At 43.9% G+C, this 576,716-nt stretch overlaps 1 protein-coding gene across 7 annotated transcripts; it reads left to right on the forward strand.

Annotated features, from left to right (window-relative positions):
* Positions 1 to 46,816: 46,816 nt before the first annotated feature.
* Positions 46,817 to 377,126, forward strand: STK31 (serine/threonine kinase 31). Of its 7 annotated transcripts, none has more exons than XM_030201926.1 (24): positions 46,817 to 46,879; positions 77,444 to 77,482; positions 87,545 to 87,597; positions 99,829 to 99,927; positions 101,125 to 101,199; positions 133,379 to 133,537; positions 158,602 to 158,978; positions 183,268 to 183,424; positions 186,828 to 186,943; positions 211,028 to 211,193; positions 234,160 to 234,282; positions 236,872 to 237,051; positions 243,131 to 243,247; positions 259,643 to 259,762; positions 273,827 to 273,958; positions 280,529 to 280,630; positions 298,595 to 298,675; positions 310,989 to 311,114; positions 331,195 to 331,320; positions 332,647 to 332,733; positions 338,834 to 338,983; positions 364,887 to 365,006; positions 367,860 to 367,928; positions 376,580 to 377,126. In XM_030201926.1, the coding sequence occupies exons 1-24, from the start codon at positions 46,822 to 46,824 to the stop codon at positions 376,808 to 376,810; spliced, it is 3,063 nt and encodes a 1,020-aa protein (XP_030057786.1). In that variant the 5' UTR covers positions 46,817 to 46,821; the 3' UTR covers positions 376,811 to 377,126. The 7 variants fall into 7 exon arrangements, with proteins under 7 accessions (XP_030057786.1, XP_030057796.1, XP_030057766.1 ...); XM_030201936.1 differs by having other exon boundaries at positions 87,548 to 87,597; XM_030201906.1 differs by lacking the exon at positions 46,817 to 46,879 and adding an exon at positions 46,915 to 47,132.
* Positions 377,127 to 576,716: the final 199,590 nt, after the last annotated feature.

Below are 576,716 nucleotides of genomic sequence, written 5' to 3' on the forward strand. Positions count from 1 at the left end.
CAAGAAGGGACACAAGAACTGTCTCTTTCTGTACCCAGGTCTGAAGCCAGATTGACATGGGACTAGCCAATTACTTTCATTTAGTCAGTTGTTGAGTTTATTGCAGACTATCTGTTCTATAAGTTTTGTCAGGAAAGGAATGAGAGACTGGGTGGTAGTTTTCAAGCTTGACCTGGTCAAGGGAGCTCTTTTTCAGTAGGGGGCACACCATAGCTCTTTTTAGTGTTGTAGGCAGCTGCTCTTCCACAAGAGAAAAGTTAATTGTAGTGGCCCCTTCAATGAGGCCTATGCTTACTCATTGTACTATCTTTGCTGGGCAGGGATCAAGAGGGCAGGTTGTAGGCCATAGGCCTTTCAGGATTTTTTCAAGAGCTTCCTGTACATGGTGGGGGAGAGGGAGTGTTCTCCTCATAAGGTGGTGGGAACTTTGATGGGACTGTCTGTAGGTCCTGATAGAAAACTTTAATTTTGTTGGCAAAGTATGTGGCAAAATCATCGTGGTTAGTTGTGACTGGGAAGGCTGATTCTGTTGTGGGGTTTGCAGTAAGCTGTTTACTATTTTAAATAGTTGCTTGGTTGAATTTGCAGTTTGTTCAATTTGTTGAGAGAAATATTGTTTTTTGGCTGTTGTTAAAGGCCTGGCGGTACATTCCATGTGTTCCTTACAGTTGAGCCTGTCTTTATTTAGGTGAGATTTTCACCATTTTGTTTCAAGTTGACAGGCTTGATGCTTAAGGACCTGTAGTTCTGAGGAGAAACACAGAACTCCTGTGCATACAGCATAGGATCTTCTCTAGAGGGTATGTTTTTTCCAATGCCATTGTTAAGCGTGCATTCCAGATATCAACTTGTTCTGACACTGTCATCATCTTTTCATTCACATGGGGGTAGGACACCGCCTCTAGGAAGTTATCAATAGTCAGATTTCTCATGTCTTGAATTTCCTTCCAAACTTTAGTTGGGCCCATCTGTTTTATGTAGTCCTGAATAGAAAATTTGATTAGGGCAACAAACTTCTGAAAACCTACAAACTGTGAGTAAATTAGCTACATTTATTCAATAAAGTAAATTTCAGAAAAAGAACAGAGACTTCTTTTGTGTGGTGATGTTATACTATCTGTGTATTAGAGCATGTGTATGTACGTTCTAAGAGGGCCAGAAACAGGTAGCATCAGGCTGCTAGCACCTAGCCTGATGCTCCTTGGTGCCATCTTAAAAGGGTAGAGCTCTTCAGAATGAACAGTGCTTCCTCTCCCTTTCCCCCTGAAGGCTTGTTCCCCAGGCCTACCTCTATCAATCCCTTGTGGTCTAGGGGACCATCTCTAGTAACTCCTGCCCTTGTCTGTACCAGGTTCAAAATGGTAGTCTCACAGTGTTAACACTAGGCGTCAAGCTGCCAGAAGGGTCTTTTGACTGGGGCTTCTTCTCGCCCTGGACCCCCCAGGACTTCCTGGGATTGATTTGATAGAGGTTGGCCTTGGGGACTTATGGGTGGGTAGAGATATTCGGGGGTGGGGGAGAGAACACTGTTCACTTTGTAAAGCTCCAGCCCCTTAAAAAGAAAGGCTCCTCAGAAGCATTGAATTGCATGTTAACAGTCCCTTGCTCCTAGGGAGCTGAATAATGCAGCTCATGAGGTTGATCACAGGTTGTGTTGTTCATTTACTGCAGGAGTCATTAACTTGCAGTACTGAGTTATAGTAGCTTAGTGGCTTACAGTCAATTAAGCTTTGATAAAATGCCAATGGTAAAGACAAAATCATTAGCATTAAAAAAAAAATACATGAGATTACAAAAAGGAAGGCAATCAACCTGGTGGGAAAAGCTAAGAGAAAGTGTAAGTGGGAAAGAAAATAGCTAATACAGTAAATTAGGGGAATACAATTTCATGAGGTATGTTACTGACAGAAGGAAGTTCAAAAGCAGAATTGTAAGAACTGTGGATTGAAATGATTGTATAATAGTGGAAAAGGAGAAAGCATAATTCTAAACAAATATTTATTTTCAGTGTTCACTGTGAAAAGAACCTGGGTAGGACCACTAAAACCATTATTAGAATAGAGGAGCTAGCAAACTGAAAATAGATAAGACAATGGAACCTGATGGGATACAATATAAAGTACTGAAGAAACTTTGGAACATTCTGGCCATGGGACATCAGACATTTTCAACACTTTATTAGAGTCAGGAGTGGTTTCAACAGCCTGAAGATCGGCAGATGTTTTCTCTCTTCATAAAAAGGGAAGTAGAGATTAAACTGGTCAGTCAGTCATATCTTGGTAACTTAATAGAGTCACTGTTGAACAGAAGCTAACCCAGTGTTTGGAATTAGGTAGATTACAGAGTCCAAGGCAAAAAGGCTCTACATATAATGCAACACAGAGAAATGTAATTTAATTTAAACATTTATAAACTGCGCTTTTGGGAATTTTCACCAGAGAGAGAAAAGTGTTTCCTGTTAATTATTATAAATACAAAGATATAAGAAATGCACATTCCCAAAGCTGATATATTTAGGCCAGTCCAAGGGTGTCTGACTTACTAGGCTTTTGGGAATTTTCACCAGAGAGAAAAGTGTTTCCTGTTAAATTATTATAAATACAAAGATATAAGAAACGCACATTCCCAAAGCTGATATATTTAGACCAGTCCAAGGGTGTCTGACATACTAGGCTAATCTTCATTCATGCCCCCCCTCCAAAGAGGTGACTAACGGGGGAATTCTATAACTGGTCATGTGATGTGGCGCCTTAATTGGCATTTATGCTTGCAAGTGCACTACAAGCTATTCTATAAGGGAGCGTGTAAGTGTCAAAGTGCTTAACTACAAGGGGGGCAAAAATGTAGGTGGAGCATGGACAGGAAAGGGGTGTGCCATCTACTTGCATGCTCACTTTACATTTTAAACAATTTTTATTGATGATTCAACATTATTAACAAATCCAATAACATAACCTTGGAAAAATACAACACATTTGGGTATACGCATCCATATCATTTATCATCAATGATTTTATCATTCCCCCCCCCCCCCCCCCTTACAACCAGATCCCCATAGCCAGCACTGTTTTGCCACATGAATATCCACTATAACATTGATATCTCCCGAATACGCTGCTCATACATTTTGTGCTTGCCTTATCATAATCCCCGCTCTCCCCCCCCCTCCCCCAATAACTACTGCGAATGCAAAGAAACTTTCATGAACTCTACACCTCATTAAGCATAAGCAATACATGCCACTAGACAGAAATAAACCAGTGTTCTGAGACCTATACATTTGAGGAGACTTTCCCCCTCTCCTTTCTGTAGATCATTGTCATCAAAACCTGGACTTTGGCCACCTCCGAGAAGTAGACAATACCCTATTGCATGAATTGCTGTGAACTGCACAGAATTAGTATCTTTATAATGCGAACATTCCACTTAACTGTCCCATCAAAACATGCCCGCCCCACACAAAAATTAAACAGCCCCTACTACCCTCTACCACACCCTACCCGAACATACCAGACTTCTCTCCCTGCCCCCTACTCCCTTACCGATCCCACCTTCCGCCCCCCCCCCCAAGAAAAAAAAAAAACACTACCTGCTCTTCTCCTTCTTTCCTTCCTTACATACCATTTAATACTAAACTTCGTGCCCTAGCCGACAATGATTGTATATACCCCCGCCAGATTCTCATAAATCTCTCTCTTGCCTTTGGGGAGGGTCCCATCGCCCGACGCTCATGCAGCAAAAGATCATGGAGTTGATTTCTCCAATACCAAAAATCTGGAGGATCAACGCTAAGCCACCTATTCAAGATCAACTTTTTACCTAGGATACAGGCTTTACGTATAAAAAGCCGGGCACCCCTTTGTTGATAGCCAAATAATTCAAATTTGTCTAATAATATCCCTGAAGGGGACATGGGAATCCTAGCTTGCAATAGTCCCTCCAGATACTTAAAGATCTGCCTCCAATAGTTCTGCACTAGGGGACAGCCCCAGAGGTAATGAAAAAATGTCCCCTCTGTCTGTTGGCACTTAGAGCATAGGGGGTCTGGCACCCCCCCCATCTTGAATACTTGGGCCTTGGACATATATGCTCTATACAAAATTCTATAATGGCATTCTCTGAGAGCTGCATTGATCGATATGGCCGGGACACGAGCCACCAGCTTTTTATAGTCCAGGCGGAATTGGGGTCTCTGCAAATCGTGTGCCCAGCGTGCCTCAATTGCACTCACGTCCTTTACTAATCCTTTCTCCCACAAAATCCGGTATATTCCCGAAATTGAAAGCCTGTCCCCTGGGACTGCGTTGAAGAACTTTCTGAGCTTTCTCCCATGCCCACTATTCAGCTGTTCGATGTTGAGGGTCCGCACATAATGCTTCAATTGCTGATACGCAAATTCATGTCTGATATCGATCCCTACCCCCAATGCACCCAAACTCAGTAACCCTCCTCTTGTACCCAGAACATGTTCCAATCGTGTAATGCCCAATGAGGCCCAACTACGAAATACTGGGTTTTCTGAGCCGGGAGAAAATAATGGGTTACCCTGCAGTGGCATGAGGTCCGTATTCACCGCTGATAATCCCCAAGTTCTAGTTAGATCCTTCCAGGCCCCCCTCAGGGGTCCCAACAACAGACTATTCTTAAATGTCCCTGGTAACGCTTGCCTCGGACCCTGTAATAAAAAATATAAATGATATGGATGAAAAAATTCCCTTTCTAACTGCCTGGGCGTATAGTCTTGCCTGTCCAACAACCAGTCCCCTAAGTGCCGCATAATACATGCTTGGTTATAGCGCTTAATATCCGGTACCCCTATACCCCCCTCCCTTCAAGATCCTAACATTAAGTCCATGGGGAGCTTAGGCTTCCTCCCCCCCCCAGAGGAAAACTCGCAGGTGTTTATAGAATCGCCTCACGTCCCCCCCCTGGAGTCGCAGTGGCAACACCTGAAACGTGTAAAGCCATCTGGGGAATTCCACCATACGGAACAGTTGTATCCGCCCATGGAGCGTGAGCGGCAGCTCCGCCCATTTTCGCAACCTAACTCTCATGTTATCCAGCAAGCGAGTGAGATTTAGATGATAAAAATCTGAAGTCTGCATAGCTATCTGTACCCCCAAATACGTGATATGTTTTTGAGCCCATCTCAGCGGAAAACACTCCCCCCATTCACGTCTTACTTCATCTGAAGCCGTTAGAGCTAGGGATTTAGTTACATTGATTTTATAGCCCGCGTAATCCCCGTACTCATGAAATAATTCTAACAGCGCCACCAGGGACTTCTTAGGATGCGTTAGATGAACTAGAATATCGTCTGCAAATGCAGAAACCTTGAACGTAGACTTGCCCCAGCTCACTCCCATCACCTCAGGGTGGGACTCTATTGCTCGTATCAAGGGATCCAATGTAAGAATGAACAGTAGCGGGGATAAAGGGCACCCCTGTCTTGTGCCCCGCCTTATCGAGAATACCTCAGATCTCTCTCCATTAACCCAGATGTAAGCCTGCGGGTTCAGATAAAGGGCTTCCACTGCATCCCTGAAAAATCCCTCAATTCCCACCTTCTGTAAGACCGCAAACATGAAGCGCCATGCAACTCTGTCAAATGCCTTCTCTGCGTCAAAACTGATCAGCAGAGAAGGCACTTTCCGCTCCCCCACTTTCTCCAAGGAGGCTATAATCGCCCTCAAATTACTGACCACTGCCCGTCCTCTCACAAAACCTACTTGCGGTGATGCTATCAAGTCTGGAAGCACCCTCGCCAGCCTATTAGCCAAAATTTTTGCATATAATTTAATGTCACTATTTAGCAAGGAGATTGGCCGATAGGCCCCCATCTCCTCTGGGTTTTTCCCTGGTTTCAGTAACACTATCACTTTAGCTATATTGAAGGTGTCCAATGCGGGGAGTTAAACAACTTCAAAAGGGGGGGAGTCACCAGCTCCTGTAACATTTTATAAAAAGCCACACCATATCCATCTGGGCCCGGTGCTTTGTGTATATCACTCTGCTGTAACGCCAGCATCAACTCACCCTCCACTATAGGTGCGTTGAGGAGTTTTGCCTGGGCCGAGGAAATCAACGGGGTCTCTACATTCTCTAAAAACATCATGCTATCCGTTATCAGGTCCCTCTGTTCCCCATACAACTCCTTGTAATACCTCTGAAACCCTGCCACTATATCCTGTGGAGATTTAAACATGTTACCTGCCTGGTCCTTTACCTGTAAAATTCTGCTTGGCCCTTTCTTCCCTCTTGCTAAGCGCCCTAGCAAGCTCCCTGCCTTGTTTCCGTACATGTACAACTGATGCTTATAATATTGTTGCGATTTTTGAACTCGTTCATGCAGCAGTTCATTTAATTCTCTCTGAGATGCCAAGTACGCTAACTTCTGCTCTTCCGTCGGATTTACCCCGAACTTTATACGCTGATTCCTCACCTCTCGTTCCAATCTTAAAATCTCTTGATCTCGTCTTTTCTTAATCCACGCCCTATAAGCAATGATCTCACCTCTGAGGACAGCCTTTGCTGTCTCCCAGTACAAACTGGCCTGTTCCACATGCATCCTGTTGTGGACCTCAAATTCTCTCCATTTCTCTCTCAGAAATGCCTGAAACTTCGTATCCCTGTAAAGCTCCAGCGGAAATTTCCATCCTCCTCCCTTACTTTCTCCCCCTGTTTGTTCCAAGATCACCCAAAGTAGAGAATGATCTGAAATCTCACATGGGCCTATCTCCGCCTCAACCACCTTTGAAAATAAAGTATCTGAGAGAAAAATATAATCAATACGGGACATGGTTGAGTGCGCTCTTGATAGATGAGTATAATCTCTGCATGTTGGGTGTAAAATTCTCCACACATCTACCAAGTTTAGTGTAGAGCACAAGAAAGGCAGGCCTCTTTCATAATAAGCTTGACTTTGTCCTCTCCCGCTACTTTTGTCTACCAATGGGTTGTAAACTATGTTAAAATCCCCACCTAAAATTATATTACCCCCTTGGTATGGAGCCAACAATGCCAAAATCTCCCTATAAAATTTTTTGTCAAAAGTATTCGGTGCATAGACATTGCAGAGTACATATGTAAAACCCCCCAATTCCACCTCCACTAATACATATCTGCCTTCTGCACTCCTCTTTACCCCTTTGATGGAAAGATGCAGCCCCTTACGGAAAAGTATTAATACCCCTGCCTTTTTATTGCAAGCCGGGGAGCCTATCGCTCCTCCCACCCATCCTTGTTGGAATTTGGCATGCTCTGCGGCTGACAGATGCGTCTCCTGCAAAAATACTATATCTGCTGCATGGCGGTTCAAAGCTTGTAAAAGTTTTTTCCGCTTTATGGGCGACGAAACTCCCCCCACATTCCAGGAAACAAACTTAAAATGACCTAGTCCCCTCTCTTATCTTATTGTATAGCCAGCCTCTACTTTTACAGCCTTGGGAACACACCCCCCAGCCCATGGGTGCCCTCCCCCATCTCCACCACTGCTGCTGGACAACGATCCCCAAGGAAAGAGAGAAGAGCAGAAACCAATAAAAACCACAACAACAAACAAAACCCCTCTTCCTCCCCCCCCTTGTCATCTCCCTCCCCTTTCCTCCCCTTGCCCAAACCCTCCCCTCTTACCCCCAAGAAACAGATCTGCGTCCTGTCTAGAGAACTTGTCACGTTTCCGCCCCGCCCCGCCCCCTCCTTTACAGCACAACTATAATCTTGAAACATTAGCAAACCCCATCCCCCAAGTACCACAGTTAACCATGCTTTTAAAACGACCGTTCCTATACTTCTATCATTTTATCTTCACACGTTTGCACTTATATTCCTAACATTCTCCGAGGACAAGCAGGCTGCTTGTTCTCACTGATGGGGTGACGTCCACGGCAGCCCCTCCAATCGGAATCTTCACTAGCAAAGTCCTTTGCTAGTCCTCGTGCGCCCGCGCGCACCGCGCATGCGCGGCCGTCTTCCCGCCCGAAACCGGCTCGAGCCGGCCAGTCTTCTTTTGTCCGCACTCGGTACGGCTGTGTTTTTGCCGTGTCGAGCCCCGGAGAGTCGACCTCGCGCGTCCGTTGTTCAAATCGACGTGTTTTTTCTTCGGAAAAGTTTAAATTCGTTCGGAAAGTGCTCCGCAAACCCCCTTGGGTTTCGTTTGCCCCTTCCCGTACTTCCAGTCTTTGCCCCGGTAAGTTTTCTTTCGTCGTCGGGGTAGGCCTCTTTTCGGCCTCGGTCGAGATTTTTTCTCCCTCAAAGTTTTGGTGCTCAAATTCGTCATTTCGGATTTTGATTTCGCCGGCGTGATTTTTCCGCCCATGACATCGAAGCCTTCCAGCGGCTTCAAGAAGTGCACCCAGTGCACCCAGGTAATCTCGCTCACTGCTAGACACTCTTCGTGTCTTCAGTGTCTGGGGGCCGAGCACCGTCCTCAGAATTGTAGCCTGTGTTCCCTGTTACAAAGGCGGACTCAGGTAGCGAGATTGGCCCAGTGGAACGTTTTGTTCTCGGGCTCTTCGTCGGCATCGGCACCGGGGTCATCGAGTGCATCGACGTCGTCAGCGTCCAGACCTTCATCCTCGGCCGCCAGTGCATCGAGTGCATCGAGGCATCGGCCCTCTGCATCGGCGCCGAGACATCGGATAGCTGCATCGGCGTCGGTGGTACCGGGACCTCGTCTGCTGATGTCGTCGGACGGTGGTGCATCGTCAGGAGTGCAGGTGAGGGCTGTCCTTTCCCCTGCTGGTGGCGGTGAGCCTTCGGGTGGGTCTCCCCCTACCCTGAGGGCTCCTGCGGTACAGCCCCCCCGGGATCGACCTGCTTCGACCTCGGCCCCGAGGAAGCGACGGATGGATTCTACGTCCTCCTCGTCGGTGCCGGGGAGCTCCGGTGACATGCTTCGGAAGAAGTCGAAGAAGCATCGACACCGGTCTCCTCCCCGCGTCGGCACCGAGAGCTCTGGGTCGCCGAGGGAGTCGGCACCCAGCAGGCATCGGCACCGAGAGGACCGCTCACCCTCTGTTCAGGAGGTGTCGATGCGCTCCACTCTGGACAGCCCGGAACAGCCTCCACGCCCGGAACAGGTTCTGACGTCGACGCCTGCATCGGCCTCCATGCCTTTCTCTGCAGCCGCTCTGAACGAGAGCCTCCAGGCCGTTCTCCCAGAGATTCTGGGAGAGCTGTTGCGCCCTACCCCTCCGGTACCGGTGGTGCTTGCGCCTCCGGTACCGTCGAGCGTGGCGCCGGCTGGCCCATCGCCCGGGGTGAGGTCCCCGACGTCGGTACCGCATGCGGTGCCGACTGCGGCCACCTCCCAGGAGGGCTCCCCGACTACGTCGGCGGAGGGAGCTTCGCCGATGCGGGCGAGGGAGTCTACCTCTCGACGCCCCCATCGTGGACGTGGCTCCACGGAGTCAAGCCGGGTGAGGTTGCAGACACAGGTCCGTGAACTTGTGTCTGACACCGAGGGTGAGGCCTCGTGGGAAGAGGAAGAAGACCCCAGATATTTCTCTGACGAGGAGTCTGAGGGTCTTCCTTCCGATCCCACTCCCTCTCCTGAGAGACAGCTTTCTCCTCCCGAGAGTCTGTCTTTTGCTTCCTTTGTCCGGGAGATGTCTACGGCCATCCCCTTCCCGGTGGTTGTGGAGGACGAGCCCAGGGCTGAAATGTTTGAGCTCCTGGACTATCCTTCTCCACCTAAGGAAGCGTCCACTGTTCCCTTGCACCATGTCCTGAAAAAGACATTGCTTGCGAACTGGACCAAGCCACTAAGTAATCCCCACATCCCCAAGAAGATCGAGTCCCAGTACCGGATCCATGGGGACCCAGAGCTGATGCGCACTCAGTTGCCTCACGACTCTGGAGTTGTGGATCTGGCCCTAAAGAAGGCTAAGAGTTCTAGGGAGCATGCTTCGGCGCCCCCGGGCAAAGACTCTAGAACCTTGGACTCCTTTGGGAGGAAGGCCTACCATTCCTCTATGCTCGTGGCCAAAATCCAGTCTTACCAGCTCTACACGAGCATACACATGCGGAATAATGTGCGGCAGTTGGCGGGCTTGGTTGATGCTCTCCCCCCTGAGCAAGCCAAGCCTTTTCAGGAGGTGGTCAGGCAGCTGAAGGCGTGCAGAAAATTCCTGGTCAGAGGGGTGTATGACACCTTTGATGTTGCGTCTAGGGCCGCTGCTCAAGGTGTGGTGATGCGCAGGCTCTCATGGCTGCGTGCCTCCGACCTGGAGAATAGACTCCAGCAGCGGATTGCGGACTCGCCTTGCCGTGCGGACAATATTTTTGGAGAGAAGGTCGAGCAGGTGGTAGAGCATCTCCACCAGCGGGATACCGCATTCGACAAGTTCTCCCGCCGGCAGCCTTCAGCATCTACCTCTACAGGTAGAAGATTTTTTGGGGAAGGAGGACTGTTCCCTACTCTTCTGGCAAGCGTAGGTACAATCCTCCTTCTCGACAGCCTGCGGCCCAGGCTAAGCCCCAGCGCGCTCGCTCTCGTCAGCAGCGTGCGCCTCAGCAAGGCCCCGCGGCTCCCCAGCAAAAGCAAGGGGCGAGCTTTTGACTGGCTCCAGCAGAGCATAGCCGACATCCAAGTGTCAGTGCCGGGCGACCTACCAGTCGGAGGGAGGTTGAAAGCTTTTCACCAAAGGTGGCCTCTCATAACCTCCGATCAGTGGGTTCTCCAAATAGTCCGGCAAGGATACACCCTCAATTTGGCCTCAAAACCTCCAAATTGTCCACCGGGAGCTCAGTCTTACAGCTTCCAGCACAAGCAGGTACTTGCAGAGGAACTCTCCGCCCTTCTCAGCGCCAATGCGGTCGAGCCCGTGCCATCCGGGCAAGAAGGGCTGGGATTCTATTCCAGGTACTTCCTTGTGGAAAAGAAAACAGGGGGGATGCGTCCCATCCTAGACCTAAGGGCCCTGAACAAATATCTGGTCAAAGAAAAGTTCAGGATGCTTTCCCTGGGCACCCTACTTCCCATGATTCAGGAAAACGATTGGCTATGCTCTCTGGACTTGAAGGATGCCTACACACACATCCCGATACTGCCAGCTCACAGACAGTATCTGCGATTTCAGCTGGGCACACGTCACTTCCAGTACTGTGTGCTACCCTTTGGGCTCGCCTCTGCGCCCAGGGTGTTCACAAAGTGCCTGGCTGTAGTAGCAGCGGCACTTCGCAGGCTGGGGGTGCACGTGTTCCCATATCTCGACGATTGGCTGGTGAAGAGCACGTCCGAGGCAGGAGCCCTGCAGTCCATGCAGATGACTATTCGCCTCCTGGAGCTACTGGGGTTTGTGATAAATTACCCAAAGTCCCATCTTCTCCCAGCACAGAGACTCTAATTCATAGGAGCTCTGCTGGATTCTCGGACGGCTCGCGCCTATCTCCCAGAGACGAGAGCCAACAACTTGTTGTCCCTCGTCTCGCGGGTGCGAACGTCCCAGCAGATCACAGCTCGGCAGATGTTGAGATTGCTGGGCCACATGGCCTCCACAGTTCATGTGACTCCCATGGCACGCCTTCACATGAGATCTGCTCAATGGACCCTAGCTTCTCAGTGGTTTCAGGCTGCTGGGGATCTAGAAGACGTGATCCACCTGTCCACGAGTTTTCTCGAATCCCTGTATTGGTGGACGATTTGGTCCAATTTGACTCTGGGACGTCCTTTCCAAATTCCTCAGCCACAAAAAGTGCTGACCACGGATGCGTCTCTCCTGGGATGGGGAGCTCATGTCGATGGGCTTCACACCCAAGGAAGCTGGTCCCTCCAGGAACGCGGTCTACAGATCAATCTCCTGGAGTTGCGAGCGATCTGGAACGCGCTGAAGGCTTTCAGAGATCGGCTGTCCCACCAAATTATCCAAATTCAGACAGACAACCAGGTTGCCATGTACTATGTCAACAAGCAGGGGGGCACCGGATCTCGCCCCCTGTGTCAGGAAGCCGTCAGCATGTGGCTCTGGGCTCGCCGTCACGGCATGGGGCTCCAAGCCACATATCTGGCAGGCGTAAACAACAGTCTGGCCGACAGACTGAGCAGGATTATGCAACCTCACGAGTGGTCGCTAAACTCCCGAGTGGTGCGCCAGATCTTCCAAGCGTGGGGCACCCCCTTGGTGGATCTCTTCGCATCTACCGCATCCAACTTTTCAGCAATCTTTTGCAGTTTTAAGTCCACAGAGGTCTCCAGCAGCTGCGAGACCTCAGCTGCAATTTCAGCCGCCCAAACGGAGCTTACAGTTTCTCCCGAGGGGCCAGGGTCCACCATCTTACTGTCCCCAGCTCGCCCTCGTGCTCCGTCTTTTCTCTGTGTTTTGGAGGTCATCACAGGTGCACCAAATTAGATCCTTTAGGACTTTTCAACGTGCCCAACTTATTTGTTCTGTTCGTGGGTTTCCAAATCGCCTCTCGTGCTGTCCAAGGGTAGATTTTATCTTAGGGGCCTCGGAGCTCTGCCCTGCGGCGTCCTACCCTCTGCCTAGCATCACGTGACCATCTTGCATGCTCACTTTATAAAACACTATAAACTGCATGCACTGCATGGTACACTTAGACATGCCGTATTATAACAGCTATAGACCTGGCATAAGTGGGCGTGCTTAAATCATGTTATTCTAGAATTGACACTCAGTGTGCAGCATCGAGACACTACCATGAGGTGCCAAGTTACAGAATTTTCCCCTAAAGACTCCTTCATAGTCCAACATCACCCCTTCCCTTCCCTGCCCCTCCCCTCCTGTATTCAGAATCTCCTCTTCCCTTCCTCCTAAGGTGTCCAGCATCTTATCTTCCTTACACCCTCCTCAGATGTCTAGCATTCCTCCCCCCTCCTCTTCCCTTTCTGCTGCCACTCTGCTTATATACTCCAAAGCCACAGCCAGATGCATTTGTCACACAGGGTAAAGTGCTGCTTTTCACTGCATCAGATTTCAGACAATTTATTTAATAGCCTAATCCTTTTCAGTGAGCTTTCAGAGGCCAAAACCTCCTGCCTCAGGTCAGTTACGGTATCCTCTCCTGACCTAAGGAAGGAAGTATTGGTCTCTGAAACTTTATTAACACCATATTACTTTATCCTAAATTAAAAATAAAATTATTTTCTTTACCTTTGTTGTATGGCCATTTACTTTTTCTCATTGTGTTGCTCCCAGTCTCTAGATTCTGCTTTCCTTCGTTTTCGCTTAACTCTTCTGCCAGGGTTTCCTGGCCATTTGTCATTTTTCTCTCCTTTTTCTTTGCTTTCTTCAATATTTTTCTGCCTCTCTCTGTGTCCAGATTTAATTCATTCTTACTATCCATTCTTTAATTTCCTTCATCTACTTATGGCTTTTCATCTTTTTTTCACCCTTGTTCTCCCCATGCCCCTTCCTCTTATTCTCCAATCTTTCACTACTCCCCCTTTCCATGCAGCAGCTCTCCTCTTTCTCTCCCCATCCTTCCAGTGTCTCCCCTCTCTCTCCCATCCTTCCAATAGTCTCCCCTCTTTCTTTCTGCATCCTTCCATCCAGTGTCACCTCTTTCTCCCTACCCTTCCATCCAGCGTCTTCCCTCTTTCTCTCCCCATCCTTCCACCCATCTACCCTCTCTCCTGATCCTTCCATCTAATGTCTCTCTCCCTCCTTCTAACCAGTGTCTATCTCTCTACCCTTTTCTGTTTAGTGTCCCTTCTCTCTCCACATCCTTCCAGTCTCTCCCCTTTTCTCTGCATCCTTTCATCCATCTCCCCTCTTTCTCTGCCATCCTCCCATCTGTTTTCCCTCTTTCTCTCCCCATCCTCCGTTTTCCCTCTTTCTCTGCCATCCTCCATCTGTTTTCCCTCTTTCTCTCCCCATCCTTCCATTTTCCCTCTTTCTCCCCATCCTGCCATCTGTTTTCCCTCTTTCTCTCCCCATCCTTCCGTTTTCCCTCTTTCTCCCCATCCTGCCATCTGTTTTCCCTCTTTCCTCCCCATCCTTCCGTTTTCCCTCTTTCTCTGCCATCCTCCCATCTGTATTCCCTCTTTCTCTCCCCATCCTTCTGTTTTCCCTCTTTCTCTGCCATCCTCCCATCTGTTTTCCCTCTTTCTCTCCCCATCCCTCCGTCTGTTTTCCCTCTTTCTCTGCCATCCTTCCGTCTGTTTTCCCTCTTTCTCTCCCCATCCTTCCGTTTTCCCTCTTTCTCTGCCATCCTCCCATCTGTTTTCCCTCTTTCTCTCCCATCCTCCCATCTGTTTTCCCTCTTTCTCTCCCCATCCTTCCATTTTCCCTCTTTCTCCCCATCCTGCCATCTGTTTTCCCTCTTTCTCTCCCCATCCTTCCGTTTTCCCTCTTTCTCTGCCATCCTCCCATCTGTTTTCCCTCTTTCTCTCCCCATCCTTCCATTTTCCCTCTTTCTCCCCATCCTGCCATCCATTTTCCCTCTCCCACATTCAGGCCCACCAGCCCCAGCTCCCATTGCCGGCCACTGCTGCTTTTCCTGATGAGCAGCAGGGCCGGCGCTACAAAAAGAAGAAGCGCTCAGCTGACTGAGCTGAGCGCCAACGCGTCGCTAACCCGACGAGAAAAAATGTTTAAAAAAAAAACGCGGCACTGCAGGCAGCCTCGAAGCATTGGCTGCTGGCTCTGCAGGCTCATTCCGTCTCTTATGTCACTGCCCCTGCTTCGCTACAGGGGCAGTGATGTAAGAGACGGGAGGAGCCTGCAGAGCCAGCAGCCAATGCTTCGAGGCTGCCTGCGGTGCCGCATTTTTTTTTAAACATTTTTTCTCGTCCTTAGTGATGCGTTGGCGCTCAGCTCAGTCAGCTGAGCGCTTCTTCTTTTTGTAGCGCCGGCCCTGCTGCTCATCAGGAAAAGCAGCAGTGGCCGGCAATGGGAGCTGGCACTGGGCGGGCCTGGACTGAAATTGGGTGGGCCTGGGCCCACCCAGGCCCACCCGTAGCTACGCCCCTGGTCTGCATGATCCCAGCTTATTCCAGTCCGCCCGATCCCAGCTTGCTCCAGTCCGCCGATCCAGCTTCCCCTGCTTGCTCCAGTGTTCCAGTCTGCCTGTTACAGCTTCTCCCTGCTTGTTCCAGTCCGCCGATCTAGCTTCCCCTGCTTACTCCAGTGTTCCAGTCCGCCTGTTCCAGCTTCTCCCTGCTTGTTCCAGTCCATCTGTTCCAGCCTGCTTGCTCCAGTACACCTGCTCCAGCCTGCTTGCTCCAGTACATCTGCTCCAGCGTGTTCCAGTCCGCCTGAACCAGCTTCTCCCTGCTTGTTCCAGTCCATCTGCTCCAGCCTGCTTGCTCCAGCTTCTCCCTACTCGTTCCTGTCCATCTGCACCAGCTTGTTCCAGCCCACCTGCTAGCTTGTCAGCCACTGACTTACCTGCCTGCCTGCTAACTTGTCACCCATCGACTTACCTGCTGCCCATCTGCACCAGTATGCTCCAGCCCGCCTGCTAGCTGTCAGCCATTGACTTACTTGCCTGCCTGCTAACTTGTCAGCCCTTGACTTACCTGCTCTCCAGCTTCTCCCTGCTTGTTCCTGTCCATCTGCACCAGTATGCTCCAGCCCGCCTGCTAGCTTGTCAGCCATTGATTTACTTGCCTGCCTGCCAACTTGTCAGCCATTGACTTACCTGCCATTACATTGACTTACCTGCTCCCCAGCTTCTCACTGCCTCTCCCTGCTCGTTCCTGTCTATCTGCACCAGCTTGTTCCAGTATGCTAGCTTGGCAGCCACTGCCTCACTTGCCTGCTTGCTAACTTGTCAGCCATTGACTTACCTGCACTCCAGTCCATCAATCCCTCCAATTCCAAGCCTCCAATTCAGCTTTTCTGCTCTATCTATCTGCTTCTCACCTCAGTCACTACACATACACCTGTTACACCGCAATCACTACTTATGGCCCCTATCCACATTCTCTTCCTTGCCCTGTCCCTTCCTAATCTTTTCCCCTCCCCCACTGCTGTCTACCACTGGAACTCATTGCCCACCCATGTCCCCTCCCGTCCTGCTCGCTACAGCAATACCCTATTCACCCCCGTCCCTCACCACTTCACCATCTCTCTTGTCCCCCTCCTCCTTCCTAGCTCTTAACCTTCAACACTTCCTTCCTGCCATTAACCCATCACCATTCCTCCTAAGTGCACCCCGTCTTCATCGCCTTCGTCGCCCGACCTCCCCCACCCTCCTCAGCACTATCTTGCTCCTCCTCCTGCTATCCGCAGGAGACATTAATCCTAATCCAGGCCCCCCTCACCTGTCCTTCTATCCATGCAAATGATTCCGTGATGTCTCCAATCTCATTTCTATTCCCCTCCTCCCTCCCCTTCTCATGTGCCTTGTGGAATGCCCACTCGGTCTGCAACAAACTGCCTTTCACCCACGATCTCTTCATCTCTCGTTCCCTTCAACTGCTCACCCTAACTGAAACCTGGCTCTCCCCTGACGACTCTGCCTCAGTCGCAGCCCTTTGTCATGGAGGTTATCTCTTCTCCCACACTCCCCGTCCAGCTGGCCGTGGTGGAGGCGTCGGGCTACTACTCTCGCCCTCCTGTAGTTTCCAACTCCTCCTCCTACCGCAGTCTCACTGCTTCTCATTCTTTGAAGCACACTCCATCCGACTATTCTACCCATTGCCACTCAGAGTGGCAGTCATTTACCGCCCCCCTAATAAATCCCTCTCTTCCTTCCTCACCGACTTCGATGCCTGGCTTTCCGTTTTTCTAGAACCCTCATCTCCGTCCCTCATTCTCAGAGACTTTAACATACACGTTGATGACCAATCCGACCCTCACGCTTCTCAGTTCCTCACTCTAACATCCTCCTTCAACCTCCAGCAATGCTCCACCTCCCCTACTCACCGAGACGGCCATTGTCTCGACCTCGTCCTCTCCTCCTCTGGCTCTCCCTCCAATTTCCACGCTTCAGCTCTTCCTCTCTCCGATCATCACCTAATCACCTTCACACTTCTTCACCCCCCCCCCCCCCCAGCCCTGTCCAACTTTAACCACTACCTCCAGGAATCTCCAGGCTATTGACTCTCCCAGCCTATCCTCTAGTATTTCTAATCTCCTCCCCTCCATCATGTCCTCCGAGTCTGTCGACAAGGCTGTCTCCGCTTACAATGCCACTCTCTCCTCTGCTCTGGACACTCGCACCTTCTACCTCCCGTCCCACAAAGCGTACTAATCCCCAGCCGTGGCTGACCCCTTGCATCCGCTGCCTTCGCTCCTGCGCCCGATCTGCTGAACGCCTCTGGAGGAAATCTCGCACCCATTCAGACTTCCTTCACTACAAATTCATGCTATCCTCCTTCCACTCCTCCCTATTCCTTGCCAAACAGGACTATTACACCCAATTGACCAATTCTCTCAGCTCCAACCCCCGTCGTCTCTTCGCCACCCTTAACTCCCTCCTCAAAGTGCCCTCCGCTCCCACCCCCCCTCGCTCTCTCCTCAATCACTGGCTGATTACTTCCGCGACAAGGTACAAAAGATCAACCTTGAGTTCACTACCAAGTCATCTCCTCCTCTTCACCCTTCAACCCTCGCCCTCAACCAACCAACCCAGGCCTCTTTCTCCTCCTTTCCTGTCATCACTGAGGAGGAAACCGCTCGCCTTCTTTCCTCCTCGAAATGCACCACCTGCTCTTCTGATCCCATCCCCACCAACTTACTTAACATCATCTCTCATACTGTCACCCCCTCCATCTGTCATATCCTCAACCTCTCTCTCTCTCCACTGCAACTGTCCCTGACACCTTCAAGCACGCCGTAGTCATACCTCTCCTCAAAAAACCATCACTTGACCCTACCTGTCCCTCCAACTAACGCCCCATCTCCCTCCTACCCTTCCTCTCCAAAATACTTGATTGTGCCATTCACAGCCGCTGCCTTGATTTTCTCTCCTCTCATGCCATCCTCGATCCACTTCAATCCGGTTTTCGCCCTCTACACTCGACAGAAACAGCACTCTCTAAAGTCTGTAATGACCTGTTCCTTGCCAAATCCAGAGGCCACTACTCCATCCTCATCCTCCTTGATCTATCCGCCGCTTTTGACACTGTCAATCATGACTTACTTCTGGCCACACTGTCCTCATTTGGGTTCCAGGGCTCTGTCCTCTCCTGGTTCTCCTCCTATCTCTCCCACCGCACCTTCAGAGTTCAGTCTCATGGATCTTCCTCTACCCCCATCCCCCTATCTGTTGGTGTTCCCCAGGGATCTGTCCTTGGACCCCTTCTCTTCTCAATCTACACCTCCTCCCTGGGCTCCCTGATCTCATCTCATGGTTTCCAGTATCATCTCTATGCTGATGACACCCAGCTGTATCTCTCCACACAAGACATCACCGCGGAGACCCAGGCAAAGGTATCAGCCTGCTTATCCGACATTGCTGCCTGGATGTCCAACTGCCACCTGAAACTGAACATGTCCAAGACCGAGCTCATCGTCTTTCCACCAAAACCCACTTCTCCTCTTCCTCCACTTTCTATCTCAGTTGATAACACCCTCATCCTCCCCGTCTCATCTGCCCGCAACCTCGGAGTCATCTTTGACTCCTCCCTCTCCTTCTCTGCGCATATCCAGCAGATAGCCAAGACCTGTCGCTTCTTCCTCTTTAACATCAGCAAAATTCGCCCTTTCGTCTCTGAACACACCACCCGAACTCTCGTCCACGCTGTCATTACCTCTCGCCTTGACTATTGCAACTTACTCCTCACCGGCCTCCCACTTAGTCATCTATCCCCCCTTCAATCTGTTCAGAACTCTGCCGCACGTCTTATATTCCGCCAGAACCGATATACTCATATCACCCCTCTCCTCAGGTCACTTCACTGGCTTCCAATCAGATACCGCATTCAATTCAAGCTTCTCCTTCTTACCTACAAATGCACTCAGTCTGCCGCCCCTCACTACCTTTCTACCCTCATTTCCCCTTACGTTCCTTCCCCAAACCTCCGTTCACAGGACAAATCCCTCCTCTCTGTACCCTTCTCCACCACCGCCAACTCCAGGCTCCGCTCATTCTGCCTCGCCTCACCCTATGCTTGGAACAACCTTCCTGAGCCCATATGCCAAGCCCCCTCCCTGCCCATCTTCAAGTCTCTGCTTAAAACCCACCTCTTCATTGCTGCGTTTGGCACCTAACTCTTACCGTTCAGGAACTCCAAACTGCCCCAATTTGACCGTTCACTTGTCTACTAGATTGTAAGCTCTTTTGAGCAGGGACTGTCCCTCTATGTAAATTGTACAGCGCTGCGTAACCCTAGTAGCGCTTTAGAAATGTTAAGTAGTAGTAGTAGTAGTATGTTCGCCACTTCTCTCCTACCTCTGTTACTTGGGACCACTTCCTTCATGTTTCAATGGAGCTGGCCAGCTGCACATCACTGAATAATTTCAAGTTTGTAAATTCTCTTCAAGTCCTATTGCTATCATATGATTTTCCATATAGTACATTTAGTTAGGTTTTTGATTGTTTAAGTTTCTTTTCTTTTTTTTTTTTTTTGCATTAGGCTTGACATGGACTTTGTCCAGGCCTTGGGTTCTCAGTTGGGATATTTCTCATAGTCATTTAATTTTGCAATAGCTATTTTTCTAGATGTCCCAAAAGAAAGCCTCCAACAGCTTTAAGAAGTGCTTCAGGACCATAATCATAACAAATATTAATAACAGGTGCCTGCAAAGCCTGAGGCCCGACCATGATCCCTTTCATTGTAAACTGTACTCACAGACATCCAAGAGAGGGATTCTTGGCTGTGAGAAGCAGTCAAAATGATTTTGATGCAGATAAGTCTGGCCCATTGACTTCAGCATCAGAAATAGAGAATGACATGGTGTAATGGAAGTGAATTTTAAAGATTGTTTTTCATCTCTTTCTTGACCGACCAGTGCACTTGGGGTCTGTATTGTTGATTAGAAGTAATTCTGTTTAAAAATGATTGTTTAACTTTGAAAATAAGTTGGAATGCAGAAGATAAGACACAGCTCTAATTAATTTGGTATGTGAAGGGGAGGATGGCACTTGTTTTCAGAAGTTCAGCTTGGCCACCTGGACTTGGGAAGGAATGTGACCACGCTCCCACAGTATGGCTTGTTTACCTAAACAGAGAAGCATTCTGTAATTTTCCCTAGCTCTGAACATGAGTTCTGAGCCTAATAAAAAAGGGGGCTTGTTACAGCAGAGTGGGGGCTCATCTGTGAATGGACGCACTTTGCAGAGGATCTGTTCCTGGTCTAAAAAGCTCCTGTCTTTCGCTGTAACGGGCCCCCCCAGCTGATGTTACGAGACTGGATGATGTAAGAACCAGTGATGTTGTATGTATGTATTATTGCTTCTTTTCCTGGTCTAAGAACTTTGAGCATTGCTTAGATGTAGAGTGATGTAATGATTGTTTATAGCTAATCATTGTGTTTATATAGCTAATCATTGTATATACAGTACCTTAATCTTTGTAGAATTTAGCATCTCTAATAAAGGTTTCATTTATCTAATACGAATCCAAAAGAATCCACGGTAATTATTGAGTAGTCTGTGTCAGCGAGACAGGCTGTAAATTCATAGCGGTACACATGGGGACAAAGTTTGTCCCCGCCCTGTCCCTGTGGGTTCTGTCTCCATCCCTACCACATCCCACCTAGAGTATTGTGTTCAGTTTTGGAGGCCGTATCTTGCTAAAAATGTGAAAAGAATTGAAGCAGTGCAAGGAAAAGCTATGAGAATGGTATGGGATTTGCGTTACAAGACATATGAGGAGAGACTTGCTGACCTGAACATATGTATACTCTGGAGGAAAGAAGAAACAGGGGTGATATGATACAGACGTTCAAATATTTGAAAGGTATTAATCCGCAAACGAACCTTTTCCGGAGATGCGAAGGAGGTACAATGAGAGGATATGAAATGAGATTGAAGGGGGGCAGACTCAATAAAAATGTCAGGAAGTATTTTTTCACAGAGCGAGTAGTGGATGCTTGGAATGCCCTCCCGCGGGAGGTGGTGGAAATGAAAACGGTAACGGAATTCAAACATGCGTGGAATAAACATAAAGGAATCCTGTTCAGAAGGAATGGATCCTAAGGAGCTTAGCCGAGATTGGGTGGCAGAGCCGGTGGCGGGAAGCGGGGATGGTGCTGGGCAGACTTATACGGTCTGTGCCAGAACCGGTGGTGGGAGGCGGGGCTGGTGGTTGGGAGGCGGGGATAGTGCTGGGCAGACTTATACGGTCTGTGCCCTGAAAAGGACATGTACAAATCAAGGTAAGGTATACACAAAAAGTAGCACATATGAGTTTATCTTGTTGGGCAGACTGGATGGACCGTGCAGGTCTTTTTCGGCCGTCATCTACTATGTTATTATGTTACTATGTCCCTGTCCCCATGGGCTCTGTCCTCATCTGCAGAAGCCTCAAACAAAGTATAAAAAGGAAGAATATGCTGTGCAACTATTGTGTATAAATTACAAATAGAAAACAATAATAGCAGCAGGCAGCTATAATAACCCTCCTCACCACCACCCTCTACTCTTCCAACCCCAACAATAGCTGATTTCTACTACCCCAAGGAATCCTAATTCACCCTGTTAAAATGTCCAGGGGTACAAAATACAACCCGTTCTGTATGCCCTAGAGGGGAAAAATATGCCCTATGAAGCACTGTTATGATTTTTTAATCTGTGGATGAATAAGAATTTATCCACAATCTCAGAATTCAATGCAAATTTTGTTAAGTTGTGGCAAGCATGTTTGCTTGTTTTTCCAAAAAATCAAAATATCATTGACCGCATCACTCAAACATAATGGTCCAGTTCATTAACAGGCTTCAAAGTAGAAAATGATACAGGGACAAAGTTTGTCCCCATCCCCACCCTGTCCCCGTGGGCTCTATCCCCGTCCTTGTGTCATTCTCTAATCAGAAACCTTGGTCTCCATGGGACCTAGAGCTGCAATGGACACTGGGAATGATGTGGTATCAAGAGTGTGCATCGATAGAGGTCATTGGGACTCATCATCATCTGAGTCCCGCCTAAATAAGAGGAAGTATTTCTTTCATCTTCATCAATGCTGAGGGACCACAATTTCAAATGCCAGACGGAAGCTGGTGTGCATTGGCATTGCTTCTCATCAGAACACAGGCACTAAGGTCACCAGTGTCCTCAAAATCACCCCCAAAGTGAGGACCTTTTATCTTCTTTGGCATCAAAAGGGATTCAACAGCTTCCAAGTCCCCAAGACCCCATTTTCAATACTTTTCAGGTGACTCAGAAGGATGTGACTGTCCTTATTGCACTTTCCACACTTTTGTTAGTGGCAGCATTCAAGGTGCAGATCATGAAGAAGTTTGAGGAAAAAATAAAAAGCTTCTTTGCATGATGAATTTTGTGGCTTCAACATCATTGATGTTGAGACAGAGAGACTGCAGGGCATAACCTGCACCACATTTTATGTGCATCATAGAACCAGACTAATGTGGATGCTGCACTATGGACCTAATAAAGCAGTTTCCTATTTTGTCTCTTTGTGTGTGAGACATCATGGACAATGAGTTTATTTCTGTACTATGTACTAGTTCAAACTGACCTGTGACTTCTCACCTGGAAGATATACAAAAAATGTTATGTGGAAGGCAAAATATTACATTCCAGAACTAGACCTTAGATTTGGCCCTGCTAGCATCAAGAAGCTGTGATGCAACCAGTTGCAAAAATTGTTTACAGAGTATGGACAAACAGTACTGATTACCAAATCTTACTAATTGTTTTGCAGAGACAAAGATTGGTCACTTCTGTCATTCTTTAAGCATTTCTGCTTTGCCTGTTTTGCACTGCTGCATTGGCACCTTTCCATTCACCCAGGACACAAGAATAGCCATACTGAGTCAGACCAATGATCTATCTAGCTCAGTATCCTGCTTCCAACAGTGGACAACCCGGGTCACAAATACTTGCCAGATACTCAGTTAGTAGCAACATTAAAGGACATATTATTTCTGAAGTACTATCTCCAGTAGCACCACCTGTGATTCTCAGACGTCAATGAACAGTCTTTATTCCAGATTACTCTTTGTTCCTATTTCAGGGTACACATATGTAGCTCATCTTAGAGGCCGGTGTTAGTGTGGGAAGATAAACATTGCCTCACCACTTGAAGAAGAAAAGGATCTCAGGGGTTGAGATCTGTCACACCAGTGTTGATCTTAGGTCCACCAGGGGAGGAAGCTTCCCCAGCACATTAGAGATCTCTGGTGTCTGGATGCCCAAGGCCAAGGCCTCACGCCAGTATCCGATCAAAACAGGCAGAGAACCATACTTCTTTTCTGGAGTATTTTTTGGGGTCAGATACTGATCACTGCTAATCACTGCTCTTCTCTGTCTTCTAACCTAGACCAAAAACTCAATCCAAAATAATTTATTTTTATCAACGTTTGGCTTAGAACAGTGGACAACCTTTGCAAGGTTTATTTTTTCCCTTCTAGTCCTAGGTAAGAAAGTAGCTTTAGTGTTACAGCTGGTTTAATGTGAATTTTCTGCCACAGCATTAACAGATAGTCTCTAGAGGCACAGAAGGGCCCAGTTCAATCTTCATTCCCACCTATCCTCCTCAACTCCCACCCACCTCTAGCTCAACTCTATATTTATAGTCAATTATTCTAATTAGGACAGCAAGAGGAGAGTTTTCATTAGAGCTTTAATTAAATTTAATTAGTTTCTAAGAAGCAAACCCTAAATAAATTACAAATTACACCAATCTTATGGCTCTTTATATTCATCTGATATCCCCTACTACCTTAAGAAGTTTTAATTAAACAAATCTATAATACTAAGATGCAGACAGTAGTCCAGCAGCGAGAGGGGTGCTATCCAGTCTTTCGCATTGAGTGTCATATGTATGATCATCTTTCAGTTGGTGAGATGTCATATGTTTGTGCTCGATGCAAGGAGCTCCTAGCTCTCAGAGAACGAGTCCGTTCTCTTGAGACTAGAGTAGCAGACTTGGAGGAGCTGAGGGAGACAGAGAGGTACATAGGGGAGGCCTACAGGGATGTTGTAGAGAAGTCCCACCTCCAATCTGGCAGCCCCTGTGCTGCCTTGAAGGAGGGAGGCCTTCTAAAAGGAGAGCATCACCCTGGTGCAGCTGGAGGACCAGCACAACAGGGGATGCAATATCCTCTCACACAGAGGATGTGTCTCCAGGAGCTACTGCCCAGGTAGGAAGGGTTAGGACGGCTGTTGCAGTTGGTGATTCAATTATTAGGCATATAGATGTTATGATCGTAGTCAGAACCCCGCTCAAACTTACCTTTTTCCTGGGGGTCAGCTTCTTAGCTGGCTTCTGTTTCTTTTGTCTGCCCTTTCTGAGCTAGCTCTCCCTCTCTATGCTGACAGCTTCCAGCAGCATGACTCTTAATTGTTTCACTTTACTACAGCTCTGTGTGTGTGGACTGAGTTAGCTCTACCTGTCTTTGGGTGTACTGGCTTCAAGTGCTTCACGGTGCTGCATTGGTGTGGGTTCGGCCTCTCAGGGTTTCAGTGTGCTGTAGGCCTGGGTCTAGGGAGTGTGACATCATCTGGGAGGGCCTTGATAAGGAAGTGGTGGGCTTTCCTTCAGGACCTTTGCAACGTTTGCTTTTGCTACAATTGCTATAGGGCCAGGTCAGTGTTAGTGCAGTGTGCACTTGTGACTTGTATGTGTTTAGCTCCCCTGCTTTTTCCCTTGTGGCTCCCCTGCTTTTTCCCTTGTGGCTCCCCTGCTTCCCCTTCTGTGGCTTTAGAAGCTCTTCTGTGCTTGGGGGTTAGTAGCCTTCTGTGTTTGGGGCTTTAGAAGCCCTTCGGTGTTCGGTGCTTTGGAAGCACTTCTGGTTCTGCTGTGTTTAAAGCACTTCTGCTTTGCTTGTGTTAGTTTCCCTGCTTTTCCCTTTTGGCTCCCCTGCTTTCCCTCTTGTTGCTGATAGAAGTACTTCAGGTTTTGGTGCTGTTAGGAGCACTTTTGGTAGTTTAGTGCTGTAGGAGCTCTGTGATAGCTTGGTGCTTAGGAGCACCTGTGGTAGCTTTGTATTGTACCTTCCTTGCTTTTCCCTTGTGGCTTCCCTGCACTTCTGTTAGTGTAGGGTGTAGGGGCACCCGTTAGTTTACTGTGAGGAACACTTCTGATGGTTTAGGGCGTGGGAGCACTTAGGTCAGTTTAGGATTTAGGAGTACTTCTATTTCCAGTCCTGGTCCCTGTGTCATCCGGTGTCATCCAGTAAGTCCTGCCGGCCACTCAAACCCAGGGGCTCAACCCTTGGGGGGCAGTGGCTAAGTGCAGGTGAAGCTGTACGAACCAGTCCAGGGTGCTCCAGTCCAGTGTTCCAGTCCTGTGTCCTCCAGTCCTGTGTCCTCCAGTCTGTGTGTTCCGGCTCGCTGGGCGGTGCCTGCAGTCCCTGCCGGTGCCAGTGTGCTTGCCCAGCATTGGTTGGTGGGTTTTGCCTGCTGCTGTCGCTCCTCGTCAGCAGCCCAAGGGCTCACGCTTGCTCCAGAGCCCGGCCCCGCGGGCTCTGAACCTGAGAACCTGACAATAGGTAGCTGGGTTGCTGGTGAACGTGAGGATCACCTGGCTACTTGCCTGCATGGTGCGAAGGTGGTGGACCTCACATGACACCTAGATAGGATTTTAGATAGTGCTGGGGAGGAGCCGGCTGTCTTGGTACATGTGGGTACCAACGAATTAGTGCTCACAATCTTGGCAAGCCTTTACATTTGTGACTTGTATAATCAATGACAAAAACCCCCACCTCCTATGTTTTAGTTTCAGAAGTGCATCAATTCAACTTAATGTGCATAACACGTTTGAGGTATTTTTGATTTTTTTCCTTTTATTGGCAATGTTGAATCACCATCAAAATTATATACTAATTGTGGCCTTCATAGAGGCTCATCGAAGGACAATCACTTACCTGCACAATTTGGACATTATCCAGACCCTGACAGGTTTCCGTTTTGCCAGAGCTTTATCAAGGGATCTGGATTGTTAAAGATCTGTTGAGATGAAAAACTAGTCAGCCTTCATGGAAAAGCGAAAGAACTCCCAAACAAAAATACAAAATAACCAATGAAACCACTTCATGTTCTCCTGGTGCTTACTTGCGTCCTTACTACCCCCTCCTCATTCGGGTCACCATCAGTAACAATGGTGTATGTTGGTAAAACGAGCAGAACATTGCACACCCACATGAGAGAGCACCGCTCACGGATCACTACAAGATCCCCAGGGATGTCTTTGGTACAGCATTGTATAATGAATTCTCATGAATTTAAAGATCTGAGATGTTTGGCCCTTGAACAAGTTAGGCTGGGGAACCGGGGCAGTGATAATAGGAAGTTATTACAGAGGAAAGTATTTTGGACATATTTCCTCAGTTCATTGGAACCGGTGGGTCTTAATACTTACCTGCATTGGGGATGCTACATGTGAGATGAGAATATCTTTGCCCATTTCTGGAACTGGACAATGTTGGCACATTTAGACTGACTCTGGACAGTTCTGCACGAAGGAAACTCTTCCCTCATTATTCAATACCTTCTCTGTGAAATAGTAGTAATAAAAAAAAGGCAAGTGCATTTTTATAATATACCACTGCATTCCACAAAGCAAAAGGAGCAAGTTCCCACATGCCATCTTTTCCTTTTGATGTAGGCACAGGATGTTAAATGCTTTCAGGTCTCAACCTAATTAATGATTTTTCTAAACTGTACTTATAAATGGTAAGTCTGATTGTTAAGCACCTGATACTCATAATGTCTGTTTTGGTGGCCCTTTACTAAGTGAAAACATCAGAATAGAATAAGTCCCTATAAACTAGACCCTCCAAATTACACAATGATTACGATTTAGAACTAATTAGATGAAACCAATACTTTCTCTGTGTATATCTGTACGCTACACAAGCTTGCATCTTTGAAAATATAAGTGAGGTCCAATATAAATGCTACCAACAGTAAAGAACCGACAACGTGGATAGAGCAGCTCATAGATTTGCTTGTTTTGTTTGGGAAGGGGATGAGGGGTGCGCAGAGGAGATGGAAAGGGAGACCAACTTTGTGGGCTTCAGCGGCCATCTCAAGTCAATCTAACTGCCTTCAGCTCTCTCCTACCCACTCCTTTAGTTCTATCCCGCAGCACCGCTGCCTTCTTCAATTTTCTGGGCCACCGGCAGCGTCAGTGAGGTAAGCACACTGCCTTTGGTGGCCCCGGAAGATCTCCCTCTGTTGCAGCATCCTGCCTATGCGGGACAGGCAACTGAAGCAGAGAGAAAGCTTCCGGGCTGTTGAAAGCAGTGTGTTTACCTCACTGATGCTGCTGGCGGGCTGGATTGAAGAAGGCAACGCTGCAGGGTGCTGAAAGGGAGTAGGAGAGCTGACAAAGGCAGTTAGATTGAGAAAAGGAGACAGCAATGATGGCTGAAGCAAGGAGCCAGAGGGAGATGTTAAGGCTGTTGGACAAGGCCGTGTGCAACCACCCCTTTCACCCCTGCCTAAGACCGGCCCTGAAAATGGGTGATTTCAATTACCAATAATCTCACAATCCTACCTACTGTGCAACGTGTTTGAGGGACACACTGGTAAATAATACAAGAAAAAGTGGAGAAAAAAAGACCTCAGGTTATTCGGCTACTCCTCGTTCTTAAAGGACAAGCCTTTTGTATAATGGGGAGGCCTTATCAATCACAGGTCTTAAAAAAACCTCCACACTACTAAATTACTCATTAACATTACCATGAATCCCAACAAGCAGTTGCAAAGGAGACACAATTTCCATAAACATCAAAGCTTGGCAAGGGTACTTATGTCTGTTAATGAATTTTTCTAAAGTCCAGCCTTGTATCTAATATGCTCTTGGCGTTCAAAACGTCCCGACAGGGAAACCCTGTTTCGCTAAACAATATAGCTGCTTCAGGGGAATCTTTCAAAATAACAGCAAATCCAAACCTTTAAACATTTATCTGTCTCCAAATCTCACTGGAACAGAAAATGGCGGACGGCTTCTATTTACCTGCTACATGTTTATATACTCGGCGTCTGATGTCATTCCCTATTCGTCCAATCAAATGGGTCAGTGGTCAAAGAAACGCTTTCCACTCTATTGCCAAGTTTAAACCATTGGGTATGACAGTATGTAAATCAAATATCCAGCGCTGCTCTCTTTGTCTTAAAATCCGTCTGATATCTCCCTTTCTTTCCGTTATTCTTACTTGCTCTAATGCAATACATCTCAGATCTGCAAATTGATGTTGATAGTTTATACAATGCGATACCATGGGTTCATAAATGTTACCCGTCTGAATACAATGTCTGTGTTCTATTAGCCGTGTTTTTAAACTTTGGGATGTTTGTCCCACATAGCACAAAGTACATGGACACATTATGATATATATCACATGCGCTGAAACACAATTCATTTTAGAATGTAACCTATACACTTTCTTTGAACCTGGATCTATAAATGTATTGGACTCAATCATGATATTGCACACAGAACAATGGCCACAAGCGCTGTGACCACCCTCTTCTCGTCTCTGCAGTGTCCCGATTCCAAACATCCGCCGGACATAAAACATCATTGAGATTATTGTTCCGTTGGAAGGCAAAAATCACTCTCAAATCCCGGAAGCAAGGGTGGATTTGTAACAGAGGTAAATGACGTTTAACAATTTTGATCATCTTGTCCAAATGAGCATTAAAACGTGTGACAAATGTCAATATTTCTTCTGAACTCTGAGTTCTCTGTGGAGGATGTAATAACCAATCTCTATGGTTATTTCTAGCTCTTTTCTTAGCTTTAGCCACCAGTTTCTTAGGATAACCTCTATCTATTAGTTTGGCTTCCAACTGAGTAGCCTGTTGTAAATAGCCATCGGTGGAGGAACAAATCCTTCTATATCTAAGGAATTGCGCAAAAAGGAATGTTAGCCCTGCAATGATGCGGATGCATACTGCTGTACTGTAAAGTCGTATTTCTATCCGTAGGTTTGATATTATGACACGTGTTTAATTCCTCTACAAATTGATTCAGCTGATCCAATGTCCCTCTCCAAGCCATAAAAATATCGATATATCGAAACCAGCATATGGCATGGGCAAACAGACCAGACGTATATATCCATCGGTTCTCAAAATATTCCATAAAGAGGTTGGCGATGGTGGGAGAGCAAGCAGCTCCCATAGAAACCCCTACCTTCTGGAAATAAAACTTCTGATTCCATGTGAAATAATTTCGGGATAAAGTGATGTAAATTATTTATTTATTTATAATTTTTCATTTTACAAGGGTCACTTGCAAACAGTAATACAGAGATGACTGTACATTAATACAATATTAGAGGAAAACAATCTCAACTAGATAAATGGATTATATACAATCTTTCTCTTTCTTAGACCACAAAATAAATAGGGAGAGTGAAACAAGACAAGGAGATCAATTAAACAAAAGTAAACAAAGAAAATGTGGTATTAACCTGATTATCCCCAGTTATTATTTATCTGAATCATTATTCCACATTGATTGTCTGGTTGGCTTCTTCAAACCCAAGACGGTGTATAGTGAATTCATTTTGTTGGAAACATACTTATTGTCCAATATTAGTGGAAATAATACACCTGATTTCATTTTTTTCTCTTTTAAAACCAGAAATTATTTAACAATACTAACACTTGAATCTCTAATCCAGTTCCCACTGATTAAGGTAATCCCAGTTTCACAGGCTTCACTCCTTTTGAATTAATATACTAAGAGGAATAATTTCAGAGAAAAAAAACTTTAGGAGTCATACCCAGAACTCTGGGAAAACAACAATCTCAATATTAATCATCTGTAATAATATTCATTTTGTTCAAATTTTTCTGGTCTATTATCATTTTCAAAATCTTAACCGTTTCCTACTCCTGTAGAACTTCATTTGCTATATCAATTTTTCATTCTCAAAGGATTCGATTCAATTATCCATGTGGCTCACTAATAAGATTATATCTGAAGCAAAATTATTTACTACCACCGTTAGGTCCTGGAGCGCCTTCCAGATGATATTCAATTTAACCTCCACGGGAGCCAAAAACTCCAAGCTGATAGCTCTTACGGGTTTAGGAGTGGCACCGCCGACATGGGTTCAGCTGTCAACGACTTCCGTTTCAGCATAGTAACATAGTAGATGACGGCAGAAAAAGACCTGCATGGTCCATCCAGTCTGCCCAACAAGATAAACTCATATGTGTATACCTTACCTTGATTTGTACCTGCCTTTTTCAGGGCACAGACCATACAAGTCTGCCCAGCAGTATTTCCCGCCTCCCAACCACCAGTCCCGCCTCCCATCACCGGCTCTGGCACAGACGGTATAAGTCTGCCCTCCACTATCCTCGCCTCCCAACCACCAACCTCTCTTCCCCCACCTGCTCCGCAACCCAATTTCGGCTAAGCTTCTGAGGATCCATTCCTACTGCACAGGATTCCTTTATGCACAGGATTCCTTCTGAGGATCGATTCCTACTGCACAGGATTCCTTTATGCATATCCCACGCATGTTTGAATTCCGTTACCGTTTTCATCTCCACCACCTCCCGCGGGAGGGCATTCCAAGCATCCACCACCCTCTCCGTGAAAAATTACTTCCTGACATCTTTTTTGAGTCTGCCCCCCTTCAATCTCTTTTCATGTCCTCTCGTTCTACCGCCTTCCCATCTCCGGAAAAGATTTTTTTGCGGATTAATACCTTTCAAGTATTTGAACGTCTGTATCATATCACCCCTGTTCCTCCTTTCCTCCAGGGTATACATGTTCAGGTCAGCAAGTCTCTGCTCATACGTCTTGGAACGCAAATCCCATACCATTCTCGTAGCTTTTCTTTGCACCGCTTCCATTTTTTTAACATCCTTCGCACACACTCCTAACTCACTCCTCCACTCCTTTGGACATGGTGGTTAAATGACTCGGGAGCGATTAAGTTGTTTACAGGTCCAAGAGCATCGACGCTGCTTCACCGGCGCTAATCAAAGGACTCATCAACCCAGTCATCTGTGGGCAGCTCGTCGCGCAGCAGTCCCACACTTGCTGCACAGCGGACAAAACGCTGGTCATCGGCAGCTGACCCCCATTGTCCCCTTCCTCTCAGTTAAGGTAACTGCAAATGCAGAGAGGAAATTTCAAGTAAACAAAGACAGAACTTCAGAGGACAGCTGGGCCGTTGAGAGTACAAGCGTCAGGTCACCATCTTTCCACTCTCCCTATTTTGGGACACTCTTTGTCTGGTTTCTCCTCAGAGGCCTGTCTGATATGGGTAACCCTTCAGCATAGCCCTCTGAGTCATTGAAACACAGAAGCCCCTCCACCACTACAAGGTGGTGTCCCTTTGGAGGGGACTCAGTGAAGGTTTTTAAAATGTCTAGATATTTTAACCATTCTTATGGCTTCTTGACACATTGCAAACATCTGTACACTACTGACAAGAGCCAGATAGTTAACTAAAAAGAATGTAGAGGATCAGTAGGTGAGGAACCCACCCAGGGGACCCACCGGAGCCTTAGTTCCCTGACCTAGGCATAGAAATAAAGCATAGGGGCATGACAACCTGTTAATCAGAAGGACCTTACGAGACTGGGAGACTGGGCAGCTAAATGGCAGATGACGTTTAATGTGAACAAGTGCAAGGAAAAAAAAGAACCTGAATTATAGCTACGTCATGCAAAGTTCCACGTTAGGAGTTACGGACCAAGAAAGGGATCTGGGTGTCGTCGTTGATAATACACTGAAACCTTCTGCTCAGTGTGCTGCACCGGCTTGGAAAGCAAATAGAATGTTGGGTATAATTAGGAAAGGTATGGAGAACAGATGTGAGGATGTTATAATGCCATTGTATCGCTCCATGGTGTGACCGCACCTTGAGTATTGTGTTCAATTCTGGTCGCCGCATCTCAAGAAGGTGGGACTATGAGCCAGGCTATCCAATAATTGGACCTGAAGTTAAGTTTAAAATAAACAAAATTTAATAATATTCAAACAAATAATAATAACAACATTCCACATTAAAAATTACTTTTTAATGTGGAATTTTGTTATTATTATTTGTTTGAATATTATTAAATTTTGTTTATTTTAAACTTAACTTCAGGTCCAATTATTGGATAGCCTGGCTCATAGTCCCACCTTTTTGTTTCTACTTTACGTGCCGTGGGATCTATTGAGTTCTCCACGTACGTGGATTCTCTTTAGACGCCGCATCTCAAGAAACATATAGTAGAACTGGAAAAGGTGCAGCAAAGGGCGACGAAAATGATAGCGGGGATGGGACAACTTCCCTATGAAGAAAGACTAAGGAGACTGGGGCTTTTCAGCTTGGCTGAGGGGAGACATGATAGAGGTATATAAAATGAGTGGAGTGGAACAGGTGGATGTGAAGCGTCTGTTCACACTTTTCAAAAATACTAGGACTAGGGGGCATGCGATGAAACTACAGTGTAGTAAATTTAAAACAAATCGGAGAAACTTTTTCTTCACCCAACGCATAATTAAACTCTGGAATTCGTTGCCGGAGAATGTAGTGAAGGCGGTTGGCTTGGCAGAGTTTAAAAAGGGGTTGGACGGTTTCCTAAAGGACAAGTCCATAGACCGCTACTAAATGGACTTGGGAAAAATCCACAATTTCGGGAATAACATGTATAAAATGTTTGTATGTTTGGGTAGCTTGCCAGGTGCCCTTGACCTGGATTGGCCGCTGTCGGGGACAGGATGCTGGGCTCGATGAACCTTTGGTCTTTTCTCAGTATGGCATTACTTATGTACTTATGTCCCTTGAAGCCATAAGAAGTAGAGACAAGTGTTTCTCACTTCCATGGAACTGTTCAGAGCAGTCAGTCTGATCCACAACTGTCTCTCTGAGGCACACAGTGCTCCAAGGCAAAAGGTCTGGTCACAGGGAGACTATCCTAAACCTTAGTCAGAAAGAGAAAGATTTGAAGCTGTTGATAACTGTAAGTCTCAATCGGGGAAGTGATTGAGAGCTAAGGCAGTGGAACTGGTTAGTGTCAGGATAATTCATTCACCAAGAGCTTATCGTTAACAGTAATAAGGCAAATCTCCAGCATTTAGATAACACTAAGTAACATTAAAACACCATTGGGATAAAAGTATGGAAACCTATGAGAGAGAGAGACAGAGACTTTGATACACATCATACATACACCATTTTATGAGTTACTGGGCAGAGATGGTGTCCATCTATCAAAGAGGAGACAAAGTGTCTTACGCACAGATTGGCTAACCCAGTAGTGTAATGGGGGGGGGGGGGGGGGGGTGACCGTCTTGGTAGGGGCACGGTGGGCACCCTAGACCCCATAAATTGAGGCATTTGGTTGGCGGGGGTCCTCAAGCACTACCAGTGGAAGCCCTCCTGCCTGCGTGCTGTGTCGTCCACTCCCCCACCTCCCAATGCAAATATGGGCTTTTGTACAACTGAGCTGCATAAGGGAGGCCCACCCCCATGCATGCACAGTTTTCACGCATGTGTGGAGGGTGGACTTCCTTCACGCATGCTTGGTTGTACAAAAAGGGGGAAAAGTGGACAGAAGGTACATAGGCAAGAGGGCTTCTGCTGGTAGGGCTTGGTGACTCCGTCAGTTTTATTTTATTTTTGTTACATTTGTACCCCGCACTTTCCCACTCATGGCAGGCTCAATGCGGTAGGCAAGGTAAAATTATGTATAATCATACCTGATAATTTTCTTTCCATTAATCATAGCTGATCAATCCATAGACTGGTGGGTTGTGTCCATCTACCAGCAGGTGGAGATAGAGAGCAAACTTTTGCCTCCCTATATGTGGTCATGTGCTGCCGGAAACTCCTCAGTATGTCGATATCAAAGCTCCATCCGCAGGACTCAGCACTTAGAGAATTACACCCACGAAGGGACACTCTGCCCAGCTCACCACCGCCAAAACGGGGGAGGGGAATTAACCCAGCTCATCCCCACACAAGTGGGGGAGGGGAATCCGTCCAGCTCATCCCCGCGGAGCGGGGGAGGGACACCACACCCGCCGATGCGGGGGGATCTGGCTTATCCTGCAACCGCAACCGCGGGAGGAGCTGACTGACCCTAACACCGCCGAAGCGGGAGGGGTACAAAGCTGCCCTACAGCCGCACGAAGCGGGAGGGAGTGCCGGCAGAATTTATGTCTCAATCCAGCCCCGTAAAACGGAGGGGAGAGGAATGCAGCAGCTCACTGTAACACAAAGTCGTCTCAACTCTTGAAGAATCCAAGTGAAAGAAGAACTTGAACACGAAGTCCTCCTGAAGTAACTGAAGGCTAAACTTGAACCTAAAATTCAACCAGAATATAAACAGTACAGATATCTGGGAGGGGCTATGGATTGATCAGCTATGATTAATGGAAAGAAAATTATCAGGTATGATTATACATAATTTTACCTTCCATATCATCAAGCTGATCAATCCATAGACTGGTGGGATGTACCGAAGCAGTACTCACCCAGGGCGGGACATAGAAATCCCTGACCTCAACACTGAAGCTCCAAACCGGGCCTCCGCCCGTGCAGCCACAGTCAAACGGTAATGCTTGGAGAATGTATGAGCCGAAGCCCACGTTGCCGCCTTGCATATCTCTTCCAAGGAGACGGATCCGGCCTCTGCCATCGAGGCCGCCTGAGCTCTCGTGGAGTGAGCCTTCAGCTGGATAGGCGGCACCTTCCCCGCGGCCACATAAGCCGCTGCAATGGCTTCCTGGACCCATCTTGCCACTGTAGGCTTAGCAGCCTGCAGACCCTTACGAGGACCTGCAAACAGGACAAACAGATGATCCGATTTCCGGAAATCATTGGTCACTTCCAAGTATCTGATGATGACTCGTCTCACATCCAGATATTCAAGAGCGGAGTACTCCTCTGGGTAGTCCTCCCTACGAAAGGAAGGGAGACAGAGCTGCTGATTCACATGGAAGCGAGAACCAATCTTGGGCAGGAAGGAAGGCACTGTGCGAATAGTCACTCCTGCCTCAGTGCACTGCAGAAAAGGCTCTCGACATGAGAGCGCCTGGAGCTCGGAAACTCTTCTGTCTGAAGTGATAGCCACCAAAAAGACTGCTTTCAACGTCAGGTCTTTCAGAGATGCCCTCGACAAGGGTTCCAAAGGCGGCTTCTGCAATGCTCTTAGCACCAGGTTGAGATTCCACGCAGGCACCACTGAGTGCAGAGGAGGGCGCAGGTGATTAACTCCCTTGAGAAAGCGCACCACATCTGGCTGCGAAGCCAGGGAAGCACCCTTCAGGCGGCCCCTGAAGCAAGCCAGAGCCGCTACCTGGACTTTAAGGGAACTGAGCGACAGGCCTTTCTCCAGACCTTCTTGCAGGAACGCCAACACTGAAGAAATTGGAGCAGTGAAGGGAGAAAGTGAGCCTGCTTCACACCATGCTGCAAAGATACGCCAAACCCTGGCGTAAGCAGTAGAAGTAGAGCGCTTCCTCGCTCTCAGCATAGTGGCGATGACCTTGTCTGAGAAGCCCTTCTTCCTCAGACGCTGCCGCTCAATAGCCAGGCCGTAAGACCAAAGGGAGAGGGATCCTCCATCACCACGGGACCCTGATGTAACAGGCCCTGCTCCACTGACAGCCGCAGAGGATCGTCGACTGAGAGCCTGAACAAGTCCGCATACCAGGGACGTCTGGGCCAATCCGGACCCACCAGGATTACCCTGCCGGGATGCTTTGCCACCCGGTCTAGCACCCTGCCCAACATGGGCCAGGGCGGGAACACATAGAGGAGCTCTTGTGTCGGCCACTGTTGGAGAAGAGCATCTACTCCCAGGGATCGAGGGTCCCGTCCTCTGCTGAAAAAGCGCGGCACTTGGCCATTGGCCGATGACGCCATCAGATCTAGGCTCGGCTGGCCCCAGCGCTTCGTGATGTCCAAGAACGCCTGAGCAGATAGTTGCCACTCTCCGGGCTCCAAGGTATGGCGACTGAGAAAGTCCGCCTTGACATTCATGACTCCGGCAATGTGGGCCGCTGAAAGCTGCTCCAGGTTCGCTTCCGCCCACTGGCAAAGACTCATAGCCTCCTTGGCTAGAGGGGCGCTCTGGTACCTCCCTGGCGGTTGATATAGGCCACAGCCGTGGCATTGTCCGACAGGACCCGTACAGGCTTCAACACGAGTACCGGGATGAACTCCAATAACACCAAGCGAATGGCTCTGAGTTCCAGGAGGTTGATAGACCACTTGCCTCTGCAGGAGACTAGAGCCCCTGCGCTGTCCTTCCCAAGCAGTGGGCTCCCCAGCCCATCAAAGAGGCGTCTGTCGTGACGACAATCCACTCCGGGGTCACCAGAGGCAATCCTGCAGACAACTTGTCTGTCTGCGTCCACCAGCTCAGCGCCTTGCGCACTGCTGGGTCCACGGGAAGGCGCACAGCATAATCCTCCAACATCGGAGTCCAGCGCAGCAGCAGAGATAGCTGTAGTGGTCTCATATGAGCCCTGGCCCAGGGCACTACTTCCATCATGGCCGTCATAGAGCCCAACAGCTGCACGTAGTCCCAAGCCCGAATAGGAGAGGCTACTAGGAACTAGTCCACCTGAGCCTGAAGCTTGACAATCCGATTGTCTGGCAGGAACACTCTGCCCACTTGGGTGTCGAATCGAACTCCCAGATACCCCAGGGACTGAGTCGGGCGCAGCTGGCTCTTCTTCCAGTTGATGATCCATCCCAGGGAGCTCAAAAGAGCAACTACCCGGTCCATAGCTTTGCCGCACTCTGCATAAGAGGGGGCTCGGATCAACCAGTCGTCCAGATAAGGATGGACTTGTACTCCTTCCTTTAGCAGGAAGGCCGCTATGACCCCCATTACTTTGGAAAAGGTCCGCGGAGCAGTAGCCAACCCGAAAGGGAGGGCTCTGAACTGGAAGTGTCGTCTCAGGACTGTAAAACGCAGAAAGCGTTGGAGAGGAGGCCAGATGGGAATATGCAGGTACGCTTCCTTGATGTCCAAGGAAGCCAAGAACTCTCCTGCCTTCACTGCCGCTATAACAGAGCGGAGAGTCTCCATGCGAAAGTGCCTCACTTTCCAGGCCCGATTGACCCCTTTGAGGTCGAGGATAGGCCGGACAGAACCTCCTTTCTTTGGAACCACAAAGTAAATGGAGTAACGTCCCTTGCCAATCTGATTTTTTGGCACCGGAACGACCGCACCCAGGCGGATCAGGTTGTCCAAGGTCTGCTGCACTACCACAGCTTGACCGGAGACTTGCAGGGAGAGAGTACAAACCCGTCTCTTAAGGGTTGGCAGAACTCTAGCTTGTAGCCGTCTCTGATGACTTCCAGCACCCACGCGTCTGAAGTTATAGTGGTCCACTCGCCCAGAAACGAGGACAGCCGTCCTCCAATCTGCACTGGGGCGTGGACCAAGGCCCCGTCATTGGGTACGAGACCCTGGGGGAGGACCGGAGGGAGCACCTCCGGGACGGCGGTCTCTGCGAAAGGAATGCTGCTTGGGGGAGAAATTCCTCTTGAAGGAAGAGGGGGCAGAGGAACCCGACTTGCCCGGGCGGTATGGAGGTATCGGGACGAGTACTAACCCGAGCCCTGACCTCTGGTAATTTCTTGCCCTTAGACGTGCCGAGATCGGTCACGATTTTGTCCAGCTCGACCCCAAAGAGCAGCTTGCCTTTAAAAGGCAATCTAGCCAGGCGGGATTTAGAGGCGTGGTCAGCAGACCAATGTTTCAGCCAAAGCCACCGCCGCGCAGAGACTGTCTGAGCCATGCCTTTAGCTGAGGCTCTCCAGACATCATACAGCAAGTCTGCCAAATAGGCTAAGCCCGATTCCAGGGCCGGCCAATCAGCCCTCAAGGAATGATCCGAGGGGGAAGCCCGCTGCACCATAGTCCGGCACGCCCTGGCCACATAGGAGCCGCAAACTGAGGCCTGCAAACTTAAAGCAGCTGCCTCCAAGGACGACCTTAAGGCCGCCTCCAATCTTCTGTCTTGGGCGTCCTTTAGGGCCGTGCCACCTTCCACCGGCAACGCCGTTTTCTTAGTCACCGCAGTGATTAAAGAATCCACGGTAGGCCACAGATAGGCCTCACGTTCACTCACAGCCAAAGGATAGAGGCGGGACATAGCCCTAGCCACTTTAAGGCTCGTTTCCGGGACATCCCATTGAGCCGCAATTAAGGTGTGCATGGCATCATGCACGTGGAAGGTTCTAGGCGGGCGCTTCGTCCCCAGCATAATGGCAGAGCCAACAGGGGCTGAGGGAGAGACGTCCTCCGGAGAGGAAATCTTCAAAGTGTCCATGGCCTGTAACAACAGGTTGGGCAAATCCTCTGGGCTAAAAAGCCGCGCTGCAGAGGGGTCATCCGCTCCATCCGAGCGGGGATCTATCTCCTCCAAGGAATCCGCAAAGGATCGTTGGGAGACCTCAGACACGCTGCCCTCATCTACATCGGAGGAGACAAAAGTCCTCCAAGGCCTGGAAATCAACCCGAGGGCGTTTACCTCTGGGAACCTCAACCTCTTTATCAGAAGAGGGAGCAGGGGCAGCGTTTTGCATGAGGAAAGCCTGATGCAGCAGCAAAACAAACTCGGGGGAGAAACCCCCCAGACTGTGCACTTCCGCAGCCTGGGCAACAGCCCTAGACGCACTCTCAACCGGCGCTCGCAATAGCGGGGGAGAGACATGCTGCGCATCCAAATGGCGTCCGGCGCGAAACTCCGAGAAGGAGCCGCGCGGGAAGAACGGCGCTTAACTTTAGCCGCTTTTGTGCCGTCGCCCAAATTAAGGGCGTTCATGGCATTAATGTCTCCAACCTCAAGGGCGGCCCCGAAGAAGCCGTCCGAGCCGCGTGGCCGGCCAAGATGGCGGAGGCGAGGAGCGGGGGATAGGCGTTTATGGCGGGAAAAAACCGCCACGCCGGAGGAACGACCGGGACATTCATCGGTCACTAAACTATCACCCATCAAGGGCGAATCAGGTTGTAAAACCCCCGCATCCCCTCTAGAAGCGCTCCAGCGATCCGGGGAGCGACCCTTTGCGCCCTCGCCCTCCGACGCCATTGCCACGAGGAGAAGAATCGGGGAACCCCCTGCCCGCTATAAAAAGGTAAAATTACCTGCTTGCCGCTCCGAGCTGTAACGAACTGGTGTCCCAGTGAGTAGCTGCAATGAACGTTTAAAGAAACGTCGAATTAAACGCCTTTAAAGACGTTTAAAAATATTTTTTTTTTTTTTTTTTTAAACGGAGCCAGCGGGAGGGGGGAGAAAAGGAGGGACCTGGCACCACCAGGTTTGCACTTGCTCAAAAGAGCCCTCAACCCCAGGCCTCAACAAAACCTAAGGATTAGGCTTGGAGGCCTAGCCAGAGCTGCTGCTGTGTGTGACCACCACCTGCTGAGATAGAGAACATACTGGGGAGTTTCCGGCAGCACATGACCACATATAGGGAGGCAAAAGTTTGCTCTCTATCTCCACCTGCTGGTAGATGGACACAACCCACCAGTCTATGGATTGATCAGCTTGATGATATGGAATAGAGGGTTAAGTGACTTGCCCAGAGTCACAAGGAGCTGCCTGTGCCGGGAATCGAACTCAGTTTCTCAGTTCCCCAGGACCAAAGTCCACCACCCTAACCACTAGGCCACTCCTCCACTCAGGTATGTGGTGTGCGTTAGGGGGGAGAACGGAGGTGAGCAGTGGGATAGTAAGGGGCAGTGGCACCGTCCTCCCCCTCTGCCTTGGGTGCCGTCCTGCCGTCCTTTCTTACTACACCACTGGGCTAACTTACTAAAGAGGGCTTTAAGCTAAATTCACTGGGGAAGGGTGAACAAATCTCCCAGGTAATTAAAATCTTTTAGGCAAGTAAAACACTTCATACCTTTACAGAAATGGTAAAAAAGGGTAACATCTGGAGAGCTTTATATACCAATGCCTGTAGTATAGGGATCAATGTTCTGGACCTAGAGGCTGTAATGGAAGGGCTGACTTTGATTTAGGCTTTTTTTTTAAATTACTTATTAATTTCTCAAATACAGTCAAGACAACTCTTGCTTACAGAGATGAGGGTCAATGAGAACCATGACTGGGATATTGTTATAATACTACTACTACCTATCATTTCTATAGTGCTACAAGGCATACGCAGCGCTGTACACCATACACAAAAGACAGACCCTGCTCAAAGAGCTTACAATCTAGATAAGACAGGCAGACAGACAGAACAATTAAGGGTAAGGGATAGAGGTGAAGATAAAAGGACAGGGCAAGTGAGCAGTGGTTAGGAGTCGAAAGCAGTGGTAAAGAGGTGGGCTTTAAGTTTGCACTTGAAAACAGTCAAAGAGGGGGCTAGATGTACAGGCTCGGGAAGTTTATTCCAGGCGTGAGGTGCAGCAAGATAAAAGGAACGGAGTCTGGAATTAGCAATAGAGGAGAAGGGGACAGATAAGAGAGATTTATCAACAGAACAGAGTACCCGGGGGGGGGGGGCCTTGGGAGAGACAAGAGTGGAGAGGTACTGGGGAGCGGCAGAGTGAATGCACTTATAGGTCAATAAGAGAAGTTTGAATTGAAAGCGGAAACGGATAGACATCCTGTGACAATCTTCTTGCAGCATCTATACCAGATTTCATGTTTTTCTACTTTATGTGAGTTTCGGAGGAACATCTATATACGTCAATTTGAAGACCCCTGAAGAAGGCCTTTTGGCCGAAACACGGACTGTGTAGGGTCCAAATAAAAACTTCTTTGGTGCTCTTACCATCTGTTGTTTCAGGCTGGTCTTTTTGGTCTTCTTCCGCTTTTGTTTGTTGGTTTGTGCGTTTGGCATTTTTTGCGGGAGACTTTGGACTCTCTTTTTGTTGCTCTAATACCAAGCTATACTCTTTTCAGGAAAGACAAGGTAGGGGAAAAGGTGGAGAAATGGCGTTATATGTTAAAGATAATATTAAAGTGACAGAATTGCTGGACTTAAAGGGTAAGGAAGAGGCAATGTGGGTTAATCTAGGAAGAGCAAATGGACAGTATATTTACATTGGTGTGATATACTGGCCTTTTTCACAGACAGAAGAAGTGGATCGAGATGTACTTGAAAACGTTCACAAGATTGCAATGAAAGAAGAAATTATATTAATAGGTGATTTCAACATGCTGGATGTAGATTGAGGCGTCCCTGTTGTGAGCTGGTCCCTGTTGTGAGCATGTAAAGAGATCTTGGATTCTCTAAAGGGAGAGCTGTTCCAGCAGCTGGTAATGGAACCCACATGAGATGAGGCCATACTAGACCTGATGTTAACAAATGGGGAGAGTGTTTCTGGTCTTACTCTGAGTGATCATTTGGCGTTTAGTGATTACTGGATGTTGTGGTTCACAACTAAACGTGTTGAAATGGTTTATTCAAAATTGAAGGTTTTAGACTTTAACTAAAAACTAATTTTGTCAAGATGGGAGAATACCTAAAGGAGCTGCTACCTGGATAGAAACAACTTGGGGAAGTAGAAAAGCAGTGGGCAAAACTGAAAGGAGCTATTTTAAGAACATAAGAATAGCCATACTGGGTCAGACCAACTCTGTCCAGCCCAGTGTCCTGTTTCCAACAGTGGCCAATCCAGGTCACAAGTACCTGGCAGAAACCCAAATAGTAGTGTACCCCCCCCCCCCGTTGTATAGGGTTGCTGAGAGGATGGACCCTGGTAGAAGGTCACTGGGGGGAGGGTCCTGGAGGTCCCTCAAACCCGCCACCATGTTGATACCCAATATAAGAATTGGGCAATTGGGCGGTGCATTTTGTGCAAAGATTGTGGATTCACAGCATCGACTCCAGTTTTATATTGTGACCAAAATGTTATACCCAGAGGTATTTTGTTACAAAAACCCAATCCAAAAATGTATGGTTGAGTCAATGTTGAATATGCAGAACTGAGTTGAAATTTCTGAACTGAGATTGCATTATGAAGAAAGGTAAATAAAGTAAATGGTTGGCCAATAGGCCTTAAAGAAAAATGTTATAGATTATGTTGTGGAAAGTTTATGGGAACTGTTGGGGGCTTGACAAGAAAATAATGACGTGTTAAGGTAAAGGTTGTTAATGTTGAATAAAGTTCTCTGCAGAGAGATACTAAGAAGAAGATGGCTGAGCAAGGAGCCTCCCCTGGAAGGTCCAGAGGAGCCTGGCTCAAGCTAGTTAGAGAAGTAAACAGAATCCAGTTTAAACAGGTTGCCAGTTCTGGGATTTCTGGAGAGGCACTGTTTAAAGGAAAAAGGTTGGGTCTACTGACCACAGTAAGAGTAATCTCCCTGTATGAGAGGATTGTGGAAGGAAAGAAAAATGGAGTTTTCCCTTAAGGTGGAGACTGTATGTGTGTGTGTGAAAACAAATTGCAACCTCTTCATTGATAACTTGTCCAACTCAGAAATTGGGATGCAGGAGTAGAACTCCTGAGGCAGCTTCTGGCGAAACGGGGACTCCCTCTCGGGTGAATTGGACTTAACTCGGTGGTGAATTGGGCAGCACAGCACTGGAGACATTGACAAGGATGAGTGGAGTGTCAGATAAGTGCTGATGGGCTGCGACACCTGAGCTGTATGATTGAATTTTGGCATTCTGTGTCCGCTTTATATGCGCAGTTTGTCACTGGGACTCTTTAATATACACTCAAATACCTCTAATGTGTGGAGTTTTTTTAGGCAAAATGATGGTACACCTAACCCATGCCTTATAGCTGTGTATGCAGGCTGGCTGGAAGGTATTACTGAAGCCTTTTTTCTCCACCTTGAGGTGTGGGTGGGAGCGTTTGTGGGTCTAAGTGGCATCGGGTGCATTGGCAAAATAGTAGTATAATTGCAGCCACGGAGGCTGCGTGTTTGGATATTCATATTTAAGTTGGAAACTTGGGTGGACTTGGGTCATTAAAAAAATAAAATGCCAAGATAAAGGTAGAAAAGAAAAAAAAAATCTAAATTTTTTGGAACTGCAATGCATCAACTTTGGGCAAAAATTGCATCTTTCTATTTTGATATTTTGTAGCTTACAGAAGGAAATGGGTTTCTGATCTCATGTACTGGTACTGCACTGCTTATAGAGCTTGGCTTCCTTAGATGTGGATAGTGGTTCACTATGAGCTCCTTTTATTACCGACCACATAGAAGAAATAGAAACATAGAAATATGACAGCAGATAAAGGACAAATGGCCCATTCAGTCTACCCATCCTCTGTAACTACTAACTCTTCCTTTTCCTAAGGGATCCCATATATTTGTCCCATGCTCTTAAATTATGACACAGTCCTCGTCTCCACGACCTCCACCAGGAGGCCATTCCACGCTTCCACCACCCTTTCAGTGAATGAATGCGTTCTTAGATTCCTCTTAAGCCTGTTTTCTCTTAACTTCATCGTATGCCCTCTCATTCCAGAATTGTCCTTCATTTGAAAAAGGCTCACTTCCTGTACATTAATGCCCCTGAGATATTTAAACGTATCTATCATATCTCCTCTCTCCCTCCTCTCTTCCAGAGTATACAGAGTATCTGTTTTATGTCCAAGACTGCTTACCAATTTTGTAGCCGCCTTCTGGACTGACTCCATCCTGTTCATATTCTTCTGTAGGTGTGGTCTCCAGAACTGCACACAGTATTCTAAATGGGGCCTCACCAGAGACCTATATAAGGGCACTATCACCTCTTTGTGTCTGATGTCCAAAGAGGTCCAAAGAGGTGGAAAAAGCGACAGTCATAGCCAGAAGGATGCTTGGGTGCATAAGGAGAGAGATAACCAGAAGGAACAACATAAGGAGAGGGATGACCTGAAGGAACAATCACCCCCAAGTCCCGCTCTTGCTTTGTACACAGAAGCATTTCACTCCTATATTGTACTGTTTCCTTGGATTCTTGTGGCTCAAGTGCATGATCCTGCATTTTTTAGCATTAAATATCAGTTCCCAAATATTGGACCATTCCTCAAGTTTCGCTAGATCCTTCCTCATGTCATCTACACCTTCTGGGCTGTCCACCCTATTGCAGAGTTTGGTATCATCCACAAAGAGACAAACCTTACCAGATAACCCTTCCGCAATATCACTCATAAAGATGTTAAAAAGAGCTGGCTCTACGACCGATCCCTGTGGCACTCCACTGATAACATCCCTATCTTCACAGCAAGTTCCATTTACCACCACTCTTTGTCTCCTTCTGTTCAACCATTTTTAACCCAGTCAGCTACTCTAGATCCCATACAAAGGGTACTCAGTTTATTTATGTCACCTGCGTGGAACCATATCAAAGGTGTTAATATGTCCATAAGACCATATCACAGGCTGAACAATAGTCTGTCAGATTGTGTGCTGAACTAGGCCTCAAAAGGTTAAAAAGGACAAACTGAAAAATGCTTGCAATGATATATTTACTGACATTTACTGGAAAAGGCCCTGTAGCAGCTGTTCTTGTAAAGACTTTGCAATACGGCCTAACCAGGAAGTAAAAATGGTTTGCAAACAGTTTTTGCTAAGGAACTGAAATATGATTACATTAGAAAATAATTTATAGACCCAGCTGATTTTGAGGAATTTTTGATGGTCAAACAGGTGGTGGGCAGTAAACAGAAACTTGTGGTAAGAGAAAGCAGAACCTGTGGTTACAGACAATTATGTTGCAAATATGAATGACCCTGATAACCTGCTGATAGGTGAAATTACTGAAAAATATTAGATTAGGTAATTTCCAGTAAGTAAGTGCTGATTCTATGAAAATTTAGAAATGCTGATCTAGAGTTAATTTGATACGAAGCGAATTAATGAATTTTAATTACACATGGAGAATGAAAAATGACGTAAGTGCATGTGATTTTTAGGGTATATAATTGCCAGCTGTAATCTATAAAATTTAGAGAAGTAATACTGAGAATTCGCGCTTGGCGGCCAGTTTATCACTATGAGAAAAAGCTTATGGACTATGCTGATTGAATTATTCTGATTTGCTGTACTGACTAGAGACTGAAAGAATTGTATACCAAGTGTACCCCTGATTGGTAAGTCTAAATAAATTGTTTATTCTCATATTCTTTACAGCCTTCTGTGTCTCTCTTCTTCTTTTAGTACTTTATAAGACAGCTTAATTATAACACTTCACCACTCTTCTATTATTCTGAAAGTCTTCCTTCTATACTGTTTGCCTAGCTCTTTCTTATCATCCTCTTTGTAACACTAATTGTATCTTTACCCTGGAATGGCGATGCCATAACAGACCTTTGTAAGCCACATTGAGCCTGCAAATAGGTGGGAAAATGTGGGATACAAGTGCAATAAATAAATACATATATGCTGCAGTGGTGGACACTGTTAACTACTGTATAGACTTGTGTTTAGTTACCTAGGAGGGCAGACAGGTTGGAGTAAATACAAAGGCTTTGCTGAAATCTAAGTACACCACATCTAGCACCCCTCCCACGTCCAACTGTTTGATCACCTAGTCAAAGAAATCAATCAGATTCGTCTGACACAACCTGCCTCTAGTGAAGCCATGCTACCTCGGGTCCTGTGTTCCATTCAGTTCTAGAAACCTCACGATCCTCTTCTTTAGAAGCGTTCCCATTAATTTACCATCAAGGTCAGACTGACAGGTGTGTAATTCCCAACCTCCTCTTTACTTCCACTCTTGTGCAAAGGGACCACATCCGCCCTTCTCCAGGACCACTCCGAACTTGAAACATTGAAGAGGTCCGTCAGCGGAGCTGGCAGAACTTCTGAGTTCCATGAGCACCCTTGGATGTATCCCATCAGACCCCATCGCTTTGTCCACTTTTAGTTCAGCTAGCAAATCATGAACACAGTCTTCTGAGAATGGGTCTTGGTCTACCACACATCCATCTCCATTTGCATTTGTTTTTCTGCGGTCCCATCCTTGGCCTTTCATCCATGAACAAGAACGGAAACAGTTGTTAAGCAGTTCAGCTTTATCCTTATCAGCTTCCACATATTCCTCCCCCTCAGCTTTGAGCCTCAAAATGCTATTTTGGTACTTACTCCTGTCGCTTACATATCTGAAAAAGTCTTATCCCCCAATTTTACCGTATTAGCTGTCTTTTCTTCCATTTGCCTCTTCGCTTTCCTGACAGCTTTTCCAGGTATTCTCGCCTGTCTTCTTCTTTCTGAGTCGTCTTATAACGTATGAAGGCTAACCTTCTTTCCCTTACCTTTCGGCTACTATGTTTGAGAACCAGAGTGGCCTTCTTTTCCTCTTTTCTTTATGCAATTTATTAACATACAGGTCAGTTGCCTTTAAAATAGCTCCTTTCAGTCTTGTCCACTGCACAAGAACAAAATATAAGAAAACCAATGGACCACATTAGGGACTTATAGCCCATTTAGTTATGTTTAAACAAATGAGAGATAATGTAAATAAGGTTCTGGAATGGCTATAAGACTGAGGTATGCCAGGGCCCAGGGGGTGGACCCAGGGAAAGTGGAATGTGGCTGGGGGCATGTACCAAAATTTCCCTCTCAAAAATTGAGTTAACTTGGCAGCTCTGGTACTCTGGAAAAGCAATATTGAAAAATGATGATTTATACACAATCACTTTTCAGATTGGAACCTTTTACTGTACCTTGTTTAGAATATTCCAAACACTGGAAACGTGTTTGGGGCAATTGTGGACCAAATTAGCACTATAAATACAATAAATTAATAGACAACAAAAGAAACTGTATAAGAAACCAACAGTCTAAACATAACTTATATATCTGATAGTATTAGTAACACATGTATAACTTAAGCTCAAAAGTAGAAAAGCTTCGGAACACGTGGTATGGTATGGCTCTCCGAAGGGGCGGGTTTAGTGATGTGGACTTCCGGTATACATACAGAAGAAGAGGGCGGTTGTTGCCGGGTGGAGACAGGTAGGAAAAGTTTGAAAAATAAGTGGTTGATTGTGGCTTATATTTCCATTTTCTCCGTGGGTTCTGCCTGCACCTTTCCCCCTTCCCCACCATCCGCTTGCGATTAGAGGAGCGGTGGGCATGCTTTGCGCGGAGCTCCTGGCGCTCTGTGGTCGCGGGGAGCTGCAGGTTTGCAGCACGTGCACCAAAAAGGAGGAAGAGCGGAGGAGGACGCCGCGGTGGCTTGTGTGTACATGTGGTGCTGGGAGGCGCGGTGAGTTGCCCTTTCGGTAGCTCATTTATTCTGTACTTAATAAAATATTTTGGCATTATGTATTTTAAGGGGAGGGTTGTAGGTAGAAGAATATACTATTTATTAGTCTGTTTTAATAACAAATTGGCTTATGCATTTTAAAGGGTTTAAACTACTTCGAAAGCTAAACTTTATATGCCGTTATGTTTAAGGTGCAGCAGATTTGCCCAACTGCATTATGCAGTGGTAGTGGTGCCAAGGCTTAAGAGTGAGTGGGTGGGTCTCCACCCTCAACGCTAGTTGCAACTCCCTTGACTCCCTCCCCCCATGTTTTCTACTATTACCGGTAGGTTTTCTTTAATCGTTTTTGTTTTCTAGACAGCGCTTGGTGAGGGGAACGGGAAAACGCTGAGCTCCAGATCTTGTTCTGTTTTGCGCGTTCCACCTTAAAACAGATTTGCCCAACTGCATTATGCAGTGGTAGTGGTGCCAAGGCTTAAGAGTGAGTGGGTGGGTCTCCACCCTCAACGCTAGTTGCAACTCCCTTGACTCCCTCCCCCCATGTTTTCTACTATTACCGGTAGGTTTTCTTTAATCGTTTTTGTTTTCTAGACAGCGCTTGGTGAGGGGAACGGGAAAACGCTGAGCTCCAGATCTTGTTCTGTTTTGCGCGTTCCACCTTAAAACAGATTTGCCCAACTGCATTATGCAGTGGTAGTGGTGCCAAGGCTTAAGAGTGAGTGGGTGGGTCCCCACCCTCAACGCTAGTTGCAACTCCCTTGACTCCCTCCCCCCATGTTTTCTACTATTACCGGTAGGTTTTCTTTAATCGTTTTTGTTTTCTAGACAGCGCTTGGTGAGGGGAACGGGAAAACGCTGAGCTCCAGATCTTGTTCTGTTTTGCGCGTTCCACCTTAAATCTGGTCTGTGCATCGGCGGATCTGGAGAATGCGGCTTTGTTGTCCTTCCATGTTAAATTGTACAGCGCTGCGTAACCCTAGTAGCGCTTTATAAATGTTTAGTAGTCTCCGGTTGGAAGTAGAAATGTTTTGCAAGATCAAAAATTGGATCTTGTGGTCTAGAATTTGCTGCTATTGACTCTTGTCAAATATTTTATTTCTTCAACGGGGAATCTCTATATTTTCTAGGAGCAAACAATTTCACATATATACACAAACTACTGCTCCTAATACAGATATTCAAAAATATCTTTATTTTCATAATTTTCCCCTACATTACAGACCACAGAACTCAATCTCTCAAACCTTTCGCTGCACCAATCAGTCCACACACCATATCCTTATTAATTAAGCTTGATGTACCCTCACTTATTTAGTCACACAATACAGACCATACTATAATTCATATGGCTTCAAACCAGCCTAAAACTATGTACATCCAAGAGCTATGCTCTCCAATACATTGTCCGCATGTTACCCCAAATACTCAAAGTCCTTATTGCCAAAGCAGTGTATACGTGTCCTTTAGATTGTAAGCTCTTTGAGCAGGGATTGTCCTTCTATGTTAAATTGTACAGCGCTGCGTAACCCTAGTAGCGCTTTAGAAATGTTAAGTAGTAGTAGTACTTTGCAACTAATAATCCTTTGACCAGGTGAACCTTTCAGGTTACAATCATTGACATCTCAATGGGTCAGCGTGGCTTAAAGACAGCTTCTGTCGGGCTGCACCAAACTTGTATTAAAGTTCCTCTTCAACCATATGCTTGAGAGAGTGAGTTCTGTGGTCTGTAAGGTAGGGAAAAATTATGAAAATATATTTTTTTGAATATCTGTATTAGGAGCAGTAGTTTGTGTATATAAATAAATATTTTACCCAAGCATCCTCAACACTGGCTCCTCTGGGATCTGGCTGCTTTTCTTTTGTGTTTCAGCAGACCACCTTCATAGCACCTTTAGTCCATGCCTGCCCTACCTGCATATAAAATAGTTTGATGTTTTAACAAGTGTGAACATTTTCTTTGTTGTTGGACTATAATATTTAAAATAATTTCACTTAGCTTTGTGCTATTCACAGTAAGGTAGTCTGCTGCTTCTAGTCTCTAATCCGTGTTGTGCAACGCTTTTTAATATTAACTCCCTTATTCCATAGTGATTTCTCTTCTTTGATATTAAGCTTATTATTCTTAGAGAGTTGTGTAACACTTTCTAATATTAGAGACTGGAAGCAGCAGACCACCTCATTGTGAACAGCACAAAGTTAAGTGAAATTATTTTAAATATTATAGTCCAACAACAAAAAAAATGTTCACACTTGTTAAAACATCAAACTATTTTATATGCAGGTATGGCAGGCATGGACTGAAGGTGCTATGATGGTGGTATGGTGACATTATGAGAATATGACTCTGGTCTCTGTAATGCACCAAAAAAGCTGAGCACCCATCACTATTATTATAATATTATAGAGTACACTGCAGGGAAAAGTAGGGATAAATGTAAGATTAATGGAGACATAAAAGGGGGTTTCTGTATATACTTATTGAAATTAGGAAGGAACCGAATAAACCCACTAATATCATTTAGAATGCTTTTCTTCTCTGACAGCAGTTTACTCAAGTGTCCTCTATATCCTTTGAACTAAAGTAGTAAGCATAGGATCTAGAGGATCTGGTGGACCCAGCTTCCTTTTCTTTGTGCTCCTGATTCAGTGGCGTAGCCAGACCTGACATTTTGCGTGGGCATTACGGGCCCTTTCGTATCCTCCCCAATCCATTCTTGTAGCCCAAAATCAGCCTTAGCCTTCGCTGCACCCCCATCCCTCCCTATAGCCTGACATTAGCACAACTGTTCCTTTTTCTATTCCCCCATCCATGTAGCGCAGCATCAGCCCTCCCCTTTCCTACTCTCTACCCCTCCCTATAGCTAATGTCACCCCTGCCCCTATCCCATAGTGTGGCATCAGCCCTGCCCTTCCCTACCCCTCTCCCCATAGCCTCCCCCCCCTAAAAAAGCACACCAGCATTAAATATGAAACTTTGTTGTTGGTTTTTTTTTTGTACATTCTGGGTTACGCAGCTCCCAGCCTTCACCCCCATGGAGCTTCTCCCTCTCTGTTTAAAAAAAAAAAAAATAAAATAAAATTCCATTCCAGGCAGAAAGCCCTACGCTCTGAAAGCCCAAGATGAAAGTGTCAGCAATGATATACCTGAGAATATCTCTGCTCCAGTCACAAACAAAAGTCCAGTTAAAGTCAAGAGACAGCTTTGAAGTTACTCATGGCTTCACTTCAACAATGCTTGAGAAAAAAAAAATAGCGAACCATTTGGAAATAGTGTCCCAAGTTCTCTTCCCTGCTACAATGCTTGGGCAGTCCAGCTTGGATGTAACTTCTGCCTCTTTTCTTTTCTTTGGCAAGTGTCCAGCTGTCTGTCTTTTTGTTTGGGGAGGGGAGTTTGGGGCTGCACTCACTCCTCGCCATCTCTTAGTGTTGTGAGAAAGCGGTTCACAGAAGCAAAAGCAAAACCTCTGGCTGCTAGTTGCCTCATCCCCTTCACTCACTTCCTTGTACCCCAACTCACAGTCATCCCCTAAAGTAGGGTTGGCGAGATCTTGAACGTCAGAATTCTCAGTGAAGCATATACTGCTGTTTCTCCCCACTGGAGGGTGCACACTGGTGGCTGCTGTTCTCTTTATTGCTGAGGTACGCCGTGTGACCTCGTAATGCGCCAAAGCAGGTCCCCACCCCGATGTCTGACTCCCAACGGACTCACAGTAAAGGAGGCGAGAGAGCTGCCATGTGGCTTGTTTTCTAAACTGTCCTGGAAGCTACCCTGCACAACTGCACGTGACTGAATGCAGCTGTGCAGACAGGCATTGATTGGCGGTCACAGAGACTGCCCCTGGCCTGATCACTTTAAAAGCCACAGGGAGATCCGGAGCAAGCATAGGTAAACTGCAGTTAGGTGAAAAGGAAGCCAGATCCCACTTGGAGGATCTGGTGTAGTTCTAGTGGCTTGATTGAGATCCAGAGGATCCTTGAGTAAACTGCTTGCAGACAAGAAGGAACCGGATCCTAGGCTTTCCACTTTTTGAATCTGGCGCAGCTCCTGCAGCTTGATCGGAATCTGGAGGACGCTTGGGTAAACTCACATATAAGGTACCAGATCCTATGCTTTCCACTGGGAACATCCGAGGCAGCTCTGGCCGCTTTTTGGGTGGAAAGCAAGGGATCTAGAGGATGCAGCTTTTCCCTTTTTCCCTTGGTGAACATTCTCGGTGCAGGTTTAAGGCATAGGTGAACTAGGCACATGCCTAGGGCTCTGTCAGATGGCCTTGGGATCTATTGAATTAGTGTATCTCTCTTCTTCCTTCCCCACCCCTTGCTGTCTAGTATTTCTCTTTCCCACTCCCTTCCCTGTGGTGTGTGTAGCATTTCTCTCCTTTCCTACCACATCTGATGTGGCATTGCTGCGGCAAGCATAGTTTGTATAGAAGACCTATCATGGCTGGTGTAGGGCCATGAGCATAAGCATGTGCTTAGACTGCCTCGTCCTGCTCGCCTCAGAAATTGCTGTTTCTGGAGGGAGTGGGACCTGACAGGCTTTGAACGTACACATATGCTCAAGGTCCCGCACTGGCCATACTAAATTTTCTGTAGAACTGTGAATGCTTTGTTGCCACCCTAAACAGACACTTAGTTTGTCATAGTGGATGGGCTGGCTCTGTGCTTTAGAGCTATATGCTAAAATTCAGCGCATGGTTTCTTAATGCAAACATAATACAAATTTTGCTTCTGGATGCTGTAAGCAAATAGTGCGCAAATTATTGTTGTGTTAGCGAGTACCTTTTTTTCCCCTCCCAGATAGCACACTGCTGTGGTAAGATGCAGCCATGGAGCACTGTACCATATAAACTATTGTGTAAGATCATAATTTCATTACTTGCAATTGCAGTACAAAAAAAATACAAAGAATAGTTCCCCCTCCCCTGACTAACTTAGAATCTCTGATGATGTAGTCACGGCAGCCATTTTGAGAGTGGAAATTGAATGGGCAGGAGTACTTGGGAATTGCTACTGTCCCAAGTATGTTCCTAGACCACCAGGGATTGTAAGATAGACTTTGGGGGGGGGGGGGGGGGGTCCGCTGCCAGATCGCGTTTCCGGTGCGATCTGCGGGGGTTTCTGGGCCGCTGCTAGAGGGAAAGCAGGGCATTACCGACAGGAAACGTCCGAGGCTGCAGGAGCTGGGGAAGTACTCCATAGGCAGAGACGACGTCGGAAGGCGCACTGACGTTATTAGTGACATCAGATGCACATGCTCAGTGCTAGGAATGTGCCCGATGGCTGAAGAGTTGTGCCGGAGCATCGAGGATCACTGTGTCACCAATGATTGTTTAAAATATGAAAAGGGGAGCTGGGTGTGACCCGGGAAAGGACAAATTATAAAAATATGAATGCGGCCGAAATTGGGGCCATGAGTGCGATTGCGCATGCGCGAAGCACTCGTGTCCATTTTTAATAAATTTCAGCCCAGTGATTGCTGGGAAATGGCGAGGGGGCTATTGGAGGCGTCCTGGTTGTCAGGGTAACTTGAAAACGGCGCAAATATGGGTGCAGGCACAGTAAAGTATAGGGAGACCTGCATTGACACCTGCAAACTTAAAGTATAAAAAATAATTTTAAAAGTGTTTTCAAAACTTTTTATTGATAGAATTTAGGTGCAGGAAACCTGTAGATGTTTGCCATGGGTTCATTTTAGTTCCAATTGTATACAAATTGGTCCAATTTTATAAGGTTCTAATTTGACTATTTGAGGGTCAATTTAAAGGAAATGTTTTACATAATGGTCAGGGCAGTGCTCTAACCTGAGTCATGTAATTAAAATTCAAAAATGAAGGTTTTAAGTAATATTTTTAACTTAAAATGCATAATGGAATGTTAATACGGAGCTGTGTGTTTGAATGGAGCTTCCTGATGACTGCACTACTCTAGAAGGGAACCTAACCAGAAACAGTTGGGGAGAGCAATGGAAGACTTCAAGGAGAGAGGAGGTGTATCCTCACCTGTCTGTCTGAGAGGAATAAATGAGAAAGTTTTGATTGAAATAATAAAAAAGTGGGTATACAATGAGTGAGTATTTAAAAACTATAAGGAAGTTTGTTAAAGTTTGAGAGGTTTTAGTTCTTCTCTAGGGGGAGAAAGCTTAAAGTTACTACTACGTGACGTTTCTAAAGCGCTACTAGGGTTACGCAGCGCTATACAATTTAACATAGAAGGACAGTCCCTGCTCAAAGGAGCTTACAATCTAAAGGACAAATGTACAGTCAGTCAAATAGGGGCAGTCTAGATTTCCTGAAAGGTATAAAGGTTAGGTGCCGAAAGTTGCTAGACTAAATACTTAAAAATTAATAGCATTTAGTTTGAGAAACATTTGGAATATAATTCTGAATATAAAAATATATTTTCCTCGTAACAGTGTTGTGCAGGTACTGAAACTTAGAAAGACTTCAGTGAGTCTGAAGAAATTATTACAGGAATTGATATAATATTGTTTCTGAATGAGGAAAACAGTCTTTGGGGGTTAAACAATATTAAGCCTTTATAAAAATTCTTGAAGCCAAATAAGTTTATCGTTTATCACTTATTTATTTACTATACTGTTTCAAATTGCATTCACAAAACAGAACGGTTTACATCATAATATAAAATCTCATATTAAAAAAAAACACATATAAGAAATCCATCAGTTAATAAAAAAGCACAGCAAAACTAAAAGAACATTCTAAAAATATCATCATTGAGCAAGGACAACCATTCATAACAGACTACAATAGTCAGAACCTGACAGACATTCAATTTATATGAACTCATAGAAGTAAAGATATTTTTTAAATTTAATTCAGACCTAGTTCTGTGTGTGGATTGTATGAGAGTTGTGTGTTGTGTGAATGTTTGAAGATCTTCAAGGACACAGCTGCTTCAATGAAGAGGACCTGCTCTCAGAAGCTAGACTAAAGAATTAAAAGTTTATTAGAGTCTGTCAGGAAACCAGACCAGAAAAAAATGTTTATTTTATGTTTTTTATTTAGATTAGAATTCTCAGTTTAAGGTTCCTGTGACAGGCAGGCATACTCACAGCTATACATACACTGAAGGGAGATAGTTTCTTTCCATTTATTTTTAATTTTAAGTAGAGGTTAATGGGAGAAGACAAAGACATCCAAGACAGATGAAAAATTGAAGAACCAAGAAAGCTGGAAAATAGAGATAAGTAGAGAAGAAGAAAAATTAATTCTACAGGACTTTAGACCTGAGAGAAAAACTGTGCACTTGCACTAATACTTATACTTTACTCATACTTACCTTGGGAAAACCTGGAATCTAGAAAAAAAAGAGAAGTGTTAAAATAGTTTAATTTATCATGAAAGTACAGTTTATCTCTTAAATTTACACTTATATACATACCTTGAAAGTGCAGCCTGTAAAGAAAAGGAAAATTGAATTGTTAAGTGAAGTTCTATTAGCTTTATTAATTTAAAGGTTGAGTAATATAGTTCATGTGCAATACTTACCTAAAGAAGTTTTGTCAGAACACAAAATTCTGTGAAAGAGAGACAAACCTTAGTATTGTAAATCTGGATCCAGAAGGGAATTTTAATTATATTTATTGTATACTTTAAAATTATATACATGGTTGTAATGGTTTTAAATAGTTATAACAAATTTTAGTGCAATAAATTTCACTAGTTGCTCTTTAACGAATAGTTCATTCATTCTTACCTGTCTGTGTCATCTGAGAATATGTAACATCTATTGATTCTCTTCACAGTTTTACACATTCACACCACTCTTTATAAAAAAATTTAATCTGGTGGTTTGTATTTATTTATTTATTTGTAGCATTTGTATCCCACATTTTCCCACCTATTTGCAGGCTCAGTGTGGCTTACATTTTCCATAATGGTGATCATCAATTCTGGAAGAGAAATACATATTTAAGGTGAAAGAGACAGAGAGGATTAGGTATACAGTTATAGAAAGTGCATTTTCATAATCAGAAAATAAAAGGTGTTGGATTAACTTCAATTGTGATAGATTAATTTGGACAATCAGGTGGGGTGAGGTATTTTCTTATGTCTAGCTTGTCTCCTGTGAGCTAAATACAGTTTAAAGTATCTCATCTGAATTCACGACTACAAATAAAAGGTTAAATAAGAAAAACTGTGTGACGCTCATAGCAGCGGGTGACAGTTGGAAGAAGAAATATTGGGTGGAGACAGCTAAAGTGTATGGGAGAGAGGTATAGAGAATGTATGACAATCTTGCAGACTGTTAACCCCAACATAGTACAACTGTTCATACCTATTTCAACCAATCAGGATGACTTTTATTCTCTAATAATTGTGTGGTGCTTTAGTTTCAAGGCCAATCATCTGGAGACTTAAGGCTTGTCCTATCTGTCTTCAGCTTGCTTGTTTAAAACAGGAGCTCAGTAAAGTAAAGCAGGAATTGGATGCACTTAAAGCAGCTTCTAAGACTGCACAGAATCATACCAACCTCTCACCACTGCCTCAGAGGATAAAACAACCGAAGAATAGATGGTTCACGGTAGGCTCAGGCAGACTACGTTATGTGGCATAGAAGCATCTGCCCTCACAAGTGTTGCCCCTACAGAATTCTTTTGCTCCATTATAGCACTGTGATGTCCCTGAAAATAGAACGGAGGCGGAAGAAAAAGCAATGAAGGTGGAACAAAAAGATATGAAGGTGCCCAAAGAGAAAAGACACCCCCAAAGCACTAATGTTGAAACTCATACTAGGAAACTGTTGCTACTAGGGGATTCCATTATCAGAGGCATTAATTTGAAACACAGTTCAAGGGGCCATGCACAGTGAAATGCCTTCCAGGCGCCTCAGTTACCAGGAGTACCAAGCAAATAATCTGTATAATCAGAGAAGAAACTAAGGAGTCAAACACTGATGTTGTTATCCACCTGGGAACAAATGACTTGTCCAGTAAAATCCTGCTTGCCATGCAGAGAGCTTTTTAGGAGCTGGGAGAGGGGTTAAAACCTTTGATACAAACAATAGCTTTCTCTGAAGTACTACCTACCTTTTGGAAAGGGAGAGAAAAGATTGCAAAGTACTTAAAATTTCAATAGCTGGTTCAGAGATTGGTGTCACCAAGAAGGATTTAGGTACATAGGAGGATGGGGCAATACATGGAAAAACAAAAGACTATATTGTAACAATGGGCTGCATCTCAATGTGGCAGGAAAAAAAATCATTGGGGAGAAATTCAGATAATATATTTCTATGCATTTAAACTAGAAGGCGGGGGTGGCATAAGGAGGCAGTTCACTTCAAGTGGTCACCCCCAGCTAAAGACAAGATGCGACAGTAGAAAAGAAAGCAATGAAAACAACAATCTTAGCAAATCACTTCTTACCAACACAGCAGGAAGTGAGACTAAACAAAAAAGCTAAACAGAAGATAAAAATTCCACTGAAAAGTAGATGGAAAGCGATGACCACAAATGCTTGCAGTCTAAGCAATAAAGTTCATGCAAGCCCTGATGTTAGAGGCAGACTTAGACATTGTCGCAGTCACAGAGACATGGCTCAATGGTTCCCATGAATGGGATGCGAACGTACCAGGCTATAATCTATTTAGGAAGGATAGAGATGGTCGTAAAGGTGGAGGGGTAGCTCTGTATGTGAGAAATGATATCGCAGTGATTGAAACGACAGGGGCCTGGGGAAAGGAAGAAGCGATATGGATCACCTTAAAAAGAGATGATAGAACCTCTGTCCACGTGGGTGTTGTCTACAGATCTCCGACACAGTCGGAGGAACTAAGTACATAAGTAGTGCCATACGGAGAAAGACCAAAGGTCCATCAAGCCCAGCATCCTGTTTCCAACAGTGGCCAATCCAGGTCATAAATACCTGGCAAGATCCCAAAAATGTACAAAACATTTTATACTGCTTATCTCAGAAATAGTGTATTTTCCCCAAGTTCATTTAATAACGGTCTATAGACTTTTCCTTTAGGAAGCCGTCCAAACTTTTTAAAAACTCCGCTAAGCTAACTGCCTTTACCAGATTCTCTGGCAACGAATTCCAGAGTTTAATTACACGTTGAGTGAAGAAACGTTTTCTCCGATTCGTTTTAAATTTACTACATTGTAGCTTCATCACAAGCCCCCTAGTCCTAGTATTTTTGGAAAGGGTAAACAGACGCTTCACATCTACCCGTTCAACTGCACTCATTATTTTATAGACCTCTATCATATCTCCCCTCAGCCACCTTTTTTCCAAGCTGATGAGCCCTAGCTGCTTTAGCCTTTCCTCCTAGGGAAGTCGTCCCATCCCCTTTATCAGATAAAGATCTGATCACAGACATTCAAAAGCTGAGAAAGAAGAGAGAGGTGCTGTTGCTGGGAGATTTCAATCTGCCAGATGTAGATTGGAAGGTTCCATCTGCAAAATCGGAAAGAAGTAGAGAGAACGTGGATGCTTTTCAAAGTGCTCTGCTCAGACAAATGGTGACGGAACCCATGAGGGAGGGAGCAACGCTGGATCTGGTGCTCACATATGGGGATAGTATGTCAAATGTTCGAGTGGGTGCCCACCTGGGCAGCAATGACCATCAAACAGTTTGGTTTGATATATCGGCTGAAGTGGAGGGCGGCCACTTAAAACAAAGTCCTGGATTTCAAGCATGCTGACTTTAGTAAAATGGGGGAATACCTGAGGAAGGAGCTTATGGGCTGGGAGGACATACAAGAAATGGAAGGGCAGTGGTCCAGGCTGAAAGAAGCTATAAATATGGCCACAAACCTTTATGTAAGAGTAAATAAAAGCAAGAGAAAAAGGAAACCGATATGGTTCTCCAAGCAAGTGGCTGAGAAAATATAGGCTAAAGAGTTGGCGTTTATGAAATACAAAAAAACTCAAGAGGAACACGGAGAGGAATACTGGATGAAACTGAAAGAAGCCAAGAGAGAGAGACATCTGTCAAAAGCGGAAGAACAAATGGCTAGAAATGTAAGGAGGGGCGACAGAAATATTTTCAGGTAAATTAGTGAAAGAAGGAAGACTAAAAAGGGAATTGTGAGACTGAAAGATGCTGCAAACCGTTATGTAGATAATGATGAAGAAAAAGCAAATTTGCTAAATAGATACTTTTGTTCTGTTTTCACAGAAGAAAATCCTGGCGAAGAACCACGATTGACTGGCAAAAGTACATATGAGAATGGAGTGGATATAGCACCGTTTACAGAAGATAGTGTGTATGAACAACTTGAAAATCTAAAGGTGGACAAAACCATGGGTCCGGAAGGGATCCACCCCAGGATATTGAGGGAGCTCAGAGAGGTTCTGGCGGGTCCTCTTAGATTTGTTTGATAAATCCTTGGAGACGGGAGAGGTTCCGTAGTATTGGAGAAGAGTGGATGTGGTCCCTCTTCACAAAAGTGGTGATAGGGAAGAAGTTGGAAACTACATGCCGGTAAGCCTCACTTCGGTTATTGGAAAAGTAATGGAAGCGATGCTGAAGGAAAGGATAGTGAATTTTCCTGGAAGCCAAAGAGTTGCAAGATCCGAGACAACGTGGTTTTACCAAAGGGAACGGAGCATGTTGTGGTGAACAGGCAGCAGCTGTGTCTCCACTTTTGGTGGGCTCTTGCACTTTGTGTGCTGGTGGACAGACAGGGAAGTGCCTGTCCTTGCAGCATTGGCTTGTGTGAACCGCAGTCTCTCTCTTGTTGCTCTGGGTGAGTGCACCTCTTTCTTTTCTTTATGACAGGTGAGCTGGTTAAGTGCTGCTTCCCGTTGTAGGAAGCAGAGAACAGCTTTGAACCTTTGCCCTGGGAGGTGTGCGGGCCTGGAGGCACTGGACAGTAGCAGCGGTAAGGCGGAGGCAGGACTCCCGCACTTCACAGCCTGATGGTGTGGTGGCCATTTTATCTGATCCTGCAGGGATTCCCGTAGTGTCTGTGGCATAGCTTTTAGTAGCGCCGACATCTCTTCCTGCTCCTGCGGTTGGTGCGGGTTGCAGTGGGGACACTCAGGTCCCGGGGGGGGGGGGGGGATGACTCCTCCCTGGAATGTATTTTATTACTTCACTGGGCCTTTTTATTGATGAGATGTTGGGGGTCATTTTTGTTTTCTTAGAGGCCTCTCTTTTGGACCATGTGGCACTGAATTTCCTCTCTTTTGGACCATGTGGCGCTGAATTTAAAGAGGAGACGCTGGAGTTCCGGCTTGGGGGACGATTTGGAGGCTCCTGTTTCTCCTGGCTCTTCTGATGTGGGCCAGGCTTCTTTGCTGACTGTAATTGGGCTGGCTGATTTGGAGGAAGCTGAGCTGCAGCCTGAGTTGGATGACCCCATGGCGCTGAGGGTTTTTCATCGGGAAGAATTGCCTTCTTCTATTACCAAGGTGCTCTGGGCCCTAAATATTGAGTCGCTGAAAGTGCAGTCAGTGGCTGCGGTGAATCTCAAGATGGCTGGTACCAAGAGGCCGTCTATGGCTTTTCCTGTTCATGAGGTCATTCAGAAGCTCATATTCCGAGTGGCCAAAGCGATGTCTCACATTTATCCTCTTGCTCAGGAGGAGCTGGATCATTTACAATAGCCTAAAGTGGATGTCTTAGTGGCTGCGGTGGCAAGAAGACTACTTTGCTGGTTGAGGGTGGCATGGCCCTCAAGGATGTGCAGGACCGCAAGCTGGAGTCTGCTCTGAAAATGTCTTGAGGTTTCGGCTTTGGCATTGCAGGCTGTTGTCTGCGCTTCTGTCTTGGGTACAGCAGGCTGCTAATTATTTGTTGCTGGTGCTTACCACCTCCCGAGTTTCCTGATGTGGAATCTCGTCTGGTTTATTTGGCAGATGCTTGTATGATTTAGTCTGGGTGACCGCCAAGCAGATCTCCTTAGTCATGACCGGCCATAGTCTGTTCTGGTTGTGGCACTGGGCTGCGGACGTAATTTATAAGCAGCGTTTGGTTAAACTGCCCTTTAAGGGCAAGCTCTTATTCAGGGAAGATTTGGAGAAGCTGGTTAAGGTTTTGGAGGACTCCAAGATGCAGCGTTTACCAGCTAAAGCAGGTCAGCTGAGGGCTTGATTGCGGGACAGTAAGAGGTATCACATGTGTCGCCCCTCCTTTTCGGCCAAGTCTCTGTATTGACAGCAGCAGTATTTTCGAATGGGTAAGCTTCTCTCTGGGAACTCTGGCAGACTTGCTTCCACTCTGCAAATGTCACAGTGATGGGGCGCCAGTCCACATCTCCATCTCTATAGTGGGGCAGTTGTCCCATTGTTATGAGGTGTGGGCACACTGACTTAAGACCAGTGGGTCCTAGATCTTATTTGCAACAGTTACAGGTTAGAATTCTCTTCTCCCATTAGAGAATTTTTCTTGGCCATCCCTGTGTTCCACCCCTTGGAAGGTAGAGACCGTTTGTTCTACTCTGGTGCAGCTGGCCCACTTAGGGGCTGTAGTTCCTGCGCAGCCTTCCGAACAAGGATAGGGTCGTAGCTCCATTTATTTTGTGGTTTCCAGGAAGGGAGGATCCTTTCACCCCATCTTGGACCTCAGGCGGGTCAACCAGGATCTCCGAGTACCGCACTTTCGCATGGAAACCATCTGCTCGATCATTGCAGCGGTTCAATCCGGGGAATTTCTCACGGTGCTGGATCTCGAGGAGGCCTATTTACACACTCCCATCTGGAAACCTCACCAGCGATTTCTACGCTTTGCAATTTTAGGTCAGCACTTTCAGTTCTAAATGCTGCCCTTCGGTCTGGCCATAGCTCTTGTGCACCTTTTCAAAGGTGATGATGGTGGTGACTCAAATTCATCCATATTTGGACGATTGGTTGATCCAGGCATCCTCAGCCCAGGACAACTTACGGGCTATGGCTTGCGTGGTGGTTCTCAGTCCTTGGTCTAGGTGATCGAAGTGGACTGGTCAGCTGATTCCCACCCAGACGTTGAAATATTTGGGGGTATTCTTCAAGGCCGTGTTTCTGCTGTAGCAGAGATGGCTCAAACTATAGGAGCAGATTAATTGTTGCTAGATCACTCTCCCCGGGTTTTGGCTTATGTCCGGATTTTGGGTTGGATGGTGGCGACCCTGGAGGTGGTTCTGTGGGCCTGGGCTCACATGAGACCTCTGTAGCAGTCCCCGTTGAACCATTGTTCTCAGAGGACTACGAGAGATGACTGCTGTGGCAGCCACTAGCAACGTCGCAGTCCAGTTATTTGCTTTGGGGCGTCCCTCTGGCGACTTCCGAGTGGATGGTATTGATTACTGATGCCAGTCTCTCGGGATGGGAGGGGGGGGGCACACTGTGCTTTCCATTACAGGCAGGACCTCTGGTCAGAGACGGAAGTGCAATGGCCCATCAACCAGTTGGAGCTTTGGGCTGTATACAAGGTACTACTGGTGTTTCAGTTCCTTCTGGAGGGAAAACCGGTACGGGTTCTCTCTGGCAACATGACGGCGGTTACTTACATCAGTTGATGGGGGTACTCACAGTCCTTTGTTGGAAATGGAGGTGTTGCTTCGGTGGGCGGAGGTTCTCCTTCCGCTACTTTCTGCGACTCACATTGCTGGCGTAGACAACGTGCAGGCCAACTTTCTCGGTCATAGAACTCTGGATCCGGGCAAATGGGCGCTTTTTGTGTTTTACCTGATTGGTACTGAGGGGCTTCCAGGCTGGATTTGATGGCCACCAGCGGCAATTCCAAAGCACTTTGCTTTTTTAGCAGAAGCGAGCAAGGCTCCAAGGGCTTGGATGCTCTTCTTCAGTTGTGGCCGGACGATGCCCTTTACGTTTTTCCATCTTGGGTGCTCCACCAGATTCAGTCTCGCCGGGGATGCGTGATCTTGGTGTCTCTTGACTGGCCTAGACCGCTGTGGTATAAGAATCTGGTTCGGCTGTTGGTTGCAGAGCCCTTCTGTCTTCCTTAGGTTCCCATTCTTCTGTCGGGCCAATTCGGATGGAGGTTCCCTCCCGCTTTGGTTTTATGGCCTGGCTTTTGAGTGGGCGAAGTTGAGAAAGAGAGGATATTTGGGTGATTCGGTCATCGCTACCTTGCTTCCACTGCTTATGCTCAGGTTTGATGTGTCTTAGTCATGATGCTCTGAGAGGGTGTTTTCTCCTTTTCATGCCTCCTTACCTCATATGTTAGCCTTCTTGCAGCACGGGTTGCAGAAGGAGCTAGCGGCCAGTTCTCTGCGTGTGCAGGTGGCGGCCTTGGCTTGTTATTGTGGCCGTGTTGCTCAAGCTCCTCTGGCATCTCATACGGATGTAGCAAGTTTCCTCAAAGGAGTGACATGGCTTTGGCCTCCAGTGTTGCTCCCTTGTCCGAGTTGGCCTTAATTTGGTCTTGCAAGGCCACGGTTCGAGATCTCACTCTCAAATCGGTGTTTCTGGTGGCCATTTCTTCAGCTTGCTGGGTTTCAGAGCTACAGGCTCTCTTGTCAGGATCCCCTTCTTTGCTTCTCAAAGTCAGGGATGACGGTCCATACGGTCCCTTCTTTCTTTCCAAATATGGTCTCGGCCATTGTTCCTTCATCTTTTCGGGTGGAGGACTATCCTAAGTTTTGGCACCTGTGCTTTCTTGATGTTTGGTGAGCTCTCAGTATTTGATGGTTACCAATGATTCAGATTGGACTACCTTTTTGTGCCCTTTTCAGGGTCTAGGAAGGGTGATGCAGCTTCCAAAGCTACCATTGCCAAATGACTTTGAGAGGCTATTTCCTCTGCCTATATTCTGAATGGTTGATCCCCTCCTGATCATTTGCGGGTGCATTCTACGTGGGCTTTAGCTACTTCCTGGATGAAAGCTCATGTGGTGAATCGGGAGATTTGTAAGGTGCTGATTTGGTTGTCCACCCACACCTTTCTCAGGCACCATCATGTAGACGTCTCTTCCTGGGCAGACTCTTCTTTTGGGGCTGTGGTTCTTTCACCTGGGCTGACTTCTACCCCCCCCCCCCCCCCCCCCAATTTAGATACTACTTTGCTACATCTCACAGGTTTCTGGCTTCATCTGATGCTGATGCTAAGGACCAAAAAATTCTTACTTGATGATTTTCTTTCCTTTAGTCACAGCAGATGAATCCAGAATCCCACCCTTATTTGTTTCCTGACTTCAACTGTAAGAGACCTTTTTTTCTGTGAAGAGTTTTGCTGCATAGTTTTGTGGAGGTCGGGATTGTTTTCTTTGTTCTCTTATTCCTTTTAAGTATTCAATTTTGGCTGTTCTGTGTGTGATGCAGCTCTCTGAGGAAGGGGCGTTGTTTCTTCTGTCTTTTCCTTCTGCTTTGTTAGAAGAAATACTGACTAGTCAGGGAGCATTACATCCTATTAGGCACTGTTCAAGTCTCTATTAACTCCACCTGCTGGTAGACTATCACAACCCCACAGGTTTCTGGATTCATCTGCCGTGACTAAAGGAAAGAAAATTATCAGGTAAGACACAATTTTTTGTTACATTCCTTTGGGGAGCAAGTGTGGATGTTGAAACTTGGTTCAGTCAGTAAAGACACTGCATAGCAGCCTGATTGTTTCAGCAGTTGCACAGCTCCAGTCATGATTCTCAGGAGAACATTTGAATTTCATACAGTACCAGGGTTCACTCCTTTTCTGCAAGATCTTTCTTCTTGATGGGATGTGAGAGTCAGTTAATTGGATCATTCAGCTGTTTTTTTACAGCTAGAAGGCTTCAAGTCCTTTTAATTGAGTGGTTCATTGTATTCCCGTACTAGAATAAACCGTATCTTTATGAATCAACAGATCAACTCTCTTCTGTCCCCTTGCAATTCACGTGTCTGATCATTCTGCAGGAATCTGTTTAGTAGTCCTCGGTGAGCCTTTCTCTAGCTGCACTAGAGGACTCTCCTCTGAAAACTTCTGCAAGTTTCTGCCTTATTGGTTATACCAGTTGGTTGGTTACCGGACTGATATTCTTGATTATCTTATAGTACTGACAGCTTATTCAAGTAGCCAGCCTTGGATGGCTCTTCTAGTTCTCAATGGTGATCGAGTGACAGCCTCTCAGAGACCAGATTTCTTGTATTCCTGTTGCTTGCAACCCTAGTTAGTCTGGCCGTCAGTGTTTTTCACCAGTTTAGGTTATATCCCTGGCACAGAGGCTTGGTTGTATTTCCAGCCTGTTCTGGTCAGAGGTTTATCCCATATGGTAGTCATCTACTTCCCCAGACTACCAGGATCAGTTTTCTAGATACTGTTGATTTTGTTATCTACTTTCTACGGAAGTGTACCTTTTACCTTGCTTCATCTGTCAGTTGTTTCTCTATAGTGGGGTTCAGTGATACTTCTAGATCTCCGCATTCAGCAGTTGTATTCAGGCTCTTTAGCAGGTGTATCCTTGGGCTGTCCAGTTGCCTGTATTCTCTAGTTGTATATGTCGTTCAAAATACCAACTGAGTACACCACTGTATTTCCAGCGATCATGATAGTTGGTTTTCATGCTGGATACCTTAGCTAATTTCTCAAGCTGAAGGGCTCAACACTTTTCTCAGGCTAGATACCTTAGCGTTAGTTTCAGGTTAAGTACCTCACCTCTTAGGTCAGAGCAATTAGGTCAGCTATCTTCTTAGGTGGAAGGACTCAGCTTGCTTAGGCTGTCCGTTTTGGTTCTCTTGTTGACTGGACTAATTCTACTCTCTTCCCAAGCAGAAAACTTTCATTTATGATCTTTGCAGACTAAATACCCCAACTTTATTTCAGGCTGCATAGCGCAGCCATCCTTTCTGCCTCCATAGCTCATTCTTCTTCTTTGGTGGCATAGCTTGCCTCTCATGATAGCTTGCTGCTTAGACTGCATGGTGTGGCTCGTTGCTTTTTTTTTTTTTCTTAACTGAATTGTAAACCTCTGTGGTGGTGGTTTCAATCAGCGGTTTATTAAATAGAATAAATCTTTTCAAGTCTGAGTTGACCACCTCTCTTCTCGAGCTGGGTGGTTCAGCTCTCTGTTCAGGGGGAATAGTGCACCTTTTCCACCTTGATAGCTAAGCTATATTCTCAACTTAGTTTGTGAAGAGACCAGAGTAATCCGATTTGACTCCACTCCCTTTTCAAACCTTCATAGCTCTGGTTTCCTTTGCAAAATGTCATTGTTTTGCGACAAAATCATGCCGCGCCCTTTTTTTTAAGCTGAGGGCTGAGACTCTAGCTCAAGCTGGAAAATCTTGGCTCCTTTTCTGAAATTCGCTCAACTTCCCCTTTCATGCTGTCTAGTTTAGCTTCCTAAAACTCAGCTATGTTATTTCTCTTGAGTCTGCTTTTTGCTGCCTTCATTTCATCCCACCCTGTTTTGGGGAAATGCTTTGCTACATCCTGTTGGTCTGGACTGGTCTGATAGGATTCTAAGGAAGGAAAAGCTATTTCTTACCTGATAACTTTTTTTTCCTTTAGTCCTATCAGACCAATCCAGAATCCCTCTGTTCGTTTGTTTGCATCAAGCAAGCTATCCTTGCACCTCCTTTCTTTTGCAAGCTTTATTGGAAATGTTTTTCCTTTCAACGTTTCCTATATGCTCCTTGGTTTACAACTCCTGACATAGTCAATAGGAAGCACGTCAGTAGAGTTACATGCACATGGCATTGGCTGAAGTATGACTTGCAACTCCTGATGCAGTCCAAATAGACTACATATCAGTAAAATATGCATCTGTTTCCCTACACATGGCATTAGCTGAGTATAGCATGTTGGATGTCAAAACTATTGGTTTTCTGACACTGTGATCATGAGCACTACCACTTGGCTATTCAAAATACTGAACTTGCTATAGCTGCACAGTACGTTAAGGGGTTACTCACAAAGAACTACTTTTTAATCTCACAAAGAATTACTTTTTATTCTGTCTCCATCTGCTGGTTGACAGACATAAACCATTAGTCTGGACTGGTCTGATAAAACTAAAGGAAAGAAAGTTACCAGGTAAGACATAACTTTTGCATTACAGAAACATAGGATTTTTTTTAATCTACAAAATTAGGACTAATAAACCACAAAATATACACTGTCTGGGGGAAAAAAACGAGCCCCTAATCATTTTGCAATAACTGCAAACCTGCACAAAGTTGACATCTATTTCAAACACTGCTGTGTGGTTTTCTAGAAATCCATTTTAATGTTACAGAGATGTCAAATTTTAAATAACAGTAACCAAAAGTTAGTTTTCACAGAAGCAAGAGACCATTTTTTTCTCAGAAATTCAGCCATTGGGTGGGTCATGTGATGCAGTGAGCGGCAGTGGATGTGTTTCCCACTAGCTGCTCAGGAACCCGTCTCCAACCTTGAATTTTCATCAACTTCCTTGATCATAAACAACCTCTCCTCCATAAAAGTTCCTATACCCTATGGACAAATTTCTTACACAGTCGGGGATGGCTGCAGCAGCAAAAACCTCAAAACGCAAGGATGAGCGGTTCAGAACGGCGGAAAACAAAATGGCACCTACGTCCCCAGCAGCTTCCCCGCCTCCCATCTCAGCCGATTCCATGATTGTGGAGCTTACAGACTTAGTAGTAAGAGCTTTGGACCCCCGATTCATGCAGCTTTCAGATCAATTAGCAGGATTAACATCATTAACCTAGGAACTTACCCGCCGCACGGGTGAACTGGAGGCTAGAGTGTCTGAAGTGGAAGACACCCAGCAGGAGCAGACAGGCTATATTGAAAGACTGGAACTACTGATTACGGAATACCAACAAAAATTGGATGATCTAGAAAATTGTTCCCGCAGTGAGAATTTGTGCTTCGTGGGATTTCCAGAGTCTATTGAAGAGGGACAGATTAAGCAAACGGTGGAGACTTGGCTTTGGTGAGATTCCTGGAAGCAAGCGAAGGAGGACTGATCCGCTTGGATAGAGCACACCGGGTGGACCAAAAACAACCGCGCAAGACAAGGCCAAGGGTGATTATTGCAAAGTTTCATAACTATTCTCAAAAGGCGGCAGTGCTACGTTTGTACAAAGGCAGTAAGGAAGATATAAAATTTGAGGGAGGCCTGATCAAAATATTTCAAGACTACTCAGCAGTATTAACTGCCCGTCGCTGGGCTTTCACCGCGGTGTGCGCCTGACTAGTGGAGAAGAAACAACAGATTCATCCTGCAGTACCCGGCTATCCTGAGAATACTCACAATGGCTGGAAATCATTCTCGACCCCAGAAGCAGCCACGAATGGACAAACCAACCCCAGGAGCATGGATGAAGATGAGGGAACCTCAACCACCAAATAACTATCCATTTGGACATAACGCTTCTGGGTGAAGCATAGGACAGACTGGACAGAGAGGTCTATCAGAGGCCTGTATACTTTAAACCAGACACTGTAACTCTATAAGGAAGGTAACGATTTGTTAAGTAGTGTTGGAGAGGGGGCTCCTTTTCCATTATAGAGCCCTACTTTGTCAGCTGGGTTTGCCTGGCAGATAAAGTATGCTTGTTAGGGACAGAGATTTGGGGGAAGTTGGGGGAGCAGAGAGTAGGAGGGGGGAGTGGGCAGGGGTGGAATGGGAGAGAAGAGGGGGGAAAGGGGCTTGGGGGGAGAGTCTTGCTGAGCCTAGCAAACCGCCATTGAGAGCTTATATGGAAGTGACTAGTGGAGTTTGTAGAAACACTGGAATCTGTTTGAAGGGGGTGGGAAATCCACAATTATTAAATTTGCTCATGGTCCCTGTTGGTATGCATATGTTAAACTTAGCCCCAGGGGTTGTGGCTGGAAGACCCTGGGCAATTGATATTTCAGGTCTATCAATCTCTCAGGCTCAGCCAGAGTAAATGACTAATCACTCAGCACTCAGTACCCTGGAGCGTATCGGGAATCACTTCCCCTGTTAAGCAAACTAAAATTCTTACTACACTTAAACATCATAAAGCATCAATTGCTTGTTTACAAGAGACAAAACTATCAGACGTAGAACACCCAAAATTAAAACAGTGGGTGGGAGAATGTTACTTTTCGTCCTCGGCAGGGTGCAGAGGGGGCGTGGCCATTCTTCTTAAGCATGGCCTCCCATGCATGTCACGTCTAGTAGAGAGGGACTCGGAGGGTAGATATGTCCTAATTCATTTGAATTACATGTGTCAGGAATGTTACATTTGTGCATTCTATGGCCCCAATAACTACGATACAAATTTCTTTCATTCCCTAGTTCAGCTGGGCCTGAAATATTATTCAGTGCCATGGATTCTGTTAGGAGACTTCAATCAGGTCTTAAACCCCACACTGGATAGGTCAACGCCTACGGCCTGCGGAGCACTAGGAAGGGGGAAGGGCCCCCCTTATCTGTTGTAATAACTGTAATCCCGGTACCAACCTTCAGGGGGTGGTAGGCTCCCTTCAGCAGTCTACAAACAAAGTCCTTCCAGACAACACAGCTTTTAGTTCCAAACAGTTTATTTCCCCTCCTCCACAAATCTCAGTTCAAGGGGGTTAAAGTCCCATTCAGTTTCCAAAAACAAAGCAACAAGAAAAAAACTTCCCTTTAAATCCAAGTTCTCCCCAGTTCAACAGCCTGGGTTTCAGTTTTAAAAGTCTTTCCGTTTGGGTGGTTGCAGAATGGCAGTACACCGCTCACAACACAGCTAATTGACTCCTGTGACCACCCACCGCCTTAGAGTCCCTGCAACTCTGCCCCAAAGTACAATTACAGTCCATGTCAACCGGCTCCTCCAAACCTGGTGTGCTGGTCCCTCCAGACTCTCTTTCCTCCAAGCACTCCATTAACTCTACCTCTCTGCTAGGCTGTTGGTTGGAGACCTCCTCCCCCTCCCAGGTGGAAGGAATCTTGTACTGATTTCTAACCCAAGGGAATTGAGCTTTGTCATCCCTGCTCCCCCTTCTGGCCCTCGTCTGCCATAGCAGCTGCTCTTTCCAGTCCTTTTCCCCCTCCCTTCCACGTGGGGGCCATACCGGGTTTTGGGACCTACTCCCCGATCCCTTCTCTCCGGGCCTTGTGTGGAATGTAGTCTGGCCCCATACCTCCTCCTGACCTGCTTAGACCCTCCAACCTCCTTACACTGTGTAAAGTGCTAGATTTAGTAGACCCCTGCCATCTCTTGCACCCTACACAACAAGACTACACCCACCTTTCAAGAATGCACCAGACATGGTCCCGCGTAGATTATATCCTTATCACCACCTCCCTGTTCTCACAAGTAAGTTCAGCACAGATGGGTCCTATGGCGATCTCAGACCACAGCCCAATCTGGGTGGATTTGACGCTGGGGGTTAGCGCTTGAGATCTCGGTCATTGGAGATTTCCTGCTTATATGACTGACAATTCAGATTTTAAAAGCTTTGTAGCTCAGAAGTGGGCAAATTATTTAGAAACAAATCAAGGTCACCAAGATACTCTGTCCATGTTCTGGGAAACGTCTAAAGCGGTGATGCATGGCGAAATAATTAGTTACATGAGTGGCCGAGCAAAAAGATTAGCCCAAGGCATTATCTTACTAGAACGCCATTTTAAACAAGCCAAACAAGCATATCAAAACCACCCACCTAGGGTCACCTATGATCAAATGATAGCAATGCTGGCTGCTCTGAATTCATTAATTCATGAGCGTACAAAAAAATATCTCTCTTACTGACGCTTCCAATAGTTTAAGTTTGGCAATCGTGCAGTAGAGAGGTGTGGTAGCCGTGTTAGTCCACTCTTAAAGGTTATCAATAGAAATCAAACAAAATAAAACATGGAAAAGAAAATAAGATGATATCTTTTTTTTTATTGGACATAACTTAATACATTTCTTGATTAGCTTTCGAAGGTTGCCCTTCTTCGTCAGATCGGAAATAAGCAAATGTGGTAGCAGGTAGTATAAATAAGAGAAACATCAAAGCATTACTTTGACAGTCTGTCAGAGTGGGAGGGTGGGGGTATGCATGGGGACATCAAAGCATTTCATTGATATTCTAACAGAATGGGTGTTGGTAGGTGAGAGGAGGGTAATAAACAGAGAAGTACAGCTTATGGTTTATGATGGGCTAGAAAACCCAGATCCTTAAGTCCTGCAATCGTGCAGGGAAGCTCCTGACTAGGGTGGCTAGAACGTGGTCGCCACGAACGTTTATCCCAACTTTAAAAGGCTCAGATGGAAAGAGGAGAACTAATCCAACTGACATTTTGCAAAACTTCTATGATCATTTCTCCCAAATGTTCAGGGCAGGCCACTCACAGATGGGACCAGCGGTGATAGATTATTTGGAAGATTCTGGGATCCCTCAGATTCCGTTAGAAGCATGCGCCAAACTCGGTGCCCCCCTACTTGCCTAGGAAGTCCAACAAATAATTCTATCCCTCCCAATGGGCACTAGTCCAGACGCTGATGGATTCTCTTCTGAATACTGTAAGATACTGAATCAGCAGGTGTGTGTCCCACTAACCGTGTTCTATGACGAGGTAGTAGGGAGACCTTTCCATCCCGGGCAAATGAGGCTCTCATCATCCTGGTACCTAAACCGGGTAAAGCTCATGACTCTGCAAAGGCTTTTTGACCAATCTCGCTACTTATTGTAGATGTAAAAATATTAGCGAAAATCTTAGCAGATAGACTGGCCAAACACCTACCAAACATTGTGGGGGATCATCAGGTGGGCTTTGTCAAAGGTAGACACCCGGGACTGAACGTACGTAGAGCCCTCCTCGCGATGGCACATAGCCAGGCACTCTGCACACCCCTGCTGTTAGCCTGGACACGGAACAAGCCTTCGATCAGGTACAGTGGGACTATCTTTTTGAGGTGTTGAGGTATGTTGGCTTCGGGGGATGGTTTCTCCAGGCAATTGCCGCCTCATATGCAAAACCGAAAGCCCATATAACAACGAATGGGCTGCATTCGCAGGCTTTCCCAATTGGTAGAGGCACTAGACAGGGCTGTCCCTATCCCCATTATTGTTCCTGCTGTACCTTGAGCCATTTTTGCGCACTTTAATGAAGGGCCCCGGGATCTCGGGTGTGGCCATGCCGGGGCTCTCGGTCAAAGCACTGGCCTACGCGGATGATATCCTCCTCACACTCACAAATCCGCAACATTTGCTACCTGGTCTGCTTGAGATGGTGACGGAATTTGTCTACTACTCGGGCTTTAGGCCTAACCTGCACAAGTCAGTGACACTGCCCACTCAGCCCTCTATCCGCGACCAGTGGGAGGGAGAGTTTCCTATTATTTTATTATTTTTGTTACATTTGTACCCCGCGCTTTCCCACTCATGGCAGGCTCAAAGCGGCTTACATGGGGCAATGGAGGGTTAAGTGACTTGCCCAGAGTCACAAGGAGCTGCCTGTGCCTGAAGTGGGAATCAAACTCAGTTCCTCAGTTCCCCAGGACCAAAGTCCACCACCCTAACCACTAGGCCACTCCTCCTATCTCTATTAAGTGGGAGACCGACCACATTAAATATCTAGGGGTCTGCATTCCAGTTAAGCTAAATCAGATATATAGAATCCATATTAAGCCACTGTGGACTTCCACAAAGACATCACTATCAATGTGGCAGCACATCCCTCTATCTCTTTGGGGTAGAGTCGCATTATACAATATGATAATAGTGCCTAAATGGATATACGTAGTTCAGGTATTGTCACTCTTCCTTACACATAAAGACGATTTGGGCCTATATTGCCTGCTACGACAGTTCCTTTGGAATGCCCGCCGGGTGCGGGTATCAATGGCACATGCATATCTTTTCAGAAACGGGCGGTTTGGGGGCTCTTAGTATTAAATTAATCTCTGTGGCTGGTTGTATGAGGCATCTATCAGACTGGTTCAGAGGCACATCACACTTCTCTTTCCCTGATGCGGAATGTTTGATGCTGGGAGCCACACACTTCATTTATTGGCTACATGCGAGACCGGGCAAGCACAAACACCAGCACACCTGACGTTCCTCTTCTTCTCTTTGAGGAGGACATGGAGGTGGGTCTGCAAATATTATAAGGTCAATCAGCACTCCTCCCCACTTCTGCCACTTTCTGGAAATGCGGATTTTCCGACGGGGAGCTCCTCTGCTGCTTTCGAATGACTGAGGAGCAAAGGGGCTATCTTTCTATTTCAAGTATTAACCGAGGAGGGCACTCTGAAGTCCTCTGCAGATCTACAGGTCAGCAAGGGCTTCCCCGCACAGGATCTCCTAACTTATTTTCAGTTGAGACACTACATAGTTTCTCTGCCAAGGAATTCTCTCACATCAGGTGTATGGGAAAAGCTTGTAGAGATTTATGATCTGGAGGCCCAGTTGACAAGTGCCCCTCAAATATTACCACACTAAACTGAGAGAAGATGCACTGGCAGTGGCATATGTGTCTCTGGCGCAGAGATGGTCCTTAGAATTGGGGTGCCACGTCAGAGATTCACATTTGCAACCATGTCTACTGCGAAGCTATACAATTTTCGGGAGTGCAGATGTTTGGGAATTGCAATACAAATTTGTTATGCGCCTTTATATATCCCCACACAGAGCATTTAGAGCTACCATTTGGCCCAGTGACGATTGTCCGAAGTGCTTTGGGGTGGGAGCCCATTTGGGGCCTATGTTTGGCACTGCCCCTCGGTGTTAACCTTTTGGTCCCTGGTATGTTCCCATGTCTCTCGGATGTGGAATGTCCCTTGGAGGAGTGCCCCCGCATTGTTGTTTGATGTATTTAACATGCCGGGGCCACCCAGAGCAGGCCTGAAAGACTTCCTAAGGCGTGCAGTGATGGTGGGAGGGGGTGGGGGGGGGGGGGGGAAACGATACTCAAGACATGGTTGCAATCAGACAGCCCTTCTGTCAAACTTTGGAGGTCATATATGATTACACTATATGACTCTGCCTCAGTCGCAGCCCTTTGTCATGGAGGTTATCTCTTCTCCCACACTCCCCGCCCAGCTGGCCGTGGTGGAGGCGTCGGGCTACTACTCTCGCCCTCCTGTAGTTTCCAACCCCTCCTCCTACTGCAGTCTCACTGCTTCTCATTCTTTGAAGCACACTCCATCCGACTATTCTACCCATTGCCACTCAGAGTGGCAGTCATTTACCGCCCCCCTAATAAATCCCTCTCTTCCTTCCTCACCGACTTCGATGCCTGGCTTTCCGTTTTTCTAGAACCCTCATCTCCGTCCCTCATTCTCAGAGACTTTAACATACACGTTGATGACCAATCCGACCCTCACGCTTCTCAGTTCCTCACTCTAACATCCTCCTTCAACCTCCAGCAATGCTCCACCTCCCCTACTCACCGACACGGCCATTGTCTCGACCTCGTCCTCTCCTCCTCCGGCTCTCCCTCCAGTTTCCACGCTTCAGCTCTTCCTCTCTTTGATCATCACCTAATCACCTTCACACTTCTTCACCCCCCCCCCCCCCCAGCCCCGTCCAACTTTAACCACTACCTCCAGGAATCTCCAGGCTATTGACTCTCCCACCCTATCCTCTAGTATTTCTAATCTCCTTCCCTCCATCATGTCCTCCGAGTCTGTCGACAAGGCTGTCTCCGCTTACAATGCCACTCTCTCCTCTGCTCTGGACACTCTCGCACCTTCCACCTCCCGTCCCACAAAGCGTACTAATCCCCAGCCCTGGCTGACCCCTTGCATCCGCTACCTTCGCTCCTGCGCCCGATCTGCTGAACGCCTCTGGAGGAAATCTCGCACCCATTCAGACTTCCTTCACTACAAATTCATGCTATCCTCCTTCCACTCCTCCCTATTCCTTGCCAAACAGGACTATTACACCCAATTGACCAATTCTCTCAGCTCCAACCCCCGTCGTCTCTTTGCCACCCTTAACTCCCTCCTCAAAGTGCCCTCCGCTCCCACCCCCCCTCGCTCTCTCCTCAATCACTGGCTGATTACTTCCGCGACAAGGTACAAAAGATCAACCTTGAGTTCACTACCAAGTCATCTCCTCCTCTTCACCCTTCAACCCTCGCCCTCAACCAACCAACCCAGGCCTCTTTCTCCTCCTTTCCTGTCATCACCGAGGAGGAAACCGCTCGCCTTCTTTCCTCCTCGAAATGCACCACCTGCTCTTCTGATCCCATCCCCACCAACTTACTTAACATCATCTCTCATACTGTCACCCCCTCCATCTGTCACATCCTCAACCTCTCTCTCTCTCCACTGCAACTGTCCCTGACACCTTCAAGCACGCCGTAGTCGCACCTCTCCTCAAAAAACCATCACTTGACCCTACCTGTCCCTCCAACTACCGCCCCATCTCCCTCCTACCCTTCCTCTCCAAAATACATGAGCGTGCCGTTCACAGCCGCTGCCTTGATTTTCTCTCCTCTCACGCCATCCTCGATCCGCTTCAATCCGGTTTTCGCTCTCTACACTCGACAGAAACAGCACTCGTAATGACCTGTTCCTTGCCAAATCCAGAGGCCACTACTCCATCCTCATCCTCCTCGATCTATCTGCCGCTTTTGACACTGTCAATCATGACTTACTTCTTGCCACACTGTCCTCATTTGGGTTCCAGGGCTCTGTCCTCTCCTGGTTCTCCTCCTATCTCTCCCAACGCACCTTCAGAGTTCATTCTCATGGATCTTCCTCCACCCCCATCCCCCTGTCTGTTGGTGTTCCCCAGGGATCTGTCCTTGGACCCCTTCTCTTCTCAATCTACACCTCCTCCCTGGGCTCCCTGATCTCATCTCATGGTTTCCAGTATCATCTCTATGCTGATGACACCCAGCTGTATCTCTCCACACAAGACATCACCGCGGAGACCCAGGCAAAGGTATCAGCCTGCTTATCCGACATTGCTGCCTGGATGTCCAACCGCCACCTGAAACTGAACATGTCCAAGACCGAGCTCATCGTCTTTCCACAAAAACCCACTTCTCCTCTTCCTCCACTTTCTATCTCAGTTGATAACACCCTCATCCTCCCCGTCTCATCTGCCCGCAACCTCGGAGTCATCTTTGACTCCTCCCTTTCCTTCTCTGCGCATATCCAGCAGATAGCCAAGACCTGTCGCTTCTTCCTCTTTAACATCAGCAAAATTCACCCTTTCCTCTCTGAACACACCACCCGAACTCTCGTCCACGCTCTCATTACCTCTCGCCTTGACTACTGCAACTTACTCCTCACCGGCCTCCCACTTAGCCATCTATCCCCCCTTCAATCTGTTCAGAACTCTGCCGCACGTCTTATATTCCGCCAGAACTGATATACTCATATCACCCCTCTCCTCAGGTCACTTCACTGGCTTCCTATCAGATACCGCATTCAATTCAAGCTTCTCCTTCTTACCTACAAATGCACTCAGTGTGCTGCCCCTCACTACCTTTCTACCCTCATCTCCCCTTAAGTTCCCGCCCGAAATCTCCGTTCACAGGACAAATCCCTCCTCTCAGTACCCTTCTCCTCCACTGCCAACTCCAGGCTCCGCTTATTCTGCCTCGCCTCACCCTATGCTTGGAACAACCTTCCTGAGCCCTTACGCCAAGCCCCCTCCCTGCCCATCTTCAAGTCTCTGCTTAAAACCCACCTCTTCATTGCCGTGTTCGGCACCTAACTCTTACCGTTCAGTAAATCCAGACTGCCCCAATTTGACTGCCCCTATCGGACTGACCATTCACTTGTCTTCTAGATTGTAAGCTCTTTGAGCAGGGACTGTCCCTCTATGTAAATTGTACTGCGCTGTGTAACCCTAGTAGCGCTTTAGAAATGTTACGTAGTAGTAGTAGACTATGGAGCGCAGGATGGTCCCAGACCTTGCCTCATGTAAGGGAGAGATATTTCTGCAGTGTTGGTCCCCTTTTTGTGACACCTTGACTCCAATTGCTTGCAGCAGGGTACTCGATGGTTGACTAGGCACTAGAGATGTTCTCATTAATTGAATGGGGGGGGGGGAGGAGGAGGGAAGGGGGAAAGCTGGGGAAAAAGTAAGATGGAAAACGGCATCTTTGCAGCTTTGATACTCTGTTAATGATATAAGTTTATGGTAGATATTGAATTGTTGTATTAGTACCATTGTCTATTGTACAATTTGTCTTCAATAAAACATATTAAAAAAAAAAATCAGCCATTAATCTTTTAGCTCTGCATCCTTTTTCAAGTCTGAGTATTTTAATTAAAATCCAGTCTTCTTTTGACATTTTGTTAATTAACACACAAAGACATCACAAATGACATCAGTGAATAAGAAGTAATTAAGTCATGTTGGAAACTATTTGTGATAGCAGTTTGTAAAAATTAAAAATCTCTTAAATTAGACGAGGGATTCCTATGTACATAAGTATTGCCATACTGTTACAGATCAAAGGTCCGTCAAGCCCGGCATCCTGTTTCCAACAGTGGCCAATCCAGGTCACAAACACAAGGCAAGATCCCAAAGCCGCGCAGCAATGCTGACACAGACCATTCACTTTGAGTGGGCTGTCTCTGCATTAGTGCGCCGGAAGCCATTGGTATGGCTTTGTAGAAGGAGGGAGGGGGTGGGTTAATATGGCCATTCCTTTAGTCCTATTGGACCAATCCAGAATCCTTCTGTTCATTTGTTTGCATCAAGCAAGTTAGGTTGCATCTCCTTTCTTTTGCAAGATTAATTGGAAATGCTTTTCCTTTTAACTTTTCCTATATGCTCCTTGATTTACACTTTATACTTACCTAAAGTGTGTTTCTATCAAATTTGTTGTGTGTGTATATATATATATATATATATATATATATATATAGATATATAAAAGGGGAATCAATTTTAGATACAAAATTTAAATGTTTAGTTCTATTAATTTTCTGGAATATATATTGTATAATGCAGCCATTAGTTTGAAGGGTTTTGTGGCAGTGAATTGTTAACAAGGAAAACAAGAGTGGAGACAGCCAATAGTGGAGAAATTATCGCAGGATCCATATATTGTTGAGAACCTTTATTAAATAGACCCAACATGGCCATATTTTGGATCTATGCCTGCGTTGGGGTCGTACCCCTAAGCCAAAATAGCAAGAGTAATGCCCAAAATTGGAACCACTGTTCCAACTTCAACCGCCACATTAGACAAATAAAACCCTAGCCAAAAGCTCATGACAAATAAATCCGATGTGGTGGTTGAAGTTGGAACAGCAGTTCCAGTTTGGGTATTACGTTTGCCATTTGGCTTTTGGCTGTGACTTCTGACTCATGCATTCAGCCAAAACACAACCATGTCGGTTCTAATTTCAATAAATACACGGCTCCTGTGGTAATTACTCCACCATTGCTCTCTTGATTTCCTTGGTGTGTTCTGTGGAGCTTTTGGTTCTTCTGGTTTAGTTTGAGTGAATTGTTAACTTCATCACATAATATATTTGTAAAGTCAGCATGTAATCTGTCTTTTTATTGATTTAATTTTTTTAGGCACTGTCAAAATGGATGAAGAAATGGCCTTTAACCAAGGTATTGTGACTTGTAATATATGGCAGAGCTTGAAGTCATTGCATACCAGTTCATCTGAAAGGTACCAAAGGCCTAGGCTATGTCATGATCTGCGTGGACAAACTGTAATAATAAAGAGATTAAAGATTCAGGCCATGTGAGGATCTCAAACAATTTAAAAATAACTATTTAACCAAACAAAATGTTGTATATGGTATATGATTTATTTGGAGACTGTCACTATTTTCTTTGGTATGGAGCCATTAAGGAGAGGTGGTAACCCCTGCATTTTGTAGACTCCTCACAATTTGTCTAAATTTCTGTTGCTGCAAACCCTGTTTTATATTCCAGAGCATAAGTGAAGCCAGATGGAACTTAGAGGTTAATAGTGACATTGAACCCTTTCCTCAACTTTCTGCTAAACCAGTCCACACTAGAGGGTTGTGCTGCTCGACCAGCAGGCACTTGTCTTAGTGACATCATCACTATGAGGATTGGGTGCAGTCCTGGAAATCTCCAGTTTCCTTTATTATTTTATTTGTCACATTTGTATCCCATATTTTCCCACCTTTTTGCAGGCTCAATATGGCTTACATAGTACTGTTAATGGTGTTAGCCGATTCCGGTCTGAACAAATACAAGGTATGAACGAATACAGGTGAGATTGTAGTAGAATGAGGTACATGTATGTTAGGTACATTTGGGGGGGGAAATAGAGAGGGAGAGGAAGAGTTAGAATGTGTCATTACAATCTTTGGTTATGTTGTGTTGCAAGTATCCAGGTATTTTTTATGTTGGGTCGGTGGGGTATGCTTTTCGGAACAGGTCTTGTTCGGAAAAGCATACCCCACCGATCCAACGTAAAAAATACCTGGAGACCTGCAACACAACATAACCAAAGATCGTAATGACACATTCTAACTCTTCCTCTCCCTCTCTATTTCCCCTCAAATGTACCTAACATACATGTACCTCATTCTACTACAATCTCACCTGTATTCGTTCATACCTTGTATTTGTTCAGACCGGAATTGGCTAACGCCGTTAACGGTACTGTGTAAGCCACATTATTATGCTTCGACCGATCCAGACATAAGTTACAATGATGTGAAATAGTTTTTGCCCACCTCCTAATTTCTCCTATTATTGTCACATTGTATGGCTTCTTATCTTCAAATGAAAAGTAATATTAGGCAAATGGAACCTGAGTAAACGCTTATCACAGTTTATAAATTATTACTTCATTTAAGAGCAGTGTTATCCAACACCTATATCACCCGTGTGAAAAACTAACTGCCCCCTTTGGCACCACCTTTGCACCACCTTTGGCAGCAAAAATTACAGCCAAATGCTTCCTATAATTTGATATCAGTTTTTCATATCACTGTTGAGGAATGTTAGCCCACTCTTCTTTCTTGAACTGCTTTAATTCAGATACATTCATAGGTTTTCACACATGAACTCCTTTCAGGTCCTGCCATAGTATCTTTATTGGGTTCAAGTCAGGACTTTGGCAAGGCCAGTCCAAAACTTTAATTTTGTTTCACCTCAGCCATTCGGATGCACACTTACTTTGTGTTTTGGATCATTGTCTTGCTGCTTCAGCTCATGGACCGATGATGGGAGGTTCTCTGTGAGAATTTTCTGGAACAGTACAGAATTCATGGTTCCTTCAATAATGGGCATGTTTTCCAGTTCCTAATGCAGTAAAGCATCACCACACAATCACATTACTACCACCATGTTTGACTATTGGTATGATATTACTGTGGAATGCTGTATTTTCCTTTACACCAGACGTAATGGGAAAAATACCTAATTTTCACTTCTACTTCAGATATGTTTATAAAGTATGTCCAGAAAGCTCTCAAAACTAGGTTGGTGGCGGCTATCCATGTGGTGTCTGGAACTTAGCTTCTTCCCTATAAGAAAACAGGGGGAGGTGAACTTCTCATTCATATGAATCTTCTGATCAACTTAACAGGGATTCTGGAGAGCTCTGGATAGTTCAGCTATTGCAGCAGTTAGTCCATGTCCAAGACCAAACTTAATCTCATTTTTGTTTTCTTTTGTTTCATCATAAAAATGTGTATTTTTTTTATAATATGAAAGTGAGGATGCTTGATTAGCTTCAGTCTTATCCAAAAAGAGAATAGTAACATTTTAAATTATATCAGACCAGGGATTCTACAACTGGGAACTTTGGTTGTGGTTAAATATCTGTGTTTAAATAAAGGATTGAAAAATATATTTTCTGTGCACCTGCTTATTTTATTAAGGGGGGTCATTTATTAACAGCACATACTAACATAACGTACATCTACCACAGGACCTATTGCATAGAACCGGGCCCTGTGCTAAATGCATGTTGAGGGCATTAGAGCATGCTGTTGATAAATAACCCCCTCTGTTTCTTTCAGATAAAGTGAATCAATAGAAATCAAACAAAATAAAACATGGAAAAGAAAATAAGATACCTTTTTTTATTGGACATAACTTAATACATTTCTTGATTAGCTTTCGAAGGTCGCCCTTCTTCGTCAGATCGGAAATAAGCAAATGTGGTAGATGACAGTATATATAAGTAAAACATCCAAGCATTTCATTGACAGTCTAACAGGGTGGGGATGGGTAGGAGGTATGCATGGGAACATCAAAGCACTTCAGAGATAGTGTAACAGGATGGGGGTGGATAGGTGAGAGGAGGGTGATAAACAGAGCAATACAACTTTATGGTTTATAATGGACTAGAAAACCCAGATCTTTGTTAAGGCCTGTCTGTTGGGTGTCAAAATATTCAATCATTCTGACTTCAAAGGTCTTACGTTCCTGTATTGTTTTAAAGTTACCTTTTAGGATTCTTACTATGAAGTCACTGGTACAGTGATCTGGTTTTGTAAAGTGCTGATCCACAGGGGTGGGAACCTGGCTGGCACCAGTATTCATGTGATGTCTATGTAAATTAAATCTTGTCTTTAGCATCTGGCCTGTTTCTCCAATATAGCATCCTTCGTTAACATTTTTTACACTGAATGATATATACCACATTGGAAGATGAGCATGTGAAATATTCCTTTATGTTGAATATTTTTCCTTTGTGAATGACTGTGGGGTCCTGTGAAATGTTTTGGCATAGCTAAGAATCCCAATGAGCAAATAGTTATAAGAAATCAACACCACAGCATGTTGGCAGAATTTACCTCTGTGCCTTTAGCCAGACTCGGCTGCTAGTGCAGTGATTCTGGACCCGCCCACACCCAATCCTAGCAGTGGTGTCAGGCATTTTCTACTTAACTGTATCACTATGTGCAGCGATAGCCCTAGCCCTTCCGCCATCTTGGACCGTCGGCATTGCCTGGCTCCAGCTCTATGATTGTACAGCCTTGCCTGGCTCCATTTCCCGCTGTGGAGCCTTGTCTGGCCTTGGGGGCTTCTCTGGCTCTGGCCCCATCTGTAAAGCCTTGCCAGATCCGGCTTCGGTCTTGCAGCCTCGCTCAGTAGTGGCTTCGACTGTGCGGCCTCGCCCAGTCCTGGCTACGGTCTCAGGGCCTCGCCCAGCTCCGGCCTAGTCAGTAGAGCCCTGCCTAGCTCCAACTTTGGCCGTTGAGGCTTGCCTAACCACGGCTCTGGCTGTTCCGTCTTGTCTGCAGCTGACCTCGGTCCTGACAGCTGAGCCAGGCTTAGTTCTGGCTCCAGCCATCGTGCACGGCCTAGTTCTATCATCGGCTATCAGGTCTGGCCTTGTTCCGCTGCCTCCAGCTCTAACTGAAGTTTCCTTCCTTGGTTCCGGCCATATCTCTGGCTGTGCACCTGGCTGCTTGGGCTTTCTTACCTGATTCTGGATCATTCTGAGGGCGAGGGGGTGCCCTTTGGGGGGGTTGGCTCTGTTTTTGTTGCCCTCCGGGCCTTACCTCAATTCTGTCCTTTGCCCTGGCATGATTGGCTGCGTTTCCCTCCGGCGCAGGCTAGCATGCTTCACAGCAGCTTGATGGGCCTGGATATGGCTCTGTTTGAGGATGTATCTGTCCTAACGGCTTCTGTCCCTGCGGGTTTCCTAGGTGGTGTGGACAGCAGGAGTCTCATCGATCACGAGATTCTTTCTCCTTTCACAGGGTTTTTCCTGTTCTCCTGGCTCCTGGTTGCATCTCAGTTCATTGATCAGGATCCCAGTTACCATGGGGAGCTCTACTCCATCTGTGATGGCTCTTCTGAGTGCTCCCCAGTGGACCAGGCAGGAGCTTACCATATCCACCTGCCATCTTGAAACTTCTATCTCTCTTGTTCCTGGATTCCTTTGCAGGCCGTGTTCTTGTACTCTGCGTCTGAGGCTGGGCACATTCCCTTGCCTTGCACCTTGGCCATTGTATGATTCTGGCCCTGCATGCCTCTCTGGCAGGGGCCCAGGTGCTGTGTGTGTGTGTGGTGTTTCCACACTGGTGGTGGATTCTCCTAATTTATTCCCTGTTTGGGATGTGGTGGTGCTTGCCTGGCTGGAGATGGTTTCTCCCGGGTTGGTCCGGTCGAGCTCTGCTTGTCTGTTGTCTTCTGTCATCGGGCTATATTCTAGGTGGGATTGGGCGTACTTTCTCTGTTGCCAGGTTTTCTTCATGATTCTCCTGACCTTCTCCTTGGCTTGTCAAGAGGTTGGTTGCTCTTCTCTCTTTCCGTCAAGCAGTGTTTGCACTACTAGACCACTCGGTGTTCGCAGCAGTGTCTCTGCTTGTGTGCTGTTGGCCAGCTGACTGAAGCATATCTGTCTTCAGGGATAGTGGTGTCACACCCTAGTTGTGGACTGCTTTGGTACATCCGACTCGTCTCTGGATTGATCTGTGGGACGCTATAGAAGGTAAAATTAGTCCTTACCTAATAATTTCCTTTCCATTAGTCCCAACAGATCAATCCAGAGGCTTGCCCTTTGTTGGTATTGGTTGCATATTTCTTCCAGTCATTTCTTTTTGATGCAAACCCCCCCCCCCCCCCCCCCAATAAACAAACCCTAAAACCACATCATATGCTACATGTTTCTACTTCGGATGTTTCCCTCCCGCAGGAGCGGTTGAGGAGCAGCCTACATGGGCTTTATCGAGGCAGGAGAGGGCTTACATGTTGGATTTACTCTTTCTAGTTCCACTGCTTTGGTATCGACAATATTGAAGTTAAGGTGGCTGTATAGTAAACTTCTCTCTATCTCCACCTGCTTGTAGAGGGACATAATCCACTTGTCTCTGGATTGATCTGTTGGGACTAATGGAAAGAAAATGATCAGGTAAGGACTAATTTTACCTTCTTCCTTATCTTCATGCAACTAACATATATGACCCTATACCAGTGACAAGATGAGCTCACCGAATGTAACTACTCTGATACGTTTGTAAGCCACATTGCAACAATGTTAATTGGAAAATGTGGGATATAAATATTAAACATTCCTATTGTACCTAGTATTCATGAGCCCTTCACATTATTACTTCTGCAATTTCGGAGAGACATTTAGAAATTGAGTTTGACATTTTCTACACTACCACTGGAAGAGAGAGGCACCATTTGGAACTCTTCCACCTTTTCCACTCTAAATAATATTGCCTCTATCAAGATACATTTACACTAAAAGAAGGAACTATTGTATAATCATCATGATCTTAAACACCCAAAGATGCAATTGCATCAAAAGGAGCAAAAATGGCGAAAAAACATCTTAGAGAGGATATTTATAAGCAATTAGCATTTAGGTATAGGCAAAAACTGTAGGTTCAAATTTCCAAATAGATACAGCCCCAAACTCTACAATTTTTCGAACAATCACACCTACTTCACAAAGAAATACTAACACTACTACACCAAATGGTACAGATCTGGCAGTATATTTTGAGCAAAAGATTTCTTATTTCAATGATCTCCTCATCTGTAATTTCTTCACCATCCACTATCACCGTAATCAGATATGAGATTCTATTTAGATAAATGTCTTGACATTAGCTATTAGCTTACCGTGTAATTTTCTCTCCAGGTTTAATTTGCCCTCCCTTACTAACATTCAAAAGGCTCTCAAAACACCACTTAAGTCCCACATGATCCGATCCCTTCCACTTTAATCAAGAAATATGAATTTATTTTTCTTCTATATCTACACGATATCAACATGTCTTTAGGACGGAGGTAAGCTGTCTTTCATGTAGTTGGGATTTCACCCTGCTGTAAAGTAAAGGAAACACAAAAGTACAAAAAAAGTACTATGCCTTTTCTATGAAAGTTGACTGAAAAAATTGACCCAAGTCATAAAAATTTTAGACACCCCTATCAAACAGGATTTTGCAAAAGCCTTTCACTGAATCTACATTACTTTATGTCACAACTTCCATGAAAACTCATCTAGACCAAAATAAAACAGCAAAAAATTATTTTGCTGGATTTGCCCAGTGTATTTAATTTAGTTGATACACTTTGCCCAGTGTATTTGATTCTAATACACTTTGGAACACTGGCATTATAGCAATAGCAGTTATTGGAGTTTCATTCTTATTTATCTAACAGACAAAATATAATATGTAAAAATGCTTCACCACCAGTAAACTGTTTTAATTGTGGTATTCTGTAGGGCTCTATTTTAGCACCATCATTGTTCTATGTTGTAACCAGGCGCCACTCTTGTGCAGCCAAGGATAGAATAATCTCCTCCAGCCACAGGCTCCCGGTACAGTGAAGAAACAGATGTCCACCAGTAACTTCAATCTTAAGAACTTTTATTCCATGCAGGTTTCTAGTACACAGTTCCAATAGCAGCATAGCACATACCAGGATGCAATACAGGCTTACAGGCTCCAGTCTTCTCTTTATCCAGTGCACAATAAACAGTAATTCAATTCCCAAGACAAACAGTTCTTTCAGTACATCATCACAGTTCAGTCACCAAGCAGCATTTTCTACCTTCTATCCTCTTTACCTTCAGGAGAGTTCAATATTTTAGGGACTCCTTCTACCCAAGGGTTTTCCCCTGCTTCAGCTTCACAGTGAATTCAATACTTTTGGGACTTCCTCTCACTCAAGGAATCTCAGCCTGCTTCAGTACTTTAGGGTCCACCCTGCCCAAGGATTTTCAGCCTGTAACTACCAGTACTTTAGGGACCTCCTTGCCCAAGGGTTTTCAGCCTGCAACCCCTTCTCTCCTGCTTTTCTCTCCTGAACTGAACTGAACTCCACTCCTCTCCTGGGACTAATGCTTAACTCAGCTGGTTTGGGGTGTGAGGAAGCTAATGGAAGGAGAATGATTGGTGGTGGTAGCTGAAGCCAGGGATGGATTAGGCAGGTGGGAAGGAGTCCCAGGAGAGGAGTGGAGTTCAGTTCAGGAGAGAAATGAGACCAATGATGAGCTCCTGCACACAGGGTTTCCTAACTCTCTTTCTGCCTAGTGGCAGCCACTCTACACAACCTGCCAACTTACACTCATGTCTTCCCTGATTGCAGCTAGGAGTCCAGTCTGGGTTCTTCATCTCACCCTCTGGCTCCTTGCCTGCAATGCCTTCTGGGACTTGTATTTCAGACTGAAACTGCCTTAATCCAACTATCCTGGAGGTGACTTTATCACAATGTATTCATGGCATTAGCTGCTTATGACAATCAAGTCTTAGGAATAATTGATCCTGCACATCCATCTACTGTTCTTGAATTAAATGATAACTATGCTACAATTCTGTCAAGCTTAACATTACACAAGTTAAATGTTTAAATGGAGCTAAAACAAAAGCCCTTGTTTCCACCCAACCTTCGGTTACACCATGTCTCTTATGGATAGTGTAAAAATTGGTGTGATGTACAGTAGGTTGGAGTGTACCTCTGCTTCCCTGGAGTAGTGTGTGGTGGTGGTAGCTCATTTGCATATGGTTACAAACCCATCCATCCATTCATCCAGGGACGCAGATTGACAAATTATTATATAAGATGTTCAGCCTCTTGTTTCACTTCTTTCTCGCTGACATTGTGTGCTGGATGGTTGCCCATCTAATTTATTTTTTACCTTACCGCACCTTTAATTACTTGGTTAGTTTTATCAATTCACTGTTGGTACTGGGTTTACTGCAAAATATGGGTCGGATTGTGTTGACACCAGTCCCTATGTCCGAGGGTCTTAATTTATCGTCGTCTCCTAATTATAGGCCAATTGCTGGAATTAATTTTTCTTACCAAACTTAACACTTGTAAGTAAACAGTTTGCTAGTTATTTAGGTAGTACAGTATAAACATGGACGTCTGTTTGGATTCTGATCTCAGCACAGTACTGGAACATTACTGTTAGCACTTGTTACTAAGATTAAAAATGCCTTTGGTTTTGGTAACCAAACTATATTACTGCAGTCTGACATTTCTGTAGCCTTGCTATTGAACAGATTAAGTGAGGTTGGGCTAACTGGTTCTGTACTGAATTGTTTTAAAGAATTTTTGTCTAACGTAATTATATTGCATTCGGAAGAATGGGATGATTTCTGAGAGCTGGCTGTTGAAATGTGGAGTTCTCAGGGTTTTCCTTTTCCCCCCAGAGTTGTTTAATGATTTTATGAGCTCACTTGGTTCCATTAAATTACTTCAGGATGAATATCTGTTTTCTTACGCTGATGATATTTTTCTAGCTGTCAGTTTGTGCTACCATCAGTCATACATTTGATTAGATTTCTTGCATGAATAAGCTTCATAGATTGAAACATAGACACATGAAGGCAGATAAGAGCCAAGTGGCCCGTCCAGTCTGCTCTTCCTCAGTAGCCACTAACGCCCCTTTTCCTAAGGGATTCCACTTGCCAGTCTCATGCTTTCTTAAATTCTGACACAGTCCTTGTCTCCACAACCTCCACCGGGAGGCCATTCCACGCATCCACCACCCTTTCCGTTGGGCTATTAATTTACTTAGTCAATGCTTCCAAGACCAAAATAGAGTAATTACTGAATAATTGGACCACTACACCATATCAGGAATTTTTTTACTTATGAAGGTTAGTTCTAAAATCTTGGGTGGTATTCTTGATTCTTCCCTTTCATTTGACCTTCAAGCTGCTCATGTACGGAATAAACCTTTTTCCGAATGAGGCAATGTTGGCTGATTTGGTCATATTTTCATGAATCTAATTTTTTGTATTTGGTCCAGATGCTGATATTACAGCACTTGGACTACTGTAATTCTCTCTATTTGGTTTAAATGCTGTTTTGATGAGAAAATTACAGCTTATTCAGAATGCTGCAGTTTGCTTTATTTTTTTTTCGATGACTAAGTTGGAGAGTGTTTCTAAGCATTTATAGGGTTTACGTAGGCTTCCTTTTAAAGTGCATATCTCTCTTTTGAAGTGACCTGTATTGTATTTCATATTTTACAAAGTAATGCTCTTATTCCAAAATCAGTGGGTCGTCATAACATTTGTTTCGCCAAAATCTGTAGGCAAAAAGTGATGATAATTTTTCACACATTTACAAAGACGGGTTTTTTTTGTCTTGTTTTTAACAGTCATGTAAAATACAGGTGAAATTTTGTAGAGACAGAATTGTGTAGTATATCTTATTGCTAACCTCTGCTTAAGTTATGTAACAAATAGCTCAGATGGATTTGCAGCCCTACAAAAGTGCAGTTTGACATACTGGCCCTTGATGATTTTTTCTCTCTGTACATTATTTAACTAATATGTGAAATAAAATGTGCTGAGTTCTGCACAAACACATCTTATATGCAGTTTTTGAAAATCAACTACCCTTACCTGTAGCTAAAACTACATGCGTTCCTTATGGACAAGAATTGCACTTAATGCATACTTGTATTTCCCAAAATAAAGTGTGTAAATTTACCTGGATGAAGTACCAGTACAAATAGAAGGTGTAAATTGTGTGCTTGCTTTTTTCTTAGTCAAAGGAAACATTTTCCATTTTGAAAATAGTAAATTCTGTGGGTTAAAATTAACCACAGACTTCAAGTGCACAGTTGGCATTGTTGCTCCCTATGTTTTTATTATTTGAGTTCGTGTTTACAATGGTGGTGAATGGTGGTTGTTGATGAAATCCTGTACATGGAGTTGTGGTAATGCCAAACCTCTTATTTTCCCTGTTTAGCAGAAGATGTCTTTGTTAGCCATATTGAAGATGGTGTGACGTTTTGGGCACAGGTAATGGAACATCTTTTAGACTAAAACTAATGGTTTATTCAGGTATTTATAACCTTTTAAAATAATTTACTACTGTACTACTATAAATCATTTCTGTAGCGCTACCAGTCGTACGCAGCACTTCAATTTAGCAAGAAACCCTGATCAAGACAGCTTACAGTTCAATATTCACAGTAAAACAATAGATGAACAACAGCAACACTGAAGAACTGTAACCAACCATGTTTGGTGTTACACAAATTGTTTCTTACAATTAGAAATATGTAATTAAATTTTAATGTATTATACTAAGTTGGCTGACTTGTAAACATAGTGTTATATGACTTGAATGATCCTGAGTCTTGTTCACAGGAGTTTTTGTTATGGAGAAGGACTGAGATGATCTGTTCATGATTTTTTGATATACTATCAGAGCACCAATGGGAGCTTATTCTGTGAATTAAGAATGTACCCACTCTTAAGTCTTTAATGAATGTACTACTACTACTATAAATCATTTCTATAGCGCTACCAGTCATACGCAGTGCTTCACAATTAAACATGAAGAAAAGACAGTCCCTACTCAAAAGAGCTTACAATCTAAATCAGGACATATAGGATTTTGATTTAGGTACTTCTCGTCTTGAGCTTGTATTTGGAGTTACAATTGGTTATGTAGGAATTTCTCTTTCTTTAGTGAGATTTTAAAATGAAACCATTAAGCTTGCTGTTTTGGGCTGTCCATATCCCTACTTCACCACCTATCCCCACAGGATAAAGTGTGTATACTGTTTGGACTACCTCTACTGTCTCCACAGATAGCCTGAGACTTTCCAAGCAGGTAAACACGTGTTTACCCACAAAAGTCCTCTGGAAAATTGCCCCCTCTATTTTTGAGCGTAGGAACTTTGCTTCTCATGATGTTGCAGACAGGAAATTTCGGTAGTGATACCAGAAGTCATTTCCCAGTGTCACATACTACTGGAATTTATTACAATCGCTATATTAAATGTAGACAAACCAAGTTCATTTATCACAGGTATTTGGAAATAGTGTTAAGTAATCATCTATTACTGGTTAGATGACAGTGCCTGTTGTAGCTACATTATGTATCGCTTTTTGTTTTGAATTTTGAGTAACGTCGTTTTTCCATATCATCATGCTGATCAATCCATAGACTGGTGGGTTGTGTCCATCTACCAGCAGGTGGAGATAGAGAGCAATCCTTTTGCCTCCCTATATGTGGTCATGTGCTGCCGGAAACTCCTCAGTATGTCGATATCCAAGCTCCATCCGCAGGACTCAGCACTTAGAGAATTACACCCACAAAGGGACATTCTGCCCAGCTCACCACCGCCGAAACGGGGGAGGGGAATTAACCCAGCTCATCCCCACACAAGTGGAGGAGGGGAATCCGTCCAGCTCATCCCCGCGGAGCGGGGGAGGGACACCACCCCGCCGATGCAGGGGGATCTGGCTTATCCTGCAACCGCGGGAGGAGCTGACTGACCCTAACACCGCCAAAGCGGGAGGGGTACAAAGCTGCCCTACAGCCGCACGAAGCGGGAGGGAGCGCCGGCAGAATTTATGTCTCGATCCAGCCCCGTAAAACGGAGGGGAGAGGAATGCAGCAGCTCACTGTAACACAAACTCGTCTCAACTCTTGAAGAATCCAATTGAAAAAACTTGAACACGAAGTCCTCCTGAACAGGAACTGAAGACTAAACTTGAATCTGAAATGCAACCAGAATATAAACAGTACAGATATCTGGGAGGGGCTATGGATTGATCAGCTATGATTAATGGAAAGAAAATTATCAGGTATGATACATAATTTTACCTTCCATATCATCATGCTGATCAATCCATAGACTGGTGGGATGTACCGAAGCAGTACTCACCCAGGGCGGGACATTGAAATCCCTGACCGCAACACTGAAGCTCCAAACCGGGCCTCCGCCCGAGCAGCCACAGTCAAGCGGTAATGCCTGGAGAAGGTATGAGCCGATGCCCAAGTTGCCGCCTTGCAAATCTCTTCCAAGGAGACGGACCCGGCCTCTGCCATCGAGGCTGTCCTTCCCAAGCAGTGGGCTCCCCAGCCCGACAAAGAGGCGTCCGTCGTGACGACAATCCACTCCGGGGTCACCAGAGGCATTCCTGCAGACAACTTGTCTGTCTGCGTCCACCAGCTCAGCGCCTTGCGCACTGCTGGGTCCAAGGGAAGGCGCACAGCATAATCCTCCGACACCGGAGTCCAGCGCTGCAGCAGAGAGTGTTGTAGTGGTCTCATATGAGCCCTGGCCCAGGGCACTACTTCCATCGTGGCCGTCATAGAGCCCAACAGCTGCACATAGTCCCAAGCCCGAAGCGGAGAGGCTACTAGGAACTGGTCCACCTGAGCCTGAAGTTTGACAATCCGATTGTCTGGCAGGAACACTCTGCCCACTTGGGTGTCGAATCGAACTCCCAGATACTCCAGGGACTGAGTCGGGCGCAGCTGGCTTTTCTCCCAGTTGATGATCCACTCCAGGGAGCTCAAAAGAGCAATCACCCGGTCCACAGCTTTGCCGCACTCTGCATAAGAGGGGGCTCGGATCAACCAGTCGTCCAGATAAGGATGGACTTGTACTCCTTCCTTTCGCAGGAAGGCCGCGATGACCACCATTACTTTGGAGAAGGTCCGCGGAGCAGTAGCCAACCCGAACGGGAGGGCTCTGAACTGGAAGTGTCGGCCCAGGATTGCAAAACGCAGAAAGCGTTGATGAGGAGGCCAGATGGGAATATGCAAGTACGCTTCCTTGATGTCCAAGGATGCCAGGAACTCCCCTGCCTTCACTGCCGCTATAACAGAGCGGAGAGTCTCCATGCGAAAGTGCCGAACTTTCAAGGCCCGATTGACCCTTTTGAGGTCAAGGATAGGCCGTACAGAACCTCCTTTCCTTGGTACCACAAAGTAAATGGAGTAACGTCCCTTGCCAAGCTGATTTTCTGGCACCGGAACGACCGCACCCAGGCGTATCAGATTGTCCAAGGTCTGCTGCACTGCCACAGCTTTGACCGGAGACTTGCAGGGAGAGAGTACAAACCCGTCTCTTAAGGGTCGGCAGAACTCTAGCTTATAGCCGTCTCTGATGACTTCCAGCACCCAAGCGTCTGAAGTTACCCTGGTCCACTCGCCCAGAAACGAGGACAGGCGTCCTCCAATCTGCACTGGGCCATGGACCAGGACCCCGTCATTGGGTACGAGACCCTGGGGGAGGACCGGAGGGCGCACCTCCGGGACGGCGGTCTCTGCGAAAGGAATGCTGCTTGGGGGAGAAGTTCCTCTTGAAGGAAGAGGGGGCAGAGGAGCCCGACTTGCCCGGGCGGTACCGACGGGCTTCTTGAAACCGTCCTCTGGAGATACCGGGGCGAGCACTGGCCCGAGCCCTGACCTCTGGTAACCTCTTGCCCTTAGACGTGCCGAGATCGGTCACAATTTTGTCCAGCTCGACCCCAAAGAGCAGCTTGCCTTTAAAAGGCAACTTAGCCAGGCGGGACTTAGAGGCGTGGTCAGCAGACCAATGCTTCAGCCAAAGCCACTGCCGCGCAGAGACTGTCTGAGCCATACCTTTAGCCGAGGCTCTCAAGACATCATACAGTAAGTCTGCCAAATAAGCCAAGCCCGATTCCAGGGCCGGCCAATCAGCCCTCAAGGAAGGATCCGAGGGGGAAGCCCGCTGCACTATCGTCAGGCACGCCCTGGCCACGTAGGAGCCGCAAACTGAGGCCTGCAAACTTAAGGCAGCTCCTCGAAGGACGACCTTAAGGCCCTCTAAGGCTTTTCTGATAACATCCGGATATACAGGATCTTATCTCTGCGGAATGGAGTGTGTCAGATGCAGGTCTTAAGGTGGGGTGGGCCACCGGTGTGGTCCTGGAGGAAAAGGAAAAGCTTAGCATGCCTAGGGTGGACTCTCTAGTGACGGCAGTCACCAAGAAGACCACCTTGCTGGTGGAAGGTGATATTGCGCTGAAGGATCTGCAGGATCCTCTGTGTGCGTCTGGTAGCGCTATATAAATGCTGCTAGTAGTAGTAGTAAGTAGCCTCTTTTGGGCTCCAGACATCTGTGTTCAGCTCGTTTGTTGCTAGGGCCTGCCTGCAGTGGCACCAGCAGTCTTCTGCTTGAAGCAGCTCTCGGGCTTCTCGCTTGAGACGGGACTAGCCTATTTGGAGGATGCAGTATATGATGTGCTTCAGGCATCCACCCAAGAGATGTCGCTGTGAAGGGTCAGCTATGGCTGTGGGCTTGGGCTGCGGATGCTGCCACTGAGGCTCGTCTGGTTAAGCTGCCCTTTTGGGGGAAGCTGTTGTTTGCAGATGATCTCGGCAACCTGGTCAAGGAGCTCGGAGAAACTAAGCTTCAGCGAATTCCGGAGAATAGGCCCCATCCGGTGGCTCGCTTGTCCTCACTGGCCTGAGCTTGGTAATCCTTCGGTCAGAAGACATGCTTTCAGCCACGCCAGTCTTCCATATGAGGGGACAGGACGTCCGTCAGCTCATGGGGGACAGCAGTGACTGCTCCCCGACAAACTCAATGATGCCAGGCTAATCCAGCTATCTGTGCCTATTAAAGGATGCCTTCAGGCATTTGTGGACATGTGGACCACCATCACCACAGAGCAGTGGGTGCTGGACATTCTTCGCGATGGCTTCAGATTGGCGTTCTCCTTCCCGGTTGCACCTCTTCTCTTAAAGTCCCCATGTTGGGGAGCCATTCGAGCAGTGCAGATCAAGGTTGAGGCCTTGTTGTCAATTCGTGCCATTGTTCCGATGCCCCCTGCTGAGTGCGGTCAGGGGTGCTATTCCATCTACTTTGTTGTGCCCAAGAAAGAGGGAATGGCGCGCCTGATCCTGGATCTCAAAGGGGTCAACCACTGCCTGCGGGTCCCACACATGGATACCGTGCAATCTGTGATTTCATTGGTGAGAGAGGGGTAGTTTCTCACTACTCTTGATCTCGAGGAGGTGTACCTGCACCTCCCGATTTGGGGACCTCATCAGCAGTTCATGTGGTTTGTGGTTCTGGACAGGCACTTTCAGTTTTGAGCTCTGCCGTTCAGTCTCACTACGGTCCCACAGACCTTTTCCAAGGTTAGGGTTGTAGTGACTACCTTCCTGCAGAGGCAGGCGATCAGTGTTCACTTGTACCTGGACAACTGGCTTATTTGGGTTCGTGCTACCAGGACAGTGTGGAGGTGTTGGCGAAGGTGGTTCGCCTTCTCAGTCATTGGGGTGGGTGATCAATTTCGATAAAAGCAGGCTGGTCCTGTTGCAACAGCTGTAGTTCCTCAGTGTTGTTCAACACATTCCTGGCACAGATGTTCTTGATGGAGCAGCATTGGGCGAAATTGAGGCATCAGCTGCAGTCAATTCTTCTTCTTCCCAGTCCTCGGCCTTGGGACTATGTGTAGGTCCTCGACCACGGCCATGGAGGTGGTGCCTTGGCCAAGGGCACATATGAGGCCGCTTCAACGTTTGCTGCTCAGCCGCTTGTCTCTGGTTTCGGAGGACTATGATGTCCGACTTTCCTAGATGCCCGCTGCCAGACGGAACTTGTTGTGGTGGCTGCGTTATCAGTCCTTGCGATTGGAGTTACCCTCCCCCAGTTCTGGTGTGGGAAGTGGTACCGACCGATGCCAGTTTGGCGTGCTGGGGTGCCCATTACAGGGATCACCTGACTTTTGGGGATCTTGGTCTTCGGTAGAGGCACAGTGGTCCATCAACCGCTTGGAACTTTGGCTGCATTGAGCTCTGGAGGCCTTCACTCAGTTCCTCCATGGGACTCCGGTTTGGGTTTTCTTGGACAATGCTACGACGGTGGCCTATATCAACAAGAAGGGGGTACTCACAGCAGTCATTTGGTTGTGGAGTTCAGCTTGTCGATGACCTTGGTGAAGACGCATCTGCGCTGTCTCTCAGCAGCTGATATTATGGGGTCGCTCAATGTAGAGGCAGACTTCCTCAGTAGACATTGTCTGGATACCGGAGAGTGGGAACTGTCGTGCGAGGTGTTCCAGATGTTGGTGCAGCACTGGGGAATGCTATACTTGGATCTCATGGCAACAAGAGCGAATGCCAAGGTCTTGGGGCGATTTTTCATCCGGCAGAGGGAGCGGGACTCGCTGGATCTCAATGCCCTGCTGCAGCCGTGGCCAACAGAGGGGTTGCTGTATGCCTTCCCACCTTGGCTAATGATTGGTCATCTGTTGAGGAAAGTGTCAGGCCATCAGGGCTGGCTGATCATGGTGGCCCCCGCGTTGGCCGTGGTATGTGGATTTGATTTGGCTCCTGGACGGGGCGCCTCTCAGACTCCTTTTGGATCGGGCTCTTCTCTGTTAAGGACTGGTGGTTATGGAAGGTCCCTCCCACATTGGTCTTATGGCATGGCCCTTGAAAGAGAGTGCCTGAGAAAGAAGGGTTATTTGAACTCCGTCATCATTGTTTTACTTCAAGCCAGGAAGCGGTCTACTTCTTGGCCTATGCCCACGTGTGTCGTTTTGAGGACTGGTGTTCTGAGCGGGGGCTGGACCCCTTTTCTTTCTCTATTGGTCACATTCTGGCGTTTTTGCAGGCAGGGGTGCAGAAGATCCTAGCATTGGAGTCCTTGAAGGTCCAGGTGGCGGCCCTGGCGTGTTTCCGGGGTTGCTTATGCAATTGGTCCATAGCTACACACCCTGATGTGGTTCGTTTTCTGAAAGGAGTGAATCTTCGGCCGCCCTTTCAAGCATCCTTTCCTGACTGGGATCTTAACTTGGTTCTGTGGGTCTTTCAGCACCCTCCCTTTGAGCCTCTCTGTAGGGTGGCGGTGAAAAATCCTCTAAACATGTTTGTTTTCTGGTGGCCATTGTATCGGTGCCCTCCTTCTTGAAACTGCAGGGACTTTCTTGTAGGGATCCCTTTCTTTGTTTTTCGGAGGCTGGGGTTTCACTCCGCACTGTTCCTTCCTTTTTACCTAAGGTGGTTTTGGCCTTTTGTGCCAATCAGTCCATGGATCCTCCCATTCAGCGGGAGGAGGTTGGGGCACAGTATACCATCTTGAAGTTGTTGGATGTCCGGGGAGCATTCCTGTGATACTTGGAGGTCACCAGCGACTTTCATTGGTCGGCCAGGCTTTTTGTCCTGTTTGAGAAACAGAAAAACAGGGTCTTATGGCTTCTAAGGCTTCTATCGCCCATTCTTTGAAGGAGACTGTGGCCTCAGCTTATATCCTGGATGGGAAATCTCCACCGCAGGTTTTGAAGGCGCACTCTACTAGGCGCATGACTACGTCCTGAGTGGAGGCCTCATTGTCATCTCCGGAGGATATTTGCAGGGCAGCGACTTGGGTCTTGCTGCATACCTTTAGCAAGCATTATTGGGTGGATGTTGCTGCACGCTCAGAGGTGTCATTTGGGGAGTCAGTCCTGTGGTCGGTGTGTTTGGCTTCCCACCCTCATAGGGATAGCTTTTGAACATCTCACGTGTCCTGGAATAATGGGAGTGAGCGTAATGGAAGGAGAAATTAGGAGTTGCCTGATGATTTTCTTTCCATTATTTCTTCATACTATTCCAGCAGCCCTCACGTTTTCTTGATGCCCTTTTTCGCAGCGGAAGTATGCGCAGCTTTTGTGTTCTGCTTATTGGGCCCAAGCCTTCTTTGACTTTTCGTAGGGTCGTTTCCTTTTAGGCCATTGGGGGCTATATAGTTGCTGAACTTGCTCCTGTTTCTTTTTCTCTTGCTTTTGGACTGATACTGAGGAACTGGGCAGATAGCAAGGGGCTATATACAGGTGCTCAGTTCTGTATGCTGTATTGCCACCTGTTGGTCGATGGACATAACTACCCACTTGTCCTGGAATAGTGTGAAGAACTAAAGAAAAGAAAATTATCAGGTAAGTCCTAATTTCCCCTTCTGTGTCTCCTCACCAGTGCCAAGGTGGTTGTGGTTCCAAGAGGGAGTGTGTTAGTGACTATTATTGTAAATCTATTCTTAGAAGGACTATTTTTAACAACTAAAAAAAAAAAGGGACCCATAGAGCCACAGATATGACATTGAATAAATAAATGTTTCCTTGTCATTCACCAGACCAGTCCAGACTAATGGGTTATGTCCATCCACCAGCAGAAGGAAACAGAGAAAATAGTTTCAAGTAATTTGCCCTTCAAGGGTATCACGTAGCCTGGAATGCTCAGTATTTTCTCTGTCTCCTTTCAGATGGTGGACAGTCAGTGGCAGCTCCTGGCTGGTTCCTGACTTGGTTTGTCTAGGTGTCAGTTGAGCAGGGTGTTCTAGCTGAGTGTTTGGCCTTAATAGATGATACCTGATGGTGCCGGGGTCCCTCATCTCTCAGCTGGGGTGACACCCAGTGGTGCCAGCTCTTCTCCCCCCCCCCTTTGGGTATATCTCCTACTGTGCGTCAGGTCCCTTCTCACCCTGGGCTGCTGATCAGGGTGAATGCTGTCCGTTTTTGGGTGGACTTCTGTTTCACCATGTCTCTAGCACAGCTGACTGGGGAGTCGGATCCTCTTTTCCAGTGGCTGCTGTCTTAGTCCCCTCAAGGTTTCTATGTGGTCCCGGAGTGCCTTTTCCTCCCGCTTGCTCTGGCGCTGCCACTCCCCCCCCCCCCCCCCCCCAAAAAAAAAAAAAAAAAGGAAAGAGAACCTGCCGCTGAGATGCCTTTTGGAGCAGGGAGGTGTAAAGTACTGTGTGTGCGCAGCTCTTTCAGTGCTGTATTTGGTGATTAGGCACAGTACCTGATGGCGCTGCTTCCTGCACTTTTGTGTTTACTGTGTCAGTGATTCAGCTGGTGCAGGCCTCGGCTGCATCAAGGTTTTTCTCCACTGATCCCACTGGCTTGGTTCTACTCGTCTGTGCTGGGAAGAGGTTTTCACTTCCAGTGGGCAGCACGGGGTCAGCTGAGGTTCTTCCCTGCCTTTGGTGGTGGTCGGGAGAGTGCTGCTTGTAGTGGGACGGGCTTTCAGACAGGGCTCAGGCCTTCTGCGGCATGGGCCCGACGTCTCTGTCCTGTTATTTGGAGCTGGTCTTTGCAGCAGGGTCAGCAGCACTTTTGCTTGGTTCTGGTGGCGCGGTTTCCTGCCAGCCTGCCCTAATCTGGTCCTGGTTCGTTGAGCAGTTGCTTTTTAGGGTTTTACACCCTAGACTGTTCGTGGTTCAGTGCTGGTTTCTGCCGATGCCTTCAACCTCTGGTGTTCGGTGTTTTCCCATGTCTCTTTTATCCATTTATCCAATCTGGGCCTGCATTTCTGAATGTACCTTGGCTCCTGGAGGCCTCTTGATGGCAGTTGCTGAATAGTAGGCAGTATGTACATCCATAACTTGCTGTGGAACTCTGTGATCTTGCTGACTGTAGCGTGTGGAACTGTCACTGGAGGTGGAAGTCCTCTATATTGGCCTGAAGGATGTAGCCTCATTTCAGGTTGCCCGGTGTCGCTCCATCTTCAATAGTTCCTTCTATGGCTGGAGAAGTTTCTACATCTTTGGTGGGGTGCATGGCTCCATCTTTGGTAGCAACCGTGGTTCCATTGTGGCAGGTGTTGCTCCATTGTGGGCCGTCGAGTGTGGCTACATCTCTAGATGTTAAATGTAGCTCAGTCACTGGAGGGGGGGGGGGGGGGGGGGCTCTGTCTCTGAATGGCGATAGTTTGGCCATCTTTTGATGCCAGGCATTGCTCTGGCTGTGATGCATAGCTTCTTCTTGGATTTTGGATGCAGACCCATATCTGGATGGGGAGTGCTTCAGCAGGGATCCGTTGTCCAAATGTCGAGCAGGGCTCCATCTCTGGATGTTGCATATCGCTCCTCCTCCATCTTAGCTGTCAAGCCTAGCTCCAACTGCTGGGCATGGCTCTTGGTCTGGTGGTTGGGCGGGGCTCTGCCTCCTGCTGTTGAGCATTGCTACTACTACTACTTCTTATTTCTATAGCGCACCTAGACATATGCAGTGTGTCCACTTTATATGCAGGTACTTTCTCTGTCCCTAGTGGGTTCACAATGTAAGTTGTTTTTTTTTTTTTTGTACCTGAGGCAATGTGAGGGTTAAGTGACTTGCCCAGAGCCACAAGGAGCTGCAGTGGGAATAGAGCTCATTTCCAAAGAATCTCAGCCCACTGCATTAACCATTAGGCTGCTACTCCAAAGAGAGGCAAGATTTCAACTGAGACAGCTGCTATTAGAGTACAGGACCATACTCTACTGAACCACAGGCTCCATTTTGGGGTGTCTGCCATGGCCCAGCCAGTGGAAGTTGGCGATGCCTCTCTTAGTATTGGGCATGTGCCCATCTCTAGAAGGAGAGCATACTTTCATCTCGGGGAGTCGTACAGGGTCCCATGGCTGATTGACCAGAGCCCTATCTCTGACTGTTCTGCGGTTGAGCGGGCTTGTCTCAGGGTCCGGGCACAGTCCCTTCCCTACATGTGTGGCATTGCTGCTCTTCTAGGGATTGCACGGTTATTATTGGCTTAGGGAGTTCTTGGCTCCATCCCTGACAGAAGCACAGGGATCCTCATCTAGCAGCTCACCTTTCTTGCACTTTGAGGGGTGGAGTGGGCTTCCATCTCTGTTGGTGCAGCAGGCCTCTGCCTCTGTTGGGGCTTATGGTCCTTGTAGCGTATGGCACAGTCTCTTCGGTCTGCCACTGAGAGATGAACTTACAGCATATATCTGGCTGGGCATCTTTCTCCTGGTTGACCCTGTGGAATATGCCTATGGCTCTGCCTTGGAGTTCCTTTTGTGGGGTCCTTGCTTGACTTCAATTCCAGTATGTCATGCTGCTCTTTTTGTCTGAGTGGAGGCCATTTCGGTTTTCATCGGAGCATTCCCCGGTTGTTAAAGGTCCTGAGTCAGCACTTTTCTGGGTTCTTCCTAGAAAGAAAGATTCCAGATCTATCGATGTCTCTTTTGTTAGCTTGCTCCTGGTTTGAGTTCAGGAATGAGTGGTCATCACTTCCTGTAGCTGTTGCTCAGGATTGACTTCGGGGTCCTTTTAAAGCTCGGCTTTTGTTCTCCACAACTCCGTTCTCTTAGCACAGTAGCTACTCCTATCGTTTTCAGGGGAGGTCTTTCCCTTTCTTTGTACAGTGGCCTGCACCTTCCAATTGGAGTGGAAGCGTGGCTTCATCTCCTCTCCTGTGCCCTTCTCAGGTGCTGTCAGGACCATGGCATCCTCTGTTCTTTGAACACGCTGGTTTCCTGGCCTTGTTTTCTGGTTCCTGGTCTGCCTCTCTGGACTTGCCACATAGGCTCTTCTGGACTTTAGGGCACTGGCGTCCTTTGGTCCTCTTCTGCCTCTTTCCAGTCAGATACATAGTCTGTTTTTTCCGGTCTGTGGGTTCTGGCAGTTTCTTTCCCCTTCCTGGAATGATTGCCTGTGCTTTCCAGATTTCCATGATTGGTCTTTCGGGCTCTTTTGTTCTTGGGTTTCTCCTGCCCTAATAGGGACACTGCTTTGTTACATCCCATTAGTCTGGACTGGTCTGGTGGATGATGAGGAAGAAAATTGTCTTATCTGATAATTTTCTTTCCTTAAATTCAACCAGACCAGTCCAGACGCTGTCACTTTCCGGTGTCTCCCAGTTCTAGTTCCTGTGGGTCCCCAACCCCTGCACTGACACTTGGTTACCATTGTCCTCACTGCAGTGACTGGAGTTTTGTTATCTTAAGATCCATTTTCATGCCACCTTGCTATACTAACTGCTCGTTCGCCATGCCACCTTGCTATCCCAACTACATGTGGCTCCTGCTTAAATTTCGAACTTTGTCCCAGTTCCCTGATTAGAGGGTGGGTCTGCAGATCAGAGAGTGCAGGCTGAGTGACAAATCGTTTCTTCCCATTCCTCTGGGTGGGGTCTGTGGATTGACTTAGCTTACACAGGGACTGTAAGAATACTGTTCCTTGGCACAAGTGGCTTTACTGACTTGAATTTATTGGCTTTTCTTGTGGTGGTACAGAGCACCATTGCTTGGCTAGTCAAAATACTGAGCATTCCAGGCTGCACCGGTACCCTTGACAGGCAAATTACTTGGAATTATTTTCTCTGTCTCCTTCTGCTGGTGGATGGACATAACCCATAAGTCTGGACTATTCTGGTTGGAGTAAAGGAACAAAAATTATTGGGTAAGACATCATTTTTCCAGATGTTCGTTTGTAAACAGAAAGTAATTGTCATGCAAATTATTTGAATGCCGTTTGGTGCTTTTCTCTGTGTAGAATATTGAAAAAAACAGTGAGATCGCAGAGATAACAAGTGAGTTGGCAAGAATTTGCCCAACAATGAACCAAGTCTTTGGTAATCCTGATCTTTGTAAGGTAAGTTCCTCAATAGAATGATCAACAGCACAGGCTGTATTTTTGTCCATTTTCATTTTATCCTTCCTTCTGTTTTTGCTTGGGAGCAATGCTAATTTAATTTGCTTTCTCAGTTTGAAGAGAGTTAGTGGTTAAAAGCTGTAATATTACAATAGATCATCTAGGGACAAAATCCCTCAAAGGGATTGAAAATTGGAGAACTGGAAAAAAAAATTAGAATATACCAAAGTTCATAGACTAGAAACACTGGGTTAGCTTTTTTGGAGAGTGAACTTTCCCCAAAATATCCATTGCTTTTTACTGAGAAAGATAGTATAAGCAATGCTTCCCAAACTTCCTGACCACGACACTATTTTAACTGCCGAGCTTTAGGCTTATACCTCTGCTCCATGCCCATTTGCAGCTGGGAACATTGGGCCATGAACACCAGGGTTCAACCCCATCCCCACCACTAAAGAGAGCCACCACCTGATCCTACACCCCTCAGCCTGTGCCTGTACCTTAATTCCCTGGTGGCATAAGGGTTCCTTAGGCAGGAGTGATCCCAGTTGCTCCATCCCTTCTGGCGCTGTCCATCAAAATGGCGCCCTTAGCAGTAGTCCTGACATTTTGATGGACTGCTCCAGACGGGCAGGAGTGACTGTAGATTGCTTCTGCCTGGGGAACCCCCAAGGTTACCAGGGAATTAAGGTATGATAACAGGATTGGGGGGGTGGGGGGGAGTCGTTGGACCCTGGTTGTCTTGACTAGGAGCATTGGGCCATGGAGTGGCTTGCAAGCAGTGTTATTTACCATGGTAGATAGCAACCTACAGGACTGTTATACCACAGGTTGTTGATTCCTGTGGTAAGTCAAGGTGTGGTAAAAACTCGCCTTTTACTGCACCTTGCTACTCCCCCCCCCCCCCCCCCCCTTAGTGTCCTATCAGTCTGTACAGGCCAGTGATGCCACTGTGTGCATGTGTATATGCGGGAGGAGGGAGGATGGGGGGTTCAGGCTGTAGCTGCAACCCCAAGTGAGGATTTTGTTATCCCTTTTGGGGTAGTGACCCTCAGTTGGGGAACCACTGCATTAGAAGCTGTGGAATATTGGTTTGGTTATCTTTAAAAAATGTATGTATTTAATACAAAATTGAGCAGTATCTAGGTTGTGCTGGTTGCAGATGTATAACTTCGTATGTTTTTGTGTTGTGCACAGATATATGGTGGATTGTTTTCTGAAGACCGCTGTTGGTATCGCTGCAAATTGCAACAAGTGATCAGTGATGAAATGGTACTAAATATAGAGTTGTATCTAGCAGGGTGACCGTTCTACATCTATATCATTAGATGATCAACAGTCACTCTATTGAGACTTGTATGTTTAGGTCCTGGCGCTGATGTCTGTATCCCATACTGTTTGCCTGTGGCTGTGATATGTGGGGGGGGGGGGGGGGGGGGAGGGGGAGGTGGTATATTGTGAATTGCCATGCATATGCATAGCAAAGTGACAGTTGCAGAACATGCAGCTGTGCGATTAGAAGGCAGGCAGCCTTTCACATCTCAAGGTAAAAGTAGCGGCCTCTGTGATAGATGGAGGAAGGGACCCACAGTGGACAGTGAGTCATTCAGTTGATCTAGTCTGGGCCAGGAATAGGGTGGGAGGAAGTGAGAGGAAGGGAGGGGGGGCTCTTGGTGCAGCTGGGAGCAGGAAGAGCGATGGTTAAGGCTTGTTTGGGAGGAAGGGGAGGGAGTAGTTACCAAGGAATTTTCCATATGAAGCTATTAGTTTTATGATGGAATGAAACTGGAAATTAGGTTTGCATATCTTACTGGCTTTATTTTGCACTGGGCAAGTTCAGACATAGATTTGGTTTTGCCATTTTGAAAAATAATTTCTGGTTTTACGAAAGTTGCTTTAGCACAGGTTGTGAAAACAGCATTCAGCATAAGTTGCTTTAAAACAAGAGAGATACTTTTGGGCCTCATGGGCTTAGAGAGAAATGTATACCCTCCAGGCACAGCAGGTAAACAGAGCATATTATATCTTTGCCAGTCTATATCATGCAAATTACATTACCAACTGCTAGCTTTTCAGACCAAAGCTAAATGTCTTAGTTTTCCATGATACCTCCTTTTTTTAAGTAGAATTATGGCTGGTGCTGTCTTCTTCCGATGACATCTTGTTGGTATACTGATTGGTGAATAGGTCACCATTTTGTGGGTGGGCCAGTATATCCTATAGTGCAACTGAGGCCTTTTTGAAGAGCGATGCTGATGGAATGGTAAATTGGACGGAGTGCTAAGAGGCTTCTGACTGAGGCACTTCATCTGCAATTTTCCCTACCATAAATGGAGGCTACAGTCCTGAAATAATGGATGATGGTGACAAGCTGAATCATCTGCTATTTTCTTTTGAGAGGAAAAGGACTGTATTTATGAGAAGAGAGAAAGGAAGGAGAATATCTAGTGCCCAAGTGTCTTTCACAAAATATTTGATATAACCAGTGTTTTTTTTTTCAGGAGGTACTCGGCAATACTGAGTATCGGCACCTTACTTGCTAATATTGACCCTTGGTCCTCCAGTATTATGTTTCAACGTTTTTATTGAGTCTTCATCAGGTTAGACATCTAACATGTTCCAAATACTTTTCACTATAAGTCAAAAACCTGTACAACGTAGGTATTCAAGATATTTAACATCCAAATATTTTCTTTTAACATTTCCTTCCTCTCCTCTTATCTTAATACTCCCAACATCTCCTCTCTTCCCTCTCTCTGACTGTTCGCCTAAACCTGTACTCTGATAGTCCAGGCGGATCCTCCCCCTCCTCCCCTCCTTCCCCAACTAGGCATATGGGTTTGGGCTATTTGAGCGTGCAGGTGCCTACTTCCTTATCTCTAGGGCTTAACGGTACTCCTATTAAGGATCAGACTGCACCCTCTGGGGCTCAACGCTTTCAAATAGGAATCCGAAATCTGTATATAACGTGTGTGCCGTTTCGGGGAACCTCGTGCCTCCCTTGCTTCCCAAGTTGCTAATAAATGCACCTGGTTCCTCCAGTGCCAATATGCCGGTGCTTCTGGTACCATCCTGTACCGGAAGCACCGAGCGGAAGAACAAATGGCTAGAAAGGTAAGGAGAGGTGATAAAAATTTCTTCAGGTATATTAGTGAAAGGAGAACTACTAAAAATGGAATTGTGAGACTGAAAGATGCTGCAAAACCACTATGTGGATAATGATGAAGAAAAAGCAAATTTGCTAAACAGATACTTTTGTTTTTTTTTCACAGAAGAAAATCCTGGAGAAGGACCGCAGTCGGCTGCCAAGGGAATATGTGGGAATGCGCCGTTTACGGAAGAAAGTTTATAAACAGCTGGAGAATCTGAAGTTGGATAAAGCTATGGGGCCGGATGGGATACATATCAAGATACTGAGGGAGCTCAGAGAGGTCCTGATGGAACCTCTTAAAGATTTATTTAATATATATTTAGAGATGGGAGAGGTTCCGCGGTATTGGAGACGAGCGGATGTGGTCCCTCTTCACAAAAGTAGAGACAGGGAAGAAGTGGGAAACTAAAGACTGGTAAGTCTCACATCGGTGGTAGGAAAAATAATGGAGTCGCTGCTGAAAGAAAGGATAATTAACTTTCTAGAAGCTAATGGGTTACAGGACCCGAGGCAACATGGCTTTACGAAAGGAAAATCCTGCTCAATGAATCTTATTGACTTCTTTGACTCGGTGACCAAAGAACTGAGTGAAGGACGTGCAATAGATGTAATCTACTTGGATTTCAGCAAAGCCTTTGATACGGTCCCCCACAGAAGACTCATGAATAAGCTGAAAGGGCTGAATGGACGAGGGAATAATACACTATTTCTAGGAAGGGCGGGACAAATTGCTTGTTCTTTTGGCCGCTGTCGGTGACAGGGTGCTGGGCTCGATGGACCCTTGGTCTGTCCCAGCATGGCGATGCTTATGTACTTATGTAACTTAGGACCGAAAGTGGTGAACTGGATAGAAAACTGGTTGACAGACAGGTGGTGGTAAATGGAATCCGCTTTGGGGAAAGGAGCAGTGAAGTTCCTCAGGGGTCGGTGCTGGAGCTGATTCTTTTTATTATACTTGTGAGAGATATTGCTGAAGGGTTGGAAGGAAAGGTTTGCCTTTTTGCGGTTGACACGAAGATAGCCAATAGAGTGGATACCCTGGATGGAGTAGAAACAATGAGAAGGGATCTCCAAAAGTAGAAGAATGGTCAAGGGTCTGGCAGTTAAAATTTAATTGTCTATTTAGAAGAGAGAGCTATACTTATATGAACCAGAGCATTTGTTTACAAATACTCTTCTTAATGTGCTCCAGAAACAGCAACTTGTATCAAAATTCACTTTAAGTGTTTTTTTTGTATATATTTATACAACAAACACACAACACTCTATAGCTGGGCAAAAGTCACTCCTCTGCACACAATGCTTACGAAAGGAAATAGTCCAATCAGTTCGCTTGCAGCAGCTAATTCAGCAGATGATATTGCTTTTGCTCAGATTCCATCTGCATTATACTGCCTCTATATCTAGCTGCAATTCTCACAGTTTCTGTTGCAAGTCATCAACATATTCTTCATTTGTTGCACTTTCACAAATTATTGCACTAAAAAAATTTCTGAGCAAGCCACTCAATCCTTGATCGTGTAATCCTATTTTCTCCAGTCACTGCAGAGAAACTTCGCCCAAACCAGCTGAGGTTAAGCATAACAGTCGTCCCTCAGCGCCTCAATGCGATACTGCATTTTGTGGCACTTCTTCAGGAGGAACTACATCACAGATACTACAAAAACACAAACATAACATCCAATGCCATAAGAAAATCTAAACTACACAAAAACATATAAACTGCAATGATACATAATTCCTTAGCATCCCTCTGGACCGGCCCAGAATGTGACTGATGGGTTGTGTATGCCTTCCATCAGGTGGAGACTGAGAAAAAAAAACTGTGACTATAGGAGCCAATAAGAGCCCTTGGCAACCAGAGAAAGATTCAATAATCTGTCTCCAGCAGGTGGAAGGTGGTGAGCCCTTCAGTCTCAGTCTTTTCTATACTTTTCTCTCTTCCTTGATTAGTTTTTAAGTGTTGGTATAATTCTCTTCTTGCTGTTTTGGTATCGCTCCTCAGAAACCAGGGTACTGTGATTGGGCAGTCATCGGTACCGTTAGTCAGGGGTGTCCATTCTTTGGGCCAGCGATCGCGTCTCCTTCGCTCCCGTTTTTGGCGGGAAACGCCGCCATTTTGAATATATCCTCGCTGGTTGTTTCTCTTGCCCTTTGGCTTTTGAGCCTTTTTCTGTACCACAGCCATCTGTGCTGCCAGCGGGGGAAGGAAGTTTCTTCCTGAATTTGTGCTTCAGTAGTACAAGGCTTTTCTCCTTCATAAAGCTACTACTACTACTATTACTACTATTTAGCATTTCTATAGCGCTACAAGCTGAGCCTGTGGACCCTCCTGGGAAGCATTCTCTGCAGGGGGTGCCTCTGTTACAGTTTAGATTCCCTGAGGAGGTTAAACAGTTCTTGTTTCTTCTGCTCAGTAATTCCTTCATTAGCAGAGCAGTGAAGGTTAAGGTTTACTGTTTTCACAAACAGCACACAAGAGGGATAGAGAGTGTTGGAAACTAGCATTTTTTTGTTTTACTTTCGTGGGCACAAGGTTCATTGGAGCAAGTGAATTTTTATCTTTATGATTTAAAGTTAATAAGAGCATGGGTGTGCGTTTACTTGTAAGTAAGTTACCAAATGATCAAACAGAAGTTTGCTTTGGGCATGTTTAGTATGGCAGCCTCAGTTTAAAAAAAAAAAAAATGAAATGGCTTCTCTCTGTCTGACATCCATGTTTCCATCTGTATGCTCCTTTCTAGTCTGTTGCTATGTTATTTTTATTTTGCTAAGGTCTGTATGGTCTTCCAGCTCTGCAGTTGGCTGAAAATCATTCTTTTGGGGAGAGCAGTTTATAATAAGGCTACTCTAAGCTCATCTTTCCTTTCCTCCTTTTTTCCCCCCCCCCACCCACCGTTTTTTTCTTTTCCTTCTTACAATGGGGTGCAGATGTCTGGAATAGGAAGCTCTTAATGCACTTTTCAAGCTTCAGTACACATTTTTTGCTTATATGCTTTAGCCCAATCCTAGTCTTATGTCCACACAGCAGTTTTGTACATTTGCAGAGGTGTGCGCAGCTCCCTACCTAGCCTTTTCAATCCAGCCAAGGGAACAGCTTGTAGTTTTTGTTTGGCTAGCCAAACTTATCCGATCAGGGCTGCATGAGAACATAAGAGCATAAGCTTTGCCATGCTGGGACAGTCCGAGGGTCCAGCTAGCTCAGCGTCCCGCTTTCGTCAGTAGCCACAGCTGCTCCCAGTCTGCCCACTAGTTCTCGAATTTGTGGTTTAGGCGGTTAGTGTTGATCTGCAGCACCACTCTCCAGCTTAGCACTTTGTATACTGATCCCTATGGGGGGTTATTCTCAACAGTTCAATTAAGGCTTAGGTGCTAGATTGTTGAGTTTGCATGTGTTTTACCTTCTATAGAAGGTAAAAGTGCTGTCAGACACTTAACAAGTAATACTTCCCCTCTCAGCGAAGAAGGGGTGTGGGCCCAATTTCTATTCCCGGCAGCGCTTGTTTGACGTCATTTCAAGAGAGGTGGGCCCAGATTCCCGCGGATCAATGGGTGTTGCTGATTTTTGGGGAAGGTTACGCATTACAGTTAAGTCTTCCTTTGTCCGATCCTTTCCTAGAATCTCCTTGCCTTTCTTGCATCCAAACCGGAGTCATCAGAGATTATCTCCATAGACTTCTGGTCCTTTGGGCGATTGTCTCCTGTCCTTCGGGTGGACCAGTGTTAAGGTCGTCTCTCTATCCAATTTGGAATTTCAAGGCGGTTAGTCAAATCCTCTAGGTGCACAATTTTCGTATGGTGACTTTCTGGCCAATCTTGGTTGCAGTGCGGTCAGAAGAGTTTCTGTTTTTTCTCGTTCTCGTAATACCCTTTTTTCATTTTTCTGGTCGTCTGCTCCTCCTTCGTTTACCAAGGTCGTGATAGCTACGATTTTTTCCAACAGAGGGCATTTTAGTGCGTCCTTCTTTGGACTATTGGTTGATCCGCGCAAAGTCTTCCCACGGGAGATGTTCGGTGGCAGCTCGGGTGGCAGATTTTTTGCAGTCCTTTGGTTGGGTAGTCAATGTACAGAAGAGTCGTCTTCTCCTTTTTCAGTCATCAGAATATCTGGGAGTCCAGTTCGACATGTGACAGAGCGCGTTTTTCTTATGCAGACCAGGGTACTCAAGTTGTAGGCTCAGATTCGTCTCTTCTTGCGCGATTCCAGTCTGTCGGCAAGAGACTGTGTACAGATCTTAGGCTCCATAGTGGCGGCGATCGAGATGGTTCCCTGGGACAGGGCGCCTACGCGGCCTCTTTTGAGATCACTTCTCTCGAGCTGGTCGTCCCAGAAGGATTCTCGTCATCAGACATTGCCACTTTTCCTCCAAGTAAAGACCAGTCTGCGCTGGTGGCTTTGGGAGGCCAATTTCACCAAAGGTATGCCTCTGGATCAGCCCAGCTGGACTGTGGTGTCAACAGGTGCCAGTCTCAGCGGCTGGGGAGCTCACTGTCAGGGGCAGTTTGCTCCCAGTCTCTGTTCTCATCAGGAGTTTTTGTTTTCAGTCAACCAGTTAGAGACCAGAGCAGTTTGGCGCTACAGTATTTTCTTCATCTCCTGTGAGGCCGAACAGTGAGAGTCATGTCAGACATTGCCTCAGTAGTAGCATATATCATTCAGCAAGGGGAGATGAGGAGTCTGCCATTGGAGTGAGAGTCGGCGTTGCGGATTCAATGGGCAGTAGTTCTTCTGGTGACTCTTTCAGAGGCTCACGTAGCAGGAGTAAATGTTCAAGCACATTTTCTAAATCGGCACATGCTCGATCCGGGCAAGTGGTCGCTAAGCGAAGGGGTGTTTCAGTTGCTGGTCGATCATTTGGGGTCACCCAGGATGGATCTGTTTACCTCCGCACGTACTACCAATCGTCCTCTGTTATACAGTCATCAAAAGGATCCTAAGGCGCAGGGTGTGGTTGCTCTTCTTCACTCTTGGCCATTCAGTCTACTGTTTGCCTTTCCTCCTTGGCTTCTGTTAGGCCGTCTTCTTCAGAAGGTCGAGCCGCAAAACGGAGGTCTGATTTTAGTGGCTCCTGTTTGGTCTCGAAGGCCGTGTTTTTGCCGACCTTCGACGTCGTCTGGTGGATTTTCCCTTCAAGTTTCCGGTCGTGCAAGATCTTCTGTCGCGCGGTCCAGTCATTCTTCCGGATCCGCGTTGATTTGGTCTTGCACTAGAGCTCTTGAGAGGGTTAAGCTGATTAAGAAGGGTTATTCCACTCAGGTCATTGCTACTGTACTTCACTCTCGTTGTCGTTCTACCTCTTTGAATTAGGTGCGTGCTTGGAAGATATTTGAAAGCTGGTGTAAGGAGTTTAGTTTATCTCTTTTTAGTTCTTTGGTTCCTCACATTTTGGACTTTTTGCAGCGGTGCTCTGACAAAGGGCTTGCTTTGGCTTCTCTTGAAGTTCAGTTTGTGACTTTGTCTTGTTTTCGGGGTCGTCTCATAGGCAGGTCTCTGACGAGTCTTCCAGTTGTGCGTTTTTTCAGGGGAGTTAATTGTCTTCACCCTCTCTCGCAATGTTCTTTTCTTCGTTGGGACCTGAATTTGGTGCTTAAGATTCTTGCTAACACTCCCTTTGAGCCTTTTTTTCTTCCTGTTCTCTGAAGGACTTGACTCTGAAAACAGTATTTCGAGTGGCCGTTGTTTCGCCTCAATGAGTTTCGGTGTTGCAGGCGTTATCATCTAGATCACCCTTTTTGGAGTTCTGTTGTGATCGTGTAGTATTGCAGCCAGTTTCTTCTTTTCTTACCAAGGTCATAACTCGGTTTCATGTTTCTCTGCCGGTGGTTTTGCCTCTCTTAGGGTTTCTTTTCCGGTTCAGAAGAGCACCGGCGTTTGAGGGCTTTGGATATCAAGCGGGTGTTGAATCTCTGTATCAACTCTACTGGTGATGTTCTCCGCTCTGCTCGTTTGTTCTGATTGGGGGTTCCCACAGAGGGTTGATGGCTTCTAAACCTACTATTTCTTGATGGCTTAAAGAGATGATTGCTTCAGCTTATCTTCTTTCTGGGAGATCTGTACCAGAGCATGGTAAGGCCCACTCTACGAGAGGTTGGGCAGCTTCTTGGGCAGAGCATTGTCTGGTATTGTTGGGCGGCGACCTAGTCGTCATTTCCATTCGTTTTCTAACCGTTTGGTTGTCCTCAGTCGTCAGCACCTTGTTTTTACAGAACGCGTATTTCGGCCGGGCTTCTTGGGTCCCTCCCATAATTTCACTGCTTTGTTACTTCCCATCAGTCACATTCTTGGCTGGTCCAGAGGGATGCTAAGGAAGGGTAAATTAGACCTTACCTGCTAATTTGCTTTCCTTTAGTCCCTCTGGACCGGCCCAGATCCCTCCCTTCAGGTATTCTGTGTTTTGCGTTTTTCTTTGTTTGGAGCTGTGTTGCTAGTTTGAGTTTCTATTACAAAAAAACCCCACAACAAGTTAAATATATAAATTACAGAAATGTTTTTTTCTGTTTTACTGAGATGTCCCGTTTGCAGGACCATGATATGTTTAAAGGCACTCACCCTTTGTTGGCAATGTGCCGGTGGCTGCTCAGGTTTTTGGATGCACAGTTTGTTTTTTTTCTGCTCTGGCTTTACTTCTGCTTTGGTACTTTATTACTGGCTCTTTCTCTGGTTGCTAAGGGCTCTTATTGGCTCCTAGAGTCACAGTTTTTTTTTCTCAGTCTCCACCTGCTGGAAGGCGTACACAACCCATCAGTCACATTCTGGGCCGGTCCGGAGGGACTAAAGGAAAGCAAATTAGCAGGTAAGATCCAATTTACCCTTATAACACACATAATAGTATCGACTGCTTACCAGCGGAACCGCTGTCCAAACCAATTCCTGGAAGAGCCACACCTCAGGGCAGTATTGACCAGCTCACCTTTATCCACGTGTTTGTTCACCCCTTCAAAGAAATGTAATAGATTGGTGAGGCAAGATTTCCCTTCACTAAATCCATGTTGGCTTTGTCTCATTAATCCATGTTTTTGAATATGCTCTGTAATTTTGTTCTTTATAATATTCTCTATCATTTTGCTCAGCACCGACGTCAGGCTCACTTGTTTATAATTTCCCAGATCACCTCTGGAACTTTTTTTTTTAAAATCAGCGTTACATTGGCCACCCTCCAATCTTTCGGAACCAGGCTTAATTTTAAGGATAAATTACATACTACAAACAATAGTTCTGCAAGTTCATTTTTCAATTCTATCAGTACATGGGGATGAATACCATCGGGTCCAGAAGATTTGCTACTCTTTTATTTGTCAAATTGCACCATTACATCCTCTAGGTTTATAGAGATTTCATTGTTTCTCTGACTCGTCAGCTTTGAATACCTTTGCTGGCACCAGTATCTCTCCCAAATCTTCCTTGGTGAAGACCGAAGCAAAGATTTCATTTAATCTCTCCACTATGGCTATGTGTGTTTGCCTCCAATGTAATCTTTTTTTCAAAGTCTCTCTTTGCCTTCCTTATCAGCGCTTTGCATTTGACTTGCCATTCCTTATGCTGTTTCTTATTATTTTTAGTCAGTTCCTTCTTCCATTTTCTGAAAGATTTTCTTTTAGCTCTAATAGCTTCCTTAACCTCACTTTTTAACCATGCTGGCTATCGTTTGGTCTTCCGTCCTCCTTTTTTAATACACAGAATATATTTGGCCTGGGCTTCCGGAATGGTATTTTTGAACAGCTTCCAAGCCTGATGTAAATTTTTGATCTTTGTAGCTGCTTCTCCGTTTTCTTTTTCCATGGTTCTTCTCACTTCATCATAGTCTCCTTTTTGTAAGTTAAACGCTAACATATTGGATTTTCTGTGTGTACTTACTCCAAAGCCGATATCAAATCTTTGTGTTGTCTTTTTGTAGTGCTTTCCTATCACAAATGGATTTCAAAGTATGTTTATCTAATGTTTTAATGTTATTTTTAATGTTATTTTATATTGTAAATCGTTCTGATTTACCTTTGTAATAAGTGTCTGTCTAGTAAATGAATAAACGATAAATCTGATCTTATTATGATCACTTCATCAGTTCTTTTAATATTTCTGCTTAAATTCACAATTGTCATTTTATTTTCAATTTTAAGTGTTTTAAAAATATTTTTTATTAAAAAAATTGTAACTTAAGACTCGTTGCCAATTCTGCTGTGTGCTGACATGGGCCATGTTTTTCAATATACGCTGTTGCAGGGCAAAGTCCTTATCAATTTAGTTGCTATTACATCCTGTTTGTCTATAATGTTTAGCTATAATGTTCTACTTCAGGTATGCTGCACTATTTCCCATCCCCCATCTTTCTTTACTGTCAGCCACATGAAGGAATTTCTGGCTGGTTACAGACACTGATGGGGCTTCCTGTTGCTAGGGCAACTCAGCTACCTGGTATAACTTGTTATAGATTTAATTTACTGAAAAGATGTTTGGCAGGGTCACCAATTACAAGCCTCCAGCACATATGAAAGACCCAATTACAAGTCTCCAGCACATATGCAGCAACTATGATTGGTCCAGGGTAGAGGAGAAGTGAATGCTCACCACAGCCCATAAAAGTGTGCTGCAGACAAACTGAAAACTAGTTATGCTGGAGAGTTTCATACCCTCCATGGCCTATTTTTCCATGAAGGTGGGGGTACTCTTCCCCCCCCCCCCCATTCATAACAACTAATTCTCTATAGCTAAGAATCTTTCTTTCTTCCTTTTTCTCCTCTTTATATAATTAGTCTGATTACTTATAATTACCAGAGGTACTGATGTTAGATTTTGTAAGTTTGCTAGTATTTTCCCACAACTTGCAACTGATATATGCTGTGCTGGTGAGTAATAAAAGACTTTTTTCTCTAATTCTTGTCCAATTTTTCTGTAATATGTTGTAATATGTGTAGAGAATAGCAACCAAACGCAGCCTAGTACATGTTGAAGAATGCAGTAGTAACTTAACTGAGAAGGAATTTGTCCTGACACATCGTATATCGTGAAATGTTGCCCATGTCAGCACACAACAGAATTGGCAATGAGTCCTAAGATGACAATTGTGAATTTAAGTGGAAGACGTCTGGTGAGTCACAGTGGTGAGATCTCCATGTGAAAAGAGCTGAGACTCTAGTTAAAATTATGTTTTAGTGAGAATGGACAGAATGTGATGAGTTTTCATTATAAAAGGTATGAGATTTTTCTCGTCTTTAAATGAAAGCTAATATGTTCAGACACATCCAAGAAGAGACTCCTGAGGCAGGCCCTAGTGGCCGAAACACGACTCGTATCGAGTCATTGGATGTTTTAATAAACTCTGTTTCTGGATATCATCTAGCTTTCATTCTTTTTGTCATCTTCGCTGTGTTTGACACATTTATTTGAAGTAACAGCTTGGACTTCAGCATAATTGTGCATACATTCACGGCAGAACCTTGTGAGCTCTAGAAATGATTGGAGTGATTTCTGATCTGTAGGAAGTGGTAGTTTCTGTATCGGCTCTATTCTCTGAGAATCTTTGCTAGTGGTGACTCCTAGAAAGGAAGCCTGTTGAACTTTGCCAGGATTCACTTTAAGACCAGCTTCTAAGAGCTTTTAAAATCTTTTACGTGAGCCTAGTGTGCAGATTCATTCTCAGACTGATTTAAATTATCATCTACATATTGTATTACATTTTCTCTGCAAGACATATGTTCCAGGGCTTCGTGCATGTATTTGTGATAAATAGATGGAGAATCTTTGTAACTTTTGAGCAGCACACTCCATGCATACTGTTTATTCATGGGCAAACTCCAAAAACCATGAAATATGTCTAAGACAGAGAAAAATTTACAGTTGATGTTTATGTAAGAGATCATTTCATGGTATGAGGCCACCACAGATTTGGAAACTTGATTTAGGGCCCGGAAATAAAGTGAGTCTGAAGGAGCTCCCTGGTTTGAATATTGACCAGGCTTGCAAGTTGCATGTTGGAGAGAGGTCTAATCAGATCCCTCTCCAGTATCTTTACAATCTTAGTTACTGTCTGTATTGCCTGATAAGGTACTGTGTATTGTTTCTGTGGTGGCGGATCCTCTTCTTCCAATAGGATTTGTGTGTGCATTCTCCCACAATCTAGCTTGTCTTTTGCCCAGACTGGAATAACAGCAGGCTCTCAGAGAATTACACTCTGATCATACTGCTGATCTGATTTAGAACACTTTGGAATTTATGTATACTGCCACAATTTAAGATTGGCCATATCCATCACCAGATTTAACTGTTTGAGGTTATCAATTCCAATTATTTCTTTTTCTGTGGTGCAGTGGTTTCCACAATTTCATGGTCCTGTTCTCTTTGCAAAGGGATACCCCATTTTTCTGGTCAGTAGGAGAATTTCTGTAAAACTAATTCTAGCCCCTGTGTCAATCAGAGCTAATTTATTCTGCCCCACTATCTTGATGGTTACATTGGGGTGTCCATAAATGTCCAGTATTAAAGGTGACACAAACCTTAAATTGTTTTCTGAGATTGTACCCTTCCCATCATCCTGAGGCACTTGAAGCGAGTCTGCAGGTAAGTGAAAGGAGCCAGGCAGGTCTATGAAGACCTGAGGGAGGCATTTTGGTAGTTGGACACAGGTCGGGACATCCTTATTCATTAGCATTGTTTTTCCTTAGCTGCTTTGAAGTTGTTTTAATCTGTCTAATTCCACTTGCAGTATGTTTATCTGTTCCCATTTAATTTTCTCCTTTTCTAATTCATTTCTCTGTGCTTTGGATCTCATGAAAAAGAATGTAACCTGAGAAATTCTAAAAGAACATCTGCCATGCCCTCTCCAGAGTGCCTGTCCTCTGTTTCCTTTGGGTTTTTGGGTGATCCCTTAGCTTGCCACATTCTTGATTCTGACACTGTAATTATGTGTCATAGGCAAGAGGGGCTGAGGGAGAAATATTATATGCCGACCAGGCACAGTGTTAATCTGTTCCTGTGAGGCTAGTTTACTTTTTAAATGTTTCCGGGCCAGATGCACTAACCCCTGTTTGTGCATGTCCCAGTTTACTACTTGCGCGCTAAACTGGCTAGAACCAGTTTAAAAACCACGTTGCTGGCTCGTTAAGTTTAGTGCATCTTTCCCTCAGTTCTGTCTTAGCCTCCTTCAATTGTTCATTAACAGATGAAAGGAATTTTTTTTTACCTTCGGTTTGAGTACCTTGCATAGATATGCAAATTACTACTACTACTACTACTACTTAACATTTCTAGAGCGCTACTAGGGTTATGCAGCGCTGTACAATTTAACAAAGAGAGACAGTCCCTGCTCAAAGAGCTTACAATCTAATAGACAAGTGAACTTAATTTAAACTTAATTTAAATTGTGCTGCTTCTAGGTCTCTGGTCAGTTGGGTACACTGAGTAGCCAGTTCAGTATTTTCCTGTTTCATACTAATGAGCCCCCTGCACCTGCTCTGGATGAAAAGACATTTTCTTTTATTTGTTTTCCTTTTGAATTCTTTGTATTGGTTTACTATTTGTTTTTGGATGTCATACTATGAGCCCTCAGGGAACTTGCCCTCATAACCTCTATTTTCTTACAGTATGTCTGCATAATTTACTTCAGTTCTTTAAAATCAAATGCATCCATATTTGAGGCTGCAGAAAACACTGTAATTGGTGTAGGGGCCTGACTCTCATTTATTGAACTATCTGTGCAGCCTTGGATTTAGAAATGCTCCCTTTTATGAAGGAGAGACTGTCATGATAGGTAGAAAAGTGGAGGTTAAACATGTTCGGCAAGGGGTACTGGTATAAAGACCATGCCTAAGGACCTATATCTTTGAGCAAAAAGGGGTACCACCATAACAGGGTGGAAGTTTAGAATGAAAACATAGTAAGCAAGGCAGGTGTTAGAAATTAGAGGTGCTATCTGTCATTTCCAGCACAACCAGAGCTTGCTTTCACCAAGACAGATACAGGAAAGGGGAAGGAGAAGGGAATGGGGTTTGATATACTGCCTTTCTATGGTTTTTGTAACTACATTCAAAGCGGTTTACATAGTATATACAGGTACTTTTTCGTACCTGGCGCAATGGAGGATTAAGTGAGTCCCCCAGAGTCACAAGGAGCTGCGGTGGGAATCAAACCCAGTTCCCCAGGATCAGAGTCTGCTGCACTAACCACTAGGCTACTCCTCCAGAGAAATAAAAGGCAAAGTTACAAAAAGTTAAGTTATCACAGAAAGATGTGTGGTGTATTAAATGAAGGACTGTTTTACTTAGTACTAGTGATGTCTAATTCACAATTCAAGTTGGTTTAAAATAAAAAAAAAAAAAAAAATTGGATACTTTGATCCTGCTTCCCCCCCCCCCCCCCCCCCCCCCCCCCCGGCGTACCTTTTAAAGCTGCTGTTCTTCACTGGCAGCAAGCACGAGCAGTCAGTGATACTGCTCTTGACAGCCGCACAGCCATCCCAGTGATGCGACTTCCTGTTTCAGCAGAGCCGTGAATATGTCAGAGGGATGGCTGTGGGACCCGCAGGAGCAATATAACTCATTGGTTGCTCTTGTTTGCTGCCGGAGAAGATCAATAGTTTTAAAAGGTACGGAACTGGCTGCTGCACTGGATGAAGAAATTGTGAGTTTTTTTTTTTTCTGTCTCTATCTCCATCTGCGTACATGGGACATCAGCCACTTGTCTGGCATGAATGATTAGAAAAGTGCCATTCTTTAGGACATCTGACTGACACTCTAGCAACATGCTGGTGTTAGCAGCTCTCTGCCAGTTTCGTCCTTTTTAGTTACACTAAGACAATGAATATTACTTACACACCTGATCAATGTGCTTGAGGCTGTTGGGAATGCATCTGGTGTGCTGTGTTAATATTGGAAAAGCGTTCAATATTTAGACGTTTTTCATCCTTTATTTTAATCACATTTTTCTTTCAATTTAAGAAATATTTGGTAAGAATTTTAAAGTTTGAGAATCAAAGCGTCATAAGGGGATGTGGTGCTGATTTGAAGAATAAGTGTTGTAAATTTGTCATTATGTTATAGTAGTGCTACTTGCTGCAATGTAGGGGGAGAAAAGGAGAGCAGTGTGACCATAGATTGAAGGAGAAGAGAGAAGGAGGAATGAGGCTGGATGGAAAAGAGGTAGAGATGGAGGGCAGAGGACGGATGTAAGGTGGAGATGCTCACCATTGCAGGAAGATAATGGTAGGGACATAGGGGAGTTGGATGATGGACATGGACAGAGAAGAAATGCCAAATGGACCAGGAGACACAAGCAAAAGAGTTGAGAGAAGACAGAGGAAAGTGGAAACCAGAAACTGGGACCAACATGATTACAAAAATTAAAAGACCGGACAACAAAGGTAGAAAATTAAATTTATTTTCTATTTCTTGGTGGTAGCCTTAAAGAACTGAATCAAAGTGAAAAATTGATTCATATGAGTGAATTAAACTTTTTGGTCAAATCGGACAGCACTCTTTAGTACCACTTCCAAAACAAAGTTGGAATATCTATTCGTCTTTTCTGAACAGCTGAAACACTGGACAGTCTACCAGGCCTATATCAAAAGATGCAAACCACCCCATGTAATGTCACTAAGGTGCAGGTAAAAATTTAAATTGAGGATTATTACAGAGCCTTTTAACTATGAATATCTCACCTTGTCTAAACACACAATGCAAAGGTTATCGGTGAAAATGTTCACTAAATAGTGTCATCCAGCCTATAACCAAACTTTTAAGAGGTTCACAAAGTCTTTTGATTTTTCTGTTTCACTCTGTCTCTAATACACATGTACAAATCTGCACAGGGACTGTTGATTATGCAATCTCACCCTGTCTATATTGCATACAGTATACCTAGTGCACAAAACAAAAAAATTAAAGTGCTACTTACCCAGCTGGAGATCATCTGAGAAACCTGAGCTGAGGCCCCAGACGTAAGCTTTGTTTCTAATCTTGTTTCCTTTTCTTATGGTCCTGGGTCCACTTCTCAGAGGCCATTGGAGTTGTAGCACAATAAGACAACAAACGGGTATTCTTGGAAAAAGTATTTTATATAGAAATAGGCTTTTTATGAGTGTAGAACAGAAAGTTGTTACAGAGCTGCTTCTGTGTGTGTGTGTGTGTGTGTGAGGGAAACGTGTTTCCTCTGTTAGTAGATGAGAAGTTTATTAAAAATTTGCTTGGCTGCTGTAGCTGCCAAGACAGAGCATAGTGTACAATCTATACCTTATTCAGAAAAGAAGGGAACTTACTACTACTACTTATCATTTCCAAAGCGCTACTAGACGTACGCAGCGCTGTACACTTGAACATGAAGGGACAGTCCCTGCTCTACAGAGCTTACAATCTAATTAGGACAGACAAACAGGACAAACAAGAGATAAGGGAATATTAAAGTGAGGATGATAAAGTAAGGGTTCTGAACAAGTGGATAAGAGTTAGGAGTTAAAAGCAGCATCAAAAAGGTGGGCTTTTAGCTTAGATTTGAAGACAGCCAGAGATGGAGCTTGACGTACCGGCTCAGGAAGTCTATTCCAGGCATATGGTGCAGCAAGACAAAAGGAACAGAGTCTGGAGTTAGCAGTGGAGGAGAAGGGCGCAGATAAGAGAGATTTACCCAGTGAACGGAGTTCCCGGGAAGGAATGTAGGGAGAGATGAATGGAGAAGTACTGAGGAGCTGCAGAGTGAATGCACTTATAGGTCAATAAGAGGAGTTTGAATTGTATGCGGAAACGGATAGGAAGCCAGTGAAGTGACTTGAGGAGAGGGCTAATATGAGCATAACGACACTGGCGGAATATTAGTCGTGCACAGAATTTTGAACAGATTGAAGAGGAGAGAGATGGCCAAGTTGGAGACCTGTGAGAAGCAAGTTGCAATAGTCAAAGCGAGAGGTGATAAGCGTGTGGATGAGGGTTCTGGTAGTGTGCTCAGAAAGGAAAGGGCGAATTTTGGTGATATTATAGAGAAAGAAATGACAGGTTTTATCAGTCTGTTGAATATGTGCAGAGAAGGAGAGGGAGGAGTCGAAGATGACCCCAAGGTTATGAGCTGATGAGACAGGAAGGATATGAGTGTTATCCACAGAAATAGAGAATGGGGGAGGAGGAGAGGTTGGTTTAGGGGGAAAGATAAGAAGCTCAGTCTTGGACATGTTTAGTTTCAGATGGCGCTGAGACATCCAGGCAGCAATGTCAGACAGGCAGACTGATACTTTGGCCTGGATTTAGGCTGAGATTTCTGGTGTGGAGAAGTAGATCTGGGAGTCATCAGCGTAAAGATGATACTGAAAACCATGGGATGAGATCAGCGTACCAAGGGAAGAAGTATAGATGGAGAAAAGAAGAGGTCCCAGGACAGATCCCTGAGGTACACCAACTGACAGTGGGGTAGAAGTAGAGGAGGATCCACTAGAGTATACAGTAAAGGTACGCTGGGAGAGATAAGAAGAAAACTAGGAAAGAACAGAGCCCTGAAATCCAAGTGAGGACAGCGTGATCAACAGTGTCAAAGCAGCAGATAGATCGAGAAGGATGAGGATAGAATAGAGACCTTTGGATCTGGCCAGGAACAGATCATTGGAGACTTCAGCAAGCGCTGTTTCAGTTGAATGAAGGGGGCGAAAGCCAGATTGAAGTGAATCAAGAATAGCTTGAGATGAAAGAAAGTCAAGGCAACGACGGTGAACAGCACGTTCAAGTATCTTGGATAGGAAAGGGAGGAGGGAGATGGGGCGATAGTTGGAAGAACAGGTAGGGTCCAATGAAGGTTTTTTTAAGGAGTGGTGTGACTACGGCATGTTTGAAGACATCAGGAACAGTCGCAGTGGACAGTGAAAGATTGAGGATATGATAGATAAAAGGGATGACAGTAGGAGAGATAGTGTTAAGTAGATGGGTGGGAATAGGATCAGAGGAACAGGTAGTTAGTTTCGAGGAGGAAAGAAGATGTGTAGTTTCCTCTTCAGTGATTTCAGAAAAGGAAGAAAAGGAGGCAGGGGTTGGAGGGTTGAGAGAATGGACAAAGGGAAGGAGAGGTGGAGGTGACCTGGTTGAGAATTCAAGTTTAATCTTGTGAACCTTATCATGAAAGAACTCAGCCAGAGTCTGGGGGGGGGGGGGGGGGGGGGGGGGGGAGTGAAGGGGGGGTTGGATGTGAAGGCACTTTTTTTTTTCCAAATATTTTTATTGAAATGTTTTTTACCTCTAAACAATAGTTACCTCAGCCAATATTACATATTGAGTAGATAATCAACATTGAACAGTTTACAAATAAGCCCCCCCTTCCCTCCTCCCCCCTCCTCTAATGTCTAAGGCCACAGCAGTGTTGAAGGTCGATGAGGACATGCTCACATGTAGAACATTGACAGTCGTGGAACAATCAACTTAGGGGCATCCAAATCTATTCCACTTTGTGCTCTCCATGCTCTATATCGTTCCCATTGCACATTGAACTTCATTAAATGTCCAGATCTTATAGCTGTCATTTTGGACATTTGATAAAGGTAGTCCATCTTATATATCACTTTGAGTGCTGGAGGTGTGTCTAGGCTTTTCCAAGCCGACGCCAACGCGATATTTCCAGCCACCAACCAGACGGCTGTGATCCGATGATCTACAAGACGAACGCCCGGCGGGCGAACATGTAACAAGCAAGTCTCTGGTTTGGTAGGATATCGTACCCCAGTCACTTGGGCGAACAGATCTAGCAATTCTGCCCAATAGAGTTGCACCTTTGGGCAGGACCACCAAATATGAAGCATGTCCCCCACTGCTGCACAACCCCTCCAGTATTGGTCCGACCCCTGGCCATACATTTTTACCAGTCGTTTAGGTGTATAGTACCATTGATATATTATTTTATAACTATTTTCAATCATCGAGCTAGAGATAGAGACCCGTAACAGATAGTCCAAGGCTTTTTCCCATTGAGTGTAGTCTATGTTTACTTGCAATTCTCGTTCCCAACGTTGTAGGTAGTACAATATGGGCCCCATATCATTAAATAAAGCCTCGTAGAGGCGAGAAACACACCCCCTGTGACTGCCCACTCTCACCGCCTTTTCTATGGCCTTCTCCTCTAGGGGACAGTGCTCTTTTAGCTCTCTTATTTACATAATCTCTGAGGCATGTATAGTGAAACAAATGGTATGAGGGCAAACCATATTCCTCTTGTAACTCTACAAATGGTACCATCTGACCCTCCTCCCATAATTGACCTAGAGGGGCATAATGGAACAGAAACGCCTATCTCCATGGGCGTTTATCTCCGAGAACGGGTCCGTGAAGGGGCGGGGCGGATCGTATTTTTTAAAAGAAAAAGACGCCCATGTTTTATTCGTCAAGGTGTGAGCTGGGCGTTTTTGCTTTTCAGCGATAATGGAATATGAAATCGCCCAGCTCAAAAACGAATAAATCCAAGGCATTTGTTCGTGGGAGGGGCCAGGATTCATAGTGCACTGGTCCCCCTCACATGCCAGGACACCAACCGGGCACCCTAGGGGGCACTTTTACAAAAACCAAATAAAAGGTAAAAGAGCTCCCAGGTGCATAGCACCCTTCCCTTGGGTGTTGAGCCCCCCAAATCCCCCTCAAAACCCACTGCCCACAAGTCTACATCATTACTATAGCCCTAAGAGGTGAAGGGGGGCACCTACATGTGGGTACAGTGGGTTTGGGGGGGTTGGACGACTAGTAGCATTAAGCAGCACAATTGTAACAGGTAGGGGGGGGGGATGGGCCTGGGTCCACCTGCCTGACGTCCACTGCACCCCCTAACAACTGCTCCAGGGACCTGCATACTGCTGCTTGGGAGGAGGGTATGACATTTGAGGGTGAAAGTAAAAAGTTGTGAAACATCATTTGTTGTGGTGGGAGGGGGTTAGTGACCACTGGGGGAGTCAGGGGAGGTCATCCCCGACTCCCTCTGGGGGTCATCTGGTCATTTAGGGCACTTTTGGGGGCCTTATTCGTGAAAAAAACAGGGTCCAGGAAAAGTGTCCTAAATTCTAGCTCAAAACTGTTCCATTATCGGCGAAGGGCGCCCATCTCTGTTCGCCCGATAACCACGCCCCAGTTCCGCCTTCGACACGCCTTCGATACGCCCCCGTCAACTTTGTCCGCATCCGCGACGGAGTGCAGTTGAAAGCGTCCAAAGTTCGGCTTCGATTATACCGCTTTATTTGTTTTTGTGAGAAGAACGCCCATCTCCCGATTTAGGTCGGAACTTGGGCGTTATTCTCGTTCGATTATAAGCTGGCTAGTGTGCCGTCCTCTGTTTTCCCACTGGCCATATAATGGATTATCCCTCCCCAATGGACACCCCGGGGCGGTTTTTATCGCCATCTGTTGGAAATATACTTTGTTGGGAAACAATCTCTTCCTTATAGCCATCCAAGTCTGTAAGGGATGGATGTGAAGGCACTTTGAGGAGAGAGTTCATTGTGGCAAAGAGACGTTGAGGGTTTGAGCCAAGAGAATTTGTCAACTGGATGTAATAGTCTTGTTTGGCAAGTAAAAGAGCAGACTGGAAGGAGGTCAGCAAGAATTTGAAATGTATGAAGTCAGTATGGGCACGGGATTTCAGCCAAAGGCGTTCGACAGAGCGGGCACAGAAACGTAGGTAGTGGATTCTAGAGGTCAGCCAAGGCTGGGGTTTGATATGTTTTACAGAACAGGGAATGGGAGGAGTGAGAGTATCCAGAGGAGAGAATAGTATTATAGGAAGAGACAGCCTCATTGACAGACTTGGATAACATAGTGGTAGAGAAGAGATGTGAATCATTGGAGGACAGAGTACAAGGGTCAATAGCCTGAAGATTCCTAAATGTATTGGTTAAGATTGGACGGGACTGTGGAGGAGGGTGTGTGAAAGCTATCAGATGATGGTCAGAGAGGGGAAGAGTTGAGGCACAGAAACTGGAGAGTGAGCAGTTTGAGGAGAGGATAAGATCAAGATAGTGGCCATTCTGGTGAGTGGGGGCAGTGGAGCACAGTTGAAGATTGAAAGAGGATGTTAAAGCAAGAAACTGCGAAGCATAAGAGTCAGAGGGATCATTAGTACGAATGTTAAAATCCCCAAGAATGAGGGAAGTCATTCCACACGCACCTTTCTTCAATAGTGATAGAAATGTGTGTGTGGATAGAAATGTGTGTGTGGAATGGCTATCAGAGCATGAAAGTGTAGGTATGATTGAGTTTGTGTGTGTGTGACTGTCCTCCTTGTGCTCATCCCTCTTTATGTTTATATACATGAATTCTTTTTTTCTAGCATCTTCCTGTGTCATAATTTGGTTTGATCTGATACCTCCTAATTACCAAGGAGGTGTGAATTCCTTTGAAGGTCCAGTTCTTGGAGACAAGCTGCCTGGTTTCTTTTGTTGCTCTTGAGCACTGGTCCTAAAACATAAAACTAATCCCAAAAGGTAGGAGACATCCAATCTACCTACACTAACATCACCAGGGATCGGATTTGTAATATCTTCCAGAGGCCTTTGGCTAACACTCTCTGGGTAGGCCCTGAAGCCTCCATTAGGCCAACATTCAGGTTAGGCCCTGAACATCACCATGTCATTCTGACACCCTCCAGCCATGACGCGGCCCCTTCTTGGGCATCGACAGATCTTCAGGCTTTCTCTGTGCCTGCTCCCCAGTCTTTACGCATGCCTGCCCTTCATGAGGAGATCCAGGCAGGCCATGCTCAAGGAGGCACAGGTATCGAGGGCACTTGCGCCAGCCATAGCAGAGCTCTAACAGCCCGAGGAGATCCAGTCTGGAGAAAGGTCCCAGACACCACCCAGGAAAGGCATAAGTTTACTCCTGAGGGCATATCTTTCATGGGCCTTGTAAAAGAAATGGTGGCCATTCCTTTCAAATTGAAGATGAAGGTCAGCCTAGAGCTGCGTTAACTCTTTGTTCTGGATTATGAATCTCCACCTAGGTGCTTCTGTCCAAGTGGCACCTCATAAAATAGTCACTTTGTACAGAGGCAAGAAAGGTCCAGTTACCACACCACTCCTTGGTGGTTGAGTCTGCCATCAGAGTACAGGCTTACATGTCTCTCTTTTACCTCATCTTCTGGGCAAGGTGACTTGAACCCTGAACAACTTTGGGAGGCAGCTTTCAGGTCTCAGTGCTTATCAATCACATTTGGACCTATCAGCTCTACACTACTATCTACTTGAGGTGCAGACTGTGCTCTTGTTTGCATACTCTCTCTGCATGGATAAGGCTGATGAGTTCGCAAGCTGAACAAGAAGCAAGTTTGTAGATGATAGCTGTCCAGAGGCACCTTTGATGATTTGATATTATGTCCAGACTCCACTCTGGGTGTGGAAATATGGAGATTTTCCTGGCTATATATTTCGGAACTTGATGTTCTCTGCTGAGGAGACCATCTTTTGGGGGACAAGGTGGAAGAGGTCTCTGACCAAATTAAGAATTACACAGACACCATACAGTCCCTCTTTCAGCCGCCTCCACTTGTGTTGTCCTGAGATGTCTTTTGAGCAGGCCTATAAGATGTAACTACTACTCTCGTGGTGATAGATTTACCTCTTCTAATTCTCCTTAGCAGGCCTAGTTCCAATGTTCCCACCCATGCCAACAGTGTACCAGGAAGCCCAGTCTGCTCTCCAGTCATAATAGGGAACACATTTTTGACTGCCTTCCGGAGAGCATAGCTGTCATAGAAGTAGCAGTCCAGAAGATCTGCTAGTAAGGGGGGTGGGGGAGAAATCTGAATTTTTTTTTCCAGGAAATGGCGGCCTTTGTAACCTCCGACTGGTGAGTTGTTCCGATAGTCAGCTCATTTACGCTCTGAATTCACAAAAGAGACCACCAGCTTGCCTACCAAGACCTTCATACCCTCAGCTCTATACACAAAAGAAGTATTTGTAGAGCAGCTCTCCGCCCTTCTCCAGGCTAATGCAGTAGAACACATTCCACCAGGGCAAGATGGTACAACATTCTATTCCAGGTATTTCTTGTGACAAGGAACATGGGGAGATTTCCTCCCATCCTTTGTCCCAGGGCATGAACAAATATTTAGTCAAAGAACTTCAGTATTATTAACTTTGGCACACTTCTTATGGTTCAGGTGACCGAATTCACAAAAGAGACCACCAGCTTGCCTACCAAGACCTTCATACCCTCAGCTCTATACACAAAAGAAGTATTTGCAGAGCAGCTCTCCGCCCTTCTCCAGGCTAATGCAGTAGAACACATTCCACCAGGGCAAGATGGTACAACATTCTATTCCAGGTATTTCTTGTGACAAGGAACATGGAGAGATTTCCTCCCATCCTTTGTCCCAGGTCATGAACAAATATTTAGTCAAAGAACTCCAGTATTATTAACTTTGGCACACTTCTTATGGTTCAGGTGACCGATTTGCTATGCTCTCTGGATTTTACAGATGCATGCACTCACATTCAGATTCTACTGAGCCACAGGAAATATCCCGGATTTCGGATGGGACAACGTCACTACCAGTACTGTGTTTGGCTGTTTAGCGTTGTGTTGGCTTCCAGGGTGTTCATGAAGTTTGTAGCAGTAGTTGCAGCATTGTTAATTATTTGAGTGTTAGAGCTCCTGGAGTTTCTTATCAACTATCTCGAGTCCCACCTTTACATTGCAGCCCTGCTGGACCTGGTACAAGTTCGGGCCTTCCTGCCTCAAGCTAGGGTGGATGCCCTCATCGCCATTGTCATTTAAGTCTGCAGCAGCTAGCAGATCACAGTTTGACAGAGATTTAAGTTGCTAGGTCACATGACCTCTACAGTACATGTTACGTGCCTACTTTTGAGAGATGCCCAATGGACCCTAGCTTCCCAGTCATAGCAATGTGAAGACAGCCTAGTAGATGTCCAGATCTCCCCAGAGTTGACTCAGTTGTTGCTGTAGTGCACAATCTGGACTATTTTGGTCCTGGGACTTCCATTTCAAATTTCTCTGCACCTAAGATGCTGACCATGAATGCATCCACTGTGGGCCCCTGTAGGCGGGCTTCACACCCGTACTTTGTCCATCTGAGAGATTCAGCCTCCTGGAGCTCTGGGCAATTTAAACACACTGATGATTTTTAGATATCAATTATCCAATCAAATTATGCTTACTCTAACAGACAATCAGGTAGCCATGCACCTTGTGAACAAGCAGGGGAGTCCAGGAATCCTATCCCTTGTGTCAGGAAGCGGTCAGAATGTGGACCTGGGCCACCAGCTACGAAATGGTGCTCCGGGCCCTATTCCTGGCAGGGAAGGAGTCAACCTGGTGAACAAACTGAGTGATACAACCTCTCAATATGGGTGTTGCCTGTCAGCTCTTCTGAGAGTGGGACTCTTCCTTGATGGATCTTTTTGGCCACTCATCTCATGAACAAAGTACCTCACTTTTGCTTCAGGCTCAGGTCACATAACAGGCTTGCGTCAGCTGCCTTTCTCCTGCATTGAAGAATGAGAATGCTGAATGCGTTTTCTCTGGATCCTTCTCGTAGGGAAGACCTTGTGAAAACTTAGGTAAAGCTAGGGTGCTATGATACTCATTGCTCTGTTCTGGCAAGGCAGATCTGATTCACTTCTGGATTTTTCCTCTAAACTGCTGTGGACTTTGGATTGTTTTCCAACCTCATCTGTCAGAATGAGGGGTCTCTTCTGCATCCCACCTTCTACTCCTTGGCCCTTACGGCCTGAATTGTGGGAGTGTACACTTTGCCTCCATGCAGCTGCTTGAGGGCATCTCCAAGGTCTTACTGGCTTCCAGAACGAATTCCACCAGGAGGTTTTATATTTTGAGATGGAGATTTGCTGTCAAATGTGGGGCAAGGCTTTAGACCCTCATACTTGCCCTGCACAAAAACTGCTGGAATATCTCCTGTACCTCTGCGTCTTGTTTGGGGACTAACTCTATAAGGACTCACCTCAGTGTGAGCACTGCTTATCACCATCTTGGGGCTAGGCCCATGTCTGTACAGCCTTTAGTTGTTCTGTTCATGCAAGGTTTACTGTTGACAAAACCCTCTCTCAAACTTTCAGCAGTTTCACGGGACCTCAGCGTCGTCCTCATCCAGCTGAAGAAAGCTCTTTTGAGCCACTATATTCCTGTCATCTGGAGTATCTGACCTGGATGGTCTCATTTTTGGTGGTGATCGCTTCAGCTTGCGGAGTCAGTGAGCTTTTGGCTGTATTGGCAGATCCGCATCTCTAAAGATTTTTTGATGCAATTAGCAAAATTGGTGATTGAAAAAAATTACTTCTTTTTCCAACAGGAGTTTTTTGAACAGATCCAAGGTGTGGCGATGGGGGCGTCTTTAGCCCCCTCAATTGCAACTCTTTATCTAGCTAAGTTTGAGGATTCCTTTATATATACGTCAGGAGAATTTCAACAGATCTCTCTATGGAAGCGATTTCTAGACGACATATTCTTCATTTGGAATGGAACCCCTCAGTCTCTGCAAAATTTCATGGTAAAATTAAATTCCTATCAAAATAACTTGAAATTCACATCTAAGTCACATTCGACAGGTATTGAATTCTTGGACGTCTGGGTATATAAAAAACATGGACGCCTTTGTACCAATCTATATCAGAAACCCACCATGCGTAATACTTTGCTCCATTTCTCTAGTTTTCATCCATATCATCTTAAAGCTAGTCTGCCAATTAGCCAGTTCCTAAGAATTAGAAGAATCTGCTCTGAAGAGGTTATGTTTGAAGATCAAGCATGTAATATGACAACACGATTTTTGAGGAGAGGATATCCTATTACGATTATTAAAAAGGCATATCGTAGAGCAAAATATACCTGTAGGGACTGGCTCTTACAATACAATGTGCGACAGGCAGAAGATAAATTGGTTTTGGTTATCCCGTACTCTACTCTGAGTTCGAATATCAATAGAAGTATACACTGGTATTGGAAAATGTTACAGGTTCACCCCTGCTTTGAAGACCATCCGATTTGTGCGTTTAAAAGAGGGAAAACGATAGGTGAGATGCTGACCTATAAGAGATTGGATTATATTGCATCGGACCCTGAGATCTTGGGACATTTTAAATGTAATTCATGTCAATGGTGCCAGTTTACGATCGAAGGAATATCTTGGACACCTCCCGGATCTACACAACCGATAGTGGCATGGGCTCGATCTAATTGTATTTCACATAATGGTATATATATCATTGAATGCCCGTGCCAATTGATTTATATAGGCAGATCGAGCCGCCCGATTAAAATCAGATTGAACGAGCACAAGTCACGGATTAAAAATAAAGTATTGACTGCTCCTTTAGTCCAACACTGGATAGAAAAATATCATCAAATTGAAGATATTAGATGGCGAATTATAGATTATATCCAGTTAGGTTGGGAAGGTGGAAATATTGAATCTTTACTAAATTATAAAGAACAAAGGTGGATTTTTCATCTTCGTACATTACATCCTTATGGACTCAATTCTGAAATAGATTGGTGGTCTTTAATCTGATCTATACCTTTAAGACTGTATGACTTTCTCTCCCCCCTTTTTTTGATTGGTGGGTCCAGGTATGACGTGGCTGCACTATAATTGGTGGACTTCAATCAGCTGTGGTTTATTTAAATTGCTGAGGTAGATGAGACGCTGCAGCCATTTTATTTTGATGTTGAAGTAATATCTAAGACGGTAACTTCACAGTGAGTGAGTATTAGGAACTATTAATTTTTTGGGGGGACATTTTTTTGATAGACTGTGTTTCCTTCTCAGCAAACCTCTTCCCTGACGAAGAAATTCGAAACCTGGCCAAGTCGGCGGAGGTTTGAAGCTGGAGAATTAATGCTGCTTATAGCTGCTAAAAAGCTAAGTTGTTACAAATATTTACTTTAAAGTCTATTGTTTGAGAAGTTGAAGTTTATTATCTAAGAAAATATTAATAATATTGGAAAAACAAAAAAGAAAACGGGTTGATTTATGACGAGCTAAACAGCACCATCATTATATTGAAGAATGACTTGGATGGTTGCGCTGTTAAAGTTTCTGAATATCCCCGACTAGTCATATTAATGAATATATAAATGAGTACACTGTGAAAGGATCGATTACAGATAAAAATGATTTAATATTAGGTGTTTGGGATAATTTGACTATTGGACTATGTTTTAATCCCCACACAAATAAAAACGTGGTCCCTTTAAATTATCCTGGTGAAAGGGCACTTCACACCTTGGGCTATTAGTGAGCCTTGGCTTTTTATCTGGAGAGGACTAAGGCCTTTTTGCAGTCCACTCAGCTTTTTGTGTCTCTCAGGTAGAACAGATTGGGGACAGACCGTAGTAAATGCACACTATCCAATTGGCTTGAGGACTGTTTCTTTCACTCCTGCCCAGGCTAGGCTGACTCAGAGGGTCATGGTTCACATTGTCAGAGCCATGGCTGCATTGGTTACCCCTATTGAGGTCAAATAGATCACATTTATAGGGATGTGGCATGGACTTCCGTCTGCACATTCATACCTCACTTCTGTCTTGAGCAGAATTTCCGGTGTGATAGCCGATTTGGACATATAGTTTTGCTGAGTGTGGTGTCTAGAATCCAACTGTACCCTCCTAGGCCTCTTTTCTTCTGTCCGAGGCTGCACCTTTAATGCCAGTATGTGTATAGTTCGGGGTTATATGTTTTTCCAGGGACTCGTCGTGAGTTTCTCTTGATCTAATGTTGTTGCTTTCTGTGAGCCTGGTAGCTAGAGGTTCCTATATGTGAGAAACCATGTCCTCGTCCTCTGAGAAAGCGAAGCTCCTTACCTATAGCAGCTGTTCTCAGAGGACAGCAGGACATGTGCTCTCACATCCCCTCCCACCTCTCCTTGGAGTTATATTCCTTCACTTATAGTATTGTACTGCTAGTCCTGCCCTCGCGCATCAGGCGGGAGGGCACCCATGCATGCGTGGTGGGACACTGCCAAAGGCCTCTTAAAGAGAAATGCTGGATGGTGTCTTCACCGGGCTCTGTCTGATGACATCACCCATGTTTGAAAATACATGTCCTGCTGTCCTCTGAGAGCATCTGCTTACAGGTAGGTAACTTCACATTTTGGAATCTGTGAATGACTTTCCTGTGAAAGCTGCCTTAGTAGTTGTTCTGAGTGTTGAGATAGATAAGTCAGTGGTTTTGATGAACTGCTTCAAATTTAAGGATATCTTGTTTTGTGGGCTAAGGGTTTCTATTTGGCATGATGTGTCTAAGGGCACAGAGAAAGTCCTTTTAACAACTTAAGCCACTGTATTGGCCTTGGGTGCCACTTGTTTCCTCCAGTTTCTCTACGTGTCTTGGGCTGTCAAAGGAATAGATATACCTTTGTAGAACCACTATATTTAGAAACTTTTCTTGCGTCAAAACTAAAGTTTCTAAATAGAATTATTTCCTTTATGTAAACCAACTAGAGTTGATCTGTGATTGTATTTTTGATGTCTGCTGTCTGTTTTGTTTTCTTTGTTAAATAAGATTGTCTTTTAAAGTTCTTTCTGTCCCCTCCCCAATTGCGTGGACTATAGACAGTTTGAGATTGATTTCTGAGTGTAATCTTCTTGACTATTGCTATAGTCAAGGAATGGAGGATTAGCCTAGTGGTTAGTGCAGTGGACTTTGATCCTGGGGAACTGAGTTCAATTCCCACTGCAGCTCCTTGTGACTCTGGGCAAGTCACTTAACCCTCCATTGCCCCTGGTACAAAATAAGTACCTGAATATATGTAAACCACTTTGAATGTAGTTGCAAAAACCTCAGAAAGGTGGTATATCAAGTCCCATTTCCCCTTCTTTTCTTTAATGTTTCTGTAAAACATATTTGAAATTTCAATAAAAACAATGCAGAAGCAAATAGGGATGTTGCTGATGAAGTCTGCAACCTGCAAATTTGAGGTAGATATCTTAGACACAGGGATGTGACAAAAGGGAAGCCAGTATAAGCCTGGAGAGTGAAGGGCTGGTGGATTCTCCTGTATCCCATATCACAGAACCACTTCAATTGGTGATAGGTGTTGCTTTCCTTGATCAAAATATCAAGGTGTTCCCTGATATTTCTCAAAATAAAAAACAAAAACTCCTATTTTTTTAGTCCAGTTTGCTTCAGTTAAGGGGCAGATCTCTTCAAGTTTCTTAAGGGTATTGAGTTTCAAAAAATTTGTTTTTTTTTTTTTTTTTTAAAGTCATGCCCAGTTGAAGGTTGTGGAAGTGTTTTTTCAGCCCATGTAGCTAGTGGACTATCTTACAGATTTGCAATGTGTAGCAGTTTGATCCTTAGATAAAGATGACAGTCTTAATTGCTTCATATCTTGGCATTGCAATTTTTTTTTGTTAATGTTGATTAATGGGCAACTACCAACAGCATTAAAAAGGGCAGTGGTTCGCCCTTTGCTAAAGAAAAACAACCTTGACCAAGACAATCTTGAAAGTTACAGACCAGTATCCAACATCCTGTTTCTAGGGAAATTCAGAGAACAGTCTGTGTTCAACTTAATGATTGGCTAGAAGAGAAAAACTGGCTTGATCCATCTGGATTCAGACCTGGTTATGGAACAGAAACTGTTCTTTTATCCCTACTAGATGATCTTCACAGAAACAGAGACAAGGGATTTGCCTCGATGTTAGTACTGGTAGATTTCTCAGCAGCTTTTGACACTGTGGATCATGATATCATGCTAGCACGACTGACAAAACAGGTATCAATGGAACAATATTTGCCTGGTTCAGATCCTATCTATCAGACAGGCAATAGTCCACAATGTTTGGCAACAAATCATCACCACCATGGACATTGACCTGCGGGGTACCACAAGGATCGGTGCTGTCACCTATTCTGTTCAATATCTACCTCAAGCCACTAGCTTTGCTGATCCGGTCAATGGACACTCAGTTCTACATCTATGCAGGTGATGTGCAGATACTCCTGACTTACCTACAGCCTTGAATAAACTGATTAACTGTCTAACATCAGTTCAAGAGTGGGCTAAACACAACAAACTTTGCCTGTACCCAAGTAAAACTGATCTTCTCTGGGTACCTATCACAAGTGACTACATACCTGACATCAAAATCCCTTTTTGGAAGTACGAACTCCCCCTCAAATCACAAGTCAGGAACCTTGGAGTACAGTTACTCAACACTTACTGTGGCTCCCCAAATCCAAGCAACCTTCAAGAGCTGCTTCTACTATTTGTGACAGCTACGCTGCCTCTCTCCTTACATCAAGAAGGTAAATCTTATCCCAGTTGTGTATGCTATGATAACATCAAGACTGGATTACTGCAATGCATTATACAGTGGTCTGACTACAAAGGGCCTGCACCAGCTCCAGTTGATTCAGAATTCAGCAGCAAGACTCATAGAAGGTTGCAAGCACGTGACCACATCACACCATTTCTGCAAAAACTTAATTGGCTACCAATACAATACAGGGCTAAATTTGTCTGATTTTCAAGGTCATCTCAAGGACTATCACTAACCACACCCTCGCCAAAAGACATTACACGATGTGATACCCACAAGCGAGTCTTCTCTGGAGTAGCCCCTGCACTCTGGAATGTGCTGCCTGAAAGGCTCCGCTTAACAGAAGACTATCTCTATTTCAGGAAGCAGGTGAAAGCTTGGCTGTTCAATCACGCCTTTAATGGAAGAAGTAACTAACTTGGTAGTCTCACTCACACACACAAGGAGTGACGCTGCCTGCACATACTGCAGCAGGATATGTTTATCCACTCCTACCCTAGCTGAGATAATATTTAACCATCTCTCTGACTTCATGTGCAACTTTCTCTAAATCAGTCACCTACTTTTTTACTCTTCTTACCTATCTATATGTTCCATCTTTGCTTTACCTTTCACTATCAATTATAATGTTCTATTACATGTTGTGTTGACATTGTAAGTAGTATACTATGCCGTACTTTGTATTTGAATATTTTGACTGTTGTAATTGCCTATTGCTCATGTTTGATCTGTTCATACTGTACACCACCTTGAGTGAATTCCTTCAAAAAGGCGGTAAATAAATCCAAATAAAATAATGATCTACACTGAGCCATTTAGTTGCAGGTTTTGTCTTCCAGCTTTTTGTTTCTGGTATTTAATGATTAAAATCACTTTTATCTTTTTTTTTTTTTTTTTTTTGTCTTTTTCTTTAGCAAAAGTGATTGTATCATAGAAAATAACAATAAAGTAAGAATTTGCGAGAACAAACTGTATAGTACCACCAATAACTTTATAAAGGTGTAAGGGATACTTAATAAAAAAATAAACGAAGAAAAAGGCTAATCAGCCTATAGTCACTGTGAAAAGAAATCTCTCAACTACTGCATCAGTTTCTCCCCACTCGTGATTCCAAACGTGCCCCTCCAATTACTTAGGATCTAGAAATACATACCCATGTCCTGGAAATTTCACAAAACATTTTCTTGGAAATTTCAGAAAGAACTTATACCCAGAGCCTAAGCCTAAGAAAATTCTGTAGAGGGTGTGACCTTGTGGAGTTATTCTCATTCTCTGTTTTTATCTTTGTGTTTTTAGGTGCCTGACAGAACACCAAGTCCACATTTACATACCTAACTTTAGGCATGAGCACTTATGCCAGCTGAAAGGGTGGTATAAGTGCTTGCACTTAACTGTAGGCAGTTAGGCACATAACTGCATATATTCTATAACATGCACGCAAGTCCTGGGCATTCCTCTGGACCCACTCATGCCCCTCCCTAGTCCACACTTCCTTGCAGTTGTGCACTATGAATTTTGTTTGCACGTCTTCTAGAATACTGACTAAGGACAATTGTGTGCTGAACGGTGCCAATTAATGCCAATTAACATTCCTTAGTGCCAATTATTGCTAGTTAGCATCAACTATCATCTCATCATTATGTTGTTATGCACAGAACTGACCTAATTCTATAGCTCATACGTGTAGCTTTGCGCTTTTAAGCATAAAGTTTGGTCCACAAGCTTATAGAATTCCAGTGGTAGTGTTCCCATGGAAGAATTAAAACTGAGGAAAAGCAGCAACAGGAGGACTTCTGCGAGCAGGGAAGCATCATGGGAATTCTTAAAATGACTGGTGTTTTGGTTAGCTGAGCAGGAAGCTGTTGCTGTACTTTGATTTAGACTGGCAAGAGATTATCAGAGCTCTTTCTTTTTTTATTTATTTATTTTTTTTTAAAGCTTAAGTTTTTCCTGTTTTAATGTTGTAAAACATGGCATCCGTGTTTATGATGCACCGAAGTTAGATGTCCAAACTTGGTGTTCTTTTGATGATACTGCTTTTGTGTGCTTGTCTCACTTTGTGTCTTGCAGTGCATGGTCACATACATTGACTATGGGAACTCTGAGAACTTAAACAGATCAAATATAGTTGAGCTTCCAGAAAGTTTGCAGTTGCCCAGTATTGCGAAAAAGTACAGACTCTGGGGTTTGCAGCTGCCATCGAACACAGAGTTATCACAGTTTGACAAAGTAAGTGTCATTATACTTGGTCTTTGGATATATATTTTTCAGTGGCATGTAAAGAACAGTGGGAAATGCAGGGGCGTATCTGACTTTCCCTGGTAGGGGGGGCCAGAGCCCGAAGTGCGGGGGCCGTTTTTCGCCCCCCCCCCCATAGGCTTCCATTGGCGGCACGGGGAGGGTTGGCGGTGGTAGCGGGGGCCAGGGCCAAATGCAGGGGGGCCAGGCACCCGTTGGCCCCATTACAGATACGCCCCTGGGGAAATGTACAATGGATTCCAAAGGGCAAACCAGAAGAGTTTCAAGGGTGTAAAAATAGTTTATTGATGAATAAGGACTTGGCACAGTTCTGTGTTTTGGCCAACATGCCTGCGGAGTCTAAAAAAGCATACAAACAAAAACATATAACACTTAAAAAAATTATAAGCTGATATGAAAATTAATATAAGAATATTTTACTAAAAGATGGTGAATATGTCCACAGGTATAAATATATAAAAGATACATTTATATAAATATATAAAAGATACATTTATATAAATGTATAAAAAGGAAAAATGTATATATTAAGATTGACATCTTAAAAAATGATTGTATAAAATATATAACATACAAACAAAAATAGTTAACATTTAAACCTGAAAGACCCTCAAAGGTCTAAATGTATTTATTTTATTAGGATTTATTTACTGCCTTTTTGAAGGCATTCACTCAAGGCGGTGTACAGTAAGAATAGATCAGACATAAGCAAGAGACAATTACAGAGGTAAAAATATTAAAACAATACAAAATATGGCATGGTATACTATTTACAATATGAACACAATACGTAATAGAGCATTATACCGTATTTTTCGGACTGTAAGACGCACCAGACCATAAGACGCACCTAGGTTTTAGAGGAGGGAAATAGGAAAAAAAAATTTCGGACTATAAGACGCACTTTTTCCCTCCTCTAAAACCTAGGTGCTCCGGTGCGTCTTGTCCAAATCCCTCCCTCCAAGTTCGGGATCGCCCTCCCTATTGTTACCTCCCCTCCCCCTGGCTCTGTCACCACCTCTCCCCTTACGCGATCTTCCCTGGTGGTCTAGTGACGTCGAGGCAGGAAAGAGCCCCCTCTTTCCTGCCCAGCGCGCTGCTCTGCATCCTCCTGTATGCTGCCTGTGACGGTCTTTGCGAGATTCAAAATGGCCGCCGAAAATGGAACTGGCCTCGCGAGACTTCAATTCTCGGTGGCCATTTTGAATCTCGCCGAGACCGTCACAGGCAGCATACAGGAGGATGCAGAGCAGCGCACTGAGCAGGAAAGAGGGGGCTCTTTCCTGCCCCGACGTCACTAGACCACCAGGGAAGATAGCGTGAGTAAGGGGAGAGGTGGTGACAGAGCCGGGGGGGGGGGAGGGGAGGTAACCCTAGGGAGGGCGATCCCGAACTCGGAGGGAGGGAGGGCTGGTGGCCTGCTAAATCTCTACCTTCGGACTATAAGACGCACCCCCCATTTTCCTCCCAAATTTGGGGGGGGAAAAAGTGCGTCTATAGTCCAAAAAATACGGTAATTGGTAGTGAAGGGTAAAGCAACGATGTAACATATAGGTAGGTAAAAAAGTAGGAAGAGTTAGAAAGTAGGTGATTGATTTAAAGAAAGTTGAACTTGAGGTCAGAGAGATGGTTAAATGTTATTTCAGCTAGGGTAGGAATGGATAAACATGTCCTGCTGCAGTATGGGTGCAAAAACCCAAAGATTATATAAAATCAGATAGTGCATAAAATAGTTCTAGTAGTACAGTCAAGACAGACACATAGACAAAACAAACCTTGAAAAACTTTATCTCATGATTAAAACATCAGATGGTCCAAGTATGACAGTGAATGTATGAGAAAAAATGGTCTAAAGAGACACATGGAGGAGAATATAATCAGAAAATAGTCCACACAACCAAAATGAACAGTTTAAATAACTTATCTATATAGACTATTTTCTGATTAGATTGTCCTCCATATATCTTTCCCCCCCCCCCCCCATATTCTTGGCATTCATTGTCATACTTGAACTATTAGATGCTTTATTCATGAGGTAAAGATTTGCGGTTGGTTCTGTCTGTGTCTACTGCTGCCTGTAGTACTTAAATTATTTATTTTATGCACTATCCGATTTTATATAATCTTTGGGTTTTTGTACCCATATTTATTTAATCCTTTGAGGGTCTTTGAATTTCAGCTAATTTTGTTTATATGTTATACATTTATACAATCATATTTTTAAGATGTTAACATCTAAGTATATATACATGGTTGTCCTTTTTATACATTTATATAATTGTGCCTCTTTTTTAGATGATTATACCTGTGGACATATTTGCCATCTTTTAGTGTAATATTCTGATATTAATTTTTATATTAGCTTATAATTTTGTAAATGTATGCCGAAACACAGCACTGTGCTGAGTCCTTATTCATCAGTAAACTGTGTGTTTGCACCTTTGAAACTCTTCTGGTTTATCCTTTGGAATGTATTGTCCATTTCCCACTGTTCTCTACCTCTTGCATTCTTCGTGGGACCTTGGTATTCTTCCACTACAGTGGACTGTGTTGTGTTCAGTGGCATGTAAAACATATTTGGTGGCGAGTTTTACATTTTTAATGCAAATTTATGTACATCTTTATTTCTGTGAGATTTTATTCTTACTTTGTTCCTATAGGCATCCCATATTTTCATGAGCTGTTGGATGTGTGAAAAAAAATTTGGATGTAATAAGTGACTACTGTAAACAAATATTTTTGTAACCTGAAAATCAAAAATGTAAAAGACTACAGTCTAAATCCAATAGTGAGTCATAACAGGTCTTTGTTTTTGTTTAAATGATATAACATATAAACTATGTTTGTTAGGGTAGGGTATAAAACTGCCACGTTCCTGAAGACTCCCTCCCCCCATATTTTGGCTGAGGCTAAATGTATAGAAAATGTCCCCATCTCCCTTAAAAGTCAAAATCTGTCCTCTTTGTGGTCTGCTCCTGATTATCTCAAAAGTTATTCCGTTAAGGGGCAGGAGTGATCCCTATATACTCCTGCCCCCTTGTAGGGTATGCTGGGGGTAGGTAACAGTGGAGCTGGAGTTTTGCTATTAAGGGAGTGGGGCTTGGCAGAGGGAGCATATGTTTGGCATTTTGACTCTGCATGGGACTGAGAGGTTGGGTGCCGCCTCCCCCAGAAGAGCTGTTTTGCTTGTTTAAGATCTAATCACTTTGACACACATTTTTGCAAAAGTATGCTTTCGTTTGCATGACTTTGGGGCTCATTTTCGAAACACTTAGACTTACAAAGTTCTGTAGGTTACTATCCATAGGTTACTATTGAACTTTGTAAGTCTAAGTGCTTTGAAAATATTTGCATCGTAGCAGCTCATTAATGAGGCATTTACATTTTTGCAAGTAATTGACTATACTTGAAGTTTTACACCTCCAAAACTCTTTTGAAGTCACTTTGAAAAGGTGTGCCTCATGCAGAAAACAGAACAAAATGCTGATATTCCAACACTCATTTTTTGTGTCTGATATGCTTTTGTGAATTGACTTCTTGCTTTGGTCTCCAGGTTTGGTTGAATTCTTCTGTTGTCATGCACATATGCAATGATCTCTCTTCTAGCACATATTTTAGTGGAACTGGTTGGCAAATGAGGATTGCTATTCACCTGAAACTGCATAGTTGCCATCCAGATTGCTAGTAAGAGAAATCAAATCAACATTTTTCTTTTGCATAAGATCATTCTGTTCCAGTATATTTAGATTAAGAAGTTTCACTGTTCAGACCAGTGGGTTGTGCTTCCCAACCAGCAGATGGAGACAATGAACATTGAAGGTCAGTGACATCACCAGCACTATAAGGATTGGTGGGATCCTGTATATCCCCAGTATTCTCTGCTTCCAGCAGATGTTTGCAGATTGGTTTGGTAGAACGGCAGTTTTCATCTGATTCCCAGAGATTTGGTTAAGGCACTGTGGATCATGTCCAAGGCAGTGGCTCTCAAGGACCTTATCCTGAGCCTTGGAGGAATTTGTGGCCCCTGGGTCATGGCTGGAGTAGTCCTCTAGTGGACTGGTTACCTGGCAGTGAGTGGTCCTAGGATCCTGGCTGGAAGGTGGGGTAGTAAGTGTTGAGGAGGGGTTGAGTGGGTGCACTGTTTTGTCTTGTGGCTGCCTGTTTTATTTTCCTACCCCTCCCCCAGTTGGGGCAAGTATTAAAACAACAAAACAAAAGGCTGCTGGGGGAAGTTTAACAGCAGGCATCAGAAATGCTTGCAGGAGCTCTAGGGTTCCAACCAGGGACAGCTAGGGGAGTGATCTTAGATTGGGCTGGGAGTCCTGAACTTTGAGGGTTGTGCGCCAGCATCTGCATGTGGCTAGTGCTGTGGCAAGTGGCAGCTAAGTTCAGCTTGTGATGGAAGAAAGTGTTGCTAGTAGAAATCTGCAGGGTAGTCAGTGGTTATGGCAGCTGCATCAGTAGAGGATAGCTGAAGGCTCAGGGGATAAGGTGGCTCAGGCAAGCCACAGTGTCACATTTCCCGCTGCTAGTAAATTCTCCTCAATCTTATTCTACTTGTCTCCTGCAAGGCAGTTTGCAGCAGGGGGAGAAGTCTTGATGGTAGGATTGCTCTGGGTTCCTGAGGGTTGCACTCATGGTGACGTGGTCAGCTCTTTAGTCCTGAGACCACAGCGGTTGCACATCACTAACTGTGTGCAGTAGGCCTCTTTTCATAGAGCCGAGCAGCATGGGGAAGGTCTGGAAGAGATGCAGTCTGAATAGATATAGAGTGGACTCAGAGCCTCAAGGGGGGTGGCCAGAGTCATCCTCAGCTTAGGGTACAAGACCTTGTTGCTAGAGGAGCACCTCCTTGGAGTCAGATGGTTCCCCAGCAGTGTCCTGTTTAGATAAGATGGGCAGATTATCTACCTGTCTCTTTTCTCCTAGAGAGGCCGGGGGGGGGGGGGGGGGGGGGGGGGGGGACTCATAAAGGTTATAGTCGGTATATAGCAAAGGCCTTATGGAGAGAGTCACAGGTTTACCGTGATTCTTTACCAGGACTGTCTAACATCACTTAGTCACATTTCCCCTTTTTATTAGCAAAGCATTAAGTCATAGGTTAACAGGTCGGTAGTTTTACATCGTAAATCATAAAACACAAGCTATGCATAATCATTTGTTCAGGTTATTCTGCTATCACTAGCGGGTCAGTGGGGATTCCAGCAAAGTTCAACAACAGTGAGCAATTCCAGTAAAGAATCTGGCTATTTTAGAGTAAGGAACTCTCTTTGCAGCTAGTGCACATTATTTTTCAGGCACATCTGCGTGCTCAGGGGTCTGGGGATATGTAGGTTGAGGGTGTATATCATTCTTGGTTCCCTATTCTTTCACAAGACATGCTTGTCCTTAGTGACAACTTCCAGCATCTGGACAGGACATTTAGTTACAAAACAGGCTTAACCTATTTGTTCAGTGTTCCATCTTATTATCCATTCTAACTTTTAACTCCTAATACTCCCTTCTGGACTGAGAGGCACCATTCTCATAATTGTTCTCAATATCATCACCTCCCACCCCCCCCCCCCCTTTGATCACATATGTGATCATAAATTTGTGCCAAGCAGCCTAATTCAATTTGGGAAGGAGTGTGTGATCCTCTTGTCATGATCTGTTGTACTAGCATTTTAACACTAGGCTTGGACAATAGGTCTCCAGTCATCTGCTACATAGAGCAACAACAGTTAATGATCTGGGCCATAACTATTCCAAATATGGTGGTTGTCATTGTACGGAGCAGTCTGATATTTGGTAACTAGCTAGTGAGCCAGCCAGTTGTCCTCTGTATTGGAGTGTTGAATGCTCAAGGATAAATTTCGCTGGGATTTTCAATTTTGTTAAATTAAAACACAGTTATCAGTCAAGTTAAAACACATTCCCTGATATTCCTTATACCCATGGTTAGCCCTGAGAATAAACTAATCAATTACCAAGCCGTAATAAGAGAAGAGAAGGGTTAGGGGTATGAACTTCACCTAGATAGTGGAGCACAGAAGAGGAGAGAGGTTTTTGCAATCCATCAGAGCATAAAAGTTAGTTGCACCTTTGAGTGCACAGAAACAGGACGGCACACCTATAAAACAAGTGGCTAGAGTGCTACTAGCAGACAAGGGTACTTATTAGTTAGAAATCAGAAATGTTCAAGGCTGAGCTAATAGAACCCACAAATTTTCAGTAGCTTCCCTTTCTGGGAGAAGGGATACAATCAATGCAAATAAGAATTGGAGATATACTATAGTAAGTATTGTATCAACAATTATAGTAATAATGGTTATAGTTATTTTTACTAGAAAACAAATGAAACACCAATCTGCAACAGAGTATCTGACTTCACTTTCTTAGCCCAGTTGGTCAAGGGGCTGACGAAGTTCAATGTCAGTCCTACTTTGGTATATTCAAGTATGCTTTAAGGCCTCATCCTGTCACATCTAAGGGAAGAATTCAGTAAAACCTATCTCTCCAAGGAAAGACTACTGTCCACATGCTCCTCTAAAAAGGGCTTGACCAGCGCAGACTGGGTTATTTTGAACATTTTCAGGCTATACTCTCAAGTAGAGGTGTTGGGACCGGATTGACCATGCTAGAATCTTTTATGCTCACGTTCAGCATTCCACTCTCTAATCCATACATTTTCACCTCTGGATATGGAAAGTGGTTGAGTTTGTCATGAGGTAGCATCTGTTGCAGTAGCCATGGCCCCCTTCTCTTTATCAGTAGGTGAACTTCATTTTCTTCACTGCACTTGTGCCAGGTCTCACTTCAGTTGGGTAGCAAGGAGAACAGAGAGAGAGTCTCTTGAAAAGAGCACAAAAATATGGAACAGACATAAGATTCAAAACAAGATGAATATGTCCAGTTAATACACACATTTCTTTCATCTGGCCTTTCGCTGTTTCTTCAATTTTCCACAGACTTAGTAGTCATGCCAATAATACTCACAGAATGAAACTTGTGCTAAAGAAAAGAATAAAGTCCTAAAAACAAAAATAGAATTTAAGTTCTTTTCCGGCACAGGCATAAAAACAAGCTGTAAAGCTTTAAGGTTGTCTTATAAAATTTCACTTCAATTGTAGACCAGTGATTCTTGTAGTACATGAGCCTGCAGCAGTTATTCAGTTCCAGGTAGCTTGATAAGGAAAAAGTCTCGATGTTGAAAATTATATGGATCCATGGTGAGCCTTGATATCTGGCTATGAGCCTTCTTTGCAGTGTTTTAGCGAAGACTTGAGCTGTGGCACCTTTCAGGTAGCTGGTGTCCTTTGAAAAAACTGTGAATAGAAGGTTTCAACTAATGTTAAGGTTCTGCAGAAATGCAGCACTTGTTAAAAACAGTACAAACTGTTAAAACAAACACATCCACCATCCTCACCATTGTTTGCAATGTGGGCCTCATATTTAGGCCACGGGTCAGTCTTTACATAACTTCTAGCAAACTTTGTTGTTGTTATTGTCCTCATTTATATTTTTCCAGTTAGGATGCCTAGCGGTTAACAATTAAGATAACCTCCCAATATATGAAGAATGTACAATTTAAAAAATATATAAAAATCAAGAATAACTATAAATTACCAAATAAAACATTTACAAATCAGTCTAGAAATAATTGATGAGTGTTCTTATTTGCTTTAGTAGCAGGCCAGTTCACTTGAATTTCATTGAATCAGTTTATATACTGTCACGCCCCAAGGGTGTTGGCTGGAGAGTCAGGTTGGTTATGGTTAAGCTTTATTTGATATACCACAATTCGTATATCATAGTGGTTTACATTAAAATCAAATTAAGAAAACAGAAAAAGGATGTCAATAGGACAGGAGAAATTAGAGAACAGCAGCAATCATACATAGACTTTAAAAAAAAATGCTAATAACCAGTAAAAAAAAACCTCCCCCAAAACAAAAAACATTTAGTACCTAATATTACACATACAACCAGAACAGAACATGGCCTGCTGCCACTTGGAGAAAGAAGGAGTTTACAAATTGTTACCGAAAACCAATTGGAAGAGATGAGATTTAAAGGCTGCCTTAAACTTGGGGAAGGCCAACTTGAGATGGAGCACTGATGGAAGGGAATTCCATAGGGACGGGGCAACACATTAGAAAGCAGATTGGTAAACTCTCTTATCTCGTGGTGTATGGTGAAGGGATATGTAATCGCCGATTATTTAAGGACCTGAGAAGTTTAGGGTGCGCATATAGGGTTATTGCCGTTAAGAGGGAATCCCTGAGGACAGTGTTTTATGGATTAGGTTAAGAATTTTATGCTGAATGCGGAAGTTGATCGGGAGCCAGTGGTGTTGAATGAAGAGAGGAGTGATGTAGCTGAATTTCTTAGCACGGGTAAAAAGTGTAAAGCTATGTTCTGTATTTGTAGTTGATGAATGTCTGAGTCACACCAGAATAGATGGTGTTGCAGTAGAAATAGAAATGTAGCGTGAAGAAGAGTCATTTGCGAAATTTATCAAGGAAGAAACCAATAGCATGGAATTTTCCAGAGAGATGAAGCAGAATCTAGCAAGGCTTGCGACTTGTGGACCAAATGATAATTCATTATCGATGGTTATTCCCAGGTATCTAAACTGTTTAGTTCAGTGGAGTATCTTACAGAGAAGGGGAAAGTAATGGGGTGGTCCTATTACCTGTGATTCAGCAAGCGGTGGTCTTTGAAGAACTGAAAACTAGCTTGCTTGTTTTGGAGAAGCCAAAAGGAGATTTTATCTAAACTAGATTGAAGAGAGGAAATATTGGATTGAGAGCTTTGGTGAATTAATAAAATGTTGTTGGCGTAGTAATATGCTTTCAATACCAGTTTTTGAATGATAATAGTTATTAGGTTGAGGTAGATATTGAGTAAGAGAGGAGCCAAGAATGAGCCCTGGGGCACTCCATATTTGAGAGGGTGAGAGACACGATAGGTCATATGTTATTTCATTCGCTGATACCCAATCTGCGAGAGAAGATGTGAGCCCACTAATCTGCGGGTGAGCAAAATGGAATGGTCCATGAGATCAAAAGTTGTGGATAAGTCTAACTAGATCAAGAGCGCAAATGTCCCGCAATCCAGAGATTGATGAAGATCGTTTTACAGTGAGGTTAGGATAGTTTCAGTCCTGGGCAGTCCTGGGCGGAAGCCTGATTGATAAGAATGAAGAATGTTTGAATGATCTATGTGCTGAAAAAGTTGTCAGAATACTACTTTTTCCAAGATTTTAGAAACAAAACATAGATTTGAGACTGGGCAATAACTAGAGGGAACAAATGGGTCAGCCTTGGGATTTTTGAGAATTGGCTGAGCAATGGCAGACTTCTTTTAGTGAGAAAACATCTGTTTGGAGACTGCTTTGGATCATAAGAAAAAGTAAAGCAGTCAGTCTGTGGTGGGGAAGGTTAAGCTATTTAGATGGAACGTCATCAAATGCACAGGTTGTAAAGTTCATAGTTGGGAAGATTGTGTCCACAACAGTAAGTGATGGGGCATTTTTCTCTTTGTATCTAATCTTTTTCCAGTTGCTAAAGTACCTTAATCGTTTATGGCCCCTATTCACATTCTCTTCCTAGCTCTGTCCCTTCCTAATCTTTTCCCTCACCCCCTACCTCTCTCCGCTACAGGAACTCACTTCCCATCCATTGACTTCATCACCTCACCTTCTCTCCTACCCTCTTCCTCCCTCTTGGCTTTTAATCTCCGTCTCTTTCTTCCCTCCATTTTGCCTTCCCCATTCCACCTAAATACCTCTCGCCTTCGACGCCTTCGTGGCCACACCTCTCCTACTCTCCTCCGCTCTCTTTTACTCCTTCTCTTACTCTCAGCTGGTGACATCAATCCCAATCCTGGCCCTCCTCACCAACTATTATCCAAACTCTACAGATCTCACCGTGACCTCTCTAACCTCATCTCTATTCCTCTACTCCCCTCCTCTTCTCTGCCCTTCTCTTGCGCCCTATGGAATGCCCGCTCTATCTGTAACAAACTCCCCTATATCCAGGACCTCTTTATCTCGCGTCACCTCCATCTGCTCGCCATAACAGAAACCTGGCTCTGCCCTGATGACTCTGCTTCAGTCGCAGCCCTGTGCCATGGCGGTTATCTATTTTCACATACTCCTCGCCCTGCTGGCCGTGGGGGCGGTGTTGGACTACTTCTCTCTCCCTCCTCCAGATTTCAACCCCTTCTTCCACCTCAATCTCACTGTTTTTGCTCCTTTGAAGTCCACTCTATCCGCCTTTTCTCTCCTCTGCCTCTTCGAATAGCGGTCATTTATCGTCCCCCTGATAAGTCCCTTTCATCCTTTCTCAGTGACTTTGATGCCTGGCTTGCCTTCTTCCATGATCCTTCCTCCCCCTCTCTCATCCTTGGTGACTTTAATATTCCTGCTAATGATCCTTCCAACTCTTATATTTCCAAGTTACTCGCTTTAACGTCGTCCTTTAATCTCCAACTATGCTCCACCTCCCCCACTCATCAAAATGGTCACTGTCTTGATCTCATCTTCTCCTCCAACTGTTCACCCTCTAGTTTCCTTGCCTCCGATCTTCCCCTCTCTGATCACCATCTTATAACTTTCACACTTAAATCTCCTCCCTCCCAGTCCCGTCTTATCCTATCTAATTTATCTAGGAATCTTCACGACATTGACCCTTCATCTCTATCCTCCCATGTTTCAAACCTCCTCTCTACTGTGGCACCATCCACGTCTGTCAACGAGGCTGTTTCTTCTTACAACAATACTCTATCCTCTGCCTTAGACACTCTTGCACCTTTGATGACCCGCCCTGTAAGGTGTACAAAACCCCAACCTTGGCTGACTTCTAATATCCGCTACCTACGTTCCTGTACCCGCTCCGCCGAACGCCTCTGGCGGAAATCTCGGGCCCTTGCTGATTTCTTACACTTTAAGTTCATGCTGACCTCCTTCCAATCTGTTCTTTTACGTGCCAAACAGGATTATTATATCCAACTGACCAACTCTCTTGACTCTAATCCTCGACTTCTCTTCACCACATTGAACTCTCTCCTCAAGGTGCCCCCTCCCCCAACTCCCCCTTCATTATCTCCTCAGACCCTTGCTGAATTCTTTCACAACAAGGTTCAAAAGATAAACCTTGGTTTCTCTACCTCACCACCTCTCCCTCCACTAGTCTGTTCCCCTCTCTCTCCTTCCCCTCATTCCCTTTCCTCCTTTCCTGAAGTTACTATTGAGGAAACTACACTTCTCCTTTCTTCCTCAAAATGTACCACCTGTTCCTCTGATCCCATTCCCACCCACCTTCTTAATGCCATCTCTCCTGCTCTTATTCCTTTTATCTGTCACATTCTCAACCTCTCACTTTCCACTGCGACTGTCCCTGCTGCCTTTAAACATGCTGTGGTCACACCTCTCCTTAAGAAGCCTTCACTCGACCCTACTTGTCCCTCTAATTACCGACCCATCTCCCTCCTTCCTTTTCTCTCCAAATTACTTGAGTGTGCTGTTCACCGCCGCTGCCTTGATTTTTCTCTCCTCACATGCTATTCTTGACCCACTACAATCTGGTTTTCGCCCTCTCCATTCAACCGAAACTGCGCTTACTAAAGTCTCCAATGACCTATTACTGGCTAAATCCAGAGGTCAATATTCCATCCTCATTCTTCTTGATCTTTCCGCTGCTTTTGACACTGTCGATCACAGCATACTTCTCGATACCCTGTCCTCACTTGGATTCCAGGGCTCTGTCCTTTCCTGGTTCTCTTCCTACCTCTCCCTCCACACCTTTAGTGTTCACTCTGGTGGATCCTCTTCTATTTCTATCCCTCTGCCTGTCGGCGTACCTCAGGGTTCTGTTCTTGGTCCCCTCCTCTTTTCTATGTACACTTCTTCCCTTGGTACATTAATCTCATCCCTTGGCTTTTCCTACCATCTCTATGCTGATGACTCCCAAATCTACCTTTCTACCCCTGATATCTCACCTTGCATCCAAACCAAAGTTTCAGCGTGCTTGTCTGACATTGCTGTCTGGATGTCTCAACACCACCTGAAATTAAATATGACCAAAACCGAGCTTCTCATTTTCCCCCCCCAAACCCACCTCCCCACTCCCCCCGTTTTCTATTTCTGTTGATGGCTCTCTCATTCTCCCTGTCTCCTCAGCTCGAAACCTTGGGGTCATCTTTGACTCTTCTGTCTCCTTCTCTGCTCATATCCAGCAGATTGCCAAGACCTGTCGTTTCTTTCTTTACAACATCCGTAAAATCCACCCCTTTCTTTCCAAGCACTCTACCAAAACCCTCATCCACACCCTTGTCACCTCTCGTTTAGACTACTGCAATCTGCTTCTTGCTTGCCTCCCGCTTAGTCACCTCTCCCCTCTCCAGTCGGTTCAAAACTCTGCTGCCCGTCTCATCTTCCGCCAGGGTTGCTTTACTCATACTACCCCTCTCCTCAAGACCCTTCACTGGCTCCCTATCCGTTTTCGCATCCTGTTCAAACTTCTTCTACTAACCTATAAATGTACTCACTCTGCTGCTCCCCAGTATCTCTCCACACTCGTCCTTCCCTACACCCCTTCCCGTGCACTCCGCTCCATGGATAAATCCTTCTTATCTGTTCCTTTCTCCACTACTGCCAACTCCAGACTTTGCGCCTTCTGTCCCGCTGCACCCTACGCCTGGAATAAACTTCCTGAGCCCCTACGTCTTGCCCCATCCTTGGCCACCTTTAAATCTAGACTGAAAGCCCACCTCTTTAACATTGCTTTTGACTCGTAACCACTCACCTCCACCTACCCTCCTCTCTTTCTTCCCGTTCACATTAATTGATTTGATTTGCTTACTTTATTTATTTTTTGTCTATTAGATTGTAAGCTCTTTGAGCAGGGACTGTCTTTCTTCTATGTTTGTGCAGCGCTGCGTACGCCTTGTAGCGCTATAGAAATGCTAAATAGTAGTAGTAGTAGTAGTAGTAAATCTAGGCTTAAAGCCCACCTCTTTGCTATTGCTTTCGACTCCTAATCATGACTCTCTTACTCAGTACCCTCACTTATCACCCCCACCACTGCAATTTCCCCACCCATAGCTGTCTGTTTGTCTGTCCAATTTAGATTGTAAGCTCTGTTGAGCAGGGACTGTCTCTTCGTGCTCATTTGTACAGTGCTGCGTAAATCTAGTAGCGCTATAGAAATGTTTAGTAGTAGTAGTCATGGTGGTGAAATGCTAGGAACAGGTACAGAAGAGGCTTTTTTGGTGACAGGTCTCATGATTCCTGTTTAGCAGACATAGCCGCAGGGTCAGTGTGTGGAGGTCAGAGATTAAAATTCAGGTTCCCTCTTGTGGAGTTGGGGCCTCATTTTGTTCAAGTCCTGGCTGACTGTATCCAAAAGGTACTGGTGGTGGGCTTTAGGGTCAGGTTCTATGGGTCTCTGGTGAAGGCCAGAAGGGTGAACATTCAGTGAGGCGCCAGAGCTGTTGCCTGCTAAAATGGCCCAAGATTTCCAGCGGAGGCTCAGAGGAGTGATAGATACTAATTCTATTGTTCTTTTTGGATCAAGACGAGGACAGTAGAGGCCAACTGAATTTTGGCTTCGGCAGGGTTTTGCTGAAATTGAAACTCGCCACCCATTCTTTAGCCCCCCTGACAAAAAAAAAACCCTTCCACCACTCCCAGGCCCACACTGGGCCTACCTTAGGAGACCTGGTGATCTAGTTGCTTAACTGGAGCAGGAATGATTGCCAGTTGCCTTCATTACATTACGTTATTTACTTCTAGTCTGCATATACCTGTTAAGTTCTATACGGATTACATAGTAAAGACTGAATTTACAATTTAAAAAAATTAACCCCACTTAATAACAAAAGAGAATGTCTAACCCAGATGTTTAAATAGCCAAGTTTTCAAATACTTCCTGATAGGATAGATAGACATTTAAATAAAGATATCTAGGCAAGTCATTCCAAATTGCTTCAATGTAAAGAAAAGAAATTTTAAATATTTTCATGTATTTTATACCTTTAGGCGATTGAAAATGTAATAGCATTTGGTCTCTTAGCTTTATAAGGGAATGGGAAGCAGATTCAGGCTCTTCAAACAGAAACCAAGGGCCACCAAATATAAAATTCAAACTTTTAATTGATGACTTTAGATGATGACTCGACATGGTAGTTTCAGCACAAACGTGCCTGCCTTAGGAGTCTCTTAAAGGTATTGTGAAAGTGACAAACACAAATAGATATGCTTTCTGTTGCCTATATTCCATTGCTGATGAAGTTCTTGAAAAAGACCGTTCATGAAGAGAAAAGATAGTGCTCATCTTTGAGACTATCGGTGAATGCCAGTTAACAGCATCTGAAGAGTTAGCAGTAGTGTCAGAGGACTGGAGAAACGCAGATGTGGTCCCTGTCCACAAAAGCAGAAGTAAGGAGTAGGTTGGGAGCTACGGGCTGGTTAGTCTGACCTCTTTGGTGGGTATGTTAATAGAAATGTATCTAAAACAGAGGACAGTGCAGTTTCTGTAATCCAGTGGATTGTAGGACCTGAAGCAGCATGATTTTACTAGAGGTAGATCTTGTCAGATAAATCTGGTTGATTTCTTTGACTGGGTGACCAGAGAGTTGGATTGAGGGATAGGACTAGATGTGATTGTCTTAGATTTCAGCAAAATATTTAATACCATTACTGCATACTAAACTGAATGCCTTTTGATATGGGCCCTAAAATGACTGGGTTGGAAACTGGTTCAGTAGAAAGTGACAAAGGATAATGATAAATGGCGTTCACTCTGCGAAAACGGATGTTACCAGTGGTGTGCTGCAGGGATCAGTTCTTAGTCTGCTTCTTTTTAACTTAGAAACATAGAAAAATGTAGGCAGATAAATACCATATGACCTATCCAGTCTGCCCATCCATGCCATCTACGTGCCCTATGACTCCCTTACAGATCCTATGTACTTGTCTTAAGCTCTCCTGAATTCAGATACTCTTTTCGTCTCCACCACTTCCACCAGGAGGTGGTTCCACAAATTCACCATCCTTTCTATGAAGAAGTATTTCTTCAGGTTACTTCTGAGTCTGTCCCCTTTGCTTTTCATTCTATGCCTCCTCTGCTCTTCTCCAGTCCCCCAGGACCACACCTGACTCTAGAGAAGCATTGAAAAGGCCAGCCAGTGGAGCCGCTAAAACTTCCCTGTGTTCCTTCAGTACCCTCGGATGTATGCCATCCAGCCAAATCGCTTTGTCTATCTTTCATTTAGCCAGCACCTCACAAACATTTATGGAACTGATATTATGAAGGGCTATCTGGTAAAGTTTGCCTTTTTGTGGATGGTACTGAAATCTGCCATAGGGTAGGCACCTTGGATGGTGTGGATAACATGAGGGAGGGATCTAGTGAAGCTTGAAGGATGGTCTAGAATTTCACCGCTAAGATTTAATTGCAAAAAAAAATGCAGGATTAATGCCTTTTGAGCTACAAAAATCTGAGGGAGTGGTACACTATAAGGGAAAGAACTTCTGTGCACAAAAGAACAACAGGACTTGGGGGTAATTGTATCTGATCTTAAGTTGACCAAATAGGTAGAAAAAGACACCTATTGTGAGCACCACCCATAAGGGGGCTCAAGAGGCATCATGATGGCTCCAACATCATCTGTGCATCTAGCTGCAGTTCCATACAAACCTCATACTTCTGGGATCATTTTGATAAAAGGGAACACTGTAGAGGGTACATGGGTTCTTGTCCATGGTACCAACTCCAGGGTCACTGCCATGAAGCCCAGCAACTTGAAGGCATTTCCAGGCCCTCTGGACACTCCACATTTGAGATAGCAACCTCCATGACCTGACCTCAGCCTAAACACCTTGCCACCTGGTTATCAAAGTACATTCACTGACACTCCAGTGGCCAGGAGGGAACCAGACTGCTCTTGTTATAACTGATAAACCAGTCCAGTAGCACCAAAACCTAGACCACTCTGGTCAAAGCCACTCTGGCCTAGCCCTCCAACTCGGTATTAGCCAGCCATCCAGATACTTAAGTACATAAGTATTGCCATACTGGGACAGATGAAGGTCCGTCAAGGCCAGTATCCTGTTTCTAACAGTGGCCAAACCAGATCACAAGTACCTGGCCAGAAAGCTTAGGGAGAGGAATGGGCACCAGGACAAAGCAGGTGATAGTTCTCTATACAAGACTCTATAGCTGCACAGCACATGCTTGTGTTTCTTTTATTGTTGCCGCAGGCTTAATGAGATGCAGTGGCAGAAGGTAGAGAGGGGGACACTAATGGTGCCTGGAATCACAAGGATTCTCATTAACCCTGAGAAGGCTGTGTCACGTTCCCTGTCTATGCATAAGGTTACCATATGGCTCCAGAAAAAGGAGGACGGATTGAGCGAGCCGGGTTTTACTTCCATTGCTTTCCATTGAAAGCAATGGAAGTAAAACCCGGCTGGCTCAATTACTTCCATTGAAAGCGATGGAAGTAAAACCCGGCTGGCTCAATCCGCCCTCCTTTTTCTGGAGCCATATAGTAACCCTATCTATGCAGAGTATGGGCACTGGAGGATCGGACGGCCATCTTGGTTTTGGGCTTGTTCCAGGTTTAGGCGGCCATCTTAGTAGGGGGCAGCTTAAGTTATGGCAGCCATCTTGGAGTAGGGCAGCTTATTTATTTATTTTTGTTACATTTGTACCCCGCGCTTTCCCACTCATGGCAGGCTCAATGCGGCGGGCAATGGAGGGTTAAGTGACTTGCCCAGAGTCACAAGGAGCTGCCTGTGCCGGGAATCAAACTCAGTTCCTCAGTTCCCCAGGACCAGCCCATATTTGGGCATAGGGTGTCACCGATGGGGGCAGCCATCTTGATTTCAGCTGTGCTAGCTTGGGCCTAATTTCTACACTATTTAAGACTGCCCTCAGTCCTTCTGTGCTTCGGCTTCTACTCAGTTCGCTGATTAGTTGCAGTGCTTTTGGATCTGCTACTGACCGCTGCCTGTTCCTGGATCTGCTATTGACCGCTGCCTGGTACTGACCTCTGCGTGTTCCTGGATCTGCTATTGTATGCTGCCTGGTACTGACCTCTGCCTGTTCCTGGATCTGCTATTGTCTGCTGCCTGGTACTGACCACTGCCTGTCCCTGGATCTTCTGCTCTCTGCTGCCTGGTCTAACCCTGTGGACTTTGTGCTGGACTTTGTTCTCTCTGCTGTTGGCTACCCGCACTCAGGGTCTCAAACCCTGGGGAACGGTGGGAGACTAACAGCCCGGTGAGGGGTTTCCCTCATCGAGTACAAGGGCTCACCTCTCCTTGCGGAAAGCATTACAGGCTGGTAAGACTTTGACACCACATTTTTGAACTTGCCCTTTAGACAAAATAGGGAAGACCAAAGAAGCAACAAGATGTTGACATTGAAACTTCATGCCATGTCCTGTAAGTCTATTGTCTTTTTTTTTCTGTGCTACCAATATTTCAACAAGTAGAGACAAAGGAGGGAGGTATATCACAACCAAACAATACCCCCAAATAATTAAACACCGCTCTCCAAAACTCCTATTCCTCTCTACATTCCCAAAAGGAGTGCAAAAATGAATTATTGCCCTGCTTACACTTCTGGCACACAGGGGTCTCCACTGCCCCTATCTTAAATAACACTAGGAATTACTTTTTTCATAGAGATGGTGGATGCCTGGCATTCTCTTCTGCAGGAGCTGGTGTGGATAAAAACAATGATGGAATTCGAAAAGGCGTGGGATATACACAAAGAATCCCTATATAGAAAGAGGTTGAAATGAAAGTATAATCTTCACTAACTTTTAAGTCGGAGCCACTTTGGGTCTAGAAGAGCTGAAAGAGAGCTGACAGATTATCTTCTTATGTGGTACTATGACACCATCCAATGTGTACTGACATCTAACTTTGTCAGAACATCTGGCCTTGGTCACACATGCAGAGGACATACATAGCCCTTCTTTAAATACAGGATAAGTGACCACAAACTAAAAACATTAATGTAGGATGTAAACTGAAGCCCTAAGATACCAGACTCTGCGTGCGGAGCAACACCAGAGCAATAGAAAGAAATGCATTTCCTCCTGTACAGTGTAAAATATAAAGACAGCAAATGTAAATTCTCAGAACTGACATTGCAATCACTAAAATGAAAATAAAATCATTATTTCTACCATTGGTGATTTTATTTTTCTAATAGTCTTGTTCCCAGTCTCTGGATCTGCTTCCATCTGTGCTCTTTACTTAGTTTCCAGGGCTTCCTATCCATTTGCTATTTTTTTTCTCTCATCTTTTCTTCACATCCTGCTGTACATCCATATGTGGTACTGTTTTTTCACATTATTCTTTCTTTCATCTTTCTGCTTACTGAAAACCATTTAATTTCCCATCCCTGGGGGCTGCCATTGTCCCTTGGACCCTGCATTGATGAACAGTGTGTTAGAGTATTTCCAGTGAAAGTAAAACATAAATGACTCTAGCAAATCAGTCATAAAGAGCATAGCATTTCCACTGTTGCTCCATGTCATCTGGGACAAGTCACTTAATTCTCCATTGCTTTAGGTACAAATCTAGATTGTAAATCGTCTGGGAACAGGAATACCTACTGTACTTGAATATAACTGACTTTGAGCTACTACTGAAAACGTTTGAGCTATATATCCAAGATCCCAACCATCCCCTTGCTCTTCTTATAGAGATTGGTGCTTTCCCTGAATCTGAATACTCCTTAACTGGCTCTATGCATACATTACAAGTTCATATTCGGAATTCTTCAGATAAGAATGCTTTTCTTTAACCTTCAATTTGCTGCTCTAATTTTCACAAAAGGATGTGGGAATGATGAGATTGCTGGCAATACAAAGAATCTTGTTTATATTTTTGTCTGTTTTTCTTAGATGGATTTGTAAGACTGTAATTCAATTATTTTCAACTTAAAATGTTCCCTGTTTTCATTTACACACTTAAACTCCACCTGCTAATCTACCTCTCAGGCTTCAAATCCTATTCTCAGTTCTCTCCAAACACATTTGTCTATCTTGGTCAGATTGTGAGCTTCACAGAGCAAGAACTTCCTCTTGTGTCTCTGCGCAGCACTACAAATGCCTTGTAATGGTGTTCTAAAAGTGATCAGTGAAAATTTTCTTCCAAGTGAAATATACTCCTGTTCCATATCATCATGCTGATCAATCCATAGACTGGTGGGTTGTGTCCATCTACCAGCAGGTGGAGATAGAGAGCAATCCTTTTGCCTCCCTATATGTGGTCATGTGCTGCCGGAAACTCCCCAGTATGTTCTCTATCTCAGCAGGTGGTGGTCACACACAGCAGCAGCTCTGGCTAGGTCTCCAAGCCTAATTCTTAGGTTTTGTTGAGTACCTGGGGTTGAGGGCTCTTCTTGAGCAAGTGCAAACCTGGTGGTGCCAGGTCCCTCCTTTTCGCCCCCCTCCTGCTGGCTCCGTTAAAAAAAAAAAAAAAAAAAGAAAAAAAAATTGAACGTCCTTTTAGGGCGTTTATTTCAACGTTTATTTCAACGTTTATATCAGCGTTTATTGCAGCTGCTCACTGGGACACCAGTTCGTTACAGCTCGGAGCGAGAAGCAGGTAATTTTACCTTTTTATAGCGGGCAGGGGGTTCCCCGTTCGGTCTCCACGTGGCTTTTGGCGTCGGAGGGCGAGGGCGCGAAGATTCGCTCCCCGGACAGCGTGTGTGCGTCTAGCGGGGATGCGGGGGTTTTCAAAGCCTGAATCGCCTTTGTTGGGCATCAGTTTGGAGTCTGGTCAGTGTCCCGGTTCTTCCTCCAGTGCGCCGGTTTTTCCCGCCATAAGCGCCCATCCCCCGCTGCTCGCCCACTCCATGTTGGCCAGCCACTCTGCTCGGACAGCTTCTTCTTGGGCCGCCCTCGAGCTGGGAGACGTTAATGCTATGGTCTTCCTTGATTCGGGCGACGGCAAGAAAGTGGCCAAAGTTAAGCGCCGTTCTTCCCGCGCGGCTCCTCGGAGTTTCGCGCCGGACGCCATTTTGGATGCGCAGCATGTTTCTCCCCCGCTCTTGCGAGCGCCGGTTGAGGGTGCGTCTAGGGCCATGGCCCAGGCGGCAGAAGTGCACAGTCTAGGGGGTTTCTCCTCTGAGTTCATTTTGCTGCTGCATCAGGCTTTTCTTATGATAAACGCTGCCCTGGCTCCCCCCTCTGATCAAGGGGCTGAGGCCTCCGGAAGCAATCGCCCTCAGGTGGACTTCCAGGCCCTAGAGGGCTCGGTCTCCTCTGATGTAGATGAGGGCAGCGTATCTGAGTTCTCCCAACGGTCCTTTGGGGCTTCCTTGGAGGAGACGGATTCCACCTTCCACGTGCATGAATGCACACCTTGATTTCGGTTCAAGGGGATTTCCCAGAAGCGAGCCTTAAAATGGCTAGGGCTATGTCCTGCCTCTATCCTCTGCCTGAAGGTGAATGGGAGGCCTTTCTTGGGCCTACCGTGGATTCTTTAATCACTGCGGTGACTAAGAAAATGGCGTTGCCGGTGGAAGGTGGCACGGCCCTAAAGGACGCCCAAGACAGGAGTTTGGAGGCGGCTTTAAAGTCGTCCTTCGAGGCGGCTGCTTTAAGTTTACAGGCCTCAATTTGTGGCTCCTATGTGGCCAGGGCGTGCCTGACGCTTGCGCAGCGGGCTTCCCCCTCGGATCCTTCCTTGAGGGCTGATTTGGCCAGCCCTGGAATCGGGCTTGGCCTACTTGGCAGGCTGGCTGTATGATGTCTTGAGAGCCTCGGCTAAAGGTATGGCTCAGACAGTCTCTGCACGGCGGTGGCTTTGGCTGAAGCATTGGTCTGCTGACCACGCCTCTAAGTCTCGCCTGGCTAAGTTGTCTTTTAAAGGCAAGCTGCTCTTTGGGGTCGAGCTGGACAAGATTGTGACCGATCTCGGTATGTCTAGGGGAAAGAGGTTACCGGAGGTCAGGGCTCGGGCCAGTGGTGCCCGCCCCGGTTCCTCCAAAGGACGGTTTCAGGAAGCCCATCGGTATTGCCCGGGCAAGTCGAGCTCCTCTGCTCCCTCTTCCATCAAAAGGAATTTCTCCCCCAAGCAGCATTCCTTTCGCAGAGACCGCCGTCCCGGAGGTGCCTCCTCCGGTCCTCCCCCAGGGTCTCGTACCCAATGACGGGGCGCTGGTCCATGGCCCAGAGCAGATTGGAGGACGCCTATCCTCGTTTCTGGGCGAGTGGACCAGGGTAACTTCAGACGATTGAGTGCTGGAAGACATCAGAGATGGCTACAAGCTAGAGTTCTGCCGACCCTTAAGAATCGGGTTTGTGCACTCTCCCTGCAAGTCTCCGGTCAAGCTGTGGCAGTGCAGCAGACTTTGGACAATCTGATCCGCCTGGGTGCAGTCGTTCTGGTGCCAGAAGATCACCCTGGCAAGGGACGTTACTCCATTTACTTTGTGGTACCTAAGAAAGGAGGTTTTGTCCAGCCTATCCTTGACCTCAAAGGGGTCCATCGGGCCTTGGAAGTTCGGCACTTCCGGATGGAGACTCTCCGCTCTGTTATAGCGGCAGTGCAGGCAGGGGAGTTCCTGGCATCCTTGGACATCAAGGAAGCTTACTTGCATATTCCCATCTGGCCTCCTCATCAACGCTTTCCGCGTTTTGCAGTTCTGAGGACACTCCCAGTTCAGAGCCCTCCCTTTCGGGTTGGCTACTGCTCCGCGGACTTTCTCCAAATTATGGTGGTCATCGCGGCCTTCTTACGCAAGAAAGGAGTACAAGTCCATCCTTATCTGGACAACTGGTTGATCCGAGCCCCCTCTTATGCAGAGTGCGGCAGAGCTTCAGACCGAGTGATTTGCTCTTTTGAGCTCCCTGAGGTGGATCATCAACTGGGAGAAAAGCCAGCTGCGCCCGACTCAGTCCCTGGAGTATCTGGGAGTTCGATTCGATCCCCAAGTGGGCAGAATGTTCCTGCCAGACAGTCGGATTGTCAAGCTTCAGGCTCAGGTGGACAAGTTCCTAGCAGCCTCTTCTCTTCGGGCTCGGGACTATGGGCAGCTGTTGGGCTCTATGACGGCCACGATGGAAGTAGTGCCCTGGGTCAGGGCCCATATGAGACCTATACAGCTGTCTCTGCTGCAGCGATGGACTCCAGCTTCGGAGGATTACGCTGTGCGCCTTCCCTTGGATCCAGCGGTGCGCAAGGCGCTGAGCTGGTGGCTGAGGCCAGACAAGCCGTCCGCAGGAATGCCTCTTGTGACCCCGGAGTGGGTTTTCATCACGGCGGACGCCTCTTTGTGGGGCTGGGGAGCCCACTGCTTGGGAAGGACAGCGCAGGGGCTCTGGTCCCCTGCAGAGGCAGAGTGGTCTATCAACCTCCCGGAACTCGGAGCCATTCGGTTTGCGCCTTTGGAGTTTCTCCCGGGCCTGGCGCTGAAGCCAGTACGGGTCCTGTCGGACAATGCCACGGCTGTGGCCTATGTCAATCGCCGGGGAGGTACCAGGAGCGCCCCTCTAGCCAAGGAGGCCATGAAGCTATGCCTGTGGGCGGAAGCAATCCTGGAACAGCTGTCGGTGGCCCACATTGCGGGAGTCATGAATATTGCTCAGGCGTTTTTGGACATCACGAAGCGCTGGGGCCAGCCGAGCCTAGATCCGATGGCGTCTTCAGCCAATTGCCAAGTGCCGCGCTTTTTCAGCAGAGGACGGGACCCTCGATCTCTGGGAGTAGATGTTCTCCCACAGTGGCGGACACAGGAGCTCCTCTTTTTGTTCCAACCTTGGCCCATGTTAGGCAGGGTGCTAGGCCGGGTGGCAAAGCATCCGGGCCGGATAATCCTGGTGAGTCCGGATTGGCCCAGACGTCCCTGGTATGCGGAATTGATCAGGCTTACAGTGGACGGACCTCTGCAGATGCCAGCGGAACGGGGCCTGTTGCATCAGGGTCCCGTGGTGATGGAGGATCCCTCCCTTTTTGGTCTTACGGCCTGGCTATTGAGCGGCAGCGTCGGAGCAAGCAGAGCTTCTCAGACAAGGTCATCGCCACTATGCTGAGAGCGAGGAAGCGCTCTACTTCTGATTACGCCAGGGTTTGGCGTACCTTTGCATCGTGGTGTGAGGCAGGCTCACTTTCTCCCTTCACTGCTCCAATTTCATCAGTGTTGGCGTTCCTGCAAGACGGTCTGGAAAAAGGCCTGTCGCTCAGTTCCCTTAAGGTCCAGGTAGCGGCTCTTGCTTGCTTCAGGGGTCACCTGAAGGGTGGTTCCCTGGCATTGCAGCCAGATGTGGTGCGCTTTCTCAAAAGAGTTATTCACCTGCGCCCGCCGCTGCACGCAGTGGTACCTGCGTGGAATCTCAATCTGGTGCTAAGAGCCTTGCAGAAGCTGCCTTGTGAACCCTTGTCGAGGGCATCTCTGAAAGAATTGACGTTGAAAGCAGTCTTTTGGTGGCTATCGCTTCAGCCAGAAAAGTTTCCGAGCTCCAGGCGCTATCATGTCGAGAGCCCTTTCTGCAGTTCACTGAGGCAGGAGTGTCTATTCACACAGTGCCTTCCTTCCTGCCCAAGATTGGTCCTCGCTTCCATGTGAATCAGCAGCTATGTCTACCCTCCTTTCGTAGGGAGGACTACCCAGAGGAGTACTCTGCTCTCAAATATCTAGATGAGACGAGTCATCATCAGATACTTGGAAGTGACCAATGATTCCGGAAGTCGGATCATCTGTTTGTGCTGTTCGCAGGTCCTCTTAAGGGTCTGCATGCTGCTAAGCCTACAGTGGCACGATGGGTCAAGGAACCCATTGCAGCGGCTTATGTGGCCGCAGGGAAGGTGCCGCCTATCCAGCTGAAGGCTCACTCCACTCGAGCACAGGCGGCCTCGATGGCAGAGGCCGGGTCCGTTTCCTTGGAAGAGATTTGTAGGGTGGCAACTTGAGCATCAGCTCATACCTTCTCCAGACATTACCGCTTGACTGTGGCTGCTCGGGCGGAGGCCCGGTTTGGAGCTTCAGTGTTGCGGTCAGGGATTTCTGTGTCCCGCCCTGGGTGAGTACTGCTTCGGTACATTCCACCAGTCTATGGATTGATCAGCATGATGATATGGAAGGTAAAATTATGTATCATACCTGATAATTTTCTTTCCATTAATCATAGCTGATCAATCCATAGCCCCTCCCAGATATCTGTACTGTTTATATTCTGGTTGCATTTCAGGTTCAAGTTTAGTCTTCAGTTCCTGTTCAGGAGGACTTCGTGTTCAAGTTTTTTCAATTGGATTCTTCAGGAGTTGAGACGATTTTGTGTTACAGTGAGCTGCTGCATTCCTCTCCCCTCTGTTTTACGGGGCTGGATTGAGATCTAAATTCTGCCGGCGCTCCCTCCCGCTTCGTGCGGCTGTAGGGCAGCTTTGTACCCCTCCCGCTTCAGTGGTGTTAGGGTCAGTCAGCTCCTCCCGCGGTTGCAGGATAAGCCAGATCCCCCCGCATCGGCGGGTGTGGTGTTCCGCCCCCGCTCCGCGGGGATGAGCTGGACAGATTCCCCTCCCCCACTTGTGTGGGGATGAGCTGGGTTGATTCCCCTCCCCCGTTTCGGTGGTGGTGAGCTGGGCAGAGTGTCCCTTCGTGGGTGTAATTCTCTAACTGCTGAGTCCTGCGGATGGAGCTTTGATATCGACATACTGAGGAGTTTCCGGCAGCACATGACCACATATAGGGAGGCAAAAGGATTGCTCTCTATCTCCACCTGCTGGTAGATGGACACAACCCACCAGTCTATGGATTGATCAGCTATGATTAATGGAAAGAAAATTATCAGGGTATGATACATAATTTTACCTTCATTGTCATTCAGTCAATCGCTGTGGTGTCATTGGGTAGAAGGAAGATTTCACAGAGAACAGCTAGTCATTCATGTAGGTATTCTTTGTGTGTATCCACCCTTACCTACTCAGAAGAATAAGTGACATCTAACTGCTGACTCATTCTGAATGAAAAGGAATATGCAATTGTGATTTGACTTGTCACTTTTCTTTTTCTTTGCAGGCCAAACAGTTTTTAAGCAGCTTGATTTTTGAAAAACAGATAAGAGTGTGTCATAAAGTGATCTACAAGGATAACACTGTTGTAGTTCAGGCAGAGTTTGGGAACACAGATATTGGTGAGGAAGTGGCAAAGAAGGGGTTTGCTGAGAGGTGCAAATCCATTTCCAGCATGAACTACAATGGTGACAGAAAAATGGATGACACCGTGTGTCAACCCAAGAACACTAACTTACCATCCCCAGTATGGAAGAACAGATACGTGGAAAACATTCCTGTGGTAGAGCAACAGAATGTCCAGTTAATCAATAGACAGAGAGTGTGTTTCAGTAACCAAAGCTCTCCAGAGAGGAGGTGTGAAAGAAATGCACTGTTTAAAAAGTAAGTTGAACAAAAGCAAGGAAGAAGGAAGGAAGGGAAAAACTGAGAATTAGTAACAGAATCAGTCTTCCTGTTTTATTCTATGGGAGGGGGATGCAGATCAGTGTTGGTAGGCATAAACTGATCTTCACTGTGTGCATATATAAAATAATTCTCCTTTATAAGTAGTTTGTATGTAAGTTTCATCAATTTTTATGGACCTTTATAATTTGAATAATAGTGACTGCACCAATGGGTAATCATGGGTCCTTCATCTTAAATGAGTTTATATAAACTTTTTTTTCTCCAGCACATATACAAAGTATATTTCCTTGTCATCAAGTAGATGAAGCCATTACGTATGGGTTGTGTCCATCAACCAGCAGGGGGAGATAGAGATCACTCAACTTTTCACAGTGCCTCATGGCCAGCCAGCTCCACTGCCTCTTCAGTATTCTCTATCTCCCCAAGCAGGGTGGCTGCAGCTTCTTCGAGCTCCATCAAAAATCTGCCTGGGGGTGGCTCCTGGCTTGCCAGTTGTTAGCCGGGGTGTTAGAGGCTATAGCAGCTTCACTTTGAAGGCACATATGTTAGCCCTTTCTCTGCCTTACCCATGCCCCCGTGTATGTGGACATATTAGCTTGCTTTTCCCTGTCCTTTCCCACTCCAGTGGATGCAGGCACATTGGTTCGCCTTTCCCTGCCTTTCCCACTTATCTGAGCCTCCGGAGTTCTTATTACCTCTGCTTTCCTGACAGCGTTAAAAAAAAAAAAAAAAAAAAAATGGAACAGAGGTTTTCCTTTGATTCTTCTATGGGACCGGAGCTGTGATACTCAGTCCAGTGAGGTAAGAGTGTTTTCTAACTCCTCCGGGGTGGGCCCGCGATCGGGGCCGTTTTTGGCGCGAAACCGCCATTTTGAATTTTCCTGCCGTTTTTGGCGATGGCTGCAGAGAATGTAAAGCGCTATTCTCCGAGGACAAGCAGGCTGCTTGTTCTCACGACTGGGTTGACGTCCACGGCAGCCCCCACCAACCGGAACAAAACTTTGCGGGCGGTCCGCACGCAGGGCACGCCCACCGCGCATGCGCAGCCATCTTCCCGCCCGTGCGTGACCGTTCCCGCTCAGTCTTTTCTTTTCCGCGCTGGAGAGAGCCGTGTTGGTCTCTCTCTCTGTCAGCCCCAGAAACCGGATCGCGCTTTCGCCGCGAATTTTCTCTTTTTCTCGTGGTTCTCCGTTTTTTTCTATTTAGTTTATTACAAAAAAAAAAACAAAACGCTGAACTTTGTGTTTTCCCTCGTCTCTTAGCGGGGGCGTCGCGTTGCGGCCTTGTGGCCTACCGGTCGATTTATTTTCGAGGTGTGAATTTTACCGCCACCATCGACTTTGACTTTGCCGACGCAATTTTACCGTCGATGTCCTCGAAGGTCCCGAGTGGATTTAAAAAGTGTGGTCGGTGCGGCCGGCATATCTCGCAGACCGACACTCACGCTTGGTGCCTCCAGTGCCTCGGGCCAGAGCATGATACCAAGACGTGTACTTTGTGTCTCCGGAAACGGACACAGGTAGCGAGGCAAGTTCTTCGGGACCGTCTTTTTGGAACTTGCGCCGGCCCCTCGACGTCGACTTCGAAGGCATCGGTATCAACGGCCGGTTCTTCGGTACCGGTATCGATGTCCACGAAATCGGCACCGATGGCATCGACCCCAGGAGCACAGGTCCCGTCGGCCCGCCGGTCCCCCGGTGAAGGCAGGGGTGAGAGGCCGCGTGGGCAATCGGCCCCGGTCACTCCCTCTACCCAGGGCCCTTGGGACCGAATCCTGTCGGACCCGGTCCCTCGAGGCCGAGGAGGATTGACCTCCTCCTCCTCAATTCCACCAAGCGCCGATGACGGGCACCGCAAAAAGGCTAAGAAACTCAGTCATCGGTCGCCCTCGATGCATCTGGCTCCCGGCGCCGGAGATGAGTCGACGCCGAGGAAGCGGCAGCGTCGAGAGGAGAGGTCCCCCTCTGTAGTAGAGGTACCGCCACGTCAGGGTGCCAGCACTTCGGTGCAGTCTCCTGGACCCGAGCAGCTTCCGGCACCGACGCCTCTACCGGCCCCCTCGTCTTTCCCGACAGCGGGCCTGGACGAGTGCCCCCGAGCCATCTTTCCGGGGATTCTGGAAGGGCTGATGCGCCAGACTGTGCCGGCGCCGGGGTGCTTGCGCCCTCGGTGCCGTTGACTGTGGCGCCGGCGTGCTCTAGCCCGGTGCCGAGGCCTTCGACGCCGCTTGCGGCACTGGTCTCGACCGCCACGCAGGTGGAGTCCCCGTCGACGTCGATGGAGGGAGCTTCATCCCTGCCGGCGCGGGAGTCCACCGCTCGACGACACCACCGAGGCCTCGGTGCCTCGACGTCGAGCCGGGCCCGGTTGAGGACTGAGCTGCACGAGCTCATGTCCGACACCGAGGAAGAGGCCTCGTGGGGGGAGGAGGAGGACCCCAGATATTTCTCCTCAGAGGAGCCTGTGGGCCTTCCCTCCGACCCCACTCCTTCACCAGAGAGAAAGCTCTCGCCACCTGAGAGCCTCTCCTTTGCCTCCTTTGTCAGGGATATGTCTATTTGCATTCCCTTTCCCGTGGTCTCGGTGGATGGTTGAGACCACTATCTAATCCCACCATCCCCAAGAAAGCAGAGTCCCAATACAGAATCCACTCGGACCCAGAGTTAATGCGGCCTCAATTGCCTCATGACTCGGCGGTCGTGGACTCTGCTCTCAAGAGGGCACGGAGTTCGAGAGATACCGCCTCGGCGCCCCCGGGGCGGGAGTCTCGCACTCTGGACTCGTTTGGGAGGAAGGCCTACCAATCTTCCATGCTCGTGACCCGCATCCAGTCTTACCAGCTCTACACGAGCATCCACATGCGGAATAATGTGAAGCAACTGGCGGACTGGGTCGACAAGCTCCCGCCGGAGCAGTCCAGGCCGTTTCAGGAGGTGGTCAGGCAGCTGAAGGCGTGCAGAAAGTTCCTGTCCAGGGGTATATATGACACCTGTGACGTGGCATCTCGTGCTGCGGCCCAAGGTATAGTGATGCGCAGGCTCTCATGGCTGCATGCCTCTGACCTGGACAACCGCACCCAGCAGAGACTGGCCGACGTCCCTTGCCGGGGGGATAATATTTTTGGTGAGAAGGTCGAGCAGCTGGTGGACCAACTGCATCAGCGGGAAACCGCCCTCGACAAGCTCTCCCACCGGGCGCCTTCAGCATCCACCTCAGCAGGTGGACGTTTTTCCCGGGCCCGGCAGGCTGCGCCCTATGCTTTTCCCAAGCGTAGGTACACCCAGCCGGCCCGAAGGCCTCGTCAGGCACAGGGACAGTCCCAGCGCGCTTGTTCTCGTCAACAGCGTGCGCCTAAGCAGCCCCCTGCGCCTCCACAGCAAAGGCCGGGGACGGGCTTTTGACTGGATCCATGGGAACATAGCCGTCCTCAAAGTGTCCGTACCGGACGATCTGCCGGTCGGGGGGAGGTTGAAATTTTTTCACCAAAGGTGGCCTCTCATAACCTCCGACCAGTGGGTTCTCCAAATAGTGCGGTGCGGATACGCCCTGAATTTGGCCTCCCTGCCACCAAATTGTCCTCCGGGAGCTCAATCCTTCATCTCTTATCACAAGCAGGTACTTGCAGAGGAACTCTCCGCCCTTCTCAGCGCCAATGCGGTTGAGCCCGTACCACCCGGGCAGGAAGGGCAGGGATTCTATTCCAGGTACTTCCTTGTGGAAAAGAAAACGGGGGGATGCGTCCCATCCTAGACCTGAGAGGCCTGAACAAATTCCTGGTCAAAGAAAAGTTCAGGATGCTTTCCTTGGGCACCCTTCTGCCAATGATTCAGAAAAACGATTGGCTATGTTCCCTGGATTTAAAGGACGCATACACTCACATCCCGATACTGCCAGCTCACAGACAGTATCTCAGGTTCCGCCTGGGCGCACAGCACTTTCAGTATTGTGTGCTGCCCTTTGGGCTCGCCTCGGCCCCACGAGTGTTTACAAAGTGCCTCGTGGTGGTAGCGGCGTATCTACGCAAGCTGGGAGTGCACGTGTTCCATATCTCGACGATTGGCTGGTCAAGAACACCTTGGAGGCAGGAGCTCTCCGGTCCATGCAGTGCACTATTCAACTCCTGGAGCTGCTGGGGTTTGTGTTAAATTACCCAAAGTCCCATCTCCAGCCAGCCCAGTCTCTGGAATTCATAGGAGCTCTGCTGAATACTCAGACGGCTCAGGCCTTCCTTCCCGAAGCGAGGGCCAACAACCTCCTGTCCCTGGCTTCCCAGACCAGAGCGTCTCAGCAGATCACAGCTCGGCAGATGTTGAGACTTCTGGGTCATATGGCCTCCACAGTCCATGTGACTCCCATGGCTCGTCTTCACATGAGATCTGCTCAATGGACCCTAGCTTCCCAGTGGTTTCAAGCCACCGGGAATCTAGAAGATGTCATCCGCCTCTCCACCAGTTGCCGCACTTCATTGCACTGGTGGACCATTCGGACCAATTTGACCCTGGGACGTCCATTCCAAATTCCACAGCCCACGAAAGTGCTGACGACGGATGCATCTCGCCTGGGATGGGGAGCTCATGTCGATGGGCTTCACACCCAGGGTCTGTGGTCCCTCCAGGAAAAGGATCTGCAGATCAACCTCCTGGAGCTCCGAGCGATCTGGAACGCACTGAAGGCTTTCAGAGATCGGCTGTCCTATCAAATTATTCAATTTCGGACAGACAATCAGGTTGCAATGTATTACATCAACAAGCAGGGGGGCACCGGATCTCGCCCCCTGTGTCAGGAAGCCGTCGGGATGTGGCGTTGGGCTTGCCAGTTCGGCATGCTTCTCCAAGCCACATACCTGGCAGGCGTAAACAACAGTCTGGCCGATAGACTGAGCAGAGTCATGCAACCGCACGAGTGGTCGCTCCATTCCAGAGTGGTACGCAAGATCTTCCGAGAGTGGGGCACCCCCTCGGTGGACCTTTTCGCCTCTCAGACCAACCACAAGCTGCCTCTGTTCTGTTCCAGACTTCAGACACACGGCAGGCTAGCGTTGGATGCCTTTCTCCTTCATTGGGGGACCGGCCTCCTGTATGCTTATCCTCCCATACCTTTGGTGGGGAAGACCTTACTGAAGCTCAAGCAAGACCGCGGCACCATGATTCTGATAGCGCCCTTTTGGCCCCGTCAGATCTGGTTCCCTCTTCTTCTGGAGTTGTCCTCCGAAGAACCGTGGAGATTGGAGTGTTTTCCGACTCTCATTTCGCAGAACGACGGGGCGTTGCTGCACCCCAACCTTCAGTCTCTGGCTCTCACGGCCTGGATGTTGAGGGCGTAGACTTCGCTGCGTTGGGTCTGTCTGAGGGTGTCTCCCATGTCTTGCTTGCCTCTAGGAAGGATTCCACTAAAAAGAGTTACTTTTTCAAGTGGAGGAGGTTTGTCGTTTGGTGTGAGAGCAAGGCCCTAGAACCTCGTTCTTGCCCTGCACAGAACCTGCTTGAATACCTTCTGCACATCAGAGTCTGGCCTCAAGACCAACTCAGTAAGGAATCACCTTAGTGCGATTAGTGCTTACCATTATCGTGTGGAAGGTAAAGCCATCTCTGGAGAGCCTTTAGTCGTTCGATTCATGAGAGGCTTGCTTTTGTCAAAGCCCCCTATCAAGCCTCCTACAGTGTCATGGGATCTCAACGTCGTCCTCACCCAGCTGATGTAACCTCCTTTTGAGCCACTGAATACTTGCCATCTGAAGTACTTGACCTGGAAGGTCATTTTCTTGGTGGCAGTTACTTCAGCTCGTAGGGTCAGCGAGCTTCAAGCCCTGGTAGCTCATGCTCCGTATACCAAATTTCATCACAACAGAGTAGTGCTCCGCACTCACCCAAAGTTCCTGCCGAAGGTGGTGTCGGAGTTCCATCTTAACCAGTCAATTGTCTTGCCAACATTCTTTCCCAGACCGCATACCCGCCCTGCTGAACGTCAGTTGCACACATTGGACTGCAAGAGAGCATTGGCCTTCTACTTGGAGCGGACACAGTCCCACAGACAGTCCGCCCAATTGTTTGTTTCTTTTGATCCTAACAGGATAGGGGTCGCTGTCGGGAAACGCACCATCTCCAGTTGGTTAGCAGATTGCATTTCCTTCACTTATGCCCAGGCTGGGCTGGCTCTTGAGGGTCATGTCACGGCTCATAGTGTCAGAGCCATGGCAGCGTCGGTGGCTCACTTGAAGTCAGCCACTATTGAAGAGATTTGCAAGGCTGGACGTGGTTATCTGTCCACACATTCACATCACATTACTGCCTCCAGCAGGATACCCGACGCGACAGTCGGTTCGGGCAGTCGGTGCTGCAGAATCTGTTTGGGGTGTAAATCCAACTCCACCCTCCAGGACCCGAATTATTCTGGTCAGGCTGCACTCTGTTAGTTGTTCTTCGTAGGTCAATTTTTTGTTGTTTCCTCGCCGTTGCGAGGTTAAATTGACCTGGGTTCTTGTTTTGAGTGAGCCTGAGAGCTAGGGATACCCCAGTCGTGAGAACAAGCAGCCTGCTTGAACTCGGAGAAAGTGAATGATACATACCTGTAGCAGGTGTTCTCCGAGGACAGCAGGCTGATTGTTCTCACCTACCCTCCCTCCTCCCCTTTGGAGTTGCGTTTCATCATTTTTGCTTGTCATTCAACTGAGCGGGAACGGTCACGCCCGGGCGGAAAGACGGCCACGCATGCGCGGTGGGCGTGCCCTGCGTGCGGGACCGCCCGCGAAGTTTTGTTCCGGTTGGTGGGGGCTGCCGCGGACGTCACCCAGTCGTGAGAACAATCAGCCTGCTGTCCTCGGAGAACACCTGCTACAGGTATGTATCATTCACTTTCCCAGTGTGGCAAGCGCATATCAGCAGCGGGGCTCTGTAAATTGTGCTGTAGAGGTGTAAGAGCCGGGCTGAGCATGGCGAGCGATGATTCTTCCCGCTCAGAGCTGGCAGCGGACGCCATTTTGAATTCTCCGCATGGCGCGGCCTCCGTAGAGACGGCGAGCCCTGAGCCCGTGGGGGGGGGGGGGGGGCGGGGGACCTCGAATTGAGGCTATTCAGGGAGCGGCTAGCCCTGGACGGGATCTGGGTGCCCAGGGCGAGTTTTTCTCCCCTGATTTTGTGTTGTTGTTGCATAAAGCATACATGCTGAAAAGAGCTCTCCCTCAAGGGTCGCCTGAGGCCCCTTCTATTGTTCCCCCCGGTAGATTCTGGCCTGGGATTGCCCGCTGAGGCTATTTTACTTGATAATTGGCATAAAGAAAAGCATAGAAGGGCTAATTCCCCTTCAGATTGTGGTGCACCTCCTTTCCCCCCCCCCCCCCCCCCCTGTGGTCGGGCTGTGAGGATTCGGAGAGTTCTGGCAGGCCTTCGTGGTCTGAGGAGCCAGAGTCAGGTGCAGAATTACCACAGGATCTGGATGATCCCTCCGCGGTGAGGATTTTCCACCGTGATGAGCTTCCAACGCTTATTTCAGATGCCCTACAGGTCCTTTCTATTGAAGAGCCTGACAGTGGCACGGCCTCCTCTGTGAATCCTAGGATGGCTAGTACCAAAAAGCCTGCTCGAGCCTTTCCTTTGCATGACTCCATCCAAGCGCTTATTTCCGCTCAGTGGGCTGACCCCGAGGGACCTTTGAAAGTTTCCAGGGCTATGGGGAAATTATACCCTCTGCGTGAGGAGCATTTGGCTCGCTTTGCAATGCCTAAAGTAGATGCCTTAGTCACTGCGGTGACAAAGAGAACTACCCTCCCTGTGGAAGGAGGAGTTGCCCTGAAGGATATACAAGACCGTAGGCTGGAAGCAGCACTTAAACAGTCCTTTGAAATTGCAGGTCTTACTGTTCGGGCGTGTGCATGCAGTTGTTATGCTGCTAGAGCCTGCCTGGCGTGGTTGCAACAGGCAATGGAACAGCCCGGAGATGGAGCGGAGCCCTTCTCGGATGTGGCTCCGCGGCTGGAGTCAGTCTTGTCCTTTTTGGCTGATGCCTTTTATATTGTCAGAGCTTCGGCTAAACAAATGGCAGTAGCAGTGGCGGGTCACCGTCTTATTTGGCTACGACATTGGGCAGCGGACATGGCCTCTAAGTAAAGGTTGGTGAAGTTGCCCTTTCAAGGCCTTCTCCTATTTGGTGAGGAGTTGGAAAAAAAAATGGTTAAAGGCCTGGGAGATCCTAAACACCAGAGCTTGCCCGAAGATAGGCCGAGGCCTTCCTCCAAGGGACAGGTGGTCCACTCCTCTTATAGACCTGCCTTCTGTGAAGCTAGAAGGTACTGCCTGGGGCGTTCTGCTGGGTTCACTTCTCGTGCCCGTTTTTCAGCAGAGGAACTCCTTTCGCTCGGACAAGCGTTCCGCAGCCACCGGCTCAAGGCCTGGAGTTCAGGGGTGACCCTCTCAATGATGGTGCTCTGGCCCCCTCCTCACTTCCTGTCATCGGAGGACGTCTTTCCCTCTTTGTCGAGGAGTGGGCCAATATTTCCTCAGATCAATGGGTCTTGGACCTGATCAGAGATGGCTACAGAATAGAATTCAATGCCCCAGTAAGAGACGTGTTTGTGGAGTCCCGATGCGGTTCTGCCTCCAAACGGGCGGCGGTACAGGAGACTTTGCAAGGTCTGATTCAGTTAGGGGCCGTGTCCCCGGTACCTCCCGCCGAACACGGCTACGGCCGATACTCCATCTACTTTGTGGTGCTGCGAAAAGGTGGGTCTTTTCGCCCTATTCTGGACTTAAAAGAATTAAACAAGTCCCTGAGAGTGCGGCATTTCCACATGGAAACCCTGCGCTCCGTCATTGCTGCGGTACAGCCAGGAGAGTTTCTCACGTCTCTAGACCTGAAAGAAGCTTACTTGGCCCCCGCACCAGAAGTTTCTGAGGTTTGTGGTGTTGGGAAAACATTTCCAGTTCCGGGCCTTGCCTTTTGGCCTTGCCACAGCTCCCCGAACCTTTTTGAAGGTAATGTTGGTAGTACCTTCTCGCCTGAGCCAAGCAGCTATCAGGGTTCACCCGTACCTAGACGACTGGCTCATCAGAGCAGACTCTGTAACAGAGAGCTATCAAGCTACAGCCAGAGTGGTCTCAGTACTTCAATCTCTAGGCTGGGTCGTCAATATGGCCAAAAGTCACCTGACCCCCTCGCAATCTCTAGAATATTTGGGGGCCAGGTTCGACACGACTCGGGCTATTTATACCTACCCGAGCTGAGGCGGTGCAAGCTGGGATCGATGACAGCCATATTGGAAGTGGTGCCCTGGGCGAGAGCGCACCTGAGACCTCTACAGTATTCCCTACTTCAAAGATGGTCTCCAGTTTCTCAGGATTATCAATGCAGACTTTCTTGGCTCCCTGCGGCCCGACTCAGCATGGAGTGGTGGCTCTCGGACAGCATGCTGCGGCGAGGAATGATGCTGGCGCTGCCCGATTGGTGTCTAGTAGTAACAGATGCCAGCCTGAAGGGCTGGGGCGCACATTGCAAGGGGAAGCATGCCCAGGGTCTATGGACACCCGAGGAGTCGGAGTGGTCCATCAACCGCCTGGAGTTGAAAGCGGTGTTTCAGGTGCTTCTGGCCTTTCAAGTGACCCTGGAAGGATTGGCTGTCCGAGTGATGTCTGACAACACGACAGCAGTGGCCTACATAAATCGACAAGGCGACACTCAGTGCAGAGCACTGGCCGCGCAGGCCGAACAGATTTGCCACTGGGCCGAGCTGCATCTTCAGTTTCTGTCGGCAGCTCACATTGCAGGTCAGAGCAACGTGCAAGCCGATTATCTAAGCAGGCATCAGATTGTTCCAGCAGAATAGGAACTAGCAGACAAAGTATTCCTGCAGATATGTGCCAAATGGGGCAAGCCCATGATGGATCTTATGGCGACAAGTTCAAATGCCAAAGTCCCGTGCTTCAGCAGACGGAGAGATCCTTGCTCGGCAGGGTTGGCTGCCTTGACTCAGCCCTGGCCTCCGGGCCTACTATATGTGTTCCCTCCGTGGCCCTTGATAGGGCGCGTGCTCCTGCAGATTTGGCTGCACCCAGGAGAAGTGGTCCTCATCGCCCCGGATTGGCCCAGGAGGCTTTGATATGCGGACCTCCGCAGATGCTAGTAGAGGCTCCCCTGTACCGAACCTGTTGTCACAGGGCCCGGTAGCCATGGAGGACGCCTGCCGCTTTGGTCTTATGGCATGGCGATTGAGAGGGCGCAATTGAGGGACAAAAGCTATTCAAACACAGTCATTTCCACTCTCCTGCAGGCCCGCAAGCGTTCCACTTCCATGGCTTATGCCAGGATTTGGCGCCAGTTTGAGTCTTGGTGTGCTTCAAAAGCGATCACACCCATGCAGGCTCCTGTCTCGCCGATTCTGGACTTTTTGCAGGGTGGTGTACAAATAGGCTTGGCCTATAATTTCCTGCAGGTGCAAGTGGCAGCGTTGGCCTCCCTTCGTGGTAAGGTTGAAGGCGTGTCTTTAGCTGCTCATCCAGATGTGGCACGGTTTCTTAGTGGGGTGCTTCGGCTCCAGCCTTCCGTGCGAGCACCCTGTCCAGCTTGGAACCTGGGGCTAGTTTTGAAGGCCCTGCAGGCTTCTCCTTATGAGCCGCTTCGGCGAGCATCGGAGAAAGATTTGACACTAAAGGCCGTTTTTCTTGTGGCCATTACTTCGGGAGACGGGTGTCGGAGCTCCAGGCGCTGTCCTGTAGAGACCTATTTCTGCAATTCTCAGAGTCCGGGGTCACGGTTCGGACCGTGCCTTCCTTCATGCCTAAGGTGGTTTCAGCGTTTCACCTAACCCAGCCTATTTTCTTGCCCTCCTTTGATAAGGAGGAGTTTCTAGACTCTTTTGGGCAGTTGCACCTGTTGGATGTGCGCAGGACTCTGCTGCAGTATCTGCGAGTTACTATCTCTTTCAGGATCTATGATCATCTGTTTTGCTATCAGGTCCTCGCAGAGGGTCTCCAGCGTCTAAAGCCACTATTGCCCGCTGGCTCAAAGAAACTATCTTTTCAGCTTATCTGCTTGCCGGCCGGTCTCCGCCTGTAGCCTTTAAGGCGCTTTCTACCAGAGCGATTTCTTCCTCTTGGGCTGAAACTGGAGCACACTCTTGTCCAGAGATATGCAGTGCAGCAACATGGGCTTCTAAGCTCTCTTTTGCCCGACATTACAGGATGGATGTGGCTGCTAGGAGGGATGCGCGTTTTGGAGCACAAGTGCTAGCGCGTGGTGTGACTTGTTCCCACCCTATATAGGGATTGCTTTGTTACATCCCATACGTAATGGCTTCATCTGCTTGATGACAAGGAAGGGAAAATTAGGTTCTTAACTTGGTAATTTTCTTTCCTTTAGTCATAGCAGATGAAGCCATGAGCCCTCCCTGTATGATTGTCTGTATGCTGTGAATCTGTTTCTCAGGTTCTGTTCTTGTTTCCTGAAGTTCCTTCCTTGGGAGAAAGTTGGAAAACAGTCTTCAGGATTCATGTTCACTTATAGGAGGATGAGTCCATTCCCTCCAGTTTATATTTTGGGAGGATGAGTTTATTCCCTCCAGGAGGTTGCGTGTATCCCCTCCAGTTATACAATAAGGAGGACGAGTTTATTCCCTCCAGGAGGATGTGTTCATTCCCTCCTTTTGAGTTCATGCCCTTGTTAAGGGGCCATCGTTCGCTGTGAGGAAAGTTCATGTTATTCCCATTGCGGTTTGCCATACTGCTTTGGAAGCTTCAAATACTGGAGGCAGTGGAGCTGGCTGGCCATGAGGCACTGTGAAAAGTTGAGTGCTTTTTATCTCCCCCTGCTGGTTGATGGACACAACCCATACGTAATGGCTTCATCTGCTATGACTAAAGGAAAGAAAATTACCAAGGTAAGAACCTAATTTTCCCATAGTAATAAAGGGAAACAACTTCAAAATCACTTTGCATTGCTTTAAATAGTGTCCAGTAATCATCATAGAAGTCATTTGCAAATTAACTTACAGCTACATAATCCACATTATAATAGTCACAATATCCAAGTCTGAAATACTGTATCTCAAGCTTAACTCTACTTCAGGGACAGTTTTCATACACTCTGCTCCTAATCAGCCATCAACTCTTTTTGTTTAGCACTCATAACTTTCAGTTGGCATTCTGCAATCAGAACAGCATGGCATCAATATCATTTTTTTTTTTATTAGAGTATCTCATGTTAACTAAAATGCTTATCAATGACAAGTGGCAGGCACATTTGATTAAATAAATGCACCTTTTCAACCTTTGCTTTGAGGCCATGGGGGTGTACAGTCTGTAGAGTAAATATCCAAAACCGTTGTCTATAATTAAGTTGATATTCCCAGTTCCCATATTATTGTTCAGTAACATGGTGAATCTCTATTTAATTTCATAAAGTGTGCAGGTAGTATAATGCTAGAAGAATGACATTGGTCACCTTTCTGCCTGCATTAAAATGAGCTGTCAACCTTCTCCAGTGTTCATTCAATTGAATTTTAATACAACGCTTAGTTTTACCCAATATATTGAGCAAGGGCATAAGTATATAAGTATTGCCACACTGGGACAGACCAAAGGTCCATCAAGCCCAGCATTCTGTTTCCAACAGTTGCCAATCCAGGTCATATATACCTGGCAAGATCCCAAAAAAGTTCAATACATTTTATGCTGCTTATCCCAGAAATAAGCAGTGGATTTCCCCAAGTCAATTTAATAATGGTCTATGGACTTCTCCTTTAGGAAGCTGTCCAGACCCTTTTTAAACCCCGCTAATCTAACCGCCTTTACCACATTCTCTGGTAATGAATTCCAGAATTTAATTACACATTGGCAATTTGCTATCGTTTTCTGGTGAACCAGAAAATACCAGGAGTAAAATTCCTTGCTACTTGCCTGCAAGGAACAAGATTTATTACTTTGGTCTGCAAGACTTCCAGCCTAAGCATTGAGTGACATCGATCTTCTGAGATGTAATTTGGAGAGCTTCCAGTGGACATAACTTGTAGCCCTCTTGTTATTGAAGGATCCAGTGTTGGATGTTAAGAGGCCGATGGTTTGTATGAGCTATTGGCCTCTCTTGAGATGTACAGAATGAGGTTTGACATCCCAGCTATGGGCCCCTGTCTGGATTCAGTCAAAATCCATCCCTAGTTTTGACTGCATAGCATTGTGACACTTAAAAGTTTGTCTTTATATTAGTAAGGCCTAAAGCACTGATGTTGCCTAAAGTAAGCTAAGCTGTTGTGGAGGAGGGAAACATATCAGTTTATATAAAACAGAAGCCATTTGTCTGTCCCCGCTGCTTGAAAAGTACATAAGTGTTGCCATACTGGGACGGATCAAAGGTCCATCAAGCCCAGCATTCTGTTTCCAACAGTGGCCAGTCCTGGCCACAAGTACCTGGTAAGATCCCAAAACAGTACAATACATTCTATGCTGCTTATCCTTGAAATCTAAAATATACTGGTAGGAGAAAATCAATCAGAGTATTCGCAATCAGCAACCAGGTGGAGTCTCATCTCTTTTGCACGAATATTCACATCACTCCCTTGGTGACTCTTTTACCGTGCATAGGTTTTAATCATCGACTTAAACCACCTCCACCCTGATATTGTGAAATCTTAAACTTAACGTACCCACAATTACAAACTTATGTGAATATATATCAAATGTATCAAATATACTAAAGACACTTAGCTTCTGGAGCGATTAAAACTCCCTAATTCAGACTCAGTGTGTAGAGGCCCCGACAGTGCCTGTTTCGCTGTGCTTCTTCTGGGGGAACCCACACAATATTAGCTGAATCGTGTCTTGACACAGTCCTTAAGTTGAACAACTTAAGGACTGTGTCAAGACACGATTCAGCTAATATTGTGTGGGTTCCCCCAGAAGAAGCACAGCGAAACAGGCACTGTCGGGGCCTCTACACACTGAGTCTGAATTAGGGAGTTTTAATCGCTCCAGAAGCTAAGTGTCTTTAGTATATTTGATACATTTGATATATATTCACATAAGTTTGTAATTGTGGGTACGTTAAGTTTAAGATTTCACAATATCAGGGTGGAGGTGGTTTAAGTCGATGATTAAAACCTATGCACGGTAAAAGAGTCACCAAGGGAGTGATGTGAATATTCGTGCAAAAGAGATGAGACTCCACCTGGTTGCTGATTGCGAATACTCTGATTGATTTTCTCCTACCAGTATATTTTAGTAGCCTAACTTCATTAGGAGTTATCTAAGCCATTTAGGTTTTTTTGTTTTTATCCTTGAAATCAGCAGTGAATTTTCCCAAGTCCATTTTAATAATGGCTTATGGACTTTTCTTTTAGGAATTTAACTGCTTTTACCACATTCTTTGGCAACGAGTTCCAGAGTTTAATTACACATTGAGTGAAGAATTATTTTCTGTGTTGTGTTTTAAATTTACTACTTTGTAGCTTCATTGCATGCGCCCTAGTCATAATATTTTTGGAAAGGGTAAATAAGCGATTCACGTCTACCCATTCCATTTCACTCATTATTTTATAGACCTTTATCATATCTCCCCTCAGCCTTCTTTTCTCCAAGCTGAAGAGCCCTAGCTGCTTTAGGCTTTCCTCATAGGTAAGTTGTCCCATCCCCTTTATCATTTTCATCTACCTTTTCTAATTCCACTATATCTTTTTTGAGATGCAGTGACCAGAATTGCACTCGGTAATCAAGGTGAGGTCGCACCATGGAGCAGTACAAAGGCATTATAACATCCTCATTTTTATTTTCCATTCCTTTCCTAATAATAACATTCTATTTGCTTTCTTTTTTTAACGCCACAGCACACTGAGCAGAGGGTTTCAAAGTATTGTCAGCGATGACTCCTAGATCCTTTCCTAGTCGGTGACTCCTAACGCGGAACCGTGCATCACGTAGTTCAGGTTCCTCTTTCCCACATGCATCACTTTGCACTTGCTCACATTAAACATCTGCCATTTAGATGCCTAGTCTTCCAGTCTTGTAAGGTTGTCTTGCAATTTTTCACAATTCTCTTGCGATTTAACAACTTTGAATAACTTTGTGTCGTCGACAAATTTAATTACCTCACTAGTTATTCCCATATCTAAATCATTTATAAATGTTTAAAAGCTGCGGTCCCAGCACAGACCCCTGTGGAACCCCACTATGTACCCTTCTCCATTGTGAATACTAACCATTTAACCATACTCTTTTCTATCCTTTAACCAGTTTTTAATCCACACTAGAACACTACCTCCTATCCCATGACTTTCCAATTTCCTCTGTAGTCTTTCATGAGGTACTTTGTCAAACCTCTTTTGAAAATCAAGATACATAATATTGACTGGCTCACCTTTATCCACATTTGTTCACACCTTCAAAGAAATGTAGTAGATTGGTGAGGCAAAATTTCCCTTCAGTAATCCATTCTTTTGAATATGCTCAGTAATTTTGTTCTTTATAATAGTTTCTACCATTTTGCCTGACACAGATGTCGGGCTCACCGGTCTGTAATTTCCTGTATCACCTCTGGAACCCTTTTTAAATATCGCCGCTACATTGGCCACCCTCCAATTTCAGGTACCGTTCTTGATTTTAAACATAATTACATATTACTAACAATTTATTTATTTACTTGTTACATTTGTATCCCACATTTTCCCACCTATTTGCAGGCTCAATGTGGCTTACATAGTACCTTAGTGGCGATCGCCAGTTTTGGTAGAACAAATACAAGGTGATGTAGTAGTAGAGTAAAGGTTTGTGTGACAGACACATTGGGGAATCATAAGGAGGAGGTTGTTATGTCCAGTATGTTGCAGGGTTCAGGCGTTTAAGTTGGATTGTTAGGGTATGCCTTTTTGAACAGGTTAGTTTTCAGTAATTTCCGGAAGCTTAGGTGGACATATGTTGTTTTCACGGCGGTCGGTAATGCATTCCATAATTGTGTGCTTATATAGGAGAAGCTGGATGCATAGGTTGATTTGTATCTGAGACCTTTGCAGCTTGGGTAGTGGAGATTTAGATATGTTCGTGTGGATCTTGTGTTTCTGGTTGGTAGATCTATAAGGTTTGTCATGTAATTCGGGGCTTCGCCGTATATAATTTTATGGACCAGGGTGCAGATTTTAAATGCAATACGTTCTTTGATTGGAAGCCAATGCAGTTTTTCTCGAAGGGGTTTGGCGCTTTCGAATCTCGGTTTTCCAAATATAAGCCTGGCTGCTGTGTTTTGAGCAGTTTGGAGTTTCTTTATAAGTTGTTCTTTGCATCCTGCATAGATTCCATTTCAAAGCACTTAGCCTTCCAAAGTTCCATAGGTTTCTGTGGAACTTTGGAAGGCTAAGTGCTTTGAAAATTTTCCTCCATGTACCATAGATTGTACTAATTTACAAAATATTTCTCGCGGGAAGAAAGGTTTCACTCGTTGAGTTTCCACATTGAGTGGAACATTTTTGTTGTTGATTTCACTTGATTCTGTAGTGTTAGGTTTTGGTCGATTATAACTCCGAGAATTTTCAGATTATCTGAGGTAGGTAGGGTGTGGTCTGGGGTGGCTATATTGGTGGGTTTATTTGTGTTATATTGGGAAGAAAGGATGAGACAATGTGTTTTTTTTCTTTAAGTTTGAATTGAAATGCATCAGCCCATGAGTTCATGATGTTTAAGCTGAGTTTGACTTTGTTGGTGATTTCCGTTAGATCATGTTTGTAAGGGATATATAATGTGACATCGTCTGCGTAAATTAATGGATTGAGGCCTTGGTTGGATAGGGCCTTGGTTAGTGGGGTCATCATTAGATTAAAGAGGATTGGTGATAGTGGTGATCCTTGAGGTACTCTGCAGGCTGCTTTCCATGGTGAAGATATATTCGAATTTGACTTCGCTTGATATGTTCTAGTAGTTAGGAAGCCCTTGATCCAGTTGAGTACACTACCACCAATCCCAACGTAGTCTAGGATGTTTAATAGTATTTTGTGATTTACCATGTCGAATGCACTAGACATGTCGAATTGTAGGAGAAGAGCGTTCTTGCCTGTTGCAATTTCATGTTTGAATTTGGCTAATAGAGTAATTAGTACTGTTTGTGTTGTGGGAGGAACAAAATCCTGATTGTGATTCGTGTAATAATGAGAATTTGTTTATGTAGTCAGTAATTTGCTTGGTTACCAGGCTTTCCATCAGTTTGACTGCCAGTGGTATAGATGCTACTGGGCGGTAGTTGGTGGTATCAGTTGCTTTTTTCTTGGTATCTTTTGGTATAGGGGTGAGTAGGACGTTGCTGTTATCCTGTGGGAGGAGACCATGTTGGAGCATGTAGTTTAAGTGGGATGTGAGGTCTGTTATGAAGCGAAGGGGAGCGGATTTTAGTAGGTAACTGGGGCAGGTATCCAGTTTGCAGTGAGTCTTGGAGAATCTTTTTAATGCTTGGGTGACAGTTTCAACTGTGAGGGAGACGAAGCTTGTCCAGGTTCTGTCCGCTGGGTGTTCGCCGTCGATTGGATCCATATACTCGAAGTTTTCGATGTCAGTGATGTTCTGAGGTAACGTGTTGCGTAACTTTATGATTTTTTCGTTGAAGTATTTGGCAAGGTTGTCTGCAGATGGGATGTCTGTGTTGGTTGCGGTGACCAAGGAGGTGTCTAGTAGTTTGTTCACGAAGTAGTATAATTTCTTCAAGTCTTTGTAGTCTGGCCCTATTTTGGTTTTGTAGTACAGCCTTTTGGCTTGTCTTGTTGCATATTTGTAGCTTCTTTGTGTTTGTTTCCATGCGTTGAGTGTTTGTGCGTCTCTTAGTTTTTTTCCATGCTTGTTCTAGTTTCCTGGATTGTGTTTTTAGTTTTTTCAGTTCTTCGTTGTACCATGGTATCAAGTTATGTCTGCGTGAGGTTCTTGCTTATAGGGGTGCTATTTTGTCTAATATGCTTTTGCATCTTTTGTCCCAATATGAGAGATATGTGGTGTCTGTCTGTGCTGTCCAATCATTATTGTATATCTGTGGCCAGAATGTTACTGGGTCTGTTTGGCCTCTTGTACTGTATGTTGTCTGTTCTTGTTTGCTGTGTGAACCCTTTTTCCGCCATTGTAGGGATAGGTTTAGTTTGAAGTGGTCTGACCTTGGTGTGTTTGACCATTGAGTATTTGTTATTGTTATGTTTTGGTCTGTGGACAGTTTGTGCGAGATAAGGTCGAGTGTGTGCCCTTTGACATGAGTTGCTTGGTTGTGTTGCCATTTAAGATCCCATAATTGGAGGAATTCTTTGCATTCACGTGCGTTTGTTGAGTTTGGGTCTTCGAGGTGGAGGTTGATGTCTCCCAGTATTAATATATTGGAGTTGGTTACGCTGGAGTTTGATATGAAGTCCATGAAGTGTGGTTGGCATTCATTCCAATTGCCTGGTGGTCTATAAAACAGGACACAGTTTAGGTGGCTAAGCAGGGTAGTGTGCTGTATTCTAATTGAGGCGATTTCAAGCTGGGATGTTATGGACTCGGCATTGGTTATGGTGGTGAAGTGGGCTCGATGGATTAGTGCTATGCCGCCGCCTCTCTTTTCCTTTTTGGTCCAGTGATTGATTTTGTATCCCGGGGGGCATAGATTTAGGATTATTGGGTCCTTTTGGTCACGGATCCAGGTTTCTGTGATGAACAGAAGGTCAAGGTTACGCAAGTTCATTTTTCAATTCTATCAGTTCTCTGGGATGAATACCATCCAGTCCTGGCGATTTGCTACTCTTCAATTTGTCAAATTGCCACATTACATCTCCAGGTTTACAGAGATTTGATTCAGTTTTTCTGACTCGTTAGCATTGAATACCATTTCTGGCACCAGTATTTCTCCTACATCTTCCTCAGTGAAGACCGAAGCAAAGAATTAATTTAACCTCTCTGCTATGGCCTTGTCTTCCCTGACCTTTTACTTCTTGGTCATCTAGCATTCCAACTGATTCTTTTGCCGATTTTTTTTTGCTTTTAATATACATAAAAAAGTGTGGTTTTGCCTCCACACAATCTTCATTTCAAAGTCTGTCTTTGCCTTTCTTAGCAGCGCTTTGCATTTGACTTGCCATTCTTTATGCAGTTTTCTATTATTTTCAGTCAGATCCTTCTTCCATGTTCTGAAGGATTTTCTTTTAGCTTTAATAGCTTCCTTCACCTCACTTTTTATCCATGCCGGCTGTTGTTTCTTGTCTATTAGATTGTAAGCTCTTTGAGCAGGGACTGTCTTTCTTCTATGTTTGTGCAGCGCTGCGCACGCCTTGTAGCGCTATAGAAATGCTAAATAGTAGTAGTAGTAGTAGTTTGATCTTCCTTTTTCCTTTTTTAATAGATGGAATATATTTGGCTTGGGCTTCCAGGATGGTATTTTTGAACAGCATCCACGTCTAATGTAAATATTTGACCTTTGCAGCTGCTTCTCTAAGTTTTTTTTTTTTTTTTTTTTTTTCTTCACCGTTCTCATTTTATCATAGTTTCCTTTTTGAAAGTTAAATGCTACGTATTGGATTTCCTGTGTGTACTTACTGCAGAGCTTATATTATGATCACTAGTATCAAGAGGCCCCAGCACCATTACCTCCTGCACTAGATTATTTGCTCCACTAAGGACTAGGTCTAGAATTGTTCCTTTTTCTTGTTGGCTCCTGAACCAGCTGCTTCATAAAGCAGTCCTTGATTCCATCAAAGAATTTCATCTCTCTAGCATGCACTGATGTTAGATTTATCCAGTAAATATTGGGGTAATTGAAATCACCCATTATTATCGTGTTCCCCAGCTTGTTAGCCTCCTTAATGTCTCATATCAATTCTGCATGTCTTTTCATCCTGACCAGGTGGATGGTAGTACACTCGTATCACTATCCTTTTCCCCTTTACAAATGGAATTTCAATCCATAAGGATTCCAAGATGTGTTTTGGGTCCTGTAGGCCTTTAATCTATTCGATTCAAGGCCCTCCTTCACATACAATGCTGCTACTTCACCAATTCGATCAACTCTATCACTACGATATAATTTGTATCCTGGTATGACAGTGTTCCTCTGATTATTCTCCTTCCACCAGGTCTCATAAAATGCCTATTGTATCTATTTTTTCATTTAATACAATATATTCTCCCATTTTATTTCTTAGGCTTCTTGCATTCGCATATAGATATTTCAAACTATGTTGTTGCTATTTACATCATGCTCAGCAGTTGACGGTGATAATATGCAGTCTTGAAAATCTGTCTCTTTTTAATTTAAGACAGCTGGTCTACTATGCTATTGCAACCTCTATCGGGATGCCCTATCTTCCCTGCTTCGGTGATATCTTTGAAAGATACCTTATTCCTAACTATGCGCTTTTCAGTGACTCGGCCTTCCCCAAGTTTCTGGTTTAAGAGCTGCTCTATCTCCTTTTTAAATGCTGATGCCAGCAGCCTGGTCCCACCCTGGTTAAGGTGGAGCCATCCTTTCAGAATAGGCTCCCCCTTCCCTAGAATGTTAACTTGTTCCTAACTAATCTAAAACTCTCCTCCCTGCACCATCGTCAATATCCACACATTGAGACTTTGGAGCTCAGTCGTCTCCTGGGCTCTGCGCGTGGAACAAGGAGCATTTCTGAAAATGCTACCCTGGAGGAGCTGGATTTCAGCTTTCTACCAAGGAGTCTATATTTGGCTTCCAGATTCTTCCTCCCACACTTTCTTATGTCATTGGTACCTACATATAGCAAGACAGCTGGCTCCTCCCCAGCACTATCTAAAATCAGGCAAGTCACCAGACGATCCTCACATCCACCAGCCACCAAGCTATCTACATTCCTAATAATCGAATCACCCACTACAACAGCTGTCCCTAACCCTTCCCTCCTGGGTAGAAGCTCCTGGAGACACATCCTCAGTACGAGAGGATATTACATCCCCTGTTGGGGTGGTCCTGGCTAGGAGATTATATCCAACTTCACCATTTAGGAGGCCTCCCTCCTCCAATGCAGCACAGGGGCTGCCAGATTATAGGTAGGACTTCTCTACAACATCCCTGTAGGCCTTCTCTATGTACCTGTCTCCCTCAGCTCCTCCAGGTTTGCTACTCTAGCCTCAAGAGAATGGACTCGTTCTCTGAGAGCTAGGAGCTCTTTACATCGAGCACACACATATAAGCTCTCATCAACTGGAAGATAATCATACATGTGACACTCATTGCAAAAGACTGGATAGCACCCCTCTCGCTGCTGGACTGCTGTCTGAATCTTAGTATTATAGAGTTCTTTAATTAAAAGGTAGTAGGGATATTAGATGACTATAAAGAGCCTCAAGATAATACAGTATAATGTGTAATTTATTTAGTGTTTACTTCTCAGAAACTAATTAAATGTAGTTAAAACTAATGAAAGTGTAGTTAAAACTCTAATGAAAACACTCCTATTGTTATCCTAATTAAAATAATGACTATATATGAAGAGTTGTGCTAGGGTTGGTGGGAGCTGGGGAAGGAGGCGGGAATGAAGACTGAGCTAGTTCCTGCCTGTGCCTGTTAGAGGCTATCTGTTAATGCTGTGATACAAAGTTCAAGTTTTAAAACTAGGGGGAAAAGGGTTTGGAGACTAGTTGATATAGTTTGCTTTTTCTTTTTTTTTATTCTTCCTATCAGTAACCTTCAATTTCTCATTTAAACCCCAATCCAAGTTCCCAAAGCACAGAGCAAAATAATGTTCTCTTACCAGAGAAATGTCCTCTTCTCTCAGAACTTCTCAGAAAGAAAGTTATGTGGGACATTTCTTCTCTATATAGTTTTGATTCTAAGGGGACTTCAAACAAACCCATTAATGTTCCGTTTGTTTCATTCACTTTTCATTGTTACTTATTCACCATCTTTATTTATTTATTTATTTATTTATTTATTTATTTATTTATTTTAGAGTTTTGATGTCAGATCTTTACAAAGCTCCTATTGTACTGATGCATTCCTTTTTATTGTTATAAGAACCCCTGAGGAAGGCTTGTATGCTGAAACACAGCTTGTGTTGGGTCCTTCACTGATTTCAGGTGGACAGTAGTACACTCCTATCACTATCCTTTTCTTCTTTACACATGGAATGTCTATCCATAAGGATGCCATGATGATTTGTGTCTTGCAGAATTTTTAGTATATTCTATTCAAGGTCCTTCTTAATATGTAATGCTACCCCTCCACCAATTCGGTCCACCCTTTCACTGTGAAATAATTTATACCCTGGTATGACAGTGTTCCATTGATTATCTTCCTTCTACCAGGTCTCAGAGATGCCTTTTACATCCAATTTTTCATTTAATGCAACATATTCTCCCATCTTATTTCTCAGTCTTCTGGTATATGCGTATAGACATCAAAACACTCCACTCTATTCTCAACCATTCTGATCACTCCCGATGTTACAATCCCGATATCTGACAATCTAAAAATTCTAGGAGTAACGTTGGACAACCATCTGACTCTGGAATCTCACGCAAAAACAATAACGAAAAAGATGTTCAACATGATGTGGGTACTGAAAAGAGTAAAACCATTCCTCCCTCAAAAAGCTTTCTGCAACTTGGTACAATCCACAGTACTCACCCACACCGACTACTGCAATAGCATCTTCATTGGTTGCACTGCCCAAATCCTGAAAAAACTCCAAACCGCCCAAAACACGGCAGCCAGGCTAATTTTTGGTAAATCACGAATTGAAAGTGCAACACCACTCCGCAAAAAATTACACTGGCTCCCCATCAAAGAGTGAATAAACTTCAAAATACACACACTGATCCACAAGATCCTCCATGGAGAATCTCCAAGCTACATGACCAAACTAATTGACCTCCCAGACAGGAACAGGACCAAATCCTCCCGAACATATCTCAATCTTCACCTTCCTAATTGCAGTGGCCTCAAATACAAAACCTACTACGCTTCCAACTTTTCTGTGATAGGTTGGAATGCCATACCAAGACACATCAGAACAACCAACGAACTTCTACCCTTCCGAAAGCTGTTGAAAACATACCTCTTCAAACGAGCCTATTTGAATGAACCAACTTAATCTAAGTACCCAAACTACATCACTAATCCAAACCACTAACACTATCCACACCTTACCTTGCCCCCATATCCCTTCATCTTCTCATTCTCTTTACAACTTATTTCTGTAATTTGATGTATCCATACATTGTGTTATCTCTGTTAGACATTGTTCCCATTTATTGTAAGCCGCACTGAACCTGCTATTGAGCGGGAAAGAGCGGGGTATAAATGCTACAAATAAATTTCAAAGAATTTTTGTTTCTATTTTCAACTTGCTCAGCAGTTGACAATGATAATTTGCAATCTTGAACATCTGTCTGCTCTTTATTTGAAGACAGCTGGTCTAGTGTGTTCTCTACTGCAACCTTGCTATCAGGATTTCCTATCCTCCCTTTTTAGTGATATCTTTTAAAGATACCTTGTTCCGAACCATGCGCTTTTGAGCAGCTGTTGACCTTCCCTTAGTTAACAGTTGAAAAGCTGCTCTATCTCCTTTTTAAATGTTGATGCCAGCAGCCTGGTTCCACCCTGGTTAAGGTGGAGCCCTGTGTTCTGGAATAGGCTTCCTGTGGCTGTTAGCTGTGCTTTATACTGACACTATAGTAACTGTAAGAAAACCCCCTTAAATAATCGTTGTAGAAGAAAGATGGTAATAATATCTCTAGAAATTATTAGTGAGCCCACCTGTAGTGTATTGTCCAATTCTGAGTCATACCTCCAAAAGGATATATCTAGATTGCAGGCCATCACAAACCCTATGAAATAAGATCTAAAAATGTATAATCTTTAGATAAAGGATTTGAAAGGTTCTAATTCCCCTGAAGTACAATTAATGAGCCTTTCTCAGATAGATCTCTAGTAGAAGGGGGTTATAGAGTTTGAAATGAGTAGACTCTAGTATAGTTTAAGAATTTCTTCACCAAAAAGGATGATGAATATTTCAGGTGGAGGTGGTAGAGGCACAAACAAAGCATGGACTAAATAAATAGAGACATCTTGGAAAGGAAATGAATGTCAACTGTATTACAACAGGAGGGACTGTGGGCAAACTATATTTGTTTATTTTATTTAATTTATGATATTTGTATCCCACATTATCTTGAACAAGCTCAGGTTCAATGTGTTTTGCGTTCAGGAAAAACATCAAAAATAGGTGGGACTTATGGGTCTTATTTGCCATCATAGTCTGTTTGGGCTTTATTATTAAGATATTCAAGAAATGAAAACAAAACAAAACATTGATCGACTTTCTTTTTCAAATTAGAGAAAGGTTGGTAGTTCCTGAGCACATTAACATGATGAAAGCAAAGCAGGAGCAGAAACTGATGGAGGAAGAGAAACTCAAGGCAGAGAGAGATTCTGCCCTCCAGAATTGTAAAGCTTTGGAGTCTCAAGTAGAGCAGCTCAACGTAGATTTTCAGGTGTGTGAAAGCGGAGTGGGAGGAGGCAGAGAATGCTAATAGTGTATTATAATGGGATATTGTCTCCAAATTGGTTAATTTTGTGCATACCGTGACAAACAAATCTCGCTTTTATGCCAGGGCATGTTTAAGACAGGGGTTCTCAACATAGTCTTTGGGATTAGAGAATGATACGGGGACAGGTAACCGTGGGGCTGGAGACAGATCCCACGAGGATGGGGATAGGGCCTGTAGTTTGTCCCCGTGTCATTTTCTACTTTGAAGCCTGTTAATGAACTGGACTGTTATTTATGTTTGAGTGATGCAGATGACAATATTTTGATTTTTTTTTTTTAAAACAAGCAAACATGCTGGCCAACATGCTGACGACAACTAGCAAAATTTGCATGGGGGATCCTCTACATTCCTGCAACTAGCACATCTTCTATTGCAGGAAGGACTGTGGAAGACGAGAGCTGGACTGAATCCTGAGTTTGTTGATGACTTATTCATCCACAGATTAAAAAATCATAGCAGTGCTTCATAGAGCATATTTCTCCCCAGCTAGGGCATACAGAATGGGTTGTATTTTGTACCCCTGGACGTTTTAACAGGGTGAATTAGGATTCCTTGGGGTAGTAGAAGTAAGCTATTGTTGGGGTTGGAACTGAAGGTAGAGGGTTATTATAGTTGCTCGTTATTTTCCATTTGTGATTTATAAACACCAGTTGCACAGCATATTGTTCCTTTTTGTATTTTAATACAAAATCATAAGTGTTTGAGGCTTCTGCAGATGAGAACAGAGCCTACCAGGATGGAGACAGAACCCGTGGGGACAAAGTTGTATTTGGGACACAACAAGCCAGTCTGGTTTTCAAGGTATCGCCAATGAAGATGCATATGAGAAATTTGCTTACAAAAGTAGCAATGCTTACAAATTTGTCATGCATTTTCATTGTGGATATCCTGAAAACCTGACTGGATGGGTGTGTCCCAAACACTGGGATGAGAATCCCTGGTTTAAGATTGTCTGTCTCAGTCTGATTCTTTCCTGGTTGATGATTCCTAATGTGTAACCTTGCGTCATGTAGCTATAACTTGGGTTCCTTTTCCTTATGTGCATCATTTTGCATTTGGTCACATTAAATTTTAATCTGCCACGATCAAGCTCCCCCCCCCCCCCCCCCCCCCCACCGATTTTGGAAGAATAAACCAAGGGACTTTAGTGATCCTGAGAGAGGCAAAGCTTGTGAATGAATGGAACACAGAATGGAACTTAGTCACACCCATTAATCATGATTTTTCATTTGAGGTGACCGCTTCCTTTCTAAAAATATTACCAAACTCTTCTCCTTGCTGTCAAGGATTTGTATATTGTTTTCACCTTGTCCTTAGACTTTCTGCTACCTTCTTCTCTCACATCTCCTAAATGGCTATACATCCATCCTGTAATATATGCAAAATTACATTAACTCACGATCTGTTTCCACATGAAGCTTCTACTCGCTTACTGTACATGTGCCTTCTCTCTGTAGTTCCTCATTATCTCCCTCTCATCTCCCCTTACGTATCTCCAGGTTACTTGGTTACTGGGCAAAATGCTCCAGTCTGCGCTGTATACCTGGAAGAGTCTCCCAGGCTTGGTGAATCATGCCCCTCTGGCCATATATAAATTCCATCCAAAACACCATTTGATTGAGGCTGCCTTTTAGTTTTAAACTCTGGCTGCCAGTGACTGTAGGCTTGTTGATTTTAACCATGCCAACTCTAAAAAGGCATAGAGGAGTCTAGCGTCTATGGAATGTCAGTTTACTGGTTAGATAAGATGGGGCCATACTGGTCTTTGCCATTATTTACTATGGGGCTTTTTTACTAAGAGGCTGTAAGCCCAACGCGGGCTTAATGCTCACCATTCCGGAGCTACCTCCGGGCTACCACAGGAGCCCAGCAGTAGTTCTAGCCCCCAGCATGTGCCATTTCTGGAGGTACAGAAATATTTTCTATTTTTGTAGCACCGGTGCTTACCTGGCAGTAATCAGTTAGCGCGGGAGCCCTTACCTACCTAAATGGGTGGTAGTAAATGCAACCCTTTTAAATGGCTGCGGTAAGTGGTTCAATTCCACATGGCCATTTTTTTTCAATGAAAAAAATCCAGCCTTTTATCTGCTGTGGTAAAAGGGGGCCTCAGCGCGTGTCAAAAACTTGGGCTGATCCTAACGCAGGCCCCCTTTTACTGCAGCTTTGTAGAAGGACCCCTGTGTTACTCAGTTACTAATTTCTGGAGGTTTCTTATTCATGCTATCTGTGTCTTGATTAGATTAGAGGTCTCATGGAGCAGGGATTGTGTGTGTGGTTAGTGTTAGTAATAATGTAGGGATCTCAGAGCTTTTCCTTTGAAACAACTGAGAGGTGCTGAATTAGTCTGGAGAAGCAGAAATGTGCAGTTAGGAACATAGAAACATGACGTCAGATAAGCGCCATATGGCCCATCCAACCTGCCCATCCTCAGTGTCCACTAACTCCTCCTTTTCCTAAGAGATCCCACGTGTCTGTCCCTCGCCACCCTTTCCGTGAAAGAGTATTTTGTTAGATTTGTCCTAAGCCTATTTCCTCTTAACTTCATCTTATGAAGTAAATTACAAAGGGCAGGAGGGCTTGAGACATTTTATCAGGTAAATATGAACACATGTTTTAGTGCTGAAATTCTGCATATGTTCGTGGTTTAAAGGGAGGGGGGGAAGACGCGGGGTAGTGTATAAAACAAATTTATTTATTTATTTGTTACATTTGTATCCCACATTTTCCCAAAATATTTGCAGGCTCAATGTGGCTTACATAATACCGTGAAGGCATTTGCCAATTCCGGTACGGGATTAGTACAAAATGTTGTATTGGGATAGGGAAGATAAGATTCAATCAAGTTCGGTTGAGTTAAAAGGGTTTGTCAATGTCCAATACCATCTTTAATAGTGAAGTGTTGCAGGGTTGAGTCACTTAAGTTGGGTCATTTGGATATGCCTTTCCGAATAGGTGAGTCTTTAATAATTTCCTGAATTTTAGGTGTCATAAGTTGTTTTCACTACTTGTGGCAATGCGTTCCACAGGTGCGTGCCTATGTAAGAGAAGTTGGACGCATGGGTTGTCTTGTATTTTAGTCCTTTGCAATTTGGGTAGTGGAGATTCAGGTAAGACCGTGATGAACTGGTACTATTTCTGATTGGGAGATTGATTAGGTCAATCATGTAACTTGGACTTCACCATAGATAATCCTGTGTTACTTGGAGCTATATTTTGCCATTTCTGTAAGGTACACCAACATAACTTTTTCCCTCTAAACCTGTAATTGCAATTTTTGTTAGAATAAAATAAAATCGGTTACCTTTTGTGAGTAGTACTTTACAGTAAATTTTTATTGTTAATGCAGAAAAAAAGGGAAGCCTCTGAAGAAATGGTTCAAAATTTAGAAAGAAGTCTGGAGTCATCTGTAAGCAACAAACTAAGAGATTTATCTACTAAGATTGAGTTATTGAGAAAAGTCAGGTATGAAACATCAACATGGAATACCTTAGAGTTGTTGAAATCTGCGACCTGGCTTTTGTGTGAAAAATGTTTTAAATGATTTTGTCCTTAAAATAAATTATACTTAAATAAATACAAATAAAAATGAGTTATGACATTTATATCCCACATTAGCCTAAGTAGAACTCAGGTTCAATGTGACTTACATAACTAGAAAAGCATGAACATGTTCAAAATATATTAAACAGAAAGTGAAATATATCATATAATGTTAGACCAGTAAAACAAGTTAGTAACAGATGTAATTAAATACTTAGTGATTTAAGCTAGATAATTGAAATATGGAAGAAAAAGGTAAAGGCTAGTATTAACTGGGATAGACAGTAGTGGGAGGTGGGATGAAGCAAAAATTAATGCCATGAGTTTATTTGAGAAGAGTGCTTATTTCCTTAAAGGTTAGATTGAAGAAGTGAGTTTTCAATAGACTTCAGAATAACAATCATAGGTGCGTTTGATGGTTTTATGTAAGGAGTTCCAAATTTTAGTTCATTGATATGAAAAGTTAGCAGTATGAATTGTTTGCTTTCTTACAATTCGGGAAATGTAGGATAACATAAATGTAGGATAAGATATTCTCTAGATAATTTAGAGGCATTATGTGAGGGTAATTCAGTAAGGTTGTTCATGTATATTGGGGCTGAATCATACAAAATTTTGGGAATGAAGGTACATAGTTTGAATGATATTCTGTCTTTTATTGGCAGCCAATGCAAATCGTACAGAAGGGGGATTGCTTTGGAGAAGCGTGGCAGTCTGAATTTGAGACATGCGGCAGTGATATATCCAGTGCTTTTTTTTCTGCCAGTACGCGCTGGTACAGCGTACCGGCACCTTTTTTTTTTTTTAACCTAGGGCCAGCTCACTTGCCCACCCTTGGCTCCCCGACAGCCCTGCTTTCTGTTCCTGTCGTCCCGTGACGTGTTTAAATCTTTTATTTTTTTTACCTGAAGTTGCAGCGCCGGCATTACTGAAAGGACCAGGCTCGCCTCCTCCAGCCTTCCCTTTCCTCTCGGTGTCCCGCCCTCACGGAAACAGGAAACAACATCAGACAAAGGCGGGACACTGAGAGGGAAGGGAAGGCTGGAGGAGGTGAGCCTGGTGCTTTCACTAACGCCACTGCCGCCGCTGCAACTTCAGGTAAAAAAAAAATAGATTTAAACGTGTCGCGGGGCAGCAGGAACAGAAAGTAGGGCTGTTGGGGAGCTAAGGGCGGGCAGGTAGGGCTGGGGTTGATACTGGAACTCGACGGGCAGGTGAAGGCTGGGGCGAGTTACTGGACATGGAGTGGAGGATAGGGGGCAAAGGAGACTCGTTGGACATGAAGGGGAGAGAGGAGAAATCGCTGGACATAGATGGGAGGGGAGGGGAGGGCAGAGGAGAATTGCTGGACATGGTTGGGAGGGAAGGATAGGGGCAAATGAGAATCGCTGGACATAGATGGGAGGGGAGAGCAGAGTTGCTGGACGTGGATAGATGGAAGGAAGGGCAGGAGAAATGCTGGACATGGATGGAGGAGAGGGAAGACAGAAATGAGATGCACATGGATGGAGGGGAGACAGAAGAAATGCTGGACGTGGAGGGCAGGGAAGAGAGGAGGAATGTTGGAGGGAAGGAGATGCGTATGGAGGGGAAGGAAGAGGAGAAATACTGGACATGGATGGAGGGGAAGGAAGACAAAGGAAGTAGATGCACATGGATTGAGTGGAGGGGGAGAGGAGAAATGCTGGACATGGATGGAGGGGAGGGAAGACAGGAGGAGATGCACATGGATTTAGGGGAGAGGAGAAATTTCTGGACATGGAGGGGAGAGAGTTGAAATGCTGGACATGGAGGGGAGGGAAGAGAGAGGAAGTGAGATGAACATGGATGGAGGGGAGGAAAGAGGAGAAATGCTGGACATGGATGAAGGGGGAGGAAAAATGCTGGACGTCGATGGAAAGAGGAAGGAGATGCATACTGACGAGATGAAGGAAAAGAGGAGAAAAACTGCACATGGATGAATACAATAAGCAAAAGCTGGATCCACTCTATACCTCCTCCTGTCAAGTCTGCGGAGGACCCAGCTTTTACCTATGGATGTAGGGCAAGAAATGAAGAAGAAAGGAGGAAAGGAAAGAAAGAAATGGAAAGGAAGCCCTGGAAACAGAGTTAAGGGAACAGATAGAGACTGGGACCGACATGATCATAAAAACAAAGTCACCGGACAACAAAGGTGGAAAAAATCATTTTGTTTTCATTTTTAGTGTTTGGAAGCTGTCCAATTTGAGAATTTATATCTGCTGTCTTATTTTGCACTGGGTATACTAGAGCTGTAACAGCTTATAGAAATTATTTATAATGAAAAAAAAATCACAGGTTATTTTTTTTTTTCTCCTATACTGGTATAGTATTTTCAATGATACTGCTTATATGTGCCATGGCTGGTATAAGGGGTGTGGCTACCATAGGGGCGGAGCCATAGATAGTGACCCCACCCATAATGAGTACCGGTACCTTTTTTCCTACCAAAAAAGCACTGGATATATCTGTTCTATATCTCGTTTCTGGATTGGTGATGCATTGCCGTGTATTCTAAAGTCATATTTAGATTTATTTTGTTAGCTGTGTACAGAAGTTTTAGAGTAAAGTGTGTTTTCTAGATATTGTGGCTTTGGAAGGCAGCTTTCAGAGTCGAGTCTATTACCCAAGTAAAATGATGTCATAGAAAATTCCCCTCCTAAAAATATAATTACGTTTGTGGCTTCTGCAGCATGAGTACTTTTGGGAACAAGAAAACACAGTGCTGCTTACCTGTAATGAGTGGTTTCTGTAGTCTGCAGTATTGAGTCAGGCAAACAAGTGGGTGACATCTGACGGCATCTGGAGAGAGCCATTCTCCAAGAGCTCAAAACGTAGTATATATAATCCTTATTTAAAATACTTCTAACCCACTGTATCGAATGTCATGGTGGCTGACAAATAACAATTGCAGTAGCAAATAATAACAAATAAGTTATGAACCCTAATCATGGCACACAATAATATGTCTATACCATCCCAGTAGCTTATAGTAAAGACCTGACAAATCCGCAAGAATAACATTTATCAGGTATCATCTTCAACAGAATTTCACAACCACAATTAAAACACAATAAGATTCAGCATCCAGTAGAAACTACTTGCAGCCAAAGGCTTATATAAGTAGGCTTTGAGTTTCTTCTGAAAGACAATGTATGCATCAATCATGGTCAACTCTTCTGGCAATAGATTTCACCCAAGCAAAGCTGGCATTGAAAAGGCCTCAGTGTCTGGTCTCAACAAAATGTATTTAACAGATGGAACATGTTAAAGTTGATTACCCTCTGACTGCAGGGAACATTAACGATCTATACATTTTCAAAACGTTTATGTAATATTAAGGGGACTTCTCCATACAACACCCAGTGTATCAGTGTTAATACGTTTTATCCACTGTAGCATTGGCAGCCATTTTAGTGAATACAGTCATGGGATTATATGATCATAATGTAATTGCAATGAACAAATTGACAGTGGTGTTTTGCACAAGTTATAATGCCCATATTGATTTTTTGGTAACCTTCCAAAAAAAGAAATTGCTGTGCAGTGGTCTCCTCAGCTTCTCAGTAAATTCCAAAGATGAAAAGATTTCACACAACTCTCAGGGAGGTAGTAGGGATCGTGACTTATCCCACTATCAATGGAAAATACCTGTTAAGGAAGCAATATATTACTTTCTCCGAGGACAAGCAGGCCTATTTATTTTCACAAGTGGGTAATACAGGCCGCTCTGCCCGGTCCGGGTTTTATGACAAGCATAAGAAGAGCTTTGTGGAGCGCAAGACATGCTCCACCACGCTTGCGCGAGTGCCTTCCTGCCTGCCGCGCAAATGCGGTCACCTTTTTTACCATGGTGAGGAGAGTAACATAGTAAATGACGGCAGATAAAGACTTGAATGGGCCATCCAGTCTGCCCAACAAGATAAACTCATTTTACATGGTATGTGATACTTTATATGTATACCCGAGTTTGATTTGTTCCTGCCATTCTCAGAGCATAGAGAGGGTGTAGATTTTTCACCATCTCGACACTTGCTCAGTCCAAGAATTTCTTTTGTGCCTCCGGCGTATTTTTCTTCACCCTTTTGGTGGTCCTTCCATTGTGGAGCTTTGTTTTACTTTTTCCTTAATTTTCTTAGATTTTTTTTTTTTTTTGCACCAAATTTTAAGTTTCCTTAATTTTTTGTCACCACATGGCTATTTTTGGACCTTGGGTTCACTCCCTGTTTTTCTCTGGTGCCTCGTCCCTTTTTACGGCACCATCTCGTCTTTTAATATAGCCGACAAAGTTTTTCCGTCTATGTCCACTAAAGTGCCCAGTATGTTCAAGTGCTGTACCTGGTGCAATCGGATGATATCTGGAACAGATGTCCATTCTTGGTGTTTCCAGCCAGTGTTTAGGGCCTGACCATAGCCCTGCAAACTGCATCCTTTGTCTTTGCATGAAGAAAAGGACCCAACTTTCCAGAGATGCTAAATGCGAGAAACATTTTGGAGCCGGTTCCTTGACATCATCATGTAGGTCGGAGATGTCTGCATTGACGTTGAGCATCGCACCGGCATCATGAGTATCGGTAAGCATGGCTGCTGTTAGACCTGCAGACACTGGGAGCAGTAGTGGATCGAGTGGGTCTTCACCTGTCTCAAGGCCTACTGCTGTGCAGAGCCCCCCCCCCCCCCCCCCCCCCCCCCGGAACCGTCCATCATCGGACCCAACCCCGAGGCGACGTGAAGATTCAATGTCATTCTCGGCACATCGATTCCCCCCCCCCCCCCCCCCCCCACTTTGACGCATGGTGCTGGGAGTTCCGGGGCATCGAGGGATTCGGCACCTGAGAAGCATCTCTGCTGGGAGGACCAATCTCCCTCCATACAGGAGGTACCGATACAGTATTCTACCAGCAGCCAGCAGCTAGCTCCGTTATCTACCCCGACAGTCCTGCAACCTGTCTTTCAACCAGAGCCGTAGCTTTTCCTGATGTCGGCCCTCGATGAGCTCATCCAGGCCTTGCTTCCTGAACTGCTTGATGACCTTATGCAACGGTGTGCATTGGCACCGGAGGTGATTGCATCTGCTCTGCCTCCCGTTGCTTCCTTGCATGGCCATCAGTCTGCAGTGCGGACCCGGTGTCGACTGCCACCCAAACCGGGACCCACTTGACGTCGGTGGAGGAAGTTTCAACAGAGTTGAGATGGGAACTGACTCGATGCCATTCTCGAGGACATGACTCCTCTGCATCAAGGCAGGCTCGGTCTCAACCTTCCCATAGAGAGGTTTTGACTGACACCAATGAGGAGCGCTCACGGGTGTCAGAGGAAGGTCTCAGGTAATTCTCCTCAGACGAGTCCTATGGGATACTCTCTAGCCCTCCCCCCTCCCCCTGAAAGGAGAAAGTCTCCCCTGGAGAGCCTTTCATTTCCATCTTTTGTAAAGGAAATGGCTGGTGCCAGTCCATTTTCTTTAGAAGTGGAGGACGTGCCCTGGGCTAAAGATGCTCGAGGTCCTGGACTACACGTCTCCTCCTAGAGAGGCTTTGACTGGCACTCTCCACAAGGTACTCCAAGACGTCCTCGTTAGGAATTGGTAGTCCTCTCTGTCGGTCCCAGTACTGCCCAAGAAGATCGATTCCATGTACTGGATCCATAGCACACCTGGATTTGATAAGCCTCAGTTGCCTCACAATTCCATGGTGGTGGAATCTGCTCTCATAAGAGTCAGGAGTTACAGGAACTGTCTTGGCGCCCCCAGATAGAGAAGCTAGAACCCTGGATTCTTTTGGGAGAAAGAGGTTCCAGGCCTCAATGCTTATCTCCCAAATACAATCCTACCAGCTCTTCATGAGTGTCTACTTGCGAAACTCGTTGCGCAAGTTGTCGGCTGAGATGTTCCCTCTGGAGCAGGCCGAATCACTTTGCCAGTTGGTGAAGCAGCAGAAGGCGTGTCAAATGTACTTGGCTAGGGGCACATGACACTTTTAACGTGGCATCCAGGATCTCTAACCAAAGTATAGCAATGCTTAGACTCTCATGGTTGCGTGTTTCTGACTTAGAACATTCTGTTCAGCAGAGGTGGGGGATAACCTTTTTGCAGAGAAAGTTGAGGAGGTCACAGAACAAATAATTAAACAAAACAAAACCATACTGATACCATCTCTTCTCTCTTCCACTGGGCACCTTCTGCATCTACCTCCTCAGTTAGGACTTTTGGCAAGCCAAGGAGGAGTCCCTATTACTAACAGAGGCGTAGGTACAACCCCTTGGCTCGCCAGCCTGCTCAGGCTCAACACCAGGGTGCTTGTTCATATCAGCAGTGTGCATCTAAGTCCTCTGCTGCTCCCCAGGCAAAGCAAGGGAGAAGCTTTTGACTAGCCCCCAGCAAAGCATAACCGCAGTAAAAGTGTCTGTCCCGGGCGACTTGCCCGTCGGGGGGAGGCTGACTTTTTTTCAAGAAAGATGGCCCCTTATAACCTCCTACTGGTGGGTTCTTCAAATAGTACATCTCAGATACACACTCAATTGGTATCTGAAATCTCCAAATTGCCCACCAAGAACTCTCTCGTTCAACTCTTAGCACAGGCAGGTGCTTGCAGAGGAACTCTCAGCCTTTCTGAAGGCCCATGCGGTCGAACCCATTCCACCAGGGGAGGAAGGGCAGGGATTCTATTCCAGGTACTTCCTTGTGCAAAAGAAAATGGGGGCAGGATGCATACCATCCTAACGTATCGGTCCTCAACAGATTCCTAGTCTGAGAAAAGTTCAGGATGGTTTCTCCTGGGCACTCTTCTCCCAGTGATTCAGGAAAATGATTAGTTATGCTTTCTGGACTTAAAGGATGCATATACTTGCATCCCAATACTTCCAACCCACACGAAGTATCTTCGATTTCGACTGGGAACATATCACTTCATTACCATGTGTTGCCTTTTGGCCTCGTGTCAGCTCCCAGGGTCTTCACCAAATCTCTAGCAATAGTTGCTGCATCGCTACACAGACTGGGAGTCCATGTGTTACCATATTGCAACGATTGGCTGGTAAGGAGCACCTCTCCGGACGGTGCTCAGGAATCCATGTGGAGGACTATTCGGGTGCTCGAGCTATTAAGGTTTGTTTTAAACTACACCGTGTTCCATCTTCGCCCTGTCCAGCGATTGGAGTTCATGGGAGCCCTGCTTGATATATCAGGTTCAAACCTTCCTTCTGGAGATGAGATCGGACGCTTGTCACACTCGCTTCCAGGATTCGAGCCTCTGAGCGGGTCACAGCTCGGCAGATGTTGAAATTGTTGGGCCACATGGCTTCCACAGTGTACGTTACACACATGACATAGTAACATATTAACATAGTAAATGACGGCAGATAAAGACCTGTGTGGTCCATCCAGTCTGCCCAACAAGGTACATCCTCAAATAAGATCAGCTCGATGGACCCTGGCTTCTCAGTGGTGTCAGACCACAGGGAGCCTGGAAGATGTCATTCAAGTGTCCCCAGAGCTTGTACGCTCCCTTCAGTGGTGGACCATTTGATCCAGTTTGACTCTGGGACTACTGTTCCAAATTCCTCAGCCACCAAAGGTGCTGACGACTGATGCATCTCTCCTGGGCTGGGCGGGCCCATGTAGATGGACTCTACACCCAAGAAATGAATCTTCAGATCAATCTTCTGGAGCACCGGGTGATCTGAAACACTCTAAATGCTTTCAGAGATCGGTTATCTCATCAAATTGTGCTCATCAAAACAGACATTTCAGGTCATGTGTTACACCAACAAGCAGAGGTCACCAGATCATGCCCTCTGTGTCAGGAGTCCATCTGGATGTGGCATTGGGCTCGCAAGCTTGGCAAGTTGCTTAAAGCCACTTATCTGGCAGGCAAAAACAACACCCTAGCCGACAGATTGAGCAGGATAATGCAACCACACGAGTGGTCTCTTAATATGGACATAGCCCGCAAGATCTTCGAGCATAGGGCGCACCCTGTGTGGATCTCTTTGCCACTCAGATTAATCACAGGGTCCTTTAGTTCTGTTCCAGGCTTCAGGCATACGACAGACTAGCATCGGATTCCTTCTTCCTCAGCGGGGGGGGGGGGGGGGGGGGGGGGGGCAGGTCTTCTCTATGCATATCCTCCCATACCTCTAGTGGTGAAAGACTTTGTTGAAACGAGCAAGACTACAGAATAATGATTTTGATTGTACTGTACTGTCTGTGGCAGATATGGTTCCCTCTACTGGGAGTTATCTTCTGAAGAACCATGGAGATTGGAGTGTTTTCCAGCCCTCATCATGCAGAACGAGGGGTCTCTTCTCTATCCCAACCTCCAGCTCTTGGCTGTTACAGCTTGGATGTTGAGAGCTTAGAATTTGCTTCTTCTTTCGGAGGGTGTCTCCCGGGTCTTACTGGCTTCCAGGAAAGACTCCACTAAGAGGTGCCCTTCTTTCAAATGGAGGAGGTTTGCTGTCTGGTGTGAGAGCAAGGCCCTAGATCCTCTTGCTTGCCCTACACAGACTCTGCTTGAGTACTTTCTACACCTATCAGAATCTGGTTCGAGACCAACGCTGTAAGGGTTCACCTTAGTGCAATTAGTGATTATCAAAGTGTAGAGGGTAAGCCCATCTTTGGACAGCCTCTAGTTGTTCGCTTCATGAGAAGTTTGCTTTTGTCAAAGCTCCCTGTCAAACCTCCACTTGTGTCATGGGTCCTCAGTGTAGTTCTCACCCGGCTGATGAAAGCTCCTTTTGAGCCACTGAATTTCTGCCATCTGAAGTACTTGACCTGGAAAGTCATTTTCTTGGTGGCTGTTACTTCAGTTCGTAGGGTCAATGAGCTTCAGGTCTTAGTGGTGGATGCACCTTATACTAAGTTTCAGCACAACAGAGTAGTCCTCCGCACGCACCCTAAGTTCCTGCTGAAAGTGGTATCAGAGTTCATCTAAACCAGTTGATTGTCTTGCCTGACCTCATGCCCATCCTGGCAAAAGCACTTTTCATACCTTGGATTGCAAGAGAGCATTGGCCTACTACATGGAGTGGACCATGCCCCACAGACCACCTAACTTTTTATTTCTTTTGATCCCAACAGGATGGGGGTCGCCATTGGGAAATGCACTGTTTCTAATTGACTAGCAGATTGCATTTCCTTCACTTATGCCCAGACTGGGCTGGCCCTAGAGGGTCATGTCACAGTTAACAATGTCGGAGCCATGGCTGCGTCGGTAGCCCACTTGATGTCGGTCTCCATTGAATAAATTTGCAAGGCTGTGACATGGTCTTCAGTCCTCACATTCACATCACACTACTGCTTTAAGCAGGATACCCAACGTGACAGTCTGTTCTGTCAACAGGTAGGCTGAAGTCAGGCACACATGTAGATAGTCTCCAAGCTGAGGGCTGTTAGTCTTAAATTGTCATAGTCTTTTGAACAGCCTGAACAGTCAAGTGCAAAAGATGTTAGCGTTTAAGGACTGATTGACTAGATCTGATTGAGCAAAGGTACTGTGCTGTGAGTTTGCTTGGATCAAGCAATAATGTGCAATGAAAGTATGAAGAGAACCATGTAGCTGCTTTGCAAATTGTATGCAGTGGAGCAGTCTTCAGGAGGGCTAGCGTGGCTGCAGTAGGCCTAATATGAGATTTTGAGGTTGAAGCTAAGGAACATTTGCTTTTTAGCAGAATTGTATAGAAGCCAGCATGTTTGCTAGAGCTCTTCTTGCAAATGGCATACCAGCTCTATTAGGATTAGAGTTATTTTCCTAAACAATTCTGATCCCCCGTTTTGCTGCTTATAAGCCGTTACTCTGTTTGACAGCGGTTTTGCATGTGATACTCATTCTTTAGGAGATTTGCCTTCGTGACCCGTGGAGTGCTGTATAGCCATATAATTACTACTTACATGGACTCCTGAAGCAGGCCTCTGTGGACAAAATATGATTTTGTATCGAGTTCATTTTATCCTGACTAAAGCTTCTGATGTGAACTTTTTTAGTCCATTGGATGTTTTTGTTCTGCATCGTCTTTCATGTCACTCCCGCTGTGTTTGTTTTTCTGGACTTAGGCATTGGTGGCATACAAACTGTACACGAAGTCCTCTTACTGTCCAAGTGAAGTGACTACTACTGGGAAGTACTTTCCAAGTTAGGAGGGTCAGAGCTGCAGTGATCAGATTTAGCAGTCCATGGAGCTTCCATAATGGAGCTTTAGTTAGAGAAAGTACCTGTATGTAATACATAAATTGTGTTCATTGTCCCACAGAAAGGTACTATATCAGGAATCTAATAAGAAACCGTTTTTTTTTCATGAAACGGATAACCATATGCAACTGTGATGCTGGACTGTGATTCTGGAAGGTTAACCATCAAAGCAGCATAAGCCGACATCACACTGAGGTGTTTTCTAGTAGAAGAGGTCTTAAGGTGAAAACATTAGTGGTATTGACACTTTAGTATCATTATAGGAGGATCTGTGATAGAGCCATGGCCTTTAGAACAGTACCAGATTGAAAACCACCTCTCCTTGAAGGAAAATGTTTGCTGCTCAGAAACCTTTCAATAGACTAGATGGGCTGTGGAACCCTGAGAACAAAAGCTAGAGAGTGTACAATTTTGAGGCTGTAAGGACTGTAGATGACTGGCCTGCATGAAGACAGATCTCCTGTTAAATTAATGCTGGGAATTAGATCAGCTTGTGAGACGTTAGAACTGTTAGGCTCTCAGTAAGAGGGAACCAATTCTATCAAAGCCAGTAGGGTTTCTTTTGGGCAGTGGTTCCAAGTGGGTTTGTTTTACACAATACATTAATGAACCTTACTCCTAAGCCAGGGTATGTGGTGTATGATCTCATTCTCACTAATTTACTGCTAATGCTCACTGTAGTACTTCGTGCCAAATAGATCTTCCTTTTGGCTTTTCCTGTGGTAGTATTCCTCTTTCCTCAGTTTTTGGGAGACCTTTAGTATATAACTGGTTTAGAGTTTGTGGCATATAGGTTGCAGTACATTTTTTCCTTTTGTTTTCAGGAGTCTACTTAATTGTAGTTAATCCTCTGAAGTTGTTCATGAACTTCAGTGGTTTATTTCCTGTTGTGGTGGGTCCATGAACAAGTTCACCATGGCCTTTATTTGTAGCAGGGATGATATTTTCATCTGCAGTGTCTTCACTCATTATTACCATCTCTAGCCCTAATACTTAAGCTACAGGTGGGCACTTTATTATCCAGGGCAACTTTCCTGCCATAATAAACTGTAGTGTCACCTTGCTGAGATTTGGTATAGATGTTGTACAAAGGAGTGACCATGTAAAGGTAATTAGCAAGACTTGAGGAGAAACCCCCCCCGCCACCCAAACAACTGCTGCTGTTGAGTTTTATTGTGCTTCTGTTTCAACCCCCCAGTAGGTCACTAAGAACCATTGCTTCAGCTTCACTGGAACTTAAGTTCATGTTCAAGGAAATGCCAGGGCATCTGGAGCTAGATATTGGGGAAAGGAAGAATGGAACAATAGAGAAGAAGCTTTGCATTCCCTGCACTAGCAAAAAGTTAATGTGAGGCTTGACCTCTGCTGATAGAGGGAACTCAGAATAATTGTATCTGGGACTGTCCATAGTCTGCCAAGATTTTCAGGTAACTGATTCTAGTGACCTGGTATATAAGCAAAATTTATTTGGTGGCTAGAGCAAAGTCCTGTTTTTTTAGGTGCTTGAACTTTGAAGGAAGAGCAGCAGGGCATGAAAGATTTCCCTGTGTTTATTTTGAAGATTTGTATTGTATCTTGACCATATTCCCTGTGAACGTTTGTCAAGATGAACTTCCCACCCTCAGGTCAGTCTCATCTGTAATCAGTACTGACTGATGCTGCTACAGTGCAAAAAGAATGTCACCTGCTAAGTTAGGTTGGATGGTCCACCACTGTAGCATGAGGGAAAGCTGAGAATGTGGGTGGAGATGGAGGAAAGAGGTTAGCATTGATGTCATTGAAGCTTGAGATCTAAAACTTTGTTGATAAGGCAATATCTTTTCAGATTTGTTTATTGCAGGTTGTATTGTCTATGAGATGTGATATGTGAGGGTCTTTTTAAATTTCACTCTGTCAATCAGGTCTCAGATAAATCATATTTTAAAAAGTGCATTTAATCACTTGTGCTTGTTAAGAGAAACAAAATCTTATTTGAATGATGCTGATTTTCATCTGGTTGTACAGTCCGTTCTTCTGTTTTCTTGGTTACTGCAATGTGATACACCTTGGCTTATCAACAAAATATTTAGAGTTTATAATGTGCTAAATGCAGCCTTATGTTTAATTTATGGCCTTGGGAAGTTATGATTGTGGTCATAACCCCTCTCAAACTTACCTTTTTCCTGGTGGTCAGCTTAGCTGGCTTCTGTTTCTTTTGTCTGTCCTTTCTGAGCAGCTGGCTCTCTCTCTCTGTGCTGGCAGCTTCCAGCAGCATGACTCTAATTGTTTCACTTTACCACAGCTGTGTGAGTGGACTGAGTTAGCTCTACCTCTCTTTGGGTGTACTGGCTTCAAGTGCTTCACGGTGTTGCATTGGTGTGGGTTGGGCCTCTCTGGGTCAGTGTGCTTTTGCCTAGGTCTAGGGAGTGTGACATCATCAGGGAGGGCCTTGATAAGAAAGTGGTGTTGTTTCCTTCAGAGCCTTTGCAACGGTGGTGTTTGCTTCTGGCTACTTGCTTTAGGTCCAGGTTAGTTTAGTGCAGTGTGCACTTGTGACTTGTGTGTTTGACTTCCCTGTTTTTCCCTTTTGTTACGGTGAGTAGCACTGCTGTTGGTGCAGTGCTGGAGTTTGGTGCTGGAAGCACCCTTGTTAGTAAGTGCTTAGGAAGCACCTTTTGTTGTTTGGGTATTTGGCTTTCCTGCCTGTTTCCTTGTGTCTTCCCCGCTTTTCCTTGTGACCCGTGTTTAGCTGCTGTAGCTTGGTGCTTAGGAAGCACCGGGGTGAGAACCCGTGTTTAGCTGCTGCAGCTTGGTGCTTAGGAAGCACCAGTGTTAGGTCTGGCATTTGTCTTCCCTTCCTTTTCCCTTGTGGCTTCCCTGCACTTCTGTTAGTGTAGGGCATAGGGGCACCCTTGTTAGTTTCTGTTAGGAGCACTGCTGTTAGTGGAGGGCTTAGAAGCTTTTCTGTTGGTGCTGGGCTTAGGAACACTTTTGGTCACTTTAGGAGTTAGGTGCACTTCAGTTACAGCTTGTTCTAGTCCTGGTCCCTGTGTCGTCCAGTAAGTCCTGCCGGCTACTCGAACCCAGGAGCTCAACTCCTGGGGGGCTTAGTAGCTAAGTGCAGGTGAAGCTGTGTGGACCAGTCCAGTGTTCCAGTCCTGTGTCCTCCAGTCTGGGGGATTCCAGTCCAGTATTCCAGTCCAGGGGATTCCCGTCCAGTGTTCCGGTCTGGGGTTCCAGTCCTGTGTCCTCCAGTCCGGGGAATTCCAGTCCAGTGTTCCAGTCCGTGTGTTCTGGCTCGCTGGGCGGTGCCTGCAGTCCCTGCCGGTGTCGGTGTGCTTGCCCAGCGTTGGTTGGTGGGTTTTGCCTGCTGCTGTCGCTCCTCGTCAGCAGCCCAAGGGCTCACATTTGCTCCAGAGCCCGGCCCTGCGGGCTCTGAACCTGAGAACCTGACAGAAGTATGGCCATATTTCTTCCTACTCTGTGCAATGTCATTGATTAGCACTTGTTAGGTGCCTAAGTTTAAAATCCCAATCTAGATCTTTTGAGCACTCTCGTTTGCTCCTGTGTATTTTCAGGAGGCTATTAAGAGGTGTATACCAAATTGGTCTTTGATATCTGAAGGCTAAGATTTATTAGCAGTTCCTTTGTGTATATGTTATAAAGTTGAAACACATGCATTTACCTGTGCAGCTCATGTGCCTTAGGGTGCTACATGACCCACTTTCAGATCACAGATGCCCCAACATTTCTTCTAGAATTTTCTGTACAATGTGGTACATAATATTGGGGCTCATTTTCAAAGCACTTAGCCTTCCAAAGTTCCATAGAAACCTATGGAACTGTGGAAGGCTAAGTGCTTTGAAAATATGCCCCCATATGACTTTTTTTTTCCCATACTGGTTATATTTGTGGAATAATCTTCAAATTGTAGAACAGTCTGCAATTTTCCTGGTCTTAGCTGGAGACTTCTGTATTACTACTTAAGTAATCTTAGGTGTCACAGCAACCTACCTCAACAAACTGTTAATATTTTATGATAATGAACCTAAGAGTGCCCAAGAGAAGTTGAAATTCATGGGCTGTTGAGGCAGAGGCTTTTGAACCCTTCTTTCTCTTGACCTAAGCAGCTGGGAGACTCGTTGCTGACCTTTTTTTCCAAACAAGTGGAGATCTGAACAAGGAGCATCAGCAATCTTTTCACACAAATCTTAACCAGGCCATTCTCCTAACTGTTATGGCAGTAGCGGCAGGACGAGAAGCTGAGTTGTAAGCATCATATGCAGACTGTAGAAAAAATTACCACCACCACTAAGATCAGATCATTAGATAAGCCTACAAGCCTCTTTTGTAGTACTTCCGCATAGAGACAAACTGAGCCATCCAAAACTGGCGAGTAGAAACTTTCGCCCCCAACATTGCGCTCTGAAACATTGTCTTTCCAAGAGTGTCTAGCAGTTTGAAGTCGCGCTGCTCCTAGATACTCTGAATCTGTAGAGGCCAGACTCCACAACTACTGATTGATGAGGCAGATGAACCTTCTCATGTCCCCACACCGGCTCTACTTTATATTTTGCCAACAACATTTTCAGCACAGGTTTCACTTCACCCACCAATAGCTCATGAATGGGCAATCCAGTAGACTTTTGGAATTTCAAGAAACTTTAGAGCCCCTTGCAATTGCGGGACCCCCGGAGACTGAACCCCCAGCAAAACAGATTAACGTTTCTGCAAGAATGCCAGATATGAAACTTTCTCCTGAGAGACTGGAACATTAGGAAAAGGTAAAGAACAGGGAGATTGACCAAGCAACGCAAAATTCTCCTGCTCCACTGAGAAGCACTCAGAAAATGAAGAAAAAAAGACTTCCTCCTGATCCAGTACCAGAGCTGGACCTTTGCAGGCACAATATATGAAGGATTCAAAGAAGACACTTTTGCTGCTTGAACTCCTGCCACATTCACTGAAATAGTGGGTGTGGCTGCTGCACTGCGTGCTCCAATCAAGGACGTGAAATAGAAAACAGTGCCTTAGAATATACTCCCTAACCCTCATCAAAATTATGGGCGCTGGGGAAGACTGGAGGTAGAGCTCCTCGGTTCTACGCCACTTTGAAGAAGCACAAACTGTGTTGCCCTGCTTCAGCAAGGCTGACCTTTATCCCCACGTCGTGACATTCAATGCTGACTCCACCTACTCGTACATAGACTTCGATGCTGCGCTTAGCAACGGAGCCTGTTTCACCAAGGCCTCCATGGAGCGCTGTGCTGAGTGCCTGAGAACTGACTCTGCTGAGCTCCATGCCCGCTGCACACTTGTATGCTGTGGCACCACCAGTGATGAGCGGCTAGATCTTAAAGCTGGCAATGCTGAGCTTGTTGAAGGAGCCTCATCACTTAAAGCTTTTTTCGGGGATGCAGCCAACACGTTGGACACATCCTGCTTTCAAAACTTTTTTCAATTTCAATTCCTGCATGTGGCGGATCTGAGGGGACACATGGGCACACATCAAGAAATCTTGGACCTTGTGGTCAGAACTCAAACATTTGATACACCAATCATATGTGTCTAATCTTGACATCTTTCCCTTACACCAAGGACATTTCTTGAAACCAGGCTTTGATAGCGACATCACTTCACTTACTGAAAACAACAAATCAGAACTGACAGAATGCAGCTCTAGGCAGATGAAATAAGATTGGTAAGTTTACAGAAAAGGGGGTTCTAAGGAAGAGTGTGCACAGGGACACTTTGGTTGCTAGGAGAGAGTTCTGACATTCCTGGGGTGGGTGATGACATCACCATCAGTATGGCGATGGATCCTGACTGTCCATGGAGAATATGTAGTATCTGTTGTAGATGTACCTAATGGTTGAAGCTAGGATTCAAATTTCAGTGCTGTTCTGCTGCTCCTTGAAATCTTAGACAAATCATTTAACCTTCCACTAAATTGGGTAAATACCTACTGTACCTGAATATAACTTGCCTTATTATTGAGAAAGATGTGATCAAAATTCAGTACAAGGCATACTGTGAAGAATAATATAAAACATGACATGTTGCTCAGGATCTACAGAGCAATTCTACCATACCATAATAGCAGTAACTTCCACGAGTCACTCAACAAGGGCCTATCTAGGAAAGGCAGCATCATAAACATTGCAGTGAGCACTGGAATATCAATACACCTGTTGGAAAACTGAAAAAGCCAGATTGCGTGCCTTAAAATATCAGATAAAATTTGAAAAACTGACACATTCTAATTACTACAATACAAATGAAGCAAAAAATGGAAATAAGATTCCATTTTATTGAAATAAATGTATTTTCCAATTAGCTTTCAGAGGCCAAAACCCCTCAGGTCAGGACAATTTTCTGCTGTTATGGTATCCTGTCCTGATGTGAGGAAGGGATTTTGGTTTCCAAAAGTTAGTTAAAAATGTATTAAAATTAGTCCAATAAAAATCACCGTATCTCCTCTCTCTGTTCCCTGCTGCTGTTGCTGCTTCTCCAGACTAGCAACAGCAGTGGCAAAATAAGTTAAGCATTATAGGGCCTGCACTCAACATACCTGTGGCTGCTGGCTCTGTCCCAGAACCAGGAGTTGGAGGGGGTGGGACTGGGCTGGCAGCTGCATGTATGTAGAGCATGGCCCCATGATGTCTTTAACTTGTTTTGTTGCTACTAGTCTGGAAGAGAAGCTGCAGCAATGGCGGGTGTGGCAGTGGAAGGAAGACGGGGAAGGCCGGGACTGTATAGCTAAGAGGGAACAAGCAACCCTTATGAACTGCACCCAAGGCAGACAGCCCCAACCACCCCACCCTAGGTATGCCACTGATTGTTGGCAATAACTGGATATTGAAAGGGATGAGAAAAACATGGAAGTGCTAGGATTTGTGCTTTAATCTGATTCTGTGGCTTTCTTGTTGTATTTGTCTTATTCCTCTCAAGCCTAAATAATAACTGAAAATCTAAACACAGCCTCACACTGGCTGCAGTAGTATACTTAATCAAATGTACCTGTTGATTACTGTATATTGGGCAGACCACTAGAAGTTTAAAAACTAGGTTGATGGAGCATCGGTCCTGCCTGAAACTTTTAAAGCGGGAGGCTCCGTTGGTGATACATTGCGAGACTCAACATCACCAGTTTGATGATCTAGTGTGCACAATATTGTAACAGATTAAACCGTCTCAAAGACGAGGTGATCTGAGCAGAGCATTACGCCAAAGAGAACAGAAATGGATCTTCTTTTTCTTTAATTCGATTGAACCAGAAGGATTGACTGTTCGTTTAGAGTGGTCTGCGTTTTTCTAATAAATCCTTGACAGATGACTGACTGATTGTAAAGGGAATTGGATCGTAGGAGAGAATGATGACACAGCTGGCGGATATGATGGACTGGTTGAGGATAACCGGAAAGGGAGAAGTATAATCCCCTTTATAAACATGGCGTCGGTATCCCGCTGCTGGTTACCTGTTTTCTTTTGTTTTTCGGATACAGCAGAGTAAACATAGGATTAAATAGTTGGGTACAATTGGATACAACTGTAAAACCCCTGATGCAGCAGTAGCGAAACGGGGGCTCCCTGTCGGGTTGATCAGCTGGTGGTACCGATGAGAAGAGAACAGAACACTACAGCGACTAGATTAAGCGGTACGTGATATCTGGCGTGAACACCGGGGCTGAGAAGAAGGTTATTTTATATATATATATATTTTGCCGTATTTGTATCCCACATTTTCCCACCCATTTGCAGGCTCAATGTGGCTTACAATATGCCGTAATATCAATTATCATTAACAGAGTAAGAAGCTCAGTATATTGTTACAATTAAGATGCGAAGAATAATAGGTAAATTAAGGTAAGTAAATAAGTAATTCTCACAAATAAACAATCTGCAACGAGTGTGTAGTTATAACAAAGAAACTATCAAACACATCACTCCAATATAGTCGCTGGGGATTCAGATCTGAAAGATAAAATATATTAAACTAGTAAAAAAGGCCCGTTTCTGACACAAATGAAACGGGCGCTAGCAAGGTTTTCCTTGGAGTGTGTATGTTTGGGAGAGTGTATGTGAGAGTGACTGTTTGAGAGTTAGAGTGAAAGTGTGAGTGTGTGAGAGAGAGAGTGAGTCTGGGTGTGAGTGTGTTTGTGAGAGAGTGTGTGTGTGAGAATGAGAGTGTGTGCAAGTGTGTATGTGAGACACAGTGTGAGAGAGAGTGTGTGTGTGTGGGCGAGAGAGAGAGTGTGTGTGAGACACAGATTCTCTGTGAGAGTGAGTGTATGAGACCAAGCGAGTGTGTGAGTGACTGTGTGGCACATAGAGAGTGAATGTGATACAGTGTGAGACAGAGTGTGTGAGAGGGAGAGTCAGAAAGACATTGTATATGAGAGAGAGAGTGTGAGCCGTGCCCTCCCAATCCATGGCCATCTGTCCCCTGCCCCCTCCATTCATCCTTTTCCAGCAATTCCCCTATCTCCCTGAGCCCTGCCCTCCCAATCCATGGCCATCCATGTTTCTCTGTCACCTGCCCCCTCCATTCATCCCTATCCAGCATTTCCCCTCTCTGCCTGAGGCCTGCCCTGCAATCCATATCCATCCAGGCCCATCTGTCCCCTCCATTCATCCCTATCCAGCAATTCCCCTCTCCCTGAGTCCTGCCCTTCCAATCCATGCCCATCCATGCTCATCTGTCACCTGGCTCCTCCATTTTCCCTATCCAGCAATTGCCCTCTCTCCCTGAGGCCTGCCCTCCCAATCCATATCCATCCATGCCCATCTGTCCCCTCCATTCATCCCTATCCAGCATTTCCCCTCTCTGCCTGAGGCCTGTCCTGCAATCCATATCCATCCATGCCCATCTGTCCCCTCCATTTTTCCCTATCCAGCATTTCCCCTCTCTGCCTGAGGCCTGTCCTGCAATCCATATCCATCCATGCCCATCTGTCCCCTCCATTCATCCCTATCCAGCAATTCTCCTCTCCCTGAGTCCTGCCCTTCCAATCCATGTCCATCCATGCTCCTCTGTCACCTGGCCCCTCCATTTTTCCCTATCCAGCAATTTCCCTCTCTCCCTGAGCTCTGCCCTCCCAATCTATGCCCATCCATGCTCCTCTGTACCCTGCCCCCTCCATTCTTCCTTTTCATGTAATTCCCCTCTCTTCCTTCCATGACCCCTCCTCGCATCCATGCTCCTCTGTCCCATGTCCCAGCCTGGCCCGCCCTCTTCTTCCCCCCCCCCTCCTCTTTGCATCCATGCTGTCGTTTTTCCCCTGCCCTCCTGCTCCCAGTGTTCAACTTTGCTGCCCACCCACATCCCTTTTCTTTTTTTTTTATTTTTTTTATTTACCTCCGTGGTGGCGGTTCCGGCAGCGCAGCGTCAGGGAAGGAGGCGGCGCTCCCGACGTCTAGCCTTCCCTTCGCTGTGTTCCGCCTTCTTCTGACGTCATCATTGACGTCAGAAGAAGGCGGAACACAGCGAAGGGAAGGCTAGACGTCGGGAGCGCCGCCTCCTTCCCTGACGCTGCGCTGCCGGAACCGCCACCACAGAGGTAAATGTAATATAGTAAAACGCACCGTGCGTGGGTGCGATCCGTTTGTTTTTTTTTCTGCCCTCGCGATCCGTGTGTTTTCCCCGCCCTCGACGTCATGACGTTTGACGCGAGGGCGGGGCAGAGACGGCTGGGTGGCTTCACACCACGAACGCCACGAACCCCACGAACCCTTCAGGGAGTGTTTTTTAGTGACTTCAGAACGTTGTCCTCATTAGAACGTTCACGGTGCGTTTTATTATATTAGATTTTTAAAAAATAGCCTCAGTGTAACAGGGAGCCTGACTTTTATGCTCCACTGTAAATATTACCATCACAGGCTTCCACCACCTTCCGAGAAAAAAACACAGAGAAAAACTCTCAGAATATTTCAAAAATTGTAAAGAAGTGGGAGAAAAGTCTGTGTTTAAAAATCAGAAGGGAGGGTAGCACAATTTAACACAATACAGATCCTAATACCCACAACACTAAATCTCATTATGAATATAAATCACCCAAATAGACACTAATTAGCAATCCCTCACTAGACTAAAATCCTCATTCAAACAGAGAAGCCTTCCTTCAAGTAAAGAAAACTCAAAATAGAGCAAAAACTCTTATAACATTACTAGAATTGGTTAAACTTCCATCCTTACTAATTAATGGATTCTAATTCTGACAAAAAGTAAACTTTACTTAGCTCAGAACATCCAAATTGTCCTGACAGAAGTGCAGCCTCATAGGATTTTCACAGTCTGTGGGGTTTCTCCAAAATTAAAGTGTTCAATTTATATTATCCTTCTGGCAAAAATGTCCAATTTCCTTATTTCTCGACAGTAGGAAATCCTTCTGTTTCGCTATCTTCATCAGGAGAAATACATAGCAGTGCATAAAAACTGCTTTACAAACCCCACAGACTGTGAAAATCCTATGAGGCTGCACTTCTGTCAGGACAATTTGGATGTTCTGAGCTAAGTAAAGTTTACTTTTTGTCAGAATTAGAATCTATTCATTAGTAAGGATGGAAGTTTAAGCAATTCTAGTAATGTTATAAGAGTTTTTGCTCTATTTTGAGTTTTCTTTACTTATAAGTACATAAGTAATGCCATACTGGGAAAAGACCAAGGGTCCATCGAGCCCAGCATCCTGTCCACGACAGCGGCCAATCCAAGCCAAGGGCACCTGGCAAGCTTCCCAAACGTACAAACATTCTATACATGTTATTTCTGGAATTTTGGATTTTTCCAAGTCCGTTTAGTAGCGGTTTATGGACTTGTCCTTTAGGAATCCGTCCAACCCCTTTTTAAACTCTGCTAAGCTAACCGCCTTCACCACTTTCTCCGGCAACGAATTCCAGAGTTTAATTACACGTTGGGTGAAGAAAACTTTTCTCCGATTTGTTTTAAATTTACTACACTGTAGTTTCATCGCATGCCCCCTAGTCCTACTATTTTTGGAAAGCGTGAACAGACGCTTCACATCCACCTGTTCCACTCCACTCATTATTTTATATACCTCTATCATGTCTCCCCTCAGCCGTCTCTTCTCCAAGCTGTATAGCCCTAGCCTCCTTAGTCTTTCTTCATAGGGAAGTCGTCCCATCCCCGCTATCATTTTAGTCGCCCTTTTCCAGTTCTACTATATCTTTCTTGAGATGCGGCGACCAGAATTGAACACAATACCCAAGGTGCGGTCGCATCATGGAGCGATACAACGGCATTATAACATCCTCACACCTGTTTTCCATACCTTTCCTAATAATACCCAACATTCTATTCGCTTTCTTAGCCGCAGCAGCACACTGAGCAGAAGGTTTCAGTGTGTTATCGACGACGACACCCAGATCCCTTTCTTGGTCCGTAACTCCTAACGTGGAACCTTGCATGACGTAGCTATAATTCGGGTTCTTTTTTCCCACATGCATCACCTTGCACTTGCTCACATTAAACATCATCTGCCATTTAGCCGCCCAGTCTCCCAGTCTCGTAAGGTCCTCTTGTAATTTTTCACAATCCTGTCGCGATTTAACGACTTTGAATAACTTTGTGTCATCAGCAAATTTAATTACCTCGCTAGTTACTCCCATCTCTAAATCATTTATAAATATATTAAAAAGCAGCGGTACTAGCACGGACCCCTGAGGAACCCCACTAACTACCCTTCTCCATTGTGAATACTGCCCATTTAACCCCACTCTCTGTTTCCTATCCTTCAACCAGTTTTTAATCCACAATAGGACATTTCCTCCTATCCCATGACCCTCCAATTTCCTCTGTAGCCTTTCATGAGGTACCTTGTCAAACGCCTTTTGAAAATCCAGATACACAATATCAACTGACTCCCCTTTGTCCACATGTTTGTTCACTCCTTCAAAGAATTGAAGTAAATTGGTCAGGCAAGATTTCCCCACACAAAAGCCATGCTGACTTGGTCTCAGTAATCCATGTCCTCGGATGTGCTCTGTAATTTTGTTTTTAATAATAGCCTCTACCATTTTCCCCGGCACCGACGTCAGACTCACCGGTCTATAATTTCCCGGATCTCCCCTGGAGCCTTTTTTAAAAATGGGCGTTGCATTGGCCACCTTCCAATCTTCCGGTACCACGCTCGATTTTAAGGATAAGTTGCATATCACTAGCAGTAGCTCCGCAAGCTCGTTTTTCAGTTCTATCAGTACTCTAGGATGAATACCATCCGGTCCAGGAGATTTGCTACTCTTCAGTTTGCCGAACTGCCCCATTACGTCCTCCAGGTTTACCGTGAAGTCAGTAAGTTTCTCCGACTCGGCCGCTTGAAATACCATTTCCGACACCGGTATCCCACCCAAATCTTCCTTGGTGAAGACCGAAGCAAAGAATTCATTCAGTCTCTCCGCTACGTCTTTGTCTTCCTTGATCGCCCCTTTTACCCCTCGGTCATCCAGCGGCCCAACCGATTCTTTCGCCGGCTTCCTGCTTTTAATATACTGAAAAAAAGTTTTACTATGTTTTTTTGCCTCTAATGCTATCTTTTTTTCATACTCCCTCTTGGCCTTCTTAATCTGCGCCTTGCATTTGCTTTGACACTCCTTATGCTGTTTCTTGTTATTTTCAGACGGTTCCTTCTTCCATTTTCTGCAGGAAGGCTTCTCTGTTTGAATGAGGATTTTAGTCTAGTGAGGGATTGCTAATTAGTGTCTATTTGGGTGATTTATAGTCATAATGAGATTTAGTGTTGTGGGTATTTGGATCTGTATTGTGTTAAATTGTGTTACCCTCCCTTCTGTTTTTTAAACACAGACTTTTCTCCCACTTCTTTACAATTTTTGAAATATTCTGGGAGTTGTGATAGTCACCTCCAGGATGGAGGTGACTTTATCACAGAGTTTTTCTCTGTGTTTTTTTTCTCGGAAGGTGGTGGAAGCCTGTGATGGTAATATTTACAGTGGAGCATAGAAGTCAGGCTCCCTGTTACACTGAGGCTATTTTTTAAAATTTAATATATTTTTATCTTATCTTTCAGATCTGAATCCCCAGTGTGACACTCTATTGGAGTGATGTGTTTGATAGTTTCTTTGAAGTAAATAAGTAACACATAACATAAAAGTGAGATGAGGGTAAGTAAATAAATAATACATAACATATGAGTGAGATCATATGAGAATGATTGTATCAGTAAGACATTGAATTAGTAAATAATTGATTTAAAGAGTTCTAGACACACACGACTGTTATTTGAGGAGTTGTGGATAGTTAGATATTCTATATTTACTACATTGAGAAGTAACCCTAGTGGTAGCAGATGGAGTTTTTTTTTCTAAGCCAAATGATGGTGCACCGGGCCTACGCCTTATAGTCTGCAGTGTCAGGCTGGCTGGGTGGCGATACTGAGGCTTTTTATCTCCATCATTATATGTAGGATGGGGGATAGGTCGATAACAGTGTGTGTTAAATAGCATATATACATAGCCAGTGTGAGGCTGTGTTTAGATTTTCAGTATTTGTCTTATTGCCAGTTAGACCCCATGGATTTCTAGGAGTGGAGAAATTGCCTAATGGTTAGTGCAGTTGACTGAGATCCCGAGGAACAGGTTCAGTCCCACTGCAACACGATGTGTCCCTGGACAAGTCACTTAACCTCTCCATTGCCCCAGGTACTAAAAGATTGTGAGCCCACTAGGGACAGAGAAAGTACCTGCTTATAATGTGTACCGCACCGCATACTTCTAGTAGTGCTACAGAAATTATTAATAGTAGTATTGTTTGTTGTCGTATATCTGATGTGCATTTTTCTCCTTTCATTAATAGGCATGGTCAGGCAAACGTGAATATTTGTTTTGGGGACGATCTCTCAGAGGCAGTCAGAATTGTTACTTTAGAGTGCCTTGCTGTACCATCATCCTTGCATAAGCTTGATGAGAATTGGACAGAATATAACCTTGCACAAGAGATGATTCGGCTGTGCAAAGATATAGTAAGATTTTGGTGATTCTTTAAAAGTGAAAAATTAACTCTTGAAAATTTGTTTATAAAAGAATGATATAAAGAAATGTTACATGCTGGTAATTTAATACAATTGTATACAATTCAAACAAAATACAACTCTGCATAAAAACATAAGAATTGCCGTACTATTGGATCAGACCAAAGGTCCATCTAGCCCAGCGTTCATAGTGGCCAATCCAGGTTACAGGTATCTGGCAGAATCCCCAAAAGTAGCAAGATTTCATAATACTTACCAGAGGGATAAACAGTGGCTTTCCCCAGGTCTGCCTTAATGTTTTAGTGACTTTCTTACAGGAAGTTTTCCAAACCTTTTTAAAACCAAACTACATTAACTGGAACTTGTTGCCAGAGGATCTGGTAAAAGCAGAGCTTTAACTATGCATTGAATGAAAAAAATATTTGTTTTAAATGCTTATTTAAAATTTTATATACTGCCATTGCCACATACAGGTTCTTAATGGTGTCCAATTTACTAAAAATGTTTTAACATGAAAAGAACTCCATTAAAATACAGAAAAGACCTAATGAACACACACCAAAACAACCATACAATACTGATCACATAATCTTTAAAATGAAGTAGTCAATTAAAAATTAATTAGTATACCTTGTTAGAAACCTCAGATTAATTATCAAAATTCTGATTGACAATAAAGCGTTTTCAAAGATATTTTCAATTTCTTAAAATTTACCTCTGCCCTTACATACTTAGGCAGCACATTCCACAAGGAAGGGGCAAGTCAAAAGAAGACGCTCTCACGCGTAAATTGCCAATGTGCTTTAGATAAGATCCTGTAGTGATCTCAAAGCTCTACTAGGTGTATAATGAATTGTCAAAGAATTTAAATATAACTCCTGAAGTGAATAAAAAGCTCTGTTCGCCATAGTTATGATCTTAAATCCTATACCTCACTGAAAACCAATGATACGTTAACAGAAGTTATATGATCAGATTTGTTTGTTACCTAAAAGCCTCAAAACTGAATTCTGCAACGTTTGTAATCGTTTCAAGTTATAACTTGAAATTCCTGCATAAAGACTATTCCTATAGTTCAACCTAGAAACAAAAAGCGTGTAAACAACTGAATGTAAAGGTTTTTTCCTCCAAAAAGTATTTTACTACCTTAATTTGTCGTAAGGTACAAACCCCCCTCTTTATCAAAGAAGAGATTTGTTCATCAAATATAACAATATGGTCAAACCAGATAATATGAAAGTTTTCCATAGCCTGGTGAACATTGTATAGGCAATTAACATCAATAGTACATACAGCATCTGGTGATGTAAGAAAAATAAAATCTTTAGAAAAGTCCATAATATATAAACGATTAGAAATCAAGGTATTCAGAGTCACTTAAAATTTCATTAACTTGATGAATAGACACTCTTGACATCAGAGAAATGTATAGTTCAGTGTAGGTTCTAGTATTATGAAGTAGCAGTCTGTATACCGTTGGAAGGCTCACACAGGAAGGCATCATGTTGCATCCAGAAGACTTCCACTTAGAGCATCTCATGGTTTCCAACAAGTTAAATAGTCCATATAACAGTTGTCCAATTCATTAGTAACATTGTTCTCAGATTTCATTCTTTGCAAAAGTTCAAGGTGTATGTAGGATATAATAAAAATCAGTTGCCATACTGATCTGACTAAAGAAGGATGTCAGAAGTCATATGTCCCTGTACAAACATTTCTACTTAGATTCAGTTTACACATTCATATTTTCAGCTCTCACTACAAATAGACTTTCTCATTTGTTTAAATATTTCTATAACTTTTGTACATAAAATTTCCAAAATTGAATGGGAGAATGCTTATAAGTTCTGCACAATTGTAGTATTCCATAAAATTCAAGACCCAATTTTTAAATCTTTATCATTGGGCCACTACAAACAAGCTTCTTAAAACATTAGATAGGCACAGTACATTTATAGAAAATATTTGTTGCATTTGTATCCCACATTTTCCCACCTATTTGCGGGCTCAGTGTGGCTTACAATACATTGTGAATGATGGAAATACAATTTGTTGCAGTACGATTATGGGTTACATTGTGAAGAGTTATGGGAAGTCAAAGTCAAAATATCATTTGGGGAATAGAACAATGGAATGTAACAATGGGGAATTGATGGGCGATAAAACAATAACAAGAGAACATTAGGGTATAACAATTTTATCTGTGGGGTTATAAGTGTGGTGAAAATACGGGAGAAGAGAACTCAAAAGAGAGTGTATTGATGCATTTCTATTAGTGTGTATGGACTTCGTGTTTTGATCCTTGCAATAAATTTTCTCAAAGAGATGAGTCTTCAATAGTTTGCAGAAGTCAGTTAGTTCGTAGATCGTTTTCAGGTTGCATGGTAGTGTATTCCAGAATTGCGTGCTCATATAAGAGAAGGTTAGGGAAAAATAAAAATTACATCAGTATCCAATTATTAACAGTAGAAATTAGGGAAAATAAAGTTCTATATTTGTAGTAAGAAAACTAATTCATAGCTTGCATAACAAAGAAGATTAGGTCATCAAGTAATTAGGAGCACAATTTCTCCATTTATACTAAACAAAGGTCATAAAGAATACAGAAAAAAGAAAGGGGGAAAATAGGTTAACCTAACAGCTGTTTACAATTACCATAAAAAATTGTATATATGTTATTTTGAAGCATCCCTCTTGTTTCTGAAATATGGTGAAAGAGAAGGCAATTTAAACAAATTGGGGCAAACTAGGCAGTCGCCTAGAAAGGTTCTGTGGCAGTACAAAACATTTTCTTTTAAGGTACACAAAATAACTTCTTAATCTAAACATCCATCTAAATTCACTTTTCCTGTGGGGTAATTTCTCTGGAATCTCAGTTACCTGAGATAAAATGACACAGATGTTAATAAGTAAAACAGGATACAAATGTTACCTTGCATTATTTTCAGCAGGACTGTTGTAAAACCTGTGCCGATGAATCCCACCTGCAAAACACAGCCGACCAGTCAGGAATAGAATACAAACACATGGTGTGAAGAATAACTACTACTACTACTATTAAACATTTCTATAGCGCTATTAGACTTACGCAGCGCTGTACAAATTAACATGAAAAGACAGTCCCTGCTCAACAGAGCTTACAATCTAAATTGGACAGACGAACAGACAGCTAGGGGTGGGGAAATTGCAGTGGTAGGGGTGATAAGTGAGGGCGTTGAGTAAGAGAGTCATGGTTAGGAGTCGAAAGCAGTAGCAAAGAGGTGGGCTTTAAGCCTAGACTTGAAGACAGCTAGAGACTGAGCCTGATGTACTGGCTCAGGGAGTCTATTCCAGGCATAGGGAGCAGCGAGATAGAAGGAATGGAGCCAGGAGTTAGCAGTGGGGGAGAAGGGGGACGACAGGGCTGTCCTATCCTGGGTAGGCCACTAGATGGCGCTGTTCCTATAGAAATGGGGGGAAATGTCCAGGATGAGCCACTAGAGGGAGCCAGTAGGGGAATGCCCAGGTGGAGGTTGCTAGGACCAAGGAGAGTCCTGGGCTGGAAACAGGTGTAGGTGGTTATGGGTTGGGTCCTGCCTGGAATTAGGGGGAAGAGCCTAAAGGGGTGCAGGAGCTAATTAACGACCTTATTGCTGCCTGAGTGGTGAAAGAGAGGAGAGGAGCTGGAGACCTGGCAGCTGGAGGAAGAAGAGCCCTTTGAAGGTACTGGCTGAACTCTGTGGACTTTTGAAGCTCTCTGCTGAAAAGGTGACAGCTGCACTACCCTCTGAGAAAGAAAAGTAAATGCTTTTGTTTGGCTGTTTGAACTGTGAAAGTTTGAGGAACTGCTTTAAATGTTTGAACTGAAGAAATGTTTGTTAAAGAAGGAATAAGCCATGTGTCGTGTTCTCGAGGACCTTGGCATTCTGTCAGGCTTCTTCCCCGGGAACCCTGGGTACGTGAGTCCTTGGACCATGGCCGAGGAGCGGCAGTGGCAGGCAAGATCACTTTCGGAGCAGAGAAGAGACAAGGCTGGACTGGAACCCCGCACTGGAACACTCGGGACTGGAACACACCGGACCGGAACACACTGGAGTAAGCTTCACCTACGCTTAGCTGCCTTTCCCCAAGGGTTGAGCCCTCAGGTTCGAGCAGCCGGTAGGGCTTACAGGAAAACCAGAACTGGAACCAGCAACAGGAGCAAACGGAGTCAGGATCCAGCAGTGCTCCCAGGTACCAAGGCTAACGTGAGCCAGGCAGGCAGGGAATGTCCGGGTTCAGGTAATAGTCCGAGACAGGTGGCTGGCAGAGAAGATCTGAGTACAGGCAATAGGCAGAGACAGGTGGCTGGCAGAGAATATCTGAGTATAGGCAATAGGCAGAGCCAGGCGTGGTCAGGTTCAAAGCAGGAGTTTCTGGGCAGGAGTCTCTGGGCAGGCGGCTAGCAGAGCAGTAGATAGGTACAGGCAAGGGTCAGAACCAATAGCAAGACTAGGGCTGGAGCTCCAGTAACAAGGAGAACTGGCAAAGGACAAGACTAGGGCTGAAGCTCCAGAAACCAAGGAAACCCCACCGGGGAAAACCAGAGGCTAAACTCAGGAGACCTAGAAGCTGTACACAAGCTAACAAGCAGAGCAGTGCCCAAGCTAACTAGGCAAACACTAGGAACTCACACAGAGCAAACACAGAAGAACTGGTAAAGCTGTACACAGGCTACCAAGCAAGGCTGTGCCCAAGCTAACTAGTCAAACACTAGGCAATCACACAGAACTGGACAATGTAGCAGTGCACAGAGCACTCTAGCATACCAGGGACCTTATACGATGCATAGGCCAAGACTGCAGTCTCTAAGTGCTTAATAAAGCCCTTCCACACCAGAGGCACAGCTGCAGCAATCTCCAGAAACTACGGAGGCTGATTAGGCACAAGCCACAGAGCAGGCAGAAAGCACAGTAAAACACAGAGGCTTCCCACACCCAGGTGTAGTGTAGTGAAGCAGAGTCCTGCTGCTGGATGCAGCCAGCACAGAGAGAGAGAGCTAACCCAGGCAACACCCACAGGTGCAGTATAGTAAGGCAATTAGTGTCATGCTGCTGGATGCAGCCAGCACAGAGAGCCAGAGCTAGCTCAGAAAGGACAGACAGAAGAAACAGGAGCCAGCTAGGAAGCTGACCCCTCAGGAACAAGGTAAGTCTGAGGGTAGTCACGGCCACAGACGTGACACCATGAAGATTATGTTAAATGGCAACTAATAAAACCTTTAGTTATGAGAAGCCTGGTGTTGGTGAACATTTGTGAAAGGTGACGAGGAGGCAGAGAACTCCCCTGTGTTTGAGGCAGAGTCCTGGTGAATTACCGAGAAGTGCAGAGCCCAACCGTGACACTGTGTGAAGGAAGCTAAGCAGGATCAGCCCTGGCCAGGGCCTGGAAGGGTGACCAGCTCACAATGGGAACAACAAAACTGCATCACAAAGTCCAAAGTGCAAAAGCACATAGCACATAGACACAACAGGAAAACATAAGCAGGAACCTCACAGCAAATCTCAAAGCCAATGCAAAATTTATCCAAAAATGTGGATGTCAAACCCCGAATGCAATGCAAAAATCGGATCTAAAAAGGAAAAAATCCCAATGAGGCAGACAAACGCCGCATGCCTGACTGACCCCCACAAAGACCCACACAGATGAGGTAAAGATATCTTCCAAACAAAAGTTATCTTTAAGGAAAAGTTTAGTTTATTCTTAAAAAGAAACCCTAATTCTGTACACTTTAACTGTAATGAATGCATAAATGTAAGTAGTTAACAGGACTAGGTCTCCAATTTACAGTGCTACCATCCCCCCTTTTGTCTGGCATTTTCTGGGAAAGGCAAGACAGAGATGTTTGGGCTTGTAAACACTCACCGTAGAGTGTACCTTCACTCCGTTGACATTTGGAACACAGGGGATCTGGCGCCCCTCCCATCTTAAACACCTGTGGTTTAGCCATATAGGCTCTGTATAAAATTCGAAATTGACATTCCCGCAAACTTGCATTTACAGACATCCCAGGTATACGGGAGACCAGCTTTGTATAATCTAACACCAAATCAGGTTTCTGCATGTCCCGTGCCCAGCGTTTGGTAATTGCTGTTGTGTCTTTTTGCGAACCTCTAGCCCAGAGTAGCTTATGTAGACTCGATATGGAGAGTCTTTCCCCAGGTATTGCCTTAAAAAATTCTCTCATTTTCCTCCCATGCCCCTCATTCAGATGTGCCATGTCAAGCGACCGAACATAATGTGCCAATTGCTGGTAAGCAAACTCATGGCTTGTGCTAATGCCTACTCCCAATGCACCCAGGTTCAACAGGCCTCCTCTCAACCCCATAACATGTTCCAATTTTGTAATGCCTAAACATGCCCATCTTTGGAACACCCTATTTTCTGAGCCCGGCGAGAACATAGGATTACCTTGCAGCGGCATAATATCTGATATGTCTGCTGCCACGCCCCATATTCTAGTTAGATCTTTCCAGACTGCCCGCATTGGGCCTAAGAGTAAACTGCTCTTAAATTGGTTTGGCACCGAGGTCCGCGGTCCATGAAGTAGATAATGCAAGTGGAAAGGTGCAAAGAAAGCCTGTTCCAACTTTTGCGGGGTAAAGTCCTGCTTGTCTAGTAGCCAGTCTCCCAAGTGTCTTAGCAAGCACGCTTGGTTATATTTCTTTATATCAGGGAGCCCTATACCCCCCTCTTTCCATGAGCCTGCCATCAAGTCCAATGGCATTTTAGACTTTTTCCCTCCCCAGACAAAGCGTCTCAAATATTTATGAAATAGCTTAACATCTTTATTGCTCAAGTACAGCGGTAGAACTTGTAAGGTGTATAGCCACCTGGGGAACTCTGTCATTCTGAAGAGTTGCACCCTCCCATGCAACGTCAGCGGTAGTATGGCCCATTTTTGCAACCTGTGCTTCATATTGTCCAGCAATTTTGTATAATTAAGACTATAAAAGGCCGTCGTTTTCATGGCCACCTGTACCCCTAAGTAAGTGAGACTGTCTTTTGCCCATTTCAATGGAAATTCCTCCCCCCATTCCCTTCTCACTGCATCTGTGGCTGTTAATGCTAAAGATTTTGAGAAGTTAATCTGGAAGCCAGCAAAGTCCCCATACTCCCTGAATAATTCAAGTAAAGCCTCAAGCGACTTCCCAGGGTTAGTAAGATGCACCAATATATTGTCCGCAAATGCGGATATCTTAAAACCCAGTTTACCCATTTCTACTCCAGTGATTTCTGGGTGTGTCAGTATCTCTCGGACCAGGGGGTCCAATGTCAGAGCGAACAGCAACGGGGAAAGAGGGCATCCCTGTCTCACGCCTCTCCGTATTTCTAAACTCGATGACCGTGTCCCGTTGACCCATAGAAAAGCTTGGGGGCTACAATAAAGAGCCCCGACCGCCTTTTGAAAGAGGCCCTCAATACCTACTCTTTCCAATACAGCAAACATGAAGTTCCATGCCACCCGATCAAAGGCCTTCTCTGCGTCGAAACTTACTAGCAGAGAAGGTTGTCTCTGTTCTTCCACTCTCTCCAACGAGGCTATAAGGGCCCTCATATTGCTTACCACTGATCTGCCCTTTACAAACCCCACCTGTGGTGATGCCACCAAGTCCGGTAACACCCGGGCCAGCCTATTTGCCAGTATTTTTGCATATAATTTAGCATCGCAGTTTAACAATGATATTGGTCTATAGGAGCTTATATCTTCCGGGTCTTTGCCTGGTTTTAACAGCACTATCATTTTAGCCATCCTGAAAGTCTCTGGAGCTGAGCCTGAGGTCGCCATAGAGTTGTATAAGTTCAATAAGGGTGGGGTCACCTGTTCCTGCAACAATTTGTAAAAGGCCATACTATAACCGTCTGGCCCTGGAGCCTTGTGAATATCACTCTGTTGCAATGCTAGAATTAATTCCCCTTCCCCTATAGGGGTGTTAAGTTGTGTTTTCTGTGACTCCGACAACACTGGGAACTTAATGTTGTCTAAGAACAGTGCACTATCAGATATTATACCCGTGTCCTCCCTATAGAGTCTTGCGTAATAATGCCTAAAACTTTCTACTATATCCTTTTCCAGTCTGACTAGTTTCCCAGAGTGGTTTTTCACTTGTAGAATTTGAGTTATCCCTTTCTTCCCCTTAACTAAACGGCCCAGCAATGCCCCCGCCTTATTCCCATACATAAATAACTGGTGCTTATAGTATAAGATAGATTTATTTGCCCTCTCCTGTAAAAGTTCATTTAGTTCCCTCTGAGACTGCAGAAAGGCAAACTTCTGCTCTTCTGTCTGGGCAGCCCCATATTTCAACCTGTGAGTTCTAGTTTCTCTTTCCAGACGTAATATCTTGTTATCCCTCCGTTTCCTCTTCCATGCCCTATATGCGATTATTTCCCCTCTCATGACCGCTTTTGCTGTCTCCCAAAACAACCCATATTGTTCTTTATGGCCGCTATTATAGTACTCATAATCTCTCCATTTTTCCTGCAAGAGTTCCTGGAATTTTGCATCTCGGTACAACTCAAACGGAAATGTCCATCCCCCTGACCCTCTTCTGCCGCCCACCGCCTCTAGCGTCACCCAAACTGGGGAATGGTCTGAAATCTCACCAGGCCCAATCTCCGCCCCGATCGTTTTGGAAAAGAGAGGCTTTGAGATAAATATGTAATCTATCCGGGACAAAGAAGAATGGGCCCGGGAGAGATGCGTATAATCCCTACATCCCGGATGTAATACCCTCCACACATCAAGCAATTCTAAAGTATCGCACAGAAACGGTAGCCCCCTCAAATAGTGTCTGGCCCCCAGACCCCCTTGGCTAGTCTTATCTATCTGTGGGTCGTAAACCATGTTAAAATCACTCCCTAATATTACATTGCTCCTCTGATATGGAGTTAACAGTGTCACAAGTTCTTTGTGGAATTTCTTATTATATATGTTAGGTGCATATATATTGCAGAGTATGTAAGGAATCCCCCCCAACTCCACCTCTACCAATACGTATCTACCCTCTGTGCTTCTCTTAATCGATTTTACAGTCAACTGCAGCCCCTTTCTAAATAGGATCAATACCCCCGCCTTCTTTTTTTGAGCAGGGGAAACCACCACTGCCTCCACCCATCCCCCCTTGAATTTTTCATGTTCTGAAGAGGTCAAATGCGTTTCCTGGAGGAACGCTACGTCTACTGCATGGCGCTGCAAAGCTTGTAGAAGTTTTTTCCGCTTTATAGGCGATGAAACCCCCCCCACATTCCAGGACAACACCTTAACCTGCCCCAGTCTTCCAATTTATTGCATATCGCAGCTTTAACAGAGTTCTATTCTGTGGAGAGTGTACCCCCCAGCCCTTAGGTACCTCCCCTCGTACTCGCTGTATCTCCCACAGCCCCCCTCCAACGCGCACAGCCAGCAGTCCAATAGCTTCCAACATAATAATGATAACATAACTAAAACAAACCCCCAAAACCCCCCTCCCACCCCCCCTCCCTCTCCCTTCCCTACCCCGAAATCCCAAAACTTGCCCGGAACATGTCCGGCTCCCTTCCATTCTAGGCTTGAAGCCCCCTAATACCCAGTATATGTAAATAGCTTCAATCCCCCTTATTCCCCATCCCATACAGAAGTCGTCTGTAAACAACACAGATAATATACTTGTTACCCCCCCACTCATTGCCCACAAACCCACCTATATCCTATCAGATGTCTTCCTCTTATGTTGTTCCAGTCTTTGCAGGACCATAATTGGTAGCCGCCTACCCTTGCTCCAGTCCTTCTTACCAAACTTACAGTAAGTTTATCAAGATCTAGTTATTCCATTTTATTGAGAAGGAGGTAACCCTCATACTCAGCCGTAGCTGTCCACATCTTGAGGTTTTCCTTCTCTTATAGGCTGACACATCTCCTACCACCTGCATACTTCAAACTGTACGCTTCCAACAAGCCGCAGCTGCATAAACTTTCCTCCAACGAATGTCCAACCAACCAAACTCTGTGCCATATCGCCATCTTCCAAGGTTCAATATTTCTTATGGGCCGCAGCTTATGCATCTCGCTCCCTCTCAGGGTCTTGGCGTCCCCCGGGTAAATTCACCTGCCTCCAGTAGCATGCTGCAAGTATTCCAGCTTTGTTGCTTGTGGCATCTGCAGTCCATGTCTCCCACATAATCTAACATAGGAGGTCGCCATATTCCCATCGAGGCAAAGGCGCCCTCCTTTAAGGCCAGCAAAATATTCAACGATTTCAAAATGCTTTAACTAATCTTGTTTGTGCCCGAGTTACAGCTCGTAGCCTCTGTGATCATTATAGTTTTAACTGACAAGTCCATCCATTTAGTTATAACAATATTACCAGCCTTGTAGACATTCGTCCCTAAACAGCCTCGTCCACCTCAGCCGCTGCTCTCCTTTTTTGCCAGATCATCCAAGAATGCATTAGCGTCCTCCACCTGCTCGAACATGTGCGCCTTGACATTAGCTGTTATTTTTAATTTTGCTGGATACAGAAGGCTAAAACGAATCTTCTGAGCAAAAAGTTTGGAGCATACCGGTACAAACGCCCTCTGCGCTGCTGCTACCTTAGTAGAGTAGTCCTGAAAGCAGAGGATTTTGTTGTTTTGGTAGCGCAGATGCTTGCCGCCTCGGAGCGCCTGCAGGAGCTGTTGCTTGTGAACATCGTTGAGTATTTTTAAGATTGTCACCCTGGAGCGCGATTCCTCCACCCTTCGCGGCCCCATTCTGTGTGCACGCTCCACACGGAGCTCTCCCTCCAATTCTGGTAACTCTGCGGCCTCCGGCAGCCATTTTTCTAAGAAGCCCCTTAGGTCTCTCTCTCCCAGGGATTCGGGGAGGCCCACCAGCCGGATATTATTCCGCCGCGAGCGGTTCTCAATATCCTCCAACTTCTCCTCCAGTTCTGTTACTCGTTTTTGCAGCGCTGGGGCCTCTCCTGAAATTTTCTGTACCTCGTCTTCCACACTGCTGATTCTTTGCTGCACCTCTTTTAAGTCTGTCGCCATAGCCGCATACCTCTCCTCCATGTTGTCTAATTTGTCCAGGATCCGTTGAAATTTACCGTCCACCGTTTGTTCAACAGCATCCGATACTTCCCGTATAATCTCCGCCGCCCATTGCGAGCTCAGAGTCGGAGATGGCGGCTGGCTCTTGTTCGCCATCTTGGCCTCCGCTCCTCGCCCCTTCTCGCGGCTGTCTTTTTTTACCGCTTTAGACGTCATGCCTATCGATTCTTCGGTTTTTTTCGCAGCTCTGGTTCGCTACTGCACACTGCAATGGATATATTTTCCTTTCGGGGGTATTTCAGCAGGTTCTGAACAATTGGCTCTAACGGGCGCTTCGGAGCAGCGTGGCCACGCGTCCTCACTCCTCCATAGCCCAACCGGAAGCTCGCTATGTCATTTAAAAAAAAAAAAAAAAAAAAAAAAAATTTCATACTGGAATGTAGACCAATACTCCTAATATTTTGAATATCCTGAAAATAAAATTGTAGAATTCTTAGCAGGAAAACAAAATTGTTATCTAGAAATCATATACACAATAAAACATTGAAATAGAATTGTATACAAAAGAAAATATTGAAATATAATTGTATCAAATATTCGATTTAAGTCAATAGTATTACACCTGAAAAGATAAGGGCAAACCTGACTGTTTTTTCCCCTTTAATAATGCAAAAACAGTGCCTGGTCAACAGATGTGTTCAGTTAATTACTTTGGCTAAGAACAAAAGGTAATTTAATCCTTATCAGTAGTGCTGGATTTCAAAGCTCACACAAAGAGATAGCCAGACTGGGAAAACCAGTTTATCATTTAACTGAAGACAAAGCTATTTACAAAGTGCCAAGTAAACACGACAGAGACACAAACCATTCATCCCAATCAAAAGAAACAATACATCCATGCTCTCAGAAATATTCCCTCTAAGAAGGAAAAGAAAAAAAATGTGTTTAAAAGAAAGAAGCTGCCCTACACCTAAAATTAAATATATCCCTATTTATAGTGCTTTAGAGCCATGAAATCAAACATTAAAAAAAACCTAAGGTTTAGAGAAGTTTCTTGTGGCCACGAAGAATTTCCTCTAGCAATCCTGTGCTGTTTTTTTTCTTTTTTAGAAAGCACTGTAGCTTTGATAATCCAAGGAGTCAGAGCAGAAAAAGAAAGCATGGTTAGGAACAAAGAAGAAAATTCAAAGAATGAGATTTGAACAGACATAAAAATATTTTTAGCAAGAGTTACTACAGCAAATATCAAACAGTTATTCTGAGTTGGCTCTGGATAACTTTAATTCTTTTGTGTAATTTCATGGGGAAAAAAGTGGGCTTTTAATAGAGCTGATCAGATTCTTTTTTTACTTGTCTTATATTGATACGGGCATAGGAGCTAATTGTTATCTATGGCTTGTAAATGTTTAATACGAGATCTACCTTTTCTATTAGTCTCATCATATTTAATCAATTTGCGTAATAAATTTAGATCAAAGGATCCATTTAGGGGCCAACAAAAATCAGGTTTTTTTACTCAATTTCTACCATTTTTGGCATATTTGTGTCAGACCTTTCTGTTCTAATGGAAAGTACTTAAATGTAGCCATTAGTTTTCAAAGATTAAACAAAAATTTGTGACTTCGTCCTTACCAGGACTGTCTGTTGTGTCGGGAATCCTGCAGCTGAACCACGACACTCTTGTTTTTCTTAACGAATGTACCTGGAAACTCCGAACTGAACCAGGATACTATTTCTTCTCACTAATATGCCTGGAATCTCCGGACTGAACCAGGGCACTCCTTGGGCCTGGAATCTCGCGACTGAACCAGGACCCTATCCCCTCTATCGACGTTGGGGTTACCAATGTTATTAAATGCTAGTCTTTTTACCACCACTCCAAACCAATTATGTACCAGCCACTCTTAATTTGTAGTGATAAAAGACTAAGGCTACGTATGAGAAAAAGCAATTTAGTTTATTCACTTACCAAAGTACAGATATAAGGGTACAGATTCCCACTTGAGGCACAGGCAGCTCCTTGTGACTCTGGGCAAGTCACTTAACCCTCCATTGCCCCATGTAAGCCGCATTGAGCCTGCCATGATGAGTGGGAAAGCGTGGGGTACAAATGTAACAAAAAAAACCAACCCAATATTTTCTCTTGGGAGAACAGCCGCCGCTACACATAGGTGTTTTCTGCCACTGTCTCTCCAAAGTAATGTACAGCTTTAACTGTTTTTATATCCTTTATGTTCCCATAGGTTTAACAAATCATCTTCCTCAACTATCATTCTGTTTTCTTTCAACTGCCAAACCACATTCCTTTGTCCATCCATAATTACTCCCCATGCTTGTTTGCACGCAAGAATGTCTTATTAGATCATGAGTCCTCGACTCACATAGCTTAAACCTCTTTACCTTGTTTCAAAGTTCCCTTTCCTTCTGTTTCAAGATGCACACCGGTGCTCATTATTTTACAGTAATACCCAGATATTTAGAACTGTCTACTATGGAAACAGGATTTTCAAAAAGTGAAGTAAACAAAGGTCATTCTAAATGGCCTGTGATCCAGCTGGCAGTTGTTTTTTTGTTTTTTTTATTTATCAGTACCAAGCGATTTTCTAGTAACCAACTTGAAACGGCTTCTAAACATTCCTGTAGAACTGACATATCAATATTTTGTGTAGAGACTTGCTAAAATCAATATATCAGCATAACAATGCACTTCAAGGCCAAATCATTGAAATAATGTAATGAGGACTAATAAAAATATTGAAAAGCCAGAGTGAAATTGCAGAACCATGTGGAACCTCGCAAGTAACTGAAAATCTTTTAGAACTTTGTTGATTCAAACATACTGAAGCAGATCTCCCAGTCAAATGAGGATATACATACTAAATCATGATCAATTAGATCAAAGACTGATGCCAGTATCTCCTCCGTCTAGTAAACCATAAAATTCACTCAGGAGAGTCATAATAGTTTCAGTACTTTGCTCAGATCTAAAACCTGCTTGTCTATGATGAAGAAAATATGTGCAGATTCAACTAAATTATTTAATTGCTCTGATACAATCTGTTCCAATACTTTAGAGACAAATTTTAAAATTGAAATCGGTCTATAATTATGTACATCCAACAAAGCTTTTGCATTTTTTTTAATAGGACGAACAGTATATTGTTTCCAATTATCTGACATTACCTGTAATCAAACTCTGATTAACCATAGTGAGAAGTAGTGGAAACAAACCATGCTTCGAAATTTTAATCTAATCTGGTGGAATAGGATCCAAACTGCAACCTGTTATATTGGTTCTAGGCAAAACCTTGGTTAAATGAATGAATGTACAAGGCTTAAAAGCTGCAACCCATTTATTGGGACAGTGTCCCTAGATGATGATTCTACTTCTTCAGAACCACTACTAACAATTGTATCAAATACACTATGAAAGGCTTCCACTTTAGCAATAAAGAATTCCCCAAGCTGATTTAGTGAAGGCATAACCCTAGAACAAGCTTTCTGAAAATCTAGATACGCTACATCAAACGGTGCGCCATCATCCGACATGTTTGTTCATGCCTTCAAAGAATAGAAGCAAATTGGTGAGGCAAAACCTCCCTTGGCTGAATTCATGCTGGCTCTGTCCCATTACACCATGTTTGTCTATATTTTATTCTTTATAATATTTTCCACTGAAGTCAGGCTTACTGGTCTGTAACCGGATCACCCCTGGAACCCTTTTTAAAAATTGGCCTCTCAGTGGCCATCCTCCAGTCTTCACGTGCTATGGACTATTTTAATGACTGGTTACAGATCACTAGCAGCAAATCAGCAATTTTCATGTTTGAGTTCTTTCAATACCCTTTAGTGTATACTATGGTTGAGGTGAATTATCACTCTTTATTTTGTCAGTTTGGCTCAGTGCATCTTCCAAGTTCACCGAGATTTCTTTGTTCCTCTGCATTGTCACCCCTGAAAACCATTTCTGGTATAGGTAGATAGCTTATCTTCTTCTGTAAAGACCGAAACAAACAATTCATTCAATCTCTGCTATGTCTGTGTTTTCCCTGAGTGCTCCTTTTGCTCCTTCCTGATCTAAGGGTCCCAAAGATTCCCTTGCAGGCTTCCTGCTTCTGGTATACCTGAAAAGTGAGTTTTCATCTCCATGGCAAGTTTTTCTTCATATTCTTTTAGACTTCTTTGTTAATGCTTTGTATTAGGCTTGACAGTGTTTATATTGTTTCTTAAGTTCTTCATTTGGATCCTTTTTCCATTTTTTGAAGGATGTTCTTTTGGCTCTAATAGCCTCATTCACCTCACCTTTTAACCATGCTGGCTGTCGTTTGCTTTTTTTTCTGCCTTTGTTGTTCTTCCACGATGATATTTTTAAACAAAGTCCATGCCTGATTTAAAGTCCTAACCTTTGAGGCTGAACTTTTCTGCTTCTTTTTAAACCATTTTCCTCATTTCAAAAATTAAAAGCTGATACAATAGATTTCCTTAGTGACTTCACTTCAAATATCAGCTCAAATTTTATCATTTTATGATCACTTTTCCCTGTGGATCCAACACTATGAATTTAATCCAAAATAGCTCCCCTTCTCTTTGGTTCCTGGACCATTTGCTCCAAGAAGCAGTCATTTATTACATCTAGAAATTTTACCTCCGTAGCACTCCTTGATGTAACATTTATCCAGTCAATATTGGGGTAATTATCACCTGTTATTATACTATAGCCCACTTTGTCGGCTTTCCTAATTTCTATGAACATATTTTCTTCTGTCTGTTCGTTCTGTCCTAGCGAATGGTAGTACAACCCTACAAGAATACTCCTTGCCTTCACACATGGAATTTCCATCCATAAAGATTCCACGCTGCTATCTGTTTCATGTAGAATGTTTATTTTGTTTGACATATAGGTCAGCCCCCTCCCCCTCCAATTTGATCCACTCTGTCATTACGATATAATTTGTGCCCTGCTAACACACTGTCCTATCGATTGACTATCCTCTTAACACCAGGTGTCTGAAATGCCTATTATATCTACTTCATTTAGTGGCATATACTCCAATTCTCCTATCTTGTTTTTAAGGCTTGTAGCATTTGTATATAGACAGTTCAAATTCTTTTTTTCTTGCAGCTACAGGCTGTTTTGAAGTACATTGATAATTTCAGTCAAGGATTCAGACTTCAAGATAAGTTTATGTATTTCATATTTTTGATAGGGTAATTATTTTTTTGCATCCTTTACTCTGTCCTCCCATTGAACGTTCCTGACTTTCTTTCACTGTTGTTCTATTGGATTCCCTAAAGATCCTGTTTCAATAGTATCCTTTAAGGATACGCCTCACTGAACAATGTGCTGTTGGATGACTGACGACTTTTCCCTCCATTTTACTTTAAAAGCTGCTCTCTCTTATTTAAATGTTAGCACCAGCAGCCTGGTTTCATTCCAGTTAAGGTGGAGCCCATCCTTTTGGAACAGGCTTCTCCTGCTCTAGAATGTTGCCTATTTCCTACAAATCTAAAACCCTCATCCCTGCACCATTGTCTCAACCATGCATTGAGTCTTCAGGGCTCTGCCTGTCTTTTGGGTCCTGCACGTGGAACGGAGAGCATTTCTGAAAATGCTACCCTGGAGGATCTGGATTTCAGCTTTCTACCTAAGAGCCTAAATTTGGCTTCCAGAACTTCCCTCCCACATTTTCCTATGTCGTTGATACCCACATGTACAAAGACAGCTGACTCCACCCCAGCAATGTCTAGGTGACTCGTGAGGTCTGCCACCTTCGCACAAGGCAAATAAATGACCATTCAATCATCACATCCACCAGCCACCCAGCTATCTACATGCCTAATAATCAAATTGCCAAATTACAACAGCCATCCTAACCCTTCCCTCCTTTGCAGAAGCTTCTAGAGACACAGTCTTGGTGTGAGAGGGTGTTGCATCCCCTGGTGGGGGCTGTTTTTGGCTTCAGGATTACTTCCAACTTCACTAGGGTGGTGATCTCCTTTTAGGAGACCTCCCTCCTACAGGGGCTGCCAGACTGGAGTTTCTTCAACATCCCTGTAGGCCTCAATGTACCTCTCTGTCTCCTTCAGCTCCTCCAAGTCTGCTACTCTAGCCTCAAGAGAACTGATTTGTTCTCTGAGAGCTAGGAGTTCTTTGCTTCGAGCACACACATATAGCCTGTCACCAACTGGGATATAATCTTACATGTCACAGTCAGTGCAAAAGACTGGATAGCACCCCTCTCACTGCTTGACTGCTGTTTGCATCTTAATATAATAGTTGTTTAATTAAAACTTCTTAAGGTATTAGGGATATTAGATTAATGTAAAGAGCCTTAAGTTTATATGGTATAATGTGTAACTTATTTAGTGTGTGCTTCTCAGAAACTAATTAAATTTAATTAAAACTCTAATAAAGGATCCAAGATGGCCGCCTAAAGAGCTGTTGTACCAGACACGCTCAACTTGCTCTTTCAGAACGCCGCGGGAGGGCTTTGATTCCCTATCATTATGGGGAAAAGGAGAGGGAAAACTCGGGTTAATCCCTCAACTCCGAGTGGAACCCACCTTCTACAGCAGCCGACGCTGGAGCAATTGGGTGTGGTTTCTGGCCCAAGTCAAACATCTTCCCCTGCTATCGGAGCCGGAACTAATGAGCTGGCCGACGGTGTAGACAGGGTTTCTTTCAGCCCCGTCATGCGCACGGCTCCCCCGCAATCAAGAGGGTTGGAAGCTGGAGAAAGTCCTGTGTCACGGCTTCCCGCAGAGGAGCCGAGAGAGCAGGGAGGGAGCCTATCTTCAGCTGTGTTAACATCGAGGGCTGAACCGGTGGAAGAGCAGACTGTGAGTACACTGAGACAAATTGCTAATGCCCCCCCCCCCCCTCTGGTTTTTCAAGCGGAATGTGTTAAAAAAAAAACCTGCCGTGGTGACATTAGAGTCACTTTGGGATCAAACTGCTGCTTTGCAATCCTCTTTACAACAACAAACAATAAAGAATTCAGTTGTTATCTCAAGTTGCTCTCCAGCAAGCACAGACAACTAATCAGCATACTTCTAAAATAGAACAATTGGGAGAGAAAATGCAATCTTTGGAAGTTATTAGTCAAACCTCAATTAGGGATAAAAATGATATGTTACGACGTTTAGAATATCTTGAAAATAAATCAAGAAAACTTAATTTGAGATTCATGAACTTTCCAAGATCTCCCTTAATCTCCCCGATTGATATGGTGAAAAAATATCTGTCTGAGGTATTAGGAATGGCAAGTGATTCCTTATCTCCAATTGTTCGGGTACAATATCTACAAAATAAATCAAATTCAGAGACTCTCCAACCGAACAGAGGAGAAGCAATGAACTTGACATCATTTCTTGAATCATCTTTGGAAGTAATTTCTCAGAGGTTGACTGCTTTGGTTGTTTTTGCTTTAGTAATGGATCGTGACGCAGTCTTAAGACTTTCATTTAGACATTTAGAATCTACTTTTTTTGGATCTAAAATAAGAATATTTCCTGATATGGCTAGAGAGACCCAAAAAAGACGTAGTGCTTTTTTAGCACTACGTCAGAGGACTCTGGCACTTGGAGCAAATTATATGGTATATGTAGAGTATTATATCAATAACATGTTAACCTATAAGGGGATTTTTTTTTTTTACCACAGTACAATTACTCAATGTATCCAGCAAGTACTCACTGTTCCTAAATTAACCACTCAACTTTACCAATAGCTTTTATTTCTCTAATCCATAGGTATGAACAATACTACAATGTAACACAAAGTGCCCACAGTATTCCAAATGACCCCTCCTCCTCTTTATCACTCACACTCATGCACAGCCGATATTGTTGTTGTTATCATATTACCCTACATTTCCTTAGGAAACCTTAACAACAAATATAAATAATCTGAACTCAATTATAAAACCCACGGGATTCCCCCGTTTAAGTGTTCATCACAAAGTCCCGGATTTTCTTAAAAACACTTATCCCAAATCCAGGTTTGCTGGCTTCATAAGTCCATGATGAGTCTTCTTTTGTTGGTTAATCATTCAAGTTGTAAACTACTGCATGTGGTGAGCGCCATTCGGGATTAGGGCCTGGCTGGAGACACCATTAGCGCGTCCACATCCAAACAATTGCAACAGTTCTTGGTTCTCTATGCGAGACTGCATTTCATTCTAATCTTCCTCAGGAGAACCACGTTCCACAACCTGAAAACATACAAACATCACATTCCTATTTGTCCATCTCTGCCTTTCCTCCACATTTCCATATAGTCAAATCTAACAAAATATATCTATCACATAAATACTCTGGCAGCTTACCCATAGGGCTGTTTTCCAAACCTCCGCAGTCAGGAAATGACGACACCCATTCAGCAACCCCTCTCTCTTCCACCTCAAATACCCGCATAGGCTCCGCCTCCATATCGCATCATACCCTTACAGCCACTCAACCTCCAAATTTAGACCCACTGGGGCCACAGTGTTGCACTGAAATATGAACCGCTGTTCTATACTGAACAGCCGATCGCTCACGTTTCCACCCCGAGCGGGCAAAGGAACCTGCACCAAAACCAAACATTTAATATCTTCTACACTGTGCTTCTGTTCCAACCAGTGAGCGACTAAGGGGGCATCTATCCTCGAATTCCTCACATTACTGGCATGTTCAGCCAACCTGTTTTTTTTAACTTGCTCCTAGTGTGCCCGATATAATATTTATGGCTTTGGAATATGGTGTGTTGCATAATTTAGAAACCTTAGATGTGATGCTGAAAAGGCTTTGACCTTGTTTCATGGCTTTTACTTTTTTGGGCTTTAGAACACTTTGGTTTGACTGGTTATTTGCAAGCCATTTAAGTTTTGTACAATGACTTGAAAGCTGCTATATTGGCCTCTACAATTTCCATAAATAGAGGGACTCGACAGGGTTGTCCCCTTTTGCCAATATTTGTACTCTTTTTGGAGCCATTATTGCGAAGTATAAGGCAACTGACTGAGATAAGTGGGGTGAATTAAAAAAAATGGGGGGGGGGGGGGGGGGGTCCAGTTAACCCCCCCCCCCCCCCAAAAAAAAAAAAATACTAACAGTGGCCTTTGCTGGTAAGAACATAAGAATAGCCATACTGGGTCAGATGGTCCATCCAGCCTAGTATTCTGCTTTCAACGGTGGCCAATCCAGGTCACAAGTACCTGGCAGAAACCCAGTTAGTAGCAACATTCCATGCTACCAATCTCAGGGCAAGCAGTGGCTTCTCCCATGTCTATCTCAATAACAGACTATGGCCTTTTTCTCCAGGAACTTGTCCAAACCCAGATATGCTAACCGCTATTGCTACATCCTCCAGTAGTGAGTTCCAGAATTAACTATTTGAGTGAAAAAACATGTCCTCGTTTTGTTTTAAAAGTATTTCCATGTAATTTCATCAAGTGTCCCCTGATCTTTGTACTTTTTGAATGAGTGAAAAATCGATTCACTTCTACCAGTTCTACACCACTCGGGATTTTATAGACCTCAGTCATATTCCCCATCAGTTGTCTCTTTTCCAAGCTCAAGATCCGTAACTTCTTTAGCCTTTTGAGATACAGCGATCAGAATTGAATGCAGTGCTCAAGGTGAGGTCACACCATGGAGTGATACAGAGGCATTATAATATTCTTGGTCTTATTTTGCATCCCTTTCCTAATTCCTAACATTCTGTTTGCTTTTTGGGCCGCTGCCACACACCGGGCAGAAGATTTCAGCATACTGTTTACAATGACACCTAGATCTTTTTCTTGAGTGCTGACTCCTACGGTGGACACTAGCGTCAGGTAAGTGATCCAGATTATTCTTCCCAATGTGCATCACTTTGCATTTGTCTATATTAAATTTCATTTGCCATTTGGATGCACAGTCTTCCAGTTTCCTGAGGTCTTCCTGCAATTTTTCACAATCCGTATGTTTTTTGTGAACTTGAATAGTTATGCGTCATCTGCAAATTTAATCACCTTACTTGTCATTCCATTTTCCAGATCAGTTATAAATGTTAAATAGCACCGGTCCTAGTACAGATCCTTGCAGCTCTCCACTATTCACCTTCCTCCATTAAGAAAAATGGCCATTTAACCCTGCCCTCTGTTTTCTATCCAATAACCAATTCTTAATCAGCAGAAGGACATTTCCTCCTATCGCATGACTCTTTAATTTTATCAGAAGTATGTATATGTGGTTTGGATAAGCAGACTATAAATGCTGGATTGAATTAAATTATAAAGGGAAAGGGTCATGGACTTGATATACCATCTTTCTGTGGTACAACCAAAGCAGTTTATATATTTTATACAATACTAGTAAAAAAGGCCCGTTTCTGACACAAATGAAACGGGCGCTAGCAAGGTTTTCCTCGGAGTGTGTATGTTTGGGAGAGTGTATGTGAGAGTGACTGTTTGAGAGTCAGAGTGAAAGTGTGAGTGTGTGAGAGAGAGAGTGAGTCTGGGTGTGAGTGTGTTTGTGAGAGAGTGTGTGTGTGAGAATGAGAGTGTGTGCAAGTGTGTATGTGAGACACAATGTGATAGAGAGTGTGTGTGTGTGGCCATCCATGCTCCTCTGTCCCCTGCCCCCTCCATTCATCCCTTTCCAGCATTTCCCCTCTTTGCCTGAGGCCTGCCCTGCAATCCATATCCATCCATGCCCATCTGTCCCCTCCATTCATCCCTATCCAGCAATTCCCCTTTCCCTGAGCTCTGCCGTCCCAATCCATGGCCATCCATGTTACTCTGTCACCTGCCCCCTCCATTCATCCCTATCCAGCATTTCCCCTCTCTGCCTGAGGCCTGCCCTGCAATCCATGCTCCTCTGTCCCCTGCCCCTCCATTCATCCCTTTCCAGCATTTCCCCTCTCTGCCTGAGGCCTGTCCTGCAATCCATATCCATCCATGCCCATCTGTCCCCTTCATTCATCCCTATCCAGCAATTCCCCTTTCCCTGAGCCCTGCCCTCCCAATCCATGGCCATCCATGTTACTCTGTCACCTGCCCCCTCCATTCATCCCTATCCAGCATTTCCCCTCTCTGCCTGAGGCCTGCCCTGCAATCCATGCTCCTCTGTCCCCTGCCGCCTCCATTCATCCTTTTCCAGCAAGTCCCCTCTCTCCCTTCCATGACCCCCCCTCGCATCCATGCTCCTCTCTCTCCCATGTCCCAGCCTGGCCCACCCACCCTCTTCTCCTCCCCCCCTTCGCATCCATGCCCCCCCCCCCCCTTCGCATCCATGCATCGGTTTTTTTTTTTTTTCTTCTTTTAAAATTTACCTCCGTGGCGGTTCCGGCAGCGAAGCGTCAGGGAAGGAGGCGGCGCTCCCGACGTCTAGGTTTCCCTTCGCTGTGTTCCGCCTTCTTTTGACGTCATCCTTGACGTCAGAAGAAGGCGGAACACAGCGAAGGGAAGGCTAGACGTCGAGAGCGCCGCCTCCTTCCCTGACGCTTCGCTGCCGAGCGATGCGATTGGTTGAGTGTCATTGCTCCGCCCTCGATGTCATCACGTTTGACGCGTGGGCGGGGCAGACACAATGCGATCTCACCCCCTTCACTTTTGGCTAAAAGAGGCTTCATAGAACGTTGGAGGTGCGTTTTATATAGAGAGATTAGAAGTGTACCCCATAAGTATTACTGCTATAAATGTAGCACTTCCTTTGTAAAAGAATGTGACACAGTGACTTTATGAAACTATTTTGTTGACTTGCATCTTTTTAACTGATGTAAGTTGCTTCTTCAAGGGTCTATCTAGCACAGTTTTGTATCATGCATGCTCTTAAAAAAAACACAAAAAAAACCTAAAGTATAAAATATCAAAAGTCTATGTCTGAAGTGGGAGTTCAATTTCCCAGGATATAGGTTAGTTTTTTATATGGAACCTGACGTGCTGGTTTCTTTTCTGTTTAGGGAGAAGTGGACACTTCAATAGCAAAAAGGAATGTGATACAACAGAATCTTTATTCAGTGGTAGAAGAATTTATTGCCGAAGCAGAGAATTTACCATTTTTTAATCGGACAGCATCCTTACAGGTTTGAAAGGAGTTTCATATTAAACTTTGTGGTTTATAATTTTTTTTTCAAAGCACACTTGGATTAAGACATCAGGGCGATTTTAAACTGCCTGGGTAGCAAACTTACAAGTTAATGTTCAGAGGGGGCTCTCTGAGAAACTTCTTTTCAAAATTTTGGACTATTGAACACAGTGACCATAAAAGTGCCCATGGATGTTGCATGTGCTTTATCTCTGCCACAGAATGCACACAGGGGGTTCAAAACAGAATCCCTGAGCACTTGTTCCCTTTAATGCCTTAATAACTACTCCCCCCCCCCCCCCCCCCCACACACACCCACCATGGGTCTGCACTTTTTTTCTACAGCTAGAAGTTATAGTGGGTATATTTCCAGCTACTTCGAGGAAAGCAGTCTGGATAGCTTCTTACTTTTTTTGTTGTTTTGTTTTGTTACATTTGTACCCCGTGCTTTCCCACTCATGGCAGGCTCAATGCAGCTTACATATTATATACAGGTACTTATTTGTACCTGGGGCAATGGAGGGTTAAGTGACTTGCCCAGAGTCACAAGGAACTGCCTGTGCCTGAAGTGGGAATTGAACTCAGTTCCTCAGTTCCCCAGGACCAGAGTCCACCACCCTTACCTCTAGGCCACTCCTCCACCTACCTGGGCAAATCCCTTTTGAAGCATCTCACTGTAGTTAGATGCTTGAAAGATTATCTAGAGGTTTATAGAGCTGATAAACCTTCCAGTGACATTTTATGTGTTTTTGCTGTATTCTTTTCTACAATCTGAAACAGATACTCTAAACTTTCTTTCTATGGAGAAAAGTTTTGGGGGAAAAAACCCCATTGGGGTCAATATTCAGCAAGAGATAACAAGATAGGAACGGCTTCTACCCAGTTAACTCCTGGTGACTGGTTCCTGGCCAGATATTCAGCAGCCCTTAACCACATAGTGCTGCTAAATAACTGGTCAGATCACCTCAGCACTGTCTGGGTAGTGCCGGGGCGGTCCTGGGGCACAATGAAGATGAAGACAGAAGTTATCTGGGCACCATCGATATTCTGCTGTTGTGCCCGGTAGCTGTCTGGGCAAGTGAAGCCAGAGAATAGTGTGTCCTGACTTGCCCGGGTGGGTATCGAGTACTGATGCTGAATTTCGACAGTACATGGATAACTTATGGCGGCCACTGAAGAGCCAGATATTCAGCACTAGTTCCTGGGTATGGGTCAAAATGACTCCATTGTTTTTCTAGTTAGGGAAGGTTAGGTAGTTCTAGTGTTATAATCCCCTAGCAATAGTAAATGTGGGTAGTTAACATAAAGATACATGATGAAAGAGCAAATCATTTGTCCTCCACTGAATGGCGTGGTAGCCAATAATCGGCATGATTACAATCCTGCAATTCTTTTCCAGTGTTATCTGTGCACATTCAGTTTGTAGGTGTGGTAAGCTTTACAAAAGAAAGCTGGAGACTAGATATGAGAACTGCAAGTCCCCTTCATTTTTTACCCTCCCCATGTGCTGTGAACTATTTATATATCCAGGTGCACAAATAGTCTGCAGTATAGGACCACCATTACCAGCTGAAAGCGGGGGCGGGGGGGGGGGTAGGAACAAAAAGAGTCACAAATAGCAAAAAATGGAGAAGAAACCCTGCAAAGGGATGAAACTGGGAAGAAAAAAAAAAAGCAAACCAACCCCCCCCCCCCCCCCCCCCACAAAGGAGCAGGGGGAGACCAGGAATCCCCCACAATAAAGAAAACCCAGAGGGTCTTGAGATTTGGGCAAAAAAAAATCTGTTTGCTAATAATCCACATAAAAAACAATAATGAGCTAGTGTAAACATCCATCTAAAGGTGAAGAGTCACAGGAGCAAACAAATGGACTCAAGTATTCACCAAAAGGAAACAATGACAGGTACAAACAAATTTAGATGGAATCTAGTTTTAAATTCTATGCAAATAAAGGACTCATCTGTAAAAACTGCTGCATGAAGACTGAACTAGGTCCTGCTGTTCCTTCTAGAGGCTATCTGTTAATGTTGTGTGCAGAAAGTTCAAGTTTTAAAACTATGGGGAAAAGGGTATGGAGACTAGTTAATGAAGTTTGTGGGGTTTTTTTTGTCTTTATCAATAACCTACAATTCCTCTTTTAAACCCCAATCTTTAAGTTACCAAAACACAGAGCAAAATAATGTTCACTTATCTAGAGAAATGTTCTTTTCTCTCAGAACTTCTCAGAAAAAGTTGGACCATTCCTTTCTATATAGTTTTGATTTTAAGGGGACTTCTTCAAATAGACCATTTGAAGCTAACCCAGTAATCAGATTGTCCTAGTAACATTTTCAACTGTTCTACTTCCTCACACCTTAACACCTAATTCAGTAGCACTGCTACTTCTCCAGCATTCAAAGAACAGAAAATTATTTTAGGGCAAAGTTTGAGCCCTGCTACTATCCTTTTTAATGCTCTTGGCTGTTAAATTTCTACCTCTAGAGAAAGTTTGTTTAAAACTCTCTTGATAATAAAGGGTTTTTGTTGTGATTTTGTATTTGTGTTTATTATAGATTATTTAAAATATCGGTGTACATCTATTCTACAGGCTTTATCTAGGTTATTATCTACAGCTTATGGTCAAGTCATTGAAGTAGAAGATTCAGAAAACATTTTTGATGAGTTCCATGAATGGAAATGTAGAAAGATGGAAGATTTTCAGCGTGTCAGAAAAGACACGGATGATTCTCTTGCAGAACTCTTACTGTGGTTCTGTCGCATCCAGAACGTAAGTCTGCTGCTAAAATGAACATTTTGTATTTGTAAAGTATATCCTTCTCTTAAAATTTAAAATAATTTTTATGTCCAAAAGATTTAGGACCTGATATTCAGCTGGTAGAGATCAGCATTTTGCAGACTAGTGCCAGCGCTAAACCTGGAACTTAAATGCTGGTCCATGTCTGGGCACCAGCATTGAATTTCTGGGTTTGGGGAGCTGGCTAATACATAGCTGGGTTAAGTGCGATGTTTGCTACTTAACTGGCTATGGAGCACTGGATATAGATAGAACTGACTTTTATATGGTCCTATTTATGCAGTTAACCTGACTGGGTAAGTTCTGAATATCAGCATTTAACCGCCCAAGTGTTGACTCTGCCCTGGAACACCCCCAAAATAGCTGGTTTTGAGTTTGGCGCTAACTGGTTAAGAGCCACTGAACATGATTGATTAGCTCAGAACAGACGATTTAACCATCCAGGAGCCACTTATTGAATATTGGCCCTTTAATTAGTAGTGCACAACAGAATGCAGGAAAAAACCTGTTTTGTAACAGATTCATGATCCAGTGTTTCCCAAACTGTGCGCCGCAATGAACTCACAGGGGTGCCGTGGAAGGAGATGCACAGGGGGTGTGCTGGAGCTGGCTCACAAGAGCCGGAAGTACATTTTTCCTAAACTGTTGAGCCGTCCAGCGCAACTTGTGCAGCACGAAGAGGAGGAAGTGAATGCTACACAGCAGGTCACTTCCTCCTGCGCCAGCTTAGACCCAACTGTTTATGTGAACCATGTGGTTCACATAACAACAGTTGGGTCTAAGTCAGCGCAGGAGGAAGAAGAGACCTGCTGTGCAGCCGTTCACTTCCTGCTTGCCGTAGCCAGTGGGGAAGGGGAAGGAGGTATATCCCTCTCTCACACCTGTTGGCTAAGCTCCCCCTTCCGTGTTTACTTGTAAAGGCATCTTTCTCCCCTCACACACAGCTGCCGGAGCTGGTCTTGAAGCCAGAAAATATAGGACTCCATGCTGCTGGGGGGTGGGGAGAGACCCGTGTTGGAGGGGGGCCACAACCTGTGTGGCTGTAAAGTTTAAAGGCATTTGAAAAACAGGTAATTTACAGGACGGTGAAAACTTGGGTTCATTTCCCACTAAATACAGTTTCAGTAAAGCCAGTTAGTGCTCTGCTTCTTATATACATTTATTTGAGAACAATTTTGTATTTCAACATTTTTATTGATGAGTCCACAAACAATCAACAAGCTTCATTTACAATAGATTGCAAACACCTCCTGAGCATCTACCTCTAAACAAAATATTCCTCATCAACAAGGTTTCTCCCCCCCCCCCCCCCCCCTTTTTCTTCTTCCCCTTCCCCCCCTTCTTGATGTTAATATATCTACATTTTCCACATATATTATGATACATTGCCTCAGCCTCTACCAAATAGGGCCTACTGACAGATCATTTTTCTGGACATCAACAGCATACTGCCGCACTGGATCATGGCATCCTCTATGTCACACGATGTTACACTGGAGATACCAGGCCAACATTTTTAACACATGCAGCCACCACTTTCCTGACTATGCCCTATATATAAAATATTGCCGACTTTAATGTTACCATGTTTTATAAAGGTAACTTATGCTGCAATATATGTCCCCATTCATTAGAATCCTCTTCCCTTATCCCCCTCCCAACCTCCCCCCAGACCCCTAATTTCCCCCCTTCCCTACTACCATCTTCAGCCCCCAACCCCCCCCCCCCTTCCAAAAGCTGTTGAGGCCTAAGACTCCACCAAACTGATGCGCAAGGAGCATGCCCTCCATTTATCGCATGCTATTTAGAATAAGGCTACGCCCTCGGTGACTTAAAATTTGGAGGTATGGGTTCCAAATTGCCAAATATACCTTGCCCCTCTTGGGAGACCCTCTAGTATCTTTCGCTTCCCATACAGCCTGTAAATGGATCTGATTTCTTCAATGCCAGTAGGCTGGCGTCTCTGCTACTGTCCAATATTGCAATATAACCTTTTTCCCGTCTAGGGCAAATTTTCGACAAAGTAACGCACTGGGTTTATGCAAAACCGTAAAGGCTTGGGGAACATCCAAAAGCAGCTGCTCCACCGTTCCCCTTATATCTCGAGCCAACAAACCGATTCAAAATTCTTTTAATTTGTTCCCAAAAAATTTTACACGTGGGCATCCCCAAAAAGCGTGCACGAGGGTGTGAGCAGACTGCCTACACTTAACACAAGTATACGCTTCCCCAAGTCTCACATGTGCCAATTGCACCCCCGCCATGTATGCTCTAAGCACCACTCTGAACCCACATTCCCGTAATCTAGCATCATGGATAGGGCGTTGAAATCTTCCGCTCAATGTGCTGCGGCGGCCAAGAAGGCGAACAGAATGTTGAGTATTATTAGAAAAGGGATGGAAAACAAGCATGAGGATGTTATAATGCCATTATAACGCTCCATGGTGCGACCGCACCTGTAGTATTGTGTTCAGTTCTGGTCGCCTCATCTCAAAAAAGATATAAAGGAATTGGAGAAGGTTCAGAGAAGGGTGACGAAAATGATAAAAGGGATGGGACGTCTACCTTATGAGGAGAGGTTAAGAAGGCTAGGACTCTTTAGCCTGTGTATATATATGGCCGCCCTTGCTCTCAGTAAAATACAGGTCAATGGCTCAGGCTAAAGAGCTAGGCCTCTGCAAGCAAATGGCTCATAATAAGAGCTAGGCTTCTTAAAATCAGAATAATCTCTGATACAAAAGAGAGCTAGCTTGTAAAAATCAGAGGTCACCTTTGACACAGTTACATTTCACTGTGGCAAGTGCTGAACTGGCAAGGGTGGGGGCAATCTACTCTATAAACAATCCTGAGATTGGCACCTGCAAGATGTCATAAGCAAGAGTTGCTATGGTTACATAGAGATAGTGCTGGGTCAGCTGCACCCCGGGTGAGAACATCCAAAGGGGGGGGCTACAGGAAGGTTTGGGTACATGTGAAGTCATTCTGATCAACTGATAAGGACTAGGAGCCCTGTTGAGACAGCTGGGGTCCATTGAAATGAATAGGGCCAAAATTGTATATAAGCAGCAGTTTGAGGAGTATTAGTTCAGACGAGACGAGATGAGAAGAAGAAGGAGACGAGAGGAGAAGACGAACAGAGAAGGGAGACTCCAGAAGGCTAGAGAGAGAGGACGTGCCATGATATGCGGTTCCATTATGTGAATGCTTAACCTACCTGTATTACCATTGGTAAGATTGTAATAAACTATCTTATTATATCTACTACATACTGGGTTCCTTTCTAATTACAAGAGTCCATACTGCCTGACGGTGTAAGCCTGTCATGAGCAGATTCAAAGTTGGGAAAGCTAGATATTTGGAGGGCATATGTAACTTTGCCCAGAGAGAGATGAGACGGGCCACTGCTTCCGCTGCTTGATTAGCAAAGGCAGATTCAGAGAAAATAAACACCTGGAGAAAAGGCGGCTGAGGGGTGATATGATAGAGGTCTACAAAATTTTGATTAGGGTAGAGCGGACAGATGTGAAGCGTTTGTTTACGCTTTCTAACAATAATAGAACTAGGGAACACGAGATGAAATTAGGATGTGGTAGGTTTAAAACAAATCGGAGAAAGTTTTTCTTTTCTCAGCGCGTAGTTAGAATCTGGAACTCATTGCCGGAGAAGGTAGTGACGGCAGCTGGCCTTGCTGAGTTTAAAGGGGGTCTGGACAGATTCCTGAAGGAAAAGTCCATTGATATTAAATTTTGGGATTTTGCCAGGTTCTTGGGGCCTGGATTGGCCGCTGTCGGAGACGGAGTGCTGGGCTTGATGGACCTTTGGTCTTTTCCCAGCGTGGCAGTGCTTATGTACTTATGTACTTATCCATGTCAATGCAGGTTGAGAACAATTTTGTTGAAATTTCTGGTAACAAAAAGGCATATATAAAAATACAAACATCCCACAATAAATGGGAAACAGATGAAACTTCCACTTTATATATACTACACCTCCCTCCCCTACCCCCAAACCCCACGCTCCCTGTCTTATGTACACTTTTAATGCCTTTTTAGGATGTACAGTCTTAGAAATTTGTTCCCCAAAATACTATACAGTCTAAGCCTCTCCCTTTCACGTTCTGGCCAGCCTCTTAAATGTTTAATAGATTTCTAGGTCTCTCCTTTTAAGAAAATAAGAAAAGTACTACAGAAATATGGCAGTTCAAATTTCCCAAATAGATTTGCCATAATAAGACTAGATCAGGGCTATTAATTTCCAGTCATTAATATTCTCTAGATACACCTAAGCACTTTCAGAACCATACCTGCCAGCTGACCGATGCTGGTTACCTTAAAAACCAGGCTTGTTTGTGACTCTGAGAGTTTTAAATTAATCTCACTACCTTTACTAGTGGTTCTCATATTTTAATATCTATTATGTTTATGGACACTGGATACTAAAGGGCTTCCCTGTCATTGTTTGCCAGCTGTCAGTACTGTACTGTCATCTCTTCTTTCCCAAAACCTTTGGGCTCCTGTTTTGGTGGGGTGGTGGAGGCGGCAGCAGCAGCAGCAGCAGCAGCAGCAATGCAGGGTACAGGGAAGGGGGAAATGCTGGATACCTGGGAAGTTGGTAGAGAACGGGAGATGCTGACTATAGTGAGTGAGGGTGGAGTAGGGAAGGGGAGATGTTGTAGAGATGGGGGAAGGTAGTTAAAATTCTGGACTATTGGGGGGGGGGGGGGGGGGTTCACATGGCTGATGGTTCACCTAGGAGTTCAATACCCTTGGTCTGGCCCTGGCCTGAGAGGAATATGATATAACACAGGTGGATTGATTCTGATCCTCTTCTCTATTAGTTAACACAAACAATTCAGTTTCCAAAAATGCTCTCTTAAAGTGTAATTTAACGACTTTTTAAGGATGACCTTTCTTTTTGAACTGATGGCCTGGCTTCAGAATTCCTCATCCTAGCTACACAGATGTAATCTCGATTGATCTGTCAGAATATTGTCCCTCAGGGATCTAGGGTTGGCGGCTCATATAATGGATTGTTTTTATCTATCATTTTTCAAAAATATTGATTTTAGAAAACCCGTTGGATGTTTTAGAAATTTGAATATCCAGAAAAGTTGTGATGGTCTCTATTCCTGTGTTAGGCAAAGATTTTATGAGAATGTGTTCCAAATTATGGATGCTACTCCTGATGAGGCTTGCTGGTGGGTGCTGTATCGCATTTTTTTTCCTTTGGAGAGGGTATAGGTAAAGGATACACCTTGGGGAGGACTGTAGAAGGAGATCTTGTTCAGTGCTCTAGTCCATTTCCTTTAAGGGCCTTGAAGATCAGAGGTAGTTTTCAATTTAGTCTTGAACTGGTAGCCAGTGACATTTTTGTAGAAATGGTGTGATTACTTACAAATATTTCATTTAGGCTGTGGCATTCTGAATTAGCTGGAGCTATTGCGAGAACTTTGTAGATTTTATTAGCTAAGATTTTATAATCTAATAACATTCAACTAGTAAGTGGCATACCATGTTTGTTTTTAACTTTTTGCTAGTTACTTGGTCTTCTGTTAGATTTTTTGGCAAAGATTAGCTCATTATATTTGGACTTTGGTTGAATTCAATATAGTGGGTCTCTTTCAAACGTTAACAGCTTTTTCTGGCAAACATGAGTCATGCATTTTGTAAATCACAGGTTTGGAGAGAGTGTTGAACACATACGTGTTTTCAGTTAATTGAGAAATTTTGATCTGGTTAGAACTCAGGTCTTTAGATTCTGCGTTAATGTGCATCTATCCTTAGGACACCTACAACCATCTTTTTATTAGGAGCAATGTTCTAAAAATTATAGACAGTAGATTTTGTATCTGTAAAGTAAATCTCATAGTTATAAATTAAATTCCTATTAAAAAGCCAATAAATATCCATATTTAGCCATCACGGGTAACTACTTTGCACCTGTAATGTACCACCTTGATATATCTGTTCATGTGATTATCTCATTTTATAAGTGAGAATACATTTATTTGTTATCTTTAGTTTGCAGTGTTTTTTTTTTTTCTTTTTTCAAGTCTTTTGACCTGACCTCTGAGGTAGCCTTGGATTCTGATGACGTGGTTGGTGATATTGATGGTCTTCTAACAAAGGTTAAGTCCTTCCTTGACAAAGAGCTGGCCATTTCTCTCGTTGTAAGTATTTGTCTTACTAGTTGTAGGTAGATATGTTGTTGTTCTGAAACCATATGATATAATTCTGTAGATGAAAAATCAGGCTTGAATGACAATTTTGAAGGGGCTATACAGAACTGAGAATAGCCTATATTTTGTTTTTGCTTTTTTTGTTTTTTGTGTATTAGCATGTTAGTATAGGTCATTGTGTTTTATGGAGTAGAAGAACTGTAATATCTTCTTGCTCCAGTATAATGATGCTAGATGTTTATTTTTGAATTTTTTTACAACACAAAGATAGTATGACAAATATCCAGTCAGATAACTTTTCCAACACAATTGTAAATTGCTTAATTATACATCAATTATTTTAACATCCCCCTTCCCCCCGCCACCCCCCCTTGCACATAAAGAAAGTTTTAGTACCAGAATTACTGTAACATCACACAGAGGTTGGGACCGGAAGACCATTGCACATACGGGTCCCAGATACAATAATATGATACTAGGTGTCCAGTACGTAAAGCTGTTAATTTCAACATTAGATAATATAGTCCATTTTCTGCACTACCTGCCGAAGACCTGGTATAGCTGGTTGTTTCCAGGCACCACCGGCAAGCACCAGTTTGCTAGCAACAAACACCGAAGCAACCAGCTGATGCGCGATGGATTTCACTCCTTGAGGCTTAGCATGAAGAAGACAATATTCCACCCTGAAAGGATATTGAGCTCCCAATAGGCTAGACACAAATTTTAGCACTATAGTCCAAAATTCCTGGGCTCATGGACAAGACCACCAAACATGAACCATATCTCCCTCCATCCTGCACTGCCACCAGCACAAGGCTGAATTAACAGGAAACATTTTGGATAATCGTTTGGGCGTATAATACCAATGATATAAGATTTTATGCCCATTTTCCATCAAATTACTAGATATCAACACTTTGAACAAAGATTTGAACATCTCTTCCCATTTCTCATATTCAAAGGAAGTACTCAAAGCAGATTCCCACTTAGATAGATAGTATACAATTAGTTTGTGATATGTTGAAAGGGCTCTGTATATTCTAGAAATACAACTTCTATTTGACCCACTCGCCAGAGCCCACTCTAAGGGTGTCTCAACCAAGCTCAACTCTGCCTTAGCTCTTTTAACTAAAAAATCTTTCCACGGGTACAAAAGCATGGATCTTTAATCCCCAGGACAAACTGCGAAGCAAATCTAATATACATTTGCAAAAAACATTTTCTCCCCGGGAAATGTTTCTTTCTGATTGCGATCCAAGTCAACAGGGGCCAGCGAAGAAGTGGATGGGCCAAATGGGAAAGCCTTCTCAATGGCTGATCTGGCAACCAGGGGACAGCCTTTAATGGATATGGAGCAAGCTCCGACTGCTCATGCAACTGCCAGAGCTTGCCCTACCCACGGAAGCCACTCCGCCAAGATGCGAAGATGGGCAGCGTGATAGTAATCTACAAAAGAGGGAACCCCCATTCCTCCCTGTTCACGTCTCTGAAACATTACCTCTGCACACACTCTGGGTGGCTTCTTTTTCCAGATATAGGAAAAGACCTTTCGCCTCAGACTCTGAAAAAACAGTGCTGGGAAGAGCCATAAATAAATACAACAGCTTGAGAAGTATTATCATTTTAATTGCACTGATGCGGCCCATCCACGAGATCGTCAAGCTTTCCCAACGATCTAGCTCAGCAAAGAGTTCCCGCAGTTTTCCCGGGAAATTTGCATCATATAAGTTATTTAAGTTGCATGTCAAGTTAACTCCTAGGTATCGTATAGATCTTTTCGCCCAGCGAAATGAAAAGTGGATTTCAGCCTTGACACTTGGTCCTCAGGCAAGCTAATATTTAAAGCTTCCGATTTTTCCATGTTAATTCTAAATCCCAAAACCTGCTCATATTGCTGCAGTATAGAGGATAAAGCCTGAAACGAGGTATCCAGATTAGTTAGTGCCAATAGAATATCAGCAGCAAACAACAAAACTTTCGATTCCAATCCCTTTACATATAGTCCCGTGATTCCGGGTGCCCTTGGATACAGCAGGCCAAGGGCTCCACCACCAAAGCAAAAAGCAGGGGCGACAAAGGGCATCCCTGCCTCGTACCTCTCTGTAGGAGAAATGAGGGTGAGTGCCTACCGTTGACCTTCACTGAAGCACAAGGCTCCTCATATAGAAGACGGAGCCAAGAAAGGAATTGTTCTGTAATACCCATCTTTTCTAAAACTGCAAACATAAATGGCCAGTGCACTCTATCAAATGCTTTTTCCGCGTCTAAGGAAAGTAAACTCATAGGTATTTTAGCAGATCTAGCATTATATATAAGATGAAGGGCCTTTCGTATGTTATCAAAGGTTTGTCTGCCACTAATGAAATCTGCTTGATCTTCATGTACCAAAGATGGTAGATACCTTTGCAGGCGGGTGGCCAAGATCTTAGTGAATATTTTATAGTCTAGACCCAGCAGCGAGAGAGGACGATATGACAAACAATTAAGGGGTTCTTTACCTGGCTTTAATATTACTGAAATAGTCGCTAGATTCCAGGTTTTTGGAATCTGCTGGCCTGCGCTAAAAGAATTGAACAAGCGTACTAACAGCGGGCTTAAGATTTTTGCAAAAACCTTGTAAAACTTACTGGAGAACCCATCTGGTCCTGGGGCTTTACCTGAAGAGAGAGTATGGATCGATTGAAGCACCTCATCTAATTCAATAGGACGAGATAAGTGGTGCTGAGCTCCCGTGGAAAGCATTGGAAATGTACCATGCTCTGAATACTTTAAGATCTCCTCTCTTGAAGGATCAACATCAGGCATATAGAGATGTTTATAGAACTGCTGGAACAATTCTTGTATGCGCAACTGATCGGTTTTTATTATTCCTTCCTCAGTTTTGAGGCTGGAAACATGATTTTGTAAGGCCTGTTTCTTGAGTTTATGAGCTAGAAGCTTGCTCACTTTATTGCCAAATTCAAACTGGCTCTGCCAAGCTCGCTGCAATTGCTCAGCAATGTCAGCCAGCTGCAGCTCATACAGTTCATGCCGTATTTTATGCAAGTGCTGTACTAATGTCGGGGAGTGCTGTAAATCCGTCCCATGTAGCTTTCTCTCTATTTCTAGGATTTTTCCCCTCAAATCGTCTTCTACTTTTCTACGTTCTCATTGCATGTGGGTCTTTAAAGCTATAAGGTGAGCACGTAATACCACTTTCAGCCCATCCCATAATATACCTAGGAAGACCTCACCATTGTCATTAAATTGAATATACTCCTTAATGTGGGATTCCATCTGGGAGATGTTAGCCATCTCTGATAATATAGCGTCATCTAAACGCCACTCAGGTCTATTCTTTGCAACACCGGGAGATTCAGTTTCAGGACTACAGGGCTATGGTCTGACCACGTACAGCAGATAATTTGATGTTCCAGAATTTCGTGCCCAAGCGCCACATACCCTAACCAGAGGTCAATGCGTGAGTAAGACTGATGAACCTGTGAGAAATATGTATAGTCCCGGGCGCTCGGGTTAGTGTCCCTCCAAAAGTCCAACAGCTGCTATCTCTCCAGGAAGGGCCAAAATAGGTCGCGATCCCTCTTCGCATATAACACTTTTTTGGTGGAATTATCAAAATAAGAGAGTTAGGTTAAAATCCCCTCCAATCAGCAGTAGACCCACTTTGTGTTTTAAAAGTACTTGTTCCAGCTGGCGAAAGAAATCTCTATGATCAGCATTAGGACCATAAGTATATTTTTGGCTTCCCAAAGAGATGCCCACTAACAGGTACCTTCCTGCCTTATCTTTAACAACTTTATCTATACTCCAAGGGCGGGACCCATTGAGAGCAATTAGCCCCCCCCCCCCTAGTTTTAGCACCATCTGTGTTAGAAGCAAAATATTGATAGGAATATTTATGATGTTTGCAAAGTGATTCATGGGCTGGCTTTAAATGTGTTTCTTGAATTAAAGCTATATCTGCTTTCAAGCGCCCCAGTTCCCTAAATAGTAGCTGACATTTCATTGGAATATTAAGGCCTCTTACATTCAAACTGACCAAAGTTATGTTAGACATCTGTACATATATTAAAATATACTAAGCAGATTAACATGAGCCCTATATTGTTTGACCCTCCCAAATCCCTGTGCCGCCTCCTGCTCTTTCCCTTCACCAAATTATTATACTTATATGCTTTAAGATGATATATGCATTCTTTAATCTTTATTTCATCCCTCCCCCCCAATCCCACCCCTAACATCAAAATCCTCTCTATAAAAACTGCAGAGAGGTCTCAAAACAGAAGGAGGAAATGAACCATTCTCCCTGCCCCCCCTCGCCCCCCCCGATAACAAGTCCCATCTTATTAAGTAAATGTTCTTCCCAATAGTAACTCTGCTAATTGCCCCTAAAACAGGAGAACCACAAACAAATCACTAAGCTTATGTTAAATATAGAGTACACTTAATCCAATCATGTGAGTTGGCCAGCAGATTTCTGGCGCTGTAAGCGCTTATGATCCTTCTCAACTCTCTGCCATTGCGGGCGCGTTGTTGAAGTAGACTCTCTGGAGGTACTCGAGGTTGCTGAAGAGTCCTTCGCACCGCTATCAGGCAAAATCTCTCAAGCCTCCACTACGGACTTAACTTGAAACATATGGCCATCCTTGTAAAAAACCAAGGCAAACAGGTGCCGCCATCAATACGTAATGCCCATTTCCCGGAGCTGTAAAGTGACAGGCTTCAATTCAGCCCTGCGTTTCAAAGTGGCTGAAGCTAGGTCTTGATAAATTTCAATGGCATAAGAGTCCCATTTGAAGTTATGCACTTCACGAGCCGCCTGCACTACCTGCTCTTTATGTTTGAAGTCTTGGAAAACTGCCGATTCATCGCACTGATTTCATCCGCATGTTCATCTATCCGATTCTCCGCTTCTTCCATTCTCGCTCCCAACTCTCGGATATCACCTCTTAAATCCGCCCCCAGGGACGCCAGGACAGCATGGACAGCTTTAAGATCTCCCCTTATTTCTTGTAGCCACTCTTTAAATTCGGAGATAGGCAGTGCTTCCGTGCGATCCTGCGCCACATTTGACCCAATTAGGTCTTTCAGGGACGAGCTCCCGGAACACTGAGTCGGTTGCGGGGCCTCCATCATAGGGCTCACCACGCGGTCCACGGCTGCACTGGAGAACCCGAATTGAGATAAGTCAGGCTGCCGATTCATCCTCCATCTGTAGAAAAATCGGTACCTCTGATCTTCTTATCTCTTCTCAAGCTGGGACACCACTAACGATGTTATTTATTGGGACATAGGGACACTTAAATCTGAAGGGGAGCAGGAGTTTGTTGTTCAAGCGACCATTACTGTTGGTGACGTCACTTCCTCCTTCTGATGCTAGAGGTTAATTGTGAAACTTGTAGTATCAGATTACTGTCATAACTAGTATAATGCTTTCCTATATGGAAAAAGATTGGAAGCAAAACAAAACTTAGCAGTGCAAAGATGGTAACTCCAGTAATTGGGAAATAAGGCCAGTGCCAGGCAGATTTCTGCGATCTGTGCCCTGATTATGGCTAGACATATTTGGATGTGCTGGAGTGGGCTTCGATTGCATCTCCAGTATTTGAGAAGTATGTCTATTGCTGGGGAGACTTCTACGGTCTGTGTCCTGAAAATGGCAAGGACAGATCAAGAATGTGTGTTATTGCAACACACGTTTCTTATTGGGCAGACTAGATGGATCGTACAAGTCTTTATCTGCTGTCATGTACTATGTTAATTTTTAGGTTCTCCTTTTTCTTGTGCAGTACTTTAATTCTCTCTCCCTACCCCTCCACCAAACTAATGGAGGCTACTTTCAGGGATGCATTTCTGTATGTATATGAATTAAAAAAAAAATACCATTGTGCCCTGATATATCCTGAAAGTTTAATGTGGTTATGGCACCAAAGTTATGAGGAACAGACACATTACACAGCAGTTGTATAAGCCACTTTGATCTTGGTAAGTAGACTAAAAAGAGGGCTGAATTTAACTTATAAAATTGCATCATAATATACCAACATTACATGTCCTCCCACAGTTCTACTACTACTTATCATTTCTATAGCGCTGCTAGATGTACGCAGTGCTGTACACTCCATCCTGTACTCTGTTGACAGGTCCTGCCATTCACTTTATGGCCTACAGTGCTAGTGTACCACCGATCTTTTAGCTAACCTTGGTTGCAAAGGATGATACTTGTTCTGCTGTGAAGAATTTATCTTAAAATCATAGTATAGTGAGACAACATTTTGTCTCTTTTCTCTAATTTTTTTATTTTTTCAATCTAGAGTTGTGGTGATTGTTGTAACTTCCCTCCTGTTTTGGAGTTGGGAGAGGGTTTTCCAGCTTCTTTTGAGCTGAAAGTTGGTTCAAAGGTGACTAGTTTCTTCTCCTATTATAGCAGATAGTAAATTCTTTCTTGGTGACAGGTGATTTTTTGGGTTGCTCTTAAATAAGGCATTGTGAAGCCATTTTAAAACAGTGCCCACAGTTGAACTCGCAATTACCAGCTTCTTACTGACCAGTCACCAATTTTTGGTTTTTTTGGGCAAGATTGTCGTGAAAGACAAGATATTTCATCCAGGCCAGTTGGGTTCTACATGGGGTCATGTTACAGAAGCTCTGAATAGTGTCTCTGCTAGGTAATGTGAGAACAGCAACAGACAGGGGTTTGGGTACTTGAGCAGCGTTTCTGTATTTGTCAGCTGCCTTTGACACTGTTGATCATAGTTTGTTGATGAGGAGATTGAGAACTGAGGTGTACAGGGTTATTCCTGGTTATGATTCTGATCTGTTTTGGCAGATAGATCTTAGCACTGGTCCTAGAAGGGACAGCTTCCTGCTCTCAATTTGTTGGAGTGTGGATTGTCACGAGGCTTGATTCTGTACCTCTTATTCAATATATTTTTGAGCCCAGTTGTGTTACTGATTGGGTCCTTGGGCGTGGTTTGTCATGTTTATGCAGATATGTTTATTAGAAGAGAAACTTGTGAAAAATAAAAACGGGGGTGTAAGTACTCCAAGTTAGTCAAATGCCTGACATATTTTGACAGTGAATCTGTCCCTGAGGCAGGCACCCTAAGAATACTTTATCAGGACTATGATCCCACCTTTGGTGCAAACACCTAAAATTCTCAAGAGCTGCACACAATGAACTCCCAGAACTTTTTAACAGGTTTGGCTATTGTTCAAAGAATGTTGTACTCTGTAGAAGCCACTGAGACCAGACAATCATCTAATGTTGCCTGATGCAGGTAAGGATTCTGTTGCATTAGCACCAGCACTGAGGGACACCATTGTGGAGCAAAGATATTGGTTCTTGTTGGTAAACAATGCCAGGCAGATCTTGGCAATAGTCATACCTTCTCTCAAGCTTCCCCACAAAAAGGACTGCACATCTTTATAATCCTTTCCCACTTCACACACCTTTCTGTTGATTCTGTCATGCAGGAGTTCTGCAGATTCTCAAGGAAATTTTGCAAGCTAGATATTTGCCCGAACTACTTACTCCAATGTGCCCCTAACCGCTTCCTCACTGATTTGACACTACATTTTAACTTCATGCTTGGTAAAGGAAAGTTCCCTGTAAACTATGGAAACATCTTACCCCGATTCCCAAAGATGTCAAGAAAAAAAGCCACGATCTTACCAACTATCGGCCGATTGCATCTATTCCGCTTTTCGTGAAATTAATGGAGAGCATGGTAAACAAACAACGTGTATTTGGATAAGTTCAATATTTTGCATGACTCACAGTCGGGATTCCGTCCGCTCCATAGTACTGAGTCCGTGCTCGTCACACTCCTGACCAACTTTAAAAGGGAAATAGCTGTAGGAAAGAGTATTTTGCTATTACAATTCGACATGTCTAGCGCTTTTGACATGGTGAACCATCACATCCTACTGCAGCTCCTCGATTACTTTGGAGCCAGTGGAAATGTATTAGCATGGTTGAAAGGCTTTTTAACCTCATGAACCTACCAAGTGAACTCCAGCTCAAGCTTATCTCCTCTTTGGAAGGCAGACTGGTGTGTGCCACAGGGCTCCCCACTTTCACCAACTCTCTTCAACATCATGTTGATACCTCTGGCCACAGCCCTATCCAAACTAGGTCTCAACCCGTTTATTTATGCAGATGACATCACAATCTCTATTCCTTTTTAAAAAGACCTAAGCGAGATCACCAATGAAATAAGACTTGGATTGCACACCATGCTAGATTGGGCCAACTCATTTAAGTTCAAGCTCAATACTGAGAAAACTCATTGCCTAATACTCTCCTCTCCCTATAACAAATACGTGCCCCCAACATTAATCACTCCTGAGCTTGCCTTACCAATCTCTGAGACCCTAAAAATATTAAGAGTAATTGTTGATAGAAACTTAACACTGGAGCAACATACGAACTCTACCACCAGACATATGTTCTTCTCTCTTTGGAAACTAAAACGTATAAAACCTTATTTTCCTAGAGAAGTCTTCCGCAGTTTAGTTAAATCCCTGGTCATAAGCCGCCTTGATTACTGCAATGGAATATATGCAGGGTGCAAAGATATGCTTCTAAAAAAAACTACAAACTGCCCAGAATACAGCTGCTAGGCTAATTTATGGTACATTGAGCTTCGAAAGGTCAAGACCACTGCGTGAGAAACTGCACTGGCTTCCTGTCAAGGACCAAATCACTTTTAAAATTTGCACTCTGGTGCATAAAATCATCTACTGTGAATTCCCAGCATATATGGACACCCTTATTAGCTTGCCACCTAGGAACTCTCACAGATCAGCTCGTTCGTACCTAAATCTCCATTACCCAGTATATAGTGGCCTCAAGTATAAGACCACCTACGCATCCACCTTCTCCTATGTTAGTGCTCATTTATGGAATGGTCTACCTAAATTGGTGAAACTTACTCCTGATCACCCGACCTTCAAAAAACGCCTCAAGACCTTTTTATTTGGAAAAGCTTACGCTCAAATCCCGCCTAGCATCTCTTACTTCTGAACTGTCTCTGTCAAGGTGTCATATTGATCACCACTACTCTTTCTTTTTTTTTTTTCCCTTCTTTGCTTTTACCCTTTCTCTCTAACACTTTTAAGAAACTGACTGATTGTTTGCTGAATTGATGCATATATTTTTTTTACTACAGACTGTTGTAAGCCACATTGAGCCTGCCCGTGGGTGGGAAATTGTGGGATATAAATGCTATAAATAAATAAAATAATTGCAGCCGAGTTCCAGGGCCCAGATCCCAGATATTGATAAGATTTCAGGTGAGTTGGGATATCATATTTCCTTGTGCACTCAAGCAGCTTTATCATTGGCAGTGTTTGAAGTGGAACTACATAGGAAAATTAAGGATATGCTGATCTGCTATTTAACAAAGATTGGTGCATTGGCTATATCAGCATCAATCCAAATGTTAATCCATCATGGAGACATGGAATTGATGCATCAGTGTTGGTACTGGTAATTAAAATGTTGATATCTTGTGCATTATCGGAGGCATTTTTCTGGAGTTTGAGGAATCCTGGGGGTATGATAAGGATCTGTAGATGTCTGAATTGCAGGAGTCAAAAGTCTCATCTTGGATCCCTTTCCTCCAGGGTAAAGGATTTTGTTAGGGGAATGGTGGAAACCACTTCTTCATAAACTCTGGGAGGGATGCTCATACCTTTGACCATCTTGTAAGAAAGATTTTCCTAAGTACTCTTCTTCCTGAATTGTTTCATACCAGATCTTCATAAGCCAATACATATGAAACATACTGGACAAAAGTAGAAGTTCCGTCAAACATTCCTCTGGATGTGTGTGATAACTTGTCTCTCTTGTAGGAGTGCAGAAATCATATGGTCATATTGAACTATGATTAGTTTGAGATGGTATCTAGAGCTTCTGACACTTTCAGAATCTTGTAGCTGTAAATTTCAAGTGGGGATCTAAAGAGTTGAGCCAAATCACGGTCACTGAGAAGCATTCCTGTAGACAAGAGTAAGGAGGAGTGCAGAAATGATATGGTCATGTTGAACTATGATTAGTTTTGAGATGGTATTTAGAGCTTCTGACACTTTCAGAATCTTGTAGCTGTAAATTTCAAGTGGGGATCTAAAGAGTTGAGCCTAACCACAATCCACTGAGAAGCATTCTCCCCTCCCCCCAAAAAGAAAAAAAATCAATCTTCACCACATCACTACATGGTGAAACTATTCAGAATGAAAAAGATAAGTCTCCTCAAAAAAGTGGCACACATTTGCCATGCTCGGACCATGGCAGTCCCCATGGCTCAGCTTTGAACCTGTAAATAAAAACTGATCACAGTCCCCGTGGCTGAGTTTTGAACCTGTAAATAAAATCTGTAAATAATTGTGGCCCAATACCAAGTGAGATAGATGCCCAGAAATTGGTGGGTAAATGCACCGCAAAATCTAAAATCTGATTAATAGTTAATGCTGACATTTGAGGAATATTAATGTATAGTGACTCTAGTTAAGTGTACCAACAACATGGAAGAAATCTCTTAGCTGTCTTGCAATAGTCTTAAGGTAAGATTTGGCTTGCGACACCTAGGGTTGCAAAAATAAATCTTATGAACTACAAGAGTGGTTCTAAAATAGTCATTGTTAAAGACACCACAGGACATCTTGATGGTGAATATAAGATATTGAGAACCTTAGGGATCATTTAAAACAAAACAAAAACAGCCTCTTAGAATGATCAACCATTAAAAATGTACCTCTCTTCTAGTCAGGAAACCCCTTTGAAATGCTAATGTTACCAGAGAAGAAATCTTATTCTTCAGTGCACAGTCGGGTCAAGATGTAGTGGTTGGTAATATGGTTTGTTAGATAATTGATGATCTCTTTAGATCTGATATTATTCTTTGCCCTGATTCACGATAGAGCCCCCCCCCTCCAATCCACACCATCTGCAGGTTTGATCACAACAGTTCATTTACTAGCCAGTGTTCTTAAGGCTTGCTGAAAGATTCATTTAAGTTCTTCTAGAGGGTTAAGCCTTCAAACTGGACAGATCTCATAAGACCAGTGCTTTAAATGTTGCAGTAAATGCATCCAGATTACCAGGAGGAACCCAGTGAGATTTCAGGCACACTATGTATGTCTTTTGAGTGTCAGAGAAATGTAACTTAACCTTGATCATGTTATGAGACTTGAACAGTGATATTCATCAGACTGTTGATGACCTTGTCTCTTGATTCCTCGAGCTCTGGGTGTGCCCCATGGGTGTCTCTCTCATCCCCACAACGATCTTCAGGAGCATATGTAAATTTGACAGATGGTATCATACTTCACATACTCTGGCATAGAAGTGACATTCATTACTCTTATAGAGATATTGTCCCTAACAGAAACCCATCAGATCTGGTCAAAGGAATTTCCTTTCAAATTCTTCTATCTCAAATTGTCCTCAGTCTAGAAATGTTGAAACTGGGTTTGGGAACCCATATGGAGGGGCACCTTACTCAGGGCCTATGGTGTGACGAGGAATCAAATATTCTAAACTGGACTTCAGAGATCAGGTAGCTATGTTCTAAGTAAGCAATTAGAGGGGATAAAAAACAACAAAGCAGTGGAATCAAATGCATTTATTGGAACAATACCCGACGTGGCCACGTTTCGCCCTCAGGCTGCGTCGGGTACAAACTATAAAAACAAAACACAAAGTATAAAAACATGTATAACCATACATATTAACAAGGTCATAAGCATGATTCAACTAATAAAAGGCAATTATTTAAAAAAAGATTCAACATATATAAAACAATCCTTTAAAAGTTCTAAAAAAACATATATAAACATACATGATATAATCTGTAAAACAAATATAATTATCATTATCATACAACATCACGTAAAATTTTATCAGAACATCTACAATTACTCACATTTATAACTCTCAATAAAAAAAGATGTTAAGATCATACAGTTAGAATCAAAATAATTCAATGAAGAGGGGAAGAAATGTCTTTATACGTACCTATCTTCCCCTCTTCATTGAATTGTTTTGATTCTAACTGTATGATCTTAACATCTTTTTTTATTGAGAATAGCCAGGGAGCCTCCTAGGTCTCTGAAAAATCTAATTCCCAGCATAGCTCTGAGTCCAATTTTCAGTTATATAAGCAGGTTAGCTTCATTCTGTATCACATGGCTTCTGTTGAAACCTTCAGTCAAGCCACCTGTTGTCTGTGGACCTTAACATGGTGCTAACCCAACTGACGAAAGATCCATTTGCGCTACTGGTCTCCTGTGAACTGAAATACATAAAAGCTGGATCATACTGGGTCAGATCAAAGGTTCATCAAGCCTAGTATTCTGTTTCCAACATTAGCCTATCTAGGTCACAAATACTGGTAGGATCCCAAAATGTAGATGGTTTTCATACAGCTGACTCCTCAGTGATAAGCAGTGGTCTTTTCTCAGGTCAGTCTTAATGGTTTATAGGATTTCCCTTTAAGAATTTGTCTAAATCTTTTATTTAAACCCAGCTACACTTTCTGCTTTTTCCACATTATCTGTCAGTGAGTTCCAGAGTCTAACTATGCATTCAGTGAAAAAGTATATTTTTTCATATTTGTTTTAAATGTGCTACCTGGAACATCTTGTTTTTGGCAACAGTTACTGGCACCCGGAGTTGGTATGCTTCTAGGCTTTAGTGGCTTATCTGTCTTGTACAGGATTTTATCATAAGGTGATTCTGCGCATTCATCCTATGCTCTACTTAAGGTGATACTGGATTTTTACCTAAACTAGTCAAATCATCCTTCTGATATGTTTTTATAGGTTACATGTCCATAGTGGTTGAACAATCCTTACACAATCTGGATTGCAGAAAAACTTTAGCCCTCTTCTTAATCCATCCAACTTTGCTTCCTTTGACCCCCAATAAACCAGTGTTGTCATTGCTAAGTGCATATTTTCTAACTGAATAGTAGATGGCATTTTTCTTCTGAGCTGGAGTAAACCTGATTTTGGAAAGGCATGTTAAAGTTTCTAACAGTGAAAGCTATAATGACATCAATTGCCTAGTTGTACTCTGCCTCAGTAAAGATGACCTTTGTAGTTATGACATAGATTTCTGTCCACATATTCATATCACATTGTTTGGAAAGGGACTCCTGATGTGAGTTTGTTCAATCTAGTCTGAACAGACTATCTTAGATTTAGAATCCAATCCCATTCATAGGGCATATGTTTGCTTCAGTGTTTTCAGTGTTGCTTTGGTTAAAATGATTAAGTCATTGCTGCCAAAAAAGTGTGGTTTTTGCCTGTTGGAATTTTTTTCAATTTCCCCTTTTTATTTAAAGGAAACCTGTGGCTAGAGATTCTGCCTTTGAGGACTGTCATCCTGTTGGTCCTTAAAAAAAGGTGAAGTTGCTTGCTTATAACAAATATTCTCCAAGGACTGCAAGATATCAGTCCTCACAAAACCTACTTACTAAACTAAAGTTGCTCCACATGACAACACTGATGCTGGAACTCCTATTCATGCTCAGTAGAGCAACCAGGAAAGTTGTAAAGGTTTATTTACACTCTTCCAGCCCCAGGCTTCGTTAGATGTCATCATGCACTATGAGGGCTGCTATTATATTGTCTTTAGAAAACTTGATACAGTTAAGAAACATCATTATTGCTTTCTAACGTAACGTAGCTATTGCAGTAATTGTTCTAGAAAACAGAGGCCATGGCTCATCTGGGACCCAGTAAAAATATTTTTAAATCAGCCAGTAGATATTGCTATAGAGCAGTGGCACTGTTGCAATTGCCCCATCTCTTGCTAGTCTAAAACATCACATAGTGATTCTATTTGACCTCACCAAAATGAGTATTAATTGTAAGACCTTTTCCTCTTGAATGTACATATGACGAAAAAGTATAAGAACAGTCTTACAGTCTTTGTAAGGTTCATGACATTAGTTGAGTGCATATATTAAAGAACTAGAGGATTCTATTTATTTTATTTATATCTCACATCACAATAGATAAGTTCACTGTGTCTAACAACTTATTGTAATTAACAGTAGAAAAAGTGATGCAGGATAGTATACATTAAGTAGTAATAAAGTAAATGAAGATTGAGTAATTACAATATGTAATCTGGAAATGACTGCTAGATGGAAAAAGGTAACAATTTATAGTCATCCATGTATAATAACAATTAGAATGTAACTGAGAAATTGGAATAATTGTACAATTAGGGGTTTAAATTAATTATGATCATATGTGAGAAACTGCATAAACAGAGAGACTTTAAGGTATTTCCGGAATATCAAATAATTAGGTTCCCATTTGATGAATTTCAGGAGGAAATTCCACCATTTGGTACTGAGGTAAAGGACTCCTGACACGTAGATTGACTTGTAGATCACATTTTTGCAACTGGAATAGTAGAGGGTTAGATAATCTCTTGAACCAGGGAGAGCGTTGCAAAGGGAGAGATCAGTTGAAGGTTGCATGTAATCAGGGGTTAAGCCATATAGTTTTGAAAACAAATGTACATAGTTTGAATATTAGTCTTGCTTTGATTGGGTGCCAGTGTAACTTTATAAGTAAAGGGACTGCGCTTTCGAATCTTGTAGCCTTGTAGACTAATCTGGCTGCTGTATTTTGAGTTGTCTGCAGTTTTTTTCAAGGTGATTTCTTACGGCCAGCATAAATGATATTGCAATAATCGAAGTGTGTTAATACTAATGTTTGTACTAATGTTCTAATCATATCATTAAGGAAGAGATGCCTGATTCTTTTTAGTTTCCATATTGCTTTAAAGGTTTTTGTGATGACTGCTTGGATGTCGAATAACATGTAGGAATCAATTATACCAAATATCTTTAGTTGGGACTCCAATGGATAATTTACATTATCATTCGTTACGTTTTGATAGTTTGACACGGTGGGGGTTAGATAATAATGGAAATTTTGTTTGCTCTCTATTCAATTTTAGTTTAAAGGTGGAGGCCCAGTTCTCCATCAGGTCTAGACCTGATTTGATGATAGATAACACTTCTTCAATAGAATTCTGGAAGAGATGTAGATGGGTATGTTGTCCACATAAATAAAATTATTATAACCAGTGGCATCCAGCACCTTTCCTAAGGGGGACATCATAATATTGAATAAGAGATGAGTGAAAGGGGGGATCCCTTTGGCACTCCACAGTCTGGAGCCCATTGGAAGGAGATGGAATTAGGAAAGTTGACTTTATAGGATCTAGATTTTAAAAATCCTCTGAACCAATTTAGGACAGACCCTCCCATACGTAAGTTGTTAGTGCAAGTAGCAAATTATGGTCTACCACATTGAATGCACTTGACATATCAAATTGCATAAGGGTGATTTTCCTGCCTAGGCTTATTGCTTTCCTGAAGTTTACAATTAATGTGGTTAGGACTGTTTCCATGCTGAAATTGGGTCTGAAGCCAGATTGTGTATGGTGAAGAAGAGAAAAGGAGGACAGATAATCCATAAATTGGTGAGCGACTATGCTCTCAATCACCTTTACTAGTAAAGGGATAGAGGGCACTGACCTGTAATTTGTTATATTGCTTATTTTTGCCAGCAGAGTTTTAGGGATGGGGGTTAACATTGACCCTTTTTCTGCAGGGAAATGACCTAAGGGTAGCAAAAGAGAGAAATGTGATTTTAGGGATTCTATAAGCACATCAGGTGCAGCTTTTAAAAGAAAACTAAGATAGGAATGCAGTACACAGATAGAAGGTGAACGTTTCAATAGAAAAGGTTTCATCACAGATAATGAAGGGAGAGAGAATGATGACCAATTTCTATCAGTTTTGATACCAGTTATGCCAATTTGGTTGTGATTATGATAGGGTCTCCTTTGAACATTATAATGTTATCTCTAATTTTTATGATTTTCTGCTAAAAAACAAAGTAGCTAATTGGGTAGCCGATAAGAGCAGATTCATTGGAAGTAGTAATAGCCTGGGTATCTAAGAGGGTGTTAATTATATTGAAATACATTTGGTATTCAAAGGATAAGTTGATATTAGATTTCCATACTAGTGTATTGTAGCATTTTTTATTATATGTTTATAGAGTCTTAGAGTTGATTTCCAGTGTAAATTATTTTCTTCATTGTTTTTATTTTTGCCATTTTCTTTCACTCTACATTTTTGTTTGATGTATAGAATATCTTTTTTGAACCAGATGGATTGGCTTTTTTTTATTTAATTTTTACTAGTGCCATGGAGTCTAGTATTGATTTACTTAATACATCTCAATCTTATAATAAGCATGATAGTAAAACTCAGATGCTGATAGCACATTTACTGTATCTAGGAATGTTGTGATTCTTGTATTCATCAGTGTATGTTTGATTTAATGAAGGATCAAGATGACATGGATAAGAAAATAATCTTAAATGCTTACAGTAATGTCATAAAGAAGGTTCAAGAAGAAGAACAACTCATTAGAGTGGTGGAACTCAAGTATGAGGCCAGTGTTGAAGTAAGTTTTGATTTTATCTGATAAAATGTCTCAAGTGCAAAAGAAATGAACATCCTAAATTCTGGTTTAACATGCATCGTTAAACTTTTCTTAGGTTGACTTTTTTATTTATTTGTTTTTTTTTAAAGATACCATAGCTCTTGTGACTTGAATAAGATAACATAACATGAAAGTAGCCATACTGGGTCAGACCAATGGTCCATCTAGCCCAGTATCCTGTTTTCCAAACGGTGGCCAAGCCATGTCACAAGTACCTGGCAGAAATCCAAATTGTGGCAACACTCCATACTACAAATCCCAGGGCAAGCAGTTGCTTTCCATGTCTGTCTCAGTAGCAGACTATGGAATTTTCCTCCAGGAATTTGTCCAAACCTCTTTTTAAACCCAGATACGCAAACAGCTGTTACCACCTCCTCCCGCAAAGAGTTCCAGTGCGTAACTATTCGTTGAGTGAAAAAAATATTTCCTCCTATTTGTTTTAAAAGTATTTCCATGTAACTTCCTCGAGTGAAAACAACTTGTAAACTTCAGAGTGACTTATTTAAGGATTTGTTCTCATAGTCTGATCTCCTTAAGTTGCAAAGTATGTTATACTTAAAACATGTAAGCAGAAATTTCAAGGAAAATATTTATAGTATAAATAGCACATTTTTAAAGTTTGTGTATGACTGTTTATCACCCATGGAGACACATCAGTAAAGTTAAAAGAATGTCACTCACACAAGTTCCTATTACAATAAGAAAGAGGTGAAATTTTGCAATATGTATGTAATTTTTCTTTCTGAAAGGGCAGAAAACACCCTCCATGGCCCTCTGCTACAGTGTGAGGGTGACATGTTTTCCTTTAAGATTTCTTGATGAAATCAAGGACAGCTTCATGGAACAGCTAGTTCAGGAGCCGACAAGAGAAGGAAAAATACTAGACTTAGTCCTTAGTGGTGCTCATGATCTAGTGCAGGGGGTAACGATACGAGGGCCGCTTGATAACAGTGATCATAATATGATCGGTTTTGATATTGGCATTGAAGGAAGTGAAACTAGGAAATCAAGTACGCTAGCGTTTAACTATAGAAAAGGTGATTACGACAAAATGAGAAAAATGGTGAAAAAAAGACTGAAAGGAGCAGCTCGCAGAGTAAAAAAACTTGCATCAGGCGTGGATGCTGTTTAAAAACACCATCCTGGAGGTTCAGGACAAATATATTCCACGTATTAGAAAAAAGGGAAAAAAGACTAAACGTCAGCCGGCGTGGCTAAACAGTAAGATAAAGGAAATCATTAGAGCCAAAAAACAATCCTTCAGAAAGTGGAGAAGAGAACCAACTGAAAGTAACAGGATAGATCATAAGGAATGCCAAGCCAAATGCAAAGCGGAGATAAGGAGGGCAAAAAAGGACTTTGAGAAGAAATTAGCGTTGGAAGCAAAAATACATAGTAAAAATTTTTTTAGATACATTAAAAGCAGGAAACCGGCCAAAGAGTCGGTTGGGCCGCTGGACGAAAATGGTGTTAAAGGGGCGATCAAGGAGGACAAAGCCGTAGCGGAGAAATTAAATGAATTCTTTGCTTCGGTCTTCACCGAGGAGGATTTGGGGGGGACACCGGTGCCGGAAAGAATATTTGAAGCGGGGGAGTCGGAGAAACTAAACAAATTCTCTGTAACCTTGGAGGATGTAATGGGTCAGTTCAGCAAGCTGAAGAGTAGTAAATCACCGGGACCTGATGGTATTCATCCCAGAGTATTAATAGAACTAAAAAATGAACTTGCGGAGCTACTGTTAGAAATATGCAATCTGTCCCTAAAATCGAGTGTAGTACCGGAAGACTGGAGGGTAGCCAATGTTACTCCGATTTTTAAGAAGGGTTCCAGAGGAGATCCGGGAAATTATAGACCGGTGAGTCTGACGTCGGTGCCGGGCAAGATGGTGGAGGCTATTATTAAGAATAAAATTGCAGAGCATATACAAAAACATGGACTGATGAGACAAAGTCAGCACGGATTTAGTGAAGGGAAGTCTTGCCTCACCAATCTAATGCATTTTTTTGAGGGGGTAAGCAAACATGTGGACAATGGGGAGCCGGTTGATATTGTATATCTGGATTTTCAGAAGGCGTTTGACAAAGTGCCGCACGAAAGACTCCTGAAGAAATTGCAGAGTCATGGAATCGGAGATAGGATATTATTATGGATTAAGAACTGGTTGAAAGATAGGAAGCAGAGAGTAGGATTGCGTGGCCAGTATTCTCAGTGGAGGAGGGTAGTTAGTGGGGTCCCGCAGGGGTCTGTGCTGGGTCCGTTGCTTTTTAATGTATTTATAAATGACCTAGAGATGGGAATAACTAGTGAGGTAATTAAATTCGCCGATGACACAAAATTATTCAGGGTCGTCAAGTCGCAGGAGGAATGTGAACGATTACAGGAGGACCTTGCGAGACTGGGAGAATGGGCGTGCAAGTGGCAGATGAAGTTCAATGTTGACAAGTGCAAAGTGATGCATGTGGGTAAGAGGAACCCGAATTATAGCTACGTCTTGCAAGGTTCCGCGTTAGGAGTTACGGATCAAGAAAGGGATCTGGGTGTCGTCGTCGATGATACGCTGAAACCTTCTGCTCAGTGTGCTGCTGCGGCTAGGAAAGCAAATAGAATGTTGGGTGTTATTAGGAAGGGTATGGAGTCCAGGTGTGCGGATGTTATAATGCCGTTGTATCGCTCCATGGTGCGACCGCACCTGGAGTATTGTGTTCAGTACTGGTCTCCGTATCTCAAAAAAGATATAGTAGAATTGGAAAAGGTACAGCGAAGGGCGACGAAAATGATAGTGGGGATGGGACGACTTTCCTATGAAGAGAGGCTGAGAAGGCTAGGGCTTTTCAGCTTGGAGAAGAGACGGCTGAGGGGAGATATGATAGAAGTGTATAAAATAATGAGTGGAATGGATCGGGTGGATGTGAAGCGACTGTTCACGCTATCCAAAAATACTAGGACTAGAGGGCATGAGTTGAAGCTACAGTGTGGTAAATTTAAAACGAATCGGAGAAAATGTTTCTTCACCCAACGTGTAATTAGACTCTGGAATTCGTTGCCGGAGAACGTGGTACGGGCGGTTAGCTTGACGGAGTTTAAAAAGGGGTTAGATAGATTCCTAAAGGACAAGTCCATAGACCGCTATTAAATGGACTTGGAAAAATTCCGCATTTTTAGGTATAACTTGTCTGGAATGTTTTTACGTTTGGGGAGCGTGCCAGGTGCCCTTGACCTGGATTGGCCACTGTCGGTGACAGGATGCTGGGCTAGATGGACCTTTGGTCTTTCCCAGTATGGCACTACTTATATACTTATGTACTTATGTATGCATATGGTGCCTATTTATTTCAAGTCCAGATAGGACTGGGCACAAAACAATAATATGAAGAAGAAGAAATAGTGTCTCCATTGATTATTGCAGAGCAAATTGCTTTTACCTCATTCTCAACCTTTGCCACGTCCTGCCTGTGCCTGTACAAACCTAAGACCCAAATACAGATCGTGGACAACCTGTCTTCATTAATTTTCTATTATAGTGCAGCCTTGCAGTAAGGGTGTTCTTCAGTTCTCATAAGCCTCGCTTTGACAGTGTGATTCAGCTATTCAAATGGAAGATCCAGATTGCTCATTAATACTTTTGCCCGATTATAGGGATTGCCTCTAAATAGTGCTCTTCAGAGACCAGTTAACGTTACATACATGTTAGTAAAACTGTATAACATTCGTTTCAGTCTTCCATGGTTGTATAAAAATTTGCTGGGTTATGGGATTGTAAGATAATCACAGATAATAAATTACCTGCTTCCAGGTTCCCCAAGCAGAACTATCTGCAAGCAAATAATCCTGTACTAGGTCTAGGGGTGGGAACCTTGGAACCTAGCCAAATACTTCCGTTAGAAAGAACTGCAGCTGTGAACGCAGGCTGATATATATATTAGATTTATTATGGTATATCAGGTAAGAAAATATAGCTAAGGTATACAAAATAGAACTCTGCAAAGCTTTGGCTGAATACAAAATTACTGCCTGATAAAAATTACACTCGTACGTCACACTACTAAACACTAATTCTTACTGGTTACCAGATAATATTACACCACTGATAAGTCACACTATGTTACGAGGTAGTACAGTTATTAGCAGCTTCTCCTGATCATAAGTATGACGGCACCAGCCTTTTGCTCATGTAAATACCACTAACTAGCCTCCGACTAGTAGGAAATGAATCACCGTGTTTCTCACCAGGCTGACCTCAGGGTCGTCTTCTGGGAATGCACGGGACACCTCACAGACTCAAGCTGATATGGCAGCGAGTCTAAGTCAGAGCTGGAATAGAACTCTGCAGCAGACAAAGAGGGCACAGGTCACTCAGTGCAGGTACAGCTGAACCACGATACTTTCCTCCAGATACACAGTTCATCAGTTGGTGGACCTTATTAGGTCTCACTGGTCCTCTTTCCACCTCCACCTTCTTCCAAGGTTTCCGACTAACTCCCTTCTCCTTGTTCCCGCTCTCCTCAGTCCCTGATGCACAGGTGACCAGCTGGGACCAATCTGGATCTTTCTCGGCTCACTGCCTGGCAAGAACAGTCTGTTGTTCTTGACCTTCAAGTTGTTACATTTTGGTATGCATTTTCTGTTTCTCACCCGCCTTGCTGAAGTCAGCCTCTCAGGGAGATAAGGGGGCCTGGTTTGCCCACAGCATGTCCTTGGTGTTGAGCTTCTGCTGTAATTTTCCACAAGCTGCAAAGCTGTTTCTTGCTGACACAGAGATGTGCGGGTCAGAGTTTACAGTCTCCATTTTGCTGTCATAGGATTATACAGGCCAAGGCCCGCAAGGTGAGACACACAGGGAAATACTCCTACAGGATCTTGTACTACATTTTAGAAATTAAAGTTGACATTGCAATAGCTAGTGAAAGGTAAGATGCTTTGTGGTAAAATACTGTGGAAAGTGACATCTTTAGTATTCTAAGAAATTTCTTCTTGAATATCAAAATGTTCCTTCTACATAAGTGATATTTTCAGAGTTCACTAAAAACAGAAAAATATATATAAATTACATTTCAGTTTTATTTGAAAATGTTGTACTAGAATGCACATATGATCTTATTCATGACTAAAGTGTGTTTATTTTGTAGACTGATTAATAGATTCAGTAGAGTAGACTTGGATCCCTCATCACAGTGCTGCAGCTTGAGCAGTGCCTAACCTTGCAAGTGATCTTTCCTTTTCATCCACAAAGGATCAGTCCAGACTGCTGGTAGATGGGCATAACCCACGTCTGACTGATTCTTTGGGACTAAAGGAAAGAAAATTAGTAGGCAAGACCTAATTTTTCCTTTTTCCAGTTTTTTGTGCACTCTTAAAGAGCTGGGCTTGTATTTCTTTCACATTTTCCCCTAAGGCCGGTTTCTAGTAGTGTTTGGTAAGTTTACATAGTAACATAGTAGATGACGGCAGAAAAAGACCTGCACGGTCCATACAGTCTTCCCAACAAGACAAACTCATATGTGTATACCTTACCTTGATTTGTACCTGCCTTATTCAGGGCACAGACCGTACAAGTCTGCCCAGCAGTACTTCCCGCCTTCCAACCACCAGTCCAGCCTCCCATCACCGACTCTGGCACAGATCGTATAAGTCTGCCCTCCACTATCCTCGCCTCCCAACCATCAACCCCTCTTCCCCCCACCTGCTCCGCCACCCAATTTCGGCTAAGCTTCTGAGGCGACCCTCAGGGGGAGGAATGCTGGCTTCGGCCTAACCCCTGGTAAGCCTTTCCTCAGCTGAGAGGTGCCCACCTCTACCACCGGCTGCCTTTCAGGTGCTGTGGAGGACTTGCAGCTCATCTGCATATCCTTACAGCCTTCTCCGGGGTGACACCCAGGTCCACCCCGATCCACTCAGGGCTTCCGCTCTAGGTGCCGCGCGCCTAACGGCGCGCAGGGCATTTTTCTCTTTGTATCTAATCTTTTTCCAGTTGCTAAAGTACCTTAATCATTTATGGCCCCTATTCACATTCTCTTCCTAGCTCTGTCCCTTCCTAATCTTTTCCCTCACCCCCTACCTCTCTCCGCTACAGGAACTCACTTCCCATCCATTGACTTCATCACCTCACCCTCTCTCCTACCCTCTTCCACCCTCTTGGCTTTTAATCTCCGTCTCTTTCTTCCCTCCATTTTGCCTTCCCCATTCCACCTAAATACCTCTCGCCTTCAATGCCTTCGTGGCCACACCTCTCCTACTCTCCTCCGCTCTCTTTTACTCCTTCTCTTACTCTCAGCTGGTGACATCAATCCCACTCTTGGCCCTCCTCACCAACTATTATCCAAACTCTACAGATCTCACCGTGACCTCTCTAACCTCATCTCTATTCCTCTACTCCCCTCCTCTTCTCTGCCCTTCTCTTGCGCCCTATGGAATGCCCGCTCTATCTGTAACAAACTCCCCTATATCCAGGACCTCTTTATCTCGCGTCACCTCCATCTGCTCGCCATAACAGAAACCTGGCTCTGCCCTGATGACTCTGCTTCAGTCGCAGCCCTGTGCCATGGCGGTTATCTATTTTCACATACTCCTCGCCCTGCTGGCCGTGGGGGCGGTGTTGGACTACTTCTCTCTCCCTCCTCCAGATTTCAACCCCTTCTTCCACCTCAATCTCACTGTTTTTCCTCCTTTGAAGTCCACTCTATCCGCCTTTTCTCTCCTCTGCCTCTTCGAATAGCGGTCATTTATCGTCCCCCTGGTAAGTCCCTTTCATCCTTTCTCAGTGACTTTGACGCCTGGCTTGCCTTCTTCCATGATCCTTCCTCCCCCTCTCTCATCCTTGGTGACTTTAATATTCCTGCTAATGATCCTTCCAACTCTTATATTTCCAAGTTACTCACTTTAACGTCGTCCTTTAATCTCCAACTATGCTCCACCTCCCCCACTCATCAAAATGGTCACTGTCTTGATCTCTTCTCCTCCAACTGTTCACCTTCTAGTTTCCTTGCCTCTGATCATCCCTCCTCTGATCACCGTCTTATAACTTTCACACTTAAATCTCCTCCCTCCCAGTCCCGTCCTATCCTATCTAATTTATCTAGGAATCTTCACGATATTGACCCTTCATCTCTATCCTCCCATGTTTCAAACCTCCTCTCTACTGTGGCACCATCCACGTCTGTCAACGAGGCTGTTTCTTCTTACAACAATACTCTATCCTCTGCCTTAGACACTCTTGCACCTTTGATGACCCGCCCTGTAAGGCGTACAAAACCCCAACCTTGGCTGACTTCTAATATCCCGCTACCTACGTTCCTGTACCCGCTCCGCCGAACGCCTCTGGCGGAAATCTCGGGCCCTTGCTGATTTCTTACACTTTAAATTCATGCTGACCTCCTTCCAATCTGCTCTTTTACGTGCCAAACAGGATTATTATATCCAACTGACCAACTCTCTTGGCTCTAATCCTCGACTTCTCTTCACCACATTGAACTCTCTCCTCAAGGTGCCCCCTCCCCCAACTCCCCCTTCATTATCTCCTCAGACCCTTGCTGAATTCTTTCACAACAAGGTTGAAAAGATAAACCTTGCTTTCTCTACCTCACCACCTCTCCCTCCACTAGTCCGTTCCCCTCTCTCTCCTTCCCCTCATTCCCTTTCCTCCTTTCCTGAAGTTACTATTGAGGAAACTACACTTCTCCTTTCTTCCTCAAAATGTACCACCTGTTCCTCTGATCCCATTCCCACCCACCTTCTTAATGCCATCTCTCCTACTCTTATTCCTTTTATCTGTCACATTCTCAACCTCTCACTTTCCACTGCGACTGTCCCTGCTGCCTTTAAACATGCTGTGGTCACACCTCTCATTAAGAAGCCTTCACTTGACCCTACTTGTCCCTCTAATTACCGACCCATCTCCCTCCTTCCTTTTCTCTCCAAATTACTTGAGCGTGCTGTTCACCGCCGCTGCCTTGATTTTCTCTCCTCACATGCTATTCTTGACCCATTACAATCTGGTTTTCGCCCTCTCCACTCAACCGAAACTGCGCTTACTAAAGTCTCCAGTGACCTATTACTGGCTAAATCCAGAGGTCAATATTCCATCCTCATTCTTCTTGATCTTTCCGCTGCTTTTGACACTGTCGATCACAGCATACTTCTCGATACCCTGTCCTCACTTGGATTCCAGGGCTCTGTCCTTTCCTGGTTCTCTTCCTACCTCTCCCTCCGCACCTTTAGTGTTCACTCTGGTGGATCCTCTGCCTGTCGGCGTACCTCAGGGTTCTGTTCTTGGTCCCCTCCTCTTTTCTATCTACACTTCTTCCCTTGGTTCATTAATCTCATCCCATGGCTTTTCCTACCATCTCTATGCTGATGACTCCCAAATCTACCTTTCTACCCCTGATCTCACCTTGCATCCAAACCAAAGTTTCAGCGTGCTTGTCTGACATTGCTGCCTGGATGTCTCAACGCCACCTGAAATTAAATATGACCAAAACCGAGCTTCTCATTTTCCCCCCCCCCCAAACCCACCTCCCCCCATTTTCTATTTCTGTTGATGGCTCTCTTTCTCCCTGTCTCCTCAGCTCGAAACCTTGGGGTCATCTTTGACTCTTCTCTCTCCTCTGCTCATATCCAGCAGACCGCCAAGACCTGTCGTTTCTTTCTCTACAACATCCGTAAAATCCGCCCCTTTCTTTCCGAGCACTCTACCAAAACCCTCATCCACACCCTTGTCACCTCTCGTTTAGACTACTGCAATCTGCTTCTTGCTGGCCTCCCACTTAGTCACCTCTCCAGTCGGTTCAAAACTCTGCTGCCCGTCTCATCTTCCGCCAGGGTTGCTTTACTCATACTACCCCTCTCCTCAAGACCCTTCACTGGCTCCCTATCCGTTTTCGCATCCTGTTCAAACTTCTTCTACTAACCTATAAATGTATTCACTCTGCTGCTCCCCAGTATCTCTCCACACTCGTCCTTCCCTACACCCCTTCCCGTGCACTCCGCTCCATGGATAAATCCTTCTTATCTGTTCCCTTCTCCACTACTGCCAACTCCAGACTTCGGGGGGGTGTATAGCAGTACATGGGAGTCTAGCTCTTGGGTGGGTATGCTTCAGGGCTGGCAGCACTGGGTACCACTTTTCTGATCTTGTGTGGGCGGGAGCCTGGGGGTGGGCTTGGAGCGGCAGGACAGTGAGTTGGGTGAAAAGGCTGGAGGGGGCAGGGGCTGGGCTGTTCCCTTCGGCTGCCATTATATATATATATTTTTTTCGTGGAAATGATCGTATTCCTTCATTTTTGTTATAGTACGCATTATTTCATGGAACGTCGGCGGAGTAAATTCGCCGATTAAACGATCCAAGATTTTGCAGCACCTGCAGAGGCAGAGGTCTGATATTGCACTTCTTTAGGAGACTCACCTGAATCAGGTTGAGCATGCCAAACTCAGTACTTGGTGGGTTGAGAATTGTATAGCGGCACATGCACAGGGGAAAAAGGGTGGAGTGGCGGTGCTGTTCAGAAAAGGTATAGCATCATCAATTACCCCGCTCTTGGTTGATGCCGCAGGGCGTTATGTCATTCTGGAGGCGTTGGTTGGGAGGCAAAAGCTGTTAATCTGTAATGTGTACGCCCCTAACAAATACGATCGAGGGTTTTTTCATACCCTGATAACTTTTCTGCTGAAACAGCCGCACACTGCCATAGTGGTGGGGGGCGATTTCAACGCGGCTTGGGATCCCTCCTTGGACAGGTCAGCTGCGGGGGCTTCGTCCCCCTATTATAATAACAGGGGACTTTTGCAGCTGTGCCAGCTGGTGGATCTCATCGACGTTTGGCGGGTTTTACATCCGGGAGAGAGAGATTATACCCACCTTTCGCGTGCCCACTCCACCCAATCGCGAATAGATTATGTTTTGGTGTCTCGTCAGCTGTTTGGCGGGGTGAGTGGGGCAACCATTGGACCGTATGCAGTGTCGGATCATGCGTGGGTCGAGGTAGAGTGGGTTCCGGGGGGTGCGGTTCATCAAGGATCTAGATGGCAATTTCCTTTACAGTTCAGTCATGATCCAATATTACAGGGTCGTCTACAAGGTAGTTGGAAAACGTATACTGAATGTAATCAGGAGCACCGTGATGATCCGGTTTTGTTCTGGGAGGCGGCGAAAGCGGTGCTTAGAGGTGAAATTATCAGTCACGTGCATTTCGTACGGTCGGCACGAGAGAGAGAGATATTAAGATTGAGTAAGTTACTTTGTCAAGCGCGTAAACGGTTTGGGGAGACTCATGTGGAGAGCCATAAACAGCGAGTGTTAGAGCTCCAATCGGCGCTAAATGAGCTATTGCAGAGGAGGGCACATAAATCTCAGGCCTACTATCGTTATTCGCTTTATAAGTACGGGAATAAAATGGGTAAGTTGATGGCGCGTTTAATTAAGCCGCGGGGAGGGAATAGAACTATTCTGACCCTTAGGAGGGAGGGAGGAGGTCTCCATACGTCTGATAAGGCTATTTGTGATTCCTTCCGAGCTTTTTACAAGGCTTTGTATGCCCCTCCGAATGTTGAGGGACTGCCCAATCAGTTATATTTGGACAATCTTAAACTGCCGAAACTCGCAAAAAAGGAGTTGGGTGGCCTTAATCGGTTAATTACTGAAGATGAGGTTAATTTGGTCATATCTCGCAGCCCGTTGTTGAAGGCCCCGGGTCCCGATGGACTTCGAGTAGAATTCTACAAATTGTTGGGGGACGGAATTGTGCCTGCCTTGACTAGGTTTTTGAATCATATAATAGGGAATCAGGTGATGCCTTCATGTTTGAACAGAGCACAGATCATAGTGTTGCTTAAGCCTGGGAGAGACCCTTTAGAACCGACGTCGTATCGCCCTATCTCTTTACTGAACTATGATACAAAGTTATTGGCGAAAATTTTAGCAAATAGGTTGGGGTGCTTGCTGCCTCGACTGTTACATGACAGGTGGGGTTTGTAAGAGGAAGGGCTGTGAGCAAAAATTTACGAGCGATCTTGGCCTCTTTAGAATATAGCTCGCAGGGACACTTGGCGTCATTGCTGATTAGCTTTGATGCGGAGAAAGCTTTTGATAAGGTTCACTGGGAATTCCTTTTTGATACTTTAGAATGTTATGGATTCTCTGGGTGGTTTGTTGATGCGGTCCGTGTACTGTATGCCAATCCCAGTGCAACATTATTGGTGAACGGGCTTGAATCAGAGAGTTTTCCCATCCGGCGGGGCACTAGGCAGGGGTGTCCTTTATCACCACTTCTTTTTGTTTTGACATTGGATCCCCTTATAAGGGATATTATGGAGAATCCCATGGTTAAGGGTGTACATGTGGGGTCTCAAACGTTCAAGGTCGCTGCTTTTGCAGATGATCTTTTGGTACACCTCACAAACCTAAGGGAATCGTTAGAGGCATTGTTGGAGACGTTTCGAGAATATGGGGACTTTGCTGGCTTTCGGTTAAATTTGGACAAGTCTGAAGTTTTGGCCTCCCCAGAAGTACACCAGCGGGATTGGGGACCTGAGTTCCCACTGCGGTGGGCTGATGAATCTTTCAAATATTTGGGGGTTTGGCTTGCCATGGATACCTCTGTACTCTATCAAATAAATTTCAAGGTTCTGTTTGATGACACTAAGGTTAAGTTAGATGCTTGGATGCATCTCCCTTTGTCATTAATGGGGCGTATAAATTTAATAAAGATGACGTTGTTTCCCCGGTGGCTGTATGTTCTGCAAACTTTGCCAGTCCAATTGTTGCAGAAAGATCTGAAACGGATAACGCGACTTTTTAGTCGTTTTTGTTGGGCCGGGAAAAAGCCAAAATTCAGTCAGGAAATGTTAGTTGGGAGTTGGAAGCAGGGTGGCATAGGTTTCCCAGATTTGTTCTTATATAATCAGGCGTGTTTATTGCGTCATCTGGGGGACTGGATTGAATCGACTCATTTTTACACACCCACAAATTTAGAAAAGGCCTTTTTTGCTCCATATGATGTGATGGCGCTTCTTCATTTGCCTCGAAGTAAGGTACCCCCTAGATTTAAAACCAGCATTTTGTTACAGCCACTTCGTGAGGTATGGCAGTGGTGGGTGCGACAACTGGGGGGACAACCGTATATCACGGACTTATTGCCGATAGTAGGAAATATAGCGTTTCAGGCAGGGATGGACAATCCGAATTTTGGTGCCTGGGGACAGCAGGGAGTTGCGCGTTTAGAACATTTGTTGCAGAATAATGGGGAGTTGTTGCCATTTGAGGCTATACAAGACAAGGTGGGAGTAGCCTGGGGTAACAGGTTTGCTTATACGCAGGTCACGCACTATATGAAGTCCTTGCATCAGGCTTCTTTGAGGGGTCGATTGGGGGACCAGGTTCGAGGTTTTTTTGAAGGGATGAAAACTGCTAGACATTCGGTCTCTGATCTGTTTGGGGCACTGGTTAAGTGTAGGCCTCGGAGAACATATGAGGGTCTTAAGCATAAGTGGGAACAGGATCTGGGGTCCTCATTGACTTCATGGAATGTGGAGTCTACTTTAAAAGACATTCGCCTATTAGTAACGGATGAATGGTTGAGAGAATGCGGGTATAGAATAGTTCTTCGGGGTTACATGTCTAAAGCGCAGTTGGCTCATGTGTTAGAGACGGTTGATGCTGCTTGTTCTAAGTGTGGGGGGGGTCATAGTTCCTTCTATCATGCGTTGTGGCAGTGTCCAGGGGTGCGAGCATTTTGGCAGTGGGTCCGGGGGTTTTTGATTAAACTTGGGAATAAAATTGAGGGCACGGAGGGACAGTTTTTGCTAGACCATCCGCGGGCTTTTGCCTCTTTGAGTACTCCTGCAACTCTGCTATGCAGAAAGCTGAGTTTGGTAGCTCGAAAGTGTATAATGCAATATTGGACCTCTTCGGAAGCGCCCGCTTACTGGCATTGGCGTAATCATGTGCACCTTTTAGCATCTTGGGAGGCTAGAGATTCCAAGATGTCGCCTAAACATAGAAAACAATTTCTTCAGATCTGGATGCCTTATCTTCAGATTCTAAGTCCAAGGGGTCGGAGTTTACTTATTAATGCATGTTGATCTTTGTTGTGGAGTGGGTAGATGGGGAGGAGGGGTTCCACCTCCTCTCTGTTTTATAATAAGCTGTTTTCCATAGAGTACAGAGGTCACCACATAATCTGTAGCCTGCTAAACAGTTTTTGGATTATTGGTACTGTTGTACTTCCTTGAATTTATACGGAGTTTTTGGAATTTGAGTGGTACAGGGGTGGGTTGGAGGGGATGGGAAGGGGAGGGGAGTGATGGGGGGGTATGGGTAGTTTATAAGTTGTATGGTTCATGCATAGTATTTTATTGTTTGTAAGTTTGCATTATTGTATATGCTTATTTTGAGTTATCAATAAAATTTATTCAAGTGAAAAAAAAAAAAAAAGAAATGTAGGTAATCCTGACAATGGAACCTTTTACACAGTTTCCTCTGCTTTAACTCTGTTAAACCTGTTTTAAGATTACATCTTCTGGGGTGCCAGTATTATATGGCTTCCATCTAATTTCCTTCTGCCATCTTTAGCAAAAGAAGTGCTTAAAATGGAAGAATGGAGCTATTTTGACGTCCTCTCTTTAACTTTAGTAGTGGCCTTGGTCATTTGCATTATTTGAGGACACCTAATTGGTCCTGACCTTTTGAAGATGATTGAAAATTGACAGGCACCTTTCTTTAAAAAACAAACAAAACCTCTCCAAAAACAAAGTAAACATTGACACAGGTTTACTACATATGCAGCCAGGCCTATGAACTTTGAGGGGATTCCTGGCCAGCCCTTGACTAGGAAAGGAACTTAGATGGCCTGATGATAGTGAGGAAGAATAAGATGGAGGAGAAAAGGGGAGGGGGTGTTAATATGAAATTGGAGTCCCCAAGTATAAACTTACCATGGAATATAACATAAACAGAGTAGAGGACTTGGACTATTTGTATACTCTATGCTGTTATGTACAAACAATTGTAGTAACTAGAACTTTGTAACCCCTAGTTTAAGAAGCAAATTATGGAATGTCTCAATAAAAGCCCAAATATTGACCATTTACTGTCCATTAAGAAGACTATAAAATGCCTTAAAGCTCAGCTGAGGTGGAAGCTGGTTGAGAAGAGCAACATGGAAGAGGTATGTAGATGTTGAAGCAATTCTGTGTTTTTTAAATTTCAAATATACTGTATTTGGTTCTTGTACCTCTTCAAATATATTTCAGTTTACCTGAAAATGACTGCTTACATTGTTGAACCATAGCAGGACTTTTATTTGGCCTGTTAGCATGGTCAGAAGTGTCTGACCTGTACTATTGCCATCTGATTAAAGTGGGAGTATGTTGGCTGTTTACTCTGAATTGTAAAGAATATGCTGATTTTTGTATTGCAAAGTCAAAATCTATAGTGGAAGCATAGGAACAGGACCAAATGTTGACTCAAGTGGTAGTCACTTAAATGAAGTAAAAACACCATGTTTCACCTAAAGAGGACTGCATTAGGGTCTGGTGTAGACAAATCACATGAGAGTTTATGAAAGCAGTGTTGATGCACAAATCTTTCATTTTATTTTTTTCCTCTTTATTGGCATAACCATGATACAGAACAGAAGCCTGATAAAGCAAGAGGACTGGACTGTACACAAAAACATGCAGTTGTTTCTTATCTGTGGGCTATCTTAAACATTTAACTAATAGAACAAAACTAGAAGTACAGTCACGAGATCCAAACTGTGGTCATACCATCAGAAATTTTACATTTTGTTCAGTAATTAAAAATAGCTAACCTTTATCTTCCCAACAAGTATGTAAATGGAAGAACAATAATCTTCATAAGGGGAGAATTTCTGATATTTTCTTCACCCCGACCCCCTACAAAGTTATGCTGTTGTGTACATTGATCACTTCTCTTTGAGGGAATACTTTTGAATGTTATGAAGTCACCACCAGTGTATTGAGTGGGGTGGCCAGCCCTGGGACTCATCAATATTCTCTTCCTCCAGCAGATAGTTTCAACTTGGCCTGGCTCGCTAGGGCATGGGCTAAGGTCTTTAGCCGTCTTGTTGAACTTAAGTACCTTAAGATGGGCTTTTATGGATCAAGTTGTGAACCTGTATCCTAATTGAGCCTGGAGGGTTCTCTGATCTGTGTTTCCAGTCCTGCTGGGCCGCATCATTGGTGGTAGTGTATGTTCCCATGGGCCCCTGATGGGAGTGGTGAGTAAGGGCTTTTTGGGGTCTCAGTTAATTAAGCTTTCTCTCTTTCCGTGTCCCTCTCTTCCCTTATGCAGAATTAATAGTGAGTGCTAGGGGAGGCCCTTAAAGCTACTGTGAGTGTATGAAGGGCTGTTAATGACCATGTGATAAGTGCTGTAGGTGGGGAGAGGGAGGTGAGGCAGTCAGGTGCTTTGGAGTCATCATAGGTTAGCGCAATTGTCTATTATTGACTTGCTTGCTTCAGAGCTGTTGTATTGCTGTCATTGAAAGCAGAGAAGAGCCTTTTAGACTGAAGGGAAGGATAAACTGGAAGGGTCAATATTCAGACCCAGGACACTGACAGGATGGAGCTCTCACCAGACACTGAGGTTGTATTTTCCTGTGCAGCCTTCATGGAGGGGACACCAGTGTTGAAGCTGGAATTGCCTCCAGTTAGGTATCTTGGAGCAGAAGGATTCTGTGGGACTTTTTTTCCCCCTGCTTCAGCAGTTCATGAAGGAACTCATAAGCTGCTTGTATGGACTTTTGGCAAGTCGAGAAGGGGTGCCTACTACTCTGAGACATAGGTACACTGGCACCTCACACCAGCCTGCTCAGGCTCAGCCCTGGCACGCTCGTTCCCATCAACAGCGTGCACCTAAGGCCCCTGGTGCTCCCCAGTAAAAGCAGGGAAAGAGCTTTCGACTGGCTCCAGCAGAGCATAGCTACTGTGAAATTGTCCATCCCGGGTGAATTGCTGATCAGGGGGAGGATGAAGTTTTTCCACAAAAGGTGGCCCATATAACCTCCGACCGCCCTAAATTTGCATCAGAAACCTCCATATTGCCCACAGAGAGCTCATTTTCTCAGCTCTCAGCATGAGCAGGTACTTAAAGAGGAACTCTTAGCCCTTCTGAAGGCCCATGTGGTCGAGCCTGTTCCACCAGGGTAAGAAGGGTGGAAGAAGGTTGGGGAATTCTATTCCAGGTACTTCCTCATGCAGAAGGAGATTGGGGTGGGGGGGATGTGTCCCATCCTAGTCCTGAGGGCCTTGAACAAATTCCTGGTGAAAGAAAAGTTCTGGATGGTTTCCCTGGGCACCCTTCTAACTGTGATTCAGGAAAACTATTGGCTGTGCTATCTGGGCTTAAAGGATGCATAAACACATCCTATATAATAATTCTCACCTCCAGCGTTCTAAAGTAGCTGCCTGTGTCCGTGGCACCTGGAGTTGCTGAGCTAGGCTCCGTAGCCAGGCTGACGTTACTCACAGCTGATTCCCAGGCAGGGGGAGGAGTAGGGAAACACGCGAGGAGTGCAGCGACGTGAGAGGCGAGAGGAGGAGTGGCTGCAGAGCTGACAGCCAATGCCTGATGGCTATCTACGGTGCCGCGTTTCAGGTTTAAAAACATTTATTGCTTTTTTTTTTCTTTTTGTAGCGGCCGCTGCTGCTCAACAGGAGAAGCAGCAGCGGCCGGACAGCGTTACCAGTGGCAGCTGCGGGTGGCGAGGGGGGTTTGGTGCGCGGGGAGGGTTGCTAGACATGGGTGGATGGAGGGGGGCAGGAGGGGGGAAGAGGAGGAGGGGAGGGTTGCTGGACATGGGTGGCTGGAGGGGGGGCATGGGGAGGGTCGCTGGACATGGGTGGCTGTAGGGAGGGCAGGGGAGAGGGAGGTGGGGAGGGGGTGGGATGGGATGGGTCAGAGGGAAAGGCCCGGTGCAGGCCATGGGCGGCCTTTCTATACAGCTGCTGCTGGCGCTGCAGGGTGAATAGTTCTGCAAAGGTAAACCAGGTTTGGAGGGGAGTGGTGTTGGACTGACAATGCTGGTGTGTGTGTGTGTGGGGGGGGAGGGTATTGAGAGAGAGCCACGGGGGAGAGGGGGGTATTGAGAGAGATCTGTGGGAGAGGGGAATTGAGAGAGAACGTTGATGGGAACAGGCAGGCAGTGAGGGAGGGAACTGAGAGAGAACCAGGGGGCGGGAGGAGGAGAGAGGGAATTGAGGAGAGAACTGGGGATGGGGGGAATTGAGAGAGAACTTTAGATGATCGAGTGAGTGAGCAAGGGAGAGGGGAAATTGAGAGAGCACCTCAGAGCGTGGCAGGGGCCGGGAGGGGGGGGGGGCGAGAGAGAACTATGGCAGGGTCAAAAGGAGAGGGAGAGATGCTGGACTGTGCATGGGGGGGGGGGGGGGGGGGAATACGGGAAAAAGGGAGAATTGTTAATTGAGGGACAGAAGGATGGAGGAAGGGATGTAGAGGGTGAAGAGAGGGAGGGAGAGAGATAATGGACCTGGGGTGGAGAAAAGAGAGGTGTTGGACTCTGGTGGGGGGGGGGGGGTGAGGGGGTTGGGAGAGGGAAGAAATAATAGACCTGGGGGTAGAGGGGAGGAAGGGAGAGAGAGTTGAACTTGGATGCGGAAGAAAGGAGGATATTGGGCCCGTAATCCGTGGCATAACCACAGAGGAGGGGCCTTGGAGATCTTGCCCCCCCCCCCTCATTTTGGGCTGAGGCCCCTTCCAAAGCTGCAGCTTCCTTGTCATCTATACTAGACCAGTCCAGACTAGTGGGTTGTATCCATCCACCAGCGGAAGGAGACAGAGAAAGTACTTCCATGTAATTTGCCCCTTAAGGGCATTGTGCAACCTGGAATGTTCAGTATTTTCTGTCTCCCCTAGCGGATGGTGCACGGATCATGCAGCTTTTCTGGATGGCTGGCAGTTAGCTCCTGTCCCAGCTTCTTCTGGGTGACAGGAGAGCCAGGGGTGTGCTGGTAGCCGCGCTTGGCTGTTTCAGGTGATACTCAGTGGTCCTTGGTCCCTTATCTACCAGCTAGGGTGACATCCAGTGTCTCTGGTTCCCTCCCCTACCTCCCCTGGTGGTCTTTCTAGCAGGGTGACGGTTGAATGTGGCATGAAGCACCGTTATTTCCCTGTAGGGCTCTCGTCTTTAGGTTGGAGGCAAGTTTGTCTGGGTTTCATCTGCTTCTGAGGTAAGCTGTTGTTTTCTTTCTGTCCCTTGAAAGGCTGCTCGATACAGATTTTAAAAAAATGATGATGATGATAAAGGCCATTTTACTTTACTTTCTACCCTTGATTATTTGGTGGTCACAGTATGTTCGGTTCCCTTAGAGCTGTGTTAATTTTCTTCCTCTGTGGAATTTGACAGGCTCTGAGCATGCGATGAGTTGGGCACCGGTATGCCCTCAGTTTTTCATGTTTTGATTTCTCTTTTCCAGTGGCAGGACTTTGGTCTCTGGTGGGGTTAATTTCTGTGTTCGCTACTCTGGCAAGATGGGAGTCTCCTGTGGTTTGTGCCTTTTCAAATTTTTTTTCCCATTTTGGCCGCCGGGGTGGGACCCTCAAAATGATTAAGATGTTAACAGTGACTAGGCAGGAGTATTACTGGGGCATTAGGTAAGTGTTGCAGTACCATGTGATTTCTTACTCCCCCACATTTACTGCTTTCTGAACTAGAGCAGGTCCTGTTCACAAAGTGTTTTCTAGAAGCTTGCAAGACAGATTATCCCCAGTTGGCTGAGTATATTGGCCATATCCTGTAGCAAGTATTCAGGAAGGGGTGTTGATTCATCAGTTAGTGAGAAATTAGGAATTCGTGTAGGAGCATTAGAGGTCACATATAAAAGCACCATCAGCAGTTTTTCAGCTCTTAACCGCGTTTACAATGGGGCTGAAAAATCTTCATTCTGCTTTCATTAGTGTTTGGACCAAGGATTTAACTTGAAGTGTGTTGGAGAAGGATAAATACAAATTTGAGGAAATAGTGTTTTTTTTCTGTCTTCTAACATGTTGGTGTTAAGAAATCAGGTTGCTGTGAATTAATAAAACAATTTCAGTAAAAGTTATACACAGTTCATTTATTCCTGTCTTCCAGGCAATGAAAAATGCATTGTCATGGGAAATTCAAAACTCTGGTCCTCGAGGGCCAACAACCAGTCAGGTTTTCAGTATGTGCCTAATATATGACACAGAGTTTTGTATGCCCATTGTCCCCAATATATGTGGTGCTCTCTCTTTCATGTTGTAACAGAACGCCTATCACCTGCCTGGGGTTATTTCTGCGGCCCCTTAGAGGATCTGCCCCAGCACTGCTCAGGCCCGCCTGCACCTGGGCACGTGCTCTACACTAGCACCCTCCTCCCACCGCCTAGGTCCCAACTGCCTCTGGGCGAGTCTTCCGCTCACTAATTACCCCAATGATTTCTGGGTTATTGGAGCCACACTCCCAGTGGTCCCACAGTTCCTAGAAAGCATCCACAGTCCCAACACACAAACCACCAGGATTTTTTTATCAGTCTAGACAGTAGAGTCAACAAACTAAACAGGTTTGTCACAACTTGAACAGTGAACAGAAAATGTGTAATCATCAAACAATAACAGGTAACTGAAATATGGATCAATTTATAAAACAAATATGGATCAATTTATAAAACTATCTAAACAAGTACCTGGAGGGATCAGGAAATATGCTGCTCACAGATTATCAAATATAACTGATCATATGGCTTCAGCAAACAGATCTGTCTCTTTTCTCCCTGGCTAAGACTGGGGCAAATACTATTACATTCCAAATGAAATTAAGCTCCTAGACCATTCAGAGCCCAGAACAACAAGTTTCAAACGTATACTGCTGACAGTACTGTAGATCACTTCCTCATTGAGTGAAACTAAAGAGGGAGCATTCACTTTTCTATAACAGCTTTAATATAAACCATGCATCACCTGCTGGCCACTAGAAGAAATACATGCGAGGAAATATTTTGGTACAGGTTACAGGCGTAAAACACACTGGGGCCATTTTACAAAGGGGCATAAGACCCTACATGTGTCCAACGCATGCCAGATCAGAACTACCACATGCCCTGGGCAGTAATTCTGAATTTGGCATATGTTGAAAACACGCACTAGAAAATATTTTCTGTTTTCTACCACGTGGTGCTTACCCGCGGTAAATGGCAGTGGGCATGTGCTGCATAACTACTGCCGGGGTAGCATGTGAGACCTTACCGCTAAGTCCATGGGTGACAGTAAGATCTCAGGCTGAAAATGGACGCGCACTGGTTTCATTTTGCTATAACAGATTGAGGCAGGTGTCTGTAGGAGGTACTTTGCTTGCTACAACTGTTGTTTCCCCTATTAAAAGTAGAGGAAAAATCCATAAGTAGTTGCAAATGAAGGCTCAAGATGCCTCAATTCTAATACTGATTCCAGCTGAAAAAAAGAGCCAGGAGAAAAAAAAGATGAGAAATCATTATTTTCTCAGATAGTACATTTATCTCTCAGATGTCTGCTTTGTGACCTTGCTGAGACTGTAGGTGTTCAAGTAGGGCTGTTCACAGCAGTTATGAATGTTTTTAAAAACATGAATCAAACTGGACACCCATGATATCAAACAACATTGTCACTAATCTGCTGATTTTCTCCTCTTAATATGTATGATTACTGTAGAAGACAATTCTTGAAAATGAGAAAATACTTTCTGATTTTCTGCATGCAGATGGATGAATACAGCAACTCTGACATGAAGGAGATAAAAGAAGAAATTGTTGATCTTCGAAATAAGATTTTTCAGGAAATAATCCTGGAGCAAGAAGAATATGTAAGCAGTCTTAGATTGATATAACAAGTATGAAGAAAATATGTTGAGTGAAATGAACTGCTTTATGGAAAAGAGCTTCCAGTGACTAATTCCGTTGGGGCATTCTTTGTGTACATTATTTAGACAGTTTAATTCTCTTAATCAGTTTCCAATCCTACAAAATGGAAACCTGTCTTGTACCTTATGCGTTTTCCATTAGTAAGCACATGTGGGTGATATCCAGTGTTACCAGGATGAAACAACTCTTCCAGAGCTCATAGTTTAGTGTGAAGTCGTAAGCATTTACAACTTTTCCCATTCATATAATTCTCCTCAGTCCTTTCTGTTTTGTTTTTCCAGATGCAAAAACCTAGCTCCTTCTGTATTTGAAGAGGTTTCCTCATCTTAGTATATCTGTATTTGTTTTCTTCTCCGAGGACAAGCAGGCTGCTTGTTCTCACGACTGGGTTGACGTCCGCGGCAGCCCCCACCAACCGGAAAAAGCTTCGCGGGACGGTCGGCACGCAGGGCACGCCCACCGCGCATGCGCGGCCGTCTTCCCGCCCGTGCGCGACCGCTCCCGCCAGTTACTTTTTTCCCGCGACTGAGAGAGTCGTGTTTTTGCAACTCTCTCGTTTCAGCCGCCGGAATTTTCGACCGCGTTTACGCGGGTCGTCGCTCTTGGCCCTTTTGGCCTCTTCTTCTTTCAGTTTCGTTTGTTATCCAAAAAAAAAAAAAAAAAAAAGAATTTTGCGCGTGTGGAGCACGCGCTCCTCCTTTTTCCCTCGCTTTCTAGCGGGGACGCCTCGTTGCGGCCTAGTGGCCGCTCGGTCGGTTTCAATTTTCGTGGTGTGATTTTAGCCACCATTGCCGACTTTGACTTCGCCGACGCGATTTTTCCGTCGATGTCCTCGAAGGTCCCGAGTGGATTTAAAAAGTGTGGTCGCTGCGGCCGGCCGATCTCGCAGACCGACACCCACGCTTGGTGCCTCCAGTGCCTCGGGCCGGAGCACAATCTCAAGTCGTGTGCTTTGTGTCTCGGTCTCCGGAAACGGACTCAGGTTGCGAGGCAAGTTCTGCGGGACCGTCTTTTTGGAACTTGCGCCGGCCCCTCGACGTCGACCTCGACGGCATCGGTATCGAAGGCCGGTTCTTCGGTACCGGTATCGATGCCCGAGACATCGGCACCGATGGCAGCGACCCCAGGAGAACAGGTCCCGTCGGCCCGCCGGTCCGCCGGCGAGAGTGGGGTAGAGAGACCGCGTGGGCAGTCGGCCCCGGTCACTCCCTCAACTCGTGAGCCACGGGACCGAACCCTGTCGGACCCGGTACCTCGAGACCGAGGGGGATCGACCTCCTCCTCCTCCATGCCCTCCGGCACCGGTGACGTGCACCGGAAGAAGGACAAGAAGCGCCGTCACCGGGAGCCCTCGGTGCCTGAGGAGGTGTCGACGCCGAAGCGTCATCACAGAGAGGAGAGATCTCCGTCGGTGGTGGAGGTACCGACGCGTCGGGGTTCCGGCACCTCGGTGCCGTCTCCTGGCCCCCAGCAGCTTCTGGCACCGACACCCTTGCCGGCCCCACCGCCTTTCTCGGCAGCGGGCCTGGACGAGTGCCTCAGAGCCATCCTTCCGGGGCTCCTGGAAGGGCTGATGCGCCAGGCTGTGCCGGCGCCGGGGGTGCTTGCGCCCTCGGCGCCGATGACTGTGGCGCCGGCGAGCTCTAGCCCGGCGCCGGGGCAGTCGACACCGCCGCCGCTTGCGGTGCCGGTCTCGACAGCCACGCAGGTGGAGTCCCCGTCGACGTCGATGGAGGGAGCTCCGTCCCCGCCGGCGCGGGAGTCCACCGCTCGACGACACCGAGGCCTCGGTGCCTCGACGTCGAGCCGGGCCCGGTACCGGACTCAGCTACATGAGCTAATGTCCGATACCGAGGATGAGGACTCGTGGGGGGAAGAGGAGGACCCGAGATATTTCTCCTCAGAGGAGTCTACGGGCCTTCCCTCGGACCCCACGCCGTCACCGGAGAGGAAGCTCTCACCTCCTGAGAGTCTCTCCTTTGCCTCCTTTGTGCGGGATATGTCCATAAGCATTCCCTTTCCCGTGGTCTCTGTGGAAGAGCCGAGGGCCGAGATGCTCGAGGTCCTCGACTATCCATCACCACCTAGAGAGTCCTCCACGGTACCGCTGCACAATGTCCTGAAGGAGACGCTGCTCCGGAACTGGGTGCGACCATTAACTAATCCCACCATTCCCAAGAAAGCAGAGTCCCAGTACAGGATCCACTCTGACCCAGAGCTCATGCGGCCCCAGTTGCCCCATGACTCAGCGGTCGTGGATTCTGCTCTCAAGAGGGCACGGAGTTCGAGGGATACCGCCTCGGCGCCCCCGGGGCGGGAGTCTCGCACTCTGGACTCATTTGGGAGGAAGGCCTACCAGTCCTCCATGCTCGTGACCCGCATCCAATCGTACCTGCTCTATATGAGCATCCACATGCGGACCAATGTGCAACAGCTGGCGGACCTGGTCGATAAGCTCCCGCCGGAGCAGTCCAGGCCTTATCAGGAGGTGGTCAGGCAGCTGAAGGCGTGCAGAAAGTTCCTGTCCAGGGGGATTTTTGACACCTGTGACGTGGCATCTCGTGCTGCGGCCCAAGGTATAGTGATGCGCAGGCTCTCATGGCTGCGTGCCTCTGACCTGGACAACCGCACCCAGCAGAGACTGGCCGACGTCCCTTGCCGGGGGGATAACATTTTCGGTGAGAAGGTCGAGCAGATGGTGGACCAACTGCATCAGCGGGAAACCGCTCTCGACAAGCTCTCCCACCGGGCGCCTTCAGCACCCGCCCCCACGGGTGGGCGTTTTTCCCGGGCACGGCAGGCTGCACCCTATTCTTTTGCAAAGCGTAGGTACAACCAGCCGGCCCGAAGGCCTCGTCAGGCACAGGGACAGCCCCAGCGCGCTCGTTCTCGTCAACAGCGTGCGCCTAAGCAGCCCCCTGCGCCTCCACAGCAAAAGCCGGGGACGGGCTTTTGACTGGATCCACGGGAACATAGCCGCCCTACAAGTGTCCGTACCGGACGATCTGCCGGTCGGAGGGAGGTTAAAATTTTTTCACCAAAGGTGGCCTCTCATAACCTCCGACCAGTGGGTTCTCCAAATAGTGCGGTGCGGATACGCCCTGAATTTGGCCTCCCTGCCTCCAAATTGTCCTCCAGGAGCTCAGTCTTTCAGCTCCCATCACAAGCAGGTACTTGCAGAGGAACTCTCCGCCCTTCTCAGCGCCAATGCGGTCGAGCCCGTACCACCCGGGCAGGAAGGGCAGGGATTCTATTCCAGGTACTTCCTTGTGGAAAAGAAAACAGGGGGGATGCGTCCCATCCTAGACCTGAGAGGCCTGAACAAATTCCTGGTCAAAGAAAAGTTCAGGATGCTTTCCTTGGGCACCCTTCTGCCAATGATTCAGAAAAACGATTGGCTATGTTCCCTGGATTTAAAGGACGCATACACTCACATCCCGATACTGCCAGCTCACAGACAGTATCTCAGATTCCGCCTGGGCGCACGGCACTTTCAGTATTGTGTGCTGCCCTTTGGGCTCGCCTCTGCCCCACGAGTGTTTACAAAGTGCCTCGTGGTGGTAGCGGCCTACCTACGCAAGCTGGGAGTGCACGTGTTCCCATATCTCGACGATTGGCTGGTCAAGAACACCTCGGAGGCAGGAGCCCTCCGGTCCATGCAGTGCACTATTCAACTTCTGGAGCTGCTGGGGTTTGTGATAAATTACCCAAAGTCCCATCTCCAGCCAACTCAGTCTCTGGAATTCATAGGAGCGCTGCTGAATTCCCAGACGGCTCAGGCCTACCTTCCCGAAGCGAGGGCCACCAATCTCTTGGCCCTGGCTTCGCAGACCAGAGCGTCTCAGCAGATCACAGCTCGGCAGATGTTGAGACTTCTGGGTCATATGGCCTCCACAGTTCATGTGACTCCCATGGCTCGTCTTCACATGAGATCTGCTCAATGGACCCTAGCTTCCCAGTGGTTCCAAGCCACCGGGAATCTAGAAGATGTCATCCGCCTCTCCACCAGTTGTCGCACTTCACTGCTCTGGTGGACCATCCGGACCAATTTGACCCTGGGACGTCCATTCCAAGTTCCGCAGCCCACGAAAGTGCTGACGACGGATGCATCTCGCCTGGGGTGGGGAGCCCATGTCGATGGGCTCCACACTCAGGGTCTGTGGTCCCTCCAGGAAAAGGATCTGCAGATCAACCTCCTGGAGCTCCGAGCGATCTGGAACGCACTGAAGGCTTTCAGAGATCGGCTGTCCTGTCAAATTATCCAAATTCGGACAGACAATCAGGTTGCAATGTATTACGTCAACAAGCAGGGGGGCACCGGATCTCGCCCCCTGTGCCAGGAGGCCGTCGGGATGTGGCGTTGGGCGTGTCGGTTCGGCATGCTCCTCCAAGCCACATACCTGGCAGGCGTAAACAACAGTCTGGCCGACAGACTGAGCAGAGTCATGCAACCGCACGAGTGGTCGCTCCATGCCAGAGTGGTACGCAAGATCTTCCGAGCGTGGGGCACCCCCTCGGTGGACCTTTTCGCCTCTCAGACCAACCACAAGCTGCCTCTGTTCTGTTCCAGACTTCAGGCACACGGCAGGCTAGCGTCGGATGCCTTTCTCCTCCATTGGGGGACCGGCCTCCTGTATGCTTATCCTCCCATACCTTTGGTGGGGAAGACCTTACTGAAGCTCAAGCAAGACCGCGGCACCATGATTCTGATAGCGCCCTTTTGGCCCCGTCAGATCTGGTTCCCTCTTCTTCTGGAGTTGTCCTCCGAAGAACCATGGAGATTGGAGTGTTTTCCGACTCTCATTTCGCAGAACGACGGAGCGTTGCTGCACCCCAACCTTCAGTCTCTGGCTCTCACGGCCTGGATGTTGAGGGCGTAGACTTCACTGCGTTGGGTCTGTCTGAGGGTGTCTCCCGGGTCTTGCTTGCCTCTAGGAAGGATTCCACTAAAAAGAGTTACTTTTTCAAGTGGAGGAGGTTTGTCGTGTGGTGTGAGAGCATGGCCCTAGAACCTCGTTCTTGCCCTGCACAGAACCTGCTTGAATACCTTCTGCACTTATCAGAGTCTGGCCTCAAGACCAACTCAGTAAGGAATCACCTTAGTGCGATTAGTGCTTACCATTATCGTGTGGAAGGTAAAGCCATCTCTGGAGAGCCTTTAGTCGTTCGATTCATGAGAGGCTTGCTTTTGTCAAAGCCCCCTATCAAGCCTCCTACTGTGTCATGGGATCTCAACGTCGTCCTCACCCAGCTGATGAAACCTCCTTTTGAGCCACTGAATACCTGCCATCTGAAGTACTTGACCTGGAAGGTCATTTTCCTGGTGGCAGTTACTTCCGCTCGTAGGGTCAGTGAGCTTCAAGCCCTAGTAGCTCATGCTCCATATACCAAATTTCATCACAACAGAGTAGTGCTCCGCACTCACCCAAAGTTCCTGCCGAAGGTGGTGTCGGAGTTCCATCTTAACCAGTCAATTGTCTTGCCAACATTCTTCCCCAGGCCGCATACCCGCCCTGCTGAACGTCAGTTGCACACATTGGACTGCAAGAGAGCATTGGCCTTCTACTTGGAGCGGACACAGCCCCACAGACAGTCCGCCCAATTGTTTATTTCTTTCGACCCTAACAGGCTAGGGGTCGCTGTCGGGAAACGCACCATCTCTAATTGGCTAGCAGATTGCATTTCCTTCACTTACGCCCAGGCTGGGCTGACTCTTGAGGGTCATGTCACGGCTCATAGTGTCAGAGCCATGGCAGCGTCGGTGGCCCACTTGAAGTCAGCCACTATTGAAGAGATCTGCAAGGCTGCGACGTGGTCATCTGTCCACACATTCACATCTCATTACTGCCTCCAGCAGGATACCCGACGCGACAGTCGGTTCGGGCAGTCGGTGCTGCAGAATCTGTTTGGGGTGTAAATCCAACTCCACCCTCCAGGACCCGAATTTATTCTGGTCAGGCTGCACTCTCAGTTAGTTGTTCTTCGTAGGTCAATTTCTGTTGTACCCTCGCCGTTGCGAGGTTCAATTGACCTGGGTTATTGTTTTGAGTGAGCCTGAGAGCTAGGGATACCCCAGTCGTGAGAACAAGCAGCCTGCTTGTCCTCGGAGAAAGGGTATGATACATACCTGTAGCAGTTGTTCTCCGAGGACAGCAGGCTGATTGTTCTCACCTTCCCTCCCTCCTCCCCTTTGGAGTTGTGTTTCATACTTTATTGCTTGTCATTCAACTGGCGGGAGCGGTCGCGCACGGGCGGGAAGACGGCCGCGCATGCGCGGTGGGCGTGCCCTGCGTGCCGACCGTCCCGCGAAGCTTTTTCCGGTTGGTGGGGGCTGCCGCGGACGTCAACCCAGTCGTGAGAACAATCAGCCTGCTGTCCTCGGAGAACAACTGCTACAGGTATGTATCATACCCTTTCTGACAAGAAAAAGACTTCTTTGTTTTTTGTTCCTGCGATAAAGAACTTGGTCTAAGTTGAGGTTCTGGCCTTGTCTTCAGTGTGGGTAAAACAATCCAAAATTTACACCCATTTAAAATGCCTGATGTGTCACACTGAGACATAGCATTGGGGCAAGATGTCTGTAAGCCTGAAAAAAAAAAAACACCTTAATCTTTCAGCAGTCTCCCTGAGGCAGAGAAAGGGGTGCTGCACACTAAACGCTCTCTTATTGATGTACAGATATCTCCGGAGCAATGATAGCCAAGCTACTATGTAAGATGTTGCAGTTTGTTGTTGATACTGTAATTATGTACCATCTGGGCGATATCGAGTGTGGACAGTGTTCAAAAATATCATTTTGGAAATGTAGACCAGATGTATTTCATGTTTTAGAAAAAGTGGAAGAGAGGCCAAATTATAGCCAGCATAATAGCCAGAGGTGAAACAGGCTATTGTAGCAAAAAAAAAAAAACCTTTCAAAAAATAGAAAAAAGGATATGAATTCAAGAACACACGAAACAAAATAACTTGGCAATTAGATGCAAATAATTTATAAGGCAGGCAAAAAGAATTTGAAAAGAAACTTGCCATAGACAAAAATTCATAACAAAAACTTTCAGGTGTATTCTAAGCAAGAAGCTTGTGAGCATCAGTTGGACCGTAATTTTTATAAAGGGTTCCAGGGGTGATCTGGAAAACTATAAACTGGTAAGCCTGACACCAATGCTTGGCAAAATGATAAAAACTATTATAAAGAACCAAATTGCTGAACCCATAGACAAGGCTGAATGGTTTTCCAAATACGGTATATAGTTTTTTGTATCTTAGCTACTGTTGGCAGCCTGTTTTACAATTGTCACTTTCCTGGAGAATATATATGATGGAGGATTCTTGGCAGGAGCAGACTCTGAAAATTTCTGCTCAAGTGTGAAAAATGGAGGCAGATTTACAGCATGTTGTGGTTTGGACATGGCATTGAAGATGTAATTGTCTTCCTTTTTGCCAGTTTTGTTAATGTTTACAGCTTGCTGCCCTGTTTTGATACTATTTGAATGATGTTGGGTAAATTGCTGTTTAATCCGGTTTAAAATGTATACATGTATATAGGCTGAAATGTTAAGAAATTTTAAAAAAGAGGTCTCTCCTTCAAAACTTTGATATTCTCATTGGCTTCTAAACATCAACCCTTTCACATACAAATGAGATTTGTACAAGTTGCTCTGGAGCAAGGCAAAGCTTTCCTTACATAATGCAAAATACAGACTCTACACTGTCAAAAAGATTCAGTGCTTGCTATGCATCATAACCAGTTCCACCTTGTAAGCTATAAGGCCATATGGCAGCTGCAGTGTATGTTTTGCCACTTGTTCAACATGAGAAGGCTGCAGTGAGACATCAAGGTCCAGTGAAATTAGTCTTATCTAATTTCTATCTAACAAAGTTTCAAGTTTATTAAGCAGCTTGGTATACCACCCTAGGTACAAGCCATCAGAGCGGTTTACATCAAGTCTATAATGGATAATAAAAGCTGCTGCTGTATTTGTGTGGGATTGATGTATTGATTAGTAGTCTGTATTTGTTTTGTTTTTGCTATTTATGTATGTTGTTAATCGCCTTGGATAGAGGCAGGATATAAATAAATAAACATAAAAAAGAACTCCATATACATTAGGAAAGAGGTAAGTGGTAAACATATAAAGCTAATAATAGAGTAAAAAGCAGGCATCATCTGGTGATAACCACAGAATCAGTGGTCTGCAAAGTATGGCTGAGGCTAAAGGCTGAAACAGTCCTTAAGCTGAACCTTAAAAACAGGCAAACAAGTTTCTAACTGGCGTGCTAACGGAGCAGCATTCCAGAGCTGTGGGCCCATGACACTGAATATTCGCTTATACAGAGAGGAAAGACGAAGAGGGAATGAGGGAACTTGTAGTAGACTATCCTGAGAGGAGTGAAGCGCCCTAGAAGGGCAGTAGGACATGAGGTATTGCTTTAACTATGATGGTTAGTCCGAATGGCAAATTTTATGAACTAGTAGGAGCAGTTTGATCTGAAAAGAAATGGGTAGCCAGTGCTCTTAAGAAGACATATGGATGCAGGCACTGGATGTCTTTTTGTGGGAGGCCTTGTTACAGAAGTCAAACCTTGAAAGGACTAAGAATTGAAGAAGAACCCAAAGGGCTGAAGGAGTAAATAAACGATGAACTGAATAAAGAATCCTCAGCTTAAAAAAACAATGATGGACAATTTTAGAGATATAGGGATGCAAAGAGTAGCAGACTTGGAGGAGCTGAGAGAGACAGAGGTACATACAGGGATGATGTAGAGAAGTCCTACCTCCAGTCTGGCAGCCCCTGTGCTGCCTTGCAGGAGAGAGGCCTCCTAAAAGGAGAGCATCACCCTGATGAAGTTGGAAATAATCCTGTAGCCAGGACCAGCCCACTAGGGGATGCAGTATCCTCTTGTACTGAGGATATATCTCCATGAGCTTCTGCCTAGGAGGGGAGGGTTAGGACAGCTGCTTTAGTTGGTGATTCGATTATTAGGCATGTAGATAGCTGAGTGGCTGGTGGACGTGAAGATCACCTGGTGACTTGCCTGCCTGGTGCGAAGGTGGCGGATCTCAAGCGTCATCTAGATAGGATTTTAGATAGTGCTATAGAGGAGCCGGCTGTCTTGATACATGTGGGTACCAGTGACACAGGAAAATGTGAGACGGAGGTTCTGGAAGCCAAATTTAGGCTCCTAAGTAGAAAGCTGAAATCCAGATCCTCCAGGGTAGCATTTTCAGGCAGAGCTCTGGAGTCTCAATGTTTGGATGAGACTATGGTGCAGGGAGGAGGGTTTTAGAATTGTTAGGAACTGGGCAACATTCTGGGTAAGGGGGAGCCTATTCTGAAAGAATGGGCTCCATCTTACCAGGGTGGGACCAGGCTGCTGGCGTCAGCATTTAAAAAAGAGAGAGAGCAGTTTTTAAACTAGAACCTAGGGGAAGGCCGACAGTTGCTCAATAGTATATGGCTCAGAATAAGGTATCTTTCAAAGATATCACCAAAACAGGGAAGGTAGAGCATCCTGATAGCGAGGTTGCAATTGAGAGCATAGTAGGCCAGGTGTCTTTAAATAAAAAGCAGACAGATTTTCAAGATTGCACATTTATCACTGTCAGCTGCTGAGCAAGATGTAAATAGGAACAACAAACATAGTTTGTAATGTCTATATGCGAATGCCAGAAGCCTAAGAAATAAAATGGGAGAGTTAGAATATATTGTAGTAAAAATGAAAAAAAAAATAAGCATTTCTGAGACCTAGTGGAAGGAGGATAACCAGTGGGAAGCTGTCATACCAGGATACAAATTATATTGCAGTGGTATGGTTGATCAAATTGGTGGAGGAGTAGCATTGTATGTTAAGGAGGGCCTTGAATTGAATAGACTAAAAATTCTACAGGACCCCAAACACATCTTGCAATCCCTATGGATTGAAATTCCATGTGTAAAGGGGAAAAGGATAGTGATAGGAGTGTACTACTGTCCACCTGGTCAGGATGAAAAGATAGATGTAGAAATGTTATCAGAAATTAGGGAGGCTAACAAACTGGGGAACACTGTAATAATGGGCGATTTCAATTATCCCAGTATTTACTGGAGAAATCTAACATCAGTACATGCTAGGGAGGTGAAATTCCTTGATGGAATTGAGTACTACTTTTTGGTACTACTTTATGGAGCAGCTGGTTCAGGAGCCAACAAGAGGAGGAACAGTTCTAGACCTAGTCCTTAGCGGAGCGAATGATCTGGTGCAGGAGGACAGTGCATGCTAGAGAGGTGAAATTCCTTGATGGAATGGAGCAGCTGGTTCAGGAGCTAACAAGAGAATGATCTGGTGCAAGAGGTAATGGTGCTGCGGCCTCTTGATAACAGTGGCCATAACGTGATCAGATTTGTTATAAGCTTTGGAGTAAGTACATACAGGAAATCTAATATATTAGAATATAACTTTCAAAAAGGAGACTGATAAAATTAGAACGGTGAAAATTTTTTTTAGAGGAGCAGCTGCAAAGGTAGAAAAACTTACATCAGGTATGGATGTTGTTCAAAAATACCATCCTGGAAGCCCAGGCCAAATATATTCTGTGTATTAAAAAAAGGAGGAAGGAAAACCAAACGACAGATGGCATGGTTGAAACGTAAGGTGAAGGAAGCTATTAGAGCTAAAAGAAATTCCTTCAGAACATGGAAGAAGGATCAAACTGAAAATTATAGGAAACAGCATAAAGAATGGCAAGTCAAATGCAAAGTGCTGATAAGGAAGGCAAAGAGAGACTTTGAAAAAAAGATTGTGTTGGAGGCAAAAACACATAGTAAAAACGTTTTTAGGTATATTAAAAGCAAACAGCTGGCAAAAGAATCGGTTGGACTGCTAGATGACCAAAGAGTAAAAGGGGCACTCAGGTATGACAAAGCCATAGTGGAGAGATTAAATGAATTATTTGCTTTGATCTTCACCAAGGAAGATGTGGGAGAGATACTAGTGCCAGAAATGGTATTCAGTGCTGACGAGTCGGAGAAACTGAATCAAATCTCTGTAAACCTGGATGATGTAATGGAGCAATTTGAGAAATTGAAGAGTAGCAAAGTACCAGGACCGGATGGTATACATCTCAGAGTATAGAATTGAAAAAGGAGGTAGTGCTGTATTGTGGATTAAAAGCTGGTTAAATGATAGAAAACAGAGATTAGGGTTAAATTGTCAGTGTTCTCGATGAAGAAGGGTGATTGTGGGGTTTCGCAGGGGTCTGTTCTGGGACTGCTACTTTTTAACATATTTATAAATGATCTAGATATGGGAATAACATGAAGTTATTCAAAGTTGTTTAATCACAAGAGGATTATGAAAAATTGCAAGACAACTTTACGAGACTGGGCATTCAAATGGCAGATTGTTTAATGTGAGCAACTGCAAAGTGATGCATGTGGGAAAGAAGAACCCGAACTATAGCTACGTAATTCAAAGTTCCACATTGGGAGTCACTGACCAGGAAAAGGATCTTGGGGTCATAGTTGACGATACTTTGAAAACCTTTGCTCAGTGTGCTGCGGTGGCAAAGAAAGCAATTAGAATGTTAGATATTATTAGAAAAGGAATGGAAAATAAAAACAAGGATGTTACAATGCCTTTGTATCGCTGTGTCCGCACCATGAATACTGTGTGTGATTCTGGTCACCACATCTCAAAAAAGATATAGTAGAATTAGAAAAGGTACAGAGAAGGGCGAAAAAGATGGTAAAGGGAATGGGACGGCTTCCCTATGAGGAAAGGCTGAAACGGCTAGGGCTCTTCAGCTTGGAGAAAAGATGACGGGGGAGATATGATAGAGTTCTATAAAATAATGACTGGAGTGGAACAGGTAGATGTGAATCGCTTGTTTACTCTTTCCAAAAATACTAAGACTAGGGGCATGCAATAAAGCTACAAAGTAGTAAATTTAATATGAATCTGAGAAAATATTTTTTCACTCAGCATGTAATTAAACTCTAGAATTCGTTGCCAGAGAATGTTGTAAAAGCAGTTAGCTTAATGGGGTTTAAAAAAGGTTTGGATATTTCCTAAAAGAAGACTCCATAAGCCATTATTAAAATAGTCTTGGGAAAATCCACTTCTTATTTCTAGGGTAAGCAGCATAAAATGTACTGTACTGTTTTGGGATCTTGCCAGGTACTTGTGATCTGGATTGGCCACTGTTGGAAACAGGGTACTGGGCTTGATAGAACTTTGTTCTGTCCCAGTATGGCAACACTTATGTACTTATGTGAGCAATTCTTGGATGGATCCTATTGTATCAGATAATGGTGTGCTCCGTGTTTATTAAATGTGCATGGCTTGAGGCATTCAGCTAAACATAAAATTGTGTTTTATCTCTGGAAGTTATACACATCAGTTGGGTTTCATCAAGAGATACTTTTGCTTTTCCCGGATGCCACCCGATTTGCAGATTGGTGGATGGAGCATTGATTTTGTGCTTTCATTCAAGGGCAGAAAAATGGAGTGTTCATAGTACTTTCTAAAAAAAAAAAAAACTTTGATATTCAAGTTATTGAAGAGCAGTCTAATCTGGAAGGTAGGTGGGTGCTTGTGTATGCTATGCTACATAAGCAACCTGTATTGCTATTGATAATTTAGGTACCTAACAATGACTCTCCAGAATTTTCATTCACGTGACAGATCCTTGTAGAATGAGGGAACACCATATTTGCTTGGCGAAGATTTTAATTTCCCCTTAAACCCATATATGGACAGACAGTCTGTGTGCAGGTCCACAGGCTCTAAAGCTGTCATGATGCTATGTACAAGTTGATTGATACATGGAGACTTTTGCATCCAGATGTAAGAGAATATAGCTGCCCATCAAACTCAATGAAAATTATTTTCTCATAAAACTGTATTACAAATGGTATGTGTCCACCCTATCTTGTTATCCGATTATGCAACTATATCAATCAGTCTTGCCTCGAGTCAAGTAGCGCATGTTAAAAGCCTTATATGACGTCTGAATTCACAGTTGCTAACTGATGAGGTAGCTGTCAGTCGGTTAAAGGCTAGCATGCAACTTTTTTTCAAATGCAACAGAACTAGTATGTATTTTGGGATAATACCGGAAGCATTGAATGTTTTTTGTGTGTGTGTGTTTTGGGTTCTTTTTTTTTTTTTTTTGTTAAGGTGAGAGTATTACTTTGGCTGCTTATATACAGAAAGACAAACAATTGTGCCTGTGCTCTGTCGAGCATCAAAATATAACAAAATATTTAAACACACATGAATACAAGTGTATTGCTTCTTCAGCTTATTGAGAGTGGAGTAGTCTCATATATAACACACGATAAAGATTATTTGATTTTTCACCCAATGACTGGGTGTATTATCTGTGTGTATTGTCTAATCATTGACTTAACCTCCACCACCCTTTGCTAATCTTATATATGAAAATGTATTTCTGTTTATCAATATGCTATCATCTAATTTTATGCAGCACTTAGCTTGAACAAGTTGGTGCTCTTAAAACCCCGACAGGTCCCCGTTTCGTGGCTACTTTTTCAAGGGGGAGTCACCAGTTCTAAAACCAAAAACAAGATGCAGCACAAAGTTACTTACAAAATTGTTCTTACATGAGAGACTGATTGAACACCGTTCACGAATTACTGCACAAAATTTTGGAGCACCTATGGTACAACATTGGACATCGCAAAATCATACCATCGAAGATCTTAAATGTATGGTGATTGAACAAGTGATTCCCTCCACTAGAGGAGGTGATTTAAACAGAAAAATTTTACAGCGTGAAACCTTTTGGATCTTTACATTGGATACTATAGAACCAAGGGGTTTGAATACTTACACACAATGGAGTTGTTTTTTCTAACACAATATTCCCCTTTTGATATAAGAAGTGAGCAATCCAGTTCTTGCCTCTGGTTGGATGGTTCGTAATAAACACGCACACTGGTTTTTGAACATACCCATATCAGTTCTAGAGTTATCAACAGGCACTAAGTTTAACATAATTTTTTTCAATGTTTTTCAATTTTCTCTATTTCCTAATATATAGAAAAATCTTTTGATATGTTAAAACTTTTGCCACAAACAAATGGTCAACTAAGGAGTGTTTGCTTGAGACATACAAGATGAATATCAACAGTGGTAGTTTTCCACACTAGTCTCAGACAGGGCACAATGCCTTTTATTTTGTTAGAAGTCTTTGTTAAGGACTTTTATTTTGAAGTTAGCTTCATAATCAGCTGGCACGGCTGAGCATTAACAAAAAGATGCTGTGGCCATTTTGAGAGAGACAGAGTAATGCTGCAGTTGCACTTGAGACAGTTACTTGGTAAGCCACCAGCATTTTTATTTAGAATACAAGTAATTATACAACTAATATGCCTTTTAGAACAATTTTGTAAGTAACTTTGTGCTGCATCTTGTTTTTGGTTTTAGAACTGGTGACTCCCCCTTGAAAAAGTAGCCACGAAACGGGGACCTGTCGGGGTTTAAGAGCACCAACTTGTTCAAGCTAAGTGCTGCATAAAATTAGATGATAGCATATTGATAAACAGAAATACATTTTCATATATAAGATTAGCAAAGGGTGGTGGAGGTTAAGTCAATGATTAGACAATACACACAGATAATACACCCAGTCATTGGGTGAAAAATCAAATAATCTTTATCGTGTGTTATATATGAGACTACTCCACTCTCAATAAGCTGAAGAAGCAATACACTTGTATTCATGTGTGTTTAAATATTTTGTTATATACAGAAAGAACATTCTGTATTGCTGGAACAGGAAATTGCTAACTTAGAGAGGGCTTATGTTAACAGAGAGTCTGTTGGAGTTTTAGCTGTTTTACTTCTCCTATAATTATCCCTAGTTTATTTGGCTTTCCAGTGCAACCAGTGGATCAATTCAGATATCTTGGTGTTATTTTCGACTCCAAACTTGGTTTTTCTCTTCAAATTTCATCAGTGTTGAGATCTGTTTTTTGTGCACTTAGCAGAATTAGAGCTGTCCAGAGTGATTTAGATTTTCCTTCTTTGCATACGTTTTTTCATGCATTTTAGTCTCCACCTTGACTATTGACATGTGTTCTTTATAGAAATCCCCAAATCCGAACTCAAAAGACTTCAGATACTTCAAAATACTGCAGCTCGTATTCTTTGTAATGCAAAATGGAGATTCATTCCAACACCCCCTCCCCCCCCCCCCCTTTTTTTTTTAGAAGGCTCCACTGGATTCCAATAGAAGGATTAAATTTCAAATTCAGACTGACGTTCAAAACATGAACGGGCATGCATGAAGGAAATCGCATGCAAATGAGCTGCTCACTGTTAGCTCATTTGCACACGATTTCCTTCCTAAGGAGGGGAAGCCAGTGCAGAGCAGCCAAGCATTATGCATGACTGCTCTGTGCATGCCAAAGACGGCTTCATACATGCAGACAAGCTGCGTGTATAATAGCTGTCTACAACCTTAAGTCATCTATAACCTTAGAAAAATACAAGTCCAGGTGAAAACGTCCAAGTGCTTGTCAGGGACGACTTTTTTTTTTTTTTTTTTTAAGAGTATAGGTGAAGGATGTCCTTCTCTATGCCTCCGTCCCTGCAACGGCAGTCGAGGACATCCTTCGCTATGCCTCCGTCCCTGTGATGGCAGTTGAGGACATCCAAAATGTGGATGTTTCTGTGAGAAGGACGTCCATGCCTGCTTTGCCTCCGACACCCCCTTTATTTATTTGGATTTTGGATCACAAGTAGCAGCAGTGGGATTTGAACCGGCCACCTCTGGATTGCAGGACCAGTGCTGTAACCACTAGGCCACTCCTCCACTCCACTCCCTTGAAATCTGGTTGTCCCTATGGGGGGGGGGCAGTTCAGGACGTCCAAAATGTTTGAAAGAAGGATGTCAACGCCTTCGGTATGCCTCCGCTGACACACGCGTACCTTCCCTCCCAGGGACCTGCATACTGCTGCGATGGACCCGAGTATGACATTTCAGGCTGGCAAAAAAAGTTTTTAAAGTTTTTTTTTTTTTTTTTTTTTTTCCTGGGTGGGAGGAGGTTAGTCACCACTGGGGGAGTCAGGGGAGGTCATCCCCAATTCCCTCCAGTGGTCATCTGGTCAGTTTGCGCACCTTTTTGAGGCTTGGTCGTAAGAACAAATGGACCAAGTAAAGTCGGCTAAGTGCTCGTCAGGGACGCCCTTCTTTTTTCCATTATCGCTAGAGGACGCCTATCTGTTAGGCATGCCCCAGTGCTGCCTTCGCTACGCTTCCGACGTGCCCCTGGGAACTTTGGTCATCCCCACGATGGGAAGCAGTTGGGGATGCCCAAAATCGGCTTTCGATTATGCCAATTTGGGCGACCCTGAGAAAAGGACGCCCATCTCCCGATTTGTGTCAAAAGATGGGCGCCCTTCTCTTTCGAAAATAAGCCTACAAGTCTGATTTTAAAACATTTTTAACAAAAATAGCCACACCACCTCCACGTTTACTGGGGTGATTACAGAAAAATTAGAAATACATCAAATACGCTGACTATCCCTGGTCCCTCAACCAGGTCTCAATCAGCGCCAAAATATCGAGCATGTGTTTAAGAAGTAAGTCCATAAACCAACATTATCTTACTACGAAGACTCCAAACATTAATAAACCAAAACGTACCAAACATGGCCTGGCTGAAGAACTCACCAAAGTGGGTTTACAAACAGCATAACTCAGATTACTTCTTACCTGCCCCGTCCTCAGTAATAAGGCCAGATCTGGACGATGGCCTAGTTGAAATGGAGTCAATAAATAGACCATACATGGAAGTCCAAAAACCACAAAAATAAAAAAATCGATGCACAAAAGAGGCAATAGCAGCAAAGGATAAACCAAACAGACTACTGAGCAATGTGACTGCGCACTGCGGACTCCAGGGTTAATATACTAGCACTGATGACAGGTTCACATAATCCAGGGAGGAGAGTAATCCAGGAAACAACAAACGGGGTATGGCACTGATGGCAGAGTCGCATGGTTCAGGGGGTATAGCATTGATGGCAGAGTCACGTGGTCCAGGGAGGAGAGTAGTCTTAACTATGTTGACATTACTGACATTTTAGCGTTACTACCGAGTGATTTATGCACGTTAATATTTGATCTAAAACACAGTAAAATAAATGTGTCTATACATGTATTCGAAAAATATATATATACATCTACAAATTTATACCGTCTTTGGAGCTGGTTTAAATTCATTAATGGATCTGGTTCTGGTTGCCTATGTTACCTTTTAAAATAGGTGCCCTTTTATGAATTTACCTCCCACAATGCATAAGCCCCATGTATGCTATACACTAAGTACAGACTATAAGACTCAAAGAACTTCTTAAAAGTGCTAAGATGTAACCACTAGTTGATTTGGTCCAAGCACAGTAATGACTATTGCCTACAATAGAATGGAAAGTTTCTAATCATCTTCTGTAGTGCACTTTACTAGCCACCAAATGTTCCAAGTTGGGTGTCTTTTGGTAAGGTGCAAAGTGAAATCTGAAGAAAGAAAGCTCCAAGAATTAAAATCGCAAGACTTTCTAGAAAATAAACCAATTAAATCTGGATCAGTATATTGTGTTTTTACACTTGTAGTACTTTAGATAATACAATATTACAGCTGTATACTGTGTGGTATAATTTACATCTATAAATGCTTAGTAGTAGTAGTAGTACTCACATTGCTGTTCTGTTTTGTAAGCTTCATTTTTCTTGTGTGAACACAGTGAAAGTGGACTTACCACCCACCAGTTAGTGTTTCAAGACACAAGCATAAATGTGATTATTGCTCTGTTGGTTGCAAAGTAACTTGGTTGATTTCTTTCTCTATAATCTTACATTTTTGTAAGACCATATTTAATGCTTTGTTTATCCATTATAGGAAAATCTGAGCAATCTGGTGCAGAAGTGGCTTCCTGAATTGCCTCTGCTTCACCCTGAAGCAGGGATTTTAAATTACATGGTGAGGAGTGTTGTTTAATTTTATATCAAGAAGTTTAGAGTAAGATCCTAAAATGCTGGTTAATAAGCCAAGAACTCTGCATGATTTGAAATGGGATTTGGTGCTTACTGTGATTATGAAGAACCTTCAAAATAAGTTTCCTAGTTCTTTCTTTTACTGCAAGTTGAATACGATCTATGGTCTCTAAAATACCCCTGCTCATTGCTTTACTGTAACAAGGAACTTGCATCATGAAACAAAACATTGTTACTGTATAGTTTTACAAAGATGAGTAATTGAAAATGGTAAAAACTGCATTTAAGTTCCAGCAGTGGTGGTCTTTTGGAAAGGGAAAGAGGAGGAGAGAAATTACTAGGCTTGGGACCAGGTTCAAAATGACTTCCTGTGGTGGATAGCAGCAGGTTGTCCTAATTCAGAAAGATTCTAGGGCAAGGATGCAGCATGACTTGATAAAAAATCTGTGCTTAGTTTTTGCATAATTCTCTTGCTTTTTTATCCCTCTCCCCTTTAATTCAGTACCAGTATTGGTTGATGGGTTCCATTATGCACCAACAGCAAAGCAAGGGAAAAAAAAGCTTCACTTTCTCTACTGTACTCCTCTCTCTCTCTCAATCTGTATCTAGTCTGAAGTTGGTCTGTCATTGGGAAGGATCATGGCAGAGCTCCAGTAGAAAAATGTAAATGAGTCAGCAAATCTTCTTTCATGCCTCCCGCTAAGGTGCAATTCCAGCACCAACTGTTTTATTGCATTCTGCTGATGGGGGGGGGGGAGGGGGGCACGGTTTGGATAGCATTCTGAGGCAGGCCCCTTTGGTCATGATCTTCAATTTAGGAGCACAAATTGTAAGTAGAAGGATTTTTATGTACCCTAAGGATGGGAATTATTTTTCTTATATTGTCTTTGTCACATCCATCATGAGGGTCAAGTCTGTAAAGCATTAAATACCGTTACACAAATAGGAAAAAGGGGCAGTGTCTGGAAAGCAGTATATACTGATGCCCGGGGCAATGTCTGGAAAGCAATATATACTAATGCCTGAAGTACGGGAAATAAGGTTTTAGATCTTTAGGCTATGATGGAAGAGGCTGATTTGGATTTAGTGGCGTTCACAGAGAACCATGACTGGGATGCAGTTATATTGGGCTATAATCTGTTCAGAAAAGACAGGGTAAGGAGAGAGAGTAGCATTATATGTGAAAGATAATATTAAAGCCACACTTGCAGGACCTACAGGGTGAGAAAGAGGCACCGTGGGTCAGTCTGGAAAGAGAGAATGTCAAATGTATTTACATTGATATGATATACAGGCCTTCTTCACAGACAGAAGAAGTGGATATAGATTTAATTGAATACATTCAAATATAGCTGTGAAAGGGGAAGTACTACTAATAGATGACTTGAATATGTCAGATGTTGATTGGGGGGAACTATTCCAGCATTTGGTAATGGAACAGGCCATAATGGACTTAGTGCTTACTAATGGGGAGAGTGTTCCCATTTACATCATGCTCAGTACTTCACAATATTAATTTGCAATCTTTTGTCTTATTTTTATTTAAGGACACCTGATCTACTACAGTCTCTTTTGCAACCTCACTATCAGGATACCCTATCTTCCCAGTTTTGGTGATATCTTTGAAAGATACCTTATCCTGAACCATGCGCTTTTGAGTGACTGTCAGCTTTCCCAAAGATGCTCGAGGTTCTGGACTATGAGTCTCTGCCTAGAGAGGCTGTGACTGACCCTCTCTATGAGGTACTGCAGGAGGTTTTCATCTGGAATATGGAGCCCCCACTTTCTGCCCCAGTACTACCCAAGAAGATCGATTATATGTACCAAATTAACAGCACACCTGTTTTTGATAATCCAGTTGCTCCCTCATTCCATGGTGGTGGAATCTGCCCTCAAAAGAGACAGGAGTTCTAGAGACTATGCTTTTGCGCCCCCAGGCAGAGAAGCTAGGACCTTGGACTGTTTTGGGAGGAAGATGTTTCAGGCCTCTCTGTTCATGTTGCATTCAGTCATACCAGCTCTTCACGTGTGTCTACTTGCGGGACTTGGTGTGCAAGATGCAGGACTTGGCAGATTCTCTCCTACCGGAGCTGGCCGAGTCACTGCACCAGTTGGCCAAGCAGCAGAAGGTGTGTCGTAACTTCTTGGCCAGGGGTGCATACGACATTTTTGATGTGGAGTCCAGGATCTCTGCACAAAGTATATCAATGTGCAGTGTGTTTGACTTGCAGCCTGTGGTTCAGCAGAGCTTGGTAGATGTCCCATGCTGGGGGATAACCTTTTTGGAGAGAAGGTTGAGTTAGGTCACTGAGCAAATTAAATCAAAATCTATAATGATACCATCTCTCCACTCTCCTGCCGGGCACCTTCTGCATCTGCCTCCTCATCTAGGAGATCTTTTGGCAAGTTGACTAGGGGTGCCTACTACTCTGAGGCATAGGTACACCACCTCCTCTTGCCAGCCTGCTGAGGCTCGGCCCCAACACGCTCGTTCCTGTGGACGACGTGCACCTAAGGTCCCTCAGCTCCCCAATTAAAGCGGGAAATGAGCTTTTGACTGGCTCCAGCAGAGCATAGCATCTGACAGTGTTTGTTTCAGATGACTGGCTGGTCAGGGGGATGCTGAAGATTTTCAAAGAAGGGTGGCCCCTTATAACCTCTGACCGGTGGATTCTTTAAATAGTCTGTCTCAGATACGCTCTAAATTGGCATCAGAAATCTCCAAATTGCCCACTGAGAGCTCATTATTTCAGCTTTCAGCACGAGCAGGTACTTGCAGAGGAACTCTCAGCCCTTCTTGAAGGCCCATACAGTCGTGCCCATTTCACCAGGGGAAGAAGGGTGGGGATTCTATTCCTAGTACTTCCTTGCACAGAAGAAGACAGGGGGATGCATCCTATCCTAGACTTAAGGGCCCTGAACAAATTCCTGGTGAAAAAAAAAGTTCAGGATGGTTTCCCTGGGCACCCTACTACCAGTGATTCAGGAAAACAATTGGCTATGCTCTCCAGACTTGAAGGATGCATATAAATATATCCCGATACTTCCAGCCCACCGGACGTATTTATGATTTTGGCTTGGAATACATCACTTTCAGTACCGTGTGTTGCCCTTTGGCCTCGTGGCTCCCAGGGTATTTACCAAATGTCTAGTGGTAGTCACAGTATCGCTACGCAGACTGGGGAGTCCATGTGTTTCCTTATCTTGACGATTGGTCTGGTGAAAAGCACGTCAGAGGACGGTGCACGGGAGTCCATGCAGAGGACTGGTCGGGTGTTCAGGCCACTATGGTTCGTTTTAAACTACCCCGTGTCCCATCTTTACCCTGCCTAGCAACTGGAATTCATTGGAGCCCTGCTTGATATGCAGAATGTTTGAGCCTTCCTCCCGGGGCTGATAGCAGAAACTTTAGTCGCATTGGCTTCTCAGATTCGAGCCTCTCAGCAGGTCACAGTTCGGCAGATGTTGAGGTTGTTGGGCTACAATTTGTGACACCCATGACATACCTTCACATGAGAACTTGGACCCTTAGTGGTTCCAAGCAATGGGAGATCTAGAAGATGTCACCCGAGTGTCCCTGGAGCTTGCTTGCTCTCTGTTGTGGTGGACCATTCAATCCAGTTGGACTTTGGGATTTCCATTCCAAATTCCTCAGCCGCAAAAGGTGCTGATGATAGATGCATCTCTCCTGGGTTGGAGAGCTCATTTAGATGGGCTTCACACTCAAGGTGCTTGGTCCACCCAGGAAATGGATCTCCAGATCAATCTCTTAGAGCTTCGGGCAACCTGGAACAGTCTAAAGGCTTTCAGAGATCGTCTGTCTTACCAAATTGTATTCATTCAAATGGTAAGTTTAAGCCAAAAAGCTGATGCTTGCCCCTGAAGAATACTGCAAAATCATATAGGCAAGAAGGAAAATACTGAGTGTTAGTTTCTTAAGGAGGAAAGACTTCAGAAGCTCTGTATTTACTGTATATCTTTGTGAATTACAGACTGTCATTAATCTCGGCATATTTTTCTGTAGAGATCATGATACAGATTCGTCATGAGTCAAAACCTCCACCTACCTAATCAGTGCTATCTCTGTGGTATTAATTTAACATAAATGCCAATGCATAAATAATGACACCTATCTGGGCTATGTGTGGACCGGAGGGTGTGCTCGACGAAAGCCTCCGTTTCCCAAAAGCTTCATCGGGAGCCTCGCCCTCAAGCGCCAGATATTACCCTGAAAAAATAGCACAGAAAACACTACTAAATAGAAAAATCTTGGAAAGCGTACATACAGCTTCAAAAACAGCCTAGTAGACAGCAAAACAGCCCTGTGAAGGTAGGCATTCTATGGTGTTTTGCTGTCTACTACCGGTAGGCTGTTTTTGAAGCGCTATGTATGCTTTCCAAGATTTTTCTATGGTGACGGAACCCACGAGGGAGGGAGCGACTCTGGATCTGGTGCTCACAAATGGGGATAGTATGTCAAATGTCCGAGTGGGTGCCCACCTGGGCAGCAGTGACCATCAAACGGTTTGGTTTGATATGACTGCTGAAGTGGAGGACGGCCACGCAAAAATCAAAGTCCTGGATTTCAAGCATGCTGACTTTAGTAAAATGGGGGAATACCTGAGGAAGGAGCTGATGAGATGGGAGGATGAACGAGAAGTGGAACGACAGTGGTCCCAGCTGAAAGAAGCTATAAATAGGGCCACAAACCTTTATGTAAAGAGAGTAAATAAAAGCAAGAAAAAAAGGAAACCGATATGGTTCTCCAAACAAGTGGCTGAGAAAATAAAGGCTAAAGAGTTGGCGTTCCTGAAATACAGAAAGACTCAAGAAGAGGAACAAGGGGAGGAATACCGGATGAAACTGAAAGAAGCCAAGATATGTCTGGCGAAAGTGCGAGTGGAAGAACAAATAGCTAGAAATGTAAGGAGGGGTGACAAAACTTTCTTCAGGTATATTAGTGAAAGGAGGAAGACTAAAAAGGGAATTGTGAGACTGAAAGATGCTGAGAACCGATATATAGATAATGATGAAGAAAAAGCTATTTTGCTAAATAGATACTTTTGTTCTGTTTTCACAGAAGAAAATCCTGGAGCAGGACCGCGATGGACTGGCAAAAAGTACATGTGAGAATGGAATGGATATAGCACCGTTCACGGAAGAGAGTGTGTATGAGCAACTTAAAAATCTAAAGGTGGACAAAGCAGTGGGACCGGATGGGATCCACCCCAGGATATTGAGGGAGCTCAGAGAGGTTCTGGCGGGTCCTCTTAAAGATTTGTTTAATAAATCCTTGGAGACGGGACAGGTTCCGTGGGATTGGAGAACGGCGGAGGTGGTCCCTTTTCACAAAAGTGGTGATAGGGAAGAAGCTGGAAACTACAGGCTGGTAAGCTTCATTTCGATTATTGGAAAAGTAATGGAAGCTATGCTGAAGGAAAGGATAGTGAATTTCCTAGAAGCAAATAAGTTGCAAGATCCGAGACAACATGGTTTTACCAAAGGGAAATCGTGCCAAACGAATCTTATTGAATTCTTTGACTGGGTGACCGGAGAATTAAATCAAGGATGTGCTATGGACGTAATCTACTTAGATTTCAGCAAAGCTTTTGACACGGTTCCCCGCAGGAGGCTCTTGAATAAACTAGACAGGCTGAAGATAGGACCCGAAGTGGTGAACTGGATTAGGAACTGGTTGACGGGCAGACGCCAGAGGGTGGTGGTAAATGGAGTTCGCTCGGAGGAGAGAAAGGTGAGTAGTGGAGTGCCTCAGTGATCGGTGCTGGGGCCGATTCTATTCAATATATTTGTGAGTGATATTGCCGAAGGGTTAGAAGGTAAAGTTTGCCTTTTTGCGTATGACACTAAGATTTGCAACAGAGTGGACACCCCGGAGGGAGTGGAAAGCATGAAAAAAGATCTGCGGAAGCTAGAAGAATGGTCTAACATTTGGCAATTAAAATTCAATGCGAAGAAATGCAAAGTGATGCACTAAGGGAGTAGAAATCCACGAGAGACGTATGTGTTAGGCGGTGAGAGTCTGATAGGTACGGATGGGGAGAGGGATCTTGGGGTGATAGTATCTGAGGACCTGAAGGCGACGTAACAGTGTGACAAGGCGGTGGCCGTAGCTAGAAGATTGCTAGGCTGTATAGAGAGAGTTGTGACCAGAAGAAGAAAAGAGGTTTTAATACCCCTGTATAAGAAGTTGGTGAGGCCCCACCTGGAGTATTGTGTTCTTGTCCTCTACTTTCTTCTCTTGGAAGAATAGTGAAAGTTGAATTAAATAAAAACTATGGCTTATACTTTTAATCTTGAATCATGCTACTTCAAGAACCCCAGCACTTGGCATGTGTGTTGGGATTATTGCAGACAAGAGGCTATTGTCTAGCAAACATGAATCAGTAAGGTATTGAGGACATGTCTAGTCTTATGAAACTAGACTTTTCTACCTGTTTTGTGAGAAGCTCAGTTTTGAATGGAAGCATGAAGCGGCTGAAAGGGGTGGGATATGTGTCCCTGAAATATTCCATAATTTAAGCTACTACAATGTGACATTCAGTGGCCTGATGAATGGATCATAACTGAAGCTTACTTTTCACAAGGTCAGTTGGGCTCTGACAAGCGCCTTAAAAAATACTCAGGTCTCACATTTCTTCTTTAAGCCCAAATTCTAATAAGCCTAAGAATCCTCCAGGTCTGGCAGTCCCCCCCTCCCCCACCCCAAGGTTCAATGCAGAAGAGAGAGTCCATTAAGAAATGAGCCTGTCTAAGAAATCTGCTCAGGCTTCTTAAGAATATGGCTACTTTTTTTTTTTTTTAGTTTGAAGATGATGGCATTTTCTATGGACATGCCCTTTGGAATGAGATGCTTCAACATCATTTGATGGTCTTTATAGGTTGTCAGCCCTCTCAAGAGGGTTTGGTCCCAAGGGCTTCGACTGTATGAAACAGTCTTCTGGATGAGCTCTGCTCCTGACTAAAGACAGCTGCTGTAAATTCTGCCATTGCTGGATAATAAATAGGATTACCATATGAACAAGAGGGTGCAGCATCCTTAAGAATGCTGTAGGTAAGTGTATGGAGTATGCTTAAAATGGGATTACAACCTCGGTGAGGATGCAGTGAGTAGTGCACCTTACATGTATGTCCAGAGCCATTAACTAAACTCATAGATTGCAGTCAGATACTAACCAGCTAATTGCTTCGCAGATACTGCTTGTGACTCTTTTTTTCATTGTTAGTAAACGTGTGACCTGCAAAACAATGAAAATTAACCTTTGTAATTTGGATTATGTTTGGCATATGTTTGTTGTAAGGGTCACATACTCAGAATTCTCTTGAAGGAGGAAATTTGTTATACAGAATTGTGATGATCACATTAAGGGACAGAAGGGTTTCTTCAAAGACAAACAGTGATTGTTCTAGTTCACTCTGTTGGCAAAGTATTCTGAAGGTGGCAACTTTTGTTCATCCAGATGAACCCAGTCCTATTCCAACAAGCTCTTCTTGGACAAAGCCTTAGAGGCAGTAAAATCCTTGCAGACAGGCTGAGGAGAGAGGAAATTCCAACCCTCCAAAAGTGCCCTATCTGGAGGGAGCAAGACTTCTGACCTTTCATCTCAAATGTCTTTTATCTTTAATGGATCAGTTGATCCTAGGTGAAGTGAGACCAGGGAAGGTGGTATGTTACTGCATCCAGTTCATGTTAGCGCTGCACTATTAGTTTCCATGTTTACAGATAACCTATAAAAGGTAAGACTGTGTTGAACTCTTTCCAATAGCTCCTACATATAAGGTTTAAGTCTGCTTCCTCAAACTCAGAGCATCAGAGGAGTCTAACCAAGCTGTTTTCTGGGCACAAACCTGTGAGGCATATTTGAGAGACACTGTTGGATTGTCTTTGATCCTTCATTCCAACAGTATGATATAGAAACTTAGTAATCCTTTAACCTGCAGTATGCATACATGCACAAACTTCTGATGTATTTATATAATAGGTAACACAGAAACTAAAATGTGTGAGCAGATAAAGCCCACAAAATCTATTCAGTCTGCACAACTTTTCTTTTAGATGCAGTATTAGATCTTGACTGATAATGGTTCTTCCCTTCAATCCTCTACAACTTTTGAATTCTGTTGACTGTGTCTACCGCCTCTGAAAGGACATTCCATTTTTCTTTTTCTTCATGAAGAATGTTCTGTTGTTCTAACGGTTTCTTTTCACCAAAGTGTTTGCTTCTTTACATTTTGCATTTATTTTAATATCTCTTATCTTTCCTTGTGTCGTGTATGCACAAATAGGTATTTAAATCATCACAAAGGGCTTATGATACAGACCTTGCACCATTTTGCAAGATCTTCTCTGAGCCAGTTTTACATTTTATATCATAGTAACGTAGTAACATAGTAGATGACGGCAGAAAAAGACCTGCACGGTCCATCCAGTCTGCCCAACAAGACAAACCCAAATGTGCTACTTTCTGTGTATACCTTACCTTGACCTGTACCTGTCCCTTTCAGGGCACAGACCGTATAAGTCTGGCCAGCACCATCCCCGCCTCCCAACCACCATCCCCGCCTCCCGCTCTGCCACCCAATCTCGGCCAAGCTCCTCAGGATCCATTCCTTCTGAACAGGATTCCCCTATGTTTATCCCATGCATGTTTGAATTTTGTTACTGTTTTCGTTTCCACCACTTCCCGCGGGAGGGCATTCCAAGCATCCACTACTCTCTCCGTGAAAAAATACTTCCTGACATTTTCATTTGTGGGCTGCATTGGGAATTGTGATTGGGATGGGGAGCCATTGCAGTTTGTGGTCTGAGGAGTAATTACTTCCAATTCAGCCCTCATGCCCACTGCCTAGCATCAGAGAAAAATAAATGTAAACTGCCCAGTAAGTCCCTCCAGTGGCTTATTACCTGTCTTCATCCTTCTGGTTATGCAGATCTCACTGTCTCCTCTAACAGTCATCACTCTGAGCCAGCAGGTTATCTGTGTATCACTAAAAGTGCTGGTTTCGGAGGTCACGGTGGGATCTGCATCAGTGGTAGTCCATGGGTAGGTGGTGATGGGCTGCAGAAGGGGCTTTGCAGGCAGGTGTCTTTGATGAAACCTCTGCTTAGTGTGCAGCGACTGCTAAGAAAGCAAATAGAATGTTATTACTACTACTACTATTTAACATTTCTAGAGCGCTACAAAGTGTACGCAGTGCTGTACAAACACAGAAGAAAGACAGTCCCTGCTCAAAGAGCTTACAATCTAATAGACAAAAAGTAAAGCATTTAAATTTAAAATATTTAAGCAGTCAAGCACAGAGAACAGTCACAGAAGGACTGAAGATGTTGAAGGGTGGTCAGTGTGATTAGGTTGGAGTAGTGGGAGAAGGTGATAGAAGAATAGAAATGGGTGAGGTAAAAGTAATGAGTGGGTTGATAGGGAGGTTATATAAGACATGTCACTCTAGGGGTGGGTGGGTAGAGGGGTAGGGTGGGTGGGACTAAGTCTAAAGCAGGAGAAGGTATTCTCTGCAGCCTATCTGTGAGATGGAAAATGCTCTCTGAAGCTGCTGCTATAAGTTGTTAGTTTTCTCTCCCTGAAAGAGATCCAAGCCACACCCATAAAATTCAAACTGTCTGTAGGTGGGGAGGGGGAGGGGAGGAAATGGCAGTGCTTGATGAAAAAGAGAGCTCAGTTTGATAGGAGATGTACTATAGGATGTCATTCTGAGGCCAGGCTAAATCTAAAGCAGGAGAAGGTATTCTCTGCAGCCTATCTATTAGAAAAGGAATGGAGAACAAAACTGAGAATATAATGCCTTTGTATCACTCCATGATGCAACTGCATCTCAAATATTGTGTACAATTTTGGTCACCACATCTGAAAAAGTTGAATTAGAAAAGGTATAGAGAAGGGCAATCATAATGATAAAGGAGAAGGGATGACTCCTATTTGAGGAAAGGTTACAGCAGCTAGGACTGTTCAGCTTGGAGAAGAGATGGCTGAGGGGGATATATTACAAAGGTCTATAAAATTCTGAGTGGAGTGGAACAGTTAGACATGATTGCTTGTTTACTCTTTCCAAAAATACAAGGATTGAGGGCATGCAATGCAATGAGCTAAACTATGAAGTACTTATATACCGTAATGACCTTGTAGATTCTAAGCAGTTTACAGCAGGGGCGTAGCTAGGTGGGGCCACCGGGGCATGGGCTCCCGCAGATTTGGCCCTGGTCCCGCCTGCTTTCACCTCCCCCCCCCCCACTCTGCTGACTCTCCCCCACTGCTGCCATCAGGTACCGTTGCTGGTGGGGGTCCCCAACCCCTACCAGCCGAAGTCCTCTTCAGCACCAGTCTCTGGTGCGTTGCTGATTTGGATTCTGTTTTTGATGCGAGTCCTGACGTCCTGCACATAGGAACAGAATCCAGATCAGCGAACGCGTCAGACTGAGCAGCAGGGTGTCCCTTTCAAATTTCTTTGCTACATAGTCCAGGCAAACTGACACATTCTGTAGCAGGGGCGTAGCCAGACACCCAAATTTGGGTGGGCCTGGGCCCAAGATGGGTGGGCAGAAGAACTCCGCCTTGTCCCACAAGTGATTTGGTCTCTCCCTCTCTTGCCTACATGCGATATGGTCTCTCAAACATCCGCCCTTGCCTGAATACCTTTTAAATAGCAGATTTTCACCAACAGCGAGCAGCAACTAATACACATGCTGGCCCCATAGCCTTTCCTCTGATGCAACTTCCTGTTTCCGTATAGGCGGGAATACATCAGAGGGAAGGCTGCGGGACCGGTGTGAACAGTATGTATCAGTCACTGCTTGCTGCAGGCAAAGATCTGCTATTTAAAAGGTATGCAGGAGGGACAGTTGGGAGTTTTCGACTGGTGGGGGGCTTGGGAATCCCTGCCAGCCATATTATAGATGTGTTGCTACTGGGTGGGCCTGAACCCAAAGTGGATGGGCCTGGGCCCACCCGAGCCCACCCTTGGCTACGCCACTGTTCTGTAGAGTTTGCAGTTTTTTCAGGATTAACTGCGAACAGCCTTGCAAAAAAAGCACATTACAATAATCTAGTTGATTTAAGGCTAAAGCCTGAACTGAAGGGGATCAAAACAGTTCCTGATCTTTTTAAAGTAAAGAAGATCTTTAGTAAATTGACCTACATGATTTTCAAAAGAGAGATAGTATCTGAAATTCATGGGTGTCAACATTTGGGGGGGGGGGGGGGGGTGGAGATCACTTTTGGCTGCAATACCAGTACTGGCCAAAAGGTGACAATATTCTATTACAATAGTATTGAGTTTGTGGCAACTGACTACAGAAGCATTTACAAGCAGATTGTTAAAACAAGCGCCCAGGAAAGCAGTGTTGTGGTGAATAAAAGTGTATTACAGAGCTGCTCTGTAATTCTTTGTTGGCATTCATATGAAGTCATTAAATAGTAAATTTAAAACAAATTGGAGAACATATTTCTTCACTCAAGGGCCCTTTTACTAAGGCATGTAGGCGCCAACGCGCATTAAATTGGCAATACTGCCTGGCTACCGCATGCCCCGGATGGTAATTCCATTTTTGGCGCACGCCTAAAACATGCGGTAGAAAATATTTTCTATTTTCTAATGTGGGGCGCTTACCTTGCGATAATCAGAAGTTGGTGCATTTACTGCTCGGTTAGTGCGTGAGACCTTAGGTCTCAGGCCGAAAATACACACTTGCTCGTTTTGATTTTGCTGCATGTTTATAGTGTGCTTTAGACTATGTAGATAGCATAGAAACAAGAGAAACTAGAATATAGTTCCTAGAACATTCATGGGTGTCAACTTTGGGGGGAGGGGGAGAAATTACTTTTGCCTGCAATACCAGGACTGGCCAAAAGGTCACAATATTCTATTAACAATAGTACTAAGTTTGTGGCAACTGACTACAGAAACATTTAGAAGCAAATTGTTAAAACAATTTCCCAGGAAAGCAGTGTTGTGGGGAGTAAAAGTGCATTACAGAGCCGCTCTGTAATTCTTCATTTGTTGGCATTCATATCATGAGAAATCTATTATGAAAGAGCTGAAGACTGGCTATTAGGAGAATACAGCAGCATGTCCAGCATAGGGAAATATTCCTTTTTGCTCTGTTGCTGATCTTTTACTCTTTGACAAGACCCTGACTTGTTGTAGGAGCTAATAAAAAAGTGATTGACAGTGTGGAAAGTTCCTCTTCTAAGCTCTTTTAGTGCTTCAGCTCTCAGTTACTATTAAAAAAATGTCTTGGAAGTTAAGACATATTTTATATTTTTTAGGCATCTGGTGGGCTACTATCAATGAGTTTGGAGCGTGACCTGTTGGATGGAGAGCCCATGAAAGAACTCAGCAGTAAACGCCCTTTAGTGCGCTCAGAAGTCATGGGTCAGAATGTTCTGTTGAAGGTAAATATTGTGCTGTTGAAGGTAAATATTGTGTTGTGTGTTGTTTTTCAAGTGACATGGTTCAGTGTTTATCATTCTGATTGTAAGAAGACTTGAATGTATATTTCCTTATCTGCTGCAGAGCATTCCCAACGAGTGGGTATATGCCTTCCTACCAGCAGATGGAGAGACTGAGAACTGCTAGTGATAGCGCTTAAGTCCTGTGCAGTCCTGAGCCACTCAGTATTTGTCTTCTCAGCAGATGGTAGGTGAGTGCCTGTGCAGTCCTGATGCTGGTCCTTTGTTTAAAAAAAAAAATTAAAAAAAATTGACTTTGTTTCTGGGAACAACAGAGTAAAAAGAGAAAGACACAAAAGGTGCTGAGCTTCTCTTTGCCTGTCTTCTGTGTGGGCTGTAGGCTGTACCTTCGTGGTTTGTGAACCCCAGGGGTGCATGTTCCACGTGGCGGGTCTCCCCCCATGATATTCATGGTTTGCTATGTGTTTTGGCCCCTGCCCCCTCTCCCTTGCTCTAGAGAGGGGTTCCTTGAAAGCCCCCCCCCCCCCCCCGGGTGGAACAGATCAACTGACAAATATTTTAAAAAAAGTAAAGAAAAAGCAAAACACAGTTTACTTGTGGTTCTTTCCAGATTCAGGGTTCCTGCTGTGTAAGGTGGTTGAGGGGTGTTCACAGCTAGCTGAGGTTGAGGGACACAAGTTCTGGTCTCAGTGATGGGTGGCTAGCTAATGGCGACTCAGGGAAAGCACACTGCTTGTGTGAGAAGACGAATTTAGAGGGTTCAGCGGGATTTTCCACTGTTGCAGGTCCCTCCGGTTTGGAGCAGCCGTCTTTCAGAGGGGTCCTTGGGGGCGACAGAGTTGGGTCAGAGTGCGTCGGAGGCCCTTGCCTTTGTGGGAAAAGCTGACATTTTGGGCACGATTTCAGCTGTGCAGGCTCTGGTTGATAGGCCTCCAGTCCTTATCAGGCAGAATTCTGTGGTTCCATCACCCTTCTGATCAGAGGTTTTTTTTTTGCTCTTCCACTAGGACGCCTGTTTAAAGAAGGGATTTTCCAACCCCGTGGCTCCAGGAGGCTCCCAGGACCAAGAGGGATGCTCAGGAGCCAAGTGCCCATGAATTGTGAACTTGGGGCTGGAGGAACTTGACAATTTGTCTTCCCTTCTTCTGTAGGAGGAGGGGTTGGAGACTGAGAAGGATTGGCTGTCGGACACCCAAGAGGTTGGGGTTGAGCTTCCCTCTGTAGTTTGCATTTTCGCTGACAGGAGCTGCCTCTGTTGACTCTCAGGTACTGCAGCATCTCTGGCTAGAGGAGGAGCAGCCTTTTGTGTCCAGGAAAGTGGACCCTTTGTTGAAGGGTACCCATAAGCTTCCTCAGGTGTTCCCCATCAATGAGGATCTCAAGGACTTGGTGCAGGCAGAGTGGCAGTATCCTGATAGTCCCCTGCTTATTGCTAGGTCCATGGCCTTCCTTTACCAACTTTCAGTGGAGGTACTTCGTTTGCCGAAGGTGGATGTATTGGTCACGATTGTGACTAAGAAGTCGACAGTACTGGCAGAGGGCAGCACTTCCCTCAAGTATCTCCAGGATCATTAGATGAAAGCTTTTCTCAAGAGATACTTCGAAGTGTCCACCTTGGCCCTACAGGCGGCCATCTGCGATGGCTATGTGGCTCTAGTTTGTTTTCGCTGGGTGGAGTATCTGTCGGATTCTTCCTGTGAGGCTTTTGAATGTCATTAATTTAGAGATGGGGACAACTGCCTTGGTTAGGGTCTCAACTAAATTTTTGGCCTTGGCTGTGGCAGAGTGCTGTTTTCTTTTGCTTTAGCAGTGGTCAGCTGATATGGTGTCTAAGGTACATCTCAGTCAGTTGCCCTTTAGGGAAAGGCACTCTTTGGTGAGGATTTGGAGAGGCTGATGAAGGGTTTGAGAAAATCTAAGAGCTTTTAGTTGCCAGAGGGCAGGTCCCATGTGAGCCTTTTGGGGTCTCCAAGGGGTCATTCCATAGAGGCGTGTCACTCTTGCCCTTGTCAATTTTGGTCCCGGTCTCAGTCCTTCTGAGGAGGCTGATGCAGAGGTCGAGTTGGGGCTCCTGGTGCCTCAGGTTCTGCCCGCGCTTGCATTGAAAATTTGGGGACCCAGTATCTTGATCTCCCGATTGAGGAGTGGTTGCCACACTTTCATTGGAGATGGGCCCAGGTCACATCAGACTGTTGGGTGCTAGACATTCTGCAGTTCGGTTTTGTCCTGGAGATTCAGCATCTGTTACCAGACCTCTTTATGGTACATCCATGCAGGGTGGCCTAGAAGGCAGCCTGTGTTTGAAAAAACCTTTGTCAAGTTGTGAGACTTGGACATGATTATTCCAGTGCATATTTGCAAGCTGGCCACCTGGTCTTCACTTCATTCCTTCGTGAACCATTACAGGTTGGATGTCCAGGCTAGGAGAGAGGTGGACTTCAGAGATACAGTGCTGGCATGGGGTTTAACTTTTTCCCACCCTCAGTGTGTACTGCTCTGGTATTTCCCACTCATTGGGAATGGTCTGGAGCAGATGATAAGGAGGGAGAAATTGGATCTTATCTGCTAATTTTCTTTCCTTGAGTCTCTCTAGACCAAACCCTTCTCTTCTTCTGTTTTTCTTTGGCCAGGATGGAGGTGAGGATCCGGACTCTGGAGGAATCTGTATCAAAATAAAATAAAAAAACAAATATGAAGAGATGAAATGGGTTAACAAAATAACAAAGAATATGAACATTGTGCTACATTCCCAGACAGGCATTCTTGTGCAATCAGGTGTTCTTTTCCCCCCTCGGGGCATTTCATTTTAGGGAATCTGTTCCCTTACCATCATCATAGCTCTGTCAACAGAAATACTGAGTGGCGTAGGACTGCACAGGACTTAATATAGTGATGTCACTAGCACTATTCCCTCTAAGCTGAGCGGGTGTCCTCCAACTGCATTGCTACCAGTAGGGGTGGTGCTGTAATATTGTGTTTTCAATCTCTAGGGACAGGCAGGTGTTGGTAAGTGCTCATGTGGCAGCTCTTTGTAATGGCTGTGCATTAATGAAAATATGGAAACATAGAAAAGTGAAGGCACATAAAGACCATATGGCCTATCTAGTCTGCCCATGCATGCTATCTACTTCTTTTCCCTTAGAGATCATATGTACTTGTTCCAAGCTTTCTTGAATTCAGATAGTTTTCCTCTCCACTGGGAGGCCATTTCACAAGTTCACCACCCTTTCCATGAAGAAGTATTTCCTCAGGTAGCTTTTGGGTCTGTCCCCTTTCACCTTCATCCTATGCCCCCTCATTCTAGAGTTTCCTTTCAATTGAAAGAAACTCACATCTTGTGCATTTTGTGCCATGTAGATGTTGTCATTGTCACTTCGCTTGCAATAAAGAATTGTTTCTTTATAGATGTCTCCTCCGGTTTTTAGAAGAGCCTACCTTTCCTACTTTTTGCTTCTGCACACTACTGGTAACATCCCTGATATCAGTGCTGGGTAAAATAATGGAAACTATTATAAACTATTGGAACCAAGCCTGTTTCGTCAAAAATAAACGGGCCCTAGGAAGGCTCTCGTCTAAGCGATTTTTCCTTTCCCCTGCCCTCCCCTCCATGTCCAGCGATACTTCCCTTCCCTCCCCTCCCCTCCATGTCCCACGATTCTGAGCTCCTCTCCATGTGTAGCGATTCTCCTCTGCCCTGCTGTCCCCTCCGTGTCCCGTGATTCTGGCCGCCCCTCCATGTCCAGCGATTCTCCTCTGCACTGCCCTCCCCTTGGTGTCCCGCGATTCTGGCATCCCCTCCATGTCCAGCGATTCTCCTCTGCCCTGCCCTCTCCTCAGTGTCCCGTGATTCTGGCCTCCCCTCCATGTCCAGCGATTGTCCTCTACCCTGCTCTCTCCTCCCATCCCCTCCATGTCCAACGATTGTCCTCTGCCCTGGCCTCCCCTCCGTGTCCAGCGATTGTCCTCTGCCCTGGCCCTCCCCTCCGTGTCCAGCGATTGTCCTCTGCCCTGGCCCTCCCCTCCGTGTCCAGCGATTGTCCTCTGCCCTGGCCCTCCCTTCCGTGGCCCATGATTCTCCTCTGCCCTGTCTTCCCATCCGTATCCCGCAATTCTCTCTTCTCTTCCCATGTCAATTCTCCTCTGCCCTGCCCTCTCCTCCCCTCGATGTTCCTCGATTCTGTCCTCCCCTCTATGTCCTGCGTTCCTTTGCTGCCATCAATTGGGTTCATAAAATCCTGACATCAGCTCGCCTCCAGCGTTTCCTTTTCTTTCATTGTCCTGCCCTCTGAAGTCATTTCATCTTTACATGAGGACGGGACAGTGAGAGGGAAGGGAACGCTGGAGGCTTGCTGACGTCAGGATGTTACGAACCCAGCCAGCCAGAGAACATTGGAGGTACAAATTATTAGATATTAGATAATAAAATTACAGATCACTTAAACATGGTTTAATGGGACAGAGTCAACATGGTTTCAGCCAGAGGAAGTCTTCGCACATCAATTTGCTTCATTTCTTTGAAGGCATGAATAAACATGTGGATAAAGGTGAGCCGGTTGATTTAGTGTATCAAGATGATCAGAAAGCTTTTTACAGAGTTCCTCATGAGAAACTCCTGAGAAAATTAGAGTCATAGGATAGGAGGCAATGTTCTGTTGTAGATTAGGAATTGGTTATTGGGCAGAAAACAGAGGGTAGGGTTAAATGGCTATTTCTCTCAATGGAGGAAGGTGAATAGTGGAGTGCCGCAGAGATCTGTGCCGGAATCAGTGCTATTTAACATTTATAAATGATATGGAAATCAGAACTACAAGTAAGGTGATTTTCCCCTGTGTTTACTAAGCCACACTAATACCGACACAGCCCATTCGCTTGGAATGGGCTTTGTTGGCATTGCTGTGTGGCAGCCGCTAGCACAGCTTAGTAAACGGGAGGGTAAATTTGTAGGTGACAGAAAACTATTCAAAGTTGTTAAAACACACATGGACTATGAAAATTGCAGGAAGACTGGGCATCTAAATGGCAGATGAAATTTAATGTGGACAAATGCAAAGTGATACACATTGGTAAGAATAATCTAAATCATAGTAACCTGATGCTAGGGTCCACCTTAGGAGTCAGCCCCAAGAAAAAGATTTGGGTGTCGTTGTAGACAGTATGCTGAAATATTCAGCCCAGTGTGTGGCAAGCAAACAGGATGCTAAGAATTAGGAAAGGGATGGTAAATAAAGACCAAGAATACTGTAATGCGTCTGTATCACTCCATGGTGTGACCTTACCTTGAGTATTGCGTTCCGTTCTGGTCGCCGTATCTCAAAGAAGATATAGCGGAATTAGAAAATGTTCAAAGAAGAGCAACGAAAATGATAAAGGGGATGGAACTCCTTTCATATGAGGAAAGGCTAAAGAGGTTTTCAGGGCACTTCAGCTTCAAAAAGAGATGGCTGAGGTGGAGATATGATTGAGATCTAAAAAATCCTGAGTGCTGTAGAACGGATAAAAGTGTATCAATTTTTCACTCTTTCAAAACGTACAAAGACTAGGGGATACTCAAGGAAGTTACATGGAAATAATTTTAAAACAAATAGGAGGATATATTTTTTCACTCAATAATTAAGCTCTGGAATTATTTTCTGGAGGATATGGTAACAGCAGTTAACGTATCTGGGTTTAAAAAAGATTTCTGGAGGAAAGTCCATAGTCTGTTATTGAGATAGACATGGTGAAGCCACTGGTTGCCCTGGGATTGATATGGAATGTTGATACTATTGGGTTTCTGCCAGGTACTTGTGACCTGGATTGGCCACTGCTGGAAACAGGATACTAGGCTAGACATCTACCAAGTGGTCTGACCAAGTATGTCTGTTCTTATGTTCCTCAGAGTGAGCTCCATTTGCTAGTACCCTCTGTTGCCTTTCACTTAACCAGTTCCTAACCCAGTCAGTCACTTGAAGGCTCATACCGAGCTCTATTTACCACTACCCTCTGTCACCTTTACTGAATCAGTTTCTAACCCAATCAGTTATTTAGCACCCTCACTCCATTTCTTTAATAGTCGTCTATACTGAACCATGTCAAAAGCGTTGCTAAAAATCTAAATTCACCGCATCTAGTGGTCTTCCTCGATCCAACACTTTGGTCACTCAGTCAAAGAAATTAATCAGATTTGTCTGACAAGAACAGTCTTCAAATAGTTCTGTCTTGATCCCTGTCTTACTTCTTATTATAGGCCAATTTCTAATTTACCTTGTCTTTCAGAATTGACAGAGAATTGTATTAGAACAATTGAATCAACATATAGAATCTTCCCACTTCCTTCACCTTTCCCTATTGGGTTTTCTTCAGGGTCACTCTACCGAGGTCATTTTGACTGCTCTTCTCAATGATTTACATGCTTCTCTTGACTGTGGTCACTTTACACACTTGTCTCTCAGATCCTCAGGACAGCTTTTAATCTTGTAAGTCGGTAGATCACGTGATGCAGTGAGGGAAAGAGGACGTGTGTTTCTCTTCTCTGGGGGCCCCGCTCACTCTACATAAAAACTAAGCTGATTGAGACCCTGTAGGAGTCATCTTTTGAATACCAAGGCTGCACGAACCTGCATGGATAAATATATTTGAACCTTAAGTGGGGAGATGACAGGAAATAGAAAACGGTGAAAGAAAAAGCGCAAGTGGCAGAGACAAAGCTAGCGTACGGACAGCCAGAGCCCGTGGAATTTACAGAACAGCAGTTGGCGCAGATCACAAGGGCAATAGGGTAAGCACTGGAACCTAAGTTTCAACAACTCTCTGGCGAGATGACCAGTATGGAAACATTGTTGGCCAAAATGACGAGAAGAGCAGGAGAGCTGGAAAACCAAGTGTTGGCGCTGGAGGACTTGACCCCGGTAACGACAACAACCATAGAGAAACTCACCCAGCAATTGTGGGACCAAGCTCAGAAATTGGAAGATCTAGAGAATAGATCTAGGCGAAATAACCTTCGTTTAACAGGACTACCGGAGACAATTGCAGAGGGATTATTTATCAACAGAATTGGAACGCTGGTTGTCTACTTAGCTGGCACTTTTGGACAGTAAAGGCCCACTATGTCTAGAAAGAGCGCATAGAGTGGGTTGGCCCCAAGAAAACAAGCGGAAGCCACACATGGGTGTGATAAAGGTTCATAATTATATTCATAAGCTGGAAATTCTGAGAGGCTATCGACAGAAAAAAAGGATCCCTAACATATGATGGAATACAAATAAAAAAATTTTCAAGATTATTCTGCATCAGTCTAGGAAAGGAGACAGAGATTTTCACCACTGTGTTCAATCTGCTGGCGCAGGGAGTGAGATTTGTCTTACAATACCTGGCAACTCTGAAAACATCGATGGATGGAGCATGGCACACCTTTGAATCCCCGGAACAAGCAGAAGCAGCCTTGGCGGATAAAGAACATATGAAAGCAATAAGAACCTGATAAGTGGCATACACTAACATGGCAGCAGATAAGTAAATATACCGCCAAAAGTGTTGGTGGTCTTTAGGGACAGTAACAATATCATGGTCTGATCAGGTCTCATGAGTAATGGTTCGTTTGACTAATGGGGGGGGGGGGGGGGGAGATAGGGGCCCCCTTTGCACAAGATGATCTCAGGTCCTTTGCCACAACTGTGGCGCAGGACAATTAGGGGTACTATAAGAGGAGGGGGAGGCAGGGAGGGGGAGGACAGGGGAAGGATGGTGGGAAGGGGGGGAGGGAGCTGAGAGAAACAGGAAAATGAGGACCTGGGGGAGGGAGATAAAGAGCAGCATAAGGGCTGTAAAGATAGCCGGAGCTGAAGAGCAATGGTGGTATGAAAGTGACACTCGATTGGGGCGGGTGAATGTGCAGATCCCCGGGGGTGAGGGCTGGGACCCCAAGGGTTTGGAAAGTGAGAATGTTATCAAGAAAATTGGACATCAAATGGGGAACATGTGATGCCCACGCAGTATAACATGCGCCTATTAACCTGGAATGTGTGCGTGTGTTTGGGGTCACGTCTCCCATAAAGCACACTAAGATAATGCAGGCGCTGCAGCGCCACAAGGCAGATGTGATATGTATACAGGAGACTGGGCTATCGCAGCAGGAACAATTGAAAATGAAAGGTCGATGAGTGGGAGAAGTCTATAGTTCCCCAGCAGCCGGTCATAGGGGCGGAGTGGCGATCCTCATAAGGCGTTCACTACAATGCAAATCTAAACTCCTATTCCATGATAACGAGGGGAGGTATTTAGCAGTACAAATTCAGGTGAGAGGGAGGGAATTCGTAGTTCTTTCAGTATGTGACCCACAAGAGGGAGACAGGAAAGTCTTCTCCACTCTGCTTACCTCCCTCATCTCCCACTAATTGTAATGGGAGATATGAACCAGTTGCATGTTCCCCTCATGGTTTGATCTGCCTCCGTAGATAGGGGCAGGGGCTACAAGGCCAGCACCTTAAAAGATTTTTGTGACTCCTTGCGGCAGATTGATGCATGGAGAGCACTTCACCCAGTAGAAAGAGACTATACGCACACCTCAAGGGCGCACCGCATGTTGTCTAGAATAGATTATATCTGGTCCAAGAAGGATTTTTCTTGAGTAGAACAGGCTTATCAGGGAGTTGTAGAGATCTCGGACCATGCGCCAGTTTGGTTTGGAATTGATCCTGATCCTTATTTTCATGCAGAGGGGGATTGGAGGTTTCCGTCCTACCTCTTCCATGATGAAGACTTTAAAAACTTTTTTGTGTCAAAAATGGGAAGCGTTCCTGTTAAATAATCAACAGCATGCAGATACTTCTCTATTATTTTGGCCAACAGGGAAGGCGGTACTCGGAGGAGACATAATCGCATACATCAGCGCTAGGAATAAAGTACTCTCCCAGGGAATTGTGGAATTAGAAGAGAAGCTACAGGTAATCAGGCATAAATGTGCTAGAACACACCAACCAGAATTATATGAGAATATGCTGGCAACCAGGGCAGCATTAAATAGCATGATACATGAGCACACAACTAAGAGGCTCCTATACACAAAACATACCTATTTTCTGCAAGGGAATAGGTCAGGGAGGTTATTGGCAAACTTAATAAGGAATAGAGGCACCTCTAAATACATATTGAGTATAAGACGGCCAGATTGGAGGGCGACTAATAACCCCAGAGATATAGCAAACAGATTTCAGAAGCACTTTGAAGATTTCTATAAGCAAGAACCGCAGGCCTCAACCTTTGCGGTAGATATTCAAAACTATTTACACAGATCAGGTATACCCACCCTCCAGCACGAGGGAATAGCCTGGTTAAACTCGCCATTGACAGCAAAAGAACTACAAGGGGCCATATGTAAATTAAAACTGTACTCGGCTCCTTGCCCAGACGGCTACTCCGGTGAGTTTTATAAAATACTACAGACACAATTGATAGGGCCAATATTGGATTATTTTGACGCTGTGATAGATAAGGGGTCCTTTCCAGTGCACATGAACACGGCACTAATAATTTTGATTCCAAAGCCGGGATGTGACCCTACTCAGCCAGTAGCATACAGGCCCATCTCTTTGATAATTGTAGATTTGAAGCTATTATCAAAAGTGTTAGCTGCAAGGTTGGCAAAGACCCTGTCAACGGTTATAGCAGAGGACCAAGTAGGATTTGTGAAAGGACGCCACTCAGTGCTCAATGTGCGGAAATTACTATTAGCCATGTCACATAGTGTACATAAAGGAACACCTATGATTGTAACCAGCCTAGATGCAGAGAGAGCTTTTGATCAGGTGAAATGGCCCTTTGTATTTTGCACGTTGCACCATGTGGGTATTGAGGGTATTGGTATATGGACGCAGTGGAGAGCCTCTATACAGACATGAGAACATCAGTACTGGTCAATGGGGTAAGCTTGACACACTTTCCAATAGAAAAGGGGACCCGGCAGGGTTGCCCGTTGTCCCCGCTCCTCTTCATACTTACCTTAGAACCTCTGTTGTGTATGCTGCGTGGCTCAAGTGAGGTGGCTGGTGTGACTGTTGGGAGGGCAAACTTAAAAGTATTAGATTATGCAGATGACTTGTTAACCCTGACGGCACCGCAGTAATCACTGAAGTCTCTAATAAAGGTATTTCAGGCATACGGGCAGGTGTCTGGATTTACATTGAACATGAGGCAGTCACAGGTACTCCCAGTAGAGGAGGGGGGAAGAGTGCTACTGGGGCGGGAGACTTCAGGTATCTTGGACGGGGGGGACCCATTAAATACTTGGGAGTATGGATTCCTAAGGACCTAAAACAGTTGTAGCAGTAATGTGGTCCCACTCTTGCAGGACATGATTGGATTGTTGCAGCTCTGGAGAGTGTACCCCCTGTCATTGCTGGCAGAATAAATCTATTCAATATGATGCTCGCTCCAAGATGGATTTATCTTTTCAGATGCTCCCTTTGTTTTTGAGAGCTAGAGATGAAAGATCACTCACCAGAGCAATGCAGTTCTTTTGTGGAGGGGGAGGTGGCCCAGGGTGTCAGTTGCTGTCCTTCAGAAGCCGAGATCACATGGAGGCCTGGGCTTGCTGAATGCACGATATCTGTCAGTCGCTTGCTCTATGAGACATATTAATGAGCAATTTTTCTGCTACAAATATAGAACTTGCAAGTCTGGGACCCAAGCACTTCAGCTGACAGATTCACCATTTCAAAACGTAGCCCTGAGGGGCTGGGGACCTCCCAGTTCCTCAGAACAGCGAGAGCAGCTTGGAGGTGGCTTTGTAAACATCATAATTTCTCTGCAGCAAGTATGCCTTACCTGGCCTTGCACCACAACCCGGACTTCCCGCTGGGCACTGAGTAGTGTTCTTACGCTGGCGTACTAAAGGACTGAGCTGCTTGTATCATGTGCTAACGGAAGACGGACAGGTGCACAAGTTTGCAGATTTAAGAGAAAAATATGGTTTGCCACAGATGGACATCTTTGCATACATGCAACTACGTCATTATGTGCGGAGCTTAGGCTGGGAAAACCTCAGCGAGGATGTACAAGAGACTCTTCAAGAGGCACTAACTCTGGAAGCTCAAGCACATGTACCCTTGAAATTTCATCACAAATTCCTAAGAGAGACCACGGACATCTTAACTATGATCTCTTTGCATCCAGTTGGTCAGAAGATCTGGGGGTGAAAGTGTCCGGGATGCATCTAAAGGCCTGCCTATTGGATACTCAGTCATGGGCGCAAGATGTACAATTCTGGGAACTACAATTCAAATTTATATTACGTTTATATAGAATGCCTACATGGGCTTACAGGGCGGCACTCAGGATCTCAGATAGCTGTGCTAAATGTGGAAGTCCCCGGGCGACGCTGGGACATATGTTTTGGCATTGCCCCATAGTCACAGATTTTTGGCTCCAGGTGTTTGCCCAGGTGTCAACTATGTGGTCATGCAGGATCGCCCCAATACCGTTACTGTTGTTGGACAGATTCTAAATAGCAAAATCACGAGCTCCAGGCTTGACTGGGTTTTTGAAACGAACTGTTCTGATGGGGAAGAAGGCAATTCTCCTCTGCTGGTTAGACTCGACAGTGGTGCCTCCATCGCTTTGGTGAGCACAGATGATAACATTGCTGACAGTGGAACATTTAGGTATAAAAACCATAACCTCAGAAAGAGGAATTCGATTCCAGCGGGTCTGGGAGCGGTTCTGGGTCACCCTGACACTGGTGGCACGGAGCCGCATCCTGAACTGGTAAGCCCAGGTCCTCTAGGCCATGTTGATTGTAACTTGGAGGATGGGAGGATGGGAGGAGGGTAGGGGGGAAGGTAGGTAGTAAGAAAAGGATTGGTTAGGAGAAGACAGAAAAGAATGTTAGTAGAGGGACCTTGGAAAACTATTTGATGATATTTGTTAAACGTTACTTGCAATGTATATGTGAGCTTTCTGTCTTCAATAAAAATGATTTCAACATAATCTCGTGAGTCACTCTTTGCTGCTGGACAGGTTGGCCTCTTTGGGTATTTCTGGTTCTGTCTTAAAACTTGTTTTCCTCTTTTCTAAGGGATCATTCTTTCTCTTGCTTTTAGACAAGATTGCTTCCTGATTTGCCACCAATCGCTTGGTGGTGAACCCTTCAAAATCTGTTGCTCTCTGGATTACCAGTCAGTCCTTCACGCCCTCCCTCATTCCTTCTCTTCATAACATTCCTTTCAGGTGGTACAGTCTCTTAGATACCTGGGTATTGTCCTGGATTCTCAACTGTCTTTTCATTCCTAGGAGTGGCCTAGTGGTTAGGGTGGTGGACTTTGGTCCTGGGGAACTGAGGAACTGAGTTTGATTCTCACTTCAGGCACAGGCAGCTTCTTGTGACTCTGGGCAAATCACTTAACCCTCCATTGCCCCATGTAAGCCGCATTTAGCCTGCCATAAATAAATAATTCCTACATTCTGCTACCGTTAGAGTGTGCTTTCAATCACTTCATACTATCCGTTCCTTTTGTGCTTATTTAGATATTTCTTGTGGCACTTTACTTTATTCCTTCCTGTTTGGATTACTGTAATATTGTCTACTCAGGTCTCCCTAAAGCTGCTTTTAAGAGTCTTCAAGCAGTCCAAAACACAGCTATTCATTTGCTTTCTTACCCACATAAATCTGATCATTTCTCCGAGGACAAGCAGGCTGCTTGTTCTCACGACTGGGTTGACGTCCGCGGCAGCCCCCACCAACCGGAAGAAGCTTCGCGGACGGTCGGCACGCAGGGCACGCCCACCGCGCATGCGCGGCCGTCTTCCCGCCCGTGCGCGACCGCTCCCGCCAGTTACTTTTTTTCCGCGACTGGAGAGAGTTGTGCAATTGCCTCTCTCTCCGTTCAGCCGCCGGATTTTTCGACCGCGTTTACGCGGATCGTTGCTTTGACCCGTTCGGTTCCTCTTTCTTTCTTTCTTTCTTCGTATTGTAAAAAAAAAAAAAAAAAAGATTTTCTGCGCGTGTGGAGCACGCGCTCCCCTTTTCCCTCGCTTCCAGCGGGGGACGCCTCGTTGCGGCCTAGTGGCCCGCTCGGTCGGCTAGTTTTTTCGTGGTGTGATTTTAGCCACCATTGCCGACTTTGACTTCGCCGACGCGATTTTTCCGTCGATGTCCTCGAAGGTCCCGAGTGGATTTAAAAAGTGTGGTCGCTGCGGCCGGCCGATCTCGCAGACCGACACCCACGCTTGGTGCCTCCAGTGCCTCGGGCCGGAGCACAATCTCAAGTCGTGCGCGCTGTGTCTCGGTCTCCGGAAACGGACTCAGGTTGCGAGGCAAGTTCTGCGGGACCGTCTTTTTGGAACTTGCGCCGGCCCCTCGACGTCGACCTCGACGGCATCGGTATCGAAGGCCGGATCTTCGGTACCGGTTATCGATGCCCGAGACATCGGCACGATGGCAGCGACCCAGGAGAACAGGTCCAGTCCGGACCGCCGGTCCGCCGGTGATGAGAGTGGGGTTGAGAGGGCCGCGTGGGCTGTCGGCCCCGGTCACTCCCTCAGCTCGTGAGCCACGGCACCGAACCCTGTCGGACCCGGTACTCGAGACCGAGGGGGATCGACCTCCTCCTCCTCCATGCCCTCCGGCGCCTGGTGACAGTGCACCGGAAAAAAAAGACAAGAAGCGCCGTCACCGGGAGCCCTCGGTGCACCTGAAGGGGAGTCGACGCCGAAGCGTCCATCGCAGAGAGGAGAGATCTCCGTCGGTGGTGGAATGGTACCGACGCGTCGGGGTTCCGGCACCTCGGTGCCGTCTCCTGGCCCCCCAGCAGCTTCTGGCACCGGACACCCTTACCGGCCCCCACCGCCTTTCCCGGCAGCGGGCCTGGACGAGTGCCTCGAGCCATCCTTCCGGGGATCCTGGAAGGGCTGATGCGCCAGGCTGTGCCAGCGTCGGGGGTGCTTGCGCCCCCGGCGCCGATGACTGTGGCGCCGGCGAGCTCTAGCCCGGCGCCGGGGCTGTCGACACCGCCGCCGCTTGTGGTGCCGGTCCTCGACCGGCCACGCAGGTGGAGTCCCCGTCGACGTCGATGGAGGGGAGCTCCGTCCCCGCCGGCGCGGGAGTCCACCGCTCGACGACACCGAGACCTCGGTGCCTCGACGTCGAGCCGGGCCCGGTACCGGACTCAGCTACATGAGCTAATGTCCGATACCGAGGATGAGGACTCGTGGGGGGAAGAGGAAGACCCGAGATATTTCTCCTCAGAGGAGTCTACGGGCCTTCCCTCGGACCCCACGCCGTCACCGGAGAGGAAGCTCTCACCTCCTGAGAGTCTCTCCTTTGCCTCCTTTGTGCGGGATATGTCTATAAGCATTCCCCATTCCCGTGGTCTCTGGGAAGAGCCGAGGGCCGAGATGCTCGAGGTCCTCGACTATCCATCACCACCTAGAGAGTCCTCCACCGGTACCGCTGCACAATGTCCTGAAGGAGACGCTGCTTCGGAACTGGGTGCGACCACTAACTAACCCCACCATTCCCAAGAAAGCAGAGTCACAGTACAGGATCCACTCTGACCCAGAGCTCATGCGGCCCCATTGCCCCATGACTCAGCGGTCGTGGATTCTGCTCTCAAGAGGGCACGGAGTTCGAGGGATACCGCCTCGGCGCCCCCCGGGGCGGGAGTCTCGCACTCTGGACTCATTTGGGAGGAAGGCCTACCATCCTCCATGCTCGTGACCCGCATCCAATCTTACCTGCTCTATATGAGCATCCACATGCGGACCAATGTGCAACAGCTGGCGGACCTGGTCGATAAGCTCCCGCCGGAGCAGTCCAGGCCATATCAGGAGGTGGTCAGGCGCTGAAGGCGTGCAGAAAGTTCCTGTCCAGGGGGATTTTTGACACCTGTGACGTGGCATCTCGTGCTGCGGCCCAAGGTATAGTGATGCGCAGGCTCTCATGGCTGCGTGCCTCTGACCGGACAACCGCAACCCAGCAGAGACTGGCTGACGTCCCTTGCCGGGGGGATAATATTTTTGGCGAGAAGGTCGAGCAGATGGTTGACCAACTGCATCAGCGGGAAACCGCTCTCGACAAGCTCTCCCACCGGGCGCCTTCAGCACCCGCCCCCGCGGGCGGGCGTTTTTTTCCCGGGCTCGGCGGCTGCACCCTATTCTTTTGCGAAGCGTAGGTACAACCAGCCGGCCCGAAGGCCTCGTCAGGCACAGGGACAGCCCAGCGCGCTCGTTCCCGTCAACAGCGTGCGCCTAAGCAGCCCCCTGCGCCTCCACAGCAAAAGCCGGGGACGGGCTTTTGACTGGATCCACGGGAACATAGCCGCCCTACAAGTGTCCGTACCGGACGACCTGCCGGTCGGAGGGAGGTTAAAATTCTTTCACCAAAGGTGGCCTCTCATAACCTCCGACCAGTGGGTTCTCCAAATAGTGCGGTGCGGATACGCCCTGAATTTGACCTCCCTGCCTCCAAATTGTCCTCCGGGAGCTCAGTCTTTCAGCTCCCATCACAAGCAGGTACTTGCAGAGGAACTCTCCGCCCTTCTCAGCGCCAATGCGGTCGAGCCCGTACCACCCGGGCAGGAAGGGCAGGGATTCTATTCCAGGTACTTCCTTGTGGAAAAGAAAACAGGGGGGATGCGTCCCATCCTAGACCTGAGAGGCCTGAACAAATTCCTGGTCAAAGAAAAGTTCAGGATGCTTTCCTTGGGCACCCTTCTGCCAATGATTCAGAACAACCATTGGCTATGTTCCCTGGATTTAAAGGACGCATACACTCACATCCCGATACTGCCAGCTCACAGACAGTATCTCAGATTCCGCCTGGGCGCACGGCACTTTCAGTATTGTGTGCTGCCCTTGGGCTCGCCTCTGCCCCACGAGTGTTTACAAAGTGCCTCGTGGTGGTAGCGGCCTACCTACGCAAGCTGGGAGTGCACGTGTTCCCATGTCTCGACGATTGGCTGGTCAAGAACACCTCGAAGGCAGGAGCCCTCCGGTCCATGCAGTGCACTATTCAACTTCTGGAGCTGCTGGGGTTTGTGATAAATTACCCAAAGTCCCATCTCCAGCCAACTCAGTCTCTGGAATTCATAGGAGCGCTGCTGAATTCCCAGACGGTTCAGGCCTACCTTCCCGAAGCGAGGGCCACCAATCTCTTGGCCCTGGCTTCGCAGACCAGAGCGTCTCAGCAGATCACAGCTCGGCAGATGTTGAGACTTCTGGGTCATATGGCCTCCACAGTTCATGTGACTCCCATGGCTCGTCTTCACATGAGATCTGCTCAATGGACCCTAGCTTCCCAGTGGTTCCAAGCCACCGGGAATCTAGAGGATGTCATCCGCCTCTCCACCAGTTGCCGCACTTCACTGCTCTGGTGGACCATATGGACCAATTTGACCCTGGGACGTCCATTCCAAATCCCGCAGCCCACGAAAGTGCTGACGACGGATGCATCCCGCCTGGGGTGGGGAGCCCATGTCGATGGGCTTCACACCCAGGGTCTGTGGTCCCTCCAGGAAAAGGATCTGCAGATCAACCTCCTGGAGCTCCGAGCGATCTGGAACGCACTGAAGGCTTTCAGAGATCGGCTGTCCTGCCAAATTATCCAAATTCGGACAGACAATCAGGTTGCAATGTATTACGTCAACAAGCAGGGGGGCACCGGATCTCGCCCCCTGTGTCAGGAAGCCGTCGGTATGTGGCGTTGGGCGTGTCGCTTCGGCATGCTTCTCCAAGCCACGTACCTGGCAGGCGTAAACAACAGTCTGGCCGACAGACTGAGCAGAGTCATGCAACCGCACGAGTGGTCGCTCCATTCCAGAGTGGTACGCAAGATCTTCCGAGAGTGGGGCACCCCCTCGGTGGATCTTTTCGCCTCTCAGACCAACCACAAGCTGCCTCTGTTCTGTTCCAGGCTTCAGACACACGGCAGGCTAGCGTCAGATGCCTTTCTCCTTCATTGGGGGACCGGCCTCCTGTATGCTTATCCTCCCATACCTTTGGTGGGGAAGACCTTACTGAAGCTCAAGCAAGACCGCGGCACCATGATTCTGATAGCGCCCTTTTGGCCCCGTCAGATCTGGTTCCCTCTTCTTCTGGAGTTGTCCTCCGAAGAACCGTGGAGATTGGAGTGTTTTCCGACTCTCATTTCGCAGAACGACGGAGCGTTGCTGCAACCCCAACCTTCAATCCCTGGCTCTCACGGCCTGGATGTTGAGGGCGTAGACTTCGCTGCGTTGGGTCTGTCTGAGGGTGTCTCCCGGGTCTTGCTTGCCTCTAGGAAGGATTCCACTAAAAAGAGTTACTTTTTCAAGTGGAGGAGGTTTGTCGTTTGGTGTGAGAGCAAGGCCCTAGAACCTCGTTCTTGCCCTGCACAGAACCTGCTTGAATACCTTCTGCACTTATCAGAGTCTGGCCTCAAGACCAACTCAGTAAGGAATCACCTTAGTGCGATTAGTGCTTACCATTATCGTGTGGAAGGTAAAGCCATCTCTGGAGAGCCTTTAGTCGTTCGATTCATGAGAGGTTTGCTTTTGTCAAAGCCCCCTATCAAGCCTCCTACTGTGTCATGGGATCTCAACGTCGTCCTCACCCAGCTGATGAAACCTCCTTTTGAGCCACTGAATACCTGCCATCTGAAGTACTTGACCTGGAAGGTCATTTTCTTGGTGGCAGTTACTTCAGCTCGTAGGGTCAGTGAGCTTCAAGCCCTGGTAGCTCATGCTCCATATACCAAATTTCATCACAACAGAGTAGTGCTCCGCACCCACCCAAAGTTCCTGCCGAAGGTGGTGTCGGAGTTCCATCTTAACCAGTCAATTGTCTTGCCAACATTCTTCCCCAGGCCGCATACCCGCCCTGCTGAACGTCAGTTGCACACATTGGACTGCAAGAGAGCATTGGCCTTCTACTTGGAGCGGACACAGCCCAACAGACAGTCCGCCCAATTGTTTATTTCTTTCGACCCTAACAGGCTAGGGGTCGCTGTCGGGAAACGCACCATCTCCAATTGGCTAGCAGACTGCATTTCCTTCACTTACGCCCAGGCTGGGCTGACTCTTGAGGGTCATGTCACGGCTCATAGTGTCAGAGCCATGGCAGCGTCGGTGGCCCACTTGAAGTCAGCCACTATTGAAGAGATCTGCAAGGCTGCGACGTGGTCATCTGTCCACACATTCACATCTCATTACTGCCTCCAGCAGGATACCCGACGCGACAGTCGGTTCGGGCAGTCGGTGCTGCAGAATCTGTTTGGGGTGTAAATCCAACTCCACCCTCCAGGACCCGAATTTATTCTGGTCAGGCTGCACTCTCAGTTAGTTGTTCTTCGTAGGTCAATTTCTGTTGTTCCCTCGCCGTTGCGAGGTTCAATTGACCTGGGTTCTTGTTTTGAGTGAGCCTGAGAGCTAGGGATACCCCAGTCGTGAGAACACGAGCCTGCTTGTCCTCGGAGAAAGGGTATGATACATACCTGTAGCAGTTGTTCTCCGAGGACAGCAGGCTGATTGTTCTCACCTACCCTCCCTCCTCCCCTTTGGAGTTGTGTGTTTCATCTTTTGCTAGTCATTCAACTGGCGGGAGCGGTCGCGCACGGGCGGGAAGACGGCCGCGCATGCGTGGTGGGCGTGCCCTGCGTGCCGACCGTCCCGCGAAGCTTCTTCCGGTTGGTGGGGGCTGCCGCGGACGTCAACCCAGTCGTGAGAACAATCAGCCTGCTGTCCTCGGAGAACAACTGCTACAGGTATGTATCATACCCTGTCTCTCCCCTCCTGGCACATTATTATTGGCTTCCTGTTCCCTTTTGCGTACAATTTAAGATTTACACCGGTTCACAATATTTTACATACTGGGAACCCTTCTTATAGCTCTGCTGTCATGTCTTCTTATACTCCATCTAGGTCCCTTTGCTCTGCCCTCTCTCCCTCCTGTTCATTGTTCTTGTCTTGAATCCACTCGCCTTTCTTCCCTGCTGTCCCCTTCCTTTGGAATGCCCTCCTTATTGATCTTCATGGTGATAAATATTACTCCTGCTTTCTAGCTCTCTTTAAGAACCACCTTTTTTCCCCAGGCTTTTCCCTAGCCATTATGTGATGCTACCTTGATCTTTGCCCTAGAACTTGTATTTATTCTTTCTGTTCTATTCCTGTACTTTTTTATGGCTTTCCTTTCATGTATTATAATGTTTATGCTTTTATTGTGCACTGTTCTGATTTTTGTTGAAGGGCGGTATATCAAGTTCTTAATAAACTAAACTAAACTCTAGTGAAACCATGTTGCCTCAGGTCCTGTAATATATTGGATTCCAAAAGCTTTATTCTCTGTTTTAAAAGTGTTTCCATTAATTTACTTACCACAGAAGTCACTTACCAGCCTGTAGCTTCCAACCTTTTCCTTACTTTCACTTTTGTGGAGAGTGGTCACATCTGCCCTTCTGTAGTCCTCCAGGACCACTCCCGACTCTAAGGTCAGCAAGCAACATTAGTGCATTGCCATTAATAGGAAAAAGAAAATTGTCCAGTTTCTGGTTGCAGTAAAAGTGGCCTTAGTGTTCCGGAAAAAATACACTTATGGGCTTACTAATGCCATTTTTTACCGCAGCTTAGTAAAAGGACCCCTTAGTTCCTTAATAAAATTAGTTAATTTTCCAGCATGATAACTAATCAAATTGCTCTTACATAGTTTTCTATGCTGCTGTTACTTGTCATTACCTATTTCCCCCCCTTGAGACTATTAACGTGTCATGTTTTTTTCAGGATGAATAAAAGTACGGCTTTATCATGCCTATAGCAATGGAGTCTTATTGAGTAAATTGCTCATGCAGGATCTGGTGCCAAAGGCATAGAGTGAATAGACAAGGGCATTTATCTGATTAAATTTAATGCCAAGGATACCAGTTCTCTTAAAAACAGGAAAAAAATGAAACCTTCCAAAGTTATTTTTTTAAGTCACTGTATGGACACAAGAATACTGAATTATGTCCAGTGACACTGGCAATGGACTGGCATGAGGAATATTCTCAACCTAATGTGGATTTTCATGTTAATATCAGTATTTATAGGAACTGTTAAAAATGGAATTATTTTCCTTTTAGGGGTATCCTTTAGGTGTTGATACAGAAGCCACAGTGATGGTGAAAGCAGCTGAGTATCACAAGGCCTGGTCCGAGCTCAAGGAAAAATCTGGTTTATTGCCATTGATGTTCCTCTTTTTCTGCAAGGCAAGTTCAACACTGATGTGCTCGGATAATGGCGGTTGGACTTCACGTTCTCCTGTGGGTCAGAAGCTGATGATTGTATGTCTTATAGTAAATGTCAGGCTGGATGCCACAGCAGATACTAATTACTTAGCTGCATAATAGTTTGATATCCTGGTCCTGAATTCCCATCTTGCTGTCCAGAATGAGCCTGAGGATACAACTCATTTCTCTCTTCACATATGATCAGCAGTTGCTTGCTTTACTGCATCAAACCAGTTTTTAATGATAGAATGAATGTTAGACTGAAATAGGAAGGGGATAAGGTGTAGCTATGAAGATAATTGGCATTAAATTTAGTATCCAGGGATCATAATACTAATACAAGGTTAGCAGTGTGCACTTTTCATGCGCTGCCCCCTCCCCCAATAAAATAATGTGACCATTTAAGATAAACTCCTCCTTTGAGTAACTAAGGGACCTTGATGCGCCATCTTCAGTGTTCAGATGTTGGCTTCTATGTGTACCAGATGGAACAAAATACCTAATAAAATTGGTGGCACAGGGCCTGCCTTGTGATTCAGGCTGCAGCACTAGGGCATACCAGCCTGGTTCAGATATGTTTTAAAGGTGATGGAGTTTAGCTCACAGAGCCAGAGAGGCTCCCCTGACATTCTTCCTGGGTGGGGATTTAAAGAAAAGTAATGGTGCATTTTATAAGCATGCAACTTTAATCTTTGGATCTGCATAATGTATTTGCCAGCTTTTTTTTTTTTATAATTGCTGCTTGAGGGATTTATGGTGTTATGCAATAGGTATAAAACTGCAGTGTTTTGGATAGAATTGCTGAAATAGTGTGCCCTATTCTTCAGGAAAGCATACTATTAACAGAAAACAAACAGGAATACCCTGAAATTTTGGGTTAAAAATGACATGGAACAACATGGGAAATATTTGTTGGCATTTCCCATGTCATTTCAAATACATGCAGATCCTTACAGTTCAGTCCAAAGACAGTGTGTTATACAAGAAGAGCCATGGTTGAATATCAGACCTAGCTGCTCAATTGCACTAGAGCATGCTTATATTGAGATTTGAAGTGAACTATAATCTTTTTCTGATCTGAGGGATTATTGCAGTGATATGAGGTTGATTGAAAAAACAAACAAGAATTAAAGAGGGTAAAAATCATGGATACATGAAAATACTAACCATTTTCTCTTGACTTCAGATCCTAGGATTTAGAGTAGTATTAACTGACCAAAAGTAAAAAATTAATTTAACATAGAGCATTTAATTTGCAGCATAATGTCTTCTGAGTCGTCATTTTATAACAACTTTGTTTTTCAGTCTGATCCCCTGGCCTATTTGATGATCCCTTTTTATCCTGGGGAAAGTTTAGGAGCTGTGCAGACCACTGAACCTTTAGCCATAGCGGTAGGTAGCAATGTTTATTTTATTTTTAATTGCACCACCAATCACAGTATTACAGAACAAACTATATCAATAGAAAAGCCATGGTATGTATACTGAGAGCCCATTCCCACCCTCTTTCTTCAGATACTTTTCATACCTGTTTCATAATATTCTGGATCCTGTGCTTCTGAATGTTTTAAATATCCACAATCCATGGGTCAGGTCTCTAAACCCCCCCCCCCCCCCCCTCCCCAAAGCTCATTTCCTTTGCCATACTACATACTTCGACAAAGGCTGCATTCGTTCATGCCTCTCCTGTTAAATGGCTATAAGCTTTTCCAACAATATCAAGTGATAAAGTCTGCCCTTCCATTCATTGTCTGGGGAGGTTGGGGGAGGTCCACCTGATGCCAGGTATCAATTTCCATACCTGCTATGCAACCTAACCCTCTCTTATTTATAGTCCCAATGAAATTATTTTCACAGACCACATTAGTTTCCATCCTAGGATGTCATCTGTGTTCTGAGTGATGCTTTCCAAAAAAAATCTTTGATTTTGTCAGACATTTCTACCATGGGTAGAGGAATTATCCCTTCTGAGGGATAATTCCTCTACGCATCAAAGCTATTGGAGAAACATTAAATTATTGGGGAAACACGGCTTAAAGGTGGCTGAGTGTCTGGTATCATCAATATAGGACTTTATAGCAATTTTCTTTTATGTTTAAACACTTTTTATTGAACATCATTAAATAAACCAGGTATCATTTGTAAGTTGTTCAACTTTTTCAATACATATCCTCACCACCCTCCCTCTTAACCCCCACCAATGAATAACAAAAAAAAAACCATACTTGTTCCCAAGGAAAGATGTTGTAGCAATTTTCTTTTAACAAGGTCAAAACTAAGGCCTTAACCACCTTGCTCAAATATCCCCCATCTCCCTACCAATGTCGCATTCCCATTCCAGCATATACTTGTGTGTCTTAAACCCATCTTCCCTGGCAAAGGTGTAATACCGTGTTATGGCCCCATGAGACACCCACACCCTTCTTAACTGGTATATTCATCCTCCTCAAGTTGCAAGTGGATGTGTAGCCTAATGGCTAGTGCAGTGTCCTGAGAACCTGGGGAACTAGGTTTGATTCCCACTGCAGTTGCTTGTGATTGTGGGCAGGTCACTTAACCCTTCATTGCCTTGAAGGTATTTAAATGTCTCTAGCATAATAACATAGTAAATGACAGCAGATAAAGGCCTGTCCGGTCCATCCAGTCTGCCCAACAAGATAAACTCATAGAATAAGGTATGATGTGATACTTTGTATGTATACCTGATCTTGATTTGTCCTTGCCATTTTCAGGGCATAGACTGTAGAAGTCTGCCAGGCACTCTTTGTTCTAAAATTTCTGCAGTTGTCATCGAAGCCCCCCTCCAGCCCATCCAAATCTGTCCATCCACGATCAAGGCAAAGACCATAGAAGTCTGCCCAGCACTGGCCTTGGTCTCCACCTTTTGAAGCTGAATCTGTTTAGCCATGATCAGGGCACAGACCATAGAAATCCACCCAGCACTGGCTTTGCTTCCCAGTTACTGGTGTTGCCATCAAATCATCTAAGCTTCTTTGGATTCATTCCTTCTAAACACGATTCCTTAGTATTTATCCCACACATTTTTGAATTCCGTTACAGTTTTCATCTTGTATTGGTCACCTTCTCCGTGGAAAAGTACTTTCTGACATTATTTCTGAGTCGAGCCCCCCCTCTCCCCCTGCAACCTCAATTCATCTCCTCTAGTTCTGCCACCTTCCCGTTTCTGGAAAAGGTTTGTAAATTAATACCTTTCAAATATTTGAACATCTGTATCATATCACCCCTGTTTCTCCTTTCCTCCAGGGTATATATGTTCAGAGCATCAAGTCTCTCCTCATAACGTCTTACTACACAACCCCATACCATTTTTGTTGCTTTTCTCTGAACCACTTCAAGTCTTTTTACGTCTTTAGCAAGATACGGCCTCCAAAACTGAACACAATACTCCAAGCTGGGCCTCACCAATGACTTGTACAGGGGCATCAACACGTTCCTTCTTCTGCTTGTTATACCCCTCTCTGTTCAGCTTAGCATCCTTTTGGCCATGGCCACCACCTTGTCGCATTGTTTCATCACCTTGTTCTAAAATTTCTGAAGTTGTCAAAGCACTCGAAAAGCTCCACTCCAGCCTTTCCAAATCTACTCAGCCTCCATCAGGGCACAGACCGTAGAAGTCAGCCCAGCACCGGTTTCCCTACCTAATCTCCCCTAAGCTTCTTTGGATCCGATCCTTCTAAACAGGATTCCTTTGTGTTTTGTCCCACACATTTTTGAATTCCGTTACCGTTTTCATCTCCCTCCACCTCCTGCGGGAGGACATTCCAGGTATGTACCCACCCTCTCAGTGAAAAAAATACTTTCTGACATTATTCCTGAGTCTGCCCCCTTTCAGTTTCAATTCATACCCTCTAGTTCTACCACCTTCCTGTCTCTGGAAAAGGTCTGTTTGCAAATTAATACCTTTCAAATATTTGAACGTCTGTATCATATCACCCCTGTTTCTCCTTTCCTCCAGTGTATACATGTTTAGGTCAGCAAGTCTCTCTATGTACAACTTGCTGCCTAAACCCCCTACCATTTTCGTCACTTTTCTCTAAACCATTTCAAGTCTTTTTACATCCTTAGCGAGATAAGGCCTCCAAAACTGAACACAATACTCCAAGTGGGGCCTCACCAACGACTTGTACAGGGGCATCAGCACCATCCTTATGGCAACGACCACAGCGTTGTCACATTGTTTCGTCACCTTGAGAATCTTCAGACACCATCACCCCAAGGTCTTTCTCCTGAACCGAGCTTACCAATCTCTCCCCTCCTATTGGTACATCTCTTTTGTATTTCTTCACCCCAAGTGCATCAGTCTGCATTTCTTGGCATTAAATTTTAACTGGTAAATATAACAGAAACCTTCATGAAAATTGTAAAGCAAAAAAATTTTTTTATCTCATTACTCATATTGTATACATAATTATTTTTTATGCAGAATCCAATAAAGTATATAAATATTTATTTGTTGTGCTCAGTTTTTTTGGTGTATTGCTGTGGACTGAAAATCCAAGCTTTGCAGGGACACCACCTTTACATCATAGCACATCCTACCTCCATCCTAATAATAATGTTCAATAGATGGGCAAAGTCCAAGAAAGATATTAAGAACTGATGTTCAAAAAAATTAAATAACAGCTACTTAGCTTAAGTGGAGATTGTGCAAAATCAAAGATCTTCTTCCTGCAAAGTTCTTGTCCACTGCAATACTTTTTTCAAAGAATCATTCCGTGCAGAATTTAAGAACAAAGGAATCACAGTTCAGCAATTTTAGTTCCCTACATGGGCCATGTTTCGCCAAACTAATGGCGTCTTCAGGGGAACTGATCTGAAATACAGGTTATATTCTGCGCATGTGTGGGCGTTCGGGAGTAGGTTTGTGAACCGGACAGGGTGGGGCTCCTCCCTGGTTCTGCTGAACAGTGAGTTATATTTTGGATTTTCTGTTGTAAGAGGAGTATATTTTACATTTTAAGTTTTGTATGGCTATTCTACACTTATTTTTAGATGTGAAATGAAGTGCTGGTTTTATACAATCTCTAACCTGTATTTCAGGTAGGATGTGCTATGATGTAAAGGTGGTGTCCCTGCAAAGCTTGGATTTTCAGTCCACAGCAATACACCAAAAAAACTGAGCACAACAAATAAATATTTATATACTTTATTGGAATCTGCATAAAAAATAATTATGTATACAATATGAGTAATGAGATAAAAAAATTTTTTTGCTTTACAATTTTCATGAAGGTTTCTGTTATATGTACCAATTTTGTAATTTGAAACCGTTTCTTATTGAATACCCAGAATTACGTTTGGTATTATTAAATTTTAACTGCCAGACCCTCAACCATTCTTCTAACATTTGGAGATCCCTTCTCATGGTTTCTACTCTCTCCATGGTATCCACTCTGTTGGCTATCTTTGTGCCATCCGCAAAAAGGCAAACTTTTCCTTCTAACCTTTTAGCAAGGTCTCGCACAAATATATTAGAATCGGCCCCAGCACAGACCCATGAGCACTCCACTACTCACCTTCCTTTTCTCCGAGCGGATTCCATTTACCACCACCCTCTGCCACCTGTCGGTCAACCAGTTTCCAATCCAGTTCATTACTTTGGGTCAAAACGTCAGCCCTCTCAGCTTATTCATGAGTCTTCTGTGAGAGACCATATCAAAGGCTTTGCTGAAATCCAAGTAGTTTATATCTATCGTACGTCCTTCATCCAGTTCTTTGGTCACAGATTCGTTTGTTAGGATTTTCCTTTGATAAAGCTATGTTACCTGGGATCTTGTAACCCATTGGCTTTTAGAAAGTCCACTATCCTTTCCTTTAGTAGCTATTCCATTATTTTTCCTACCACCGGCCTGTAGTTTCCCTCTTCTTCCCTGACTCCACTTTTGTAAAGAGGGACCACATCCACTCATCTCCAGTCCCTCGATACCTCTCCCGTCTGTAAAGATCTATTAAACAAATCTTTGAGAGGTCCTGCCAGGACTTCTATGAGCTCCCTCAGTATCCTAGGATGTATCCCAACCGGCCCTATTGCTTTATCCACTTTCAGATTTTCAAGCTATTTATAGATGCTTTCTTCCGTGAATGACACAATATTTACTCCATACCCAGATATACTCTCTGCCACTGACCGTGGTCCTCCAGGATTTTCTTCCATGAACCCAAAGAGAAGTATTTGTTTAGCACATTTGTTTTCTCCTCATCACTCTCCACATAGCTATTCTCAGTATCTTTGTCTTGCAGTTCCATTCCTATTTTTTTCTCCTTTCCCCAATATATGTAATAAAGGGCCTTATCACCTCTCTCTACCTCTTTAGCCATTTTTTTTTCACCCGCGCTTTTGCTAGCCGTATTTCCCTCTTCACTTCTTTGAGCTTAATCTGGTAATTTTTTCCATGCAGTACGAAAAATTCATTTTGAAGAAACAAAGTGACTGGGCTGTGTCGGCATTACTGTGCGTCTGTATGTAAAAAGGAGGGGGTAATCTTGTTATGACTGGACTAAGCCATGTTGAATAGCGAGAAAAAAAGGAAGAATTGCCAGGCAGTTGCAAATGAGATAGTTTATAGTCTATTTGTACTTTCTATTCTGTGTTTACAAAATTGTAATGAAGTGGTTTACAAAATAAATTATTTTAAAAAATATTAAAATGAAAAGAACTACATTATTAGATACAACAGCAACAGTGAAAGAATAATATGACTAATGAACAGTGTATAAAACATGATGCAAGATGCACAACAACAATCTGAAATGCAAAGCTGGAATAATGCTTATCCAATTCCTCAATAGGGAAAAGCAAGGTTGAACAAATACATTGTAAGATTTTCTTGTAATAAGGATTGGCCACTGTTGGAAACAGGATACTGGGCTAGATGAATCATTGGCCTGACCCAGTATGGCTATTCTTATATTCTTGTGTAAACTTAGCTTATGATGGTTCAGCATGGAAAAACTGAGGCAGAGAGATGGCAGATTCCAGCCCTGATGCCAGTCAAACTGGAAGCCCAAAGAACAGGAGGGAACTGCTGGGTCAAGCCCCCCTCCCCTCCAAAAAAAAAAGTTATTTATTTTAGGACTAACAATTGAAGTTTCTTTATTGGCTGCTCTGACGGTGCCCATTGTAAATCATGGAGTAGTTAGATTTGCATTCCCCAGAGCATGACCCAGAATTCTAAAGATAGAGATCTATTATATTAATTTTATTTCAAGGGTTCAACACGGTTATATTATAAAGCTATATATCTGACAGCCTTTGAACACAATAGTATGCCACTACGTCAGTTTTCAAGTTAGTTGTATTGAAGTGCTGTTTTATGTGATCCAGTTGTGCTGTTTGCTTTCAGTTTGAGATGCTGTGTCGTCTCTTCCCTCCCTCCCCTTGGTTTTGTGATCTTGCTCCAGAGCGCTTATCAGAATAAGAAGCATTACCTCTTCTACTTTGCAAATATTTCTTTTGTGTTTCTTCACTCAGGAGATTATAAAAGTGATGAAAGGTGTAGCATGTGGTTTGCAGACTTTGCACAAATCTAACTTGGTTCATGGAGCAATGCATCCAAATAACACATTTGCTGTGGATCGGAAGAAAGGAATAGTTGGAGATTTTGACTTCACCAAAACAGCGGTAAATACAGTTTTAAAAAAAAATGCATTGTTTTGCTGACCTCTGAGATGGACATTAGCATGAATCTAATTTTAGTACAGGGTCAGATTCTGAATGCTTGTGTGAATATAATGCATTTTCCCCCATCAACTAGCAGGATGAAATCAGCCTTATGTGTGAGTGATGTCAGGCAGTGCTGGCATGAGACCCTTCTCTGTCAGAGCTCAGAATAAAAAAAAATGTTGGTGGTCTTGAGTATGTATTGGATTTACTTGCATGCTAGCCCCCAAAGAACACAGTCCTTTCTTTTGTCCTCATTGGTGTATAGAGCAGTCTTCTCTTTTCCCTTTCTTTTGGTTTTGTGGCCTTTACCTACCCCCATCCCCCCTCAAAGAAGCAACAGAAAACTCTAGATAGATAAGGACCTATCTCCACAGCTTTTTATTCTTCTCTGGTTCACCTTTCTGCCTCTTCCTGATGACGAATATGCTCCTGATATTCAAGAGTTGCCATTCAGAGCATAGATGTCTTTCCCATACTCACTCTGTATGCAGTCATTGCCTGTGGGTGGACCACAATGTGCTGAATTGCATCAAGATATCTGCATAGGTTTAGTATGTTTGAGGAAGGCCCTTAGGACCACATCAGTTAATTATCTCATTTGGGTCACCAGTGCCACCAAGGGGGGAGCTCCAAGTTGTTTTCCTGGTACCTGTCCAGGGAGCCAAGCCTACTAAGAAGTTAAGTCATCAGTCTACCACCTCAGCTTCAGCAATGAATGAGTTTTCTCAGTACAGAGGCACCATGCCTCTGCCAAAGTATTACAGGTGTTGGTATTCATCCATGCTGAAGTCACTGGCTGCATTGGTGTTCTCAGAGATGAAGACACAGCTGGTGCAAGCAGGACTAGTCAGACTAATATCTTTTAGCGCAAAGATTATCTGCATAGCTACTAAAATAGAGATGGTGCAATCGTAGTACATTGCTTCATCAAAGACCTTATAGGCTATTCAGTGCTAGAGAACAGTTCTGCCTCCCCTGGTCCAACACCATGGATCACCCAACCCATGGTGCAACCCACCAGCAAAAGTAATTCTTCATATTTTAAATTCCTGTGTTGTGTGTTACTTTGTTAGTAGCATAGATCAGTTTTAAATTTGCATATAAGAAGTGTTAATAAGATTTTCAGACGTGCTGACAATCAGATGGTAAGGCCTCTAGCTCAGAACAGATACCCTATTTGAGCACCCTGTTTGATCTGTGTTGAGCACCCTGTTTTGGAGCTGCTCAACACAGATCCACAGTGTTTCAGGAGCCTTGGGATTGTTTCTCCTCTAATGCACCCACAGCTTACCTGGCACATAAGTACATAATTATTGCCATACTGGGAAAGACCAAAGGTCCATCGAGCCCAGCATCCTGTTTCCAACAGTGACCAATCTAGGTCACAAATACCCGGCAAGATCCCAAAAATATACAAAACATTTTATACTGCTTATCCCAGAAATAGTAGATTTTCCCCAAGTCCATTTAATAACGGTCTATGAACGTTTCCTTTAGGAAGCCGTCCAAACCTTTTTTTTTTTTAAAACTCCGCTAAGCTAACCACCTTTACCACATTCTCTGGCAACGAATTCTAAAGATTAATTACATGTTGAGTGAAGAAAAATTTTCTCCGATTCATTTTAAATTTACTACATTGTAGCTTCATCGCATGCCCCCTAGTCCTAGTATTTTTGGAAAGCGTGAACAGACACTTCACATATACCCGTTCAACTCCATTCATTATTTTATAGACCTCTGTCATATCTCCTCTCAGCCGCCTTTTCTCCAAGCTAAAGAGCTGTAGCCACTTTAGCCTTTCCTCATAGGGAAGTCGTCCCATCCCCTTTATCATTTCCGTCGCCCTTCTCTGCACCTTTTCTAATTCCACTATATGTTTTTTGAGATACGGCGACCAGAATTGAACACAATATTCAAGTTGCGGTTGCACCATGGAGCGATACAAAGGCATTATAACATCCTCATTTTTGTTTTCCATTCCTTTCCTAATAATACCTAACATTCTACTACTACTTATCACTTCTAAAGCGCTACAAGGCATATGCAGCGCTGTACATCATACATAAAAAAGACAGTCCCTGCTCAAAGAGCTCACAATCTAAACAGGACAGGCAAACAGAACAACTAAGACGTGAGGGAATTAAAGAGGTGGGGATATAGGGTACAGGGCAAGTGAGTAGTGGTTAGGATTCAAAAGCAGCGTTAAAAAGGTGGGCTTTTAGCCTGGATTTGAAAATGGCCAAAGACGGGGCTAGACGTACAGGCTCGGGAAGTGTATTCCAGGTGTGTGAGGTGCAGCGAGATAAAAGGAGCGGAGTCTGGAATTAGCAGTAGAGGAGAAGGGGACAGATGAGAAATTTATCCACAGAACGGAGTACCCGAGGGGGGGTGTAGGGAGAGACAAGAGTGGAGAGGTACTTGGGAGCGGTAGAGTGAATGCACTTATAGGTCAGTAAGAGAAGTTTGAATTGAATGTGGAAATGGATAGGGAAGTGACTTGAGGAGAGGGCTAATGTGAGCATAGCGACTCTTGGCGGAAAATGAGTCGCACAGCAGAGTTTTGGACTGATTGAAGAGGAGAGAGATGGCTAAGTGGGAGGCCAGTGAGAAGCAGGTTACAATAATCAAGACGAGAGGTGATAAGAGTGTGGATAAGGGTTCTGATAGCGTGCTCAGAGAGGAAGGGACGGATTTTGATGATGTTATAGAGAAAGAAACAACAGGTTTTGGCAATCTGCTGAATGTGAGCAGAGAAGGAGAGAGAGGAGTCGAGGATGACCCCAAGGTTACGAGCTGATGAGACAGGGAGAATGAGAGTGCCATCCACAGAAATGGAGAAAGGGGGGAGAGGAGAGGTGGGTTTAGGGGGAAAGATGAGAAGCTCGGTTTTGGCCATGTTTCAGATGAAGTTGAGACATCCAGGCAGCGATATTAGATAGGCAAGCTGATATATTGGTCTGGATGCTGGTTGAGATTTTGGGGGTAGAGAGGTAGATCTGGGAGTCATCAGCGTAGAGATGGTATTGAAAGCCATGGGATGATATCAGAGAGCCAAGGGGAGAAGTGTAGATGGAGAACAGGAGAGGACTGAGAACAGAACCCTGGGGTACACCAATTGGTAGTGAGATAGAAGTGGAAGAGGAACCACCAGAGTGTACACTAAAGGTGCGAAGCGAGAGGTATGAGGAGAACCAGGAAAGAACAGAGCCCTGGAATCCAAGTGAAGACAACGTATCGAGGAGTAAGCTGTGATCAACAGTGTCAAAAGCGGCAGATAGATCGAGAAGGATGAGTATAGAATAGAGACCTTTGGATTTGGCCAGTAATAGGTCGTTGGAAACTTTTGTAAGTGCAGTTTCAGTTGAATGAAGAGGGCGAAAGCCAGATTGGAGTGGGTCAAGAACAGCTTGAGATGAAAGAAAGTCAAGACAGCGGCGGTGAACGGCACGTTCAAGTATCTTGGAGAGGAAGGGGATGAGGGAGATGGGTCAATAGTTGGAAGGACAGGTAGGGTGAAGTGAAGGCTTTTTAAGGAGTGGTGTGACCATGGCATGTTTGAAGGCATCAGGAACGGTCGCAGTGGAGAGTGAAAGATTGAGGATATGACAGATAAAAGGGGTGAGAGTAGGAGAGGTGGTGCAGAGAAGGTGGGTAGGAATGGGATCAGAGGAACAGGTAGTTAGTTTTGAGGAGGAGAGAAGATGTTATTTCCTCATCAATGATTACGGGAAAGGGGGAAAAGGATGGGTTGGAGAGTTAGGGGAACGGACAAGGGGAGGGAGAGGTGGGGGTGGCTTGGTTGAGAATTCGAGGTTTATCTTCTGAACCTTGTCGTGGAAGAACTCAGCTAGGGTCTGAGGGGATACTGAGGGGGGAGTTGGAGATGAAGGCACCTTAAGGAGAGAGTTCAGTGTGGCGAAGAGAAGTGGAGGGTTTGAGCCGAGAGAATTAGTCAGCTGGATGTAATAGTCCTGTTTGGCAAGCAAAAGAGCAGATTGGAAGGAGGTCAGCATGAACTTGAAGTGTATGAAGTTAGCAAGGGCACGAGATTTCAGCCAGAGGCGTTCGGCGAAGCGACCACAAGAACGTAGGTAGCGGATTTTAGAGGTCAGCCAAGGTTGGGGTTTTGTACGCCTTATAGGACGGGACATGAGAGGTGCAAGTGTGTCTGAAGCAGAGGATAGAATAGTATTGTAGGAAGAGATGGCTTCATTGATAGATTTGGATGGTGCAGTGGTAGAGAAGAGGTTCGAGATACCGGAGCATAGGGTAGTAGGGTCAATAGCCTGAAGATTCCTAGATAAACATTCTATTTGCTTTTTTAGCCGCAGCAGCACACTGAGCAGAAGGTTTCAGTGTATCATCGACGACACCTAGATCCCTTTCTTGGTCCGTGACTCCTAACGTGGAACCTTGCATGGTAGCTATAATTCAGGTTCCTCTTTCCCACATGTATCACTTTGCACTTGCTCACATTAAACGTCATCAGCCATTTAGACGCCCAGTCTCCCAGTCTTGTAAGGTCCTCTTGTAATTTTTCACAATCCTCTTGCGATTTAATGACTTTAAATTTGCTGATGACACAAAGTTATTCAATTACCTCCAGGTGCTTTTTGGCTAGGATCAGGCGACCCTCAGGGGGAGGAATGCTGGCTTCGGCCTAACTCCTGGTAAGCCTTTCCTCAGCTGAGAGGTGCCCACCTCTACCACCGGCTGCCTTTCAGGTGCTGTGGAGGACTTGCAGCTCATCTGCATATCCTTACAGCCTTCTCCGGGGTGACACCCAGGTCCACCCCGATCCACTCAGGGCCTCCGCTCTAGGTGCCGCGCGCCGGGCATTTTTCTCTTTGTATCTAATCTTTTTCCAGTTGCTAAAGTACCTTAATCATTTATGGCCCCTATTCACATTCTCTTCCTAGCTCTGTCCCTTCCTAATCTTTTCCCTCACCCCCTACCTCTCTCCGCTACAGGAACTCACTTCCCATCCATTGATTTCATCATCTCACCTTCTCTCCTACCCTCTTCCTCCCTCTTGGCTTTTAATCTCCGTCTCTTTCTTCCCTCCATTTTGCCTTCCCCATTCCACCTAAATACCTCTCGCCTTCAACGCCTTCGTGGCCACACCTCTCCTACTCTCCTCCGCTCTCTTTTACTCCTTCTCTTACTCTCAGCTGGTGACATCAATCCCAATCCTGGCCCTCCTCACCAACTATTACCCAAACTCTACAGATCTCACCGTGACCTCTCTAACCTCATCTCTATTCCTCTACTCCCCTCCTCTTCTCTGCCCTTCTCTTGCGCCCTATGGAATGCCCGCTCTATCTGTAACAAACTCCCCTATATCCAGGACCTCTTTATCTCGCGTCACCTCCATCTGCTCGCCATAACAGAAACCTGGCTCTGCCCTGATGACTCTGCTTCAGTCGCAGCCCTGTGCCATGGCGGTTATCTATTTTCACATACTCCTCGCCCTGCTGGCCGTGGGGGCGGTGTTGGACTACTTCTCTCTCCCTCCTCCAGATTTCAACCCCTTCTTCCACCTCAATCTCACTGTTTTTCCTCCTTTGAAGTCCACTCTATCCGCCTTTTCTCTCCTCTGCCTCTTCGAATAGCGGTCATTTATCGTCCCCCTGATAAGTCCCTTTCATCCTTTCTCAGTGACTTTGACGCCTGGCTTGCCTTCTTCCATGATCCTTCCTCCCCCTCTCTCATCCTTGGTGACTTTAATATTCCTGCTAATGATCCTTCCAACTCTTATATTTCCAAGTTACTCGCTTTAACGTCGTCCTTTAATCTCCAACTATGCTCCACCTCCCCCACTCATCAAAATGGTCACTGTCTTGATCTCATCTTCTCCTCCAACTGTTCACCTTCTAGTTTCCTTGCCTCTGATCATCCCTCCTCTGATCACCATCTTATAACTTTCACACTTAAATCTCCTCCCTCCCAGTCCCATCCTATCCTATCTAATTTATCTAAGAATCTTCACGATATTGACCCTTCATCGCTATCCTCCCATGTTTCTAACCTCCTCTCTACTGTGGCACCATCCACGTCTGTCAACGAGGCTGTTTCTTCTTACAACAATACTCTATCCTCTGCCTTAGACACTCTTGCACCTTTGATGACCCGCCCTGTAAGGCGTACAAAACCCCAACCTTGGCTGACTTCTAATATCCGCTACTTACGTTCCTGTACCCGCTCCGCCGAACGCCTCTGGCGGAAATCTCGGGCCCTTGCTGATTTCTTACACTTTAAGTTCATGCTGACCTCCTTCCAATCTGCTCTTTTACGTGCCAAACAGGATTATTATATCCAACTGACCAACTCTCTTGGCTCTAATCCTCGACTTCTCTTCACCACATTGAACTCTCTCCTTAAGGTGCCCCCTCCCCCAACTCCCCCTTCATTATCTCCTCAGACCCTTGCTGAATTCTTTCACAACAAGGTTCAAAAGATAAACCTTGCTTTCTCTACCTCACCAGCTCTCCCTCCACTAGTCCGTTCCCCTCTCTCTCCTTCCCCTCATTCTCTTTCCTCCTTTCCTGAAGTTACTATTGAGGAAACTACACTTCTCCTTTCTTCCTCAAAATGTACCACCTGTTCCTCTGATCCCATTCCCACCCACCTTCTTAATGCCATCTCTCCTACTCTCATTCCTTTTATCTGTCACATTCTCAACCTCTCACTTTCCACTGCGACTGTCCCTGCTGCCTTTAAACATGCTGTGGTCACACCTCTCCTTAAGAAGCCTTCACTTGACCCTACTTGTCCCTCTAATTACCGACCCATCTCCCTCCTTCCTTTTCTCTCCAAATTACTTGAGCGTGCTGTTCACCGCCGCTGCCTTGATTTTCTCTCCTCACATGCTATTCTTGACCCATTACAATCTGGTTTTCGCCCTCTCCACTCAACCGAAACTGCGCTTACTAAAGTCTCCAATGACCTATTACTGGCTAAATCCAGAGGTCAATATTCCATCCTCATTCTTCTTGATCTTTCCGCTGCTTTTGACACTGTCGATCACAGCATACTTCTCGATACCCTGTCCTCACTTGGATTCCAGGGCTCTGTCCTTTCCTGGTTCTCTTCCTACCTCTCCCTCCGCACCTTTAGTGTTCACTCTGGTGGATCCTCTTCTACTTCTATCCCTCTGCCTGTCGGCGTACCTCAGGGTTCTGTTCTTGGTCCCCTCCTCTTTTCTATCTACACTTCTTCCCTTGGTTCATTAATCTCATCCCATGGCTTTTCCTACCATCTCTATGCTGATGACTCCCAAATCTACCTTTCTACCCCTGATATCTCACCTTGCATCCAAACCAAAGTTTCAGCGTGCTTGTCTGACATTGCTGCCTGGATGTCTCAACGCCACCTGAAATTAAATATGACCAAAACCGAGCTTCTCATTTTCCCCCCCAAACCCACCTCCCCGCTCCCCCCGTTTTCTATTTCTGTTGATGGCTCTCTCATTCTCCCTGTCTCCTCAGCTCGAAACCTTGGGGTCATCTTTGACTCTTCTCTCTCCTTCCCTGCTCATATCCAGCAGATTGCCAAGACCTGTCGTTTCTTTCTTTACAACATTCGTAAAATCCGCCCCTTTCTTTCCGAGCACTCTACCAAAACCCTCATCCACACCCTTGTCACCTCTCGTTTAGACTACTGCAATCTGCTTCTTGCTGGCCTCCCACTTAGTCACCTCTCCCCTCTCCAGTCGGTTCAAAACTCTGCTGCCCGTCTCATCTTCCGCCAGGGTCGCTTTACTCATACTACCCCTCTCCTCAAGACCCTTCACTGGCTCCCTATCCGTTTTCGCATCCTGTTCAAACTTCTTCTACTAACCTATAAATGTATTCACTCTGCTGCTCCCCAGTATCTCTCCACACTCGTCCTTCCCTACACCCCTTCCCGTGCACTCCGCTCCATGGATAAATCCTTCTTATCTGTTCCCTTCTCCACTACTGCCAACTCCAGACTTCGCGCCTTCTGTCTCACTGCACCCTACGCCTGGAATAAACTTCCTAAGCCCCTACGTCTTGTCCCATCCTTGGCCACCTTTAAATCTAGACTGAAAGCCCACCTCTTTAACATTGCTTTTGACTCGTAACCACTCGCCTCCACCTACCCTCCTCTCTTCCTTCCCGTTCACATTAATTGATTTGATTTGCTTACTTTATTTATTTTTTGTCTATTAGATTGTAAGCTCTTTGAGCAGGGACTGTCTTTCTTCTATGTTTGTGCAGCGCTGCGTATGCCTTGTAGCGCTATAGAAATGCTAAATAGTAGTAGTAGTAGTAGTACCTCACTAGTTACTCCCATCTCTAGGTCATTTATAAATATGTTAAAAAGCAGCGGTCCCTGGGGAACCCCACTAACTACCCTTCTCCATTGAGGATACTGACCATTAAACCCTATTCTCTGTTTTCTATCTTTTAACCAGTTTTTAATCCAAAATAGAACACTACCTCCTATCCCATGACTGTCCAATTTCTGCTGGAGTCTTTCATGAGGTACTTTGTCAAACGCCTTCTGAAAATCCAGATACAAAATCAACCGGCTCACCTTTATCCACCTGTTTGTTCACCCCTTCAAAGAAATGTAGTAGATTGGTGAGGCAAGATTTCCCTTCACTAAATCCATGTTGACTTTGTCTCATTAATCCATGCTTTTGAATATGCTCTGTAATTTTGTTCTTAATAATAGTCTCTACCATTTTGCCCGGCACCAACGTCAGACTCATTGGTCTATAATTTCCCGGATTTCCTCTGGAACCTTTTTAAAAAATCGGCGTTACATTGGCCACCCTCCAGTCTTCTGGTACCACACTCGATTTAAAGGATAAATTACATATTTCTAACAACAGCTCTGCAAGCTCATTTTTCAGTTCTATCAGTACTCTGGGATGAATACCATCTGGTCCAGGAGATTTGCTACTCTTCAGTTTGTAGAACTGCCCCATTACATCCTCCAGGTTTACAGAGAATTCATTAAGTTTGTCCGACTCGTCAGCTTTGAATACCATTTCCAGCCCAGTTATCACTCCCAAATCTTCCTCGGTGAAGACCGAAGCAAAGAATTCATTTAATCTCTCCGCTACGGCTTTGTCTTCACTGATTGCCCCTTTTACTCCTCGATCATCTAGCGGTCCAACCGATTCTTTTGCCAGCTTCCTGCTTTTAATATACCTAAAAAGATTTTTACTATGTGTTTTTTCGAAGTCCCTCTTAGCCTTCCTTATCAGTGCTTTGCATTTGACTTGACATTCCTTATGCAGTTTCTTATTATTTTCAGTCGGTTCCTTCTTCCATTTTCTAAAGGATTTTCTTTTAGCTCTAATAGCTTCCTTCACCTCACTTTTTAACCATGCCGGCTGTCTTTTGGTCTTCGTCCTCATTTTTTAATACGCGGAATATATTTGGCCTGGGCTTCCAGGATGGTGTTTTTGAACAGCATCCACGCCTGATGTAAACTTTTGACCCTCGCAGTCGCTCCTCCAAGTTTTCTTTTCACCGTTCTTCTCATTTTATCATAGTCTCCTTTTTTAAAGTTAAACGCTAACGTATTTGATTTCCTATGTATTCTTCAAAGCTAATATCAAATCTGATCATATTATGATCACTGTTATCAAGCGGCCCCAGCACCTTTACCTCCCGCACCAGATCATGCGCTCCACTAAGGACTAGGTCTAGAATTTTTCCTTCTCTCGTCAGCTCCTGTACCAGCTGCTCCATAAAGCTGTCCTTGATTTCATCAAGGAATTTTACCTCCCTAGCGTGTCCAGATGTTACATTTACCCAGTCAATATCGGGGTAATTGAAATCACCCATTATTATTGTGTTGTCCAGTTTGTTTGCGTCCCTAATTTCCTTTAACATTTCTGCATCCGTCTGTTCATCCTGGCCAGGCAGATGGTAGTACATTCCTATCACTAACCTTTTCCCCTTTACACATGGAATTTCAATCCACAGGGATTCCAAGATGTGTTTTCCTGCAGAATTTTCAATCTATTTGATTCAAGGCTCTCGTTAATATACAATGGTACCCCTCCACCAATTCGATCCACCCTATCACTATGATATAATTTGTACCCGGGTATGGCAGTGTCCCACTGGTTATCCTCCTTCCACCAGGTCTCAGAGATGCCTATTATATCTAATTTTTCATTTAGTGCAATATATTCTAACTCTTCCATCTTATTTCTTAGGCTCCTGGCATTCGCATATAGACATTTCAAACTATGTTTGTTGTTCCTATTTACATCATGCTCAGTACTTGACAGTATTAATTTGCAATCTTTTGTCTGATTTTTTATTTAAGGACACCTGATCTACTACGGTCTATTTTGCAACCTCACTATCAAGATACCCTATCTTCCCTGTTTTGGTGATATCTTTGAACCATGCACTTTTGCACTTTGAACCATGCACTTTTGAGCGACTGTCGGCCTTCCCCTCATTTCTAGTTTAAAAGCTGCTCTATCTCCTTTTTAATTGCCGATGCCAGCAAGCCTGGTCCCACTCTGGTTAAGGTGGAGCCCATCCTTTCGGAATAGGCTACCCCTTCCCCAGAATGTTGCCCAGTTCCTAACAAATCTAAAACCCTTCTCCCTGCACCATTGTCTCATCCACGCATCGAGACTCCGAAGCTCTTCTGGTCTCTTGGGCCCTGCGCGTGGAACAGGTTGCATTCCAGAAAATGCCACCCTAGAGGATCTGGATTTGAGCTTTCTACCTAAGAGGCTAAATTTGACTTCCAGAACCTCTCTCCCACATTTTCCTATGTTATTGGTACCCACATGTACCAAGACAGCTGACTCCTCCCCAGCACTTTCTAAAATCCTATCTAGGTGACGCGTGAGGTCCGCCACCTTCGCACCAGGCAGGCAAGTCACGAGGCGATCCTCATGTCCACCATCCACCCAGCTATCTATATGCCTAATGATCGAATCTCCAACTACAACAGCTGTCCTAACCTTTCCCTCCCGGGCAGCACTTGGAGGCATAGCCTTGGTGCGAGAGGATAGTACTTCCCCTGGTGGGCAGGTCCTGGCTACAGGAGTACTTCCTACTTCACCAGGGTGATGCTCTCCTTCTAGGAGACCTCCCTCCTCCAAGGTAGCACAAAGGCTGCCAGACTGGAGGTAGGACGTCTCTACAACATCCCTGTGGGTCTCCTCTATGTACCTCTCTGTCTCCCTCAGCTCCACCAAGTCTGCTACTCTAGCCTCAAGAGAACGGACATGTTCTCTGAGAGCTAGGAGCTCTTTGCATCAGACACACACACATGACATCTCACCAATTGGGAGATAATCATACATGTGACACTCAATGCAAAAGACTGGATAGCACCCGTCTTGCTGCTGGACTGCTGATTCCATCTTAGTATTTCTGAGTTTTTCAATAATTTAGAACTTGCTACATTATTAAGGATATTAGCCTAGTATAAAAGTGTCTTTTAGATTATATAGTATATTGTATGATTTATTTAGTGTTTCCTTCTTAGATGGTAATGAAATATATTTAAAACTCTGTGAGAGCACTCCTTGCTTATTACCCTAATTACAATAACTGATTATAAATGAAGAGTTTGTCCTAGGGTTGGGCGGGTGTTGGGAAGGGTGGGTGGAAAGACTAAATTGGATCCTGCAGTGCCTGCTAGATTCCATCTGTTAATGCTGTGGGACAAAGTTTTTAAAACTAAGTGGAAAAGACTATGGCGATTAGTTGATAAAATTCGCTTTTTATATGTTTATTTTGCCTCACACTAACCTACAATTCCTCCTTTAAACACCAATCTTTAAGTTCCCAAAGCAAAATAGCATTCACTTACCAGAGAAATGTCCTCTTCTCTTGGAACTTCTCAGAAAGAAAGTTCAGTGGAACCTTTCCTCTTTATGTAGTTTTGAATCTAAGGGGCGTCTTTTAAACAGGCTCTTTGAAGCTGACTCAGCAACCTATGCAAGTATTCTACTTCCCCACACCTTACTTAACACTTAATTGAGGTCGCTGGATGAGCTCCCTCTCCAGCAGCCAAGGAACAGAAAATAACTGCCTTTTAGAACAAGAGTTTTTGGCTGTTTAGTTTCTACCTCTAGAAAAGGTTTCAGTTTAAAACTATGGGAAAAATGCCTATTTCTAGAGAAAATGTCAGTTTAAAACTATGGGAAAAGGGTTTGTACAGTAGCCAGCTTATTTTCGAAGGAGATCTTCCGACACAAATCGGGAGATGGCCGGCCATCTCCTGAAGCCGGCCAAATCGGTATAATAGCCGATTTTGGCCGGCTTCAACTTCATTCCGTTGCGGGGCCAGCAAAAGTTCAAGGGGGCGTGTCGGCACGGTAGCGAAGGCGGGGCGGGATGGGGTCATGCATTGAGATGGCCGGCTTCGCCCGATAATGGAAAAAAGAAAGCCGGCCCTGACGAGCATTTGGCCGACTTTACTTGGTCCCTTTTTTTTCAGGTCGAAGTCCCAAAAAAGTGCCCGAACTGACCAGATGACCACCTGAGGGAATCGGGGATCACCTCCCCTGACTCCCCCAGTGGTCACTAACCCCCCCCCCCCCCTCAAAAAAACAACTTAAAAAATTTTTTTTGCCAGCCTCAAATGTCATACTCAGGTCCATCGCAGCAGTATACAGGTCCCTGGAGCAGTTTTAGTGGGTGCAGTGGACTTCAGGCAGGCATACCCATGCCCATCCCTCCCTACCTGTTACACTTGTCGTGGTAAATGGGAGCCCTCCAAAACCTACTGTACTCACATGTAGGTGCCCCCCTTCACCCCTTAGGGCTATGGTAGTGGTGTATAGTTGTGGGGAGTGGGTTTTGGGGAGCTATGCACCTGGGAGCTATTTAAATTTTTTAACTTTTTAGATGTGCCCCCTAGGGTGCCCATTTGGTGTGCTGGCATGTGAGGGGGACCAGTGCACTATAAATCCTGTCCCCTCCCACGACCAAATGCCTTGGATTTGGCCGGGTTTGAGATGGCCGGCTTAGGTTTCCATTATGGGCAAAAACCGAGGCCGCCCATCTCAAACCGGCCATCTCTGACATTTGGGCGGCTCCAACCGTATTATGGAAAAAAAGATGGCAGGCCATCTTTTTCAAAAATACGGTTGGCTCTGCCCCTTCGCGGCACCGTCCTTGGTGATTTCCGGTGCCGTTTGATTATGCCCCTCCACGGCAACTAGTTAATGATGCTTGCTTTTCTCTCTCTCCCTCTCTCTCTCTCTTTTTATTCCCCCCTTAATACTAAACTAGGTCCTGCTTGCTTTTCCCCTTTTTATTCCCGCTTAATGCTAAACTGGATCCTGCAGTGCCTGGTAGATTCTATCTGTTAATGCTGTGGTACAAAGTTTTTTAAACTAAGTGGAAAAGACTATGGAGATTAGTTGATAAAATTTGCTTTTTATATTTTTATTTTGCCTAACACTAACCTACAATTCCTCCTTTAAACCCCAATCTTTAAGTTCCCAAAGCACAAAGCAAAATAGCGTTCATTTACCAGAGAAATGTCCTATTCTCTCGGAACTTCTCAGAAAGAAAGTTCAGAGAAAGTGGAGTACAGATTGGGACCAGCCCCTCTCAGCAGAGGATAAGAGGTCCAGTGTGGAAAGGTTCTTCCAGATTCAAATGAACAGAATTCCACAGTTTCTGAGCACCTCCCCGACAGAAAATCTGAATTATGTACCAGATTTTTACAAGGCATCATTGCTCCCCTTACAGATCCAGAAATATCAGGACCTGAGGGCAGATGTATACCACCTCTTGTATCACCTTATTGAACCCAGGGGAATAGCAGCTATCCTGGTCCATAGGCTTCTACAACAGTTAGTTCCCCATGTGACCCCCCCCCCCCCCCCCCCCCAATATTCCACTTACTGGCAGTAAAGAAACTGAAATCAAATATGAGGTCCATCTGTACCAGGGCATCAAAGTACAGCTGCTACAGCATGTGATTTTGGAATCTGCCTTGAAGAGATTGAGAGAGATTAAGAAACATCTCAACAGGAGTGTTTGAGAAAACTCAGGGCACAGTAGGGAAGAAAACATTCCAAGAAGCAATGGCCAATGAAAAATAGATTCCCACCAATTGTATATTGGTCCAATACCTACATAAGTGTCTAACAAAGGTGCACCACTGGTGAATATAGCTCTAGAATAGGTGATCTGGATGACAAGCTGGAGTGTGACTGATGTGCTCCAGTGGGCCTTTTATAAGTTTAACACAGGTTCCAGATCATCCACAATAGTGATAGGGGTTTAAGCAGAAATGGGCAACCATGGTCCTCAAGGGCCACTACCCATTCTGATTTTCAAAATGTCCACAATGATTATGCAAGAGAGCCATTTTCATACAATGGAAGCAGTATATGCAAATCAATCTCATGCATATTCATTGTGGAAATCTTGAAAGCTTGACTAGGTTGTGGCCTTCGAGGACCATGGTTGCCCACCCTTGGTTAGAGGTCAACCATTTAACCCAGGGTTTCTTAGCCCAGTCCTCAAGGAACCCCTAAGTCAGTTTGGTTTTCAAGGTGTCCACAGTGAATATACATGAGATATATTTGTATGCAGTGGAGGCAGTGCATGTAAATTTATTGCAAGCATATTCATTGTGGATATTTTGAAAACCAGACTGGCTTGGGATTTGCTGAAGACTGGGTTGAGAAACCCTGGGTTAGATGGTTGGCCTGGTAAAGGTTATTGGGTTTCAGGAAGGTATTCACACTTGGCTGGCAAATGTTCCCGTGCAATGGGGAAAATGAATTTAGATTGAAAGCAAAGGAGGCTGTGGACCAAATTAAGGATCACTGCACCACTTTTCAGATGTTCAGCTGTAACTCTGGACTAACCTACATAGTCAAGGAAATTGACTTTTCCTACTCAGAGACCCTTCCCCTAACCTAGAAAAGGTTACCATCCTTTTCAAAGGCAGTTAATACCAGTCACTCAATTTCAGCAAACCCATGACAGGCAACAATGGTTCTCAGTTCTCTTTGAGGCATACCTAGCCAGGCTTTTGGATTACCAAAATAAATATGCATGAGAGAGTTGCTTACAATGGATTTCTAGTATATCTAAATGCATCGCGTGCATATTCATTGTGATAGTTGTGAAAATCCAACTGGCTAGGTGTGCCTCCAGAAGAGGATTGAGAAGCACTGCTCTCTCCACAAGTAAGTGGAAGCCTGCATAAAGTTTTTGATTGAGTATGATCTCTCTTTTCCCAGATATTGGCAGTAGAGTTATTTCTTCAGAGACTCCTGAAAGAATGTCATATGGACAGCTGAATACTCAATGTCCCAGGAGTACAAACATCACTTCACTTTGTACCTATGAGACTAGCTTCTGGCTTTGCCCTCACCAGAAGAGCTCAGATCCATACTCCTACAGTCAAAGGTGATGTTATTGCTCAAGAATGTGAGTAGATCTAGTCCCCTAAGATATACTGGGGATGGGATTCAACTCAAAGGTCCAATTCAGAAGAGGTCCAGGAATCTCACTCATCCTGGATGTGAGAGCTCAGTTCCCTTCTGGCGCAGGAAAAATTCAAAGAAATCCTTTCAGCAGTCCTCTCAATGATAGAGAAGATGAGTTGATTAAACTCGTTGGACCTAAAGAATATATATGCACACATCTCACATGAATTGTCCCCCCTGACCTTACATTAGTTACGCTCCCTTCTTATCTCCCACTATCCCCTTTCTCATCCCTCTGTCTACTTTCCTCATGCCTGTCTCTACCTGATTTAGTCCAACTGTTTTTAACCACATTGAACCCTCAATGGGGATTTTAGCAGTATACAAGACCAACCTTAATTGAATTGAATGTACATTCATGTCAATCATAGGTGAGTTCTGTGCTTCATTTGTGAATGGGAGCACCTGTCAGTACAAAGTCCTTCCATTTGGATAGGTGGCATTATGCCAAGAGTGTTCACAAAATGTCTAGCTGTAGTGGCATTTGATTCTATTTACAGGGGCTTATTGTGTTTCCCTACTTAGATAACTGGCTGGTAAAAACATACTTTTCCAGAATTGACCAGTTCCCCTTCAATCAGTGATATCACCCTACTGTTACTGAATTTAATAATACATTTTGAGAAGTACAATTTGATCCTTTTTTGGCACAATTTATTGGAGCATGATAGATGCGAGGGAATGTCTGATGAAGTCTAGTCAGCTATCCACTCGGGCAATAAAAGTCCACATCAGCAAGGGATCTCCTATTGTTGCTGAGTCACATGATGGCATCAGTAAATCACCCCTTTTGCCCAACTGTGTTTATGCGAGCTTTAGTAGAGATTCATTTCAGTGGGAGTAGCTCACATAGCCGTTGTTGAAATGGATTATTACACATTATGGCATTGGACCTGTTATAATTGGAGTACCTCAAAATGCTTTGTCTCAACCACTCAAGGAGTGGAGGAGTAGCCTAGTGGTTAGTGCAGTGGACTTTGATCCTGGGGAACTGAGTTCGATTCCCACTGCAGCTCCTTGTGACTCTGGACAAGTCACTTAACCCTCCATTGCCCCTGATACAAAATAAGTACCTGAATATATGTAAACCGCTTTGAATGTAGTTGCAAAAAACCTCAGAAAGGCGTTATATCAAGTCCCATTTCCCTTCCCTTCTGTTGCAACTATTTCCCCATCAATTGGTACTCACTACAGGCACTTTGTTGTTGGGATGGAGGAGTCTATATTCTTGCCTTCAATAAGCAAAAGACTTGGCCAGGATATGAGAGCACCTTTCAGGTAATTCAGTTGGTGAAGAGAGCAACAGTTTTTAGGTAACATATTCCTGGTTCTACCAGACCCCTGCACCACCATGTTTTGCCTGAATAAGCAGGGAAATACTGGTTCTTAAGCATTGGGCAGAAAGGCTTGGGCCATCTCTCACTATATCCAGCTAGGAGCCACATACATTCCAGGTGTACAGAATGTTCTGGCAGACCTACTCATTTGGGTGCTAAAACCACACAAATGATCCTTCAACCAGGTAGTGGTGAGCAAAATATTAATTAGGGATCCCTAGAACTGGACCTTTTTGCTATGTAAATAATGCCATTTTGCTACAGGAGACCCAGTGGGAACAGCTTGGTACCTATTGTCTTCTAGTTGGACCTTCTTTTCTACACATACTGCTTATCCTACATACCGTTCTGAAACTGAGTTGAGATGAAGCCAAGGTGATTCAAGTTACCCCTAGTGGCCTTAGCAAACTTGGTTTCCACATCTCTCTAATTTAGCAGAGGAGCTACTACATTTGAAAGTATTCCTTTTTCTAATTTCCTAACGGGAAGGGAAGCATATTATATCCAGATCTTCATTCCCTGACGCTGTCATGTTTTGAATGTCATAGATTTGTGGTGTTTATTTATTTATTTGTAACATTTATACCCCGCACTTTCCCACTCATTAGCAGGTTCAATATGGCTTACATAGTAAATCATGTTAACAAAGTGGTATAAAATGGATGCAATATGCAAATGCCAGAAGCCTAAGAAATAACATGGGAGAGTTAGAGTATATCTCGGGCGCCTGTCTATTTCAAACAAAAACAAAAAATGCCTGGAAAGCTCTCTGGAGCACTTCTCCACCTTGCCTCAATCTCTTGCTGCCTCAACTCTCCCCAGTAGCTGGCTCCTCTCAGGTCCGGAATCTCAGCTCCAACGCGCATGCGAGGCTTTCTGAAGTCACCTGATGAGACGCCAACGAAGCCTGCACAGGGCTTCCCCACCACAGAAATCCTCCGCTTCTGTCCCATTCCATCCGCCATGATGCTGCCCAGCTGCTCCAGACATCACGACCACAAACGGCTCCTTTCCCTGATACCGATCCATGCCTGACTGCAAACATTACTCCAGACCCCACCAAAACCAAAATGGCCCTGCAACCAGAAGCAGCCAATCCTCCAGCTCTGCGGCACCCGCAAATGCGGCACCCACTTCAACTTTCCAGCACAGTCTGCTCCACCCCCAATATTTTAGCCCACCCAGATCCCAGGTATGTTTTATTATTATTATTAACCCTTTTGGGTTACATTTACATCCACAAACCAGTGTCTACCTATAACTTGCTCCTGAAGCTAGATATAAACCAGCTTAGAACTGTTAAATAACTGGGACCCAGTTGGACCCATACAAATGTAGGATCAAAAAATAAATTTTGGCAGCTTTCAGGTCATCTCTTGTTATGGTGTACTTACAAAAACATTCATATAGTTTTACGCATTATGATATCCTAACTTTGTTAGTATATATTAAAAGCAGATGCTGTTTCCAGCTAAGCATATTTTTGTATTCCTTTGTTAAGAATGTACCCCATTCTTATAACCTCAAAGAATACTTTGGGGGGGGGGGGGTAAACTCTATAGCATATGTGTTAAAGCCTTCTGAGTCCTATGTGATTTCAGTCCACTAAACTTAAACTGTGACCAGAAACAGTAGTTAAACTCTGGAATTCGCTGCCGGAAAAGTTGGTTAATGCGGTTAACTTAGCGGACTTCAAAAAAGGGTTGGACGGTTTCCTGGAGGAAAAAGCCATAGAATGTTATTGAATGAATGAGGGAATACAGTATTTCTAGGATGAGCGGGACAAATTGCTTGTTCTTTTGGCTGCTGTCGGTGACAGGGTGCTGGGCTCGATGGACCCTTGGTCTGTCCCAGCATGGCGATGTTTATGTACTTATGCCTTGTCATTCAAAAAGTATTTTGGTAATGCAAAGATAGCCTTGCTTTCCTAGGGGTAAGTTGCTTTAAATGTAGAGAACATTAACATAATTACTTTCTGGTGGGTCTGCTTGTTTTTAGAGACAAAGGGTTTGCTTGACCCCATCTGAAATGCTGCTCTCCTATCTGTTTGCTAAAGGAAAGAGAACCTTTTATTCCTAATGGAATTTACTCTTAGCTCTGCAACTATGCTATGTTGGTATATGCTATAAGGTTAAAAAAGAAATGAAATAAAAGTGGGAGGGCGACCAAGGATTCCAAAGACTGAAAGGATATATAATAATAAAGATGTTTATTGAGGTATAAAGACTCGACACAACGTCGTGTTTCGGCTGTTAGGCCTGCATCAAGAGTCTATAATCAAATTTTGAATACATAAATTATAAAAACAATATAAAAGTAGACAACATATATATATACGTTTAAATATTTAAAATTAATTTTAAATGTTATTATATAAAAAAGTATGTATAATAATAACAAATTAGATGCATTTAAGAATGAATATGAATTTAAACGGATGATTAAATTTTTAAGAAAATAAAACATTTTAATTCATAAAAAAAAATAAATTATGAACATGAATAAAAATGGAGGTTTTTAGCCAGTGAAGAATTGGAGTCCAGCAGGTCACAAGAAATATATCTATGGCCGCGGACATACAGAGGCTTTTTCTGCCAAAAAAGAAAATTGAGAAAGCAGAAGTCACTACAATTTGGTCACCACATTAATCCACTTAAAAACAAGAACCCGTGATCTAGAATGAGAATAAGCACTACCTGTACTAGAATCATTAGGGATGGATGAACAAAGCCCTCAGGTAAGTAAAACATTAAATACCTGTATAGAAATGGGGAAAAAGGGCAACAACTGGAAAGCTGTGTATACTAATGCCTGTAGTATGGGAAATAAGGCTCTGGATCTAGACTGAATTGGATTAAGTGGCAGTCATGGAGATCCATGACTGGGATATAGTTATACTGGGCTATAATCTATTAAGGAAGGAAAAGGTCGGAAAAAAGGAGGAGGAGCGGCATATGTTAAAGGTAAAATTAAAGTGGCAGAGTTGCAGGAGAGTAAGAAAAAGGCACAGTGGTTGTCACGAAATGCCTAGTCACCTGCCTGGGGCTACCCTAGCACAGCTCAGGTCCACCTGCACCTGCCGCGTCTGCTCTACACTAGCACCCTCTTCCCACCGACTGGGTCCCAACCGCCTCTGGACGAGTCTCCTGCTCTCAAATTATCCCCAGTGATTTCTAGGTTACTAGAGCCACACTCCCAGTTGTCCCACAGTTCCTACAAAGCACTCACAACCCAACACACAACCCACCAGGATTCTTACTCCAGACAAGCACAGGCAATAAACTAAAAATGTTTGTTGTCATGAAAAAATTAGAACAGTGAACAGAAAATATGCAATCAGCAAAATAATAGGTAACTGAAATATGGCTCAATTATAACACTATATAAACATTTGTTTACTATCTAAATAGTATCTGTAGAGATCAGGACATATAGCTACTCACAGGTTATCAAATATAACTGTTAACAGGGCCTCAGCAGAGAGATCCTTCTCCCTTTTCTCCCTGGCTAAGACTGGAGAAAAAGCCAGTACATTCCAAGATGAATTGAGCTCCTGGGCCAATCAGAGCCCAGAACAATTTAATCTGTGTTAACTCAAGAAGGAACAGTCAGTTCTCTGTAACAGCTTTAAATATAAACATACACCACCTGATGGCCAAACTAGAGAAATACACTTCCCATTGGTTGCCTCTTCCACTAGTCTCTGAGATGCCTATTATACCTACCTCTTCACTTAGTGCTATATGCTCTAACTCTCTCATTTTATATTTTTAGGCTTCTAGCATTTGTATACAGACACTTGAAATTGTGGTTTCTCCTTGCATTTACAAGCTGCTTATAAGTCAACAGGGATAATTTGCAACTTTTACTCTGCTCTCCCCTTAAAGACTCTTGGTTTTCTTTCACCTTTGTTAAAACCTTTCTATCAAGGTTCCCTACATTTCTTGTTTTGATAGTTTTTCCTCTCTTCCTTTTTCTGCAATCTTTTAGTTTATAAAGGCTTATCTCCTTTTCCTTACCTTTTCAGCTACCACTTTTGAGAACCAAAGCAGTTGTCTTTTCCTCTTACTTTTATTTCTTAACAGAAATGTTTGTTGCCTTTACAATAGCTTCTTTCAGTTTTGCCCACTGCTTTCCTACTTCTTCCAGATGTTCCCTTCCGGTTAATTCTGTCCATCTCGACTTGACTAGCACTGGCTAGTATTAACTACTCAACCAACAATAAATTAATCCTTGAGTAAGAATTGTTTGGTTTTGAAAAGAATGTGAATTCCTTGGTCTGAGGACGTAACTCTCTAGATATCTACTAACTTAGAACATCCAGCTTACCTTTTAATTTTCCACTAGCCACTTTATGTATGTTGGGGCTCACTTCAAGACCTTTAAAATGTAGGATAGCAAAGCATGAGTCTAATGTGATGATGAAAAGATTGAATAATCCTCTTGTGACACACTGGTGATCATTTGGTCACAAGCTTGAAGACATAGTGTTTTGCCATTGACCTTGAACCATCACATAGAAAGGGGAGGTGACAGAGTGAGGAGATTACAGCAGAGAGAAGCAAAGTGGATTTACCAGTTGAAATCTTTGGAGCCGTTTGGTTTAAATAATGATATAATTTGGAGTGTGTTCCTTTAAGAACAGAATGGGTGTTGGGTACTATGTATACTATATATAGATGTCTTTTGATCTGGGTCATCACATTAGGCTATTTGAGTTAGTAAGAACATCTCACGCAGGGAATAAGTGCTGTTTTGAAGTTGCAGCATGAACTTTTTCTGGAAGTAGTTTCTATAAACTATTGTTTAATTGTTCTGGAAATGGTGCGTTTTGTATCTGCAGCTTCAGCGTTTCTGTAAGCATGCTTTGTGAACAACTTGTTTTGGACATAGCTGGGTGATAAAAACTCTTGACAAGTGTAATCTGTTGTTTTTGGCAGTGACACAGAGCTGTCTATTCAAGCGTTAAAGCATTTCAAGCATTTTAACTCCTAAGGAAGTCATAAATTGGGTGAAAAGGTGGACTCGGGTTTGCTTAAGATAAGTGCTCTGCTGATAACATGTTTGGGTTGACAGTGTTTTGTGCTCTGAATTAAAATTATATAACTAAAAAATATTTAAAATTAACATGAACATACAAATATTAATATTTGGCACACAATTGAAAAATGTAAAGGTTTTTATGACCTATGAATGATATTGGCTGAGTATAGACCTTTTAATGTCTTCCTTGATGGTTTCTGAGGTCTTTTTCCTCCTTTTGTGTGGTCATTTAATTCAATTTAACTGTAGGCCACTGTCCAAAGTAAGCATTGCTTTTGTATTTCCCACTAGTTTGACCTGGTCTAGCAAAGACAATAAGGAAGGTGCAATTTTTTCATCCCTGTTTAATTTCCTTCCCTGGAATCCTGCTAGACCAGACCAAGACCTGCCTTGGAAGATGATGGTGTGGGAATATTCTTGGGATAGGTCTGTTCTGTTCGTGCAGTTTGTATATACAGTTAATGTGATTTTTGATGGACGTATGCTGTAGTGCTTAGCCAGTGAGGGAAACAAACCATCAAAAAGTCTTGGCTAGTGTTCTTTCTACATTGACATTGGAATAGTGGAGAGCTCTAGGCAGCATCAGCCCTAATACTGTTGATGTCAGTGTGAGATTTCATTATCTTTACCTCCATCTGCTCTTAGAGGGTTGCAACCCACTAATTTGGACTGGACCTACAGGACTCAAGGAAAGGAAATTAACTGGTCTGAACAAATCTCACTTTAATCCCTCTCCCTAACTGCATGTCACCATCTACCCCTTCTGAGTGCTGTTTGGAAGGCTGAAGCAAGGTGTTATTGTTGAGGCCCATGAAGAGAGATGGTTTTAGAATGCCCTTTTTTGATTAAGGGCAATAATCTTTTGCCACCATCCAGTATATAATTCACACAGTTGATATGCCCTTGAAGCAGGCTGTTGGGCTGAAACATGTTGAGTTTTTTTGCAACTGGATCTATCATGTGTTTTATGTTTGCTGGATTATTTTGATGTGGCTGATCTCTAATTAGACTTTCTGGACTATTTGTTTACTTTCATTAAAGATTTGACTATTACTAACTAGCCTGCGTTTATTTCTACTTATTTCCTTTTCTTCCTTGTGAAGTCATGTCCATTATATAGCTTCATAGACAAGTGGTTATCAGATCTATGTCCGGCCACCTCTGTAGTGGTTACTCAGATTCCTTCACCAAGTCACTCTTCTGGTGCATGTTATTTTCCAACAGGTGTAATAATTGTTTCCCTTCTTTCACCAGTCTTTGCCATTTTGCATGTGATTTTTTTTTTCATTTGATGTTGTGCTTCAGGCTTTCTGATAATCCTGCTAAATCCACTTCTCATAGTTCTTTGACCACTTTGTTGCAGTGTGCACCCACATTTTTTCCCATTCATAGTAAATTCCAGACCAAAGAAGAGTAACTATCATGCTTATTTTCAAAAGAGAAGGATGCCTATCTTTCGACACAAATCGCAAGATGAGCGTTCTTCTTACAGGGTCGCCCAAATCGGTATAATGGAAAGCTGATTTTGGGCATCCCTAGCTGCTTTCCGTCGCGGGGACAACCAAAGTTCCCAGGGGCGTGTCGGAGGCATAGCGAAGGCGGGACTTGGGCGTGCCTAACACATGGGTGTCCTCGACCCATAATGGAAAAAAAAGGGTGTCTCTGACGAACACTTGGACGACTTTACTTGGTTGTGTTTTTCTTATGACCAAGGCACAAAAAGGTGCCCGAACTGACCAGATGACCACCGGATGGAATCGGGGATGACATCCTCTTACTCCCCAGTGGCCACTAACTCCCTCCCACCCTCAAAATAAATTTTAAAAATATGTTTTGGCAGCCTCAGATATCATACCCAGCTCAATGACAGCAGTATGCAGGTCCCTGAAGCAGTTTTAGTGAGTGCAGTGCACTTCAGGCAGGTGGACCCAGGCCCATCCCCCCCTACCTGTTACACTTATGGTGGTAAATGTGAGCCCTACAAAACCCATCAGAAACCCACTGCACCTACATCTCGCAACCTGATCAATCAATGGTGCTAAGCCATGCTGACTGTTGCAATGGAATTTATGTGGGATGCAAAGAACAAATCTTAAGGACACTTCAGACCACTCAAAACACGGCGGCAAGACTCATCTTTGGAAAAACACGATTTGAAAGCGCAGCACCCCTTCGCGAAAAACTACACTGGCTCCCAATCAAAGAACGCATCACCTTCAAAATCTGCACTATGGTTCACAAGATCATCTACAATGAAGCACCGGGATCCATGACAGACTTGATTGACCTACCAACCAGGAACACATCCGCTTCGGCATGAAAATACCTAAATCTCAACTACCCAAGCTGCAAAGGACTAAAATACAAATCAACTTACACATCCAGTTTTTCCTACATCAGCACACAACAATGGAACGCACTACCAAAAGTCTTGAAAACCACATACGATCACCTCCAATTTAGGAAAAAACTAAAAACTCACCTGTTCCAAAAGGCTTACCCTCCCGACCCAACATAAATGCCTGAACTCCGCGACACCACAACATTACAGTTCGTAATGATCACCAAACAGTCTCATATGTTCTTGTCTTCCTCTATGTGGTCCCACCATATGATCCTTTATGTAGTTCCTACCACATGAACCTTTTTCCTACCACAACCTAACCTAGTATTTGTTTTACTCTGGAGTCTATCAACAACTCTCCAGTACCATGTAAGCCAGATTGAGCCTGCAAATAAGTGGGAAAATGTGGGGTACAAATGTAACAAATAATAAATCTAGGTGCCCCCCTTCACCTATAAGGGCTATTGGTAGTGGTGTGCAGTTGTGGGTAGGGGGTTTTGTGGGGGGCAGGGCTCAGCACACAAGGTAAGGGAGCTATGGACCTGGGAGCTTTTTCTGAAGTCCACTGCAGTGCCCCCTTGGGTGCCCGGTTGGTGTTCTGGCATGTCAGGGGGACCAGTGCACTACGAATGCTGGCTCCTCCCACGATCAAAGGGCTTGCATTTGGTCATTTCTGAGATGGGCGTCCTTAGTTTCCATTATCATCGAAAATCAGAAATGACCAAGTCTAAGGACAACCATCTTTAGGGACGACCTAAATTTCGTGATTTGGGCGTCCCCGACTGTATTATTGAAACGAAAGATAGACACCTTGTGAGAACGTCCTCAGGAAAACTTGGGCGCCCCTTTCGATTATGCCCCTCCATGTGTACTGGATGTGTTCCTCTCTGTTTATGAGCCACATTTCAAAATTCTCTCTTCCACCTTAGAATGATGGGTGATAAGGCCACAAATGGCTCCTGGGATTGTCCTCACTTGATCACCCCAAGTGATCTAGACATTGCTGTCATTTCTTTTAAGTGAAACTCGTGGATGCATATCACCATGTCCCTGGGTTTGTTCTCTCTTGCAGGGCCTTTCAGGTCAGTGAACCAACTTTTTAATTCTAGTAGCATTTCTTGTTGCTTCTCCTCACCCCTTATCTTTATGCGGCTTCTTAGCCACATGGCCACTTTTCAGGTTCTGCCCTCCTCCATCTGATCCCTCTGTGGCATAGTCCACGGTGAGTAGAATTCAGTCAAATTGTTTTGTGGCATTCTGCCATTACCTGCTTGCTACTTTTAACTGTCACCACCATGGATGCAAGAACCATGCTATCCACTTTTTCTCTTTGCTGCCAGTAGACCATAATTTTATTCTAGCAAAGTGGGAGCTCCTTGGCCATTCTTATGTGTGACATCACTTCCCCCTTTTGAGCAGAATATTTTCTGCATTATATTTCTGATCTTTAGTGCAAGGAATATATGATCTTAATTTTTTTTTTGTATCTGCAGCAACCTGCCTCAATAATGCAATTGGGCTTTAATTCTGCCACAAGAGGAAAGACAAAGTGCAGTTCACAATACTAGCGTACAAGGATATTTAGTGCTCATGTCCATAAAAATAATATATCAGATGTAGACTAGAAGTTGAAGTGTTTATGTATTGATTTCTTACTTGCAGGATCAGCGCAGTTCTGCAAATTCATTTGGTAGCCTGATACTGGCAGCTCCTGAATTAAAAATGGGACAGCCAGCCTCTCCATCCACAGATATGTATGCCTATGGCTGTCTACTATTGTGGGTAAGATAACTTATACAGAATTGACTTTCATTAACAATTTAAACTGTTGCAAAGAAATCTGTTTTTGTACCAAGGGGGTTAAAGAAAACAAGAGACGGAGGGGGGGGGGGGGGGGGGGGTTGTGTTCCTATCTAGTCTATTATATGAGCTGAAGCCAGTAGTCGGAGCTTGCTGGCAGTAGGCAGCGCTTTACTTCACCCAAAACAATAGCAAACGCTATTCAAAACAGTAGCAAAAGATTATTGAAAATAAATGTGTGGTTCATCTGTAAAAAGTCTAAAGCTATTCCAGTTGGATAGGCAGTGCCTTAAGAGGTGGAGGACAAAAGATTTTTTTTTAACTTGACAGCTTTTTCATGTATTTGAAAGCTTCCCATATCTAGATATAAATATCATGAAATAAAAACTGAATATCACTAAAACAGCTTAAAAATTATTATACTTGGTAGAAACAGCATTTATAACCTCTGTTTTTCGTGCACATTTTTCTACACTGCTCTACAATACAGATGGCAAGATTTCAGTGAGGATATCCTATTTCTTGATGGGTTCATCTTAACTGTTGTAGTTGGCCTTGGGAAGCCTGGTGTTATAAAGATGGAATATACTAAATTTCAATGCAAGTAAAATAAAACTCTCCTTTCATTGGGGCACATGGAATCACATCTGCATCTGCTTTGTAGAAGTTTACATTTTAGATACACAAATGGATTATTCTGTTTTTAGGCATGTTTCAGGGACAAGTGGTTTTATAAGTCAAAATAAAAATAAATATTTTTTGTTTCATGCAGATCTTTTGTTTAAACACAACTAAATGGGCTGTAAGCCCCTAATATAGTCCATTAGTTTTCTTATATTTTGTTCTTGTGATGACTTATACTATACGAAAACTGAAAACGCTTCTCTTCTGTCTGGTCAATAATACAAAGAACTCATTGTGAACACTGTCCACCCTAAAACGTTGTTTTGTGGCTGTACATGAGGAATTGTGATATTGAATAAATAAGTGTATGTTTGTGTCCCTAGTCTTGCATCCAAAGGTATGTAATCCTTTCAAGAAATCCAGTTAATCATTTAACTTATTAGTGGAACATAACCATAGAACCAATGTATGGTCGCATTTTCAACGTTGTAATACTAGGGCCCAGCTAAGGAACAGGTTATTTTGAGTTAGTCTTCACTGGACCAAACTTGCTTTCATTGTGCTATCACCATCCAGCTGGATAGGCAGTGTCTTAAAAGGTGGAAGATAAAGGGTGTATTTTTTTTTTTTTACATTTATATCCCACATTATCCCAAGCAAACTTGGGTTCAATGTGGCTTACATTTGAAAACAGAGTGAGACAGAATAATAGAATTCAGTTATATCATGGGAGCAAAGTACATGGATATGTCCGAAACATTTAACAAAGATGAGATTATCATATATACCCAACTGGGCATTTAAGTCTGTCCTTTAATGATGCTGCATGTTAAGAAGTCATAGCCATAAGAATAGACAGTTATTCAAATATTATGACATGCATACATCAGGACAGGCATCCATACACACACTGCAAAAGTAAACAACAACTTCTACAAAGTACATCCAAATTGTAATTTTTATTTTCTCATTTCCATCTTCCAAAATTCCAGATAGCAGATGTACAGATCAACGGACCCAAAGCAGTTCAAAACAAGTAAAGTAAAAAAATAAAATAATTTAAAACCCCACAAAAACAGTTTATACCTAAATGTTCAATCACCCTTAGGATTCACCTTTGGGTTTAAAAAGCAAAACTGTGTACATGTAAGGACTGGATAAACGAATTAAAACACAATTTACAGCAAATGCCCTTAATATGTAACACTTGGTATCAGTAATGAAACAGTGATAGAATATTCACATAGCAAGCAGCCTAAGCCAACAGATATATTTTCCATTGAACATAATTAGCTTTGTATGAACTTGGCGGCTAATAGTGTGCTGAACTGGACAATGTTGGCACATTTAGACTGCCTCTGGACAGAACTTCTGCATGAATTTTTATAATATACCACTGCATTCCACAAAAAAAAAGGAGCAAGTTCTCACATGCCATCTTTTTCTTTTGATGTAGGTACAGGAAAAAATGGTGTTAAATGCTCCCAGTTCCAACCTAATTAATGTTTTTTTTTTTTTTTCAATTTTACTTATAGAAGTCTGATAAGCACCTGATTTTCATAACATGTCTATTGTGGTGGCCATTTACTAGGTGAAAACATCTCTGCAAGAATACAGGGAGTCCCTATAGCCAGCCCCTCCAAATGACACAATGATTTAAAATGTAGAACAAATTAGTACTCTAACCAATGAAACCTATATTTCCTCTGTTTACATCCGTATGCTGCACAATCCAACATGTGTGAAAATATAAGTGAGATTAAATAAAAATTCCACCAACAATAAAGAACAGCTGGGACGCAGCAGCTCATAGGTTTGCTTGCTTTGTTTTGAGTGTACTAGATGGCTGCATGGGGTCATGCCCTTTTGTATGGATGTACTCAATATTTATTTATTTATTTTATTTATTTATTGAGTGGTGCTATTTGATTTTGCCATCCTGTCTGTTCCAGAGTTTATGGCATTGGAAAATTCCGTGCTGCTTCTGTCCCAAAGTAGTAAATCGCCTATTCCTCCCCATGTTCTAGTTCTGCTTCATTGAAACAAGCCAACCCATTGGATTATGGAATACTTAAAATGGCTGTTGTTCAATGCTTGTTGCTGTATTGTAGATTATGCATAAATACAAGAGAAAAGAAATTAAAAATTAGTCATGATATTCATAGCAAAATAGACTATTTAGTGCATTACTTTTTTTTTTTTATTTTACAGCTTTGCACTAGAAATGATACATTCAAAATGAGTCCAGATGGAACTCCTCATATCAATGAACTTGATATGGTAAGTGGTGTGTTGGGTGCTGGGTGTTTTGTCTGTATTGTCCCAAAACATTGCATTACAAAGTGATATTCCTGGGTTGAGCAGACATTCTTATAAATGATGTTATATGATGTACAGAAGTACCATTATGACATAATCCTCAAGTTTGAGAGTATAATTTAGGAGTGACAGAGTGTGTCCATAGTAGGGGCAAATTAGGTAGCAAGAAAGGAGATGTTTAGTCAGAGGGTATTTTGGAATTGGATTTATTCTGGAGCAATGTATTTTACTAATACAATAACATATGGATCAACTGAGGCAGCTACTAAATGGACTTGGGAAAAATCCACAATTTCGGGAATAACTTGTATAAAATGTTTGTACGTTTGGGTAGCTTGCCAGGTGCCCTTGACCTGGATTGGCTGCTGTCAGGGACAGGATGCTGGGCTCGATGGACCTTTGGTCTTTTCCCAGTATGGCATTACTTATGTACTTATGAGGTCTTATCTGTAGAGACCTTTTGCAGGTGATGAGAAACTATAAACAACTGAAGTGTCTGGATTAATTTACATAACCTTTTTATTGTTAAGTATGAATTTTTTTCCATTTAATTAGGATTGTAACAGAACTACTACTTACCATTTCTAAAGCGCTACTAGACGTACGCAGCGCTGTACACTTGAACATGAAGAGACAGTCCCTGCTCGACAGATCTTAAAATCTAATTAGGACAGACAGAACAAACAAGAGATAAGGGAATATTAAAGTGAGGATGATAAAATAAGGGTTCTGAACAAAGTGAATAGTTCGGAGTTAAAAGCAGCTTCAAAAAGGTGGGCTTTTAGCTTAGATTTGAAGATGGGCAGAGATTGAGCTTTCAGTGTAACATACCAAGCCACATAACAAACATTACACAGTAGATATTTATTAGGCTTACAAAAAGCAGTTTCTGTTGTTTGGACTCTGATTTAGATTTGCTTTCAGTCCAGCCGCTGCAGCAAAGCAATCCCCAGTGTTCAGGCATTGTATGCCCTGTGTACTGCTTCCTCCTCTTGAGCCAAAAAGAAATGAACCAATTCTAGTGCTTTTGAACAGGGAGAAATGCATATATTTGTATCAAGCATTAATGTTCACATAGTACTCCATTTTAAAGACTTAAAGCAGGGAATGTTTTTCATTGCACTACAGATGGAGAAAAGCATATGGAATATGGCTTGTGGAATTCTTCCCAGCCCCAGTGTGTGTGTGTATCTGTTGTCTCTTCTGCATGTATCTCTGATCTGGAACAGGTGGGGGGGGGGGGGGGGGGGTCAGTTTGAATAGTGCAGTACCCAGACATTCTGTTTCCGAAGAAGGATAACATGAAACCAAACATGATAATAAATCAAACAATTAGATGTCTGTCAACTGATTTCAAAGGATGGATTTTAAAGTTTAACTAAAGAGTATCACTGATCATCTTAGCTGCCTTCTGGACTGACTCAATCCTGTTTATTTCTTTCTGATGGAGCGGTATACAGAATTGTGCACAGCACTTTGAGGTCTCGCCAGAATCTTATACAGAGGCACTATCATCTCTCTTTTTCCTGCTAGCCATTACTTTCTGCATCCAGGCATCCTTCTGGCTTTTGCAGTTCAACTTTTCTACTTACTTGGACACCTTAAGGTCATCAGATTCAATCACCCCCAAATCCCTCTCTCTTTTTTTTTTTTTTTTTTAATGTGTAGAAGTACTTCACCCCTTATAATTGTACAATTTTCTTGAGTTTTGGTAGCCCAAATGCACGATTCTATAGCCCTTATGCAACATTGCTTACTTGGTATTAGTAATGAAACAGTGATAGAATATTCACATAGCAAGCAGCCTGAACCAACAGATTTATTTTCCACTGAACATAATTAACTTTGTATGAACTTGGCGGCTAATACTGTGCTGAACTGGACAATGTTGGCACATTTAGACTGCCTAAGAAAAAAATGAGAGTCAGGGACACACACAGATATAGACAGGGAGAAAAGGCTTCTGTTTTTGTGTTCCTTAAAGTTGGAGTAGTAGCACTTTGAGCTGACAGTGAGTATCGGACTGGATTGCAGAGCAGAATCTCAAGCTAGTCTATGCAAGAAAGTGGCGAGCTGGCGAAGTGCTAAGTAGTGTCCTCATTCACATTCTGTGTGTGCACAGACACAAAGTTGATTACTCCGATCTGAGGTAAACAACTACACTTATTATTTATTTATTTATTTTAGCACATTTATATCCCACCTTTTCCCACAGGTGTGCAGGCTCAAAGTGGCTTACAATGGTAATGATAGGCTGTTTCCACATCAGTTGTTAAACATTTACAATCAATGAGATAGGATAGAAGGAACAAGAGAAGTAGAAAAGAAGGAAAGAGCAAGAGGGTCTAAAATGGTCCATGAAGATGTTATTAGGAAGGACTGTTATGATGAATCCGAGGAGTAGGCTATCCGAGATAGGCTGGACTGAGGTAGATTCCTAAAGCTGAGATGATTATGAGTAGTGGAACCGTTTTCAACAAGACAGTCTACAGTGGAGACCCGTGGCAGAACTATCAAGACTAGTTGAGAGAAAGCTTGCCTTCGAGGACAGGAAGCAAGGTGAATCGTCTGGACAGACCATGCCGACCCTGCATGGTGGTGATGAAACTGTAATCCGCCCTTCCAACCGTCCACTGCAGCCCCCATGACAACCGGCACAACGGTCCGTTCAATCTTCGGCATCAAAGGTCTTGCGTTCCTGGGTAGCACCTGGAGAATTTCAGAAAATTAATTGCTCACAAGTGTTGAACAGGATCTCAGGACAGAGATGCTTCTCCTCTGTATCCTCCTCTTATCTGTGAGTTAGATCCAGGCAAGTTCCTTCTGAAGCCTGTAAAGGCAGAGAACAACATATTAAGGGCCCAGAACTGAGCTAAAGAGTTGCATTAAAGTTTGAGAATGCTATTATACGTATCTGAAACTCTTGTTGACTTGTGTTGTCTTAGTGAGATGTCATGATAGAATCCTGAAGCAAAACTGGGATTCCTACTTGGGTGAGAGATTTTGTGTTATTGACAGAAACTAATTTGTTGGTTACTTTATAGCAGTACTACTAGTTTAAAAGCTTGAGTTTAAATTGTATTTGAACTATTTTAGCATATTTGTAATCGTTTTAACATCATTGTTAATCTTTTAATCTTATCTCTAAATGGAGTAGAGGAGTGGCCTAGTGGTTAGAGCACTGGTCTTGCAATCCAGAGGTGGCCCGTTCAAATCCCACTGCTGCTTCTTATGATCTTGGGCAAGTCATTTAACCCTCCACTGCCTCAGGTACAAACTTAGATCATGAGCCCTCCTGGGACAGAGAAATATCCAGTGTACCTGAATGTAACTAACTTTGAGCTACTACTGAAAAAGGTGTGAGCAAAATCCAAAAAAAAAAATACCCGAGTGTAATAAAACAAGAAAACTTAACATCTTACACAATTTGTAATGCTTTTTCTCCAAGAACTTGAAAACAGCTGATTCGCATGTTACCCATTTCCTGTAACATGGAGGAGTGGCCTAGTGGTTAGGGTGGTGGACTTTGGTCCTGGGGAACTGAGGAACTGAGTTCGATTCCCACTTCAGGCACAGGCAGCTCTTTGTGACTCTGGGCAAGTCACTTAACCCTCCATTGCCCCATGTAAGCTGCTTTGAGCCTGCCATGAGTGGGAAAGGCGCGGGGTACAAATGTAACAAAAAAAATCCCCTTAAACATAGGGGCCCTTTTACTAAGACATGTAAGTGCCTACGCGCGTACAATTAGAACTACCACCTGGCTACTGCGTGCCCCTGGTGGTAATTCTAATTTCTACGCACGTCCAATATGCGCGGCAGAAAATAATTTCTATCTTCTACCATGTTATGCAAACTGGGTGGTAATCGGCGGTGTATGCACTAAGTCAATGGGTGGCGGTAAGGTCTTGTGCCCAAAATGGATCCACACTGATTTTTATTTTGCAGCACGTCCATTTTCAGCAAAAAAAAGGCCTTTTTTGTTTTTTGCAAGGGCGCTGAAAAATGGACCTGCGCGCATCCAATGCATGCGTCTACACCAGCGCAGGCCATTTTCAGCGCATCTTAGAAAAAGGACCCCATAATTTTTCTTAAGTGTAATACCATGCTGCGCCACTAGGGGGTTTACACATGTATGGATTCTAGCATTTATGTAGGTTTTTTTTTTTTTAATACTGCTGCTGATAGTAAAACAACTTTTCTCATATAAGCTGTCTTCTTTGTCTTTAGCCAAAACTGTGGCACCTTTTAGTAAGGTGCGCTAACAATTAGTGTGTACTAAATGCTAAGCAGCCCGTAGGTATAAAATGGGCTTCTTAGCATTTAGCACGCACTAAATCTTTTAGCTCACTATAGTAGGAACCCAGAGATCCCAGAATTCGTTTGTGGTCAGGAGCTTTCTAACTTCTGAACAATCTTTAACATGATTTCTGTAATTCTGTCTATTATAGATCTATAGCATACTCAAGCACCGACAACTGGTCAAATTATTTAAATAGTATCATCTGTATGTAGTGCTTTACAGAGAGAGGCGAGGGATAGTCCCTTCTCCCTCGGAGCTCACAGTCTAGTCAAGACAGACAAGGAATAGAGACAAAAAATAAAAATAAGAATTTTTTTTAAAAAATAGTGAAGAAAACTAAATCTGGTAGGCTAGAGGTAGGATTAATTGAGAAAGGGGCAACTTTGACTAGGAGAGTTGGGGAGGGAGGAAAAGCTGTAAGTCCTTCTCAAAATGTGTGAGTGGTACTATATGCGGGATTTATGCGGGATCCAAAGAACAAATCATAAAGAAACTTCAGACTGCTCAAAACACGGCAGCCAGGCTTATATTCGGAAAAACGTGATTTGAATGCACAAAGCCATTCCTTGAAAAACTACACTGGCTCCAAATCAAAGAACGCATTGCTTTCAAAATCTGCACCATGGTCCATAAAATCATGTACAGCGAAGTCCCAGGATACATGTCAGACTTACCAATTAGAAACATATCCAGATCCACACAAACATACCTAAATTTCCACTACCCAGGCTGCAAAGGACTCAAATACAAATCAACTTATGCATTGTAGAGATATGGTACGATCTGAGGCCTACTGCCCAAGTTTAAAAACTTAGAGCCTGGATTTGAGGCCTAAGGGTTTGCTTGCTGGATGACTTAGGTCAAGGAAAATGGCCTGTTGCTTAAAAGAAGCTTCTAATACAGGACAGTTGGCAGTGAAGAAATGAAACTGAACAACTGACAAGAGAAACGAAACTGATTAAAAATGCATGAAGCAAATAACACCTATGGTAGATGTGGAAGAACAGGAAACTCGGAGGGGGGTAGGTGTTAGAACATCACGTTTTGCGGTCAGTATGTAATTTGATAAAGTAGATTGATAACGAGATCTATAGAGATCAATGCAGTCAGGAGAGTATAAAAGCTGGCAAACTTTTAGTGCAAGAGAGAGAACTCCTGGATGTCAGACTGATAGAGTCCTGCCGCACGGACCTCTTCTTGAAAGAATATATGCGTGCATTGCAATTGAATGTTACTTGGTGAGTATTAAAAATAAACCTGTAATCTTCAGAACTAAAAACCGTTTCTCCTTCTCTTCCTTACTAACACTCAGTGATGGAATCAGATATATATGATAATAGATTTTCCCAGATTCTATCTGACATTAGACAATCAGGCTAGCAGATGAACATCACAAGTTAGTTACCCTCTCTGTATAGCAGAATATGATCAGACTCAATATAAAGAGGACCCAGAATATTATTATCGCCTAAGTTTCAGACTAACAGAAGACAGGCACATGTCTGTTGGAATGAGATGGAGTCTAGAGGTCTTAGTGAGGCAGCCTTTGGTCCCCCAGTGCTCGGTGAAATGCCTGGTCCGTTGTCACTGAGAACTGGTCAACTCCCCTAATAACATCTAGAGGGGAGGGAGACTAGAATGGGACCATAAAATTATTATACAGCATCCAGTTTCTCCTACATATGCACACAACTATGGAACGCATTACCTAAAACCGTGAAAACAACGTATGATTTATTTATTTAATACATTTGTATCCCGCGCTTTCCCACTAAAAGCAGGTTCAATGCGGCTTACATAGTATTAGGTTATACAGAATTTTGTTAGGTAGGAAAATTAAATTTAGCATAGGAATAGCTTGGATGGGTCGGTAAATATAGGCGATATGGGGTAGTGATTGGATGGAGAAGTGGAAGAATGGATGGGTTGGTAGGGATAGGTGATGTGGGGGGGGGGGTGATGTGGGAGATGTAGTCTGGGTCAATGTCGTTGACTACATCAGGGTCTTTAGGGTAGGCTTGCTTGAATAGATGGGTTTTTAATGCTTTCCTGAAAGGTAGATGGTCATAGATTGATCGGATATGTCTAGGGAGGGTGTTCAGAGTTGGCTGCCCAGGAAGGAGAAATTGGATCCATAATAAGTTTTGTACTTGAGACCTTTACAGTTGGGATATAGTGCAGGTTGAGGTAGTTTCGTGAGAATACAGACATGTTTCTTGCTGGGAGGTCAACTAGATTTGACCACATCAACCTCCGGAAATCACTAAAAACTAACCTGTTCAAAAAGGCATACCCTACCGATCCAACTTAAATGCCTGGACTCCGCAACACAACAAATCCACAGCACGTAATGGACACAACAATCTCCTCTGCTCTATTGATTCCCCAATATGTCTGTGACACACGAACCTTATCCTATCATAACATCACTTTGTATTTGTTCATACCGGAGTCGGCGAACGCCTCTCCAATACTATGTAAGCCACATTGAGCCTGCAAATAGGTGGGAAAATGTGGGATACAAATGTAACAAATAAATAAATACCCTGTACCAGTGCATTTTTTCTACCAAAAAAGGTGCCGGTACTCAAATGCCAGGCCACACTTCAGGAATGGGGTGATCACTGAGAGACCCATCCTGCAATAGCCAGGCTCCCTGCAACCAGTCACAGAATCTATGACAAGGCAGAATTGTTATGTAGAGAATAGAATCAGCAATCCTAAACACCTTGCCAAGGAAGCAAAATGGACTATTTTCTGCTGTCATGTAGTTTGTCTGTGAGCAGATGGGCTTCTGATTCCATCTCCTATAGTCTCAAGGTGGGTAATAAGGCGGGCCTAAATTGAGTACAAAGACCACTTTAAATGGGTAAATCTGCAAGAAATCAGGACTCTAACAATAAGTGAGTTAGCTTGATGAGGGGAAGTAGGATGGGACTTCAAAGGTGACTAGACTTTGCTCTGCCTATCTATTTGGATTTATTTACCACATTTTTGAGGAAATTCACTCAAGGCAGTATACAGCAAGAATAAATCAAATATATGCAATAGACAAACCTGGTTTCTAGCTAGCCTTTCAGTATTGTCCTAATAGGAGTCATTAAAAATAATTGTCAATGTGATTTCCTGGTAAGGTTTTTCTGTCCACTACGTATAGAATGCTGGTCTCATAGATGCTGCCTACCCCTCACTTTATTCCTATATTTTGCAAATTCAACATGTCACACCTTGGCATAAGTAGTCCGAGGAGATTGCAAATATTGAAAAGCTGTTGCTTTGTCTGAAAGGGGAGAGAGATTTTCAAGTCTGTGTGGGCACTTTCCAGAGTGTTCTGTGGGTTAGATGGAGGGACTGGGAACCAAGTTTCCACAGTCATATAAAAATACTGTACAGTGGTTTGCTATATATATGATATTTTTGTTGGCCATAACCAAATGCATGGATATTTCAGAAGCGTAAATCATTTAAAACTAAAATGGTATTAAAATTAGTAAGGCGGTCTCCTGCTCTCAGAGCTGCTATCTCTTATGGAGCCTGGGAACTTTTGTAAAGTTGCATTTCAAAATGCTATATAACTCAAATACAAATTGACACACTGTAAAATAAACCAAATGATGTCTACTAAATTAGATACCCAAACAACCAATTCAGCAACAAATGGATCCTCAGAATGAAAAATAGTAATAATTAAACCTGAGTAATCTGGACAAAGGATTAATGAATATTCTGCATACTGTTTTGTTTCCTCCCCCATAGGCTGCCATTGTCTATATATTTATTTATTTTTTAATTAAAGCAAAGAGCAAACTGAAAAATGAAAAGATCCTCTGCGGAATGTTCTTACAAGCTCAGCTTAGTAAATGGCGCAGAGGGTAATTGTGTGGGTTGGCCAAACTGAAACACTTAGGGCCCTGTTTACTAAGCAGCACTAAGGGTGTGTTAGCGTTTTTAGCATGTGCTAATGATTAGCACACACTAAATACCTAAGTCTATAGGAATATATGGGCGACTCTAGCATTTAGCATGCGCTAAAAACGCTAGCGTGGTTTGGTAAACAGGACCTAAATGTTTGAATTGCTTCGATGGGAAAAAAGAACACTATCTTCTAGTAGCATTATTTCCATGTGATTACAAAGATATAAACATCTGCACTTCCTTTTCCAGACAGGCCATTAATTGTCAATAAATACAGTGCTTATAGGTTATTATAGCTTGATAATAGGGAAGGCAGAAAAACTTGTGTGTCCATGGGCAGCAGTTTGAATGTGTTTTTAACTAGTCATCCTCTGTTTTTCTGTCTCTGTTCATTCAGGACATCAAAATCAAGAATCTGATCTCAAGGCTGATCCGCTCTGGTGATCGAATGACTGCGGTGCATGTGGTAGCAGATGATTGCTTTTGCCTGTCTGATGCCGTGTGTGTTCTGAGCCCAACTATAGACACTGCTGAAGACTCAAAGTGTGGCGATGGTGGTGCTGCTGAGGAAGTTGAGATAGAAGAAAGTACTAAGTGCGAAGAAGTAGAACCCTTTCAGGATTGCTGAGATCTCAGGAGCTACTTACTGCAGAGCTTTAATTTTTTTTTTTTTTTTTTTAATTATTTGCCGTTCATGTTGTTACAGAAAGTTATCCTGTTTTTGAAGGGAGAAAATTATTAATCAAAGAAGAAGCTTGACAAATAGTTATGATTGTGATTGCATTTACTACTCTTATACAGTGGTTTGTGCGATTGCAATGTTTTTTTTCCTTTATTTGTATAGTGGAAAGATGTTTTCCTAAAAACAAAATTGCTTTTTAATTTAATACACGTTTCTAATTGCCCTTAATATTTGAGAATGAAGATTCATTGACATGCCTTTACTGAATAAATGTTTTCTGTCTGACTGCAAAGTGTAATGATCTTCTGGTGTTTGTTTATTTTTGGAAAATGTTCCAGGAACATCTTTTGAAGTGATTACTATAAGGATATTGTCAAGCAAGTCTGCCATATATGCACACAGTTTTCAAACAGATTGCAAAGCAATTCAGCTTCTCCCTTTTTCTGGCAGTACAAAGTATGGTCATATTTACAGTGGGGGAAATAAGTATTTGATCCCTTGCTGATTTTGTAAGTTTGCCCACTGACAAAGACATGAGCAGCCCATAATTGAAGGGTAGGTTATTGGTAACAGTGAGAGATAGCACATCACAAATTAAATCCGGAAAATCACATTGTGGAAAGTATATGAATTTATTTGCATTCTGCAGAGGGAAATAAGTATTTAATCCCTCTGGCAAACAAGACCTAATACTTGGTGGCAAAACCCTTGTTGGCAAGCACAGCGGTCAGACGTCTTCTGTAGTTGATGATGAGGTTTGCACACATGTCAGGAGGAATTTTGGTCCACACCTCTTTGCAGATCATCTCTAAATCATTAAGAGTTCTGGGCTGTCGCTTGGCAACTCGCAGCTTCAGCTCCCTCCATAAGTTTTCAATGGGATTAAGGTCTGGTGACTGGCTAGGCCACTCCATGACCCTAATGTGCTTCTTCCTGAGCCACTCCTTTGTTGCCTTGGCTGTATGTTTTGGGTCATTGTCGTGCTGGAAGACCCAGCCACGACCCATTTTTAAGGCCCTGGCGGAGGGAAGGAGGTTCTCACTCAGAATTGTACGGTACATGGCCCCATCCATTCTCCCATTGATGCGGTGAAGTAGTCCTGTGCCCTTAGCAGAGAAACACCCCCAAAACATAACATTTCCACCTCCATGCTTGACAGTGGGGACGGTGTTCTTTGGGTCATAGGCAGCATTTCTCTTCCTCCAAACACGGCGAGTTGAGTTCATGCCAAAGAGCTCAATTTTTGTCTCATCTGACCACAGCACCTTCTCCCAATCACTCTCGGCATCATCCAGGTGTTCACTGGCAAACTTCAGACGGGCCGTCACATGTGCCTTCCGGAGCAGGGGGACCTTGCGGGCACTGCAGGATTGCAATCCGTTATGTCGTAATGTGTTACCAATGGTTTTCGTGGTGACAGTGGTCCCAGCTGCCTTGAGATCATTGACAAGTTCCCCCCTTGTAGTTGTAGGCTGATTTCTAACCTTCCTCATGATCAAGGATACCCCACGAGGTGAGATTTTGTGTGGAGCCCCAGATCTTTGTCGATTGACAGTCATTTTGTACTTCTTCCATTTTCTTACTATGGCACCAACAGTTGTCTCCTTCTCGCCCAGCGTCTTACTGATGGTTTTGTAGCCCATTCCAGCCTTGTGCAGGTGTATGATCTTGTCCCTGACATCCTTAGACAGCTCCTTGCTCTTGGCCATTTTGTAGAGGTTAGAGTCTGACTGATTCACTGAGTCTGTGGACAGGTGTCTTTCATACAGGTGACCATTGCCGACAGCTGTCTGTCATGCAGGTAACGAGTTGATTTGGAGCATCTACCTGGTCTGTAGGGGCCAGATCTCTTACTGGTTGGTGGGGGATCAAATACTTATTTCCCTCTGCAGAATGCAAATAAATTCATATACTTTCCACAATGTGATTTTCCGGATTTAATTTGTGATGTGCTATCTCTCACTGTTACCAATAACCTACCCTTCAATTATGGGCTGCTCATGTCTTTGTCAGTGGGCAAACTTACAAAATCAGCAAGGGATCAAATACTTATTTCCCCCACTGTAGAGGATGAAATGCATATGAATGCTCAGAAACCATATATTGGATGTTACTTTGCTTCTCCAAAGAATTAGTTCATACTTTGTGTGTTATGCCCATTTACTATGAGGTGGAGATAGAGTAAATTGGAACATTGCAACATAAGATTGTTGTGCACTAGGGTTCCATTCAGTATCTCTCTATCTGCAGCAGGTGGTCGAACCTCGCTGTTAAGCTCTGTCTCATGTTCCTGTGGTGGGCTCCTGTTTCCTACCTGAGGTTTCAGTTGAGCAGCTGGGGCAAAGGCTTTCTCTCTTAGCCTTTTGGGTGTAAATGTTGTGGTGCCAGGTCCCTCTCCACTTCCCCCCCCTCCCCCCGTGCTTCTCCTGCCTCTTAAAAAAAAAAACAAAAGCTGAGCCTGCAGTGTCTCTCTTTAGAAGATTTTATTTGGGGAATATTCTCTGCCAAGGAATTTTACTGCAGCAATGTGTACCTGAGAACCACAACCTGTTTCTTCACCATGATGAGTTATTCAGATTTTATTTATGGCTGCAGAATTAGATAAATACTGTTCCTGGTGGGAGCCAGCGAACAGCATCAGGGCAGTGCACCACGTGTTAGGTCCTCTGAAAGTGCATATTTAATGTTCCTATATTCTTATATACTTTTCATTTAGAGGCTCAAGTCCCCTCCATTTTTTCACAGAGGGCAGTTACTTAAAAAATAAAAAAAAGAATACATATGCCCCCTGAGGTTTCCCTCACTTTATTTGAGGAAATTCCTTTTTGTTTCCAGAACTCTGTTTATATTGGCAACACAAGTATTTCTTCTTGCAGCACTTTTAAAAAAGGAGTTTAGTATAGAATCAAGCTTACTGATACTGGCTCCATCTTTCTGTGAGACATTTTACATCTTGAGTTCTTCTGAGGCTGGTTCCACTTTTCCCATTTCTATCATGGTAACCATGGAAGAGTAGGGAACCTGTGCTGCCATGGTTTCTTGAGATTTTCTCTAGGTGCAAGGTTAGTGCTTTGAGAGGCAGAATAGCGTAGTCTGGAAGGTGGCTGGCTTCCAACCTGACGTTCAAGGTTCAAGGCTGGTTTGTGCATAATATTAGAAGCTGTGGAACTCGGCTGTATTTCAAAACGCCTTATTTTTACTTCATTCTCTCATGTTACTTGCCTTAAGCAGTTCATTGAATGGCTGAGACAGCTACAACACAGTAGCATAGTAAATGACAGCAGAAGACGACCTGTACAGTCCATCTAGTCTGCCCAACAAGATAAACTCATGATATGATACATACACTTAATCCTGATTTGTCCTTGACATTTTCAGGGCACAGACAATAGAAGTCTGCCTGCCATTGGCCTTGTTCTCCAGTTAGCAAATCTCCTGGACCGTATGGTATTCATCCTAGAGTACTGATAGAACTGAAAAATGAGCTTGCGGAGCTACTGCTAGTGATATGCAACTTATCCTTAAAATCAAGCGTGGTACCGGAAGATTGGAGGGTGGCCAATGTAACGCCCATTTTTAAAAAAGGCTCCAGGGGAGATCCGGGAAATTATAGATTGGTGAGTCTGACGTCGGTGCCGGGGAAAATGGTAGAGGCTATTATTAAAAACAAAATTACAGAGCACATCCGAGGACATGGATTACTGAGACCGAGTCAGCACGGCTTTTGTGTGGGGAAATCTTGCCTGACCAATTTACTTCAATTCTTTGAAGGAGTAAACATGTGGACAAAGGGGAGCCGGTTGATATTGTGTATCTGGATTTTCAAAAGGCGTTTGACAAGGTACCTCATGAAAGGCTACAGAGGAAATTGGAGGGTCATGGGATAGGAGGAAATGTCCTATTGTGGATTAAAAACTGGTCGAAGGATAGGAAACAGAGTGGGGTTAAATGGGCAGTATTCACAATGGAGAAGGGTAGTTAGTGGGGTTCCTCAGGGGTCTGTGCTAGGACCGCTGCTTTTTAATATATTTATAAATGATTTAGAGATGGGAGTAACTAGCGAGGTAATTAAATTTGCTGATGACACAAAGTTATTCAAAGTCGTTAATTCGAGACAGGATTGTGAAAAATTACAAGAGGACCTTACGAGACTGGGAGACTGGGCGGCTAAATGGCAGATGACGTTTAATGTGAGCAAGTGCAAGGTGATGCATGTGGGAAAAAAGAACCCGAATTATAGCTACGTCATGCAAGGTTCCACGTTAGGAGTTACGGACCAAGAAAGGGATCTGGGTGTCGTCGTCGATAACACACTGAAACCTTCTGCTCAGTGTGCTGCTGCGGCTAGGAAAGCGAATAGAATGTTGGGTATTATTAGGAAAGGTATGGAAAACAGGTGTGAGGATGTTATAATGCCGTTGTATCGCTCCATGGTGCGACCACACCTTGAGTATTGTGTTCAATTCTGGTCGCTGCATCTCAAGAAAGATATAGTAGAATTGGAAAAGGTGCAGCGAAGGGCGACTAAAATGATAGCGGGGATGGGACGACTTCCCTATGAAGAAAGACTAAGGAGGCTAGGGCTATTCAGCTTGGAGAAGAGACGGCTGAGGGGAGACATGATAGAGGTATATAAAATAATGAGTGGAGTGGAACAGGTGGATGTGAAGCGTCTGTTCACGCTTTCCAAAAATACTAGGACTAGCATGCGATGAAACTACAGTGTAGTAAATTTAAAACAAATCGGAGAAAATTTTTCTTCACCCAACGTGTAATTAAACTCTGGAATTCATTGCCGGAAAATGTGGTGAAGGCGGTTAGCTTAGCAGAGTTTAAAAAGGGGTTGGACGGTTTCCTAAAGGACAAGTCCATAAACCGCTAGTAAACGGACTTGGAAAAATCCAAAATCCCAGGAATAACATGTATAGAATGTACGTTTGGGAAGCTTGCCAGGTGCCCATGGCCTGGATTGGCCGCTGTCGTGGACAAGATGCTGGGCTCGATGGACCCTTGGTCTTTTCCCAGTGTAGCATTACTTATGTACTTATGTTACAGAAGTTGAAACTGTCCAGCCACAATCAGGGTATAGACTGTTGAAGTCTGCCCAGCACTGGCTTCGCTTCACAATTACGGGTGTTGCCACCTAATCACCACTAAGCTTGTTTGGTTCCATGCCTTCTATACAGGATTTATTTGTGTTTATCTAATGCATTTCTGAATTTACTGTATTCATCTATACCCCACAGGAAGGCATCCCAGGCACATCTACCACCACCTCCAGTAAAAAGTACTTCATGACATTCCTGAGTCGACCCCCACCCCCCAAATCTGAATTCATGTCCTCTAGTTCTACCACCTTCTCATCTCTGGAAAAGGTTTGAATGTATCGTATCAACAAGCTCGAAACAGTAGTGCAAAGGAAAGGAACCTCTCGCAGATGGTGTCCAAACAAAGTCTTTATTGAAAAGTTCTTTGCCTTCTGTTTGTGACTGTATCGTATCAACCCCATTTCACCTTTCCTCCACGATGTTCAGGTCTTCAATTCTCGCCTCATATGTTTTGCGATGCAAACCCCATACCATTTTGGTCGCTTTTCTCTGAACCGCTTCCGGTCTCTTTACATCCTTAATACAGTCTCCAAAACTGAACACAATATTCCCAAATTGGGCTTCATTAATGACTTGTGCAAGGGCATCAACACTCCTTTCTTCTGCTGGTTATACCCCTCTCTATGCAGCCTAGCATCCTTCTGGCCATGGCCACCGCCTTATATTGTTTCGTCACTTTGAGATCCCTCTCCTGAGCAGTACTTATCAATTTCTCTCCTCCTATCTAGTATATCTCCCTTGGATTTCTGCACCCCAAGTGTATCACTCTGCACGTCTTGGCATTAAATTGTAACTGACCATTCTTCTAATTTTTGGAGATCTCTTTTCATGGTTTCTACTCTCTGTGGGGTTTCTACTCTATTGGCTATCTTATCTGCAAAAAGGCAAACGTTTCCTTCTAACCCTTCACCAATGTCTCTCACAAATATATTAAACAGAATCAGCCCCCCAGTACTGACCGCTGGGGCACTCCACCACTTACCTTCCTTTCCTTCAATTTACCATCATGCTCTGTCACCTGTCGGTCAACCAGTTTCCAATCCAGTTCACCCCTTTCAGTTTATTCATGAGTCTTTTGCTGAAATCCAAATAGATTACATCTAGCGAAGGTCCTTCATCCAGTTCTTTGGTCACCCAGTCAAAGAAGTCAATCAGATTCATTTGGTAGGATTTTCCTTTGGTAAAGCCATGTTGCCAGAAACAGGGGGGCGTGTCAAGATGGTGGCCGGAGCGTTCGTGGATCGCTTACGGTAGTTTTGCTGGGAGCCTAATCTTTGTGTTTTACCTCTTAACTGAAATGCCTCACACCAAAAGGAAGGGGCTAGTTAAGGTAGTTAAGGGCCTGACGCCAGCGGCCCGAACTTCCTCCCCGTCCCAACAAACACTAGACCGATTTGCGACGCCTATCCAAGGAAATAGGGCGAGCGAAGCTGAATTGGGAGCTATTGGAGGAGCCATATCTCCCTTGGCACTGGAAATATCACTTTCGCCGCCAGATAATCGACTGCCGCCGCCAGCGATTTCGGGGCGGAGGGAGGAGGATGAAGCCACTACGGAAGGCGTATTGGACCAAACCTCGGATGGTGTTAACTCCCCCCCGAACGCTGAGGATACTTCTTTGGAGGGGAACCCTCCGGCGGAGATAAATCTGCAGATGATATGGAAGATACTACAGGGCTTGAGCCAGACGGTAATAAAATCTGCTCGAGAGACTTCTCTGTTAGTAAGTAAAATTGACTCTTTGACTAATTCCCTTGAAAAAACTAAGCAGGAATCTGTCTTACAAACTGAAGCACTTCAGCAGGAAGATAAATCTTTAAAATCTGTGACTGAATCTTTAGTAACAGATAAAATAGTAATCCACAAGAAAATAGAACAGTTTGAGAACTTTAATAGAAGATTGAATCTCAGAATATTGAATTTCCCCTGGACTAAAGAACTGAGTCCTATTGAAATGTTCAAGAAATATTTAAAAGAAATCTTGTTATATCCAGATTCAGCTATTCCTCCTTTAAATAGAATATATTATCTTCCAATTCCTCAGCAAGCTGAATCGGGAGATAAGGGCAAGACAACTGAACAGGGGAACATATCTTTGGATCCTCAAGCACAATTGGACATTTCAGTAATATTAGACTCATCTCTATCTGAAATTGAACAGCGCAGAACTCTTTTGATATCTTTTGTTTTTGAACAGGATTTGAATGCTGTACTGAAGTTATATTTCAAAAATGCCTTAAAAACTTTTTGTGGTCAAAGATTGTGGATATACCCGGATGTTTGTAATACAACTCAGGATAGGAGAAAGATATTTCTTTCATATAGGGAAGAGACCCGAGCTTTGGGGGCAATATATTTACTTGCTTACCCATGTAAATGTCTGGTTAAATATATGGGAGTAAAATATATATTTTTTGAACCGGAACATCTTAAAGCATTCTTAGCAATGAAAAAATTAGCCATTACACCTGCAGAATAATTGATGTTACCAGATTATCAATAGTAGTAAGGGTAAGGAAGGCCAGGCCATAAACGATTATTTCCTTTTTCTTCTTTGAGATCTCCTATAATCTAAATCACGCCTCCCTCGGAAGTTATAGTTGTGGTCTAATTAATTGTATAACCTGTTCTTACTTGGTGAATTTGTGTACTTGCAAACTATTAATAATATAATTGTTTAGATTATTGATCAAGGTATACAATGTATTACTATTTACATGTTTTACGTGTAATAAAATTTGAAATCTAAAAAAAAAAAAAAAAAAAGCCATGTTGCCTGGGATCCTGCAACCCGTTGGATTCTAGAAAGTTAACTATCCTTTATTTCAGCAGTGACTCCACTATTTTTCCTACCAACGTGAGGCTCAGCGGCCTATAGTTTCCCACTTCCCTGTCTCCGCTTTTGTGAAGAGGGACCACATCCACTCGTCGCCAATCCTGCAGAACCTCTCCCATCTCTAAAGATCTAGTAGGTAAATCCTTAACAGGTCCCACCAAGATTTCTCTGAGTTTCCTCAGTAACCTGGGATGTATCCCATCTGGCCCCATAGCTTTGTCCGCTTTCAGATTTTCCAATTGTTTATAAATGCTTTCTTCCATGAATGGTGCAATATCCACTCCATTCCGAGATATATCCTTGGCAGCTGACCGCAGTCCTCCAGGATTTTCTTCTGTGAGCACCGAAGAGTAATATTTGTTTAGCATGTTCATTTTATCCTCATCACTGTCCACATAGCTATTGTCAGCATATTTCAGTCTACCAGTTCTATTCCTAGCTTTTCTCCTTTCCCCAATATATCTGAAAAAGGTCTTGTCACCTCTCTTTACATCATTAACCATTTTTCTTCCTCCTGAGCTTTCACTAGCTGTATTTCTCTTTTTGCTTCTTTGAGTTTAATCTAGTAATCTTTTCCCTGCTTCTCTTGTTGTATTATTCTGTATTTCTTGAGCACAGCCTCTTTTGCCCTTATTTTTTCAGCCATTTGTTTGGAGAACCATATAGGCTTCCTGTTACTCTTGTTTTTAGTTTCCTTATATAAAGACCTGTTGCCATATTTATAGTAGCTTTCTTGACCACTGCGCTTCCACTTCTCCGATGTCTGCCCCTTCCATCGGCTCCTTCAAGTAGTCCCCTGTTTTACCAAAATCAGCATGTCTGAAATCCAGTACTTTGAGTTTTCTGTGTCTGCATTCTGCTTTCAATCTTATATCAAACCATATTGTGTGATGATCACTATTGTCTGGGTGGGCACCCACCTGGATGTTGGAGAAATTATCTCTATTTGTGAGCACTAGATCCAGCGTTGACCCTTCCCTCATGTGTTTGGTCACCATTTGAGCAAAACACTTTGAGATCCACGATCTCTACTTATTTTTGATTCTACCGACAGGATGTTCCAATCCACATCAAGCAAGTTCAAATCACCCAGCAACGGCGCTTCCCCTTTCATTCCAAGCTTACAGATATCTTCGATCAGATCTTTTTCCAGCTTCTCCATTTGTTCCGGAGGTCTGTAGAGATTACAGGTTCCATCTTCTCTTTCCAGAATAATCCATATAGCTTCTTCCTTTCCCCAGGTCACCTGAATTTCAGCTACTCTTTCACATACACCGCCACTCCTCCACCTCTTCGGCCCTTTCTAACCTTCCTAAAAAGATTATAGCCCGGCATGGTCTTATCTCATTTATGAGAATCATTGAACCATGTCTCTATAATAGCAGCAATATCCAAGTCCTCAAACATCAGGGCTTGCAAATCTTGAACCTTTTGACTTAGACTGTGAGCATTTCTGCTCATTGCTTTCCACGTGTTGAGTTTAGATGGTTTTCTATATTAACATTGCCTTCCCCACTGCTGTCATGTTTTTGCTGAGGGTGACTTTCTCAATTCCCTTGCTTCCTATTGTCACCCCCACCCTCTAGTTTAAATGTCTAGAAACATACCGTCTGAATTTATTCCCATGGATCCTTTTTCCTTTCACAGAAAATGTAGCCCATCATTACAGTGGTGCTAAAAGTTAACTGTTGGTTTTCCGTAGCAGCTCTGTTTTCTGGTATTGTCCACTAACACTGGCTATCACTATTGCATACCAGCTCCAGCCACCTCTGTATCTATGTGGCGCTACTAGCTTTTATGCCATAGTGTCTCTAAATGCTTCTGTTGCACTTTTGCACCATTTAATTGTATTGGACAGGTAATGCTATTGCAGAAGTACTTCAGCTACTGGTACTACACAGTGGTACAACCAGCCATAGTCTGCTAAACCATCTAGCTCTGGCTGTCAGCCACACCAGCGATCTCTAGTACTCAACCACACCAGTTAGCTCATACATAGTCACACTGGCCAATTCTAGTGCATAGCCACGCTGGTGAGTTCTTGACAGTCTCAGCTAAGAGATGGCTCTGGGTTAGATTTTAAGTCACGTTTAGCAAAGCAATCTTTTAGAGGTAAATTCTGTTTGGAGACGTTGGTTAAGACCTAGGTGACTATAAATCTTAGAGATTGCCAGCGGACAAGCCTGAAAATGCTTTAAAATCCTCTCAGTCTCATCTTAGGTTTTGTGAGGCCAACGCTACAGACCAACCTAATGTAACTTTCAGCATTCTTTCATGCTGACAGAAAGAACTTGGCTTCTAATCCAGGTCTAATGCTTCCCACGCTTCCCAATGATGGAGTCTTGGTTCAGTCCTCGGATTTCATCATAGCAGAACACTTTCCAGGTTCTATGAAAAGTAGACAAAAATTACTATAGGCCAATGTGTCTTGGGAAAAAAAAAGGCAGGAATACAAAGTGGAGTTTTCCAATTCCATTTGCAGAATTTTTGTTTTCTTGGAATCTCCATGCAAAGCACCAGCCAAATGGCAAGCAATTCAAGGCATCTTGCAAATGCTTCTTCAATTAGATACAGTAGAGCCTGTTCCTAGATGTGATTTGGGAATAGGAAGTTATTCCATTTACTTTGTAGTTCCAAAAGAAACTTATTCCTTCCTCCCAAGGTTGGACCTCTGAAAATGTCAGCAGTGTTAAAGGGAGGAAGAATCAGACCTCAAAATTCACAAAGTTGCTTAGAAACAAAAGGTAGTGGTGGCTGGCAATTCTCTTCTGAGAGGTTCATCTGCAGACCAGACATGATGTCCCGGGAGGTGTGCTCTCTGCCAGGTGCCAAAATTCAAGATGTTAGAGAGCTTGCTTAGACTCATGAAGCCTAATGACTATTGTCCAGTGCTGCTCATCCATGTTAGCACAAATGATACTGCTAGGTACTCCTCCAAATATATCAAAAGTGACTTCATAGATCTGGGAGAGAGAGTGAAGCAGACAGTGTGAAAGATTACAAGAGGACCTTGTGAGGCTGGGGGATTGGGCGTCCAAATGGCAGATGAAGTTAAACGTTGACAAGTGCAAAGTGATGCACATGGGAAGGAGGAACCCGAACTACGGCTATGTCATGCAAGGTTCCGCTTTAGGAGTTACGGACCGAGAAAGGGATCTGGGAGTCATCATGGATAGGATGTTGAAATCTTCCGCTCAGTGTGTTGTGGCGGCTAAGAAGGCAAACAGAATGTTGAGAATTATTAGAAAAGGGATGGAAAACAAGCATGAGGGTGTTATAATTCCGTTATATCGCTCCATGGTGCAACCGCACCTGGAGTATTGTGTTCAGTTCTGGTCGCCTGATCTCAAAAAAGATATAAAGGAATTGGAGAAGGTGCAGAAAAGGGTGACAAAATGATAAACGGGATGGGACGACTACCTTATGAGGAGAGGTTAAGAAGGCTAGGACTCTTTAGCCTGGAGAAAAGGCGGCTGAGGGGTGATATGATAGAGGTCTACAAAATAATGAGTGGGGTAAAGCGGACAGATGTGAAGCGTTTGTTTACGCTTTCTAACAATAATAGAACCAGGGGACACAAGATGAAATTAGAATGTGGTAGGTTTAAAACAAATTGGAGAAAGTTTTTCTTTACTCAGTGCTTGGTTAGACTCCGGAACTCATTGCCGGAGAAGGTAGTGACGGCAGCTGGCCTTGCTGAGTTTAAAGGGGGTCTGGACAGATTCCTGAAGGAAAAGTCCATTGGTCGCTGTCAGAGACGGAGTGCTGGGCTTGATGGACCTTTGGTCTTTTCCCAGCGTGGCAGTGCTTATGTGCTTATGTACTTATCCTCTTGTTGAGGGTAAAGGCCAAGGCAGAGAAGCTTGCATCCTTGAGATGAAGGTGTAGCTGTGCAGATGGTGTCATCAAGAGCATTTTGGCTTCCTGGACCATGGGATGCTTTTCCAAGAGCTGCTGAGTAGAGATGGTGCCCATCTATCAAAGAAGGAAAGAACTCTTTTCAACAGCATACTGGCTAACCTATTGAAGAGGGCTTTAAACTAGAATCGTTGGGGCAGGGTGATCAATGCTACTACTACTACTAATAGCATTTAAATAGCGCTACCAAATGCATGCAGCGCTGAACACTTGACATAGAGAGACAGTTCCTGCTCAAAGAGTACAAGCCCTCAGGTAAGTGAAGCATTAAAACTGCTACACAAATGGGAAAAAGGGACAACATCTGGAAAGCAGTATATACTAATGCCCAAAGTTTGAGAAATAGTTTTTTTTAGATCTAGAGGCTTTGTAGAAGAGGCTGATTTGGATTTAGTAATGGCAAAAAAGAGAGGGTTTCAAGTACAGTCATAGACTAAAACAAAACAAGAAGCACAAATGGACCTTCAGGAACAGGATAAAGGAAACTATTGGGTGGGCTTGACACGGTCCGTGTTTCGGCGGCCAAGCGCCTTCATCAGGGGTCTAGTAAAAAAACATATATATACAAATTAAATGAATAATAAAACAATTATATGGAAAAGAAACAAATATAAAAATATATGTATAAAAATATGTAAATCCAGAATTGAAGCAAAATTATATTTGGTAACTTTCCAATTAACTTAAGGTACATAAAGAATGTTTAGTAGTGCAGTTAAACACTATTGAAACTAAAAATTGACATATGGTAATGCTAACGAAATAGAGAGCACTGCTCTGCTTACCACAATACTATTGAATATTGAAGTGTATGATAACGTAGCTTCAACAAAGTAAAAACAGGTAGAATGAATATTAAAAAATATAAATAATGAATGACGTGCATCACATGATTATTACATAAAAATTGGCTGAAGTGCATCATTTCTGTGTGTGCTTGATATGGTGTGCATAAAAAATATATCAAGCATAATGTGCAAAGAGAGTGTACTTAATACCAACATCACAATTGAATTTGCTGATGATATACCACTAAAAGTGCTGTGAGATAAATGAAACTGAAACAAGCATCTGAAAACTGTTTAGTAGTATTCTCTTTGGCTTCGGTTTTCCAGGAGGTGTATTGTCTACCTGGTGCCAAGATTCTAGATGTAGCAGAAAGATTGCCTAGACTTATCAAGCCTACTGACCACTATCTTATGCTGCTAATCCATGTGGGCACAAATGATACTGCTAGATATCCCACTGAACATATCAAACATGACTTCATGGCTCTGGGTCAGAAGGTAAAGCACCTAGGTGTGCAGGCGGTGTTCTCTTCGATTCTTCCTATCAAAAGTAAAGGCCAAATGAGGGAAGCTTGCATCCTGGAGCTAAATGTGTTGCGTGGATGGTGCCAACATGACTACTTCAGTTTCCTTGATCATGGGATGATTTTCCAAGAGCTGTGTCCAATAGAATGTTAGGTATTATTAGAAAAGGAATGGAAAACAAAAATGAGGATGTTATAATGCCTTTGTATCGTTCCATGGTGCGACCGCACCTCAAATATGGTGTTTAATTCTGGTCGCCGCATCTCAAAAAAGATGTAGTGGAACTAGAAAAGGTACAGAGAAGGGCGACGAAAATGATAAAGGGGACGGGACGACTTCCCTTTGAGGAAAGGCTAAAGCGTCTAGGGATCTTCAGCTTGGAGAAAAGACGGCTGAGGGGAGATATGATAAGAGGTCTGTAAAATAATGAGTGGAGTGGAACGGGTAGAAGTGAATCATTTGTTTACTCTTTCCAAAAATACTAGGACTGGGGGGCAAGCGATGAAGCTACAAAGTAGTAAATTTTATACGAATTGGAGAAACCTTTTTCTTCACCCAACGTGTAATTAAATTCTGGAATTCATTGCCAGGGAATGTGGTAAAGGTGGTTAGCTTAGCAGGGTTTAAGAAAGGTCTGGACGGTTTCCTAAAGGAAAAAGTTTATAGACCATTATTAAATTGACTTGGGGAAAATCCACTGCTATTTCTGGGATAAGCAGCATAAAATGTATTGAACTTTTTTGTGACCTTGCTAGGTATTTGTGACCTGGAGTGGCCACTGTTGGAAACAGGATGCTGGTCTTCATAGGCGCAGACTCCGTGGGTGCTGTGGGTGCTCGAGCACCCCCAATGTTTTCACCCGCCCAGGCAGGGGCAGGGGGCACCGCTTACCCCTCCGACATCGCAGCACTGTACCACCTACGCAGCATCAGTGAAAGCGCTGCCCGCTAGTCTTCGCTTCGCTTGTTCGTTCCCTGTCAGTGTCCCGCCCTCGCGGAAATGATGTCAGAAGAAGGCGGGACACTGACAGGGAACGAACGAACCAGCGAAGGGACGGCTAGGGGGCAGCACTTTCACTGACGCGCAGGCTCAGCTGCTGCGACGGAGGTAAATTTAAAATATTTAGAGAAGAGGGGCGGGTAGGGCAGATGGACATGGGAGCGGGAGGGCAGGGGAGAGCGAAGCATTGATGGATGGATCTGGATGGGAGGAGAGGGCAGGGCCCAGGGTGAGCGGAGAAATTGCTGTACAGGGAGGGAAGGGAGGAGAATTGCTTGAGATGGATGGATGGAGGTGGGCAGGGGACAGAGGAGCACGGATGGACGTGGATTGGAGGACAGGGCCCAGGGAGAGAGTAGAAATTGCTTGATATTGCTGGATGGAGGTGGGCAGGGGACAGAGGAGCATGGATGGGAGGACAGGGCCCAGGGAGAGAGGAGAAATTGCTTGATATGGCTGTATGGAGGTGGGTATGAGACAGGGGAGCACGGATGGACATGGATGGGAGGACAGGGCCCAGGGAGAGAGGAGAAATTGCTTGATAAGGCTGGATGGAGGTGGGCAGGGGACAGAGGAGCATGGATGGGAGGACAGGGCCCAAGGAGAGAGGAGAAATTGCTTGATATGGCTGTATGGAGGTGGGCATGGGACAGAGGAGCACGGATGGACATGGATTGGAGGACAGGGCCCAGGGAGAGAGGAGAAATTGCTTGATAAGGCTGGGTGGAGGTGGGCAGGGGACAGAGGAGCATGGATGGGAGGACAGGGCCCAGGGAGAGAGGAGAAATTGCTTGATATGGCTGTATGGAGGTGGGCATGGGACAGAGGAGCATGGATGGACATGGATTGGAGGACAGGGCCCAGGGAGAGAGGAGAAATTGCTTGATATGGCTGGATGGAGGTGGGCATGGAACAAAGGAGCACGAATGGACATGGATGGGAGGACAGGGCCCAGGGAGAGAGGAGAAATTGCTTGATGTGGAGAGGAGGGCAGGGGAGAGAGGAGAATTGCTGGATATGGATGGATGGAGGAGGACAAGGGAGAGAGGAGGACCCAGCTTTTACTATGGATATAGAGCAAGAAATGAAGAAGAAAGGAGGAAAGTAAAGAAATAAATGGAAAGGAAGCCATGGAAACGGAGTTAAGAGGACAGATAGCAGCAGAATCAGATACTGGGCCAGCATAATCAGAAAAACAAAGTCACCAGACAAAGGTAGAAAAAATCATTTTATTTTCATTTTAGTGTTTATAATATGTCCACTTTGAGAATTTACATCTGCTACAGCTGCTGTCTTATTTTGCAATGTATAGCAATGTGTTTCTTTCTGTTTGTCTGGTATTGTGCTGCATGCAGGGTCTAACTTCTTAGGATTTCAGGTTAACTTTTGAAGAATTTGAAGAGGGGCTAGCTCTGTTCTGCATGTGTGACTGCAAGGCCAAGTGTCTGAATAGGGATCTGTTTGTTAGATTCTGAGATTTTGCTAACACATTGTTTTTCAGAGTTGGCAAGACTGTCTGTTCTCGTATGCTAATTTGGTTTGTGTCATTTAGAGTATAATGGAGCTGTAACGGCTTACAGAAACAATTTATAATGAAAACAAAAAAGAAACAAGTTATTTTTCTTCTTTAATGGTGTAATATTTTCAATGACGCCATGGCTGGTAAAAGGGGTGTGACTACTGTGATCCCACCCCTGGATGGGTAGGGGCACCGACTAATAGGCTGCAAGAGGGTGCCAGAAATCCTAGGACCAGCTCTGCACCCGTCGGAAGTTCCCTTCCCAGCCAGCCCACCTGCCCGGTGCCCGCCCTCTCCTTCAGTTCTCTGCCGGTCCGTCCTTGCCTTCCTGCATGCCGCCCAGAATTTTAAAACTCATCTTACCTCGGGGTCCCAGCGGCAGCAGTGAAAGGCGAGCAGGCTCGGCGCTTTAGCCTTCCCTTCTCTCTCAGCTCTGGTCCCGCTCTCATTTTCTGTTTCTGCAAGGGTGTGACCAGAGCTGAGAGAGAAGGGAAGGCTGAAGCACCGAGCCTGCTCGCCTTTCACTGCTGCCGCGGGGACCCCGAGGTAAAATGAGTTTTAAAATTCTGGGCGGCATGTAGGAAGGCGAGGATGGACCGGCGGAGGACTATTGTGGGAGAAGAGATCAGGCTGGGGTTGGGACTGGCATTCGGAGGAGGGGGGCCTGGAACTTGGGGGAGGGGGGCAGCGACGGGGAGGGAGGGGGCGGGGGAATGCACCACCTGTTAAAAAAAAAATTCAGCACCCCCAATCATTTTGAAAAGTTGGCTCCTATGCTGGTCTTGATGGACCTTTGGTCTGTCCCAGTGTGGCAATAATTATGTACTTATGACTGATTGCACTGAATGCTGAATTTGTAAGTATATTTTGCACATTCCCTCATGTTACCTTTTTATCATCTTTGGAGCAAATTATCTATCTGTAGATAATTGGTTTGTTTCAATATCTTTCCTTTTTTAAACACAGGTTTGCTTTATTATCCTTTTCTGCATGGGAAAGAGCTATTTAATGATTCCCCAACAGGTGTCTGCCCTTTTCAGTGCCTCTACACTGTATGTATGTTTAAACCACCTTTTTTTATATTTGACTGTCTAATAGATAATTATCATAACGTAGTTTCATTTAAGTTTAGTCACAGGATGTATTTAGTTCCTTTTGCACATTATATTAAGTTCACCATAAGGCAGTCACTTTTTTAGCATCACATCCAGTGGTTTCATTATATTCAGTTCAAAATAAGACACTCTTAGTATGGTCATGTGCCTTTCCCTGCCCTGTTCATCCTCTCCGGGTAAAATTTGCTTCTGCACAATACATAAGATGTATTTGTTTAACACTCCAGTGGATGTGCACTCAGATCACTCCTTTTGTCTTTTTAAATTGTTCTCATTTTTATTGTTAAGGTCTTTCCTTATTGGAATTTCTACATAGGTTTATTGCTGTGCTTTGTAACCTAAATACAATTCCGTGCATGTGTCACATGCACACTCTTCTCTCTCATATTCATATTTATTCAAGTTTTCTCAAATTTGCATTATATCTTGTGAATCGCACAACATCCCAGCTCTGTATTTTATTCCTTTTGAGATATATATTTAGAGAGAGAGAGAGATTTATAATTACATTTGTATTTTTGTATTCCAATATTGATGTTCATTACTATATGTGGGTGTCATTTTTCTATATAGGTATCATTCTTATATATTGATATTTTAATTTGTATTTTTGTTCTCATCTTGACTTATAGATTGTGGACTCCTGATGCAGGCACTCTAGGTGAAATACGTCCCATGTCGAGTCCCTGTTGTTTGCCAACCATTTTTATTAATTAAAGCTGGTTTGTTAAGAGACTCATTTGTGTCTGCTCTGGTCCTTAGTGATCTCTGCTGTGCTTTGCTTCTGTTTTTGTATAGGGCCAGATTCTATAAATAACACTAAGCTAGTCTATAAGGGGTGCTTTGAAATGAGCACTCTTTATTCGGCACTCAGCTTTGGCGTGAGGACTTAACACCAGTTGAATTCTGGTGCAAATCCTGGTGCGCAAATTGGACATGGATCCAGAGTTGCCAAATGTCTGAAAATTCCCCAGCCTGACACCCAAAACAGCTGCCTGAGGAGCGGAGCGGGGGGGGGGGGGGGGGGTGGAGGGGGTCCCTCCTTGGAACTGCATGAGGAGTAGGAGAGAGACCTACTGGCGCCGCACAAAAAAGCAACCCCTGACTGTAGAAAGTGCCCGTGGCGAGTTTAAAAGTCGCCTAATTCCACATGAAAACTGTATTCTGTAATACGTGCATCTTTTATGAACACCCCTGACCCGCCAATGCACCTCCCACAGCCACATCCCCTTTTGAGTTGTGCATGATCCATTACTAGCATAACTTGGCATCAACATACCTACATAAGTACATGAGTATTGCCTTACTGGGAAAGACCAAAGGTCCATCAAGCCCAGCATCCTGCTTCCAACAGTGGCCAATCTAGGTCACAATATACCTGGCAAGATCCCAAAAAAGTACAAAACATTTTATACTGCTTATCCCAGAAATAGTGGATTTTCCCCAAGTCCATTCAATAATGGTCTATGGACTTTTCCTTTAGGAAGCCGTCCAAACCTTTTTTAAACTCCGCTAAGCTAACTGCCTTTACCACATTCTCTGGCAACGAATTCTAGAGTTTTAATTACACGTTGAGTGAAGAAAAATTTTCTCCAATTCGTTTTAAATTTACTACATTGTAGCTTCATCGTATGCCCCCTAGTCCTAGTATTTTTGGAAAGCGTAAACAGACGCTTCACATCTACCCATTCAACTTCACTCATTATTTTATAGACCTCTATCATATCTCCCCTCAGCTGCCTTTTCTCCAAGCTGAAGAGCCCTAGCCGCTTTAGCCTTTCCTCATAGGGAAGTCGTCCCATCCCCTTTATCATTTTTGTCGCCCTTCTCTGCTCCTTTTCTAATTCCACTTTATATGTTTTTTGAGATGCAGCGACCAGAATTGAACACAATATTCGAGGTGCGGTTGCACCATGGAGCGATACAAAAGCATTATAACATCCTCATTTTTGTTTTCCATTCCTTTCCTAATATTACCTAACATTCTATTTGCTTTCTTAGCTGCAGCAGCACACTGAGCAGAAGGTTTCAACGTATCATCAATGACGTCACCTAGATCCCTTTCTTGGTCCGTGACTCCTAACGTGGAACCTTGCATGGCGTAGCTATAATTCGGGTTCCTCTTTCCCACATGCATTACTGTGCACTTGCTCACATTAAACGTCATCTGCCATTTAGACGCCCAGTCTCCCAGTCTTGTAAGGTCCTCTTGTAATTTTTCACAGTTCTCCCGCGATTTAACAACTTTGAATAACTGTGTGTCATCAGCAAATTTAATTACCTCACTAGTTACTCCCATCTCTAGGTAATTTATAAATATGTTAAAAAGTAGCAGTCCGAGCACAGACCCCTGGGGAACCCCACTAACTACCCTTCTCCATTGAGAATACTGACCATTTAACCCTACTCTCTCTGTTTTCTATCTTTTAACCAGTTTTTAATCCACAATAGAACACTACCTCCTATCCCATGACTCTCCAATTTCCTCTGGAGTCTTTCATGAGGTACTTTTTCAAACGCCTTCTGAAAATCCAGATACACAATATCAACCGGCTCACCTTTATCCACATGTTCACCCCTTCAAAGAAATGTAGTAGATGGGTGAGGCAAGATTTCCCTTTACTAAATCCATGTTGACTTTGTTTCATTAATCCATGCTTCTGAATGTGCTCTGTAATTTTGTTCTTAATAGTCTCTACCATTTTGCCCGGCACCAACGTCAGACTCACCGGTCTATAATTTCTCGGATCTCCTTTGGAACCTTTTTTAAAAATCGTCGTTACATTGGCCACCCTCCAATCTTCCGGTACAACGCTCGATTTTAAGGATAAATTACATATTTCTAACAATAGCTCTGCAAGCTCATTTTTCAGTTCTATCAGATACTCTTCAGTTTGTAGAACTGCCCCATTACATCCTCCAGGTTTACAGAGAATTCATTAAGTTTCTCAGACTCGTCAGCTTCGAATACCATTTCCGGCACGGGTATCCCACCCACATCTTCCTTGGTGAAGACCAAAGCAAAGAATTCATTTAATCTCTCCGCTACGGCTTTGTCTTCCCTGATCGGCCCTTTTACTCCTCGGTCATCCAGCGGTCCAACCGATTCTTTTGCCGGCATCCTGCTTTTAATATACCTAAAAAAAATTTACTATGTGTTTTTGCCTCCAACGCAATCTTTTTTTCGAAGTCCCTCTTAGCCTTCCTTATCAGTGCTTTGCATTTGACTTGACATTCCTTTTTTTTTTTTTTTTATTAAACTTTTTAACAAACATAATTTCACATTTATGAATGATAATACACAATTTAGAAATGAAAACTTATATAAACAAGTAAATACTATCTAAGTTTCATATAATTATCGACCACAAGAATAAGAAATCAATCCAAGATGTAAGATTAATCATATAATCTAAAGGAAATAATCATACATCGTAAATTATATTAATGAAGCGTCACGTCCCGAGTGATTTACTCCAAGGCTGTTAAACAATGTACATATGGGATTAAACCACTACATTAACCTCTTCCCTACTAAGTAGAAATTCCTCTAGCTGTTTGGGGTCAAAGAATTGAAACTGTTTAGATTGAAACATAATTCTACAAACACAAGGAAATTTCAATAGGAAGGTAGCGCCTATTGCCACAGTTCTTGTGCGTAAAGCCAAGAAGGCTTTATGCCTCTTCTGAGTCTCTCTTGATAAGTCTGGGTATATTCTTATTTTTGTCCCCCAAAAAACTGAATCCAAATGTCTTAAAGAAAGGCTTAGTACTGCATCCCGATCCATTTCTAAAGCAAATGAGACTAATAATGTTGCTCTTTTCGTTACATTCCTTATGCTGTTTCTTATTATTTTCAGTCGGTTCCTTCCATTTTCTGAAGGATTTACTTTTAGCTCTAATAGCTTCCTTCACCTCACTTTTTAACCACGCCAGCTGTTGTTTGGTCTTCTGTCCTCCTTTTTTAGTACGTGGAATGGCCTGGGCTTCCAGGATGGCGTTTTTGAACAGCATCCACGCCTGATGTATATTTTTGACCCTCGTAGTCGCTCCTCTTTTTTTCACCGTTCTTCTCATTGTATCAGTCTCCTTTTTTAAAGTTAAACGCTAACGTATTTGATTTCCTATGTATACTTACTTCAAAGCTAATATCAAATCCGATCATATTATGATCATTGTTATCAAACGACCCCAGCACCATTACCTCCCGCACCAGATGATGCGCTCCACTAAGGACTAGGTCTAGACTTTTTCCTTTTCTCGTAGGCTCCTTTACCAGCTGCTCCATAAAGCTGTCCTTGATTTCATCAAGGAATTTTACCTCCCTAGCGTGCCCCGATGTTACATTTACCCAGTCAATACTGGGGTAATTGAAATCACCCATTATTATTTGTTGCCCAGTTTGTTTGTGTCCCTAATTTCCTTTAACATTTCTGCATCCGTCTGTTCATCCTGGCCAGGCGGACGGTAGTACACTCCTATCACTATCCTTTTCCCCTTTACAAATGGAATTTCAATCCACAGTGATTCCAAGAAGTGTTTTGTTTCCTGCAGAATTTTCAATCTATTTGATTCAAGGCTCTCGTTAATATACAATGGTACCCTTCCACAAATTCGATCCAATCTTGCCTATCACTACAATATAATTTGTACCCTGGTATGACAGTGTTCCACTGGTTATCATCCTTCCACCAGATCTCAGAGATGCCTATATCTAATTTTTCATTTAGTGCAATATATTCTAACTCTCCCATCTTATTTCTTAGGCTCCTGGCATTCGCATATAGACATTTCAAACTGTTTGTTGTTCCTATTTACATCATGCTTAGTACTTGACAGTATTAATTTGCAATCTTTTGTCTGATTTTTATTTTTATTTAAGGACACCTGATCTACGGTCTCTTTTGCAACCTCACTATCAGGATACCCTATCTTCCCTGTTTTGGTGATATCTTTGAAAGATACCTTATCCCGAACCATGCACTTTTGAGGGACTGTTGGCCTTCCCCCCGTTTCTAGTTTAAAAGCTGCTCTATCTCCTTTTTAAATGCCGATGCCAGCAACCTGGTCCCACCCTGGTTAAGGTGGTCCCAGCCTACATTTAGGCTCACCCGTTTACACCTGGTTGGATGGTATAAGTGGTCACACCCAAATGTGGCATTTATGTGCATAACTTACAGTATAAGTTATATGCATAAAATATTAGATCTGCCCATGCCCCTCTCCTGTGAACACCCCTTGCATTTATATTCTAAGTGGTGTGCATGCTTACATTATAGAATAGCACTAAGTGGTCTGCTAGCACTCACGTATTTAAGTGCTAGTATTCTATAAATTTAAGCATGCAAATGGTGCTTAAATTTGTGTCCTTTATTGAGTAAAGGGGATAATACTTGAGTATATCAACTTCCATGTTAAGGCTATACTGTGCCATTCTTTAAATGGCACATAAAGTTAGGCGCTAATTCTACACCCAAATTTCAGAGAGGAAATATGTTCCAACAGATGTTGTAATGGGATATACTGCCCCTTCCTGTTTGTATGCACAAGGACGGCATTGCCAAACTGAGGTCTATGAACCAAATTCTGACCAGGCCAGGAACCATCATTTAGGACAATATCATGTCTGTTACAAGACTTCCTGCATTGGAAAAACTCTCTTTATTGATGGTAGCTTAAAGACTCGACACGGCACTGTGTTTCGGCTGAATGTGCCTGATTCATGAGTCTAATATTGAAGAGTTTGATATATAAAGACTTTATTTTGCATTAGCTTTGTTGCTTACAGCTCTCAATGCTGAGGCTTTTAGTAGGCTTTTGGAGGATTGAATTTCCAAAATCTGATTTATTTATCAAACTCTTCAATATTAGACTCCTGAAGCAGGCACGTTCAGCTGAAGCACGGTGCTGTGTCGAGTCTTTAAACTACCATCAATAAAGACAGTTTTTCCAACACCTGGCTATCCCTTGGTCTGTCTTTTGAAGAGCCATTATCCATCTCCCACTCCGTCCTTCCATTACATACTCGTGTGGTACTTTTGATCTCTTCTTCCTCTGTGGATCTTCTACAAGACTGGCAGCAGTAGACACTGACATTCCAAGGAACACCTACATTTTCTCTCTGGTATGAAGGTGCAGGAATGTGATTTACACTGACACGGGTATGTGGTAATCTTTGCCGACCATCTTGTAAGGTGCCAGACTACCAGTTCTGATAAAGAAGGGCATCATTATAATCATCTGCAGGACAGGCATTCCTACCAAGCTACCATCTGGTTAGCTGAATGATCCTAGTGGACCAAAGCTTTACCATCTACTGTTCACATGCACCCTTCATGTCAACAGTCTTTGGACAAGCTGGGCAGACAATCAGAGAATGTGTGACACAATGTGCATTATATGAGGGACACTGAGAGGCAAGTGAGCTATAAGACAGTTAGCCTGAGAGACAGAAACGCCTTTCTCTGATGTCTGTTAGTTTGCAATCCAAAGATGTAGTGCCTCTGAGTATCACCGAGAGGCTAATGCCCTCAGTGCTCCTAAAGGAAATGAACTTTAAGTATGTACCATACTGAGTATAGTGCTGGATGGCATCTTCTTAGCTTCAACTAAGATAGTTCCAAAGAAGAGCTGTATTCTCCAGCTTCACTGGTGATAGCCTCCCATGGTGAGCACAGACTGACAGTAGAGTAGAGGCAGCATATCTATGCAGCATATCTATACAGCCTTGTCCAAGAGCCGGCTGTGGAACTTCAGCTTGGAATGTGAAAAAGAAAGGAGAGACCTGCCACAAAGAAGGGAGCCAAAGGACTTTTCCAGGCAGTCTACAGGTGGAGGTCAGTTTTTATCCTTCCTATAGTCCAGGGTGAGAGCGAAAGCTTTAAGTTCCAAGTAAGTCAGGACCTTTTGGCATGTTGTTTCTTAGGTTAGCACCATTAATTATGTCTCAGAAATAGTTGTTAGTTGCACTGATATTGTTATCTCACTGCTCTAAGTACTGATAAGTTCTGCTGCTAAGCTTTGCCATACTAATATATATATATATATATATATATATATATATATATATATATATATATATATATATATATATATATATACGTGTGCGCACACACCAACAAATTGTAATATATTTCCAAAGTGTGACATTCTCTCAATGCCAGCAAAACCTTTGTGAGAAACGTTTTAGGGCAAAATCATTCTCCAAACCGAAAAGACAAGCCGCAAACTGTCATCAGAGTAATTAGATAATTAGCTAATCACCTAACCAGCAATTCAAGGCACAAAAGCAGGGTTGAAATGGCAGATCGAAGTGGAAATACATTTACGTGCCTAGTTAGAGGATGGCGCCTAAGTGTATCTGCATGGAACTGCATAGAGGGCATTCTCATGTGAGGGGCATGGGCGCTTAGGGGCATTCTGGAAAATTGTGTGCAGTATTATAGAATACTGCAGATGTACACCCAACTTATGTGCCAGGATTTACACCTGGTTTCAGTCGGTGTAAGTCCTCATGCCCAAAGCTGAGTGTGCTCATCCTGGAGCGTCCTTTATAGAATAGTGCTGGGCGCCATTTACTGAATCCGGCCTATACTGTCTTATTACCACACAGCCTGTTTCTAAAATTTTGCTGAGCTTTCAGCTCTTTTGCTTGGGACTGAATGCTGTTTCTACAAAGATGTTTGTTCTTTTCTCCATTAAATAATAAAGTATCCTGTCACCCTCCCTATTTATAACTGAAGACTTATTAAACTTTCCAGCACACTTTGATTCAAAAGCACTAATCCCATGTCCTTTCACTTTAGCACTTCTTTGAAGACTGACCAGCTTCCAGAATTGCACTTGTCTTATTTCTTACTGATACCCTTTTACGAAAAGAATTTTGTTCACTGCCTGATATATGAACCTCCTCTTCCTTTTTCTTTTCCCCCTCCCTCTAATGGGAGACTTCTTCCCTTTGTGATTTGGGCTTTTCTAGCCTGGAAAGACTGCCGTCCTCAGAGTGTACTGACCTAATTCTGCTTTAATGCTGCCCAAAGAACAGCAGGTCCCTGTTCAATCAGATTTATCTCATTATAGCTTAAAAGCATGAGATTTTTTTTCTTCTGGAAGTATCATTTTTTGATTCATTGATTAAAGGGAGACCAATGAGACTGGAAGTCACCAGTGCACCATTAACTCATGATGAAGATAATTATATAGTAAGAATATTGAAACAGATATAAATAACTAAATGAGCTGTGCTCAGTTTTAACTAATTAGAAAATGTATTGGTTTATTTAAGAAGGTTTAACTGATTTAAGAGTTTTGCAAAGCTAAAGATTTCATGTTTGCTTAGCAAAATGAAATGAGTACATAGATATTGGGGCTGAGGCTGGTGCACAAATAGATTTAGCAGTGTCTATGGACAAAGTGCACTTCAGTTCTCCCAAAACTTCCCTCTCAAGGCACCCTGACTTAAGGGACCCCTGATGGCTAACTTACAAGTTAACGAAAGATAGGCACAGGTCTTTCTTCTTTCGGTATGTACCAAGGGGCAGCTGTGGACAAGACTGCAACCTCTGTGCTTTTTTCTTCTTCTTTAGCCCTTGAGCAGAGATCTAGAATTCCTGAGGGTGCCAGGTAACCCCCCCCCCCCACCACCACCTCCTGTGGTTCTACATGTTTCTTTCCATTAGTCCCTCAGATCAATCCAGAGACTTGTATTCTCTCTATCTAACCTGCTAGTGGAGGGCCATAACCCACAAGTCTTTGGATTGATCTGGGGACACTATGGAACTCTGTTTTATCCTACTCTCCAAAAGATAAGACTTCAATTCTATTGGGATACTTTCTCAGAATGAACCACATCCTATTCAAGTTTGATTGGTACTTCTCTAGAGCAGGTGTCCAGAATGATCTTGGAATTCTATAGGAAAGTACAACTTGGCAACCTCTCAAATGTAGTATTTAGGACCTGTGATAGATTCAGATCAGCACTCCTTCTCCCTTCCTCTTCACTGTGCAGTCACTCTACACCACATACAAGTTTGCCATCCTTTCAAGGGACTCTACTCCTTACAGTCAAAATCACTCATGACCCCTCTGGCTCTAGGTTTGCAGGATGCATCCAGGACTTGGGTCCCACCAACTCTCACATTGATTCTCCACTTAGAGTGGAGTAGGGAGCTGGATAATCCATCTGTGATGTGGAACAGCTTCACTGTTCTTTATGGCTTCCTTACGTTCTTAGTCTTGGCTTTATCTGGCACTCTCTGAGCATGGGGTGTTACGCTGAGGTTTTAGCTTTCCTCTCAGAGAACAGGCCTTGCTTCTTGCTCCTCCTCCTTCCTCCTCCATGGACCCATGGGTGGGCAGCCTACTCGTGTACCTCCTTTGGACTCCATTTAGGGAAGGAAGGCACTAGCAACACCCTATAGTCTCTTTTATGTTTTCCTCCAATTTTGAAGAATACCTGATACCAGGGTCTTTCAGACTGGCCCACCCCCTCATTATTTTTGAGTGGTATCACTCTGGAGCAGGGACCCAGATTGTTCTTCCTGTTACTTCAAGGAAGGCACATTTTGGCATCTTGCCATACTAATCTGGATTTGAGAAAGAGTGTGAAGATTTATGCAGTCAAGACTTTTTGGTTCTTTACTCTTGGTTACTTTTTAGTATTACTATATTTGTTCTTTCACATTGAAATTGTAAAACATGTTGTGTACACTGGTGAAATAAACTTAATACATTTAAGAATTATATTTTGAAATAAACTAATGCATTTAGAATTATATTTTTTGAAACAGCGGAGTGTGAAAAATACGTGCGAAGGATTTTACAAGGTACTGTAGTTGGTCACTAAAATTGGAAATCAAAGGCACAATTGGAATATTTGTATAATTTTTCTGCTGAACTTTGATATTCCTGGGTAATGCATTTTTTCTTAGTTAATACATGTGTATTTTTAGCAACAAGGTGAGAAAATATAGAAATCATGGAGACAGCATATCCATTCAATGATTTTTAAAACGTTTTTATAGAGCAACTTTATAAAAATTTGTATAACCTTTCCATGACAAAAAAATGTCAATCAAGATGGTTCACAAAAACAATAAAAAATAACAATCTATGGGACTGTACTAAGCTGTGCTAAAACCTGACATTCTTTTGGTCTCTACTCAAAATCCTAATGTACCTGACTTCTCTTCTTTGCAGGCTGGGTTGGATGCTATTGACTTGTGGCTCTCTATCCATGTTTGAATCCTTCTAAATCAACAGCCATGTGGGTGACGGGTTGAGCAGTTCATCCTTCTGCCATTCTTTCAATCCAGGGTGTGGCATCCCTTTGTTTTTAGTGGACTCCTTGAAACATCTGGGGGTGCTCTTTGATGATTCACTTACTTTCATCCCTCAGGTATCTGTTGTCTGTTACTGCTTTCTCTCTTTGCGTACTATTCATTCTATTCGTCCCTATTTAGATATTGACTCCTGTGCAACATTGCTGCATGCTTTTTATATCCAGATGTAGATACTGCAATGTCTCCTTTGCTGGTCTCCCTCTTTCCCTTCTTAAAAGCTTCAACCTGTGCAAAATACTGCTGTTTATATTCTCTGATTCCCATCTCTATGATAATGCTACCCCGTTCCTTAAACAGCATCATTGTCTCCTCGTTTCCTTTTGGATTCATTATAAGATTTTGTCGCTTACTCATAAAGGAGTCTATTCTGGAACCCCTCCCACCCCTCTTGTCCCTTATAGGCCAGTGCGGGTGTTGCTCTCTGCCTCTAGTGATTTACACTCTGTTCCACCTTTATCCTATTCCCATTTGGAATCCACCTGACGTGCCTCATTTTCCTTTGTGAGACCGTCTCTTAAGATTTATTTGTTCATTGCGGCCCTTGGGGGCGGGTGATTGGGGTTCGGGGGCCAGTTGGCCAGTGCATGAGGTGCTCTATCATTCTTCCCTGTTTTATATCTTGGGTTTTGCTTTCCTATGATTTACTGCAGTTCTTTTTCTTGTTTTGTGTTGTCATCGTGTTGTAAACTGCTTTGGTTCATATTATGAAAGGCGGTATACCAAGCGTCAATAATTAACTGAACACATTGTTCCCTTCCATGTCCATCCATTGGTGGAACAACTGAATATCATCCACATAGACATAAAAGGCCACAACATCTGACCACTGCTACCAATGGTGACATACAAATATTAGTAATGGGGATAGTGGGGAGACCTGAGGGACCTCCCCCCTCCCCAAAATGAATTCCTTCAACTGTGACCCCTCTCCCTTAAACCTACCTGATATCTTCTCTCATTCAAAAATGAACAGGACCATCGTATCACCTTCCCAATTAAACCCGACTGTTCACACCACTGCACTTTTAGCTACTTCAAATGGTATTTGCCAACTATCTGCCTTGGGAATTGAAAAATACTGAGACCCATTGTATCACCACTTGTTACCATTCCCAAGTTCTTTTAATACTCCAGGTAGTTTGATTACATTTTTTTTTACTTATAAATATTTATAACCTACAAAGCTAAATCACGGATTATTCATTTACAAACAATAACAACACAGCCATTATAACCTACAAGCATGAAACTAACTAAAATTTAAAAACTTGACATAATATATCTAATTCAAAAAACAAGATTGTTTTCATAACAGAGCCATGAGTTAAGTGCTAAACATGCAAACCAGGAAAAGCTTCTTGAAATAAAACTGCTTTCAGCTGCTTTCAAAACATGGAATGTTTATATGTATTTATATATTTAGTTACATCTTTTTTTCTATATTGCAATTCCATGGAAAGATGATCAATGCAGCTTACAGTCAGTTAAAAACTAAAAACTTTTCCAAAATGGCGTTGTGAATGGACGCACCTGTGTTAGCTCCTGGAAGTTGCTCTGTTTGTAGGTCCTCTACAGCACCTCGGTCGCCTCATTGAGCATGGGGAAACGGAGGGGAAAAGTGAAGGAACATCCCTCAGCTCCTGTGACTTCTTCAGCCACGAGGCAGACAACTTTGCAATTTTTCAGACAGCAACCAGGTCCTCAGGGCTTTTTGACCCCCTCTGCAACTCTCGGCACTTCGGTGTCAATTGAGAATGGAAATGGGGCTTCCCTGAGCCCCGTGGAACGAGTTGCTCCACCCCAGCCTGGAGGGGAGTTGCTGGCAGCTCTGACAGGGAAGGAAACCGAAGGGGCTCAGCCTGACCTGTTTGAGGGAGTGTCTGCAGTAATGGAGGCTGAATCTCAACGCCAAGAACTATTGCTACAATCAGCTTCAAAGGTATTGCCTCAGGATATAGTTTCTAAACTTGCTTGTGTTGAAGATCAACCTCACCCTTCTCCAGCCATTAGTGGTGTGAATAGACCAGCAACTGTGACATTAGAGTCACTATGGGATATGGGTTACAGCATTCACACTTCTATGCAAACTACTTTAAAAATGAATACTTCTGACATAAAGACTCTTTCTGAGGCTGCCCTGCTTCAGGCGCAAAAGACTGCACAGCAAACCTTAGATTTGGAGACTGTGAATATTAAAATTCAAGAAATGGGATCTGTAGAAACGGCTTTGGTTAAGGATAATAATTTCCTACATAAAAGATTGGAGTACCTAGAAAACCAGACTAGAAGATTAAACCTCAGGTTTCTTAATTTTCCCAAATCACCTTTAATTTCCCCTTTGGACATGGTTAAAAAATATATGATTGATATTCTTGGAATGGATAAGGACTCACTGCCTCCCCTTACTCGGGCTTATTACATCAGGAGTGGTGGAAGAAAATCCCCCGATAGCAGGGGAAGGAATGGATCTTACTTCTTTCCTTGAAAGTTCATTGGAGATAATTACTCAGAGGTTGACTCTGCTTGTTACTTTTGTGCTGGAGCCTGACAGGAATGCCGTATTAAGGCTTTCCTTGAGACACTTAGAAAATCTATTTTTGGGCTCAAAAATTCATATTTTTCCTGATCTCTCAAGGCCCACACAGTTGAGACGGAGGGCCTTTTTGGAACTCCGCCCTAGGGTGGTGGCACTGGGAGCAACTTTTATATTACGTTTTCCTTGTTATTGTAATGTAATGTTTGAGGGTAAACAGTTTCAATTTGTAGACCCAAAACAGTTAAAACAATTTCTAGATGCTAGAGTGGAATTGAATGTTGTGTGCCCTCCCTAAATGCAGGCTGGGGTGTGAACCAGAGGTTGCAACCACTAGTCCTTAATTATTGCTATATGTTTTACTTTAAATTCTAAATTCTTGGATTCCAAAATTTCCTAAACTTGTGGACAGAAAGGCTGTTAATGATATTTCTCTTTATTTTTTATTTTTGCCTTTTGTATAAATGCTGATTGCATATTCACGTATTGTGATGATATATGGAAATATATGAATAAAGAAATTTAAAAAAAAACAACAAAAAACTTAAAAATAATATAAATTACACATAAGCACAAAAAACCTTGTGACTCTGGGCAAGTCACTTAACCCTCCACTGCCCCATGTAAGCCGCATTGAGCCTGCCATGAGTGGGAAAGCGCGGGGTACAAATGTAACAAACAAACAAACAAAAAAAACGAATACTAAAGTAAAATACAATAAAACAGTTAAAATAGTCCCCTTCCCCCTCCCAACCAGATCCTAGCTCACCATTTGCTGCCTTTAGGTACTTTCAGAACTTTAGCTACTCTTGTTCCAGCTGCTGCTCCACTGGGAAAAAGTTGCATAACTCAAGACCCACCACTGAGAAAATCAGTGCTCTAATCCTCACTTTGCCCACCTTCTTAAATGTTGGTATCTGGGCCAGCCCTTGTTGACTGGATCTTAAACTCTGGGCTGACACCATTCTATTTTCTCCCTCAGGTAGCTAAGTCCCATGCATCTAAAGTGAGAAAAAAACCCCATCCGATCTTAAATAAGACCCTATGTTTCAAGGAAGCCAATATAAAGCCTGTCTTGAAACAACATGGATCATCCTTGCTATGGCATTTTGAACTACCTGCAGCCTATGAATGAGTTTCTGAGGCAGGATTCACTAAGACTGTTAATAATCCAATTGGGAAACCATTAAAGATGTATCACTGTTGTTCCTTCTCAATTATTATGGTAAGGAATTCCACACATTTAAGACCGGACAACCAATAGGGCTGCAGAATGTTATTGTATCCTGTTTAAATTTGATTTTCACATATACACAGTCAAGTAAAACTTAGCAGAAAAAAGGCGACAATATAAGTAGTCCTCAATAAGGGGGTCTTTTACTAAGGTGTGCTAGCGTTTTTAGCTCACGCTAGAAATCAGCTGGCACTAAATGCTGAGATGCCCATAGGAATATAATGAGGGTCTCAGTGTTTAGCACCAGCTGATTTCCAGTGCAAGCTAAAAATGCTAGCGCACTTGGTAAAAGACACCCTAAATCAACCATACATGACATAAGATGACAAAAAGCCCTTAAGAGGACCTCCAAAAAAGCACAGAGGAAGATCAAGAAGAATATAAGGAGCAGAAAAACAAACAAAAAAGATATCAGAAAGAAGACACAGTGAAGAAAGTTCAAATAAAATAGAAGAAGCAGAACCCAAAATGAATCAAATGTTTATATGGGGAAAATTTTAACATGTAGAGCTAAAACCCTCTGGTGCAAGACTTAGCATTTTGTCCAACAGTCTTGAGTACCTTTATACAAATTGCAAGAACAGACTTTAAGATGAATGCTTCTGGAAATGTATCATCAGAATATAAACTCTGTCCTGGGAAAAACTGTCTTGTTTGTCTGTATTACTTAGATTGTAAGCTCTTTTGAGCAGGAACTGTCTCTTTGTATCAGGTGTTCAGCGCTGCATGTGTCTGGTAGCGCTATACAAATGCTAATAATAATAATAAAAACAAAGGCTACCACTCATTCTTCTGTCATCTTTGTTGTTGTTGTTGTTGTTTTTTCTACTCCTTTTATTTTTCCTTTATCTTCCTATGTGCTTTTTGGAGGTCCTCTTCTTGAGGGTGTTTAGCTTTTTCTGCTGCTGCTGCTGGGAGATTTCAACTTTACCAGATGTGGTTTGGAATTTCCCATCTGCAGGATTTGAAAGAAGTAGAGATTGGGGATGCCCTTCAAGGGGATCTACTTAGACAAATGGTTGTAGAATTCATGAGGGAAGAACAGCACTGGATCTAGTACGGTATGGTTTGATTATAAAAGCCAAATCAGAGTCCAGACATACAAAACTCAATGTCTTGGACTTTAAACATGGTAACTTTAATACAATGGGAAATACCTGAAAGGAAGAGCAGGCAGGGTGGGAGGAGACAAGGGAAGTAGATGGGCAGTGGGCAAAACTGAAAGGTGCTAGAAAAAAAAAGGCAACCAATCTTTATGCAAGGAAAGTTAAAAAAAAAAAAAAAAAAGAGGTAAAGAAATCAATATGTTTCTCCAAGTAGTTGGCTGAAAAAATAAGGGCAAATAAGGTGGAATTCACAATTCTGTTCTGGTTAACTTGCTGATATACAATGCGTTGTTGAAGTGTGAATATCAAGAAAAATAGTAAGATACTAATTCAAACGGAGCATTCAGGCTTTCACTTTCATTTAAGGGTCATAGATTTCTGATACAATCAAAGAGGTTTACATATACATTATATGCATGTATTAATTGTTATCTACTGCTGTGGGAAAGAGCAGCCCTGCTCTTAAGGGATTCATCCTGCTTGATATATCCACGTAAATCTATGTGGTTCATGATTGCCAAGTTTTTCTTCTAGGCCTTTAGAGGTGGTATAAACATAAGTAGAGCTTAAGATTATTTGGTTTGCTGTTAATGAATGTCTTTCTCTTGGGACAGATAGTATTTTAAAATCTAGCAGCCCAGGTACCTGTGCTCAATTCTAGAGCTGGTTGTTGATTAGTGACATTCCACCATGATTTATCTCTTCCCCTAACCCCTGTTCCTTTTTAACTTCTCTTGCATCGCTTTGCTTAGATCAGGGCTTCCCAAACTGGTCTTGGGGTCTCCATGGCCAGTCAGATTTTCAGAGTCTCCACAATGAACATGTTTGAGGTACATTTGCAAAGAATGGAGGCAGTGCATGCCAGGGGCGTAGCCAGACTTCGGCAGGAGGGGGGTCCAGAGCCCGAGGTGAGGGTGCACATTTTAGCCCCCCCCTGGCACCACCACCCTCCTACCATTGCTGACCCCCCCACCGCCACCACCACAACCAACTTTGACCCCCCCCTGCTGATGACCCTCTCAACCCCCCTCCCGCTGCCAACCCTCCCCCGCCGCCACCTACCTTTGTTGGCGGGGGACCCCAACCCCTGCCAGATGAGGTCCTCTTCTTCTGGCGCAAGGCTTCATTGTATGTGCAGGATGTCAGACTCACAGAAACAGAATGAAGCCTTGCACCGGAGGAAGAGGACCTCGGCTGGCGGGGGTTGGGGTCCCCCACCAGCAAAGGTAGGTGGCGTCGGGGGAGGGTTGGCGTCGGGAGGGGGGTCCAGGGCAAAATCTACGGGGGCCCAGGCTCCCGTGGCCCCACATAGTTATACCACTGGTGCATGCAGATCTATCGTATGGATATTCACTGTGGATATGGGAAGCGCAGTCTTAAGACTGTCCCTTTTCTTGTAGCTTCTCCAGCTCTCCTTCCTGTTCAGTGTCTGGGGTATAGTACACCTACTTGGGAAAGAGAGATGAGCAGCAAGTACTGGTTCCCTTTGAATGTATAAAATTTTAGTTATTTCTAGCTTTAAAACTTAATTTCATAGCAGATTATAGGTGAAAACTATATGAATAAATACTTTAGCATCCATGGGGAGATAATCAGAATACGATTATATCCTATTTATAATTTCAGTGTTCTGCCTCCCTTCTTTTTATTTTAATTCATTGTCTCAAATAATTTCTATGAAACAAATCAGTTTATTAAACAGAACTTATTCACATGATGTCTATCTTCCTAACTAGTAGTAACCAAATTTAATCACTGGGTGTCAGCAAAACCTAGGCTTGCTCTGGAATAACATACCTACTTCAGCTGGTAAAATATTAGAAGAAAACTTGCCAGCAAAAAATCATACTTGTACTTAATATAGGACCACAGACCCACAGTAATTTCTGACTTTTAGGATTTATATTCATTTTGCTAGATAAGTTGCAAAATGTTTTAAGGCATTTTTTTTTCTGTTGTAAGCTCATATAATGAAGTTGTGATCAAACTCCACAATTAGAATTACAGCTATAGTTAGATATGAAATGATTTGTGACACACAATTTCATTTCTCCAAGCATACTATTTGATAGCATGAATAAATACAAATTTGTTCCAGCTGAAAAGGACAGACAGTGGAGTTGCCAGAATTTCTCTAAGCCCTTTTAGTATTGTAACGAAACGCCTAGCCACCCGCCTGGGGTTACCCCGCAGTCACTTAGAGGGTCTATTCCCAGCACAGCTCAGGTCTTCCTGCACCAGCCACTTGTGCTCTTCACTAGCACCCTCCTCCCACCGACTGGGCCACAACCGCCTCTGGTCAAGTCGCCCGTTCTCCAATTATCTCCAGTGATTTCTAGGTTACCGGAGCCACACTCCCAGTGGTCCCACAGTTCCCAGAAAGCACGCACAGACTCAACACACAAACCACAAGGATTCTTTATCTGTCCAGATAGGCAGAACAAACAATTGTGTTTATTCTCAGAACTTGGAACAGTGGACAAAAATATACAATTGGCTAACAGTAACACGTAACTGAAAATGGATCAATTAGAAAACTAACATTTGCATACTGTCAACAGTACCTTGGAAGATCAGAACATATAATTGTTCACAGAGCCTTGGCATAAAGATCTGCCTCTTCCAAGCTAAGACTAAAGCAGCAGCCAATCAGAGCCCAGAACAGTCAAGTTTCAAACAAAAACTGGTTACATCACTATAGGCACTTCCTATTATCTGTGTGCCAAATAAAGAAAGAGATGTCAGTCCTCTGTAACAGCTTTAAGCATAAACATGCACCGTCTGCTGGCCAAACAGGAGAAATACACTTCAGAGCATAATGCAGGAAAATGTCCAATACATTTTACATGCTTAAAACACACTGTTTCTTCACAAGTACCCCCAAAAGTATCCCATCTGGAACACCACTTTGTCTACCTTTAGTTTAGCTAATGTCTTATGAACAGTCTTCTGACAATTGCTCAAGTTCCAGCTCACTTCCATTTCTATTTTTCTGCATTCCTGCTTCTGACCCTTCATCTATGAAGCCAGAACAGAAATATTTGTTAGGCAATTCCACTTTATCCTCATCAGCTTCTACATATTCTTTCCTTTCACCTTTGTGTCTCACAATGCCACTTTTGTACTTCCTGCTATCGCAAACATATCTACAAATATCTTGTTTCTTCATTTTACTGTATTAGCTATTTTTTCTTCCATTTGCCTCCATTTCCTGACTACTTTACCAGCTTCTCTTGTCTTTTCCATATATTGTCACCTGTCATCCTCTTTGTGATTTCTTGTAATTTATGATGGATAATCTCTCTTTTTTTTCTTATCTTTTTAGTGGCCTCCTTTTCCTGTTTCTTTTATTTCCTGCTTTATTAAAAGATTTGTTGCCCATAAAATACTTCCTTTCAGTTTTGCCCACTTTTCTCCTGCCCCTGTTTCCATCCAGTTAACCCCCCCCCCCCCCCCCATCTTGACACTTACACCCTTTCTCATAGTCTCGTACTGTGAATCAGAGCAGATAGAGCTAAAGTAAGGAAGTAGTTCTGCAAGCTTCAAATGTACACTGTCCCCCACTGCCACAAAAACAACAAAATAATACTCAAAACTAATATATAATTATAAGCTCCATCAACAGGAGTTGTGCACTTTGAGTATTAAACTTTGCTTTTAATCATGTGTGATTTCAAAACTCAGCTGCACTGGAGTTAATTGAAAGCAAATACCGTAAGTGGTGTCTAATTTCACCAAATGTTTCTGTATCCATGACGAGAAACGGGAATCAAAGACAGTTACTAATAAATTAATGCCACAATGTATGTAGATAGCATAACCTTGTGCCTTCCCAATATAATCCTCTTGCATTTAGATGTCAGTCGCAAGTTATAAACTAGCTTCTGAAGCATTTGGACAGCCTTATGCCATTATTTAAAGTGTACCATTGCAAGGTGGCTTATTATGTTGTTATGCATACAAGGTCAGCAATATTGTGACCTTTCTTTTTTTTTTTTTGCTGCTTGTACAAAAAAGTGAATTAATCATTTGTTCAGTCACAACATTAAAAAAAATGTGACAAAGCTTGCATACTAAGAAGCTTTTTGTGGGCTTCGTTATGGTTGACCTGGCTGTGATTTTCTGCATAATGCCAAATGTTTTTGAGGAGCACGAGAGGGTAATTTCTCAGTGAAATATGTACATTGTGTTATGTTTTAACAACTATTCTCCAAGTCTCATTTCTCAATCTTTGTCACACAATGAGTTGCTTTCATAGCCAGTCTAGTCTCAGTATCGCTTTTCCTGGAAACAGGATGCTGGGCTTGATGGACCTTCGGTCTGTCCCAGTATGGCAACGCTTATGTTCTTATGTTATGGAATGTTTTCTTTCAATCTTAAAGTATTAGTATATAGAGCAGTCATTCTAAACCCTTGGCATTTGGCTTTTTGGGGAACATTCAGGGGTTCCTGCTGCCAAGTTGCCGTTTACAAACCCAGGGCTCCTGAATCTCAGGGTGAGAGTGACTGAAATGGTTCCAGGTAATGTGTCACCTGAAGCAGCAAGTTCTTGCTAGTCAATATTGCTTCACTTAATAGAAAAGCTTATAATGATGCCCAACTGTTATGCAATAAGATAAGCCTGACATATGCTTTTTGTATTAAATAGTTCCATGGGTTTTCTTAGGAGCGTACCAAACTGGAATTGTGCCCTGTGCAACATGCTCCCTAGTGCCCCCACCCTAGCCCACTGCACTGTGGCCAAGAAGAGACAATGGACAGGGAGCAATTTTGACCATCCCACCTTTCTTGCACCCTGTGTGGCTGTACTGCTCTCACAGTCCTCAGTATGACCCCAGGCTTCCTCCTGGAAGTTCAGCATACATAATCTCTTGTACCTTATTTATTAGCTTTTTGGCTGTTTTCTGTATTTTTAAACATTGGAATATCATTTTTGAACGAGTGTCTGGAATGGAACTTTATACTTTGAATTTGGTCTAATGACACTAATGGGCCGATGATCAGAAGCAAACACGGGCACTAGAGGCCAATAACACCATACTAGCACCTGTGTTTGTGCCTGCCCAATAATCAGAGCCAGTGAGCACATGTAATAACATGCTTGCAGGCTCTGAATGCTAATTGCATGCAAATAAGGGTCTCCCGCATTCATCCCTCACGATCAGCGGGCAGTGTGCCAAACAAGGCTGCTGCTACCGCTGCAAACCTTACACCAGCTAGGAGCTGGTATTAAGGTTTGCTATCGAGGAATGGAATGAGGGAGTGCCACTGAAGAGGTTTGACAGGTCTGGGGTTTTCTCCCAGACCTGTCAAACATAAGCCCGCCCCCCCCCCCCCCCCCCCAAACACAAGATTTAGAGGTCTGCTGGACCCCCAAGCCCCCACCCCCAAAGCACAAAAAAACCCTGGAGGTCCAGTGGGACCACTAGCTTTCCCCCTCCCACTCCCCACCATTGAACAAAGACACTCTGGTGGTCCAGTGGGACTGCTAGCTTCCCCCCCCCAGCCCCCCACTCAACAAAAACATCCTGGTGGTCCAGTGGGACCGCTATTTATCCACTCCCTACCCTGGCAGCCTATCTCATGGTCATGGTAGTGGGAGGAGGGAGAGACTAGCATTCCCTCCCTCCTCTTCGGGAGCCTTCCCAAAATGACGGTGTCCCACCATGCCTGGTGCATCTTGGGATGCGCTGGGTGGGGCTTAACCCAAAGTTAAGCCCCGCCCAGCGCATCCCAGAATACATCAGGCAGGGCGGGAATGTGCCCAAAGAGGAGGGAGGGTGTGCTAGTCCCTTTCACTACCACGGCCATGAGGTAGGCTGCTGGGGGGAGAGGGGCGGATAGATAGCGGTCCCACTGGACCAAAAGGGCATTTTTGTTCAGTGGGAGAGGGAAGTGAAGCTAATGGTCCCACTGGACCACCAGTGTTTTTTGTGCTTTGGGAGTGGGGGCCTAGAAGTTGTTTTTGTTTGGTGGTGGGAGGGTGTGGTGGTGGTGGGGGGGAAGCTAGCGGTCCCACTTGGCCACTAAGGTTTTTTTGTGCTTTGGGGGTGGGGGGCCTGGAGATCCACTGGACCTCCAGATCTTGTGTTGGAGGGGGGGGCTTAGGTTTAACATGTCCGGGAGAAAATCCCAGACCTGTCAAACCACTTTTGCTGTTTGACAGATCCAGGGTTTTGACAGCCTGGACTTGTCAAATAACTTCTGCAGGAGGATTGTGCCTTGGGCGCTATTAGCTTTGATCATAGGGGCGTTATAGCCCCATGCTATTCTGGTTCTATTTTTAGAGCACTGTTTGGAACAGCGCGGGCGGGGCATCTGATCATTGGCCCTTATTTTAGAATCATGTGCACATGAAAGTAGTGGTATTTAAAGGGGCTGGTGAAGGGATCAAATCATGCTCCTCCACTGCCCTGGACTGGCTCTGACACAGGGGCAGACTGACCATTGGAGCAATAAGGCAGTGCCCAAGGACCACAGCAATAGGGAGCCCACACTCCCTTAGCCTCCATCTAATTGAATCACTTTTGATAGGTGGATAGGGGCCCATGGCCCTTATTGCTCAAGGGCCCAGAACACTGTCAGTCCACCCCTGTTCTGACATTAGCAGTACCCTTCTCACCCCAGATCCCTCTGCCAACACACACAAGACACCCCCTAGATCCCCCTTCAGCTATTAGTGGAGGAGTGATACTTGGTAACTCTTCCCCCATCAGGTGCCCAAATTCAAAATGTTGCCTCTGTTCATCTAGTGGCACTCTCATAGTACTACTGCTAGGGTTAAACTACCAAATAAGGTAAGACCAAGTGGATGTGGAGGAGTATTATGGATGTCAGGCCAGTCAGGGAAGGGAGATGCAATTGGCTTCTGTACCTGGGTTTTTTTTTTACTTAAACAATTTATTTTATTTTGTAATAATACATCAGCAGAAAGAAAAATAAAACATATATTATTTTGTTATAAACAGAAACCTTGCAGGAAAAAAAGTGAATAGAGGAAGAAGGAGAGGAAGAATATCAACACTGGGTATTTAACAGATTGCAGTAACTCAATACCTGCATTTATATTAAGCGCAGAAAAAGAATACTAGAACAAACCTTGCATTATGCATATTAAACGAATGCAAATTACAAAAAGGAGTCATTTGTTAAGATAGTCTTTCATAGGTTTCCATATGTCTATTTTTTCTTAGGTTGGTTATTTTTGTGAGCTATATTAGATTCATACAGATATTCTGCCACCAAAAGTATATATTGAGAGCTGAGGCATTCTTCCATGAACTCAGAATATACTTGATGGCTATGGCAGACATTATGCCTAATGAGGTCATATGCTCTTCTAGGGGGTATAATTAGAAGTGAGTATATTGATTATGACACCTCGGTATGATAAAGATTCTGTAATGGTTAAAATCACCTGGATTTTCTGCCACACCTCTAACCAGAATTGAGTTACCATGGGGCACCAGTATAGCATATGGTCTGGTGTGCCTATATTTGAGCTGCAATTCCAGCAAGAAGAGGCTGTAGAGCTTGAGATCCTGTGGTAGAGATTTATCTTGAATTATTTTATACCATTTAAGATGCCTCATGACCCACAGCACTAACGTGGCAGATCAAAGTTTTAATATCTTACTCTCGCACCTATCTATGGGGGTCTTTTACAAAGTGGCGGAAAGTCCAATGCAGGCTTACCGCTCGCTATTCTGGAGATATAGAGAAGGCAGGTATATGCATAGATTTAGCAATTTGCATCAATTGGAAGCACAACCTAGTATTATTAGAAGAATATTTTTTGCCATAAATCTAGATTTATCAATATGTATAAGGCTGTGTAAACAAGTATTTAATCTATTAGCAATAATTTTGGAAAATATCTTTGCATCACTATTTATGAGTGAAAGTGATCTACGGTTAGCTGCTTCTTGGGGGTAACATCCAGGTTTTGGAAGCACAATCATAAGAGCTTCAGCCACTGAACCAGAAAATGAACCATTTGAAATCATTTGTCTAAACATTTCTAGGAGATGTGGCATCAATACCTATCTAAACAAGACATAAAACTCAATATTTATACCATCCATTCCAAGAGTTGTTTTGTTTTTGCATACCATTTACATAATCTTTTTCAAGATTATCATGTTGCAATACAGACAATTTAGGAAAAGTAATGCCATTTAGAAATTTATTGCATATTGTGCCATCATTAGAGCTCACTTCTATACAGTGCTGCCTAGAAATCAGAGAATACTTGTAAGATATCTATTTGATTTGTAGTAAAACCTCCATTTTTGTTATTAATCACTATTATTTTCCTTAGTTTTTTTTCCTTAGAGATCGCCGGATTCCTGCCTGATGTTATTATTAGACTCAATCAGTGGATTGTTGAATAAAAAGTTCTTTTTTAGCTTTCTTGCTAAAAAAATCTCATTGTATTCAAATTTAGAATTAGTTAACTTTCTTTAAATAGTCCTGTGACCAGTTATTCTTAAGTTGATTTTCCAAAAAATCAATTTATTTTTCAATATCACATAATATTTGTCTGTCTTGGCTTTGAATGCATCCCATAAAACAATGTGAGAGGAGACAGTCAGTATTCAAAACAATATTCATAGATTTAAGGAATTTCTTTTTTTCAAGCAATGCATTATTAAATCTCCATGGGGGGGGGGGGGGGGGGGGGGAGGTTCCAAAAGTTCATCTAAATACAAAGATATCCTTGCATGATCACTATTGGAAATGGTACTAATTTCAGATTTATTGATGGATGATACCAAGTTTTGTTTGTTTGTTTTTTTTTACAAAAGTGCACTAGAGTTTTTAGCACATGTTATGATTAACATATGCTAAACACTAGAACACCTTTTTAAAGGACCCTCAAATCTATGCTGAAAACCCACCTTTTCACCACTGCTTTTGGCTCCTAGCCACTACTCAACTGCCCTCCCCTTGTTCCTTCTCACCCAGTGCTTCCCTCACCCTTAATTGTCTTGTCTGTATTTTTAGATTGTAAGCTCTATTGAGCAGGGACTGTCTCTCTGTGTCAGGTGTTCAGCGCTGCGTGCGTCTGGTAGTGCTATACAAATGCGAATGATAATAATAATAACTGGTTACATAAAACAACCTAAGTAGTTATACACAAAGATTAAGTATGTTATGTTCATGAAGGGTTTTTAAAGCTCTTTTCTCCAATTATTAACAAACTGTAAGATATCGGAGGTTGAAATGCACAGTTCTTTCATTTAACTTTCAGGAGACAATTTTCCAGCTGTCCACAGGTACTTTTTACTAGCAAACTTTGTATCTGTTTTCAAAGACTAAGTATAAGCTTGCAATATATGCAGATATTTAGGGCTGATATTCAGCTGGCGTTATCCAATTTGGATAAGTACCACTCACCAGGCCCATACCCAGATTTTTAGAGGCATTATTTGGATAGTGGCCCTACAAATCCAGACAGGTCACCTTGGTACTATGTAGGTAGTGCCAGGGCGGTCTGGGGGAGGCAATTTTCAGTCTGCTGACCAGGTAATTACCCACAAAAGTTAGGACAGCAAAAAGGATATTCAGCATTAGCCAATATCTCGATACTGGCATTGAATATCTGGATATAAAATAACCACAGCAACTGAATGAAACCCTGACCATTGTGACTGAATATTACCCCCTAAATATTTCTACGATCTTTGCCCCTTTCTTCTATAAAGTACATCTGAGTTCCTTAATTCTCTGTGCAGGTTTGTCTTATAGGCCCTACACTGTTTCAGTAGACTTCCTCTGAACAGTTTCTGTCCTCTGTTTTCTTAAAATGGGGCTTCCAGAACTAAACACAGGTGTGGATCTCACCATTGACCTACAAAAGGGCAATATTACCTCCTTTTTCCTACTAATTATGTTTATCCTTATGGAATCAAGAATTCTCTTAGCTTTATTGCACTGATTAGTAACGTTTAGTTCATCAGAGATGAATACTCCTTGGTGCCTAGGGTTACCATATTTGTTGAGACAAAAAAGAGGACTGAAAACATAAAAATGGTTGCTACCTTTGCTAAAGAAATATTTAACTGTAGTTAATGAACACACATTAAACAGTGACTTACATTACAGCAGTAGACAGTCAAACTCAAGTCCAGAAGTTCTTGAAAAATAGAATGAGTCTGAGCCTAAACGTACTTATCATAAGAGCGCATATCCCTTTGACTGGCTTCTGAGATACATGTGAAAGTCTTTGCATGACCTATGCTTAAAATTATGCTGCACCAACAAAATTCCTTTTACAGATTCAACCAGCAGGGGAGCAGAGAGGGGATCAGCAATGCCTTTTTCTCTCTTTAGCACCCCCATGTGTCTAGGCTGACTAATAAGCCAGCAATGGCTTCTCTCATTATGTGGGTAGGTGTTGGTCATAGGCACGTAAAAGAAAAAAAAGGACATTTCCCTAAAAATTAAAAATCCTGTAGGACATATCTGAAGATGTCCAAAAAGAGGACATGTCCTCTTAAAAGAGGACATATGGTAACCCTATTGGTGCCTCTCCTTATACTTAGTCTTAATTGTGAAAGGATTATTGAGTATCTGCTTCTCAGCTGCATGTCAGCGTTTCACTTTGAAGTACAGCTTTCAGACCTATGAGCATTGTTCTGATCTATATAAGTCCTCTTGCCTTTGCTCCACCCTTTCCTGTGTGTCTACTCTATTACACAGCTTTGTGGTTTTCTTTCATATCCTCCTATTAGTGAGCAGATGTTGTTCAGCATAGGGATGTCAAAATAAGGAAATTATGCTCTGAAGAAAAATGAGGAACTCCTCTGGAGTTGGAAGGGAGCAATGTTATTCAAAGGTCTTAGACCTGTTTTGGTGACCTGACAGCTACTCAGGTGTTCAAGATATCCATGATATGAATGTATGAGAAGCTTGCATATATTAGATCTCATGTATCCTATCTCAAGCATATGCATCATTTATATCCTGTAAACCAAACTCAGAATTGACAGCGTTACCTTCTGCTGGCTCCAAAGATTCAAACCTTATGATGATATCCACCCAATCTCATGAATATCAATTGAAACCAGCCAAATACAGTTTTTAAAAAAAAGTTTTTTTAGTGTAAGGCTGTGAACCTCAGCCATGCTGCTCTATGTATCCACTCAACTGCTGAGTCTTATGCACTCATATCGTCATTGGTTCAACCGTCTCTACCTTACTCATTCAGCAGTTGAGTGGATACGCAGAGCAGCACAGCTGAGGTTCACAGCCTTATACTAAAAAAAAAACTTTACAAAAAAAACTGTATTTGGCTGGTTTCAATTGATATTCATGAGATTGGGAGGATATCATCATAAGGTCATTTATATTCTGAACACCTGACTGACAGTGGGGTCACCAAGGGCTCCCTTTACTAAGGTGCGCCAAAAAATGGAGTGCGCTGGTGTAGATGTGCGTTTTGGCCTTGTGCAGGCCCATTTTTCAGCATGCCATTTTGGGGGTCTGAAAATGGAAGTGCGGCAAAATGAAAATTGACACATGTCCATTTTGGGCCCGAGACCTTACCGCCACCCATTGACTTAGCGGTAAGGTCTCATGTGTTAACTGGGCAGTAATCGTCAGCACGTGCGCAAGGCTGATTATCGCCCAGTTAGCGCCGCACGCTGGAAAATACATTTTTTTTTCCTGGTGTACATAGTGGATGTGTGTCAAAAATAAAATTACTGCCCGGGCCACGTGGTAGCCGGATGGTAGTTCAAACTTGATGTGCATAGGACATAGGATGAGTAGGATGTGGTTACGCAGCTTAGTAAAAGGGCCCCCAAGGCAGCTTTAGGAGCCACCGTCATCTGCTGCTATATTTAGGAGTCTTCTGGAGCTCTTTCTGTCTAGAAACCTATGTCAGCAGTACATTTCCTTCTATTATTATTATTATTAGCATTTGTATAGCGCTACCAGACGCACGCAGCACTGAACACCTGATACAAAGAGACAGTCCCTGCTCAAAAGAGCTTACAATCTAAATAATACAGGCAGACAAGACAGTTACGGGTGAGAGAAGTAATGGGTGAGAAGGAAGGAAGGAAGGAAGGAAGGGACAAGGGGAGGGCAATTGAGTAGTGGCTAGGAGCTAAAAAGCAGCAGTGAAAAGGTGGGTTTTCAGCATAGATTTGAAAACAGGTAGAGATGGAGCTAGACGTATAGGGGAAACAGTACAAAGCAGATCGTTGATAAACCAAGATATGTTTTATTAATTTAACAAAATTAAAATATGCATACAGTAACTCATATGCATATATATATAATAGCCCGACACAGGCCGTGTTTCGCCCTACTGGGCTGCTTCAGGGGCTAGAAAATAAGATAATAAATAATACATCTTAACATCTAAATAAAAACGTAAAGTAATAACATAGAAATTACATAAATTAAACATTAAAAATTTTTTTTTTTAAAAAAAGGAATAACATTAAAATCAAATATGAATTTGTAACATCAGAAACCAAATGACAATAAAATATATATATATATATGATCACATATAAATTCATACCATTAAAATCTATAACATCAAAATCCCACAGACTCATTGTTCATGATGAAAAGATATGACAGTTAAGTTATCAGAAATTGCGTATATTGGTCACAAATAATTAATATATCTACAACATACATATACAGATACATGTTACAGAAATCCAAAAGGGGTGATTATGGAGCGTCCAAAGAAACACACGAAAAATATGTACAGGAAAGTAATTATAGACATAACAGTACATTTAGACATCAGACAGCCATCTTCAATAATATGATTCAAAAGGCACCCACCTATATAGTGGTACTCCACCATCTATATAGGTGGGTGCCTTTTGAATCAAAATTTTTTAAAATGTTTAATTTATGTAATTTCTATGTTATTACTTTACGTTTTTATTTAGATGTTAAGACGTATTATTTATTATCTTATTTTCTAGCCCCTGAAGCAGCCCAGTAGGGCGAAACACGGCCTGTGTCGGGCTATTATATGTATATGCATATGAGTTACTGTATGCATATTTTAATTTTGTTAAATTAATAAAACATATCTTGGTTTATCAACGATCTGCTTTGTACTGTTTCCACTTTGGAGTTTGCAGATCGTCTGCCCCTTTGTTTTCTTTTGCTAGACATATAGGTTCAGGAAGTCTATTCCAGGCATAAGGTGCCGCGAGAGAAAAGGAGCGAAGCCTGGAGTTAGTGGAGGAGAAGGGGGACGACAAGAGAGATTTGTCCAGTGAGCGGAGTTCATGGGAGGAATGTAGGGAGAGATGAGAGTGGAGAGGTAATGGGGGGCTGCAGAGTGGATGCATTTAAAGGTCAGTACGAGAAGTTTAAACTGAATGAGGAAGCGGACAAGGGAGCCAGTAAAGTGACTTGAGGAGTGGGCTAGTGTGGGTATAACGATTCTGGCGGAAAATAAGTCGTGCTGCAGAATTTTGGACAGATTGGAGAGGAGAGAGATGGCTGAGCGGAAGACCAGTGAGAAGTAAATTGCAATAGTCCAAGCGAGAGGTGACAAGGGTGTGGATAAGGGTTCTGGTAGCGTATTCAAAAAGGAAGGGGCGAATTTTGCTAATATTATAGATAAAGAAATGACAGGTTTTGGCGATCTGTTGAATATGTGCAGAGAAGGAGAGAGATGAATCAAAGATGACTCCAAGGTTACGAGCCGAGGAGACAGGGAGGATGTGAGAGCTATTAACAGAGATAGCGCACCTACAACTGAAAAATTGAAAACGACAACACTACAGTTTGTAAAGAAAGAAAGGGTGGTATTTGGAAGTCAATTGGATTCATTCTTCAGGACATTTTTACAAGCAATCCTCAATGGTCACAAACGATCTGAGCTGAAAGCCAAAACTTGCCATATGGCGCTATGAAACTATTTGGGTCTAATGTTTTCTATTCCTGAAAATTAGCAAATGCTCCATTGAATGGATTTTTAACATTAATTTAAATGAAATTCTATTTATGTGAAGTGCTAACCAATGATCAAGAGAGAAGAAAATGGCAGGTAGCTTGACAGAGCTGTACTAGTGCTTTAACTACAGGATGGAATGATATGCTGAAAATTAGGATTACGTTTTTCATTAACCTATATTTTAAATTGGCTTTAATTACTTAATGACACTCACTAGGATGCAGCACTACTCAAAACGAACATTAACAATATCAAGCGTGTGCTGTTTCTCAGACAGATCTGAAAACTGCACTTGGCAAGGTCCATGGCTTACAAGAGCACCCAGGATGCACTTAAAGCACCTTTTTGACCTTGAACACTTTCTGATGAGAGAGATTAGGGATCACTTGTATGAAAATAAATGATGCCATTTAAATACTACAGGCACTCTGGAATTAAGAACTAGTTTGAATGAAAGGATGCTCATGGTGCTGCATCTTTATTATCAATCAGTGCTGCATTTTGTGTGTGTGTGAGATTTAAAGGCTTCCATTTGAATTTACCTTTTGCTCCTTTCCATCATTAGAAATAACTCTCTCTCTCTCTCTGTTGGCTAAGGTCTGTAATTGTATTTTATTTATTTATTTTGCTATTTATAATCCGCAATGGAAATTAACTAGCTCTTGACTTTGCTGAAATTAAGTTTGAACTCTGGCTAAGTGGAAGGGGTACTTTATTAAAAGAGCATCTGTAACCAGAATTATTGGGTTTCTGCTATAGACTCCGAGCTGAAATAGGTTTCCATCCATCTTTTGAATACCCTCAGTACTGCCTAAGTGATTGGAAAATGCATGTAAGGATTTCTCCATATGTCAAGAAAATAGGAGGCCAGTGTTTGCAGGGTGATGACGAACAGAAAAGTTATCCATATATTTTTAAAAGAATATTCAGCAGGATTTAAATGAAACTGGTTAAAACTCTTTGGATAACTACACATTTACTACTTCTGACTGAACCAGACAAGTTTAGCTGAGTGCTGCATATCCACTTTCCCAAGACTGTCTCAAGCAATCTGCTCTTTAGAAGATTTGTTGTCATTTTGCATTTTTAAAAGGCATACTTAACTCCGAATATGTTGGTAAGAGGAATAAAAATCTTATCATTAACTTTAATTTAGGAGACTATACCAAGTTGTTTTATATTTGTATTAGGTTCTTTGGTTCAGTTCATATTTCATTTCATTTAATGACATTTGTATCCCACATTATCCCAAGTTCAATGTGGCGTTCATTCAATAAATATAACAATATAATGATGAGTAGATTATATTAATCTGGGGGCGCTAGTGAGCATTGCAGGAAACAGCAGCCTAGAATTTGTGCTCTGGCAGAATCCAACAAAATCAAGTGCATGCCTTCAAAATAGTGCCTGATGTTAAAAACGGTAACTTGCATTGTATAAGATATGTCCACAGGAAAAGGCAGCAAGAGATGTAAGCCAGAGCCTGTTTCACCAGTAAAAGCAATGCCAGGAAATCTGATGACACCACTTCACAGGTCATTCTGGTAGAATTAAAATCACTGAAAGACTAACTTGTGGAAAGAAAAGAAGACACCAGTGAAATTAAGGAGGATCTGGCTACATTAAAACAAGAGGTGTCTCAATTTAAAAACCGTGTACTAACTTTAAAAAAATAAGCAATCTACTTTGGATGAACGTATTAAAGACTTAAGGTGCCAAGTTAAATGCATTTCACAACTTGAGAAAGACCTAGAAGAGTCGAATAACAGAGACAGAATAACCTGCATATCCTCAATTTAACTGAAGGCTGAGAAGGTCTGGAGCTGCTTAAATTTCTGGAATCATTTATTTCTTCTTTGCTTGAGCTGAAATTCAACAAAAATTGTAAAATTGAAATGGCACATCCTGTCTCCTTTCAGCGTGATTGGACTGATCACTTCCTGTGGCCTGTTGTGGTTAAGCTTCTTCATTACAACCAAGTAGTAGAGGTTATGTAAAAAGCCAAAGCTTGTGCTCCTATCAAATATGAAGGTAGTACTATACTTTTTGTTCCTGACTTGAACAAAACTACTGCTTGTCTGCAGAAACAACTTTTGTCCTATAGGCCTAATCTAAAAGAAATGAATGCACAATTTAGAATGTTTTATACCACTAAGATGAGGGTAACAATAAATAATAGTACGAAGAATTTTAATGATCCTGAGGCTCTTGTTTCTTTTTTGATGGGCGTACTACCAAGCAACATAGATGCTACTTGATAACTGGGTGAACTCCTATGGTTTTCTCTAATAACATTGAGTGATTGGTATTAATCACTCCTTTTATCCTTATCTATACACTGTATGTCTTTCTCCTCTTTATGTGAATGTATATCTTTTGGAGTTCCTTTTCTTTTTCTAATACAGTTTTAGCCTGTACACTGCGCTGCTCTGCCAGCTAGGGTGGTGTAATATGACACATTAAACTATAAACTATAACTATTAGTTTTGATCATTGGGTTCTTCTGCAGGAGGATTGTGCCTGGGCATGCGCTCAGGCACAATTCTCCTGCAGAAGAGGTTTGACAGGTCTGGAATTTTCTCCTGGGCCTGTCAAACCTGGTCCTAGCCCCCCCCCCCCCCCCCCCATACAACCAAAGGGCCTGGAGTTCCAGTGGACCCCCAGGCCCCTCACCCCCTCACCAAGCCCGACCTGACTCCCCCGAAGGCTAGCCCTCGTGGGCTAGTGGCGATTGGGGGGGGGGGGTCCCCCAACCCAACCCCCTCCCAAGTACCTCCAATGTTGGAGGAGGAGAGACCAGCATTCCCTCCTCCTCAAGGCACCACCTCAAAATGGCAGTACCCAGCCCTGCCTGGTGCATCCTGGGATGTGCTAGGAGGGGCTTAGCTTCCATATAAGGCCTGCTGGCCTGGCCTGGGAAGTGGGAGCCTTAACCCTAATGCCATTTCCGAGCTGGCATAGGTTTAAAGTGGTAGAAGCACCATTGGATCAGAGTGCAGTTCTCTGCAGGCCTCTAGCACCCGCATTTACCTTGGATGATCAAAGGTAAATGCGGGTGCTAGAGGCCACTAGCTCTGGACTTGCACCCGCATTTACGTGTGCCGAATGATCAACGGGCTCTGGCGAGGCAAACAACAAACAAGCCAGGGAACACCGCAGTGCTCACATAAATGATATTTAAATGAGCTTATTGGTATTCCACCTGTAGGATCAGAGAACTGCACTCTGATCCAACAGTGTTTCTACCTCCTTAACTGTACACCAGCTTAGAGTTGGTGTTAGGGTTACGACTCCCTCTTCCTCCTCTCCCCAGCCAGGCAAGTCCAGCAAGACTTATAAGGAAGCCACTCCCAGCGTATCCCAGCCTGGGCTATCACTGTCTGTCCTGGGGATTATGTGATCCCCCGGACCCCACCCTCCAATGGGTAAGGCCCTGGGACTGGGTCCCACACAAATAACAAAAACACCCTGGTTGTCCAGTGGGACCCTGGTTTTCTGGCCTCTCACGCCCCCATGCCCCCAACCACCAGGGGGGGGGGGGGTCAAGTCAGGTCAGGCCCCCCTGTCATGGAAGCCAGGCCCCACCCAGCACATCATAGGATGCCCCTGGGCTGGGCACTGCCATTTTGATGTGGTGCCCTGAGGAGAAGGGACTACTAGTCCCTCCTCAAACGTTTCAGGTACTGGGGAGGGGATGGGGTTAGGGGGACCCCCCACTTCAGAGGGGTTAGATCATGTTGGGTTTGGCTAGGGGGGGTCCACTAGACCTCCAGGTCCTTTGGCAGTATGGGGAGGCCTAGGTCCAGGTTTGACAGGCTCAGACAAACGTTTGTTTACCCTTTCCAAAAATACTAGGACTAGGGGCATACAATGAAGCTACAAAGTAGTAAATTTAAAATAAATTGGAGAAAATATTTCTTCACTTAACGTATAATTAAACTCTGGAATTTGTTGCCAGAGAATGTGGTAAATGCAGTTAGCTTAGCGGGGTTTTAAAAAGGTTTGGACAGCTTCCTAAAGGAAAAGTCCATAGACCATTATTAAAATGGACTTGGGAAAATCCACTGCTTATTTCTGGGATATAACAAAATATTTAAACACACATGAATACAAGTGTATTGCTTCTTCAGCTTATTGAGAGTGGAGTAGTCTCATATATAACACACGATAAAGATTATTTGATTTTTCACCCAATGACTGGGTGTATTATCTGTGTGTATTGTCTAATCATTGACATACACACAGATAATACACCCAGTCATTGGGTGAAAAATCAAATAATCTTTATCGTGTGTTATATATGAGACTACTCCACTCTCAATAAGCTGAAGAAGCAATACACTTGTATTCATGTGTGTTTAAATATTTTGTTATATTTTGATGCTCGACAGAGCACAGGCACAATTGTTTGTTTTGTCTATTTCTGGGATAAGCAGCATAAAATGTATTGAGCTTTTTTGGGGATCTTGCCAGGTATTTGTGACCTGGATTGGCCACTGTTGGAAACAGGATGCTGGGCTTGATGGACCTTTGGTCTGTCCCAGTGTGGCAATACTTATGTACTTATGAAACCTCTTCTGCAGGTTTGACAGGCCTGGGAGAAAAACCAGTAACGTCATAGCTAAAAACAAAACAAAAAAGCCCCCCAAAAGTATATAATTTTAATAGTCTCTAGGGGTCACAGATTGAGTGGGCTGCCTTTTTCCTTGGGACTGAGTTGTCTAACCCTTACATCACAGCACCGTGCTACTTTAGTCCAGAGCTTATCCCATGATCTTGTACAATTATACCAGACTGTACTGTTTTAAAAAAATTCTTTTTATTGCAAAATTTGTAAATGTAGACATAACAACAAATGTGAATGCAGTAGAAACCTTGATTGTACAATAACTCATCTAATGAAAAGATGTGAACTAAATCCACCCTCCCACCACCACCAAAAAAATAAGCAGGGCATCTGATTTTTTTATTATAACCAAATCTCCCCTCTAAACACCAAAAGCTGCTGAAAATATGCCTACCTCTACAAGCTCTGATGATATCATTCATCTGCTGCTTTTTTTGAGTCAAGTGCCCTAATGCTGAATGCTAATGAGATACAAATGCAGGTGCGCTCATAGTGTTGAGCATTAGGAAGTTTGGCGGGAAGATTGTGCTTGGCGCATGCGCAGAAGAGTTCCCCGTTAAGCTTGGCTCTTGTGTGCATGTGCCTGGTAAAACCCTGAACGTGAAGCACACATTAGCATCTGTTTTCTGCAGCCTAAATATAAGCATTTCAAATTTTTTTTTTAGCTTGGTCATTTATATTTAGACGCAGGAAACAGATGCCAATGTATGTTTCCACTTTGGACATTTTCAATTTTTTTTTTTAGTGTGGACACTTTAAATTTAGACGCAGGAAACAGACACCAATGTGTGCTTTCGCTTCAGTCTGTTGTTTTTCAACAACCAGCGCTTAGGGGCTTGCATGGGCTTCCTTCTGCTTCCAAAAGCAATCAAAACTAGCAGATTTTGCAGAAAGAACCATGAGAGAAGCGTGTGAATCATGCAAAATCCTCCCTTCCAACATCCTAATGTCTGCTCCGACCTGGTGTTATTTTTTTGCAGCGGTGAGGCAATTTTGTTTTGGGCACTCTTTTCTGAGTGTTGGGGAGGACTACAAAATGACCTCATTAACATGAGCTTGACTACATTAGCATGCTACTTGCGTTGTTTGTGTGCTTGTTTGTTCCCTTGCTCTGGGTCTCTGAACATTCTGCGCTGGTAAATGCAAGCACTAGTACAGTGCTAATGCTCTCTAGTGCCCACGTGCTTGGGGGGGTGGGGGTCCCCCACTAGTAGCAGTAGGAATGGATGCACTTGTCAGCATACTTTTTCCCCAGTGGCATAGCTACGTGGGGCCACAGGGGCCTGGGTCCCCATAGATTTGGCCCTGGACCCCCCCCTGCTGACAACCCTCTCGACCCCCCCTCCCGCCGCCAACCCTCCCCCGCCACCACCATTGCTATCGCCTACCTTTGCTGGTGGGGGACCGCAACCTCCGCCAGCCGAGGTCCTCTTCTTCCGGCGCAAGGCTTCGTTCTGTTTCTGTGAGTCTGACGTCCTGCACATACATGCAGGATGTCAGACTCACAGAAACAGAACGAAGCCTTGCGCTGGAAGAAGAGGACCTCGGCTGGCGGGGGTTGGGGTCCCCCACCAGCAAAGGTAGGCGACGGGGGGAGGGTGGGTCGAGAGGGTCGTTGGCAGGGGGGGCAAAGTTGTTGGTGGCGGGGGGGGGGGGGGGGGTCCGCGGCGCCAGGGGGGGCTAAAATGTGCCCCCTTACCTCGGGCTCTGGACCTCCCTCTCGCCGAAGTCTACGCCCCTGCTTTTCCCTCTCCCCATTTGCTGCTAGTATCAGTTTTCTAATTTAAAACCAACAGCTTTCTTCCCTTGCAGCCTAGGCTGGTTGGATGTTCAACACTTTAGTGCTGGGCTCCAGGTGAAGAAGCAACAAACAGATGTGACATGTCTGCTCATTTTTTAATTAGAAGACTGAAATGGTAGCTTCTGGTGAAAGGAAAGAGAGGCACCAGCTAGTAATCCAGGAGCAGCTTCTAGTGGTGTAGAGAAGAGAGCTGATGCTGTCTGGGGCCTGGTTCAGGCGGAGCCACTGAAGGCTGGGGCTCATCTGTGCCTGGAGAAGACAGGTTACATGGCACAGATGAGAAGGTGGTAGGGGGAGCTTGAGAGAAAGAGAGACTGGATAGAAGGGGAAGAGAAAGCAGAGAAGAGAGACTGAAAGTGGAAGAATGAGAGAGAAGAGAGGCTGAGAAAGGAAATGGAAGATACCTAAAATGTCATTTTGCAAAGCAGAGACACCAATGAATGCTATTCCTATCCCAAAACACCAAATTACCCAAAAAACACATTTAACACTGAAATTTATAAACATTTATAACAAGATTGGACTGACAGTGTTCTGGGCCCTTAGGCAATTAGAGTCATGGGCCCCTAACTAGCTATAAAAAGTGATTAAGCTAGATGGAGACTGTGGGAGAGTGGGTCCCTTACTGTTATGGACTGTCGAGCATTGCCCTCTTCTTCCAACGGTCAGTCCACCCATGATCCAAAATCAGAAGCTCATATAAATAAGGCATAATGGCCATTTATCTGTGTGAATACTGATTTCCCCTATCATTGCACCTCTTAGCTAATAATTTGCTATGGTATGCAATGAGCTAACAGTAAATGACAGCATATAAAGACCTTCGTGGTCCATTCAATCTGCACAACAAGTTGGTCAGAGTTGGGGAATAATATATTAAAACAATATTTGTTTTTTTCAGAGGGATCATGCGTAGTGAAAACAGAGAACTATCCTCTGCTTGTCTCTACTACAATAGAGAGATTTTAATTGACTGATCTCTGCTCTTTATGTAAACAAGGGGTGTACAACCTCTGTCCTCAAGGGCCACAACAACCCAGTCAGTTTTCAGGATTTTGACATTTAATACGCCTGAGATATGTTGGTGCACGCTGCCTTCATTGTATGAAATAGATCTTATTGCAGACATTCCGAAAACTTGACTGGGTTGCTGTATTGAGAGGTTGTGCACCCCTGATATAAAACAAAACAAAAAATCTCTCTGTGCTTCTTGTGGTCTACTCCCTGGCTGCTTATGAAAATGGAAGCATCCTGGCACGCTAAGTTGTTTGAAGTTTGTATCTTTCTTCTGGAAAACACTTTACAAAAATAGCCCTAGTTGAGTTGGTTAATAGGCAGGTAAAATTCTTATAATCTCAATATGCCAAACTGCGAAGTGCCATATGAAAATTTAATTTCTTTTCTTTAAGGACAAGAAAGTATAAATCTTTCCCTCCTAATATTTGCCTACCTAGGTTGTCAAGACTATACTCAGGCCCACAGTGAGTGACAATAACATAATTTGAAAACCTGCAAGTGTGTATTTTTCTAATCTTTCATCTATGACTCAGAGCATCCATTCTCCTCCAGGAGATAGTAAATGTTAGGGCAAAGTCTATTTGCACCTGAGATCTATAACTTTGGAACTCTCTAGCTGTCAAGAAAGACAAAGGAAAGGTGCATCCACTCTGAAAGGTGACATTTCAGCTTAACATGATGGGCAGATCTGAGGTCATGTCATTGAAGACATCCTAGCGTGGGGGAAGATTTTTCATACTCGTTGAAGAAAATTAAGAGCTAAAAGAGGATCTAACTAAATTTTATTGCTTGACTAGATGCTTATTCTGGAAAGAGGGATTTCTGACTCAAGCTTGTTTAGCACATTGACTTCAGATCTTGTTGTGCAGTGTATTTCTCATATCAGAGACAAAACATTCAGTCCAATATTCAGCTAGCTGCAAAATGTATAACTTTAAACCTCTTAGTTACGGAGGTGATTTTAGACATGTGAAAAGCTAATTTATATATGCAAATCAGCATGTTTATTGGAGACAATTTCAGAAAAGGCACTACATGAGTGGAGGAGTGGCCTAGTGGTTAGAGCACCACTCTTGCAATCTAGAGGTGGCTGGTTCAAATCCCACTGCTGCTCCTTGTGATCTTGGGCAAGTCACTTAACTCTCCATTGCCTCAGGTACAAACTTAGATTGTGAGCCCTCCTGGGACAGAGAAATACCCAGAGCACCTGAATGTAACTCACCTTGAGCTACTACTGAAAAAGATGTGAGCAAAGTCAAAATAAATAAATGTACATGGAAATTTCTGGTTTGGTTTTCTGCACTGCCACCCTTAGGAGCGATGACCAGGTCAGATTTGGGGAATTCTGACTGTTTGCTGATTGCAGTGAATCCAGATGCTCTTCATTCGCTTCGGAAGCTGTATATCTTCTTTTCATGGGAAAATTAATAACTGAACATACACACTGTCTTTTTAAAGGCTGATGATCAGATATACTGGCCAACAGTCGCTCCAACACAGGAAGCAGTGCTTAAAAGATGCTTTATTCTCTACTTGGGCAAGAGGACTCAACACGGTCCGTGTTTCGGCCCAATCAAACGCCTGCCTCAGGGGTCATATAAATATTCAAGCGAGACCTGAACTAATGAAAATGCTACAAGAACTCTGTGTTTGTATTTTCTCCCGAATGGAGTTCTTGTGGTATTTTCATTAGTTCGGGTCTCGCTTGAATATTTATATAACCCCTGATGCAGGCGTTTGATTGTGGCGAAACGTGGACCATGTTGGGTCCTCTTGGAGCGTCTGTTGGATAGCCTCTACTTTTGTTTGATTGTACTGTTTACGTGGAGGTTCTCCTGTTTGCTATGCCTGATGATCAGATATATCCCCGTCCATTACCAAGGGGCCCTTTTTACCACACAGCGGTAAAAGTGGCATTAGCGCACCCTTACAGGGTCATTCCTGCATACTAAGGCCATTTTTACCACTGCGGTAAATTGGCAGATTTTCTGAATTTCTCAATAATGTTCACATTAGCATATGGCCAAGAGCGTGTGAGCCCCTAATGTCATCTATAGGGACTTACATGCCTAACCTGTGCTAATCAATTAGTGCCTGGAAATGTAGCTAACTAGCGCAGAACACACCCACTCTCTGCCCCCCAGATATGCCCCCTGTGCCCTAATTTTGAGCATGTGGATAGTGCACGCACATGGCAACCTGTTGTGATCTTTTATAAGTGAAGCGCAGTAATACATGTTGATGATTTGTAATGACTATTATGTTAGTTTTTGTTTTATATGTAAGGGTTTTTGTTTTTGTAAACTGCCTAGGTCAGTGGTTCCCATACCTGGTCCTGGAGACAGCCCAGCCAGTCAGTGGGTATCCTGAAAACCTGACTGGCTGGGGTGCCTCCAGGACCAGGTTTTGGAACCACTGGCCTAGGTGATAGGCGGTGTATAACTTTTTAAAATAAATAAAATTACTGTGAGATGCTTTAGCTTGCTCCACAGAACACCATTTTTTGGTGTGTTAAGCACATGTTATTGCTTACTGCAGCTTTGTAAAAGGACCCCCAAATGAGGAAAGATTCTGTTTTGTGGAATGCAGTTGTGTGACTTTTTCACTGGGAATTTCTTTACCAGTGATACACACCTCCCTGCTATTTGAAGTACTTCCTTGATAGTTCAGAGGGAAATGATTAGTAGTAGTAGTAGTGCTGCTTTTTAGCTCCCATTACTTCCCTCACCCGTAACTGTCTTGTCTGTCTGTATTATTTAGATTGTAAGCTCTTTTGAGAAGAGACTGTCTCTTTGTATCAGGTGTTCAGCGCTGTGTGCGTCTGGTAGCGCTATACAAATGGCTAATAACAATAATAATAGTAGTATATTGTCAAATGCTTTCTGAAAATTTAGATACAGTACATCAACTGGTTTACCTTTATTTACATGTTTATGCACGCATTCAAAAAAAATGAAGCAAATTGTTGAGGCAAGACTTCCCTTGACAGAATCCATGTTGACTCTGCCTCATTAACATGTTTCTCTATGTGTTTAGTGAAAGAATTTCCACTATTTTTCCAGGCACTGACTTCATGCTTACTGGTTTGTATGATTCATACTTTCAAAGATAAATTTAGCAAATGGATAATGAAAGGTGAGATCTGCTTACTAATTACCTTTAAGCAAGGAAGTGGCACCAAATCTAATAGATTAGCAATTGACTAAGTTGCTTTTTAAGTATGCTCAATTTCTAAGGTTGTAACCTCAGAAAAGGAATTAAAAGCCATAGGAATTAAGTCATTTCTACTATGTATCTTTGCCTGTCAGTATAAGATGCCCGATTGTCATCTCCCCCTCCAAAGAGTAGAGTAATCTAGATGAGAAACCTTGTTGGTAGTTATCATCAGGACAGCTGAACCCAGTAACCAATATGGTGCTTGGATTCTGCGATGACTGAATCTCCAAGTACTTTGTTTTGACATCACAGTTGTGTGCACATGTTTACATTTTGTTTTCTATTGAACTGACAGCTGAAGCAAGAAGCAACTTCCTGCTAGGTTCTGTAGTCTTTGTTCTTATAGATTAAATCAGGGACGTAGCCAGACAACAGATTTTGGGGTGGGCCTAGGCAAGAAGTGGGTGGGCACCAAGTGTTCTCCCCCACCACCAAAAAAAAAATATCTCAGCTGGTGGGATAACATTTCTTTCCACCTTGGCAGTCTGTAGCAAGCATGTGCTAAAAACTGAGAATGTGCAGGTGCCATTATCATGGAGAGCAGCATTTTCGTTACCATCAGCTGGCAGAGATTGGGATCCCCACCAGATACCACTAAACATGTGCTACTGTTAGGTGGGCCTGAGCCCTAAGTGGGTGGGCCCCGGCCCACCCAGGCCCACCTGTGGCTACGCCACTGGGTTAAATGCTGCATGTTACCTATTCCCTCCAGTTTCCTTGAGACCTGCCTGGCTTCAAACCTCAAGCACAAGCTATAACCTTTGTCTCCTCTGGTTAATTCCAGAGCCTCTAGTTCTTTTGGATATTATTTTGCATCCTTCCTTCTAGTACAAAACTCTCCACTATGGATTTAGAAAGCAAGCACTTTACAGCCTTTCTCTCCATCTTCACCCTTGGAATACACATCTTCCTTTTACCAGTTAATTCAACATACATCTGTTCAGACATTCAACATTCACTCTTTCAGTCTAACTGCCTGTCAGTTAGTCAATTGGTCAACAGTCGGCCACAAAAGACTCGCCTTGTTTGTATTAAACCAGAATCAGTGCAACATTCTTCTTTCTGCTACTACAATTAAACAGTTGTAAATTAAGAAAGTGATTTTCTTCTTTGGGTGTTGAACTGGGTTAGTGTTGAGTAATGCATGGAAGTACACATTATAAGAACAGAATACCCATCTATATTGATTCTGCTGTAAGGCCAATGACACTAATATGTCAAACAAGAAAGCATTGTGTGGGGTTAACTGGAGCTCTTTAAGTGGACAACAGAGTATTATGAACCTAAATTGGGAGTTGGGGTGAGAGAATGGTACCAGAATCACTTTGCTTACAGTCTTCCTGATTTCTTCCCCAAATTAATAGGTTTCTTGATACTCAAAAAGCATATGCACCAAAGGGCAATTTAGCATTCCACAGTGCCAACATTGTTCTGTTTACGTTATGCTAGCTTTGAAGAGTTTGCTAGGCATCCATGTTGTTTTCTTCCAAAATTAATAGGTTTGCTGATGTACATAAGTATTGCCATACTGGGAAAGACCAAAGGTCCATCAAGCCCAGCATCCTGTTTCCAACAGTGGCCAATCCAGGTCACAAATATCTGGCAAGATCCCAAAAAAGTACAAAACATTTTATACTGCTTATCCCAGAAATAATGGATTTCCCCCCAAGTCCATTTAATAATGGTCTATGGACTTTTCCTTTAGGAAGCCATCCAAACCTTTTTTAAACTCTGCTAAGCTACCCGCCTTTACCAGATTCTCTGGCAACGAATTCCAGAGTTTAATTACACGTTGAGTGAAGAAAAGTTTTCTCCGATTCGTTTTAAATTTACTACATTGTAGCTTCATCACATGCCCCCTAGTCCTAGTATTTTTGGAAAGCGTGAACAGACACTTCACATATACCTGTTCAACTCCATTCATTATTTTATAGACCTCTATCATATCTCTCCTCAGCCGCCTTTCCTCCAAGCTAAAGAGCCCTAGCCGCTTTAGCCTTTCCTCATAGGAAGTCGTCCCATCCCCTTATTCATTTCCGTCGCCCTTCTCTGCACCTTTCTAATTCCACTATATCTTTTTGAGATCAGCGGGGACCAGAATTGAACACAGTATTCGAGGTGTGGTTGCACCATGGAGCGCTACAAAGGTATTATACACATCCTCATTTTTGTTTCCATTCCTTTCTATAATACCTAACATTAAGACTACAAACTGCCCAAAACACAGCAGCCAGGCTTATTTTTGGTAAATTGCGATTTGAAAGCACCAAACCCCTCCGAGAAAAACTGCACTGGCTACCAATCAAAGAACGTATTGCTTTCAAAATTTGCACCCTGGTCTATAAGATTATCTACGATGAAGCCTCGGGATATATGACCGACCTCATAGACCTATCAACAAGAAACGCAACCAGATCAACACGAACTTACCTAAATCTCCACTACCCAATCTGCAAAGGTCTCAAATACAAATCTACTTATGGATCCAATTTCTCCTACATAAGCACACAACTGTGGAACACACTACCAAAAGCCGTGAAAACAGCGTACGCCCACCTAAACTTCAGGAAATCACTAAAAACCAATCTGTTCAAAAAGGCATAGCCCACCAACCCAACTTAAGTGCCTAAACTTCACAACTCAACGAAACCAAAGCTTGTAACAGACTCTATATAACTCTTCCTCTTCTAATTCCCCAATGTGTCTATAACACATGATCCTTATCCGACCACATTAACACCTTGTATCAGTTTCTATGCCGGAGATGGCGAACGCAAATACGGTACAATGTAAGCCACATTGAGCCTGCAAAAAGGTGGGAAAATGTGGGATACAAATGTATCAAAATAAAAATAAAATAAAAATTCTATTCGTTTTCTTAGCAGCAGAACGTTTCAACGTATCATCAACGACGACACCTAGATCCCTTTCTTGGTCTGTGACTCCTAATGTGGAACCTTGCATGACGTAGCTATAATTTGGGTTCCTCTTTCCCACATGCATTACTTTGCACTTGCTCACATTAAACGTCATCTGCCACTTAGACACCCAGTATCCCAGTCTTGTAAGGTCCTCTTGTAATTTTTCACAATCCTCCCGTGATTTAATGACTTTTGAATAACTTTGTGTCATCAGAAAATTTAATTACCTCACTAGTTACTCCCATCTCTAAGTCATTTATAAATATGTTAAAAAGCAGCAGTCCTAGCACAGAGCCCTGGGGAACCCCACTAACTACCCTTCTCCATTGAGAATACTGACATTTACCCTAGTCTCTGTTTTCTATCTTTTAACCAGTTTTTAAAACCACAATAGAACACTACCTCCTATCCCATGACTCTCCAGTTTCTTCTGTAGTCTTTCATGAGGTACTTTGTCAAACACCTTCTGAAAATTCAGATACACAATATCAACCGGCTCACCTTTATCCACATGTTTGTTCACCCCTTCAAAGAAATGTAGTAGATTGTTGAGGCAAGATTTCTGTTCACTAATCCATGTTGACTTTGTCTCATTAATCCATGCTTTTGAATATGCTCTGTAATTTTGTTCTTAATAATAGACTCTACCATTTTGCCTGGCACCGATGTCAGACTCACAGGTCTATAATTTCTCGGATCTCCTTTGGAACCGTTTTAAAAAATTGGAGTTACATTGGCCACCCTCCAATCTTCGGTACCAAGCTCGATGGATAAATACATATTACTTAAAATATTTCCACAAACTCGTTTTTCAATTCTATCAGTACTCTGGGATAAATACCATCCGATCCAGGAGATTTGCTACTCTTCAGTTTGTAGAACTGCCCCATTACATCCTCCAGGTTTACAGAGAATTCATTAAGTTTCTCCGACTCATCAGCTTTGAATACCATTTCCGGCACTGGTATACCACCCAAATCTTCCTCGGTGAAGACCGAAGCAAAGAATCATTTAATCTCTCCGCTATGGCTTTGTCTTCCCTGATCATCCCTTTTATTCCTCAGGACATCTAGCGGTCCAACCGATTCTTTTGCCAGCTTCCTGCTTTTAATATACCTAAAAAAAATTTTACACACGTGTTTTTGCCTCCAACGCAATCTTTTTTTCGACGTCCCTCTAAGCCTTCCTTATCAGCGCTTTGCATTTGACTTGACATTCCTTATGCTGTTTCTTATTATTTTCAGTTGGTTCCTTCTTCCATTTTCTGAAGGATTTTCTTTTAGCTCTAATAGCTTCCTTCACCTCACTTTTAACCACGCCGGCTGTCGTTTGGTCTTCCGTCCTCCTTTTTTAATACGCGGAATATATTTGGCCTGGGCTTCCAGGATGTTGTTTTTGAATAGCATTCATGCCTGATGTAAATTTTTGACCCTCGCAGTCACTCCTCTAAGTTTTTTTTTCACCGTTCTTTTCATTTTATCATAGTATCCTTTTTGAAAGTTAAACACTAATGTATTTGATTTCCTATGTATACTTACTTCAAAGCTAATATCAAATCCGATCATATTATGATCACTGTTATCAAGTGGCCCCAGCACCATTACCTCCCACAACAGATCATGTGCTCCACTAAGGTCTAGGTCTAGAATTTTTCCTTTTTTTTTTTGTTACATTTGTACCCCGTGCTTTCCCACTCATGGCAGGCTCAATGCGGCTTACATGGGGCAATGGAGGGCTGCTCCATAAAGCTGTCCTTGATTTCATCAAGGACTTTTACCTCCCTAGTGTGCCCCGATGTTACATTTACCCAGTCAATATTGGGGTAATTGAAATCACCCATTATTATTGTGTTGCCCAGTTTGTTTGCGTCCCTAATGTCCTTTAACATTTCTGCATCCGTCTGTTCATCCTGGCCAGGCGGACGGTAGTACATTCCTATCACTATCCTTTTCCCCTTTACACATAGAATTTCAATCCCCAGTGATTCCAAGAGGTGTTTTGTTTCCTGCAGAATTTTCAATCTATTTGATTCAAAAAGCATATGCACCAAAGGGCAATGTAGCATTCCATAGTGCCAACATTGTTCAGTTTACGTTATGCTAGCTTTGAAGAGTTTGCTAGGCATCCATGTTGTTCTGCAGGCTATGAAAAGTAAAGATCGCATAAGTTTGGAAGCATGTAAATAGACCAATATGATCTTGACAGGCTTTGTCCTTAGTTGTTTTGGCTTCATCTGCTCATAGCTGTTGTATCACTAATGCAAATGCATAAGTCTGATCCCGTAGTACTTTATAACACAATAATGTTGTATATCACAAGTCTTTACTCAGGTGAGCAACTTCAATTATTTCAGGGAGAATGCACACTTCCAGTGAACTGGTGCCAAACTTCAATGCCACAGCTGAAGTCAATGACAGTACTTAGTGGCAGATAGGGCATATTCAGTTCTTAAGCTGTCAAATGGCTTAAACAGTCATTTTCACATAGCTGCTTAATAGACTTAAATGCCCCTTAGATACCAGTCTGACCAGTGAATCATTTTGCTTTCAAATTTTGTCCGAGCTTTTCTCGATGATCAGCCATAGGTTCTTAAATATTTTTTTAGTTTCTCACACTGCTTGACTAGTATTTGTCAACACATGAAGAGATTTATGTGTTTTCATTGCCCACAGCATTCCAAGCGGCATGAGTTTAGCTGCTTTCTGCTCTAATTTTATGTGTGGGTTATATTCTTGACCTGTTATTTGCACCTGATTGTAAGTAATTCTAGTCGAGTGAAGTGTGAAAATGTAATGGTCCTGCCTGACTTGTGGTTGAACCGCTATCTAATTATATTTTCGCTTTTCTTCCTGAATAATAATAGTTCTAGCAGGAAGAAAACTTTCAGGAAAATCATACAGCTGAAATTCAGTGATCAGAGATTTAATCATAGCTGAATTTGTACAGAAAGAACACTGGGTGGTTAATGGTAGGCCAAGGTATCGAAACATAGTACAACATGGGATAAGATAGCTAATGCATCGAGTTGCAGGCAGAAAGTCTGGTGGTTCCCAGATAGCCTACAGGAGTGAAAAAAACTCAGAGCTGGACAAGCTTTGAGGAAAATGCAAACAAATGATTTAAAGAAAGTCTGCGCGATTTTCAAGATTTAACTGGGCATGAGGGGTGCCTGCCTAGTTAAAACACCTGAACCTGCCTATCTGCTGAAATTCAGTGGCACTTAACCAGACAGTGCCACTGAATATCAGCTTTAATCTGTTCGATTAGTGTTGTGGCAATCCATGGGTGGAGCTTGTGTGAAGCCGGTACTTATTAATGGAGATATTCAGACCGATTAAGTAAACAGAGGCTGTTCTAACTTTATCGATGAAACTAACTGGGCACTGGTCTGAATGATGGTCGATGCGTGGCTAACTCCTGGGTAGCAGCCTAAGGGATTCCTGGTGCTCCTCCTCTACCCACTGATCCTGATGCCCTCTCCCCCCACTAGTACCATGAGGCTGGTGTTAGAGGTTGCGGTGGATTTTTTGAGAAAGGAGCCTCAATGGGAAGGAGTAAATAGGGGTGGGGGTTGGGAGGCTTGGTCTGAGGCTTAGGTCCCTGTTTACTAAGGTGTGCTAATGTTTTTAGCGAGTGATAAAAATTAGCGCATGCTAATGCTAGAGACACCCATATATTCCTATGGGTGTCTCCAGCATTAGCGTGTGCTAAAAATGCTAGTGTGCCTATAACACAGCTTAGTAAACAGGGCCCTTACTGTCTTTGGGGGTGGGGGATGGGAAGGGGAAATTAGAGGGGATGAAGGAATCTGCTTCTACTTATGCATATCCTGGGCAATATTGGGTTGGGGCCTGCATAAGCTCTGGTGGCAAGCACATGCTGAGCTAGTGCTGGATATTGAATGCTGGTGCCCAGACATGGCCCGGCGTTGAATAACAGGGGCTAAGTTTGCCCGCTCTGGTCAATGTTTAAAACAACGCTGACTGCCATGGGCTGAATATTGACCTGTGTGTATTTAATTTTATTTAATAACAATAAATCAATTTGTTATGAGACTAAGAAAATGTTTTTCTGCACTAAACCTGAGCTGGTTTTGTCTGTAAAACTCAGGTAGACAGTAGAGGATTCTCTCAGCAATAAGCAGAGGTGCGGGTCAGATTATTCTGTAAAAGAGGAGGACAATACTTTTTTATTATTTATTTTTAGCTGTGTTAGTGACAGGAGGAAGTGCTAAAGTGGCATTAAGAACATAAGCATTGCCATACTGGAACAGACCATCTCTTCTCCAAACTGAAGTTCCCTAGCCTCTTTAGCCTTTGCTCATAGGGAAATCATCCCATCCCCTTTATCATTTTCATTGCCTTCTCTATCTTTTCTAATTCTGCTATATCTTTTTTGAGATGCGGTGACTTGAATTGCATACAGTATTCGAGGTAAGGAATATGAGAGGCTGAAGAGGAAAAAGCAAAAGCTTGGAGTAGGACCACAGAATACAACCACAAATGAGAATGAAAGTGAGGTAGACTTCATACAATATTAGAAGATTGAGTTCACGAGGAGATAGCTAAATTTAAAGTAGACAAAATGATGGGGCCAGATAGGTATTGAGAGAACTGGGGTTAAATTTTGACAGCTCTTTGTTTCTTTTCAATGGGCCCAATATTCAAAAGGGTTTAACTGGGTAACAGATGCTCCTGCCCAGTTAAAACCTGTTGAGCAATATTCAATGGCACTTAAGCGGTTAGTGCTGTGGAGTACTGCCTATGACTGACCATGCACTGTCTGGTTAATGGCAGAGCAGTCTAGGGGCAGAGCCTTGGTGGAGCCAGAACTTAACTGGTTAGCAGTGATATTCAATCTGTTAACTGGCTACAGGCTCCTTTTACTAACATGCAGGAAAAAGTGGCCTTAGCGCATCCTTAGCTGGTGGTTGGGAGGTGGGGATAGAGCTGGGCAGACTTATACGGTCTGTGCCAGAGCCGGTGGTGGGAGGCGGGGCGGGTGGTTGGGGGGCATGGATAGTGCTGGGCAGACTTATACTGTCTGTGCCCTGATACAGTGTGTGCCAGAGCCGGTGGTGGGAGGCGGGGCTGGTGGTTGGGAGGCAGGGATAGTGCTGGGCAGACTTATACGGTCTGTGCCAGAGCCGGTGGTGCCCTGAAAAAGACAGGTACAAATCAAGGTAAGGTATACACAAAAAATGGCACATGTGAGTTTATCTTTTATTTATTTATTTTATTGCATTTGTATCCCACATTTTCTTGTTGGGCAGACTGGATGGACCGTGCAGGTCTTTTCCTGCCGTCATCTACTATGTTACTATGTTATTTACATGGGTCTTACCCATGCACTAAAGCCATTTTTAGCACAGCAGTAAAATGGGCTGATTTTCATATTTTTGTATTAATAGCCACTCACTAATGTTGCTGTGTGGTTGTCTTTCTCTGAGGAACAACAATGGCCTTCCATCCATGGAAGAATGTCCTCAGTTATACTGAAGATCATTTACAGTGGTTTTTGCAAAGATCACAAGACTTAGAAGAAGACACTGACTCCCCAGAGACTTTAACAGACCAGTGGTCTGAGTCCGCTTGCATATTTATGATATTCACCAATAAAATATCTTCAGCACTACTATATGTCTCTGGTGTTGGATTGGAGGGCTATTCATACATTCCTACTTTTTCCTACGCAGAGATCTACCTTTACCAGAAATGGTTTTCAAGGATGATGATGCGGAGGAACTGAAAGAAATTTTTGTAAACCTGGGCAACGTACTGAGCCAAATCAACAAATTAAAAAGTAGAAAATCACCTGGACAGGATGGTATACATCCTGGGGTACTGAAAGAACTCAAACATGAAATTGCTGATCTTTTGTTAGTGATCTGTAACCTGTTGTTAAAATCATCAGTAGTACCTGAAGATTGGAAGGTGGCGAATATAACGGTGATTTGTAAAAAGGGTTCCAGGGGTGATCCAGGAAATTATAGACCGGTAAACCTGACTTCAGGGCTGTACAAAATAGTGGAAACTATTGTACAGAACATAATTACTGAACACAGAGACATGGCTTAATGGGACAGAGTCAGCATGTATTCAGCCAAGGGCAGTCATGCCTCAACAATTTGCTATATTTCTTTGAAGGCATGAATAAACATGTGGATAAAAGTGAGCCAGTTGATGTAGTGTATCTAGATTTTCAGAAAGCTTTTGAAAGAGTCCCTCATGAGAGACTTCTGAGAAAATTAAAAAGCCATGGGATAGGAGGCAATGTTCTGTTGTGGATTAGGAACTGGTTAATACATAGAAAACAGAGGGTAGGGTTAAATGACAATTTTTTCTCAGTGGAGGAGGGTGAATAGTGGAGTGTCACAGGGATCTGTACTGGGACCGACACTATTGAACAATATTTATAAAATATCTAAAAATCAGAATGACAAGTGAAGTGATTAAATTTACAGATGAGAGAAAACTATTCAAAGTTATTAAAACACAAGTGGACTGTGAACAACTGCAGAACGACTTTAGGAAATTGGAAGACTGAGCATCCAAATGGCAGATGAAATCTAATGTGGACAAATGCACATTGGGAAGAATAATTCAAATCATAGTAACTTTATGCTAGGGGGTCCACCTTAGGCATCAGCACCCAAGAAAAAGATCTGGGTGTCATCATAGAGAATACACTGAATCCTTCTGCCCAGTGGAGGCCAAAACAGCAAACAGGATGCTAGGAATTATTTGGAAAGGGATGGAAAATATGATGAAAAATATTATAATGCCTCTGTTTTGTGCCATGATGCGACCTCACCTTGAGTATTGCGTGCAATCCTGGTCACCGTATCTCAAAAAAGATATAGTGGAATTAGAAAAGGTTCAAAGAAGGATGACCAAAATGATAAAGGGGATGGAACTCCACTCATATGAGGAAAGGGTAAAGAGGTTAGGGCTCTTCAGCTTGGAAAAGAGATGGATGAGGGGGGATATGATAGAGGTCTACAAATTCCTGAGTATTGTAGAACTGGTAAAAGTGAATCGATTTGTACTTTTCAAAAAGTACAAAAACAAGGGGATACTCAATGAAGTTATATGGTAATACTTTTAAAACGAATAGGAGGACATTTTTTTCGCTCAATGAATAGTTAAGCTGTGGGGCGCTTAGCATGTCTGGTTGTAAAAATGGTTTAGAAGATCCTGGAGGCAAAGTCTATAGTCTACTATTGAGATAGACATGAGGGAAGTCACTGCTTGTCCTGGGATCGGTAGCATGGAATGTTGTTACTAGTTGGGTTTCTGCCAGGTACTTGTGACCTGGGCTGGCCACTGTTGGAAGTCTCTAGGAGCTTAGACCAGTGGTTCCCAAACCTGGTCTAGAGGCACCCCAGCCAATCAGATTTTCAGGATATCCATAATGAATATTCATTTTTTTCAAAGTAACTACAATATAGAATATTAATTCTTCTTTATTAGTATCAAAATCATTTTTAAACCACTAAAATTTAAAACTTTTTCACAATAATACTGCAATGCATTTTACCCGGTTCTCCTACCCTAACTTTCATATCCACACGTCTAACATTCTTCCACATTCATACCATTCATTTTAGTTCCCATACACTATCCAAAGAAGTGCAGAGATATCCTATTCATATAATATTGCTTATAATACCACAATACAGTTCTTAAATAATTTTGTTGTTAACTGTTCTTCCCTTTGTGGTTCCTTGCTGTTATACATAGACAGCCTTCAGTTCAAAGTGCTCACTATAAAAGTAACCACATATTGGAGTCTAATATATCTCCTGTTGAAATGCCAGTATGTTTGCCCCAGCAAGCTATATGTTAGTTTTAGAGTCACTTTTCTTCTAATATCACTGTAGTATAGAGGCTCCCGATCAGGTTCCGCATACAGTTCAAGCTTCTCCTACTAACCTACAAATGCACTCGTTCTGCAGCCCCTCCTTACCTCTCTACCCTCATCTCCCCTTATGTTCCTACCCGTAACCTCCGCTCTCAAGACAAATCCCTCCTTTCAGTACCCTTCTCCACCACCGCCAACTCCAGGCTCCGCCCTTTCTGCCTCGCCTCATCCCATGCTTGGAATAAACTCCCTGAGCCCATATGCCAGGCCCCCTCCCTGCCCATCTTCAAATCCTTGCTCAAAGCCCACCTCTTCAATGATGCCTTCGGCACCTAACCACTATACCTCTACGCAGGAAATCTAGACTGCCCCAACTTGACATTTTGTCCTTTAGATTGTAAGCTCTTTTGAGCAGGGTCTGTCCTTCTTTGTTAAACTGTATAGCGCTGCGTAACCCTAGTAGCGCTCTAGAAATGTTAAGTAGTAGTAGTAGTAGATATATGCTTTTCCGTTGCCGTTCTCTCTTTTCTGCAACTCTCTGTGCTCTTCAATACTATTTTAACACATGGATGACTCCTTTTTCAAACCTGTGGTTATTTTCTTCCTCTCCACTGCTTGTGAGCATTCTGTCGTGCTCCCTTAATTTAAACGAGTCAAACCCCAATAAATATTCATGAGATAGATTTGCATGCAGTGGAAGCAATGCATGCAGATCTCTCTCATGAATATTCATTGTGGGTATCCTGAAAGTGACTGGCTGGGATGCCTCCAGAATCACTGGCTAGACTATTAGGGTCCCACAGGGCACCTACACCTAATAGTAGTGAGTCTCCAAGACAGGACGAATAGGTAAAGCACAGGTAGCAATCAAGTTTTCTCAACACAAGAAACGTGTCTTCTGCTTCCCTCAGCATATGCCTCTAATATGGACTGTGTAAACAGCAGAGAAGCTTAATGCAGGTAGGCCAAGTTTTAGCTTGGAACTTTGTGAAATCCTGATCCTGGAGGCAGTGGTGTAGCCAAGGGTGGGCTTGGGTGGGCCCAGGCCCACTCAGCAGCAGCATACCTATGATGTGGCTGGCAGGGATCCCCAAGCCCCACCAGCCGAAAACTCCCAACAAGTGTCCCTCCTGCATACCTTGTAAGTAGCAGATCTTTGCCTGCAGTGAGCAGTGACATACATACTGCTTGCACCGGCCCCACAGCCTTCCCTCTGATGTATTTCTGCCTAGGTGGAAACAGGAAGTTGCATCAGAGGGAAGGCTGTGGGGCCAACATGATCAGTGTGTATTAGTTGCTGCTCGCTGCTGGTGAAAATCTGCTGTTTAAAAGGTATACAGTAGAGGGGGATGTTTGAGAGACCATATGGCATGCAGGCGAGAGGAGAGACCAAATCACCTGTGGGACGGGGCGAGGTTCTTCTTCCCACCCATCTTGGGCCCAGGCCCACCCAAAATTGGGTGTCTGGCTACGCCCCTGCCTGGAGGTCAGGTCAGAGCCAGATTTGAAGACAGACTAGTGCACACTGAATTTGTGGGACCTTGTCAGCGACAGGACTACAGGAAGATTATTACTGAATTCCATGAGACTTTTATTCTTAAGTTTATCAAACCTGTGAAATGAACAGGATTTAACATTCTTTTGAATACAAAATAAATATTTGTTTGCTTTTACCTCTCTGAGTGGCTGTGTCTATTAAGGCTCCGCACCCACACCTTCCCTCATGCTCCTACATGCATCTTTGAAAACTGCCTTCACAATGTATGTTAGGATATGAATCTGTGTGAAAAGTTTTACAAAATAGAAATTGCATTACACTGAATTTCGTTTACAAGTACAATAGTTTGTTATATGAATTTAGTTTTGTTCAGCCTCAAAGAACAAATGGTAGCTATATTTTCAGTAGTTACTACTACTACTACTACTACTATTTAGCATTTCTATAGCACTACAAAGCGTACGCAGTGCTGCACAAACATAGAAGAAAGACAGTCCCTGCTCAAAGAGCTTACAATCTAGTAGACAAAAAATAAAGCAAACAAATCAATTAATGTGTAGAGGAAAGAGGAGAGGAGGGTAGGTGGAGGCGAGTGGATACAAGTGGTTACGAGTCAAAAGCAATGTTAAAGAGGTGGGCTTTCAATCTAGATTTAAAGATGGTCAAGGATGCGGCAAGACGTAGGGGCTCAGGAAGTCTATTCCAGGCATAGGGCGCAGCAAGACAGAAGGAGCGAAGTCTGGAGTTGGCAGTAGCGGAGAAGGGAACAGATAAGAAGGATTTATCCAGGGAACGGAGTGCACGGGAAGGGGTGTAGGGAAGGACGATTGTGGAGAGATACTGGGGAGCAGCAGAGTGAGTACATTTATAGGTTAGTAGAGAAGTTGAACAGGATGCGAAAACGGATAGGGAGCCAGTGAAGCGACTTGAGGGGAGGGGTAGTTAATATTTAACAAGGTGATGTGAGGGGCACTGAGGGAGGACAAGCCCTTAGCGGAGAGATTGAATGATTTCTTTGTTTTGGTCTTTACGAAAATGGTTTTTAAGGGTGACGATATGGAAGAACTGAAAGAAATCTTGATGAACTTGGAAGACGTGCTGAGCCAAACTGACAAGTTAAAGAGTGATAAATCACCTGGACTGGATGGAATATACCTTATGGTACTGAAAGAGCTCAAACATGAAATTGCTGATCTTTTGTTAGTAATCTGTAACCTCATGGTTTAATGGGACAAAGTCATCCTATGTAATAAAAACCAGCCTCAACATTCTGAAGCTGACTCTGTGGCTTCAGTGAAGAGTTTGTAACCTCTGAAGCTCAGGCTCCATCTCTGTAAGCTCTGCCCTCGCGTCCAAACGTCATGACGTCCAGCACGTCTAAACGTCATGACATCGAGGGCGGGTCAATCGCCATAAAAGAATCGCGCTTCAAAAAACAGAAACAAACGGAGGTCTAAAATCCCGACAGAGGAGTACTGGCGAGGCAACCACAACAACAACAAAAAAGGGAAATGTAGCTCCGCCCTCTTGTCATAATGTGATGACATTGAGGGCGGGGCGGTACACACAGCGGCGATGACAGAGGACTTGGAGGAGATCCCGGAACCCCCCACGGTATTTCGGAATGGAAAGCCTGCCCGATCTCTTGCAATAACACAAGCATGGAGGAGGAGGAAGTCAGGGAAGGAAGACAGAAACGCTTAACAGAGGGAAAAGGAGGCGGGGAGGGGGTCCTCACACCAGAGAGATGGGGGTGGGGACCCTGCGAGAGGGGAGGGGCTCACACTCACTCACTCACTCAGTAGAGGGAGGGAGGAAAAGGAGGGGGGAGGCCAATAGAAGGGAAAGGTAGGATGGGGAGGGAAGGGAGAAGGGGGAAAACCAGACTCTCTGTCAAACAAACTGTATCTCTGCGAAAACTCTGTCTCTCTCACTTACTCGCACACAGTCATTCTGAAACACACACACTCACTCACAGATACACAAGCACCCCGTCTCAGTCTCTATGTGACACACAATAGCACAGTCACTCTCTCTCTCACACAGTCACTCTCACACACACACTCACTCAAACATACACACTACGAGGAAAACCTGCCTAACGCCCATTTCATTTCTTTCCGAAACGGGCCTTTTATACTAGTAAGTACATAAGTATTGCCACACTGCGACAGACCAAAGGTCCATCAAGCCCAGCATCCTGTTTCCAACAGTGGCCAATCCAGGTCATAAATACCTGGCAAGATCCTAAAAAAGCTCAATACATTTTATGCTGCTTATCCCAGAAATAAGCAGTGAGTTTTCCCCAAGTCAATTTAATAATGGTCTATGGACTTTTCCATTAGGATGCCGTCCAGACCCTTTTAAAACTCCACTAATCTAACCAACCACCTTTACCACATTCTCTGGCAACGATTTCCAGAGTTTAATTACACATTGAGTGAAGAAACCCTTTGTACTCTTTGTATTAAATTTACTACTTTGTAGCTTCATCGCATGCCCCCTAGTCCTAGTATTTTTGGAAAGAGTAAACAAACGATTCACGTCTACCCATTCCACTCCACTCATTATTTTATAGACCTCTATCATATCTCCCCTCAGCTGTCTCTTCTCCAAGCTGAAGAGCCGTAGATGCTTCAGCCTTTCCTCATAGGGAAGTCGTCCCATCCCCTTTATCATTTTCGTCGCCCTTCTCTGTACCTTTTCTAATTCCACTACATCTTTTTATTTATTTATTTATAACCATTTAAATTTTTACAAGTGATAAAATAACTTGCCAGAAATACAGAGAAAGTAATATATAGGAATTATTTCAGTCAGATAATTCTATTCTCTTCCTTAGACCACTAAATAGGGAGAGTGAAACAAGACAAGGAGATCAATTAAACAGTAAACAGAAAAAAAGTGGTATTAACCTGATTATCCCCAGATATTACTCATCTAATTCATTATTCCACCTTGATCATCTGGTTGGCTTCTTCAAGGCCAATGCGGTGTATAGTCAAATCATTTAATTGAAAACATACTTATTGTCCAATATTCGTTAGAAATAATACATCTCATTACATTCTTTCTCTTTTAATCCACTATATCTTTTCTGTGATGCGGCAACCAGAATTGATCACAATATTCGAGGTGCAGTCACACCGTGGACCAATATAAAGGCATTATAACATCCTCAATTTTGTTTTCCATTCCTTTCCTAATAATACCTAATATTCTTTCTTAGCCGCCGCAGCACACTGAGCAGAACGTTTCAACGTATCATCAACAACGACACCAAGATCCCTTTCTTGATCGGTGACTCCTAACGTGGAACCTTGCATTACGCACCTATAGCTCGGGTTCCTCTGTCCCACATGCATCACTTTACACTTGCTCACATTAAACGTCATCTGCCATTTAGATGCCCAGTCTCCCAGTCTCGTAATATCCTCTTGCGATTTAAAGACTTTGAATAACTTTGTGTTGTCAGCAAATTTAATTACCTCACTAGTTACTCCCATCTCTAGGTCATTTATAAATATGTTAAAAAGCAGTGGTCCCAGCACAGACCCCTGAGGAACCCCACTATCTACCCTTCTCCATTGAGAATACTGACCATTTAACCCTACTCTCTGTTTTCTATCTTTTAACCAGTTTTTAATCCACAATAGGACACTACCTCCTATCCCATGACTCTCCAGTTTCTTCTGTAGTCTTTCATGAGGTACTTTGTCAAACACCTTTTGATAATCCAGATACACAATATCAACTGGCTCATCTTTATCCACATGTTTGTTCGCTCCTTCAAAGAAATGTAATAGATTGGTGAGGCAAGATTTCTCTTCACTAAATCCATGTTGGCTATTGCACTCATTTTTGAAAGAGAAGGATGCCCATCTTTCGACATAAATTGGAAGATGGACATCCTTCTCCCAGGGTTGTCCAAATCGGTATAACCGAAAGCCGATTTTGGACGTCCCCAACTGCACTCCGTCGCAGGGACAGCCAAAGTTCAAGGGGGCGTGTCGGAGGCATAGCAAAGGCGGGACTTGGGCATACCTAACACTTGGACATCCTTGACCCATAATCGACAAAAAGAAGGATGTCTCTGACGAACACTTGGACGTTTTCACCAGGACCTGTTTTTCTTACGACTAAGGCACAAAAAGGTGCCCGAACTGACCAGATGACCACCGGAGAGAATCGGAGATGACCTCCCTTTACTCTCCCAGTGGTCATTAACCCCCTCCCACCCTCAAAAAATATTTCAAAATATGTTGTGCCAGCCTGCATGCCAGCCTCAGATGTCATACTCAGGTCCATGACAGCAGTATGCAGGTCCCTGGAGCAGTTTTAGTGGGTGAGTGCACTTCAGACGGGCGGACCTAGGCCCATCTCCCCCACCTGTTACGTTTGTGGAGGAAACAGCGAGCCCTCCAAAACCCATCACAAACCCACTGTACCCACATCTAGGTGCATTGGAGCCAACTCTGTGAGTGCTGTGGGTGCTTGAGCATCCTCAGTAGTGAGAAAATTCCTTGTATGTGTCCAGGGAGGGGTTATTTCCATTGGGCTTAGCACCCCTAATAATTTTGAAAATTTGACTCCTATGTCTAGGTACCTCCCTTCACCTGTAAGGGCTATGGTAGTGCTGTATAGCTGGGGGTAGAGGGTTTTGGGGGGCTCAGCACACAAGGTAAGGGAGCTATGTATCTGGGAATAATTTATGAAGTCCACTGTAGTGCCCCCTAGGGTGCCCGGTTGGTGTCCTGGCATGTCAGGGGGACCAGTGCACTACAAATGCTGGCTCCTCCCACGACCAAATGGCTTGCATTTGGTCGTTTCTGAGATGGACGTCCTTCGTTTCGAAAATTGCTGAAAATCAAAAATGACCAAGTATAGGGACGTCCATCTCTAAGGACGACCATATTTAAGGATTTGGATGTGCCTGATGGTATTTTTGAAACGAAAGATGGACGTCCATCTTGTTTTAAAAATACAGGTTTCCCCGCCCCTGGATTGGGATGTTTTGCAAGGATGTCCAAATCGAAACGTGGATGTCCCTTTCGAAAATGCCCCTCTTTGTCTCATTAATCCATGCTTTTGAATATGCTCTGTAATTTTGTTCTTTATAATAGTCTCTACCATTTTGCCCGTCACTGACGTCAGGCTCACCGGTCTATAATTTCCCAGATCCCCTCTGGAACCTTTTAAAAATATCGTTACATGGGCTATCCTCCAATCTTCTGGTACCATGCTCGATTTTAAAGATAAATTACATATTACTAACAATAGTTCCGCCAGTTAATTTTTCAATTCTATCAGTACTCTGGGATGAATATGATTTGGTCCAGGAGATTTGCTACTCTTCGGTTTGTAGAACTGCCCCATTACATCCTCTAGGTTTATAGAGATTTCATTAAGTTTCTCCAACTCAGCTTTGAATACCATTTCTGGCACCAGTATCTCTCTCAAATCTTCCTCGGTGAAGACCGAAGCAAAGAATTCATTTAATCTCTTCACTATGGCTTTATCGTCCCTGATCGCCCCTTTTACCCCTTCGGTCATCTAGCGGTCCAACCAATTCTTTTGCTGGCTTCTTGCTTTTTATATACCTAAAAAATGTTTTACTATGTGTTTTTGCCTCCAACGCAATCTTTTTTTAAAGTCCCTCTTAGCCTTCCTTATCAGCGCTTTGCATTTGACTTGCCATTTCTTATGCTGTTACTAATTTTAGTCAGTTCCTTCTTCCATTTTCTGAAGGATTTTCTTTTAGCTCCAATAGCTTCCTTCACCTCACTTTTTAACCACGCTGGCTGTTGTTTGGTCTTCCTTCCTTCTTTTTTAATACATGGAATATATTTGGCCTGGGCTTCCAGGATGGTATTTTTAAACAGCATCCCCATGCCTGATATTAATTTATGACCCTCGCAGCTGCTCCTCTAAGTTTTTTTTTTCACCGTTCTAATTTTATCATAGTATCCTTTTTGAACGTTAAACGATAATGTGTTGGATTTCTTGATTATACTTACTCCAAAGCTAATATCAAATCTGATCATATTATGATCACTGTTATCAAGCAACCCCATCACCATTACTTTTTTCACCAGATCATGCGCTCCACTAGGTCTAGAATTTTTCCTTCTCTCGTCGGCTCCTGAATCAGCTGCTCCATAAAGCAATCCTTGATTTCATCAAGGAATTTTACCTCCCTAGCATGCCCCGATGTTACATTTACTTAGTCAATATTGGGGTAATTGAAATCACCCATTATTATTGTGTTGCCCAGTTTGTTTGTGTTCCTAATTTCCTTTAACATTTCTGCATTCGTCTGTTCATCCTGGCCAGGCGGATGGTAGTACACTCCTATCACTATCCTTTTCCCCTTTACACATGGAATTTCAATCCACAGGGATTCCAAGATGTGTTTTGTTTCCTGCAGAATTTTCAATCTATTTGATTCAAGGCTCTCGTTAATATACAATACTACCCCTCCACCAATTCGATACACCCTATCACTACGATATAATTTGTACCCTGGTATGACAATGTCCCACTGGTTATCCTCCTTCCACCAGGTCTCCGAGATGCCTATTATATCTAATTTTTCATTTAGTGCAATATATTCTAACTCTCTCATCTTATTTCTTAGGCTTTTGGCATTCGCATATAGACATTTCAAACTGTTTGTTGTTCCTATTTACATCATGCTCGGTACTTGACAGCATTAATTTGCATTCTTTTGTCTCATTTTTATTTAAGGACATCTGATCTACTATGGTCTCTTTTGCAACCTCACTATTGGGATACTCTATCTTCCCTGTTTTGGTGATATCTTTGAAAGATACCTTATTCCGAACCATGCGCTCTTGAGCGACTGTCGGCCTTCCCTCAGTCTCTAGTTTAAAAGCTGCTCTATCTCCTTTTTAAATGCTGATGCCAGTAGCCTGGTCCCACCCTGGTTAAGGTGGAGCCATCCTTTCAGAATAGGCTCCCCCTTCCCCAGAATGTTGCCCAGTTCCTAACAAATCTAAAACCCTCCTCCCTGCACCATTGTCTCATCCATGCATTGAGATTCCAGAGCTCTGCCTGTCTCTTGGTCCCTGCTCGTGGAATGGGTGGCACTTCAGAAAATGCTATCCTAGAGGTTCTGGATTTGAGCTTTCTACCTAAGAGCCTAAATTTGGCTTCCAGAACCTCTCTCCCACATTTTCCTATGTCATTGGTACCCATATGTACCAAGACAGCTGACTCCTCTCCAGCACTATCTAAAATCCTATCTAGGTGACGCATGAGGCCCGCCACCTTCGCACCAGGCAGGCAACTGACCAGGCGAGCCTCACGCCCACCAGCCACCCAGCTATCTACATGCCTAATAATCGAATCACCCTCTACTACTGCTGTCCTAACCCTTCCCACCTGGGCAGTAGCTTCTCACCAATTCGCCTCATTTCTTTGAAGGCTTAAATAAACATGAGCCAGTTGATGTAGTATATCTGGATTTTCAGAAAGCTTTTGAATAAGTTCCTTATTATTATTTATTTTCTTACATTTGTACCCCACACTTTCCCACTCATAGCAGGCTCAATGTGGCTTACATATTATATACAGGTACTTATTTGTACCTGGGGCAATGGAGGGTTAAGTGACTTGCCCAGAGTCACAAGGAGCTGCCTGTGCCTGCAGTGGGAACTGAACCCAGTTCCCCAGGACCAAATCCACCACTCTAACCACAAGGCCACTCCTCCACTCCTGAGAAAGTTAAAAAGTCATAGGATAGGAGGCATTATCCTTCTGTGGATTAGGAATTGGTTGTTGGCCAGTAAACAGAGGGTAGGGTTAAATGGCCATTTTTCTCAATGGAGGAGAGTGAATAGTGGAATGCCACAGGGATCTGTACTTGGACCAGTGCTATTTAACATATTTATAAATGATCTGGAAAAAGGGAATGACGAGTGAGGTGATTAAATTTGGGATGACACAAAAATATTCATAGTTGTAAAAACACATGCGGATTGTGAAAAATTGCAGGAAGACCTTAGGAAACTGAGGTTTGGAGTTCGTGGAGGAAAAGTCCATAGTTCTGTTATTGAAATGGACATCGGAGAAGTCACTACTTGCCCCGAGATTGGTAACATGGAATGTTGCTACTAATTGGGTTTATGCCAGGTGCTTGTGACCTGGATTGGCCACTGTTGGAAGCAAGATATTGGGCTAGATGGACAATTGGTCTGACCCAGTATGGCTATTCTTATGTTCTTATGAACATGCATACTCAATGAAAAATTTTAAAAAATGTTTTTGTTATATTAATTGATCAGTGGCAAACCAATCATCTGGTAATATCTAGATGGATTTGTTTTTATGTCATTACCAGACTAACTGAAAAAGAAAAGTTTTTTTGTGAGCTAGGATGCAGCACAGCTTAATTATAGGATGCTTTGTTGGAAAAAAAAGTTAAAGGAAATGAGTAATCTGCTCAGATGCTGGAAATGACAGCTGAAACAGACCTGCCACTTCTGTCATCTGTGATCTTTTATCATTGCATTTGTATTAATGAATATGCTGGTATTTTTTTTTACTTCCCTTATAAAATTGCATTATAATTGCTTGCATGTTCTAGTTCTTACACATAAGGTCTGAGCAACACTTTATGGTTTTGAACAATGTTACATCATTGTTTTCAGTATGAGCGGAAATTGTTTGATGGCCTTTTTCTATTATCTCTTTTGTTAGTCTTCTTCCTTGATTAGTCTTTACTTTTGTTTTCTGCTTTCTTTTAAAATGCATAAAACTCTTTTAGATACACTCAAAGGTGATTATTTCTGTAAGGCATTTACAAGTAAAACAATTTTTCTTTTGCATATACTTTATTTTTTCTTTTTTGCTTATTTCATGATTGCAATCTACACAAATCAATCACAGATCTGTCCAAAGGAATACCAGTGTTTCATACCATATTATTCTTTCCTTGGGTAGATAAGAATGAAAATTGAAGGTTCTGTGATATAGTTTTCTATTGTTTTGATTGGAAAACATTTTAAGCAGTAGAATGATTTTTCTGTTTTGTTAAAAGTACGGACCATGGCAATTCAAAACATCTGAGGTATGTAGTTGTTTTAAAAATTTTTTTTAATGTTTATATTTCACAGTAAAAATCACAATTTATATCATTGTGACAAAAGGAAATATCACATCTACATCAAACCACAATATAAGGTAATTAAACTTTTTGACCATAATAAATTGATCCAAGATTACAAAAGAAATAAAAAGGAAATCTATAATCAAATTATCAAGATGCTTTCTACTGCTAACATATTCTAGCTGACTTCAGTGGATTGTGAAACAAATACTTGGATCCTCCTTTCTCTAAACACAAGAAATTCAACCAGTTATTTAGGTTCAAAAACCATATATGACTTATTTTCTAACAAAATAACACAAGAGCAAGGAAATCTCAATATAAATGTCTGACCCAACACTTTTTCATTGGAACTGTGTTTTAACCTGTGCCAAGTGTTTTAAGCTTGTGACTTAATCTGGTGACATTGAATCTGGTGTCTTTTTTCATTAGAATTGTGAGTTGAATCTACATTGCCAGAGACTTAATTCAATTAATTTTGGTTACATAGCATCTGGTGACTCATAGCTCTGGGGGAGGGGCAATTTTGTTTTGAGCTGGGTAGTAGAACCTAAGTTTACCTTGTGAGCTGGGAGCTGTGCTAGGCATTTTCAGACTTGGTTTGATTGGTAACTGAGGTTACCTGTGTCCTAGTCCCACCCACCCCTAAGTAAACTCCCTTTATATAGGGCAATCAAGGGACAAGTATCTTCATTACACTTAATTGGTCAATCCTAATTCTTGTTATTCCCTCTCATAGTTCACCTTTTCACACTTGTGAATCACATCATTATGACCTTCATTTAGTGCAATATATGTTCTGCTTTAATCCTAAGGCAAACTATCTGGAACCTAAGAGCTTGTCCTATCTGTCTCCAAATATCAGCCTTGAAAGAAGAGATCAACAAACTCAAGAAGGAATTAACTACAATTAAAGAAGCGTCCAGGATTACTCATTTCCCAGCTAATTTACCACCACCACTGCCTCAGAGAATGAAACATCAGAGGAATAGATGGGTCACAGTAGGCTCTGGTAGACTAAGATCTGTGACACAGAAACACTCGCCCTTCCAAGCTTTGCCCCTGTCAAATTCTTTTGCAGCGTTGCATCATTATGATAGCAAAAAAAGAAGTCCTGTGGTAGAACCAGAGGCAATGAAAATAGCACAACCCCAGAAACTTCCCTCAGCTAATGAGAGAATTATGAAAAACAGAAAATTATTACTGATCGGAGACTCCATTACTTAGGAGAACAGTTCAGGGGTTCCAACGCAATGAAATGTCTTCTAGGATCTTCAGCTACAAGACGTACAGACCAAATACTGAAAGTGATCCGAGAAGAGAGCGAGGCTTCTAATGCTGATGATGTAATTCACCTGGAGACAAATGACCTGGCCAACAATAGAAAGTTTACAGCACAGAGAGCGTTCCAGAAGTTTGGGGAGGGACTGAAATCTTTGGTTCGGACTGTGGCTTTTTCAGAAGTAATTCCTACGTTGGGGAGGGGAGAGGAAAGACCCCAAAACAGAGGAATTCAATAAGTGGCTTGAGTGGCTTGAGCCTTGGTGTAAAGAAGAAGGTTTTAGATACATAGGAGAATGGGGTAATACGTGGAAAAATAACAGGCTGTACTGTAATGATGGGCTACATCTTTCTGTGGTGGGAAAAAGGATCCTTGGGGAGAAATTCAGACAGTATGTTTCTAGACATTTAAACTAGAGGATGGGGGTGACAAAAGGAAACAAGGGATTTCAGAAAGTCACCCCCAGAATAAACATGATGGCAGAGGGACAGGTCATGTAAATATAAAAAACCACCCAAACTCACTAAACACATGGAAAGCTATGTGCACAAATGCTCATAGTCTAAGTAAAAAGGTTCAAGACTTGCAAGCCCTGATGTTTGAAGAAAACTTGGATATTGTTGCCATTACGGGGATGTGGTTCAATGATTCTGATGAATGGGATAGGAAGGATAGAGAGGGCCGAAGAGGTGGAGGAGTGGCTCTGTATGTGAGAGAGAATATCATAGCAGCTGAAATACGGGGAACCTGGGGAAAAGAAGAAGCTATATGGATCTTCCTGGAAAGAGAAGACGGAACCTGTATCCACACAGGAGTTATCTACAGACCTCCTGCACAAACGGAGAAGTTAGACAAGGATCTGATAGAAGATATTCAAAAGATTGGTATGAAAGGGGAGGTGCTACTATTGGGAGATTTCAATTTGTCTGATGTGGATTGGAACGTCCTGTCTACGGAATCGGAAAGAAGTAAGGAGATTGTGGATGCCTGTCAAAGTGCATTGCTCAGACAAATGGTGACGGAACCCATGAGGGAAGGGTCGATGCTGGATCTAGTGCTCACTAATGGAGGTAGTGTTTCTGATATCCGGGTGGGTGCCCACCTAAGTAATAGTGATCATCACACCGTATGGTTTGATATAAGGGCGAAGGCGGAGTACGGACGCACAAAACTGAAAGTACTGGATTTCAGACATACTGATTTTGATAAAATGGGGGAATACCTGAAGAAGGAGCTGTTGGCATGGGAAGGCATAGGAGAAGTGGAAAAACAGTGGTCCAAGCTCAAGGCTGCTATAAATATGGTGACTGATCTTTTTGTGAGGAAAGTAAACAAAACCAAGAGAAGCAGAAAGCCTATATGGTTCTCCAAACAAGTAGCGGAAAAAATAAAAGCAAAAGAGGCTTTGTTCAAGAAATACAAAAGAACGCAACGAGAGGATCATGGAAAAAATTATCGGATTAAACTGAAAGAAGTGAAGAGGGAAATATGGTTAGCGAAAGTGTGAGCGGAAGAAAAAATGGCTTAAAATGTAAAGAGAGATGACAAGACTTTTTTCAGATATATTGGAGAAAGGAGAAGAGATAGGAATGGAATCGCGAGACTGAAAGATAAGGAGAATGGCTATGTGGATTCAGACTCAGGATGGGAGCTGGGCAGACTTCTATAGTCTACGCCCTGATCATGACTGAATAGATAGAGATGGGCTGGAGTGTAAATTTTAAGGGGCTTTGATGTTAGCTTCAGAACTTAGTACAAGAACAGTACTGGGCAGACTTCTACGGTCTGTGCCCTGAGAAAGGCAAAGACAAATCACACTCGGGTATACATATAAAGTATCACATACCATGTAAAATGAGTTTATCTTGTTGGGCAGACTAGATGGACTGTACAGGTCTTTATCTGCCGTCATTTACTGTTACTCTAGGCTGTAAAGCTAAGAATTCCTGATACCACTTTTGGGTAATCCTGGATAAATCTGGAAAAACCTATTTTTGAACTAAAAAACTTTTTATCTATTACAAGGAAATAAGACTTAAGAACCAAAGTCTGATCCAATTCCAAAGCAAATGTTGTTATTAAGGTAGTTCTTTGGGTCACCAGCTCCAGGGATGATTCTAAAAACTCAGTAACATTCAACACAGATTGTTCCTTTTCTCGTATAAGCATGGAATCAGAACATGAAGAGAGATTCAAATATTGAGCCCATACCACAGGGGGTAAAGGACTCTGATGAAATCTTCAGAATTTCATGCATGTACTTGCGTAGCATATCAATAGGCGCTATTAAAGGAGATTTAGGAAAATTTAAAAACTGCAAAGCGATCTTCCAGTTTCGATTTTCCAAATATTTTATTTTCCTATGCATGAATACCAAATTATTATTATGCTCTTGAAATTCTCCAAGTTTAATTTCAAGAGAACTAATTTTGGAAGCTTGTTGACCCAGCTTATGGGAATGGACCTCAAGCACTTCTTTAAAGTTTGTTAACTCTCCCACTACTTTTGTCACAGATATTAGAGTTGTGTTGAGGAGCTGCATAGCATCCAGCAGAGTACAGTGTGACAATCCTAGGCTTCTGCAGCCATGTCACAGATAGATCAGAGGCTGTCTTATATGCCTCAGCCTCAGTGAGGGTACTCACAGTTGGCTGCATTCATTGTCCAGTATTCACTGACCTATAGAAATCTGGAGAGGGGAAGCTGCAAGTGGTAATCCCTCTATTGGGAGCACTGAAGAAATCAAACCACCTCTAGCTCCATTTACTACCACCTGAGTCATGCCTCCAGGCTGCTGCAGATCAAGCTCTTGTGGGGAACTAGGAGAAACCCCGCTACCACTGTTATCAAAAGATTCCAATGCTGCAGTTGTTGAACCTCTAGGAGCTTGAAACTGCTCCAAAGTAATCTGCCTCATCAGAGGAGCAGACAATGGAGAAAGAGGCACTTGCTGGATTACTTGTTTCCTTTTTCTCCTATTAGCGTCAGGGAAATTCAGGACTTCCTAATTCAGACAATCCAAGTGGAGGTGTGGAGTTCCTGCACTTGCATCTAATCACTCAGCCATCTTGGATCGAGCTCTGAGGTATGTAGTTGTATATACATCTAGGCTGGAGTGGACAGATCCACCTGAAATATGAGCTTCTATTGAACCTGCTGCATGCTCCAAAGTTGAAGAAATGTTGAACTTGGAGCACTGAAATTCTTAGGGGTTGAAGTAGATGGAGGTTTATGGCTCAGGGGGGAAGGAGCAGTGGCTCTCTGTAGGAAACTGCACTCTCACAGAGCTACTTCCTCCTCTTATGAAGTTAAGTGTATCATTCTAGTAACCTAATGATTAGAGCAGTAAACCAGGGAACCCAGGATTCAAATCTTACTGATGTTCCTTGTGATCATGGGCAAGTCACTTAACCATGTATTGCATCAGGTACAGACTTAGGGGCCTGTTTACTAAAGTGTGGTATTTGCAAAGCCTGTAGGGGAAATGCGTTGCATTTAGCACACATGACACTTACTGCAAGGGCACCACATCACCCTCCCACACTGATCAAGTTCTCCCAGATCAGAACTCCCCAGGGATTATTGCCCCCATCTGCACCCACATTTACCTGGCCCCAGTTCAAGCCCCTCTCCTGTAGCCAAGGCCTTTCTCAAAGCAGACCTTAACCCTTCCATCACTTACCCATTCAATCCCAGGTCATCTAGTAGAATGGATAGGGGGCAGCTCGCATCCTGTCTGGCTCTGGGTTTCAAAATGGCACCTACCACTCTTAGAGGCAGTCTCGTGATACTATCACTATGGGTCTTCCTTCCATATGAGGAGTGATTACCCTTATATGGAAGGATGACCCCCTAGTGGTATTATTGCAAGACTATTGCTAGGGGTAATAGGCACCATTTTGAAACCAGAGCTAGATAGAGTGGAAGCCCCATCGCATTCTACTAGATAACCAGGGATTGAATTTGTAAATGAAAAAATATAGAAAATGTTCCACGCATATCCCTAACAGATAGTCTTATTAAACCAACAGATGGGAGATTTATTTAACGTAAAAGTAGGACTGTTTTGGAGTATCAGCTGTCTGAGGTGCCACCATTTAATATCCATGGAGGAACTTAATAAACAAAAAGCCTGAGTTGTAGAAGTGAAAACAGGATATATTCATAACCTCTCAGAAAAAGCCATCCCAGGATTATATTGCAACAACACAGGGCAGCAAACTCCTTTTCTAAATATAACCACCCAGAGGGAATGGAATTCATATCTTCAGTATCAGTCTGCATATGTGCCTTAAAATATATGTCTGTTATCTTGATTCTGTTGTCAGTTCAAGTCATGTCAGTAATGTGAAGAAGGGCCACAAGGTATGTATGGGAGTTCCTTTAATTATTGGCAATTTGTTCTTATGCTAGTGAGGAAGATTTATTAGGAATTCTATTTCACCATTAGAGTACTTCTAGATGTAGAATGTACCCTAAAATCTTGCTGAGGCATTATGGACTCAAATAGATATGCACCCCTCCTAGTAAACTACCAGCATTCTTTTTGCAACAGTAATCAAGGGGAACTATCCACCTTATAATTGAAAGAGAAAAACGCCTAGATTTCGACCCAAATCGGGAGATAGACATTTATCTCACAAAAACGAATAAATCGGTATAATGGAAAGCCGATTTTGGACGTTTTCAACTGCACTCCATTGCGGAAGCGTACAAAGTTGACGGGAGCGTGTTGGAGGCATGGCGAAGGTGGAACTGTGGCGTGGTTATCGGCCGAGGAGAGATGGGCGCCTTTCGCCGATAATGGAAAAAAAGTATGCGTTTGTAGCTAGAATTTAGTGCACTTTTCCTGGACCCTGTTTTTTCACGAATAAGGCCCCAAAAAGTGCCCTAAATGACCAGATAACCCCCAGAGGGAATCGGGGATGACCTCCTCTGACTCCCCCAGTGGTCACTAACCCCCTCCCACCACAAAAAATGATGTTTCACAACTTTTTATTTTCACCCTCAAATGTCATACCCACCTCCCTGGCAGCAGTATGCAGATCCCTGGAGCAGTTGTTAGGGGGTGCAGTGGACTTCAGGCAGGTGGACCCAGGCCCATCCCCCCCTACCTGTTACAATTGTGCTGCTTAATGCTTAGTCGTCCAACCCCCCCCAAACCCACTGTACCCACATGTAGGTGCCCCCCTTCACCCCTTAGGGCTATAGTAATGGTGTAGACTTGTGGGCAGTGGGTTTTGAGGGGGATTTGGGGGGCTCAACACACAAGGGAAGGGTGCTATGCACCTGGGAGCTCTTTTACCTTGTTTTTTTTTTTTTTTGTAAAAGTGCCCCCTAGGGTGCCCGGTTGGTGTCCTGGCATGTGAGGGGGACCAGTGCACTACGAATCCTGGCCCCTCCCACGAACAAATGCCTTGGATTTATTCGTTTTTGAGCTGGGCGCTTTCATTTTCCATTATCACTGAAAAACAAAAACGCCCAGCTCACAAATTGTCGAATAAAATATGGACGTCTATTTTTTTCGAAAATACGGTTCAGTCCGCCCCTTCACTGACCCGTTCTCGGAGATAAACGCCCATGGAGATAGACATTTTCGTTCAATTATGCCCCTCCACGTCATCCAAACCCTTACCAGGCTCAGCCCTTCTTAGATTCTGAGATCTTATAGCACGGCATCCAATGTGCAGCCTGTGTGCCAAATGCAGTCCTTCTGACCTCAGGATGAGTCCACTTGAGATTTGTTAGCACTCATGTCCCCCATTTCTATATACGTTGCCAAACATTGCACACAATTTAATTGAATAATGAGTTAATTAGTGCCAATAATTGGCTTTTTAACAAGCAATTATTGGCACTAATTAGATTTAATTAGCATTCACCTAAAATATGCGAGCATTCTGAAAAAGCAGGTATGGAAATAGGGAGGGTCATGGGCATAATAGGGGCATTCCTAAAATTAATGTACTTTGTTATAAAATAATGGGGTTATGCACCATGTTTCAGTTGGTGCAAATGGCTGTGCTTAAAATTTGGTGTGATTCCTGGCTGTCAGTGCTATTCTCTAAACCGTGCCTAACTTTAAGTGTGGCTTATAGAATAGCACTTTTTTTGGCGTGCTATATAATCTAGCTCATGATGTTGAAACATTAGAGAGCTATTTGTCAGATATGAACTCACGATTTCAGAACAGCATCACACAATCTGATGAGTATAAACCATACTGTAACAGGCTAAAATGTATATGTGGCCTCCACACATATGGATTTCTGATGTGGCTCTGTTTTTTAGGATCAGAGTTCAAGGTGATAAAACTACATCTATACATGTATAAGTGGGTGAAATACAGTAAACTGTACAGCCTTTAATCGTTAAAGGCCTGATATTCAAAATTATTTAACCGGTCAGCAATGGCTACTGACCGGCTAAATCACACATAATCGGTTATCTGCAGATATTCAGCGGGAGATAACCGGATATCTCCATTGAATATTCACGGTAACCGCATAATCGGGAGCTGGCTATCTCAGGGGCGAGTCAAACATACAGTGGTGGAAATAAGTATTTGATCCCTTGCTGATTTTGTAAGTTTGCCCACTGACAAAGACATGAGCAGCCCATAATTGAAGGGTAGGTTATTGGTAACAGTGAGAGATAGCACATCACAAATTAAATCCGGAAAATCACATTGTGGAAAGTATATGAATTTATTTGCATTCTGCAGAGGGAAATAAGTATTTGATCCCCCACCAACCAGTAAGAGATCTGGCCCCTACAGACCAGGTAGATGCTCCAAATCAACTCGTTACCTGCATGACAGACAGCTGTCGGCAATGGTCACCTGTATGAAAGACACCTGTCCACAGACTCAGTGAATCAGTCAGACTCTAACCTCTACAAAATGGCCAAGAGCAAGGAGCTGTCTAAGGATGTCAGGGACAAGATCATACACCTGCACAAGGCTGGAATGGGCTACAAAACCATCAGTAAGACGCTGGGCGAGAAGGAGACAACTGTTGGTGCCATAGTAAGAAAATGGAAGAAGTACAAAATGACTGTCAATCGACAAAGATCTGGGGCTCCACGCAAAATCTCACCTCGTGGGGTATCCTTGATCATGAGGAAGGTTAGAAATCAGCCTACAACTACAAGGGGGGAACTTGTCAATGATCTCAAGGCAGCTGGGACCACTGTCACCACGAAAACCATTGGTAACACATTACGACATAACGGATTGCAATCCTGCAGTGCTCGCAAGGTCCCCCTGCTCCGGAAGGCACATGTGACTGCCCGTCTGAAGTTTGCCAGTGAACACCTGGATGATGCCGAGAGTGATTGGGAGAAGGTGCTGTGGTCAGATGAGACAAAAATTGAGCTCTTTGGCATGAACTCAACTCGCCGTGTTTGGAGGAAGAGAAATGCTGCCTATGACCCAAAGAACACCGTCCCCACTGTCAAGCATGGAGGTGGAAATGTTATGTTTTGGGGGTGTTTCTCTGCTAAGGGCACAGGACTACTTCACCGCATCAATGGGAGAATGGATGGGGCCATGTACCGTACAATTCTGAGTGACAACCTCCTTCCCTCCGCCAGGGCCTTAAAAATGGGTCGTGGCTGGGTCTTCCAGCACGACAATGACCCAAAACATACAGCCAAGGCAACAAAGGAGTGGCTCAGGAAGAAGCACATTAGGGTCATGGAGTGGCCTAGCCAGTCACCAGACCTTAATCCCATTGAAAACTTATGGAGGGAGCTGAAGCTGCGAGTTGCCAAGCGACAGCCCAGAACTCTTAATGATTTAGAGATGATCTGCAAAGAGGAGTGGACCAAAATTCCTCCTGACATGTGTGCAAACCTCATCATCAACTACAGAAGACGTCTGACCGCTGTGCTTGCCAACAAGGGTTTTGCCACCAAGTATTAGGTCTTGTTTGCCAGAGGGATTAAATACTTATTTCCCTCTGCAGAATGCAAATAAATTCATATACTTTCCACAATGTGATTTTCCGGATTTAATTTGTGATGTGCTATCTCTCACTGTTACCAATAACCTACCCTTCAATTATGGGCTGCTCATGTCTTTGTCAGTGGGCAAACTTACAAAATCAGCAAGGGATCAAATACTTATTTCCACCACTGTAGGTTCAGCACATAATTGGGACCACATAAATAGCAGTACTATCTTTATGCACTAGCCAGTGGCTGATTAGCACTGAATATCGGCTTAATCGGTTGTCGGCTGGTGGCCAAAAATGAAACCGGATATTCAATGCCGGTTACTGGAAACAGCCTGTCATTGAATATCCAGGTTCAGTGCTCACTGCAGGCTTTAACTGTGCTGCCTGCTGAAATTGGGGGGGGGGGGGGGGGGGGGGGTAAATGTTCATTAAAACAGACCCACATGCCTTTTTTGTAAACTTGCTTTAAAGGAGAATACAGTGAGTCACTTGAAAAGCAGAAAAACACACAAAACGAACAGTAGCAGGCTGTAATGGTGGTAGACCACCCCAAGCATTTGCAGCTATTAGAGCTTCCTTTATGTTTGCCGTATCAGCTGACTGTGTCTGGATATACACTGAGGAAAATGAGTTTTCCTCTCATTCATGCCCAGTATGTTTCATGCAGTAGGGGACTAGTCATAATTTATTCCTATCCCTAATGTGAAAAGACAACAGTGGCACTTAAGACTCCAAAGTGGAGGAGTGGCCTAGTGGTTAGAGCACCAGTCTTGCAATCCAGAGGGGGCTGGTTCAAATCCTACTGCTGCGCCTTGTGACCTTGGGCAAGTCACTTAACTTAGATTGTGGGCCCTCCTGGGACAGAGAAATATCCACAGTACCTGAATGTAACTCACCTTGAGCTACTACTGAAAAAGGTGTGAGCAAAATCTAAATAAATAAAATAATAAAAGTTTCAGCAATAAGCCTGCACCCCTGTTTCCTCTACCTCCCCCCCAACATACACAACATTCTATCTAACATAAAGGATTTATCTGGAGTCCAGGGGAAAGCATTTTGGATGAGAAATGGTTGAATTCATGCCTTCAGCTATCCAGTATGTAGAATAATTTAATTTCTTCTTTGAAATATATTCTTTTCTTTCTAAAACATTTTTTAAATTAATGCACATGCTATTTGTTAGTGTGGTCAGTAGAAATTGGCAGGTACCACAGAGGTAAGCACTCTTATTAGTGTTTTTTGATTTATTATTTCTCTTCCCTGACAGATGAGCAAATTAATTTTCTGTGCGACAGTGTTAATTGTCCATCAATTGTCTTGTGATCACAGCTGATTAAGTGCATCTCTCTTTTTTTTTATTTGTCAACATATGAATAGAATTATCTAAGTGCAGTCGAGGGAAGACATCCCAGTTGCAACAGAATTAGCACCAGGGAAAAGAACGTGAAAGGAGAGAACTGAAATTAATAATATAACTGTCAGGTGTGGAAGGTTTAGGAAAAGGGATTGGTTTAAATAACTTAGCAAAATTAAACTACAGATTTGTCCTGGAAGGCTATGCTAAAACCACTAGGTCCCTATATACTAGTAGCTCTGAACTACAATAATGCGATTTTTATGAACAGCAGATTTGCATGCCTTAAAATCCTATTAAACTCATGAGTTTATGATCAGGAGGATCATATAATGTTCCTCTGTTTGATAGTAGGTTGATATAATCCAATAAAATTAGGGGTGGACATTTAGGGCCGCTTTTATTAAACCGCACTAGCAATTCCTGTGTGGCTTTGGGCTTTGCTGGCATTGCCACACTGAGAATCAGTAATGTGGTTTGGTAAAAGAGGCCCTCAGTATACTATTAAGTCAATTAATTTTTTAAAATTTTAACTAGGATTTACAACCTGGCTTTTGGACTAAGATCTGAGGGATTGGTACACCGGAGTATCCAGGTTCATTCCTGTGAAGTTGGAATCTGCTCTTTTATCTCCTTTCTCTGCCCATTATGTGTTACATGCTAGGGAGTCGAGGTTAGACTCCAGTTTTAAATGTCACACTGTTTGGTCTTAAATGAGAACAATTTGGAAATATGTATGAAATATGTGTGCATTCGTGTGAAGGGTCATAAGTTTTTGTCTCCCTTGTTACCTGTGGTGGGCAAATTAGATTTCATTCCGAGAATTGGGGGAGGGGTGTTCAAACTATGGCAGCAAAAGGGCCTGAGGTGAATTGATGATGTCTTAAGCCCTGAGGGTTGGCTGCTCTTTCTGACAGAAATTCAATTGCTGTATGATATTACTCATCTGGATATTTTTGCTTGGATGCAATCGAGGCACTATATTTCTACTCTTCCTAGCACTCATTCATGTGCCTCTTTTGCACAGCAGATGGAATTGTGCTTACAGTTTTTAACACAACTTCCACCCAGATTATGCCATTATGTGCACTGTTTGACTGGCCTGCTATCTTGTTTACAGTTGGATCATATAGCGGGGCGGTGGGGCATGGAGCTAGGTTGTGAAATTTCTATAGCCTTACAGCTTTCTTGGACAATATTGCCAAAATTTCTGAAAGCATACTGCACAGGGAACAGGAATACAAATTTGTGCTACTGGTCCACATCTCCCCCTGGAGGGCTTATAGAGCTCACTTTTCATGGACCAGAAGCAGCCCTAAGTGTGGACATGCTAAAGCCACATTGGAGCACATGTTTTGGTGGTATGGCAAGACTCAAACCTTTTGGTCTCAGGTGTGGTAATATCTTCCCCAGTGTTTGTGGAGTCCTCTTACTCTACATCCAACGGGGGTCTTGCTCTATGAGACTGCTTATGTTCCTCCTGCTCTAGAGGCGAATCAGCTCTTTTTGATGAAAGCTCTATTTCTGGCCAAGAAAGTGATTCTAACACAATGGTGAGCTCAACAGGCTCCATTGCTCTCATTCAGGAAAACTTGCTTGTTTGAATTGGCTTTGTTTGAGTGAAGAGTGGCGGGCAATAGAAATGAGTCCAGGTGGAAAACCTTCCAAACCACCTGGGAGTCTTACTGGATTCTCCTTCCACACAATGGCTGTAGTCTTTTGCTAAATGCTTAATTGGTGGCTTGTTGACTTGAATATTGGATGTTTCCAATACAATTTTTCTAGCAAAAAAGGTGCCGGTACTCAAATGCCAGGCCACCCTTCAGGGGTGGGGTGATCACTGAGGGACTCACTCCACAATAGCCAGGCCTCCTGCAACCAGTCACAGAATCTATGACAAGGCAGAATTGGTGTCTTGAGCCTGAGCTCTTTCATTAAAACTTGTGGTCCACGGGTCAATTTTAGCAGACACTGGAAAAGGTGCCGGTACTCAGTATCCCCAAGTACCCCCTCAAAAAAAGCCCTGGCTATGTTGTATATGTTTTTCTAAGTTGGCTTCTGTGTGTTAGCTCTTATTGTGTTCTACTTGTTGAACTTTTTATTGTAGGTAGATGGGAAGGGGGGTGTTTCTTTCTTTCTTTCTTTCTTTCTTTTTCTTAATTAGTTGGGTGAAAATGGAAACTGTATTAAGGTGGACACATACTACTGTTTGCACTTGGAGTTGTTTGATATTGTCTTTTTTTTTTTTTTTTGCTTTATTGTATTTGTTTCATGAGTGTGGGGATAAGAACCAACCATGTCTCCTCCAAAGGGACACCACCTTGTATTGGTGGAGGGGCTTCTGTGTTTCAATGACTCAGAGGGCTATGCTGAAGGGTTACCCATATCAGACAGGCCTCTGAGGAGAAGCCAGACAAAGAGTGTCCCAAACTGGGGAGAGTGGAGAGATGGTGACCTGAAGCTCGTACGCTCAATGGCCCAGCTGTCCTCTGAAGTTCTTCTTTGATTACCTGAATTTCCTCTTTGCAATTGCAGTTACCTTAACTGAGAGGAAGGGGGCAATTGGGGATCAGCCACCGATGGCCAGCGTTTTGTCCCCTGTGCAGCAAGTGTGGGACCGCTGCACGATGAGCAGTCCACAGATGGTTGGGTTGGCGAGTCCTTTGATTAGCGCCAGTGAAGGAGCGTCGATGTTCTTGGACCTGGAAACAACTTTATCACTCCTGAATCATTTAACCACCATGTCCAAAAGAGTGGAGGAGTGAGTGAGGAGTGTATGCTGAAACGGAGGACATTTACAGCAGAACCCGAGTTGGCGGTACCACTCCTAAACCCGTAAGAGGAATCAGGTTGGAGTTTTTGGCTCCCGTGGAGGTTACATTGAATATCAACTGGAAGGCACTTCGGGACTTAACAGTGGTAGTAAATAAGTTTGTTCCAGATATAATCTTACTAGTGAGTTGCATGGATAACTTAACCGAATCCTTTGAGAATGAAAATCGATATAACAAATGAAGCTTTACAGGAGTAGGAAGCGGTTACGATTTTGAAAATGATAATTGACCAGAAATTTAGAATAAAATGAGTATAATTACAGATAATTAATATTGAGATTATTGTTTTTTCCCAGAGTTCCAGGTATGACTCCTAAAGATTTCCTCAGAAATATTTCCTCAAAACTTTTGTAAAGTTTTTTTTCCCTCTTTAAATTATTCCTCTTAGTAATATAAATTATTACTTAGTAATATTAATTCAAAAGGAGTGAAGCCTGTGAAAACTGGGATTGCCTTAATCAGTGGGATTTGAATTGAGACTTAAGTGTTTGCATTGTTAAACAAGTTCTGGTTTTAAAAGAGAAAGAATGGAATCAGATGTATTATTTCTACTAACATTGGACAATAAGTACGTTTTCAACGAAATGAATTGACTATACACCGTTTTGGCTTTGAAGGAGCCAACCAGACGATCAATGTGGAATAATGAATTAGACGAGTAATATCTGGGGATGATCAGGTTAATACCACAGGTTTTTTTTTCTGTTTACTGTTTAATTGATCTCCTTGTCTTGTTTCACTCTCCTTATTTAGTGGTCTAAGGAAGAATATAGAATTACCTGATTGAAATAATTCTTGTGTATTACTTTCTCTGTATTCCTGGCAAATTATTTTATCACTTGTAAATTTAAATTGCTATTAAAAAAAAAAATGAACCAGCCATGTGCTCTTCAGCATAACTCCTTGTTTGTGTATTATGTACTTATTTCATGCTTTGTTCTCACCTAATAAAACATGATTTATTTTTTTTAACTAGGATTAAATTTTTTAATCCTGATCAAAAATTTGAACCTACTTTGCTCTCTCTCTCTCCAGCCTATCTTATTTCACCTTGACATAAAGTAGCAGAGGGAAGGCTTAGGCATCAGTTGCAAGTAGCATTTGAGAATCTCTGCTGGAGACACTATGAAGAGTCAGATAAATGTTAAGATAAATGTGGGGACTGGGGGAAGAGATGCTGGACCTGTGTGCTGGGGGAGGGGGTCAGCAGCAGCAGGAAAGGAGAGAAATCTGTGTCTGTGTGTCAGGGATAACAGGTTTAGCCGCAGAAGGGGAGACACTTGGGAAGAAAGGTAGGTACCTGTATGGAGGGAAGGGAGAGTAATGTGCTGTGGGAAGGAAGTGTGTGTATGCGACTTTTCATTATATTCAGCAGATTTAAAAAATTTCCATGCAGTGGGCATTTATTAGGTTTAAGCCATCCAGCACGGAGGTGTGATTAGTCGTGTGATTATTTTTAATAACACAATTAATTTTGATTAAACGTTTTAGCCGTTGTCCACCCCTAATTGAATAGTATGCTGTGCAGGATAATCAGCCATTCTGAGCATTTGTTCACAAGGATGTTTGGATCAATGTTAAAAAAAAATTGAAAAGCATGTGTCCTAAATGCATACCGTGATTAAGCAAGATTAAAATTTTTAATTGTGCGATTAATTGTGATTAAAATTTTTCATCATTGCCCACCCCTAAATAAAATGGATTTAAAAAATCAAAGAAAAACTGGATTGGTAGGGGTAGGACTATCTAAAGCCTGGATTGCTGCATGAACCATTCCCCCAAATCAAGTCAGAAGTAGCAGTGCCTCATTCTTCTGCTCTTCTGGGCAGAAGTTTTCCCTTGCCTTTTGAACTACAAGTTATGCTCATTTTAGTGTTTTCAGTATTATAAATTTGTTTCATGCCTGTCCACTAATTATGCATTGCATAAAATAATGCACCCAAAATTATTAACCAAAATTTAATCAATATAAGAGGCCGTCAAATATCAATACGATAAAATAAAAATCTAATAACCAAATTTTCCTCAAAAGAAAGGGAGAACCTACAAACTTCCCTTTACATCTGCATGTGAAAGGATAGTATAACTGGACCCAATCTCTTCAGTTGCTCCCAATGGAAATCCCAAAGGAGAGACCTCCTTAGTTTTGCCCCTTAAGAAACACTGTTCAGGTGATATTCTACTACCTCCCTCTGCCACTGGGCTGTCCTTTCACATTACTCTGCAATGATAGGGTTTATTAAAAACTTTTTACATCTCCCAATCTGGCTCACAGGTCTGGTCGGAATGGAATAAAGAATGCCATATAAGAAAGGCAACCCTTCTAGAACAAACACACAGTATAATAGTAAACAAAGCTATCAGTGGGAGGCGCTAGAGTCAAAACAATGCTGAAGCCAGACACAGCAGAGTTGTACCTGCCACTCTGTGCATATTGCATCCATCTATGTCTTGTTTATGGTGTGAAAGTCATTGAAGTTTTGATTTGATTCCATCCTTTGTCAGGCCAATATTCAAAGTGATTTAAGCCGGCAGGAGAGGTTCCTGCCCTCTCAAATCCCCTCTTGCTGCCTAACCTTTGAAATTCAGCAGACTAAAGTGGACAGTGCCACTGAATATTGCTTTTAATCGCTGCTATAAAGAAAGGGCAGGTCAGGGGCAGTACTGGGGGTGGGGGAGGGGTGGAGCAGGTGTTAGGGAGGAGGCCGGGTTTATGTGGGTGCCAGTACCCTTATTGCTCAGCAGCCTAACTTAGGCCAGCTCAAAAACTGTCCTAAATTAGGCTGCTGAGCGATAAGAGAGTAGGCACTGAATATCAGGCTGGCACCCGCATAACTTAAAAAAAAAGTTGAACCCCCGAGTCCCCTCCCCCTCCATGAACCTGGAAGATGTACTGAGCCAAATTGACAAGTTAGACTGATGAATCCCCTGAACTGGCTGGTATGTACCCTAGGGTACTGAAAAAACTCAAACATAAAATTCCTGATCTGCTGTTAGTGATCTGTAACCTGTCATTAAAATCGTCCATAGTACTTGAAGATTGGAAGGTGGCCAATATAACATCGATTTTAAAAAGGTTCCAGGGGTGATCTGGGAAATTACAGATCGGTAGGCCTGTCATCAGTGCCGGGCAAAATAGTGTAAACTATTATAAAGAATAAAATTACAGAACATGTAGACAAACATGGTTTAATGGGACAGAGTCAGCATGGGTTCAGCCAAGGGAAGTCTTGCCTCACCAGTTTGCTTCATTTCTTTGAAGGTGTGAATAAACATGTCAATAAGATGAGCCGGTTGATGTAGTTTTCAGAAAGCTTTTGACAAAGTCCCTCTTGAGACTGCTGAGAAAATTAAAAAGTCATGGGATAGGAGGTAATGTTCTGTTGTGGATTAGGAACTGGTCAATGGTTAGAAAATAGAGGGTAAGGTTAAATGGCCTTTTTCTTCAGTGGAGGAGGGTGAATAGTGAAGTGCCACAGAGATCAGTACAGGGCGTGTTGGAAATCGGAACGACGAGTAAGGTGATTAAATTTGCGGATGACACAAAACTATTCAAAGTTGTTAGAACACAGGCGGATTGTAAAAAATTGCGGGAAGACCTTAGGAAGTTGGAAGACTGGGCATGCAAATGACAGATGAGATTTAATGTGGATAAATTCAAAGTGATGCACATTGGGAAGAATAATCCTAATCAAAGCTACCTGATGCTAGGGTCCACCTTAGGAGTCAACACCAATGAAAAAAATCTAGGTAGTGGAAAGGTAAAAAATAGAAGCTAAAAGGAAAATAGAATTCAAGTATAACTAGCTAACAGGTAGCGTAAAGAATTTTCCTTGGCTAGGATGCAATGGATCGTCTTGGTTGATTTAATTTCTCCAGATTCGACTTCTATGGTAGTTTTTTGACCCCCTCCTTTTGTTATACATAGGACTAGCAGCGCATACTAGAGAAGGAAAAATCCTCTAATATTCCCTTTTAAGAAACTGATTGAGAAGGCAGTTCTAAAACAATTGCAGGAATATTGAGATGATTATGGGTTTAGGCATGAGCATAGTACTGAAACCTTGCTGGTTTTGATCCTTGATTCACTTAGATGCAGTATCAATGATGAGTCCATGGTAGTGATGATTTGTCTTGACATCTCTTCAGCTTTTGATACAATCAGCCATGAAATACCACTGAAACGTTTACAAGTCCTGCGCATATATCTAATACTGTGCTCTGGTGGTCTGAGACACATTTGACTGGTAAACTAATACAGGTTTGTAGAGGGAATGAAGTGTTGAGCTGGAAACCAGTACGCAGGATTATTTGCTGTTTTATTTAAATATATATTTTCAGTCTTTAAAGACAGTGCTGCCTAAATGGGGATGGAAATATGATATGTATACTTCTGATGTCTGGCTTTTTTTAACCTATGCAAATGAACATTTAAACTGTGCATTTGAAAATTATGCGATGCATGAAAAAATTAACTTGTGCTTAGTTGTGGTAAAGACGTTTTCTGGGCCAGCTGGAAGACTACTTCAATTAATAAAATAAATAAGTTACGTTGAAAATCAGCTCTAAGAATCTATAAATATACAATAAAAAAGACTAAAATAAACTACTATGGATATCTAATATCAACTGATCCTTAAATACCAAATGTATTTTCAATATAGTTAACACCTTCTGAGATACCCAGGCTATTACTACCTCCAACGAATCTGCTCCATCTGATACCCAATTAGCTACATATTTTGAGCAGAAAATCATAAAAATTAAAGATAACATTATAATATTTAAAGGAGACCCTATGATATTCATGACTGAACTGACACATAAACTCACTGGTATCAAAACTACTAGATATTGGTAATTATTCTCTCTCCCTTCATTCTCTGTGGTGAAATCAGAAAAGCTACAGAAATATTCATCTTCTGTGTATTGGATTCCTGCCCTAATTTTCTATTAAAAGCTGCACCGACCTGTTTATAGACTTCCTAAGATCACATCTCTCTCTTTTGCTACCCTTAGGTCATTTCCCTGCAGAAAAAGGCTCCATAATGTTGACCCCCATCCCTAAAAATCTCCTGGCAAAAATAAATGATGTAACAAATTACAGGCCAGTGGCTTCTGTCCCTTTACTAGTAAAGGTGATTGAGGGTTTAGTTGCTCACCAACTTATGGATTAACTGTCATCATTTTCCCATCTTCACTATACACAACCTGGCTTCAGACCCAATTTCAGCACAGAAACAGTCCTAACCACATTAGTTGTTAACTTCGGGAAAAAAATTAGTCTAGGCAGGAAAATCATTCTTTTGCAATTTGATATGTCAAGTGCATTCGATGTGGTAGACCATAATTTGCTACTTGCACTAACGGACAACTTAGGTATAGGAGGGTCTGTCCTAAATTGGTTCTGAGGATTTTTAAAATCTAGTTCCTATCAATTTAAATCTTCTAATTCCATCTCCCCCCAAATGGGCTCCAGACTGTGGAGTCCCACTGGGATCCCCCCTTTTACCCATTTAATTCAATATTACAATGTCCCCCTTAGGAATGGTGCTCAATGCCCATGGATATAATAATTTTATTTATGCAGATGACATGGAGGGGCATAATTGAACAAAAACGTCTATCTCCATGGGCGTTTATCTTCGAGAACGGGTCCGTGAAGGGGCGGACCGAACCGTATTTTCGAAAAAAATAGACGTCCATGTTTTATTCGACAATTTGTGAGCTGGGCGTTTTTGTTTTTCAGTGATAATGGAAAATGAAAGCGCCCAGCTCAAAAACGAATAAATCCAAGGCATTTGTTCATGGGAGGGGCCAGGAGTCGTAGTGCACTGGTCCCCCTCACATGCCAGGACACCAACCGGGCACCCTAGGGGGCACTTTTACAAAAACAAAAAAAAGGTAAAAGAGCTCCCAGGTGCATAGCACCCTTCCCTTGTGTGTTGAGCCCCCCAAATCCCCCTCAAAACCCACTGCCCACAAGTCTACACCATTACTATAGCCCTAAGGGGTGAAGGGGGGGCACCTACATGTGGGTACAGTGGGTTTGGGGGGGGGGTTGGACGACTAAGCATTAAGCAGCACAATTGTAACAGGTGGGGGGATGGGCCTGGGTCCACCTGCCTGAAGTCCACTGCACCCCCTAATAACTGCTCCAGTGACCTGCATACTGCTTCCAGGGAGGTGGGTATGACATTTGAGGGTGAAAATAAAAAGTTGTGAAATGGCATATTTTGTGGTGGGAGGGGGTTTGTGACCACTGGGGGAGTCAGGGGAGGTCATCCCCGATTCCCTCCAGTGGTCATCTGGTCATTTAGGGCACTTTTTGGGGCCTTATTCGTGGAAAAACAGGGTCCAGGAAAAGTGCCCTAAATTCTCGCTACAAATGCATATTTTTCTTCCATTATCGGCAAAAGGCGCCCATCTCTGATCGCCCGATAACCACGCCCCAGTTCTGCCTTCACCACGCCTTCGGCACGCCCCCATCAACTTTGTCCGCATCCGCGACGGAGTGCTGTTGAAAACGTCCACATTCGGCTTTCGATTATACCGCTTTATTCGTTTTTGTGAGATAAACGTCTATCTCCCGATTTGGGTCGCAATATAGGCGTTTTTCTTTTTCAATTATAAGCTGGATAACCATCTACATCTCTTTTAAAGATTCTATTGAAGAAGTTCTGTCTTTCATCAAATCTGGTCTAGACCTGATGGGGAATTGGGCCTCCACCTTTAAACTAAAATTGAATAGAGAGAAAACATTTCCATTATTATCTCACCTTCACCATGTCATAAACTGTCAAAACTTCACAATTGATAATGTAACTTTATCCACTGGAGTCCCAACTAACGATACTTGGTATAATAATTGATTCCTACATGTTATTCAACATCCAAGTCCAAGCAGTGTTCACAAAATCCTTTAAAGCAATGTGAAAACTAAAAGGAATCAGGCATCTCTTCCTTAATGATATGATTAGAACATTAGTACAAACAGTGTTATCACACTTTGAGTATTGCAATGCCATTTATGCTGGCTGTAAGGAATCTTCCTTGAAAAAACTGAAAGCTCAAAATGCAGTAGCCAAATTAGTCCACAAGGCTACAGGATTCAAAAGTGCAGCCCCTTTGCTTATAAAGTTACACTGGCTCCCTATCAAAGCCAGAATAACATTCAAACTATGTACATTTGTTTTCAGAACTCTATATGGCTTAACCTCTGATTATATGCAACCTTCAATTGATCTCCACCTTCGCAACACTCTCCCTGGTTCAAGAGATTTAACCCTCCACTATCTCAGTTGCAAAAATATGATCTACAAATCAATCTACATGTCAGGATTCTCTTACCTCTGTACCAAATGGTGGAATTCCCTCCCGAAATTCATCAGATGGGAACTTAATTATTTGATATTCTGGAAATACCTTAAACCTCTTTGTTTAAGCAATTTCTCATGGATGATCATATTTTAAACCCCTAATTGTACAATTATTCCAATTTCTCAGTTCCATTCTATTTGTCATTATACGTGGATGACTATAAATTGTTACCTTTTACATGTAGCATTCATTTCCATATTACATATTGTAATTACTCAATCCTCATTTACTTTGTTATTACTACTTAATGTATACTATCCTGCATCACCTTTTGTACTTTTAATCACAATAAATTGTTAGCCATATTGAACCTGATCTATTAGGTTAATGTGGGATATAAATGAAATCATCAAACATATAAATGGCAAGTGACCGTACTCACCCGCAAATGCGCAGTAGAGACTTCCCTCTCTGTCCCACCCCGCATCAATACGTGATGACGGGGGCGGGACAGAGAGGGAAACTGCGCGAAGGGGAGGGAGGGAACCGCCGATGTCACTACCGCTGCCCCCTGAGGTCGCTGCTACCGCTCCCCCCACCTGGAGTGACCGCCACCGCCCCCCTCCACCCGGCCCGAGCACTCTCTTCGATATTGAACTTACATCGCCGACACGCAGCAGGCAGATCAGCTGAGCACCCGTCGGCCTTCCTTCCCTGCCTGTGTCCCGACCTCGCCGACATTACGTCACACGAGGGCGGGACACAGGCAGAGAAGGAAGGCCGACGGGAGCTCTGTTGATCTGCGTGCTGTGTTTCGGCGACGTAAGTTCAATAGCGAAGAGAGGGCCTGGGCCGGGTGGAGGGGTGGTGGCGGCAGCGACTCCGGGGGGGGGGGGCCCTGCAGCGGCGAGGGGGCCTTGGAAAAACCCCATACTAGCCCGTTTTAACAGGCTCAATGGCTAGTAAATAAATAAATAGTTTGGAAGAGCAGATTGGGCTCGCCATTGCATTGCTGGTATTCGACTACCTCACCACCTGGATGAGCCAAATTTAAGACCCCTGATGACGCTTACACAGCGAAACATGAGCATGTTGGGTCCTGGTCATATGGTAGAAAGATTATAAGGATATAAGAGAGTGAAATTTTAGAAAGAACTGCTACAACGATTTAATGCACATATCTGGAAAATGAATACTATGGACAGTGAAGACGGGTTATGCCCGTATCCTGGATGTGTATGATTGCTATCATCATTGACAACACAATGGTTTGCTGCAGGAAAGAATACTTTAACTTTACAAGTTGGTGACTCTGATCCATTGAATGCGATGTGAAAGAAGTTTGCTCTTGTGGGAGACTCCAATTCACTGGATATACAAATGATTAAAGAGTAGTGACCATATGTTGTTGAGAAATTTTGATATGATGAGAAATTACCAGATAGATGTCATTTAATTGTGTACTGAAAGAGTATTTTGGAAAAGTGTTTATGGTTTTAAGTGTGTAGGTGAATGAGAGTATATATGTAGTGATTGATGTATAACAATGGGTTAAGGGAATGGATTTAATTTTAATAAGGTTATATTAATTCATTAATAAAGATTATTTTTATAAATGTTAAATGGTTACTAGTGAGTAATGTGTAGTATAATGTGTAACCAATTATAGAGTATAGACCTTGATTGGGTTTGTGATACATATCCAGTATGGATATCCTGAAAACCTGGCTGGCAAAAGGGTACTCCAGGACCAATTTGGGAAACACCAATCTTGTCTACCCAAAAAGACGGCCAGAGTGTAACCTCCACTCTGTGCAGGGTACACTTCATCATAATGAAATACTGCAACACCAATAGGGCAGTCACACAATCATGGAAGATTGGTTTAATAAATTTTGATGCAGCATATTCACATTTATTGTCAATACTTAAACAAACCAGTGATCCTACAAAGTTGCAATCTGCCACATTTTACTCGCTAATAACCTTAACGTGTCTTCCCTTTCCTTGTGAGATGCATTCATATGCTATGAGTGTGACATAAAACACACATACTTGTTTCTGCTATTCTCAGGTCACAGACTATAGAAGTCTACCCGGAACAACTGGTGCTGCTTCCCAGTTGCTGGAGTTGCTATCAAAGCCGACTCCAGCTCATCCAAATTTGGTTTTCTATAATCTGGACACAGTCCATAAAAGTCTATTTTATTTTGCCATATTTGAGTCACAGACCATAGAAGTTCTGCCCAGTACTGACCTTACTTCCCTTCTACTGCACTGATAAATTTTGCTTTGATTTTATCCCTTTCCATTCAAGGATCCTCTGTGTTTATCCAATACACTTTTGAATTCTGTCACCATTTTTGTCTCCACCACCTCCCCCAGGAAGGCATTCCAGGCATCCACCACCCTCTCCATGAAAACATACTTCTTCACATTACTCCTAATATTACCCTGTAATTTCAATTTATGTCCACTAGTTCTACCATTTTCCCACCTCTGGAAGAGATTTGTATGTATGTTGATACCTTTCAAGTATTTAAACGTCTGTATCATATCTCCCTTATTGTCACGATGGTGACTGTTTCCTAGATTGTGCTCACCTTGCCATCTGGTGGCCAGAACCAGTGGCTGCTATGGACTGTCACACATTCCAGACTTCAGCCCAGTCCGGTCCGGATCTTCCGGGCAGCCAGACTTGCTTTTCTTGTTTGTGCCTGAACAGCACCCGTAGCTGCCTTGTGATTCCTGCATCTGAACTTCAGCTGCTGATGGGCTTTATTAACCACCTGGAAACTTCTGTGTTTGCCTTTGTATCGTCTAAGGGCCCTGGTATGTTGGTGTGCTTTGTTGCACTTCTGGTTATTCTGTCTCTTGTCTGAAATCCTTGCTTGTTTTTAGTCTAGTCTTTGTGTAGTTAGCTTGTACTTTGTTGCTTGTTTTCTAGTCTTGTTTCTTGTTTGTATTTCCTTGTCTGGTCCCTGATTAGTCGGTGTGTAGGTTAGCTGTTAGCTTTTTCTGCTAGTTCCCTCCTTAGTGGCTGCCTTGGCAGCTTTCTGGTCTTGCCCTCTTGTCTGTCAGTGTTTTTCCCTAGTGGCTGCTTGGAGCTTTCAGTCCTTGCTGTTAACTGTCTTTGTACCCTTTTCAGTGGCTGCCTGGCAGCTTTCAGTTCTTGTCCTTTAGCCTGTCCACTTCCTGCCTAGTGTTGTACTGTCTGTCTGTGAGTCCTAGCCCAGTATTCTGTCTTGCTTCCAATGTATATTCCTTTCCCCTCTGACCCTCAGTCCCTGTTCAGCCTAGTTGATATCCAGTTCCTGCCCTGTCCTGTAAGTCCAAGAAAACAGCAGGGTAATCGATCTGCAAACTCCAAGATGGACACCAAATGAAGCAGATACGTATGTGGAAAACAATATTTAATTGATATGGATCAATAAAAAATTAACAAGCCCGACACAGGCCGTGTTTCGCCCCACTGGGCTGCATCAGGGGCTACAAAACAAACAATCATATAACAATTAGAACAAATATAAAAGCAATTAAACATAAAAATAGAATTAAAAATATTTGTTCTAATTGTTATATGATTGTTTGTTTTGTAGCCCCTGATGCAGCCCAGTGGGGCGAAACACGGCCTGTGTCGGGCTTGTTAATTTTTTATTGATCCATATCAATTAAATATTGTTTTCGTTTTCTGTCCTGTAAGTCCTGCCGGCTGCCTGCACCCAGGGGCTCAACTCCTGGGGAACGGCGGTCAAGTGCAGGTGAAGTCTAGCTGTTCCTGCTCTGCCTGTTCCAGCTTGTTTGCCTCAGCTGCAACTCCAGTCCGGGGTTCCAGTCCTGTTATGCCTTGTCTCTGGTTTGGGGGTGGTTTTGCCTGCCACTGCCGCTCCATGGCAGTGGTCCAAGGGCTCATGAATCTAGTTTCTGCCTTGAGAATCTAACAGAATGCAAAGGCCATGAGCTCGGCAAGATCACCCTTCCAGCTGGGTTTCCAGCCTAAGACTTTTTTCCCTGTTGGCAATCTGGGTTCCAGCCCCGGGGCAGCTCCTGATTCCGGTTTGGATCCCAGCGCCAACCCAATTTTTGCTCTTGACCCTTTTATGATGCTCCTGGATTACCGTATTAAACTTTTGTCTGACCCAGCCCTGGAGAAAACTCCTGAAGCTGCGGCCAAGAGAAAGCGTTTCTGGGGCCCTGTGGTCTTTGGAAACCCAATCTCTTCTATTGATCCTTCTACCAAGCTCCTCTCGTACCGCTTCAGACTTCTCTCGGATCCAGGCCTGCAGGATATTCCTGAAGCCCACGCTGAAAGAAGGTGGCTGCTTTGTTCCGGTTCAGTTCTTGATTCTGATGTTAGTTCCAGCCAAGCTTCTGAGTCCAGCCTTAGTGGCGCTCCTAGCCAAGATGATGCTGAGTCCACTCCAAGTTTGAGCTCCAGCCAAGATGATGCTGAGTCCACTCCGAGTTTGAGTTCCAGTCAAGATGATTCTGATTATACTCAGAGTTTGAGTTCCAGCCAAGATGATGCTGAGTCCACTCTGAGTTTGAGTTCCAGCCAAGCTTCTGAGGCCACTCTCTGCCTTATTTTTGAAAGAGAAAGACGCCCATATTTCGACCCAAATCGGGAGATGGGCGTCTTTCTCCCGTGGGTGCCCAAATCGGTATATTCGAAAGCCGATTTTGGGCGCCTTCAACTGCACTCCGTCGCGGAAACGGCCAAAGTTGATGGGGGCGTGTCGAAGGCATGGTGAAGGCGGGACTGGGGCGTGTTTATCGGCCGAGGACAGATAGGCGTCCTCGGCCAATAATCAAAAAAAGAAAGGCATTTTTAGCGCGAATTTGGGTCACTTTTTTGGACCCTGTTTTTTCACGAACAAGTCCCAAAAAAGTGCCCTAAATGACCAGATGACCACCGGAGGGAATCGGGAATGACCACCCCTGACTCCCCCAGTGGTCACTAACCCCCTCCCACCCCAAAAAAAACAACTTTAAAAACTTTTTTCCAGCCTGTATGCCAGCCTTAAATGTCATACCCAGCTCCATCACAGCAGTATGCAGGTCCCTGGAGCAGTTGTTATTGGGTGCAGTGGACTTCGGGCAGGTGGACCCAGGCCCATCCCCCCCACCTGTTACACTTGTGGTGGTAAATGGGAGCCCTCAAAACCCACCAGAAACCCACTGTACCCACATGTAGGTGCCCCTCTTCAGCCATAAGTGCTATGGTAATGGTGTAGAGTTGTGGGTTGTGGGTTTTGGGGGGGGGGGATTTGGGGGGCTCAGCACCCAAGGGAAGGGAGCTATGGACGGGAGGTAGTTAACATTTGTTTTTGTTATAAGTGCCCCCTAGGGTGCCCAGTTGGTGTCCTGGCATGTGAGGGGGACCAGTGCACTACGAATCCTGGCTCCTCCCACGATCCAATGCCTTGGATTTGGTCATTCTTGAGTTGGGCACCTTCGGTTTCCATTATCGCTGAAAAACTATACCGCCCAGTCTGTACTTGGTTGTCATATGCTCAGATTTGTTTAAATCATATGCAAATTAATCCTTTTTGGGAGGTTCTCATTTGCATATTTATGGATAAAAATGATGGAAATGTTTACAGCCTTAATGTTAGGTCATGGCTCTGATCAAAAGTGTGAAGTTTGATCCAAAAACGAAGGGTTTATCTAGTGTTTTTGACTAACAATTCCCATTACAGTGTCTGTATGTTAATCTGCATTCGAATAGAGCTCTCTGATTGGATGATCAGCTTCTGTTAGAAATCTGCCAGGAAGGGAACAGAGTGAGACAGCAACTGATCGGTGGTTTGGCCAAGAGAGACATGCAGCTGTGAGTTCCTGTGTGTGTCGATGGCTCAAGGATGCTGTTGCCAGAGCTTGGTAGAAGAGAGTTCTGGCCACCTTTGGAGGAGTTCCTTAGCTGGGGATGTCTGGGAATCCTCACCAGCTATACAGCAAGGGTTAGGACTGGTGTTAGACCTGCTTGGGCCCAGGTCAGAAAATAAAGGAGGGCTTCCCCGATTCCCTCTCCTCTTTGCCTCCCCTCCAATTTCCCACCTGCCATTACTATCACACCAGCAGACCCTCACCACATACAGAACAAGGGATCACAAATTAGAAATAAAAATATTTAGACAAAAATTGAAAAGGAACCCCAAGAAGTTAAACATAGCATTACTGCAACACTGGAGACATAAAACAGAGATGCATTTCTTTTTCTACAGAACACAATACAAAGACATTTGCTATGCACATTTCCAAAAGCTAACATATTCCATTTAAAACATTCAAAATAAAATGCTTTGTTTCTACCTTTGTTGTCTGGACATTTTATTTTTCCATCTTGCTGGTTCCAATTTCTCTTTTCTGCTTTCCTCTCTGTCGTCTGCTAATTCTTCTTCAAGTGGCTGCAGTCCATTTGTCTTTTCTCCTCTCTCCTGTCTGTTCCCTCACTATTCTTGCCTCTGACATATTGATCATTCCTTTGTAACTCTTTTCTGCCTCTCTCTCACCCTTCTTCGTCTCCTTTTTACTTTTCAACTACCTATGAAATTTCCATCTTCTTCTTTCACCCACTAGCTCTCCCATTCCCCATCTTACTCCTCCCCATCCCTACTTTCTCTTTTATCTTTAATCTACTCCCCATTACCATATTTCTACCCTCTGTAATCACTATCTCTCATTCATTTCCTTGCCACCCCCTCCTCCCCCTCTTGGCCTCTCCCACAGGGTTCCACCATTCCCATCGTCTTCCTCCCTCCACCCTTCTAACCAGCATCTGATCCCCTCCCCACACCACCCTGATAGCCTTATATTTGCCTGCCCCTTCTCTCTTCATTCCTGTCCTCTCCGCCATGGCCCAGCATTTCCCCCCTCACCACCTATCCACCCCAATGTCTATCTCCCCCTCTCATTCCCACTGTCCACCATCTCTCTCTCCCTCTCCTTTGTGTTCTGGGTCCAACATCTCTCTCCCTTTCCCATACAGCATCTCTACCGTCCTCCCCTCTACCATCATGTCCAACATTTCTCTCTCCCTCTCCCTTGTGTTCTGGTCTAGCATCTCTCCCTTCCTCCCCTCTACCATCATTTCTAACATTTCTCCCTTTCCTCCACCCCTATGCTCACCATTTCTCCCTCCTCTCCACCCCTTTGTTTAAAATTTCTCCCCCTCTCACCACCTATCCCCTATATATACAGCATGTCTCCCTCCCCTCCACCTCATATGCAGCCAAGACTTCTCCCTTACTCTCCCCTCCACCCCTTTGCTGCATCTCTCCCTTCTTCCCCGTGCAGCATCTCCCCCATCCACCATGCCTCATCTTTCCATCTTCCCTCCTTCCTGTGCAGCATCTTTCCTTCCATCTTCCCTCCCCCATGTGCAGCTGCTGTCCCCATCATTTCTTCCCCCGTGCAGCAACTTTCATGAATCTTCCCTCACCCTCTTTGCAGGCCCGCCCAGCAGCGATTCCGGTCGCAGGCTTGGCTCGCAGCGATTCCCACACGCTGCCTGCTGGCTGCCGCTCAACAATCTCCTTGCAGCTACTAAGCGCTAACCCGGAAGCCTCTCCTCTCCTCTCCTTTATAAGCACACAACTATGGAATGCACTACCAAACGCCATGAAAACAATGCATGATCTACCAAAATTTCAAAAATTACTAAAAACTAACCTATTCAAAAAGGCATACCCCAATGACCCAACCTAAATGCCTCGATCCCGCTACACAAGGAAACTACTACTCAACTTGGGCATAACTTAACCCTTCCTCCCTATTCCCTAATGTGTCTATCACACATGAACCTTCTACAGTATCTCTCTGTATCTGTTATACCGGAATTGGCGTTTGCCACCACGGTACTATGCAAGCCACATTGAGCCTGCAAATAGGTGGGAAAATGTGGGATACAAATGCAATAAATAAATAAATAAATAAATAAATAAATAAATACTGGTTAGACTAATGGTCCATCTAGCCCAGTATCTTGTTTTCCAAATAGTGGCCAAGTGAGGTCACAAGTACCTGGCAGAAACCCAATTAGCAGCAACATTCCATGCTACCAATCCTGGGGCAAGCAGTTGCTTCCCTATGTCTGTCTCAATAGCAGAGTAGAAGGACCCAAGCTGCAAATAAAGTGTATTTAAGCACCATTTTCGAGGTGGCACCAATGGAAAAGGAGGGAGGGGGGATTGACTTGCGGCCCACTGGGCCACTAGGGCTCCAATGAGAGGGGATGCCAGGGGTGGGGAGGGGTGGGAGACCCACCAGATATCTAGCCCCCCCATGAACCTGTATCGGGAGGGGTTGAGGGGACTGGGGGGGGGGGGGTTGACTCCTGCACTTTTACCCTAGGATCAGAGAGAATAACGTACTGAAATTTACATGCTATTATTTCTGATCATAGGGATGGTAAAGCCCTGCGCTGTTCCAGCCCTATTTTTATAGTGCTATTTTGGAACAGCATGGGGCTTTTGATCATCTCCATAGGCGCCCGGTATAAGAGGCTTGGAGAGGCTAAGCCTTCCCCCTGCTGCAGCAGAATGGATCAGCGGCAAAACTCATCTATGGAGATATTTGTCATCAATACACACAGAAACGTACCCCCCCAAAAAAGCAAAAAAAAACCCCAAATGACATCTCATAAGAATAAATTCATAAAAATGCGATTCAAAAATCTTGATTCATAATTTTGGGGCTTTTTCACTAAGCTGCGTATAATCAGCTATTGCAGGGCTTACCATAAAGCAGACGGTAGCGCAGACCCGTGCTACTGTCTCCTGCGTTAAAAAAGGCAGCTGTTGCGGTAAGAATTCTGCGTTAGCAGCCTAATGAGAGAATGGGTTGTGCTATGGGCAAATGGCGGTGTGGCTGGCAGAGTTAGCACATGGTTCAGTTCAGCACCCTAGCTGACATGACTGCTGATAGCACAGCTGAATTTGATGCCACCGCAAGAGGAGGAAGTAAATATAGCTGTGCTACTGGTAGTACAACACCGGCATAGGAGCTGTGGTGGCACTGTCCTTCTCTTCAGCATCCCCCCCAATCTCACTGTAAAAGCCCATAATAGCACCTGATCCCCCCGGACCCCCAATCCAAATTAGAAGGATCCTTCAACAGTCCAGCTCCTTTCCAACACACAAATCCTGCCCCCTTCTGAAAAAAGCCCTGTTCTTCCCCCCAAATTCTATCCTCCTTCACCCCTGGGACTCGCCCTGGAGGTCCACCATGGCAGCCAATGGTCCCCCAGGTGAGAAAATTCAAAATGCTGATGATGACCTTTGGAGGTAGTCTCATGGTATTTCCACTAGGGAAGAATCAGTATATATCCAGTTGGCCCTGGTTTGTGAACAGAATGCAGGAGAGCAGTTGTGGAAGGGGACCTGTGGGCAAGAGAAGCAGCAATAAGCTATTTTTTTAGACCATGAGTGAAATACAATAAGCACAGAGCAGGAGTTATGCCAGAACAGTGCCAATTAGGAAGTCTTAGAATTAATTATGCCCAGAGTTTGAGAAAAAACATTCTTTTCTAGCAAAAGCTGAAGTATGCTGGGTTTCTAGTAGCCAAATAATTCTTAAATGAAACCATTCTCAATCTCACAAGACATTAAACTATTCAAGATTCTTGATGCTGCTTATTGAAAGAGATATATTTGTTAGATTTCTTTGTGAATAATAAGAGGAAATTATTTTTCATGAAATACAAGTGCCTCTAGCTGTTTACCCTTTACTGTTATGCTAAATGTTCCACTCAAATCAGTGTGGCATGGACATAAATAACTGGATGGATGGATAGCTGCTGAACCTTGAAGGAGTTTTGCATGTTTTTGCTCAGAATGTGCTGCTTGTAAATGGTGGGAACAACATATTTATTTTCACAATTAAACATTCAGATACCTGAAGCTGCTGCAGTGATATGTTATCAATTTCTTATCAAGATGCTCTGGTCCAGTCAATGAGATATTCCTGGTTTTCATGAAATAATTTAAGAAGGGCTTATTGACAGGCTCCTCCAGCACATTTCTGAGTTCTGCTAATCTTCTGGTCTCAGTTCAAGAAATAAAGATAGCTTCAGGCCCGGGTGATAACTAACAAGCAAATTGCAGGAGATCATACGTGATATTTATGATCAGAGGCAGTTTTTCAAGATTCTTTGGTAAGTGTTAGCAAATTCTGCAATAATTATATGGCATATTTACATAAATAAAATGGATTTGCATACTAAATATTGTCAATTTTTGTTTTCTGACATATCCGATCTGTTGTGTCTGGTTAATTTACTTGATTCTTGGGGGGGGGGGGGGGGGGGGGGGGGAGGATTTGAGAGGATTGAGACAGCATCAGTGCTTGGAAGAGAGAGATATCAAGAAGGGAATCAGGGGGATGGGGAGGGAAAGGGGATCTCAGAAGGAGAAGGAAAAAGGATCTCAGGGAGGAGAGGAAGAAGGATAGGAGATCAAAGCACAGAGGGAAGAGAGGGGTAGTGAAGAAAGAGAAAAGACCTTGGGGAAAGGGGAAGTGGAGTGAAGGGAGAAGAAAGAGGTGCACATGAACTGGGAAGGATGAGATTCAAGATCAGGAGAAGGAAGCAGGAAGGATCTACTCTTAAACACATCCTCATAACACTATCCTTTGTCTCGATCATACTCCTACCAAAGTCCCCTAAACCTCTCATTCACTTTCTATACCCTCAAGTCCCCTTGTAACACACACCTCCTCTGATTTTTTTCACTTCACACTTACTCTAGACTCACCCTCTCCCTGCTACCCTCCAATTTCACTTTACCCTCCCCTACACTTCCTAATCCCTCACATTCATTCTACCTTTGAATTTCTCATTCACATTCCGCTCCCCTGCATTGCCTCCAATCCCTTCACAATGCTCCCCTGGCAACCCCTACAATCTACTCACTCTCCCTCGGTCACTTACCTTCCCACACACATACATTGTAACTACTGCTAACATGATCTCAGTCTTCTCTTCAATGCTCTCTACACTCGAAAGAAACAGCACTCTCTAAAGTCTGTAATGACCTGTTCCTTGCCAAATCCAGAGGCCACTACTCCATCCTCATCCTCCTCGAGCTATCCGCCCCTTTTGACACTGTCAATCATGACTTACTTCTTGCCACACTGTCCTCATTTGGGTTCCAGGGCTCTGTCCTCTCCTGGTTCTCCTCCTATCTCTCCCACCGCACCTTCAGAGTTCAGTCTCATGGATCTTCCTCCACCCCCATCCCCCTATCTGTTGGTGTTCCCCAGGGATCTGTCCTTGGACCCCTTCTCTTCTCAATCTACACCTCCTCCCTGGGCTCCCTGATCTCATCTCATGGTTTCCAGTATCATCTCTATGCTGATGACACCCAGCTGTATCTCTCCACACCAGACATCACCGCGGAGACCCAGGCAAAGGTATCAGCCTGCTTATCCTACATTGCTGCCTGGATGTCCAACCACCACCTGAAACTGAACACGTCCAAGACCGAGCTCATCGTCTTTCCACCAAAACCCACCTCTCCTCTTCCTCCACTTTCAAGCTCAGTTGATAACACCCTCATCCTCCCCATCTAATCTGCCCGCAACCTCGGAGTCATCTTTGACTCCTCCCTCACCTTCTCTGCGCATATCCAGCAGATAGCCAAGACCTGTCGCTTCTTCCTCTTTAACATCAGCAAAATTCGCCCATTCCTCTCTGAACACAGCACCCGAACTCTTGTCCACGCTCTCATTACCTCTCGCCTTGACTACTGCAACTTACTCCTCACCGGCCTCCCACTTAGCCATCTATCCCCCCTTCAATCTGTTCAGAACTCTGCCGCACGTCTTATATTCCGCCAGAACCGATATACTCATATCACCCCTCTCCTCAGGTCACTTCACTGGCTTCCAATCAGATACCGCATTCAATTCAAGCTTCTCCTTCTTACCTACAAATGCACTCAGTCTGCTGCCCCTCACTACCTTTCTACCCTCATCTCCCCTTTCGTTCCCGCCCGAAACCTCCGTTCACAGGACAAATCCCTCCTCTCTGTACCCTTCTCCACCACCGCCAACTCCAGGCTCCGCTCATTCTGCCTCGCCTCACCCTATGCTTGGAACAACCTTCCTGAGCCCATACGCCAAGCCCCCTCCCTGCCCATCTTCAAGTCTCTGCTTAAAACCCACCTCTTCATTGCTGCGTTCGGCACCTAACTCTTACCGTTCAGTAAATCCAGACTGCCCCAATTTGACCGTTCACTTGTCTACTAGATTGTAAGCTCTTTGAGCAGGGACTGTCCCTCTATGTAAATTGTACAGCGCTGCGTAACCCTAGTAGCGCTTTAGAAATGTTAAGTAGTAGTAGTAGTAGTAGTAGTCATTGCTGACCCTCTCAGACTACTAGAAATTTGGAGAAGAACAGTGACAGTACAATACCTTGCGACACATCTACTGTTCATGTACAAAGTGCAAGATTTGGGTCCAAGGTAGGAGATGGGGAAGAACATGGCCCAGTGATTTGTACTGTCCTCCTCTGAGCCCCTAGGTGCCAGGGGAGGGGGGGGGGGGGGGAGAGAGAGAGAGACAGAGAAGACCACAGCAATGTGGGGAAGAGAAGTGCTGCCACTCCTACTTCCACTGCATCTCTGGTATGGCCTGCTCACCCCTGATAATTTGGCAGCAACCAGTCAATTTTGTGTCGGGGGCCAAATTTTGTGGTCCTTACCACAGCAGCACTATTTATGACAGTTATAGTCCTTTGACAGAAAAAGTTGGAACTGGGTGCTCTGTAGATTCCAAGCTCCATTTTGTTGAAAAATTTCCTGCATTTTATAAAGTTGTATAACCCCTAGTACTATTATTAATATCATTTCTATTAGATGTACATAGCTCTATACACATACACACAAGAGATGGTTCCCAGTCCACAGAGCTTACAATCTATTCAAGACAGACAAACAGGATATATAAGAGATTAGAAATTCCATTTATCATGGGTAATAAATAGAAATAAGTCAAAACATAGAAAAGAAAATAAGATGATACCTTTTTTATTGGACTAAATACATTTTTTGATTAGCTTTCAAAGGTAACCCTTCTTCATCAGATCGGAAATAAGTAAATGTTGACAAATAGCAGAATATATAAGTGAAACACAAAAGCATTCCAATGACAGTCGCACATGAAGAGGGTGGGGTAGGTTAGGTGAGAGACAGGGAGAGATGGATGAGAGAGTGACAAAGCAGTAGAATTTTATGGTTTATAGCGGGATAGTAAGTCCAGATCTTTGTTAAGTCCTGTCTGGTGGGTGTTACTGTCAAAATATAATATACTCACAGGTCCTCAGGGTTATCTTCAAAAGCTAATCAAAAAAATGTACTAAGTTAGTCCAATAAAAATGGTATCAACTTATTTTCTTTTCTATATTTTGATTTATTTCTATTTATTACATTTATCATGGGAAATGCTTAAAAACAGCATGGCTATGAGGAAGAAAATAGGAACATAAGAACATAAAAACAGACGTGCAGGGCCATAATCGGACAGGGCGCCCAAGTTGTCACGAAGGCGTCCTCGCAGGATGGCCCCATAAAGGGGCGGGGCAACCCGTATTATTGAAACAAGATGGGCGTCCATCTTTCATTTCGATAATACAGTCAGGGACTCCCACATCATGAAATTTAGGTCGACCTTAGAGATGGTTGCCCTTAGGTCGTTTTTGAGATGGTCATCCCCGGTTTTCAGCGCTAATGGAAGCCGAGGACGCCCATCTCAAAAATGACCAAATCCAAGCTATTTGGTCGTGGGAGGAGCCACCATTCGTAGTGCACTGGTCCCCCTCACATGCCAGGACACCAACCGGGCACCCTAGGGGACACTGCAGTGGCCTTCACAAATTGCTCCTAGCTGCATAGCTCCCTTACCTTCGGTGCTGAGCCCTCCAACCCCCCCCCCAAAAAAAAACTCACTCCCCACAACTGTACACCACTACCATAGCCCTAAGGGGTGAAGGGGGGAACCTACATGTGGGTATAGTGGGTTTTGGGGGGGTTGGAGGGCTCAACATTTACCACCACAAGTGTAACAGGTAGGGGGGATGAGCCTGGGTCCACCTGCCTGAAGTGTACTGCACCCACTAAAAACTGCTCCAAGGACCTGCATACTGCTGTGATGGAGCTGGGTAGGACATTTAAGGCTGGCATAGAAGCTGGAAAAAATGTTTTTAAATTTTGTTTTGGGTGGGAGGGGGTTGGTGACCACTGGGGAAGTAAGGGGAGGTCATCCCTGATTCCCTCTGGTGGTCATCTGGTCGGTATGGGCACCTTTTCGAGGCTTGGTCGTGAAAAACAAAATGTACCAAGTAAAGTCGGCCAAATGCTCGTCAGGGATGCCCTTCTTTTTTCATTATTGGCCGAGGATGCCCATCTCTAGATCACACCCCAGTCCCGCCTTCGGTACGGTGCTGACAAGCCTCCGTGAATTTTGGTCGTCCCCGTGATGGACAGCAGTTGAGGACGCCCAAAATCGGCTTTCAATTATGCCGATTTGGGCGACCCTGAGAGAAGGACGCACATCTCCCGATTTGTGCCAGAAGATGGGCGTCCTTCTCTTTCGAAAATTCACCTGATACTGAGTCAGACCGATGGTCCATTTAGCCCAGTATCTTTTTTCCAACAGTGGCCAATCCAGGTCACAAATACTTGGCAGAAACCCAAATAGTAGCAACATTCTGAAATTACTATAATACTTATGTAATACAAATAGGTATTTGGAATGTACATGAAAATATTTTTCATTTCTTGTCCTTATTTCTTTTAGGGCCATGTTTACTAAAGCTTAGTATACCTTAAGTGCTGTATGGCCTATAGGAATAAAATGGGCTACACAGCACTTAGCATGTGCTAAGCATTAGTAAAATGGCCCTTAATTTGCTCTTTTCTGCTCTTTTGCTAATTTTATATTCTAAACTATTATGCTAATTTTATTCTGTCCAGTGTTTTATAGTAACTAAGTAATTGTAACTAGTTACTGTACTTACATGTTTTGTTAATTTTACTTGTAAAGTAGTACAGGATAATATTTGTTATTTTTACTGAAGTAATAATTTTGCCAATTTTTACTCAATTACATCTGATGCTTACAGTTAAAAGTAAAAAGTAAAAGCAGAAGGGAGATGTAAACGACAATTCCTCAGTAAACCAAATGAAACCGCAAAACTGGGAACAGGGTTTTACCATTGCAAACCTTGTCAGCAAACAAGTGGATCATCTCATCTTAAATTTTGCTGTAATTTAACCTATAAGAACAGTGGAATTGACTGTATTTGTTGAAATGGTTACTGGTCTCCAGCTAAACAGAACAGTGATGAGTTGAGTTGGTAGCAATTCTTGGTCAAGGACATATGTCTCTATCACAACAGACTGTTCGTCATCTCATGGGAAATTTTACATTGGGGTAACTATCCACTGGATTGATAAGAGTCATTAGGGAGGAACTCTTCTTGTCTGGACTTAAGACTGAAGGCTCCCACACATTTGACGTTCTTGCATCAGTTCTTGAAGATATTCAAACAGAGGGGTCCTTTTACTAAGGTGCGCTGAAAAGTGGCCTGCGCCAGTGTTTTGGACGCGTGCAGATCCATTTTTCAGCGCACCTGTAAAAAATGCCTTTTTTGGGGGGGGGGGGCCTAAAAAGGACACGAGGCAATATGAAAATTGGCGTGCATCCATTTTGGGTTTGAGACCTTACTGCCACCCATTCACTTAGCGGTAAGGTCTCATGAGTTAACTGGGTGGTAATGGTTAACACATGTTCAAATGCCGATTGCTGCCCCCGGGCCAGAAAATAAAAATATTTTCTGGCATGTGTAGTGGACGCACGTAAAAAAATGAAATTACCGCCCAGGCCACACGGAAGTCGGGTGGTAATTCCAAACTGACATGCATTGGATGCGTTTAGGCGCTTACGCGGCTTAGTAAAAGGGCCCCAGAGTTTGCCATCAGACAAAAACTTGTCTAAAACTTGTTAGAACAACAACAGACAATGATTCCAACTTTGTGAAAGCCTTCTTTGTAAACGGACAGCATGCCAATGATAGTGAAGATAAAGATGAACATGCAATTGATGAATTAGACAGCACTACCTCTAATGCAAGTGATAATGACAATAATGATGATAAAATACTCTTTACTACATGGAAATCAAGTGTTTCAGAGATTCCCTTGATCATAACCTGCAGACCCAGTCAGAAGACATCAGTAATATTGCAAGAAAAAGGGGTTGCTAATCCCTGATGAAGTAAGCTAATGATATGCTAATGCACTGGGTATAAAAAAAGAGCACATGTAAAAACATTTTTTTTAAAGTAAAAAAGCCCTGCTAAAATAAGTAAAAATGTATGCTCAGGACTTCACCTTCTCTACTTACCCTCTCACTCACCCTTCAGGCTGCTTCCATTATCCTCTCCTTTCCCTGTGATGGTTACCTTGCACTTATCCATTTGAATGTCCCCTCATCCTCCTCTTCTGTTTATTAAATGCTGGCTGCCATTTAAACAATGAAGTTAGTAACCTCAGTTGAACCCCTGCTGTTTTGAAAATACAGCCAGTACCAATAAAGAGAAGCAGAGGAGTGCAGGAGTGGCCTAGTGGTTAGAGCACCACTCTTGCAATCCAGAGATAGCCAGTTCAAATCCCACTGTTGCTCCTTGTGATCTTGGGCAAGTCACCTCTAACCCTCCATTGCATCAGGTACAAACTTAGATTGTGAGCCCTCCTGGGACAAAGAGATATCCAATATACCTGAATGTAACTCACCTTGAGCTACTACTGAAAAAGGTGTGAGCAAAATCTAAATAAATAAACAAATAAATAAACCTGGCCCAAATTTGAAGGAACTTTTTATCAGACTGAACAATCCACTTTCTGTTAGTATTTATTTATTTATTATATTTGTATCCTACACTTTTCTTTTTAGCTGTGATGGATTGATGACTCACAAGCACACTCACATAAGTGACAATCATTTTCAAAAATTTAGTTTTACTAAACGTTAAGTGGATTGAATTATAGAACAATAAAGTTGTTGGGATAAAAACATTAACAATAGTTGCATTCATGGTAGTTACAGGTCTTTTATTTTTTACTCAAAAAGTATTATATTAGGCAATAACTTTTTTACTTCCACTTAAATAAATGTACTTATATATATATATATATATATATATATATATATATATATATATATATTTATTTATTTATTTACTTTTACTTAAGTACTTTGACCTAGTACATTGAACAAAATTGGTTCCGTCATTTATTTTGTTTCAATCAAAGTCTTTGGGGAAAACAATTCTTGCTACTTTTCACTCTAGCATTGGGGTTTTCCATCTGGGGTTTATGAAACTTGCAGGCATGAGCAGCAGAGGCAATGAGGTACCAGAAGTGGAGCAAAAAGGCATGAGGACTTTCTGAACAATGGCTGTCTGAACTCCATACCACTCCATTGACTGACCCCTGATGCAGGCGCTGTGCACCGAAACATGGCCTATGTCAGGTCATTTAGGAAGGAATTGATGATTAAGGTGTACGAATAAAGAAACTGTGTCCTGATTTTGAAGGCTCCTGGTGCTTTTCTTTGATATTTGGACTTGTTCTGTACTTTAGACCCTCTCTGTGCTGTTTTGTGAACTCCGTTCCTGGACAATGAGCTGGCCAGGATCTACATGCCGACTGGGATGGCATACAATGAGGATAAGTGAGAACACAAGACTCAGACAGCATGGCCATAGCAAGAGACCAATATTCAAAGGCATTTTTCTGACAGCCAGCCTGAATTACAAATGTCCCTCCTAGTGAGTATTCTTTCCCACTTTCCTAGTGATTATTGTAGTTCAACCCTTGATCCACCTATCTCGTCTGTCTTGTATTTTCTGCTATACTTTCCTCAATATCTAAAATGTAAGCCGCTAAGACAACTTGTTTGATGGATGGGGTAGAAACTTTAAATAAGTAAACTTGGTTAGCAGGTGTGCTAACCTTGAAAATGCTTGTGAGCAAGGATATTCATCAGCACTAACCAGTTAATGCCACTGCATATGCTTTCTGACCACCTCAGCACTATCTGGACAGTGCCAGTGTGGACTGTGGATGGAGCCAGCAGAGTCAGAAGTTTGTCCAGTTAGTGGAAATATCCAGACCACTAACCAAATAACTTAAAGGATAAGGTTAGGACAGCAAAAAGACTGGTTGGCTATTCAGTTAGTGGTCTGAATATTGTTGCTAACCAGAGAGCGCTGCTGGTGTGCACTGAAAACAGATACTAACATTGGCAGGTATTCCACATACAGTTGTTGAATATTGGAGAAATTTTAACCATAGCAGTCAGCCTTTTGAAAAGTTGAATATCAGCCCCTACACTTTCATGGTGGTGACCTAGGAAAAGAGCAAAAAAATAACTAAAAATGTAAAAAAATATATATTTTTTGCAGTCCTTTTACAGGTGTTTCTCTGGCCTTATCTGTCTTTTATGTAGGGTCCAGATTCTAGAAGTGGTCACTCTGATTGCCTGTACCCGATCTAACTGGCACCAAATGGGCAAATAAGAAATTGCCTTTTGTTGTCCAATCAGGTGCATGGCGGAGGCAGGTGTTGAAAGATGGATGCTGGTGATAAGACCAGCTCAAGCCTTCTTGAAGGTAGCATACAAGTCAATATTCAGCCACGGTGGTCAACATGTTTTTTTTAATGCTAACTATGGTGAATATTTCTACTGTGGTTGAGCTAGTTGGAGATTGATTATTTATTTATTTATTGTTAGTTCTTGTATCCCACATTATTCAAAAACAATTTCAGTTCAATGTGGCTTACATACATTAGAATAGTTGTATTACAATGAATGAGATTTAAGGATTACAAAGCGAGAGGAACAATTTTACAGCTAGTGCAGTGTCACAGTGAGTTTGGTGGGAAAATGTCCTAATTCTGCTCTGCACCCATTATTGGGCGAGAGGATTTCTGTGGATGCGGAATATGTATTTACAATTAACACAATGACGGTCCAATTATGTCTGAGTTTATAGAAGTATGGGAAAAACCATTACATAATTGTGAATAAAGAATCATGGCACTGTAGCCAAACAGAGGCTGGTTTCAACTATGCTGAAAGCTAAATGAAACCAGAGGAAACTACTGGAAAGAATTAAAAATGTTTTTTTTCTTTGGATCTGCTGATTCAGTCTATTGGATGTTTTCCTAACTACTTCTAATTCATTGTCTACATTAATTAGTTTGCAACTGTGATCAGGATTCCAGAAGTTGTATTTTCCTGGAAAGAACTGACTATTTTGCAGGTTGTGAGGGTTTCTTTAAAGAGATATCCAGATATGGTTGAGATCACAAAATCTCACTATTGCAAAAATTGCTGGGCAAAATGGTATAGACTATTATAAAGTATAAAATTACAGAGCATATACATAATCATGGATTACTGAGACAAAGCCAACATGGATTTAGTCAAGGGAAACCTTGCTTCACTAATCTGCTACATTTCTTTGAAGGGGTGAACCAACATGTGGATAAAGGTGAGCTGGTCTGTGCTGAGACCGCTGCTTTTTAACATAAAACATATAAATGATCTAGAGATGGGAATAACTAGTGAGGTAATTAAATTTGCTGATGACACAAAGTTATTCAAAGTCATTAAATTGTAAGGAGATTGTGAAAAATAGCAAGAGGAACTTATGAGACTGGGAGACTGAGCATCCAAATGGCAGATAACGTTTAATGTGAGCAAGTGCAAAATGATACATGTGGGAAAGAGGAACCCAAACTATAGATACTTATGCAAGATTCTACATTAGGAGTTACCGCCACAAAAAGGATCTAGGTGTCATTGTTGATACATTGAAACACTCTGCTCAGTGTGCAGAGGAGTCTAAGAAAGCAAATAGAATGTTAGGATTTATTAAGAAAGTAATGGAAAATAAAAATGAGAATATTATCTTTTTGTGTTCCTCCACAGTGCAACCGCACCTCGAGTACTGTGTGCAATTTGGTCACTGCATCTCAAAAAAGACATAGTGGAATTAGAAAAGGTAAAGAGAAGGGTGATGTAAATGAAAAGGGGATAGAATGACTTTCCTATGAGGAAAGGCTATAGCAGCTAGGGCTCTTCAACTTGGAAATGAGATGGCTGCGGGGAGATATGATAGGAGGTCTATAAAATACTGAGTGGAGTGGAATGAGTAAACGTGAATCACTTGTTTACTCTTTCCAAAATTACTAGGACTAGGGGGCATGCAATGAAGCTTCTAAGTAGTAAATTTATAACAAACCAGAGAAAATATTTCTTCATTCAATGTGTAATTAAACTCAGGAATTTGTTGCCAGAGAGTGTGATAAAAGCAGTTAACTTAGCAAGGTTTAAAAAAGGTTTGGATACTTTTCTAAAAGTCTCATTATTAACATGGACTTTGCTAAATCCACTGCTTATTTCTAGGATAGGCAGCATAGAATCTGTTTTACTGTTCTGGGATCTTGCCAGGTTCTTGTGAGCTGGATTGGTCCTGCTTGAAACAGGATACTTCAATCTGTACCAGTATGGCAATGCTTATGTTCTTTTGTACCCATGGAATGCATTTTCTTGTGCCAGGCAAATTTCAACTGTAGATGAATAAGTGAGCAAACCGTGATCCTGAAGATAGAATAGACAGAACTGTGACTTAAAATTAATTAAAAATGACAAAGGTGAAGTGGAGAGAAATATACACCAAGGGGGAAAATAGCATGAAAGGTGTCTGAATGTATAACTAAGCAAAAGGTTAATAGAGAAACCTGCTTAGAGAAGATCCAATTTAAATGGCCATTTAGGTCTAGGATTTATGAGCTCTAATAACTCAGAAAACATAGTAACATGCTTCAAATAGAGGATTATAAAATGCCTTATATACAAATAGAAATCAAAACAGAGGATCTGAGAGCACATAAGCACAAAATCAAATCTCAAACAAAACTGATCCTTGCTTGAAGGATTATGATAAGATCTAAGGGATTAATATTATGAAATGTGTATTATTCAGATTAAACAGCCAAGATGGTAAAAGAAGATATGCAACCCTAAATGTGGTAATCCCCGGAAAAGTACTAAGGACATTCATTCCTAAATCTGGTCTTTCAGACTCCCAGACAGAATACCCACAATGAATATTCATGGTATATATTTGCAGACATTTGGTCTAAGAACCAGGTTGATTTACATATTTCAGTTACCCTGCAGACAGGATTTGGAAATCAGATCTTCTAGAAAGTGCCAAAGGCAAAGACAATACAGACACAAATTTGAGTTTCTCCAAGATATAAACCAGATGACTGGAAACAATAAATAGAATTTTAGTAACTAACGAGTATCAGTTGAAAGAGTGTTTTAGCAAAATCTGTATTTGCTGTAACTAGTTAGATGTAGTGTGCAAATTTATGAGTGCAATTTATAGAATAAGGTCAGTTGCACGCACAACTTAATTTAATAACGGGCTGTTAATTGGAGTAAACAGCCAACTGACTTTAATCTGTGTTAATTAGCACTAGTTGCTATTCTAGATGCTGTGTGCACAAAGACATTTAAGATTTTTACACACTAAAAAAACACAAGTGTTTAGCAAGTTTTGTGTACTATTGGAGGTTGGGGGCAATGATTATAAAATTGTCACGAAATCAGAGGCTCACCAGAAGCGTGACATATAGTGCCTGTGTGACTTTATGAGATGTCCCCTTATCAAATAATCTATTGAGCATTTTTCGCTCCATCAGCAGGTTGTTGTGTATCCTAGAAATAAGCAGTAGATTTTCTCAAATCCATCTTAATAATGGCTTATGGACATTTCTTTTAGGAAGCTAGCCAAACCTTTTTTAAACCCAACTAAGCTAACTGCTTTTACCACATTCTCAATTCCAGAGTTTAATTACATATTGAGTGAAGAAATATTTTCTCTGATTTGTTTTAAATTTACTACTTTGTAGCTTCATTGCATGCTCCCTGGTTCTAGTATTTTTGGAAAGAGTAAACAAGTGATTCATGTCTACCCGTTCCACTCCACTCATTATTTTATAGACCTCTATCATATCTCCTCTCAGTTATCTTTTCTCCAAGCTGAAGAGCCCTAGCTGCTTCAGCCTTTTCTCATAGGGAAGTGATCCCATCCCCTTTATTATTTCCGTTGCCTTTCTCTGTACCTTTTCTAATTCCACTATATCTTTTTTGAGATGCGGTGACCAGAATTTCACACAGTATTCGAGGTGCGGTTGCACCATGGAGAGATACAAAGGCATTATAACATCCTCATTTTGTTTTCCATTCCTTTCCTAATAATACTTAACATTCTATTTGCTTTCTTAGCTGCTGCTGCATACTGAGCATAGGGTTTCAACGTATCATCAACGATGACACCTAGATCCTTTTCCTGGTCGGTGATGCCTAATGTGGAACCTTGCATTGCGTAGCTATAGTTCGGGTTCCTGTTTCCCACATGCATCACTTTGCACTTTCTCACATTAAATGTCGTCTTCCATTTGGATGCCCAGTCTCCCAGTCTCATAAGGTCCTCTTGCAATTTTTCACAATCCTCTTGTGATTTAACAATTTTGAATAACTTTGTGTCATCAACAAATTTAATTACCTCACAGGTTCACAGCTACAGCACCCATTTAGCTGTCATGCTGGATCTCAGATACCTTACTCCACCTTTCCATACACACACCAATGTCGATGGATGGTGGCATTATAGGGGTGTGTGCATAGTAACTGACTAACTATAGGGGCACTGCACGTGATAGTGATTCTTCTGCTAGATAAGACACTCCCACCCTTACTAAAAGAACTGTAAGGGCTTTTGAGGTGACAGACCAGTGGTTGTGAAGGCCTGCACATACCTGAATTATGGATCCCAAAGAGCATCTACAGGAACTGTATAGATAGGTTCCAGGAAAACAGCTTCTTAATCTCTGCAAATTGTACTGTATGTTTCTCCAGATAGGCCCTCGGAGGGTGAGGTTAGGAGGGAGGAGGAGGGGAATTGGAGCTAGATGGAGGTTAAGACATCTTCCACCATCATATTAAGACTGGTGAACATTCCACAGCCAACTGTAAAACAGCATTCCTTTGCCCTTATTATAATTGTAGTTGCCAGCCTTCCTACTTTCAGTAAACACGAGTCTAGGGGAGAGATCCATTCATCTCTAATGAAGATTTCATAGAAAATGTGAAAGAATTCTTTAAAAGTACGTCAGAAAAAGCTGAAAATTAGCATGAACATTAGTACAAGAAACCAGCTGTGGATAATTCCTGGTTTATGCAATAAGGGTAGTCATTACACTAGAAGATTAATGCAACTAGAAGAAGGCCTTGAAATAAACCTTTTGAAATCCACCTCAATGTCACCATCATAGACAGAAGTTTCAAAAGTAAAAAAGGAAGGGAAGAAATTCTGTGCTGTATAATTACCTTGATATGTCTATAGGAATACATACTGGCAGCATGAGATAAGTTGCTAAAATTTACTGTTATAAATGTGACATGCAGCCAGTGCCTCATTAAGATTTGTTTCACCTCTTAAAAGTGTATTTGTTGTGGATTTTGGATTTGGTTCACACCTTTTTCAGTTGTAGCTCAAGGTGAGTTACACTCTACTATAGTTCATATTTCCCTGGCCCTGGAAGGCTTACAATTTAAGGGGCCCGTTTACTAAGCTGCCTTGGGTTCTAAGGCACACCTAACACAGCTTAAAATGGCATACTGCAGGATGCACTCAGGCACCTGAGGTAACTACCAAATCTGTACCCGCTAACTGTGGTAAAAAATTTGTTTTTAGTTTTTTGAGAGGGGAGATGTCAGGGGTAGAAAGTAGGCATTCCTGTACTAACTAGGTAGTGCAGCTACTTTAGCACACCCTAACTGGTTAGTACACTACTACCATGAGAGCCCTTACTGCCTACAAAATGGGTGACGGCAAGTGCTCACGCAGTGAGTTTTTTTAATGACTATGCACTAATGGCAACAATTACCAAAAACTACTATATATTTGATTACTGTTATAATTATTCACACATATATGGTATCTTCAGGCCATCAGAGGCGGTACTCTGTTTACTGGCGGTACACCATTATCAATTCTCATATGGTGAATATTTCCCACCTTTCTCGTCATTGGTCTTAGTATAGAATACTCTATGTATTTGTATATGTATTTGTACTATATTTTCTTTACATACTTTTTTAATCAATTTCTTCTACCATTTACTACTTAGACAAGATGTCATCTTTACTTAGCTTTTAACTGGTCTTGATATCTCATCAGACTAGATACCGGCGCTGCAGCCAGTTAAAAGCTAAGTAAAGATGACATCTTGTCTTAGTAGTAAATGGTAGAAGAAATTGATTAAAAAAGTATATAAAGAAAATATAGTACAAATACATAGAGTATTCTATACTAAGACCAATGATGAGAAAGGTGGGAAATATTCACCATATGAGAATTGATAATGGTGTACCGCCAGTAAACAGAGTACTGCCTCTGATAGTCTGAAGATACCATATATGTGTGAATAATTATAAAAGTAATCAAATATGTAGCAGTTTATAATATACAGTATTCTGATTACTGAATAGACAATTAAAGTGGACACTGATTTGATACTTTAACAATTACTAAAAGGCCATTTCTTATGGCTGTACTAAAAATGGCCTTAGCGCATAAAGGTCACTTTTTACCCCGGCTTGGTAAAAGTGGCCCTAAGTTTATACCTGAGGCTCACAAGAAGCTGCAGTGGGATTTGAACTGGGCTTCACTGGTTCTCAGTCCATTGCTCTAACCCAGGGCTGTCCAACCTTGGCCCTCGCCAGGTTGAGTTTTCGGGATTTCCTTAATTGAATATGCATGAGATCTATATGTATACAATGGAGGCAGTGCATGCAAATAGATCTCATGCATATTCATTGGGGAAATCCTGAAAACCCGACTGGATTGCGGCCTTTGAGGACCGAGTTTGGACAACCCTACTCTAGCCACTCTCTAATAGGAGCTGAATTGGGAGAGGTTCAAGTTTGCCAACGCCTACCAGCATGGTACATGAACAATATGCAAATCAAGCGAGTGCTTAGGTTAGATGTGTCTGGTGAATATTTATTGTGCATCTCGTAAACCAACAAAAAAAACCCAGATCTGTTGCTGGACCCTGAGGCCAAAGATGGCTCACTTTCCTTGTCTTGCCTCAAATAAAATGAAGTGTTCATCAAGGATACTCAGGGCCTTGGCAGCAGAGGAAAATGATGTGACCTGATGTCCTGCACTGCTACTGTCATCCACTTCCTTGTTAAACAGCTAGATAGGTGCCAGGTGGGGAGAAGGAAGAAGATCTCATTTTTGTCACCTGAGCACTAGCAGCAGAGAAGGAGGAAGAGGAAGTGATGGCACACTGCTGCTATTCTCCTTTTAGCAAACTGGGATGAGTATGGGGTGGGGAAGAGGGTCCCACCACTGTAAACACTGCAACCCTTGGTCTTCTGTGGCAAATTTTATGGGAAGAGCTTTAGTTTGTGTCTCTTCCAGTGGCTTTGGAAACCTAGGAGCCTGGGGACACTGCTCGCAGCAGCAGCTACCAAAATAGAAGGTTTCTCCAGCACACCAGCATAAATGAGTCTGCAAGGGAAAGTAGAGCATTGTGTTTGAGTACTGCTAATTTAACTTAACTCTATCTTGCCCTAAAAGAAAGCCAAAGAATAAGTACATTTTACTTGTATTGGTAAAGCATCCTCAACACACATGGTGCTGCACAGGGTCAGTGGAACGCCTTTTTGTTTGGGGAGCCAAGCTCCACCCCAACCCCACCTATGCTCCACCTCCAGCATCTTCCTTTTCCTTACCTACCATCCCATAGTTGCCCCCTCCCATGGTGTCCAGCATCCTTCCCTACCTCTGAACCACCCCCCCACACCATGTTGCCCTGCATTTCTCTCCTCCCCTCCCCTTAGTCTCCAGCACTTCACTCCTTCCCAAATCCGGCCCCATAGTGACCAGCATTTATAGCCACCTCCCCACCCCCATGACGTGTTTAGTGCCTTACCTCCTTTCCCCAGGGCAGTAATACTCCAACTGGCAGAGTACCAAAAGCATAGAGGCTTACGGGCAAAGGGTTATGAGCATCTGTATGTGCTCAAGGCCTGTCTGCTCCCTCCCCCTCCAAACTTCCTATTTCATAGGGGGCAGAAGCTGTACTTCTTTACAAGTAAAAGTGACAAAACCTTTTCTTAAGTATAGTAACGAATTACATTTACTTAGTTACTATACAACACTGCTAAATGCTGATAAAACAAAATAATCTGTCTAGGGACTCTGATGTACACCCTTTAAAGAACATATGCTTGAAAAATGAAACAACATTAAAGGTGTTAGGCATCTCCTTCGATCCTATGTTGAATTTTGAGTATCATATTGCTCATTGACCAAGCAGGTTTTTTGGAAACTGAGGCGATTATGCAGAATACAAAGTACTTCTCTTTTACCCAGTTCACTTTAATAGTCCACACCCTTACAATTAGCAAGTTGAATAATTGTAATTTACTTTGCTGGTTTCTCAAGGATGTTATGTAGAAGACTTCAGACACTGCAGGATACTGCAGCTAGACTGATCTGCCAGGCAAATGGGAAAGAGCAACTCCATCGTTGAGACAACTAGGGCATTGGCTTCCTATAGAAGCATGAACACTATTTTAAATTATGTATGTTGATATTCAATATTATTCATGGTTCTGCGTCTTTTTCATTCACATTGATTCTATCATTTTCTTCCTCGGGAAACGTCTTAGTTCAAATAGAGGCATATTTTCAAAGCATTTTGGGAGGCTAAGTTCCATAGGTTTCTATGGAACTTTGGGAGGCTAAGTGCTTTGAAAATATGCCTCACAGTCAGTTAAAGCTAAATTACCCAAATATGTCCACTCTCTAACGATCCCTTACAAATCTGTAAAGATTTGGAATGTTTTGCCAAAAGAAATTAGGCTGGAAACAAATAGTGAAATATTTAAGAAACACTTAAAAACCTTTATATTTAAGCAGTATTTAAATGAATAAATTTTTAACTGTTAGTGGCTGTCTATATTTCCAGTATCTACCTTGAGCCGGATTATTTATTGTGATCCACATTGAACCCTATAGGTAAATGCGGAATATAAATGGAATTGTGAAGTAAAATCTGAATTAAGCAATCTGCATGGATATCTTCATGCTACAATGGAAAATTCAAGTTTTCATCATCAATTCCCCATACTCAAAATCCAAAATGACAAAAATAATATAACATCTTAAACATAGACAGAAGATGGCAGATAAAGACCATTCATTTTATTCAGTCTGCTCATTCATACCACTGCCTATCCCTTCCTTTCCCTTAGAAATCCTATGAGCTTATCCCAAGATTTCTTCAATTTAATATAGTCTTCATCTTCAGCACCTCCACCTGCAGGACATTCCACAAATCCACCACTTTTTTCCATAAAGAAGTATTTCTTTAGATTACTCCTGAGTCTGTCTCCTTTCACCTTCATTCTACTGTGTGCTCCCTCTTCTAGAGTAACGTGGAGAGGCATAATCGAAAGGGGTGCTCAAGTTTTCCTGAGGACGTCCTCGCAGGATGTCCTGGCGAAGGGGCGGGGAAACTCGTATTATCAAAACAAGATGGGCATTCATCTTTCGTTTTGATGCCCAAATCACGAAATTTAGGTCGACCTTAGAGATGGTTGTCCTTAGAGATGGTCATCCCCGATTTGCGAGTCAGGATCCATTTGGCAGCCTTCAGCTTATGGCAGACATGGCCCAGATGGAAGCTGAGATACCAATGTTACAGAAATAAGGAAAGAAGCAAAAAAAAAAAAACCCACCAGAGCAATGCTTGAGATTTCATTTTTTTGAAAAGCATAACATCCAAGCAGTGGAACAGGTTACTATCTGAAATCAATCAATAAGAAACGGAACAATTCTATCCAAAGACACACCTCTAGATTGGTGATCTGTGCTAATTTGGCAGGGGTCACTGGCGTTTGTTTTTATCTTTTGGGAGCCGGCTGTAAAGAAGACTCTGCTTTTGCTTCACCCGATTGGCTTGCCATATCTTCACAGAGCCCCTGACGCAGCCCTTGGTGGGCGAAACACGTCCTGTGTCAGGCAAATTGTTTATATACGGTATCTTCAATAAAATCTTTCTGATGTTATATTGATCTGCTGGCTTTCTTTCCCTCTTCTGCCACTGACACCCAGCCTTAAAAAAAGAAAACGGAAGAAGCGCCTCGTGTCTGACCTGCTCTGCGCTGCTAAGGCAAACAAAAAGCCTCGTCGCGTCGGCCCTTCAATCACTGTGTCCCGCCCTCGTGGAAATAGGAAGTTACATCAGAGGGCGGGACACAGTGATTGAAGGGCCGACGTGACGAGGCGATTTGTTTGCCTTAGCAGCGCAGAGCAGGTCAGACGTGAGGCGCTTCTTCCGTTTTCTTTTTTAAGGCTGGGTGTCGGGTGGCAGAAGAGGGTCATCTCACCTCGTCGATGGAGCTGGTAGGCAGGTGGGAACTACGGCGCCGGCGGGGCGGACGTTGGTTGGGCGGGCCTGGAGGGAAAGTGGCTGGGCCTGGGCCCATCCAGGCCCACCCGTGGCTACGCCCCTGCTGTCTGCCAACCAGTTCCTAGTCCAGTTCACCACTTTGGGTCCTAACTTCAGCCTGTCAAGTTTATTCAAGAGCCTCCTATGAGGAACCATGTAAAAGGCTTTGAAATTTAGCGATTTCCTTATATGGGCTGTAGCCCTGCCCAGCGCATCCCAGGATGCACTGGGAGGGGCTGGGTGCCGCCATTTTGCGGTGGCATCAACCCAAGGAAGAGGAGGGAGGCAGGCTCCCTCCCTCCTCCAACTAAGGTAGGGGGGCTGGGAGGGGGTTCTTTTTAACGGCCACTTTTTAAGCGGCCACTGGACCACCAGGGACCATTTTCTGGGGGTTTGGGGGGGGGGCTGGAGACCCACCAGATCTCCAGCCCTCCCTGAACCTGGGGGGGGTCTTCAGGGGGGACCGGAGGTCCATCGGACCTCCAGCCCCCTGTTGTCAGGTTTGCTTTGGGGGGGGGGGAACGGGGGCCTGCCAGCATACAACTGCATGCTGGACAGGGCTCACCATTCTCTGCAAACCCTAACGCCAGCTCGGAGCTGATGTAGGGTTTGCCGCAGCCAGCGACCCAAATTTTGGCGCGCTGACCGCTGATCATTGGTGATGAATGCGCTAAGCCCTCTTTAGCATGCATTTGCATGCTACTTGCGCAAAGAGCCCTCGAGCGCGTTGTTTCATGCACTCGAGGGCTCTGATCATGGGGCGGTAGCAAACGCCGGCGCTAGTATGGCGCTAACAGCCTCTAGTGCCGGCGTTTGCTTTTGATCATCTGCCTGTCGGTCTCGTAAGATCCTCTTGTAATTTTTCACAACCCTCTTGCGATTTAACAACTTTGAATAATTTTGTGTCATCAACAAATTTAATTACCTCACTAGTTACTCCCATCTCTAGGTCATTTATAAATATATTAAAAAGCAGCGGTCCCAGCACAGACCCCTGGGGAACCCCACTAACTACCCTTTTCTATTGAAAATACTGACCATTTAACCCTACTTGCTGTTTTTTTTTTATTTGTACCCTGCATTTTCCCACTCATGCCAGGCTCAATGCGGCTTAGGTACTTATTTATACCTGGGGCAATGGAGAATTAAGTGACTTGCCCAGAGTCACAAGGAGCTGCCTGTACCTGCAGTGGGAATCAAACCCCGTTCCCCAGGACCAAAGTCCACCACTCTAACCACTAGGCCACTCCATCTTTTAACCAGTTTTTAATCCACAATAGAACACTACCTCCTATCCCATGACTCTCCAGTTTCCTCTGGAGTCTTTCATGAGGTACTTTGTCAAATGCCTTTTGACAATCCAGATACACGATATCAACCGGCTCACCTTTATCCACATGTTTGTTCACCCCTTCAAAGAAATGTAGTAGATTGGTGAGGCAAGATTTCCCTTCTCTAAATCCGTGTTGGCTTTGTCTCATTAATCCATGCTTTTGAATATGCTCCGTAATTTTGTTCTTTATAATAGTCTGTACCATTTTGCCTGGCACCGACATCAGACTCACCGGTCTATAATTTCCCAGATCTCTTCTGGAACCTTTTTAAAAAATTGGCATTACATTGGCCACCCTCCAATCTTCTGGTACCACGCTCAATTTTAAAGATAAATTACATATTACTAACAATAGTTCCCCCAGTTCATTTTTCAATTCTATCAGTACTCTGGGATGAATACCATCCAGTCCAGGAGATTTGCCAATCTTCAATTTGTCAAATTGCCCCATTACATCCTCAAGGTTTATAGAGATTTCATTCAGTTTCTCTGACTCGTCAGCTTCGAAATCCAAGCAGATTCTATAACAGCGCACATAACTTAATTGGCTTCACAAGCCAACCAGCGTTGTTAACAGCACTTAACAAGCAATAATGAGCACTAATTGACAATAATTAGAATTCACACACACAAATCGCTAAGCATATTCTGTAATGCAAAGCACCTAAATTCTAATTCACGCAAGCAAATAGGGGCATGTTTATGGATGGGGAAATGGGCATTTTAAAATTTATACACATAGTTATAAAATAAGGCTCAGTGTGCCTGCATCTATGCACTGAGATTTATGTCATATTTTTGTTGGTGTAAATGGATGTGCATAGTTTTAGGATCTGGGATATCAACTAAGTATATTCTATATACCACGCCTAAATCTAAGCACCACTTATAGAATATGCTTAGGTGGGAATATTTTCTATGCCATATATAGAATCTCCCCCATTATGCTTGGAAATTCAATGCTGGGCCATGTCTGGCCTCCCAGCATTGAATGTCTGGTTATACAGAGCCAGGGAAAACATAGCCAGTTAAGGGGCCCTTTTACTAAGGCATGTCTAAAAGTGGCCTGCACTGGTGTAGGTGCGTGTTTTGGATGCACAAAGGTCATTTTTTCAGTGCACCTGGAAAAAAAGGCATTTCTTTTGTGCCGAAAATGGACTTGCAGCAAAATTAAAACCAACGGGTGTCCATTTTTGGCCTGAGACCTTACCGCCACCTATTGACTTAGCGGTAAGGTCTCATGCACTAACTGGGCAGTAAGCAGCCAGTGCAATTACCTCCAGGTAAACGTTACATGGTAGAAAATAGAAAATATTTTCTACCTCATGTTTTGGACACCCTTCAAAAATGGAATTACTGCCTAGGGCATGCAGTAGCTGGGCGGTAATTCCAATTTGGCACACGTTGAATGTGCGTAGGCGCCTACGCGCCTTAGTAAAAGGGCCCTTTGTATGATATGCAGCACTTAACCTACTATGGTGAACAGCATAAAGATAGGACTGACTTTTATGTGGACTTATTTATGCTGTTACCTTGGCCAGATAAGTTCTAAATATTGGCACTTAACCGGCCAAGTGCTGATCACCCCCACAATGCCCTCAAAATATCTGGTTTTGTGTTAGGTGCTAACTAGTCATTTTCAGCAGCACTATCTTGGTTAAATGCCGCAGATATGGCCGGTTAGCCCTGAGCAAATGATTTAACCAGCTGTGAGGTATTTCTGGCTAGTTAAATCACTTTGAATATTGACCCCTTGTTTTTCTTTCTTTCTTTCATTGAACTTATGTGTGTGTTCTGATGCATCTATCCCTTTAAATAGTTATGCATGACAACTGATGCAATGTGACTCATGGAATTTTGGGGGATTAAAAAATGAGCAGTGTGAGTGTGATAGAATTTGTCAGTCAGAAAAGGAAAATGTCTTTGAGAGAAAGTAGTTAGGTGATACTATAAGAATGGCATATATTTAGCACTCAGTACTGCGTGCTGTGTTTTACTAATGCCACTGCTAAACTTTAGTTTTCATTGCACTTTTCCCCAGTGAAGTTCCATCATGGTTAGGAGCTACGGGGATCCCCCAGAATACAGATACATTTTTGTTTATATCTACATTTTGTATTTTTGATGAATGGTTTGAAATTTGCCATAGCCAATGAATACAAGAGTGCTTTTCTCAGCCTCTGTTCTCAGCTGTCTTAATGATAAGCAATTTAAGCAATATGTTGCAAAGAGACATTGACAATCTGTTACCCTTTGTTTTCAGTAGAAGTTTATTCACAGGACCTTGAGGTATAACATATCTTAGCATGTGTCTTATTGGAAAACAAGACTCCAACATACACAAATCTATGGGGCCCTTTTACTAAGCTGCGGTAGGCCTATACTCTAACACAGTGGTTCCCAAACCTAGTCGTGGACAGGATGCTGGGCTTGATGGGCCCTTGGTCTTTTCCCAGTACTTATGTACTAGTCCTGGAGGCACCTAAGCCAGTCAGGTATTTGGGATATCCACAATGAATATTCATGAGAGAGATTTGCATGCAGTGGAGGCAGTGCATGCAAATATCTCTTATGAATATTCATTGTGAATATCCCAAAAACCTGACTGGCTGGGGTCATAGGAGCTTACTCTGTGGGCGCTTGAGCACCCCCAGTATTGAGAAAATTCCTTGTATATGTCTAGGAAGGGGTTATTTCCAGTGGGCTTAGCACCCCCAATAATTTTGAAAAGTTGGCGCCTATGGCTGGGGTGCCTCTAGGACCAGGTTTGGGAACCACTGCTCTAACAATTAAATGGAAGTTCAAGAAGGTAAGAAGATCACGCACCTGCCTAGTCAACCTAGCCTGTAAAATACTTGCTTAATCACTTTCTGAACATGCAATTTTATTGCTAGGTTAGACTCTAACATGACAACTGGGATAGACACATTACTAATGATAAAATCAGAAATGGTGATAGACACTAGAGACATAAACAACTGACCGTCAGTCACTGGTAGGCTCCTTAGGTTCAAACAAGCAGGTAGCTGAGACTTATGCCTGCCTCAATGCAGGTGTACATGCTGATGAGGAAATGTTTGAAAATGTATGTGTATTGCCCTTGTAAAATGGGAAATAGTCATATAGGGGTCCTTTTACTAAGCTGCGGTAAAAAGTGGCCTGCGCTAGTTTGGACGTGTGAAATTGATGTGTGCTGTGCCATTTTTTACTGCGGCGGATAAAAAGACCTTTTTTTTAATGGGGCGGTAAATGTCTGTGTGCTAACATTAAAAATAACATGAGGCTATTTACTGCCTGAGCCCTTACTGCCACCTATTTACTATTTACACCCATGCTACTCCAGCGGTAATGTTGATTTGGCATCCACCACCCCCACGTTAGCCCATAAATACCCCATTTAAATATGTGCATTTGTGGATTCTACGTATGCAAATAGCAGCACTGCAAAATCTGCACTTACAATGTAAATGCCACTATTTACATGTGTAGAAGGCACTCAAGCCTTTTAAAATGACCTCCTTTGTCTTGAAGTTTCCTTTTTTCATTTTCTATCTAAACTTAACAAGCTAGCTTTTTACCACTTTTACTAAGGGGCCCGTTTACAAAGGCACGGGAGGGCCTATGCACATACAGAGTGAACCAAATCGACACTGCCGCCCGGCTAGTGCGTGAGCCGGGCAGTAATTCTGAATTTGGTGCAAGCCGAACCCCATGTTAGAAAATAATTTTTCCTATTTTCTACCATGGGCCTCTTATCCAGCGGTAAACAGCAGTTGGTGCATGCTACATGCTTACTGCGTGGGTAGCATGTGAGACCTTATGGCTAGGTCAATGGGTGACGGTAAGGTCTCAGGCCGAAAATAGACGTGCGCTGGTTTCAATTTTAGTGCACGTCCATTTTCTAGCCCCTTAAAAAGGCCCTTTTCCCTAGATGCAGTACAAAATGGCCAGTGTGCCACCCAAAAGATATGCTCATACTACCGCAGACCACTTTTTACTGCAGTTTAGTGAAAGGACCCTTAAAAAACGATTGGAGATAGAGATGCAAATGATGTTTAACACAATAATTTTTCTACGTTTCTAGTATTAGCTGAAACCTGGCCATGAGTTTAGAAATGGAATGTGAGTCTTAGTGCCTGATGAGGAATAACATCGGGGAATGCAGAAAAACATCTATCCATCATGCTATGGCTGAGGAGATACACATAGCTGCCTCACTGATTTCGAGAATATGAAGCTGTCTATTCACTTTTATGTTAAACATTTAGAACAGAAGTTCATTTTCCAAAAAGGAATGTTTCTAGGTAACATATATGCCGCAAAATAGCAGTAACTGTTGAGATGTATTTGCTTTTTTTTTAAATGTTTTTTTTAATTAAATGATTCAATCCATAGCAAATACTAAAATAAAATATTTGTAGGGCTAGAGGAAAGCTGAAATGTTGCAAAAATGAGATCATTCAGGCAAATGTTAGGTATAATGAAAGTGAGACGGTGAAAATTGGACATGTTGATCAAATCAAAGTTAAGTATTTGGACATGGAAAGCCAACAAAGAAACTGTCAGGAATATAAATCTGTTCCATCCATTACAAGCCTGCAATCTTCTCAGAAAAAGCATGCTGCAAATCTGTCAGCCTAGAAACGTGTTACTTTACTGTCTTCTTAAGAAGAAACATCTCTTCAGCAATTTCTTCAGCTACTCCTTACTCCTATCAGCAGTTAAATCCAGGACATAATTTCCTCACATTGTGGAACCTGATCTCGACAGCACTCAAGAATGAGAAAGAAGTCTTTGGGTTGTAAATTAATTTTATTAATAAGTCATGCCAGTTAGCAAGCGAACTAGTGGAATGAAATCGAATCTATCAGCATATGTTCACATTGATAACAGCTTTCTTCCTGTAAGAACTGCATGAATAAATACTGGAAAATCAAGACATTTGCTAGAGGTTTTTGTTAATATAGATTGGATAGAAATATGGACCCATGACAATTTTTTGAAAAGTTTTTTTTTTATGTATATTTCTCTAACATACAACCCATGACCAATGAACATTTTCAAATTATTCAGCACCAGGAGGACCTTACCATTGCCTCATTAATTTATCATGCTAAGATCTCTGGTAAAGATACTTAAACATAAGGTGCAAACTGAGGTATGAATTATACAAAATGATGATATTATTATACTAGCGTTAACCAGTCCCTTGCCACTTTCTTTTACTCTAAATTTTCCCTGTTTTGTTTATTCTGGCACAAATGAATTGGCAAAGACTTTTAAAGCAACAAAGATTCACAGCAGCTTGAATAACTCCATACTAAGGGGTCGTTTTACCAGGCGCAGTAGGGCTACCACACGACAAAACAGCACTATCGCTTGTGGTAGTTCTGGGTTTCCTGTACGCAGTTTCCCATGCTAGAAAACTTTGGGGGGCCTTTTACTAAGCCACGTAAGCGTCTACAGTGGTGGAAATAAGTATTTGATCCCTTGCTGATTTTGTAAGTTTGCCCACTGACAAAGACATGAGCAGCCCATAATTGAAGGGTAGGTTATTGGTAACAGTGAGAGATAGCACATCACAAATTAAATCCGGAAAATCACATTGTGGAAAGTATATGAATTTATTTGCATTCTGCAGAGGGAAATAAGTATTTGATCCCCCACCAACCAGTAAGAGATCTGGCCCCTACAGACCAGGTAGATGCTCCAAATCAACTCGTTACCTGCATGACAGACAGCTGTCGGCAATGGTCACCTGTATGAAAGACACCTGTCCACAGACTCAGTGAATCAGTCAGACTCTAACCTCTACAAAATGGCCAAGAGCAAGGAGCTGTCTAAGGATGTCAGGGACAAGATCATACACCTGCACAAGGCTGGAATGGGCTACAAAACCATCAGTAAGACGCTGGGCGAGAAGGAGACAACTGTTGGTGCCATAGTAAGAAAATGGAAGAAGTACAAAATGACTGTCAATCGACAAAGATCTGGGGCTCCACGCAAAATCTCACCTCGTGGGGTATCCTTGATCATGAGGAAGGTTAGAAATCAGCCTACAACTACAAGGGGGGAACTTGTCAATGATCTCAAGGCAGCTGGGACCACTGTCACCACGAAAACCATTGGTAACACATTACGACATAACGGATTGCAATCCTGCAGTGCCCGCAAGGTCCCCCTGCTCCGGAAGGCACATGTGACGGCCCGTCTGAAGTTTGCCAGTGAACACCTGGATGATGCCGAGAGTGATTGGGAGAAGGTGCTGTGGTCAGATGAGACAAAAATTGAGCTCTTTGGCATGAACTCAACTCGCCGTGTTTGGAGGAAGAGAAATGCTGCCTATGACCCAAAGAACACCGTCCCCACTGTCAAGCATGGAGGTGGAAATGTTATGTTTTGGGGGTGTTTCTCTGCTAAGGGCACAGGACTACTTCACCGCATCAATGGGAGAATGGATGGGGCCATGTACCGTACAATTCTGAGTGACAACCTCCTTCCCTCCGCCAGGGCCTTAAAAATGGGTCGTGGCTGGGTCTTCCAGCACGACAATGACCCAAAACATACAGCCAAGGCAACAAAGGAGTGGCTCAGGAAGAAGCACATTAGGGTCATGGAGTGGCCTAGCCAGTCACCAGACCTTAATCCCATTGAAAACTTATGGAGGGAGCTGAAGCTGCGAGTTGCCAAGCGACAGCCCAGAACTCTTAATGATTTAGAGATGATCTGCAAAGAGGAGTGGACCAAAATTCCTCCTGACATGTGTGCAAACCTCATCATCAACTACAGAAGACGTCTGACCGCTGTGCTTGCCAACAAGGGTTTTGCCACCAAGTATTAGGTCTTGTTTGCCAGAGGGATTAAATACTTATTTCCCTCTGCAGAATGCAAATAAATTCATATACTTTCCACAATGTGATTTTCCGGATTTAATTTGTGATGTGCTATCTCTCACTGTTACCAATAACCTACCCTTCAATTATGGGCTGCTCATGTCTTTGTCAGTGGGCAAACTTACAAAATCAGCAAGGGATCAAATACTTATTTCCACCACTGTACATGCGCCCAACACACACCAAAATGGAGTTACGGCCCGGCTACCACATGAGACTTTACCACTAGGTCAATGGCTGGTGGTAAGGTCTCAGATTCAAAATGGATGTGCGGCAATTTTCATTTTTCCACACGTCCATTTTTGGAAAACTTTTTTTAAAAAAGAATTTTTTACAGGGGCAGTGAAAAATGATTCTGTGCATGCCCAAAACACACGCCTACACTACCGCAGGCCATTTCTCAGCGCATTTTAGTAAAAGGACCCCTCTATTTTATAGCACAGGGGCGGGGACTGCCTGTGCTGCCTGATTACCGTACAAGTAGCGCATGAGCCCTTACCACCTACTACATAGGAGGCAGTAAAGGTTCAGGCGCTAATGGCCACGTGCTAATTTGGAAATTAGTGCTTGGCAGTTAAAAGAGCAAATTGAAAATGCAGCCATTTTTGAGCCATGGTGAAAAATGGCAGAGCAGGTGGGAAACCCACATGCTGTAACTAGTGCTGGCCACTTTTTAGCATGGCTTAGTAAAAGGACCCCTAAAGCAGCTCCTGAAATAAGTGGATAGATGTATTAATGAATGTCTTTTTGGAGACAAAGGGGGGTAATTTTATAATTGGATAGACATATGGCTATTTCATTTTGATGCTGTGCTTAACTTGTATTTATTAAATGGTGTCACGGTTGTGGCCATACCCTTATTGTCAGACCTACTGTTTCTCTGTATCTAGCTCTGTGACCTCTCCAGTCTGCCTTTTTCCCTATTGTTGTTCTTCTGTACTCTGCTAAAACAGCATATGTACAGATTAGCAGGACCCAAAGCAATCTAAAACAAGTCAGAAGCAACACAGTTTATACCTAATTAGCCGTTGAGCCCGTTAAAACGGGCTAGTATGGGGTTTTTCCAAGGCCCCCCCCCCCGCCGCTACCGGTCCCCCCCCCCGGAGTCACCGCCGCCACCCCTCCACCTGGCCCAGGCCCTCTCTTCGCTATTGAATGTACATCACCGAAAACGCAGCACGGCAGATCAGCTGAGCTGCCGTCGGCCTTCCTTCTCTGCCTGTGTCCCGCCCTCGTGTGATGTAATGTCGGCGAGGGTGGGACAAAGGCAGGGAAGGAAGGCCGACGGGAGCTCAGCTGATCTGCCTGCTGCATTTCGGCGATGTAAGTTCAATACCGAAGAAGAGAGTGCTTGGGCCGGGTGGAGGGGGGGGGGGGGGTGGCGGCGACTCTGGGTGGGGGGAGCGGTAGCAGCGACCTCAGGGGGGGGGAGCGGTAGCAACGTTGGCGGTTCCCTCCCTCCCCTTCACGCAGTTTCCCTCTCTGTCCCGCCCCGTCATCACGTATTGACGCGGGGGCGGGACAGAGAGGGAAGTCTCTACTGCGCATTTGTGGGTGAGTACAGTCACTCGCCATTTATATGTTTGATTGTTCAACTGCCCTTAGGATTCACCTTTGGGTTTAAAAAGCAAAACCATGTGCATGTAAGGACTGGATAAACAAATTAAAGCACAGTTTAAAGCAAATGCTCTTAATATGTAATATTTGATAGCAATAATGAAACAATGATAGAATATTCACATAGCAAGCAGCCTGAGGCAACAGATTTATTTTCCACTGAATATAATTAACTTTGTATAAGTTTGGTGGCTATTATGTGCTGAACTTGGCAATGTTGGCACATTTAGACTGATGCTGGACAAAACTTCTGCATGAAGGATGCCCTTCCCTCATTATTGAATACCTCTCTGTGAAATAGTAGTAATAAAAAAGGCAAGTGCATTTTAATAATATACCACTTCAATCCATAAAAGAAAAGGAACAAGTTCCTACATGCCATCTTCTTCTTTTAATGTAGACACAGGGAAAAAAAAGATTGTAAATGATCCCAGGTTTCAACCTAATTCATGTTTAATGTGGGATATAAATGTAATAAATAAGTAAATAGATAAAAACTCTGAATGTTGAGCACCTGATTCTCATAACATGATGTCTGTTTTAGTGGCCCTTTACCAGGAGAAAAAAAATCCCTGCATGAATATAACAGTACTAGGGTGTCCCTTTAACCAGCGCCTCCAAATGACACACTGATTACGATTTATAAACAAATTACTACTCTACCTATGAAAAGTTATTCTGTTATTATACATCCTTTGTGTACATCCATTTGTTGCACAAGTTGGTATGTTTGAAAATATTACCACTATTACTACTTATCATTTCTATAGTGCTATAAGACGTACGCAGCACTGTACATTTGAACATGAAGAGACGGTCCCTGATCAAAAGAGCTTACAATCCACTGCTACTTGTTTAAAATGGCTGCCGAGACTTCAAGTGGTGGCCTCGCGCTTAAAGTCTCAGCGGCCATTTTAAACAAGTAGCGGCAGCGAGAGGATCAGCAGCAACGGGCAGGAAAGCATGTGGACCTTTCCTGCCCTGAAGCAAGCCACTAGACCACCAGGGTAATCTGAGGTATGTGCAGGGAGGGAAAGGAAAACTTTGTTAGTTTTACGGTTCCATGGGAATCCCGTAGGACCCAGATCCATCCCCGTGGAATCTCCGTGGTCCTGGAGGGGATCCCTGTGGGATTTCTGTGGTACGCGCGGGATTCCTACTATCCCTGTTCTCGTGCAGCTCTCTATTACAGAGGACTGACTTCTCTTTCTTTTAGTTGGCACACAGATAATAGGAAGTGCCTGTAGTGATGTAACCAGTTTTTATTTCAAATTTGACTGTTTTGGGCTCTGGTTGGCCTGGAGTTTGAAATTACCTAGCATATGCTAGCTGTTGCTTCAGTTTCAGCCCAGGAGAAGGAGAGAGAGCTTTTTGCTGAAGCTCTGTGTACAAATATATGTCCTGATCTCCCCAGGTACTTTCTAGGAAGTATGCAAGTGTTTAATTAGTGTTATAATTGATCCATATTTCAGTTACCTGTTATTGTTTGCCAGTTGCACTATTTTGTTCTACTGTTCAATATTTTTAAGAGAATAAGCATAATTGTTTGTTTGCTCTGTTTGTCTGGACTGATAAAGAATCCTGGTGGTTTGTGTGTTGGGTCTGTGAGTGCTTTCTGGAAGCTGTGGGACCACTGGGAGTGTGTCTCCAATAACCTAGAAATCACTGGGGATAATTGGAGAGCAGGAGACTCACCCAGAGGTGGTTGTGACCCAGTCGGTGGGAGGAGGATGCTAGTGTAGAGCACCAGCGGCAGGTGCAGGCAGACCTGTGCTGTTCTGGGGATAGACCTTCTAAGTGGCCACGGGGTAACTCCAGGTGGGTGGCTAGGCATTTCATGACACTGCTCCTTTCAAGACCCCCTTCCTCAATGGCCCCCCCCTATTAAAATCCCCTTATCAAAGCCCCCCCCCCCAATTCAAGATCCCCTCCCCCATCCTATCTGGCATAATCCCTGGTGTCTAGTGGGGGTGGGGAAAGAGCAATCTCTAGTCATTCCTGCCCTTTGCCAGTGCCAGATTCAAAATCGTGCTAGCAACCCCTAGTGATAGTCTCATGGTTACATGTTATATACCATGTCTCCCAATTGAATCTACAAAAAAGTTTACAGAAAACATACTTTGTCACATAAACAATCAAATCAACTCAAATTTTGCAATACTATCTCATATACTGATATAAACAAGAATGCTTTACATTTTAAAATAAAGCATGATATACATATAAAGTATTACATACCATGTAAAATGAGTTTATTTTGTTGGGCAGACTAGATGGACCGTTCAGGTCTTTATCTGCCGTCATTTACTATGTATGTATAATCTAGCCAGGATTGTAGTGCTATAAGTAGACTGTACTGAGCTGGAATTACACCCTATGCAGCATGCTTCCTGGAGCCTTTGCCCCACCCACTTAGCTCTGGCCAAGAAGAGGGCACAATGTACAATGAGCAATTTTGGTACCTCCGATTTCCTGTGCTGCTATACTGCTTGCACTCTATCTAGCTCCTTATAATGTATCACACTTCAAAAAATATCTAAACTCTTCTTAAATTGCTGGCTTTTTTTTAGCATGATCATTAGCATGTAGTAAATGTTGCAACAGAGTTTGAACTCATAAGAGGGGAAAGCTTCAGGACCCTGCTTCCACTGCTTCAAGTGGTAAGACAATTAGGGTATTTTTCAGACATCGGCAAAAAAAAAAGCCCTTATATTTTAAAGCATTAAAAACTCTGCGCAAAGCAACTGACCACTGGTAACCCAAATATGTGACTTGTGAAAACAAATAAACAAAAGGGAGTTCTGTGAAAACGCTGAATGATCTGACACCTTAAGACAGAGATTTTGGCGAAATGTTGGCCATAGTCGGTGGGATCCACAGAGTAGAAAGCTAAGTTGCTTCTTTTGTTTGTTTGTTTTCACGAGTCACATATTTGGGTTACCAGTGGGCAGTTGCTTTGCGCACAGATTTTAATGCTTTAAAATATGAGGATTTTTTAATGCCAATGACTCTAACATATCCTAATTCTTACCACTTGGTAGTGGAAGCAGGGTCCTGAGGCTTTCCCCTCTTATGAGAGCATATTCTGTTGCAAGATTTACTACATACTAATGATCATGCTAAAAAAAGCCAGCAATTTAAGAAGAGTTTAGATATGTCTATATCTAGCTACATCAGACCATCCAGGAGTGGGTTATAATATGCTGAAACCACACATGAGAAGCCACGTTTCTTAGTTTCACTGAGTCTCGCACAAGGAAAGATTCTGTGAAGTAATCAGAAAATATGAGCTTATGGTTGGAAATATTAGTGGTGGACAAAGTGACATTCTGATTTTGTTATTGTATTTTCTTGGTTTTTAATTGTTTTCTTTATGCAATGATTTTTACTTTGTAATCTGTATTTTATTACTGATGTGAGTATTGGCTGTGACCTGCATAAATGATGGCAGACAGCGCATATTCGATCATATCCGGAAATATAATGTCAGGGCCCAGAAACGGCCCAGCATTCAGGGGCCCTTTTACTAAAGGTTTGCCGCATGGCAACCTGGAACTACCGCCAGCCCAACACGGCCACTGGCGGTAGTTCTGCCTCAAGCCTGCGTCATTTCTGGCGCTACAGAAAATCTATAATTTCTAGCGTGGCACTAACCGGGTGGTAATCACTGTTTGGATACTGCCGGATTACCGTGGGAGCCCTTACTGCCACCTCAATGGGTGGTGGTAAGTGCTCCCTCCTACAAGGCCACACGGTAAGAATAATCTTATTGCATAGCCATTTCTTTTTTAGGGACTTTTACCCGCTGCGGTAAAAAGGGCCCTGGTGTGTAGCAAAACCAGCCCCCGCAGCTACTGCAGGGTCCTTTTTACTGCAGCTTGGTAAAATGATCCCTCAATATATGGGTCTAATTTAGGCAGCAACATCTAGCACTTATAAAAAAACACTCACCACCACTAGCCGAATATTGACTAGTATGTTTCTCTGTTACATCACTTAGAGTTTTGTGGATTACAGTGGCATACTGAGGGGGGGAGGTTGGAACGGTCCACCCCAGGTGCACGCTGCAGGAGGGGTGCAGGGAGCAGCCGTGTGAATGTCGGCTCCGCTGGTTCCCTGCTCCCTCTGCTGTTACTTCCTGTTCTGGGGCAGAGGGAGTAGGGAACCAGCGGAGCCGATAGCCACACAGCTGTTCCCAGCACCCCAGCAGGTAAGAAGAATGCACCAGGGTGGGGGGTTTGGAGGTGATGCACCGGGGGGTGGAACGATGCTGCACCTGAGGGGGTGCATGCAGCGGCAATCCACCCCGGGTGGCAGCCGACCAAGGAACACCACTGGTGGATTATAGGCATCCAATAAATGAAAGAATCTAAGCTAGATATTCAGCAGGCGCTGGTGAGCATTTTTTAGCAGCTGGGAGTATTATTGCCAGATATTCCATGCTGGGCCATATCTGGGTACTGGCACTGAATATCCGGGCTTATGTGGACTGCTATTTCTTATGCGGTTAAGTGCGATATTCAGCACTTAACTGCCTAAGCGACACCACATAAAGAGAGGACTTACTTTTATGCGGTCCAATATGACCGCTTAACTTAGGCAGTGAAGTGCTGACTCTGACCCTGGACTGCCCACAAAATAGCCAGCTTTCACTTAAGCATTCTGTGGTGATATTTAACGGCAGTAACCGGCTAGGTGTCGCTGAATATCAGTGGATAGCCTCGCACAAGTGATTTAACCGGCCAGGAGCACTTTCTGGCCAGTTAAATCGCTTTGAATATCGATCCCTAAATAAATATTACATTCTCCGAGGACAAGCAGGCTGCTTGTTCTCACTGATGGGTGACGTCCACGGCAGCCCCTCCAATCGGAAACTTCACTAGCAAAGGCCTTTGCTAGCTCTCGCGCTCCCATGCGCACCGCGCATGCGCGGCCGTCTTCCCGCCCGAACCGGCTCGTGTTCATCAGTCTTCTTTTGTCCACGCTCGGGACGGTCATGTTTTGCCGCCGTTTCATGCCTCTCAAGTTGACCCTCGCGCGTCTTCGCGATTTCGCTAAAAAAAAAAAAAAAAAAGAGACCTTTGTCCCTTCCCGTGTGTCCAGTTTGTTTCCCTGGCGTAAGTTTCCTTTCGCTTTTGGGGTAGGCCTTTTTTGTGGCCTCGGTACAGGTTTTTTCTCTCTCCCTAAATTTTGGTGCCCTTCGTCACCATCACAAATTTTGATTTCGCCCGTGTGATTTTTCCGCCCATGTCATCGAAGTCTCCCAGCGGCTTCAAGAAGTGCACCCAGTGCGCCCGGGTAATCTTGCTCACTGATAGGCACGCTTCGTGTCTTCAGTGTGTGGGGGCTGGGCACCGTCCACAGGCCTGTAGTCTTTGTGCTCTTTTACAGAAGAGGAATCAGGTAGCGAGATTGGCCCAGTGGAACGTATTGTTCTCGGGCTCTTCGTCGACAACAGCACGGGAGGCATCGAGTGCATCGACGTCGACAGCATCGAAGTCTTCGACCTCGGCATCGACTGCATCGACGGCATCGAGGTTTCGACCCTCTGCATCGTCGGTACCGAGACATCAGAAGACTGCGTCGGCGTCGGTGGTACCGGGACTTCCGCTGTTGCTGATGTCGTCGGACGGTGGTGCTTCGACTGGAGTGCAGGTGAGGGCTGTCCATTCCCCTGCTGGTGGCGGTGAGCCTTCGGGTGGGTCTCCTCCTGCCCTGAGGGCTCCTGTGGTACAGCCCCCCCGAGACCGACCTTCTTTGGCCTCGGCTCCGAGGAAGAGACGGTTGGATTCTACGTCCTCCTCGTCGGTACCGGGAAGCTCTGGTGACATGCTTCGTTTGAAGAAATCAAAGAAGCATCCACACCGGTCTCCTTCCCGCATCGGTACCGAGAGCTCTGGGTCGCTGAGGGAGTCGGCACCCAGTAGGCATCGGCACCGGGAAGATCGCTCACCCTCTGTTCAGGAGGTGTCGATGCGCTCCACCTTGGACAGCCCGGAACCGCCTCCACGCCCGGAACAGACTCTGACCTCGATGCCTGCATCGGCCTCCATGTCTTTCTCCACAGCCGCTCTGCACGAGAGTCTCCGGGCCGTTCTCCCAGAGATCCTGGGAGAGCTGTTGCGCCCTTCCCCTCCGGTACCGGGGGTGCCTGCGCCACCGGTACTGTCGAGTGAGGCGCCGGCTGGCCCTTTGCCCGGGGTGAGGTCTCCGACATCGGTACCGCTTGCGGTACCGGCTGCGGCCGCCTCCCAGGAAGACTCCCCGACGACGTCGGTGGAGGGAGCTTCGCCGGTGCTGGCGAGGGAGTCTACCTCTCGGCGCTCCCACCGTGGCCGTGTTTCCACGGAGTCGAGTCGGGCACGGCTTCAGACACAGGTTCATGAACTTGTGTCTGATACCGATGGTGAGGCCTCATAGGAGGAGGAGGAGGACATCAGATAGTTCTCTGACGAGGAGCCTGATGGCCTTCCTTCTGATCCCACACCGTCCCCTGAAAGGCAGCTTTCTCCTCCCGAGAGTCTGTCTTTTGCGGCCTTTGTCCGGGAGATGTCTACGGCCATCCCCTTCCCGGTGGTCATGGAGGATGAGCCCAGGGCTGAGATGTTTGAGCTCTTGGACTATCCTTCTCCACCTAAGGAAGCGTCCACAGTACCCATGCATCATGTCCTAAAAAAGACATTGCTGGCGAACTGGACCAAGCCTCTAACTAATCCCCACATTCCCAAGAAGATCGAGTCCCAGTACCGGATCCATGGGGACCCAGAGCTGATGCGCACTCAGTTGCCTCACAACTCTGGTGTGGTGAATCTGGCTCTAAAGAAAGCTAAGAGTTCTAGGGAGCATGCTTTGGCGCCCCCGGGCAAGGACTCTAGAACCTTAGACTCCTTTAGGAGGAAGGCCTACCATTCTTCTATGCTCGTGGCCAAGATTCAGTCCTACCAGCTCTACACGAGCATTCACATGCGGAACAATGTGCGGCAGTTGGCAGGCTTGGTGGACAAGCTCCCTCCTGAGCAAGCCAAGCCATTTCAGGAGGTGGTCAGGCAGCTGAAGGCGTGCAGAAAATTCCTGGCCAGAGGGGTATATGATACCTTTGATGTTGCGTCCAGGGCCGCTGCTCAAGGTGTGGTGATGCGCAGACGCTCATGGCTGTGTGCCTCTGACCTGGAGAATAGAATCCAGCAGCGGATTGTGGACTCCCCTTGCCGAGCGGACAACAGTTTTGGAGAAAAAGTCGAACAGGTGGTAGAGCAGCTCCACCAGCGGGATAACGCTTTCGACAAATTCTCCCGCCGGCAGCCTTCAGCATCTACCTCTTCAGGTAGACGTTTTTATGGGAGAAGGAGGACTGTTCCCTACTCTTCTGGTAAGCGTAGGTACAATCCTCCCTCCCGACAGCCTGCGGCCCAGGCTAAGCCCCAGCGCGCTCGCTCTCGTCAGCAGCGTGCGCCTCAGCAAGGCCCCACAGCTCCACAGCAAAAGCAGGGGGCAAGCTTTTGACTGGCTCCAGAAGAGCATAGCCGATGTCAAGGTGTCCGTGCTGGGCGATCTGCCGGTCGAGGGGAGGTTGAAAGTTTTTCACCAAAGGTGGCCTCTCATAACCTCCAACCAGTGGGTTCTCCAAATAGTCCGGCAAGGATACACCCTCAATTTGGCCTCGAAGCCTCCAAATTGCCCACCGGGAGCTCAGTCCTTCAGCTTCCAGCACAGGCAGGTACTTGCAGAGGAACTCTCCGCCCTTCTCAGCGCCAATGCGGTCGAGCCCGTGCCATCCGGGCAAGAAGGGCTGGGATTCTATTCCAGGTACTTCCTTGTGGAAAAGAAAACAGGGGGGATGCGTCCCATCCTAGACCTAAGGGCCCTGAACAAATATCTGGTCAAGGAAAAGTTCAGGATGCTTTCCCTGGGCACCCTTCTTCCCATGATTCAGCAAAAAGATTGGCTATGCTCTCTGGACTTAAAGGATGCTTATACACACATCCCGATACTGCCAGCTCACAGACAGTATCTTCGATTTCGTCTGGGATCACATCACTTCCAGTACTGTGTGCTACCCTTTGGGCTCGCCTCTGCGCCCAGAGTGTTCACAAAGTGCCTAGCTGTGGTAGCAGCAGCGCTTCGCAGGCTCGGAGTGCACGTGTTCCCTTATCTCGACGATTGGCTGGTAAAGAACACTTCCGAGGCAGGAGCTCTACAGTCCATGCAGATGACTATTCGACTCCTGGAGCTACTAGGGTTTGTGATAAATTATCCAAAGTCCCACCTTCTCCCGGTACAGAGACTCGAATTCATAGGAGCTCTGCTGGATTCTCGGACGGCTCGGGCCTATCTCCCGGAGACGAGGGCCAACAATCTGCTGTCTCTCGTCTCCCGGGTACAAGCGTCCCAGCAGATCACAGCTCGGCAGATGTTGAGATTGCTTGGCCACATGGCCTCCACAGTCCATGTGACTCCCATGGCACGCCTTCACATGCAATCTACTCAATGGACCCTAGCTTCCCAGTGGTTTCAGGCTGCTGGGGATCTAGAGGAATATCGATCCCTAAATAAATATTACATTACACCTGGGCTTATATCCCGCTACTACCTTTCAATTCTAAATGGGTTACAAACATCAGAAAAACAAAACAAAACATAGAACAAACCTCTGAGAATTAAAATATTCAATTCAATTAACAAGACCTAGCTATAATACGTTTCTTAAATAAGAATGTTTTTATCTTCTTCCTAAACAAAAGATAAGACTGTGAAAGAGAAACCATATCAGCAATATCTTTCCATAACTGAGCTGCTTGCTGAAGAAAAAGTGAATTTTCAAAACAAAATTGTATATGCACTTCTATTTTGAAAATTACACCAGGGAATAGTTACACCATGTAAATGCTGATCTCTCCCCCTCCCCAGCACTGTCAGGTAAACTTATGCATACATAGCCCTATATACGCATAAATTGCTGCATATTATAAGGTCAATTGTAAAAAAGCCTATTTCTGTGCATAAAACATTGCTTTTTATCCACAGAAATGCTTCTGAAAATTAACCTCCCTGTAATACATTACAGAGCAGTTCGAAGAAAGCCTTCTGTCACAGAGTAATTGCAGTGGAGCTCAGGTAATCAGAAACCTTTTAAAGAAATGGCTTGAAAAGAAAACACGAGATACATGTTGCATCAATGATGTTAGTTAAAATTCACAAACTTTAATGAAATATTATGATTTAAAAAAAAAAAAAAAAAAAAGCAGGGTGGGGTAGGAAAATTGGTTCTTTTCCCAGGTTTTCATGTCTTGATACTGTTTTAGGCTACAATTTACTTATTTTCTTCTATCTTGTTTACCCATTTCTTAACTGCTTCACGTGGCTTTTACTGTTATTAGTTATTTATTTTTTATTACCCTAGGCTGTCTTATTTGCCTATTTATCATTATATATTATTTTATTTTTCTGTTCTTTCTTAAATTGTTTTACTCCACTTTGAACTACTGGAAAAGTAGGTAACAAAATAAACTTGATTGACTGAAATGTTGTAGGATTATTTGATTTCTTTTCCTACTTAAACTACATTGGGACCGATATTCAGCTGGTGGGAGGCAGCCCACAAAAGTGCTGCGGTCAGCGCTGACCCCGGATAGTTTATGCCGGGCTGTTTCTGATGATCAGCATTGAATATCTGTTGTTGTTTTTTGTTTTTATTTGGCCAGTGCTAATTTAACCAGCTAAGCCAGTGGTTCCCACACCTGGTCCTGGAGGCCCCCCTAGCCAGTCAGGTTTTAAGGAGATCCACAATGAATATTCATGAGAAATATTTGCACGTACTGCCTCCACTGCATGCAAATCTCTCTCATGAATATTTATTTTGGATATCCTGAAAATCTGATTAGCTAGGATGCCTCTAGGACCAGGTTTGGAAATCACTGGGCTAAGCCAATATTCACCACTGGGCGATTAAGTCACATTGAGCCTGCAAATAGGTGGGAAAATGTGGGATACAAATGCAATAAATAAAATCCTTTTGGTTAAAGATTTGCATGTTTTGCTTTCCCTGGCTGGATTGCTGTCAGCAGACAGGTTACAGAGAAGATTGACTATTGGAGTCTCAGCCTACACTCTCAGGCACACAGCAACTACAATTGCATCCTTGGGTAGACGGTGACAGGCTATTGGAGACTCCTTTGCCTTTTAAGGCACTGCCTATCCAACTGGAACAACTTTAGATTTTTTTTTCAGATGAACTATGCATAGGCAGTCAGTTATTTCTAATAAGTGTTTCCTATTGTTTAAATAAGCATTTGCTATTGTTTTTGGTGACTCAGTATGCAAGCAACCTCCCCGCCATCTTTTTTCCTTTTAAACCTCTTTGGTGTACACATACCACTAGACCAGGAAGGAGGGCATGGATAGAGAAAAGGAAGTTACAGTATATTAGAGGATATGAATTCAGAAAGGTGCAGTTCCATTGTTTGCAAACTTTAGTAAAACTTTTTCAGAAGTAGGCTCACCATTTTGACTTTCACAGACCGAGGTTGGGGGGGGGGGGGGTCTTTTACTAAAGATTAGCACATGTTATCTGCAGCAGAGCCCATAGGAATAAAGGAACCCTTTTACTAAGGCACGGGAGGGCTAACACTTGGGTAGCATGTGCCAAATTGGCACTACTGTCAGCATAGGAGCTAACTTTTCAAAATTATTGGGGGTGCTAAACCCAGTGGAAATAACCCCTCCCTGGACACATACAAGGAATTTTCTCTATATTGGGGGTGCTCAAGCACCCACAGCACCCACAGAGTCAGCTCCTATGACTGTCAGGCTAGCACGTGTGCCCAGCGGTAATTCTTTAATCTGTTCAAAATTCTGCTGCATGATTAATATTCCGCCAGTGTCATTTCTGCATACAATTCAAACTCCTCTTATTGACCTATAAGTGCATTCACTCTGCAGCTCCTTAGTACCTCTCCACTCTCATCTCTCCCTACATTCCTCCCTGGGAACTCCGTTCACTGGGTAAATCTCTCTTATCTGCACCCTTCTCCTCCACTGCTAACTCCTGACTCCGTTCCTTTTATCTTGCTGCACCATATGACTGGAATAGACTTCCTCAGCCGGTATGTCAAGCTCCATCTCTGGCCGTCTTCAAATCTAAGCTAAAAGTCCACCTTTTTGATGCAGCTTTTAACTCATAACCCTTATTCACTTGTTCAGAACCCTTATTTTATCATCCTCACTTTAATATTCCCTTATCTCTTGTTTGTCCTGTTTGTCTGTCCTAATTAGATTGTAAGCTCTGTCGAGCAGGGACAGTCTCTTCATGTTCAAGTGTACAGCGCTGTGTACGTCTAGTAGCGCTATAGAAATGATAAGTAGTAGTAGTAGTAATTCTGTGTTTGGTGTGCACTGAATCCCACAGTAGAAAATAATTTTCTATTTTCTACTGTGGGGGGGCATTCCCGGAGGTAATCAGTAGCTGGTGCGCACTGCATGATTACTGTGCGGGTAGCATGTGAGCCCTTACCGCTAGGTCAGTGGGTGATGGTAAGGACTCAGGCCGTAAGTAGGTACAAGCTAGTTTTAATTTCAGCGCACACCCATTTCCTAGCCCATTAAAAAAAGCCGGTTTTTCCCAGCTGCGGTTAAAAAATGGTCCAGCGTGCGCCCAAGACACACACCCACACTACCACAGGCCACTTTTTACCGTGGCTTAGTAAAAGGACCCCCAAATGCACTAACATTTAGTAAAAAAAAAAAAGCCCTAAAGTATCTCTAGGTCTGGAGTGGATGTCTTTCTCTTAAACATTTTTAATGCACATAAAAGCCACAGTTCCTTTATCCTGAAGAAGCTATATCTAATGAAGAAAACCTGCACTGATTAATTTGATCTTTTCTTACTTACTATAACAAATGTGAAACTATGATGATATATATCCATATCACCTTAGGAATCCCTTTCTTTCTTTTTTTGTTTTTTTTTTTAATAATAGGGTGTCTAGTGCAGAAGACCTGCCAAACCCTGGGAAACTGTATTTATGTTAGAGCCTTCACTTTGTTATATAACAGGTGTTATCATCTGTGGAGACATGCCTATAATTTGTTTTACACCTATGCCAGAACAACATTTCCTAGCAATATTCCTCATTTTCAATTTATTTCTTCATTTTCCATTTGCATATATTAGAGGTAATGTGAAATGCCCTCAGTTAAATTTCCATTGACATATCTCATGTCCTGTGTGAAGCTGTTGGACACTAATAAGATTTAACTACTTTGACAGACATGTGACCAACACCCCCACCAGCCTCAATAATAAGCATCTAGTAATGTTCAGGGAGGGCATCACGCTTTCTGTGGCTGAGACCTCTTACTGGTGCTATCCTCACGATAAGTGGATGACCGTGGGATGAGTCAAACAGAGTCAGTGTTTGTCGGGCTGCAGTGCCTCTGTTCAAAGCAGCAAAATGTGCAACAGCAGCCTGCCCATCCCACTCACAATGATTCATCCACAAAGTTGTGATTTAGTGATTGTTGTGTCAGTAATGAAATAAAAGAGGCAAGCATCTCCCAAACAAGTGATTATTCACAGGTTCCAAATCTTTGGCAAATTTCTCTCTAATGAGTGATTATTTACAGCTTCCAAATCTTTGGTGGGTCTAGTCTAAAATTAAGTTTAGCCTCCCTTGAGGTATGTAATATTTGAGGCTGAATCATTTGTTTCCATGATTTTACCCACTGTTCTTTTTATTAAAGACTGAGTAAATGTGGAACAGTCATCCTAGTGTTACCTGTTTTTAGTAAATACATTAAGGTTGATTTGGAAATTATACTACAATGATTTCTTATTTTTTTAAAAATATTTTGCATTATGCTATTATGCCTTGAACATTGTATGGAATCATAGTCTATGAGTATGACATAGTAATAGTTAGCATACATTTTATCTACTATAATGAAAGATAATCATCTTTCATTATACATGGAAACATCTACATAGATATTGTATGCACAAAAGCATTCTCCTATTGAAAGCTTTCCAATGGAATTGAAAATATATATTATCTGAAGAATATGTGTTCTTTTTCACAAGAAAACCCTACAGGACAGGGGCGGACTGACAATGGTCTGGGTCCCCTGCCCGGCTGCGGCCCAATGTCCCCCCTACCGCACATCCAATGCTCCTGCCATCCCGGTTCTTTCTTGCCTGCTGCACTGCTGCTATTCCCCCGCCCGCAGATGCAAATTTCAAAAATGGACATATTTCAATCACTATACTATAGGTTAATAAATACAAATAAAACAAAAAATGGAAAATATGATACCATTTTATTGGACTAAATACATTTTCCAATTGGCTTTCAGAGGCGAAAACCTCTTTCCGTAGGTCAGGACAATATACTGCTGTTAAGGTATTCTGTTCTGACATGAGAAAGGAGAGTTGGGTCTCCAAACATTAGTCAAAATTGTATTAAAATTAGTCCAATAAAGATATCACCTTATTTCCATTTTCTGTATTAACACAGCTACCACACTACTTTATACTAAACTAAAAACAAAATTCATTTTTTCCTACCTTTGTTGTCAGCTGTTTACTTTTACTAATTGTGTTGGTCCCAGTCTCGTTTCTTCTTTCCTCGATGTCTCGTCAGTGTTTACCCCTCTCTCTCCTTCCCTTTCTATCCAGCATCTGCTCCCTCTCTCTCTCTCTCCAGCATCTGCCCCTCTCTCTCTCTCTCTCCATTTTCCGTTCAGCGCCTGCCCCTCTCTCCCCCTTTCCATCCTTCTGCCCCCTGTCTCTCCCTTTTCATCCAGTGCCTGCCCCCTCTCCCTTTCCATCTAGTGTCTGCCTCCTCTCTCCCCCTTTCCATACAGCGCCTGCCCCCTCTCTCCCCCCTTTCCATCCAGCATCTGGCCCCTCTCTCTCCTCACTTCCATCCACTCAGGCCCCTCTCTCTCCCCAGTTCCATCCAACATCTGCATCCTCTCTCCCCCTTCCATCTGGCTTCTATCCCATCTATCCGCTTCATCCAGCGTCTGTCCCTCCTCTCCCCATTTCAATCTGGCATATGTCCCTTCTCTTCCCCTCATCCAGTGTCTGTCCCTCCTCTCCCTCTTTCCATCTGACATCTGTCCCCTCTCTCCTTCTCATCCAGCATATGTCCTCCCTCTCCCCTCCATCCAGCATCTGTCCCATCTCTTCTCCCTTCCATATCGGTTCCCCCTCCCCACTCCATTCTCCATCTAGTATCTGTCCCCCTTCCCCCTCCATCCAGTGTTTCAGCCTTTTCTTCAGCCCCCAACACCCAAACCCTCTCCCCCCCCCCCACCAGACACCCCCACTATCACTAGCACACCAGGCTCTCCCCACTCCCACCCAACCCCCCCCTGCCATGGCCACTACTGTTGCTGCCCTGCTGCTGTTTCAGCAGTGGTGACAAAAGTAGAAAAAATAGATTGTGGGGCCGCATGTTCCCACAGTTGCGGCTGACTGGTGGGGCAGTCAGCCACGAGCAGGAACAGAGTGGCTCCGCGATCTTTTTTGTGTTTTTGCCACCACTGCTGTAACAGCTGCAGCAGCAGCAGTGGCCGTGGCAGGAGGGTATTGTGTGGGTGTGGGGAGAGCGGCGGGCATCTGGGCAGAGCCTCTGGGCCCTCGGACACTGCCCGGTTGCCCGAATGGTCAATCTGCCCCTGCTCCAGGATCATTATGGTTTGCATCTTGTTTTTTAGTCTCGTGTGATTGGCTGATTACCTTTTTTGATGTTTTTTTTTGTGCCTCCACCATCTTGGGTCTATACTATATTGAGTTCCTCCAAATGATATAGCTTTCTGAGAAACAAGCAGCCCTTGTTGGGGTTTGCTGTAAGACTGTGCTCTTATAGGATATTGTGGATTGGAAAGATTATGTTATACAACCACAGACGCCACGAAGATATCTTGGAGACTGACTGAAGATAAGTGATTATTTATAATCTTTCCTTTTTTAAGCATGTTTTTTTTGTACAGAACTCTTTATGGTTTTCTGACTTCAGTTTTTGGGAACACTTTGCTAGTGTTTATTTTTACTGGTTTTTTTTTTCTGGAATAGCCACTTTTTCTCCTTAGGGAGGTTTTTGGCTACTCTTTCTTCCAGTATTTTTGAAACCTCTGATAGTATTTGTTTCCATTAAGGGAGTGCAGGGGCGGACTGAGAGTACTCTGGGCCCCCGGGCTCTGAGAGAACTCTGCCCCCTGCCGCCACCACCCGTGGTCCCCCACATATACTACTGCTGCTCCCCACACATGCTACCATGGCCCCCCACATGCTACCACTGCCCCCCACATACTACCGCCACCCCTAGTCCTTACCTCCATGGAGCCTTGAAGTTTCATTTGTTAATTTTAGTTATTCAATGGCACAGTACTCTCTAAACTGAAGAATAGCAAATATTTTTGTTTTTGATTTAGCTTCTTTCTTGTATACATATGGAATACATGATAAGGGTTTTGCTGGAGAATCAGCATTGTGACTTCAAACGGCTCAGTTCAGAGAAATACAAATCTATATGCAAATACAGGAAGTAGTGCTGGAAGGACAAGCCCGGAAGACAGTTTATTGTCTGCTTCTTCTTCCAGGCGTGCTCTGAATAGTTTTTCTGCAGTTTCGAGTGCTTTTGTAGACTTTTTTTTAGAGATGTGTGATGGAGGTCTCTCAATTGTGCTTGCCTGCTATCTCGCGTGTGAGGGGGAGAGATGAACCCCACGTCTTGAGACCCCTACCTTGTCAGAGTGTAAACTGGCAGTGTGCATACCGCACAAGGGTCTCGTTGGAGGGGATGCGTGATACAGAGGTCGTCGACATGTACCATTGGAATAGGGAGGCTATTTTGGACCTTTATGAAAATATAAAATTTGATCTTCATTCCCGCACCACGTGATCACATGCTGTCCCTGGAATTGTTAAACTACTGTGCACACTGCAGTTCCTGGCTACAGGTTCTTTCCAGAACGTGGTTGGAGCTTGCTGTGGTGTGGAGAAAGCCACATTTTCAAAGTATCTAACGGTGCTTTTGAATGTCATAACTAGATGTTACAAGGACTATATCCATTTCCCACGGTGCGAGGCAGAATTGAAGGAGTTAAAGGTGCAATTCTTCAGTATAGGCAGCTTTCCCAATGTTTTGGCTGCCATTGATTGCACCCATGTCCCATAGATCTCGCCATCAGAATCTGAAGTGGCCTACCGCAACAGGAAGCCAGGCGACTCCATTAATGTACAGGTTGTGACGTGAAGCTGAGGATCCTAGACACTGTTGTGAGGTTCCTGGGCAGGTGCCATGATTCATACATTTTTTTCAACTCTGGGATAGGCCACAATTTCGCAAATGGCACATATGGTGATGGCTGGCTCTTGGGTGAGTAACTTGACTCTTTGCACCAATGTGCAACCTCCACTGGAGGTCCACAAAAATGGGGGTCTCGAGACATTGAAGGGAGGGATGGCGGGGATTCAGGTATCTGTGGAGGGGTGCGATGGGTTGTAATGGCCCGGATATTAGGCTGTTAAGAAATAAAAACTCTCTCTCCATTCCTGTAGTTCTGTTATGTGCATCTCTTTCTTCTTTTTTGTAGGAGATGCTGGATATGGCTGTAAGCTGTGGCTTAAGACACCAGTGGCAGTCCCACGTACATCTGAAGAGGAACGTGATAATGCCTCACACATCAGATCAAGGAATGTCATCGAGTGTACCTTTGGTGTGCTGAAGAGCAGGTTCCGCTGCCTACATCTTTCTGGTGGGGCACTACAACGCTCCCCTCAAAACGTTATGTAGATTATCACGGCATACTGTATTCTGCATAATATAGCGCAAAGCCATGGGCTTGAGATGGACATAGAACCAGCATTGTTACCCGAGGTGGAATTCCACCCACCTTCTGATGATTGCATTGGGACAGATGCGATCAGGGGGAATTGTGCAATAAGAAACGTCATACAACAGTACTTCTCATGTAAGTAAGACAGAAACGTGTTTTGGTCCATATTTGTATGTGTTTTACTCCCTGTTGATTTTCCAGCTGCCCCATACCATGTTTGTGTAAGCTTACAGCTGGAAAGAATTCCCTTGCTGCCTTTGTGTGACTCAGAAGATCAAAAGCATCAGAGCCGGCGAGTGCGTTAAAAACGAGTTTGCTGGCTATGACCACAACTCGCATGCAGAATATATGCTAAACAGGGCATTATATATTTGTCCTAAATGATCACAAATGTGGCTACTGTGACAAACGTGGGTATTTTGGGCCACAGGTGGGACAGGGAGGCCTCCGGCCACAATGTTTGACAGAAATGGCCTTTTTGGTCAGCCCATAACTGTTAAACTGTTCCTGCGGGGAGGATTATATGACGATCAAGACATATAGTGAAAATTCCTTTGTATACTATTTATTTTGATTATTGGGTCCTAATTCCCTCACGATGTTCCTTTTCATTGCTATCTGGAACAGCGTGTGGGATTTTAGCTTCTGGAAATGTTGGGGGCAGTTTGTGATTGGCTTCATTATTGCTGTTGTTTTGACACTCCTTCTGTTCTGCCTTTTTAAATTGCAGGATGCAGTGTTGACCATTTGACTGGATGTTTCTAAACACTGTGGTCCCATTTGATAAAACTTCTGTAATTTGCCATGCAGTTTCATGTTCATCTGTTCAAGCTACATGCACAGCCTGTCAAAAGTTTTCTGTATAGAAAATTGCACCAATTTCAAGTTTTTCCCCTATCGAGCTAATGGATGATAAGTGTAGGGATTGTTCTGTTACATCTTCTGTACAGCATGTGCCTGTTCATCTGCCAGTGCTGCCTGAAACAACGTTTTCTCCCTCTACCACTGCGTCTTGGGGCCATTTTTTCATCCTCCTTATGCTACAGTATCAGCTACTTCTTGGTATTTACAACGTCAGGATTTTGTTGTTGTTTTTCTTTTTGTGTGTGTAAGTTTTCATAACCAGTACCCGAATTCACGTACATCATTCTCTTTTTGTGTAACCACTCCTCCTGTGGGTCAGGCCTGCACCTATCCTTTGCGCTCATCCAGCCACATGCAAGTCCTCCCTTCTGTGGGGTCCTGTCTGCACTCTTTTCACCCACACCCCATCCCCAGAGGCATAGGCAGGTTTTGATCTCATGGGGAGCAGACTTTTATAAAATAGGCGCCGATTGGTGTCAGCATAATCAGCACTGTCTGTGTTATTGTTCAAGGGCTGTGGTGGGCACTGATTAATATAGGCTGTCTCTGTTGCATCCTGCCTACAAGGAAACAATAAGTTACATCAGGAGGCAGGACGCAGAAGAGGTCCCTGGACTGGCCAGAGCAGGCAACCTGTCTTCTTAACTACAAAGTAAAAATATTCAAATCGTGACCATCACCTCAGGAATAGCACACACATTCCTTCCACTGCTAGACACCTTGTTTAAATCAGATGGGCTTTTGTTTGTGTGGTGACTCTACAGGATGTGGAGACCACTAGTCTTCAGCATTTTTATTTTGGGTGACAAGGGCCACCAAAGGCAGCCCTTGCCCCAGAGTGGCTGAGCCTACTTTCAAATAGGGCTAGACACTTTGCCATTCAGGTTTTCAGGCTATCCACAATGAATCTGCATGAAAAAGATTTGCATGTAATGGAGGCAGTATATGCAAATCAATTTCATGCATATTTAACGTGGATATCCTGAAAACCTGACTGGCAAGGGGGTACTCCAAGACCAACTTGGGAAACACTGCCCTAGAACACAAACCTTACCACCCCATTAACAGCCCTAACCTATGAAAAGACAGTGCTGTATATATTACACTGGGTTCTGGAGCACCAATATACCTACTATTGGGAAACTGGAATGAGCTGCACTGTTACACATTCCTACACAGACACTACATGCTAGCAGAATTATTCACCTCAGTCGCACATGCAGAACATGGACAGACCCTCATCTATATAACATGAGTAGCCATACTGGGTCAGACCAAAGGTTCATCTAGCCCAATATCCTGTTTCCAACAGTGGCCAACCCAGGTCATAAGCACCTGGCAGAAACCCAAATTGTGACATTATTATTATTATTATTAACATTTGTTTAGCGCTACCAGACACACGCAGCGCTGAACACCTGACACAGAGAGACAGTCCCTGCTCGATAGAGTTTACAATCTAAAAATACAGACAGACAAGACAATTAAGGGCGAAGAAAGTACTGGGTGAGAAGGAACAAGGATAGGGGAATTGAGTAGTGGTTAAGAGCCAAAAGCATCCTACCAATCTAATACAGAATAGGGAGCCACAAAAACAAAACAAAACCAACAACAACAACAAAAGTTGAAATAGAGACCCCCTCCTCTCTGCCTAAGAAAACCAGACTCTATAAACAGTGCAATACTGGTAAAAAGAAACAGAAAAGCATTTTCTCCTGTACTTTGCAAAATAAAAATAGAAAAAATATACATTTTACAAACCAGGTACATCTCAGTCCTTACAAAGTATTAAATAAAAATAATGTTTTTTCTACCTTTGTTGTTTGGGAATTTGCCTGGTCCCAGTCTTTTTTTCCATGTTCCATGAGTCAGCCTTACAAATTCTTTTCCAGGTTTGCCTTTCCATTTCATCATCTCTCTCCTCGTCTTCTTCCTTTCCTTCTCTACATCTATTTGACACTGATCTTTTGTTTTATGTCCCCACTATCAAATAGCTGTGTATAGAGCTCTCAAGTGATCCAGTTCCAGAAGGGAGATTTTTCAACCAGTCCTAGTGTGAATTCATATCCCACATTCATGTGGGATTTGCAGTCTCTGATTCTACCCATCAAAATCTGTGCTGCAGTACATCCAAAATGACTTAAGAAAATGCGCTCGGACCCCTGCAGGGTTGCTAATCTGAAGATATCAGAGATGTGCATTTTCAAATACTGTCATATTCCTAATATCAAATTCAAAATAAAACACCTTTTTCTACTGTTGTTAGAACAATTTATTTTTTCATTTGCTTTGGTCCCACTGTCTCTTTTCTGTTTTTCTCTGTTATGACATTCAAAACTACCTTTTGATACTTTGAAAATGTTGCTTGCTCCACACCACAGAAAGCTCTAACCATATGCTGGAAAGAACCCCTAGCCAGGAACTGCAGTGTGCACAGTAGTTTAACCATTCCAGGGACAGCATGTGATCACACGGTGCGGGAATCAAGATCACATTTTATATTTTCATAAAGGTCCAAAATAGCCTCCCTATTCCAATGGTGCATGTCGATGACCTCTGTATCATGCATCCCCTCCAACGAGACCACATTAATTTTGGGAGCATGCTCCATAAAGAGGGAACAAATTATAGAAGGTTGTGTGGCATGTGACCACTAGGTAAAAGGATGGTAAGGGAACAGATAGTAGGTTATTCTATGAGGAGTGAACAGATCACTTTTCACGCCTCATAGAATAACCTACTTAATCACTTAATGTTTGGGAGAACTGGTATAAAGAGCTTGACGGGGTCAAGAAAAGGATCTTGAATTTGCATCAATAGGCTATCAGAGCCAACACTGGTCAACCAGAAGTGAGGTCAGATGATTGGACCTGCAAGCACAATAGAGTAATCAATTTTAGCTGATAGTTTTATCAGGGATGCAAAGAGCAACTAACAAAAAAAACTCCAGACCACCCAAAATATAGCAGCCAGGTTGATAGTCAGCAAAACATGCTTCGAAAGTGCCAAACCCCTTCGAGAAAAATTGCATTGGCTCCCAATCAAAGAACGGATCATCTTCAAAATCTGCACTCTAGTCCACAAAATCATATATGGCGTAGTCCCAGGATACATGACAGACCTTATAGATCTACCAACAAGAAACAGAGTCGGGTCTGCCAGATCATACCTAAACCTACACTATCCAAATTATAAAGGACTGAAATACAAAACAACCTACGCATCCGGCTTCTCCTATATAAGCGCACAACTATGGAATGGCCTCCCAAAAGCTGTGAAAACAATCCATGACCACCTGAATTTCAGGAAATCACTAAAAACCAACCTCTTCAAAAAGGCCTACCCCAACGACCCTACGTAAACCTCTTCACCCAAAACACAGCATTCCTAATGATCGTATTGGACAACACACAACCTTCATCCCTTCCGACTCTCCACATATACCTCATTCGATCACTATACAATCTTGTATTTGTTATCAACCGACTGGGCAAACACCTAACGGTACTATGTAAGCCACATTGAGCCTGCAAATAGGTGGGAAAATGTGGAATACAAATGCAACAAATAAAATAAAATAAAAAAAATTGCCAAGATTTTTAGACCATTTTATAGAGTATTATAATAGTCCAATGATTTAGAATCAGTGCATAGATTACGAGTGGGAGGCCCTTATTCTCAAACAAATATCTAATTGAATATACTTTGCACAAGACAGAGAATGAGGATTCACATTAATTGTATAATTTTGGGGGTTTCAAAGCAAATCCTCAGTGTCACCACACATCTTTTAAAGAAGAATACGTTGTGAAAGGATGGAATAGATGTATTTCTGATTTCTGAGGGCTAAGTTTCAGCCTATGAGTGAGCCATTTGAGCAACTGTATCCAGACAAATGGTTGACATACTAAGATTTGGGAATCAGCAATTGTGTAGACCACAAACGTGGTATGATTTGCATAGAAGAAACCACTTCTCCTGAAATTTTGAGTAAGAATTGGAAGAGGTGACATAAAAAGGTTAAACTGCATATGGATCAAGATTGACCCTTGGTGGCTGTCACATGAGCAAGCATGAGATAATGACAGAAAGCATTTTCAAGCCACCTAGAAGGTATGATTATCTAAACAGATTCTGAATCTTTCTCCTTAAGGCAGATGAATGGCCTGAACCTGTGATGTTTTGGAGTACTCTCTATGGAGGGTAAGTACTGTCAGTGTACTGTGAGGTTTGCCACTGCTTTTCCCCTCCTGGCTGTGCAGTTTTCCATGTTACATTGTAAGATGCTGTGAAGAACCCTATCCATGTGGAGCTTGGAGCAAAATTTCCCAGTTATTGCATATCCACCCCTCAGCAACCAGGACAGCACTAGAAACTGCAATATTTTTCCCCCTATATGGTTATCTACAGAAAAAAAATGATCTTTTATAAATAAGGCTCTTAGTCATTTTGTATAGTTAAACTATGCACGTAAAATGCAAGAAGTTCAATATAGTGATTAAAAAGTGTTAAGAGCACAAAGGGGGTCTCTTCTATTACAATTATAAAGCAAAGCCCTTTTATTGAATAAAAACCTAAGTGCACTGGCAATCTAAACAATGTCTCTCTGAGTTTGCATGATTCATAAATATTAAAGTAAAACGTGTGATTTGAAGATATTATTAGGTGATACGAATGTTATAAAAGACCCTATTATATTTATTAACTGGCCCCTGGAGGAAACTGTATAAATAATGTAGTACAAAATAAATAATAAAAATCTCACCACGGTTCAAATTTGAATCCCACCATAAATTAAAAGCTTTTTTTGTTTGCCATGAAGTGTAAGACTTTGCATTATTATATCTCACTGTGTACTGAGAGGATTAACAGTAAGGGAAATGAATTTAAGTAAACATATGAATAGACTAAGGAGGTCTGGTAAATACATTCTTCTGGTAAATGAAAACTGTAATTTATTTTATAAAGAATTTATTCACATGTTACTTCTTTTGGAAGTTCAAAATGATGTAAGCAAAGTGTTTTAGAAAAGGGAAGTAGATTTTAACTCTGCTTTGATCTTTACTCTGCTTCTAGTTAAGCTGTACTATATATTTATGGTATGCATCGTATAAGTTAATATAGTAAATGACAACAAAGTGCCTGCATGGTCCATCCAGTGGTGTTCCTTGGCCGGCTGCCACCTGGGGCGGATCACCGCTGTGCACCCCCACGGGTGCAGCGTCATCCATCCCCCCCCCGGGTGCAGCACGACGCTCTTCCAGGTGAAGCACAACACTCCCCCAGGTGTAGCATGTCCCCCCCGGGGCATCACCTCCAAGCCCCCCCCCCCGGGTGCATTCTTCTTACCTGTTGGGGTGCTGGGAGCAGCCATATGGCTGTTGGCTCTGCTGGTTCCCCTCTGCCCCGGAACAGGAAGTAACAGCAGAGGGAGCAGGGAACCAGCGGAGCTGACAGCCTTGTGGCTGCTCCCCGCACCCCTCCTGCAGCATGCACCTGAGGTGGACCGCCCCCACCACACCGTCCTCGGTGCACCACTGGGTCCATCCAGTCTACCCAACAGGGTGGCCAGAGCTGCACCCACCACTCTGTGCAGGTTACACTTCTTCATGATTGAACAACCAAGGCAGTTGGCAATTTGTTACCATGCAGACAGTTCTATATGACCTCACAATATCACAATACCATAGTCTGAAGAGTGGTCTTATTATTAAATTAAAATGTTACGTAGCAATATGATTGGATTTTTGACTCAATTATTATTGATAATGAATGTGACTGTTCCCTCCCCTCCAGTTCTTCAGGGTTATCCCCTACACTTCATGGATAGTGGCTAGATTCTTTATATGGTGCCTGAAAAATCAGTGCGGTAAAAAAATAACATAGGAAAAATTAAGCCTTATATCACTGAGGTCAAAAAGTGCAGGAGAGGTTCAAACTTAACCCCAAATAATGGGAAGCTCTAAAACGTAATCCTGACTACAGAATTTGAACTGTCTACAGAAAATGATGCTGAAAGAGTGGAGGAGGCTGAGGAGGTGCACGATTGCATTAGTTAAAGTGGGATTGCAGCAGTGGGAAGAAGCTGAGTGTAATGTCACAAATGATAGGGTGTTAATTTGTCAGGGGGACCTAACTAAGGAGTCCTTTTACTAAGCTGTGGTAGCGTTTTTAGCTCGTGGTAGGAATCAGCTGGCGGTAAATGCTGAGACGCCCATAGGAATATGATGAACGTCTCAGCATTTACCACCAGCTGATTTCTACTGCTAGCTAAAAACGCTACTGTGGTTTAGCAACAAAAACCCTAAAAGAGATACCCATCATTTTCATTTTGTTTAAGTATGTAAACGATGTGTTGCTGTTTTACCAGATTATAAAGTGTCCTCTTCCTGGTCATAGAGAAGGATAATTGTAATCAGGGCCACTGAGATGACAGAGTCAGGACTGGGGCAGGGCCACCACCCCCCGGGATTGCCGTTGCCGCCCCCTCCAGGATTTCTGCTACCACCCCACCACCACCACCACAACTCCAAGTTCCTTGGCTGGTGGGGATCCCCAGGCCTTGCCAGCAGAAGAAGTCTTCCTCTAGCGCTTTACTCTGCCGCATTGCCTGCCCTGCCTCTGTGGCTGCTTTTTCTCTCACATCGCGCATGCTCGGTTTCAAAACCGAGCATACGCAACCTGAGGGGAAGAGTGAAGAACAGCGCTGGAGGATGACTTCTTTTGTTGGCGGGGCCTGGGGACCCCGCCAGCCAAACCAGAGGCCCCGACTTGAAGCCCTGTGTGTCTGCTCTTGCCCAGCCTCCAAGGCGGGCTCAGCGCTGGAGTTTTCTCTCCTGCTCCTGTCGGGACGTGATCACCCGGGTCCTATCAGGAGCAGGAGAGAGAGAGAGAGAGACCCTGGCACTGGGCCCGGGGGAATTTTGCCCCCCTACCCACCCTCTCGGAGGCCCTGATTGAATTTAGAGACTGAACTCTGAGCCAGGAAGAACAAAGGGAGAGAAAAGACAGATTCAGCTCTTCCCACATGAGTGACACTGCCAGCACTGATAGTTCATTTTGAACTTCAGAGAATAACAGGACTAGATAAAGAAGTCAGTTGGAGGAGCAGTGTTGGCTCTTGGGGTGTCAGGCCTCTGTCACGAAAAGTGAGCCCTTGGGCCAAACAACGTCTGGCAGCCAGACAGTTCTGATCTTACCTGGAGAGTCAGGACAGAGGTCTCAAAAGAAGGACAGGCTAGGGCAGACAGAGGACCAAAGACAAGGTCCAGACCCGGACTGTGGTTTGAGACAGGTGGCAGGTAACAGCAAGGTCCAGGTTCAATCAGTGGTACAAAGGCAGGCGGCAGGCAATAGCAAAGTTCAGGTTCAATCAGAGGTTCAAAAGGCAGGCGGCAGGCAAAAGCAAAGTCCAGGTTCAATCAGAGGTTCAAAGGCAGGCTGCAGGCAAAAGCAAAGTCCAGGTTCAATCAGAGGTTCAAAGGCAGGCTGCAGGCAAAAGCAAAGTCCAGGTTCAATCAGAGGTTCAAAAGGCAGGCGGCAGGCAAAAGCAAAGTCCAGGTTCAAAGAGTAGTTCAAAGGCAAACGGAAGGCAATCCAAAACACAGAACTCAGGGATCCGCAAGCAGAAGCCGAAGCAAAGAACTCTGCCAGCGTCTGCCCTTAAATAACCCCCTCCATCTGGAGAACCCTCATCAGCTGTTCGAAAGGAGGAGCCCACACCCAGCCCCGGGGCTCTGGATAGGCTGATCCTAGAGAGAAGGCGGAGTCCAACCGCGACCAGCCAATCCGGGCCCCGAAGGGGCGGTCCCTCTGCTCCCAGGTCCCGCACCCGGAAGAGACTGTCTAGTTAGAGAGCGCCGGCCATCTTGGCAGCGGCGACGATCGCCGGCCGCTATTGCGCTGAAGCGGCGAACCGGCATAGCCCAGGAGGCTGGCACAACTCCCCGCCCACGCCGCCCACAGCCAGCGATACCCCGCTCTCCCCTGCTCGCGGAGCGAGGCATCCCAGCGGGCATGGCGGCGCAGGTAAGGGGCGCGACAGTACCCCCCCCGTAAGCCCCCCCTCTCCGTCTAGGTCCAGGTTTAGTAGGGTAACGAGAGTGGAACTCGTGCAACAAATCAGGAGCAAGGATATTAGCAACTGGCTCCCAGGAGTTATCCTCAGGACCAAAGTTCTTCCACGAGATCAAGTAAAACAATCGACCCCGCTGGAATTTGGAGTCAAGAATCTCTTTTACCTCGAACTCTGGATCAGGATCAGAATCTGGAACCAGAATCTTCTTCGGAGCAGGATGCCAGTGGGAAGTCCTAAAAGGTTTAAGCAGAGACACATGAAAAGCATTGTGAATGCGCAGATTACCAGGTAAGTGAAGGCGATAGACCACTGTCCCCACTCTAGATGTCACAGAAAATGGCCCGATGAAGCGAGGAGCAAACTTAAGGGAGGGAAGACGAAGCTTGAGGTACTTGGTGCTGAGCCACACTCTCTGTCCCGGCTGGAATACGGGAGCGGCACAGCGACGCCGATCAGCACCTTGCTTGTACCGGGCAGTCGCCCTTCCCAACTGCTGACGGACTGCCCTCCAAGTTGCATGAATGGTGGAGAGAGTAGACTGGATCAGTGGAGGAGCTGTAGTCAAAGGAATTGGAGGCGGAAGACGTGGATGGCGTCCAAAAACAGTGAAGAAGGGTGACGTCCGGGAAGCAGAGTGGAAACTATTGTTGTATGCAAATTCAGCCCAGGCCAGGAGATCAGTCCAATCATCTTGACGAGCATTAGTGAAGGCCCGAAGAAAAGCTTTAAGGGTCTGGTTAGTACGTTCAGCCATGCCGTTGGTCTGAGGATGGTAAGCTGAAGAGAAATGCGTGGTAACCCCAAAGGCGGAGCATAACGATCTCCAAAATTTAGAGGTGAATTGCGACCCTCTATCACTGATGATACGATGCGGCAGTCCATGTAGCCGAAAAATGTGCTGGATAAATTGTGACGCCAGATCCTTCGCGGATGGCAGGGACCGCATGGGGACGAAGTGAGCCATGCGAGAAAAACGATCCACCACCACCCAGATGATCGTGTTGCCCTTGGAACAGGGGAGATCAGTTATAAAATCCATCGAGACCTCCTGCCACGGTAGATGGGGTACCGGTAATGGTTGAAGAAGCCCCCACGGCTTACCTGGCAAGGACTTGGTACGGGCACAGGTAGGACAGGTAGAGACAAACTGCCGAATCTCCTGGGCCATGTGGGGCCACCAAAAATAACGAGAAATAAGATGATAGGTCTTACGGAACCCAAAATGTCCCGAAAATGCAGCAGAATGACCCCACTGAAGGACCTTGCGACGAGATCGAGCAGGAACAGGAGTCTTGAGACAGGCGGGTGCCCCCACCATAGGGGAAAGGCACGCAGGATTGAGCATAGGATAGAGCTCCTCCGGCTCCTCAGGTACATCAAAAGCGCGGGAGAGGGCATCGGCCTGTATATTTTTTTCTGCGGGACGAAACACCAAATGAAAGGAAAAACGAGCAAAAAATAGTGACCAACGGGCCTGCCGGGGATTCAAGCGTTTGGCATCTTGCAAATAAAGCAAATTTTTGTGATCAGTAATGACTGTTATAGGATGAGCAGCACCCTCCAGTAGGTAGCGCCATTCCTGAAAGGCGAGCTTCAGAGCTAGCAGCTCTCTGTCCCCGATGGTATAATTTCGTTCAGCTGGCGAAAATTTCTTAGAAAAAAAAAAACAAGGATGTTTCTTACCAGAAGAAGTTGTCTGGGATAGCACCGCCCCCACCCCCAAGGCAGAGGCATCGACCTCCACGATGAAAGGCTTCCTGACATCAGGACTACGGAGCACGGATGCAGACAAGAAAGCCGTCTTCAAGGCAGAAAAAGCCTCCAGGGCAGCAGGAGACCAATGCCGAACATCCGCCCCCTTCCGAGTAAGGGCTGTCAACGGAGCTGTGAGGAGCGAATAATGGGGAATGAATTGTCTGTAGTAATTAGCAAAGCCCAGAAAACGCTGTAAGGCTCGGAGACTCTGGGGGAGAGGCCAGTCCCGGATAGCCTGCAGTTTAGCAGGATCCATTTGTAATCCAACGGCAGAGATAATATGTCCCAAAAAAGGAATAGTGGCTTGATGAAATGCACACTTCTCCAACTTGGCAAACAGTCGATGATCCCGGAGTCGTTGAAGCACAGTGCGGACATGCCCGGGATGGTCCAGGGGCGAAGCAGAGAAGATCAAAATATCGTCCAAGTAAACAATGACTGAAGAATACAGAAGGTCCCGGAAAATGAAGTTGATGAAATCCTGAAATACAGCCGGAGCATTACAAAGTCCAAAAGGCATGACCCGATACTCAAAATGGCCGTCGTGAGTGTTAAACGCAGTTTTCCACTCGTCCCCCTGACGGATACGAATCAAGTTGTAGGCCCCTCGCAGATCCAGCTTAGTAAAAATAACAGCCCCCTGGAGTCGATCAAAAAGCTCCGGGATAAGCGGCAGGGGGTAACGGTTCTTGACTGTGATGTTGTTAAGCCCTCGATAGTCAATGCAGGGCCGCAAGGACCCATCCTTTTTAGAGACAAAAAAGAACCCCGCCCCGGCAGGAGAAGAAGATGGCCGGATGAATCCTTTACGAAGATTATCCTGAATGTAGTCCCGCATGGCGGCAGATTCATCCCGGGATAAAGCATATAATCGCCCTCGAGGAGGCATAGTGCCGGGCAACAAATCAATGGGACAATCAAACGGGCGATGGGGTGGGAGGGAATCCGCCTCCCGGACATCAAAAACATCAGCAAAGTCCTCGTACTCCTTCGGAAGATGAGCATCACAGGGGTGGAGGGTTCCCGGTAGCGCTGGCACATTAATGGGAAGAGGGTGCACTGGTGTAAGACAAGTTTCAAAACAATGACCACTCCATTGGCTGATCTCTCCCGAAGGCCAGTCTATGTAAGGCGCGTGTAGCCGCAGCCAGGGCATACCTAAAATTACCGGATGGATGGCCTGAGGTAAAATAAGAAATTGTATCTCCTCATGATGAAGAAGGCCCACCTGCATCCGAAGCGGAAGAGTGAGATGAGTGATAGGCTGTGGTAGAGTAGAGCCATGAATGGACGTGACTTGAAGAGCTGGTTTACAGGAAATAACTGGCCTTCCTAGGCCCTGAAGTAGCCTAGCATCAATAAAGTTGCCTCCTGCTCCTGAATCCAGCAAGGCGAGGGTATTTATCCTGTATTCTTGCCAACGTAAGATAATAGGTACTGTCATTAAGTTATCCGGAAGGGTTCCTGAACGACCCAAAACCACCCCCTTCACAAGGCTAGGGTCTAAGCATTTCCCGGTTTGTTGGGACACCTTTTCACAAAATGGCCAGGTTTCCCGCAGTACATACATAGTTTATTCTCCCTCCGGTGGGTCCGTTCCACAGCTGTCAGTCGGTGCCTGCCAATCACCATGGGTACCTCCGATCCCTCCACAGTCGGAACCGCAGCCTCCTGGGGAGAGACCGTTCGTGGTCTTTGAGGGGAAAACCTGCGCGATGGACGCGAGGCAACTTGTTCTCGTGCTCGTTCCTGGAAGCGGACATCAATCCGAGTACTTAGGGAGATTAGAGCGTCCAAAGTACTAGGGATTTCACGGCCGGCTAACTCGTCCTTAATGCGCCCACTCAAGCCCTGCCAGAAAATGGCCGTAAGAGCCTCTTGATTCCATTTGAGTTCCGCCGCCAGCGTACGGAATCGGATAGCATAGGCTCCAACCGTACTGCTTCCTTGCTGGATCCGTAGTAGTTCTCCTGCAGCAGAGGAGGGACGTCCTGGAACATCGAAGACCATGCGGAACCGACGCAGGAATTCTCCCAGTTCCGAAAGGAGAGGATCCTGTTGCTCCCAGAGAGGTGAAGCCCATGCCAGAGCTGAACCGGAGAGTAATGAAATAATGTAGGTAATCTTCTGTTTGTCCGTAGGAAAAGAAGCAGGTTGCATGTCAAAGAGCATCTGACATTGGTTCAAGAATCCGCGGCATGCGGAGGGTGTGCCGTCAAACCGGGGAGGTTCCGGCAAACGAAAGGCAGGCTGAGGTGGGGATGTCCTACTTGCCCCAGGAGCCGGTGCTCGCTGCGCTGACATCTGGGAACACACATCCTGCAGTACTCCAGACAATCTGTTGAGCTGGGCCTGTTGCTGTTGGAGAGCTTGGGCCAAGTCAGTTAGATCAGGCTTATCTGGCGAGCTCATGGCTTCGGCTTTCTGTCAGGCCTCTGTCACGAAAAGTGAGCCCTTGGGCCAAACAACGTCTGGCAGCCAGACAGTTCTGATCTTACCTGGAGAGTCAGGACAGAGGTCTCAAAAGAAGGACAGGCTAGGGCAGACAGAGGACCAAAGACAAGGTCCAGACCCGGACTGTGGTTTGAGACAGGTGGCAGGTAACAGCAAGGTCCAGGTTCAATCAGTGGTACAAAGGCAGGCGGCAGGCAATAGCAAAGTTCAGGTTCAATCAGAGGTTCAAAAGGCAGGCGGCAGGCAAAAGCAAAGTCCAGGTTCAATCAGAGGTTCAAAGGCAGGCGGCAGGCAAAAGCAAAGTCCAGGTTCAATCAGAGGTTCAAAGGCAGGCTGCAGGCAAAAGCAAAGTCCAGGTTCAATCAGAGGTTCAAAGGCAGGCTGCAGGCAAAAGCAAAGTCCAGGTTCAATCAGAGGTTCAAAGGCAGGCTGCAGGCAAAAGCAAAGTCCAGGTTCAATCAGAGGTTCAAAAGGCAGGCGGCAGGCAAAAGCAAAGTCCAGGTTCAAAGAGTAGTTCAAAGGCAAACGGAAGGCAATCCAAAACACAGAACTCAGGGATCCGCAAGCAGAAGCCGAAGCAAAGAACTCTGCCAGCGTCTGCCCTTAAATAACCCCCTCCATCTGGAGAACCCTCATCAGCTGTTCGAAAGGAGGAGCCCACACCCAGCCCCGGGGCTCTGGATAGGCTGATCCTAGAGAGAAGGCGGAGTCCAACCGCGACCAGCCAATCCGGGCCCCGAAGGGGCGGTCCCTCTGCTCCCAGGTCCCGCACCCGGAAGAGACTGTCTAGTTAGAGAGCGCCGGCCATCTTGGCAGCGGCGACGATCGCCGGCCGCTATTGCGCTGAAGCGGCGAACCGGCATAGCCCAGGAGGCTGGCACAACTCCCCGCCCACGCCGCCCACAGCCAGCGATACCCCGCTCTCCCCTGCTCGCGGAGCGAGGCATCCCAGCGGGCATGGCGGCGCAGGTAAGGGGCGCGACATGGGGTCCAGTAGATTAAATCTGAAAGGAGTGAGGAGCTGGCTAGAAAAAAAAGAACAGAGCACTGCTGGTGAACTGTTGCTGTTCCTGAACCTCAGGAGTGAATTCTGGAAAGAATGAGTTCCCCTGAACTCTCAGCTACTTGATTCTTGTCTGTAGCCTGCAGACCAGGGTTGCCAGGTGGAAAATTTTTTTCCCACCCAATCCAGCCTAAAAACAGGCCAAAACCCGCCCAAACTCAAACCCCGCCCCTGACACCCCCACCCCCGCGTCATCACCCCCGCCCCCGCCGTCATCAACCCCGCCCCCGCCGTCATCAACCCCGCCCCGCCTCATCGGCCCCGCCTCCCCGTCATCGGCCCCGCCTCCCCCGTCATCGGCCCCACCCAGAACGTCACTAACCCCGCCCAAAACGTCACTAACCCCGCCCCCCACAGCCGAAAAAACCGCCTGAAAACCGCGGAAAAGAAAAAAAAGAAGCCCAAAAAACCGCGACCCGCCGCGGGCAAAAATTGCCCGCGGCGGGTCGCGGAAAGCCGCCCAATTGGGCGGTAAAACCACCCACCTGGCAACACTGCTGCAGACAAGCTACATATCAACAGCAAAGTTTTGTCCAGAGCACAGACATCAGAGACTGCACCTGGTTTAACAAACTGCTAGCACAAGGTAACAAAGAGCTGCTACACAAAGCCCCAAGAAACACAAATATCCTTTTAAGCTTCTTCCTTATTATTTATTTAGATTTTGCTCACACCTTTTTCAGTAATAGCTCTCTAGGTGAGTTACATTCAGGTACTTTGGATATTTCTCTGTCCCAGGAGGGCTCACAATCTAGGTTTGTACCTGAGGCAATGGAGGGTTAAGTGACTTGCCCAAGATCACAAGGAGCAGCAGTGGGATTTGAACCAGCCACCTCTGGATTGCAAGACCGGTGCTCCAACCACTAGGCCGGTTATTATTTGGTCACACCAAGCTCCAAGACTGTTCAACAAAATTATCCATATTACTATCCTTGGAGCCATTACAACACATTTGAACTTTCTTATAAAATATACACAGGAACACTTTGATAATAATTTAAGGTGTTACTATCCAGCCAGCTTTTAAGCTGCCTGGGTAAATATGCTCAGGAGCATTCTTCGATATATTTCATGTTGCATCTTTTGCATTCAATAATTTCAGCTGAACATGTTTTGTTGTATATGTTTGCAGTTCAGTTTAAAAAGAAAGTATACCTAAACGTAATGCCCTCTTACTGGGTACCCCTAAATTCCGAAGGTAGTTTCCGTCGGTCCCTTACTTGGTGCTCGGTGCCACCACCTGAAAAAGAAAAGTGCTGATGGGGTGGGATTACCTTCTTCTCCTCCCAGGAAAAAATAATAAAAAATGCTGTGAACAGGGCTGACTAATAAATTAAACAAGCTTTATTTAACTATTTATATGAATCTATGCATATATACCATTATTCAATTTTTATACACCATATCCCTAGAGCTTGTTGCTCTAGGTTTTCTTTAGCAAACATGACAAACCAAATGTAAGACAGTTAACCTTTTAAAACCAAATACTATTTTAATATATGCCCTCTGGCATTGCAGTCACTTTTGGGCTCCGGTATTCAGAGTCAATGACTTTCCTCTACTGTTTAGTCCCTGTCAGTCTGGCTTGGCCGCCGAGAGACTGGGCCGGGCCTGGGGCAAGGCCCCTGCCGCCCCCCTGAGGTTGTCGTCGTCGTCACCCCCCCTCTACCCGCCCCCCTCCGTCCACCACCGGATCGGGCCCCCCCTGAATTCAAATCATAGCGCCTCACCTCGACCTCGCTCCTTGTGAAAGAAGCGCAGCAGCAGCAGTCTACAGATCGCCTCCCTTTGGGCCTTCCCTCCCTTTGTCCCGCCCTCATCTGATGTAACTTGCGCGAGGGCGGGACACAGGGAGGGAAGGCCCAAAGGGAGGATTTATGCGCAGAAGTGTGCCGTCAGCTGTAGGTGGGGAGGGGGAGCATCCTCTGTTGAGCTAATAGAAGCTTCTTCAGGAGAGGAGCATAAAACCACTTGGCTGCTAACAGGCATAATGGGTCAGATTCTATATATGGCGTCTGAAAATTCAGCGAGGAATACATTTCCACCTAAGCGTATTCTATAAGCAGCACCTAGATTTAGGTGTGGTATATAGAATACACTTAGTTGATATCTAAGTGCCTAGAACTACCTGCACCCATTTACACAAAGGGAAATGTGGCCTAAATATCGGTGCATAGATTTAGGCGCAGAAGAACATATTCTATAACAGTGCGTGTACATTTTAGAATGTCCATGAAAACATCCATTTCTCTGCCCATAACCATGCCCCTTTTTGGCTGTGTGTATTAGAATCTGGGTGCTCTGCTTTACAGAATTCACTTAGCGAGTTGTGCGCGTAAATTCTAATTATTGCCAATTAGTGCTCATTATTGCTTGTTAAGTGCTGTTATCAATGCTTATTAAGCCAATTAAGTTACACGCATTGTTATAGAATATGCTTGGATTTTGGCACAGAACATTAGGCACAATATATAGAATCCAAGGGAATATGTTTATCCATAGGACCTCGAAGAGGAGTACTCACACTTACTGCTGCCTTAGACTGAGCCATCTGTTTTTTTTACCTACAATGTCAAAACATACTTCAAGGGGCTATGAAGGGGCAAGGTGTGCCCCTTCAGCCACACCCTATGGCTGCATGCTCAGTTTTAAGCTGTTCCTGTGGCACCTACAGCTGACATCACACTTCTGCGCATAAATCCTCCAAGTGCACCAGAAAGTTCAGGAACCTCAAGGTGTCCTCACTTTTCCTGACACCATATGACAAACCGGCTCCAGTGAGCCCACATGGTCCGCTTGGTTTTAAGCTGAACCAGTGGTGCCTACAACTGACGTCACTGTCCTCCAAGCATGCCAGGAAGTTTGGGAACCTTCAGGAAGGCATACTCGCTCTCCCTTATGCCAGTAGCTCCTTCAAAAGACAAACAGGCTCCCACTCAGATTTTTCTAAAACAGTATCTGAAAACGACATTTAAAAAAATCCTGTATTATCCAGGTTCAAGGTCGTTTTGAATGTATAACCTTTTTCAGGTGGGGAATTAGCTCTGTTTCATCATATTTAGGTGCATCAGCTGAATCTTTTTCCCTTTTGCTTGGCTGCTCTTTTTTTTCTGCCTCTAAGTCATTGCTGTTGCTGCCGCTATTGCCCCCATGTACATGTTCTAGAAGTGGTGATATTTGAGATGGGGTCTGTTTTAAAGAACAGTCTTTTTTTTTTTAGACATTTAGACTTGAAATTTTGCTTACTAAAGTAGATTAACATTGCCAGTGGGTACTGATTTACTTGGTTAAAAAACATTGAAAATGGAGGGGGGGGGGGGGGGTTGTCTTTTCTATATTTTTAATGTAGTGCTTAATGACTGAACAGCTGCTTTCCAATGTTACACATAAAATCTGACAGGCTATTCTATACAATATAACAGTGTATATTCCAGAATTATGATAACAGACTTTTTATCTTGTGTTCTCCAGGTTCAAGATAGTCTTGAATGTATAACCTTTTTTGGGGGTGGGGAATTAGCTCTGTTTCATCTTGTTTAGGAGCATCTGCTGATTTAAGATGTGAGACAGGGGATAATAAAAGCCACATCTGCAATAATCTGAATGCAAGTCAATGAGAAAATATTGCTATTGTATGTAATGAACACTGAGTGATTTTCCAGTGCATAATTAACACTATCTGTATATAAATCTGTAGAAAACCTGTATTATGCAGCGGTCTTCCTAAATAGTTGCTACAATGCCAGTGTTAACCATTAGAAAACATGACTATGAAATGGTTTTTCCATTTTGTATTCAGTAAATGGTCACTCTGACAATCTCGTGTGAAATTTCCTCAGAGTCATTTGTGTATAGATAAGACAAATGCTGAAAATATCTAAACAGTGATAAAGTGGTATCATCATATGGTTTATTCTGGTCTTCACAAAACATATAAGATAGTTAGGTATAGACCTTTATAATAATTTAGAAACTATAATTGAGATGAATAGCAAAAACAAAAAATCCTCATTATTTGAAAAGAACTTCTAAATTCATGAAATCCACTTCCTCTTTCCTGGTTCGGTCACTTTGAAAAACTTTTGACCCCATTTTTATGGGCCTCAAAAGTACTTAAAATTGCACTAAAATGCTAGAAAAACAACAACCCCTAAAGCACAATCTGTTGTATCTTTTCCTGATTTTCTTTTATTCCACAACAATATTGTTACTGGATATATACTAATAATGAATATTCTCCCATTTGATTTTCTTTGGAAAAAGTTTAATTGTCAACTCTTTTTCATGTTCACAAAACCTTGATAATTACATGGAAATTCCAAGTAGTACTTTGGTATACTCATCAATATGGGGCAACCCCAAAAATAAAGTTCATTTTTGGAATGATTGGGAATGGGACTAGATATACCACCTTTCTGTGGTTACAATCAAAGCAGTTTATCTATTATATATATTTATTTTGTACCTAGGGCAATGGATGGTCAAGCGAATTACCCAAAGTCATAAGAAGCTGCACTGGGAATCAGACCCAGTTCCTCAGGCTCAAAGTCCACTGCATTAACCACTAGGCTAACACCATAACAACACATGAACATCATTGATTGGATAACAAAAGGTGTTTGCACTTTGGACTAACTTCTTACTGACTCACAATTGAAAATTTTCTAGGATTTACAAGCTCAATTCTCTTTGAACAACAACGTCTGTTCGTACCTCTTTTGAAAAACATCTTTTAGTCTTACGTAATCACCTTTTGCAAAATGTTTCACGTCCATTTCTAGTTTTGCATTCCCTCTGTAGATCGTTTTCCAGACCTTCAGAGAATGTAGAGGGGGATCTACCCCTTATGGTTCTGTGAAAACTCTGATTATAGCTACGTAACATGGCCTGCAATACATCTACTTAGAAAAAAGTGTTGCGCGATGTTAGGAATTGTCACATTTTAGATTTTAGTATGTGGTTAAACCTATCTACCACAGCTGCTTTTACATCATTGTTGGTCACAAAGTGACAGATTCCTTTTCTTTTCAGTAACATCTGTACAGGTTTATTTAAAAACTCTTTACCCTTATCCGTTTGTATTTTTTTAGGTGTACGGCCTAAACTAAATACCTTTTCAAAGGCTTCAGCCACTTCACAACTGGTTTTTGTTTTTAGAAACGTGGCCCAAGCATATCTCGATAACATGTCAATCATCAGTAAGTATATATAGACGTGGTTAAAAGAAGACAGAGCTGACAGATTCACCAGGTCCACTTGCCACTGAGAGTCCACCTCTGAAACTATGGCTTTCTTTCTTTGCAAATGAAGGCTAGCAGGTTGGTGTAAGGTATAAGCATCTTGCTCCCAGAACCATTTATCGACCTGTATTCTATTGAGAGCTTTATTATGTTTTCTAGAGGCCCTGAGCAGAGGCATGATGCTTCCTAAACTCCCAACCACCTCTGGATCATAGTAAATTCTGCTTAGACTTTTTTTGTACATGACTTCATAGGACGGCGCGCGTTTCATCACTAGCGATGTAGGGTGGGTAGGGAGCTGTATAAGGGGGATGGTGGTAGTGGTGAGGAGCATTGGAGCCGACTCTGTGGGTGCTTGAGCACCCCCAATATTGAGAAAATTCCTTGTATGTGTCCAGGGAGGGGTTATTTCTATTGGGATTAGCACCCCCAATAATTTTGAAAAGTTGGCTCTTATGGTGAGGAGGGGTATAGGATTAGCTGCACATTGCATCTCTCTATGTACAGCAGTCTGACTGGCCAGGGGGGATGCAGAGAGAGGTTTGCTTATCTGTAACTTTTTTTTCCTTAGAGCAGGGAGGAACAGTCCTGAGTTATGTTCACACTTCTTGGAAGGGGCTAAAGCAAAATAAAGTATTGCTATGTTTGGGCTGATGGCTTTGCTAAAGGAAGGCGGAAGGAGGGGCTGTTGTGGATGGCTAGGGAGAAGGATGGGTTGTTACGGGAGATGGCTAGAGAGAAGGAGGGGCTGGATATCTGTAAGGCAAAACAATTCCTGTATAAAGCATTTATTCTGCCACTTTTTCATTGCTATTTCTTTTACTAATGCTTTACGTAACTTTTTAAAAACTTGCATGTTTCTCAGGTGAACACTGCTAAAGCAAAATAAAGCACTGAGATTTAACATGCAGCTCTTGGAGACTGAGCTGACACAGATGTCTCGAAAACAGGATGGGGTAGGGGCAGGGCTTGTCACACAAAGTGGCACTGCTCTGCCTTGAGAGATGAGTTTATTGAACCTTTTTTTTTTTGCAACATTGTTCAGAAAAAAAGATTCAAATGGTGGCTAGTAGTGGAAACAGGAAGTGACGCGATCTATACAGTAGTGGCAGTCATACTGGAAAAGCCATGTGGCTATGACATCACTTCCCAGGCAGGGCTTTGCAAATACAGTGGGCAAGGAGCATGGCTGTGTGAAAGGGGTGGGGCTTGGATGGGGGGGGGTCAAGCATCATATCGGGTGACATCATCAAAGGAGGTGCAGAGTAAATGTGGCTTGGTTGGGGCATGGGCAGTGATGTCATCTGAAGGGGCGGGTATGGGCATGGCTTTAATGTGTTTTCGCTTCTGATTGGCTGAGAACAAGGAAGTGGGCATGTCACCTGTCAAAATCAATTAATTTTGACAAATGCTGGTGAAATTCACTACTAACCTAGTTTTAGTACAAACTGCCTCAAGCTCACTCCTCTCCGAAGCTCTTTCTTTCACATAATTAAATAAATTAAAATAAAAATATGAAAATTCTTCTCCATCAGCAACATTTATTTAGTGTTTTGTTGGATTAGATTATTGACGTAGCATATTTTGTAACCTATGCATGTACTTGTAAATTCCATCCTTGCTTTTCCCAACTTCTGCCCCTGTACACATCTACTGGCAAAGTACACACCATTACTTTTACACTGGTTGGAATTTTATAACAGGTCATTCTCATGTATGTGTCACATACAGGTATACACGAAAATAACTTTATAAAACGACCCCCTTTGTATGCATGACAATTTCAAGGTGAGTGATTTTATGCATAGCCCAGACAGACCCATTCTATCTTAGAGGAGTGACCAGGCCTAATCCTTCAGATGGTAGTTCCATTGGCTCCCCAGCAAAGCAAATATAATAACCTTATTGAAAACCTTTTTCCATTCTGTACTTATGGGATATCTTTTTTTAAATAAAGGCCCTAAACATCTTAACCTGCACTTTCTTTCATATTAATACAATAACACATCATTAATAGGGTACAACTAACTGATCTAAGCCTGTGGCTAAGCCATCCAACACTTGAGGATTTCTTTTTCACAACAATAGGCAATGAGGACATCATTCTTTTTCCTTTTTGTTTTGGATGCCCTTTTTTCTGCCTCTAAGTTATTGCTGTGGCTTCCACTATTGCCACCATGTACGTTGTTCTAGAACCCATCCCAGATTGCACTTGGGCCCCACTCACTTTTCATAAACCTCTTATGTACAGTAGTTTTTGGACAGGAGTGATCTCTTTTTGTTCCTAGGCAGCTGCTTTTCCTTATCAAGATGGTACCCTGACACGTGGTGGTAGAATCAAAAAATTACTGCCAGGAATCAGCGGCAGCCATTTTGATTGAGGGACTACTGGGGTAGGTATGAGCGGTGATCATTCCTGCCCCAGTTTCCCTTAACCCTTGTGAATGAGTGGAGGTCCAGGGAATATGAAGATGGTCCTTAGATATATTGATGGCAGGGATGCAGTTGGTCTCCTTACATTTTAGCCCTCCATTGGAGCTGCAAAGGGAGGGGAGGGGGTTTCAGAGGCTGCTGGTTCACTAGTGCATAGAGGTCCCTACCCCAGGGGAGACACCAGGTAGCCTCCAGTTGGGACCAGAAAAGCCTTTAAAATAGCAGCTGCCACCATATGAAGGGTCTCTTTTTTGCTGCTGCTCTGAAGACAATAACTACACTTCCAGAGATGAAGACAGATTATTTTTTGCAAAAATAGGCCCACAAAGCACTTTTTGCATACTCATTTTTGTGATTTTTGGCATTAATGAGCTACTTTGCATAATTTTGCATCACAGCAGCTTATAATTGGAAAATTTTTAAAAACTTCTTGTGAAGCAGACTTTATAGGAAAGTTTAATACCATGAAGCATTCTTTAGCAAAGTGACTTCTCCAGCAGCCTGATAACCAGGATGGAGCCAGGCTGCTGGCGCTAACATCTAAAAAAAAAAAGCAGAGCAGCTTTTAAAACTAGATCACAGAGGAAAGCTGATAGCTGTTCACAAGCTCATCATCTGGGGATGAAATGTCTTTGAAGGACACTAATGAAACAGGAAAGTTGGGGCATCCCAATAGACTGCAATAAAGACAAAAGTAGCCCAGGTACCTTTAAATATAGAACAGATAGAGTTGAAAGATTCCAAATTATCCCTGTCAGCTGGCTAAGTAGGTTGCAGATACAAAATAAGACGGAAGAGTTAAAATGTATAGCAATCTGTAAATGAGAAAATAGTGAATGAATGAATTTTAGATTGCAGTGATCATAATTGGAAAAAGCAGGGCTCATGCTATGGGGGTGAGGTTGGGAGAGGTTTGGCTTTAATGGGTAATGACTTATGTTTGGATTGCATATGCTAACATTGGCTAAGGGAAAAACTTGAATTTCCTGATCAACCAAAATTAAGGCCAGTAAAGTCTGGTGACAGATCCTTCATGGTCCCAAAACCCCAGTTCCTAAAAAATACCAGGCTGAGCTTCACATTTTTTGAACAATATTCCCCATGGCAGAAAATTTTACACACTTAGGAAAAAAAAAGCCTGACAATTGTACTTAAAAATCCAGATGTGCAAATATAGCCTAAATAATGCTTTTTGATCTTTTTCCCACTGACTCCATACTATGGGGCCCTTTTACTAAATTGTGCTAAAAAGAGGCTTACGGTATCTGTAGCATGGGGCTTTCACATGCGCTGAGGCCACTTTTAGGGCTCCTTTTACTAAGCGATAATAAGCCCAAAGTGGGCTTACCGCTCGCTAAATGGGAAGTGCTGCCAGGCTACTGCAGTACCCCTAGTGCATCATCATTTCCAGCGCTACAAAAATATATTTACTTTTCTAACACTGGAGTGTACCCGGCGGTAACTGGGCAGTGCCATGTGCTGTCCGGTTGCCGCCGAGTTAATATGGGAGCCCTTACCGCCTCCTCAATGGGTGGTGGTAAGGGCTCCCCCTTGAAATGGCCATGTAGCAAGTGCTTTACTTGCCGCGTGGTCATTTCCTGTAGGAAAGCGAGACTTCCCTTTTACCAGCTGCGGTAAAAGAGGGCCTCAGCGGGCATATAAAACATGCGCTGATGTCAGCACAGGCCCCCTCTTGCCGCAGGTTGGTAAAAGGAGCCCTTAGTGTGGCTGTAAAATGACTGCATTCCCCATTTTCTTTATTAATGGCCACGTGCTAATTTCCGCAATTAGCGCATGGCCATTAGCACAGGAGCCCTTATCAAAACCTATTTACTAGGGGGTGAGCGCTCCTGTGCTAACCACATGCTAACCAATTAGCACTGGGCACGCCTACTCTCCACTCCCAAGCATGCTCCCAGTGCTAAAAAATATTTGGAGCATGCACTTCTCATGTACTTAAAAATGGAAATGAGAAGTGCATGCTACACACAAAACTAATATGGGATGTCTGAGCGCACCCCACTGTAGTAAGCATTGCATTAGTGCTTACCCCAGCCTAGTAAAAGGGACCCTATATTTATTAAGGTGTCCTTTAACTAAGGTGCAACAAAAGTGGCCTGTTTGGGTGTAGACACGTGTATTGGATGCTCGCAGGTTCAGTTTTCAGCGCACCTGCAAAAAAAGGCTTTTTTTGGCCGAAAATGGACGTGCGGCAAAATGAAAATTGGTGTGCGTCCATTTTGGGCCTGAGACCTTACCGCCACCCATTGACTTAGTGGTAAGGTCTCATGCATTAACCGGGCAGTAATCGTCAGCACGCATACACTGCCGATTACTGCCCGCCCGGTTAGTGCCACTCGGTAGAAAATAAAAAAAATATTTTCAGATGTGCGTAAAAAATGGAAATACCACCTGGGGCTCACAGTAGCTGGGCGGGAGTTCCAAATTGACACACGTTGGACGCACGTAGGCGCCTAAGGGCCTTAGTAAAAGGGACCCTAAGTTAACAAGAGCAAATACAATAGCACATTCATATTTTAAAGTACACATTATCATTTTACCTTGACAACAACTTCAGAAGCCTATTTTTAGTGCTTAATAGCTGAAGCAGTTATAAGCTTTCAGCATCCCAAGAGAAATTCGGAGAAGGTGCGTATCTGATGGGTGAACAGTGGTGATTCAGTACAATGAATGGAGCAGAGCACGCAGAGTTCAACGTGCTATACAGTAGGCTTCTGCTAATTGCTAGGTGTGGAATATATGCTCAGTACTTTCCTGACAACATAAAAGAAACACACAAATCCCTTGTAAAAATAATTTTAGGCAATCATTATTTATCAGTAATACCTGAAGCATTCACCTTTCTGTTGCTGCGAGCGCAACTAGAATGAGGCCACCTTTTGTGAAAAGCTCCCACACACTGCCAATGCGCCGAGCATTACAAAACGAGCCCCTCGTTATCACTGCTTTCCCAATAGGTAGGAAGCTTTGTCTCGAGCACAGCTTCTTTTCTTACCATAATGTTTGATCTCCCTCTCTTCGCCTATAGCAATAAATGGTAGATAAGCAATTGAACAGAATGCACAGACAACAGGAGTATTTTGTTTCACTGCAGATGTGATTTCGTTAATGTGATTAGGGGGTTATTTTTAATATAATTTGTTTTGTTCCTTACAATGCTCTTGGCTCAAAGAGCTGCTCGTGAATCGGCACTGAGATGTTGGCGATGCACCTTTGTTTTAAAAACTGCAGCATACATTTTATTTAATTAAATTGGCATTTACAAAAAAAAATACAGGGTTCTCGTTTTCATTCTGATTTTAATTATAATGTAGAGGAGATATTGCTGTTCAGTTTCTAAAAGTTTCTGAAACTTAGCTACTCCTACCATTATAAATGTACATGAATCCAGGTGTCACGGTACTTGCCTATTTTATAGCTCATTGAACATGAATAGTATATAGTGGCAGATGAGAACGTAAGTCTCCCCTTGTCTGCCCAATTTGCTTCCCGGTGCTATACCATAGACCACAGTTGATTTCTGACATGCCTTCTCTTCTGTAGAACTAGGAATTTTCTGTGCTTTTGTAACTCTCTCACCTCTACTGGGGATGGGACGACTTCCCTATGAGGAAAGGATGAAATGACTTGGGCTCTTCAGCATGGAGAAAAGACAGCTGAGGGGAGATATGATAGAGGTATATAAAATACTGAGTGGAGTGGAATAGGTAAATGTGAATTGCTTGTTTACTCTTTCCAAAAATACTAGGACTAGGGGGCATGCAATGAAGCTACAAAGTAGTAAATTTAAAATGAATCGGAGAAAATATTTCTTCACTCAACATGTAGTTAAACTCTGGAATTCATTGCCAGAGAATGTGGTAAAAGCAGTTAGCTTAACAGGGTTTTAAAAAGGTTTGGCTAGCTTCCTAAAAGAAAAGTCTATAAGCCATTATTAAAATGGACTTGGGAAAATCCACTGCTTATTTCTGGGATAAGCAGCATAAAATGTAATGCACTGTTTTGGGATCTTGCCAGGTACTTGTCAACTGGATTGGCCACTGTTGGAAACAGAATGCTGGGCTTGATGGACCTTCGGTCTGTCCCAGCATGGCAACACTTATGTATTTATGTACTTGTATAAGCTGTTCCATGCCTTCAGTACCTTTTCCATGAAGAAATACTTTCTGATGTTATTCCTGAATCAACTCTCTTGAAGCCTGGTATCATGACTTCTAGAAAGTCCTTTCTCTGAGAAATATTTGCTGTTTGGGCATTATTTATACCTTTGAGTATCTGCTTGTGTCAAGTGTATCTACAGACTGGAGGAATTTTCTAGTGGTTACAGCAGCAGACTCAGGGGCGTAGCCAGACAACAGATTTTGGGTGGGCCTAAGGAAGAACTGGGTGGGCACCAATTGTTCTCCCCCCCTCTCAACCATCACCCAAAAAATATCTCAGCTGGTGGGAAAACGCTTCTTTCTACCTTGGCAGTCTGCAGCAGGCATACTCTGGAAACTGAACATACGCAGGTGCCGGTATCATGGAGAGTAGCATTTTCATTACCATCAGGAGGAAGTCTTCAGCTGGCTGAGCTTGGGATCCCACCAGCTACCACTAAATGTGTGCTACTGTTGGGTGGGCCTGAGCCCTAAGCCCACCCGGGCCCACCTGTGGCTACGCTACTTGCAGACTGCAAGCCAGGGATGCTAGGTTTCAAATCCTGTATGTTCTTGTGAGGTAGAGTAAGTCACTTTTGCCTTGTGAGTGAGAAATAAGTTGTGTACTGTGATGTGTCACCTCTGTAGCGATGTATGCAGCATTGGTCTTTTGAGCATTCAAGAATGACCAGGACACTTCCCTTTTGGGTTCAGCAAGACTTAATTAGCCAGGAGACACCTGTTAACCCTGTTACCTCAATCTTATTGCTGTTCTGGGACAGCCCTCTCTCAATTGTGGCAGCTCAGTATCGGCAGGCAGTCTCTTCGTTTCTGGGCTATCCAAAGTGTCTGCCTATTCAGCTCCCTTTAACTGAACTGCTACCTTTAAGCTACACTCGATAACTTCGTACCTGAGACTTCATAAGTATAAAGAACAGACCTTTTATTCAGGCTGCCTACTTCAAGACATAGTTACATGTATCTCCTGAGTTTTTTCTTTTTATTAGCAAAGAAAATGTTACACATTTCTCACATATCTTTCCTTTATTAATTCCAGGGATACATCACAAATATCTTCTCTTCTGTGCACTTCCTTATTTCCATTTACACAGTCCAATACAGGTATGCTTCTTCCCATGTGTGCAAAGAACAATCTAGTCTCTTTTCCCTTCCCCTACTCAGTCCATAAAAGCACTGCTACTAGCTTACACACAGGGAAGTCGCTTCATAGCTACTTTAGGTCCAAACCATTTCCAGAGTTAACCAACCCCGTGTAAGAGCAAAGACCAGCTCTACATGTTGGTTTCACTTCTGTTTGAATGTAAAACATATACAGGATTATTATTCATGTCTTCCCTCCCTTTCTTCCTATCAAACGCATGCAGGAACTTCAGCCTTTTTACCACTCCTGCTTGCAAAACCAGTGCCCAGGAGTGCCTTTAATATTATTTCTGCATACTGGGTTCCAGATCCCAAACATCCCAAACTCTCTCGTCCTTTTTCCAGATAGAGCCCTCTGGGTTACAGCTGCACTCCCCTGTGCTTCTGCTGTCTACACCCTGGCTCCATTGGACTGCCTACGGTTTTGATGGGATTTTCACCTCACCAATTTGCTTCATTTCTTTGAAGGAGTAAATAAACATGTGGATAAAGGTGAGCCAGTTAATGTAGTATATCTGGATTTTCAGAAGACTTTTGACAAAATTCCTCATGAGAGACTCCTGAGAAAACTAAAGAGTCATGGGATAGGAGGCAATGTTCTGTTGTGGATTAGGAACTGGTTATTGGACAGAAGATGGAGGGTAGGGTTAAATGGCCATTTCTCTCTGTGGAGGAGGGTGAATAGTGGAGTGTCACTGGGACTGGTGCTATTTAACATATTTATAATGATCTGGAAATTGAAACGACAAGTGAGGTGATTAAATTTGCAGATGACACAAAACTATTCAAGGTTGTCAAAACACAAGTGGACTGGGAAAAATTTCAGGAAAACCTTAGGAAACTGGAAGACTGGGCATCCAAATGGCAGATGAAATTTAATGTGGACAAATGTAAATTGATGCACATTGGGAAGAATAATCCAAATCATAGTTATTTGATTCTAGGGAATCAGCGCTCAAGAAAAAGATCTAGGTATCATTGTAGACAATATGATGCAATCTTCTGTCCAGGATGCTAGGAATTATTAGGAAAGGGATGCAAAATATGACAATAAAGCCTCTGTAGTGCTTCATCGTGCAACCTTACCTTGAGTATTGCTTTCAGTTCTGGTTTCCGTATCTCAAAAAAGATATAGCGGAATTAGAAAAGGTTCAAAGAAGAACAACCATAATCATAAAGGGGATGGAACTCCTCCCATATGAGGAAAGGCTAAAGAGGTTAGGGATCTTCAGCTTGGAAAAGAGATAGCTGAGGAGGGGTATATGATTGAGATCTATAAAATCCTGAGTGGTGTAGAGTTTTCACTCTTTCAAACAGTAGCGTAGCCAGAGTTTAATTTTTAGATGTGCCTGGAGGTGGACTGGGTGGGCACAGGCCTCACATTTCCTCTCCACCCGCTACCACCCACCCCCACCCGCCCGCCGCCGCATTTCCTCTCCATCCGCCCGCCGCCGCCGCATTTCCTCTCCACCTGCTACCTCCCCGCACACGGTCAGTTCTGGTCATTTTTACTGACCTGAAGCGCCGTTCTCCCTCCAGCACGGACGATTCCCATAGCCAGCCTTCTGCCAGCGTGCGTCGTCGGAGCCTCTTCTCAGGCGCGTCCCGCCTACTCTGCAACTTCCTGTTTTCCACAAAAGGTGGGATGCAGGAAGTTGCAGAGTAGGCAGGATGTGCCTGAGAAGAGGCCCCGATGACGCGCAGCTGGCAGAAGGCTGGCTATGGGAATAGCCGGTGCTGGATGGAGAACGGCGCTTCAGGGCAGTAAAAGTGAGCAGACCACGCGGACGGGGAGAGCGGGCAGAAGAGGCTGGGCGGACCTGGAGCAAAAGTAGCTGGGCCTGGGCCCGTCCAGGCCCACCCGTGGCTACACCCCTGCTTTCAAAAAGTACAAAGACTAGGGGGCTCTCATTGAAATTACATGGAGATACTTTTAAAACAAATAGGAGGAAATATTTTTTCACCCAAAGAATAGTTAAGCTCTGGAACTCACTGCTGGAGAATGTGGTAACAGTGGTTAGTGTATCTGGGTTTAAAAAAGGTTTGGACAAGTTCCTGGAGGAAAAGTCCATAGTCTGTTATTGAGATGGACATGAGGGAAGTCACTGTTTTCCCTGGGATCAGTAGCATGGAATGTTGCTACTAATTGGGAATCTGCCAGGTAGTTGTGACCTGGATTGGCCACTGATGGAAGCAGGATATTGGGCTATATGGACCATCTGTCTCACCCAATATGGCTATTCTTATGTTCTTAATTGATGTGATGAGGTAATGACTTGAGACAGAAGGATGCTAGGCTGTATAGAAAGATATATTATCAGTAGAAGGAAAGAAGTGTTAATGCCTCTATACAAGTCATCAGAGAGGCTTCAACTTGGAGTATTGTGTTGAGTTTTGGAGTCTATATCTTGCTAAGGATGTAAAAAAGATTTGTAGTGATTCAGAGAAAAGCAACAAAAATGATATGGGGTTTGCACCAAAAAATGTCTGAGAAGAGACTTGAGGACATAAATATGTACACGGTTAAATATTGAAAGGTAGTAATATGCAAACAAATATTTTCCAGAGAAGATAAAGTGGTAGAACTAGAGGAATGAATTGAGGTTGCAGCGGGCATCAACTTAGGAATAATGTTAGGAAGTACTTTTTCAAGAGAAGGTGGTGGATGCCCAGAATGCCCTCCTATGGGAAGTGGTAGAGATGACCAGAATACACGAATGTGTAGGATAAACATAAAGGATTCCTGTACAGAAAGGGAATGGAATCAAAACAAAACTTAGCCATGCCTAGGAGGCAAATGCAGTAGATTTTATTTATTTATTTATTTATTTATTTATTTATTTGTTGCATTTGTATTCCACATTTTCCCACTTATTTGCAGGCTCAATGTGGCTTACATAGTACCGTGTTGGCGATCGCCAATTCCGGTTTGAGAAATACAGAGTGGTATTGCATTAAAGTTACATAAGTGACAGAGTGAATTATATAGTCAAGGAGGGAGAGTTACGTTTTGCCCAGATCTGGTAAAAGTTTTGTTGTGTTATAGGGTTCAGGTGATTAGGTTGGATCATTATGGTATGCCTTTTCGAACAAATTGGTTTTTAATGATTTCCGGAAGTTTGTTAGGTCGTGCTTTGTTTTCATGACGTTTGGTAGTGCATTCCATAGTTGCGTAGGAGAAGCTGGATGCATATGTTGATTTATATTTTAGTTCTTTGCAGCTTGGGTAATGGAGATTTAGGTATGTGCGTGTTGATCTATTTGTGTTCCTGGTTGGTAAATCTATGAGATCTGTCATGCAGGCCGTGGCTTCGCCGTGAATGATTTTATGAGCCAGGGTGCAAATTTTGAACGCAATTCGTTCTTTGATTGGGAGCTAATGTATTTTTTTGCGTAATGGTTTGGCGCTTTCATATCTCGTTTTTCCAGATATGAGTCTGGCTGTGGTGTTTTGGGCAGTTTGGAGTTTCTTAATAATTTGTTCTTTGCATCCGGCATAGATTGCATTACAGTAGTCTAGGTGACTTAGCACCATTGATTGTACCAGGCTGCGGAATATTTCTCTCGGGAAGAAAGGCTTTACTCTCTTGAGTTTCCACATTGAGTGGAACATTTTCTTTGTTGTAGTTTTCGCTTGGCTTTCTAGGGTAAGGTTGCGGTTGATTGTAACTCAGAGAATCTTCAGGCTGTCTGAGACAGGGAGAGTGCAGTCTGGGGCATAGGAGCCAACTTTTCAAAATTATTGGGGGTGCTAAGCCCAATGGAAATGACCCCTCCCTGAACACATACAAGGAATTTTTCTCAATATTGGGGGTGCTCAAGCACCCACAGCACCCACAGAGTCGGCTCCAGTGGTCTGGGGTGTTTGTATTGCTGGGTTTATTTGTGCTGTAATGTGATGAAAGGATGAGACAGTGTGTTTTTTCTGCGTTGAGTTTTAATTGAAATGCATCCGCCCATGAGTTCATGATTTGTAGGCTGAGTTTGTTTGTAATTTCTGTTAGATCTTGTTTGAAATGGATGTATATTGTGACGTCATCTGCGTAGATATAGGGGTTAAGGCCTTGGTTGGCTAGGGATTTGGCTAGTGGGGTCATCATTAGGTTGAAGATGGTTGTTGATAGTGGTGAGCCTTGGGGTACTCCGCATTCTGGTTTCTATGGTGGTGATTTATTTGATTTTGATATCACTTGGTTTGTTCTTGTGGTTAGGAAACCCTTGATCCAACTAAGTACATTTCCACCGATTCCGAAGTATTCTAGGATGTTTAGTAGTATTTTATGGTTTACCATGTCGAACGCACTAGACATGTCGAATTGTAGGAGAAGTACACTTTTGCCATATGCAATTTCTTGTTTGAATTTGGTCTGGAGAGTAATTAGTACTGTTTCGGTGCTGTGGTTGGAGTAAAATCCTGATTGTGATTTGTGTAATATTGAGAATTTGTTTAAGTAGTCGGTAAGTTGCTTGGTTACCATACTTTCCATCAGTTTGACTACCAGAGGGATAGATGCTACTGGGCAGTAGTTGGTAATTTCATTTGCATTTTTCTTTGAGTCTTTAGGTATTGGGGTGAGTAGTATGTTGCCTTTGTCATTAGGAAAGAGTCCATGTTGCAGCATGTAATTTAGGTGTGAAGTGAGGTTTGTTATGAAGCTTTGAGGGGCTGATTTTATTAGGTAGTTAGGGCATGTGTCCAGTTTACAGTGGGACTTGACAAACCTGTTAATCACTTGGGTTATGATTTCGTCGGTAAGGAGAGCAAAGTTTGTCCAGATTCGGTCTGCTGGAGATTCACCAAGGTTTTTTTTTTAAATATTTGTACCCCGCGCTTTCCCATTCAAGGCAGGCTCAATGCAGCTTACATGGGGCAATGGAGGGTTAAGTGACTTGCCCAGAGTCACAAGGAGCTGCCTGTGCCTGAAGTGGGAATCGAACTCAGTTTCTCAGCTCCCCAGGATCAAAGTCCACCACCCTAACCACTCATACAGTCAATGAATTTATCAAAATCAGTGGTGTTCTGTGATAGAGTTTTGCATAGGTTGACAATTTTCTCGTTGAAGTGTTTTGGAAGTTTGTCTGCAGATGGGGTGTTTCTGTTGGTTGTGGTAACCAATGTGGTATCTAGTAATTTATTCACAAGTTGGTATAGTTTATGCATGTCTTTGTAATCTGGCCCTATTTTGGTTTTATAGTAAGACCTTTTGGTTTGTCTTATTTCATATTTGTATTTTCTTTGCATTTGTTTCCATGCATTGAGTGTGTGTGCATCTTTTATTTTTTTCCATGCTCGTTCTAGCCTCCTGGCTAGTGTTTTTAGTTTTTTCAGTTCTTCGTTGTACCATGGTTTTGAATTGTGTCTTCATGAGGTTCTCGTTTGTAATGGTGCTATTTCGTCTAATATGTTACTGGATCTGCTGTCCCAATTTAGGAGGTAGTGTATCGAGTCCGTTTGTGTTGTCCATTCATTATTGTATATCTATTTCCAGAATATTACAGAGTCTACTTGGCCTCTCGTGGTGTAGGTTGTGCGTTCATGTGTGTTGTATGATCTTTTTTTCGCCATTGTAGGGATAGGTTTAGTTTGTGGTGACCTGACCATGGTGTTTCGGTCCATTTTGTATCTGATAGTATTAGGTTAAGGTTTGAGGACAGTTTATGTGTGATAAGGTCAAGTGTGTGCCCTTTGGCATGGGTTGCTTGCATATGTGGCCAATTAAGGCCCCATAGTTGGAGGAATTCCTTGCATTTGCAGGCATTGGTAGAGTTGGGGTCTTCTAGGTGTAGGTTTATGTCACCTATTATAAGTAGAGTGGAGTTAGATACACAGGTGTTTGATATAATGTCCATGAAATGTGGTTGGCAGTCATGCCAGTTACCTGGTGGTCTGTAAAACAAAACACAGTTTAGGTGATCAAGCAAGGTTGTATTGTGGATTCTAACTGAGGCAATTTCCAGTTGGGGTGTTATGGACTCGGCTACATTTGTTATGGTGAAGTGAGATCTATGGATTAGTGCTATGCCTCTGCCTCTTTTTTCTTTTCTTGTCCAGTGAATGATTTTGTAACCTGGGGGGGGGGGGGGGGGGGGCAAAGATCTAGAATTATGGGGTCCTTTTGATCGTGGATCCAGGTTTCGATGATGAGTAGTAGGTCTAGATTGTCTGATGTGATCCAGTCTGTTATTATTGTTGCTTTGTTGACTACTGATCTGGCGTTTAGGTATCCCACTTTAATTTTTTGGTAGGGACCAGCTATGTTTGATGTTGTATTGATTTTTGTAGTTGTCTGTTCTCTTGTAGTGTGGGTTTGTTGTGACCTTTCTTTCCTTTCTGATGATTTTGTTCTCGTATTGGAGGTCTTCCATTATTTTGGTTGTTGTTAGTTTGTTGGAATGTATTGTATCTGGACAGTCTATTGAAGTTGTGTATTGTGGGTATGATGTTGGTTTCTATGAGAGGGGTGGTTAGTGTATGGTGGATCAGGGATAGAGAGTAAATTATTAGGAGCAATTTGAAGGTGTTCATTGTGGTGTTAGTTCGTTTTGGGCTACTGGATGACAGTTTTTGATGGTTATGTTGTTGGGCTTTGTTCCTAGGATGGTATCTATGGGGTCTGAAGTGACTCTGAGGTTGTGTAATATTGGTGAGCGGGTTGATTGTTTGTAAATGACTATATTACTCACAGTTAGATGTTCAGATGAATTTTTCCTGTGGGTCTGAGTTTACTCACAGTTAAATGTTTAGATGTTTTTCCTCTGGTTCTAAGAGGTAAAGCTGTTTCGGTGATTAGAGGTAGGAGTTAGGTGGAGAGGTGGCTTTAGAGCCGGGCAATTGTGCCAGTTGAGCCCGTTGAGCCAGTTATGGTAGTTCAGTGCTGGATGGTCGGAGTGTGCAGTTGTTTGTTGTCATGCTTCAGTTTCGCGGAGAGTGTCCTCAGTGGTGTCCTCGCTCCTCCTCCCTTCCTTCCTCAATATCTACGCCGTCTCTGCGCTCGGTTTGCCTCACGAGCGTGTGTGGTCGTGAGTGCGAATACTCCTGTGTGCTCCCTGGCCAGGGTGAGGCCTGGATTCCTCTTCTCTCCCGGCTGGGTGATCGGGCGAGGGCCTCGCGCTTCCGTGTGCCTCCTGGCTGGGGCGAGGCCCTGATGCCTCTCTTTTCTTAGTTGGACGGTCTAGCGTGGACACCGTCCACTGCTCGTCCAGTGCTCTCTGCGTCTCTCCCGGTGGTTGGGCGGCTCGCTGAGGTTGAGGCGCAACTGCCTGCGTCCCAATCAGCTGGTTTTCCCAAGTCTGCTGTTCCGGGTGGTGGCGGCTGAGGTGTGCGGGTGGACCGCTTCTACTTCAGTCGCTGTTTGCTGCCCGTCAGCTACTCTTCATCCCGATCAGCTGGCGTCTCCCGAGTCCGCTGTTTCGGATGGCAGCCGAGGCGTGCAGGTGGACTGCGCCTCTCACCCCCTGATTCCCAGGCGAGGTCGGGTGTGGGCATCAGGTCTGGCCAGGGCAGCACTGTGGCCACGAGGCAGGAAGTGAGCCACAGTCGGTTCCCAGCGCTGAGTCCCCGGCGCTGAGTTGCTCGTGCGGGAGCCCGCGGAGTGCTGCAGGGATGACTCATGTACAGCGGTACTCACGTGCACGGGACAGGTCAGGTGCAGGCATCGGGTCTGACCAGGGCAGCACCGCGACCACGAGGTAGAGGTAAGCCTCGGTTGGTTCCCAGTGCTGCGTCCCCAGCGCCAAATCGTTAGAGCAGGAGCCCACGGTACACCTCAGGGATGGCCTGCATTCGGCGGCACTCACGTGTATGGGACAGATAGTCATCCGGTCCCATCTGTGGTCGTGTCCCCACCGGGGTCACTGGAGCAGCGGCTCCGTGACCCTCTGGTCAGTGGCCATCTTGCTTCTTGGGAAGTAAGGCTAGTGCTGGGCAGACTTTTATGTTCTGTGTCCCGATTATTGGGCTGGAGTGGGCAAGTCTTGTAGTGGAAAATTAAGCCAGGGCTGGGCAGATTCTATGGTCTGTGTCCTGAAAATTACAAAGATAGGTCAAAATCAACTATGCATGTATTATATCACCACATATCATATGCTATGAGTTTATCTTGTTGAGTTGTCATGGTTGTGCCCATGTTTCGTGCTCTGCTTCTTCTCACCACCTGGTGGCCAGACCTGGTGGCTGCAATGGACTGTCTGGTTACTGTCACCCGTTCCAGATTTCAGCCCAGTCCGGTCCGGATCTTCCGGGCTGCCAGACTTGCTTGTTTTGTTTGGACCTACTCAGCACCTGTAGTTGCCTGGTGATTGCTGCAGTGAGCCTCAGCTGCTGCTGGGCTATTAGCCATTCTGAAATCTTTCTGCTTTGCCTTTGCATTGTCTTAGGCCCTGGTTTGTTGGTGCTTGCTGCAGTTCTGTTTAGTTTAGGTTCTTGCTTGTGATTCTTGTTTGTTTCTAGTTAGTCTGTGTGTAGTTTAGTTTAGGGTTGGTTGTTTGTTTGTTAGTCTTGTTCCTTGTTTGTAGTTCTTTGTGTAGTTCTTAGGTTGTCTGTGTCTCCTGTCTTTAGTGGTTGCTTGCAGCTTTCAGTTCTGTCTTTGTTTGTCAGTATTTGTTCCCTTTTTCAGTGGCTGCTTGCAGCTTTCAGTCCTGTCCTTTCGCTTATTCTTTCCCTGCCTTGCTGCCCCTGTATATTCCTTTCCCCTCTGACCCTCAGTCCCTGTTCAGCCTAGTTGGGATCCTGTTCCTGCCCTGTCCTATAAGTCCTGCCGGCCGCAGAGCCAGGAGCTCAACTCCTGGGGAAGGGTGGCTAAGTGCAGGTGAAGCCTGTTTGTCAGAGTTCTGCCCTGTCTCTGGTGTGGGGTGGTTTTGCCTGCCGCTGCCACTCCTCGACAGTGGCCCAAGGGCTCACAAACCTAGTCCCAGTTGCCTGCTTTTGAAAACGTGACGTGAGTAGATTGGGTGGACCATGCAGATCTTTATCTGCCACGATATATTATGTTACTCTATATGTAACTCCACTCACAAAAACTACCCTGCATAGGTTATCATATCATATTCTATGGCCGATATTCAAAACTATTTAACCAGTTAGAAATGGCCGCTGACCGTTAAATTGCTTGTTCATGTTATCTGATCATTTTCAGTGGCACTTACCTGTTGTCATCACTGAAAATGAGTGGTTAGTGCTGAATTCAAAATCAATTAACTTGTGGGCATTCTAGGAGTCCGGTTAAGTGCTGATATTCATTTGCTTATTGCATAAGTAAATCAGGCTGCATAAATATCAGTCCTATCTTTAAGCAGTTTGGCTTATGTAGTCAAGGGCTGAATATTGATATATCTGGTTAGGAAAAAAAGGATATTCAATGCTGACGTCCAGACAGGGCCATCATTGAATATCTGGAAATAACGCCGGTGGCAAGCAGCAAAACGCTCACCATTGCCAGCTGAATATGGGGGGAGGGGGGGGAAATGAGTTTATCTTGTTGGATAAACTATATGGACTGTTCATGTCTTTATCTGTCATCATCTGCTATGTTCTGCTTTTCTGGTCTTCTCCACCCACCTCTGCACTAAGAATGAGCATTTATTAGCATGTCTTAAAAATGTAGTGCACGCTAAATTCAGTTAATATGCATTAACCTAAAAATTAATGCACGTTCTAATGCATGTTAATTTTTTTTAATTAAAATGAATGTGTGAAATAAACAGGAAATTGGGTAGAAAACCCAAATGAACTGAAATAAATATTTGTTCTGTGCACATTCCTACTCTGCAGCCTAACTCTACCCTCTGGCTGAGAAACTACCACTGTTAACTTAGGGCATGGGATTCAGCAGCTTCTCCTAGTTGCACCTCCTTCTCTTAACTGACCCTATTTTCACATGCCCCCCCTCCCTTTTTAAAGGAGAAAACACAATTTGGCGTCTGCAGTGGGGAAGCACCAAAAAAATAATCACATCTCATTCCCTTGTTATCCACAAGAGAAAATGCCACTGCTTTCAGTTATGCTCAAAGGAACATATCAATGCCTTTAGTTGGGAGAGACACCTTAATAATAAGCCAGATTAGTGGGCTTCTTTACAATTGCTCTATTATTGCTGTACAATTGATTGCCTTGAGCCCTTTTTTGGAGAAGCCAAACATATAATTCTATAAAAATGAAATGCACTCTCCTATTGCTCTTATTTTATTGAGAAAGAGTGACAAGATGCCCTGTTGTAACTCCTTTTCTGAAGATTAGAATTCCACTCTTCCACCTCTCATTCCTTTCGTCTTGCAGCTCAGTGCTTGCTCTTGAAGATCTGTTTATTCATCCCCAATTCCACCACTGATGGAAGACTGCAGTAGATAAATGAGTCTAGTCCTCCTGAAAGCCGAACTGTTGAGGTGGCTTGCCTCATCTAGAGCATTGAAACAAAGTTTCTACACAATAGAAGTGTAAAAAATAAGTCCACCAAGTAAAAGATTTGTTAACTGGAATGCGTACTTAATTTAAATGGAGTAGGCATTCCTGCCCTACCTACCCTGACCAGCCAGTGCTGTTTGTAGTACCTTTTACTGGACCAACCAAAAATATGTTATAGTGTATTTTATGTATTGTTTATTTATTTATTGGTATTTATTAACCACTTTTATGAAGCAATTCACCCAGGGTTGTGTAAAGCAGGTACAGTTTCACATAAAACTTACAATTTTGTTAACAGCATAACAGTAGTAAAATGACCAAATATAAATACAATAAATTGATTGCCTTGAGCACTTTTTTGGGGGAAGTCAAATTTAGTGGAGGTTAGGTGGCAACACTGGTAATTGGGAAGCAAAGTCAGTGCTGGGCAGACTTCTACGGTCTGTGCCCTGATCGTGGCTGAATAGATTTGGATGGGTTATAGTGGAGATTTTCTGGGACTTTGATGACAACTTCTGAAGTTTTAGAACAAAGACCATGCTGGGCAGACTTCTATGGTCTATGCCCTGAAAATGGCAAGGACAAATCAAGATCAGGTATACATATGAAGTATAACATCATACCTTAGGGAATGAGTTTATCTTGTTTGGCAGACTGGATGGACCATACAGGTCTTTATCTGTCATCATCTACTATGTTACTATGTAAATGAGGTAAACTTAGAAACAGCAAATATGAACTTTCAGGAACACATGGGTGTGTGAAAAAGGGGCCCAGATAGTCTCAAAAAATCATGAGCTATAAGATCTTTTACAATAAAATATATCACTACATACAATGACTCAAGTTTTCTCCAGGACTAATAAGACATTTTTTACTGGAGAGAGTATTTTTCAAACTGGCTGTATCCAATCTCATTTTTAACCCTATGTAATTGTCAGTTGTGCTTCCTGGTACAGGGCAAAGGGATGAATACAGATCGCTTTTATTCAGAGAGCAACAATGATTGGTTTTCTATGAGATGAAAGACCAGAAAATCATAGGTGTATATACACTAATTGAGACAATTTATAACAGTGGTGCAGTTCTCTCCATTATATAGAAGGATTTGGTATACCTCCTTGAAGTCACTTTCGATAAACACTTGAATTTTGACAAACAGATCTCTAGAATTACACAAAAATCCATCTTCAAACTGAGGCAACTATGTCTTCTTACCAATACTCTGTTTTTTTTCTTGCTTAAACTATTGTAATTCACTCTACCAGGGTGACAAGGCGGTGGCAGTAAGTAGAAGGTTGCTAGGCTGTATAGAGAGGGGTTGACCAGCAGAAGAAAAGAGGTTTTAATGCCCCTGTATAAGTCGTTGGTGAGGCCCCACCTGGAGTATTGTGTTCAGTTCTGGAGGCCGTATCTTGCTAAGGATGTAAAAAGAATTGAAGCAGTGCAAAGAAAAGCTACGAGAATGGTATGGGATTTGCGTTACAAGACGTATGAGAAGAGACTTGCGGACCTGAACATGTATACCCTGGAGGAAAGGAGAAACAGGGGTGATATGATACAGACGTTCAAATATCTGAAAGGTATTAATCCGCAAACAAACCTTTTTCGGAGATGGGAAGGCGGTAGAACTAGAGGGCATGATATGAGATTGAAGGGGGGCAGACTCAAGAAAAATGTCAGGAAATATTTTTTCACGGAGAGAGTGGTGGATGCTTGGAATGCTCTCCCACGGGAGGTGGTGGAGAGGAAAACAGTAACGGAATTCAAACATGCATGGGATAAACATAAAGGAATCCTGTTCCGAGGGAATGGATCCTCAGAAGCTTAGCCGAGATTGGGTGGCAGAGCTTGTGGTGGGAGGCGGGGCTGGTTGGGAGGCGGGGATAGTGCTGGGCAGACTTCTACGGTCTGTGCCAGAGCCGGTGGTTGAGAGGCAGGGATAGTGCTGGGCAGACTTATACAGTCTGTGCCCTGAAAATGACAGATACAAATCAAGGTAAGGTATACACAAAAAGTAGCACAGATGAGTTTATCTTGTTGGGCAGACTGGATGGACCATGCAGGTCTTTTTCTGCCGTCATCTACTATGTTTACTATGTTTATGTCTCAGCCTTTCCCAAATTAGATGGATACAACATATACAAAACACCTCTGTTAAATTTCTTCACTTACCCCGTCACTGTATGCTGAACACTGGCTCCCTATCTCTTGTTGCATTCCTTTTAAAGTACTCACCATTGTCTTAACAAACATTTTATTCCTGGATTCCATCTTTCCTTTACAGTTCTCTTATCCTGACCCTTACAGTCCTTCATGCTCTCTTTGCTTCTTTCAGCACAAGCTGCTGCTTATCCTATCACATCTACATATAAGATTAAGATCATATGTGACATTCCTACTTTAGTGTTGTTTTACCTTTTCTTTGGAATCATTTACCCCTAGACATCTGCCACAAAACCTCTCTTAAGAAATTTAAAGTTGTCCTAAATACTTTTTACTTTGCTCAAGCTTTCTTCTCTGATTAACTTCTATAGGAGTTAGCATTCGTGGCTTGCCAGTTTTAATCTTCCTTGCATGTCCCACTATGTCTTATCTATCTTAGATCATTCTTCTTTCTACCCTTTGTTTCTTAGTGATTTACTTTGTGGATAAACATATACAACACCATTTTAGAAAAGTCATAGATATTGGCATAAATACAATTTAGACAAAATATCTAGAGCCTGTGATGTATTTACAAATGCAGGACTAAGTATAGAAACCTAATATAAAATTGACATTTCTTTGCCCCCTGACCAAGGCATCCTAAAGGCATTCAAAAACATATAGCACATCAACAGTGATGTCTCAAAATGTGGTAATGTAAAACATCTGAAAAAGACTACTTCTGACTACTTCTTAGTTTCTGAATCAATATTAAGTAAAGTAATTGATACACACATTGATAATATCAAATTATCAGACCATGCACACATATCCATACAACTATCTGATCTATCAATCAAAGCACAGACAAAATCTTGGAGATTTAATGCTAGTGTATTATCACACCCTGAATTTAAAGAAGAGATTATGAATGACATAATAGAATACTTCAAGTTCAATACACTTAAAGAAACAAACTGGATAACAAGATGGGATGCTTTTAAAGCTTATATCCGAGGCTCAATCATACGTTTTACAGCCAAAAAAATAAACCAGCAAATGTTTGAAATCACAGAACTAGAAAAATCAATAACCCACCTTGAAAATCTACACCAACAATCTCCATCTAATATGGACATTTTAAGCAAACTACGGAAAGATAGATACAAATACAACATATTATTAGCGAACACTGCAAATAAAGAGATATTTATGAAATCATCACAATTTTACGCCAGCAATAATAAATCTGGAATCTACTTGCCAGCTACCTAAAAACTAGAGCCGAAAAGAATGATATCTCTCATATTAAAGATTCTAATGATGTCAGTATAACAGATAACCAACAAATATTATCAGCCTTCCAAAAATTCTACGATGAATTATATAAATCAGAATCTAATACAGATCAAATTGATACATCCTTTTTTGATAACATAAATCATAACACCATCGACTACGATGACAATTTAATATTCTCATCACCCATAACTGACCAGGAGATAAAATCTGCTATAAAGTCCATGGCAAAAAAAAAAGCCCCCGGTCCAGATGGATTTACTTTAGAATTTTATCTTACTTTTCAAGATATACTTACCCCTTTATTAAGTTCCTTCTTTAATTATTTAATCTCCTCAGGGGAAGTTTCTGGTTCCTTTACCGAAGCTACAACTATAGTGCTCCCAAAACCTGGTAAGGATCCCCAAAGAATACAAAACTACCGCCCTTTATCTCTTATAAATATTGATGCCAAAATTTATGCTAAAATCATAGCAGAAAGACTACAAACTATATTACCCAAAATCATAAATACTAATCAGACTGGCTTTATGCATGGAAGACATTCTTATGACAATACCAGATTATTTACTAACATACTTATACAAACACAAAAATCAAACACTCAATATGTGGCCATAGGTCTTGACGCTGAAAAGGCTTTCGACCGCGTAGAATGGCTATATATGTTTCAAACCTTAAAGTGGTTTGGTTTCACACAAAACGCAATTAATTTGATAAAAGTACTCTATACCTGTCCATCTAACAAATTGTTTATTAATGGTCAATATTCCCCTCCTTTTCGGCCGACAAGAAGTACAAGACAAGGATGCCCTCTTTCCCCATTACTATTTAATATTGCTCTAGAACCTTTACTTTTAACTATCTTACAGTCTGATCATATTAAAGGTGTAGAATTGGAAAATATTACAGCCAAACTTTCTGCATATGCTGACGATGTATTAATATATACTACTCCTTCATCCATCCCTCACATCCTAGATGTAATTAACAAATACTCACGAATATCTGGATACAAACTAAACCCCACTAAAACAGAAATGTTACCATTAAACACGGCCTCTAGATCATACCAATTCACAATGTCCCATTTTAAATGGTCGCCCACGTGCCTGAAATATCTGGGTGTATTATTTGGATCCAATATTAATAAAACTATCAACCTCAACTCTACATACCTTTTGAATTGTGTGAAGGATATGACTAATAAATGGTCTCCACTTAAACTTTCTTGGTGGGGTAGATTAGACACCATAAAGATGATGATAGCACCGAAAGTGAATTATATTTTAAGTATGTTACCGGTTATGTTACATGCCAGTACTTATAAAAATATGGAAAAAATATTGTCAAAGTTTTTGTGGTCTAATAAACCTCCTCGTATTGCACTGAAATATCTTAAACTCCCCAACACAATGGTGGTGTTAATTTTCCTAATTTTTTGGACTACCATAAGGCTTTCTTACTAAGACAAAGTTCTTTATGGATAACCTCAAAAGAAGAACATACTGACCCACTTTGGATAAAATGGGAAGCAAAGATCTTTAAAGCAACCCCAACACCTCTCTTACCATGGTCTTCAGTACACAATTCGGATTATAATCCCATCATATTCGCTTCTCAATCATCTTTCAACACATTGGACTCATGTGTTAAAATCTCTGTCCATTCGACCACTAAGATACAACTTTGGAATAATCCAAAACTAAAAAATAATGGAATGTGTTTTGCTTGGCCTAAATGGTTTGAAGCAAAAATATGGTTTCTACATCAACTATTGGATAATCACAAGTGGCTACCTTTTTCTACACTACAGGCAAAGTATAATTTACATAATCACTGCTACTTTCAATGGCTACAACTAAAACACTGCATTTCTGCAAACTTCGATATTAACTCATTAAAGGACGAAACTCCAAGTTGTCTAACATTATGTCATCAGTTGTCTAATGGGAAGAAAACGGCATCTAAATGGTACAAAATCTTCCAAGAACACTCTTCTCACTCTCCTTCAGCCTTACAAAACATTTGGAACAAAGAACTCAATTCTCAAATAACTGCAGAACAATGGGAAAAAATCTGGACATTACTATATAAATCCTCAAAATCATCTGCTCTTACCCAATCATCATTCTACATCTTGCATAGAGCTATGTGGACACCTTACAAACTTTCCAAAATATCTAAAGAAGTCTCAAATAGATGCTGGTCTTGTAACAACCATGTAGGTACTTTAGACCACTTAATTTACAAGTGTCCTATACTGGATGAGTATTGGTCTCGTATAGAGGACACTATTTCCCATATTCTAGATTTTAAGATCTCTCTAACATACAAAATCATAATCACGGGAGAATTTGGTTTAAACACGGTAATACAACCTCAAATAGCCAAATTATTACGTATATTGATTCAAGTTGCTTTAAAACTGATATGTCAAAATTGGAAGGACTTTATGAAGTTATCTTATGATATGTGGTGGAATACAGTATGTCTTTACACTAAATATGAAAAAGCTGCTGCAGAGAAATGCAGCTCCCTTTTAGCATTCAATAAAACCTGGTCTCCTATACTCGATTACTCATCCAGTTAATATTAATTATTATAATCTATGCAAATATAAATGGGTACTAATTACATATATATATATAATTTCTTATCTCCACCTCTAACATTTAGTAATATGCTTATTCCTATAGATATACAATACCTGTAATGAAACAGAATCAGGGATCCTAGAGTTGATGTAAACAATGTCTATAATTCTTCTACAAGTCAGTGTACATAATCAAACTTGTTAAACTATTATTAAGTCTCTGGCACTTAATTTCCTTTCTTTTTGTTATTTAAAAATTAATAAAAATGATTGAACAAAAAAAACCCCAAACAAACATCTGAAAAAGAAGTCTACCCAAGGGTGCCTATGAAGGGAAAGGGAAAGGGAAAGGGAAATGGGTCTTGATATACTGCCTTTCTGAGGTTTTTTGCAACTACATTCAAAGCGGTTTACATATATTCAGGTACTTATTTTGTATTTTGAAGCTGGAAATGGTCCACACAAGTTCACACCATCATGTCCTACCCCTATAGGACAATTACATAGCGTCCACAAGGTCCCTGACGTTCTTGGTGTCCATTCAGTGCCTGCAATGGGAAAACATCGAGTGCCACCTGTGGTGGAAGTGCAAAATGTTTATTTTTCTCACACCTTTTTCAGGCTCACAGTCTAATTTTGTACCTCAGACAAAGGAGGGTTAAGTAATGTGCTTGAAATCACAAGGAGTAGCAGTGGGATCTGAACTGGGCACCTCTGGCTGTCAAGCCCAGTGCTCTAGCCACTAAACTATTTCTCCACTGCAAAATGTTTTGCACTGCCCTGGGATACGCATTTTTTAAATTTAGTTATATTTTGATTGTAGGGTTTTCAGCAGTAGATCAAGGTAAGTTACATACAGGTACACTAGATATTTCTCTGTAGGCCTCACAAACTAATTTTGTAACTGAGACAATGAAGGGTTAAGTCACATTATCAAGATCAAAAGGTGCAGTGGTGGGATTTGACCTCAGTACCCTTGGTTGTCAAGCCTGGTGATGTAACCAATAAGCTACTCCTCCAGCCAGCCTACCATGAAAAGCATTTTGCCCTGCTCTGGGGTGCAATACGCTTTGTACCTTGGAGCAGGGAAAAGGTATGGTATCTTGGAGCTGGGTGGAGAAGTAGCTTAGAGCCCCATTTACTAAGCCGTGCTAGAGGCATGTTAGTGCTTTTAGCGTGCACTAACCATTAGCACACGCTAACTGTGTAGGTGCCCACAATATTCCTATGGGCGCCTATACAGTTAGCGTGCACTAATTTTGTGTATGCGCTAAAAACGGTAGCGCACCTTAGTAAACTGGGCCCTTAGTGATTAGAGCACTGGGCTTGATATCCTGAGGTGCCTAGTTTGACTCCCCAGCATTTCCTTTAAATTGTGTTTGCTAATAGTGTATATACTTTGTTCCATTTCTGTGCGTTGCTGAGTAAATAAAGGTTAAAAAAAAAAAAAAAAAGCTGTCTGCTTACTATTTATATTTTCTACTATATAAAAACATTATTGTTTTGAATAATGAGGAATACTTGTGATAAATCCAAAGATTGATGCCAGCTCCATCCCATTGCCAGCTTCTAAAAGGCACAAGAAAGAACTACACTAGCCAACTAAAATGGTGCCAGATAAAGGGAATGAAATCTCACTACAAACTATGGTGGAGGAGATCCTTTCCGTTAAAGCAGGGCTCAACAAAGTTTCTTAGGATTTAGGAGCCACCTCAAAATCTAGGAGCCAAACATGAATGACTGGAATTTTTATTTATGCGTATTTATACATTGCATAACACGTTATTTATTAAAGTGATAGGCCTGGGGGAATTCTGCACTACTGTGCAATGCAGAATTTGTGCAGAATTCCTAACCTCTACAGACTGTGAAAAATTTTGTGTAGTCTGCTGCTGCAATGCAGCACAGATGCTTTTTTTCTGTCTCCCTCCTTCCCTGCACACACACCACTTCAACACAGAAGAACACAAATCCTTGCAGACTCAATCCACACAGGAAACAGTGAAGGTGACTCAAAGAAATATCTTGACAATGCTTAAAGTCTAAAAATTTGTTGTACAGCTTTATAGACTTGACATGGCCATGTTTCGGCTGACTGGCCTGCCTCAGGAGTCTGAATTT

Source organism: Microcaecilia unicolor, chromosome 1 (assembly GCF_901765095.1).
Source record: "Microcaecilia unicolor chromosome 1, aMicUni1.1, whole genome shotgun sequence".
Lineage (NCBI taxonomy): Eukaryota > Metazoa > Chordata > Amphibia > Gymnophiona > Siphonopidae > Microcaecilia > Microcaecilia unicolor.

Coding starts and splice junctions, on each gene's coding strand:
- STK31 (XM_030201906.1), top strand. CDS start 47,000: ATGCTTTGCGCGGAGCTCCTGGCGCTCTGTGGTCGCGGGGAGCTGCAG. Junction 158,979..183,267: donor AGAAATGCACTGTTTAAAAA/GTAAGTTGAACA, acceptor TTTTCAAATTAG/AGAAAGGTTGGTAGTTCCTG. Junction 259,763..273,826: donor AGTATGAGGCCAGTGTTGAA/GTAAGTTTTGAT, acceptor TGTAACCCCTAG/TTTAAGAAGCAAATTATGGA.